This window comes from Mauremys mutica, chromosome 3 (genome assembly GCF_020497125.1).
Source record: "Mauremys mutica isolate MM-2020 ecotype Southern chromosome 3, ASM2049712v1, whole genome shotgun sequence".
NCBI lineage: Eukaryota > Metazoa > Chordata > Testudines > Geoemydidae > Mauremys > Mauremys mutica.
This window is the reverse complement of record NC_059074.1, coordinates 164,251,979-164,828,694: the sequence shown is the minus strand read 5'-3', so window position 1 is coordinate 164,828,694 and position 576,716 is coordinate 164,251,979. Positions and strand designations below refer to the sequence as shown.

Genomic DNA, 576,716 nt, shown 5'->3' with positions numbered 1-576,716 from the left:
GTTCAGTGCCTAACACAGTGGGGCCCTGCTCTCATTGGGAGCTTCTAGGTGCTCCTGCTAATAACACCACCACCACTACCACCTGGATAAATAAATAGAGACATCAATATACAAAATAAAATGCAAGACTGAAATTTCTCTTCTCACATCTTCTCTGAATTATAGAGGGGAGATGCAAATGACACATTATCTTTGAAGGAAGTGGAAAGGAAACAAAAAAGGAAAATGGTGGAGAGATGATTCCTCACTCTCCAAAGCAGCTTTTAAATATATAAAATAATACCAGGAATAACAGTTCTTAGTGACTAAACAATATCAACAAGCAGGACCAGATTTTCAAACTGTACTATTAAATCTGCAAACCCACTCATTAACTCATGAAAAAGGCAATTTAATGCACAGTTACCAGACTTGCAAAAGCAAATGCCTATTTCCATGTGCAATTGGTTGCATCCAATGGATACACTAAACCAGGGGTAGGCAACCTATGGCACGGGTGCCGAAGGCAGCACACAAGCTGATTTTCAGCGGCACTCACACTGCCCGGGTCCTGGCCACCCGTCCGGGGGCTCTGCATTTTAATTTAATTTTAAATAAAGCTTCTTAAACATTTTAAAAACCTTATTTACTTTACATACAACAATAGTTTAGTTATATATTATAGACTTATAGAAAGAGACCTTCTAAAAATGTTAAAATGTATTACTGGCACGCGAAACCTTAAATTAGAGTGAATAAATGAAGACTCGGCACAGCACTTCTGAAAGGTTGCCGACCCCTGCACTAAACTGACACATCCAGAGATTTTGCAAGTGAATATTTTAAGGTGAGGCCAAAGTACTTTGAATCTCTAACCAACAGCATCAGATGTTTTAAGAGCTCTATTCTGATCTCAGGTGTGAGCATACAAGACCAGATCAGGGTAGGGCAGCTTTAGTGCACAGTTGATCTGATAACATATACTGAAAAACATATGCATAGCTGAAATGAGAATTAGGTGTTTTTTATAGATCACATTCTAGTGCTACTGAAGAGAATGACAAAAGTCCCACTGACTTCAATAGGACCAGGATGAGGAACAGTGTAGTGCCAAGTTAAAATGGTGAGTTAGTATAGAAACAGATTCATTTTACTTGCTGATAGGCTCATCTTAGACAACCTCTTTATATGGGAACGAGGAAGTCATTTTACAATTTCTGACATTTAAAAATGTTTACTTCCTAGAAGGAAATGCATTTATTTTCTGTACATCCTCATCCTATAAAAAAGAAAAATAATAATAAAAGACTCAAATGTTAACAAGTTGAAAATAGGAAACAGTTAACATTTTGCTTTCATCCAGAAATCCCAGCAGAGGGTGACATTCCTAAGTTCCCATAACTGTTTTGCCACTAGTGTTCTATATTAAACTATAAATTTAATAGTTGCCACAGAGCTCTTCTAAATACCAGGAAATCTAGGGTTACACCAAGTTTAATTTAGAGCAAGAAACCTCTCTGATGGATACTAAATGACTTCAGCTACTTCAATGACCTCCTTCCTTCAAGATTAACAGGGTATTTGAGGTTTTTCTTTGTTTGCTTTATTTTTAAAGCCAAACTTTATGAAACCAGCCATTTCAGAATGTTGTGTCTCAGGCTTCTGGAAGCTGTGAATGAACACACTGAGACTCAGTATAAAATAAATAGCTAAGAGCTTTATTGAATACTTGCTATCGAACAACATGTCTGCATAAAGCTAAAGGCCCAATCCTCAGATATGTTCAGTGCTTTGCAAGAGGTGCTGAGCATCCTCAACCCCCATGTAGTTAGGATGTATGGCAGAACCACAAATGAGGGAGCTGCTAAAGGCAAAAAGCCTGTAAGACTGTTTGTGCCTTAAATTAAATTATATAAAGCCTGAGCTAGTATGAAGAGAACTCCGGCAGTGAAAGATAAGTGGCATCAAATCTCAATTTTCCCATGGAAAAGCTATACAAGGTAAGCGTTTTGTCACTTTCAAAACAAACCATTTGTGTACAGCTAACATGCAAAGCATAGAATTTTAAATAGACCTTTTAAGGAAAGAGTAAATTAATACTGCAATCTATTAGACTTCCCCAAATGTGCTGCTTTACAATTTAAAGCTGTGTCATGTAAGAGCCCTTCTATAGCCAAACCAGGAGTCAGATTCCCTTCTCAAGTACTCCAGTTTTACCTCAGTGTAGCACCTTTAGCTTCAATGGAGTCACTCCCTATTTATACCCAGCATAAGTGAAAGGGGAATGAAGACCCAAGACTCTAAGAAAACTGAACTATACAAAGCCCTTGAAAAACTGGTCCCAGGATTTAAATAAAAATCAGTGCATGCTGGGACAGGATCCTTTGGGAGTTGTAGAGGCCAATTCTGCAAGGTTGCTGATTACCTCCTGGGAAGCATTGAGGGGGGGAGGGATAGCTCAGTGGTTTGAGCATTGGCCTGCTAAACCCAGGGTTGTGAGCTTAATCCTTGAGAGGGCCACTTAGGGATCTGGGGCAAAATCAGTACTTGGTCCTGCTAGTGAAGGTAGGGGACTAAACTCAATGACTTTTCAAGGTCCCTTCCGGCTCTATGAGATAGGTATATTGCTCTCAAGACTAAGATCTGAGCCCATCATCTCCAATAGACTACAACATTTAAGGGCTTTAAAGATAAGGAGTAAGATCCTGATCCAGAATCAGGCAAGGAAAAGTGTAAAGCATGGAGCACTGATTGATGTACTCGTGGCTTAACAAGTGGCTTGCAGTGAGTTGGACCAATTGCACCTTTTTTCCTACCAGAATGATTTTCATTTTTCCTGGGTTGAGTATGAGCCATTTTCATTTCATCTAGGGTCTAATTATGCCCAGAGAGTAGCCTTTTCACATGCATTCAATCTTATCTATTTCTTTTCTGTATGAAATACCTTTGAATTTTCATCCCAATGAAACAGATACAATGACCTGTAGACCTCAAAGCTTTACAGTGTACATGGGAGGTGAGTAAGGATTTCACTACACATAGCATGGCACTGGATTAAAGGACTTACACATTCTCAGATGGAAGTTAAAAGGCATTTTGCAAATAATAAAGACAGAAATTATCTATAATAACCATTTCTTTAAGAGAGGTCCCAAGCCACAATCAGATCAGCTCTGACATTTGTCATCTTTGTTCATGCCTGATTCAGAATCTTATTGTCTGGGAACAGATTAACAGAGAGAAAATATAGAGCAAAATTCTGTGCTGGCACAACTCGGTGGAGAATTTGGTCCTTGCAGGCTGGGTAAATGATGACTGAGATATGATAACAGTCTACAACTATCTGAAGAGTATTCATACCCATGGATAGGAATAATTACCCTGTGATAAACCAGGGTGGAAAGAAACTAAGGAAGGGAACATTTAAGAAAAACTTCCCAACAGTGAGCTATATAAGAAAGCAAAACAGTCTCCTTGAGGAACTGGTCGAGGCTCCATTGCCTGAAACTTTAAAACTCAATTGGAAAGAACACAATAAAATGCAACGTATGGAATGTTGCATTGGCAGGGAGATGGACTGGATGATCTAACAGGTCTTTTCCATTACTAGCATTCTATGTCCAGGTACAACCCATTTAATTCCAGGCCAGTCATTTATTATGACAGAGAAGTGAAGTAGAAAGACATATATTCTACTGAGGAAAACAGTATTTTATTATGCCAGCTGAACTCAGTGGACAGGCAGTGAAAACATTCTTTCATTTTGTACTATTAGCTCAGCCAGGCCTCTGCAATGTAACATTCTGTCACTTTCTATGGATTAACTCATTTACAAAAATGTGCCATTTTCCTGAAATTAGCACAGAGAGAATATTGCACTTCAAGAGCCGCTGCAGCGTAACTGTTTGTCAGTAGATTTATGTAATGGATTGTTTTCCTGCAATACAGGATAAGGGAAATACTTAAACAATAACTGCTGTGGGGAGTGTGGACAAGGCAATAATTACCTTCCACGGTGTTAATAAACCTCAAGGCTACAGGCCAAAGTGTATTTACACTAGGGGAGATGTATTTGGTGATTATATAGAACATTTGAAGATGGAAGAAGGTCAGGAAGCCCCTCTAGGTCTGTTTCCTTTGTTGAGTTAACAGTTGTTCCCCTCTAGAGTTGTTTCCAACCATTTTTTCCAAGCACCTTTTCAAGCCTGACTAGTTGCTCCTTGTGCGTCACTTGGTGATTTATTCAATACACTAAATATGCTCTGAAAAGAAGCCTTTCCTGGCCCATCCATTGCTTGCTTGTGCCCCTTTTCCCTCTTCCTTGACATGTATCCATAAAGCTTTGCAGCACAAACCTTCTCCATTCCTTCTGGTGTTTTGTCACTGAGGTCCCTTTAGACACTGCTCCACCAAATTCCATCAGGCCTTTAACTTATTAAACTCCTATATTATTCAGTTTGTACCTCCTCCAGTGGCCAGAAGTGTTTTCAGTGTTCTAAACAGGGCCTCACCAGGACCCACTGTTTGAACAAACATAGCCAGGGTTTAGGAAACATTTGCACACTTGAGAGCAGACCTTGTAGTAGCAATTTCACACTTGGAGCAGCTACATAAAGAGAAATTGCTGTTGAAATCTACATTTTGCGCTTAATTCTCTTCTTCCTTGTACCTAAGTAAATCAGGAGCAGCTTCACTGAAATTAGTGAAGTCACACTGGTTTAAAAGGTAGATCCACCAAGTCTATATCATGGTTATATCACACCACTTTTTGATATTCTGCCCATGCATTATACAGTGCTTTCCTGGTTCTACCAGCTCCAGTGTAACCTATGGCCAGGGCAGCATAACCCCACTGGTTGCTTTTGTTGCCCAGAGCATTTTAAGCAAGCCCTCAAGGACTTGCTGAAAACAATCTTCATGAGATTGTTACAGAAGCCTCCTAATGCTGATCCTGGCTGCTCCCACATAAGTCTCCATAATATTTATTTCCAATTTAAAAACTGTTATGACTGTGTAAAGCAAATGTTAAATAAAATCAGCCAGGTTACCAATAGCCGATTAGAAATACCAGCAATGCAGAAGCAAACAACAAAAAGTATGACTTACTATAGGGTAGCTTATATAATCCCTGTTCACATTGATAAGCATGCACTTATTTACACAAATGCTCCTGTTAAAGCCAATGAGAATATCCACATGAGTGAATGCTTGCCAGGGTAAGGGGTACCTAAGGGCCCAAATCCCTAAGGTCCCACTGAAGACAAGGAGAAAATTCATATTGATTTTAATGGAAGCATCTTCAGACCTTCACCTTGATTCTCCAATATGCCTGAGCTGTATTTGACATAGTGCCAGTTGCAGTTCCCTGATTTGGAGACTCCTGCCGTGTTGGAACTGCTGGTGTATATTGCCTGATGCCAGTAGAGGATTGGGTGAGGCAGAGTTCAGCTCCATCATGTTCCCACGGGCTCCCAACCTGCCCTCCACACACATTTCTCCCCCTCACACTGGGGATCAAGAGAACAGCTAGTGTAGGAGGTGGGTCCACCAGCTCCACCAACTCGACACCAGTGGAGATTCCCCTATGTAGCAGAAAATCTCCATTGGGAATGTCCAATTGATAATGCAAAGTGGCCTTAGAAGACCAGAGAATCTGGCCTATTGTGTCTAGACCAGGAAAACAGCTTGAAAGCTAGAGGATGACTATATGAGGACTAGGAAATAGCTGAATGACATCTAAACTTATTCAATACACTGCCCCAAACTCATTTTTACTTCAGTGGAGCTAAACCAGTTTACACCAGGTGAGGATCTAGTGGCTAGATTCTAGCCCAATGCCTTTACACAAAGAGTAGCTATTATATGGAATAAACAACCAGGATCACCTACAGGAGATATGTAGTAAAATATAACACTATTAAAAGGAAATTGACCCATATTTAGAGGTATATTTCTTCCTGGCCTTCTACCATCATAAAGCTTCCTATACATTCTCATATATTCACAATAACTGTGGCTCCTATTGTGTAAAAATACCTTGGCTTAAAGCCTTGATTCTTATCAGTGCCGTGGGAGGTAATTATTGCCTTGTACACACTCCCCACATCAGTTATTGTTTAAGTATTTCCCCTGCTTTGGGATTGCAGGAACAGAATGCATTATATAAATTGACTGACTAACACTAGCGGTGATGCCAGATGCATGTAAGAGTCTCAACGTCAATTTGGCAAAACCCATCTTAGTTTGTAAACCAATTAGCTCCCAGTAAAGCTAACGGAACTTTACATTTAAGAAGCTCTGTCTGAAATGAGAGAATGTTTTCCCTGTCAGTTCAGCTGGCATAATGATAAGAAATTGTTTTCCTCAATTAAGATCCCATTCTGACACCGTTTGCCCATTCTGTAAGGTCATAGGGTGGACCTGTGTAAGCCAGACTCCATTCCCCTCTCTCCCCTCGTATTTCTTCTTCCTCCCCAGGGAAATTTATGTCTTTCTCTGGCACCTGTCCTCTGTCCTCCTTTTGTGAGCGCACCAAGGCACAGAATACATTAAATTTTTTAGAAATGTGTTGTCAATAAATTATCGTTGCCATGTCTTAGATGCCCTGCTGTCTCCTTCACTGACCTCATGCTCCTTATGTACTTGAAACATTTCCCATTATCTGTCTTAACCTCCTGTGCAATCTTCTTTTCATTCTCTGCCTTTGCTTTTCTTATCACTTCTTTGCACTCTTAATTCCATTCTGTAATGTGTCTGGGCTTCTTCTATACTTGATGTTTTATAACTTACATGCCTTTCTTACCCTTGATTACTCTTTACACATCCTTGTTCATCTGTACAGGACATTTTTCCTTTGTGTAGAGTTCTATTTCTGCATGGTATGCATAGCCCTGGGGCATACATGCATTTATCTTAAACATTGCCCTTTTGTCCTTCTACTTCATTCCAAATGTGAATTGCTGAAATTCATAACACTTCTTCCACAGCCAGCTCCTTTGGGCCTGCAGCTCCCCACAGAACATGATAAACCCCATAACATCATGCCCCATTTGTGAGTCACTGTGGTTTTTAGTACTTCCATCCTTACATAGACCAGGAAGCCAATATGAAATGATGCAAAGAAAACAACTAAGTGGGAGAAAGGAAACAGTGATTGGGGAATTCAGGCACCGATCCTTATCTGATATAAATCAGAATCCAATGAAGCTATGTCAATGTACACCAGCTGAGGTTCTGGACCTCAATTTTTGCCTTGTCACCCAGACACATGTATCTAAGGAGACTACACCTGTTAGCTTCTGCTAAAGGAACCATTTTTTCCCAAGGTCTTTCTACTGCCTGGGACCATCTGACCTCAGAAAGCATAATACCCATGGAAATTAAAACAACCACAATACATAAAAGTTAACCAGATTTTTTGGAACTTCCTAGCAGAGTTCTGCATGAAGGTTCAGGGAGATTCTTATTTTCAACTTTCAAAGTAGAGGGGACAGAGGGAAATCTGTCAGAGTTGGAACAAAATCAAAAAACCTCTTTAATTTCTTTCATTTCTAGTAATGCTAGTGATTACTTGTAACAATAGAAGGTACAAGAATTTGATATGGAAATGTCATTTTGAAGTTACTGGTGTCCTTGTAAAGAAGTGACATTTCACAATTTTTACTGATAAAAATACTAATTTAACTCAAAAAAAATTAAGTTCCCAAAACCCAGCTTTCATTTTGCTGGACTCATTTTTCCAACTAACACAGCTTTTTCAGTGGCTGAAGATGGAAACTGGCTATAATTTGCTATGAACACAATAGCCTTTCAGTTAAAAAAAAAAACAAGGAGAAAATTCCATATTTTCACCTTCAGGAAACCTGGCAAAAATATGATTTTTCACATTTTACCAGTAGTGACAATTTGTTTGCCCTCCTGTAACTCTTGCTGTGATTACTTTCCTCTATTCACTTTAAATACAGTCTTATCCTTGTAGTTATCAAAACCTGTATAGTCTGCAGAAACTTGTGAAAATCATTAGAAAATGCAGTTACAGTGTAAAGCCTAGCTTTCTTTTCCAAAATATTATATCACTGTTAATAAGAGACTATGTAAAATAATGACACATTAGGTTAAATAATGCCAGCAAATTGCAAAGTTTCGCATAAAAATTGAATGTCATTAATGGAACACTGGAAGTTCATTCAAATGACACATACTTCAGAATCATGCATAATATAACAGTGCATCTGCTAAGCCCAAGCTCATATTAGATACTTTACACTTGTTCTGTGGACATGAGGACTGATCTTTGAAGCAGTTTCCAATAACGCCCTCAAATATCCTGAGACATGCTACAGTTTTTCCCTTACCTCCTTCCATCCTCATACACAGGAACTGTGTAATTTATCAGATCAAAGGCTCATTTTGTCTGGTATCTGATCTTCAATAGTAGTCAATGCAGGCTCGCTCTAAGAAAGATATAAACTTCTTTTCACACTCAGCAACATAATGCATCTAATTTTGCACTATTATACCCCAGAGAGAAATCTCTTCTGACCACATCTGGTGATCAGATTATGCCCTGAAGCATGAGGATTGATAACACCTATCATTTTTGCCCCAGCTAATACAACTGTGCACATCCTTACAGGGGCAGCTCTAGGGATTTTGCCACCCCAAGCACGGCAGGCAGGCTGCCTCTGGCAGTTTGCCTGCGCAGGGTCTGCTGGTCCCGCAGAGTCGGCGCACCTCCCGCAGGCACGCCTGTTGGAGGTCCACCGAAGCCGCGGGACCAGCGGACCCTCCACAGGCAAGCTGCCGGAGGCAGCCTGCCTGCCGCCCTCACAGCGCAGGCAGAGCGCCCCCCGCGGCTTGCCACCCCAAGCATGCACTTGGCGTGCTGGGGCCTGGAGCCGCCCCTGGATCCATATTGAGAAGACATCTTCATTGACCTGTCTGCAATGGCATCTACTCTTTTTTCTTGGGAGGCTACTGTCACAAATAATAACCAGCTTTCTCAGTGGTATCCATAACAGATTAATCAGAACCTATGGCTCTGCATTTGTAATTCTTGGATTGTGAATTCTGGTGTAAAATACAGAGAGTTTTTTAGGAGAGCCAGTTGAAAAATGGAAAAAACAATTGCACACACACACACACACACACACACACACACACACACAGAAGTTTCAAAGCCATTTCCATTTCACATGGACCAAAATGTACCCTTTTGTGTGTGCGCGCGTATATGAATTTTTGTGTTTTTAATGTAATGTCTTCAAAATCATTTCCAAATATTTTTATGTCCTGAAAACAATGTTTTTACATTCTAAATCAGGTTTCCATTCAACAAAAAAATTCCTTAACTATTTTCAAAGCTATTTTAATAAAATTTCAATAACATTTTGATAAAAATTTTGCAAAACACAGAATATTGCATTTTTGAAAAAGGGTATTTTTTGACAAAAAAAATTCACAAAAAGTTTGACAAATACTAATTTTGAGTTAGATTATCTAAGGAATGGGGAAAACATTAGGCAGTTATGTAAGGCTAACTAGTAAGCACTTGCTATTGCTGGTTACTCTGTAAAAACAGGAACATGGGGACTGCCATACTGGATCAGACCCAATGTACATCTGGTCCAATATCCTGTCTCCAACACTAGACAGCACCAAATGCTTCAAAGGAATAAACCCTACAGTAGCCAGTATATGATAATCTGTGCCATAAAGGACTCATCCTAATAGTTAGAGATTAGGACGCATGAGGCAGGAACATAGGAATTACCAGACTGGATTAGGTCCAAGGTCAAGCTAGTCCAGTATCATGTCTGTAGTGGCCAGTACCATATAGATCTCAGATCTGATATAGTATGGCAATTCGTATGTCCCAGTTTTATACCCTTTCCAAATATTGTGTTACCATTTGATATTATATAACCCTGGATATTCTTTATAAATGCCCAATCCCTCTTTGAATCTTGCTAAATTCTTTCCCTCAACAACATCCTGTTGCAATGAAGTCCACAGTTTAATTATGCGTTGAGTGAAAAAGTATTTCCTTTGATTAGTTATAATATGCCATTGCATTTATATTATGAAACAGTGAGAACAGAAGCTCCCAATCTACCATCTCTAAATCATTCATTATTTTATGTACTCTTATTTTATCCCCTCTTAGTCATCTCCTGCCCTTAAACTACCAGGTTAGGTCATGATGATCTAATCCAGAATAGTATTTTCCTCTTCTAGCTCAGGAAATATGAAGGGGGCATACTGGCAGAAAAGTTCATATCGCAAGGAAGGACAATCTCCATACTGGAAAAGAGTAGACTATGTGGCTGGACACCTGTACTGCTAACTTTGGACATGCTCATAGGTGTAACTTCTGAGTTTCTAGTTTGACAGAGTGGAATTACTGGCTCAGATTATGCACTCCCAGAAATTCTCCTTGTACAAGCTAGGCATAGGCTAATGCCAAAAGGGACACAGAATAGATTCTTAGGGCAAGGAGAGAGTAAATAAACCCTTTCATTGTTACAGTGAATGAAGAATCCATCTGTGTGTCTTGTTCTTTCCCATATACATTTCTTTGCACTTGCCTGTATATAGGCTTTTGGCAGAATTACATTTTTAATTTTTTATATTTTCCATGGATAATATTGATGTTTATTTTAAGCATTTTTTAATTTAGCTATTTAAATTTTCACAGTTACGCAAAATTACAGATTTTAAGCATTTTCTTTTAAATTATCAATTTAAATTTACACAGTTGCTGGAAATTTTGCAGGGTTAGACAATAATTATTTAATGACAATAGATGCTGAGATTCCTAAAGTTAAAGCTTTATAACCATTAAAAGACAAATTGTCAACATCATATGTCAAAATATATAACGTAAATAGCCTTAAATCAGAGTTCTCAAGCTTCATTTTTCTTATTTTGCCCATCTGTAAATTTCTATCTTTATCATGGAAATATTTGGTCATTCATTTGTGTGTGTATACAATGACATTGACATTTATCAACATTTATCTCTAATCCTTCCTAGCCTACCTATATTGAATTTCACCTGTCATCATATTGTCCAATCACATTTCCCACAATCCTGCCTAACTGACCTACTGCATGTAATTTTGTGTCATCAGCAGCCTGTACCACTATATTCACCTATTCAATCTATTTTAGATTGCTAAAGATAGCACACAACATTGATTCCTGGTTCTGTTCCCTGGGACTTCCTACAAATAAACTCTTTGCACACTGAAAATTCACCTTTTATTCCTATTCCTTGTTTCCTGTTTCTTAACCAGATTTTTATCCATGGCAGGATTTACAGTGAGGGACAATCATCTCTTGTGATTACAAAGTTCCATTTCCAGGCCCATTCAGTACTTGGCATCATTACTGGGTCCATCAGCAAAAATGCTAATTGGAATCAGTTGTGATCAATAGTTTTTTTTTTCATTTTGTGTTTGTGTGTGCACTACTAGCTGAGACCAAACCACTAATTCATTCCATATCTACTACTCAACAGCCGCCAGTTATAAAACTTTTGGTCACTCGCTGTTGACTTGAGCTGTGTGGAGGACAGACATTCTGTTCCACAAAAGATTTTGAGATTTGAAATCTGGCTTATTCTGAAGCAGAGACAAAATGGAAACATGACAAAATACTCGCTGAAGGAAATTTTTTTTTAAAAGTCATGTTGGATCATTCAAAACTTTTTTAGACAAAATCAGAATGTTTTATTTTTATTTCAACCTCTTTTATTTTGTATTATACTATAATATAAAATATAATACAACAGTAGATCTCAACCTTTCCAGAGTACTGTACCCCTTTAGGAGTCTGCTTTGTCTTGCGTACCCCCAAGTTTCACCTCACTTAAAATCTACTTGCTTACAAAATCCGACATAACAATACAGAAGTGTCACAGCACACTATTAATACAAAAATTGCTCACTTTCTCATTTTTACAATATAATTATAAAATAAATCAATTGGAATATAAATATTGCACTTTCATTTCAGTATATAATATATAGAGCAATAGAAACAAGTGATTGTCTGTATGAAATGTTAGTTTGTACTGACTTCGCTAGTACTTTTTATGTACAACTAGGCAAATATCTAGAGGAGTTGATGTATCTCCTGGAAGACCTCTGTGTACCCCCACAGGTATGTGTACCCCTGGTTGAGAACCAACGTAATACAATGTAAAAATAAATCAAATGAAAAGTCATTTCAAAATGAAAATTCAAAACATTTCATTCCAACAATGTTGAAATGAGATGTTTGGAAAGAAGGAGTTTCTCCAAACAGCTCTATTATTGATCTGATTCAATCCTGTGACTTATGCTGTAAGGGTGTATATTACCAGTGGCAATCCCCTGACCCATCCAGTCTCCCTATTTATTCTACTTGCAAACCTTTGATTTATTTAATAATCTTTTTCTTATCTTTCCGATCAAGTGCTCATTAGCAAATTCCCTACTGCTAATATACTCCCATTGTTGCCTCAAATTCTCAACCGTACTTCATCCATAGCCTGAGACTTCCAAATTTTATTTTACTTATTAAGCTCCCTGTTCCCTTACTTCCTTTGCAGTCTCTTGTAGATATGCTGTACAATATCTACTGCAGCTTTCCTTATTATTTACTAAACCTTCCATTTCAGTATCATCAGCAAACTTTGAGATCAAACTGTGCTCTACTAAGGATCGCAGACAAGGAATTAAATATTGTATGCTATTCATTCATCTTTAATATCATAACAACTCTACTAAAGGATTTGTGTCCATTGAACAAAAGGCTAGAGGCATGACTGTTGTTGAATTCAGATTGCTAAATGTTTAACAAGCAGGCTGACATGACAAAAGCGGGAGTCTCTGATCTCTCCCCTTGAAAGCAGTTCAGGCTGGTTTGGGGGAAAATGTATAGCTTGGGCACCTGTGCACCTGTATTTTATCCTGTCTAAGTAACCCCCTCTCAGAGGAAGTGAAGTCGTAAGGTCCTGTTCTAGTAACAATGACGAGAAACTGACGAAGAGCTGTTTTATAGCCTTTTTGCAATTCTGATGTCCTGTCTGTGTCTGGAGGGCAAGTATAAAACTTGTTTTTCAGTGCGACAGAAGGAAGTACAAGTAATTAGTCCTTGCCAGGCAATTTGCACATGAGGTTAACCAGGCTCCTAGCTGGGTTTAAAGGGGAGAGGCTGGACAGCAGGCTGAGTGTTTAGCAGGAGGAGGAGAAGGTCAGTAAGAGTGTAGCAGGGAAGTGGGTGTGAGCCTGTATGCAGGTGTGTGAAAGCCAGAGCTATGGGCAAAAAGTTTCGGGAAGCCTATATTATTCTTGTATTATAATGGTTACATCAGTGCCTCACTCTGTTAACAGTTACTGGTAATATTTCTCACTTGGCAACATAGGCTGATAAAGTAGGCAAAATGCTATAGGAGGCATTGCAGACATCAGAACTCACCTCTTCTGCAATGTAGAAACGTCCGCTTTAAAGGCCCATTAACAACACACTCACAGACCTTGCTTTCTCCCTAGGAACTACCAGCCTGCTGGCCCTTCTATCCATCATGAATATTAGGGTAGGAGAGAATGGGGGTGGCATTTCCCCACAGCCTGGTATCAGATGGCTTGGTCCTGAGCAAGCCAGCTGTGACATCAGGATTGGACTATTTGCAGAACCACCATCGTGTTTGTACAGAAATAGCAAAAGTTCCAACTGTTAGATTTGGGGTACGAATCAGTTTTCTCTAACACCCGGATTTTTTCCCCACTTTCTTTACCATACAAAAACAGTCCAGAGAAGGTGCCAGTCAGAAAATTCCATCTGAAACACCCTTTCTTCCCTTCCAGTACACACACAAAGTAAAACTGAGCCAGCTCTCTAATGTTTTCAGTAACCTAAATGTTCCTTAGAAACAGGGGTGGGAATCTTACTGCTTTCGTCTTTTTTTCAGTGTCCTGAATATAGTACAGTACACTCAGCTGCAACACGTGTCTTGTCTAGCTTCCTCCTCAGCACTTGGAACTGGCCATCATTAGAGACACTGGACAAGACAGGATATTTGGCCTGTTGCAATATGGCAATTCCTATAAAAAACACAACTTTTCAGAAGTGGGTAATATGTCTCAATGTGACTCTTGGGCAGCAAGATGAGAAAACATAGTACTTGGAAATTAATGACCCAGTCCAAAAGAAAGCAAACTTGAGGCTGGAACACCCATGTCATGGTGTCTACTCACCACTAAGGATGCCTCCTCCTGGCTGCTCTGGGGTTTAGCTCCTTCCATGTGCTGCAACATCCTCTGGCTATCTCTCCACCTGTCGTCCTCTCTCATCCTGTGGCCCCTCTGTCTCCAGGAGCTGCAGGTTCCTCGTTGTGACTTGGCCTTCTGGCCAGGTCACTATGGTCCTCTTCTTCTGCAGTATCAAAGTCTTTCAGGGTGAACTGTCCCAGGCAGTCCACTCTCCATTGCCTGGCCCATGCCACTTCTCCACTGGCTGGTAGGAGAATCCAAGCCCATCCTCTACTCTGGGTTCCAGATCAGGGACCCTCTCTTCAGCAGCCACACTATCCTATAGCTTGCTGCTTTTCCTCTGAGCCTTTCCTACTTGTCTGGCTCTTCCCCCTCTTTGTGTTTGCCAGCCCAAACTTCCTCCTCCTAGGGAGTAACTGTAGATTATACTCTATAGTACCAAGCATGCCTCCCTTCACTCAGGGAGTGACTGTGGACTACTTCCCTGCAGCTTCTTCAGGCCTTGTGTGGGGTGGACACCCCACCACAACAGTGGGCTGCCTCTTTTTAGCTGCACTCTCCAATCTATAGTTCCTGGGTTCCCTGGCTTGTGACTCCTTTGCTTTGTCCTTTAAACAAAGAGTATCAATATTTGATACTAATTGCTCCTTCTAGCCCTAAAATCTATTAATCCATTACAGTGCTTTTACAGACTTTGGGCCAGATTGTGCATCTCTTACTCAGATTAATGAGAAGCAGTCTCACTGCAGTCAATAGGACTGCTCAGGTGAGTAACTTCTCAGCATTGTGAACAGAGGGATCACAATCTGACCCATAGGGAGTACAATGAAAGGAATTTATGACAACTGTGAAACTTTTGAAGTTCACTTTCATGTTTTGTTGGAATATTTTCTTACATCCATTGCTGTATGGTACATAAAATTGCACAAGAAAAAAGAATGTGCAGTAATTTTCATTTGTGTACAGACGCAGAAGCATGTTCAGGAACAATACCCCCAATCAAAGTATCTATGGAGCCAGTGAATGATTTTCAGTCTGTTTCAAAAGGTCATTTACAATGTTCCCAATTTTATTCCCCTATTAAACCAATGGGACTCCTTCCATTGATTTCAGTGGGCTGTGGATCAGGCCCTAACAGTTGTGTAATTTCCCAGTATTTTAGTAGTAGGTCAGCATTTTCTTTATTACATCTGTGAGTTTTGTTTATCACTGATGTATGTTTCTGAGGTGGCACATTTTCCCTGTGCTTCGTACCCACCCACATATCTATATTATTCTTTTCACAAATTGTTTCAAGACCAGAAAGAATGGTGTTGTTAACAAGTGGAGGAACTAGATCTTATCTAAAACACTGCTTATTCTCTTTTACTTCAATTTGATATATTTTTCTTCTCTCTCTCACTCTTTCAAATACTGTTTATATGGGACCAGATTCTTCCCAATACCCTTATTCACAGTGAATAGTACCTTATTCCACAACAAGTCCCATTAAAGTCAATGGGACTACTCATGGACGAAGGTGCTATGCCAGGGGTTCTCAAACTGGGGTCGTGACCCCAGGAGGTTGCGAGGTTATTACATGGGGTAGTCACAAGCTATCAGCCTCCACCCCCAAACCCTGCTTCAACTCCAGCATTTATAATAGTCTTAAATATTTAAAAAGTGTTTTTAATTTACAAGGAGGGTCACACTCATAGGCTTGCTGTGTGAAAGGAATCACCAATACAAAAGTTTGAGAACCACTGAGCTACGCAAGATGAATAGGTCTCACAGACTCTGGCCCATAGTATTGTGTGTGTTCACAGTGCTTTATAATGGTATGGCAAGCAAAGAACAGATCCCAGGAAGATCTTACAGTCTAAGACCCTGGCTCTGCAATGTGATCACAAAGGCAAACTTTCAGCCCTGCATGAAGTTCCGCTGAAGTCCTGGGGCTCTGCATAGGCACTGGGCTACTTCTGCACAGGGCAGATTACAAGATTGGGATATTAAGGCACCAGGGGTACAGGACAAAACCATACCTGATTTATGTAACAATAGTGGTTTTACACTTGGATTTCTTCACAGACAAGAGGGATATTCAGGGGGATTTTAAAGGACAAATAGGAGGATGATTGGTATATATTAGTAGGATGGTCCATTAAATGTGTAGGCTCATCAACAAATTATTTTCATTATTGTTAATATTAAAATAAGCACACACCTGCACTTCCTGCTTTACCTCTCATTTTGATTAGGAATGAGAAGAGGGTTGAGAAGAAACACAGATATAGAAATATGGTGGACCCAATTCTGACCTCATACTAATTTTACAGTAGTGTAACTCCAACGACTTCAGCGGTGTTATGTCTCTTTATTTCAGTCCCAGTCCAGAAAGGAACCTAGACATGCATAACTTTAAGCATATGAAGCTCAAAGCTTAAGAGCTTTCTTGGATCCATGCTTTTTGGTGGCAGAAGCAAGAGGAGATTCAGGCCTGGATACGCCAACAGCCTCACTTCTCATTTGTCTCACTTTTATAACTTTGAAATTCTTCCTTCACTTTGGTAATAATGTAAAGTATCAACTCAAAATTGCAATGCATGCATTTCATTTGAGTTTTATTGCCTTAACAGACAGCATTAGATTACAAAAGAGGACATTTTTCTTCTCAGTTTTAGCTTATTCTTATGATTTATGATTAGATACAGCAAGAGTTCATAAACTTCCCTGACCTGCTGACAGTTTTTACAAGCTCCTTGATTTATTTCCATCTTAAACTTAACAGCTTTCATGTGACTGATATTTCTGGAATCCTGGCGTGGCTGCAGCTCAGCCTGTGAGAGCTCCTCTAATCTCCATGTTACTAATTTAAATGAAGTCTTGGGCTGTTGTTTAAAAAAGACATTCGTCATCTCACAGAGGTTTACAGATCCTCTTGTAATGTAATGTCAGACACTTCTGAGATATGAGTTTTCTAAAGCCTTCCGATATTGAGTGTTGTAAGACATGCCAAGGTCACTTGAATATGCCAAAGAAAAAACATTTAGCAAAGCAGGAAAAGAGGAATTCCTAAGAAACTGCACCGCGCTGAGGACATTTAGAAATGATTTATACCATCTGTGAGTACATTTCAAAGATAAATCTGGTATTGTGGCGGGGAAGGAGGGGAAATAAATTTGAATCCAGAAAAATCCACACACAGTCACCCAGCCAGCAGCTATGAGTTCCTGATAAAAAACGAACACAGAGCGTGATATTCTCACAGTCATAGGGGTTGCAGCATCACCAGTTTCCCAGTGTGCTCCGAAGCTGCTGTGCTAACTCAGGCTGTTCTTTCAGCAAAGATGCAGCTGGCACTCTGTTTTTATTGTACACTTTCCAAATACAAAAAAAAGGTACATTTTGTAATAACAAAGACCAAACGAGAGAGAGAGAAAGAGAGAAGTGGATGGTTCTGCAGGCTCACAGACAGAGAGAGAGAGAGAGAGAGAGAGAGAGAGAGATCATTTTTTTCCTCTTTAGAGCATTTAGAAACTGGCAACAGGATAATACCATTAGGGTAGATGGAGGTATGTTGAAAGAAGGTGGCTGGAACACCATCATGTCGGTTAGCTTTGATGCTGGCGAGGTATAGGCGAAAGACAGCAACACCAGAAAATATTTCTTGGGCTTTGGAGGTTCTCAAGTGAATATGCCCAGGTGTTTGAGGTCAACTGTGATCAAGCCTGAGCCTGACAGAAAATGGCTTTTGTAATATTTGTAGATCAGAAAAGAAATGACAAGCAACACTTGGTTATGACACACTAGAGATATAAATATGTGTTGCCCAGATCATATGATTGATTGAACGCTTTTATTTTTGCTGAAGAAATTTAGCTAGTGTTGCTGGCAACACACACATAGCACTAAATAAATGTTACATACAGTAGCTTGTCAGAATTTATAAAAGAGCAATCGACATGTGCTTTACTGTCAAAACATCAGCCTACGAGTTTCCTCTCTTTGGAAGGAAAATCTGGGAAATAAGAGACCCATATACAGTGTAATACCTTCAAATTACAAATGCCATGGAAAGTCTAGATCAGAAATTATGTCACTTTCTGGTGATAGTCTCTATATGCCTCAAACAAGAGGGGTGCATTTGCAGGTTTTCATTGTAGCAGGCAGCGTGAGACACAGGACCAGTTCCATGCACCAGCGCAGGAAGCAGGTGCCTGGGGCGGCCAATGGAAAGGGGCGGCATGTCTGGGTCTTTGGTGGCAATTCGGCAGCAGGTCCCTCAGTCCCTCTCAGAGGGAAGGACCCACTGCTGAATTGCCGCCGAAGAATGAAGCGGCATGGTAGAGCTGCCACTGAAGTGCCGCCGATCGCGGCTTTATCTTTTTTTTTTTTTTGGCTTCGCTGCTTGGGGCGGCAAAAAAGCTAGAGCCAGCTCTGATGAGACACTTCCTCCGTAATACCGAATATTGGCATACTTAGGGGTTTATTGCAAATCTTGCTGTGTACAATCCAAACACAGGATACAATAAATGTTTTATGCTAAATTTTCAAGGGCTGCACATAGTTAGGAATCACTGACCAAAAGCCTCTCATCTAACTAAAGCACCTATAAGGCTCCTTTATACATAGATTTGCCAGTTTTGGTGGGATGTAATCCTGAAGGTTTCATCACGTGACATAATCTTTAATTAAAGATTAATCTTTAATTCCTGGAGACTCCAGGGCTAACAACCCTATTTACACATTCAGAGCAATAGAATGGAACCTTAAGGTAAATGAGAATCTGGGCTACAATGTATATTCCGCTTAGGCCATCTAAACTTTTCAGAATATAAGATACATGCTTTGTTAGGCTATATCATAGGCCAGATCCTTAGCTGCTGAAAATCAGTATATAGACTCAATGAAGTCAGTGGAGCTGTACTGATTTACACCAGCTAGGGATCTGGCCCAATAGGAATCTAGGCCACATTTCTGCTTTCCTTATAACTAAGGTTAAGTCATGGACAAGTTGCAGGCAAAAAACAACCTTTCACAGAAGCCCGCAACCTGTCCGTAACTTTTACTGAAAATACCTGGAGGCGGGAGAACCGGGGGCTGACCATCAGCTGCTGCTCCAGCCACACCACTGCTCCGGCCCCGGGGCCTAACCGCTGCTAGCCCAGCCCAGCCACTGCCACGGGGGCAGAAGGCACAGAGATCAGTTAAAGTCACAGCATCTGTGAACTCCTTGATTTCTCTGAGACAATGGTATCCTTATTTATAACAGAAGTGAGGTGTTAATGGTGCACAGCCCTAAAAAATATACATCATTCTACATAAAGTAAGTAAAATATGTTTCCCCTCACTCAGTAAAGTACTTCCCCAGGCTCCATGACGGGCAAACAATGTGGTTGCAATGACAGACCAATTGTTAGCAAAAGTGCTTAGCTGGTGAACTTGTTTCTGCTGCTCATTCTTGTTGAATACATCACTACAGATGTATATTTACAGCCGTATGTCAGTCACTGGCACTATTCAATTCCTGCCTTTTTTTGCACAGCTCTCCTACAAAGGATTTCTCCCACCTTGTTTGGGCAATGAACTCTCTCTCCCAAGGCCCCTTCAGATGAGGAGAACTGAATGGGCCTCTCACCAGAGCCTATCAATGGTCTTGTAGACCAGCTACAGAGCTTCTGCAAAAAATACCCATTTCTACTCACCTGCTGCCAAGGAAGGAAAGATCTGAACAGGACATCAAATTAAAAAGCACTCCCAACTGCTAATCCTATCTGTAGGACCAGCCATTCAGCTCATACGTTTACTGTGCCCTTGATTTTTTTTTAGCCAAATAGCTCCAGTGTTATTTCCAGTCTCCAAAGGGTATCCATCTCCTTCCATAGGAAGGTTTGGTATTCCAAAAGCTCGACTCTTTAAAATACAGTTGCGCATCCCATTAGTTCTGTGGCTTGCTCTTTACTATGTTTTAAATACTGTCTTAGAACAATAAACAGTTTTATACCCACCAAGACTTTTGTTCCACTAGAAACTATGCTCATCTCTTTCCTTTCACTATAGCAATATTTACAACAATGTTCTCTGACTCTTACATATGGCTTTGTCTATATTGTGACAGGGCAGTAGAGTGTGCTTAAGAGGGGTCCCAAGCTTTGTGATGTTACAGCCATTCAAGAACAGCCAAATTCTAAATGCTTCCCCCATCCATATTTCTTAGCATGTTCCATACATTTTGGCCAAGAAAGCATCCAAATACCCTTGGATCAGCACATAACTCCATTTATGCTTCCCCCACCCCCTACTCTCCTTTCCATTGATGGAATGTGTATCAGTGTTTCTCCTGTATCACTGGCATCGTGGCCAAAGGCTGGTACCCATCATCCAGATTTCACATCCCCCTAATAAGAAAGGTAAACAGCTGGATAGTGAGAGGAAAACTCTGAGGGGGAGCTGAGAGAATGGGAGGTGGAAAAGAGAAAAGAAACAATTTTTAAACACAATCAGGGGCGGCTCCAGGCCCCAGCACGCCAAGCGCGTGCTTGGGGCGGCAAGCTGCGGGGGGCGCTCTGCCGGCGCCGCGAGGGTGGCAGGCAGGCTGCCTTCGGTGGCTTGCCTGCAGAGGGTCTGCTGGTTTTGCGGCTTCGGAGGACTCCTGCAGGCACGTCTGCGGGAGGTCCGCCGAAGCCGCGGGACCAGCGGACCCTCCACAAGCAAGCCGCCGAAGGCAACCTGCCTGCTGTGCTTGGGGCGGCAAAATGCCTAGAGCCGCCCCTGAACACAACACCCTAAACACCCAGATGTTACTCAGCTCTCTCAGGTTGCTTGACTAGGGTCTAGCACTGGAAGGAAATTTTGAAAAAAAATCTCACTGTTATACAGCAGTTTTCTATGTAACTAAATTGTGTGCTTTCTATCAGTCTTTCATTATCATCCAACAGCTAACTCAGGGGCACATACACAACAAAAACAGGCTGGGTTTGTTAAGATTTGTTGCGATTGCTGATTTCCAATTAAAGGTTGAATGTCTGCCTAGATTTTGCTTGGCTACTCAGTGTAGTCTAAGCGACCCTTTAAAATAGTCTTTAAAAAAAAAATCACAAACGCTGGTCTCCCTGAGAACCCACAACAGATGAAAGATGAAGAGTTTCTGCTGCTTTGTTGTCCAAGGTTTACTCAGTGAAAGGTTGGCCATGTGAGATTCACTAGTTGTATATTGATTGTATGGCTTTATTTCCTAGAACAAAGGCCCTGCTCCTTCAAAGAACATAGCAGCAGTAGCAGAGAAAACTCATTTTAATATTTGATAACCATAGTATTTAATGTTATGGCTGGGTTTTGTTCACCTGAAAGGAATTTCTCCATGCCAATTAAACACATCATTGCATAGCTCAAAAAACACTGAGAAGACTTACACTATAAGCCATATTGTTTTACCTGCTTTAATAATGCCTTTGTAGTTAAAGCACACAACAGGGTTCAGGAATGGCAGACCTGGGTTCTACTTCTGGCTCTACAGTGGTTTACCTTGGGCAATTTGCTTAACTTTAGCTCCCCTGGAACATATCCTCAGATGGCATAAATTGGCAGAGCTCCGCTGATTTCAATTAAGTGCTGATTTACAGCAGCAGCTGAGCATCTGGCCCCCGAATTGTAAAATGGGCATAATACCACCTTTCTTGTGTGGTGATTAATCATTAACGTTTGTAAAGCATTTGAGATTTTGGGATGGAAGGCACAAATTGCTATTAATAAATGGTACCAATGGCTAACACAGAAAATATGTATATAGACAACATATATGCATATACCGTATGTTATGTAAACAGTATGTATTTAACTGCTTTGAGAGCTTTCAGACTAAAATGCACTATCATTTAATTGATGAGCAATACACAGAAAATATATGCAAGGAATAGGACCCCTCATTACAATGCCTGAACTATAGAATTCTCTTGTAGTTTTCTTGCTTACTTTTCTTAAGCATTTCTCCTATTGCTATTAGAAAGATGAAAAAAACCAACCCTGCATATGTCACCCTTGAAAATAATTCCTTGCTAAATTTACTGTGAGTGTTTCTATTATTCAGAATTTGACGTATTGGGATGGGGGAGGGAGTCTATTTCTTACTCATGAAATTATAGCATCTGAAATTGAACTTTCCAAGATGGTGGGGCAGATTGGATAGCAAACATCAAAAGCTTTCGACTTGTGCTGAGTAAACTTTGTATCCTGACATACAAGTTCTTATCTGTTCAGCTCCAGACTTGAGAGAGAGAAATGGGCTGAATCTAACCAAATCACATTGTTGTTCCTTACAGCTGCCAACTTGGAAAATTATCAGGGCACAAAGGCACCATTAAAAACAAAAAAATAAAAAAAAGACGTTTTTGTTAGTTCCTAAGCAACACAGTATTGCCAAGATGGTAGCTCCTATGAAAATTAGAAAATATTAGCTACACATCACACTGTTGTTTATTTAAACTGCTCTGTGAAGCTGTTTTTCTTTCTTTTTTGCAAACTGATTGATATTATGAAAAATCTGTCTTTTCAATCAGAACTGTTGTGCGTGTTGTGTCAGCAGTTTATTCCATTTGTTAATTCCTGTTTTCCACTCTAAAACACCGAGCAGGTTAAAACTTAGTGGGGAGACTTTTTCAGCTGAGGAATGATTTAAAAAACAAACAACAAACAACAACCACCACCCAGCAATGGCAAACAACACCAAAATGGTCTGCCTCATTTTAAATTATAAATGTAGCAACAAATTTACTTTACAACTGAAATAGTCAAAGGCAGATGGCCAATTGCCATTAAAATTAATTGTGTCCAAATCCCTTAGGCAGGTTTGAAAAATCTCAGCCTACTTGCTTAAAACGCTAAAACTTTATGGTCTCATGAAAGAAGGATAGTTCGATAGTCTGAGCAAAAGCCTAGGAGCAAGGACCTCTTGTGTGATACTGTTGGCTCTAACACGTACCCCACTCCCTCCGTGCACTTAACCTCTCTGCCACACTCTTTCTATCTGTAAAGTGGTGATAAGGGCTAAGTAACATAACATTTAAATTACTTTAATTAAAGGAAAATCCCATTTGTGATCAGTCTACAGTGGTGGCTACCCAACCATTAGTACATGTACAAATATTGGTACATTTGCTGTTGATTCCTGCTGCCATTCTCCCTTCACCTGGTGGTCCCCATTGTAACCCTCTTTCCTAGCAGAAGGACGAATTTGAGCCCTCCACTGAGGTGGGCCCTAGTTTATTGCTGCTTCCCCTTCACATTCTGTTGTGTGTGCTACCCTGTAGGAGTGGAGTTGAGGAAGCCAAGCACTTGCCAAACTGTGAGAGGCCAAGATTTGGGGCAGTTCAGGCTGTACTGTAACTGAGTCTGAACACTGAGTGGAAGGCGAATAACTGTGCACTACCTGCTCCGCGTTCATCATAATGGCCTTGATTCTGCAATAGATCCACCCATGTGGACCCTTGTACCCGCAACGGAGTCCCAGTGAAATAAATGAAACTCCATCCAGAAGCCGGATTGGCACTTAAGGCAGGGAAGTAGCAATGAAACAGCCCAGCAACCCGAGCTCTGTGAGCCCAAGATGTCTGGCACAAGCCAGCCATGGGTTTTTCTTTGCTGTGTAGACATACCCTCAGAGGATATGTCTAAACTGCAATGTAAGCCCAGGGTTAGTAGAACTCAAGTTAGCAGACCTGGGTTTGTTAACCTAGGGCTTGAGCATCTACATTCATTTGTAATCCCAGGTAAGGAATTGTTGAACTGTGGGTCCAAAAAAAGATCATTTCCTTTTGTGTATGAGGTTTAGTTTGTCTCACTGCACGAATATTATTTACTTGGAACAGTTTGCAAGAGAAATCCTTGAGGTTTATTCAACAGAAGCATTTAAAAATATGTTTTGAAAGTCTCACAGCTATGACTGAGTAAGAACATTATAAGGATGCCTCCGTGATTAGGGTTTGAGGTGATAGGATAAGGATGTATGGCCGTGTTTGCCAGATACGTTGTAACTTCAATTTCAGCTTGGTTCCATCCCAGGCCTTGCACATAACTGGACTACATGGATTGACAAGGATTGCAAGCAAGAATTTCAGATTTAACTCAATTGTAACCTAATCCTGCTCCCATTGACACCACTGAGAGTTTGACCACTGACGTTAACAGGAGAATGAAATGCCCTTTGTTAATTTGAGCCAGATTTTCAGCCGAATTCCTAAAATCTACCCATAAAATCCATGAGTGCATCTGTTTGCAGCAGTTATTAGCTACTTGCAGAGAAAAAGGATCCTCCAGTGGTCAGGGCGCTAGCCTGGGACTTGAGAGATGTGGGAGCAATTCACTGCTCCATCACAGACTTTCTGTGTGACCCTTAGCAAGTCACTGTGTGACCCAGTCTCTGTATTCCTCAGTTCCCCATCAGAATTGGGGATAATAGATCTTTCCTCTCACAAGGGAGTTGTAAGAATAAAAACATTAAAAATGGTGAGGTGTGCAGATATGACGGGAATGGGGACCATATAAGTACCTTAGACAGATTTTTCACATGCAGTTAGTTAGGGCCCAGTTGTCCTCTCAGTGATGTAGGATCAGGCTTTTCAGAGTCCAGATGGAAATCTGTTCCTTTCTGTGGTATTTGAATTCCTTTTTTTTTTGCCTTTGAATAACAGCAGAAGATTCTACTTGTGCAAACCCACTGAAAAAATATATCCACAAAGGAGATAAACTATTATATTTGGTAAATATCAAAATAATTGAAAAGATGCAAAAAAGTAACACACAAAAAAAGTCCGTCACGAATCAGCTTGAGATTTAATACTTTCTTCAGCTATGTGATTCTTGTAATTCAGTAAAGGGTCATTTGTGCTCATTCAAACATACAACTTTACACCTTGTTCTCCTGGGAGATTAACGCTTATGGAGATGACAGGAAAGATGATAAATTCTACATGTGAAGGAAAGGGATTGTTTTAAATAATAGGACAATGCGCAGAGTAACCCGGACAAGGAGGGCTGCAGATGCATTTCAAGAACCATTAAAAACACTCAAATAATCAAGAAGTTCCTTAAATCTACCCTCCTCTGCCATATTTTAGTCTGCCAGGTGCAAGCAAGCAGGCCCTCTCAGAGGTCCAGAGAGGCCTGGGCCACTTCCAGCTTCCAGCTCCCTCGCCATAATAAAAATAAAAAATGACGACACATGAAAACAAAATAAGGCACCAAAAAAGAGTGAGACGTAATTTGAATATTTTTATTTAACAAATGCTTTTCTAGCCTTTTTCTGTGCAAATGCACTAATTATTGAGGAAAAATCTAGCTTTTGTACAAAGTCACAGTTGACATTAAGCCTGGCAAGCCCATTCAAACGCTTTTGTCCCATAGTTGAACAGTGATAGTTCTTTACCTGCTTCAACACGTTGAAGGTGCGTTCACCTGAAGCCACCGATGCCGGCAAACTGACAAAAATTTGAGGCTCCCTTTGAGCTTGAGGCCCAGGCCAAATGGCCCTCCTGCCCCCCCATCCCCGTGATTGACCCTGTAAGCAAGCACGGTTTTCCCTTCTAAGTAAACAAAACAATTTCAAAGTCAGCTCAGTCATGCAGCTGTGCATTCCACTGCCATTCCTAAGAGGGAATCTCTAATGGAGAATGGAAGTAGGTTCTCCCAGCTCTTGAAGTCATGGAAGCTACTGCAGCATTTGCATCGTGACAATGTGCTCAGTCTCGGAAGGGGATCTGAGACTGCTTCCATTGTTCTTTTATTATCCACCCTGCCAGCCACTCTGAGTTGCATCATTGACATTAGCACTAGGTGCATGTATGCAAAGATTCTAAGGTAGAAAGTAGGTGCTGCCTTGGAAGAGGTGTGCAATATGTACAAGGAAAGGCAATTTGAAGGGGCTATGAGTTGAAAACAAACAATTTCCACACCCCATTATTTTTCCCTCACATATGAATTATTTTACTAGTGAAACTGAGCACATTTCCAAGTAAAAAGGGTCCCGTTGCATCAGAATCGTTGCTTTGAAATTCCTGGTTTGAGTTTTCACATTCTCTGTTGTAAAAACAACCAATCTGTCAAACTCTTAATCAGAAACGTGCAATCTGAGGGGCACAAAATTGTCTGAAATGAAACAGCAAGGATATTTGTGCAAAATACGGAAATGTCACCAGTATTCCAGCTCCATGGACTGTAGTTAAGATAATCAGAAAGGAGTTAAAATTAGGGATGAGTTGCATGATAAGAACGGCCTCTCCCATTATTCATTTTTATACATCTCTGCACTTCTGGATCATCACTGAGACTCAAATCACAAGTGGCAACAAACCATAAACAAAGCTGATTTCATAGAATTCCCAGCACATTTAGAAGTAGGAAGTACCCAAAATCTCACGAACCAGTTACAAATCTGTTTTGCAGACTCAAGAAATAATAATACCTTGTACTTCTATAGCACATGCTAGCCTAGGATCTCAAAACACCCTATTCCAAATGAAGAATTTAACATCACACTCTTCCCATGAGGGGGCAGATACCATTAACCTCATTTTACAGATGATGAAATGGAAGACCAGAGAGATTAAATGACATGCTTCAACATAAAAAAGAAATCTGAGGCAGAGTCAGGCATAGAACCCAGGTCACCCTTCTCCCACGCCTCAAGCACAAAACCATCTGAACTTCTGGGTACTTAGCTGAACTGAATCACAGGACTTTTTGAGGTTTCCCTCTCAGTAAGTAAACTGTGGGGAGGGGGAATAAAATGACAACTGGGGAGGAGAAAGACACCTTGTGGTTTTTTTACTGTATGTGTACAGATACAGGGCCTTATCTGGTGCTAACCGTCTCCAGTATCACTCTACAGTCTATATTCGCCTGTGGACATTGGCCATTGCATTCTACTGCTAGACATGGCTGCAGCAGAGATCAGTAGGTAGGTAGCTGAATCTTTTCTCTGAATTTCAGATGCAAGAAGAATAATCTGTTTCTGACTTAAAATATTTGAGCTAAGAGGATACATGTGTGATTTTTGATCACTCATAGGTATTTAGATCCTGCAATCTGACCCAAGCAGGTCACAGATCATACCCCAACTGTTCAATGAGCTTCGTGCAGACCCCAGTGCCTAGGCAGAGCTCATTACATGTTCAGGAATCTTAGATTTCCTCAGGGTATAGATGTGATTTTTGTGTTTGGCTGGAAAGCACCATCCAAACCTTGAGAGCTAGGACAACAAATACAGTTAATAATAAGTCGTAATAAAAAAGCACCCTTTTTACCACTCTCCTGCTGATATTTCTGAAAACCCCCTTCTGGAAATAACTTAGTACAAAACAGAATTTCTATTGGTGAATTAGAATTTCCTAAATGTCAGCATGCGAGGAAGTGGTACACCCAGAAATGTCAACTAAAGCAACTATGCTATAGAAACATGATACTTTGCTCCTGTATGGAGCCTTCCATTTGAGGATCTCAAAGCACTTTAAAAACATTGAGTATTAATCCTCATAATACCCTTGTGAGCTTGGTAAATTGTTTTTAAAAGTAGCTACTCAACCAGGCTTCCTCTTTGGCATATACTTCTTAGGCTAGCAGCAAAGTACTCTAAATCAATACTTGCTCACTCAAAGCATGGGTCATTTATAGGTCATCCCTATATTAGATGGGTCTTGCATCATGTCTATTTTTAAGTATCTTTGACAATGGCTTTAGAACAATTGGTGAGCAGGTGCTGCATGGCTAACTGAGTGTGTGTGTGTGTGTTATTTCTGTATCTCTTGTCTACCATTGGTATCATTTCATTACCTGAATTCTTTTAATTAAAAAACATCTGCCAACTCCTGTCGTCTGTCAGGATTCACCACTGCTGTTCCCTTTGTAGTGCCTTTTTATAACGTTAGCAAGCAGGTGGAAGAAAAATCTTGCTGTTACAATCTTTCAGTTTTATGAGTAGCCTGGGCTGTTTAAACTACAAATTAACTTTTACTGGCCCTGTTTTTAGAGTGATCTTTGCTGTGGTGATGTGCAGTATGCAGGTCACTTCAGTAGGTGTGTTCAGAAAGGCCTGTTTCAGTCACACTAAAAACCTTTAAGGACAAATGAGTGTCTGCCATTTGTCTGCCTCCCTAATTAGCTTGTAAGCTCATTGGGGCAGGGACATTGTTATGTGTATGTGCAGCATTTAATACACTGAGTAGCCACTGTCAGCTGGGGCCTTAGCTGCTACCCTAATATACAGGGTTATCATTTTATCCTAGGTGCACAGAGGAGATAGCAGGTTCCACAACTTCAGAAAATGGGTTTTCATTTTGACTTCTAAGTGGAAATAAATTTTCCAAAGCCGAACTTCTTAGCTGGTATGTCCCTAGCTCCTTGGAAAACCAGTTATTCAGCTGTGCATCCATTGTCTGTACAAATGCTAATTACAAGTCCAGGGTCTCTTTATACCATATGTAATTACAATATACCCCCGGGAATATTTCAGGGAACCCGGAGGAAAATTGTTGCTTGTGTTAAGGTTTTGTTCCGTGCACATTGCATACGCACATTTGTTGGTTAGATTAGAGCAGGGGCGGGGTGACCCAGGTCTGATATTTCCTAAACCTCACAGCCCACAAAAGACTCTATTAAGTTAGATTCTTTTTTCCCTGTTAACAAAGGTGCTTTTGTTATCATCCTGCCTGAGAAATAGGTAGCGCATGAAAGGCAGGGAGATAGACAAAAGTTCCCAGACCTACAGTATGTCCATTGCTTTATAATGCATTTTTTAAAGACTGCCCAAAGAGCTAAGCATAAGAACAAGCAGAAGCTGGTCTGCAAATGCTTGTTTAGGTGATCATCCGCAGTTCACCTCTTATACACCTCTACACAAAAAAGAAAAACAGGTACTTCCAGGCTAACCATAGTTTCATTTTAAATTACACAGAAAAGTCACAAGAAGAGCACCCCACCGCATGTGTGTCTTCTAAGTTGCAGTCTAGAAGTGACTCCACACAATGGTTCCCTTTCCTAGTTGCCCATCTATTTTCTCTCTCAACCCAACCAAATACTTCTCCTTGCTCTTGGAATCTTATCATACCATTTCCCTGACCTCAACTTTTGTTTTCTAACTCCAAACAGCCCCAAGCCCCAGAGCTCAGCAATTCCTTTATCTTCCCAACTCCTTCCCTCACCTTTCTAAAGATCCCCCAAATCTCTCAACCTCTCACCTCCCTTTACTTACTCCAAAAGGCGTCTCAGCTCAAATTCTCATCTTTATTCCCAAGAGCCCTGCCACTCCCAAGCTGAACTCCTGAACCACCAACTCCCAATGATGATATTCCACTGGGGGTCAGGTACTCACTATGCTTGTCATTTCTAGGTTGCTCCTTTAAGTCCCATGTAGTCTGGTGGGCTCTGGAGGTTCAAAGCCCCAGAATACATTTCTTACTACTCACTGGAACTGAAGACCGCAACTGATATGCAAGAGATGGGTTTTGAAAAAGGGTGAAGACATGCTTGGTGGATGGAATGAAGTGCTTAGCCAAACATTTCTTAGCCTAGACAAAAAACACTCGGAGGCCAATTTAAAATGTACAGTAGACTGAGTTCTGAGGTAATTTTTATTTTCTCAAACCAATTCCCCCAGGCCTAATAATGTTTTTGAACTGAACATATTTATAGTACTGCCCCTCTTGGACCAAATAAGATAAGCTGTCAACATGCAATACAAAAGACACCCCTTGGCATTTGCAAAAAAACAGCAAGTGCATGGATACTATAGAGAGAAGGCTTTGCTGCATCAACCTGTTATAAAGTGCTTTCAGCCACACTGAACATCTGAAGTGTTTGAACTTGATCAATTAGAACAAGTTGTCAGGGACACTAGAAGCTCTTCAGAAGAGCACAGAAGGTTCCCGTATGTTATCCACCAACGTCATATACCTTCAGCCTAAGAATTGCCAGAACCTCGGCAGCAGGGTATAAAATAAAAATCATCCACGCCTGCAATATTTCAGCAAGCAGGGATTTTTTTCTCTAATAAATATTCTTCCCTGCAGCTTTTCCTTCTGTCTCTTCTTTGCTACTCTCTGCCCTGTATACTTTTTCTATTTATTTCCCACTCCTTTTTCTTTCCCCTCCTCTCTCCTTATTTCTTTTCTTCTTTCACTCTGCTCCCATTTTCCTCTCAAGCCTATTTTCTGTCCCTCTCACAGTCTCCTCTCTCAGATCCCATTCTCTGACCTTCTTTATCCATTTCTCCATTCCCTCACTATTACACTCTTCTCTCTGACCTGACTTCAATTTTTGCAGGTCTCTGTGCTAAGTATGGGATATTTCAGTTCCAACCAATCTCTAATCTAAGCTCCAATAAAGTTATGTCCTTCCTTCCTCAGCATCTTACTAACTATACTATTCTCAGCAAGCTATCAGCTTTTCCTAAAGCTTGCACCTACAATCACGTTTTTAATAAGGAAGAGCACAAGCAATGAAATTCATCAGCAGATCAAAACTTTCTCAAAGTCTGAGCTGTCCAGATCAGTTTGGTTCAATCCATTGTGGCAATTGAGAATTTTGGTTCAATCCATTGTGGAAATTGGGACCAGGTGTGAAGCTTAGAAACTGAGTTTTGGGAAATATGAGTAGAACTGTGCAAATGACAGAAACCCCATTTCATAAAGGATTTGAGATTTCAAAATCTGTCTTTGCTCTGAAATAGAAAAAAACCTCCAAAATATCAAAATTCTCCGTGATGGTAATTTTTTTTAAAAAATAATTTTTGTTTCACATTGATCAAAATGTTTAAACTGGACAAAATCAAAACATTTTGATTTTGATCTTTTAAAATTTTATATTACAATAAATAATGCCATACAAAATTTAAAAAATCATTTCAAAATGAAAAATTCAAATGTTTAATTCCAAAAATGTCAAAACAAGACATTTTGATCTTGTCACAATATTGCTTCCCTTGGATTTTCTCCAAAATGAAATATTGGTGAAATCAATATAATTTCATTAAACATTTTATTTTGATGGAACTGCATTCTCCAGCAGAAAATAGGTTCCACTGAAGCTTCTCTGACCAGCTGTAGATATGGTGTTTTGGCATGAATGCATCCCCGGTTTTTAATAACATCAATATGAAATGCAGCTGCAGCAAGCAAACAACTTTTTCTTCTCAGAGAAAAATCACAATATCTACACAAACCTCTGCATCTGAACTGACTGGTTGAAAGATTCCTAGATGTATTTGATCTCCCCCTGCTATTGTGCAACCTCTTCCGCTTCTGAAAAGCTAGTCCGCATATTATCAACTTTTTTCTTAGCACTAGAATTTATACATGCTTGTCTTGATCTCAGTGACCTGGTCCACACTGGTGGTTCCCCCCCCACCCAACATCTCCCATATGGTACAGAGCCAACAATGCAGTTCTACCTGTAGGAGTGCTGGTGTAGACAAGTTGCTGGAATTTTCTTTTCCAACCATCATCTCCTCTATTCCCACATTGATCCTACCAGCAGTGGAGCTGCTCCAGAAGTAATGCAAGGATAAGAGATTTTAAGACAAATGCCACTGTAGCTTTGTATAGCTCAAAATTCTGTCTCTTTTACCAACAGAAATTGGTCCATTGAAAGATACCCGCTTTGTCACTGTAGAAACAGACAGTGAGTTCCATCATTTTTGTGTTCCTTCTTTTCAAAATAATCCTCCTCTTTCGAACATGCTGCAGAGCACAATATTGGACTATCACCCCAAGCTTGCAGACCAGGCACTTTCTTGGGGTCATAGAGTACTGGTGGGTGGATACATGTAACTCCACCCCCAACATAGGAGGAAGAGCAGGACATTTTAGGATGGTATCCTACCTTGTTGTTGAATGAGTGTGGCAGTGGAAGAAAGATGAGGGAAGAAATTCCCTATGTTCCCCCTCCCCTTCTAGCAAGCTGCAGAGGGCAAGATATGACCCTATGTCTTCAGTCAGCAGGTGCTGTATGAAAGTAAACCTGGTTTCATACAGCTGGTCAAAATAGGACCAATGGTGGAAGAATCTCTGTGGAAAAAGGGTCGGTAGAACATGGAACAAACTATCAGACCCTGGAGTGTGAGCCCATTGAGAGAGAGCTGAACCACATTGTGCTAAAGGGAAGAATAAAAGGATAAAATTGCTGTTCAGACATTTGAATTAATATGTATTAATTTAGATTAATTGAAAGGCTAAAAAGGAACATTTGTCTATATTCTAGGTTCTCTGACACAGGGTATTATTTGTTCTGTGTTTTTAAGCTATGTGCAACAGTGCAACTTAACATAATCACCAGCTGTAAGCAAGGTTACCCCCAATAATTCCTCAGCCTTAAAATTACCTCCTCCCTTCCCCCCAGTCCATTTTTAAATGCCATGTGGGGAGCAGGAAAGATAAACTTTGCAACAGTCCAGAAGGTCATCAGATTCAAGGCATTATGGACCAAGGGAGGAAGCAATGGGATATTGCAATGGGAGAAAAAGAAATTTGAAAAGACCCAAATGAGAGGCAGTGACAATCAGTAGATTGTCCTGTGAAGGACGATTCAAGATGCTGAGTTGGGGGTCCTTATCTAAATTTGAGTTGGGGTCCTTATCTAAACTTCTTTGGGTGGCTCTTTTAAAGGGTATGGGTGTGATTCATGGGCAGACTTGACTGGGGCTCGTTTATTTTTCTGAACCACTTCATCCACCCTTAGCAAACAAATACATCACTGAGTTTAGCAATAGTTCTTGAACTTTTACAACAGCAAGGTAAATAATTATAATACTTAACTCTTATCTTTTCATCCATCTCTCTCAAAATACTTTCCAAAGAAAGGTAATGATCATTATCCCTATTTTACAGATAGGGAAACTGAGGCATAGCATCTTCACCAAGGTCAGAGCTGGGAAGAAAACCATGGCTTCCAGAGCCAGTGCCCACTCCACTGGACCATACAGCCTCAGATATAGATATTGTTAATGCTGCCTTCTGGTGAAAATGTTGCATTGCAAAATGTGCTAGCTGATTTGCATAATATCAAATAAGTGTGTAAGTGGAATTAACTAGCAGGTATTTTTCTTTTGTTTGTTTTAATTATTTCAAACGGCAGTGTTTGTAAATGTGATTGACATTAAACCTTTATTTAGACTGTGCTTTGAATAAATGGATTGACATTAAAATTAGCCTCTATAGTTTATAAAGCAGAAAGATTGGGTTAGGAATATTACAGGAGTTATATTAAGCTTCATCACTGAATTAATTTCTTGCTGTTGATGTTTGCTGTTTGGCTTCTTTGTCTTTGTAAATTTTTTATATTTCTGTACGTTGTCTTTTCCTACTGCTGCCAGTGAAAGGAGACTTTACTGGGAATCAGAGGGTAATGAATGATATTCCCATATCACATATAGGTGATTAACAACCATGGGGTCAATTTTCACAGGCACAAATGGCAGATAACCCCTCCCCTTAATTTTCAATGAGAGTTAGGCACCTCAGAGCTATTTGTGCCTTTGTGACTACCTCCCTGCTCCAGAGTCTGTGGGAACAATTATATATATTTTATGCTAAAGGTATAGCTTAACTTCTAAGCAAAAGCTAAACATTACTGTGTCAAAAAATAATAAGGATTTTTAGGTGAATTAAACTTCTTTATTTCTTCTTCCATGGTTTTAATTTAGATCCAGACCAAAAATAAGGATGAAACTTTGCCCAGATTAGAGATTTCTATAGTGATCCTCTATTTTAGTTGTCTGAATGGCTTATTTGTTCGACAGAAAAGGTATGACTAGGTATACACCATTATAGAATATATGAAGATTTACTTAGATTGATGCCTAAGAAAACGACAAGTGCATTAACAAATCTAGCTGTCCAAAAGTCACGAGTAATGTTAACCAAGAAGTACATTACTGTGATTCCATCAAAATGTTCTTTTATTTATTTAACTTTTCCATTTTCATTTTTTATTTGGGTAAGATAATTGCTTATGATAAGCTCTCTGTGTGTAGCCTTGAAACATGCAGAATGGCAGCCTCTAGACTGTAACATGTACTCAGAACTGAAGCATTAAAGCTGTGTAATGGCCAAACCATATTTGCATATTGAAATGATCTCAATTAAAAAATTTTATCAGATGACTTCAAAGAGAGAACTTCTCAACATGCAATATATTTTTCCATGAAACTCAGGCTATTAGGGATGTAATGTGTTTATCTGCCTCTGTAAATATAGTAATTTTACTGTTGATTTCATAAATAATAAAAGATAAAGTTCTTCCCTTGGGCTCTGCACCACAACATTCTTTTATCCTTCTTTAGATTTTACCCACTGTACTCTGAACTACTTAGAAGGACACAAACATAATAAAGCCCTCAGAACTTGAATTAAGTAATACTTTGCACTTCAATAGGGGGTTTAATCCAAGAACAAGGCACATTACAACAATGAATCATGTGTTATAACACCACAGAAAGGTCGTGGTAAGAAACAAATAGGGATCACTTCACCCATCATTGAAAGGCAGCCACCTCTCTGAGATGAAATAAGATGACTCTTAAACAGCAACACTGTACAACAGCTTAAGAATGCAAGTGAAGAATACGAGCAAGTGAAACTGCAGAAAGCATTTAATTAGAGTAGGCAGAATGTAATTACCTGAGCTGCAATTTAGCCAGTGCACTGGGTTTATATCCCTACTCCAGTGCTCGCAGGTATAGTATGGAGGTTCTTCTGCCTATAAAATATCCTAGTGAGATTATGGGTTGTGATATTCTTATTCACATTGGATTACACCCGAAGTGAGTGGGTCGCTTTGTGGAGTAAGTTACTACTCATGGTGAATACAGGTTTCACAATCTGCTCCTCCTTCCTTACCCACAGTTCCATTGTACCAGCTGTTCCACTCCACTTGTGAGGCATGCTTTAGTCACGCATTTGTCCACCGTGCCACAAGTGCTTTCACACTTTCCTCAATGCGACTCCTTGTGTATGCTGTCCCAGAGCTAGTCCATACCCTACTCAGTCCTTCTAGAAATCCTTCCTCAAACCCCACTTCTCTCATGATGCCTATGGGCAAATGCCATCTGATAATAGTTAGGTAGATGTCCAGTAAGGATTGCTGACATCAAATCTTTGTTTTATTATATCTTATCAATTATTTTATATTAAATGACCTGATTTCATCTCACCATGCATGCAGCAAGTCTATGTAACCACATTTTCGTATCACTATTATCTTGTTCCTCCCCCCCTTCATCACTCTGAGTCCTTCTGCATGCTTGTGACATGCCATGCACAGTCTTCAGATATAATGTAAACTCTTCAGGTTAGGTACTGTCTCTATGTGTTTACATAGCATCTGATTCTATAGGGTTCTGATCCAGAAGGAGCCATTGACTTCAATTTTAATACAAATACAAAATTATTATTATTTAAATGTAATTGAAATACTTGAAAAAATGTGAAATGTTGCTCCTCTTCTATTGATAGTTTAATCTTGCTAATAAAGAGCTCCATAATGCAAAGTCATAAGGATTTGTGGGTGCTCAGTACCTTGAGAGATCATGTCCATAAATGTATAGTGCCTAACAGTATTAGTCCATTATTTCATGTTTACAATGCATTTTCTTTTGGCACACTATAATAAAAACCCTTTCAGGTTAGTGTCATTAGTGGCAGATTTGGAATACACGCTAAGCACTGGGTTGTGGTGACTTGTTTTTGCATGTGGGCTATGCACTGTGTAAATCTCTTCTCTTGTCTGTCACCAGTAACAGCCCATTCTCCTACAGTAGATTCAGGGCTTATAGCCTCAGTAGGCGGCAGTGACTAGAGGGCCACATGAAGACACATTTGAATGGCTAAGGCACATCCCATCCAGTGGAGGACAAAGATGGGAGGAGGGCAGCACACAAATGTCACCTAGTATATGTATGTGATGGGGCATATGAAACCCACACTGGGCAGGAAGTAATAATAAGCTGCTGTGGGCTCAGTCAGCCTCACACCACTTCACCCAGAAGAGCTGCCAAGCTTGGAGAAGGCGGTTAAAAGGAGAGAGTCAGTTTAGCTGGGGACTGACCAGGGAAGGAGTGCAGTTCCTATGCTGTGGGAGAAGCTTGGATGGTGCCAGCAGCTGACAGAAGACTGTGGTCTGCCAAGACCTCCGCATGGGAGGGTAGGACTGACACAGCCTTAGTTTGATTTATTACCAGGAAGCCATTAGTGAGCATTAAGGCAAGCCGCTGGACCTGGGATACACCTGAAAGGAAGGGGGCTGAAAACCAAAGTTCCTGACATCAAAGTATTTGAGAAAGCAAAATTGCCAAGTCTAATCACTGCTGTCAAATAAAGTCATCTTCGTTGGCTTGGTCATCTGCATCAGAAGGATAGTCTCTAAGGTGCCACAAGTTCTCCTCGTTCTTTTTGCTGATACAGACTAACACGGCTACCACTCTGAAACATTTCAAAGGATTTCCTTCATGGAGAACTTGCAGATGCTCCAAGGCTACTGGGCTGACCTAGGCTCAGATTCAAGGACATTTGCAAGAGGGACTTGAAAATTTTCAGTATTGATACCACAAATCTGGAAGGTGCAGCTTGCAATGGGCCACAACGGAAGACTGCGCTGTGCCAGTAAATGAAAGAGACTGAAGAAAGATGGTTGGGAGAGAGAGGAAAGTGAAGAGAGCAAAGAGGAAAGCATAGCAGACCACAAGCACTAGCAGTGCTCTAGATCCATTCTCTGGCCCAGCATCTTACGCTTGCACTATTTGTGACAAGCACTTCACTTGAGAATTGGACGTTTTAGTAACTCACCAAGCTGGAGCATGATACACAGTTACTGAGTAACTTTGGCTCTTACACCATCATGTTATTCATTATTCATGAGGATTTGGACAATACTCATGAAAATATTCGCAAATTCCAAAAGCTTCAAAAATTTGAGCACAAAAATTTTTCATCCAAAATTTCATACAGGAATTGTGTCATTTGCTATTGTATCAAGTAAGGTTGCAGCAAGGGAGATTTAGGTTAGATAGTAGGAAAAACTTTCTAACTATAAGGGACAGTTAAGAAGGAACATGTTACCAAGAGAGTTTGTGGAATCACTCTCACTGGAGGTTTTTAAAAACAGGTTAGATGAACACCTATCAGGGAGGGTCTAGGTATATTTGGTCTTGCCTCAACAGGGGGGATGGACTGAATGACCTCTTGAGGTCCCTTTCAGTCCTACATTTCTATAATTTCTATTAAGATATCCAGCAAGGGAGAAGAAACAATGCAATATCACCACACATGGCAAATAAAGAATGCACAGAGAGGAGATATTACGAACTGCCCATAGTCGGAAAATTATTCATCTAAATTATTTATGGAATACTTGCAAATAATGAACACATTGGAAGAAAATCAGGATCCGTTTGCACATAACTCACACTCTGACAGAGGGACGAATCCTCTGCTGGTGTAAATGGATGTAGCTCAGCTGGCTTCAGTGGAATTTTGGCCATTTACCTTGATAGTGAATTTGGCCCATTACTTATAACTAATAGTCATAGCAGTGTTAGCACACATTTTGGTCATCCTGAACTTCATATAAAGGAGGAGGTTTTTCTCTTGAGCTAACAGAAAATCTCCATTAGCTGTGGTAGCACTTGGATTTAGGAAACATACAGCAGCAGGTGTGACATTCCAGCAGACAGTGATAACAACAAACACTAGTCATCCCATTATAATGGGTTTCAGATTTCTCAGTCCTATTCTGCATCGGACTGTCAAAGTCAATGTATCCTATTTGGTTAATTATTCTTCATTATATTTAAGAAGCTTTAAACCACATTGTCATAATTTGCTCTGTCATAAATGGACACAGGGATTAGAACATCTTTCATATTATACTTGAGCTTTCCCTCAGAAGATACCTATAGTAAAACAGAGAAACACTATTAACACATTAAGTGTGACATGTATTCACAATCTGTTTTCCTCCCCATTTTTTAGCCTTTTTTCTGTGCTACAGTTTTTCAGGAGGTATTGTAGGGAAAGACTGTTGACATATAGTAACTTAGAAAAGAGGAGACTAAATAGAAGCTTTCCATAAATATAGAGGATCCTGTAAGGAGAGGAATGGATTGTTGCCAAATAAGCTTTTTGAAAGACTAACATTCAAAACAATAGGTCATGCAGACTGACATTGACGAGGGAACAACTGTAGAATGCAGTATATGGAATTCAGGCAGAATATCTTTAGACAAAGGACTGTCAGAGCACAGAATAAAGTGGGATGTGCTAAAGTCAGTAATAGATGTAAACTGTGAACATCAGTTCAAGAGGAAGCTGGATATGTTTAGAGAGATGAAGTGAATATAGAGGTTCAGCCACAAGAGAGGTAATTGGGCTTAAGATAGTGAGCTGCCATTTATAGTGATTTGTATTTCCTGAGTTGAGAGAGGCAGACCTTTGGTGGACTGTGTAGTTTTCTCCTGGCCATTATTAGTCTTATGTCTCTAAAAAGTGCTCTACTCTATCACAGCAGCCACAGTAATAAAATGTGAGTTAATAATATTATTTATCTTGTAAGCATCACTCATGTTTACTATAGAATTACCTTTTTTCTCTCCTGCTGTACCTCCCACCTATTTGCATTTGAAGGGTAAAATCACAACCAAAGTTACTCAGGGTATGTCTACACTACCAGAGTAGTTCGATTTAACTTAACTCGAATTTGTGGAATCGACCTTACAAAGTCGAACGTGTGTATCCACACTAAGAACAGTAATTCGACTTTGTGAGTCCACACTAACGGGGCAAGCGTCGACATTGGAAGCAGTGCACTGTGGGCAGCTATCCCACAGTTCACCGCTTCCAATGTTGACGCTTGCCCCGTTAGTGTGGACTCACAAAGTCGAATTACTGTTCTTAGTGTGGATACACACGTTCGACTTTGTAAGCTATCCCACAGTTCCCGCAGTCCCCGCTGCCCATTGGAATTCTGGGGCGAGCCCCCAATGCCTGCTGGGGGAAAAAAATGTGTCGAGGGTGGTTTTGGGTAACTGTCGTCATTCAACCATCACTCCCGCCCTCCCTCCCTGAAAGCGCCAGCGGGAAATCTGTTCGCGCACTTTTCTGGTCAGTGACAGCGCGGATGCCACAGCACTGCGAGCATGGAGCCCGCTGTGATCATCGCTGCACTTATGGCCGTTGTCAACTCCTCGCACCTTATCGTCCACCTCTTCCACAGTCAGATGCTGAGAAATCGGGCGAGGAGGCTCCGGCAGCGCGGTGAGGACATGAAGTGTGAGAGTGGCACAGACCTCTCACAAAGCACGGGACCCCGCGCCGTGGACATCATGGTGGCAATGGGTCATGTTCATGCTGTGGAATGGCGATTCTGGGCCCGGGAAACAAGCACGGACTGGTGGGACCGCATAGTGCTGCAGGTCTGGGATGAATCACAGTGGCTGCGAAACTTTCGCATGCGTAAGGGCACTTTCCTTGAACTCTGTGAGTTGCTGTCCCCTGCCCTGAAGCGCAAGGACACCCGGATGCGAGCAGCCCTGACTGTGCAGAAGCGAGTGGCCATAGCCCTCTGGAAACTTGCAACGCCAGACAGCTACCAGCCAGTAGCAAACCATTTTGGCGTGGGCAAATCTACCGTGGGGATTGCTGTGATGCAAGTAGCCCACGCAATCATTGAGCTACTGCTCTCAAAGGTAGTGACCCTGGGAAACGTCCAGGTCGTCATAGATGGCTTCGCCGCGATGGGATTCCCAAACTGCGGTGGGGCTATAGATGGAACTCACATCCCTATCCTGGGACCGGACCACCAGGCCAGCCAGTATATTAACAGAAAGGGCTACTTTTCAATGGTGCTGCAAGCACTGGTGGACCATAGGGGACGCTTTACCAACATCAACGTCGGGTGGCCGGGCAAGGTTCATGACGCGCGTGTTTTCAGGAACTCTGGTCTGTTTAGACGCCTGCAGGAAGGTAGTTTCTTCCCGGACCACAAAATAACTGTTGGGGATGTGCAGATGCCTATAGTGATCCTCGGGGACCCAGTCTACCCGCTAATGCCCTTGCTCATGAAGCCCTATACAGGCGCCTTGGACAGTGACAAGGAACTCTTCAACTACCGGCTGAGCAAGTGCAGAATGGTGGTGGAGTGTGCTTTTGGACGTCTCAAGGGGAGATGGAGGAGCTTACTGAGTCGCTCGGATCTCAGCGAAACCAATATCCCCATTGTTATTGCAGCTTGCTGTGTGCTCCACAATCTCTGTGAGAGCAAGGGGGAGACCTTTATGGCGGGATGGGAGGTTGAGGCAAATCGCCTGGCTGCTGATTACGCTCAGCCAGACAGCCGTGCAATTAGAAGAGCCCAGCGGGAAGTGCTGTGCATCCGGGAGGCTTTGAAAGCTAGGTTCCTCAGCGAGCAGCATGACCTGTGACTGTTCAGTTTCTTTACAGAGAAGTTGAACCTGCCCCTGTTTCTTTACCCAGTTAAAGAAACAGGGGCAGTTGACTATCCTCTGCAGTTACATACCCCGTTCACCCCGTTTCCCCCCTTCCAACACACATTTAAAAATAAAATACATGGAACATTGTTAATTAACAACGTTTTCTCTATTAATGACTTCACGTTAAAGGGTTGAAACTGGGACGCAGACTGTGCTGGGTAGGGTGTGTAGTGATGTAAAGACCGCTTCTAAACTCGAGGAATGACAGGCTCCTGCTCCTAGAGCGGTCTGCAGTGCCGGACTGGTTGTTTCAATGGAGCCTGCCATCCCTCCTTTTCGGGACTCTGTGTGTGGGGGCTATGTGACCTTGTGGCGGGGGAGGACGGTTACAGATTCCCCTGCTGCGTGGCTCTGTGGTCCAGGACAAGGACCGCTGCATAAGATCTGTAACCGCTCTCCCCCGCCACAAAGTCACGTACCCCCCACCCACACAGAACATGAAAACCACCTCCCAGACCGACCAGAGTGCCTACTGACTGCACTGTGTGTGTGACCTGCTGCTGATCCTGCCCCCGTGTCTGTACCCTGGTAAAGGTGACTGTCCTATGCAATTACCAACCCCCTTCCTTCCCCCTTCAAACACAGTCTTCTGTACAAGAACATGACGGAAACAGTAATTAACAGCAAAGTATTTTTAATAATCAACTAGACAGTTAGGGGATGAAACTGGGATTGGGGCTTAGGTGAGTCAGGAAGGGAAGGACTTCTCAAAATTTAGGGAATGAGAGCTTTTTGGTAATTGAGCACTCTGCAGGGGTGGAGTGACAGTTTTCACGGCCCCTGGTGCCCCTCCTTCTCGTTACTTTGGGTGAGGGGGGTATGGGACTTTGTGGCGGGGGGGCGGTTGCAGATACACTGCAGGGGGGCTCTGTCCTCCTGCCTGCGGTCCTGCAGAACATCCACAAGGCGCCGGAGCGTGTCCGTTTGCTCCCTCATTAGTCCAAGCAGCGTTTGAGTCGCCTGTTGGCCCTCTAGATGCCACCTGTCCTCCCGTTCGCTGTGTGAGCGCTGGTACTGAGAGAGGTTCTCCCTCCACTGGCTCTGCTGGGCCGCCTCGGCTCGGGAGCAGCCCATAAGTTCAGCGAACATCTCGTCCCGTGTCTTTTTCTTTCGCTGCCTAATCTGCGCCAGCCTCTGTGAGGGGGATGCTGGGGCAGGTCGGGAGACAGTCGCAACTGTGTGATGGGAAAAAGGGAGTGAATTCCTTACAAAGATACATTTTTGCGAACAATGAACATAGTCTAGTCTGTCTCTGTGAACAAGACCATGCACAGCACCTATCTCATGCGCACTCAGGACAAATTCGAATTTTCGGCCTTCGCATTCATTGCCTGGGGTCTTGCACTGGAGATCAGACAAACGGGGCAGGACAGCAGAATCCGTGGAGCAGGTAGGCATGGTAAGCCGTAGACTTTTGGCTGCTTAAAACTTAATGTATAGCAGTGCCCTCCTGCTGCAGCCAATCTGGAAAGCATGAACTCTGCCCCTGTTCCACCCCCTCGCGGCTGTCCCCGGGAAAGATCCCTGTATGCTGCCCCTCTGCAGCCTCCACCACGTGGCTGTAAACCGACGCTTATTGTTATGCAAAGGAACAGTGAAGCATTCCCAATACTAACATTACCCTAATTCCCCTAATTCAATGCAGGAGTCGCCGAGCGAGATCACCCTGAGGAGGATCACTGACAGAGATAGAGAGCGCATGCTGCGTGAAAGTCAGCACAAACCAGGGTCCTATGCTGCCATGCTCGTGGAGGCAATGCTCCCAGAGTACCTGATGATAGCCTGGCACGGAAAAGTGTCCTACCACGGAGCACCCGATAAGGCAGCTCTCCCCAGGAACCTCATGCGTAGGCTTTTCGATTACCTCCAGGAGAGCTTCGTGGAGATATCCCAAGAGGATTTCTGTTCTATCCCCATATATATTGACCTTCTTTTCACATAGTTCATATTCCTGTTCCATTAAAAATAAATGTTTACATGTTTAAAGCACTTACCGACTGATCCTTCCCCTGATTCAGGGTCCGGGTTAACAGCCGGGGAGGGTTGGTAGGGGATCTCCGTGAGGGTGATGAAGAGATCCTGGCTGTCGAGGAAATCAGCGTTGTAAGCGCTGTCGACTGCCTCGTCCTCCTCATCTCCTTCCTCATCTTCCCCGTTCACGAACATCGCCGAGGAACCAGCCGTCAATGCTATCCCATCATCAGAGTCCATGCACACTGGTGGGGCAGTGGTGGCAGACCCACCGAGAATGGCATGCAGTGCCTCGTAGAAGCGGCATGTCTGTGGCTGGGATCCGGAGCGTCTGTTTGCCGCTTTGATTTTTTGGTAGCCTTGTCTCAGGTCCTTGATTTTCACGCGGCACTGTGTTGTATCCCGGCTGTATCCTCTGTCTGCCATGGCTTTGGAGACCTTTTCGTAGGTCTTTGCATTCGTATTTTGGAGCGCAGCTCTGAAAGCACAGTCTCATCGCCCCACACAGCGATCAGATCCAAGACTTCCCGGTCAGTCCATGCTGGGGCCCTCTTTCTATTCTGAGATTGCATGGACTCCTCTGCTGGAGAGCTCTGCATCGCTGCCAGTGCTGCTGAGCTCGCCACGATGTCCAAACAGGAAATGAGATTCAAACTGGCCAGACAGGAAAAGGAATTCAAATTTTCCCAGGGCTTTTCCTGTGTGGCTGGTCAGAGCATCCGAGCTTGGACTGCTGTCCAGAGCGTCAACAGAGTGGTGCACTGTGGGATAGCTCCCGGAGCTATTAGCGTCGAATTCCATCCACACCTAGCCTAATTTGACATGGCCATGTTGAATTTAGCGCTACTCCCCTTGTCGGGGAGGAGTACAGAAATCGAACTAAAGAGACCTCTATGTCGAACTAAATAGCTTTGTTGTGTGGACGGGTGCAGGGTTAATTCGAATTAATGCTGCTAAATTCGACATAAACTCCTAGTGTAGACTAGGCCTCAGTGTATGGGGTTTTTTTTCCAGCTCTTACTGCATCTATACCAATTCACTGCACCTTGCACATACATGCGGACACACATACCATGTCTTATGGGCTTGCTCTGCCCCCCCCAAACCTTCATAATTGTGTTCCAAATGAGTCTATGATGCAATGATTTCATTCAGAATATTCCCATTTGTTTCAACTGCTTTCTTTTATGGTGCCACTGTATTTTCTGCCTACAAAGAGACCTGCTTTTCAGATTCCTACTTAACCAACACAGTGCTCTCTAGTTAACCAAGTACAGGAGGCAAAACACATCCCTAGTGGTACACAATGCCCTTGTCTTCACCAAAGAACTGAAGCTGCTTAAATAAGGATTTAAGGCCACTACTCACAGTGTATAAGCATTTGTGGGTTAAGAGCTTAAGTGATTTACTGTAGCTCAAGCAGGCAATCTGTGGCAGAGCTAAGAACTGAACCCAAAGGTCCTGAGTCCCAGTCCAGCACATTAACCACAAGGACATCTCTCCACTTTGTGCAGTTGTCTGCCACACACTATTTGGATTAGACTCGCTTGGAGGTCACTGTGTAATAACAGTTTGAACAACCTTCCCACTTCCACCTCATGGTGCACCTGTTGCCTTGCAAACTTTCCCAGCATCCCCCACTTCTGGAAGCTGCCCAAGAACAGTTGGGAAAGTACCCAAGGGGCTAAAGAAATTGAAATGGTGAGAACACTATTAGTGTAAAAAGAACAGGAGTACTTGTGGCACCTTAGAGACTAACAAATTTATTTGAGCATAAGCTTTCGTGGGCTACAGTCCATTTCATTGGATGCATAGACGAAAGCTTATGCTCAAATAAATTTGTTAGTCTCTAAGGTGCCACAAGTACTCCTGTTCTTTTTGTGGATACAGACTAACATGGCTGCTACTCTGAAAACTATTAGTGTAGACCAGGGGTCGGCAACCTTTCAGAAGTGCTGTGCCGAGTCTTCATTTATTCACTCTGATTTAAGGTTTCGTGTGCCAGTAATACATTTTAACTTTTTTAGAAGGTCTCTTTCTATAAGTCTATAATATATAACTAAACAATTGTTGTATGTAAAGTAAATAAGGTTTTTAAAATGCTTAAGAAGCTTCATTTAAAATTAAATTAAAATGCAGAGCCCCCCCAGACCGGTGGCCAGGACCTGGGCAGTGTTAGTGCCACTGAAAATCAGCTCGCGTGCCGCCTTCGGCACTCATGCCATAGGTTGCCTACCCCTGGTGTAGACGTACAGCAAAACGACTACAGTTCAGAACATGAATCTACATGGATGCACTGAACAGTTATGTTCAAATCAATTTGATTTCAGTGGGACAACTAGGGACAGTTCAGTGTTTTAGTGAAGACACAGCCTTAAGTCTCAATACCTTTGTGAAACAAGTACGGTGTTTCCCCCCTATTTTATAGATGAGAAAACTGAGGGACCAAGTGGTGTAAAGTGACTTACCCAAAGTCAAACAGAGTTTTCTTCAGAGCACGGACTAGAAGCCAGGGGGCTGATTCTGATCATATTTACACCAATAACAGGAGTAAGTCTATAGTCAACTCCTGATTACACCTATAGCAGTGACAGCAAAAGTCTCCCAAGTCTCCTAATGCCCAGTCCTGCCCTCTATTCAGAAGACCACACTTTCTCCTCTCCTACAATATGTAGACACACATTGGGGACAGATCCTGTCAAATCTGCCCTAAAAAGATAGAAGAGGATATCCCCAATGGGAGCCATTTATAAGTTCAGAGCAACCCTGGCAAGCCTCAGGACTGGGAGGGTGGAAAAGAGGCCTCACTCACTCCAAATGGTGCACTGAATGTTGCTCCAGCACATGTGAGGGTGAAGCACACGGTACACTACATCAAGCACTACACACATTACATTATTCATATAGGATGCAGATGTAGCACTGTGCAGTGCGGGTACAGAAGATGAGGAGAGATTGGGCATGCAATCTGTTGCTGGGTTTTTTATTTTGTTTTGTTCTGGAGGGGTTACATTATATTATGTGAAAATCTATTTGAATCTGAAAAACAAGAAGCTTGATATTGAGGACATAATTTTATTGTACAAACACCTATTATCATGTTAATATTCTGAATCAAGAAGTTCCTTGTGTCCTTTAAGGATGATTTCCTGTAACAGTGGGAACTTTATTCTTCCCTTTGAGAACATGGTAGAGAAAGAAACTTCCTTGAAGAGAGGCAGGTGGTTTTCCCTGTGAAGACACAAAGGCTCTTCCCTTCCACATTATCAAATATATATATGTCAGTATCAACCCTTTTAACCCTCTAGTTGCCTGGACTAAAATCCAGCAATTCATATCTACTTTTTCTCAGTTGCATATCTGGCTTTTCTTTTGCAGAATTCACTTTTTGCTCCCCCTCTCCCCACTAAAATAAAATTAATTTCATTTCTTCTATATAGATGGACCTGAAGCCAAACCCCAAATGTAAACACACTTGGGGTATGTCTACACAGGAGCTGGAGGTGTAATTTTCAGCATGGGCAGACATATCTGGGCTAGCGCCAATCAAGTTTAAAAACAAACAAACATAGCCACAGCAGTACAAGGGCATGGCGGCATGGAGTAGGTGCCTGGGATTTCGGACAAGATCTTATTCAGGATGGCTGGCGGCAGCACTGGTGCCATCACAGATACACTTCTATTTTAGCACACTAACTCAGCTAGAGGTAGTGTGTGTATATCTACCGGAGCTGGAAATTACAGCGCCAATGTAGACATACCCTCAAAGTTTGAGGAAGTTCCATTCAGAGCCAGATTAAAGGCCTGTTTTTCAGAGTTGCTTAGCACCACATATAGCAGAGGAGACACAGATCCCAAGGAACTTTTTGTAAAAACTCCCTTTCCTAGTATTTATCTGGGTTCTATGGACTTACATAAAGGTATTACTGTACCCAGAGCTAGCCAACAAAGAGTGAGACAAAAACTGGCCATGGAGCTGCAGGTGTAAGAGAGGTCATAATCTAGAAACAGTGGAGTTCACAGGTGTAAATTAAGGCAGAATTCATCTTGCTGGATCTTTATTAGTGGTAGTCATGATTGAGCCAAAAGGAGCCCAGCTGGAGTTTTTTAGATCCTAGGCTGAATTTGCAGCAGTGAGTTAGAGGAAAACTCATCTTTTTACAGTAAACTAAGTACATTTACTGGAAAGTACAGAGACACAAGCATGGAACTCTACACTGGTATTGGAAGGGTCAATTTTCATTAGAATTTCACTTAAGAAATATGTTCCAGGATCTTATTTTCCTCCCAGCCTAAATGCTCTACTGTTTAAATGTTTTCTGGGTTGCCAGTATAAATGCCCAGTTCTGTGTACTATAAACCTTTCCTTACCTTCCGTGTGAACAGCTCCACATCTACTGTGTGCTGTCCTCCCAATGGGTGTGTATGAGTCCTACTGACAGGTAAGGATGGAACAATACTAAGGGAGATTCCTTTGGGGTCTAATTTATTTGAGTGAAATTCTTAATCATGGCCATTGTTGTTTTTTTAAGTGCCATTGTCTATATCCACAGCTGCCTTCTCTAGGCAGGAGAGAGCAGCAGAATGCTACAGAACAGGTTTCAGCACCCTCCAAATTTATACAAACCTTCGCTGGCTCTGAAAACTTGTTTTCACCTGTTCTGTAGGGGGCCTATGGGCAAGGGCAAAAGGCGGCGAAGATCACTTTTAAAAGCTTCTCCCTGTCCCTTCCAACAATACTCCTCTTAATTCAATTAGGCCAAAATCTCATTTGAAGGGAGCTAAAGTAGCAGTAAACAGGGTGGGGGGAAGAAGAGTGGGAACAGAGAGAAAAAATGAATCCACTTGGGAGTACAGTTAAATGGTTGCCCATCCCCTTAACTCTGGGCATGTAATTCAAGAGGGAGAGAGTTATTTGATGTTCTTGGCTGGAAATCACACCCTCCACACCTATACTTTAATGCACCCACTGTACATAGTAGTTTGGCTGCTTACGCTCATTACCATCTGTTCAGATGGCATGGTGCCTGCTCACAAGTTGGATGATATATAGGTGCCAGGCAACAATGCGTTTTGATGGGCAGACTGCACAACACGGCTATTGCCATCTCTTGTGCATGACGCCATACTCAGCGCCAATAATCACACATTGGCACTTCATGCCTCCATACACTTGTTCACACCTGTTGACACTTATGTGCCAACACAGGAATCCTTGAACAAGGAAGAAAAGGAATACACTGAGTTTGCAGGCTTTCGCGATTTTCCAGTAGGAACAAGCATCACCTGGAGTTCTGTGCAACCTCTGGTCCAGACACCAGACTACACCCTAGACAAACACTGGACCAGACACTGAAATAGTTCAGTGGAGTTTGTCCTGATGCTGTTGCCTCTACATCTTGGTGTTTAGGGGGAAAAACTGCTTGACCATTCCAGTCAAAAACAGCATAGGGCCAGGATTGGATAAGCCTGATGTACTTCACCGGGTCAAACCAGACATTTAAAAGAAAAGTCCATGGGGATCCTAAAGTTTCCTGATATCCCACTGAGACCTTACTAGCTCCAGCTCCAATATTTATTTCTACAAGCCTTTTCACGGGCAGACTCATGTCTGCTGAGATGCCATTCCACCAACATTACTTCCCCTTTCAACAATTCCATCTTCAGTTTAGTTCCATCGCACAGCATCCCACATAGACTATGGCTTTTCAGGAAGGAGTTTAGAGAAATTCTATTGATGTGGTAGGCTTCAACCACACACAAGTAAACAGTTTAAGTAAAGATGGCTGCAGTTGGAGCTTACTCTTGTAGCTTCCAAAGCAGCTGCTAGTCATGTGGACATTGCATTATCGACGCAGATGTCAAGAGAGGTGTGATGTTGCACTCCATATGTTTTATGGAAATATGCTTATGAGTATGAATATGATGTAACTGGAATATGCTTTATGCAAAAGGTATCTTGTAATGTATCATAACAAAGGTTATAAACTACTGAATATATTCCTCCTATTTGTATGCGTGTATCATTCTTGTATCTGAAGCTAGAAATATGAAGTATAACTCTGAGGTCCTATTGTAATTATGCAAAGTGTGGGCCATTAATGGTGGTTTAGAATCTTGATGGCTCCCATTGACTAGGACAATTGGTTGTAAATGGTTTATTTACCTGCAAGCCTTCCTGTGTACATGTGGGTCAACCCAGGAAAAATGGAGGATAATGAAATCCATCTTAAATCAGGTACTTTTTCATTTAGAAAGAGGAGTGGGGACCCAGGAGACAAAAGATTCCCGCCTTGTACCAAAGCTAGAAAAGGGGGTGGAGCAGGAAAAAGGGCACTGCCAGTCATGAGAAAGCCCCTGATTACAACCTGAGATGTCTGCTGGAACTAACAAGGGCTGTACCAGGGGACAGGATTGGGCCCAGACCGAGAAGGAGTCTAGTCTGTGAAAGAAGCTTATTGGAACATCTCTGAGGGTGAGATATTACCTGTAATCAGTTCCTTAATGTATTCGGCTTCAACTTGTGTGTTTTTGCTTTATTTTGCTTGGTGACTTACTTTGTTCTGTCTGTTATTACTTGAAACCACTTAAATCCTACTTTTTATACTAGATAAAATCACTTTTGTTTATTAATGAACCCAGAGTAAGTGATTAATACCTGGGGGAGCAAATAGTTGTGCATATCTCTCTTTCAGTGTTATTGATGGTGGACAACTTATTAATTTACCCTGTATAAGCTTTATACCAAGTAAAATGGATTTATTTGGGGTTTGGATGCCATTGGGAACTGGGTGCTGGAGATTGAAAACAGCTCATCAAGTTGCCTCTTAAAGCCTGCAGCTTTGGTGGCATGGTTCAGGCCCTCGGTCTGTGCTGCAGCAGGCTAGTGTGCCTGGCTCACCAATACAGGGTTCTGGAAGTCCCAAGCTGGCAAGGAAAACGGGCTCAGAGGTACTTTCAGCACATCAGGTAACAGTCGCAAGGGGATCTCTGTGACCAAATCCATCACAAGAGGAAGTGGGGGAAAAGGCCCCACACAGAAGTCTAATAAGCTTTCAAGGGGTACTTTTGGTGGGAGAGGGTTTCCAATTCCCACCTGATCATTAAGGAAATCCAAAGATTTAGGGAGAGGGGAGATTCCGTGTTCTAAAGAAGCAGTTCCAGTAATTTCTGATTCCTGTGGGCCAAGGTTAGGTTGCTTGGGAGCCAACCACAGAAGCCTTATACATCTTACGTGCATACTTAGTAGGCGATAACAGAGAAGCATCTGGGTTCCTGCATAGTTGTATCTAACAGTTACCAGGTAGCTCTATTTCATAGAAATGAAATAGTGTAACTATGTAAATAACTCAAGTAATAACTATAAATGAATGACTGTACTAGGAGGTGGGGGCCGGGCCAACCTATAACTGCGCATCTGCTCCGGCTGTGAAAATTCAACCTTAAGCAGCCTAAACATTCATTTTACAATGTACACCACTGATTACTTAATTATATCTAAAATATAAGTCAGGCACACTGAAAACCCCAGGGAGTAAATTACACGCAGCTATGAAGCAATGTGTGTGCATACACTTTACTTTGACATTTTTTTTAAAACATTATTATTTTCCAATGCATCTGAAAGATTTTTCTCTTCCTGTTCTGCAAAACATCATAATGTTACAAACAGGTAAACATTTCTAAGTAATATTAGATATGCGTGGGAGCATCCATCTTCAGCCTTACACTGTGGACTCCTACTAAAGGTTCTTATCTTTATGTATATTTGAACAAGAAGATCTACATATGCTTGATCTCGGTATGAACCTCTGTATGACCTGATTTTGTTGCCATGGCCACCAATTAGACCAGCCTTGTTGACTGCAGAACAACAGTCAAAGCATCTCTATTAAGTTCTGAAAAAGAGTGTCATGTTTTATCAACATACTACACAGCTTCTCCTTAATGTAGGGTATCTTTCTTCCATTATCTCTGTATTTAAAGATTCATTGTGTTAAAAACATTACACAGGGAACCTATTGCTAGCCAGAAGCTCACCTTTTTTTCCCCCCCCCCATTATTTTAAATATCTCTTTTTAACTTCCAGGCTCCATTCCTACAGGAATACAGAATGGAGAAAAGGGTAGTGGTAGCATCTCCACTCCACGAAAACCTTTAAGCTAGCATTGAACCTTTCATTCCATTCAGACTATTCCTTCTGAGGGCACTAGCAAGAGTTTGTTTTCAGTTGGGGACATTTTCCCCACATCCCGCTTTTAAAAACATTCTCCCCTCCAAATTGTGGCAAAGTAGTAGAGAATTGCTTAGAAAGCTCATGTGACTAAGTCCACTTGTTAAACTACTTGTGCCCACCAATAGGTGTGACCAAAGGTACTTAATACGGTGTTAAATTTAAAGGAAAGGCAGCTTAATGATATAAATATTCTGTTTTGTTAATGCCTATTTTTAAAAAAAATATTCTATATGCTCAATTTGTATCAGAACTAAGAGGTTTGAGGGTATAGTTTTATGGCCAAATCTTTCATTTCTCAGGCGCTCTATTCAGAAAATAATTTTCTTTGCATTGTTTTCACAAAACCTTTTAAATGCCCAAAATGATGCTGAGAAATTGGCTTTTATTTTGAACAGGCTTTCGGCATATCTATTATATTAATTGAAGCCTTAATGATACAATGGTTAAAAACAGAGTACCGATGTGTATAAATGAAAAATGTAATAGATTTTCCTCTTAATGTAATAGAATTGGCACAAGGTATTGGAAACGGGAAAGAAAGTAGTCACTCAAGCATTGTGTTTGCATGTTATTTAAATACAAGTGGTTGAGGTATAAGTACCTCTAAGTACACCTGAAAGAGATGGTGCCTTGTAATCATTGTTTCAGCAATTGACAGTTGTTTACACAACAGCAGCACATTCTCTACTGATTTGAATAATAAACATGTTTAAACACCAGCTGGATAATAGAAGGATAATTGAAACATAGTTTAAAGCTCTGATTTACAGGCATTGTGGCAACACTTTTATTTGTGGTACAATGCTATACTTCTGTGCAGTCTCTTGAAAAAAAATTAAATAGGCATTGTTTCAAACAAGTTTGGGATATATTTAACTTGATTAATCTATCATGCATGTGTGTGCATATACATTAGATAGATAGATAGATAGATAGATAGATAGATAGATAGATAGATAGATAGATAGAAAAGCATTACTATATATAGCAGAGGTCTGTATAATTGTATGCAGTGTATCAAAACACTTTTGAATACACTATAATTGCTGGTAAATACATACAGCACCACAGCTCTAAATAGGTTTGTACAGTACACTAGTTGTGCTGCTCAGATGCAAAAGATATGCTGATTGGGCCCTTATCTTGCATATTCACTTCACAAGAAGGGGCTGCAGTGATCAGCAAGTCCATGAAGCTCCCATGGCAAAAGTATCTGAAGGTTTGGATATTGAGGGAAATTTGACGATGATAAAACATCCACACAGAGAATCAGTCCATCCCCTCACAGCTCCTAGTGCTGACCAGCCTGTATATGTACCACCTTCACAGAACAACTGAGCATGCTTCATCCCCCCACAGCTCCAGTGTGTGACTAGACCACGAATGTGTCATCTTCATGCGTACTGTCTCCAGACCAGGGTTATGGGGCTCAGAAGGGCTTTCCCTTGTAATTGCTGCTCTGGGCAAGAATGGGACCAGGCACCAGAACTGAGAACAGGGAGCCTGTCCCCATTGTGCTCTCAAATCACCTCCTGCTGAAACAGTGTGAAAGAGGAAGTCGTCTGATTTTAATGCAGAGGGGACAAAAGCCAGACTGGGGCAGAGGGACAAAGTCTGCTGAGACTGGAAGCTGGGCAGGAAGACTGGGACTGGGTGGGCAAGGAGACTGTGAGCCCAGGGGGAAGGCAGGCTGAGACTGGTGGGGCAAGAATGCTTGAAGCCATGAGGGTGGGGAGACTGTGACTGGGAGCTGGTGAGGTAAATGGGAAGACTGAGAGCCAGTTCATTGGAGGATGGGGGGGAACATTGAGATTCTGCGAGATGCTGGGGGAGGAGGGGAGACTGGGACTGGATGGGCAAAGAGACTGGGACTAGGAACCAGTGCAGGAGACAGAAGCAGGGGAAAAGAGACAGATATGACAAGGAGATGGGATGTGGGGAAGAAATGGAAAAAATAGTATGTGATCATGTAACTGAAGTCTATATCATATTACATACACATGAGGCGGTTGAATTAAGGTTGCACCGGCAACCTTCATTCTGACATTTCCTAACTTTGGAGTGCTTGACTTTGCAACCTTAATAATGTTCTTTTAACATTTTTGTGTGTGCAATATCATAAATATAGAAACTTCCAATCATTAACATTTGAAGAATGGGACCGTCCTTTTCCTTAGTACTTCTCTGTTGATTTATCTGAGTACTTATTCATTGCAGAATCAGGACAGAGAGTGTCCAAAAGAACCCACAATAAGAATGCAAAGGACGCTCTGCAGAACTGATTTGATTTTGTACGAAGGCCCAGGTGGAATAGTTCACTGAGAATTCCCCACATGCAAAGGCCTCCATGGCTTCTACACAAGTCACTCCCTGCACAGGAAGCATGCTGGGGTGGACCACACATGGAAGAGGAGAAGGAATGAGCAGGCCAGAGACATGGAGGAGTGTGATTGCAGTGCACTGCACTGCTGCTATTCTCTGCTTCCCTGAGCCCAGAGGGCCAGAGTGATTGCAAGACTGGGCCCATTAATCATACATATGCCAAAATGGTATCGTAGCTGCTATGTTATGGAAGATGGTAATGTTGTTACAAGAGGTTAGAGAGAGAAAATAGAACACTTAGAACAGTAAGAACATCACCAAAGAAGTGGAATATTAGAAGGTATCTTGTTACAGGTTCAGGCAGTTGGGCTGCAACTAATCAGTGCTATTTTGATGTCTGCAGATGACCAACGTGCCCCTTAATTCCTACATGGGGGAACCTCATGAAAGTTACTAAAGAGCTTCCTTCCAAAGTAACATTTGATTTTGTTCAGAAAATGAAAATATAATTAGAAACTGTAAACTAGAATATACCACACAGAATCACAATGGAAATAATCTGCCAGTAATACCATCATGAGCACACACACACACTCACTGTCTTTTGGTTGATTTGTGCCAGGTACATGGTATAGCTGTAAGACTTTATGCATACAAGAGACATTCTAAAATGTACTCTCCCATTTAATAAGAGTGTCTTTCTGGTTATGCCATGAGGTGCAGAATAACACAGTGCACAAGGACGGCAGAGTTAAAACCACAACCCAAGGGGTTTATGGGAATCAGAGACAGAATCGGCTGGAGTAAGTAGGTATGACCTTTATTGAAGCCAAGGGGAATTGTACTCACTTTCTCCAGGGCTGAATTGGAATGTGTGTGTGAGAGGTAAGTCTATGAAAGAGAAAGGGGACAAAGACAGAAACTCAGTCGCTTTGGAATAAGCAGGTATAACTCTCATTCAAGTACATGCAGGTTGCACCCACTTAATCCAAGGCTGAATTTGGCTGAGAGAGAGAGAGAGTAACACAAAATAAGAAGCATAGTCAATGGCTGCAATTAGAAACATTATTGCATTAGTCAAGAGAAACTAATCTCTTAAGGGTATGAACCTGTGCCTTGTGTTGCTAAATGCTATGCATGCCATATATTTTTATTTATGTAAAAGGAATCACAATGGGCAAGTCACATTACCAGATGATGGATGAATGGCCAGAGATAGTCTTGGATGGGACATAAAAGAAGAAATGTGCCACATACGCCAATATAGGAAGAGACACAATAGGAGAGTGTGGATCAGACTTAGGGAGGCCATTATCTAAGGAACTAACAAACAGAAGCTGCACATGATAACAATGTACAGCTGGATAAGACACATGGAAAAAATCACCACAAGCTTCCACAAGATACGATGTGCAGACAATGGTAAATTATAGCTGTGAGAGAGTGTTTTAGGCAGTTTTACCAAGCTGTGTGTATAGAGAGATTATGGGTGAGATCCCGGCCCCTGGCTTTTGTTGCTTTGTGCTGGGACAGAGAACTACCTTAACAGGGAAAGTGGGTTTGCCTCAACATAGGAGAATTGCCAGGGGGAATACAGCCAACGTAGTTAGCTCGGTGCCATCTATTCCCTCCAGGAAAAGAAGGACCTCTCTATGGGCCAGGAGCAGGAGGGTATAGGGCAGAGGTGCACTGATCTCTGGAAACCCCAGGGCAGTGGAATAGTCCTTACAGGACCATTCTATCTGCCTTAATTTAGAGAAATCCTTATGCTCCTTATGGGGATCTCACTGTTAAGTTGTTATATATAAGGATACATGGTCTAAGTCTCATCTCCCTGACACAGTGTTTACACTGGTGTAACTTCATTGACTTCAGATTGACCCTGGTGTGGAAAGAGAATGAAGCCCACAGTTGCTAAAGGAGCTAGACTAATTAATTCCAACACTGATAAAGAAGATTGCAGGTTTCAATAGTTTTCTGCAAAACAAGACTGAGCCTCCCTTTAATTCAATCAGTTGGTACCAAAGCAGAAAAAACAGAGAAAAGATCAATCAACTGCAGTCATATTGACTACAAGAGGTCTAACTAATAAAACATAACTCTTTGCTTTGGATTATGTACCTATCTATACTTCACATACAAGATTTAACGTGTTTAATATTGTCTTGTTGGCTAAACCATTTCATTCTGGACATTGGTGGTTAAAAGCATTTGTGTCTAGTCTCTAACATGGTGGAGTAGTCTCTATACCAAACCAACTTGGTTACCCCAAGATGTTTGCAAGGGGCCTCGTTGTGTTGTGAATGACTTGGTAAGATGAAATGTGGTAACTACTTATGCTAAACAATCTGTTGCGCATTGTATTTAGCTGTGACACTCTGAATTAGTTTCCCAGACCTGAAGAGGAACTCTGTGTAAGCTTGAAAGCTTGTCTCTCTCACCAATAGATGTTGGTTCAATAAAAGATATTACCTCACTCACCTTGTCTTTTGGTAAGGAGAAAATCAGTTTTATTTTCTTTCTCCAACAAAATTTGAGTTATTTTACAACTATTTTACCAGGCAAAAGCTTTGAGTCAAAACACCTTGTTTCTAAGAGTGTCTCAAGAGATAGTAGCAACAGAGGGAAAATGACATTTCTTTATCGGTTACAATACATATAATGTAACATTCAAAAACAACAAGTGCTATTCAATTGCTTGTAAGTCACAAGAGGTGAGGGAAAACACTTATCTCTTTTGTACAAAGAAAAAAGGGAGGTGGAGTATCCTCAATGCAAAGATCCACTTTGACTTAAAATATAGGGTAAGCAGCACTACAAATTTATGAGCACAAAGCCCATCTATTAAGATTCTGAACAAATAGTAAGCTTAGATCCCAAGAAGCTTTCATGTTAATGTACGGTTAGTTATGTCAAGGACAGTAAATGAAGCTGCTTTTCATATGCCAAATTGATCTATCTAAATCAGTGTATGTACACAAGAACTACTGGGTCAAACTGTCACCACCAAAAATATATTTTTCACAGTGTGTTACAGATGATCAAATGTTAACAGGTAAAGAAGAAGAATTTGTAAATAATAATGTCCCACTTCATTAGTAATTGTTTAATTCATACATAAAGTTTATGCAATATTCAATCCAGGTGGATACTCCTGTAAACAAAGTCTTAGTTTAAAACTCTCTGAAGCTCAGTTTAAGCCAAAGAGAAAGAATTGTTCAGGTTGAAAAATTATTCCCACACAATTGCATCAAAGCATTCAAAGTTACCCAGTAAGGCCTTGCTCCTACAATCTGGAAGGTGAAGTCAGACAAATTCAAATAAAAAATAAGGCACTTTTACAAGTTGCTGCATGTCATCCTTGGCAGAGATCCCATCACTACCCCCAATAGCCCTGTGAATACTTTGGAGGAGCCCGAGTCACAGGCCACCAGAGTGAACAGTGAGGAGGAGGTGTTGGACAAGGAAGAGGAGCAGGAGTATGGGGGACAGGTGACTGGGGGATCCAGTGACACAGTGAGCCAAGACCTGTTTTTAACTACAGAGCAGTCAAGCGAGTACCTACAGTCGAGCATGAACAAGTCTGATGCAGAGAACGGAACCTCTGGTAAGTATTCAGTTTTCTTTAATATTGCAGGGACACCTCTGTTCTTTTACCCCTTTATAATCATGCTAGAAGAGGTAGCGAAATAATCAGAAGAATTACTATCTGCTTCTCATTTCTCTGAACAGTTAGGCAAAGGGAGCCCTGCAGAACAGTGCACTGGGATGTCCTGTGAATCCTCCATAGAGATCTTGAGAAAACTTTCCTGGAGGTACAGAGGGCTGCCTTTTTCCTTCTGCCAGAGTCAGACATTTTCCCACTTCACTCAGCAATTACTTCAGCAGGCACCATTGCAGCACACAGGCTAGAGGTACACGGATCTGGTCTGCAGCTAGACATGTGGAGGAGCTATTCCCTTGCAGCCTCCATTACCCTCAGGAGTCAGATATCAGCTAAAATCATGACTGCCAGTGAAAAACAGTGCCAGTATTCAGTTCAATTACCCTATCCGCACACACTCATTCCCTGTGAACTACCCTCCATCTCACCTCCTCCCCCTGGGTTGTACTCACCATGGCTGGGACTGCTTCCATGCTCTATGAATCCCAAGTAGAAGTGAGTAGTGTTTGTAACTTGTGTGGGTCAAGGGGAGTGAGTTCAATATACCAGGTTTCCATTTATCTTATGAATACACTCACAATGCACAGAGGTACTATTTTATCTTTTATGGCTGGACATATGGTTTTGAGGGTCTCTCCGTCCACAGCAGCGGAGCAGCTCAGCCAGATAAGGAAGAGAAGGAAGACGACATGGGATGACATGTTCCACAAGATTCTGCAAGCATCTGGTGCTTTGGATACTAAGCACAGGACTTGGAAGATCACTCTTATGGACAGCATGGACTGGGGAAGGGCAGAGAGGAGAAAGGAGCGGGAAAAGGAAAGGGACATGCAGCAGGAGATGCTAACACTTCTCAAGCAGCAAACAGACATGCCAGGAGACTCTTGTTGACTTTCAGGTTCAACAGGCCTGTGCTCGCCTCCCTCTGCAGCCCACAGAAAACTGCATTCTGGAACCTCCCTACACACACCCACACACATTCCACATGGCATCCAGGGTCACTACACTACCCCTACTCTTCCCCTGGCTCGAGCGGTAGAGACAATCACAGCTGCACATACACTGACCTGTGAGAGAGACAGTTGATGTATGTGTTTGTGAAATTAAAATGACTGTTCTTTCCCCTTCAAAGGTTATTTCCCCTGTATTTACTAAGTTTCATTCTGTTACAAATATGTCTGTCTGCATGGGTTTGGAATAAAAGTCTATTTACAGAAACTTAATTCATCTTTTTTAGTTCACAACATATGCTGGCTGGGGCTGACATCATTCACAGATAATAGCAAAATGTTATATTACTACACACACAGCACTCATTGGAGGGTTCATACCAGGATGCAAAAAAAAACAATGCCAGGCAGAGCACACTACAGCAACACACATTACTGTGGCTCACTATTAAAATGGTCTTTCAAAGCCACCCTGAGCCATATAGCTCCCCCTTGAGCTTTTCTTATAGCCCCAGTGTCTGGCTGTTCAAAATCAGCAGACAGCCATTCCACCTCTGCCCTTCATCACGGCAGAAACTTTACCCCCTTTGCTTCACAGATATTATGAAGCACACAGCAGGCAGCTATAACCATTTTTTTCACTGAGGTCTAATCTAGTGAGTAGACAGTGCCAGCAGCCTGTCAAACGGCCAAAGGCACATTCAACTGACATTCTGCACTTGCTGAGCCTGTAGTGGAAGCACTCCTTGCTGTTGTCGATGTGGCCAGTGTACGGCTTCATGAGCCACAGAAGTAAGGGATCGGCTAGGTCTCCGAGGATCTCTATTGACATTTCAACATCCCCAATGGTAACCCTCTGGTTTGGAAAGGAAGTCCCTACTTGCAGCTTTCTGAACAGGCCTGTGTTCTTAAAGATGCATGCATCATGCGCCTTCCCTGACCGTCCAACACTAATGTTAGTAAAATGTCCCCAGTGATCCACCAGCTTTCTGTTGATGTACTCTGTGACAAGGTGCTCTGGTGCCAAAATAGGGATATGCATACCATCTATCACTCCACTGCAGCTCGGGAACACCGTTGCTGGAAAATCATCCACTATGTCCTGCAGATTGCCAGAGTCACAGTCCTTCATAGCAGGACAGCATCCCCCACAGTGTATTTCCCAACTCCAAAATGATTCCTGACTGATTGGTAGCAATCTGGCATTGCAAGCTTCCACACAGTAATCACCACTCGCTTCTCCACTATCAGTGCAGCTCTCGTTTTGGCATCACTGTGCTGGAGGACTGGGGCAAGCTCTGCACACACATCCAGGAATGTGGCCTTGTGCATCTGAAAGTTCTGCAACCACTGATCATCATCCCATACATGCATAACGATGTGATCCCACCTCTCAGTTTTTGTTTCTGAGGCCCAGAGCTGGTGCTCTACCATCTGCAGCTGCTCCATGAATGCTAACAATAACCTTGAATTGTTTCTATGTCCCACAGCAAGCTAGCCTCCAAGGAATTGTCATTTTCCCCATGGCTCCTCTGGCTGCTCTGCAAATACTGCAGGATCGGGCATGCCATGCTCGCAATGCTCATCACAATAGTGCAAAGCTGTGCAGGATCCATAATTCTCACACAGGTGGAGATTTTTTAAATGGAGATTTCTTAAAATGAATTGCTGTGAAAAGCTAAATTGGCTTGATCAGGACACAGAGGTAAAATGAGGACAGGCTGCAACTTGTATTAAACTTTTATTAAACTATTACACACGGGACTGGGGCCCACTACCTACTCATCACCCATGCATTTTAGTGGTTCCAGTACAGGGGATACAGGGTTCCTGTCTTGTAATCCACAAATTGGGGTAGGCTCTCCTGAGGTTAACCTGAGGACTCAGCTCACTCCAAGTCCAACCACCACCACCCCACAGTGAGAGGGACAGAGGGAATGAAAAGGTGGGGACCTTGGCTGACAAGGTTAAATCCCTAGAACGGGAGATACTTGCCAATCAGCACCCCTCACCCCCAACAGCCCAATGGGTGCCAATGATTCCAAGGGACGGGGGAGTTACCTGGTGTCCCTCAGTGAGTATTTTCCACCCTCACCAGCAGTGCTGTCCCCTTTTACCACCGGCCTCATCAAGTTCCCCCAGCTCACTGAGGTGGGTGGGTGGCATTTGATCTGGACACAGGGGTGAAATGAGGACAGACACATGGATGGATTTAAGTGGCAGGCCACAACTTTTATTAACTTAAACACAGGAGAGAGGAGCTACCCACCCATCACCCACACTCTCATAAATCAGGCATCTAAAGTGGTTCCAATGCAGAGATTACAGGGCGGCTGACATGTAATCAGTACTTTGGGGTAGGCTCTCCCCAGGATTCTGGTCACTCTGAGTCCTACAACCACCACCCGCAAGAGGGCCAGAGAGTGCAGCAGGTTGGGGACCTCAGCCCATGAAAGCCACGAGGTCTCACCCCATCCCATGAACCTAAGACCCATCAGAAAAATCACAGGTCTTTTACCTTTGGGAATGATTAATTTGTACTGGAAAATGGCCACAGGGGCACCAGCAACTAGCTTGGTCACCCCCAACCCTGCCACCTGGTATCACAACTCCTGCCCAATCCATGCCCTCACATTCTGTAGCTAGATGTTAGCACCTTCATCCGACAAAGGTACACCATCATCCCTGAAAAATTCAGCCGATTATAACCGATGTCCCTATGCTGTACTACTATCCTGCTGACCTCCTGATGTACTTTCTTCCTCACCTTGTCCAAACAGGCTGGGTCTGTGCCTCCCCGTTAAACCCACCTTGCGAGCATTTCTGACCACACTAACCTAACCCCTGGCCACTGTTGCCTAATCAAGCCAACAACCCTCTGGAGACTGTTCCTCAAGCTGACTCCCATGCAGCCCCTGAGGTGAATACCCAGAACATGAGGCAGGTCAGGGAGTGCAGAAGTGGCATGAGCTGATCCTGCTGCATGCTTCTGCTGCTGAACCACTAGAGGCAAACAGCTGAGATCCTCCTGCCATCCTGGTCTTCCTCCTGTGGGCCTAATGCAGTATAGAGTGCCGGCAAATCCAAACACTGAGCATGCTCTGCATGCCCTCTGAAGGAAACAAAACAAAACAAAAAGCACATTGGGCTAGTTACATTTTACCATTCCCTGCCATCTTCTCCTTGGTACAGACAGAAGTCCTGTAACACCTGGATTTCCAGCACCCTATCATCTGCACTTTCTATGGGCCAGAACCCCCTGCAGCTGCTGCTGTCACTGCCCTGAACGAGTACCAAATGTACCCCAGCTAGACCACAGTAGTACAAGGTTTTTCTCAGTAGCGTGATCAATTGATACCTCCTCAGAAAGCTGCCATCCTGGTGTATGAACAGGGGGCACAGCTGCTAGCCCTGGATTTTTAAAGAGGCTTTTATTGTCTTTTCTGGATCCAGGCATTCATCTGCACAAGCCTTCAGCCCCACACGAGCTCCCCTCCCCTTCTGGTCCATTTCTGAGTACCTTAAGTGCAGGGACACCTCTTCTGTAGATAGTTGTGCATTTGTTAAGTTGAACGCATGCTGGGGACCTGTTCGCAGCTCCCAAAGGTACCAGCTCATTCACTTTAACAGTGCCAAAGAAGGCAACAACGAATGCCGCCCTAAATAAAACGGTATCCCTCCCACAGTTGCATACCTGTGGTAAAGCCTTTAATAACTTATCAGGGTTTCCACTGTTGTGGGTAATCTGTTTTCCCTCCGGTGCCTGCCTCTCCTGGGCCCCCCTTCTAAGAGCTTCCATATTATGAAATGCCTGCATGGGTCTGAGAAACCCACCAGCCTGCTCCAGTAGGACAGGCCCACTAGCTGGCCAGATATAATGGAGGGATCCAACCACGGTGGGCCAAAGACAACACATACTGCCCCTCTTGGTATGCAGGTCTGGGCCACCCATGATGAAGCCCTTCCTGTGTCCTAAATTCTGTGAACTCTGAAAGGCTGGCCTTGCCTTATAGGCCCTTGGGATCCGCAGGGCCACCAAGTCCTCGACTTGTCCCTCAGCTGTCATGAGCCAAGGTTCCAGAGTTGTTGGGTCACTACCCACAGGTGCCTGCTGTCCAGTGGAACAAATTCCCAGAATCTGTTATGCGGAAATTGAGATAGAACATCCACAACACCATTATCCACTCCCGGGATATGCACTGCATGAAAAAGGATGTTAAACCACAGACAGTGTAAAAAAAGGTCTCTCACCAGCCTCATTACCTGAGCTGTCTTAGCCAATGGTCTATTTACAGTACGGACCACTAGAAACAGACTTTTTTTGTTCTCCCCAAATAGTGACTGCCACCAATACAATATTTAAATTTTTATTTACAGGAAAATCCTCAAGGAAGGGGATGTCCCCCTAATGCTGTGAACCACCCAAGCTTTCTGTCCACCTCTCCACACACCACTGTCCTTGAAAATTAACCCCCAAATTAACCCCAAAACTTATGCCTCCCGAGGCATTGGATTCTACCTGCAGCTCAGTTTTGAGCAACTAGTCTGAATGACCCATTAAACTCCTCCAGAAATCTCTCCCACACTTCTAAATCTTCCTTCATTTCCCTCATCATTCTGATAAAGAGGTGAAGTTTTTGCAGTCTGGAGGCCAACACCAGGCAGGCACAGAATGCCCAACCAGGAGCCAACACCTGACATGCAAAGTTTAGGTACCCTATGACCACCTGAAGTTCCCTCAGCATAATTTTCTTTGCCCCTTGTGAGAGCGTGTATCATGCCCTGACCAATTCCAACTTCCCTGCAGGTAACCTAGAAACACCACGAACTGTGTCCAGTTCATTTCCCAGATATGTTAAACTTTGGCATAGCCTTCTCTTTTTTTCCATGGTGACGGGGCCCCCAAGGTGCTCAGGTAGGTTCTGGAATGCCTGAAGCAAATACTCACAATATCAGCAGCACAGCTGGCTCCCACTCTGGTCGCTGGGAAACTCAGCAAGCTCAGCTGGGCCCAATGAGCCTTCTCCAAATGGTTGTACTTCCTGACTGGGCAGGAGAGCTTGTGGCCTGCTACTTGAGCTTTGCGTTGCAGCAGCACAGTGGCTGTTCAACAGGAACCTTGCCCACAGCTGCACTTGCCCTGGTCCTACTTCCAGACCTGGTTCTAGCCCTGCTCCAGCCTACTACCAGCCTTAACTCCAGTCCTTTTCCAGCTCCACTCTGGCCTTTCTCCAGTCATCAGTCCAGCTTTGTTACAGTCCCGTTCCAGTCTTGACTCCAGTCTAGTGTGCCTCCCTGCCCTGCTCCCGATCCCGATTCTAGTTCCAACCTTTGGCTTGACTTCTCAACCCTGACTTTGACTTACCATTTGGCTTGGTGTCCCAATCCTGACCCTGGTTCTGACCTTTGGCTTGGCTCCTCGCCCCGGACTCTGGCTTCACCCTCAGCCCAATATCAGACTCTTGGATTTATGCTGGTCACTACTCTGAACTACCATCACAACCAGCAGACGAAGTCCTGCTCCACCCTCAAGGCAGGTAGGCTACCCATGCCCCGGCATCTTACACACAGTTGCCTGTCCCTAATCCTACTGCAAATAAGTCATTAAGATAGTGCATTGGTTCTCAGCATATACACCTTGGGGTACACAGATGTCTTCCAGGTGGTACATCAACTCATCTAGATATTTGCCTAGTTTTACAACAGGCTACATAAAAAGCACTAGCAATATCAGTACAAACTAAAATGTCATACAAACAATGACTTGTTCATACTGCTCTATATACTATACACTGAAATGTAAGTACAATTATATGGTAAAAATGACAAAGGAAGCAATTTTTCAGTAACAGTGTGCTGTGACACTTGTATTTTTATGTCTGATCTTGTACAAGTAGTTTTAAAGTGAAGTGAAACTTGGGGGTACACAAGACAAATCAAACTCCTGAAAGCAGTACAATAGTCTGGCATGGTTGAGAGCACCCCATGATACAGGCCAGCCTTGTGCACAATTGTTCACTCCAGCATGGCACTGAATCTGTTGAGCAGCACACAATGTTGAGCATCCCATGGGCACTGTTTATCAAAAGAGTAGTGGCCTTCAATCTGAAACACAAGCAAGTTAAAGTCCCTGGGATGCACTGGAAGCAACTGGAATGCAAACAATGTCGCATTTAGCGAACATCACCCCAGGACCACACTCTTTAACCATGGCTACCGCTGCATCAAATGAGGACTATCTGACTGAACACAGTTGGGGGTCAATATAGTCATTGACCCCCAACTGATTTACTGATTTACTGATGACCCCAGGAGCAGGACAAGTGATGGATAAGACTGTAATCCCTCTTTGTTTTCTGTGGTACCACACCCAAGGGAGAGATGCATAATTCCAGCAATAGAAGGTATGGGAAGGGGCCTGCCACTCTCCCTGCTCTCATTTCCTTGGTGAGCTTTGCCCTTATTATATGCTTGAAGCCTTTAACAGACTTCCAAGTTTTCTGCCCAGGAGTGGCACCTCACTCCTCCGTATGGGATTTGAAAATTAGCTGAAGATCCATTCCATAAATCAGCTGCGTCTTTTTCCCTGGGGTAGTCCAATAACAAATTCCATAACACCCATGTCTTAACTGGAGAAGGAGCCTTTCCCATGGTTACTGCTTCCCCCTGTAGCATCTCCCAAAGCACTGGATTCTTGCAGAAGCCCTTTCCTACCACCCTGTTGGAACTACTCTTTACCTCCATAGCAGGAGAGGGCACTATGCTAACCACCGCACCTTCTACAGCAGTATTTGTACTTGCATTGGGAGCAAAAACATTTCCCATTGTTAAATGCAAAGCAAACATTCACGTCTATATCTGCATTTTGAAAGCTAGGTTTTGGCACTGACAACCCACTGTCTGTGAATGCCAGCTGAGTAGGGTGATAAGAATATACACTTCTGGAATGGAGCCAAAAGTCTCCCCACATGGCCCCTGCTCCAGGGATGGACCACTTGATGATTACCTGTTCTGTTCATTCCCTCTGAAGCACCTGGCATTGGTCACTGTCGGAAGACAGGATACTGGGCTAGATGGACCATTGGTCTGTCCAGTATGGCCGTGCTTATGTTCTTATAGTCATTTTTAGGTAAATATAGGCCAAAAAGTGTTTCTTTAGCAGTGTGTTGGAAGTTAAATGGTTGTCTTGTTAATGGTGTGAGCTGTATGTGTTTTTCCTGAATAACAATGAACTTGTTCAAATCCACACCATGGTTTACAGCTACTTTCCCATTCTTTGAAAAAATAAATAAATAGGTACTGCATATACACTACACATTAAATATTATCATCATTAATTTGTTTGTAATAAGTCTAACCCTAATCCAATGTTTGTTAAAACTGGACAGGATTTATTAAACTGGTTAAAGATTATCAAATATATGCAGATCTTTACATATATTACATTAATTCTCTTTCTAAATATTTGCAAAATTTATCAAGTCTTTGCAAGAATTTAAGGAACACTACATGATGTTAAAACTGACTGTGTTCATAGCACTGATAGAATGTGCAGATTACGAGAGATGCCAGAAAGCCGCGTCACAAGAAATAAGCCACCCAGTAAGAGCAGGGCAATCCAAATAGCATTTGTGTGTGTTTTTATACAGGACATATTTTCAAGGGGAATCTCTATTTAGACGTTTTTACCTTGATTCTCAGGCCCAGCTGTGGTCTCAGTGCAGGATCCAAGAGGATGAGGGGGGCAAAGATGTTTTTGTGCCACCTTTGCATTCCCCAATCCTGACATTTGATAGGAGCCATTTCAGTCCCTGTTGCAACTAAATTTCATTCAGCTGCCCACAGCCCCGCTGGGCCATTCCAACAGCTGGGAATTGCCAAAGTGCAAGCCATGACTCTTAAACTGAGGGCTGCAAAAGGGGACAATGTAGATAGTGGACGGATGGTGTTATAGATAATGCACTGGACTGAGATTCGGGACAGGAGAGCTGAACTCAATTCCCAGCTCTGACACACACTTCCTATGTGACCTTGAGAAAGTCACACAAGCCAAGATTTTAAAGTGATGTGATTTTAGGTACTTCAGTTTTTAGGTGTACAGCCTGAGACTCCTAAAAGGGGTCTGATTTCCAGAGACTGGGTGCTCAGCCCTTTCTTTAAATCAAACCCTTTTGAAGTGTCTCAAGTTAAGCACCCAAATACTAAGGCACCCAAAATCCCTAGTCACTTTAAAAAAAGGTTGGCCTTAATCCTCTTTGCTTCAGTTCCTCATCTGTAAAATGAAGATGAATGCTGGCCTGCTTCATGAGGTGTTCTGAGGATAAATTCTTCACTGCATGTGTGGTGTTCAGATATTACTGTGATGAGGGTCATTTAATTATTCACTAGAGCTGGCAGAAATTTTTCATTTGAAATGGATTTTTTTCCATTAAAAATAGCCTATTTTTGAAGCAGATACGTTTTTTTAAAGAAAAGTTCTGGTATTTTCATTTAACCAGGGATTTTCAGCTTTTGATTTTTCTATTTCCCCCTCTGTATCTTCCCCTTTATTCTGTTTTTTTTTTTTTTTTTTTTACGATGAATGCAATAGAGTGAATATTGTCTGGGTTTTTTTCCTTGACGTTTCATTTTTCTCTTCTTCTTTTCACTTTTGCCTTTCTGTAATATTTCAAAACTTCCTCATCTTTGGAAAGTTACAGAGTGGCAAAGTGAAAGTTTCATTTTCCATTTGCCACCCTGCAACTTTTCAAAAATCTTTGAAAAAAATCACAGAACAATAGAAAGAAAAATAAGGAAAAAACTAAAAAGGGACTCTGTGTGTTGTTCATTTTATTTCAGTCAGTGGCAAATTGGAAGAGAAGGGAGGAAGGAAAAGATTTGAGCAAGAATTACAAAATTTTTGAAATTTATAGTGATTTTTGTAAAAAAAAATATATTTTCCATTTGACCCCTCCAATATAGAAAATAACATTGAAATATCAACATTTGTAATGACTTTTTTTCCCTGCTGTAATAACTAGATAGAGACAGCTGTCAGCTACACTGGTTCCCTTCATGCCATAGGAATCCTCAGGAGCCATTTAAACTGATGTTATGGATGTTTTCCACAGTCAGAGCAACTCAAAGGAGTCTAACCAGATCAGAGAATCTGTCCCTGCAACGTCTCAGTTGTCAAATTGTCTTTTAATTTTACCAAATACAAATAGATGAAATAGAATTTATCGGTATTGGGTAAGTTATTACATATTACAATCCAACAAATGAGGTGTTTATACAAAGGAATTCCATTACAAAGATCATTTTGTGTGTACAGGGCCGGTGCAAGGATGTTTCGCGCCCTAGGCGAAACTTCTACCTTGCAGCCCCCCGTCCGTGCCCCCACCCTGAGGCACGCCCTCCCGCCCCCACGGCAGCTCCTCCCCTCCACCCTGAGGCACCCCCTTGCGGCAGCTCCCCACCCCCCACCCTGAGGCACCCCTCCTACCCCAGCTCACCCCTGCTCCGCGCATGAGCACCCCGAGCATGCTATTGCAGCTTCACTTCTCCCGCCTCCCAGACTTGCAGCGCCTAAGCTGATTGGTGCCGCAAGCCTGGGAGGCGGGAGAAGCGAAGCAGCTCACCCCTGCCCCGCCTCCTCCCTGAGCATGCAGTGGCTGCTTCACTTCTCCCACCTCCCAGGCTTGCAGCGCCAATCAGCTTAGGCGCCGCAAGCCTGGGAGGCGGGAGAAGTGAAGCAGCCATGGCCTCCTCGGGAAGGAGGCAGGGCAGGGGTGAGCTGGGGCGGAAAGTTCCCCTGCGTGCCGCTCCCTCCCCCCCCACTTGCTGCAGGCGGTCCTCCCCGTGCTCCCCTGCCCCAGCTCCCTCCGCCTAAATGGCAGCGGCGACCGGAGCGGCCGAAGATCCGGCCGCCGCTGAAGAAAATGGCGCCCCCATTTCCCAGTGCCCTAGGCAACCGCCTAGGTCACCTAAATGGTTGCACCAGCCCTGTGTGTGTGTACATACACACACTAATCTCTATAGCTGAGATTTGTTTCCTTCCTCTTTCCTGCTCTCATCCCTACGTATGTCACAATATGACAATCCCAAATTGCAAGATCCTTGGGGCAGGGACTATGCAGTCGTTCTCTCTGTAAAGTGCCACGAATGCCTATGTCAGTATATACGAATATTAAATAATGATCACGTATATGAAACAGTAAACTTTGCAAATCACACATGTATAGAGAAATGTTTTCCATCTTGCAAAATGGATATAAACTGTCCATCAACTAGTTTAGGCTTGAAATTGGATGAAGGTTTCTAACCATCAGAGGAGTGAAGTTCTGCAACAGCCTTCCAAAGGGTGCAGTGGGGGCAAAAAACTCAACTGGCTTTAAGACTGAACTTGATAAATTTATGGAGGGGATGGTATGATGAGACTGCCTACAATGGCATGCAGCTGATCGGCAACTGCTAGCAGCAAATATCTCCAATGGCCAGTGATGGGACACTAGATGGGGAGGGCTCTGAGTTATTACAGACAATTCTTTCCCAGGTGTCTGGCTGGTGAGTCTTGAGCATATGCTCATGGTCTAACTGATCACCATATTTGAGGTTGGGAAGGAATTTTCCCCTAGGTCAGATAGGCAGAGACCCTGGGCAGAGGTGCCAACTTTCTAATGTGGTGGAGTTGCTCTACTATTTTGGAATTTTGGCTACTGGTTAAACACAGAATTTTTCAAATCACCATATTATTTTTTCCTTTTAAGGAAAATATTTTCTCACTGTGCTTATGGTCTCAAATCAGCCTGCTGAGCCACTGAAAGAGCCTTTACACACACGTGACATTAGCTGTGAATAATGTATTCACTATCATTTGGGAAAGGCCCACACCTGCTATAGAGACAGAGCAGGTGGAAAGGATGTGGTTCATTTCAACCAGGGGCAAGTTAACACTGCACCTGCAGGACAAGTTGCAGGCTTTGTTGAGAGTCAGTCTTGGTTTTACACTTTCATGGAGAATAATTTCCTGCATGCTTGGAACGCAAACGTTACAATAATCTTCCTTCCTCTTTTTTTTTTTTTTTTTGTAATTCTCTCTTATTCTAATACATGTGTATAGTAAAACCATTCATCTAATCCCATGACAGAGACTTGATCTCTTACAGTGTTAAAGTTTAGTTAATACCATACAGCCAGCTCCTCAGCCCTGCTTCCTCTCCTTTTCACTGTGAAAGGCATAGACAGTGGGCTGGTACCATGCTGGAGGCCTGATTCAATAATCTCTTATTAAATAATTATTATAGCTAGGACCAGGGCCGCCCAGAGGATTCCAGGGGCCCGGGGTCTTAGGCGGCGGGGGGCCCTTCCGTTCCGGGACCCGCCACCGAAGTGCCCCGAAGACCCACGGCGGGAGCCCCCCACCGCCGAATTACCGCCAAAGCGGGTCCCACCGCCGAAGTGCGGGGAGTGGCGGGGGTCCCCGCCGCGGGTCTTCGGGGCACTTCGGCAGCGGGTCCCGGAACGGAAGGGGCCCCCCGCCGCCGAAGACCGGGCTGCGCTTCGGCGGCGGGTCCCGCTTCCCCCCGGCCCCGGCCCCAGCCTCTTACCCCCGGCTCCCTCCTCACCCGGAGTCTCAGCACCTCACCGGAACAGCGGCAGCGTGTGGCCGGCGGGGCCTGAGCTCCGTCCCGCTCAGAGCCGCGTGGTGAGGGGGTGGGGCTGGGAGATCCACGCCGAGCGGAGGGAGCTGAGCTCCCAGCCCCGCCCCCTCACCACGCGGCTCTGAGCAGGGCGGGGCTCAGGGGCGCCGCCGGAGACATCAAGCGCTGAGGCTCCAGGAGAGGGGCGGAGGCGGGAGCCTCCGCTGTTCTCTTGGGGGCCCCTGCGGAGCCCGGGGCCCGGGGCAAATTGCCCCCTTTCCCCCCCCCCTCTGGGCGGCCCTGGCTAGGACTGAGGAATCTTCATAGCTATTCCACTAACAGAAAACAAGATACATTCTTCATTTGGCTTTGCAGATAACTCTTCTTTAACCGGTGTGCTCTGGTTTGCCTTAGTTATCCTAAGGGATGGAGTAATGTTGTTTCTCCCTAACTAACTTTTCTTTGGGTAATGTTTATGACTAATTCTTTTTATGGCAGGACTAAGTATCTGAAAAAGACTCAGTTGGAATCAGGGCCAGACTTCCAATTAGGCACAGTTGGCCTGTGCTTAGGGGCACCTTACCTCTCTAAAACTGTGTGCAACACAAAAATCTGCTGTAGCAGGGAGGAGCTGAAGATGCTGTGCCTAGGGGCGCTTAAGGTATAAATCCGGGCCTGGTTGGAATCTTGATGCACTGAGATCAAGAAATGTTCTGAGAAATGTAAAGCAAAGTAACCAGAGAAATTTCTGTTAAAGGAATGCAGAGGAAGATTATTGTAAACTTTCTGGCCTTGTCTATGTGAAAGCCCCTAAGGAATAAGTTCAAATCTCACTGAAACCAGAACCAAAAAGAATTACAACAATCTTCCCCTGCATTCCTCCAAAAGGAATTTCTCTGCGTTGCATTTCTCTGAACTCTTCTTCATCTCTGTAAATCAAGATTCATAGGATGTAGACCTGGCCCCTGCACTGAGGCAGGACTAAGTATTATCTAGACCATCCCTGACAGGTGTTTGTCTACTCTGTTCTTAGAAGCCTCCAGTGTCAGAGATTCCACAATCTCCCTAAGTGCTTTGTTCCAGTGCTTTACTCCCCTGACAGGAAGCTTTTCCTAATCTAAATCTCCCTGGCTGCAATTTAAGACCATTACTTCTTGTCCTGTCTTCAATGGATAAGGAGAACAATTTATCATTCTCCTCTTTATAATAACCTTTTACATCCTTATGACTATTATCATGCCCCCTCAGTCTTCTCTTCTCCAGACCAAAGAAACCAAGTTGTTCCAGATACTTAGTCCTGCCATAAAATGATATTGGTTTTATTGGTTCCTATCACAGGGTACATTTGCTGCTGGAGCTCCCCCTTGTGGCAGGGTCTGGGGATTAGCTCTCACCTGGCCTAATGTCCCCTTCTGTTGCTTGCTCACTGACTCCAGGGCCCCCTCACTCTCCACACTCAGGGTGCTCTCTCTTTGTGACCCAGCCCTCCAGCCAGATCACTCTATAGTCCCTCCCCCAGGGTACTGATGGATCACCGGACCAACTGTCCATATGCCCCCTTTACCAGTCCTGCACCACTCCTTGGTGGCTGGTAGGGGAACCTGGGCCTACCTGCTACTCTAGATCCCAGTGCAGGGCCCCTATAATCATGACTGGTGTGGAGAAAGTAAATAAGGACGTGTTATTTACTCCTTCACATAACACAAGAACTAGGGGTCACCAAATGAAATTAATAGTCAGCAGGTTTAAAACAAACAAAAGGAAGTCAACCTGTGGAACTCTTTGCCAGAGGATGTTGTAAAGGCCAAGACTATAACAGGGTTCAAAAAAGAGCTAGACAAATTCATGTAGGATAGGTCCATCAATGGCTATTAGCCAGGATGGGCAGGGATGGTGTCCCTAGCCTCTGTTTGCCAGAAGCTGGGAATGGGCAACAGGGGATGGATCACTTGATCATTACCTGTTCTGTTCATTCCCTCTGGGGCACCTGGCACTGGCCATTGTTAGCAGACAGGATACTGGCCTAGAAAACTTTGGTCTGACCCAGTATGGTCATTCTTATGTTCAGCAGACACGGTCTACAAAGTCTCAACCCTTGCTGCTCTTTCCCTAGGCTTCTTCCTACTCCACCTTTTACAGGCTTTCTTCCCCACAACTCCTCTAAGTAAACCCTTCCCACAGGGCTAGGATCCTAGAGCTTTTACTCCCCCCTGGGGTTTACTCTTACCCATCTCTCTGTGCCCAGAGAGTGACTGTAGACTCACTCCCTGTAGTTGCCTACTGCTCTCAACATCCTGGCTTTATACAAGCCCAGGTGGACTTCATCTTCAGTTAGTCTTATCACTCAAGCCTGACTCTTCCCCAGGTGTGGTCTATAAGGTTAATGGCCCCCTTCGGAGCCACCTTAACTCCCCTTCAGGGCTTGTGTGGGGTGAACACCCCATCACAGTTCCTAAGTAGCCTATGCTGAGATTTGAAAATGTAACAGCACTAGAAAGTGCCAACATGATTTCTAGCCTCAGCATAGAGAGGGTCTTTGCATCAGCAAAGTCTGTTACATAATGTCACTTGATGGCATAAGCACCAAAGACAGGAGTTTCCAAAGGACCATTGCCCCCCTACTTTTTAAATGAGGGGCATGCCTCCCCCCAACACACACACACACACTTTTGAGACCCTGAACGTGACAGAGGTACTACAAAGGGAGTGAGGGCCCAGGCCCCTGACCAGAGCTGCTTGGCATAATGGTGAAGCCCCTTCCCTGCTGGCATGACAGAAGGGTGGCCAACCCAAAATTGAGCAAGTAGCATTGTGACCATTGTGCTTCTCTCCCACACAAACTTTTGGAGTCCTTCCACCACCCCTGCTTGATTGTACCATAGATCCATGGTTAATAACAAGCTGTCTTGGGAAACATTCAAGCCAAGAGCTTGGTATGAGAGGTAAGATAAATACCGTGTGAAAACATTTTGGTCCAATAAGGTAAAACAAGTAGTTGGAATTCTGTATGGAATCCATATAACATGGGAGAAAAATACATGCCCTTACTGCATCAGGTAAACTAGTTTCTATAGGAGTATGCTGTATATTTCTAAATAGCTGCAGCAATATGCAGCATTAATATTTGAAGCTTTGAGTAGGTTATCACTATATGGTCAGTCCATCCATCACAGCTCATTTCTTTGGAAGCCTCTGCTCCTCAGACATTAGTAAGTACTTTGGGAGATCACCCATACAAATGGATTGTCACTTATGTATTATTTTAACTAGTGGCAACAGGGTTAACATTGTGAATTGTGATACACCTTGATAACCAGCATGTATCAAACTTTGTCAGGAAAGGAGATATACTCTAAACAGGAAGAGACATAGTGCTGCTGAGAATCCCTCATCAAATGCAATAGAATATGAAGGTACTGCTCTGTTTTTTTAGTTCTGCCATCCTATAACAATTCAGAACCCCGAGGACACTGTTTTAGTCAGAGATCTGAAATGCAAATGAACAGTAACGTTGACAACCCAAGACCAAACAAGCACAGAGACAAAGGACTTGACTTGAAAGCTTCCTGGATAGGTCTTGCTGTGAACTCATAGCTTTATGTGGGGCAGAAGCATATTTATATCTTAAACTTTACAAGGATAAACTAGATGGGTAATTTTATTGATTGCTTTGAGTCCCCCAGAAGATTTTAGTGGAGAGAAAACCTGAGGTGATGGTACAGAGAAATCATTTAGCAGTGGAAGACTTTAGGACTAATGAAACACCTGTCCAACATGAAAAGTTTTAGGGTATGATTTAGCCCCAAGGAATTATCATTCAGATCACTCAAGTAGCAGAACATTCTCATGCCTTCTTTTTCTTGAAGATGCATTCCTTCAGATGAGAAGCTAAGGCCAGCTCCCTTCTGTGTTCCTCTGGTAATTTGTCATAAGGTCCCTTAGCAGGAAGTTATAACCCCCAACAAAGTCAGATACTTTTGATAATCACAATGTTATTCATCCAACAGGACCATCAAAGATACTTTGCAGACACTCTCAGCAAATGCAAGGAGTAATATGAGAACTTTAATCCACACAACACTCCACTCCAGACTCTGCCATCTCCTTCAGAAGGCACAACCAACCAATAGGGGCATCCATAGTCCGGTGGAGAGATCAGGATTCCATGCCACTTGGGGCAAGGGGGATAATGAAGCTGTGCTAGCCAACTGTCCTGCTCTCAGTTTCAAAAGATAAAGTTCTAATTAGATCTGAGCATAGATTTTGTAATTAATGCTGAAAAGCAGGTGAAACTTTCTTGCTTTGGAGTTCATTCCAAATTGAAAAGTTGGCCCAGCTTTGCAATTCTTTCAGTTGACCCTGAGTTGAGTTTTAGGCTGAATTCAACCTTCTTTAAAGATGTCAAAGGGCAGCTTGTGGTTCGGGATGGAAACAAAACAAAACTCAGTAGAAAGTCAATGTTGCACCTCTGAGATTGAAAACATGCAAAACTCATTCCTCATATGATTCCCACCTGAAAACATAAGTCTCTCCTCAGCACCTTGGGGAGGGAGGCATTTAGTCAGAAACTCAGTCCAGGTTCACTCAAATTTGGCCGAAGTTCACCTGAAACGTATAGCAAAACTCAAGAGCTGTGTGCATAGGTATTGGCAGCTCTAGCTCCAGTGACCAAGACTGAGTGTTGTTCATTATTTAGTGCTACACTAGCAGAAGCAGTAGCTCTGGGGAAAGATGCCAAAGAGAAAAACACATGGAAAAGGATAGTGAGAGGCCTACTGTGGCCATACTGTTCCTGCTCTGCAGCAATAGATAGAGCTTCCTCCTCTCCCTCCTTGCACACTTATTGTAACATCTCTTAATGTCACTTTCTGGCCAAGAGCACTGAGTGGCAAATCAAAAGGTATCTCATACTTGGCACATGCCTAGTGCTGGTCTTGGATATTTTCTTCAGCCTGCCCCCCTCCCCTCCACACACGCTCTCTCTCCCCCTATCAAGAGATTCCATGAGGCTTTTGCCTTTTACCCCTTCCATCTTCTTCCTACTTAAAATAGAGAATTCCCTTATTTCCACCCAGCCGCACAGGTTTGGCTGCTGATGGAGCACCACAGCCAAAGGGTTATCCCCTGTGACCACACTCTTCACACATCCCTAGGACTGGCTATGCACTTGCCAGTAATATCCCTATGCTCTGCAGGGCCATAAGAAAGGGGTTTGAGCTGTGAGTGGTTGAGACTCGCATGGCTCAAAAGAGTGCTTGTCTTGCTTGTGCTTAAGGCTTGGCACCTGCTGCAACTTGCACAATATCCAAGGACACTGGGAAACCAGACAAGTCAAATACATGACAAACTTTTTGCTGGATGTTCTGTTCCAAAACTAATTATGGCTGACTGATGCCAACTGGTGCATTGTCTCAGCAGCAGCCAGGTCACTTCCATAAAGAGATTTACCTGAAACATTAAATTTGCATCTGGATCCAGATACATATTTGTCCAAGGTTTGGAATTGATATTTAGGTAGCTGGGGTTTTACAAATACAAAATAATACAAAAGGAGAGGAAACAAAGAACAGTACAGATAAGAGAGAAAATCCTGCTGCTCAATTATACTGTGGGCTTGGCACACAATACTTGCCTTTCACTGTCCACTCAGTTTACCACAGCTTGGAATATTACTCACGGGTTCATCAAGGTACTTAGATATGATTATGAAAATATCCCAGGAATCCCAGCTTGTCAATAACTTCATTAAAAGGACTAATCTGGAACAGAAGAATAGCTATTCCTATATTGCATGGCCATCTACTTCTATCTGATGAGTGTCCCTGATTCAGAATGAAACAACAAAATAGTGCATCATATATATCTGTTAATTCTTTGTTTGTCCTGCATGCTCTTTTTCAAGGTGTGTCTTATGAAACTTAATAGATTTTATTGATACAATTGGGTTTAAAATGTAATGAGCCAAATTGTCAGAGGGTCCTAATTTCTGCATATGTTAAATTTTTGTATTAAAATAGGCATTTCCACACAAACCGATTAATTTGCACACTTAGCTATCCCAATTTGCATGTACAAAATGCCCACTTGTGTGCACAGTGTACAAGCAAACACGTACTTGCAATTTGCAAATCCAATAATTAGGCAAGCATTGAGGAAACTTGTGTGTGCAAATGTCAATTTCTGTGTGCCAACAGGTACACACACAACTGTGTGCACAGGAATCAGAGGCCCTCTGAAAATATCCCTGTCTCTGATAAAAGCAACGCAAGTTCTTTCTCAGATAGGGGAGGAGAGAGAACACTTCAACGGCCCTAATTAAAACACATTTCTGTTTTATAATATACAGCAACTACAGGGAGCAGCAAGTTTGCTTGATATATTTGTGGGGAAAATACAAAATGTCCTTTTATTTTATGAATAAATTTACTACTTTTCTTCAACTTTACACATTTTTTAAAAGGTGGAACTATTTTGTTACACCTTGCATGCTGAGTATGTTTGTTTAACCCTGCATTATTAGGATATTTTGAATTATGAGTTAGAAAGGGATGAATATTCCATCTTTATAGGCCTGATTCCCAAAAAAGCATCCAACTACACACACAAAATATACAAACTATTTTGCACATGCTGTTATCATGACTGTACATGCAATTCTGTTGATACCTATACGAACAAACAGCCAAGTTCTCAGCATTTTGCACACACAATTGCATACATATGGGGAAGACTATGCCAGGCTCAGAGGATCGGAGATAAGCATCTGTACCTAAGTTGCTGGGGAAGGCATTTATCCAAGCCAAACCTCCACTCCTTTGGAGATTTACCCAACACTAGTGTAAGGTGTTTATGTCACCACAAACAAGAGGTAGTTAATTCCACACTGAGTCACAATGGACTAAATTCTATTCTCACTTCTAATGGTACAAATCTACAGAAACTCCACTGAAGTCCACTAGAAGTTACATCAGTGTAAAATGGTGAGAGATCAGAATTGGGCCCATTACCACTCACCTGGCCTGACAGCTTCTCACCAACTTCTTTAATCTTCCAAGGTCAAAGACCTTTCTCAGCTCCAAAGCAGATCATAATTCAAATACTATATTTACAGGCCCAGGCTCCCTTTTTAATAACACTACTTATTTTCTTTTCTGGTAGCCCCATTACCACCTACAAATCTTAGACAAGGCCAGGGGAGCGCACATGTTTCTGGGAGAAAGAATCCCAATTTCTGAAGCAGTATTACTACCATCATCATCATCTACTTATTTCTGCCCTTGATAACATCCTCTGAAAAGCTGGCAGATGTGAAACTTGAGATACCCATGGGCCTCCAAACATCCCATAGTTATAGGTATCCAAAGTGGTTCGGATCTTCTCCAATTTCTATGCTGATCATACATCTCCTTCTGAAAAAGGCGGGGGGAGTAATATGTGTGAAAGAGAGAAACAGAGACTAGGCTAATCATATTTCTCCTTCAGAAAAGGGGGGATGAGAGAGAAAGAGAGATTACATACAGAAGAGCTACAAAATTTTAAACACATGGATATATTAACCGTGTGCAAAAGTTTCCTAGAGAGAATATTTCCTTTTGGATGATTTAACAAATGTAAGCTGGATCAAGTCTACATTATGCAAGAAATATGTTAGCTTTCTTCTATAGTCACGCACAAATGGCTAGAACTAGCTGGATATGGTCCCATCCTATAAGCTGAAAACAGAAATAAATTGAAAGATTTATAAATTGGAGGTGCAATTCTTCAGCTACATTCGTTTAAAGATGGTGAAATAAATGACAAAAGCATTCACTCAGAATGTTTTATGAAGCAGATCTAATGTGCAGGTTTTGTGACCTGCAGTGACTTTAACTTCTCAGTAAATCAAAAAGCTTAACAAATATTAAGATGGCAAAGATTACCTGTGTGTGCCAGATTTTATCTTTTATCCCTTATCATTTAGGAAATGAAAAGCTTGACTCGGAAATCAGACAGTGAGTCATGTGACTCAGGAGGTCTGGCAGTCCCACAATACAAGGACCTGCAGCAAGAGACAGAAATTCCACATTTACTGATTAGTTTTCAATCCTTAAGAAAATGTAGGTTTTTTATTGGCAATCAAATGAGTTTTAGAATCAGAGCAATTCCTTTTAAGTTCCATTGCATAAAAATAATTATGACCTACAGAAAATAGCCAGACCAATGATTCACCTAACGGTAGAGCGCAGGGGCAGCAGCATATTTGACTCTGTGAGGCCTTGAGCTTTTGGAGACTCAACAATCCAGCACTGATTTGACAAATCACAGGCCAGTGCATTTTACCTCTCCAGCTATTCTAGACAGGCAGGAAACTTGTTGCTAGATCAGATCCCTGACACCCAGGGATCCTCTAGCACAAAATCTAATCATTTTAAAAGCATTACAAATAAATCCTGATATTACAAATGCCAGTTAATATTAATGAAATTTTTCATCAAAATTTCAAATTTTGAATTTTTGGACTAGCTCTATTAGCTGTTAAAAATGGGATGAAATTATACAAAAATATTAATCAAAAACTCTGCTTTTTTCAGTAGAATTCAGAATGTTCATGATGAATTTTCAGCAACACCTAACTTTTAAGCATCTAGAAAATCACAAGAACATCACTGCCTTTCATAAAGCCAAGTAAGGCACTTAGGCTCCATTTGCAATTCCCAGCCGGGAACCTCTTTCCTGGAAACAGGCAGCTTAAGGGACCCAGGGCACCTAATCCTTTAACCATTCTGGCGGCTCTTCTCTGAACCTTCTCCAATTTATCAACATTCTTCTTGAAATATGGACATCAGAACTGGCCACAGTATTCTGGCAGTGGTAGCACCAGTGCCAAATACAGATGTGAAATAACCTCTCTACTCCGACTCAAGATTCCTCCATGTATGCATCCCAGGATCACATTATCCCTTTTATTCACAGCGTCACCCTGGGAACTCATGGTCAGCTAATTATGGCCTGTGTTATACAAGAGGACAGACTAGATGATCACAATTGTCCCTTCTGGCCTTGGAATCTATGGATCTGTGAATTGTGACAATCTAGCCGAAAAGGAAGAAAATATGCATGCTTTAACCTGACATCTTTTAAACTTATTTTTACTGCCTTGGTTTAAAGTCTCCTACAGCAGATACCTTCCCCCAGAGTGATTTTTAAAAGGTGTTTATGGCTCTGACACAGACCTTCAGGGCCGGCGCAACTCATTAGGCGACCTAGGCGGTCGCCTAGGGTGCTAACATTTGGGGGGCGGTGACCGCAGCGGCCGGACCTTCGGCCATCCTGGTCATCGGCGGTATTTTGGGGGCGGGACCTTCCACCACCTCTGTCGGGGGCGGCATTTCGGGTGCAGGACCTTCCGCCGCCTCTGTCGGGGACAGCATTTCAGGGGCGGGACCTTCCACTGCCCAGGGTGCCAAAAAAGCTGGTGGCGCTCCTGCAGACCTTACAAGGTTTATGAATGAACTACTGCAGAGTAGAATCAGGACTTGTAGCACATGACCATAGGCTTCTACCAACAGAGCTAAAAAGACGGTTACTCACCTTTGTAACTGTTGTTCTTCAAGATGTGTTGCTCATATCCATTCCAGTTAGGTGTGTGCGCGCCGCGTACACGTTCGTCAGAAGATTTTTACCCTAGCAACCCCCAGTGGGTCGGCTGGGTCGTCCCCTGGAGTGGCGCCGCCATGGCGCCAGATATATACCCCTGCCGACCCGACCACTCCTCAGTTCCTTCTTACCGGTTACTCCGACAATGGGGAAGGAGAGCGGATTTGGAATGGATATGAGCAACACATCTCGAAGAACAACAGTTACAAAGGTGAGTAACCATCTTTTCTTCTTTGAGTGCTTGCTCATATCCATTCCAGTTAGGTGATTCCCAAGCCTTAACTAGGCAGTGGGGTCGGAGTGAGATGTCGCAGAGTGTAATACTGCGGAGCCAAAGGCTGCGTCATCCCTGGACTGCTGAACCAGGGCATAGTGAGAGGCGAAGGTATGGACCGAGGACCAGGTAGCTGCGTGACATATCTCGTGGATGGGCACGTGAGCCAGGAAAGCAGCAGATGAGGCTTGAGCCCTGGTAGAGTGGGCAGTGAGGTGGCTCGATGGAACATGAGCCAAGTCGTAATAGGTGTGGATGCAAGATGTCACCCAGGATGAAATCCTCTGTGAGGAAATGGGTAGGCCCTTCATACGCTCTGCCACCGCGATGAAGAGTTGGGGGGGGTTGTGCGGAAGGGCTTTGTCCGCTCGATATAAAAAGCGAGTGCTCTACGGACGTCTAGGGAGTGCAGTTGTTGCTCTCTGCGCGATGAATGTGGCTTCGGGAAGAAGACCGGAAGGAAGATCTCCTGGTTAACATGGAAGGCCGATACCACTTTGGGGAGAAAGGCCGGGTATGGTCGCAACTGCACCTTGTCCTTGTGGAACACAGTATATGGAGGGTCCGCTGTGAGAGCCTGAAGCTCGGAAACTCGTCTTGCCGATGTGATGGCCACGAGGAAGGCGGTTTTCCAGGACAGGTAGAGAAGGGAGCAAGTTGCTAATGGCTCGAATGGGGCCGACGTAAGTCTGGTAAGAACCAGGTTGAGGTCCCAGGTCGGGGCGGCATACCTGGGGGTATAGGCGCTCCAAGCCTTTGAGGAATCTAGATACCATAGGATGCGAAAACACCGAGCGGCCATTCTCCCCTGGGTGGAAGGTAGAGATGGCTGCCAAGTGCACCCTCAAAGATGATACCGCTAGGCCCTGTTGCTTAAGAGACCAGAGGTAGTCTAAGATGGTGGGGATGGAGACCTCGGTGGGAAGAACGTTGTGCTCTCCACACCAGCATGTGAAACGCTTCCACTTGGCCAGATATGTTGCTCTAGTGGAAGGTTTTCTGCTACCTAAGAGTACTTGTTGCACTGGGACAGAGCAACGCAACTCAGACTGGGTCAACCACTCAGGAGCCATGCCGTGAGATGGAGGGACTGTAGGTCTGGGTGACGCAGTTTGCTGTGGTCCTGAGTTATCAGGTCCAGGTGAAGAGGTAGTGGGATAGGGTCGGCTATTGACAGGTCTAGCAACATGGTGTACCAGTGCTGCCTGGGCCACGCTGGAGCGATCATGATCAAGCGGGCTCTGTCCCTGCATATTTTCAGCAGGACCTTGTGGACAAGTGGGAATGGTGGAAAAGCGTATAGCAGGTGAGTCATCCACGGTATCAGGAAAGCGTCCGCTATGGAGCCCTGTGAGAGGCCTTGAAAGGAATAGAACATCTGGCATTTCCTGTTCTCGCGGGACGCGAAGAGGTCTACACGGGGAAATCCCCACTTCTGGAAGACCGAAAGAATAACGTCCGGGTGAAACGACCACTCGTGAGAAAGGAAGGATCTGCTGAGGTGATCCACCAGAGTGTTCCGAACCCCTGGGAGAAAGGACGCTATGGGGTCTATGGAGTGGGCTATACAAAGGTCCCAGAGTCATAAGGCCTCCTGACAAAGGGTCGAGGACCTTGTCCCGCCCTGTTTGTTTATATAGTACATGGCTGTTGTGTTGTCGGTGAATATTGACACACAACGGCCTTGCAAGTGCTGATGGAATGCCTGGCAAGCAAGGCGGACTGCTCTCAGCTCCCGGACATTGATGTGCAAGGTCAGTTCCTTAGATGACCAAAGGCCTTGAGTGCGTAGATGCCCAAGGTGAGCACCCCAACCGAGAGATGATGCATCCGTCGTCAGGGATGCAGAGGGCTGGGGCGAATGGAACGGCAGCCCTGCACACACCAGGGAGGGGGTCAGCCACCATTCAAAGGAGCCTAAGACGCTCGGGGGAATGGTGACGATCATGTCTATGGCATCCCTGCCTGGTCGGTACACTGAGTTGAGCCACGATTGGAGGGGACTGAGGCGTAATCTGGCGTATTTCGTCACAAACGTGCAGGCCGCCATGTGACCCAGGAGACCGAGGCAAGTGCGAACTGAAGTCAACAGAGCAGCTTGCAGACTGTGGATGATGGCCACCATTGCGTGGAACCGGGGCAGCGGTAAGCAGGCTCTGGCGAGGTTGGAGTCCAGGGTGGCGCCAATGAAGTCTATCCTCTAAGTGGGAATCAGAGTGGATTTTTCCGCATTGATCATTAGGCCTAGATGTAGGAAAAGGTCCTTGACAATGCCGACGTGATGGATCACTTGTGCCTCGGAGGCCCCTCGGATGAGCCAGTCATCTAGATACGGAAAAACATGTATCCGACAGTGGCGGAGGTGGGCGGCGACTACAGCCATGCATTTCATAAATACTCTTGGGGCTGTAGAGAGTCCGAACGGTAGGACCGCGAACTGAAAATGTTGGCGGTTGATTACGAACCGGAGGAACCTCCTGTGAGGTGGGTAGATGGCTATGTGAAAATACGCATCTTTCATGTCGAGGGCGGCATACCAGTCTCCGGGATCCAGGGATGGGATGATGGCCCCCAGGGATACCATGCGGAACTTCAACTTTATCATGTATCTGTTGAGTTCCCGCAGATCCAGGATGGGTCTGAGACCTCCCTTTGCCTTGGGGATTAGGAAGTAGCGGGAGTAAAACCCCGTGCTCCATTCATGTTCCGGTTCCTCCTCTATGGCTCCTTTGGCAAGGAGCGTCTGCACCTCCTGGAGGAGGAGTTGCTCATGAGAAGGGTCCCTGAAGAGGGACGAGGAAAGGGGGTGGAAGGGGGGGCGTGAAATAAATTGGAGGTGGTACCTAAATTCCAGCGTGCGTAAGACCCAGCAATCTGACGTTAGCCGGGACCACACAGGGAAGAAAAGGGAGAGGCGGTTGGAGAAAGGAGGGAATGGATCCTGTGACGATACTGGTACGACGCCCTCAGGCGCACCTTCAAAACGAGGGTTTTGGTCCTGTGGAAGGTTTGGAGGAACCGTGGTTCTGGCCCTCTTGGTTGTCTGACTGCCTCCGGCGACCGGTTCTACCCCGCTGTCTAGCAAAGTCCTGTCTCTGTCTGGGCTGAGAGTAAGAGCGGTGTGGCTGGGGGCGGAAGGGCCTGCGCTGAGTCACTGGCGTGTGCATGCCTAGTGAGCGCATAATGACCCTGTTATCTTTTAGGCTTTGCAGCCTAGGTCTGTCTTATCGGAGAACAGGCCTTGCCCTTCAAAGGGGAGGTCCTGGATTGTATGTTGGAGCTCCGGGGGGAGGCCTGAGACTTGCAGCTATGAGATACGCCTCATAGTAACCCCGGAGGCTAGGGTCCTGGCCGCTGAGTCCACGGCATCCAGGGAAGCCTAGAGGGAAGTTCTAGCAACCTTTTTTCCCTCGTCCAGGATGGCCGCAAATTCCTGTCGGGAGTCCTGCGGAAGCAACTCCTTGAATTTGTCCGCTGCCACCCAGGTATTATAGTTATAGCGGCTAAGGAGGGCTTGTTGATTAGCCACGCGGAGTTGGAGTGCCCCTGCAGAATAGACTTTGCGCCCCAGCAAGTCCATGCACCTCGTGTCTTTTGACTTCGGGGCTGGAGCCTGCTGGCCATGGCGCTCTCTCTCGTTGACCGACTGGACAACGAGGGAGCAAGGAGGGGGATGGACGTATAAGTATTCATAGCCCTTGAAGGGCATCATATATTTATGTTCCACTCCACGGGCAGCAGGTGGGACAGAGGCCGGAGACTGCCAGATTGTGTTGGCATTGGCCTGGATCGTCCGTATAAAGGGGAAGGCCACTCTCGTGGGGACATCAGATGATAAGATGTCCACCACTGGATCCTCTACCTCCGGGACCTCCTCGACTTGCAAGTTCATATTCTGTGCCACACGCCGGAGGAGGTCCTGGTGGGCCCTCAGGTCGATTGGTGGAGGGCCTACAGACGACGTTCCGACTACCGCCTCGTCAGGGGAGGAGGATGAGGAGAGACCTGGGACAAGTGGGTCAGTCGAGGGCTCTTCATGTTGGACAGCCTCTGTCTCCCTTGGGATCTGGGAGTCCTGAGGCTGGACCGACACTTCCTCCAAAGCAGAAGGAGGAGGGCGGCTTATCGTGGCTTCCGGCACCCTGTGTTCTGACGTGGCAGAGCGTGATGGACCTGGATGCACACCTTGGGCCTGATGATATGCCCAAGGTGTCCAGAATGCCCATTGTTGAGGTCCATGATCCTGAGCCTGGGGCTCGTGGAATATCGCGGTGGGCACATCGGCGTCTTTATCTTGGGCATATGCACTGTCCGCATGCGAAGACATGGACAGGTGCCGTGACGGCCAGGGAGGAGCTAAAAGACCCTGGTACGAGCCCCTCTCTCTCGCCGTTGGTGATCTCCTCGGCACCGGGGAACAGTACCTGGAGTCATACTGGTGCCGAGAGCGAGACCGGGACCTGCGACCAGCGCGGTGCCGGGAGGTCGACCTGGATCTCGAAGGTCTGCGGCGGGAACGGCTGCAAGAGTCGCGGTGCCGGGAGCGGTGCCGAGAGCTGGAGTGGTACCGAGAGTACCGGGCCGGAGGTCGAGATGTCAATCTATGCTGCGAGTACGACCGGTACCGAATGGGCGAGCGGTGCCGGGACTGTGAGCGGCGTCGGGACCGTGATCGTTGATGAGACCGCAAACAGCGCCGGGACCTGGATCGTGATCGGTGCCGGTCTGCCGAGCCGACTGAAGGAGGCTTCATTATGGCTGGCTTACCTCTGGAGTGTAATACCCGCACCGGCGGTGCCGGGGGTTGAGGCAGGACAGACTCAGTCATGGCTATAAGGTCCCTGGCTGTGGAGAATGTCTCCGGTGCCGGAGGAGCGCTGCTAGCAGTGTGCTCAGCGGTCGGTGCCGAGGATGGAGGGTTCAAAGCTGCCTCCATGAGGAGATTCTTTAGGCGAAAGTCTCTCTCTTTCTTTGTCCTCGGTTTAAATGCCTTGCAAATACGGCACTTATCTGTAATGTGCGATTCCCCGAGGCACTTTAGACAAGAGTCGTGGAGATTGCTTGTGGGCATCGGCTTATGACAGGACGAGCACGGTTTGAACCCCGGTGAACCGGGCATGGGCCCCGGCCCCGGCCGCAGGGAAGGGGCTAATGCCCAAACCCCGCTGAACTATATACACTAACTATTTAAGAACTATTAAACTAACTATAACTATAACTATATACAACAAAGATAGCGAAGAAATACGGAGTAGCTAGGGAAGTGGAGGACAGCTAAGCCGCGCTCCACTGTTCCAACGACCGACACGGGCGGTAAGAAGGAACTTAGGAGCGGTCGGGTCTGCAGGGGTATATATCCAGCGCCATGGTGGCACCACTCTAGGGGGCGACCCAACCGACCCACCGGGGGTTGCTAGGGTAAAAATCTTCCGACGAACGTGCACGCGGTGCGCGCACACCTAACTGGAATGGATATGAGCAAGCACTCAAAGAAGAAGAAATAACTACGTTAACTGATAAAAGTAGCAGGCTCCCATCTTCCATGTGAATCAATTACTAGAAGGGGACATGACACACTCAGCCAGTGTGTTACACTAAATTTAAAGAAAGGAGCCAAATTCTTGCAAACCTCAGAGTGATTAGCATCAACTATGAATGTTCAGCTATGTAATGGACTTTAATAACTGAATGCATTGCTATAGCTTCAATTCTTAATAAGGTTTCATTTACCTATTCATTTTTCTGTCCTTCAGGTTCTTATTAAAATGAATAGCTGGCATCTCTCAGGCCTGCCCCCTTTCATATCTTTGCCAATAGGATGATATCACAGCATTTTGCAGTAATGCTGTTTGTGATAGAAAGTGTCAAGTGCCTCTTTATATGCAATTTTAATATTTTACTCTCCATTGTTTGCAATACCTCCAAGAAGTTTGAAAATAACGTTATTTCCTTAACAAGTTTGGCCTTTTATTCTTTATAGTTAGCAAATAATTTTCTTTGGACCCTATTTCCTGCTGCCACAGGTTACAACTCTCAGTGAAGTTGCACTAGTCATATATCCTGGGCCATGGAAGAATCAAGGCCCTGGCTTTTTCTAGCACCTTAGCAAATGTGGCTGCCTCTTGTTTATTTCCTAATTTGGAGACATGCAGCAAAGGAGGAAGACATTCAGCAAACTCAGGAGATTTGGGTTCAGTTCCTAGCTCTGCCACAAACTTCCATTTGAGAGAGGCTGGGGACAGGTATGTGTACCTGATGGTATGGGTCCCTTTTGAGGGCCTGAAACACCAATTGCACCTCCTCCTCTCTCCACTGTGGAATATCAGAGCTAATTTTGATTCCATTAGGAGTCTAGTTACAGGCTGCTGTGCTGAATTCACTTTGGGCCAATGGTGCACCAGCACTGAAGCTCCCCTACTACAAGCTGAAACCACTAGAGCTAAAATTACTAAGAGCTGAAATTGCTGAGTGCTGTGGGGGACCTGAAGATATATTGCTGAGCGGCTGGTGGAGTTCAATTTTTTTTTTCTGGGGGAGGGATATCTCAGTGGTTTGAGCATTGGCCTTTTAAACCCAGGGTTGTGAATTCAATCCTTGAGGGGGCCATTTAGGGATCAGGGGCAAAAATCTGTCTGGGGATTGGTCCTGCTTTGAGCAGGGAGTTGGACTAGATGAGGTCCCTTCCAACCCTGATATTCAAAAAAAAAAAAAAAAGAAAAAAACATGGCCAAGTCACTTAATCTCCCAATTCTCCAACTGTAAAAGTGGGATGATGCTAATACTGCCCTGCCTCACAGCAGCATTGTGAGGATAAAGCCACTAACATTTTAAGCTGTTCACAAACCAGAGTTAAAAGAGAAGTGCCCATATAGTGATAAATAGGACAGCAGAAACCTACTGACATTGAGGCTGAAAATAGAGGAGAGGTTTAGGCACGCAATTGCAGAGTTCTTGTTTCATTTATATTTCTTCAATACAGACAACAAGTATGCAGGCATATTGGTGTGACAGAATGATTTGTAATCAGGAGGACATTCCCCACATTATTAAAATATTGAAAAAAAATACAATTTATTGTAAGGTCTCAAGTAGTTAACAAAGCCCTTATGAAATCTTATAGAGACTTTTGCAAACTCAGCTCACATGCTGCAAAACTCGTGGGACACATATGTCGGGCAGAAGGAAGGAAGGTTGGGAGTGAGTTGTTCTGGTGACTTTCCATGTATTTTCAGACCTTCTATTATTTTTGTAAGTGAACCTTTAACTTTCTATAGGGCTGCTAACCTTTGTGGTTTTGTTTCATTCTCTTAAGGGTTTTTAGCTGAAGTGACGGGTTTTTAAAGAACAAGTTGAAGAAGAGTTTTGCCTGGAAATTTATGTAGGGTTTAGGGGTTGGTTGATTGAACAATTCTTAAACTTTAAAAACCAACCAGTGGCAGGGGTGGTCTTGGCAGGAATAAAATTCCCTGAATTTGGACTATAGAGGTTAAATTTGCTAGACTGGGACCATATATGGCATGCAGCATTTAAAAGCTCTGAATTGGGACCACGTGTGACTTAAAGTCTAGTCATTGGGCCAATGAGACATTGCAATGCCCGGATAGGAACAGCTCCATAGAAACCTCATTTCCCAGCTTCCCCACCTCCCTTTTTTGTTTTTTTGTTTTGCATCCCTTAACATTGCATAGCATTCAGGGGACTTGAAGCCCTGTGTTCCCCAGTCTCCAGCTCCCCACCACTGCCTTTCCAGCCTCATAGAAGAGAAGCGTCATTCATAAGTCTTCCCCTCATTGGTGTCTCCCAGGCCGTGGGATGTGACTAAATTATTGTGCATGCAAATACAGAGACTCAGTTGAGAGAGTGGCTGCTGCATCATGGCCTAAAAAATGCTGTATTGATGCAATTTTGCACAAGGCACTTTATATAATACACTAACACACACACACACACACACACACACACAATTTAGGAATCTACCCTGAAGTTCCCACTGACAGTGCTCTCTCTTCTTTCAGATGCAGTGACCTTTTTTGGATTTGTTTCGGTCTTCATGAGAATTGACTCACGTAATTGAGTCTTGCTTGTGTACACGCAAAACATCTGATACAGTAGTTGTATGGGAAGAGGTACACACAGAACAGAACCCTGATTGACTACATGGACATTTATTGGTTTGCTTCAAATGCTGCTAAGTAAAGAAAGGACACAGGATAAGTAACTCACCCAATAGGCCAAAAGAGTCACAATGGCTACTTAATTATGAAACTCTTCTAGGCACTTATATATTAATTCATGGTGTAATGTAGTGTCAAGCGGAGGAGAATAAAGGTTAACATATTCTATTAGTCCCAATTGTTACAAGAATTTCAGCGCACAATATGGTTCATTAAATGTGGAATCTAATAATTATGTTCACCATAATAGAAATTATTCATATGAACATGATCTGAATAGTTGTGATTTATTAATTTAGACATAAATTTAATTAACAATTGATTCCAATTGAGTCTCACGTTGAACAATAAGTTTTGTTGTAAACCATATGGTGGAAACAATATAAAATGAGAAATATGAAGTTATAGGAAGCAAAGGGTCACTCCATTTTTAGGTTTTCTATTACTGCTTCCTGCTTTATAGAAAGGGTTGTTTGCCGTGTTGTTGTAGCCATGTTGATATCAGGATATGAGAGACACAAGGTGGGCGAGGCTTGTCCCTTCTACCAACAAAAGCTGGTCCAATAAAAGATATTACCTCACCCACCTCGTTTCACTCATAAAAAGAGTGGCACTTCAGTGAAGCATGGAAACTAATTTTGTATCTGAGGTTTTTCCCCCCACATTGGTAAGAGCCCTAGTTGGCTCTCCTGTGTGCCAGATCAAGCCACAAAGATGGGTTATAATGCCGAATCTTCAAAAGCACCATTTAATTTGCTCCCGTTTCTCTAGCCACCTCATTTCTTCCCACAAATAACAGAAGCCTGTGCGTGCAAATAGCTATCACACATGGAAACAGAAGGGAAGTAAACTACTTGATTTGCTTTATATACAAATGACTGCAAGAGCAAGAGACTGAACAAGGAAAACTGTGGGTACAAATGATGGTCCATGCAACATAGTGGGCCCAAACTTCAACATCAGGTTGGGGCCTCTTTGAAAATACGGTCTTCAGTGTACCAGTTAAAGGCCCTGGGACACAGCAGGACTTGGAATACATTTATTCTTCACTTTGTATTCAAAATGATTCCTGCAGTCAGGATCCAATCCTGATCAACTGAACCCAATATTAAACCACCTGTCCCCTGAAGGCAATATTAAGAGACCTGCAGTGAATAAATTAGTTTTGAAAGTACTTTGAGACCCTGAACAGGGGAAGACTTTTTATAGTGAAGTCAACAGGGCTCTCTCAAGACACAGGGCTGCATGAAACAGCTTGGAGGGTTGGGGCCTAAGGGCTAGAGTCACAAAAGTCCTTAGGAGCCTAAACCCCAGATTCAGGTTCTTTAAGCTGAGTTTAGGCTCTTAAGTACCAGTTTTAGGCTCCACTGTGATTCACAAAACTTCCGCTGAACACTGTAGGCACCTAAACTCACTCAGCAACTAAGTTTTTGCAGTTTAAAGATCCCCAGGCACCTTGGTTTCTGGGCATGAGTACTACCTATCTCCCACCAAAGCCCCAGAGCAATTAAAAAACCAGGGGAACGCAGGCATTCAGCTGCCTAAGTCGCAGGTGGAGCCTGATCCAGTTGGCAGCCTCAGGGGCAAGACAGCAACAACTTCCCTCATAACTTTTAGCCCAGTACTCACCTGGGCAGTGGAAGACCCCCTGCTTCAAGTCCCCACTCCAGCAGAGAGGGAGAAGGGATTTGAAGGGCAATCTGCCACCTCTCAAGTGAGTGATCTAAGCACTGGGCTATAAGATATTCTGGTATGGGGCTCCCTCAGTCTCTCCTATTGAAGCTGTAGATAACTAATTGAAGAGCCATGGTGGGGGGGGGGGGGAGAGGATAAGAATGACTATGTAGCCTGATGATTCGAGCACTCGCCAAGGCTCTGTAAGACTCAGGATCCAGAGCCCCTGCTCCAATGACTCTTAAATTAGTTATCTCCAGTGGAGCAGCTTCAACAGGAGAGGCTGATGGAGCCCCACCTCCCATCCGAATAGCCCATGGCTCAGTTATTGGGGCACTCCCAGGAGAGGTATCCCTGTTCAAATCCCTTCTCCCCCTCAAGTGGAGGAAGAACTTTTACCAAGGGTGTCCCATATCCCAGGTGAGTACTCTCACCACTGGTTCTTCTCTTCACCCCATCTTACAAAAATGCCTTAGGCACCTAACTGCAAAGAGGACTCACAGCTGAACATTGCTAGCAGAGGGACGTGCCTCCCTGCAGCTTGGATTTAAGGCATGCATCTCCAAGAGAGGGTGGGCCTTAGCACATATCCCTCTCATTAGCATCTCCCATTGGTTAGTTTAAGTGGCTACCCACCTAGCATGCTGGCTTTTGTGAATCGTATTCTACGGGTATGTCTTCACCGAAACTAGACACCAGAGCTCTGGCTGCAGACTGTTTCATTGCTGTGCAAACTTCTGGGCTCCAGCTGGAGCCCAAGCTTCGGGACCCTGTGAGGTGGGAAGGTATGTCTACACGGTGATAAAAGACCCACAGCAAAGCCATGAAGGGGCCCAGGTCACATAACCCAGACATGTGGCTCGGGCTGCGGGGGTATACAGTTTCAGTGTAGATGTTCAAGCTCAGGCTGGAGCCCAGGCTCTGGGACTCCCATCCACCGCAATTGTATAGCCCCATAGTCCAAGTCAGCTGTCCTGGGCCAGCTGCAGAACTTTTGTTGCAGTGTAGACATACGCCAAAGCATCTGTCTCTCCCCATTCGTTGTATAGGAGCTAGGCACCTAACTTGGGCTTTGTGAATCGCAGTGTGTGCCTGTGATTTTTCTAGGCTGCTAAGGGTCTGATGAATATCATAAGGAGTTTCTGGTTTTGGAAGGGAAAGGTACCCAGATGAGACTAAACAAGGAGCATCAGGACAAATGAGCCAGATCAATATTCCCAATAATCCACTTCCTTCTATTCCCTCTCCCTTTCTGGTGGCATGTTTAATTATCAACTGTCATTTTAGTGTTTCTTCTTTCACATCCATACTATGCTGGGGTGATCACTTGTGATATTACTGTTACTGAATGCTATGCCCAGCTCTGCCACCAATTTGCTTAACCTCTCTGTGACTCAGTTTCACCATCTGCAGAGTGGGAACAACAATACCAGGAATTCTGGGAACCTTAATTCATTAATGTTTTTAAAGCACTTTGAGGTTCTCATGTAGAAGACACTGTAAAAATGCAAAGAATGATTGATTCAAACTGACCTTCCCCTTGAAACATCACCATTTGAGCTATAATTCCAAATCCTGACTATGACCAAGTGCTACATAGTGGGATTAACTACATTAATGCTTAAAGCTGTTGTTTTCCCTCCTCCCACTTCCATGTTCACAAGCTGATGTTTGTGTGGATCTAATCTTGGACAATTCCTTAATGATGCAGATTTTTATTTGAAAACTATTATTACATTTTCCTGGCTTCTAGCAGGTTTTATTCTCATTGCATTCTAAAATGTCAGAGTTTCCATTAACTATAAATATACCACTCTTAGTATAGACCTTTGCAATTTGTGTGTCTGTATTCATACACAAAAGGTAAAGACTAAGTAAATATTTGTACATATATACATATATATGCACAAACACAGAGGGAATTCATGATAATTTGAAGAGGCATAAGGGTTTACCAGTTTGAGTTTGGATTGGCCACATATTTTACAGGAAAAGTATGTTAGATGTTTTAGAATGTTTTTATTATTATAATTTCTTGTATCCCTTCCCCTGCAAAGTAAGGTTCCCTGGGTACCAGGATTCTAACTGTTCAGGTCTCAAAAATTGCATAGACCTCAAAGAGAGAGAAAAATTATAACTAATACATTGTTAAAAGAAAGAGCTTTCCTATACATAATACTGCTGCATTCATATTTTGAAACACAAAGGTACAAAGTTATAGTTGAGTTTTCGGCCCTGGGCCAGATACTGACCTAAATTTCACAGCTCCACAATCTGCTACATATCTATACTGATTTACACTAGTGAGGATCTGGCCCACAGACCACAGATGTGTGCAGAGGTTGTTTTAAGATCACCTTTGCATCTTTTAATATGCAGCAGTTCAGTGTAGGGCCAGTCCCCCTGGCACCGTATGTTATCTGAGCCTTAGCTCCTCCTGAGAGGTGCTTCATATCCTTAACAACTGCTGAAGCTAGTAGGGTGTAAGGGAACTCAGCACTTTTGCAAAATCAGGCCTGTGTGAGTACTGCTAGTAACAACAACTGGTTGGCAAAGATGCCTAGAAACTAGGACAAGTGCTCTCTTTTTAAGGTGACTATTATAAAGCTAAACAGATTAGCGAGATCTTGTAAAATAATCATCTCTAATTGTAAGAGATTTCATTAGTCTGTCTAGAACCCAGGAAACACAAAAATGTGTTCTATTTCTTCTTAATTGCTCTCATTGAATTAGCATTACAAGAAGGGCATATTAACTATTATAAGGAGACAGCAATTTAATTAAAAAGTATGCATACTGGTATTGCTGATATGTTAATTCTATAACTGAACAGTAACTTTAAAAGAGCAGAAATACCAACTTTGTCAACCTACGTACAATTAAATGTGCTTCCCAGTGTTACGAGTATGCTTTTAAAATAGATGTAATGACAAGTGTTGTTATACTGACCTGTAGTGAAGAGGATGCATAAGACCCTGCTCAATAAATATGGCTGATTTACAACAATCTCTGTGCTCACAAATAGTGTTTTTGAAAATATCTTTATTATTAAGCACAACAGGGCCAGTCAGGATGCCAATGCCTCCTTCAGCCACCAGTCCATGTGCATCTCTCAACCAGAGAGAGCAGCAATGCTCCTGTAAATTGACTAGCTCACTGGTGTCTCAAGGATCCATAGGAATTTTTGCAATTCTCGTCTACCATGACACTCAACAATCCTTGAGGGCAACACAATATCACATAAAACAATGTAGATTCCCAGCAGACAAGGCCAAGGAGAAATGGTGTCTCTTAGGATCTTCCAGTCAGTTCAGTTCAAACAACTTTTTAGTGCATCTACTTTGGTGATTTTCCAGTGCAGCTGAAGTCCCCAAGCAATAGGTCCCTTAGGAGCCCAAACCTTCTAATCTGGATTTGCTGAGATACCATGACACCCATTCTCTGGGTGGACACCATGTCCCAGGAAGGCTTTTCATCCATGTATCTCTGACTTGAATGGATCTGCCAATATGAGATGCTATTGTGGATGCCACACTTGACTGCAGGAGTCATTGGGTCCATGATCAACAGCCCAAAGGCATAGCTTGGTCCCCAGAGATTACTTTAGTGCAAAGAAGCATTGTCAGGTAAACCTCAGTGCAAAGCCTTCCCATGTGTGACAGCCTGACAGAGAGATATCAACAGTCTGGCAAATACCATTTCCTCGAGCCATCAGGTGACAACATGAACATAGAGGCCTCATGGCTACAAGCACTTTTGTAGCTCTGATGACACATTTCCATATGATACTTCATCTAAAGCCTCTGAGATAACATGCAGGGACTCTCACATGAGTCGCATCTCACCAGCAAACTGCAGAAGCCATGGATATGTATAGCCTGATTTAGGATGCTCAAGCAGAGGGGCTTCATACCCAAAGGACTTGGTCTTTGCAGGAACAACACCTGAGTTTCAATGTTCTAAATATCAGGATATTAAGAACCTTCAGATAGTTGGTGCCAAAGAGGTGACCTTGATTCAAATAGACAAGCAGGCCACCCTCCTTTACTGCAATAAGCATGAAGGCACCAGGTTGCACCTCATGTTGGTGAGTCCTGCAGGTGTGGGAGTAGACTCTGTCCCACCAAACACTCCCAGTCCACACTTACCTGTCGGGGAGAAGGAACATGGTCATAGGCAGATGGAGTTGATCCATGATAGGTCCTCATGAGTGGTCTCTGTTTCAGTGAGTGAGGAAGCAGCACTTTCTATAGTGAGGAACACTAGAAAAGGATAGCTTTGCCCTCACCTGAACAGGAAGCTACTGGTCTTAAGCTCAGGACACTAAGGAATGAATGAATTTCATGGCATGCCTTCTCCTTTTACTGGGGATACAGGCTTCTTTATGTCTATCTACCAGATCTCAGGTACAAAAGTCCTATCAGCCACAAGACAAACAAAGGTTCAGTCAGATTAATAGTCCCACGTGGGCCTGGAGTAGTAAATTTCTCAGCATTGTTGCAAATGGCCAAAGCAAATAGCATAAGACTAGGATAATCTCGTGGCACCAGAGCCCTTCACTTCATCTCACTGCAGGAACCCTCCCTCTGACACCTTGTCTCCCTATGTAAGGTTACAGCTCCAAGGGCACAGTGTGTCCAAGCAAGTGGCCCAAGTCCTTTTGCTTTATCAGAGGCCACCAGCAAGAAGGGCTTGCAGTTGCAAGTGGAAAGGTTTTACAGTTTGATACAAGCAGGCTACATGAACCCCTTTGCTTGCCCTGCACAAAAACTATTTGACTACCTTCTTCATCAGTCTCAGTCTAACATAAGACTAACTTCAGGTTATTTGGCAGCTGTTTCCACTATTCTGACTTTTTGTTTCATTTGACAGCCATTCCATAGGCAAAGCCATCAGTAAGAGGACCATGTCGAAACAGAGGTCTGGCTGCATATCTCAATGCAGTCATCTGGCTGATACAACATCAAGGTTCCTCCACGTCTCTCACTGATCTTTTATGCAAAGATAAATGTAGGGAAGCCACACAGTCCTTACTCCATGCACTTTCATGTTACTATGACTTGGATTTGTCTGCTCAGAAGCATTCTTGCTTTGACATCTCATTCCTATGGTATCTGTTTCTGAATTTATAAAACTCAGTCCTCCCACTTCTCTCTTTCTGTTCCTTAAGTTAGCTTTCTAAATATTTGCCTTTCATTTTTCAGGACACATCCTATAGTCTTAGAAAGCTTTAAGCTTCTTGTTGTTTCAGAAGCAATTTATTCCTTCCAGGATATTAAAATTAACAAAACTTCTCTCTCATTGGCATTGGCCTCATTCACCCTGCCTATGGCCATGTCTATCGTTATCTTACTGTCTAAAGAGGGAGAATCACGTGATGGTGGTTGATGGTAAAGAAAAATAACTTACTTTGTATTAGCAGCAAAGAGTCCTGTGGCATCTTATAGACTCACCCACGAAAGTTCATGCTCCAATACGTCTGTTAGTCTACAAGGTGCCACAGGACTCTTTGCTGCTTTTACAGATTCAGACTACCATGGCTACCCCTCTGACACTTACTTTGTATTATACTTATTTTGAAGTTTTTTCCCAGAGTTTTGTTCTTATTTGAGACACACACACACGCACACAACTTCCCCTAAGAATTTAAGAGTTCTTCTTGTAAGTGATACATTTTTGTATTTATGGTTATGTATATTGTTTTTTCCTTAATGTGGGAGGTGTTTGGTTTTATGCAATCATCTTCCATTCCCTACAAAGTTAATAAGACATATTGACACTGGTTAAATATTTTAATCTTTTGCTTGAAAAAAGAACTAACAATTTGAAGCCATCGCTGGGCTGTACCATTCACACTGTAGAGTCATAATCTTTCACTTCTTATTGTACGGGTGGTAAAACTCTCCACAACTCTTTAACTTTGGGAGTTCTTGGCCTCTGTCAGGCTGGAGTTTTGAAACTCAAAAGCCACAATCTCATGGCATGATGTGTTCAGGATAGCAGAATTACAAAATAAGGAGTTTTCTTTATGTTCATCCTGGTCCCATAAGTGACATCAGCTGCCAAGTGAACCCACTCAGTAGCTGAGGCACAGAGCCACCACTTTTTTGTCTGCTATTTCAGCACTTCCAGACCCATATAAAACTTGGAATGACGGAGGGGCAAAAATGTGTTTTTAAACAGGGATAAAAAGAGAGCCAGTTATTTTCAGACATCACAAACAGGTAGGCTTGTCTGTGCTTGAGTTGTTTTTTTTTTTAAAGGTGTGAATCAGTATTATCTGAATTAGTTCATCCGTTACTACCAATAACCTAACTCTCTCAGATCTTAATGCCATGATTATCATGGGCTTGTCTACATGGTGCATTAGTCCACACCAGAGGGATGTAAATTCTAGTGTGCACTAGCATATTGCACACCAACTGGCCCACGTGGAGCCTGCTGGCACGCACTGAAAGTTCCCTAGTGAATATTAATGTAGCCCTGTTTCAAACAGTACTACATTAACATGCACAAGGGAACTTTTATTGTGCACTAGCAGGGTCTACATGGGCCAGTTAGTGCACACTAGAATTTATACCCTCTGATGAGGACTAATGCACTGTGTAAATATGCCCCTAGACTGACCTCATGTTTAACACATGAAATAGGATTTCACACAATAATTCCTGCAGTGAAAGGCATTATTCTTCCCTACTGTGTATGGCAATGTTAAGATTCTTTGCACAATTTAAAGATGGACAGGGCAAATTCTCCTCTCAGACACCTCACTGTAAACCCCACTGAAGTCAATGGCCACATACCTGTGAAATATGTTTGGTTTATAATGATCAAATAATACATGTTTCTGTCATTCTATTTAATAATATGAATTTTAATGTGATTTTGGTAAGCTTTACTTTTACTGAAATATACTTATTCCCTATGCTGCATGTGAAATATCCAAGCAGAACTACACATTGCCATATGGAAAACCTAACTCCAAGGACACAACTGGGTACTCCAACTCTGAGCGGGTGAAAGAGGTGCATGTTATAAAAGGTGACAGTGGACTGCTCAATCCACTTCCTGGTTTGCCAGTGCAGATGAAGTGTCATCTGAGCTGATGTGGACTGGAGCTGCAAAGATGTTCTCCTTATTCACTCAGAGGAAGACACCCAGTGACACACACACGATGCACTGGTGACAGAAGAAGAAAATAGAGCTGTCAGTCATTATCACAGAAGATTACCCGAGGAAATTTGACAGGTAATTATAGCAACAAACCTGTCTTTTAAAAAATGTTACTTTAATTAGTTGAATTTTAGGATATAAAACTTGTAAAACTATCCTGCTATTAATTTGATTAGAATACAGGTTTTGTTGAAAAAGAAATACAGTTGAAGGGGGTATCTAAATAGCTCAGGGGACTGGTAATGAGAATGGAGCATTAGTGACATGAATGCAGAATCTTCTCACTAGTAACAAAAGTCAATATCATATGATGACTTTTTATGGCCTATGCAAAATAAATTGCTAATTTCAGATATAGTAGACTTTTGTCCGTATTTCAACTACCACCAATATATCTGCAATCAGTTGACTCCTCTTTTTGTCTCAGTAGAGAAACCAAAGATCGAATTGGCACAAAGACTTAATTTACCTTCAAACCCCTGTAGGTGGGGCCTCCAAAAACAAGCTCAAGGTACATTGACTAAAAAGTGAAATACTGCCATTCCTTGTGCTAAACCTGTTCTGTGGATAATACAGGACTTCCGTTATTAACACTCCCAGTCTGGCCCCTCCCCATAAGCACTAAAATTCACAATATACTGTGACAAAGTTCCTCCTCTACCTTGGTGGGTCCTGTGCTTATTGGCAGATTTGCTCACCTCAGTGATCTTCCTCACAGTATGGGTCAACTCCTCCTGTGTCTGATCAGGAGTTGGGAGGTTTGGGGGGAACCCAGGCCCGCCCTCTACTCCGGGTTCCAGCCCAGGGCCCTGTGGATTGCAGCTGTCTATAGTGCCTCCTGGTACAGCTGCATGACAGCTACGACTCCCTGGACTACTTCCCCATGGCCTTCTCCAAACACCTTCTTTATCCTCACCACAGGACCTTCCTCCTGGTGTCTGATAACGCTTGTACTCCTTAGTCCTCCAGCAGCACACCCTCTCACTCTCAGCTCCTCACACGCACTTCCTCTCCTCTGGCTCCCCACCACCTGACTGGAGTGAGCTCCTTTTTAAACCCAGGTGCCCTGATTAGCCTGCCTTGATTGGCTGCAGGTGTTCTAATCAGCCTGTCTGCCTTAATTGGTTCTAGCAGGTTCCTGATTACTCTAGTGCAGCCCCTGCTCTGGTCACTCAGGGAACAGAAAACTACTCATCCAGTGACCAGTATATTTGCCCTCTACCAGACTCCTGTACCCCACTGCTCTGGGTCTGTTACAATACATACACACATATTATATATAGACTCATAGACTTTAAGGTCAGAAGGGACCATTATGATCATCTAGTCTGACCTCCTGCACAATGCAGGCCACAGAATCTCACCCACAGACTCCTGTAACAAACCCCTAACCTATGTCTGAGTTACTGAAGTCCTCAAATTGTGGTTTGAAGACCTCAAGCTGCAGAGAATCCTCCAGCAAGTGACCCATGCCCCATGCTGCAGAGGAAGGCGAAAAACCTCCAAGGCCTCTGCCAATCTGCCCTGCAGGAAAATTCCTTCCCAACTCCAAATATGGCGATCAGTTAAACTCTGAGCATGTGGGCAAGACTCACCAGCCAGCACCCAGGAAAGAATTCTCTGTAGTAACTCAGATCCCACCCCATCTAACATCCCATCACAGACCACTGGGCATACTTACATGCTGATAATCAAAGATCAATTGCCAAATTAATTGCCAAAATTAGGCTATCCCATCATACCATCCCCTCCATAAACTTATCAAGCTTAGTCTTGAAGCCAGATATGTCTTTTGCCCCCACTACTCCCCTTGGAAGGCTGTTCCAGAATTTCACTCTTCTAATGGTTAGAAACCTTCGTCTAATTTCAGGTCTAAACTTCCTAGTATCCAGTTTATATATATAACAACAATGTGTTAAGTAGAACTGTGTAACTTTTCCAATCCCTACAGCAACTTTTCCCTTCTGAAACTTGCTGCATAACTCATCAACATGAGGTGAAAATGGAAAGAAGTGTGCAGGATCTTTAAGTTCTGATTTTCTATAATGTAGCAGTAATATTGTTATATACACTGTACCCTTAATTGCATCATTGCCTTTTTCTAATGCGTGCACAGGAGCATTAAAAAAGGACTGAACAGCCATGAATGTCCTGGCTTCTGGGAAACCTGACAAATAGGCAGTGATAGGATTACCGATTGCTGACAGCAGCACTGAGAGGTATATTCAGTTGAGTACAGCAGGGTGACCAAGTTCAGACTGTTAGAAGAATCAAGTAGAAATGTGGAAAGAGGAAACAAGCAAAGACTTAGAGTGTCTGCTTAAACAAGAACATCCAGAAAGCACTAATTAGCCAGCTGATAGAGGGAGAGCCTGAGAGAGAGAAGATTCTTCAAGGTGGTGCATCCAGGCCTGACCAGCAGCAAAACAGTCAAAACAAATTGGAGAAGACAATCCTAGAGGAATCCCCAGAAAACACAGTTCAGCCAGCTGGTACAAGGTCTAGGACCATCTTTGCCTTGGGTGATGAAAAGGAGCTATCGCACTGAGAGCCCCAGTGCTGCAGCAGGGGCTGCCTAGTATGTAAACAAGGCGGTAGGAAAAGGAGGACAAACAAGATGAGCTAGCAGACAAATGATGCCATGAGCTATCCCTAAAAATACAAGGCTTGTACTTTTACAGACTTTCGGCTTTGGTGTGAGCTTACTTTATTGGAATGACAGGGGTGGGGTTTTTTGAAAGGTTTGAAAGCTTTGCTTAGTTGAAAGACTAGAGTCCTTTATTATTGTTTGGCATAAATGTGTATCTAGGATTGAATCACCCCATAGGAAAGTCAAAACATATTTTAAACAGTACAGTATAATAAACTAAGCAGAGCTGATCAAACTGCTTTCAGCAATTTATTTGCCCCTTTTTTCTGTTCATTAACAAACTTTGATTTTTATGAATTTGTTGTTTCTACAGAATTATTTGATGAATGGTAAACATATTCCAGCTTACTATTCACTCTTCATCATTCACTATTCACGCTGTATATAGAGTCACCTACATCAGATGGTATTATTTCTGCTCCCACATTGGAGGATGCCAAGCCCACAAAGACCCCTCAGCAAGGTACTTAAACATGTGCCTAACTTTAAGCATTTGAGTAGCCCCAGGAGTCATGACATGTCAACGTGACTAACTCATGCTTAAAGTCAGCTATGTGCTTACGTGCCTTCCAGAACTGAGGCTAAAGAACTTTCAAGATGGCTATGCAAATACACGTGGAACAAATATTCATGAAAATACAAATTCACACAAAACACTTGTGCAGATACACACACACACACACACACAGATTTTCAGTTGACAAAAAGAAGAACAACTCCTACAAGTGTTCACAGAGGATAAAAATAATTATGGATAATGAACCATATATTATATTCACCAATTTTTTTTCAGAAAAATGCTCACAAATTCTTCTTTGCAGTGTTTGTCCTGCCTCAACATTGCCTTGAATTGTGAGTAGTAAAAAAAAAAAGTTTCTTACAAATTTTAGAAGGCATACACTTAGCAGGGTTTCCACTTTCACATGCATCTCTCCTCCATAAAAGCTGCTCACTTCACTGCTTTAAATATATCTACAGGGCAAAATAATATGATTGTAGAGAGGACTATCATTAGTTTAGTTCTATCAAGACAATGTTTAGATGAGTTTATACTAAGTAGGAACTCACATTTGAATAACACATGCATATTGTCTTCATACCAAAAAAAAAAAAAAAGTCCACACAACCACATAAGCCAAATCAGAAAATTTAATTAGGAAGATAAGAGATTTTTTTTTGTAGGTTAAAAAAAATAATTTAAGCACAGAATTAGCATCTTGTAATAATCTTAGACAAAAATTATTTGTTTTGCTTTGGTTTGTAAATTAGCTCATGATTAAAGTATCACTCCAGTTGAGCTTCATTGTCTTTGTGTGCATATTTTTTTAATGCAACTCTGACCAGAATGCACTTGCAGCTCAAGTACAAGATTTGAGAGCATGAGAGGAACAATTATAATGAAGTGAAGTACTTACAATTTTACCACAAAATCAATGAACTTTTCAAGTGATTTTTATCATATTTTGCAGCTGCTATTTGCTTTTGAATGATGTTTATCACATTGACATACATAGTGTTTTTAAATAGACTCCTTTGTCTAGAAGCTTCTTCCACCCTTATTATTTTCTTCCACTGCCCTATAGTGGAAACACTGCTTCCAGAGGATATTTTATCATCATCTTTTTCTCTTATATCTTTGAAAGGATCTCACTCAACATTTAGGCCATGGTCATTAGTCAAGGCCCTTCCTAGTTCTGTCTCATGATTCTTTGAATGAAACAGAGGTAAAGTTCCAGGCTTCTTACTTGATTAATCGTTTCACAGCAGTTCCATAATATGTGACCATTCAGGGCTGCCTCACATACACTTAAACTACCTGAATGAACAGTCTCACCTAGTTGGGTGCCCTGAAGTCTGGATTGTTCATCAAGAGATGTACAATAAGGAGCGAAGGGGAGACAGAGCACTCCTAAAACCTAACACAGCATCCATTAAAGTCAATGGTCAAATGTCCATTGACTTAAATGATCCAGGACTGGGGCCCGTGTTGGGGTTTGCTTTCCACAGAATGTACTTCTAACTCCCTTCTATAACCTTCTAGCTAAGGACTCTTCCCAAGGGAGCAGAGTGCCTCCCCTTATTGGAGGACCAGCCCTGCTTATGTTTCATCACCTTGATTCTCAATCCAGGAAACTGATATTTCCTGAGTAATACAGCCAACTAATGATCATCCTGATCTGCTATGGATCCTACTGGGTGTTAACAGCTTGATCCTGCAAATGCTTATTACTGGGTATTGTATCGTTAGCAGTCCCTTTGACTTCTTGGAACGATTAGTATTCTTTGTATTATTGTGGCACCCCACTGCGCTAGGCACTGTACAAACAGTTATTAAAAAAAGATGGTCTATTGCTTCAAAGAATTTACATTCCAGGTTACAAGGAAATATAACAGGGGCGACACAAACAAATGTAGGGGTTGGGAAAGGATGAAGTAAGGATAAAAACTGTACAACTGCTCTCAGTTGGCATCACAGTAGAGGTGGGTTTCCTCCTGGTACTAACCCCAGCAGCACAGCCTAGTAAAATCATGTTTCATACATTTACCAGCATAGAAAATCGATGCATCTCTACCACTGATATTAGACTTTCTTATGTAAGACCATAGATACTTGCTCTCTTTACAGATTGCATCAATAGAAATTTAATTTTACATATTTGATCTCTGATAAACAATACAATTTTCCTTATTTTTTGAAGTATTTGTTTTATCTGATCTTATATGAAGGACTAATATTCTTTTACAGCGCAGACAGTTAATCTCACCTAGAGTACAACTTTTAAACAGCACTCACTATAATCCTATTTAATGGAATCCAAGAAAAGTCGTCATATTTCTTCATAAATACGTAAGCTGACTTGTAACCTTCTGAACAAAGATCCTTGGGCCTGGCCATTTTGTGCCAAGCACAGCTCGTAGCACTTTTATCCTTGGGCCACTGAGCACCAGTCCACTCCTGAGAAACGACTTAGAGCAGAAGTAAATTATCCTCAGAGGTTCTCTGAGTTTGGTTGGTTGTCATGGGCCCCCAACGGGGTTGTTTTAGTAGCTGGGAGTGCGGCCATGTGCTGGCCTTGCTCCCTTTTCCTTAGCCACACCACCTTCATGTTGGGGGCCAATGCAGATGCGTATCTCTAATGTTCTCTTATGCTGGCTCTGAGCACCTGCCCTTATCACACTGTTGGTACCACTAACACATAATTTGTAAATCAAGACTGGGTATTCTTCTAAAAGATATGATGTAGGAATTATTCTGGGGAAGGTCAGACAGATGATCACAAAGTTCCTTGGAATCTAAGACTAAAGCAAGTCATAAAAACCCCTTATGTTACATGAGAGATTAGCAGATGAAGCTCTTAGGGTACGTCCATACTACCCGCCCGGATCGACGGGTAGCGATCGACTTCTCGGAGTTCGATATATCGCGTCTCATCTAGACGCGATATATCGAACTCCGAATGCGCTCCCGTCGACTCCAGAACTCCACCACCGCAAATGGCGGTGGCGGAGTCGACGGGGGAGCCGCGGACTTCGATCCCGCGCCGTGAGGATGGGTAAGTACTTCAAACTAAGGTACTTCGAGTTCAGCTACGCTATTCGCGTAGCTGAACTTGCGTACCTTAGTTCAACACCCCCGCCCCCAGTGTAGACCAGGCCTTAGAGAGGATTCCCCTCTGGAGGGAATATTTCCATTGATAATGGTGGAAGAGTTAACAAAACAGAATTTGGCTCACTGAGCTTTATACTGTCTATCTGATGACCCAATAGCAGGCACCCTGACAATTCACTCCTTGCCCACTGACTGGTTAACTGGCCTTAATTTAACCTTATATAGCTATATCCTTGCACTCTTAGTATCATTCATTTTCCTATCTTTTATCTTCTTTCTTCCAGCATTCCATCATTTCATTTTCTCTCTCTTTTTAAAAGGTCTGTTTATTGAATCTAACAAAGCAGCAAATTTAGACAGAACACAAGAATTCCAAGTGGGTCTGTGAATACGGTAAAAGTGATTTCGAGGGGAAGTCAAGGACATTTGTAAGGGAACGTACAGCCAAGTGGTAGTATAGATGTCAGCATATTAGGAACAGAAAAAGGGTCATCTGGCAATCAAATAAAATTTTGATAAATACTGTTTGCAGTCCAAAAACATTGAAGTATTGAACAGTTTTCATTATAAGTCCATTTGTTATTTTTCTTTAAGAAGCCCCAGAAATGAATTACACTTCAAGCAGAAGTCATGCTCCCATTTCTCAGCATAGCAGCAAGCATTCTTAATGGAGCTACACTGGTAACATTTCATATTCATACATTTTAAGGCCAAAAGAGACCAATGTGATTATCTAGTCTGACCTCCTGCATAACAAAATCTAAAGGTGTCATAAATAAACAGATCAGGGTTAAGGTCTCTTTTCCCTGGAAAGGGTTAACAAGCTCAGTAATCTGAGAAACACCTGACCAGAGGACCAATCAAGGAACAGGATTATTTTCAAATCTCTGTGGAGGGAAGCCTTTGTCTGTGTTCCTTGTTTGCTCAGAGCTCTCTTTGGATCTAAGAGAGGTCAGTCTGTCTCCAAGTTCTCCTGGAGTAGTTTCTACTAATTAATAGTGAGTATTAATTAGAAAGGCGAATTAGTCTTTTGAGTTACTTTCTATATTTGCAATTGTGTGTTTGCTAAAGGAAATTCTTTATTCTTGTTTGCTGTTACTTTGCTTTTACTGAGAAAGAAAGGAGGGGGGATTCTCTCCAGAGACTGATAAGTTTAGACCCTGTATATTGTTCCAATTTGGTTACAGAGACAGTGACTTTTCTTTTTATTCTTTAATACATTCTTTTCTATTAAGGACTTGTTTGGTCTTTCCTTGGGTGGATTCTCAGGGAAAGAGAAGGGGGAGGTATCCCTCTGTAGTTAGATCCCGGTATCTCTCCTAGGAAAAGGGAGGGGGGAGGAAGCAGGGGGAATGGTTTATTTCTCCTGGGTGTAAGAACTCCATGGATTTGGGGCTCTTGGAATCCCCTAGGATTTTGGGGAAGGACTGTGTCTCAATCCACATATCTGATTGAGTGGTGGCAGCTTACTAGATCTAAACTAGGATTTTAGTTTAGAGGGAAACCAGTGCAGGTCCCCACATTGGAACCCAACAGCTCCAAGTGGGGGTAAGACCTATGACAAAAGGACTTCCATGAATTAATTCCAGCATCAAGCAAAATAGCTGTGATTGAACTACGCCATGTCTTTTAGAAAAACCACCAATCTTAATTTAAAGATTCTCAGTCTTGGAGAATCCACCATAACCCTTGGCAAGCTGTTCCAATAGTTAATTATCCTCCTTTTAAAAAAAGAGCGCCTTATTTCTATTCTGAATTTGTCTAGCTCCAACTTCTATTCCATACCTTTGTCTGATAGACTGAGGAGTCCACTATTATCAGATTTGACAGCTCATGTAGGTGTTTATAGATTGTGATTAAATCACCCTTTATCCTTCTCTGTGGTAAGCTACATGCATTGAACTTCTTAAGATTTTCACTATAAGGTACATTTTCCAGTACTTTAATCATTCGTATGACTTTTCTCTTCATCTCGCCAATATTCCAACATCCTTCTTGAAGTATGGACATCAGAACTGGACACAGTAGTCCAGTAGTAATCAGATCAGTGCCAAATACAGAGGTTAAAAATAACCTCCCTCTTCCTACTTAATATTCCTCTCTATACATTCAATGATTGCATTAGCCCTTTTGGCCACAGCATCATACTGGGGACTCATATTCAGCTGATTATCCATCTGTGATCCAGAATTTTTGTGTTGGTGCCTTATCAGATTTCCAGAGTCAAGTAACACCATTTTTGCAGCCAGAAAAGTGGAAAAAAGAAAAAAAAAGTTTGTTTATTCAGTGTGTATCCATTAACACCCTGTCAAAACAGATAACGGGTACATCTTCAGTGGGGACTTTATGTACATAGACAAGCCCTCAGAAACTGGGTTACACCAGTTTAAGGTGTGATTTTAAACTAATTTATTTAAACTGGTGCAAAAGATTCTGTAAACACACTTATTTTGTTTTACACCAAGCTTATTTCAGTTTACTTTAAATCTATTAGGAACAGATTTAAGCTATACTGAAAAAAAAGTCACTCACTCTGAAATGAGAGTGTCCACATGGCCTTTTGCACCCATTTAACCCAAATGGGTGGAACTGTAGCCACTGGGAGCTGTGGGCGGCCATGCAAATGCAAACAAACAGTCTGGCAGCCTGCCAGCAGATTACCCTGATGGCCGCGTATGGCCCATGGGCCACAGGTTGCCCTCAATGGCCTAGTACTTAAACAGAGAACTGGGAATCTGGAAATTGGAATTATTCCCACTTTCACCAAAAACAAATTGCTAAACCCTCTGCACCTCAGTTTAGAAAATGGGGATGATAATGCGGCTTGGAGGCTTGTTTCATTCATGTTGGAAAATGCTTTGAGGTCCTTAAGTGGAAGAATCCACAGATAGAATTGCAGGCACCAGAATGGAGGCCCGGTCTGGAAGTGTTCCCTCCCCATTATATATTTTAGATTAGTTTAGATAATCAAAGCATGAAACCACATTTTAGCTGTAGTTCGATATGGTCATTCTGACTAGAACATGGTGGCTCTTGAGTTTGGGAGCAACCATGTTCTGGTATAAGCTCTGGAATGAAGTGCTTATTTGAGTCTGTTGCAGCACCAAGGCTTTTTAGAACATTAGGAACAAAAACACCAATTGAAACAGTTTCTTTTGCAAATGTTACCTATTCCTGGCAGGGTTAATACCCACTCATTTTGCAAAGCATTAGTCAAAAACTGCATCATCAAGTAAAGACCCCTGGGTCTGGGCGAGAAATCTATACTAACCCAGCATGTGTAATAAGCAAGACTGCAGAAGTTTTCAGCAAAGACAAGAGAATGATCCAAGTTTTTTTAATGGATTTTTTGTCTATTCTACAAAATAGATTGTGAGGGATGAAAGGAAGCCCTGAAAGAGCCTGTATCCTAATCTAGGTCACTGAAAGCTCTGTGTGTAGTCCCCATATAAAAGATGTTGTTTTCCCCTCTCCTGGAGACCGAGGAAAAACTGGTTGTGGGGAGAAAGGATAGCCCCAGGTTTCCTTGTGGTTCTTACCGGAGTCTCTATTAAAACCAAACCTGAGGAAGGGGGTAAGTTTGCACTACATACCCTGTGTTAGGAACAAGGTGGGAACTCCCCATGCTTACAGACACTTACCACAAACCCTGAACACATTACAGCTTTGAAAGCACAATATTTAATGCAATAAAATAAACTTATCGGAAAAGCCAAAGCTCCTGTGCTTCAGTGCTCACAAAAGGTGCCAGTCTCACAGACCAGGAGAATGAAGGTCTCTGTTTATCCACAGACCAGTTACAGCCAAAGCAGCAGAAGCAGTCAGCAGAAGCTTCCTCCACACTTCCTGCCAATGCATCTCAACCTTGACCTGAAGAGAGGTTCTCTAAGGATTTGATTGGGATTTTATGCCCGTTCAGGCCTTGGCATCTCTGTTGAGATTGCCAACAAGGGGGCCAATTAGTGCCAGATGTATTGGTGATTTTTTTTTTAAAATGTGGAAGAACACCTGTCTGCTGGAACTACTCAGAAACCCATCAATTATTGCACCGAGGCCACTAACCAGCCATCAGATGGTAACAACTTTCAGTCACTGGCTGTCACACCAGAGACATGAAATTGCTGATTCAGTGCCTCAGAAGGATTTAATCTGTTTTCCTTTCACACCAAGTACCCCTTTTTGTTTAAAAAAGCAGCCTTGTGTTAATTATTTAATTTAAAAGACTCATTATATTGATGCATCTCTGAAAAGAAGCTGCTCTGTCTGTCCAACTGAACATAATCAACAACAAAAATAAGTTAGACTTTAGGGGCAGGAGTTAAAGGAAGAGAGGCTACAATCCTCCCCTTCCCCTCCCCCCCCCACACACACACTCTTTTACTCAAAGCTGAGGGAGACTTCAATCTGCTCCATGGGTTCTTCCCCTCCGAATTCCTCATTGGCTGGAGAAATCAAGATTTAAGGCAGGGGAATTTGAAATGAGGTCAGCAGGAGGAGCTAATGCCTGGGTGAGGAACTTTTGGGGCTCCTAATCTTCCTGCCTCTCTGTTGGGAGAAGAGGAAGCATCAACTATCTGCCCTTCTACAGGAAGGTCTGTCCCGTGACCAGAACCTCCTTCACACCAGAGGAAGAAGGATGTACATTTGTGTATATTAATGCAGTGGAGTTATTCCAGATTCACAAGCCCTGTTTCCTGTCCTCTCATAATGGTACCATGAGATGGTCAGTGGCTCTATACCCACCTGCCACAGTTGCCAATGCAGGACATATGGAAACAGACTGTCCTTAGGGTAGACTGGTCGGATATTATTTAAGGCTACTGGTACTTACATTAGTACTCTTTAGTAAATGAAGCAGAATGAAGATTCCAGCCCATTTAAGCTCAGACAGGACAAAAACTAAGCTTCCTTGTCTTTTAAAAAGTCCACATTTTACAACATCTGCCATTAAGTCTTTCTTTCTAGTCCCTACCAGGACATTATTCACCTAAACATTCCCATCTCTCTTCCTCCCTGGAAAAAATTGTCATTCCAGGTGCATTTCTTAACAACTTACCTTTAGAAGCACAATGAGAGTCTCCTCTGGGACTCTAGAAGGACCATGAAGATTGAATCAAGGACTTGATTAAATAACAGATAGCACACTAACCTCATTTGCAAGCTCTCACAAAAAAACAAACAACAAAAAAAGATTGACAGCTGATGCCCAAAGCAAAACTGTGTTTCTAAAGTCCTTTTCAGTCCAGCTACATTAATTTCTCCACACAGTAACAGTCAGTAAACTGTTAGCAAACTCAAGTCCGCTAATGCCAACACTGAACTCGTTACCCCGAGTGTTGCTGCAAATAATACCACAAAGTTGCAAAATGCAATTCTGCATAGGCGCATTATCATAAATATTCAGCTTATGTTATGATGAGAACAAACAGCTTTGTAACTAAGGTGAGAGGGATGAATGGCAAATAGACCTAGGTTATGATAGACATAGTGCCTCATTTATATATAGCTATAAGATGGTTTTGTTGTATGCCACTGGACTACATGTTCCTTGCAATATACTGGATCATGTAGTTCAATTCCAACAAAATTAAGTTGGGGCAGGAGCTAACGAGAGGCAATCACCAAAAGAACAACTAAGAAATGGAGGGGATAGCTCAGTGGTCCAGATGTGGTAATGGGGGTTCTTGTGATCCCAAGCTTAGATTTGTAATACCTAGTCTCCCAGGCACGACAGGTTTCAAATCCCTGAAAGGTCTTCATCTTTCTGTAGCAGTTTACACTTCAGGGTGAGACCTTAAACATTAAATTCTATTTGATGTTAACGTTGCCGTAGCCCTTTTTCATAAAAAGAGAGATTTGCACTGGCATCCTTGACCAAAAATTCACCTTCCCTAGTTATCACACTCCACCCCAGAGGTGGCTGCATTTCAGATGGGCAGTCTGTCCAGAGTTGGTATAACACCACAGAGTCCTTCAGTAGGAAAGGTGTTAATCTCTCCCTAGGAACAGTACCACTGCAGCTCTGTCTGAAGTCACAAAACACCCTTTGGGTACCTTTTCCCTTCACTTCACCTCTTAGTTCAGCTTTGTCCATTGGCAGTTGCTAATGATAAAAATAATGCAACAATAGAAATGGCTTCCCAGGACTATGAATATTCAGATACACGTGTGCACACCAGCAACAATGCCAACCTTGCTGTAGCAGAAAAAAAACTGACATGAAAGAGAACCTTCATTTGCCTGAATGCCTTATGCATATTGTGCCGTGAGAGACGCTTCCACTAGTCAAGAACATCCCCTGGAGCTTGCTACTGTTTTTTTAGAATGAAGAGCCAAATGCTGATGTTCTTAGTCAGTGATCTGAGCTGGACTATTACAGTTTTTATATCCAAGAAAGATGCCCTATAACTCAAGGAAGCTCCTGTTTACAAAGAATCCACTCAGTGACACAGGTCCCCAGGAACACATCACCCCTCTGTGTAATTCCCCACTGAAGAGAGGACAATTCTGTCTATCTATGGTTCCTGTATGTCCCTCAATACCATAGTGTCTGAGCATCTCACAATTTTAAGGAAGCACTGTTACCCTCATTTTACTGATGGGGAACTGAGATGCTGAAACACTAAATAACTTGGCAAAGATAATGTGGGAAGTCTGCAGTGGAGCAGGGAACCGAAAAAAAGTGCCCGACTAGGGCCCTAAGATAGTTCCTCTGATTTCCAAAGCCCAATATAGAACTGGTCATGGCTACTTGAGACAACAGCTCTCCTTCCACAACAGCTGTATTCCACTGGAATGATGATACTGTTGACCAATAGGGGTAGGCTTGTCGTGATTATAGGAGACAGAATCTTCACAAGACTCAGGCTATGAATATGGAACTCACTACATCAACCACTAAACTTACCTCATTCAAGCCAAATGTAAAGCCTGTCTCTTTGCCAGGCCTACCCTCATTCATTAATAAAAAATATATATAATCTAAATCTGCTTCTTGCAGGCAAGGAAGGTCAGGAGAGAGAAAGGCAGAGAAAGAACATTATCATTGTTTAAGTACTGGGAGGCACTTAGAGACTGCTGTGATAAGGACAATATAAGGGTTTGAGTCAGTCCTCAGTCCTCACTCCAACAAAAAGCCCATTGACCGCAATGACAGTTTTGCTGGACTAAAATCTGAGAAAAGACTTCAGAGTTGGCACAAGAATTTTAACACGTAATTTAAAAACTCTTAATAGGGACCTTTTCTAAAAATCTCAAATTATTACTGTGCTTAACGAAAAAGTATAATTATTTGTTTACGGTTTTTTAATAATCATCTAAGAAATTAAGGCCTAAAATATTTTCCTTTCCACCATCGTTCACATGGCCAGCCTTTTCCTTCCCAAACAGGCATTAAGTCCTTCACAACCACTACAGTATGAGAATTACTTTAGCATTTTCAGTCATGTTTTATTGGTATACACTGTGAAAGTTACAGTGAGTTTCTCTAGGGGCTCATCTACATGCAGAGGTGCACCAGTTTAACTGAAATTAATTGTCTGGACACTCTTATTTTGGTTTAAACTGGATTATTTCAGTTTAGCTTGAGTCAATTAGGAACAGGTTTAAGCTAAATAAAATAAATCACTCTTAAGAGCGTCCACCCAGGAGTTTGTACTGGTTTCATTAAAGCATTAATTGGTGCGTAGACAACTCCTAAATTAACAAACATTTAAAACAGATCAATCAATCACTTTTCTTTATAACCTGGCAGGTTGTCAGATCAGAACTGACTGCTGGTTTATTGATAAAGGCCCCAATCCTGTACTGAGAACCATTCAGTCAGACCATTTCTGCGCCTGTGCAGAATCAATGGGATTCTGCCTGGGCAAAGAGGGCTGTTCGATGGGTCTCAATGCAGATCATGGCCTAAATATCTATTTAACCCTCTCTTACTCAGTACAGCTTTCAAAGGTCATGATAATCACAGAATCATAGAAGTGGAAGGGACCTCGAGAGATCATCTAGTCCAGTCCCCTGCAGTCAAGGCAGGACTAAGTATTATCTAGAACATCCCTGACAGGCGTTTGTCCAACCTCCTCTTAAAAATCTCCAATGATGGAGATTCCACAACCTCCCTAGGCAATTTATTCCAGGGCTTAACCACTCTGACAGTTAGGAAGTTTTTCCTAATGTCTTTAAAACACAATAGGAACAAAAATTAAAGAAAAGAAATGCAACAATTTAATGGGTGTAAAGTCACTGTGTGTATTGACTATTTCAAATAATACCATTGAATAACAATTTGCATGACATACACAGTTAAAAGGTTCAGCCACACAAGGCATGGTATGACCTTCCTAGAAGTTTTAGATTTTCATTTACAGTATTTACCGACATATGTTACACCCTTTATGGTTCCATTTCCCTTCAGTGCAAGCATTACAGGTAGACTTTACATTCAATTATAAAGTAGATACTCTGAAAGTCATTGATGCAATTTGTGCCACTTGAGGTATTATCTCTTATTAGTTTTTCCACTGAATTAGTGCTAGTTAATCTGTGCATGTGACTAAAAAAATTAAATAAATAAAGTCAAATTTAGCAGCAATAACTGGAAGATGACTCAGAAGAATCTTTGTTGGTCTATCAGTTCTAGACAGCATTACAGTTTTGTCAGGCACAATGATGTGATTTTCAACTCTGTAATAGACCTTTCTAAACAACAAGGCACACAGCTGGATTGTTTAACCCTTACGCCAATGAACAGTCCAATTGTAGCGAATGGGATTACACAAGTGAGTAAGCATTCACTAGCAGGAGTAAGGGTCACATAGTCTGACACTAGTGGAGGTCATTAGAGAATAAGAAAGCCAAACTGTTAACACAAAAGTCTGTAAGACAGGAAATAGCTAACATGATCTTGCAGTCCCTTAATCACACCAGTAGTATCAATTAAGGCAATAGTGCTCCTTATCTGAGAAAGGACAGCATAAGCAAGGATGGTCTAGTTACCTAGGGCCAGATTATGAAGCCTGTACTCATACTGGTCAGAAGTTATACACACACACACACACACACGTCATCAGTGGGGCTACCTGCATGCTTAACTGCTCACCAATGTGAAGCAGGCACTCAATCACTCTGTGCTTCAGTTCCCCCATCCATAAAATGGGGATGCTCCCTATTTCACAGGGGTGTGGGTGAGGCTTAATTCAGTGATGTTTGTTAAAGTACTTTGAGGCTAAAAGACACAAGGTGCTATTCAATTGCAAAATATTGTTATTATTCAAAATACAACGTCATTAGCAGGTAGCAAATATTGTGGGGCCCAGTCATGCAATCCTTTGCCACGTAAATAGACCTTACTCACAAAAGTAAGTAAACTCATGGGGGAAAGGACTACTCATCTGAGTAAGGGTTGCAGGATCAGATGCATAGATCACACATCATTGTCCAGATGGTTATTATTTATGCAGTCTCATAGCTGTGCATAGTACTTCATAAATAATAATTAAAAAAAAATAGATAAACCCTGCACGAAAGAGTTTACAACACAGGGCACCTATCCTGCAATCAGGTCCATGCTCGCTGACTCTAAATGGGTTTGGACATAACACAATGAGTGATAACAGTAAACAATGGGAGAGAGGAGGGTGAAGGTTACAGCAATCAGACTGTCTGGTTGCTTCGATTTGCTATGTACATATCTTGATAGTCCTGCATTTTTTAAAACATATGAGTTATTGTTGAATAGTTTTGTTTGTGTGCCTGTGAAGTAGGCTCTTTTTTCCTTAATTTCTAAATCTCTTTATTTCTGAATTTGTGTGGCTATCAACCTGACGGAGTCCAACTTTTAGATCTGGAAACAAAAATAAATGCAAACAATGGATTTTCAATAGTGTATGGACAAGCTGCGGTAAAACACATAAAGGAGACCAGATTATGTGATTAGCCAATATAGATCAGTAATGGATTTGTCTTTTATGAATATGCACAATGCTCCCAAATCAGTAAAAAGATAACAGATTAGGCAGATACATCTTGCTCAGTATCCTACAAGCCATCAAATAGATTTTATTTTTTTTATTTTATTTTATTAAATAGGCTTAAATAGACCACAAGTGGATCTGAAAATAGAGCCAAGGGCGCATCACGGAGAATCACCTGCCTCTTGTCCATATGCTTATAACCTTGGGAGCAGACAGCAAAGGCATTCCAGCAATCCACAACTATTCTGATAGGTCATCCAGTGGGAAACATGCTCAAAGACCCTGTGGACATGTTTGAAGTGGAATGGAACCATGTTGGAATACTCTAGGTATGGAACAGCAGCTCAGTCTCTTGGAGGTAACATCTAGGGCTTGATTCTTCTGTCAGTTACTCTGGGGTAAATCAGTAGTAGCTCAACAGAGGTCAATGGAGTTATACTAATGCAAAAGCGAGGTGTGTAAAAGAAGATTCAAGCCCAGGATTTCAGAACTCCTTGCATCTGAAGCCTGTAAAGACTACTTCCAAATTAAGATACCCAGACAAAATATTCAAATATCACCATACCACGCCCCCCACCCCAAAAAAGCAGAACTGTTCAGGAGACTTAAAGCTCATTTGTCACAGCTAGAAAGAATTATGCCATTTTAACAGACAGGAGAATGTAGAACAGGCTGGTAGGATGCTTGAGGGGGCTTCTTTTCTGTCATTCATTTTTCATCAACAATCCTGAACAGACCCCAAAACTCAGACTAATTAAAGACAAATAATTAAACACATTCATACTGGGAAGATTGGCAAACTCCCACTGTATTGCGAGACCACCTTGGCACTTAAATGGTTAGGGACTATATCCCACAACATCATGCTCATCTCATTGTGCTAGAGAGCTCTTGAGAATGTTATTAGCTGGGTGTTCGCCTTGCCGTTTTTCCACATGAGGCAGATGGGTAATTACGAAGCTAATAGTCTGATTGAGAGAAATCAGATGCAGTGGTTTGCCCAATTAGATGATACATTAGCTTCCTTCTTTGTAAGCAGCTAATGTGTGAAGCAAAGTGGTATTTTTGAGGGTCAGAATCCTTAAACAAGTGCCGAGTTGCAGATTATTGTGTCTCTTTTTTTTTCTAATGGAGGAAAAGTGCTAAGTCTTCATTACTAAAAGCATAGAAAATGCAAATCAGGCTCTGAAACAAAAGAGTGAAGGGACAGGCGAGAATATTTGGTGTCCAATGTGTCAACCTACAACATCAATTACATTGAAATGCAATGCATGGGAGCCTAATCAAGGATAGTATAATTGTAATAATTGCATGCTTTTGTTGGAGAGCTGCTGCCATTGTTATTGTCAACCATTTGTTTCTCTCTATTGTTTAAGGGGGGGATATTTTAAAATATATATATATAAAAATGACTGAAGAACAGTATAGGTAAAAGGCTGTGCTGTTACATATGTAATGTGTGGGAAGTTTCTTTCTAAGTACTCATTCTCTTTGGATGGTGAAGAACCACGTACCCTAAATCTACTAAGACAGGTAACCCAGTAGCTGAGATATAGATGTTAAGTTACAATCTGTGCCAAACAATAAGAATTACTTTTTTTTTCTCTGATGCATCTCTTTTGTTCAGAGAGGTACATTACCCTGGGTGATTGGCAAGTCATAAAGCAGCCAGTAGAAAATCTTAATAACAATTCCCTAAGACATTTTCAACTCTGCCTTCATACTCTGGAAGGAAGGCAGAGAGAAGTCAAAATGAACAGTGTTTCAGCCTGGACCTACAGCTGGCTATGCTGTTTAAAAGAAAAAAGTCTGCAATCTTGACTACTATCTTCAAGATAAATGAATGAAGAGAACAGCGAATGGGAAAAAAATGACAACACAAGTTTATGTAGGTGCTTATTGAGGAGAAGAGGAAGTAAGAGCCCACTCTGCATAAACCAGTCATAGTTTCTCAAGTCTGAAGTTGGGCTGGAAATGCTTCTTATGGCAAAGCTCTCAGCATTCACATCAGATAAGAGGTTTATTTTCTGTCTTCAATAGGGCTTGCCAATAGGTTGAAACAGAGGCACAATGGAAATGGACTAAAACATTTAACATAGCTGTTAAATCTCATTCTCCACAGAACAATGCTGTACCATCTTTACTGAGAATACACTTCCCTGCCATAGGAAGCTTTTTGTGTATCTCTAACAATCCTGTACATACTCCAAAACTCACACTAATTAAAAGCAAATAATCAAATACATTCAATTTGAAAAGTTGGCAAACTCGCTTGTATTATTGTGTTAGCACCTTGGCACCAAAATGATCACATCGTGCTAATCTCATCGTGCAGGAGAGCTCTTGAGCATGTTATTCAATAGGTCTGTTCGCTACCCCCTGCCACCACCACCTCCCAATTGTCTCTCCCTCCTGCTCCTCTTCCTCCAATAGTCTTCCTTTGACCAGATAGAGAAGAAATTAAAATGTGAATAAAGATAAACAGACCCAGGATAATGTTCTCATTATATTTCATTTGGAGCTGACTGGAACTTACACTTCCATTTTAAATTAATTTCTTCTTACCCTTGCTTGGTTTCAGTTCATCTGTACAATTACAGTTGGTAAACTTGAGCTGCTTTGAAATAAATGAAGTTGACTGCAACAAACCTTTGTATCTCATTAACCCTCTCTTCACATATAAAATCCTTATCCAGAGGGTGCAGATACCACAGTGATGTGTACAGTATAAATGCAACAGATCAAGGAGATAGAGGAGGGCAGCAGTATCTGAGTGACTAGCTGAAGAAAGGAAATCAAGGAGAAACCTTTGGCTCTACCATTTTTCCTCTTAAGTTTTTCAGTTTCTAATTGCTGTGGCGTGGAAGCAAAACTCCTGCCCATGACAAACCTAAGACCTATCTAGTGTTTGTCAAGCTTTGTACAGAAGAAACCTATTCAGGCAGGTTTGATTTCTACACAAAGAGACGTCTCTGTGCGGCAGTACTTGTAAAAATACGTATGTCCTTGATTTTCACTTTTTAAAATGAATAAATCATTCTTGGGAACACAAATTACTTATTCAAGGCGCATGCTATACTGTAAGCTTAGGATGAATGCCACAATAGTTAGAACATTGGTACCATAGCAAAAGAAAAAAAAAGTAGTACAAGAGAGCTTAGAAATATGGTTTTGGTGAAGGAATATGTGTGACAGAGGACTAGGTAACAAGACTATGGAGCTTTTCCCATCTAGGTCATAGTGTGCATCCAGCGCAGGTCAGTGACTGAAATTAGATGCCAGTTTGCGTGAAATCAAATGGTCTCAATCCACTTTCTAGTGGAAATATGGAAGCCCCAACAGAGAGGCCAAGGACTAAATAGGGATCAAAACTGACTTACTGTCCCATCACTAGTGGTCTGTCCAGGTCAGAGTTGAGGTACACTGATGGGGCAGCATATGAAAGCTTGCAGTGCTCTTGCGACGCCTGTACCATTGTGGAGATAGAGAGAGGACTTCAGATTAATACTTGTCAAGGAAAATTAATGTGAAGAATATTTAAAATAATGCTACTCCAAGTGTAGAAGTCATATCTTGATTAGTAGTGGGATGTTGTTCTTATTCATTTTTAATACGAAAATGATGTAGTTAAATTTCCTCGCAGAATCCCTGGCAGCAGCTGAATGCTAGATTCACTGTTTTTTCTCTGACACCATAAACTCATCATCAAGAGTGAGGGAACCCATTGAATTAAAGAGGATAATTTTCTCAAAAATCATGTTGCCTCCCTCTTACTGAAAAGGAACAGTACTTTAATGGTACGCATCAAAATAAATATTTCCTTAATTTCATAACATGTTAAATAACAGCACATTAAATTAAGAAAATTAGAGTTGGACTCAAACTTCAAAATTCTGGTCAGTACGCAGATCTTGAACACCCCAGCATTCCACAAAATAAAAGAGAAAAGGGAGACATTGAGGGACACTCTTGACAGCAATGAACATGTTGATTGTTGTCATTGAGTCTTTAGGACAATGTAAGTGTCAATACGAGATGTAATACCAACACAGTTTTACTGATGAGAAAGCCACAGGATACAGACTAGCTTGTGATCTCCAGGATAGTTCCTGATTACACACATCACTCTGTAACTGTGTAAGTCACTGCCACCTACTTGGTCTAGTACATAAGGATAGCCTCTTTTTTTATCCCACTATTGGGAACCCTGTCTCCATCAGACAATGTACAGACCTCACATGGGTGCCTTCAGAACAATCCATTATTCTCCAGCTCTGCCACGAGATTGTATGAATCAAGACCTTTAAAGCACAAAGGAATCTAGGGCACAGAGGATCCACATATAGCCAGTTCAGATAGAGCAAAACTCTGCTTATAGTGAACTAGAACGCAGTGCCCAAATTGTTTCAAAATATTGCAGTGTGGAAACAGTGCTTCTGGTCATTATAACCCTCCGGCTATAGTATTAAAATGAATTCACTATTAACCTCCTTCAAAGCTCATTGAAATCCACAGGAGTCTTTCCATTGACTTCAGTAGGCTTTGGATCAGATTATAAAGCATGATTATATTTCAGGGTAATTATGGTCACGTTTATGTTATTTAGTTAGACTGTTGTACAGAAGTATCATATTGTTTTATTCTTAAAGACTAGGTCAGAGTATGCTAAGGCATCAAGGATTGGAAAAAAGGGATTCTCAGCAAACAGATCAGTTATTTAACTAAGCAAAATTTAACTCTAGTAGTTGCTGTATCTGTGTCTACCATAAAGAGAAGCTAATCAACCAACACAACAAGACGCAGCAGCAAGGCCCAATCTCAGAACCATCTAGCGCCTTTCATCCTCACATGAAGAATTCTCATTGATATCACTGGGAGTAGAGCTTGCAAACTAAAGGTGGCATTCAGACTCTTTGACTTCAGTATTGGTCATATTTGTCCTGTTATATGGATGGATTACCATAGAGTGACTGAAATAAACATGATAACTAAAGTCATACAAGGAAAATCAACATCACACTCCAGCAGATGTCTTGGCTGTAATGGGTGATTTATAGGAATACGTTGTAGACCTGAGAATGGGAAGATTTCATCTATTAAGAGCAACAAAACATGCTCCTAGGAGGAAAATTGGAGCAGGACTCAGAAACGCCTCAGAGACAATGCTAAGAGAATGCTCTGGAAAAGTAGTTGCTGATGAAGTTGTTGTTTATTTGCCATTTGAAATACATTGTGAGACTTTCCATCCCAACAGCAGTTTGAAGGGAGGGGGTTATGACTGGTTTTAAAAAGCCCCATAACATGGGGGGAGAGGAGGATATGGATTTCTCCTAGGTCAGGGGTGGGCAAACTTTTTGGCCCGAGGGCCACATCTGGGTGGGAAATTGCATGCAAGGCCATGAATGTAGGGCTGGGGCAGGGGGTTGGGGTGCGGGAGGAGTGTGAGGTGTACAAGGGGGTTCAGGGCAGGGGGTGCGGGGTATGGGAAGAGTACGGTGTGCAGGAAGGGGCTCAGGGCAAGGGGTTGGGGTGCAGGAGGGGTGTGGGGTGTACAAGGGGGCTGAGGGCAGGGGGTTGGGGTGCAGGAGAGTGCGGCAGGGGGCTCAGGGCAGGGGGTTGGGGTGCGGCAGGGGGCTCAAGGCAGGGAGTTATGGGGGCTCAGGGCAGGAGGTTCAGGGCAGGAGGTTGGGGTGCGGGATGCAGGAGGGGTTCGGGTTCTGGCCCGGCACCACTTACCTGGAGTGGCTACAGGGTGTCAGCGGCACGCAGTGTGGCTAAGACAGGCTCCCTGTCTGCCCTAGCCCCACTCCACATCGCTCCTGGAAGCGGCTGGCACCACATCCCTGTGGCCCCTTGGGGAACGGGGGCAGAGGGCTCCGCGCACTGCCCTCGCCTGTGGGTATCTCCCCCGAAACTCCCATTGGCTGCAGTTCCCCATTCCCGGCCAATGGGAGCTGCAGGGGGTGGCGCCTGCAGGCGAGGGCAGTGCATGGAGCCTCTCCCCCGCTCCAGGGGCTGCAGGGACGTGGCGCCGGCCGCTTCCAGAGTGGCGTAGGGCCAATGGCGTCACAGGAGTGGCAATCCCACAGGCCAGATCCAATGCCCTGATGGGCCGGATCCAGCCCATGGGCCGTAGTTTGCCCACCCCTGTCCTAGGTATTAAAACAAGCTGCTGCAAGTATTTCAGCCTCATTTATGGTGTAATTCATTACCTTAGGGATCTGCACGTGAAATCTGCACTTCAGGAAGAAAGTCCTCATTTAGCAAAGAAAGTGCTGCGATATGTATGTGTGAAAGCTTTTCCAACACTGTTTTCAGCTTGCCATATGGCCAACTTCACCCAGATTAGTAGCAATTGATGAGCAAAGCTTCAACAGTTTGAAAGAGAGAGAGAATTGCAGAAGTCCCATTCAACAATTGTGACCCAAGAAAAACCTGTTTGCCTTTTTGCAATGTTGTAAAGATTCCTGTTTTTGTCTGGCATTGTTAAAGGGTTTTTTCCCATTGTAGTTGGGCACAAGGAAATTCTCTTTCTTTAGGAAAAAGGGAATAAAGAATTCTCAGTCCACAGAATAACTATAGCAATTGCCTGCCTGACTTCAGAGTTCTTGCCATCTCATTGTTCAATGGCTTCCAACCACGGGTATGTGCCCATCCTGCTAATATCCTGTTTCTGTTATACAGACTTAAGGGGTGGAGAGCAGCAGGCACCAAAGAAGCCCTGCAACAGAATCCGCACTCCCATGCATGCCACTAAGAAAAGTTTCACAGTGCTTCTTATTACTGAAATGTGGTGATGGGGAATAGGCATTATGGTGACATTACAGAGCTACAAGTCCTCGCAAATGGTGCAGATCCACCAGGCCACAAATCTGCATAATGGAAAAGACTGGGTTCCCTCCCCTCATTTGCATGGATTCACTAGGCCTTTTTACATGTTTGGGATGAAGGGAGGTGTTACCTTCCCAACCCATGTGTACTTCCTGTAGGCAAAGCCCTTTTACTTTGCTTTGCTCCTGGACCTGGCTCAATCCTGCTCCAATGGAAGAGAGTGGCATAATGCCCATTGATTTCCGTGGTGTAGGAACTATCCTTTTAGTAAAACATCTCTGGGCTGGCCCTGTTAAAGATGCCACTTTCATATTGCAGCAAACCTGAAAAGAGTGAATACTTAAGCAAAATAACACACTTGATCCAGAATTTTCTATCCTTCCCTTTTCCATATTTACTAATTATTTAAGCTATTAATATTTGAGTATGAGCTTTCTTCCTCCCAATCTCAATTTTCTCTCAGGTTGATCTTACAGTGAAAGTCATAACCCTGTGTATTTCAGCATAGTCTGTTGGCAAATAAATGATTGTAACATCACAAATTAACTCCTACAAGCTCACTAGCACATCAGGAGGAAAAGAAGGCTTGTGTCAGTTACTAGATAGCTTTATAATTGATGTAAAGGTGAAAGCCTCCATAATCTATTATCTAACAAGCCAATCCTTGAGGCAAGGTGTTCTTTGAACAGGAAAGTCTTAGCTCAAATGTGAACACAATATGTTTGAAACTAAGCAAAGATGGAAAGCTGGTATATAAAAATCAATCAGAAGTAAAGGGGGTGCCATAAAAATTGATTTTCAACACTAACAGAAGTTACATTTCCTATAATATTTGCAGAATGTTCTGTTTTAAATATGGAAAATATCAAAAGTACTGCAGTAAAGGCAAAGACTGGGGTGTGGTGAGCACTGAAGACTGGTAAATATCCACTTCTTAATGGCATCCACTTCCATTTTGTTCACCAAATTATTGGGATGACCTTAAATGAGAATTTTGGATGGAGCTGAATGGAATGTTCATGAAAATGACCATGATTTTCTTCTGTGTAGTGGTTATTGTTGTTTTATTTTTTTCTTTTCCAGGATACTCTGGCAGTCAGAGATCCTGTGGATTTATACCCACTGTAGCAGATAGCAAAATCAATGGCCCAGATCCTGGCTCCGTTAAAGCTGCTTTTAGTCAAAATTGACTTAACTGGTTACCTGGAGAGTCCCCTTGCAACCCCCGAGGCTGCTGTAAATAGCTCGTTAGGACTGGACTGGCATTCAGCCACATAAGGATCAAGGAGTTTCAAAGACAGCCTACAACCATCTTTGTTTCCCTACTACCATCCTGTGCTGTACTTGGTACAAAAGGGCCTGTCCTGAGGTTCTGGCCATATCACTATACTGGGCATTTATAGGGGTCCCATCACAACATATCTGAACCTTAATTTTACCCACTTCTCGTCATTCCTATTATATCTAATTAGTCCTTGCATCATCTTACTTATTACTCTCTCTCCATAACCCTCCACATTTATGCCCTTCAAATACTCATGTGGTCTTTTCCCACCCCCAGCAGTAGTTTATCCAAGCTTTGCATACACAGCTCTTGAAATCTTCCCTCCTAAATTAATCCCTCTAGCCCCCTCATCATTTTGTGGAATTATTGTTCCTTGACATCCTTTGGTAAGTAATCAAGTAATGACAGCTCTCTCTAGTTAATCAGGGAACCTCCAGTTTCAACAATATTTATAAGGCTCCCTAATAGAAATATCATATTTAGAAGCAGCAAGAATCCAACTGGTTAATAAAAATATACACAGAAGGCAAAGAGGAAAAGGACCAACATGAGCTCTCTTTTTGATAGCCCTAAGAATATGAGCAATGGCCCTAGCTGTGTTTGATGGTAAATGTCATATCTCATGTCAGATCCTGCCTGGATAGATTACCCCTGAAGATCATGTTGCCTCAGAACCCGAACATTAGCAGCTGCATGCATTACATTAACCCTTCACCTGCTACACAATGACTTTGTACTTGCCATGGGCCAAACCTTTTAAAGGAGGGTTGACTGGCTTCAGAGTGTGGGGGAAAAAGAGCTGCAGGACAGATAATGTACAGTAAAGAACCTCTGCACGCGCGTGTGTGTGTCCTTCAGTAGGATGTTTGTGGTGATATCCCAGAGCAATTGTGCAATTTTAACTGATTTAAAGGGCAATATTACTGTTCAATTGTCCAAATGAATAGCACACTTCTCAAGTGTTGGCTAATTATTTTGCAATTATATCTAAAACATACTGGTTCTGTTTTGCTATGACACTAAAACTATGGATAGACTGATGTAAGTTATCTGAATTCCTCTTGCCTGATGGATTTTTTTTATGTTAGCTTGGCTAGCACTATTGCATAAGCAAGCCATTTTGCCCCATAATGGTTATGTAATTCTATATACAGAGCAGTGTCACACTATTTCAGCAAAGATTCATTTGCAAAACATCCTTACTGTGGGAGGGATTTAATTACAATGCAAAGGGTGAGTTTGCATACCACATTGTACTGTCTTACAGCAAAGTAACCTGGAAAACAAAGGGCCTGATTTACCTCAGTGTAAATCAACAGTGTAGCCTAATGAAATCACTGATGTAAAATGGATTTGAGAGGAGAATTAGGCTCATCATTTCTTGAGTGGAAACATTAATTCCAACACTAACATGAGAACATTTTCACTTTACTTCAGGCTAACTTACAGATTAAATTAGGCCTTTCCTGTGGTGTCTGAGCTGTTTACAAATTTATTAAAATTAACATATGGTGACCAGAGTCCCAATTTTATAGGGACAGTCCTGATATTCAGGGCTTTTTCTTATATAGGTGGCTATTACCCCCTACCCCCATCCCGATTTTTCACATTTGCTATTTGGTCACCCTAAATGAACACAAGATGATCTTTCATTCTCCTTCCATTCTTTAAGAACTATTTTTAAATTAGCTAATTGATGGGTTTGGCATATATGATAAACGTCAAGACCAAATTAAATCTATCACAAGTAGGAAACATTATGTGTCCAAAATCACCTCTCTTTTAGGGTTTCACGTCAGAATTGGAAAGAATTGTAATTCTCTTTGGCTTCAGATTCTCAAATAACAAATAATTTACTAAAATTACATTAAACACTTCATTATGGTAAACTGTAACTTTTCACAACTTTGGAAAAGATAAAGTGGCAAAGCTAATGTTTTATTTTTTCCTTTAGCCATTACTCTGTATTTTTTCCAAATTTGATGAAATTTTGAAAAGTTACAGAATGGAATATGGGTTGGAATTTCTAGACATAATTAATTCTACAGCCTTCAACAGCAAAATGAGGAAAGAGGGAAAGTTGGGGGTGGGGAAAATCCCAAATTTCAAAGTTTGAGGAGGGTAGGGGAAATCAGATTTGAAAGCTGAAAGGAAAATTTAAATTCAAAATTAAATTAAAATGACCATTTTCTTTCCCATTGTAATTTTTTAAATAATCAAAAATATTTTCCTATGAAACATTTTTTTTTTATTAAATCCCATTTTTTGTCCAGAAAAATTTTCAGTTGAAAATGTTGAGTACCTCTCATGAGAATCAGGTCTCCTGACTTGGTTGTAGTCATCATGTAAAGAGGAGGGAGGGGCCTAAATGAAATAACCTTGACAACTGGCATCAGACATCATAAAGGGAAGTTTCAAAGGAAAAATTGAAAGAAGGGAAATCAAACTGTGGTTTCATTTAAATAAGATCCGGTTTATAAGGAAGAAATAAAAAATAAAGAGATATATTTGAACTCATTCTCATCTATCCCTGACTTTCAAGCCATGCTCAAATAGTATTGTGCTGGGTGACTGAACCTGAAAGAGACAATATGGACTAGATCTGAGATAACACAAGAAGAAATTACAAGTCTGAAAAAGAGAGCTTGAAAGATACAGACTTGAAAACCTGGACTACAGAATGCAAGGTCAAATGGCTTCCATCTTATACCTACCCATAGTTATAAAAGCTAGAAGTTGGTAGCCATTCGGCCTTACATTAGAATCCAGGTTCTCAGCCCAGAGCTTACAAGTTCTAGCAGGATCTCAATTTAAAGACCTTGGTCCCAGTGCTTAGTTCCTCCATTCAGCACAGGAAATGGAAAATAAAGATGCCACTTTGGTACCTTCCAGTTTCCAGAAGCAGCTGGAACAACCAACCCAAGGAACTAATTTATGTTCTGCTGTAATTGCCCTGGGTCTAGAAACAAGGTCTACAAAGCAAGATGATTAAAAGTTATAACTAACAGAAGGCCAACTAAAATCGGAAAGAATGCCACAGTTCCAGACCACTAGTAGAGGAGTGACAGAAGTTGCAAGAAACTAAAAACATGCATTGGAACTAATTACAGCTCTAAACTGATGTCAGTTTCCACCAATATTTTTCACAAAATTTAACTCAGGAATTAGAAACATTAGATTTATTCCATTTAACAGCAGAAAATTGTTTCAATCTGAAAGATGTGTTGATGGATCTGCACATACTCACAACCCTAGGCGCTCAGATAAGAAATACTCACTTCCAACAAATCTTACCATAGCAAAGCTCACAAATAAAAAAGAGCATTGGATCCAATTCAACCAGCTCAATGAAGCTATTGCTTGGATCAACATCTTTCTCTGTTTATCATTTAAAAACCAGTGGAGAGGCTTTTTACAGATTCTTTTCACTTTCTCTAGAGCAAAACAGGAAATGACTAATAAATTGATAAATGCAAGAAAAGCAGCATTTCATGTATTTAATCTTCCTTTGAGTGGCATACCCCAGTAGGAGTGGCAGACCCACTTCTCTCCATCTGAATAGCCTTCTCAGAAAGAGGGGGTTGAAGCCTATTCAATTAGTCTCTACTATTGGTGCTCATGAATTGGGCCTGAATATGCTTCAGTTCTGGGGGTGTTCAAAATCCAAACTCAGATATGGCTCTAAATTGTGTGATTGGCCCAAGGTGTGACTGGTTTGAGCTGAACCAAAACCACAGATGGGATGTTTTAAATTGGGATGCAGGTTTTGCATGTTTAGCACATGTCCACAGTTCACCAAGATCATTGGTTGAAGCTACTGAAGGGCTGCGCATACAGTCTTGCTGGAAGATCTTCCTTTTTAACTCAGGATACAATCATTATTGCCAACATCGTGTTCCATTCACAGTTAAGACCTTCCAGTGTTCTACATCCACCCCTACAGTAGCTTAACTCAATTATCTTTGTGAAAGTTTCTCTGTAGAGATGGGTTCAAAAGCTGCAAAATCTGGATCCCCAGCCTGTTTCCTTAGTGTGCTAATGAGGCATTATAACTAAAGAAACAAAAAAACAGTTTCTATACCTCTGCCCCAATAGTGGATGGCATGACTCCAGTTTGTCTCACCAGCTTCATAATTTCTGCTCTGATCATCAATGAAGAAGATATTACTGAGTAAATAAAAGACAATCTTTAAAAATATGTATAAATATTTACTGAATTGCATTGGTTAAAGGGCCATCAAAAGCCATGCAGACTGGGCCAAATTAGAAGTTGTCTCATTACACATTTACTTAATGAAGTGGCCTGGATTGACTTCTGTGATAGGTACAGAATCTGGATTTTTTTTAAGGATTTCTAAAATACTGCACAATAGACTGAAATGCCAATGAATGAGCCGCTGTGGTCTGCTGGGTTCACACAGTGGTGACCTGAATTATTTTCAGCATTAACCTGTGATATCATAGTGGAATTATTGGGGTGAAAGCGAGTTCATACTTCTAGTTGTCTTTGTTTCCAATGGTCATTGATATCAAAAGCCATCCTGCATCTGCTGCAAAAATAAATAGGGTTGTTGTGGCAATAGGAATTTTTTTAAAAGTACCTAAATACATATTTCCTCTAACAGACTGAAACAAACCCTGAAGAGCCCTTTCCATTCTGTTAGGTAAATAACAAATATTTTCCATCAATGCGTTCCTCTTTCTTCTAAATCAGATAAAAGCTAAGAAATTAAATGAGAAAGTAAATATGTTTGTAGCATTTATGGACCAGATTCTGAACTCATTAACACAGTTGTGAATCTGGAGGAATTACGCTGATTTCAGTAGAATTACACCAGAGTAAATGAGATTGGGATCTGGCCCCGCCAGTCTATCTTTAGCCAGCAAAGTGCAGGAAAGCTGGCATTAAGGCGGACGCATTAGCTTATACTCTTGTAAGAAGAATATACAGAATAAAGTCAGCTTTATCTTTCATCATGATGTTTGAGAAGTCTTTGGTATAGAACTACACCAAGTCAGCTCATCAATGTTATTTAAAGATGTTCAATGCAATTTAACCCATTGAAATCTATACATAAAAAGTGCTGTTTAACAGTTAGATATTATTATTATATATGAAATAGATTTGACACACTGTAGCTTGGGAGTTAATTTGGTTTTGTTTCTTATATCTGCTTGTTGCTTGAAATATAGCCAGACAAACTTCCTCTTTTATTATCTGATTTGCATCAAGTTATAAGAGAGAAAGCCTAGTGCTAGCTTTATTGTGACACTCAAGGAATTAGTGGATTCTTCATCCAACGTTAGCAACTTGGCTATATGCTAAGATTTATATTGCACAGTGAGGGATATCACTGTGTCGAACTGAACTATAGGGTTATCTGCCCCATTACGCATCAGAATTTTCCTGCCAAGCTGCTCATATTTTTCCAAGCAAGCCTCAACTACGAGGGAGGTCTGACACACTACTCCCTTCCCACTACCCTTGTTTTCAAACACACAATAGTTTGGCATGTATCCAGTCACAGCCAGGTGATTTTTGACCTTTCACCTTTTATTATCTGGTATCACTGAGGGACCACAGATGAACCCAATAAAGAAAGAGAGAAGAAGAAAGAAAATTAGCTTCTCCTTTGCCTTCACATTAACCTGATATCTTATCCTGTTTGTATGCCATGTTTTTGTGCAGGTGAAGTTTTGCCCTGGTGGAATTGCGGTTCTAGTATTATCTCCAATGAAAGGCAGGCTCTTTCATTAAAAACAATTGCTATTTCCAAACAGGAGCTGGTTCCTCAATTCCAGACATTCTTGCTGTAAAACATTCAGCTGAGAAGAGCAGATTGTTCCTGCTGAAAGTGAATGGAATCTGGCAGGAAAACCTCATGTTTTTCCAATCCTAGTTTTTACAAAGAAAACACTGGGATCTTGTTGAAAAATTGCATTTGTTTTGGTGGACACATTTTTGTTCCTCACTTGAATGAATTCCAACTAGATGATATCAACTTTTATCCATCTATCAATAAATAACTCTTTTATTACAATCTCTCATTAAATTTGAGATAATGTCATGTTAGGAAAGGTATAAACAGTTATGTTATAAAAATAACAATTTACACAGATAGATTTAAAATTTGAAAAACAGCTTTCCCCAGTAAGCCCTCAAAAGAAAGGTAATGAGAAAAATACTATATGATTAACAGCCAAACTCACTGTAAATATCACAAAGAGAGAGAGGCCAAGGTGAGTGGACACAGCCCACTAAAGTTACAAAGAAACAAAATACAAAGGTCACCACATTGAATATCCATATGGTCTCTGCAGTTCCATAATGACTGACTTCATTTAGCTCAAGTAGAAATAGATGATGGGGCAGATTCACTCAGCCTTGTGACTAGAGGTGTAAATTACACTTCTTTGCACTAGCTGATCTCCCTCCACCCTAAGGGATATTCATCCCAAAGAGGGAAGATGGTGATATGGTATATTTAGCTATAAAACTGTAATGCCTTTTAGCTTCACTGTACTGCACCTTTAAAGCCCTATGAACTCTCCACGTGTGCAGAGTTCAGCAGCCATTTTGCACACAGTGTATAGCACCCTCTGTTGGCTCCCAATCTATTTTTGCTGCCAATTCAAGACCTTGATTCTGACGTTCTGTGTAGCAATTGCTCCAGGTCCAGACACATTAGTAACTGCATCTTCATCCATGAAGTTCCACTGCACTGGCACAATGCGGATAACCAAAGTGAAGCATGGCAGAGACAGAGATAAAGTATTCTCTGTAAAGGAGACTCAGCTGTATTCGGGTAGATGAGTCTAACCCAAAGTCTGGCCACTCCTAGAACATGCTGCAAGGCCCTCCTGCTGCTTTTAGTTATACTTTTGGCCTTCACAACACCCCTTGGCAACGAATTCCACAGGTTGACTATGCATTGTGTGAAGAAGTACTTCATTTTGTTTGTTTTAAACCTGTTGCCTATTGATTTCATCGGGTGACCCTTAGTTCTCGTGTTATGTGAAGGGATAAATAACACTATTCACTTCCTCCACACCATTCATGATTTTATAGACCTCTATCATATCCCACCTCAATCTTCTCTTTTCCAAGCTGAAAAGTCCCATCTTTTTAATCTCTCCTCGTATGGAAACTATTCCATACTCCTAATCATTCTTCTTGCTCTTCTCTGTACCTTATCCAATTCTAATATATCTTTTCTGAGATGAGGCAACCAGAACTACATGCAATCTTCAAGGTGTAGGTGTACCATGGGTTTATGACATTTATGAATTTGTGGCATTATGATATTTTCTGTCTTCTTCTCTGTCCCTTTCCTAATGGTTCCTAACATTCTATTAGCTTTTTTGACTGCTGCTGCACATTGAGCAGTTGCTTTCAGGGAACTTTCCACAATGACTCCAAGGTCTCTTTCTTGAAAGGTAACAGCTAATTTGTGGTATTTTTAAATAGTCATGCAGTTTGAAGGCATTTCACCTTTGTGGGTGTTCCTTTTCATTCTTGCCCTGTATGTCTAAATTAATCATGTAGAAGCTTAGAATAAACTTTAGCCTCAATACGGCCAATGTACATACAGAAATGCATGGTAAATTAGCCCTTAGCATTGCTAGTATAAATGTAGAGCATAGCAAGACAGATCCTACATCTATATTGTTAACATGCATTTAGAAGTATATGTGGTGTATAGCCCTGATTCTAGGGATTTAAGAAATATCAGCAGAAAGACCTTAAGAGTTAATGCTTTGTTTATAAACCTTTTTAAATATGACCCAGGGCTGCAGTGACCACAGTTTTCATCTTATGACAATAATTCAGTGGTCTCCGGCCACTTCCTAGCAACCATGTTTCCACATGACAAACACCATCCCATTTGGTGCCCTATTCAGCCAAGGACTGAACTGGCATGTACAAGTGTTACTTTAGCACCAACAAAGCTGAGCCCTCTGGGTCAAGGTTGAGAAACATTGATGAGGTAGCTTGAGAAAGCTTACATTACTGTTGGTTATGCTGTTTGTTCTGCGGCGTAAGTACAGCCTGCAGGACTAATCAATCCATCACCTTTTATCCAGAACAAAAATGATTTTAAAAACAAAACAAATATAACAATAAAGTTAACACTCCGCCACGTATGTCCCCTCAGTCTCCGAAGCAAAGAATTCATATTCTCATCAGTCCCATTATGTGAGGGCCATGATTCCATTGCTTCAAATGATAATAAGCTACAAAACATAGAACTATACATTTTTATGGTAAAAATTATTTTGATGCCTATTTTGAAAACAGAGCAGAGAAAGTTTCTGTTTCAGCTGAATGAGATTTTTCCGATTCTGCTTTCTTAACATAATTTAAAAACAGAAAGTGAATAAAAAGCATCAGCAGGCTTCTTACAAGGATTCAGCTGTTAAATCCTTATTGTTATATTTGCTTTGAAGTCAGGGGGGAAAAAATTAGTTTGCCAACATATAATTAAAAAAAAATGAAGGCACCTTCTGCAAATAAACATGATGCAACAGAAAAGCTGGCACCAAAGTGAAATGAAGTCTGTGCATTACAAAATGAAATTATTTTAAAAGTTAAATTGTATGATACGTAATCATTCATAGAAATATATATATAAAGAACCCAAGATTTCTTTCACGGGCAATCTTGTTAAGAGAGACACTGATCATTGGTACCACATTCTATCCAGAAAGCCTTATTGTAAGCTTGTTAATGGAATGCCCTCAGGGACTATACACACTTCATACATGGATGAAAAGAAAGAACATTTTGTCTTTGAAGAGATGCAGAAGAAAATGGGGTAAATCTCTTTGCATAAAATACATATGGGTCCAGATACTGTATAATCATGCACTGAAGAAGAACTTCCATCACTTGCGTGCTGATGAGCTTGGATTTCTGAGTAATTTGCACAAAAAAAGGCCTATGATGCATATTACTTACATGGGGAAAATGTTTTGTCATTAAAGAAAACAAGGCACAACTTCTGGCCTGAGCTATGGCCCTTTAGTGTCATTCCAGTTGGTTCCTTCTCTTTCCTATTTACTTATTTTTGTCATTTTTTTACAATATAAAGTGAACAAATGCAAAATATTATTATATGGCATGACGACTATGGCTTTATAATTACTATGCCACACAGCTCCATTCCTGATCTGGCAGGACCATTTCTATATCTATGGGTAATCAAGTAGATGGGTACCATGCCTATTCAGCCCTTGCCAACAAAGAATGTCAATTAGTGCCAACTGTGACAGAAGTTTCTGAAGTGAGGTCACTAACACCAACAACTCATTGCACATAGGCCACCGAATAGCCACAAGGCAATCTCTTTTTATCTGGTGACCTGGAGGTGAAAGACTCGTGAATTCCTTAAGCCACTCACTCTCCTGAGCAGAGACTTTGAGGCTTTGATAACACACTGAAGTCTCTCTCACACGGGAAAACAGACTCAAACTAACAGGGCTCAAACTAGAATGCTTGAAATAGTAGTGTGGCTACTGCAGCTCAGCTTCACTTCTAGCTGAAGCTCCACGTAAAGCACGCCAGGTATACCTATTCTGTGTTTCAGCTGTGCTACTAGGTATGAATGGTTAACCAGGAACATCCGAGGGAGGTTATGTTTGCACATTGTAAATAATAAGACAGACGTTGAAAATGTAATATGTCTTTTTACAGCTACTGTACGAGCTACAAACTCAAATGAAAACAACTCATGAAAATAGAGTGAAAATAGGTTATTACATTAATGCTTCTGTCACAGTTCAGGACAACTGCACCTGTATTTCCCCTCTGTGATCCACTAATGGCACCCATCCTTAGGCTTCCGGCTCCCCAGCCGTCACCTCTGGTGGGCAGAGACACACCTCTCTCCCCATCCTGATAGGGGTATTTCCAGGCTGCACAGTACCCTTCCTCCACTGTGAATTCCCCTGTAAGTCAGATTGCCTCAGAAAAGTCTGCTTTGCCTTCTTTCCTCAGAGGCTATAAACAGCATAATTTTCTGCTGTTAAGTTACCACACAGCTCGTTCTAAGCAAGCACACGTATTCTTAAGGTAAAAGCATTATAGAAAAAACATTTAAAACAATCAAAGAACCTACATGCATGCTAATAAGCTTACCACACATCACCCCACCTTCGACAAGGGCTCTGGCAGGTGAACGGCCTTTCAACCCCACCAAGAGGTTTTTCTGTGGTCCCAAGTTCATAACTGCTTTGGCTCAGAACAAACAATCCTATGGCTCTGAAAGTCACTCCCTTTATACAGTTTGGACCTCTTGTCCTCAAGTAACAGGCAATCAGCCCACAAAGTCACCTCCTCAGGGCAATGCTTCAACGGCTAAGTTTTTGCATATCCAGAGGAGTTAAATTTGCATACACCTATCCCTAGAGATTTCTTGGGAAACCAACTTAAATTTAAAAGTTCATATTGTTTCAAATAGTCCTTTGAAGCTCATAACACTTCCCAGGACTTACATTAGTCAGTTCTTCTCCCTAAAGATGTTACATACAACCCCAAAATAATACACAAACATTTGCATTTTTAATGGAACAAATGTCTAAGAAACTTAAACATAATTCAGTAAAGTTTGCCCAAGATACTGCAGGAAATTGCCATTCTGTCACAGCTTCAGTTAAGTCCTAGTCAAAAATAACCAAGTCTTAATATATGTCCAGAGTGCGTGGAATCTGATTTAAGAAATTAGGATGCTTGCAAATCCAAAAATGCATTTAAAATTTTCTCAACCTAATCTCCAGAATTGATCTGGTATCTAGAATCCAGGCCTGATTGATGGATGTCACCAAATGAACCAATATATAAATGCAAAGAATGTAAGTATAGTCTCATAGCTATGAGTCAGAAGATCAAAGTTTGTTTCATATTAAAATAAACCAGAAATCGGACAGCACAATTGATTGTTTGTGAAAATGCTGCATGGATTTTTAGTACAAAGAGTTCCATGCTAGTAATGGATGCATGTAAATATGTACATATGTAGAATAGGTATTAAAGTTGCTGTGTAAATACACATCATGTAATGTAAACAACTATACTGAAAAACTACAGTGCATATAACAAAGCCTGCATTTGGCTAAGTTGTCCTTAGTAGGGCAGTTCACAATTTACTCTAACTAGAGAATGCCCCACTCTCACCCAGCAACCCAGGGACGAGAGCAAAATGAAATAAAGGGGACATCTCAGATATGTTGAGAGAAGGAAGGAGCCTGACCTCAAACTGTGGAGCCAATGCTCTGCAAGTAATTTAGTCCTAGACATTGGTTCAAACACTTTGCAGAGTGGGCCATAGGCGCCGAGTTTCTAATTTGTTGGAGGTGTTCCCCCCCGGCTCCATCCAGGCCCTGTCCCCGCTCCATCCCTTCCCCCAAGGCCCCACCCCTGCCCTGCTTCTTCGCACTCCTGCTCCACCCCTGCCCTGCCTCTTTCCTGCCTCTTCCCCCACACACCCCTTCCCTGCCCAGTTTGCCCCCTCCCCAGAGCACTCCGGCCTTGCTCCTCTCCTCTCCCTGCCAGAGCCTCCTGACGCTGTGAAACAGCTGATCCATGGTAGGCACTGGGAGGGAGGGGGAGGTGCTGATCGGCGGGGCCCACCAGCAGGCAGGAGGAGCTCGGGAGGGGGAGGTTCTGGTAGGGAGGCTGCTGGTGGTTGCTCTGTATCCACCATTTTCCCCCCATGGTTGCTCCAGCCCCGAAGCACCCACGGAGTCAGCACCTATGGCTTGGGCCTGTTTCCAGGTCAGAGATTCAGTGTGGATATGCCTCTGCAAGATTGGCAGCTTCTCCCAACCTCTTCGGTCTAGACAGTAAGCTGGGTGTCTCAGGTGAAAAAGTTGTCTCATGAGACTTCCACAGCTCCCTGTCTGTTGATGAGTCTGAAATACTGCACTGGGCTCTCTCACTGTAGTTCACTGTTTCCACTTCTGGTTCAAGCGAAAACTAGGAAGTGCAGAGGTGTTTGAAAATGAGGGTTATTATAGTAACTAGAGACGAGAGACGTTAACTGAGTCCATCCCCTGCCAGGGCAGCACATAGCCCTCTCAGTACAAGACACAGCAGACAAAAAACTGTTACAAAGCTAAATCGAAGCCCAAGGGGAACTCGAGGAGAGAATGAGCCTGAGCCTCTACTGTCTGATATGCGTGGTCCATTCTGAGGGTGTGACGGACCCAGGAGCACACGGAGGGAATTTATCCTGAGCTCGACCAAGAGCAGAGGCTGAAGTTGTGACTGGCCCTGTGCAAGTTGCACAAAGAGAAGTCAGGCTTCTTGCAACTACATAAGTGCCAGTCACATTCTTGCCCAATCATAATTACTCTTATTATTAACAATGCTAATACGTTGCCCTTCTATATCATCTTCCATCACAGGTTCTCAGGAGGGCTTTACAAACACTCATGAATGAATTAAGCATCACTTATATCGCTGCAGCATGACTAAGGATTATCTCAGTTTTACGGGTGGGACTCAGAGGCACAAGGTGGCTAAGTGACTTGCCCCAGGTTGCACAGGAAGTCTGTGGCAGAGCCAGGAACAAACCTCAGATTTCCTAAGTCTCCGTTTTGTGCCTCAACCACAGGATGATCCCTTAAACTCCACTTCCACTCCCCCCACATAGTCCCCTAGTGTATCTATCACTAATATAAATAAATGAAGATGTTTTCATACCTCCATATTTCCACCTGCCAGGCTGTCTCTCTTCCAGGTGTGTCTCATTTCTCTTCTCACTCTTTGTGTGTCAGAGATCCATCCACCACAGTGCTAAACACTTACAGAGCAACAACAAAATCCTACAAAACAATAGAGCAGAGGTTACATGGCCAAGAAGACTGATATTTTCATCCATTTCTCAGCAAATCATAAAAGCTGTTCTTGACAAGCCCTTCTTTGTAATACCAGTAATCAGGAGGACACAGTACATACTATTGGCCATGGCCCCTCACTGAAAATACCCTGCAATCTTACACAACAACAAAAGCTCCCACTAGGGCCAATGGATGGCAGAGTAAAAACAGAAACCAAAGGCTTCAAATTGCACAAATTACAAAGGTAGAAGAACTGAAAGCAGCATGCCACTAAAAGCCATCTGCCATCTTGGCCCGCCCATGTGTCCCTTCTCCCAGCAGTGTTTTATATTAGTAATGATGTCTCTGTATTATGTATGACAGTGTCTCTGCTGCTTTGAGCAGGCAATAATACAGCTCCTTCAGTCTGGTGCATGGCATATGCACACTTAGCTTGGGAAGCGAAAGCTTCTAGTTCGTACATTGAGGCAACTCTCTTTCTGTACATAGTACAACTGCAAGCCAACATTCCTTTGTTTATTTTACATTATCCAAAGCAAATATAAATTAGATATTAGACAGAGAAAAGGGCCATGCACATTAATGCCATAGTCTGATTATGCAGGCTCCTGGGACCTAACAAATGTTTTGTTTTCACTTTTTTAATTATGTCATTACTAATTTTAATAAGTGAGTGGTTTTCTACCTATAGAAGAGGCTATAGTTTATAAGCCTTCTCCAAGCGAGTTCTGAGAAGGGTTTTAAAGTAGGAGAAGGCTGAGGAAGGGAGTTCCAGCCACGGGGGCAGTATGAAAGAAGGAAAAGGTGTGGAGGTGAGAGGACACTAAGTTCGCTTCCCAGCTAACAGCACAGGCTGAAAAAAGAAGGCAGAGGAGAGCCAAAGGAGACCAGAGCAGAGATGAAAGAGGGAGCTAGGTGTTGGAGGTTCTTGATGGTGAGAACAAAGCACATGAATAGGATTAGGATGAGAATAAAGAGACAATGACGGGATGTTAAGAGGGGCTGGTGGTTCAGGTGAGACAGATGATTTTTGCAGCAGAATCTGGTAAGGACTGGAGGGGAAAGAGGTGAGTTTGGGGAAAGTTGGCAGAGAACATTTGTAAATTGTACAAGTATGTAACCCACACCTGCAGTTTGCCAGCTTCTGGAACTTTGGACTGAACCTCTAGGGGGTTCTACCCTATGAGCGACCTACAACAATAATGGCAACCAGAGCCATCTGTCACCATTTCCCAGCATGCTTGGAGTCAGGAGCAAGGCATAATGGACACGAAAACCCTGCTGAAACCAATAGGGAGGCTACTGCATGGAGTGACCTGGACCTACTCAGCCCCTCAGTGGCAGAGAACAGCCTGATTCAGAGATTTGTTTTAATTTCAGTTTTGAGCTTTGAGTTTGGAGGGAGCTGAGAAAGAAGCAGAACAGCTCCGGAAGTCTCTGCTTAACTCCAACTCCCCACAAAGGGAGCTCCAATTGCTGTGGGATCTAGTGCATGGGTCAGGCACTTCTAGCCCTGCAGAGACTAACATCTAGAGTGGCAGAGATCCAACCTGATGCCAGCAACTGAGAGCCAGCCAAGACCTCTGCAGGACTCCAGACCAGGCAGACAGGAGAGCACTCTGCCTCACCGAGGGGCAAAGATTCTGTAAAAGATTCTCTTTTTTTCCTTTGTTTAAGCCAGCAAAGGTTCACAGCACTGCAGCACTCATCTCCAGATTCATCCTCTGCATACCATCTGCCTGGGAAGGTGCTAAGGAGAGAGCAGGTGGTTGGGAAGAGTTATGAGTGTTGAGGGATGGGAAATTTGTTGATGTGTTAGTAGTACTTATTAGTTAGCCCTAGGCTTTCCTTCCCCCGGTCCTATTTCCCTGCTCCCAATAAAGTCCCCTTTGTATTATATTGTTGTCTTTGGATGTGTGCTTTCTTTGCTGGGGTTTGTGTTGAGGTACTTTATTGTTTCTTGTTTTGTACTGGGTTTTACACTCCTTGCCAGCAGTGGCAGCATAATTCATTTCCCCAAGGGATAGCACCCCAGGCACAGTGGAGCATCACCATGGGTGGAGACAGCAGCTGTCATTAGAATGAACCCAGGACCCACCTGAGCTCTTTCATTGCAGGTCGACTGCATGATCTCAGTGAACATTTCATCTCACATGTGTTTTTTTCACCGCCTTATCTGAGATAGCCTTCAAGACGGAGGAGGGAGGCTTGAAAAATTTGCAGCTACGGGAGGGAAAAAAGGGAGAGAAGTATTTAAAAAGACAATGGGTATACTCTTTCACGATGAACACTATTCACATTACATAGCACATGTGATTTCGGTACAAGGTCACATTTTGCATCTTAATATTGAGTGCCTGCGGCTTTGGTGTTAGAGATCACAGATGCAGGGCCGGGCAACAGAATTCGGCTTGCATGTGGCCATGGTAAGTCATTGTCTTTCGGCTTCTGCAACCTTCATAAAAGCAATGCCCTCCTTTCCCACATACCAAGCAAAGCTCATTGAGTGCTGCGGTTTTCATGTTAACATGCAGCAGCAGAAACCAAACTAACCTCCTCCATCCAATTCTCTGGGATGATCGCTTTACCCCTCCCCCCCCCACAGTGTGGCTGGTATCAGGGAAGATCCCTGCTAGCCAAACGCGAACAGCTCAGCGCCAATGCCCCACCGCTTGGTTAACTGCGGGGAGGATTTCTTTTCAGCCACAGGCAAACAGCCCAGTAGGAACAGCCACCCCTGAATGTCCCCTTAATTAAATTCCCGTATTTCAACCAGGTTACCATAAACAATATCACTCTCCTGAGGATAACACAGTGAGATAAAGAACGGATGTTGCTTGAATGCCAGCAAACACTGGGACCATACGCTGCCAGGCTTTGTCATGCAATGATACCAGATTACTTGCCACTAGCATGGCATGGTAAAGTGTCCTACCATGGAGGATAGAATAAGGCTGACCTCCCCAGAAACCTTCTGCAAAGGCTTTTGGAGTACCTCCAGGAGATCTTCATGGAGATGTCCCTGGAGGATTTCCGCTCCATCCCCAGACACGTTAACAGACTTTTCCAGTAGCTGTACTGGCCGAGAATGCATCCCAAGCCCTCAGGGCAAATGAATAATTAAAAAATGCTTGCTTTTAAACCATGTTTTATATTTACAAAGGTACACTCACCAGAGGTCCCTTCTCCGGCTTCACGGTCCAGGATACCACCTTGGAAGGGTTAGGAGGCTATTTCAGTCAGGCTGAGGAAAAGATCCTGGCTGTTGGGGAGAACGGTGTGCTGTGTGCTCTCCGCAAGCTCATCCTCCTCCTCCTCCTCCTCATCTTCCCTGTCCGCAAAATCCTCAGGCATGGCTGAGAGTACTCCCTCCTCGGAATCCATGGTTAGGGGTGGGGTAGTGGTGGCGGCCCCCCCTAGAATTGCATGCAGCTCAGCATAGAAGCAGCACATCTGCGGCTCTGTCCCGGAACATCCGTTTGCTTCTTTGGCTTTCTGGAACGCTTGTCTGAGCTCCTTAACTTTCACGTGGCACTGTAGTGAGTCCCTATTGTGGCCTCTCTCCATCATGCCCTTGGAGATTTTTTTCAAATGTTTTGGCATTTCATCTTTTGGAACATAGTTCTGCTAGCATGGAATCATCTCCCCATACAGCGATCAAATCCAGTACCTCCCGTACTATAGTGTAAACGATTGATAGATTAGCTAGATGGGTTAGGATGGGTTGATTTTCTTGATGCTTGTGCCAAGACAGAGAATGGTCAGGGTGAACTAGAGGTTTCTAGGCGCTTGAGTTAATTCAAACTGAGATTCGTGTTTGTGAAGATAATAAAGTTAGTGTGCCTTCTCTTGCCAACCAACCTGATTCAGGAGTGCTTATCAAACATTACACAGTCTGAAATGTTATAGTGCACCAAAATGGGATCCATCATTTTCTCCACTGGATTTGAGGAAAAGTTCACAGAAAAATGGTGGTAGTATAATCTCCAATTTGAAAGCTTTCTCATCAATGACAAACAATATTCTCAGTTTTAGATGAAGCCATGCATTTTGGCAATGTGTCTGACTGTAAAGCTATTAATACACCATTTGGATGGTATACATCACAGGGTACCTCAAAAAGTGATTGTACAGTGTGGGGGAATTACGAGGTTGTGATATTATCGTAGCTGTGATTTTAATGTGGGATAGGGCCTTGTAGAAACAATCAAAAAATTAGGTGTCCTTCTGCTTTCTGCAAAAACCTATCTACCACTGATATTAAATGGTCAAAGATTGGTCTAACAGAAGTTAATTGTATTGAACATACATTGAGCTAAAATGTCTTAACTGTTGATCAAGGTAAAATAAATGAAATAGCTGAAAAGTAAAGTGGATCTAAGGGATTAATGGGATGATAACTATCTGACAAAATTCATTACACATCTATTTCCTTTTAATAAAATTATTAGAAAATGATGTTGCCTGGCATTGGGAACAGACATAAACAGGTATTTAAGCAGTTTAAAAACACTAATCACCAATTCACCAGCTTCAAAATACTATGAGTTAACTAAGCCTGTTATCTTGTCAGAAAATGCATCTTCAAAAGGATTAGGTGCAATCCATATGCAAGAAGAGCAGCCAGCTGCATTTACATCAAGATCCCTAAACAAAACAGAAAGATCAAGAAGGAGATGTTGGCACTTGTATACAGTTGACTTATGCCCAACAACATTTGTTTGAGAGAGGAAAGATACATGCAGAAGCTGATCAGATATTACCTGAAAGTTTGCTTAAACACGCTTTGCTTTCATCACCACATAGAATCCATCACGTGAATGGTAAATGCTAAATATGCAAGATATGCAAAGATATGATCTCAGTGTGAACTGTAAATTGGTTAAGAAACTGTACATGTACCCTTAGCAATACAGTAAACAGATAAATCTTACCTGAAAATGATGCTGATGAATATGAAATTCATGCAGTGGTGCAGAATTCTTATTATTTCAAAATTAGCAGAATTCCAAACCAAAACACAGAGCGGTACAGTTTATATATAAACTGTCATTTGTTTTACAAGGAAGGCCTAAAGAAATAGCAGAGGTAGGCTTCAAAATAAGGTCATATTGGCCACATAAAGGAGAAATTAGTAAGAACAACCATCATGCTAAATGAAGGAAGACCAGTTGTTCTATAATTTCTGAGAAAAGAAATGCTCACTAAAGTACAGAGCACTCATCTACGTAATGAAAAATGTAAGCAAAGGGCAAGAAACTATGTTCTAGCCTGGGGTGAGTGCTTAGATAACAAAGTAGCTCATTGTGATACATGTAATTGCTTCCAAAGAGCACAGGCAAAATGCAAGGTCACAAAGTCCTAGAAAATTCATGGAAAAGGCTAGTAGGAGATTTAGTTGAAATATGTTAAAGAACTTACAGTAATTATTACTCATTTCATGGATGTTCCAAAACTAACACGTCAAGTATAATGGCGATTATCCACATCGGGTTATTCTATATAGGTTCTTACACCATACTCATCACTTCTAGTAGTTCACTGAGCAATGTGATTAAACGTCTGTCACATGCTTGTACACTTACCCTCTCACATCATGAAAACCAGGGAATACCAGAGATTCTGATTTATGAAAATAGGCCACAATTCTCAAGGGCAGAATTTCAGGAATTCATTAAGACCTACTAGTCTGAGCATGTCACCTCCAAACCAAAATATACACAGAGTAACCAGGAGAGAGAGGCATTCAGACAGTTCAACGTCTCCTAAAAGTAACTGTGAAAGAAAAGAAAATACTGGGCTTGAGCCCTCTTTTAATTTATGTGAAAGGGCTCCCTTGCCACACACACACTTCAGAGGAAAAAAGGCAGGGGCTTGGGGAGGTTTCTTCTTGTCTTTTATGTTAGAAAGTCAGATCCTGTCTGGAATGGAAGACTCTGACTCTTGAAGTGCTACTCAAATAACAACATCATAAGAGCTAGGAGAGAGAGTTGAGCAATTGAGAGGGAAGGAATATTTTAGTCAGACTGCCTAAAATTACAGTTTTATTTGGGCTTTATTAACTACAATGACTAATTAGCATGTTGAAAAAAAGGAAATTTTTGTTACCCCTATTCTTCTTTAATTGAAGAATTGTCAATTTACACACCCTTGAGAATCCCAACAAATACTGCAGCAAAGCCAGGGAAGAGCAGAGTTGACAGCCTTGATATTTATGAAGGCACAAAACAAGCAGGAAAAAATTCCCCCACTTTCCAGGCCTTCTCTTATACACCACAGAAAAGCAAAAAATCTAGCTCACATAGAGACGAAGAGAATGAATTTGCATGTTGAGGAGGTTAAATGCTAGATATTGTATTAGAAATTTGTGTTGCACAAAGCAAAATAGAAAATCCACAGAAGCTATTGCGCAACAGTGATTTCGGTTTTGCTTTGAAAAAAGAATTGTTTTCTTGGAGATCCCATATGTCTTATGAAAATGCATAGTATAAACTATTCTGAGAGAGCACTAAAGCATTCCCAAAGTTCAACAGTACTCTAGCATACAGTAGGTTCACACCACAGCTTCTACAAACGGAGAATGTTGGGCATGCACATTTCTGCCATCTTCAGAAAAGAGATACAATGCTCCCAGAGTGCTAAACCTTCCAGACATCAGACTGTTCCTCAATACTGATAGGCACTGGAAATTGTAGTTCTTGGAGAAAACATAAGGAATAAATGCAACTGCCTGCCCCAAATTCAGGAGCATTTAAAAGAAGGCCTCCTTTCCCTCTTCTGCTTGAAAGCATAGGATCACAGAATATAAACATTAAAACAGAGAGAGATATTGTCTGGAAAAGGAGGTTTACAGAAGAGATACCTAGTTGAGAGAGAGAGATATTTTAACTACAAGGTTAATGCCCTGGTTGTGGGGATTCCACCAGGAGGCAGGGGCATGGAGTATTTTTTGGAAACAAAATCAACATTTCTACATCAATGAGTTATGAGCTGCCATTGCAATCTCTATGTATTGATCCGCATAAACAGCAGCAGCAGCTACTATATCTGCTACCATGAACCTTTATAAAATCCTGTTCATCCAGCAAAACGCACTTTAAAAAAAAATGAAAGACAGAAAATTAAAACTTTGTCTCATTTTCCAGGCCATTGGAGTACTTCACTTATGATGAGTGGAGAAAAGGGTCCCACTAAAATAAACTAACCACTGAAAATAATGGAAGACCCGCTTGTAAGGATGAGACGGTATTGCTATTATTTATATCATAGTAACACCAAGGAGGCCTCAGTCAGACACTAGGTGTGTTGGGCACTGCACACACACACAAAATGATATACAGTCTCTGCCCCAAAAGTGTACATTCCAAGTGTAAGTCCTGTGGCCTGAAGCTTTAGAGCAGTGTTTCTCAAACTTGGGACGCCGCTTATGTAGGGAAAGCCCCTGGCAGGCCGGGCAGGTTTGTTTACCTGCCGCGTCCGCAGGTCCGGCCAATCGCGGCTCCCACTGGCCGCTTAGGGTTCACTGCTCCAGGCCAATGGGAGCTGCTGGAAGTGGCGGCCAGCACATCCTTTGGCGCCACTTCCAGCAGCTCCTATTGGCCTGGAGCAGCGAACCACGGCCAGTGGGAGCCACAATCGTCCGGACCTGCGGACGCGGCAGGTAAACAAAGTGGCCCGGCCTGCCAGGGGCTTTCCCTACACAAGCGGTGGCCCAAGTTTGGGAAACACTGCTTTAGAGGGTAAAGAGCTCTCTGTAACATTCCCAGCTATTGGGGAATATGGAGAAAGTATGGTACAGACAGAGCTTTTGCATAAACTTTCTAACCAGAATTCCTGGAGTCACCATAACTGTACACAAACTCAGAATTGGTTGGGTGTAGTGGAACTGACCAGGAAGAAGGGTAATGTGTTCCTACCTTGAGACAAAGACTCTGCTCAGAGTTCCTATATGTTACTGGTTCCCCTTCAGTGAGGATCCTGGGCTGTTGAGAAGACTCTGCCAGAGCATGGTGAAACAAGGGCTCTTTGTTGAAGCTGCAGATGACAGCAGCAGAGCTGGGTGAATTCTGGTGAGGTCCTGCCTATCCATTTGTTACATACAGCTGAAAATACTCTACCTGGGTTAGGTGGTGGAGCCTCAGGACAGAACCAAACAGCATTTCCCCAGAGGCCAGAAATAGGCCTGCCTGAGTGCACCTCACAACTCTGGCACTGTGCTACCCACTGACACCAAACTGTGGATGTAGGTTGGGGGGACATTGGCTTATTGGATTTTCACACTGGCAGATGGGAAACAGAGTTAACAGACTACTGCCAAAGTTACTATGGGAGCATGTTTTATTTATCATGCTTAGAGATATATTATGGCTAAGCTTTCCCAGTTTGATGCTGTATTCCCTTTTTTCCCCTAATAAAGTTTTCCTTGATTCAGACACACTCAGAACTTGCAGCTGGGGAAGTATTGCCTAGTAAGTATAACCAAGCGGGGGCTTGAGCTGGAGGTGTTTTTTAGGTTTAAGAGGGACCCCTAGTTGTTTGAGCATAGCCCTCACAGCTGTTAACACCACCTGGCAAAAGGGTTCTACAAGTACACGACAAGACACACAGGGTGGAAACAACAGACAGCCAGGGAAAGCATCAGAGAACAGGAAGATTATAGGTAATGCACTCTCTGTAACCCATTCAGACCTTAGACTCTGCTGAGACAGCTAACAAGGGTAGTTTCTATGATGTGGACTGTTCTCCACTGGGAACTGAGCTGAGTGAGATCATCAACATATTTCACATAGACTCCCAGAAACTCACTGAGTGGTAAATGACTAAGTCACAATTGATTTAGAGTCCACCTCGAAGGGATGTAAACAGTGTCAGTTACACAGTGATGAATGGGCAAAAGGGAGTGGGAGGGCGAGTTGGTAGAAGGTAAAGCAACTGCCAGGAGGTTGTAAGATACAAGCAGGACCTCCCTGCTTTGATTTAAACCTTGATTAATTGCCTTTTCTACACCCTTGTCCTTCTAGTCCCTTGGTCAGCAACGTCCATCTCTTTCCCTTGCTGGCATCCAACACACATCCTCTCTGAATTTGGCCCCAGGATGGATCCAAACCAGTGACCAAGAAGCGAAATGCTTCTAATTGTATTATTGATACCGAGAGCCACTTAATCCCATCTCCTTTAATTTGCCTAAAATGCAGAAAATACAGGAAGGATGAAATCAAAAGTGGGGATGACACCCCCTTATCTTGCTCGTGAGTTTGTTTTGTCAAGACAAACTTCACAGGTTTGTTTTTTCACGTTCTTGAGTTATGCTATGGAAGCAGCTCGAAGGAGCACTAGAAGCCTGTACTATTTACAGTAATAGAAATTAGCTTGCAGTTCTAAAAAACAAGAGCACTCTACAGAATTACTTTCATTGCTATAGTACCTTTCATCCCAAATGAGCCCAAAGCCAGATATAAACTACACCCAGGAATCACTTTTTCACTCACCACTGAAATGCAGCTGTCTCTAGGGTTGTACACAACATCTCCATAACAATAGTTCACGATAACACTCTAGGATGCTTTTGGAAGAATGTGAGGAATATTCTATTCAGTTGAAACTGCAAGGGGAATCCAGGATAGACAGAATATAATTACCCTACATTACAGTTGGTCTGAGGTATACACCATACTTCTGAAAAAATGCCATGGGATCTTTAATTACCACAACTGGGCAGGACCTAGGGTGACCAAATGTCCTGATTTTATAGGGACAGTCCCAATTTTGGGATCTTTTCCTTATATAGGCTCCTATTACCCCCCCGGCCCAATTTTTCACACTTGCTGTCTGGTCACTCTAGCAGGACCTTAAGTCTTATCTGAAAAAATCTCCACGAGCACAATGCCCCCTACATCATGCTGTATCTTTGGTTCAGTATTGACTCAAAAGAAAGAGAGACACTTATTTTAATCATTATCCTGACTTCATCAGCACCCATGAGAAGTTCTTCTTACAGATTTATTCCGCAAGGACCAAACAGGCCCAAAGAGCACCCTTCAAGGCGGACTGACTTTAAAAGGAGACATTAGCTGAACTATGGTCTTATATATAAACAGAAATTAAGTCTGTTGTATATTAAATCATCAGTATTATTGGACAGTAGTATTCACAGTAGAGGTATGAAGTGAGTCTTTCTAGTGTTCTAGTGCAATGTTTTGTGCTTTGTTTGCACCATTATTATATGTATCTGAAGTTTGTGGTTTATAACAGTATTTGCAAAGTGCCCGTTAGTGTTTGGGAATGTGCAGATACTGGCTATATTACAGGCATAAAACAGGCAGAGTCCCAGGTACAGGACAATAGTAACTAGAGAGGGATAAGGCTGTCCATTTTCCTGCAAGCACAGGATGTAATCCCAAGAGCCATGTGTAGCTGAGGAAAATATTTCTATCCTAAAATTTTCACTCTTTCATTTTTGGCCCTCAGCTTTTACTTTTCCACAAAATTCAACTAAAATGGTCATTTTGACAACAAAAACGTGAAATTTCACATTGCAAATTTGGAATGTTGCACTGCAAAGCCACTTGTAACTCAGACTAGGCCCATTCTCATGGGGATACAGGGGCCCAAGTTTACAGAGAAAAACTCCCATATCATTAGAATGTGTGCAGGCAAGGGAAATGGGCTCTTTTTCCAGTTAAGAACGATGTCGGTGGAAAGTCACTTTTCCAAACATTTGGCTTTTGTTTGTGTTACACCCTGCTCCTGCAGTTCAATAGAAGGCCTATCAGATATTAAAATGACCCCTCATCTGATTTTAGTCAGTAGAAGAAGTTAACCACATAAAACAGGTGCCAGATAGCAAAGAAGCTTGATCTGAGAAATAGCGTCACCGCTGTTCTCTCGTTTACAAACAGCAAATCCTTTAGCCCTATTATTGGTTCTCTCCTTTGCCATATTCTAGCTCCAAAAGCCACTCTACTTCTCTACATTGTTAGCAGCTTTTATAGCCAAAGATAAGTGTTCATCACTTTTAATGTCATCATTGCATCTGTTTTGTCATTTAGCTGCAGCAGGTTGTATTACAATGAGACAATTAATGAGGAAATGGATACAAATATTTTTATTTCAAATAGCAGCTCTCGGATAAGATCTGGAAAACAGAATCAAGCCATATGATTGTAAAAGAAAACAACCTAAACAAGTGGGCATCGTGCCACTATTTGTGAATACTCTGTAAATACAAACATTGTAACGGAGCGGAAAAATGTACATTTTTCACTTTAGTCTGGCTTTTTTTTTTTAATTAATTTGGCCCTTTTCGTTTCACATAAATGCAAACTCAGGCATGGCACATCAACAAACAGGATCATTTCTCTTTTTGTGAAAAGCCAAACATTGCATTCCCATTCAGAAAAAGCAGCCTATACAAAATGCACTGCTAATAACTGAGGCCTTCAAAATGAAAAAAAAATCATTTCTATTACTCTCTGTAATACATTTGCCATGAACATGGTTCATTTGTAATTATATTTAGCTAAGAAATGTCCCTTTATTTTCATAATTTCCTGAAGATGTAGAGGCAGAGGAAGAATGCTTATGACCAAATTCCTGATGGAAAGGAGAGGAGCTTAAGTGCTTGCTACAAGAGGAAGAAAACTCTTCTTGATGTAATCCTTGCAGAAATGTCCCTTGACTTCGGGGAAACGAGCATTCTTTTAATTTTATTAACATTTTCTAAAATATTGATCTGTGTTATGAAGTTCTTCTGAGAAAGCACAAGAAATTTGATCAATCATATTAGAGACGTGAGAACTGGAAGGTAGCCTACATACATCCTCAAAAAAATAAGTACTGAAAAATACAGATGAAGAATATAAAATTAGGTAGAACTGTATAGAGAGGTAGATCCTTTCCAGGCCTCTAGATTCTACACTTTTATGTCACTGAAACATTTGGCCTATCAATATATTTTGCCTATTATGCCAGGCAAGGCTCCGACTCCACAGGAGAATAGCACTGTAGATCTCTGCAGGAATATAAGACCTTTTTTTCCCCAAGTAAAACGTTCCCTAACTCTGCAAGGGAGATTGGCAGTAGATCTCAAACTCTGGCCTGTCTTTTTAATACCTCTACAATAGCTCAGTTGGATTGAGACCAGCTGTTGGTACATTACCATTTGTAAATGCTTAAAGCGACTACTCCTTGTTTTCTTGGCAACATTTACTGTGGAGGGGGGGAAAGCCACTTTCATTCAGACATTAAGAATTGCTGGATGCCAGCTTTGGCATACACAAGCCATTGTTTGCACAGCTCTCTTCAACAAGTTCTCAAAAAAATCAACCCTGTAGGGAGGAACTCAGCCCCCAAAACTTTGATTTATGCTGTCCATCTAGCCTTTATTTGAAAGAAGACGCATCTCTAGTCCAACTGTTAAGGGCCACAGGTCTTTCTGGGCTTCAGTTTTGCAGACTCCCCCAAAAAATCACCTAGGTGACACTCTCATGCATGATTATGACGACTTCCCTATGTACATCTAAGATTAGCAATTAGAGAGATTGGATCTTTCATTTTACGTGGCCTAAAATCACAGTTTGGGTGGTCAGAGTTTGGGGGGGAAAAAACACAAAATAACCATGGTTTTACAATAGCAAAAATGCTACTATAGACCCTTGAGATTTATGCGGGTTACAAATATATGGTTATAGCAATGAAGAACACAGACTTACCAGAAAATTTACTTTAACATTTTTCATTTCAATTATTCAGTTGAAAACAGCTTTTGTGACCTTTCATTGTCTCATCCCTTCCAACCATCCCTACCAGAGCTGGGTGCACTGGAAGTGTCTGAGCCCGAATGCTAACATCTCGATGGTTGCAGCTGCTAGTACAATAGGATTAATTTGCCATCTACCAACTCTAATGCCCTTCTGTTTCATCTTCTTTCCCCACCAGGGGCAGTGGTGACAGCATCTGTTTCGCTGTTTTTTTAGTGGCGCCTTTCGTGCTGTTATAGTTAAGGGTCTGTCATCATTTCCATTACATACACACACACACTTCTGGAGAGAAGGGAGAGTTTACAACAACCCATCCAAAATAAAAGAAATAATTTGGGGCTGCAAGTTGGCACAAGCACCCAAGAGTGAAGCATTTTAACAAAAATTGAGGATGTGGGGCACTCTAGTATTCTGGTTTTCAATTAATGTAAAAATAATGGCAGCAAGTAGGTTAAGATGTTCACTGATTATTTTTTTTTAACACTTATGTTCCAAAACAAATTCAACTACTCTTTTAAATGAAATTTGGCAGGAAATCACAGCTCAACCGTCTTCTTTATTTATTCAGAAACTAATAAGGCAAGTGATGGGGCCTAATTTTTAAATGGTTACAGCCAAGATTTTCAAAAAATGATGAGCAATTTGGGGTGCCTCCATTTTGGGTGTGCAATGTGAGATACTTTAAAGAGGCATAATCTGCAGAAAGTGCCAAGCACCTGCCCTCTGAAAATCCTGCCATGCTACCAACAGGTATTTGTATAGCATCTGACTTATCTCCACCCTGTGAATTTTTTCTCTGACTTTGCTACTGTAATGTTTGGTGAGGAAAGGGGGGGGGTTATTGTGGGCCAGCCAGCAGGGCCAATGAGATCTGCTAACAGATAATGGAAATCTCCATTAGCTCACGTGATTCTGGAATCCAGTGTTTGGAAGCTCCTGGTTCTGCAGGTCTGTATGGAATCTACTCTCTAGGTTGTCTGTAGTGCATGGATTCATTACATCTCACCTTGTGAGAGCACAACTTCCAAGAGCTTAGAATCCCCAGTCAGCATATCTGAAGCAGTAACTCCACTCCTAAGAGACTTACTTTCCATGCCTAAGAGCAGAGCCGGCTCTAGGTTTTTTGTCGCCCCAAGCAAAAAAATTTTTGGCTGCCCCCTGCCCCAGCCCTGGGCTCCCCCCCGCACCCCTCTGCTGCCCCAGCCCTGGGCTCCCCCCTTCCCCTCCACCAGTGCCCCCCACACACACCTCCTGCCGCCCCAGCCCTGGGCTCTCCCCCACCCCCCACCTGCACCCTTCTTCCGCCGCAGCCCTGGGTCACTGGTAACTCGCTCCCAGGGCGGGTCATTCAGCAGGAATTTTGGATGTGCACAAAACACAGACAGGATTGGTTCCCATATGGTTACAGAGCTGCAGTAAAGTGGAACAATTTTCAGCTTGTGTGATTGGAGGATATCTGGATGCATATTATAAGACTGTCCTCCATAAATGAGGAAAAGTTGAGGTGCCTTTATTATTCTTTTGTTCCACTCTTTCTTTCTATGGGGAATTTGCCAGTGCAATATCACTGTCTTCCTTTTAAACAAACAAACAAACAAAAGGCAATGGCTGTTGAAAATAGCAATTCCAGTCCTAATAACCACTGGGAAGCATTTCTTGCTCAATTTTATCCTACTTTTTCTACAGTAAGTTACAGTGAATCAGTATATTTGATTTGGGAGAAATGAAGTAACAGCTGCCCACTCCTGAATTTTGAGGTGTTCAAATCTGGAAGGCAGGTGCTGGGTGTGTGTGTCGGGGGGGGGGGGGCTATGGGCTCCGCGGAGGAGCACGGCAGCATGTATGCAGCAGCGTGTCTGGAGCAGCACGGAGCCAGACATGCTGGTCTGAGTGGCACTGTAAGGGGGCTGGGGGGTTGGAGAAGGGGTAGGGGATTCCGGGGGGGCAGTCAAGGGACAGGGAGCAGGGGGGGTTGGATGGGATGGAGGTTCGGGGGGGCAATCAGGGGCAGGAAGCAGGGCGGGTTAGATGGGTCAGGGGTTCGGGGGGGCAGTCAGGGGACAGGCAGCGGTTGGATAGGCATGGGAGTCCCAGGGGTTTGTCAGGGCACAGGTAGGGGGTGGGGTCCTGAGGGGAAGTTAGGGGCAGAGGTCCCGGGAGGGGCAATCAGGGGACAAGGAACAGTGGTGCTTAGATAGGGGCAGGGGTCCCGGGAGGGGGTGATCAGCTTGTGAGGTGCCTTGATATCCTACAGAGCAAAGTATTATTATTAATTCATGTTAATGTGAGCTAACACAGCTTGCTCTCAGGTCCCTGCAATAGGTAAGCACAAAGGTTAAAGCCAAAATTCAGAGAATCAGTCTGGATTTTCATGCTTCTCTCTGAATTTCCCAGGAATCTGAGAGACGATGGCAAGAGACCTTAACACTACTTCTATCCAGTTTTTCATGTTGAGGAAAACTATTTGGAAGCTGATCACATTGCAGAACATGTGCCACATCACATTCCTTTAAAAAACAGGTTGAATTAAAGAGAGGAAGGGGGAAAAGAGAAAACAAATGTACCACCCAGAAATATTGTATTCATGAGCTGGCTGAATTATTGAACAGACAACTGAAAAGAGGAAACTCAAGAGAAGCATACAAAAAAATACAACCCACAGTGCAGACACTTTTGCAGAAGCCCATGACAATGAAATACATTTTATAATCAGCAATCAACTTGCCAGCAGAGAAGGCTAGCTTGCTGCTGCCCACCTCACAGCACTGAAAAAGCAAGCGCCCGATGGGTATCATTCTCCATTATCTCTCAAACCTTTGCCACCAGCACGTGGATAGAAGCGCCGGAAAAATGAAAAGTGTGTATATTGTAAGCGCTGGTTAAACAACCCCACAGTAATTCTTATTTGCTGGAGGTTTTAGAGAGCAGATGTAGGATTGGCAGGGTCTGGGAGCTGGCTATATTGTTCTAGCTCATTTAGAGCCAACATGGAAAGAACACGGAAAGCTGCATTTGTGCGTGTGTGTTTGTCTTTTGCCATCCACTAGTCTAAGGTTTCTTGGATTCACACTGACACATTAAAAAAAACAAAAAAAACCACCAGGTTGGTTGCCGTCCAAAAGAAATATGACTTATATCAGCTGCTGCATGAGAGTCTCTCAATTGCCTCTGCTAAGCTGCCTGTTTTGCTGTAGCAAGTGGCCATGTGCTGTAGCACACTGATTGCCCACTTTGGTGGTATCGGTTGCTAGAATAAGGGCAAACAAATGAGGAACCAAATATAAAAAGCAGCCAGCAGCACTGAAGAAGCATTACAGCTGCCAGGCAATAACTTAGATAGTTACAGCTGCCATCACCTAGTTCACGCAAGCTTTTTAATATCTTTTGGCAACGCACAGTGTCACAGCACAAAAGGAAAGTTGGCACTTCCTAGCATACTTTGTTTGACATAACTGTAGGCAGAACCCAGCTGATACCTTCATCAATGTGTATGTGTTTGCTCTTAAGGTACATTTTAGCAGATCAAACATTGTTTTTCTCTTTCTGTTGCACACACCACTGTTAAATCATAGGCTGGAACCAGCCCAGATTAATGGGAGAGCGCTCAGTATGCTGGAGCATACGGCCAGCCCCAGCAGCAGCACCCCAGATAAGGAAAAAAATAATTACTGCAGGAGAGGGGTGGGGGAGGGAGGTTAAAAAAATAAATAGATATACTGCTTTGCCAAAGTGTTTTCCTTTCCAGCCAGGAGCAGCAGCAGCAGGAGGAGGAGAATCAGGCCAAAGTCTCTTCTCCATTTACCATACTTATAAAAAACCCACAAGCACAAACACAGATCGTCACATACACATAATTAAAGCATCGACATCCCTTACTGTGATTTACAATCCACACCACCAGAAATACACAGGCGTTCCCAGGATTTCATCAATGTTTCATCTGGTGCTCTTGGCACATCCAACCTCTTCCTCGGACGCAGCACATGCTACACCTTATTCTCTCGGCCATGGAGAGGTGTACCCCACTTTTTGCTGGGGAAGACAATCAGTACTAAATGTGTCAGTAGAGCTGCAGGATTTGCTGCTCTGGCACCTTGTCTTACAGGGCACATGTAAAAGGCTAGCCTGAAACTCAATCTTGAGGCGGTTTTTGATCATTGCGAGTCTTCTACGTGGTCCATGATTCTAGGTTACAAAGTATTACAAGGAACCCAGGAAGCTCAGAACAACGATGATGTTATTTCATAGCATCAGTAAGTGACTCAGTGAAAACACAAAGAAGATACAAGCCTGTGCCCCATAGAGCTTACAATCTTGAATGACTTGTGTTAACTTTTTTTATTCTAAACTTTTGACCTTTGTATCACCTGTTTACCTTATTTTATTGATAATTCACCCTATAAAAGAAATGCACCCATTGCTCAAGCCTCTGACTCTTTCACTTTTATTGCCAGTAATTATTATTTTTACAGGACTAAAAAATTGCACTAAGAGCATTACAGCACAGGAAAGAGAAACCGTCCATGCTCCAAAGAACATAATTTTAGATGTGACACAACAAGTGAGGGTAACAAGCAAACAAACAGAGAGGAAAGAGAGAGGAAGTATCATTATCCCTCATTTTTAAAATGGGAAACTGAGGCACAGGAAGGTTAAAGTGACTTGCTCCAGGTTGTGCATGTCTGTGGGAGAGTCAGAAATTGAAACCAGGTCTGCCAAGTCCTAGTCCAGTGTCTGAAACATATGGGCAACTTAATCACCCAATGTGAAGGTGGTTTCAGAATCTTAACTGAAATCCAGATCCGAATTTTGAGGCAGGATTCTACCTCTACAATAGGTTGAACCAAAGCCCAGATCCAAACACCCCAGAATTTTGGGAATTTCCAAATCTGGATCTGAATTTTGTGTATTGAGCCTCTCTGTGGCTCCCATTCAGGAATGACTAACTGGATTAACCACACAAGCTTAAGCAGCTTTCAAAATCAGGACCTATGTAATTGCTTATTACAACAATTTATAACCCACTGACAACCCCCCCCTCCCCCTCCACACACACCCCTTCCTTTCCTCCCTATGACTGGAGGGATATTAAGGGGCCACTTCCTCTTGAATGCTCCCTTGAAATATGTGTTCACTACTTACGCTAAACAATCTCTTCCATCTTGTATTTAACTGTGATACTCTGAGGCCTATGTAATGGTTACACTATGCCCTTAGCGTGGCAAGGTGCACTGTGTAGCTGCTCTTTGTTGGCAGGAGAGAGCTCTCCTGCTGACAAAATATACCCCACCCCAATGGAAGATGGCAGCTTTGTGGGGGGGAGATGCTCTCCTGCTGACAAAGTACTGTCCACATCAGGGCTTTTCGTCGGTAACACTTTTGTCAGCCAGAGTTCGTCTTTTTCACACCCCTGACCGACAGAAGATATACCGATAAAAGCGCAGTATAGACATAGCCTACGTTTCCCAGCTCTGAGGAAGAGCTCGGTGTAAGCTCAAAAGTTTGTCTCTCTCACCAACAGAAGTTGATGAAACAAAGGATATTACCTCATCCAACTGGCCTACATTCTTCATGTAAATAAGCTGAAGCAAGTTCAGGTCCTGGCACAAAATTTAAAGGGTGGGGCTATTCATTTTGATCTGCCTGGGATGAGGGGAAATGATTTGTATAAAACTGATCATGCAACAAACTGATTTTAATGATGGGTTGGTGAGTAGAACTGTGTTATGGGGGAAGGGGATTGACTGTGATTGGAGGTGGGGTCTGTTCATCAAACGAGGCAAGGAGAACTGACTTACTGCCAAGAAGAAATGGTTCCTGTCTGGGTGGGGCTGGTTTTGATTTATCTGGGGAAGGAGGGACAGTGTGAAGATGGTGAGCAATCAAATTTGAATCTGGCGGGGAGGAGAGTTGGTTTTGTTTTTTAAGATCCTGGGGGAGGGAGGGGTTGTGGTGGAAGCAAGAGGGAAGATGGTTCACAAGATGCCTTCCCTAATAGTCTACAGTATGAAAACATTTTGCAAACCCATGATATACAGTAGAAAGAAATGCACACAAAAAGACAGTCCCAGATTTACAGTCACCCACCAAGGTAGAACAGGTGGCTATAATGTAATAAAAATGTGTTACAAGGAACTAGTCATGAATTTTAAAAACAAAAACGCCTACAGACAAAATAGAATTGTAGCGATGCTCATCTAAAACTAAAGAATTCAAACTATTATAAAATGACAACACAGGGGATTACAGAACCAGGGTCTGCTCCTGCAATTGCTTACACAGACGGTAACTCCACTAATGTGAGTCATCCCAGTAGCAAATCCTTCAGCTAATAGTGTTTAGCTAAAAGTGTTTGCAAGATCAGGTCCTAAAGACACCACACCCAAACAATGGAGGGATGAGTACAATGGTATTACAGTAAAGCAGTGCTGCAGCATCCCAGCAGACACAGCCAAATCCTTGCCATTTTGTTTGGACTGAACATGCGGGATTTTCAGTTCTTTGAGTATTTCAACCTACTCCAGAGAGCTGGAGAGTTTCTTAATTGTAGTGCTGTCTCTTTTTTTATGATAATGGTTACAAGAAAGTGCATGTGTGTCAATGGAAAAATAGAGGAATAGATTCCCTAGTACCTCCTCTTTCTTTAAACCCCACACTTCCCAGTCATACGATTTATAAGAGGATTAGGAAAATATTTTTTTATGCCCAGTCCTTACTAAAACAGTGGCAATGCAACACTGTGCAACACCAAACAATGCAAATCCAGGTTACTTTATGTCAGACTTCAGTAGTACAGGAGCAATAAGATAAAGTTAAGATAAGATGATAGAAAACACCTAAACTTTGGGGAGCTTTGGATCCTGACCTAAACTCTGCAGCTAGGATCCATCCATCTCTATTAACAGGCTAATTATTGAGTTACATCAGTCTGACCATTCCTTTGACTCAAAGAAAGCTCAGGTGGGGAGGGAGAGACAAGAAGAAAAACAGGGATAAATTGTTTATTAAAATAAACCGGTTTCCTTGGTAACTAGATCTATAACTGTGGTGATGTTGCTATTATTTTAATAATGAACAGAAAGGTTTGATGTGAAGTTACATAATCCAGGCTTACGATGCAGCGTCTGCTCCATTGGCAAAGCTGACTCCAGATCTTAATGGCAGACGGCAAACCTCAAAAGGCTCCATTGTTCTATTTGGATCTGAAAGCTTGGATGCTCCCAACCATCTTCCTAGGGAGAGGTGCACTTGTGCTGCTGAGTTACCAACCTGCTCACACATGGTGGGTTTGGAAGTTCACCTCAAACTCCTTTGTTACTGACTCTGAGCTCCCTTTCGGCGGCACTGGGGGGAAAGGAGCAGAGAAGGGGATGGGAACAATTCCAGTGAGACAACAAATCAAATCGTGGGCCTGGTTTTGAACCAAACTGGTTAGACACATAAATGTGTGAGATTTTCCTGTACGCAGTTGCCACAGTTGTGCACATAACCATAGCTGCTTGCACAAATGATCACTTTGATAACCAGTCATTTATTCTTGCCAATGCCTGTGAATTTCCATGGCTAACACCCAGTAGCACCCATTTGTGCCAGCCTTCCTTGGGAAAGGGTATTTCTTTTATCTCCAGTACTTAGCAAAGCCTCAGTAAGAAATTTAAAAAAAAATTGAATCACCTTGAAAAAAAAAAAGTTTAAATGACATCAGTCCTACAAAGGGTTACTCACACATGGAGCCAGTGTATAGTCATGGGTGGTGGATATCGAAGGCCAGGGGAGGCTAAGCCTCCCCTGACCCACTCTCCACCATGGGTCTCTGCTCTCCCTCTACCCTTAAGCCAGCAGAGGCACCAGACCATGATGCTCACCCTAATTGATGGCACTAAGTGAATAATAAAAATTATCCTCCAGAACATTAGCATTTCAAGAACCCCATGCACAGGCTACTCCATCACTTGCCACCAGCTTTGCTCCACCCAACCAGCATTCAGCAGTCAAATGGTTAAACACACACACACACACACACAAATCACATTTCTGTAACAAATCAGCACTCAAGCAAGGAAATTCAAAGCTAAAGCTAGCGCATCATGCTTAACATGGCCCTTTCTACTTCACGACTGCAGGAGTTTCAGAGCAGCACATGATGTTGCATATACCACACAATATGTGCTGCAGCGATACTATATTCACCACACAATGAATTAAGGGCCAAAGGAGTGACCTTTGAACAGCTTTCCATCAATTCTTTAAAGAAACACCACATGATAAGTTTAAGTCCATCACAACAAGGCTGCAAGAAGATGCGGCAAACTTTAATTAGCAGTGGAATCAATAACCTCACTAGATATTTTGTAGTTTCTGCCATTATTTTTTTCAAACCAGAGGAGTCATTTTAGTATCTTTGTACTTAAAACAGCGTCCATGTGGTTTAGAGAGGCGTGTGTTGTTGGATATTTATTGTAAGGGGCTTCATGTGGTTAGAGGTCAAAGCAGAGTACTTTCATCTGTGCACCACAACTCGACGATCTCCTTATGTCACTGGGTAGCCCTATCTTCAGACCTTTAATATGACAATTACTGAGGATGTTCTTGCAGTTATAAGAAACAGAACTCAGAGAACTGAGACCTGGCTCTGGGGTCTGTCCCAAACTTTCTGTGTGATCTTTGCTAAATCGTTCAGGCCAAAATTTTCAGAAAATATCCACTCATTTTGGGTGCTTCCAATTTTGTGTGGCCTCGTCGAGACTCCTATGGGTTGATTTCCAAGGGGCTGAGTTCCAGCAACTCCCACTGACTTTTCTGGCACCTCTCAAAATCAGGTTCTGGGAATTTCAAGTTGGGCACCCTAAAAACTGAAGCATCCACAATTAGTGGGAAATGTTGGTCTTTAGCCTTTTTTCTTCAGTGAATCAATATGTAAAATTGGGATAATGCTTGTGTGTCTTGCAGGGGTGTCGGGAGACTGAAAGGAGCACTATCAACTTCTATTTTGACTACTGTATCAGGTACTTATATGGCCCTCCATTACCATAGTATTGGAGCACCTCAACAGCACTATTATCCCCATTTTGCAGATGGGGAGTGGAGGCAAAAAGAGAGGCTAAGTGACATGCCCAAACTCACACAGGAAGTCCGTGGCAGCATAGGGATTTGAACACAGACTTCCCAAATCCTGGGCTGGGCCGTAGTCACTGGGTCATCCTTTGCCTCACCCAGCCTCTTCATTCTCCCCTATGGTTGCAAATAACATCTAAGATAACCAGAACTGTTAATGATTAGAGAAATATTATATATATATATTATATTAGAGAGGAGAGAGAGAGACACACACACATACACGAGACACAGACAGTTAGTTTTGTGTTTACATTGTGCCCTTGACACCCCAGTTTGTGAATATTCACTTTCACTCTTTGCCACTAAATGGTCACATTCAATTAGTTTTTGAGAGAGTCTTTCACACAACAAGAAGAAAGAAAAAATATTTTTTACAAAATAGGAGCATGCAATTCGAAAAGCACAAAAGTCAACGGGAGAACTCAGAGCCAGGGTTAGGACTTGAAACTACTTTAATTCATTTTGAATTGACTTTGATTTCAGGTTGATGGTACCGCTTGAATTCTTTCATGTTTGTTAGGAGAAAAAAAGTGCTATTGTAAGCACACAAAGTACTATTATTACCTAGTCCTCTTCAAAAATAAGTGTTTACGATCTCCATGAGTAAAAAATGAGTTTAATATTTTCTTGTTTCTGTTTGAAATCAGTGCATGGCTACTATCAACAGCAAATGAAAATAACTTAGGGCCCAATTCTGTCCCCCTTATTCATATTGATTAATATCTCATTCCAGCAGTTAGTTTCACTGATGGGCAAAGGACTAGTTACAAAGTAAATTACTAGTCAGCATGAGTCAGGGTAACAGAATCCAGCACTCATCAAATAACGTGAGCGGTTTCTCTAAACACAACACTCTCAAAGTTAATTATTCTCACTGAGTTCTCACTTAAATTTCTAATGCAGCACTGCAGCTTTAGTGGTACCTGATCTAACCTCAAGCGTCTTGGCATATGCAAAGTATGATGTTTAGGATAATATTATCATCATCCTTATGAAAAGTGAAAAAGCTTTTAAAGTAATTTATCATCTATCACTCAGCTTGGTGCTAGTTAGTGCACACACAAACACGTAGCACAAACTGTAATGCATCAGAACGTCTCAGCAACAGCCTTCACTGAACACGCCCTCAAAAGCACTATGCTTAATTAAAGGAAAAGCATTGTCAGCAGGATGGTGGGGAAAAAAACTTTAGGTATAGGGTAAAACGAGATATATAACTTACAGATGTTAATCATCTAGGTGTTTGATTTTATTCTAAAACAGAGGTGCACCTCCTTTTAAGTGGATGTTTCAGATCCTTCTCCCTAAGCGTAGCAAGAATTAGAAATGGTAAAAAGTGATGGGGGAGAATACAAAAATATACCAATGCACCTGTCTCTCTCTCTCTCTCTCTTTTATGTTTTTGTTGTTGCTTTTTTGGAACCACTGACACAAGATAGTAAAATTCAGCACTAAAAGGAATGACCTAAATCCTTCGATGTCCAAGCTTTCACTTCACTGAATACTAAATTGCAATGCTGCCTGGTTCAACCGGATGGCATCAGAATGAGCAGCAAATACAGAGAAACTGGAGGATTTTATAAAATCCCGATGGGCCCGATCCTACAAGAGAAAGAGCACCCTCGTCTCCCATGCTCTTCACAGTAAAATTAAAAGGTGTTTAAGAATTTTGTAAATAACTAGCCCCTTGCATTGCATGTAGAATTGAACCAGCAGCAGATCACAGGTGCAATATGCTCTCGGGAGTCTGCCTTCTGTAAAACGTGGTGTTCTGCTCCAAGTGAATCTTCTGAATTGCCTGAACGAGTAGCTTTGATAGAGCACATTGCAGTAGTTTAGTTATGGGGTGACAAACGCATAGGTAATTGTGGCAAGGTTTGCCTGAGAGGAAAGGGCACAAATACAGGCAATTCAGCACAAATGCGATGTGAAAGCAAATGAGAAAATTAATCAGAACTAACATGGGATGCACTAACACCTTTTCCTTCTTGTTTTTGACATAAAGGGGAGCTTTGATGAATTATAATTTTGTTTATCTATTTTATTTCTTCCACTTTATGAAAGGCACCAATGTGGGACTCTAGGTGCCAAGAACCTTATTGTGAGGGTCTTTCAAACACTGTATGATGTGTCTAAGTCTTTGTTGGATCCCCAACTGGCAAAGTACCCGGGCTGTTCCATTACCTCATTGTCCAAGAAATTCACTGTAGAACTCTGCAAGAATCAGTGGCCAAAAAAAACCACCAGAAAACAATAGTGCAGACAATTCCATTTGATTCAACACCTTTGTCCTTAGCGAGAATTTTTAAATGTACCCATTTGGGGGCTATTGATCCTTGGTGTAACTCCACTTGTTTAAATGAACGTATACCGGCGGGTGATTATGGCCCCGTGACCATAAGCTGGAAAAAATTAAGCTTGCTGAGGCTTTGGCACACAAAGAAGAGAAGAACCAATCAGCTCCAGAAAATCCAGGGATGCCTTAGATTACAGTCTCTGTGTTTTTCCTGGGTTTTTGTAATATATTGTTGCATATCAGTTACAAATGTGTGAAAACATTAAAGTTGAGCCAAATACAAAATAAGCTAATATCTTGTGTTTTCTGAAAAATGCAAGCTTAATTAGAGTTTAGGTAATTAAAGCTTTCACAGTTATAAAAAATACAATACAGCCATTTATGCAAAGCTTCCTTTGAGCGAGATTTCAGTAAAATACCATGTAATGTGCAGAACGTCGAAATTTTGCTCCCAATTGAACCGCCTGCAATGCAAGTTCTCTTCCTAAATTTCAGGCTCATGCACCATAATTCTTCTGCCTTGTGGATTTAAACTCAGTTGCTTTGTCTTCATTTAAAAATAATGAGCAGTTTCTATGGGATTTATGGACACCTACAAGCTGATTCACAAAAGCACAGATACACTGTGTGTGTGTGTACATATACATAAATACATACTAATATCTGTTATAGCATACATGGCCAGCACACAAAACATATAATTAAGGTTGAAACTTACATTCTAAATCACTATTATTAATTGTTATTATTATTACTTAGTACTGATACTGTGCTTGGGGCTGTACAAAACACAAGGACAAAGATGGCCTGTGCCTCAGAGTCCACAGACTAAGGGTATGTCTATACTGCATGCAACCCCATGGTTTGCAGCATAGACATATCCTAAAATGGCAAACAAAGGCTCCAATCAGTAACTTCCCGAGTGCGGGTGGACTCCTGTACCCATCTGGAGCCATATTGACTTCACCGAAAAAGTTGTAGGCTCAGGACTAATAACAGGGCATAGAAGGCTGGCAGTGCTGTGAGGCTCTCAGAGAAATAGCAATAGAAAATGCAAAGAATCATTCTGACTTTGATGATCAGGAATTGACAAAACAGCCACAAAATCTTTCCAAAACAATATAGATATTGGGCTAGATTCTCTAGCCCAGTGATTCTCAACCAGGGGTACGTGTACCCGTGGGGGTATGCAGAGGTCCTTCGGGGGTACATCAGCTCATCTAGATATTTGCCTGGTTTTACAACAGGCTACATAAAAATCACTTGCGAAGTCAGTAGAAACAATGACTTGTTTATACTGTTCTATCTACTCTACACTGAAATGTACATACAATATTTATATTCCAACTGATTTATTTTATAATTATATGGTAAAAATGAAAAAGTCAGCATTTTTTCCAGTGCCGTGACACTTTTGTAGGTTTATGTCGGATTTTGTAAGCAAGCAGTTTTTAAGTGAGGTGAAACTTGGGGATACACAAGACAAATGGGACTCCTGAAAGGAGTACAGTAGTCTGGAAAGGTTGAGAGCCACTGCTTCAGCCTGTGTACAGCTGCTTTGTACCACTCATGACAAAAAGGGGGCCGTAAGCCAGATGCAAATAGCCAGCAGAGAATTCTCCTGGTGTAGGGAAACAGCTTGCTAGTAAATCTATACTGCTGCTGGACCCTGCCTCTGCCCCAGCTTTGTGGCATAAGGAGCATGTGGGGGCAAGAAAGGAGGTGTCTGTGCAGAAGGAAGCGTGGCAGATTTCTACTCTGCTATCCCAATCTATGTAATTTATGGAGGTCTGGCTGAGTGGCACTGAGGCCAAGGTGGCCCTCAGAATCCGTGAGCAGATTACAGCTCCCTGCCGTCCCATCCTTCTCTCCAGCACCAAACAGAGATCTGTCGCAAGAGAGAATCTGCCCCTACATCCTCATAACCACTAGAACGGTGAATTTTATTATAAAGATGGACCATGGCAGATTGACTAGGACACCTGTGTGGTATAGACCATCATTCTGACTGGGCCCAGTACAGTGCCTTCGGCAGAACAGAGCTTTCGGAAACTTCAGCTGATCGAGAGCTACTGGAGGGCTTCAATGAGTCAAGAAATAGTCTCAGGATCGGTGATTATATCAGTGGACCGTTAATTGACAGAAAGCCTTCTGTATGACACTCCAGTAGATACATTTGTATGTTTAAAAAAATCAGAAAAGTGTCTGTGAAACTTTAACCTGTTTGAATGTAAGACATCTGTTTTAAAAAAAAGATAGTCTGTCTTTTTTATTTATAGGGGAACTGGAATTTCCATGTGAAAAACTGAGATCCTTGTCCCAGAGAGGAAGTTAGTGAATAAGTGATTAATCTCTGGTGAATATAAGTGAGATGTCAATAAAAAGTTGTGGTTAAATGGGGCTAGGATAAACAGTATTGTACTGTACACTCACCGCGTGTTAGAATTGTTGAAGGAGAGGGGACTTTACACATGACTCATTCTTTGGTATGTAGATTTCTTCCCTATGCAGTCTGAGATCTTAATAGAAGCTAACAGGGCTAGTTTCAGCTTTACAGCACTCACCAAGTGCTATTACATTGTCCTTATTGACAAAAATTGCCAAGGCTGTGCTGAGGGACAAGGAGTATGAAACATCCCATTAGAACCATCAGAGCTATGCCACAGAAGTTCAGCAAGAGAAACTAACTTCCTAGAGTGAATGCCTATCTCCTAAAGAGGAGTGGGGAGAATCTTAATACCTGGCCTACTAATTACCTGGGAGGGAAGTTTGCAGTAATTAAAACTGGTTTCAAAACTTTTTGTAGATAATTGGGCTTTAAAAAAAAATCACTAGCATAATTTTGTTCTATTTTTAAACTGTCTGATTCTTTCTTGGCAATCAGTGGGGGAAAACATCCAACCTGGAAGTGTCCTTCATTTTTATTTACATATAGCCTTACCTGCTCTTTTGTTGATAAATTGAAAGCTGGATTTGAAACAAAATAATGATAATATACAGCTGCATGGGCAGATTACAAAAAGCAAAGAGCCCGACAACGATCTACTGTGGAGCTAAGAGATTTCTAACTTTCTTTCCATCAACAAGTTTAAAAAACATTGTCATGCAGCTTTTAATTGCCATTAATAAAGTGGAGATAAAGCCCTCTGGGTCTTACTCCCAACACCGTGATGTTGCAAATTAATGATATATTAGCCAATACTGTATATCATGAGCTCAGAGAAGGGTCAGAAAGAACAGCCCAGCCCAGGCCGGGGGTGGGGGCTATATTCTATGGGTAACCTTTGGCCTGCCAGGGCTGTCAATCAACAAGCCACATGCATGGCTACTGAGTTTCTGGTAAGCCTCCTTTCACACCTATGAATTCTGTCAATTATCATCCATTATCAGCAGTTCTTTCAACAGCTACATGGCATCTATAAATTGATTGAATTGCGAGATCTCAATAGCAGAGGTCAATGACTCTGAGCTATTGTTTTTAGTGGTTAAACAAGTACTTGGAGAATTATTGATCCACTGCTGTCCTTTTGTATATTCTCATAGGACCATACAAGATAAACGACTGTTTGTTTGACTTAGCTACAGATGACCAAAAAGATTTATAAGGAAAAAATATAAGAACTATAAGTTAGATATAAAGTATTAGGAAGGCTTTCAGAGAAACACTTGATGATTTAGGCAAATTGGTATTTGCAGTCAGTGGAACTTTGCATCATAGCTAGTTTGGAAAACAAGAATCCTGGTTTGCAAAAAATGTCAAGGTTTCAAGAATTGCTTTCATTCTGCGTTGGAACAAAGCAAAGCCCTTTTAACGTTTTAAATGAAAAAACAAGAGAGACCCTCCCACTCCAGAAGAAGTTGGTTCAGAACAAGACTTGAACCTAGGTCTACCCCAGCCCTGGTGTGTGCCATAACCACTGGGCTATGACTATAGAAGCAATCAGCCTCTCCCAATCTATACTTTGGAATGGTTCAATTTTGTATAAAAATAAATAGTCATTGGACCAGAAAAATAGACTATTAAGCCTGGAGGGGGCACTCATGTGAAATGTGGGAGAGCCAGGTTCAAATCTCCAGCTTGCCTGATTCTCTTTCTGGTCCAGTGAATATTTAACAGGTCCCTGCTCAGGCTGATACTTGGATATCTCACATTCCAGGGGCATGCCCTAACCACTGGGCTGTTGGCTATTCAGGGGGCAGTTGGTCTCTCTCCCTCCCAGACCACTAAAACCAAAACATGGCAGTTTCAACAAATCAGCATTTTCCAATGAAAAATGTTTTGTTGAAAAAATTCCTCACCAGCTTTAATCACGACCTTATTCTGCAGTGTGGTGAGTCGAGCTCAGATACGACACAGACAGGAGCCATCACAGATTGAAAGAATCATGATGTGATGCAAATGTCATAATATCAAAGTCTGTTCCACTGAACATACAGCTAAAGGCAGAATCTCTTTTTGCACTATACTGTCCAACCAGGTCAATTTAATTATTCAGAGAAGATTGACAAGAAAAGAAAAGTATCACAAGGCCCCATCCAGCTTGTTTCTTTGCCAAGGCCCTCTTGCAGGAGGAAGGATACTCTTGTAACTAAATCACACCGAAGGACCTGGAGCCAGGAGACCTGGATTAAAGTTCTGCCACAGACAGCCAAGTCTGTGCTGACTTGGACAAGTTACTTAAACGCTTAGTGCCTCAGTTTCCCCACCTGTAAAATGAAATAGTAAATGGCTCACTAACTCACAAGCCATTGTGAGGCCTAATTCATTAGTGTGTGTAAAGAGTTTTGAGAGCCTTGGATGGAAGCTGCAAAGTATTATTATTAACATGATAAACTTGTTCAGTTAGAACAGTTCTCTCTTCTGACTAAACTAGTTTAGGCCTGCTCGTTAGGTTGACTCATTAGCAAAGCTCTGCTTTGGAGTTTACTAGGCCTGAGTTTTCATCCGGTTGAAGTTGCAGGAGCAGAGAATGATGATTTGGGTATTCTACATGTTTAGTATTCAAACCTCGGTGCTCAGTTGCCTTTAGCATCTTCCAGCTTCAGGGAAGCATTGTGCAGCTGTTGTGAATGTGAGAAGCTGACAGAGACCACAAAATCCTGAAAGAATATAACCATGAATCATATATTTGCATATAGGCCCAATCCTGTAAAGTGCTGAGTGCCCTCAATTATCACTGGAGCCAATTCATGTGTAACCTAAATCCATCAGTAAGAGAGTTGCATTCAAAGTCCCAGTAGTATTTTAAGCCAGTCTTGATATAGTTCTTATGCTATTTCCTCATAAAGATTTTTTGAGATCTTGACTTCAGTGGGACACAAGGGTGCTTGACACTCTGGTAGGATGGGTCTCAAATAGCATAAACTCACCAGTCATCAGACGGACATCCACAGTACAGTTGGGTTTCATCCTGCTAGATGTGTATCACTGCAGTTGCCACAGGTTTCTCTAGAGAAAGAAATCAAGAGGAAAGATCATTGTTTCCCCTCACAATTTGCAAGACTATCTGAATTAAAAATGGAAGTTTTGTCATTTGCATGGCAAAGGGAGAGGGGAAAAAGAGGAAGTATTGTTAGGTGTTGGTAATGTAAAAACATAAGTATGCTGTTATTTATGTAATTAGTTATTGCTTTCATTATGGGTGCAGTCTTAATGGTTATAGTATTTATGTATAATTACCTTAATATTCACTGAAATTTCCAAGTAGCTCCCTAATTAACTGTCTCAAATATATAATTACATTGCATCTTTACGCAAGACTTGCCTAATTAATGTAGTTACACCACTTCTTTTGTGAATGTGCATTATTAAATGCTCTTTGCATCATTCTTCTGACTTCTTGTAATTCACGCTTTACAAAAATTAAGACCTTGAATTAGAAACCTCCATGAGCGACCAACTCCAAAAGCAAGCGCCAGATGACACCTTTTCTTGGGGGGAGAAAAAAATTCTTATTAAGCCTCATTACCACTTCCCATTACAAAAGCTTTCCAACTGGATGTGAAAGAAATCCCAGGTAGCATTGTTTTTTAAGAGGAGATAGAAAACACTACATGGGGTTTGAAGAGAAGAGCAAACTGCCAGCAACGTGCCCAAACTTTGAAAGGCCTTCTTCCCCTGCCAACCTGTCAGGGGGCTGAGTTATGACATAATACTGCCCCAACAACTTAGCAATATCCAGCGGGATTTTCAAAAGCACCCAAGCACCTTACTCAATAGCCACAGAGCTTACAAAACTGTAGAGGGTAGGGAGCTCACTAGTACTATCTGTTGGTGAAAAGGGGAAGTTCCATAGGGGAAGGAGCTGCGTGCCCCCATCTTTTGGTGAACTCAAGAAAGAATGGCCAAGGTCGGCTTCACAAACTTTTTACCTACACTTTTAGATAGACAAGAGTGGGAGGAGCTCTCTTCCACCACGGTGGTAAGTACAGCTACAGAGAGTTTATTTGCGTAATAAGCCTCTATCCAGAAATTCTCCCCAGGGCACGCTGGTGAATTATCAGAACTGTATATGAAATCTGAATTGGTTGGGTATTGGGACTAACCTTAGAAGAGAAAGAAAAGGGATTTGAGACTCCTAATTTGTGGCAAGGACTCTGCTCAGGGGTTCTCTATGCCATAGATCCCCCTCCACTGAAGATTTTGCAAAGGGATGATACAGAGGTGAATGCACAACAAGAGATGATAACACAGAGGTGGCTTTGAGCTGAAGCCACAGCGTATGGCAACAGGACTGACCTCTGGTGAGGGCCCCCCAACCAACACCAATAAAGCTGAAATCGCTCTAGCTGGGTTAATGTGGAGGAGCCTTAGCATAGGCTCACCAGAGAGCAGTTCCTGTAGGGGCTGGAGGCAAGTCTGCTACCCATTGACACCAAACCATGAGTGGGGTGTAGCAGAGGGGGAAGCAGTGTGTTAAAGGGACAAATGATTACTGGATGTCCGCACCAGTAGGTGGGGAACTAACAAAGTACAAATGCCAAAGATACTTGGGGAATGGGTTTAGGAAGGTGGGTTTTTTTTTGTTTGTTTTAGTTATTATTGATTAATATGTAGTGTTTCGTGTTTTCCCAAGTTGATTCTGTGTCGCCTTATGCCTTTGTTTTATACACAGACTCAGTAATTGCCAGGGGAGAAGTATCATTTGCTAAGGACACCCAAAGAAGATAGTTTTGGGTTGGGGGCGTCAACCTGGTGGTGTCTGTTAATTTTAAAAGGAACCCCTACATATGTGAACCCAGCCCTGGCAGCTGCCAATAACACATGAGAGAAAGGTTACACTTATATAGATGGGTTTGAAAAAATCATGCCCACTCTTTGGTCTTGAATGTATGGTTGGGACCCAATTATGTTGGAACCATGTTACCCAAACTGCATCACAGCCCTGCAATGATCCTTCACCATGAACAATTTGGTTATAGATTGCAGAGTGGCAGCCATATTAGTCTGTATCCGCAAAAAGAACAGGAGTACTTGTGGCATCTTAGGGTACGTCTACACTACAAGACTATTTCGATTCATCTTAATTCGAATTTCTGGAATCGACCTAATGAAGTCGAAGTTGTGTATCCACAATAAATACACTAATTCGACTGTGTGAGTCCACAGTAACGGGCGAAGCGTCGACTTTGGAAGCGGTGCACTGTGGGAAGCTATCCCACAGTTCCCGCACTCCCCGCCGCCCATTGGAATGCTGGGATTTCCCACCAATCAGGGCCGGCTTTAGGAAGTGCGGGGCCCAATTCGAACATTTTTGTCGGGGCCCCGGCAGGGATGACTAAAAAAAAAAAAACGTAAAAAAAAGCCTTTCATTTCTTAGCAACCGGTTCCCTGTAAAAAGTTCTGCTTTAAGGGATGTGCCACAGTATGTATTTTTTGTACCAATAGGGTTACCATACGTCCGTATTTTTAAAAATTCCTCCCGGATGGCAATTTAAGAACCAAAAAGCTGGACATGTCTGGGAAAATACGGATGTACGTTAACCCTACCTAAAGTTCTTTTTTAAAAAGATGGGCCTGAACTAGAAATGAGCTCCATTTCACATGTGTGGGTCCCCACCACTCCCTGGGGGTGTGCTAGGGTGACCAGATGTCCAGATTTTATAGGGACAGTCCCGATTTGGGGGTCTTTTTCTTATATAGGATCCTACTACCTGCCACCCCTGTTCCAATTTTTCACACTTGCTGTCTGGTCTCCCTAGGGTGTGCACATGTGTGGGTCCCAGCTGTTCCCTGCCCCTCTCATTGAAACAGGTGTGCAGGGTTACTGCCCTGGGAACTGCAGGGCACCAGTGGACATGGGGCTGGCTGGAGGCAGGGCAGGGGCTGACTGGAGGTAGGGTCTGGCTGCAAGCAGGGCAAGGGGTGTGGGGCTGGCTGGAGACAGGGGGACGTGGGGTGGGCTGGCTGGCTTCAGGCAGGGCCGCAGGGGGGTGCGGCAAGGGTTGGCAGGGCTGGAGACAGAGGAGTGCGGGACTGGCTGGCTTCAGGCAGGGGCGTCGGCAGGGGTTGTCTGGAGACAGGGCAGGAGGTGCGGGGCTGGTGCGGGCAGGGGCTGGCTGCAGGCAGGGCAGAGAGTGCAGGGCTGGCTGCAGGCAGGGGCTGGCTGCAGGCAGGGGGTGTGGGTACAGCCCACCCTGTACGGTAAGTGCCTCCTCCTTCTCCCTCCCCCACCAGGGTAGCAGCAGCAGCCCGGGGCTCGGGGGCTATTTAAAGGGCCCGGGGCTCCCCTGCTTCCACCGCCCCAGCCCTTTAAATAGCCACAGGAGTCCTGGGGAAGCGGCGGGGTTCCAGGGGCTATTTAAAGGGCCGGGGCAGTAGAAGCAAGGGGAGCCCCAGACTTTTTAAATAGCCCCCAGGGCTCCAGCAGTGGGGCTCTGGTGGCAATTTAAAGGGCCTGAGGCTCCAGTCCCTGCTGGGAGCCCCAGGCCCTTTAAATTGCCTCCTGGGGAAGCTGGGCCACCCCGGGTACAGTGCACTGGCAGGGCTTGGGTGCGGGGCCCTCTTAGGCGCGGGGCCCGATTCGGGGGAATTGGTTGAATTGGCCTAAAGCCGGCCCTGCCACCAATGCATGCTGGGGGGGGGGAAATTGTGTGGAGGGTGGTTTTGGGTAACTGTCATCATTGAACCGTCAATCACGCCCAGCATCCCTCCCTGAAAGCGCCAGCTGGCAATCTGTTCGTGCACTTTTCTTCTCAGTGACAGCGCGGGCGCCACACCACTGCGAGCACGGATCCCACTGCAGTTGTGGCCGCTGTCAGCTCCTCGCAACTTATGGTCCACCTCTTCCGCAGTCAGCTGCTGAGAAATTTGGCTAATTTTCAATGGTGCTGCGAGCAGTGGTGGACCATGGGGGACGTTTTACCAACATCAACGTCGGGTGGCCAGGCAAAGTTCATGACGCGCGTGTTTTCAGGAACTCTGATCTGCTTAGACGCCTGCAGGAAGGTAGTTTCTTCCCGGACCACAAAATAACGCTTGGGATGTGCAGATGCCCATACTGATCTTAGGGGACCCAGCCTACCCGCTAATGCCCTGGCTCGTCACGCCCTATGCAGGCACCTTGCACAGCGACAAGGAAGTCTTCAAGTACCAGCGAGCAGCGTGAACTGTGACTGTTCAGTTTCTTCACAGAGAAGCTGAACCTGCCCCTGTTTCTTTACCAAGTTACTATTGACTAGCCTCTGCAGTTACATACCCCGTCCACCCCGCTTCCCCAACTTCTAACACACATTTAAAAATTAAAGTACGTGCTCCACTGTAGCTTTACAACGGTGTCTTTATTGATGACTTTGCGTTAAAGGGTTGAAACTGGGACGCACACTGTGCTGGGTAGGGTGTGTGGTCATGTAAAGACCGCCTCTAAAGTCGAGGTTTGACATGCTCCCGCTCCCAGACCGGTCAGCAGTGCCGGACTGGTTGTTTCAACGGATCCTGCCATCCCTCCTTTTTTGGACTCTGTGTGCGGGGGCTATGTGGCCTTGTTGCGGGGGAGGACGGATACAGATTCCTCTGCTGCGTGGCTCTGCGGTCCATTACAGGGACCGTTGCATGACATCTGTAACCCCCCTCCCCCGCTACAAATGCACGTACCACCCCCAACGACAGAAAACCTGCAAACCACCTCCCATACCAGCTAACCGCCTACTGACTGCACTGTGTGTGTGACATGCTGCTGATCCAGCCCCCGTCTCTGTACCCTGCTAAAGGTGACTGTCCTATGCATTACACTACCCCCTCAACCACCCAACGACCCACCCAAGACATCTAACACAGCGTTGTGTAAAAAACCATGACGGAAAAAGTAAGTAACAGAAAACTACTTTTAATAATCAACAACACAGTAAGGGAAGGACTTTTCAAAATGTAGTGACTGATAGCTTTTGGGTAATTTAACACTGTCCTGTGGTGCAGTGACAGTTTTCACGGCCCCTGGTGACCCTCCTTCTTGTTATTTTTGATGAGGGGGGGATTGGAGTTTGAGGCGGGGGTGGGTGGTTGCAGATACAGTGCAGGGGGGCTCTGTCTTCCTGCCTGTGGTCCTGCAGAACATCGACAAGGCGCCTGAGCGTGTCCGTTTGCTCCCTCATTAGTCCAAGCAGCGTTTGAGTCGCCTGCTGGTCCTCCTGACGCCACCTGTCCTCCCGTTCGCAGAGTGAGCGGTGCTGCTGAGTGAGGTTCTCCCTCCACTGGCTCTGCTGGTCCGCCTCGGCTCTGGAGCAGCCCATAAGTTCAGCAAACATCTCGTCCCTTGTCTTTTTCTTACGCCTTCTAGTTTGCGCCATCATCTGTGAGGGGCATGGTGGATCAGGTCGTGATACAGTTGCACCTGTGTGATGTCAAAAAGGTAGTGAATTTCTTACAATGATACATTTTTTAAACAAAGAAACATAGTCTACTCGGTGTCTGTGAACAAGAGTATGCACAGCACCTGTCTCATGCGCACTCACTAATGGAAAGTTCGAGTTCTCTGAATGCGCTTTCATTGCCTGGGGTATTGGGCTGCAGATCAGAGAACCTTTGCAGGAAAGAAGAATTCGTGTAGCAGCAAGGCATGGTAAGCCAAACACTTTTGGATTCATAGAAGTGAATGTACAGCTCTGTCCTCTTGATGCAGGCAATCCTGAAAGCATAAACTCGGCCCCTGTTGCACCCCCTCGCGGCTGTTCACTGGGAAAGATCCCTGTATGCTGCCACTCTGTAGACTGCAGCACTGGCTGTTAAGTGAGGCTTCTTGTTATGCAAAGGAACAGTTAAGCGCTCCCATTACTAATAGTACCACAATTACTCTAATTTCATGCAGGAGTGTGTGAGAGAGATCACCCTGAGGAGAGTCTCACGGGCAGAGAGAGCGTGCATGCTGGAAGAAAGCCACCACAACCCAGGGGCCTACTCTGCCATGCTCGTGAGGGCAATGGTCCCAGAGTTCCAGCTTATAGCATGGCAAGGCAAAGTGTGCTACCTCGGGGCACACGATAAGCTAGCTCTGCCAAGGAACCTCCTGCGTAGACTTTCAGATTACCTCCAGGAGAGTTTCCTGGAGATCTCTTATGAAGATAAAAGTTCCATCCCCCTGTATGTAGACCTTCTGTTCTCCTAATGTCTCTCCCTGTTTAGTTACTAAAAAAATGTTAACTCGTTGGTCTTAGCTGCTTTTAATAAATAAATGTTAACTTGTTTAAAGCACTTACGGACTGAACCTTCTCCCGATTCAGGGTCCGTGGTAACGGCTGGGGAGGGTTGGTAGGGGATCTCAGTGAGGGTGAGGAAGAGATCCTGGCTGTTGGGGAAAGCGCCGTCGACTGCCTCGTCCTCCTCATCTTCCCCGTCCGCGAACATCTCCGAGGAACAGTCCGTCGACACTATCCCATCCTCAGAGTCCACGCACACTGGTGGGGCAGTGGTGGCAGACCCACCGAGAATGGCATGCAGTGCCTCGTAGAAGCGGCATGTCTGGGGCTGGGCTCCGTAGCGTCCGTTTGCCGCTCTGAGTTTCTGGTAGCCTTGTCTCAGCTCCTTGACTTTCACGCGGCACTGCGTTGTATCCCGGCTGTATCCTCTGTCTCTCATGGCTTTGGAGACCTTCTCGAAGGTCTTTGCATTCTGTTTACTGGAGCGCAGCTCCGAAAGCACAGACACATCGCCCCACACAGCAATCAGATCTGAGACTTCCCGGTCAGTCCATGCTGGGGACCTCTTTCTAGTCTGAGATTGCCTGGACTCCTCTGCTGGAGAGCTCTGCATCGTTGCCGGTGCTGCTGCGCTCGCCCCGATGAGCAACCAGGAAATGGGATTCAAACTGTCCAGACAGGAAAAGGAATTCAAATTTTCCCGGGGCATTTCCTGTGTGGCTGGTCAGAGCATCCAAGCTCCAACTGGCGTCCAGAGCGTCAACAGAGTGTTGCACTGTGGGATAGCTCCCGGAGCTACTAAGATCGATTAGCATCCACACCTAGCCTAATTTGACATAGCCATGTCGAATTTAGCGCTACTCCCCTTGTCGAGGTGGAGTACCGAAGTCGAACTAAGGAGCCCTCTATGTCGAATTAAATGGCTTCCTGGTGTGGACGGGTGCACGCTTAATTCGATTTAACGCTGCTAAATTCGATTTAAAGAGCTAGTGTGGACCAGCCCTTAGAAACTAACAAATTTATTTCAGCATAAGCTTTCGTGGGCTGCAGCTCACTTCTTCACAAGTTTTCTTCCTTTCTGGCACTAGCTAAGATTTCATCAGTGAATATTTTTCACCTGTGAACAGTCACCAGATTTAAATATCGTGACTGTGCTAAGAGGTGTGACATGCGTGGAGGAAGGGAATCAGCCTGGGTCACTGAAACTGATCTTGCATTAGGGAAAGCCAGATGGGTGCCTTTCATCTATCAGCCTTCAGCACTGGCATGAGCAGTTCTTTCCACTAAAGGCCGCAGCAACTCCTCTCCTTCCCCTTAGTGAGGAGCAGCCAGGCTGACTGGAAGCTACCTGCAGGGACAAGGAGATGAGGCAGTAACAGGAGATTCTGCCACAGGCAAGATAACAAGCCAGCTCTTGCCAGTGCTGGGGACCAAAAGCAGCCAGCATAAGAAAGACAGCTCTGCCATTCTCCCTCCCAAAGGATCAGGGTCAGTGGAGCAGAGTAAATCTGATCCTCAGAGTGTCTGTTCCTTCAGGGAATAGCCCAGCCTAGCATCATCCTCCCTATGCAATCACCCTAACTCACTCAGTCCCTATTACTGTTGAAAAAAAGTCACATATGGTTCGTTCTCATCCACTTTTCAGCTCCTTTCCTCCCCAGGGTCTGACTTCTGTTGCTGCCACGCCACACCTACTAATCCGCTTCAGTGGGAGCACCCTGAGCACAGCTGAGAGGCGTCTTCAGGGGGCAGACCTAGGAGCTGGCTGCCTACAGCCAAGAGTCCACCAGCAGAAGCCAGGCAAGGGGGCTGCTGAGGAAAGAGCAGCACTACGGCTGCCTGCCTGCCGCACTGCTGCCAACATCGCTGGGACATTAAATAGAATGGCACTTACCCAGGAGAAGAGTTTTACAGTCCAAGACTGTTCAAGCCACACTAGGTGTGTCGGCAGCTACTGCACAGTAAAATGGTAGCCTCCATCTTGGCTGACCCACCAGGAATGGAAGTAAGGACCCCCAGAGCTAAAAGCAGGAGCTGATGCTAAAGAGCCAAGGCTCTCCAGCTGGGGCTGTAACTTGTATCCTCGGTGGAGCAGGCACAAAGGAGGCACCTCGCTCTGACATACTGACTTGTGGGTTACACCAACAGCAACTGGGGTTTCTTTAGTGGTAGGGGCCTGCAGGAGCATGTGAGTGGTATTGACATTAAGTTCCAAATTCCCAGGCTGCGCTATCTGAGGTGGCCAGGCTCTCTAACAGTACTAATACTTTTCATCACATTTTAATATAATATGAGATATACCCATCTCCTAGAACTGGAAGGGACCTTGAAAGGTCATTGAGTCCAGCCCCCTGCCTTCACTAGTAAGACCAAGTACTGATTTTTGCCACAGATCCCTAAGTGGCCTCCTCAGGGATTGAACTCACAACCCTGGGTTTAGCAGGCCAACGCTCAAACCACTGAACTATCCCTCCCCCATTTCAGCAAGTAACTGTTAAATACAGGAAACGTAGGCATATCAAACCAAAGGTATAGCCTGGAAAAAGGAGGCCAGGATAGAGTCAGGCCCTTAACGCCCACACAAATCACTAAGCACCAGCGTAAGGATATACTTTGTAGAATGAGGCCATACAAAAGTGAGCAGCCCACTGGTAGCCAAGGGGACTATTCATGTAAGTAAGGGTTTGCAGGATTGGGATCTCAAATTGTAGGCCAAAATTTTCAAGAGGAGGAGTCTAAAGTTAGGCTACTTACCTAAGTGCCTGATTTCACTGAGCACACAACAGCTTCAATTGACTTCAGTGGGAGCTGCTGGACCCTCAGCACTCAGAGATCAGGCTACTCATTTAATGGCTCACATACATGCAATTAGTGGGGAATTTTCAAAAGCTCTCAACATTGGCCTAACTGTTCATACTGAAGTCGAAAACATCCTTGACTTCAATGGGATCATAATTGGGCTAGTGCTGAGTACTTTTTTAAAAAGTATTCTGACTTTAGGCATCAATTGTTTGAAATCTTGGCCATATTGTATTACTCAAGTATCAGAGGGATAGCCGTGTTAGTCTGGATCTGTAAAAGCAGCAAAGAATCCTGTGGCACCTTATAGACTAACAGACGTTTTGCAGCATGAGCTTTCGTGGGTGAATACCCACTTCTTCAGATGCAAGTGGTGGAAATTTCCAGGGGCAGATTTATATATGCAAGCAAGAAGCAAGCTAGAGATAACGAGGTTAGTTCAATCAGGGAGGATGAGGCCCTGTTCTAGCAGTTGAGTGAAACCCAAGAGAGGAGAAACTGGTTCTGTAGATGGCAAGCCATTCACAGTCTTTGTTTAATCCTGAGCTGATGGTGTCAAATTTGCAGATGAACTGGAGCTCAGCAGTTTCTCTTTGAAGTCTGGTCCTGAAGTTTTTTTGCTGCAGGACGGCCACCTTAAGATCTGCTATTGTGTGGCCAGGGAGGTTGAAGTGTTCTCCTACAGGTTTTTGTATATTGCCATTCCTAATATCTGATTTGTGTCCATTTATCCTTTTCCTTAGAGACTGTCCAGTTTGGCCGATGTACATAGCAGAGGGGCATTGCTGGCATATGATGGCATATATTACATTGGTGGACGTGCAGGTGAATGAACCGGTGATGGTGTGGCTGATCTGGTTAGGTCCTGTGATGGTGTCGCTGGTGTAGATATGTGGGCAGAGTTGGCATCGAGGTTTGTTGCATGGATTGGTTCCTGAGCTAGAGTTACTATGGTGCAGGGTGCAGTTACTGGTGAGAATATGCTTCAGGTTGGCAGGTTGTCTGTGGGCGAGGACTGGCCTGCCACCCAAGGCCTGTGAAAGTGTGGGATCATTCTCCAAGATGGGTTGTAGATCCCTGATGATGCGCTGGAGGGGTTTTAGCTGGGGACTGTATGTGATGGCCAGTGGAGTCCTGTTGGTTTCTTTCTTGGGTTTGTCTTGCAGTAGGAGGCTTCTGGGTACACGTCTGGCTCTGTTGATCTGTCTCCTTATTTCCTCGTGCGGGTACTGTAGTTTTGAGAATGCTTGGTGGAGATTTTGTAGGTGTTGGTCTCTGTCTGTGGGGTTAGAGCAGATGCGGTTGTACCTCAGTGCTTGGCTGTAGACAATGGATCTTGTGGTGTGCCCGGGATGGAAGCTGGAGGCATGAAGGTAGGCATAGCGACCTACCGACCTACCCAGAAGCCTCCTACTGCAAGACAAACCCAAGAAAGAAACCAACAGGACTCCACTGGCCATCACATACAGTCCCCAGCTAAAACCCCTCCAGCGCATCATCAGGGATCTACAACCCATCTTGGAGAATGATCCCACACTTTCACAGGCCTTGGGTAGCAGGCCAGTCCTCGCCCACAGACAACCTGCCAACCTGAAGCATATTCTCACCAGTAACTGCACCCTGCACCATAGTAACTCTAGCTCAGGAACCAATCCATGCAACAAACCTCGATGCCAACTCTGCCCACATATCTACACCAGCGACACCATCACAGGACCTAACCAGATCAGCCACACCATCACCGGTTCATTCACCTGCACGTCCACCAATGTAATATATGCCATCATATGCCAGCAATGCCCCTCTGCTATGTACATCAGCCAAACTGGACAGTCTCTAAGGAAAAGGATAAATGGACACAAATCAGATATTAGGAATGGCAATATACAAAAACCTGTAGGAGAACACTTCAACCTCCCTGGCCACACAATAGCAGATCTTAAGGTGGCCGTCCTGCAGCAAAAAAACTTCAGGACCAGACTTCAAAGAGAAACTGCTGAGCTCCAGTTCATCTGCAAATTTGACACCATCAGCTCAGGATTAAACAAAGACTGTGAATGGCTTGCCATCTACAGAACCAGTTTCTCCTCTCTTGGTTTTCACTCAACTGCTAGAACAGGGCCTCATCCTCCCTGATTGAACTAACCTCGTTATCTCTAGCTTGCTTCTTGCTTGCATATATAAACCTGCCCCTGGAAATTTCCACCACTTGCATCTGAAGAAGTGGGTATTCACCCACGAAAGCTCATGCTGCAAAACGTCTGTTAGTCTATAAGGTGCCACAGGATTCATTGTATTACTCAACACTACTATTATGGCATTGTCTACCACTACTCTTCTAAAGGAATGTTTAGAGTTCCTTAGAAGTCTCATGAGACTGTATTTATAGGTTTAAATATTGGATAAATATTAATAGCTTATAATACCATTGTATTGTTAACCATTGTCTTTTTAAAACAAACTCTTGCCTATTAAGATGCAAGTTAATATTTATTATTTTGAATTAATACACTAATCATTTGTGCTTTCAGTTCACTTGTGCTTTAATATGGTAAAACAATGGCCAGTTCTGCAATATTTTAGCTAGATATTTTTTAAATACTGGTAGAATGTGTTTTATTAAACAGGTGACATGTGCATGGAAAATATAGTGCCTCTCCAATACGGGATTTTTCCATTGCCTTTTTTTTTTCTTCGTTTCAATTTTGCAGTACGCAAAGAGTGACCAAAATAGCCAATCATACAACATCTGGGAGACAAAAGACATACAGGAAAATACAGCAGAAGGGGAAGATTCATGAAAACAGGAAACATTAAGAGGAGAGTGAAAATATGTCAAAACAAAGGAGGTAATAGACCGTCAGGGTGAACAAGTTCACCAATCAGCAGAAGTTCCTCAAGAGTCTTCAGAGACTCGTAAGGTGACGTATTCCCCACACAAAAGAGCAGGAACCTTTTTAACCTCCATTTTACACACATACTAGTGTGGTAAAAGTGGTCTACCTTTAAACATGCCAGTTCTTCCCTAGAGACCTAGATTAGGTTACTTCCGTTTTTGCAGTATACCCTATATAGAAAACACTTAAAAAAAACATTGAATATTGAGGTAATGTTATTGTGTTATCAAAGACAATTGGTTACCATTATAAGTGCCCAGTGCATATGTTATATAGAACTAAATCAAATTCTGCAAAGAAAGTATTTGCAAATACTCAAACTCGAAATGGCTGTTTGGTTCAACTGTATCCGTTGCCTCTTTGCAAATTTCAGTCAAACAGTTTTTTGTTTGGATGGATATTTGGGGAATAGCTGCTCTTTGCAAACACTCCCACATTCACAAGTGGACAGTAGTAGACATTCTTCATTTTACTCTTCAAAATGGTTTCACCATTCATTCCGAGAGCAGAAACAATATTCTGTGGCCAACTGCATACCAAAAAGAAATAGTGGATATTCAAAGTGAACAGTTTGCAAACAACCCACAGGCTGAATTCTGTTCATCCATACTATTCAACCAATTCTTTAGAATGACTAATCCATTTGCAGAAATCAGGACATGGTACAACATGAGGAAAATGAAAGCAAAGGCCATTGGGCAAGAGATTAAGTTGGCTTTAAAGCCTGTCAAGGGCCTTTCTGAGTGGTCCATATAGAGAAAGCCATTGTAAGAAGTCATCCGCTCTTGAATCTGTATAACTTTATACTGAAAAGCAACCATGTATCATTTATACAAAGAGAAGGTACTTGTGTGATTTTTGCCAGTAACAAGGCACAATCCTGACTGTGGAAAAAAAACAAAAACAAAAAAAACCAATGATTTCAGGGTAATTTAAATAAACTTCAGTAGAACCTCACAATTTTATAATCTATACCAAACAAATAGTAAGTTCTCTCCACTTCTTGGCAAAAAAATTTCTAAGGCACAAAGGGTGGTTAGATACCTTACTCCTGTTGACTTTCAAATGGGAGGTAACTACCTAAGGCTATGAACCTTTGAAAACCACCTCCTAGTAGCACAGTGATAAAATGAGGTCTCCTCTTCTGCCTAAGGCTTTGGAGCTTTTAATATATGTATGTACCTATACACTATGAACTATCAAATCATTAAAATCCAGACTTCACTTGTCAAAATGAAAGAAGTACATTGTGATACAATCTTATCTTCACTTTTTTTTATTCTGTTCCAAATATAGACAGACACATACTTGTAAATTTTAGGAATTTGCAATGCATCTTTAAGATATTAGTGCAAACTAGCAAGAGTTTACTGTATCAATCAATTTTTTTCTAGTCAGTGGCTTCAAAAAGACACACCTAAAAGGTAAGAGTTAGAGAGGACACCAAAACCATTTGTATGGTATACAGACCATTCTCTCTACAATTACATAGTTTCCAAGGAATCCAAATTATTTGAACATTGGAGAAAGGAGTAACTGGGGTGCAAAGGTTAAATAAGAAATTACAGAGCTTATAAAAGTAACTTTTTATTGTGAAATCCCTTGCAATACATCTTCATCTCAATTATATGGATCACAAGAGATGGTCGATTTCAGGATCCTGAAGAAAGGAGAGCAGCAGAATACGGACCCTGGACTTCAGAAAAGCAGACTTTGACTCCCTCAGGGAACTGATGGGCAGGATCACCTAGAAGGCTAATATGAGAGGGAAAGGAGTGCAGGAGAGCTGGCTGTATTTTAAAGAAGCCTTACTGAGGGCACAGGAACAAACCATCCCGATGTGTAGAAGGAATAGTAAATATGGCAGGTGGCCAGCTTGGCTTAACAGAGAAATCTTCGGTGAGCTTAAACACCAAAAGGGAAGCTTATTAGAAGTGGAAACTTGGACAGATGACTAGGGAGGAGTATAAAAATATTGCTTGAGCATGCCAGGATGTAATCAGGAAGGCCAAAGCACAATTAGAATTGCAGCTAGCAAGGGATGTGAAGGGTAACAAGAAGAGTTTCTACAGTTATGTTAGCAACAAGAAGGTGGTCAGGGAAAGTGTGGAACCCTTACTGAATGGGGGAGGCAACCTAGTGGCAGATCATGTGGAAAAAGCTCATGTACTCAATGCTTTTTTTTGCCTCGGTCTCTTCACAGATAAGGTCAGCTCCCAAACTGCTGCACTGGGCAGCATAGCCTGGGGAGGAGGTGAGCAGCCCTCAGTGGTTAGAACAGGTTAAGGACTATTTAGAAAAGCTGGACATGGACAATTCCATGGGGCTGGATGCAATGCATCCGAGGGTGCTGAGGGAGTTGGCTGATGTGATTGCAGAGCCATTGGCCATTATCTTTGGAAACTCATGACGATCGGGGGAGGTCCTAGGCAATTGGAAAAATACAAATATAGTGCCCATATTTTAAAAAGGGAGGAAGGAGAATCCAGGGAACAGCAGACCGGTCAGCCTCACCTCAGTCCCCAGAAAAGTCATGGAGCAGGTCCTCAAGGAATCCAGTCTGAAGCACTTGGAGGAGAAGGTGGTGATCAGGAACAGTCAACATGGATTCACCAAGGGCAAGTCATGCCTGACCAACCTAACTGCCTTCTATGATGAGATAACCAGCTCTGTAGATATGGGGAAAGTGGTGGATGTGATATACCTTTATTTTAGCAAAGCTTTTGATATGGTCTCCCACAGTATTCTTGCCAGCAAGTTAAAGAAGTATGGATCGGATGAATGGACTATAAGGTGGATAGAAAGCTGGCTAGATCATCGGGCTCAATGGGTAGTGATCAACGGTTCGATGTCTAGTTGGCAGCCGGTATCAGGCGGAGTGCCCCAGGGGTCTGTCCTGGGGCCGGTTATGTTCAACATCTTCATTAGTGATCTTGATGATGGGGATGGAGTGCACCCTCAGCAAGTACACAGATGACACTAAGCTGGGGGGAGATGTAGATATGCTGGAGGGTAGGTATAGGGTCCAGAGTGACCCAGACAAATTGGAGAATTGGGCCAAAAGAAATCTCATGAGGTTCAATAAGGATAAGTCCTGCACTTCGGACAGAAGAATCCCATGCACTGCTACAGGCTGGGGACCAATGGGCTAAGCGGCCATTCTGCAGAAAAGGATCTGGGTATTACAGTGGACGAGAAGCTGGATATGAATCAACAGCATGCCCTTGTTGCCAAGAAAGCTAACAGCATCTTGGGGTGCATGAGTAGACCACTGCCAGTAGATCGAGGGAAGAGATTATTCCCATCTATTCAGGCCACATCTGGTGTATTGCATTCAGTTGGAGGGGGTACCCACTACAGAAAGGATGTGGACAAATTGGAGAGAGTCCAGCGGAGGGCAATGAAAATGATTAGGGGGCTGGGGCACATGACTTACAAGGAGAGGCTGAGGGAATGAACTTATTTAGTCTGCAGAAAAGAAGAGTGAGGGCGGGATTTGATAGCAGCCTTCAACCAACCAAAAGAAGAGGGTTTCCAAAGAGGATGGAGCTCAGCTGTTCTCAGTGGTGGCAGATGAAAGAACAAGGAGCAATGGTCTCATGTTCCAGTGGGGGAGGTCTAGGTTGGATATTAGGAAAAACTAACAAAAAATCCTGTGGCACCTTAAAGACTAACAGATGTATTGGAGCATAAGCTTTCATGGGTGAATACCCACTTTGTCAGACGCATGTAATGGAAATTTCCAGAAGCAGGTATAAATATGCAGGCAAGAATCAGTCTGGAGATAACGAGGTTAGTTCAATCAGGGAGGGTGAGGCCCTCTTCTAGCAGCTGAGGTCTGAACGCCAAGGGAGGAGAAACTGCTTTTGTAGTTGGCTAGCCATTCACAGTCTTTGTTTAATCCTGAGCTGATGGTGTCAAATTTGCAAATGAACTGTGAAGCTCAGCAGTTTTTCTTTGATGTTTGGTCCTGAAGTTTTTTTGCTGTAAGATGGCTACCTTTACATCTGCTATTGTGTGGTCAGGGAGATTGAAGTGTTCAGGTTTTTGTATATTGCCATTCCTAATATCTGACTTGTGTCCATTGATCCTTTTATGTAGGGACTGTCCTGTTTGGCCGATGTACATAGCAGAGGGGCATTGCTGGCACATGATGGCGTATATAACATTGGTGGACGTGCAGGTGAATGAACTGGTGATGATGTAGCCGATCTGGGTAGGTCCTATGATGGTGTCACTGGTGTAGATAAGTGGGCAGAGTTGGCATTGAGGTTTGTTGCATGGATTGGTTCCTGAGTAAGAGTTGTTATGGTGCAGTGTGTGGTTGCTGCTGAGAATATGCTTAAGGTTGGCGGGTTGTCTGTGGGTGAGGACTGGCCTGCCTCCGAATGTCTGTGAAAGCGAAGGATCATTGTCCAGGATGGGTTGTAGATCACTGATGATGCACTGAAGAGGTTTAAGCTGAGGACTGTAGGTGATGGCCAGTGGAGTTCTGCTCGTTTCTTTCTTGGGCTTGTCTTGTAGAAGGAGGCTCCTGGGTACACGTCTGGCTCTGTTGATTTGTTTCCATATTCCCTCGTGCGGGTATCGTAGTTTTGAGAATGCTTGGTGAAGATCTTGTAGGTGCTGGTCTCTGTCTGAGAGGTTGGAGCAAATGCTGTTGTACCTCAGTGCTTGGCTGTAGACAATGGATCGTGTGGTGTGTCTGGGGTGGAAGCTGGAGGCATGAAGGTAGGCATAGCAGTCGGTGGGTTTTCGGTATAGGGTGGTGTTAACGTGACCATCACTTATTTGTACTGTGGTGTCTAGGAAGTGGACCTCCTGTGTAGACTGGTCCAGGCTGAGGTTGATGGTGAGGTGGAAGCTGTTGAAATCATGGACACAAGTCAGATATTAGGAATGGCAATATACAAAAACCTGTAGGAGAACACTTCAACCTCCCTGGCCACACAGTAGCAGATGTAAAGGTTGCCATCTTACAGCAAAAAAAACTTCAGGACCAGACTTCAAAGAGAAACTGCTGAGCTTCAGTTCATTTGCAAATTTGATACCATCAGATCAGGATTAAACAAAGACTGTGAATGGCTAGCCAACTACAAATGCAGTTTCTTCTCCCTTGGTGTTCAGACCTCAACTGCTAAAAGAGGGCCTCATCCTGCCTGATCAAACTAACCTCGTTATCTCCAGACTGATTCTTGCTTGCATATTTATACCTGCCTCTGGAAATTTCCATTACAAGCGTCTGACGAAGTGGGCATTCACCCACGGAAGCTTATGCTCCAATACATCTGTTAGTCTTTAAGGTGCCACAGGATTCTGTTGCTTTTTACAGACCCAGACTAACATGGCTACCCCTCTGATAGGAAAAACTATTTCACTAGGAGAGTGGTGAAGCACTGGAATGGGTTACCTGAGGAGTTGGTGGAATCTCCATTCTTGGAGGTTTTTAAGGCCTGACTTGGGAAAGCCCTGGCTAGGATGATTTAGTTGGGGATTGGGTCCTGGTTTGAGCAGGCAGTTGGCCTAGATGACCTCCTGAGGTCTCTTCCAAACATAATCTTCTATGATAAGCGATTATGGCAATCACTTTAGACTAGAAAAATAATGTCCTTTAAATGAGTCGAAATCAGATTTTACTGACAGTCAATGACCATTTTATTCTCGACATCTCCACACTTATTTAATACAAGTTGTTTTTTTTATTTTACTTGCACGGAATGGTGGGTTTTAATTACAGTGATTTAGGTTAGTTTTGTTGAAGAATTAAATTAGTTCCTTATAGCCTTTAAAGAGCTTCTCTACACTAAGATTGTGCATGGCTACCCTGGACTTAGATCATCCTCAAAGCAGCCATCAGAATCCTTAGATAATTTAAGGAACTAACCTTACAATCCATTAGTCAATGCAAAATGAGGTTGCTCAGCACCTAGGAACATAGGAAGTGCCATACCAAATCAGACTAGGGCTCCCTCTAGTCCAGGAGATCCACAGTCTCTCTCATAATCCGGTCCTTAAGACTAGAGAGATGTTCTCCAGCAGCTTCCCACAAAATTAGCAATTATCCTCTGACTAAAAAAAATGTCATTCCCTGTCCTCCAGGCCAGTACAAAGCCTCTGCATTAACTGCTGTCCTCTTCAGTACCAAGGAGCATAGTTCCCATCTCAAAGACATGCTGCACTCCCAAAGTTAAATCAAGAGGTGTCCTCTAAGAAGATTTCACAAGAAGCACCTAAGGCTTCTGGAGATGGCCACCTTCACCTTAAGTGAAGACTACAGATTGTCATTAGCCATAAAGCAATGCCAAACCTGAGTTTTTGCATGACTCCTCATCTCATGGGCTGTTGAGAGGGTTCTGTGTTCAATATTTTGCAGTCCTGATGCTGTAAAATATGGGCTTGTGGAATATCTTTTTGGACTATGACTGCACGGTCAGATTCTCAGGTGTGCCACTTTGCTTTGAGACAGCATTAAGACCACTGGTCCACCACGACTTTGGCTTCTATGATTTCCAAAGTGCAAGGGACATTTGGAACCTCACCATGAGCCCAAAATAAAGCAGCACTCATTGGCATCTGTGAGGCCCCAACAGATTCCTGATGCAAAACATCAAATGAATAGGGACTTTAAATACTGATCCTAGTCCAGGGTCACATATGACAGCAGTTTGGGTAAATCTCTGACTACAGATCCCCACAACAACCAAAGAACTTCAAACTTTCCCCAGCCAAAAGATTGATACCAGCTACAAAAGCTCTGCCATGAAACACACACATGCACTTCAGATGTAGTGATCAAAAGTCAGCCTGACCACTCCCATCAGTATAATTGAACTGTACTACAGGGTAATATTTTGTTAGTGTTCTTAATGGGGTGCCAGAGAAGTGAATCACTGACCATAAATTAATTAAATAAATGCTAATTTCAACCATTACCTGAAAGGTTATTCTTCCATAAAGTGTTGATCATTCTCAATACAAAAGAATGACAGGTTTTGGTGGGGTGGTGGGAGCTTAATTACATACAGTGCTGCATGACTTCACAGAGCAAAGCTTTTTCTTTAAGATCTTAAGACCACCCGCAAGCATAACACATGGCCTGGAACCTGAAAAGAATATCTGAACAGGGGTTTCAGCATAAGGATGGGGGGAGTTTTACTTGGGAATATGCAAATGTTAATTTTTATTTGATCCCATTGAAACAAATTATTTGTTTTGTCTGATTATTTAATCATTTGTGCACACTGGCAGGGGTGGAGAGCTCAGTAAAATTTAGATAAACAAATCTTAAAACTTCATGATATAGGAGGATTATTTGACTATGCAAGGCTGTTGCAATAGTCACATTTTTTGTGTTTCATATATCAGGACTGTTCAGGAACAGGAAAACAAGCACTTTGTTCTACCTGATCATCTCATCAAACAAGGCAAAAAGAATAAAAGTTGTGAGGCGAGACTAAATGGGTAGGATCTGAATACATATTTGTGTTACATCTAATACAACCAGCATCATAGATGAACAAGATCAAATAAATGGTAAAACCTGACAAAGAGAAGAATAGATGGTATGTGGAGCCATCTGTTTTGGAGGACACCCAAATCTGTCTGAATCTGCAAGGCCAAACTACCAGCTATTCTAAGATCTTCCATTCCAAGAGTGGTCTAATACGCAACTACACAATCAGCTTCTCTCACCATCACGTTGGCTGCAACTTTTTTGTGCAATTAAGTAATTTATTCCTTTCTTCATCCTCCTGATTCTAATGAATCCAAGCCACAAACAAGCCCCAGTTGCTCCTATTCAAGGAGTCTGATTGCATCTGGCAGTAATTGCTGAAAATCCTGAAGAGGAAACAGGGAAGGAAAGCGTACTGTTTGTGGGGGTAATAGGTGAAGACCTGCCTCTCTTGACCTATAATACATTAGTGTCAGTGAACATTTGGCAGCCTTCAGATGATTAGCAATGAAGATGAATCAAGCAAAAAAGAGGTAGAAATCTGCCTCATCTGAATCGCCAGAACTGCATAAATTTGCATGTTGATTAGCTGTTCTTTTGTCTGTGTTCCTAATTATTATGACACATTATGTCTTCATCATGCAAGATTCTGATCTGTCTTGTTCAAAATGCATGTAGAAAAAAGTGCTGTTTATTGATTCAACATGTAACTTTAATTTTTATGTTTGCTTTAATTAAATACATATTTGATTGCCTTTGAGTGGTGTCTCAGAGATTTTTTTTAGCTCTTATTTATTTCATCTTGCTGACAAACAAACAGGTTACCTTTCTTTATTATTTTCAGCTCACTGGTTGATTAAAAGCACATGCCCCCTCCCTGCTCTCACACCAACCTTCACTGCTTTGTAGAGAAAGGATTATCAAAAAAGAAACAACAAAAAGCCCCTTTAGATAACAAAATGAGCCACTAAGCATGCAGGATATCTACAGTATCAAAAAAAATTGCTAGGACCTTAACAATGATACAATAGCAAAGAAATGCTTGTATTGCAGTGCCACGGTAATTTTCTTACACCATAGAATTGTTAGCACCAAGGCTAGAAAAGTCCTTCAACACATAGCCAGTCTGCTTGGCAGAATTACTCACTATGGTCTAGGCCCTACTTCACTGAAGTTAATTGAATTTTTGCCATTGGCTTCAGTAGGAACAAGATTAGGCCACATGGGTCTGATCCAAAGAAATCTGGAGCACGCACCACACCGCCTCTATGATACCATTGTTCAAAACCTTTTCACGCTCTTTCTAGTAACTGGGATGTTTGGAATGGAAATCTGTTTCCTACTAGAATTCATTTGCCTTCCGTACTTGCATGGTTATTACAGGGTAGCACATGAGTTCTGGGTGTTAGCACTGCAGGTGTTAGCACTTGGGGTTCTTTTTTAAAATAAAAATTGAACATGTTGTCTGAGAAAGTTTCAGGAGCCAACCAAATAGTTACTTGAACTTGGCAGATAATTATTTAATACGCAAGACAAATTTTGGGGCTCATCAACCTTGCTTGTCCCCTTTTAAATTTAAAACACATGAAAGATTATTTTTAAACTTAAGTTTGCTAAAATCTACCCCTTGATTTTAAAAAAAGTAAGTAGCAGCCCATCAACATTTCTCAAGCGGTGCTGGAAACATGCTAGATGGTATACAAAGGTTCAACCAAATTGGCCCTGATGAAGATGCTTGAGGGGGAAATAAGCTGTACAGTCAAGCAATTGATTTAGCCTTTATTTTTAACCATTACAGTATTGCAAAACAAAATGAGATTTGAAATAACATAATGCCGGTCATTATTCACTGCTAATGGCACATGATTGGCTACGAGTGTAATCAGCTGCTTGGTACCCAATAATAGTCTTGAAATATGGGTAATGTAAATCCATATTCACGCACAATAATATCAAAATGTTTACCAAACACAGATGAAATTCCTGAATATAAGGCTTGAACATAAACCCATGGAAACAAGGAAAGTGAAGAAAGAAGCATTTCCCTTCACTGTTTAATATCTTTATTTTAAATGCTTTTGCAATATAGATTATTTCCACCAAAATATTTATTGAATTACGTGCTGTTTATGAAAGTGCACCCTATCTAATCCTCTAGGCACATGTACAATCTTTATACAACTACAAATTATTAGAACCCAATAGCCCAAATTAAAAAAGACACCCCCCTTCCAAATTTCCAGCAACCTCACCCCTCTGTCCAGTCTTTTACATTTGGAGAAAAAGACTTTGCAACATGACCTGAAGTTCAACAAATTCAGCCTCTGGTGAACCAAAGGAGGAGCAAGGAAGCCAACTTCATAACTAATGACTTCCCTCCTAAAATTCCCCAACCTCTTCATAATTAAAGCAGGGGAGGGGACCGTTAGATTGGTGCCACTGTTGACCTTAGTTTCCACAATATAACAACCTTCAGTTTAACAAGGTCTATCCTGTTTAATAAGGCTTTAAAAGGTTAAAACCAGCACCTCAAAATTGCATCCAAAAATCAACTAGAATCCCTGTGCATATCACAAAGCACAAAATAATGTGCTCCCTATGAGAAATATCCACTAACAGGTTGCCACATAATGCACCCAGGGTCGGCTCCAGACCCCAGCGCACCAAGCGCGCGCTTGGGGCGGCATTTTGCCGGGAGGGCAGCAGGCGGCTTCGGCGGACCTCCCGCAGGCATGACTGCGGACCGCAGGCATGCCTGTGGGAGATCCACCAGAGCCGTGGGACCAGCGGACCCTTCGCAGGCACGTCTGCAAGAGGTCCCCCGGAGCCACGGAACCGGCGACCGCCAGAGCACGCCCCGCGGCGCGCCGCCCTGCTTGGGGCGGCGGAATTCCTAGAGCCGCCCCTGAATGCACCCACTGAAGTTAGTGATTTTAAGATATAGCTCCATGTAGAGTGCATTGCAGAAATTCAGTCTTGAGGTAGAAAGGTGTGGATCATGGAGAGGTCCTATGTCTGGATAACAATACTGCAACCTTCTGGCCAAGTGCAGATGTTAAAAAGCACTCTTGACCATGGTTGCTACTGGATATCCAAGTAGCCAAACAGGAAGCACAGACTGCAAGCCCCAGTAACAAAAGGCAGGCAAACTGAGATAACTGATAGAATCTCCAGGATTTCTTCCAGTTGTTTCCCCTAGCATTCCAGCATGACCTTAGTCTTGTCTTGATTGAGTCTCACCTATTTCACACTCATCCAAATCCTGAGTCCCAGCAAGACATAGCATAAACCAATCAATCAACCACACCAGTGGGTCTGATGAACTAAAAACAGAGCTGAGCATCATCCACATATCTGACATAGTGCAGGCCATAGCACCTTGCCTACATATTGAACATAGGGGCCACAGGCTAGAACTTTAGTGTAACGATATGAAAGAGCTCTTGTGGCAATGATTAGTCACCCAACATTCGCCTGAAACTTCTCAGCAAGAAAAACAACTGTTTGGGTGTAACTCAGTCTATCCCTGCCAGCACCAGCAATGTTTCACTGCCATCTCAAAGTAAAGGTATCAAAGTGAAGTTGATACCTCTAAAAGAAACATAAAAGACGCTTGATATTCATTCAGTACGAGAAAGAGCTTGATGATCAATGAAACCAATGTAGTCTCCATACTTCACACTACACTGAGCAGCACTAAGGAAGTGTGAAGATTGCTGGTATTATTGCACTCACATACCACTTTAGCAGTAACATTTCTGGAAAAGGAAGATTAAAGGCTGAATGACAGTGGTTGGGATTGTTAAGAGATGGTTTCTCTAGTAAAGGCCTAGCAGACAGTTCCCTTCAGAGAAGCCAGTCCCTACTCTCCTGATAAAAATATACACTCTACTCACAGGTCAGATGTCTATTCACAATATTTTAATTAACCAGGCAGTACACAGGGGTGAAATTTTTCAACTGATGTTTTTTTCAGTGGAAAAAAAAATACACATTTGGCAACACCAAAATATTTTGTGAATTTGTGTCGGTTTTGTCAAATTGTTAATTTAAAAAAAAAATCCAAAAAAGTAAAAAATGACTTTCCACTTTAAAATCCCCTTAAATTTTATTTAAAAAATAAAAACTATAAAAACATCTGAAATCAAAACGAAATGTTTTGTTTTTGGGGATGAATAAAATGTTTTGTTCAACCCAAAATAAAATTGTTTCAGCTATTTGATTCACTGAAAATTTTGTAAAATTTGGTTTCAAATTACTTTTATTGCTCAATTTTCAGAATTGCCAGTGAACCAGTTATTCACACAGTTTAGGCTAACTCACATGTGGAACTTGCCCCAGCAACAGTGAGAAAGCCTACCACTCAAAAAGACAACACTGCATATCTGTTCCCTCCAGAAATGTTCTCCCCCCCAAAAGCAAGAGCCCTGTATAGATCTGAGCAAGCTTGTCTTCACAGAATCATTAGAACCTTCCAGAGTGAGAAATACTGTGCCACTGAATGGCGACAGCAGGAATTCACCAATAGGTTTTGCTGATCATGCTTCTATGGCTAAAGTAAAGAAAACTTCTTTGCTGTGAGTTTAACCTGCACCACTCTACCAGTCTTCTACCACACTTCCGTCTGCCTCAAGCCACCCCAGGACCCAGATGGCCAGGAGGAGGAAGCCAGGGAAGAAGGCAGTTGGGAGATACCATGCTCCCATAAATATGGGCAAAATATTGTCTGACAGTTCTTGTCACCCTCTGCATGAGGGAGTCTTGTTTATGCTTAGCTGGGTGCCAGCTTCCAAACACCACCAGCCTGTTAGCCACTTGACCACTCTCTTCTGGGCTCTGACAGCCATGTCTTTGCCTTGCCGTTTAACAGTTGGTGCACCCCAGTCCCCAAGCCTGGAATATCCAGCTCCTGACACTGGCTATTCACAGAATTATCAATTCCTCTGTTCCCAAAGGAACAGCACACACCAACTTCTAAGATTTAACTCAGGATCAGCACATTGCTTAATATCACAGAACTTAGATATATTTATAGTGAAAACAAGAATAAATTTATTATCAAGATTCAGGTGATCATGATGAAAGTTCCTGGAATCAAATGGTTACATATAAAACAAAACAATAATGCACTTTTTTCTAGAGACAACTTAATTAACAGGTTAACCGCCTGTCTAAAGAAGTTTTATCTCACCTATGTCTTCTGCTGCATTTTCCACCAAGACTGGTTATTATACTGTTTTCATGAATGCAAATGTGTTGTGCATTTAACTCCTAGATGCAAGATGAAGAGGTGTCTTTGCCTTCCAGATATACCCCCAAAGTTCATTGTCCTTGCTCAGAAAGGATAACCACCCGTGGTTTGTTTTTCCTGTGTGCTGCTTCCCTGTTGACTTCATATCTCTTTGTTAACATTTGACATCATATGTAAATGTGCATCCATTGTGTTAGCTTACAATGCTTAATTTCCATTCCAACAGATAGATAGGTAAATAAACCTCGTCTGACAGAAAATCTTTTTTTTTTTACCTCTCCAGGTGACTAACACCATGATACACACTAAGCGTCTATTTTCAGTATATCTACATAACTCTTTACATAGTTTCTGCATATACATACATTTCACAAGGATGATAACCTGTGTGACACCAGTTTTCGTTTGAGGCCTCACATGACATTCTTTGGCAAACCAGAACATACATAGCAGAATCAGGATATACTTGTGACCCCCTGAATCCCCTTGTTAGTTGGCATTAAGAAGTTCTTGGGTCATATTTCTCATCTTACAATAACGCAGTAGGATCAGCCAGTGGGTCATAGGCATTGGGTCATAACCCTGGACAGTGTCCCCACCACTCTCTTTTATCTACCTTTAATATGTATAATTTCCATGTCATACAAGTGGTGCTCCAGTGTAGTAGTTTGGAGTTGCTGGCTTTTGCTCAGTGTAGCTACACCAATGGAGAATAGTCTGTCAGGACCCTACATTTTCTGTTAAATACATAAGGATTGCCCACAAAATCAGTTCACATTTTTATAATGGTAATTCTGTTCAGTGGGTGCAGTTTTTTACTTAAGAAAGCAACAAGATGTTTCTTGTTACTTTCCCCTGGTTGCACCAGTTTTGCTCCGAGACCTACATCAGATGCATCGGTGCACAGTTCAAACATTTTGTCAAAATCAGGACTGGGCAGAACAGGCTTGTCAGAAAAGTTTTGATGAGAGAATGAAAATCCTGTCTGTCTAAGCCTTTGTCCACACTATTTTATTTGGAAAAGCAGCAAAGAATCCTGTGGCACCTTATAGACTAACAGACGTTTTAGAGCATGAGCTTTCGTGGGTGAATACCCACTTCGTCGGATGCAAGTATTTTATTTGGCTTTGTCTTTTTGCACAAGTCTGCAGTAGCAGAAACAAGGTCACTGAAACTATGTACACACCAGCAGTAGTAGTTAGCAGATTGTCATGTCCCACTAGGCCCAGTCCCCACCTCAACCCACCAAGTCCCTCAATACTCTTACGCACAACCAGCAAACCCTCTCCATGGCTGCCCACCCAATCCTCACCCCCTGAAGCTCCTCAATACCCTTTCCCAATCCTCTCCCCTTAGTAAAATCCCCTTTCCGATCCTGGAATTTGTCTGTCTGGTGAGGGGGGTCCGTTGTGCTGGGCTAGCCCTGCACTGCCTGCAGTGTCTGCTCCCTGTTCACATGCCAGCCACACACAGCACAACAGCAGCAGAAACGTCACTCTGCAGAGCCAGTCCAGCCGCAGTGCCATCTAGAGCAGAGAAGATGCTAGCCCAGCAGGGCCGTGTGGCAGCTTGCTGAGGTCTGGTTACCAGGACTGGACAGAGCAGAGTCACTATGGCTGGACACAGGGCAGTCTAAATACAAGCCTGTCACGCTTAGCAGTTAACTTGGACCTGACAAGAAAGGAACAAAGTCTGGCTGTAGATTCTCATACAGACATTACAGTTCATTCAGGATCTCCACTGACACTGTACGGTATGTCTGTTTGAATAAAGAATCTCTATAGAAGCTACACCTCCCAGGCTTTTCAGCATGAACATTATATTATCATTTAAATTGTGGTTTTATACGTTGTATTCTGTGCATTAAATGAGTTTTTTAAAGGATGTTGACAAGCCATTTGGCCTTTAAATTTGTGTATTCTTGTCTGGAATATGATCCTGAATCCAACTAAGGCATTTTTTAAACTGATCCTTCAAGCACTACATTTTTTTTTAAAAGTACTTACTGTAAATTCTCTATCTAAATACTGAGCCAAGCAGACCTAGCTAAGCTTGTGGGATCCGACGGGCTCATGGCAGACGCTGGTAAGACATGTAGGCCTTACCAAAAGGAAGTGTGTGGAAATCTGTTACCATACAAAAATCATATAATATAATGACTATTTATGTTAAGCACAAAAGCACTCTGCTGCAGAGCAATGCTTTCTTAACCTCTAATTACATTATGATGGCACCAGTCCCTTGTTAGGAAGAAACTCACCCTTCCCCATGGTCAAATACTGAGTGTTTCCAATCCTGTGGCAGTTACTAAATATTCAAACGAGTTTTGTAGCACAGCTATTTTTTTTAATAATTGTAGTAAACTACAATATTCTTTACCTTCAGGAGAGATTAAGGCCTAGTCTACACAGAAATTTTGTTTGTCCTGGTGTAATGTCAGTAAAGAGTGTGATTTTTTTTTTTGGTAAACCAATATACTTATGCCTGTATAGCTTCTAGTGTGGGCACAGTTATACAGGTGCCTTATCCCAGTATAGCTTATTCTTTTTCCCATATGGGAATATATACCAGGATAACACACCTTTATAACAGTATAACAACAGTCGCACCATGCAGACTATACTGCTTTAACTACATGGGTATAATTAAAGTGGTACAACTTGTGTAGATAGACAAGACCTTACTTAAAATCACAGGAACTACCTGCATCCAGTGTTTCTTGTTAAGGAAGATTATGTAAACTGATGGACCTGCCATCTCCAGCAGTGCAGCCATCTGGTGTAAATCAAGAAAATAGCAGATATCCTTCACAAAACAGAATCTCAAGACCAGTTGATTTTGGTGTTCAGAAGGACGCTAGCTGAACTAACAGCCAAAGAAGCAGGAATATATTATAGGGTAGTCTTGTGCTGAAGATGCAGGACAGAAGTTAGGAGATCTGGATTCTATTCTTGGTTTGGCTACTCGAGTTGGGTGGGAAATTGTTTTCTTGTCCTGTGAAAGTTTCTGTGATTTCAAAAAAGAAAAAGAAAAGAAAATTCCCATTCCAATTCAGGATGAAAATTCAGAATCTCAAAAAAAGTTGTGAACTAAAATCTGAGAAAAAAAATCTGTTCAGGTCAATCAAAACATTTTGTTCTGATAAATTCAAGATATTTCATTCTGAATTTAATTTTCTTTTAAAAACTATAGTTTACATTCCAAAACTAAAAGTCATTTCAAACCAGGAAAAAATGTTAACCTGTGAAAAGTTTCAGTTTCAATGAAATCTGCATTATCTGATGAAAATCATTTAGTCAGCTACATCCTCCATAAGTCTACCAAATTATATAACATCTCAGTGCTCCACTTTGCCCAAATCTAAAGCATATTGGAGGAGAATACATGGCTGTTGTGAGGCTTAATCACAAGTTGTATTCTCACCTCTTTGCCTGACTGTCCAAGATTTTGAACTGCACAAAGCAACTGACCAAGGCCTTATACCCTACCTGAGGGGGCACTATAACTCCACCCTAGTCTACCTCGATTATTTTGTGGTTGTTCTGAGCCTCCCTCAGAGAGTGGGTGGATAAGGCCTAGTCTGCAAATTGACCCAGGCCCACACCTTTCACCTCCAGACCCTATTGTGACTCCTGTATAGTGCCCATACCAGAGTACCTGCTGCTTCTATCAGCTCTGATAGGACCAGGAGCTGTTTTACATCAAGCTGAAATATCTCCCCCAAGTCCATTTAGAGCTGCCAGTCTTCAGTCAAGACCTCCTCAAGACTTGGAAGCTGCTCTGAGAAGCCAGGTCTCCTGCTCCCTTCCAAAGGGAGGGCTTTCTGTTTGAGGCCCTGCTGATAAACTCCACCTGCATGGCAGCGAGCTAACAGTTGGACGTAGTGGGTGCCCATGGAGGTGGAGACCTCTTAGATTATAAACAGCAGGACTAGATAGACCTGGGCATGCATGGGTCTGCCCAGTGCCTGCTTCTCCCATTGTATGATGTAGGAGGTAGAAGTTGCCTTGTCTTCTTCTCTCAGGTCCCTCAAGAGGGTGCCCTCTTCTACTAGCCCTCTGGAGCATGATATCAATGACCTTGTCCTATGAGCATCCACTGACTCCTTTAATGCCTTCTGGGGCAATGCATGTTGTCTAGGTTTCTCTGCTTGGTGTCACCCACTGGTTTCTCCTTATTACCCTTCTGAGCCTTTTGATTTGTTCCAAGGAAACAGCTGACCCCACTTTTCTTTGGGACTCTCTCCTTGAGTGGGAAGCCAATTTTGCTGCTGACAGCTGATCACTGGGGAACCCTCATCCCTTGATCAAACAGGCCAATGCCTTTCACCAGCACTAAATCCACACTATGTTTTTTTAAAAGTGAAGTTTGTGAATACACATACATTGAAAATGTGCAAATTATCTCATGAAATCATTTCCATAAATGTCACATGGCTCTGCACAAAACCTGGCAAATGGTTTTAAATATACTGTATGGAAGGCAGAGTAAAATGCTCTGAGATCCTCTGAGGGAAGGTACTATAGAAATAAAAATAATATCACATTTGTTTGCAAAATCATTTTAAATGGAGATTCCCTCCCTCCCTCCCAATTTTATGGGGAACTCTCCACATGGATCTCCACCGTTAGAGAGTTACTTCAGCAATCCAGCTCATTGTTCTGCCTTCCAAAAGGTTAGGTGATATTAACTCCACCATTACAGCACTCACATAATGAAAGGTTTGGTTGTCTCTGGAAAGAATGCCTCTTTTGGTCACAGATTATTGTTCGTCATATTCCTTTGTTTGCCATTGTTAATCTCTGTAGTCATTTTCGTAGATAAACAAGTGAAAAGATGCAATGAGGTGTAAGAATAGATTTGCACAGGGCAGACAACTGAACATTTAATTTATTTACCACTCCTAACAGATACCTGGGGTGACATTTATTAATAAACAGCATTATCAGGTGTCTGATACGTAGCTCACAGAAATTAATTACCCAGCCCATGGTAAAACCATAACAAGCCTGCAGTGCTGTAACATTTGTGCTAATTGAAAATGAGATAAGTGCTGTGGGTGCAATTTGCATTCAATGCAGTGTATTAATTATCTTCAGTTCTCTTCATGATAAATATACCTGACTGAATCACTCTGCTAATTTACTGGGTAATAGACTCATAAGTGGATTCCCTTAGGTGACCAACTAAAGGGAGTGGGCTCTTTGCAACATCAAGGCCCAAGTACTTAAATTGGTTAGCAAATGTTATATGGATTTTCTTCCAGACTGAGTTGAAAGTACACAGCAATATACTCTTTTATCGCCTAAGTTCAAAATGAAATTAAAAAAAAACCCACATTCCTATTTCATAAAGGTAAACAGGATACATTTCAATCCATTAATGACATGCCACAAAGCTTGGTGTTATCTCCACCAGGAAGGGGGCTCTTTTTCTCTCCCTATTCATTTCACAGCCATATTATCTTGGGTTTAATTACATTTTTGTGTGGACTATAAATTAATTGACTCTTGTAATACCAGTAGTGATTGGGAAAATGCAGATTTAAAGATACTGTAGATTAGGGCACTAATTGTTCCACTCTCACTGACTATGATTTGTATGGGGATCAGGTTACAGAACCAACATGTGCTCAAGTCAAAACTCCATGGTACCATACAATTAAGAATAATGCTTTGGGGTACAGGGGCCTAAAAATGCAAAAACCTCTTTGCCAATACTCGTCTTTTTAAACCAGAATTGATGCATTGTCTAAGGCAACAGCTTACATCAGACATGATAGCTGTCCTTCCATCACTCTCCTCCTCATTGTTTTTGGTAGCCTAAATTTATCATTCACATTGGAGGCGCTGTTAATAATTTAGGGCTCAAATCGTAGCTTTGCCATGAACAAGGAGCAGTGTATTGCTCTGCTATCCCTGGAACAGACTGGCTGATATGGACTTTCTGAGTCATAACCTGCCTTCCCAGTTCCCCCTTGCTCTGAAGGGAAAGTACATTGCACCACGTCTATACCTAACACGCATCTATACCAATGCACTCATTTAGCTATGGTAGCTGGCACAATGGAGGAGCATACAGCCAAGGCTCCACCCACTCCCCACCACTGGAGGGGAAGAAGAGAGTCCCTTATATCACTCAGATCATTTTCTTGTTCTCTGTTAATGAATGACAGTGAAGTATAACGTAAGAAAAGTCTTATGTTTCTCAGCACCTAATGCTGTCACCGCAATGGGTTAGATTGGCTGAATTATTTGGTTCAGAAGAGGATCTAAATCAGAAATTAATTTTCTGGAGCCCTGCACTTCCCATCCAACATCTAGCGAGAGAGGGAGGCCAGTTTTGTGGTTAAGGGGCTCATCTGCCAGTCCAAAACTTCTCAAATTGACATACCCATGGGAGGATCACTCCAATCTGGCATAGCAGACCCCACATCATAACCCTTGCCTGCATTCCAGAGGCCTCCTTTGGGGCCACTGGTATCTTGCATAGATTACAGCTGCTTTCAGGCTGCCCTGATTTATGCCTGAGAACAGACTGGCATCCGGGCAGCTCCGGATATAGGGAGCGTAAGTATTGCTTAAAACCATCTATACATATAAGTTGTACAATGGAGGAGCATACAGCCAAGGCTCCACCCACTCCCCACCACTGGAGGGGAAGAAGAGAGTCCCTTATATCACTCAGAGTTGTGCTGTGTACATCTCAGATATAGCCAAATCTCTAGGCTATATAATTTATACATTCAATGTAAATATGTGAGTACTTTTTTTTTTTTTTTTTTTAGGAGAGGTAGCTCACTATAGTTAAGATGTTAGCTATATATAACTTCTCACCATTAAAAATAATGTCTACTGGGTTTTTAATCCCTAAAACAAGAAAAACTGTCACTGAGTGATACAGGGTTAGATTATCAACAGTGACATCTCTAATTAGTTGCTTTTTTAAAAAAAAACCTCTTTAAATTGCAACACATCATGAACATAGGAATCACCTGAACTGGAGATTTCGCTCACCAAAGGATGCATAGCAAAAGCCAACAGCAATGCAATAGATATCACTACAGCTAGTCGAAAAAACTTCAACAAATCCCTATTGTGTCTGAATATGCAGCTCAATCAAAATCAAAAGGCTGGATTGGAAATAAGGTTGATTTCACCAGCATTTCATTCAGAAGGGAAAAGTTCTGACAATGTTGAAACATCTCATTTTGACATTTTCAGAATAAAACATTTGATTTTTTGTTTTGAAATGACTTTTTGTAAACAAAAATGGTAAAAAATCAACCCAAAACAAAACAAAAAAAATCAGAATTTTTCTTCAGAGAATTTCAAAATTTTCAGGTTTTGTTTTTATTAAAGACAAAACAAATTTTAAAATCTCAAAATCCTTTGAAAAATGTAATTTCCCTTCTCTGCATAGCTCTGACACCAAGAAAGAATTAATAAAATAATAATAAAATAAATAATAATAATAATAATATATAGTGCTTTCCATCAGTAGATCTCAAAAAGCTTTACAAAAGGAAATCCATTTTACAGAGGGGAAACTGAGGCACAGAGACGCGACTTGTTCAAGGTCACCTAGCAGTCCAATGGCACAGCCAGGAATAAAATCTCAGAGCATTGGCCTGGGACACAGGTGACCATCCACTAATCCACACTATTAATACTACTTATAAGGGAGGTCAAGTCTCTTTCTCTTTTAAAGGAAATCCTATCTTGCGTAAAACAGGACACATGGTGCATTGGTTAAAAAAAAAAGAAAAAGCTTAGCAAAATCTTAACTTTTAGTATGAAGCACATTTGTTAAATAGGCATCCTAATGGTGTTATTGTTGCTAAAAACAGAGACTTGAAAATGCTGTATACATTATTACTCATTATCTACCAACTGCAAGAATGCTGTGCTAAAACTAACTCAAAACACCTCAGGTAAGGTAATTGCTACTAATGGATTTGAAGTGTGTAGAATTGGGCATTATTACCCAATCATCACATTCTCGAATCGGTGAAACTGTTGGATATTGCAGGTATGAGGCTCACTCATCTCTCAATCATGGGAGAAATTTGAGAAAGAGGGCAAGCTCTCTTTCATTCTGCATTGGAAGAAAGATTCAACAACAAGGCAATATTACAGCAGCCTCTTTGCACCTCTGTAGCTAAGATGGGGTCAGTAATTGCTTTCTAAGCAACTGTTTTCAAAGCTTTGGAAAACATCCGCAACAGTTAGCTCCAGAATCAAATCTCACAGGGAAGATCCAATCACAAGATTTTATTTTTTCTACTACTCATACATTTAAAAGAAACAATGGTTCAGTAGGCCTGAAAAATAGAGCTAAGTCAAGTTAGACATGAGCTTGGGTGGCATATTCAGATCCTAATTTAGGCCCCACTCCTGCAAATTGCTCCATTCTTGAGCCTGTGCAGAGCCTCACTGTCTTCAGCTGGGCTCCATATTGTCCAGGGGAATGGTGCACAAATCACTTGGCAGGTTTGGGGCCGTGGATCTGAACTTTTCCAAATTCCACGTACATTGGAAGCAACATGTTTTGGCTCATCTGTTAATACAATATAAGAAGAAAAATGAAAAAAGACGGTTACTCACCTGTAGTAACTGTTGTTCTTCGAGATGTGTTGCTCCTATCCATTCCAGTTAGGTGTGCGCGCTGCGCGTGCATGGCATCTCGGAACTTTTTTACCCTAGCAACTCCGGCGGGCCAGCTGGGCGCCCCCTGGAGTGGCGCCGCTATGGCACTGAATATATATCCCAGCCGGCCCGTCCGCTCCTCAGTTCCTTCTTGCCGGCTACTCCGACAGTGGGGAAGGAGGGCGGGTCTGGAATGGATAGGAGCAACACATCTCGAAGAAGCAACAGTTACTACAGGTGAGTAACCGTCTTTTCTTCTTCGAGTGATTGCTCCTATCCATTCCAGTTAGGTGATTCCCAAGCCTTACCTAGGCGGTGGGGTCGGAGTGAGACGTGGCGGAGTGTAATACCGCGGAGCCGAAGGCTGCGTCGTCTCGAGACTGCTGCACCAACGCGTAGTGGGAGGCGAAGGTGTGGACCGAAGACCAGGTGGCCGCTCGACAGATGTCCTGGATCGGAACATGGGCCAGGAAGGCAGCCGACGAAGCGTGCGCCCTCGTCGAGTGGGCGGTGAGTCGGCACGGGGGGACGCGAGCAAGCTCGTAGCAGGTCCGAATGCATGCTGTAACCCATGAGGAAATCCGCTGGGAGGATATCGGCTTGCCTTTCATGCGGTCAGCCACCGCTACGAACAGCTGGGGCGAACGCCGGAAGGACTTAGTCCGCTCGATGTAGAAAGCGAGCGCCCTGCGGACGTCGAGGGTATGCAGCTGCTGCTCCCGAGGCGAGGCGTGCGGCTTCGGGAAGAACACCGGGAGGAAGATCTCCTGGTTGAGATGGAACGCTGACACTACCTTCGGGAGGAAGGCCGGATGAGGGCGAAGCTGCACCTTGTCCCCATGGAAGACGGTGTATGGCGGGCTAACCGTCAGGGCGCGGAGCTCAGAAACTCGTCTTGCTGATGTAATGGCGACAAGGAAGGCCGTCTTCCAGGAGAGGTAGAGCAAGGAGCACGTGGCCAAGGGCTCAAAGGGGGGACCCATCAGCTTGGCCAGCACAAGGTTCAAATCCCAGGTCGGGGTAGGACGCCGCAGCGCGGGTACAAGCGGTCCAGGCCTTTGAGAAAGCGGGAAACCATCTGGTTTGAGAAGATGGACCGACCTTCTACGGATGGACGAAAAGCGGACACTGCCGCCAGGTGAACTCTCAAGGAGGAGACCGCAAGACCTTGCTCCTTAAAGTACCAGAGGTAGTCCAGGATGGTAGGGACCGGGACTACAAATGGATTGAGACCTCGTTGATCACACCAGAGTGTGAATCTCTTCCATTTCGCCAGGTAAGTGGAGCGAGTGGAAGGCTTCCGGCTCTCAAGTAGGACCTGCTGGACTGCTGCAGAACAGCCCCTCTCCGCATGGGTCAACCACTCAGGTACCAAGCTGTGAGATGGAGGGACTGCAGGTTCGGATGGCGGAGTCTGCCGAAGTCCTGAGTGATGAGGTCTGGCCACAACGGAAGGGGAATGGGTTCCCGAACGGAAAGCTCAAGCAGCAGGGTGAACCAGTGCTGCCTCGGCCAGGCCGGCGCTACGAGTATGACGGTGGCCCTGTCCCTCCGAAGCTTCAGGAGCACTCGGTGCACGAGCGGGAACGGAGGGAAGGCGTAGAGGAGGCGATCCGTCCAGGGGTAAAGGAAGGCGTCCGACAGGGAGCCTGGCGAGCGACCCTGGTATGAGCAAAACAGGTGGCACTTCCTGTTCTCCCTGGAGGCGAATAGGTCTACTTGGGGAAATCCCCACCTCCGGAAGATTGTGTGGACGACATCTGGACGGAGGGACCACTCGTGGGAGAGGAACGACCTGCTGAGATGGTCGGCCAGCATGTTCTGCACCCCCAGAAGAAAGGACGCTTCCAGGTGAATGGAGTGGGTCACGCAGAAGTCCCACAGGAGCATCGCCTCCTTGCAGAGGAGGGAGGATCGGGCTCCGCCCTGTTTGTTCACGTAGAACATTGCTGTTGTATTGTCCGTGAACACTGTTACACAGCGGCCTTGCAGGCGAGCGCAGAAGGTGCGACAGGCCAGACGGATCGCTCGCAGCTCGCGGACATTGATGTGCAGGGCGAGCTCCTGCGGCGACCACAGACCTTGGGTGTGAAGATCGCCCAGGTGAGCTCCCCAACCGAGCGCTGAGGCATCCGTAGTCAGAGTAGCGGATGGGCGAGGAGGGTGGAACGGGACTCCCGCACACACACGACCTCCGGGTCGAGCCACCAGCGGAGGGACTCGAGGGTCGTCCTGGTGACCGTGACCACCATGTCGATGGGGTCTCGATGAGGCCGGTACACCGACGCGAGCCAAGACTGGAACGGGCGGAGGTGGAGCCGCGCGTACGCTGTGACATATGTGCACGAAGCCATGTGGCCCAGGAGGCGGAGGCAGGAGCGCACCGTCGTGGTTGGGAAGGTGACGAGGTCCCGGATGATGGAGACCATCGTCTGGTGTCGAGCGCGAGGGAGACAGGCCCTGGCCACCGTGGAGTCGAGGACCGCTCCGATGAACTCCACTCGCTGTGCCGGGATCAATGTGGACTTCTCGGCGTTGATGAGAAGACCGAGTCGCTGAAAGAGAGCCAGGATTTCTGCCATCTGGTCCATTACGAGTTGTCGGGACTGACCTCGAACCAGCCAGTCGTCGAGATACGGGTAGACGTGTATCTGACGACGTCGGAGGGCTGCGGCCACTACCGCCATACATTTGGTAAATACCCTCGGGGCGGTGGAGAGTCCGAACGGCAACACCGCGAACTGGTAGTGGGTGTTGTTCACCACAAACCGGAGGTAACGATGATGGGGAGGATAGATTGCGACATGGAAGTAGGCGTCCTTCATGTCGAGGGCGGCAAACCAGTCTCCCGGATCCAGAGAGGGAATGATGGTCCCCAAGGTGACCATGCGAAACTTGGGCTTGAGCAGGTATTTGTTCAGCTCGCGAAGGTCCAGGATAGGACGTAGCCCCCCTTTCGCTTTGGGGATGAGAAAATAATGGGAATAGAATCCCCTGCCCCGCCTGTCTTGAGGCACTGCTCCTATGGCACCCACACTCAACAGAGTGTGAACCTCTTGCAAGAGGACTTGCTCGTGAGAGGGGTCCCTGAAGAGGGACAGGGAGGGTGGGTGGGAAGGTGGGGGCGAAACAAATTGCAGGCGGTATCCCGACTGGACCGTTTGAAGCACCCAGTTGTCTGATGTTACTTGGGACCACGCCGAAAAGAAATGGGAAAGGCGGTTGTAAAATAACGGGGAAGGATCCGGTAGGGAGAGTGATGGGCCGTCCTCGAGCGTCCCATCAAAAGGCCTGCTTGGCCCCCTGAGGGGCCTTGGACGAGGCCTGGCCCTGGTTACGGCGGTTGCCTGAAGGACGACGGCGATTTTGGGCCGGTCGCCGGCTATTGTATGGCCGATATCAGGACTGATAGACAGGTCGGGAGGGCTGCTGACGGAAGGACCTGCGCTGCGTCGCCGGCGTGTGCATGCCGAGAGTACGTATCGCAATACGGCCGTCCTTCAAAGTTTGGATTCGAGAATCCGTCTTTTCGGAGAAAAGCCCCTTTGTGTCAAAGGGTAGGTCTTGTAGCGTGTATTGGACCTCCGGCGGCAGGGTGGAAGACTGCAGCCAAGCGATGCGCCGCATCGTCACGCCGGAAGCCAAGGTCCTAGCACCTGAGTCCGCAGCGTCGAGGGCGGCCGTGATGGAGGATCTAGACGACCTCCTTCCCTCCTCCAACATCGCCGCGAACTCCTGTCGGGAGGCTGTTGGCAGGAGCTCCGTAAATTTTGCCAGGGACGTCATGATATCGAAGACGTACCTGGCGAGGAGGACTATCTGATTGGCTATTCGCATTTGCAGACCGCCAGCGGAATAGACCTTACGGCCTAGCAGGTCCATATGCCGCGCGTCCTTAGATTTGGGCGCAGGGGCAGGCTGGCCGTGCCTCTCCCTATCATTGACCGATTGGACGACCAAGGAGTCCGGGGTCGGGTGCGTGTACAGGTATTCATAGCCCGTGGGAGGGACAGAGTATTTGCGTTCAACCCCACGGGCTGTAGGAGGTACGGGCGCAGGCGTCTGCCAGAGAGTGGTGGCATTCTTTTGCACTGTCCGCACGAAAGGCAGTGCAACTCGCACTGGCACCTCTGCCCCAACTACATTTGTGATGGGGTCCTCGTCCTCCTGTACCTCCGCTATCGGCAGAACCATAGCCGTCGCCACGCGGCGAAGGAGGTCTTGGTGTGCTTTTAAGTCTATGGGCGGGAGGCTCCTTCATCGACGCTCCGGCCACCGCTTCATCAGGCGAGGATGAGGAGGACAAGCCCTGGATGACCGGCTCCGAAGAGGGATCCGCCGTGTGCTCGGCGGGGGGTTCGGGCTGCACGTGCCCCTGGGGTTCAGGTGGTATAGCATCCGCAGCAGGCGGCGAAGGGGCCGGTCGGCTGATCGTCGCCTCTGGAACCCTGCGCTCAGACGCGAGGGGTCTTGGGGGGAAGGGCACCCCCTGCGCCTCATACTGGGCCCATGGAACCCAGAAGCCCCACGGCTGTGCTCCTTGAGGATGGCCCTGCGGGGTGGGTGGCAGGAGTCCGTAGCCCTCCGTCCCAGAAGCGACCGACGCGGGACGGGATGTCCATGGAGGTGCCGAGGCGCTGACGGAATGCGCTGCGGAGTGAGGTAGTCCGTCCCCGGATGGCAGCGAAGAGCGATGCTGGTCCGCTCGGTACCGGGATGGCGACCGGGAGTGACGTCCGTCATGGTGCCGGGAGCTCGACCGGTGCCGGGAGCTCGACCGGGATTGAGACCTCCGGTGCCGGGAGCGCCCACGCGAGTCACGGTGCCGGGAACGGTGCCGGGACGGCGACCTCTGGCGGTGCCGACGCGATGGCGACCTGGACCTCGTGCGGCGCCGGGAGTACGACCGGTACCGCGATGACGAGTGGTACCGGGACTGCGACCGACGTTTCGACGGCGATTGGTACCGCGATGGCGAGCGGTGCCGAGATCGCGAGCGACGGGACGGAGATCTGCCACGGGACCGGGAACGTGATCGGGACCGGGTGTGCCGTCCATGTCATCTGTCCAGAGAGGGCGGCCGGGTCATTCTGGCCGGCTTTCCCGCCGACACGACAGCCTGCACCGGCGGTGCCGGGGGCCGGAGGCTCGGTGCCTCTATGAGCCGAATCAACTCACGCGCCTCAGAGAATGTCTCCGGCGTCGAAGGCAGCCGGGGCTCACCCACGGACGGTACCAGGGAGCGTGGCGGCGCCGGACTCGACGGGCCTTGTGGCGCCGGAGTCAAAGGTCCAGTGCACGGCTTGTGCACGGTCATCGCGGGGGCCGCAAGTGGCGCAACCGCTTTCGCCGAGTCCTCAGCACGAGCCTGCGCCAGTGCCTTCACCAGCCTATGTTTTTTCGAAGGCAAAAGCGAGCGGTGCCGAGACTTCGTAGCCGCTTTCTGAGGCTTCGGTGCCGCGGAGCCGGAGCGGCTCGGTGCCGCCGGTGCGCTCTGTACCGAGGAAGCTCGCGGTGCCGGCGCGGACGGTGCCGGTGGCTGAAGCGACGCTTCCATCAAGAGCTGCTTCAAGCGGATATCCCACTCTTTTCGAGTCCGCGGTTTAAATGTAGAACAGAGCGAACACTTATCTGTTCTATGCCCTTCGCCCAGGCAACGGAGGCAGGCGTCGTGCGGGTCTCCGACGGGCATAGGCCTCTGGCACTCAGCGCAGGGCTTAAAACCCGGTGCTTTGGGCATGAGCCCGCACCGGGTGAGGCAAAAGGGGAAACCCCCCCCCTTTTACCTTATCTAATAACACTAACTATCTAACTAACTGTAAAACTAATCACTAAACTAACTATATACAAACAACAAGCGAGAGCTAGGGTCGTGGAGGACAAAGAGCACTCCACAGTTCCAACTGGCCGTCACGGGCAGTAAGAAGGAACTGAGGAGCGGACGGGCCGGCTGGGGTATATATTCAGCGCCATAGCGGCGCCACTCCAGGGGGCGCCCAGCCGGCCCGCCGGAGTTGCTAGGGTAAAAAAGTTCCGAGATGCCGTGCACGCGCGGCGCGCACACCTAACTGGAATGGATAGGAGCAATCACTCGAAGAAGAATGCAAGTTTACTAGATTTAGGTAGTTTTAGGCAGAGATGGATTCAATTTGTTTCTTTTTAAATAAAATGGTCTATTGGGATAAAGACCCAAAAGCTCAGATGCCCATTTAACCCCTTGGGTCTATATTGTTAGCCTGGAAATCTCAAAACAGAAGGCTCTCCATATCATGACCCTTCCTGGGCTGTCCTGGCCATAATTAGGAAGAGCAGGTGTGCGTGAAAATGAAAAATAATGGGCAAAAAAATCATTTAGCCAAACAATTTCAAATCTCAAATCTAAGGTTTGGTTTAGTTTGAGATTGGGGTAATTTGTTATTGTATTTGAACCACTTAGTTTACCTTTTGGCATTGGCATAAAATATTGTCACTTAATTATAAACAAAAGATGGCCTAATACTATTCTCTAACAAGTTTCAAATTCTTCTGATTATCTTGGAGGAAAGAAATAAAAATAGCCAAGACAATTTTTAGAGGCTGTTTCTGTGCAAACAAAGAGCACAAAGAAATGTCGTAAGGGTGTTTATTATACATCAAATCTTATTCTCCTGATTACTGTAACCGCTGAGGAGGCATATGCCTGAGCTAATCAATACAAGAGATGGATTTGAGTATCTTTATGCTGTTGGGAAGTACAGCTCTGGATCCAAAGCTTCTCAGGTTGGTGGTTGTTTGTCCTTTGAGTTTGAAGAGTACCATGACATCACTGATTGGTTTGGTTCCTGTGACCACGTGAGTGGCTGATCAGGCCAATTTGAGCTCTGAATTGTCTGTGGCACACCAAAAAAGAGATGCTACCCTGGGTTACTTCATTAACAGCAGACAGTCTGCTGTTGTGAGATTTATGCTGCTGGCACTGCTGCTCTGCCTCAGCAGTTCTCATCTGCTCATAGGCTGTAGCTCCAGTACAGATGAGGCTTCGTTTCTTCTGGCCTCCCTGAGAGCGCTTTCCCTCCTTTAGCTTGCGGTAAAAGATCATCTTTGGCAATCGCTCATCTGGTGACATGGCCTGCCCATCTCATCTGTGATTTTATCAATAGAGTATGGATGCTTGAAATACCTGCCCATATGAGAACCTCAGCATCTGGAGCCTTGTCTTGCCATCTTATCCTCATCCGTTTCCTCAGACAGCCTGTGTGAAAGTGATTCAGCTTCATAGCATGGCATCTGTTTACCATCCAGGTTTTGCATGCATGCATCAGAGTTGGCAGCACAATGGCTTTGTAGACCTTCAGTTTTGTTTGTTGACTAATGCCTCTACAATCCCCCACATTTGCACATAGTCCGCCAAAATTGTCACAAGCTGAAGAGAAATAGTCCAGACTCCACTGTATGTCAGACTCAGATATGGCATTCAGGGAACAGTCATCAGAAAACAGAAGATCATGAACAGTCACTTCCTGTACCTTCATTTTTGCCTGTTGTCTCCTCAGATTGAAGAGCTTGCTATCAGTCCAGTATCTGATGCCAATTCTGGTGTCGCAGTCACAAAAAGCATTTATAAGCATGGCAGAAAACATCATACTGAAGAGGGCTGGGATCAACACACAGCCCTGCTTGACTCCACTGGTGACTGGGAATGGTTCAGCTGACTCACCGTCGTCCATAGTGCAAGCGAGCATGCCATCATGGAAGTGCCAAACCATTGTGATGAATTTCTCCGGGCAACCAAATTTTGCCATGATCTTCCAAAGGCCCTCACGACTGACTGTATCAAATGCTTTTGTCAGGTCAGTGGAAGTCATACACAGGTTGGGGTTCTGTTCCTGGCATTTCTCCTGAAGTTGATGAGCTGCAAACACCATGTCTATGGTCCCATGTCCTTTCCTGAAGCCACAATGACTCTCAGGCAGAAGCCCTTGTTCAGTGTGTTGCACAAGGTGATTCAGCAGAATTTTGCCAGCTATGGACAACAAGCAGATTCCCTGATAGCTGTTGCAGGATTATCTGTTACCTTTCCACTTGTACAAGTGGATGATGGATGCATTCTTGTACTCCTGGAGTATAGTTCCTCGAGTCCACATTGACTGGAAATATTCAGTCAGTTTCAGAGCCACGTGCAAGCCTCCGACCATGCAGCCTTCTGCTGGTATAGCACCTGCTCCAGGTGCTTTACCATTTGAAAGCAGGTCACTAGCTCTCGCTGACCCCCCAGTGCTGACTGAAACAGTAAGAGATATGTTGATATCAGTCTAGGGCAGTCAATCAATTGCCTGCTCGCTAGTAGATGATCGTTCAGCTTCTCAGCTTGTACCTCTCCCTCTCTATAGGATATAACAAAGGATCAAGGGTACAGGCAAATTGAAAATGAACTTTCTTCCAGAATCACTCACACAAAGAATAACTAAGTGCTCTAAGATCCTAGGATCTTCAAAGGACCCTAAGGAAGATACATTAGGAATACATTGGGGCATCTAATTTGCATGCCTACTTCCCACTGGCTCCTTTGAAATTCCCAGGCTGATCTTCCAGTTCACAGTCTTTTTTTAAATAGGCACGGTTGGTAGTGCTGCCTGTGATTAAGGTTGCCTGACACTTCCCATCACAAGACCCCGTTTTCAATTGTTTACAATTTTGCCAAACCAACTAACTGTTTGGGCTGAAATTTTCCATTCGGGGTATTTGCCTCGGGCTGAAATTATTTATCTATCTAGCTATCAAGTTTCAAAAACGGTTCAGCAGTTTCCAAGACTGAGATTAGGGGAAAATACATTGTTTTGGCCAGGCTAAAAAAAATTCTTATAACTGCTTTGTTAAGAATCTCTAGCACCTCCATGTTATGGAGCAGGGATTTACATTTTGACAGAAGGATGGCCTTTATATCAGGGATGGATGTTTTGCTGCTCCTGTGGAGAAAACAAATTTGATCAAGTTAAAAGCCTTTAGAAAAAAACTGCAGTTTGCATGTGCTCAGTGGAGACATGTTAGTGTTTGGCAGCTAAATTCTCCAGAGTTTCCACCCACAGTAAGTATGCTCCATACCCGGGCTGCAGGGGCTAAGCATGACTTTCCCTGCTATTGCTGCTCCCAGCTGCTGCAGGCCACTATGGCGTTGGGCCCCAAAACTAAGAGCAAGGAGACTCTCTCTCCTGTGCTCAGACTACTCGCCCTTCTGGTGCCTAGGCAGCATGCAGAAGATTACAACTGGAGTTGAATGCACAGGGAACAAGAGCTGAACCAGGGTGGGGGTGGCAGCAAAGGGAATAAACCTTAGGACAAGAAGCCTGGGTAGAGAGACGGGGACTGGATGCTTTGTGGTGAGACAGGGCAGAGGGAGGCTGGAAGCCTTGGGAGGGAGGGAAAACTTAGATCTGACAAGGAGCTGGGGAGGAGAGGAGACACTAGGAACCAAGCCTTGGGCAGGAGGGATAGCTCAGTGGTTTGAGCATTGGCCTATTAAACCCAGGGTTGTGAGTTCAATCCTTGAGGGGGCCATTTAGGGAACTGGGGTAAAAATCTGTCTGGGGATTGGTCCTGCTTTGAGCAGGGGGTTGGATTAGATGACCTCCTGAGGTCCCTTCCAACCCTGATATTCTATGATTCTATGAATGGGCATGGGACAAGAATGACTGTCAAGGCAAGGAGACTCGGATGAGGAGGCCAGGGAGGGTGACTGGGAACAGACTGGATAAGACTGAAACTCAGATGAGGAGTGCAGAGATGGTGACTGGGGCTGGGATGAGTAACCAGGTAGTAGAGAGAGACTAGACAGAGCCCGGCTGGAGGGAACAAAGACAGAAGGGGTTGTGAGCACTAGAGAACTCTTCCCTCCAGCACCTAAAATGGCATCCAGCATTCCTGAGTCTCACCATTCCTTTGTTGTCAGCAAATATCTGTGAAACCCAGTGGCAAACTGAGCGCATCATCCCCCAATAATGCTGATCCACATAGAGGATGACAACCTACTCCTTCTATCAGTTATGCCATTATCTCAAGTAGCAACTGTGTTATGCATCTAAATGTTCCAACTCTGCTGATGACTCATGAGTGTCAATATTATCCCTCATGATGGAGAATTTCCATGTTTTTTCCAGTATACTTAAAACACATGGGGGGGGAACGGAATTCCACACCAGAAATGACATTGGGAGACCATTATTGAGGTTGCAAAGTCAAGCACTCAAAAATTAAGAAATGCCCAACTTAAAGTTGCCTGTGTAATGCTAATTTGCCCCCCTTGTGCATACGCATTATGATGCAGTCTTTACTTACAGGATCAAATACAATTTTTGCACAGGCCCCTGCCTCATTCAGTGCACAGGATGGACTGTTCTCTGAGGGTGAATCTGGGTTATGCAGTGAAGGAGGTTGTTGTCTGTAGGAACCTGCTTCATTTGTTGCAGAAGTTGGCAAGTGTGTGGTGAATGAAGCAGGGGAGGAAGAGAAAGGATGCTGTCATGGTTAAAGCAGTTGAATGCTGCCCTAGGGAATTAGATTCTATCCCTGCTTCTGCCACAGAGTTCCTGTGTGATGCTGGGCAAATCACTTAAACCACCTTTTCACAGGTGGTCACTAATTGTCTTTTCCTCATTTTCTGAGTGCCCAACTTGAGGTGCTGGGAGTCTGATTTGCAGAAATACTGAGCACTCACAGCTGCAATTGAAGTCAATGGGAGCTGTGCTCTAAACATCCAAGATGCCATATAATGCTAAGCTCCCTGAAAAATCAGGCCATAAGCATCTCAAATTGGGCACCCGGAATTCATTGCTGTTTGCATAGCCTTACTGTGCTTCAGCTCCCCATCTGTAAAATGACACCAGTTCACCTCACAGGAGTATTGTGAACATAAATTCATTAATTTTTGTGAAGCACTTGGATACCGCATTGATAAGTGCCACAGAAAAGCCCATGAGGAAATGAATAATTCTGTCTTCAGAGCAGGGATTGAATAGCGTGCAGAAAATAAGGCCTGGGGGCACGCTGAACAAGAAAATAAAATATTAAATAAACTTCCCACTGAAAAAATGGCCATTCCAACAAAGTGAAAATCTCCATGGGAAATTTTCATTTTGGTCTAAGTTATCTGCTTGCTAAACAGAGGGGCGGGGGGAGGGGAAAGGAGGGACAGCAGGCACTGAAAACTTTTCATTTTTTGGTTTTACTTCCCCTCACCTCCATTTTTCCCATACATTCCCTTATTTTACCCCACCAGAAGAGAAAAAACATACATAGAAGAGAATGAGAGGAGAGAGAATCTGAAACCACCAAAGTGTTCCAGTTTTCAGATAAATCAAAACCTGCTTCAGTGTTTATTTTGTTGAAAATATGAAAATGTGTATGAACATTTGCTAACTAAATGACAGTTTTGTTGAGTTTTCACAGAAAATATACAGCATTTTCCAGATAGTCCTATTCAGAACTCAGAGCACAAGGAACTACAGAACTGTGGAAAACCTGCTATTCTCCTTCAGTAACTGTAGAACCACTCAGCACTGTGCATGACTGGCACAATTCCATTCCCATCTGATAGGTAAGAGATAAAATTAAAAACAATGTATATGCTGTAAGAGAACAAAATGAGAGAAAAGTGCCTTGGAGAGGCAAATTACCTAAGACGAAGGCCATAGAAATCTGTCTCCAACAAGTGGATTCCCATTTCAAATCTGTTCTGTGCTTTCTAAGAGGCAGAGAAGCAATAATGTGCTAATCTGCCACCATTTTCTTCCAAAGTATTACAAAGGCTATATTCTCCAAAAGTTGTGCATTCTAAACAGGCGATTACAGACCCTACTGAGCGATTAAGTTCATTTGCTCACACACCTTTCGGGCTGAAATTTTCAAACAGAAAGTGCCTGGTGTCAGGCACCTGAATAAGAGGCCTGAATTTTCAGAGGTGTTAAGCACTCACAACTCCCACTGAAGTCAATGGGAGCCATGTGTTCCCAGCACCTCTGAAATCAGGCCATTTATTTAGGTGCCTAAAAGTGTATTTAGGTCCCTAACTGGAGAAGCCACTTCAAAAATTCTGACTGAAGACCTAAGTGAGAGAACACACAAGCAGGTTTAATAAGAGATGGAAGGCATTTACTGAAACATGCAAGAGAGGATTCTGTATGGGGGTATGAACTGCATCTTTAAACTCAGGCAGTTGATTTCCAATTTCATATCCTGATTCAAAGCCTTTTGAAATTAATATTAAAAAAAGGCTTCAGCTAAATTCAATGGGTTTTGGATCAGGCCCTTGGAGAATGCCTAACCATCTTAGCTTTAACAATTTACTCTGTATGCCACCCAAATCAATTTAGTAGGGAAAGATCTGAGTGTGAATGTATTTTGAACTATAAAAACGGATTAATAAAGAAGAAGTATTAGCTAATTGTTAGAGCTGTGAGTGCCATAGCAGCAGTTAATAGAACTAATGTCTGAAGTCAATGACTCACAGCATGTGTTTGAAGTGAGTCAGTCATAGGTAAAAAACAGCTGATTGTGATTGAGTGGGAGGAGCCAAATCCTTGTAATTTGTGCTGGTAAATTATAAATAAAGAGCTAGCTAGCAAGAGGCTCAATCTCAAGAAGCCCTTCCTGACAGAGGAGCCTTCTCTACAAAAGCAAAATGAGTGAGTTGTGACAAGCACGCACCAGCTGCTGTCGAACTGGTGCTGACCACAGTTTAACCGCATGCATAGTTCAGGATAGACTGTACCCAGCACCATTTCAGGAACAGTAATTAAATATGGGGTTTTTTAATTTTTTTTTTTTTTATTTATTTTTTGAGGAAAAAAGAATTTCGGCTAGTCCTGACACTGATGCACTGACAGGTTCGACAAGCATCTGAATCTTTCTATGGCTATAAATGTACCCCTCTGGAAATGGGAATATCATCTACCTCTCTCACCTTTGTGAAGCTCTTTGAGCTTTTAAGAAAAGCTCTCTGGAAGTAGAACACATAATTATAAAAACTGCAGCTTATGTTACACAGAACTTTTGAACCCAGAGATGACGCAATGGCCCGTTGCCAGGACAAAGAATATTTAACACCTCGTTTAACAACAGGTGTTACATGTTATGCGTCGGTGAGGTGTACATCACTGAAACCTAAAGACCCAGCAAGCCAGTGGTACGGCTATGAACCAGAGCAGCCATAGAACAACAGAGCTATAAAATCCTAATTAGCTTCATACACTTGTTATGGACATTTTTATTTATTGACATGGTCAAATTAAGAAAGCAGCAGTATTTTTTTATAGCCTCGAGATCAACATGAGAAAAGTTAGTATTAATGTTCAGCCAACTACAGTAATTTGTCTCAACTACAGTCACATTAATGTATTTAAAAGCTCTAAAGAAACTGAAGTTTTAATACACCTACCTATCAGGTGAGAGAACTCAAGCCCTTAGCAGTCATACATCTTGGCTATCTGTTCCCAAACCATAGAAAATTAGCTACAGCAGCGGGAACAGAGAACGCCTCATAGCTTCTAGCATACACAGCTACAAACCTGATTTCTGTGTAGATCTGGTTGAAAACAGTCACTTAGGAAGGGGCTATTTTTAGTTACAGGAGACAGACCTGTGGGTTCCCACTCCTTGGTACCACCCCATAGAACGGCCTGTTTTGAATGCCACAAAGTAGCAACCCCTAGGTGACAATAAGTATAAGTATTATCGAGAAAATCAGGCCGAGCTCACGGCTGGCCGACAATAGAAGTGATTGGTTGGTTAACTTAAATTTCCCATCTCAGAAGATAACAATACTGCAACAATAATAACCAATCACAGAACATATGCAAATATCATCATCCTAACTGGCTCCTCAACATTCTAAGCACATGCTGTACCCAGTCAAACAACATAAGTATTCATCCTTTCTATATAGCTTAGCAGTCAACAGTTCACATCCGACCGCTTCTCAAATTGCCTCCCCTACATCAAGGATGCCAGCCTTTACTGCCCATTTTGTCCGCTCCACACTTTCTTCCATGCTGCCCCTGCATGAAACAACCTCACTGAACTGATCTGTCCTTACCCTCTCCAACCTCCTACCTTTGAATTCCCTCTTCAAGATCCACTTCTTCTGCAATAGAAAAAGAAAGTATGAATGATGACTATGTTGAAAGGCAAATGGAAATATTTTCAAAACAAATGTCTCAAAAGGGTATATATTTGTACTGTATCTCTCTCCACTTACCTTTGTATGTCATTTAACTGCTTGGATTGAAAGCATTTGAGGGCAGGGACTATGCCATACACACACACGCGCCTGCACAACAAGGTTCCAATCTTAACTAGGGTCCGTCGGTGTTACAGTAATATAAGTATTTTAAATTATAAAATAATATAAAATAGATTCTAACTTCATCTCTTCAAAATAGTTAGGAAAGTTATATTTAACTCATGGACACATTTCCAGATATTACCATTTATTATTTGGACTACTGTAGTGCCCAGAGGCCCTATTCAAGAATTCCACCATGTCTGAGCATCATACAGATTTTAAAAATAAGACAGTCCTTGCACCAGAAAGCTGCCAGTCTAGGGTTATGACAAGGCATAAACTGGTGGTAGACAAATTGGGGGAGTAGAATGGGATAGGATGGAGTGACACGTTATATTAATGCAACCATTCAGGAGTGTATGTAATAAACACTGACATATTTTAAGTGAGCAAGATCTGTTGCCCCTTCAGGTATGAGTGTTGATTTATATATTGTACCTTTCACAAGCAAAGCACTTTACAGAATTACACTCTGGTTCTACAGATTTACGCCCATCACCAGAGAGGCAACCTCCACAGGAGTGGGTGAGATGCAGTGGTCATTATTATGGCACCAGCATCCACACTACACAACAGGGTATGGATCAGAAGTGAAGAACACCTATTAATGTGATGGGGAATTTCGGTGGCCAGACTCATTACACTTATTGTAAGACAAAGGAAAAGGATCCAGACAGGTTTAGGAACTTGCACGGATAATGGATTTGGGTTTGAAAGAAAGTATCATGTACAATGAAAGCTAAAGATTTTTAAAAATTAGTTTGCGTTTCTTTGACACAGTTGGAGCTGCTGGGAGCTCAGCATTTTTAAAAAAAAACACTTATTTAAGCACTTAAATATGGATTTAAGAACCTGCATTTAGGTGCCTTTTTAAAAATGTTTCCATGTTTCATAATTTTGGCCAATATAAGAACATTCTGCAGACCCCAGGGACAAGAAGTTGGTAGTGATCTGCCTATAATATTTGAACCAAATGAACTACTAGAAGCACACATTTCCACGTAAATAATTATAGCATATGACGGATGTTTGTTCAGGGCTGGCTCCGCTTTTTTGCTGCCCCAAGCAGTGAAGCGAAAAAAAAAAAAACCCAAAAAACCCCCCAAAAAAGATAAAGCTGTGATCAGTGGCACTTCGGCAGCAGCTACCGTGCCATTTCCTTCGCTCCGAGAAAGACTGAGGGACCCGCCGCCGAATTGCCGCCGAAGACCCGGATGTGCCACCCCTTTCATGGGCCGCCCCAAGCACCTGCTTCCTTCACTGGTACCTGGAGCCGGCCCTGTGTTTGTTTTGCCATTTGTAGAGCAGCAGGGGTAACATTTTCAAAACCGCCTCAGGGAGTTAAAAGCACAAGTCCCATTTTCAAAAAATGATTTAAGAGTCTTAATTTCATTAGACTTAGGCTCCTAAGTGCCTTAATCACTTTTGACAATGAGACTTAGACTCCTCACTCATTTAGGTGATTTTGAAAAAAGTGTACCCTAGGTCATATTCTAGACACATACTGCAGCCTGGAACTTGAGGAGATGGAAAAAGACGCTTTTTGGGGTACTATGGCTCACTTGAGTACACACACACACACACACACACACGAGCTAGTAGGCCTGTAGCCCAGAGATTTACCTGAAAAGGAAAGTTTCGCACAGCACTTCCAATAAAATGGATGGTTAACTCAGGTAGATACACTGGCAAAATAGAGCTCATATTGCGTTTGCAAGAGAACACACAGTGAGGTGAAAATAGAACTAAAGTTATGATAATGGAGGCAGAATTTAGAGAAGATGCAGTAAGGTTAAGGCTCTATGTACACGCACACATACTGTACACACAGGCAGGTAATGCATGTATGCAATTTACTGGTGCCTAAAATATCTTTGATATTATGCTGTATGTTTGTCTCCAAAATGCCATCTGATCCTAACCAAGTGAGGATGCATTTTTTGCTTCTATACCCTTCTTCAAGTTATAGTAATAGGAGAGGGGCAAAGGGGGATGGGGGGGTGGGGACAGCAGTTTTCAGTGTTTGTCGTTATTATAGGTTATATATACAGAAAGAAAGTTAATTAAGCTTTAAAAAATCCATCACACATCAATGACTGCATTTTAATGAGTACAAAAAGTTGAGGTGTTTACTGCCAATTAAAGTGGTTTTTAAATAAGCATTAATTAACACAGAAATTCAGAAGAAAGTTATACCTTGTCAAAGAAAGGCCAGCGCTGGCTGTGCACACTTTTGCTCCCATTCATATTCAGATAGTAATTACCACCAACCCTATATTTTCCATAATAATGAGGACAGGCTGTCATGTCTGTCAAACAAAAAAAAAAAAAAAAAAAAGTAGCAGGCTCAGAAATACTCTCAACCTGAAGTAAACTTTTTAAAATTTCCCTGGCAAGAGGTCCTCCCTAATCCATATGCAACTGCATGTTTAGAACAAGGAAGCAAGTGAGGCTTCGAGAGAATTACATTAAAAACCATAGACCCCGATTTGCAAGGCTGGGGCAAAGGTGGCTTTATGTCACCTTTGCACTCCCCCCAATCCTGGAGCCAGTTCAGCCCCCGCCATGATAATGACCTGCTGTTCTAAATTGCACCTGGCCGCAATGGCCCCAAAGGGGCCATTCGAGCCGCTGAGAACCATGGGAGCAATGGCACTCTGGCACCCCTACACTGGATGTTGTATGGGGGAGGTAGTGTTGACCAGGCTATGCCAGCCCTAAGCCATCCGAGGAAGCTCCCATGCTGGACGAATCCTCAACTCCAATTGTTTAAGCTATCCTTATGGCCTTTTTGTGCTGTTGGAAGAGATACTAGAGAAGGGCCGAGCAAGTAACATTATGGCTGAGCTAGTATGAATAGGATAAAATAAAGGTTTACTTTTTAACAATCAAATGAAGACAGCAAGACTTCTTACCTACTTGGATCAGTTAAAAGGGACCTGAAGAGAACTTAGCACAAGCCTCTATTTTTATGTTTTCTGCCTCTTTATGAAGCATAAAGAAGGCCTGAAAGCGGGCGGGGGGGGGAGCTGTCATTGGCTCACTTTCCTTTAGAAATTTCTTGTTTGCATGGTCATTTTTTACCTTAAATGTCAGGCATGACAAGCCTGGTCTTCCCTGGTTTTCCTAGAGGGCTTGGAGTGGGAGTTGGATAAGGAGAGGGAAAAAGGTAGAAGGCTTGGGGATATAAAAACCTCACATATCAACAACCCTGCCATTTAGTTAACAAAAACATCCTTTCCTTCAAAGAGTTTGTCAGTCATTGGAGTTAAATAGATTTTTTTTAAAGTCAAATTAAAAAATTCCTTCCTCTCTCAATTGCTCAGTTGTCCATCCCTAGTGATACAGTAACTTCACTAGCTCTCCTGTTGATGGCCAGAAAAGACCCTATTTCCAATACAAAAACAAGCATTTTTGGACAAATCTGCTAGGCCTTTCTTATATATCATAAAAGCCACACACAAAAAAGACTCCTACCCTCTCCATTTCTCCCCTCTTGGAAGGTCACCTTTAAGAGTTGTATCATTAATACAAAATGTAGCATAATAATTTAATATATTGCTTGCTCAATCAGTCAATACCTGTGAGCCTTTCTCTAGCACTATTTACTCAGGCAACATTCACATTAAAGAAAATGGGACACAGTGAAATCCATGGGACTTTTGTCTGACTAAGAAGTGCTGAACTGGGCCCTAGTCTTCCTATAATCACAGCACATTAGCAAGGGGGAGAGAGGATCATTTTATTGCTAGAAATAGTTGAGAGATTACTTCAGAGAGAGAACGGACATAACACAAAACAGAGTTTCCAAGTTCTGACAGGAAGGAGTGTTGCACATACTAAATTCCACATTAGGCTTTACAATAATAATTAAAACCCCACCAGCCCTCGTGATGTGTGAACTCACTGACACTGATACATGAGGTGGACAGTAGAGGAGGAAAAAAGAAAGACTGACCAAAGCAAACACACAGGGATGCTTAAGAGCAGAATACAGAAGGGAATAGTCACAAGTTAACCCTTTGTTTGCGTGAAATTTCACTATTCAAGGCAAAGTGCATTCAATAAATTTACAGCTTAGTGGATCACAGCCATTTGTCATGTTAACATGACATTTTATATAGGCGAAATGGAACCTCAGATAAGGAACTACAGCTTTAATTAATATGAAATCCATATACATATTTTCCTTGGATGTACTTGTCCCACCTCTGACTAAAGGTTTCTACAATAAATATACACGTGAGTATATGTAACTCACCGATGAGTATGTGTTACAGGTTCCCCTCTGTGCTGATCCACAGAGCATATGAGCTGTCACAGGCCCCACCTAGAGAGCTTTAGCTCAACCTGCAAATCTTCACAGTTTTAGGTCTGGAGGTCCCTGGGTCAATCCCTGGCATGTCAGTCAAGAAGGCAGCCATCACACATGCATGCACTGTAAAAAATTAAACTTCTTTATTCACAGATGGGCTAAGTACATCCAAGGAAATGCTTGTTCACTGGGGCCATGGGGTAGGTTTTTTCCTAATGCTAAATAAGTTGCTAAGGCAAATATAGCATCCAGCTTTAAAAAGGGAAGAAGGAGAATCCAGGGAACTACAGACTGGTCAGCCTGACCTCAGTCCCCAGAAAAATCATAGAGCAGGTCCTCAAGGAATCCATTTTGAAGCACTTGGAGGAGAGAAAGGTGATCAGGAACAGTCAACATGAATTCACCAAGGGCAAGTCATGCCTAACCAACCTGATTGCCTTCTATGATGAGATAACTGACTCTGTAGATATGGGGAAAGCAGTGGAGGTGATATATATTGGCTTAAGCAAAGCTTTTGATACGGTCTCCCACCGTATTCTTGCTAGCAAGTTAAAAAAGTATGGATTGGATAAATGGACTATAACAGGGATTGGCAACCTTTGGCACGCAGCCAGTCTGGGAAATCTGCTGGTGGGCTGGTTTGTTTATCTATCGTGTCTGCAGGTTCGGCCAATCGCAGCTCCCACTGGCCACGGTTCGCCGTTCCAGGCCAATGGGGGTTGCAGGAAGCAGTGGCCAGCACATCCCTTGGCCCATGCTGCTTCCCGCAGCCCCCACTGTCCCGGAACGGCGAACCGCGGCCAGTGGGAGCGGCAATGGGCCGAACCTGCGGACGCTGCAGGTAAACAAACCGTCCCAGCCCACCAGTGGATTTCCCTGACGGGCCGCATGCCAAAGGTTGCTGATCCCTGGACTATAAGATAGATAGAAAGCTGGCTAGATTGTCAGGCTCAGCGTCTAGCTGGCAGCCAGCATCAAGCGGAGTGTCCCAGGGGTCTGTCTTGGGGCCGGTTTTGTTCAACATCTTCATTAATGCTCTGGATCAGTGGTGGGCAACCTGCAGCCCGCATAAGGCCCATCAGGGTAACTAGATTATGGGCCGCAAGATGTTTTGCTGACGTTGACTGTGAGCAGGCACGGCCCTCTGCAGTTCACCGTTTCCAGCCAATGGGAGCTGCGGGAAGCGGCGGCCAGCACATCCCTGTGGCCCGCTGCTTCCAGCAGCTCCCATTGGCTGGGAATGGTGTGGACCATGCCTGCGGACGGTCAATGTCACAAAATGTCTCACAGCCCGCAATCAGATTACCCTGATGGGCCACATGCGGCCCGTGGGCCGCAGGTTGCCTACCACTGATCTGGACGATGGGATGGATTGCCCCCTCAGCAAGTTTGCAGATGATACTAAACTGGAGGGAGAGGTAGATACACTGGAGGGTAGGGATAGGGTCCAGAGTGACCTAGACAAATTGGAGGATTGGGCCAAAGGAAATCTCATGAGGTTCAACAAGGACAAGTGCAGAGTTCTGCACTTCAGATGGAAGAATCCCATGCACTGCTACAGTCTGGAGACTGACTAGCTAAGCAGCACTTTTGCAGAAAAGAACCTGGGGATTACAGTGGACGAGAAGCTGGATACGAGTCAACAGCGTGCCCTTGTTGCCAAGAAGGCTAATGGCATATTGGGCTGCATTAGTAGGAGCACTGCCAGCTGATCAAGGGAAGTGATTATTCCCCTCTATTCAGCACTGGTGAGGCCACATCTGGAGTTTTGCATCCCGTTTTGGGGCCTCCACTACAGAAAGGATGTGGACAAATTGGAAAGAGTCCAGTGGAGGTCAATGAAAATGATTAGGGGAAAATGACTTATGAGGAGAGGTTGGGGGAATTGGGTTTATTTAGTCTGCAGAAGAGAAGAGTGAGGGGGGATTTGATAGCAGCTTTCAGCTACCTGAAGGGGATTCCAAAGAGGATGGAGCTTGGCTGTTCTCAGTGGTGGCAGATGACAGAACAAGGAGCAATGGTCTCAAGTTGCAATGTGGGTGGTCTAGGTTGGATATTAGGAAAAACTATTTCACTAGGAGGGTGGTGAAGCACTGGAACGGGTTACCTAGGGAGATGGTAGAATCTCTATCCTTAGAGGTTTTTAAGGCCTGGCTTGACAAAGCCCTGACTGAAATGATTTAGCTGGGGTTGGTCCTGCTTTGAGCAAGGGGTTGGATTAGATGACCTCCTGAGGTCTCTTCCAACCTTAATCTTCTATGATTCTATGAAGTCACTCACAGGATCTGATGGCAAGGAATGAGTGGGGACTAGTGAGTGGATTCTCAGTGCACTCTATGACACTTAGAGGAATGCTGTTCAGTTTCCAGTCCTGGGCTTATTCCCTGGGATAGACTAATTGGAAATTGCCCCTTTTCTCTAGGTTTTAATTAAGACCCTGTTCATTGTGGCAGCTGAACACCAAGAGATGGCACATTGCTCCTCCTCTGATTGCTCTTCAGCAACCAGTTAAGGAATCCCATCCAGCCCTCTTTTAGCCAGAAGGTCCTTGTCTATATTACAAAATTCTACAACACTAGAACAATTTTGTGAAGAGCCAAGTTACTAACCATGACTTTGAGGTCAGCATATTTTAATTTTATTTTTTGGTTTTAAAAAGGTTTACACAAAACATCTTTGCCCAAAGAGCTTACAATTCAAATAACACTCTTACCTCAAAGGGCCTGAACAAAGTGAGCTGAAATCCCAATGTTCTGTGCTGGGTTTATTGTTCTAGGAGTGGATTGTCTGAACACAAGTAGAACTAGCATTTGTTCTGTTCCTTAAGTGCTTATTGACTAGGCCAAAATGTCCCATGCGTCCCAAACCAGCTGTATGTTTGTTGACAAATACTGAACATAGTTTGTCATTGTCTACACTTACCACAAAGTCATGGTGAGCATTGAGTCAGCTAACTTGATTCTTCACAACCAGGTACAATTCTGCAGTGTAGTCCAGCCCAAGGATGGTGGCTACAATAGAAAAACTTGGGAGCAAGAGACATAAAATAGAGGGAAATTAGAGTGTGGGGGATCTGTGGGGTCCTGACAGGGAAGTGTTGAAGTTCCACGTGTCTCACCACTCTTCTGGAAATAAGGGTCAACAAAAATGACATTTTTGGGGAAAAATAAACATAAATGTAGCTACATCTTATTCATACAACCATTCTGCCTGGCTAGGGGTGGATGGAGCCAACCACATGGGCTTCTACAATTCTATAAGAGTGGATCTGCTGAGACATCACAGGCTGGTGGAAAGGGGGAGACACCATCCCTTGGCTGGGCTCTGTGCATTCATTTCTCGCAACAGGGATCAGTCACATTTTCTCAGTGAAGGGGGATTGTTGGTGTCTTCATTTCAAAATGTGTGGATGGATGATCTAAGATCACTGAGATGAACACACTGTTCATTTCCTGGGTGAGATTCTTGGTTGTAAGTTGTTTTTCTGAATGCTGTGGTTGCTGATTTCCCACTACATCTTCAATTTCTCTCTCCTGCTGCCCACTTTCATGTGTAGTGAATTGTAACACATGCCCTCTGCACTCTCCCAGTTCTCCACCCGCCTACAACTGTTTCCAAAATCAGGAGGAAAGAAGGATTTTATTAGATTCAAGTTGACCAAAACAGTTTATGAATTTGGGTCCATTTCAACAAATTGTTCCAGTCGGAAAGAAAAAAAATTCTGAAATGTCTGAATGGTTTGTTTTGACATTTCCAAAATGAAATGTTTTAACTTTTTATTTCAGACAGATGTTTCCTTTTAGAATTTCCCTCAATATTTTTAAAAGAAAAAAAAAGTTTTTAAAACTTCAAAATCAAAACAAAATGTTTAATTTCAGGTCAGTTGAAATGTTTCGATAGACACAAAATGAGTTTGTCCTTTTTTGGGACCTGCACCCACACAGAATATTCAGCTATTTGCACAGATCTATTTCTTCCTTTATTTTTGCATGTGGCCTGAGGCTGCTTGGGTGTTGTCAGAGACTAGCAGTAGGATAAAAGAGATTTCTCTGATTTTGAAGCAGGCATTTTTATTTCATCCACAAACTGCCCTGCTCACCCTCTTCCTTGGGCAAAGTTTTTGTCTTTCACACCCAACTGATTTGGATGTCATTTGTGTGTCCCGACTGGAAGGGCTAGCTTTTTCTTTAAAAAAAATTTTCAAGGACAAAATGAAGATGGAAGTCATATATAAACAAAACAATTCTTTACCTGCATTACTAACAGAACTTCAGAAAGGGAAAGACTGGAAGAATTTCTAAACCCAATTCACTGTTCACTTCCAGCACTACACTTACTTTGGACACTAAGACTAGACTCTCGGTTGCTCGTTTTGGCTCTCATGCACTGTAATAACTTTAATTATTGTTATATATTATGTCATGCCCCTGGCGTCATGAATTTACAGGGGCCAGCTTAAGGGATATAACCAGCTTCAAGCCTGTATAAGTAAGTCCAAATAGGGGATTTGCACTGGTTTACCTAAGCCAGTTTAAACAAACCAGTGCAAATGCGAGTGTAGCCCTCAGTCTTAATGAGAACTGGCTTCCTGCTGGAACATTGCTGCTTTGATATCAAAATGGCAGACAATACTGGCCTTGTGTCCACTACAGAAAAATGTAAAGTATTTCCTTTACCAGGATTTGCCAAGATTGGTTCAGTTCTACCAGGTTAGGAACCTTAGTGTAGTATAGCTCGCCGGCTGCTGACGCAATCTGAAGCACAAGGTCAATTAGATCTGCTCTGAGTGGACATAAAGACAGGGCTGGTATCTCTAAAAACTGTTTTGAAAATTCATTTTAAAATTTGTATCATTTAGTGGCTGTATTTACTCATCCAAGCAATAACTGATTAATCACTGTTTTACTTTTTGATTAAACAAAAAGTCACCTGATAAAATCTGAGCCCCTATGAAGATATTACTGTTCACAAAGGATTTTGAAAAAGCCTAAAAGAGCACCTCTATTTTGCCCAGCTAACTTTGCTGGAATAAGCCTTTAGTTGTCACCAACCTCTCCCCAGTCAGTCAATGACAAAGGTCAGTTCAAAATTTCCAAAACAGAAACAAATCTTTAATTTTAGATACTATATTTCCAAAGATCATGCCAATAATGTGACAGGATAGTACGCTGGCACTAATGTTGATGCTATTGTGAAACAGCAGGGAGGTCAAAAGCCATCCCCTGAGCTAAGGGCACGAGGAGATCTAGCAGCATAGATTCCATATCCCATGCCAGAAAAGCCAAACCAAAACATACAGATACTCACATGCACGTGTGCACATGCTGTAAACCAAGGGGTGGAACTCCTAAAGGGACCATCACTACCACGAGTAACTTATCACAGACCGACAGCATTATGGCTGGCAAAACTCAAAGCTGCTCTAGATTTCAAACCAAAACAGCAAGGTTTGTGAATTTCTTGATTTAAAAAAACAAGTAACACATTGACAAAAGAAAAACAGATTTGGATAATACATTACTGTACATTTAACAGATTTATATAAAGGAGGAAGCCAGAAAATATTGAACTGGAATTGCTCTGTGCTTTTACTTTTAAGATATAAATACAAATGCATTCATTGTGCATCACATTATAATGCAGTGGCTTACTCTGAATTTTATCATGTAACATTAAATTTATCAGCACATGAACCACTAAACAAGTCTGAGTTTAACTGTAATGTACTCTGACTGGGAATTTGTCAACATGGTTTCTGTGTTAATGCATATTTTTAACATAGACTGTATGGTTGCCCGAGTTGAGCAGCTGTTTATGGAAAAAGATATTCTTCTCTCTGGAACACACTAACATAGACCCAACATGGCTCTCAGAAGCCTCTTTTAGCTTCTAACCCCACTAGAGTCCTTTAGCAATGAGCTCCGAACTAAAAAAAAAAAAAAAAAATCCCACAAGAATTTGCACTATCCAGCTTAATATTATAGAAGACTTAACCTTAGGCAAGGCTGTCTGTGTGTGAGAGCATGAACCAAAATGAAGGTAAGGAAAGCTAGTCTTTTACATGCCATGAACCAAAGCTACCAACAGTTCTTTTTATCATAAATATAGGCTGAACCATACACGAGACACCTATTAGGGCCAAAGAAGGTTACATGCATATATACATCTATCAAGGGAAAACTAGATTTCCCAAACTCAGATGCTGTCTTCATTACAAACCTCTAATATCAGAAGACAGGAAAGAGCTCCATTTTTAAAATGCATTTTTTATTATTCAGCCTTCAGTGGAAATGTCACCTTTCTAAAGCAAGCTGTTATCATGTGTTTCCCATGCCAAACACATGGCCTCTAAGGAGAGGATTTTATCTCTACATTTTTAGTGATTTGTATTTCTCTTTCAAGGAGCTCCATGCCTTAAGGCACCTGAAACACTAACAGCACAAGAAGGTAAGGTTACACAAGACACAGCCGAATAGGACACAGAACCCAGCCCAGAGTCAGCAAAGCTTCAGACTACAGTCACCTTATCCAGTAATTCACAGCCCTTCATATGTTTAATTATATTTGGTTTCGTTGGTTGGGACCATAGTCTCAAAGACACAGCGCACCCATCAACAGACTAAGCCGCATGACAGGCTCAGGAGCAGCCAGCACAACTGCCCGTGACGCCTGCCAATGAGCCAGATGCTGCCACGTATTGGCATCTGGGACCTGGAATAGCAACCATGCTCTCAGTTTGGCTATGGATTCTGACCCTGAGTACTGGAGGAGACAAAAGGAGGATAGAAGGGAGGGGGAGGGGAAGCATCTCCTCATGATTTCACTGGTAAAAATTTAGACAAAACCCTATTATTTAGCTTCTTTACATGTGACTGCATTTAAGCAGAAAACATTTCGTGTTCTATTCTATATGTCGTAGGAGTCCAGTTTGCAATGATTAGGGTAATTTATTTAAAGGAAACCAATGCTTCCCTTTATCTCACCCTTCTCACATTGCCATGCATCCTCGTAGACAATATATACCACCAACTTCCCCTCTTTAACAAACACTAACCAACCACCACCCCAACCCTGTGACTTAGTTAAGTATCATCCCCCGAGATGGGGAAATGGATCAAGCAACCTGCTCTGCTACCGACGTGTAGCATGGGCTTAGGCAAGGATGCACCCTCCACCCCCACCCAAGAGATTCTGGGCCACACCATTGGTCACAGCCCACACTTTACAAAGCCATTTTGACTACTCTGATTCAGCGTGTGAAATAAAGAACATTGTACTTCTCTTGTGCTGAGAAAGAACTACATGGATGTGTTGATGGTAAGAAAGTAAATATAGCTACTGGCTTCTTGGTCTCATGGAACTGGCTCCATCAACGTCAGTGTGCTGGTTTTAACCTATAAAACCTTAAGGTGGCCTGTCACCAATTACCTCACAGCTCCCTTCTCTTCTGGTGCAACAAGGAAGCAACTCAGATAATCAAAGGTGCTCAAGCTCATACCTGCTGACAGAACTGTGAGGAGGCCGAAGGCAAGGCACATACAGTGAAGGACCCTCATCAATGGAATTTGCTTCCTTAGTGGCTTAGACCTGTTGGGCCAAGCAGTGTGAGTAGGGTTGCCAGTTTTGGTTGGACATATTCCTGGAGGTTTCGTCACAACATAATCTGTAATTAAAGTCTAATCTCTAATTCCTGGAGACTCCAAGACAATCCTGGAGGGTGATTACAGAGCAAGCGGCTCTAAATCACGACACAGCATTGGCCCTTTTTGCATTAAACTTCTCCTTAGTGGTCCCAGTCCTGTGCAGGGCACTGTGAAATGCTTAAGCACTCTCAAATTCAGCTTATTTACCCATGCTGCCGGAGTGAACAATGCCCAAATAAATTTGTTAGTCTCAAAGGTGCCACAAGGACTCTTCGTTTTTTTTCTGAATTAGATATTTTCATTTTGGGAGACTAATCCTCTTCATTTCCTTGGGCCTTTGCCCCCTGCCCCTTCTCTCCCCCCCCACCCCCCACCCCGCCCCACCTGGGGCAGTGGGGCTTGGGCTTTGACTTTGGCACCAGCACCCAGGGCAGTGGGGCTCGGGCAGGCTCAGGCTTAGGTCCTCCCTCCTGGGGTTGTGTAGTTATTTTTGTTGTCAGAAGGGGTTGCGGTGCAATGAAGTTTGAGAACCCTGGTCTATATATACTCTCATGGTAAATGACCTGACTTAAGAAAGAGAATTACTCCTAATTCGAGAAGATGGTAGGACAGGGAGCAATGGTTTGCAGCTGGGGGTGGGGTGGGGGGGAGGATATATAGGTTTCAGCAAAAGGAAAGAAGATCTTGAGAACAGCAGCAAAGTGGAGAGTGAAAGAAAAACCAAGGTTCCCTTGCAGCACTCATTGCAGTGAGGATTGGATAATAAGGAAGATAGCACAGGGACTAGTCAGTACAAAAGGCAGGTTGCAGACTACACACCATGTAGCTTTTTTTTTTTGGTCCATTCTAGCAGCCATTCACAATCTGCATTTGCAAAGAATCATGGGTGATCTTGTTTTTTGCCTCTAGATGCTGCTTTAGCAAGACTCCCATTGCATATGAAGTGCTGCATGGTGAATAAGAGTTCACCAGATGTACTGCATAATTCAATTATTTTTTCTTTTTCAGTCACATTCAGTGGGGGGGGGCAGGGGGGAGAAAGCTCATAAATCAGGGTTCATGCCAAAGCAAAACTATCTGGGACAACAATAACTTCAAGTCAAATCAGACACTGCTTACTACAGCTTTATTTAAGAAGGCCACTAACCGCTGTGACATCTTCTCTTTTCCTGGCTGGCCCTCCCTTATCCAGTCCTAACATTTGCTAACTGGCTTGCCTGGTATATATGCCCAGAAGGGCTTTCCCCAGACGAGCCAATGAATCAAGGTTATTGCCCCAAACCTTCTCAGAAGAGACTAATTCCCTGCTGCCCACCATTGACATGCTTCCACGAATGTTCCTGCCCAGCACAATGCTATAACCCTCGGGCAGGAAGGCTCTAATCCCTTCTGACAGCACCCGTGGCCAAGAAGATGGAGGCACAGTTGCCTTTGGAGAAGTAGCACCTTTAATCCGCCAACAGCCAGTAAGTGCTGCTGTGGCAGTGCATTAAACCATCACCCATCCCTAGGAGTTATGAGCATTATCTCTGCAGTGCTCCAGTTAGCCTCCTTTGGCCTAACAGCAAGGTCTCAGGAAATGTAGCTCAATCTAGATCCAACACATGGTAGAACACCAGGCTTGCCCTGGACTGCTATGTGTTCTTTTACATCAGTGCCTCAGGTAGTATTGATTTTCTTTTAGATACTTCTCATAGATTCGCGTGCCATGATGAGATTTCAGCTCTGCACCATGTGAAAAGCTGTTAGCAGAAAGACAGTCAGGATTGTCACCCTTCACAGACTTTGCTGCTGGAAACAGGAGTTCTGTGGTGCCTAGATAAAATGCTGCTGCCAAATAGCAGCTATTCTGAACACTTCACCCCCTCTCATTCACCTCTCCATGAGGTTTGCCACTGGCTCTACAGCCACTTCCAGATTAAGGCCAAGTTGCGAAGGCCAAGACTATAACAGGGTTCAAAAAAGAACTAGATAAGTTCATGGAGGATAGGTCCATCAATGGTTATTAACCAGGATGGTGTCCCTAGCCTCTGTTTGCCAAAACCTGGGAATGGGCGACGGGATGGATCATTTGATGATTACCTGTTCTGTTCATTCCCTCTGGGGCACTTGGCATTGGCCGCTGTCAGAAGACAAGATACTGGACTAGATGGACCTTCGGCCTTAGAAAATAAGAACAGTCATAGTGGGTCAGACCAAACTATTCATTCTCAAATTCAAGGCTGTATATGGCTACCTACATCTCATCACTTGTCACCCTGATTGACACAAATTCCATAGACTTTGATATCAAGTATCAGAGGGGTAGCCATGTTAGTCTGGATCTGCAAAAGCAGCAAAGAATCCTGTGGCACCTCATAGACTTTGATGCCTACCTGGTCTTTTATATGGATCCGCAAAATCTTCCACTCCTTTCCCCTACATTTGCAGTCACCATGCTGATCCCATATGCTATGCAACATCCCTCTCCTCAAAACTCCCGACAGACCCTCAAACAACTTCCCACAGGTTGATACCACAATATAACATATTAACATACACAAGGTGTACCAGGCCCCATAATCTTAGTGATGTACTCATCCCTTTCCATTGCCGATTTATTTCACTTATGCTCAGTCTAGCATTGTAGAATAGGTTGTACTGAGAACATACTCAGCCAGGACTGTGAACTCCTCAAGGCAGATATTAGATCTTTACTCAAGACAGTATGCACAAAAATAATAACAATAAAATTAAACCTGGGCATACCATAGCAGTAACAAGTGACACACTGAGAGACGTTCAGTATAAGAAGTCTAGGTCATCATGTAGAAGGGGGGTTGCAAACCTGAAACAGGGAAGTATAAAAGGGATTAGGGACTGAAATTATTGCAGAGGCAAAACACTGGTCACATCAATCTCTGGCAACCCCACTGACCATTTAGGAGCACCAGTGACAGGGTTTGGGGAAGCAGTATCCAATAAGGCTGGAAGGCTAGATACAAAATGAGATCTCAAGGGTGGAGAAGCAGCAGAAAGTTTGGAAATCCCTTGGGGCTAAAAAAAGCAAAACCCATTCTAATCTCTTCTTGGTCCTTGCCAAGTAGTTGTAGGATTTCAATCTAAAAACATGTGCAACTCAGAAAAGATAAGAAATTGGGGGGCACTTTTCAGATGTACTCAGCCCCTGTAGCTGCTATTGGTGTCAACCGGAATTTTGGGTCCTAGGTAATTCCACATTTAGGTTACATGGATTTTCAGATATATCAGTGAGGCAGAAGAGAGCTCTGAACATAACAATTCAGTTAATGGGCAAAGCATAGATGCAAAGAAATGGACAAACATCCTCATTTCATTATTTAAATTACTCATCAATCTTGCTAGAGAGGAAGTTTCTATTTCTCCAGCTTCCTGTTTAGTGTCCTTGAGAAAACAAATGACACCACGTTCACCTCCCCCCTCCCCCAAAAAAACCAAAACCCACATGTCTGTAGTGGTTTACTTCCCATTTCCCTATACCTGATTATGTCTAGTACAGAGGTTCTTAAACTGTGGTGCGCGGAAAACTAGTGGTCCAGAAGCTCCATTCAGGTGGTCCACAGATAGTTCCCTCTAAGGTGTGTGCCTGGGCGGCCACACATGAGACAATGAAAGGCCACTCAACTAATTAGTGGAGCCACACAGGCATGGCTCCACTAATTAGGTGCCTGGACAAGATGCACATGGGAGGTGGTGGCCTGGGGGGAATAGGGGGTAGGTGGGAGGGGGCATTGGGGTGAGAAGAGGGCGTGGGGGGAATTTGGGACATGCAGGGCTGCAGCGGCCAGAGAAAGAGGTAACTTTCCCCAGCTCCAGGGCTGCAGCTGCCGGGGAGAGATGGCCCTCCTTCCCAGCCTCAGCTCTATGGCTGCTGTGGTCCAGGAGAGACCCCCTGCTCCTTCCCAGCCTCAACTCAGGAGAGAGGGCACATCCATCGCATTAGAAAGGTAAAGACAACCAATATTAAAATATGACTTATGTGCTTTTATTTGTAGAACAAAAAAACCATTATGATGAAGTTGGGTTTTTTTATATAGCGCTTTTATCCAAAGCACTTTACAATAGTTAGCTAACGGGACAAACAACATTTGGAAAGATCATTAAGTGGTTCACCAAGACCCTCAGCAATTTTCAAGTGGTCCGTGGAAAAAAAAAGTTTGGTCTAGTACATTAGTTAGAAAGAGCCGACATCCCCAGCCTTCTTCATTCTGAAGCCTTTCGGCATGGGGTTTATTATACCACCTTTTGAAAGTTTGGAAACAAACATACGAGTTGAGGAGAAGCAAAATGCTGGATCTGAAATGCTACTACTACCTACTTTGGAGGTGCAGCATGGTAGTGCTGATACAGCCAGAGTGCCACAAGAGGCCAGTCTCAAAGAAGAAAGAGGAACTGTGCTACAAGCACAGGAACTGATGTTCCTTACCATTCAGGGGGAGAACAAGACAATGCCCCCTTCTTAGTTTTTTTTTTTTTATTATTGGATGCAAGTTCTTACAAAAGGGAGGAACACTTTATAGGGAGGGATGGGTGTCCAAACTCTCCCCACCACAATGCCCTCAATGGAGAACTTCAGCATGCTGCTACCAGTCCAAAACTTTCCACATAATAGGAAGCAAAAACGTTTACATGATAGCTCTAACAGAGGCAATTGTCCAGTGAGGACTATGTTGAAGTGTCCCAAGATCATTGCTTTACCTAGACCCTGAATTAGGATAGTAGGGAAATCTAAGGGCTCAATCTACTGTATTAAATACACTTCTCAATAACCACTATAGGACAGCACTGATTTGTTTTTCTGTAACAGTTATAAGTAGTTAAGGCTATAACAGGAGTGAGGTAGGATGGGCTTTAGATCACTAAAAGACTGAGGACCATAAGATACTGTAGTGACTGGGTCAATACGTCTGCTATAACCAAAAATAAATGTCTTCAGTGCAGGGCCCCTGGAGGGAAAGGGAGTAAGGAGGAAAAACCAGCACAACCTCCAACAGCTGGTCAGACATGCTGAGGACTTAACAGACAAAAATATATATTTAGATCCCAGGGGCATATTATGAGCTGGTGGAAATGGCCAAAACTCCATTGGCCTTTCAGGGCTGACTTTGAAATCCACTAACAGCAGGCTGAATTTGGCCCCACAGGTTTAGGTAGTGAAACCAATATATTTAACACCAAGTAGTGTGACATCCAGCAATAGGAGCAACGGCAGAAATCCCCTTTTTATGTATCAGCTCGAAAATTGTGTTTGCTTTAGGTGATATAAATAGTCTATTTAGTGGCATGGTTATTAAAAACATAGGCTATCAAAGACCTATTTAGGGCAAGTTGCATTCTCAAGTGACAGCTCCCTTATGTTGTCTACGACACAGATTCCCTCCCTCCCCCTCGAAGGAGATACTATTGACAGCATTCAAATAAAAAGTTATAGATATATTTGGATGTCATTAACTAAGCCGGGTGCTTTCCACTGAAAATAAATGGTTATTTCGTCCCTTCCCACATGGTGTTTTCTTTCTTCTTGATTTTTGGATTTCAGGCTGTGTTTACGTATCATTTTGCCTTGCCCTTGACCGCAAACTGCACATAGATACCACTTGAATGGTTAGAACTAGACAGCATTTAAAGATACCAAGACAACAAGAAAAGTGTTTTTAAAAAGTTACTGGCAAACTATCACAATGGAATAAGCCAACAGACCATATTTATCTGATAGTGTTACCGTACAGAGAGCCCCAGGGATTGAGTCAGGTGGCTGAGGGAAGGGAGGATTCACTTGAGCAAAGAGATCTCCTTCCAAAGTCACAGCTAGGGCACTGCTGGAAGGAAGCTCTGCAACAGCTTGGTCTGAGCATTAGAGATTTCCTACCAGCTCGGCACAGGAAGTTGTTCCTGTGGCTCACCTGAGGGAGTTCCTGTTATGAAGCCAGAGGGTGGTAGGTTGAAATGCAATTTCTGAGAGTGATGTCATCTTGGACAGCACTCCATAGGCAATGATACTGGTGACCTGGTTACAACCTGCCCTGTTGTTGCAGCCCCTCTGCTGGAGTTCTGATCACAAGAAGAAGAAAAAAAAAAAAGAGGGGAGTGGAATAATTTAAAAAGGAAAAAAAAGTTTCCAGATTTCCTTTGTTTAAGTGAAGTATTTTCCTTTTCCACTTTATTTTAATACACAGACCTCGTGTCTAACAGATGGAGACTGTGCAGATGCACTTTTGGGAGTGCCCATAAAATATGTTGCTAAAATACAAATAAGAGAAATTTTTTTTTTTAAATACAGTAATGATTGCTGAAGCCTCTCTCTGGCAAAGGAATTTGCCCTTTGTTCTCCAAATAAAACTAGGGTAAAGGAACATTTAAAAACAAATATAAATACATTATCTGTAAAAGAATCTGTCTATGCTGTATTTATGTATACGTCAGGAACATGGATTGGCATAGTTGGGGAGCTGCAATAAGAAAAAATAAAACTAAGGCAATAAATACTCTTCATTTCTTAGCCCCCTTCTCCCCATTCCCTCCCTCAGATCCCACTACTCACCAAACAGCTCAGCCAATTGTCTCAATCCCAATTCCCACCCAGAGTTTGCTTAGTTGCTGCTCACTCAATTGGGACCGACAAGTCCCCTGGTTCTTCTGCACCTAGCACCTGGAAACAGATCATGAGAGTGGGCCAAGCCACTCAGATTGTTAGGATCATTAAGAGATAAGACTCCAGAGGATTAATCGGGAAGAAGAATGCGGGCAACGGGACCTTGAAGAGGGAGAGGTTAAGAGGAGAACACACCAAGGAAGAGTTCATTAAGTGAAACTGTGGTAACTGCAATTAAGAGAGAAGAGTCTCATTTTTATATCCATACATTTATTTAGCATCATGTTTTCCTGGTCCTTATTAAGTTAGTAAAGCAATATTTACCTGTCTGAGGAAAAATGACTTCCTTTTTTGCAGTGACTTAAACACGAAACTCATCCAACGTTATGGAGAGAGAGTTCTGCACAGACATTGCTAACCGAGAAAGCACAACGCAGACAGCACTGGTTTTTTCATATGCTCTTTCCACTATTTGAAATGATATGCAGCCACTTTCAAGACACATTTCACAGTATGATGCAACAGCTTTCTTATTTTTTTCCCACGGATACATATTTTTGTTTTATAGGCCAAGTTTTGCATAAAGCACTTTTAGTATTTTGTTCTGCATATACCATTAATAAATTATTTGATCCTTTCCCCCACAGTTGCATTTAGCACAGGGAAATAGTCTGTTGACACTATAAAAGGCCCTACTTTCTGCTGTCATGGACTAGAGAGTTATGCACTTCTGTCATCTGATGAAGCACCTGGAGTGTGGTCCTGTTTCTACTTAATTCATAAGCTGGCAGTGCTAGACATGCTTACCCAACAGTTTCAACACAGAGCACACCTTTGGTGAGAAGGTTTACATATAGCAGCCACTTGCAATAAAAATAAACTAGCACCCTGTCCAGTCAGTGATTTGTGTTAAAAATATTTGCTTTTTGCATGATTACTCCCATCTCCGTTATTCATATTGTCCAAGTGATTCAATATGCCTTATATGATGACAAGTCAGGAGTGCTTCTGTGCCAGAGAAATTCGTCCATAAGAAGACCTGAGCATATTCATAGAGCCATAGTTCCTTTCATCTCAAAAGATCTGCCCAATCTACAGGGGCAAAAAACGGATGAGATTTGATGTCTTCAACACCTGCAACTCCAGCACCAAGACGCTCCACAGGGTTAAACTGCAAAAGCTTAAAAACACACCAAACAATTCCGTTAGTAAAAGTGAGCACTGCTTCTTAAAGAGTCACAGCAAGATCTAAGAGTAAGGTACGGCCTATAACACCGAACATATATAAAGTTCAGTACAATGAAGACCCCCCTTGCTGGACATGGAGATACAACCTGCTGAGACTAAAGATCCCAGCATGCAATGCTCTGGAACAGGGGTCAGCAACTTTTCAGAAGTGGTGTGCCGAGTCTTCATTTATTCACTCTAATTTAAGGTTTCGCGTGCCAGTAATACATTTTAACGCTTTTAGAAAGTCTCTTTCTGTAAGTCTATAATATATAACTAAACTATTGTTGTATGTAAAGTAAATAAGGTTTTAAAAATGTTTAAGATGCTTCATTTAAAATTAAATTAAAATGTGACCCGGGCAGTGTGAGTGCCACTGAAAATCAGCTTGCGTGCCGCCTTCGGCACACGTGCCATAGGTTGCCTATCCCTGCTCTGGAACATTACACGCTGGGATTCCTCGCCCCCGGTGGCTAAGAGAATGGCAGCCCAGGACTGCATTGTAGAACTCTGTGGGTTGCATTTGGCCTTTAGTCACCTCGGCATTAACATAATGCCACAGATGATGGCAACATACAGGTTTCTTTAAGTTCCATGATTCTGTCTCTACTGCCCTAGAATATGGTACAGTTACAAATGGTATTATCTCCTGAAGAGTATTTCCACAAACTGATTGTAACCAATAAGGGAGTGTAAAGTGATGTAATTAAATCCAAATTTAAAATCGAGATATTGGAGAAAACTGGTGCAATAGTTTAATGGAAAACTGTTAAAACTGAACAGTTTCTTTGCTTGAGTTACAATCTCCAAACAAGACAGCATATTGAAAAACAGGCTATATCCATGTGGAAAGGAAAGCATAATATTTATCCCTACTGAGTTTAATGGAGGGGAAGGGATAGCTCAGTGGTTTGAGCATTGGCCTGCTGAACCCAGGGTAGTGAGTTCAATCCTTGAGGGGGCCCATTTAGGGATCTGGGGCAAAATCAGCACTTGGCCCTGCCAGTGAAGGCAGGGGGCTGGACTCAATAACCTTTCAGGGTCCCTTCCAGCTCTGTGAGATAGGTATATCCATATATTATATTATTAGAGAATGGTAACTTTAAAGGGAATGTTCATGGCTCTTTATCAAACTATTTGAAGTAGTGCCTAAAATAGTTTGTAGACTTGGAGATTGTTTTTATATTACAAATACACAGTTCAAGGGCATACATTTAGTTTTTGCCTTTCTTCAGAATGTTTCAGAATATAAATTAATCATACTTGTCATGAAGGAGTACTGTGAATTCTAATCTCAATGCATTCAAATGCCTACACCTGAGAATCAAAATGAGCATAAACCCATATGCATATTAATTTGTACATTTTAAGTTGGTTCTGCCATTTAAAATAATCTAACTTCATTCCCGAAACATAACTCAGGGAGCAAACTGCATTACTGTGAGAATTTACACAAGCCAGCAGACAAGCAGATGCAGTCACTGTCACGCTGCCTTCCCCTGAAACGTAACAAGTGACAGCAGGTGGGAAAGTAAGCACAATGAATTTTATGTTCTGAAGTTCTGTATTACAAAACAAAAACTTTATTCTTGGAAAATAAATGCATCATAAGTTATACCAGATATATTTTTCCTTAAAAAATGTGTGCAAATGTTATTGGCCAATAAAACCTAGAAGTATCTAAAGAAAAATCTTGAGGACAAAATACCAATTAAATATAAACTAAGAACCTTCGCTTATTCGTTTATCAAAACAAAAACAAAAAAACAGAAAAAAAAATCTGTTTTCTCCTAAGGACATGGTGTTGGCTAGATGAAGAAGGCAGTGAAGTCATCAGCACTGGAAGCTGTATGCCATGAGACAAAACTTGGTATGGTTTTCCATGTAGCTGCACACTGATCCCTGCAAGCTATTTTGTGATGTCCTGACCTGCGTAACCTGTTTGAGGGTGGAAGAGGAAAGCCACAATGACAAATTGCTAACCATGCCAAGAGACCCTTCCTTTTCCTGACAAGGCTTCCTCAACAATGAATGGTAGTTTCCTTGGATAGTCACACAACAGGGGTTTGATTTACTAGCCTATGGAGCTGAACCTCCATCCTATAAGTCACCAGACTGCACATGAGGACTTAACCTGATCTACGACCCCAACAGATATGATCTTGTTATCAGTTTGAAGTTGCCGGAAAGTGAAGACTATACTATGTATCTGTGTGTCACTTCAAACTGTAAATGGTAGACACTCCTCTGCTTGGTATATTTACAAGTGGACCAGACAAAAACACAAGTAAACTTACAACAGAGACAAATCTGTCAGAGAGAAGTGGACTACAGGACCTAATAAGTCTCCAGCTCTATAAGCATATGTGAGATATTTCCTTCACTGTGCACTGTTTATTTCTCACACTCTTTGGTAACATGACACCTGTGCGTGCCAGGCTGGCACTGGAATTGGTGCCGTATTACAATATGACTGACAAACAGTAAATCATTGGCTTGGGAGAAAGATACAGAAGTCAGTCTGCCATTGGTTCCTTTAGACGGTCAAGCTTTAGGTCTCTTTCCTTGGGTTTCAACTGTGTTCAAATCAAGACTGAGTTCCTAAGTGATGTCATCATTTCTGTAGCCTCTAAGCCAGATGCTCTTCATCCAAAGTCCAAACCACAAAACCACCATATATCATTTACCCTGTTCAAATGGAGTCAGTCATGCCTATGGTAGGGTTCCTATGTTATGTTTGAAATTAATGAACATGTAAGGAGGCACGAAAGGAGAAGTACATTCATTGCAATTCCATGCTGTTCATGCATAAGCTTATTTCAGCATCTTGTGTTATCAGTCATGACCACCTAACATGGAGAGCTAGAAAACAGCAAGTCTTGTTGTTTAAAAAATCTTTAATACAAGGCACATCGACCTGAAAGGCTGTGTATTTTCTTTCAAGCCACCACCCCTTTGATTCAATCCTCCAATGGACAATGTATTAAACATTATCTTTCTGTTGCAAAAGCCAGATTATTCACACTTTAAATTACACTTGTCTTCCATCCTTAAGGGATGCCTTGAAGTTCTCTTCCTTCATGGAGGGTAGTAACACATTTTCAACTATAGCAATGTCATAGGTATGGTTAACATAACAGTAAATTATGGATTATTTAGTGTCTGAAGGTAGCTTGCTATATTGGCATTGGTATTTTTGGATTGAATTAAAATGTTCATGGAAATACTTTGGATGGATTTAGGACAAAACTCCTAAAATGGTTGTATACCACAAGAGGATTTTCAAAAGCACTCAGTATTGGCTTAACTTTTCTCCCTTTGAATTCAATGTTAAACTCTTAGTCCTCTACTTAGAAGTCTGGCATCAGAAGTCAGAATTTCCAGATGTAACAATATATTCATGCAAAATTCATAAGCAATGACAGGAGGGCTGCCTACAACCCGGCAGTCAGCTTTCCATAGTTAGGTTATTTCACTGCTACAGCACAGTTAGAAATGTTTGTACATATATGTATGCTTACCTATGTAAAATACATTTCCTGATAAATTACCTGCTGAATGAGTGATCTGGCCTCTTTGGATACGTGATCTGGCATGTTCAAAGAAGTGTGAGTGTTTATTCCAGCTGGATGACACTCGGCTAGAGTCTGAAACAATCAATCAGGAACACTTCTTAACCAACATAATACAAAGATAGTATAAGTGCACACTGATGCAAACACTGTACTTGGAGCAATCCTCAGACTAATAAAAAGCAAACATCACAAGAGTATATTAAGGTACTTGAAGTTCTCCTGGAACTATATTTTTATACAATTTATACTTTAAAACCTCCTCCTCTTCCCCCAGACTTCATCTTTTTCCTGCTTCTGGTCACTTGGATTCTTGAATTTTGTTCAAAATGAAACTGCTACAACTGTCCAAGTCCCCCAACAAATTTGATTTGGTCAGATGCCCATTTTTTAGAATACTGAGTAGTTTTCCCAATAAAGTAGTAATGTCTTTTTCTACCACCTGCTTCTGTATGGCCTAACTACATATCATCACTTAAGCACATTAACCTCATACATTATACTCTAAAATTATTGATCCTAGTATATGCATGCACTAGAACATATGTAGGAGAGATGTAAAACTGGGCCATGTGAGAACAAGCAGTAAGAGGGGAGGAGGTGAAATCCATTTTACTGACTGGGTGGTCAATGTATATAGAAATTGATTAAATATCAACATTTCACTGCAGACCCAGCTCAAACCTGAATTAATGTCAGTACCACATATGTAGGTCTATACTGCTCCCTGGACTGATATCCAACAGCTTCAGCACTAACATTTGTGGCACCTTATAGACTAACAGACGTTTTGCAGCATGAGCTTTCATGGGTGAATACCCACTTCTTCAGATGCAAGCAGTGGAAATTTCCAGGGACAGGTGTGTATATATAAGCAAGCAAGAAGCAAGCTAGAGATAACGAGGTTAGATCAATCAGGCTACCCCTCTGATACTAACATTTGTATTAGTGTACAAATGCTGGACATGTGCATTGAAAAAAGTAGAGAAGGAATATTAGATAAAGAATAATTGTGGCTCAAAATTGCAATATGGTAAATACAACTTTAGCAAGTTTTTGTGCTGAAGCTTGAACAAGTCTGAATCTCTGAAAAACCTGTACTGTTCTTCTGATCCTGTGCAAGCCATGCAGCTCAGGTCTGAAGAACTCAGCTGAGAGGGAGATAGTAATAAAATCATGCTCAGGCACAATTGCTTCTGGAAGGATGGTGCCTCCATGTTGATTTTACTGAATACCTGCACCAGTGCCTACCTTTCCAGTGAGGAGTTCGAAGAGAATGGCCCCTAGACTCCACCAATCACAAGCTTCTGTCTCTTCTAGAATAGCTCCAACCTCTGAACACAAGATATTTAGATTAAGATTTTAAAAGTCAGTTTCACCTTCAAAATTAATATTGATTTACAAGGTGACTATTTAATGCTGATTGCACATACACAAAGTACTACAGAGCTTTTGTTATTCCTGCATGCTACTGAGCCCTTTAGCCACCTATTGCAGGCTGCATTTTTCAGTGTAGCTGCACAATATACTCAGTGTATTATTTCCTCATTACTTGCACAGTATGGACAGTTTCAATACCAGTAGGCACATGGGCAAGGATTCCTCTCCACTGGATTGCAATTTTTCCTTGTACAACAAAATTTGTTTAGTGAATTTAGGGCTGGTGAAAGGGGACAGATTAAACATTTTTAAGACAGAAATCCATTTCTCCATAAAATAGGTACAGTTCATCAGGGCTGGATTTAGGGGCAGGTGACCCAGGCAATCGCCTTAGGTGCTGGGCTTGGGGTGTGTGTGTGTGTGGGGCACCGAATTGTTCTTTATTGGCTTATATATGGCACGAATAAATACAGATTTACAGATCCTAGCATGCAAATTTATCATCTTACATGACAGGGATAAATCATGCAATCAATCATGAAATAAGCTACAAATTCAATAAAAAATTAGGTATTCAAAAGTTTAACAAATGGAGGGGTGGGCACCAGAGATCCTCCTCACCTGGGGCACCATTTGGTCTAGGGCAGGGGTGGGCAAACTACAGCCCGTGGGCTGGATCCGGCCCCTCAGGGCTTTGGATACAGCCTGCGGGATTGTCACCCTGGGAATCATGGCCAATGGGAGCTTCTGGAGCTTCTAGGGAGGTACCCACAGGCAAGGGCAGCGTGCTCAGCCCTCTGTCCCCCATCTCTTAGAGGCTGGAGGGACGTGGTGCCGGCCGCTTCCCAGAGTGGAGCGGTGCGGGCCAGGACTCCTCCTCCACCCCGCACCCAAACTCCCTGCCCTGAGCCCCCTGATGCACCCCAACACCCAGCCCTAAGCCCTCTGCTGCACCTCGCACCCCTCCCGCACCCCAACCCCCTGCCCTGAGCCCCCTCGTATACCCCGCACCCCTCCTGCACCACTGCCCTGAACTCCCTCCCGCACTCCGCACCCCTCCTTCACCCCAACCCCCTGCCCTGAGCCCCCTCATACACCCTGCACCCCTCCTCTGCCCCAACCCCTTGGCCTGAGCCCCTTCCTGCACACCGCACTCCGTCCTGCACCCCACCCTCCCTCCTGCACCCCAACCCCCTGCCCCAACCCTACATTCATGGCCCTGCATGCAATTTTCCCACCCAGATGTGGCCCTCGGGCCAAAAAGTTTGCCCACCCTGGTCTAGGGCCAACCCTGCAGTCCATGCATGACAGTACCACTGCAAGTATCAGAGAGGTAGCTGTGTTAGTCTGGATCTGTAAAAGCAGCAAAGAGTCCTGTGGCACCTTATAGACTAACAGACGTATTGGAACATGAGCTTTCGTAGGTGAGGAGGACACTAGTCCACTGGAAACTGGACTGAGACCATAAACTCATTTCATGGAATCACTGAAACGTAGGGCTAGAAGGAACCTCAAGAGGTCATCTAGTCCAGCCCACTGTGCTCATGCAGGATTTCACAGAGGCTATTCAACAGCCATCAGAATTTAGTAACTGAAAGTTGCTACCAACTGGACTGGATTCAAATCACCTACCTACCTACATGGTAAAAGCATCCATCTCTAATACCCAGCAGCCATCCAGACTACTTCATTATTCTCTATGCTCAGGACACAGCAGACGCCAGAGAGCAGTGTTGCCTGTGTACACTCACATCATATGCAGTTGCACACCCATGGTTGTAGCAAAAAGAAAGCACCTGGCCTTGACTGAAAGTCATGTTAAAAAAAAACCCAACAACAATAAAAAAACCAAGCTGTCTGCTGTAAAACAGAGGGCATAATAAACTGCAGTGAAGAGGAAATCTTAATTTTGACTGTCAAAAATGCAATAGCTGCACTAAAATTGCTTTAGTGTCAAAATCCACCCCAGATTCCAAGCAGAGAGCATTGATTAGTATACAGTCACATGGCAGTTGCTATGAAACACATTATGCCAGTTTAGAAAAAAATATTGTGTATCCTTTTATGCAGATTAAAATGAAGATGGCAGAAAAGGAACTACAGATGCATCAGATTCCAGTACCAGGAGAGAGCAGAACAGTGACTACAGCTCTCCCCCTGACACAAAGAAACACTGAGAGCCCAATCCTGCAAGTTGTGGAGTGACGAGCACTCCCACTCCCATTAGCTGCAATGCAACCTGAAGATGCTCAGCCCTTGCTGGACTGTCCCTTAATACAGCTCCTTTTTTACACTCTCCAGCACCACACACATGGGGCAGTATTTCTTTAACTAACACTATCTACATTAGAAAGTTTACTAGGATAGTTCAAGCAATAGAATCCTTGGTAGTAACAGACACTGATGGGTTATTTGCAGAATCAAGCCCACAGTGCCTTCTACCAGAGAATCTCAAAGCTACTTACAAGAGGTTATGTATTAATTCACTCATTTTGCAGAAGGTCAAGCTGAAACAGAGATTGATTAAGTGGCAAAGTGGGGACAAGAACCCAGTTCTTCTGACTCCAGGGCCTGAAGTCTAACCATTAGAAAACTGTCAAATCATAAATGGAGAGTTGTATCATTTCCCGTCTCTTACCTATGTGAACCACAACATTCAGACACCAAATCCTCCAGTCACTTTCATCCCCAAACACCATTAAAAAGATACAATTAGGATAAACAGAAACAGCCACAAAATACAAAGGTTCAACTTGCACTGAGGGTTCTGGCAAGATTGTTCACGTGGTTTATAGAGTCTAAATGATTAGTCACCAAAATCAAAATAAAATGTTAAGTGTAAAAGCCACCTAGGTAAAGCATCCATGTGTACTAATCAAAATCGAAATTAGCTTTACTTTCTTCCATTCCACCACCGCCCAATCCCTCCTTTGCCATCCTACCCCCCAACCATTTTCACTTTCAAAATCAAAGTAAGATGTTTTCCCTAAGAAGTCATTGAAAATGCTACATATAAACATATGCTGTTTACATTCCGTTACTTTGAGCAGGTCACATTACTTTTGATGCAATACAGTGATAGTAATAAGTTCAGAATATCATATCAATATTACTGCATTTTTATCTCGACTACACTTCATGGGAAAATTTAGAAATAGGTTATGAAGCACTTACACAGAAGCCAGCTAATGTAATACCACACAATGCATATGCTTTTCAAAGCTTTAATATCGCAATAAATGTGAACCACAATATCTGCCCTCACTCAGAAAATATTTTCATCTCTATCCATCAGCAAAGTAATTTAGACAATAAATGGTAGTACCCATAAGCCTAAGTGAATAACTTGGGCATATTCGTGCCTGTCCTTTATCAGCCTTTAAATTGAGGACCCTATTCACATTCGGACATGGACACAGGTGCTAGTGTTTCCTAGGATTAACAGTATACAAGATCACAAGATCCTTTCAACTGGAAAAGATGATAGGGTGAATGAGTCAGTAGTTCATCCAACCTTAACGTAACTTGACTAAAGGGAAAGAGCTGCTTTCTTTTCCCCAGAAATCATATCCACGGGACAGCCAGAATCAGGTAATGCAGCACAACAGTGCTAAATTCCTGCACAGAAATACTTTACCTGCAACACCTATTGCTAACTGAAGACAAGCTTTGCGAAATGCTAACCACTTTCACTCAGACAGATGGTGCAGATAAACAGCTTCTGTGAGGAGGCTCGGTGCTATTCTTCTGATATAGCGGCTGGTCTTGAGTGAAAGGCCTTCTTTGCTGCATACCTCCCCCCAATATTTATGTGAACATTTATATTATACATAGTGGTACCTTCCTTCCTGATATGCAGCTGATAAATTGAAAATAAACAAACAACTCTATTTTGCAAACAGCAAGCCAGTTCTAGAGTAGAAGGGGGAGCCCAAACTAATCTATTTTGGAACCAAATCTTTTACACAGTTATTCATATTGTAACCGAGATGCACTTTGCCTGTTGTCTTTTATAAAATGCATACAATAATGGTACAATACTTTACTTTGAAATACCACTCTTCATGCTAAAAGATCTCAAAAAGTTTTATATAAAAAGGCACAGGACATTTTTTTCTCCCAAATGCACCTGATCTGGGGCTGACCATAAGATCTGTTGAGCAGTGCAGTGCTAGATTTTGGAATGAAAGATACCAGGTTCAGAAGCAGTCTAGTGGACTTGCAGTCACTATGCAATTTAGGCCTTGTCTTTCAGTTCACCTGGAACAAAATTCAGTCAAGTTTTCCAGGAGAAACTAATTCCCAAAACAGACATTTGAATTAGTTCAGGCATAAGTCCTGAAGTTAGTACACATGAAAATAAGTTGATTTCTGAAAGTAAGTAGAGGTATTGCTTAACCTAATATTTAGAAGCTCTAGAGTTTTGTACTGAGCGGTTTCTCCCAAGCTTAAAAAAAAAAAAAAGATACCATTTGTAACATCTAGCATAGTTTTTCCATTGGCCAGAACCCCAAACTCCAGTCTGAATTACCATCAGGTGCCACTGTGGTACTCAGTCAAAACCATTAAGGAGGACTGATTGGGGGGGAAGTGGGGGACCGACAAGCATAACCCCCTGAAAATTATAGACATGGTGTTTACCATTCTCTGCTGCCATGTATAGCCCAGAAAATCTATTTGCCTTATTTTTTCTAATTTAAAAGCTTTGCATTTTAGTTTAGTATTATAAATGTAAAGAAACATTTGCAAAGAACCAGATAAAAGGAACCAAAGCCAATTTACTACACACAGATTGGGTCAGCCAAGATCTCATAAGAGACAGTAACTAAATACCACATCACATAAGTGATTTGGTCATAATGCTCTGCTAAAGTCTTTGCAATTTATAAAACACAGACCATTGATAGTTACATATCAAAGGTATATCGTGGTCTTTAAACATTAAAATAGTGAGGCAAGTCAAATGAACATCTAACAAGATTAATTTGGGTATAAAAATAGGAACCTACATATTTAGATATTTAAAAGTATACAGCTATCTGTGTTCCTCTTTAGAAGGAATTTCCTCATTCACTTAAGGGAAAAGGTTAATTGTAATAGAGGGGATGATGTTTTTTCTTCCTGTTAGCAACTCAAAATGGAATTAAAACTTCCTCTAAAAGTCAGGTGACATAGGAGACCAAGACTTTTTACCATTGTATTATCAAAAAGAAGGTAAACCTCACAATCAACATGATCTTTAACCCTTCAGCTACTTCCACTTACATTACAAAGCAATCTTCTTTATTAATTTCAAGTCTTATGCCCAACCTAATACAAATGTCTCCTTTGGGAATTACATTTCTCCTGGAACTATTAACTGGATTTTGTTGCAGGCAAATTAAAAGAATTGTAAAGCAAATGACTGATTTTCACAAGTCAAACAGCATTCTAAATGTCTCGCTGCTTAAATTATTGCGTCCTGAAAGAGTGCAGTGCAAGAACATACATTGACTGAAAAGAGCTACTTTAAAATATGCCTTAAGAACATGTTATTTCTGGAAAATGTTTAATAATCTCTGCAAACCCATTCCTTTCAACAATTCCTCTCCCCTGTGTGCATGGGATTTTGTGATTTTGGAGTTGAACTGTTTTCTTTCTGGAACTTTGGTGTTTTTAAGAACAGTATTTTATTTTCCACTTCACAATAAATCAATATTTTCTCTGACATTCCAGAACCTACCTCTGTATTCAGTTGGTCTAAATTATTTTAAAGTAACTCTTCACCAATCTTGTTTCTTAAAATCAATGTTTCTTACATTCAAGTTAGCCTTCACTGCTCAGAATGTCTTTAACCTCCATTTCTACTTTCTCCTTTACATTTAGGATCACAACAGTATATAAAAGTTCACACAGCAAGTCAATGACAAAGTGAGAAATAGAATCCATGGAGTTTAGTCTCTCACAATAACCATTAGACCAACCTCCCTTTGATTTCTAGGGGTCAATGATATTTTAATTTCCTTTCTGAAACAATTTACTCCAAATGAAATTGCTACTATACAGAACAGTAGTATTTAATGAATATCAGCAACCTCACACTGAAAGTTATATACACAAGGCTTCAGGTAATTGGACAAGTGGGGCGGGATATATTTGTCTAGCAAATAAACATCATGCCATAAAGACCAATGTTGCTGATATTTTTTACTTTTTTTAATATTGTGTGCTCCCAACCATCAGCCGCATGTTTCTTCCTTATAGGAAACTGTCTAACAGCAAAAGTGAAGCTGTCATTTCACCTCTGGGAGCATGGAGATCAACTTGTGGTGTGAAGCAATTTGGGCTTTATTGGACTAAAATTTTTATCTACAAAACTTTTATGTTGGTAGGCTTTGTTTAGATCAAACCAAATATACTGATATACTTCTGTGCATCCATATTCAGAGAATATAGCATGCACATGAGGTCTAGATTACATCAAGTGGCTTGTGAAGTCATCAAAAACATGAGGGTGTGTGACTAGGACTGTCTATTTCCTTCACATATCCTACAAGAGAAATTGATGGGAATTATGTAGTTAGATCTCCTTGCTGGCTTGAAAATCTCAACTATGTGTTGGTCTTTCTACACGCTCAGCTTGCTCAAGATTCACTGTTAGGAAAAAAAAAAAAAAAGAGCAGGTGGGAGAAATGGGACTTCATAACTCATCTGTTCTCTCATTACCATAGCTTTATTAGAGGGCTAGATTTCACAGCTGTGATATACCAATGAAAAAAATGCCATCCTTGTATGGTGGGGTGATATCTAAGGTGAATCGTAAGTTTACATACTGCAATCCTGTTGCTAAAAAGTAGTATTGGATTTTCTTATTTCTTCAGAAAAGCCCATCGCATTTCAGTCTACAATGTTGCAGCCGTCAAATCTAGCCCTCTGGACTAGATAGGACTTTTTCCTTCTAACTAGCAGGGGGATTTGGATGTTTGACGTATACAGTATGGCAGGGTGAATAAAAAAAAAATCAATTATTTAATTTTTTATTTAAATCAGATTTTTATTTTGTTCTTTAAGTTATAATAATAAGCTTTTCTTTTTAAAAATAAACCTGTTTCAAAAATAATCTGAAATCATTATAAAATATGGTAAGGCCTAAATCTCTGAAAACATTAAAATAAAAAGATAAATATGCTGAATCCAGGAGACTATCAAAAACTTTGAATTACAGTTTATAAAGAAAGAACCAAAGAAGGGGGAAAAAAAATCTGAACTTCTGAGGTCAAGCTTTATAAATATGGCACAATAGGTCATGTACTGTATTAAGGGCTTGATCCTGTGGGGGGTCCCAGAGGCTGTGCTACTGGTGCAAGAGACTGTCAAAGTCATCACAGTCACTGGGGCCTGGCCTCTGACTCCAGGAAACACCATCATATATGACATCACTAGGTAGCAAAAAGGTGTACCAAATCTAGTGTAAAGGCTCTACTTAGCTGTAAATCAACATGTTTTAATGGTTGTATCAACCAGTAAGAATGCATCTTTCTTTAGAAAATAAATGAAGTTCAAATGGAAAAGTTGATTAAAATAGATGATTTAAATCAAGGCTTTAAATCATGATTTAAAATCGCCTTGATTTAAAATAAATCAATTCACCCTGCAGTATGAGGGGGTGGGGTACAAGATGCACATTCACGTGTTAAAACAGTAGATTTTTTCTGCTGCACTTTGCTTTAGAATTCAGAGATACAAAATATACCAAAACGACTTGTTTTTGCTTTATCAACAAAACCTAATCTTGATCAGGTCTGGCTCCAGATGCCCTTGATATGGCTGCAGCTGCAGCCTTTCATGTTTTGGCTTTTTCACAGATATAAACAAACAATGGCTAGGGTCTTCAAAAAATTCCAGTTTTAGTTTTATAAACTTGTGGTTATCTATGTCCTACCAAGAGTGTAATATGATTACTGCATTATTTGAATGGTAATGACTCTTCAAATCTAAGATCACCAAGTGGGCAAAAACAGTACTTAAATAACAGAAGGTGATTATTTGCATTTCAAAAATGTATCTATCTTGCCTTCCCCTCACTTTGACCAAAACATGTTGATTCACAGGTTTGTGTGTGTGTGTTTCTTTTTCAAACTTATTTATAGAGCAGAATAATGGCCCCCCTGCTAGTTTGGCATTTGTTCAAGTTTCTGCCCTTGTAAATTGAATCTGTTACTGGAATTTTTTCCCCCTCAAAATACCAAGGCACATTAACCAAGAGATAAAAAAGTTACACTGCTATATTATAAAGCATGGGGCCGAGGGGGGTGAGGGAGATAATAGGTTGGGGGGGGGGTTGGGTTTTTTTTTTTTTTTTGTGGACAAATATGTGATAAGAGTTCTCAGGGGGCACTGAGAGCAAAGGGCTGTTTAAACAGAAGTGAATCATTCTCATCATGATCTGGCAACAACTTTACAATTTATTCAAACGTCAGCAGCTTAGCACATTTTAAAACTATTTGGAAAACAAAAAATAATGTAAAAAAGGGGATCGTAAGAAAACATTATGCACTTCAGAGTTAATGCAGTGAAAATTCTCATCTGTGGGCTTATAATTTGTTAGTTAAACACATTCGTTACTTATAGTACATTAATCTTGGCCAAAAAAAATCCACATTTTTTTTACTCTTAATGGTGCTGAGTTTATGAGGAATTAATTATCAAATGAGTTATCGTCATTTCCCTTATAGTTCAAAGAAAGAAAATCTGACTTATCATGGGCGGACAGCAAAGATTTGGGTTGGCTATTAATCAAAGTATAATATAGGCACTACTTTTAAGTATCTGCAGATAGCTTTGTTATTGCTTTATTTATTTCAGCCTGAACTTTATTAAAGTTGATCTACCCAAGGAGCTAAAGCTACAACTCACAAAGCTTGAGAGTACAGTTCTTGTTATGCAAATAATTACAACAAAGCTCTTCTTCACTCTGTAGATCTTATCGAAAGTAAGGCAAGGGAGGGTGCCAGCCAGTCAACAGCATAAATCCATTAATGGTACAATGCCACCTGGTGGTCAACTGTAAGAAATGTACCTTCTTCCAAAATATTTCTCTCTTCTGAAAGAGGCTTTTAATGTATGCAAGATATAAAATTATATTGCTATTTTATAGAAAGTTGACTATGTTGTCACAAGGATATCCTGTGGAACTTTTTAAATCTTTGTTTTTCCATTTTATTGCTGCTTTACCATTAGTAAGAAGCTCTTTCCTTTTATTTGTATCTATCTATCTAAACAAACGACAGGAAAACAATATATTTTATACATACACAGTCACATTTCATCTCATCTCTTGATGGGTTTTAGTGAGAGATGACAATTGCTTGTTTTTCATACTCTAAAGGCTATGATGGCTGTTTCTATAATAGTGTTGGTATTTTATTAAAAAAAACAGATACTGTTCTATACTCTGGTGTTCAATACCCAGTTTTTAGAGTGATTTCTTAGGCCTTGACCCTGGAGTGACCTCTGCCCCCATAATGAGTCCCATTGAAGAGAGAACTTTAATACTAAAATGCCATTCCAGGGGGTAGATTCTGGTATGCTCGTACATTGGTAAAGAAAGAGCTTCTTACAATATAATTCTTCCTTCAGATACTACAATGATAGATACACTGGACACTACATAAAAAGTTAAGCTTAAAAAGAGACCATGCCTGGAAATCAAGCCAATCAAAAAAATCTTTTTAACTTTCTTCCAACCTGTCCTAGTTTCCCCTTGCATAACAATACAATTCAATTTGCTATGTCTTCTTTTTAAATATTACTCTCCTTCTCCCCCATGCCATTGAGGAAGAAAACCAGGGACCAGGTAGGCCCATTACCCAATGAGTGGGGAAAAACAATAACAGAAAATGTGGAAATGGCAGAGGTGCTAAATGACATTTTTGTTTCGGTTTTCACCAAAAAGGTTAGTAGCAACTGGACATTTAACATAGTGAATGCCGGTGAAAACGAGGTAGGATCAGAGGCTAAAATAGAACACAAGTTAAAAATTACTTAGAAAAGTTAGATGTCTTCAAGTCACCAGGGCCTGATGAAATACATCCTAGGCCTGGTCTACACTACGCGTTTAAACCGGTTTTAGGAGCATTAAACCGATTTAACGCCACACCCGTCCACACTAAGAGGCCCTTTATATCGGTATAAAGGGCTCTTTAAACCGGTTTCTGTACTCCTCCCTAACGAGAGGAGTAGCGCTAATATCGGTATTACCATATCGGATTAGGGTTAGTGTGGCCGCAGATCGACGGTATTGGCCTCCGGGCGGTATCCCACAGAGCACCACTGACCGCTCTGGACAGCAATCTGAACTCGGATGCAGTGGCCAGGTAGACAGGAAAAGCCCCACGAACTTTTGAATATTTCCTGTTTGCCCAGCGTGGAGCTCCGATCAGCACGTGTGGCGATGCAGTTAAAAATCAAAATAAAGAAAGAGCTCCCGCATGGACGATGTGGATGTGATCGCTGTAAGGGCAGGCAAATCTGTTCTATCAGCGCTCCGTTACAGAAGACGAATTAAAAAACATTTTAAAAAAATCTCCAGACAGACACCATAGCAGGGACTCAGCGCACTGTTGCGTGACAAGCGTAACAAAGCCAAGGAATCAAATGGACGCTCATGGACTGGAGGACTCAAGCTATCCCACAGTTCCTGCAGTCTCTCTGAAAAGCATTTGCATTCTTGGCTGAGCTCCAAATGCTTCTAGGGTCAAACACAGTGTCTGCGGTGGGTCAGGGCATAGCTCGGCAATTTACGCACCCCCCCACCCACTCCCAGAAGTGAAAGGGAAAACAATCCTCTCTTGACTCTTTTACATGTCACCCTATCTTTACTGAATGCTGCAGATAGACGCGATGCTGCAGCACTGAACACCAACATCCCTGCTCCCCCCCCCCGCCATGGGTGGCTGATGGTGCAAAACGACTGGTACCCGTCCTCATCATCAGCCTATTGGCACATGGGGCAGTGCAAAAGGGCTGGTAACCATGCTGACTAGCATCTGTCAGGTCGATCAAGGGCGCCTGGCCCTAATTTTTCCTGGTAGATGGTGCAGTATGGCTGATAACCATCGTCATCATAGCAACAGGGGGCTGAGCTCCATCAGCCCCCACCCTTCATGTGTTAAAAAAAGATTCAATTGCCCCTGGACTAGCAGAGGGATGCTGGGCTCCTCTCCTCCACACTCCTTACTGTCCTATCTGGACTATCATAGCAGCTGGAGGCTGCCTTCCACTCATTTCTCACTAACAAGTCATAACAAGTCAGTGTGTCTTATTCTTTATTACTTCATCACACAAGTGGGGGGACAATGCTACGGTAGCCCAGGAAGCCTGGGGGAAGAACGGAATCAACAGGTGGGGTTGTTGCAGGAGCACCCCGTGAATAGCATACAGCTCATAATTTCTGCAGGATCTGACACAGAGCAGCTGTGCTCTCTGATACAGTGGTTCTCTAGTACACTTGCCCATGTTCTAGGCAGGACTGATTCTATTTTTAGATACCAAAAAGGAGGGATTGACTCAGGGAGTCATTCCCAATTTTGGCTTTTGCGCCCCTGGCTAAGAGCAGCCAGGGGCACTTATGACAGCAGCAAATGGTGCAAAACGACTGGTAGCCATGACCATCTTTTTACCAATTTATGGATTGGTAGATGGTGCAGTATGGCTGGTAACCATCTCTGCTGTCATGCAAAAGCAAAAGCATGCTGCTGTGTAGCGCTGCTGAATCGCCTCTGTCAGCGGCATCTAGTACACATACGGTGACAGTCACAAAAGGCAAAACAGGCTCCATGATTGCCATGCTATGGCATCTGCCAGGGCAATCCAGGGAAAAAAGGCGCGAAATGCTTGTCTGCCGTTGCTTTCCCAGAGGAAGGAGTGACTGACGACATTTACCCAGAACCACCCGCGACAATGACAATGATTTTTGCCCCATCAGGCACTGGGATCTCAACCCGGAAATTCCAAGGGGCGGGGGCGGCTGCGGGAACTATGGGATAGCTACGGGATAGCTACCCACAGTGCAATGCTCCAGAAATCGACGCTAGCCTCGGACTGTGGACGCACACCACCGATTTAATGTGTTTAGTGTGGCCGCGCGCACTCGATTTTATACTATCTGTTTTACAAAACCGGTTTATGCAAATTCGGAATAGTCCCGTAGTGTAGATGTGCCCCTAGAATACTCAAGGAGCTGACTGAGGAGATACCTGAGCCATTAGCAATTATCTTTGAAAAGTCATGGAAGATGGGAGAGATTATGGAGGACAAGAAAAGGGCAGATATAGTGCCCATCTATAAAAAGGGGAATAATGACAACCCGGGGAATTACAGACCAGCCATCTTATCTTCAATACCTGGAAAGATAATGGAGCAAATAATGAAGCAATTAATTTGCAAACACCTAGAAGATAATAAGGTGGTAAGTAACAGTCAACATGGATTTGTCAAGAACAAATCCTGTCAAACCAAGCTAATAGCTTTCTTTGACAGGGTAACAAGCCTTGTGGATGCGGGGAGGGAGAGAGCGGTAGATGTGGTATATTTTAACTTTAGTAAAGCTTTTGTTACTGTCTTGCATGACCATCTCATAAACTATGGAAATACAACCTAGATGGAGCTACTATAAAATGGGTGCATAACTAGTTGGAAAACCATTCCTAGAGAGTAGTTATTAGTGGTGCACAGTCAAGATGGACGGGCATATCGAGTGGGGTCCCACAGAGATCAGTTCTGGGTCCGGTTCTGTTCAATATCTTCATAAATTATTTAGATACTGGCATAGAGAGTACACTTATAAAGTTTGGATGATACCAAGCTGGGAGTGGTTACAAGTGCTTTGGAGGATAGGATTAAAATTTACAATGATCAGAAAAAAATGGAGAAATGGTCTGAAGGAAATAGGATGAAATTCAATAAGGACAAATGCAAAGTATTCCACTTAGGAAGGAACAATCAGTTGCACACATACAAAATGGGAAATGACTGCCTAGGAAAGAGTACTGTGGAAAGAAATCTGGGGGTCCCAATGGATCACAAGCTAAATATGAATCAACAGCATAACACTGTTGCAAAAGAAGCAAACAGTCTTGGATGTATTAGCAGGAGTGTTGTAAGCAAGACACAAGAAGTAGTTCTGCTCTACTCCGTGCTGATTAGGCCTCAACTGGAGTATTGTGTCCTGTTCTGGGCACCACATTTTAGGAAAGATGTGGACAAATTAGAGAAAATCCAGAGAAGAGCAACAAAAATGATTAAAAGTCTAGAAAAAAATGACCTATGAGGGAAGACTGAAAAAATTGGGTTTGTTTAGTCTAGAGAAGAGAAGACGGGGGTGGGGGGCATGATAATAGTTTTCAAGTACATAAAAGGTTGTTACAATGAGGAAGGAGAAAAGTTGTTCTTTAACCTCTGAAGATAGGACAAGAAACAATGGTCTTAAATTGCAGCAAGAGCGATTTAAGTTGAACATTAGGAAAAACTTCATAACTGTCAGGGTAATTGAGCACTGGAATAAATGGACTAGGGAGGTTGTGGAATCTCCGTCATTAGAGATTTTAAAGAGCAAGTTAGAAAAACACCTGTCAGGGTTGGTCTAGATAATACTTAGTTTTTCCATGAGTGAAGGGGACTGGACTAGAAGACCTCTTGAGGTCCCTTCCAGTCCTACACTTCTATGACTATTGTGAAAGACCCACACAATCAGGGAAATTAGCTGACTATAAATGTGGAAATAATCAAAGTAAACCTACTGAATCAACAGATTCTCTCTCTCTCATCTCTTTCAGTTCTAGCAATCTCCAGTGTTACTTGTAACTACACAAGTTAAAAAATTTTTAGACTTACATAGCAGTCTGATTTTAAGTTGTTGATATCCTGCTACATGTTAAACTTTCAGATCAATTTTCGGCCATTTCTGTTGATGAAACTGTGTCCAAAATTAATACAAATAAAGAATTGCATCTCAAGAATAACTAATTTGTATAGTATCTATAATAGAATCTTGATGGCAATGTTTTGATAGAAGATCTCTCCTTAGATTGCAATGTGTCACTGAAGCAAGTAACTTAAAAGAACAGTTTCTCACAATGTAGTGGAGTACAAGTAGTATTTTAAAATAGACTATCCAAAGAAGGGGGGAACATGCTGTCCTGATAGAGCAGAGATGTGGGTCCTCAACAGAATGAAGATCGCTCAAGCACCCATAATCTTGGGGTGTTCCTGGACCTGAAGGAAGTAGACTGAAATTAGCTGTCTAATGATGAGCAAGTAGTTTGGAGCATGATTAGATAGTGGGAGCTCTCAGGACCAAGTCTGAACTGAGTGACATTGGTTATTTCCAGGTACAACTATGAGGCTGCTACTCAAAATAAAATGTTCCTCCACTCAAAGCAACTCTCTCTTGTTAAGTTACTGCAAACATTTACAATATATGCAATATTAATTTCCAAACCAATACATTAATGCATTGTTACATTTTGCACAGAAAATATTAATAATCAGGAAGTGTGGAAGCTAAGAATCCTACAAGCAACATTAACTCAGTCAACTTGCACATATATAATATTTACACATGAAGACCCCTATTCTATAACTGGATAGATATGTGCAGACACACACTTGCACCCATGCACTGTTCCAGGGAGGCTCCACAAATGCAAAGGTCCAAATTGCAGGACTGGAGGCTTAGCCAAAAAACTCCAGATCAATACTACCAACGTGCACTTAAGCAGAGTTAATGATAGTGCAGGAAGCTTTAACTCTTGCATTTTGTGATTTTTAAATGTTATTCCAACTGCTCGGTCAACACCTGGTCGTTTAGAGCTTATAGGGGCAGAGAAGGCCTCCAATAGCATAATCATTAAAATGGATAGTTAGGCTTTGAAGTTCACACCTCATTAAGGCAAGGTTGTAGGAAAGGATGAGTTTCGATCTTTGCTACCACTACTGTTCTGTTGAAGAAAGCTTCCTGCAAGGCTGGGCTACCAAGGCAGCAGCACATTGTTTGCACTGTGATGGATGTACTGTGGCAACAGAAAGATAGATTTATTTTCATCTTTAAAAAAGCGACAGAAATTGCTGGAACTCTAAAATGAGGAGATCTGCAGCAGTGGCACCAGTTCAGGTATTTCTTGCTGGGGCAAAATCCACTCCCGCTCCCCCGAGCAGGTACTCCACTTGTCCTTTCCCTGCACAGACCCCAGGTCTCCCTCAGCCAGAGAGGGTATGTCTTCAGAAAGGGTATGTTAAGCACCTGCGGCTAACCTGTGTCAGCTGATTTGAGCTTGCCGAGCTTAGGCCGCAGGGCTGTAAAATTGTGGTGCAGACATTTGGGCTCAGTTGGGAGCTCTGGGATCCTCCCCCTACTGGGTTCCCAGAGCTCAAGCTCTAGCCCGAACCCAAATATTTACACTGCAATTTTACAGCCCCCCAGCCCGAGCCCTGTGAGCCAGAGTCAGCAGACACGGGCCAGCTGCGAGTGTTTAATTGCAGCGTAGACATACTCAGAGTCTCCCCCCTCTCTCTTAGCCATACAGTGCATGAACCTGTGCAGCCAAGAGCCGAGTTCTCAGCTGACTCCCCTGCACTCTGCCCCGCAGGAAAGGACTCCTTATGTGCCCTCTCACAACACCATTTCTCTGACTGCCCCTCCATCTGGATGGAGGAACAGCCAGGCCAAATTTGAGTAGTAATATGACTGTGTGCACCCGGTCGCAATGCCACTCACTGAAATTTGGCCCAGCCATCGCAAAGTCTGCCTTCTTCTGGTCAGGTCAAATTTCAGCAGCATTGGAACCATGCAGCCAGAGCAATGTTCCAGGCTACTCTGGCAGTAGCCAAACTGATTTAACATGGGAGCAGTGTTTAAAAATGGTCAGGAAAGGCCCCCGCCAGTTCCGTGGCCTATGGAACTTTGACCAATCCAGAAACCTTGGGAGGGGGCATGTGCCCCCTCCCCCAGCATCCCCAATTGGCACCAGAGATCTGGAGGTTTTCCTGTTCCTGAGGTTAAGGTAGTGAGGTGTTTTGTGTTCTTTGTATTTTCAAACAAGTATTTGGCTGTGATTCAGAGACATGTACAATCTTCCTCCTGTAACCTGGCCCAGCAGCACCTTCTGTGCAAGTCAGGTTGGGCAGAGACAAAGTGCAATGTCACAGTGGGGGGGTCTGAATTCAAGTTTTAACATATGCCAATGGCCCATATCCTACCGTCTATTCACACTGCGTAGCCCCTTACTCCATTTGATTTTAAGGGGACTAACTCACAGAGTGATGTGCTACTCAATGCTAAGTTCTGAAGCCATCTTTTAAATTGTTTATATCTTACTATTCAACCAATCTCTATCAAGCGTGGTCACTGACTATGTACATGCCTTAGTTATGGACCACCTGCATGCCAAGTTTCAAAGTTCAACCTGTGTGTGAATTCAGCAGGAAGTGTACAGGGCAATCTAAATTTTAAAGCAAGGAAGTTTTCCCCTTTCACAGAGAGCTCAAACAGCTGAATAGATTTTGTTCAAACTTCCCGAAACAGTTCATGTCTGGATAGAACTCACAAGTGAAAAATCTCAGCCAATAAAGTAATTTGAGGTTTTTGTTGTGTGTTTTTAAAGCTAGTTTATAACCTCTTGTTTTCAAAATTTCATAAGTGAAACTGTTTAGCCATCTCATTTTTTCCAGGCATTACCACTTGGCCACTAAATAAAATTAGCAGTTTTCAGTTTGAAGCACAGGATTTACCAGAAAACCTAAGATGCACATTTTATCCCATTGGATTTAATAAAAATGGTTCTAAGAAAACATACCAATCTCTAAATTATTTCCAATTTTGCTCATCATAGGTGCCTCACACATTTGTATGTTTGTTACAATTTTATATTTAAAGTTGTTATAAGATTTATGTTTCTCTTATTATTGTATATTTGTTAAGTTTGTATTTTTAAAATCTTTCTGTGGCATGTTCAGTCTGAACTGCTCTTTTTTCTTTAATTGCCCTTTTCAGGGATCAGGCATACCCTCACTGAAACCGGAAATATCCTAAGGAAAACAAAATGTTTCCTAAAAAACAAGAAGTTTAGTGCAATAACCTTTTATAGAGGAGCTACATAACATATCAAACTACAGGTCGGTTGAACAGATTCTAAGATAATTGGAAAAAATCCTATCAAATATTGCATGAACTTGAGGTCCCAAAGAGAAATATGTTATGTAGGCTCCATGAGAAAATGAAAACTGCTAATCTGGTTTCCAAGTGAAACATTTTAGGTGATTGCTCTAACCTGGGGCACAGTACATTCTCTCCATGGCATCGTTGTCACAGGAATCTTCAACCTCACTCCACCTGCTAAAATACGTTAGCTGAATGTGTCCTAAAAACAAAACGACAGGAGAAATCAAAACATTTTTCCCTTCCATTTTCTACAGAAGTGAACTGTAATTACTCCTTTTGTAGCTAAAAACAGTATCATTAAGAATAATGGCATCATTAAGTACTAGAAGCTATTACTGGGGGTGAATTTGCTGCACTGATAATGAAGCTCTAGACAGGAAATGAAGATACTAATTACAAGATAAAACGCCTACCCAGTTAATTGGAAGCAACAGCGAATAAAAAGAAATGCATTTGCAAAAGTTCCTGACCTCTATCATTCAATAAGATGTTGTTTGGGTTCAAATCGCGGCACACAATTCCTTCTCTATGTAAAGCATCAAGGGCTACAACCATTTCAGCTGCCCATCTTTGAATGCAACCCTCTGGGATGTAAAATCTGGAGGTTAGTGCTAGTCTTTTGTCGAGGGCCTGAAAAATTTGATGTATTTCCTTCTCTCCTTCTAGTGCTACTTCACTCTTGCCCTCCACTACTGTCTCTTTGCTTTCAGCTTTTGGTAAGAGAGCAGGGTTTGTTTTCTCTTTACCAAAGTCTTCAGTTTGATCAGAAAATAGCAACATTGCTTGATTTCTTACAATGCCTTCATCTAAGCTATACTCTTTAGCACCTGAGAGTGAGTTAGAAATAAATAAGAAATTTTCTTCTGTGCTTGTTGCATTTAATGATGAGGAAGAAATTGCTCCGAGTCCTTGAAACTGAGCCACGTCTTCTGAACTAGCCAGGTCAATGTCAGACGTAAATAGTGTCCTGACAATTTCCTGAGTGACATCATATTGTCCTTCCGATTCCTTGCTAGAAGGATGGCCCAATTCTGGCACCACATGATTCAACTTTTGATCAAGTGCTTTGCATTGCTCTGTACTATTATTTAATTGTAAGACATCAGGGGTTTCTAACAGTTTGCTTTCCAAGATGTTTACATCAGTCTTTGTAAGCTTTTTTGGCCTAACCACTGGTGCTTCTTCCAGTTTCTCAGATACACCAGGTAAATTTATCAGAAGATCAGGCCTTCCTTCATCAGCACTACTTACATCATCAAAAGCAGCATCCTTAAAAGAAATTACTGGCACAGAGTCATTGGAACCCCGGCTTATTGTGTCCTGGGCTCTAAAGCCCACCTTGCTTTCCATGGTTTCAAGACTCCTGTCATGATCTGGTGCAGAAAAAAATGGCTTTAAAGATTCTGATTTTAAGCTATACAATTTATCTCCAAAATCAAGCCCCAGAAGTTCACTGGTGCTGTCTTTACTGTCTATTCTGAAGAATTCCATAGGGCTGTGCTTGGATTTACTTAATGAGTCTGATATCCTAGTAGGACTAAGTAATTCCAGGTCAGCATCTTCAGTGAAAAACTTTAGCTCCCGAGAGGTGATCTGAGAGCTGCAGCTATCATTGCCAACTAAAGTATGTGTCTGTAAGCATCCTAACTCTTTGGTTTTAAGATCTTCTCCCTCTGGTTTCAACACAGGTTCCTCATTTAAAGAGCCAGGATCAATTTTTTCTTGCCCATATTCATTGCATAATGTTAAATAACTAGTAGTGCATTCTTCTTCTGAACTTGACCCAGAATCTGTCCATTTGGGAGAACCTTCTTGACCATCTTCCTGGTTACTACTCTCATCTTGAGAACTTGGTGTAAGGCTGCTCTTCATTGGTATAACTCTCAGCACGTTCCCCTCATTGCTTCCTCTGGAGTCAACACTACTGCTGATTTCTGTAGGGCTAGGGGTTGGCAGCTGCAGGTGAATTTTAGTAGAACTTTTGAGTTCATGGATTTCAAAGCTTTCTTCGGGGCTTCTGTTTAAGAATTTACTGATGTAAGACCACAGTTTGCCTCCTACAAAGGAAGAAAAAGAAAAATCACAATTTAACTCAGAACTAAAAATCGGTTTCATTATGAGATATAAAATACACAAGTCACCAGTGTAAATTACTTCCTTATGCCAATTAGAGGAGGTTAGAACTGCTGTTTCAATAGAGAATAGCTAGAGGGACCCTGTCGACTTAACTCATAGTTCAAACAAATTTATTAATACATTTATGTGTTAGTAGCATCATCTTAGATTATTAAAATAGAAAGAATGTTTAAAATCCTACAGAGTTGTCTCTAACCAAGTTGTTTCAGGATTACAACTGCTCTTCTGTTTCAGGACACATCAAGAATCAGAGAAAATAAGGTTCCCCACAAACATTCTGCATTTCCTGAGATGCTTCTGAATCACAGCTCCAATCTTCTATGTGACATCAGGGGAGGAAAAAAGGAGGGATGAAATAAAGGAGGAATCATTATCAAGTTCTAGGTTTCCCCCCTCTTCAGTTTTGTGGATATTAGTGCCCCTCAGGTCCCTAATAGTAGGATATAGATACAGATATTTCTTTTCTTGCTTTTTGAAGATATTTTATTGGTCTGTTAAATCAGGATTTCTTGCCAAGTTAAGATTTCTTCCCTGATATCTTGCTATATTATGCCATTTTTTTTTGCTGGGGGAGGCAGGTGGATTTTAATCAATACACTTCAGTAGCAAATATCAGAATCTATGGCTAAAGAGGAAGGAATAAGACAGAGCATCTGTCTCTGTCCCAACCCAAGCCCAGTTCTCTCATCTCTGAAAAGTCCAAGAAAGTTACAGTACTTGGCTGCAGTTAAGCTTTGGAAATAATACAATTGGACTGTTACTCTTCAAAAGCTTGAAAATTCTATTAATGTTTGTTATAAACAATTACAGATCATGGGTACAAAGCAGAAGGTTGCACAAAATTAAATTAGATATTAGAATAATAGAATCATAGAAGATTAGCATTGGAAAAGACCTCAGGAGGTCATCTAGTCCTACCCCTTGCTTCAAAGCAGGACCAATCCTAACTAAATCATCCCAGCCAGGGGTTTGTCAAGCTGGGCCTTAAAAACCTCTAAGGATGGAGATTCTACCACCTCCCTAGGTAACCCATTCCAGTGCTTCATCACCCTCCTAATGAAATAGTTTTTCCTAATATCCAACCTAGTTCCACACTGCAACTTGAGACCATTGCTCCTTGTTCTGTCATCTGCTACCACTGAGAACAGCCTAGCTCCATCCTCTTTGGAACCCCCCTTCAGGTAGTTGAAGGCTGCTATCAAATCCCCCCTCATTCTTCTCTTCTGCAGACTAAATAAGACCAGTTCCCTCGGCCTCTCCTCATAAGTCATGTGCCCCAGCCCCCAATCTGCTGGACTCTCTCCAATTTGTTCTATTGTGCTTGCTTGGGCCTAAGAAATTGACCTCAAGCAGGCAGAGAGAGGTCCTAGAAAACTTTCAAGGGGGAGAAATGAGAATTCAAGCAGTTCCCTTTCAAAATAACAGAGTTTACTGAAATTCCTTAAAGTACATGTGATTTAACAAGATCTTCACTAGCTATGATGAAGCTAAGTGTATCAAACAAAAAATATTAATAGAAAATTCTAACAGTTTGGAAACTGATGGTAAGGAGGACAATTTGGATCTATTCACATACATGCTCTTAACCTACAAGATGTAAACAGGTGTCAGGGTGTCATCACCTTGACATTCCCATATAATTAAATGTGACTGTCCCAGCTACATGGGAAGGAAAACCTGGAGAGGGTCCTGATATAGAAAACACTGAGAATCAATCATTGATTATATCATAATTTTAGATCCCAATTTTAAGATGTTCATGGTTACCGTGAATACATATCTGTATTTAAATGAATTATATGGAATGTTATCTCATTTTATTGTATTCCATAAAAGTTTTAGAGCTGGTCAAATTTTGGGAGGGTTGCTAAAGTTTGATGCTTTGTTCACAATTTACCCCTCCCCCTCACACAAAGAATTCAAAACAAAAATGTTTTAAACAATTTGTTTAAAAATATAGTTTCAAATTTTCAGTTCTGAGTTCACCACTGCCAACATCTCTCTCTCCCACTTTAGCAGTAGCAGAGGGAAGGGGGGTGAATGTGGGGTTGGGGAACCAATCTCCCCTCTTCACCTGTCCCCTCTGACTTTTTTCCCCAATTGGAAAAAAAGAGGGAGCAAAAGTGAAAGTGGGATTTTTATTCCACAATTCTGACTGAAAATTTCAAAAATAATTTATTTTTTGTTAAGTTTTGTTGAAATCATGTTTTTTAACTGCTAAAAATTTGGCAAAATAATTTTGCCGAGCTCATTCATTTACATATAATGGAAATATTCACGGCTTGCCTGTACCAATTAATAAACTTCATCTGACAACATTTCCCTAACCCATCCCTAAATATAGACGTGGGAACTTCTTGTACATGAGTGGACTGTAATGGAGCTTCCATACGAGAGCGGCAGTCCACTGACACTTAAAACGTGGAAGAATGCAGGCTTAGCTTTTATACACCATTGAGGTTGGAAGAAACCCCCTGTCTAAGAGAAATGTTGTTAGGGCATAGGAGCCGTACTATCAGAGAACCAAAGGTGGCATTGGGACCCTGGGCATCTACATCTCCTTAGGTATTTCTGCTAGTAAGGTGACCCAGGACATTATTGTTTTTTTATGTTCCATAGCCATTTGACCCTATCAATGTAAAAGATACTCAAGTCATTATGTAACGGTTTAAAAAGAAAACAGCACATGCAGTTTTTTTTAAAAGGTTTTTATTTCTGATGCTTTTTAACAGAGAATACAATTCCCTTAGTCCCAGTAAGCATCTAAAGATGGTCAGTAGGCCAGTTTCCAATTATCATAGTTAAGACAAAAAAAATCAAATTTACATTATTCTGACACTAGTGAAAACAGTTTAAATGGCCATACTGCCTTCCCTTCAATAATTATTCCAATTATAAACCTTCCTCCTTTAAAAGCTTAGAGAAAAAAGTTTATGATTCAATAATTACTTGTAGTAGGAAACGATGAAAAACTGTTGCTTATTGCTTTCTGATTTACAGTTAAGTGCAACTAAATGAAAAACCATTTGATTAAATGTCCAAATTCATACATATAGCTGTTTATGTATAAGTATTTCAAGATTGGTCTCCTGGTCAAGTGGAAATACGTAAATAAATGCTGTTCAATAATTTTGTTCAATAGTGAAAAACAACAATTTTATTCCTTTCTGAAAATGCCCAATCCAGGGTCAAACAAGAGCGATATTTGTTTCTGGGTATATAATTATGTTTTTATGAGTGACACACAAATAATCTCCTCCTCCTCCCACCATGCGTTGTGTAAGATCAAGAAAACCCATTAGCAAACCATGCTAATATTGTATCAGGAATCTATAAAAACTAAAATTACAGAAGTCAGTCCACGCAAGCGGGCTTCAGTCACTTTGTCAAATATTGTCTAACAAACTAAATAACTGTGAAAAGTATCACCGCAAAACTGAAGTTTATTCATCTTTAATAGAATCACAAGTAAACTAGCATCAATGCAACCAAGTTTCCTAAATCTAATCTTTCTACCACAACGTTGCCAGTCATTCTATACATTTTATAGTATAGATTGGGGTGGGCAAACTACGGCCCATGGTATTGCCACCCCCGTGGCACCTTGGGCCCCGCACTGCTCCCAGAAGCGGCTGGCACCATGTCCCTGTGGCTCCCAGGGGAGGGAGGACAGAGGGCTCCATGTGCTGCCCTCACCTGTGGGAACCATCCCCCGCAGCTCCCAATGGCTGGGAACGGGGAACCGCAGCCAATGGGAGCCTCGGGGGGAGGTACCCACAGGCAAGGGCAGCTCTGCCCCTCCCTCCCCCAGGGGCCATGGTGCTGGCCTCTTCCGGAAGTGGTGCGGGGCCAGGGCAGGCAGGCACAGTGCCTGCCTGCCCTAGCCCTGGTGCATGCCACTGCCACCCTGGAGCTGCACCAGGTAAGGGGTGCTGCACCCCGAACCCCGCTGCACCCTGCACCCCAACCCCCTGCCCTGAACCCTCTAACCCCCTGCCCTGAGCCCGCGCCACACCCTGCCTGCATGCCAACCCCCGCCACACCCCAATCCCCTGCCCTCAGCCCCTTGCTACACCCCACACCCCTCCTGCAGCCCAACGCCCTGTCACACCCCACACCCCTCCTGCAGCCCAACCCCCTGCCCTGAGCCCCCTCCCGCAATCCTCCTGGCACCCCTGCCCTGAGCCCATTCCCGCACCCCCACCCCTTTCACTGAGCCCCCTCGTACACCCCATACCCCTCCTCCACCCCAACCCCTTGCCCTGAGCCCCTTTCTGCACACCGCACCCCTCTCACACCCCACACTCCCTCCCGCACCCCAATGCCCCGCCCCAGCCCTACATTCATGGCCCTGCATGCGATTTCCCCACCCAGATGTGGCCCTCGGGCCAAAAAGTTTGCCCACCCCTGGTATAGATGCATCACCGCTAACGTACTAAAATGTATTTGTGCCAAGGAAAATATGAAGTTTTTCCTATGTGCAATGTGGAAGAGTTAATATTGCAGCAGAAATCTTCCAAGTGATGCCTACTTGCAATCTAGTTCCTTTAAAAAAAAAAGAGTTAAGTAATTTAACTTTTGACATTTCTAGCAAGCGCTGGGCATTTTTTTAATTACATAAGGCCTAATCACTTCAGTTGGGATAGGAGAAGGGTTTTTTTTTTTTTTTTTTTTTTTTAACATTTACCTAATACAAAAATCCACCTTTTGGGTTACACAAACCATGGTTGAGCATTCCAGAAGGAATTTAAGAAAGTTAAGCGCACCTGAAAAGCGGGATCTCAGAACAGAAGTGGAAATCCAGCCATACTGGTTGCTACCAGGAACCACTACAATATTAACTGAAATAGAGTGCATTCCAAGTAAATTTTACTTTAATCAAGTACTAGTGCCAAGGCAAAAAATAATATTTGACTCATATATAGGAGACATTTTTCAGCTTAAACTTTTTTCTGCCAAAAAATGCAGATCTGGTTGACCAAAACATTTCGTGAATTCATGTCAATGTCAGCAAATTGTTTCAGTCCGGAAAAAAAATTAATTCAGAAATGTCAAAAGATGAATGCCCTGATCACTGGGGTACAGGTTACTTTGATGCGGTTCTTTCTCAAATTTCATCTGTTGAAACTGTTATGCTTTGGCTAAGTAGGTAAATATTCATTGGTCCAGAGGGAAAGAGAATCACTCTATAGCCCAATGATTAGGGAGGTGGGATACCCAAGTTTTAGTCCTTGCTCCAATTAGTTTTCAATTATTTATACAAAGTAGCACATTTCCTCCACATATCTCAAAACATCTTACACATAAGGATTAGTATAATCTCTGTGGTACAAATGTGGAAACTGAGGCACAGGTGAAGTGACTTGCTCAATGACACCCCATAGGGCAGTGAAAGAGCCAGGAAAAGACTTGTCTCTCCTAACCCCCAGTCCTGTGCCACTGGAGAACATAAACTACAATGGAAACATATTTTTAAAAGTGAACTTGTATGCAGAAAAATGCAAACAATGCATGTATAGCACAGAGCATATTAGTCACTGAGACAGCATAGGCACGTTACAGAGAGAAGATTAGATCTGCGCCTCCCAAAGAGATGAATCGTAAAAGTCAGTGTACAAGAAAGTGAATGCAATCAAATTTGAATGCAATCAAAAGCAAAGTGGCTGGGCAGTGACGCTGAGCAGGAGTCCTGTTAGTTCCACAATTTTTAGATTTTCTTTTAAATGTTTTCTGTAGGGTGGGAGTGGGTGTAATGCTATTTTGAAGTAGTGACAAAGACAAGAAGATACAAAGACTTTAGGATAAGTATCATTAGGATGAAAGAAAACCTGACAGACCAGTAAATTCAGTTTCCTAACCATGCTTTAGTTTCAGTTTACAAGAGGAATTAATATCCTGTTGAATTTTGACTCATCCAGTCTGCAGACATGTTACATTGCAAGTTCACATCCTGAAAAACTAAGCGGATGTATCCCAAAAAACAATCATTTAGCTTTTGCTAAATTGGCCCAAGAGTCTGCAATGCAGGGCTGTGTAACCTGATTATCGCTAAAAAATTGTGGCCACACTGGATTTGGGCTTTGGTAACTAAAGTTAAAGACAACAATCTGGGTTCCCAAATAACCATGACCACACAGGGGAGAGAGAAGAGGAGTACTGAGACACATCTACTCAATTCATCCTTCAAAACTTACCCAAATTCTTAGTGGAAAAAGAGGAAAATGGTTTCAAGATTCATAAGGACCACTGTGATAATCTAGTCTGACCTCCTGTATAACACAGGCCATATAACTTCCTCCAAATAATTAATTTTGAACTTGGGTGTATATATATAATTTTTAAAAAAAAACAAACACCACAGTCCTGATTTATGAAAACCACGATATTCCGCCCTATTGAAAATACATCTCTCCCTACTGCTCCTTTGATCACAAGCCGCATCAAGTATCTCATGTTTTGCGAGCGGCACTGCTGGCAGAAAAAATAAAATCCAGATCTTGTAAAGAGGAGATGCAGCCACTAGTCAACCTCATAATATATAAAATGATTAAACTTATATACTTATGTGCGTGCAGTGCCCGACGTAACTGGGACCTCACTTCTGGGCACTACCGTAACATAAGCAATAACTCCAATGCATAACAACAGTAGCAGCAGTGGAGGTTGTAGGGTATATAGGACATAGGAGTTTATCACCAGAATCTCTAACATGACAGTACAGCAGTTAAAAACAGAGTCCTACATATATTACCACCTTCACCATTGCTAACCGTGGTGGCGAATAACTACTACAAAATTTGCTAGCACAGAAGAAGCCTGTGTGCCCACCATCTGACAAAAATTGAGAGAGAGCTATCATTTCAAACCAGCCTTTGGACAAGGACAGAACAGCCATTACTACATTCTCGGGACTGGCAACAGAATCTTTAGGGCTACTAATGAAATCCATTCTGACCAGCAAGTCCGTAGTTTGGCAAGACAGACCACCACTGAATTGTTGTCCATTAGTTCCCATACCCTGAAAGCCTCTTCAATTTGAAGTTTCTTGAGTGCTCTCCAGACTGATAGGAGCTCCAGCTTGTTTATGCTTGAAGAGATTTGACAGTTTCCAACAGCCACTTAAACTCTGATGTACCACAGAAGCCCCCCAGCCTGTTTTTGAAGCATCTGTTTCTAAAATTTCTGGCACTGGTAGTGCCAAAAAAAACTGAGGCCTTGTTAACATCACACTGGCTCTCCACCACAGTAGATCTTGCCAAATGCTTTCTGACAAAGCTACCAGATAACTTTGTGGACTTTCTTGCCTCTAACACACCCCTCTAAAGCCCTGTAATGTTTTGTGACTATGGGAAGAGTTTAAGGGAATCCACCAACCCCATTAGCTGCGTTTAGAGGAATGACAGCATCACCACTTCTGGGTAAAACAAGAATGTTTTCTTCTTAATCAAAGAATGTTTGGGGGTCAAGTTTTCTGAGTCCAGTTTAAAACCCAATAGTTTTAAACCTGATAGTTGATATAAGCTGTGCAGTAAAGGGAGTGGGTGAAAATCAACATCAAAGTTCTTCGCTAATAAGCAGTTACCTTCATATGCAACTTTACCACCTCTTCCAAACAGGCCTTAATCCAAATGGTTTTCCAGTTAAAATTAACATTTTTAACCTTGAACTTCCTAATGGTACAACTGGCCTCTAAGCATGATAAACCACCATGGAGTGATATATAAACCAAATGTTTTATTCGCTCAATGCTCCTTTCTAATGAAACAGAACTTTTTGAAGTTTGGATGCAAAAGAGACATACAGGAGTGACACACAGTTTTAGGTATTTACACTGGAACAGGCACTGACCCTGAAGTTTTTATCCATTCCCAAAGATGACTGCAAAGCATACCCTGCCTGCTTATCTTTTTTTGTTTTTAACTGGGAGCAGTACTGCTAGTACCTCGAAGTGACTAAGCACTTTTTAGCCCTATCATTACACCTTGGAGCTTTGAATAATTAGAAAGTTTTGGCTTTTGACTGATATGGGGAACCTGAAAAGCAGAGAAAGATGGTTTTTAGAGGAATGAGTGTGAGGTAGCCATAATTTACAAAAACCTCCTCTATAGGGATTTTGGTAAGATTATCTACCCTAGACATTTACAAGATTCTGGCAATCTGACTGCTATTAACCAATAGGTTTCTCCTGTCATTAAAACACCATGGGGTTCTTGGTGACAAAGCCTAACCACCCCATACAAATACAGTGTAACTTTACCCCATTTTACATTCATGGTTTCTATTTCTACAATGTCCAACAATTTAAAAGGTCTTATTGAGTCAGCCACTGTCACTGCACCAGCCCATATCAAAATTCCCATCCTGGGTGTCAATCACCTTCCCATTATTTTTCTTGGCAAAATTTAAAAAAAGCCTCTTAGATTGGGTATCAGGACAGTCAGGATTCCAACTATTCTTGTGCTCAAGGTGTTCCAGCTATGCTTTACTAAGACACAGATGGTAAGTGATCTTTGGCGTGGGAATCCAGATGAGCTGGGGAACCTCAAGGGCTGATGTCAGAGAATCGCCATGGATACTAGAAACCCAATGACAATTTTTTTTAAAACGTCATTAACTGACAAAGGTCAGGGAAGAAGGATGGTCTTCTAAATAAGGCACTGGACAGGGACTCTGGAGATCCGTGTTCAAATCCTGGATCTATGATATTTCCTGTGTATAGCCTTGGACAAGTGACCATATCACTCTGTACCTCAGGTCCCCCTCTTTAAATGGAAACATCACTTCCTTTCCATCACCCTTTGTCTTGTCTATTTATACTATAAGCTTTCAGGGTCAAGGGCTGTTTCTTATAATGTGTGTGTACAGCATTTAGTACAAAAGAACAGCTGAGGCACCTAGACACTATCAGAATATAAATAAATCAACAACCACAACATTAAGTCAGGGTCATTTGGAGTTTGGATGATGGAAGCACAGACATCCAAGAACTTTAACCACTTTGCTATGAATATGGGGGTGGCACAATTCCTCTCCAATATCACTTGAGTACATCACTCAAGGATAGACAGAACATCCTGAAGGAGGTGGTTTAGGATGATTTCAAGCTGTGAGAGTGTTTGTGCTACTTTGTATAGTTGAGATTTAGGTAAGAACGAATAAGTGCTTATTTACAATACATTCTTTTGCATGTTTTTTCCACATATACAAATATGTCTTCTATTAAAGAAGGCATACTACTTTTTAAATGCAATTGTTTTTCCTTTATGTTTGGCTCACCAAAATAAGCTTAACCTATCTCTCATAATTAGTAGTTTTTATAAGGAATCATTAACTGAGCAGTGACTGAGCTTATCACGTACCCACTTCTAGACAATATGCTGCTCTCTTACTCCTAATATACAAAGGGGATTTGAGAGAAAACCCTTTGCCCTATACAATTTATACAAAGTAGGGATTTAGCAGCAGTTGACACAAATTAATTTTACCTAGGGAACTCAACACTTGTTATGGTTGGTTTTGGCAAGAATGAGCAGGCCAGGACAGTAACTTCTCACTGGATTCGTTATTCTCTCCTGATCCGCCAAGATATAAAGTTTTCCCTCTTACAATAACTGTCCTGTCCAATCCATTCAGCTCACCTCTTTGCTCTTATATACAAGAGCTCTGGGGTATGAAACATCTCTGCTTCCCTTCCCCCCTTCATTCACCAGAGCCAAAGGAAAATATTCCTTACTGGGAAGTAGTAACCATTTCCAGTAGGTTGCCCTGGACTGTGGCAGTTTGCTGTGTACTTTAAAGTTCTTTTTGGGATGTTTGGTTATTACCCACCCTAGTAATTCTCCCTGAAATACCTTTTCCTCTTCTCATCCTATCTTCATCCTGTGCTACCAAAGGAAGATTTTCCTCAAGGGAATTAAAAATCCTAGGGACCTGAAGTTATAATAATCAACTGAGTCCCACCCCCCAACCCCAATATTTTTTCTTCACATCCCTTTCCCCTGCAGACTCCGGGGAACAGAAATCTATTGGCACCAATGAATTCTCAACAAATTTTCTAAGCTTCTCCAAAGATTCAGTCCAAAACTACCAATATGCATTCAGGTCAGAGGTCAATTGATAGCTTTCAAATTCCCAAGATGGTCTCTTGGGTAGAGAATTCACATACAGTTACATTGTAGCCTATTAACGTAAGGTCTTCTTTCATGCATCATTGTACAGTCAAGTTTAAAATAAATAAATAAAACATACTACAGAAACAAAGAACTCTTCACATTACAGAGTCAACTTTTGTTGGTTTGTCTTCCTGTATGTGACAAAAGTGGCATGTGCATAGACAAATTCCAAATAGTTAAAACAAAAGGAATAATATTTCCTCTTAACTTATCTTCTCTATAAACTAGTTCTGTGCCTTGCATTTCCCCTTTCTGGTTGAATTAGCAGCATCCCTTAAAAAGGAAGAGCTATATTAGCAGAACTGAAATTTATATTCTGCACTCATTCTACACAAAAAGGAGTAATTAAATTAGGGAATATTTAAATCCAGAGGAAAAAAAATCAAAACGTAATTATTTTTTGCCACCTGTTCCCTGAACATATAACAGGAATTTTATAAATAGTCTGAAGGCACAACTCTGTGGCTCTGCTTTGAACTCCTATATGACACCACTGGCTATTTTCTTAAAAACCCAGATCAGAATAACTATGTAATGTTAAGGAACAGGCAAATGTTCTTGTTTTTTAGAAGGCAATTATTAAATTCTTATGGGAATACTTCCCATTTTAACTACATAACATTAAAAAGATTTGCTTGCCAAAGATTACAAAAGTGGCAAAAAGATTTTATCTCCTAGAGTTGACTTATACATACTGTAGATTGCAGTTTCAACCAAACCACTATCTGTCCTGTAGAAAATAAATGGTTAGAAATGTACAATATTACTAAAGCTCAAACAACTAAGCAGCTTTTGGGGAAATTCAAAACAGGAATAAGATTCAGAATAGGAATAAGGGGGAAAAAATCCGTTCTTTGTATAGTTTTGTTATTCTAAGAGTGAAAATATTTTGTTTAGAAAAATACATAAGAAAGTAATTTGACATTTAAATTTATCATTGATTGAAAGCTTGAATTTTTTTTCAATGTACTTAAACCACAGACAAACCTTCTGCATGCTGCAGCACAAGAAATACAGACTCCTCAGAGATGATGTACTTGTGCAGACACACCATGTTGGGCACACAGCGGGGAATGATGGTCTTTCTGTTCCTGCTGTACTCACTACTTTTCCTTAGACCCTGACAGAGAACAAAAAGGTCAGTTGTACCCTCAGTTGCCTTTGGAGCCTGCTGTGCTCTGTGTTTATCAACCAAACTAATCTATCCGAGTTACTCTGGGCTTCAGAGAAACCACTCATCTGCTGCTCTATGCCCCTCAGTCCCCCGAGGCTCTGCTGATGGCATCTGGCGCATTTCCAGAGAACAGAAGATGGCACAAAGCTGCCATTAAAATCAATTACATGGGTCAATGTTTTTATTAGAATCTCTCTCAAACTAAGTCATCAGGATGACACACAGTTATTTCCCTATGACCTTTTTAAAAATTTTATTTTTTTTTTAAGCAAAAGACATTGTTTAAATCAGTCTATGTTCTAGAGACAAAAGAATACCCTGGATTCACATGTTATCCTTATGTTTCCACCATACTTAAAAAAACAGGAAAACATTCAGTTCCTGAAGAGGTAATAATTTCGGCACACAGATGAAGTTATTGGAATGGAGGGGGCGGGAAGTAAGCGTGACCTACTATTATATTGATCAACAAGATGTAAGGAGTAAAATGGAAAAATATACAGTTCATCTAGTCTGCCTACAGATGCAATGAGGATGCTTACCTAGGATCCAATATCTGAACTATATAATGTTTACGGATGGCCACTTGTGAATTATAAATGGAATGATTTTCTGCAGAGTATGTGTTTGGATTTCTAAACCAAGATAAATAGAATTAGAACAGTTTGCAGTGTGTGTACACAGTGTACCTGAAGCTGAGGTGTAAATAAAGTTTCAACAATTAACTACAGCATAGTCTTTGGGCCTCAGTTCTGCAGCCATTACTCATGTCAGTAGCCTAATTCAAATCAATGTGATTCCTTGTGTGAATAAGGGCTGCATCAAGCCCTCAAAGTAAACCAATTCCCAGCCCCATGGATTCACTGGGTTCTCAAAAGAATTTTTACCTGATCTACATGAATCACAGGAGGCAAACCTTAAGGATTTAATTCCCATGTAGGGAAGTCCTTATTATTAATGTAATAATTTAGTAGCCTTAAACGGACCTTTCACATTGTAGTAACCTATAGTTTTAAGAACATAGGAATTGCCATACTGGATTAGAGCAGTGGTCCACCACATCAAATATTCTGTCTCTCACAGTGGCCAGTACCAGATGCCTCAGGGGAACAAACAACAAACCCTGTAGCGAACAGTTATGGAATAGCTTGTGTACAGGAGAAATTTCTTCCTAACTTCTGCCCTGAAACATGAGGGTTTATATCCCCTATGCTCTAACATATTGGCCTCAATGATCACACCACTATCATGATCAGTGGTAATGCTATGCGTACAAGAACTACAGAGAAAAAAGGAAAGGAAAGGGAATGGAAGAAAGTGAAAATATATTTCAAATACATTTAGAAGACAGAAATGTTAATGTGCCAATAAAATTCACAGAGATGGCAACCATAAAAAACAGGAAATATTTTCTTTGTGTGGAGTAAATTAGCAAGCAAAGTTGTTTAGGAAACTAGAATAAAGATTTTACTTACTTTCAATATAAAAGTCTGCTGTGTTCTAGTATCCATTACAAGTAAAACCTAAACAAAAACACATAAAGTAAAGAAAAATTATTTTAAGTTTCTCATTAGTATAAAGCTACTTAACAGTAGGCAACTCAAAAATCGCCTGTTGAACATTTCTATAGACCAATAGCTGCATGTTATTAAAAAACAGTGCACAATAAATACAAAAAATTCTGATAACATATTAGTAAGACCTTTACTGATTTTTTTTTTAAAAGACAGAAATGTGCTTGAGGACATGAAAGGTGTCTCCTGAATACTGCAGAAACTTCATCTGATTACCAATCAGCTGCTTAAAAATTTAAAACTTGACAACCAATCCCCCCCAGCCCCCCCAAAAAAAACAGTTGGTGTTTTATTGGTGAGGGTATAATTTAGCAGAACTCAAGTTAGGGTAACTGCATACAAAGCAGTATTACCTCAGTTTAGTCCAACACTCCCTTCTCCCAGTAAGACTTGTTTTCACACCACCAGGTTTCTTATACCCAATTTTTGTTCCTTCCCCCAAGGCTCCCTGTTTTCTTGAGGGGGGGGGTGTTTTTTAAGATGACACTGATAGACTCATAGACTTAAGGTCAGAAGGGACCATTCTGATCATCCAGTCCGACCTCCTGCACAATGCAGGCCACAGAATCTCACCCACCGACTCCTGTAACAAACCCCTAACTTATGTCTGAGTTATTGAAGTCTTCAAATCATGGTTTAAAGACCCCAAAGTGCAAAGAATCCTCCAGCAAGTGGCCCGTGCCCCATGCTGCAAAGGAAGGCGAAAAACCTCCAGGGCCTCTGCCAATCTGTCCTGGAGGAAAATTCCTTCCCGACCCCAAATATGGTGATCAGCTAAATCCTGAGCATGTGGGCAAGACTCACCAGCCAGCACCCCGGAAAGAATTCTCTGTAGTAACTCAGATCCCACCCCATCTAACATCCCATCACAGACCATTGGGCATATTTACCTGCTAATAATCAATCAAAGATCAATTGCCAAATTAATTGCCAAAATTAGGCTATCCCATCATACCATCCCCTCCATAAACTTATCAAGCTTAGTCTTGAAGCCAGATATGTCTTTTGCCCCCACTACTCCCCTTGGAAGGCTGTTCCAGAACTTCACTCCTCTAATGGTTAGAAACCTTCGTCTAATTTCAAGTCTAAACTTCCTAGTGTCCAGTTTATATCCACTTGTTCTTGTGTCCACATTGGTACTAAGCTTAAATAATTCCTCTCCCTCCCTGATAAGAATCCCTCTGATATGTTTATAAAGAGCAATCATATCCCCCTTCAGCCTTCTTTTGGTTAGGCTAAACAAGCCAAGCTCTTTGAGTTTCCTTTCATAAGACAGTTTTCCATTCCTCGGATCATCCTAGCAGCCCTTCTCTGTACCTGTTCCAGTTTGAATTCATCCTTCTTAAACATGGGAGACCAGAACTGCACACAGTATTCCAGATGAGGTCTCACCAGTGCCTTGTATAACAGTACTAACTCCTCCTTATCTTTGCTGGAAATACCTTGCCTGATGCATCCTAAAACCACATTAGCTTTTTTAACGGCCATATCACGTTGGTGGCTCATAGTCATCCTGTGATCAACCAATACTCTGAGGTCCTTCTCCTCCTCTGTTACTTCCAACTGATGTGTCCCCAATTTATAACCAAAATTCTTGTTATTAATCCCTAAATGCATGACCTTGCACTTTTCACTATTACATTTCATCCTATTACTTTTACTCCAGTTTACAAGGTCATCCAGATCTTCCTGTATGATATCCCAGTCCTTCTCTGTGTTAGCAATACCTCCCAGCTTTGTGTCACGTGCCAAGGTAATAAAAAGATTAAATAAGATTGGTCCCAAAACTGATCTCTGAGGAACTCCACTAGCAACCTCTTTCCAGCCTGACAGTTCACCTTTCACTACGGCCCGTTGTAGTTTCCCCTTTAACCAGTTCCTTATTCACCTTTCAATTTTCATATTGATCCCCATCTTTTCCAATTTAACTAATAATTCCCCATGTGGAACCGTATCAAATGCCTTACTGAAATCGAGGTAAATTAGATCCACTGCATTTCCTTTGTCTAAAAAATCTGTTCCCTTCTCAAAGAAGGAGATCAGGTTGGTTTGGCCCGATCTACGTTTTGTAAAACCATGTTGTATTTTGTCCCAATTACCGTTGACCTCAATGTTCTTAACTATTTCTCCTTCAAATTTTTTTCCAAGACCTTGCATACTACAGATGTCAAAATTAACAGGCCTATAGTTACCTGGATCACCTTTTTTCCCTTTCTTAAAAATAGGAACTATGTTAGCAATTCTCCAGTCGTACGGTACAACCCCTGAGTTTACTGATTCATTAAAAATTCTTGCTAATGGGCTTGCAATTTCATGTGCCAGTTCCTTTAATATTCTTGGATGAAGATTATCTGGGCCCTCCGATTTCGTCCCATTAAGCTGTTTAAGTTTGGCTTCTACCTCGGATGTGGTAATATCTACCTCCATATCCTCATTCCCATTTGTCATCCTACCATTATCCCTAAGCTCCTCATTAGACTCATTAAAGACTGAGGCAAAGTATTTGTTTAGATATTGGGCCATGCCTAGATTATCCTTAACCTCCACTCCATCCTCAGTGTTTAGCGGTCCCACTTCTTTCTTTGTTTTCTTATTTACATGGCTATAGACCTTTTACTATTGGTTTTAAATTCCCTTTGCAAGGTCCAACTCTACATGGCTTTTGGCCTTTCTCACTTTATCCCTTAATAAGGTAGCTTTCCTTGCTAATCTCTCCCATCTTCCACTTCCTGCTTTTTCTTAATCACCTCATCCAGCTTGGTCTACAACTCCTGCCTATGAATTTTCCCCCCTTTCTTGGGATGCAGGCTTCTGATAGTTTCTGGAACTTTGACTTGAAGTAATTCCAGGCCTCCTCCACCTTTAGATCCACAAGTTCTTCAATCCAATCCACTTCCCTAACTAATTTCCTTAATTCTTTAAAGTTAGCCCTTTTGAAATAAAAAACGCTAGTCCCAGATCTATTTTTGTTTATCCTTCCATCTAGTTTGAACTGAATTAGCTCATGATCACTCAAACCAAGGTTGTCTCCTACAACCATTTCTTCTATGAGGTCCTCACTACTCACCAAAACCAAATCTAAAATGATATCTTCTCTTGTTGGTTCTTCAACTACTTGGTGAAGAAATCCATCAGCTATCATATCCAGAAAAATCTGAGCCCTATTATTATTACTAGCACTTGTTCTCCAGTCTATACTGGGAAGTTAAAGTCTCCCATGATCACACAATTTCCATTAGTGTTTACTTCATTAAAAACATTAAAGAGGTCTCTATCCATATCCAAATCAGATCCCAGCAGTCTGTAGCACACCCCAAGCACTATATCAGAGGAGGCTCTATTAGCTTTCTTTCGCAATGTGATTTTTGCCCAGACAGACTTATTCCATCACTTATTTCTTTACAGTCTACCTCATCATTGATATACAATGCTACTCCACCACCTTTGCCTTTATTTCTGTCTTTCCTAAACAGCACATAGTCTTCAATACCTGTACTCCAGTCATGACTACTATTCTACCATGTTTCTGTTACCCCTATAATATCCAGTTTCACTTCCTGCACCAGTAGCTCTAGTTCCTCCATTTTGTTACCTAGGCTTCTCCCATTAGTGTACAAACATCTTAATTTTTGCCATTTGGCTTCACTAACATTCTTTACCCGGATAGGCACAGACATTCTACCCCCCAGTATCACCTATTAGACTGGTATCTACACTACCCTTCCTCCTTATTTCCATTCTCCGACCCACGGCTGTATCTTTTCTTACTTTGTTTTCTTCCCTCTCAATGTTAAATTCCGGCGTGGAGATTACCTGGACATCTCCCAATCATCTTTCCCAAATTCCTAGTTTAAAGCTCTCTTAATCAGTTGTGCCAGCCTCCATCCTAGAAGTCTATTTCCCTCCTTACTCAGGTGAAGTCCATCCCGAGAGAACAGTCCTCTGTCCATGACTGCTTCCCAGTGGCCATACATCCCAAAGCCCTCCTCATAGCACCACTGCCTGAGCCACCTGTTGATCACCATAATCTTGTCACACCTTTGTTGCCCTTCTCTAGGAACAGGCAGAATCCCACTGAAGACCACCTGAGCCTCAATTTCCTTAAGCGTCTTCCCCAGTCTGGCATAGTCTCCCTTGATACGTTCCAGCGAGAATCTAGCCATATTATTTGTTCCCACATGAAGGACAATCAGCGGATTCTTTCCCACTCCCATTAGGATCCTTTTCAGCCTCAGGTCTACATCCCGTATCTTAGCACCCAGCAGACAGCACACCCTTCTGTTCTCTGGATCAGAACTAGTTACAGGCCTGTCTATTCTTCTCAGTAAGGAGTCCCCAGTCACATAGACCTGCCTTTTCCTGGTGACAAGTGTGATTCTCTGGTCTATCCCCTGTTCCCTCTGGCTGCAAGTCCTCTCAATTTCTATTGTCTCTTGCAATCCTCTGCAATCCATCCCGTATCTTTCTAGGGCTCATAATTGGTGTTGTCTCCATTGACGCTTCCCCTCTTCCTATAGGACTAGCTGCTCTTCTCTTCTTCCTTGCCCTCTCACCTTCAGCGACCACCTGCTGTGCCCCTTCTTCATTTTCCAACTCTGCAAACCTGTTCCTGAGCTCTATTTCTCCTTCACTGGCCCGTCTTTTCCTCTGCCTGGTTCTCTTAGTCAGGTACTTCCACCGTCCACTTTCCTCACCCAGCAGTCTCCCCTCAGAATTCTTTGGTCCTGCTTCCATCTGAAAGACTGAGCTTATCCCTTCAGCCTCCTCATGTCTTTGCTCCATCATCTGCTCGAAACCTCTTCTAAAATCGACCAGAGTTTCCACCTGCATCTCCAGTCCTCAGATCTTTTCTTCCATCAGCTCTATCAGGCAGCACTTCATGCAGACGAAACTCTTTTCAGGTACCCCCTCCAGGATCATGTACATGTCACAGCTTCCACATCCAGTCATTCTTATTGTGTCTTTCACTGCTGCCTCTGTATTGGTCATAGCCTTCCCACCTAAAACCTGTAAGTCCAGGAAACACAAACCAAAGCAAACCACCACCACCTACAGCACAACAAACCCACAACAGGCACTAGAACACCAGCAGAACACCACCCACTCCCTTCACTAGCCTGTCAATTCCTCTGCTTAAGTCTCTTAGTCTCCCCCGCAAACTCCCCCTGTTTACAGCTCTGTTTGCTGGCTCCTGTGCCCCTCCCAGGAAGTCAAACTGAAGACTGTGTGTCGGAAGAAAAACCAATTTGTGCATTCTCACGATAACATGGCTTGCTCTAGCTCTTACTGGTTGTGGCAACACCTACAAATTTTTAATGCCTTAATCAGTTCTACTATCACTGCTGTTGAATTCCTCCACAACCTTATAATTTTGGTGCATCCATAACTGGCAACACAAATTGCTGCAGGGAAATCCAGCTGTTAGGACTGCAATATTATAGTAAGATGGAAAGAGAATATTTATTTAGGAAAAGAGAATGGATTCATTGCAGAAAGGGGAAAATATATAGCTGTAAAAGACAGTCTTCATTACAGTATACTGGCCTTGCTGCAGACACATCATAGACAACTTCATTTATAACTTAGTGACACCACCATTTTGTTACTTTTGCAGCAGAAGGAATCTAATTAGTTAATTTAGTATTGTCACTTGTTTGAAAGACAGTCCTCAGAAATTCCAATTATAGGGAACTGTAGTTCTCCAAATCTCTTTGTAAACCCTCACACTCTTGAGCGTGTTACCCTTGAATTCCAAGAGTATAGATGCTCAGGCATATCTGAAGAATTCCAGTTCAGCACAATAACCTAAAATGGTACATGTACAAGACCAATACTCCAAGATCAAACATGTAGAATGTCCAGTCTGAATCAAATATTCACTCTTTAAATTTCTCCACACAGTTATGCTTCCAATGTAAATACAATCACATTTTTAAAAAGAAAAACTACATTAAAACATTATTTAGGCAGCAAAGTGAAGCGTTAAAAAAAAAAAAGACAGGAAATGCCAGATTTACAGTTATCTATGCAACCTGCCACACGGACTGCTACAACTTGAGCTATAGGACTAACTACATCAGCTGGCAGCAGCAGAACACATTCCAGAGGGGTGATGGGCCAGTGGCACCATGTTCTGGGGCCAGTGGGTAGCAGGAGCAGGCCAGCCCAGCTTTCTCTCCCCTCCTCCCCCAACCTTCTGGGAAGAGGAGCACTCCTGCCCCAGCTGGCACCACCAAAACAGGGATGGTCTGCTGGGATTGTGTGCTGGTTTGGGGGCTCTAAGAAATCCACTCAGCTCTCCCTCCCCTCTGAGAGTTGGGGGAAGATCCTGTCCCATGTGGTACCCACAAGGTGGGGATGGAATGGAATGCTGGAACCATATGCTGAGTCCAAGGATAATGGTGCCTGGACAGCAGCTCACAGATATTCCCAGTAAAGTAACAGCAGTGTGGGCCTAGCTCTTTAGAATGTTCAGACTTAATTATTTGAGCAGACTCCCAACATATTCCAGAGGAATACAAGCAAGAGAAGGGAAATTGTGATTTTTAATCAATTATAACTATGTTAAACCTGAATGGAATTTCATGGGATGAAGACAAGGTACTTCCCCAGCCAAGAATTTTCTCCATGCCTAATTTCAAAGGCCTGCTGCAAACAGTGGATGTGTTAAACCTTCTTAAGGTTGCAATAATCTTTTCTAATGGAAACCCAAGTATAAAGGTCCCTACCAGCGCCTCCTATAATACTCATTCATTGCACAGTGCACAAAAATACTTGATTGTTTTAAGATGAAGCTTTTAAATCAAGAGTTTATGCAATCTAACTAAGATAAAATATTTTATAGCAGCCTCTAAAAATTCTATTTGCCCACTCAATGGATTAAGTTTTTTTTGATGGATGTGTTGAATGTCATTTTCATCATAATGGGAAGGCTGGTGAGTAGATAATGAGCCTAGGCAGGTGAATTTTCATGATGATTTTGTAAGCCTGTTCTATTGGGCTCTCAGAAATAAAAGACGACAGTGGAATAAATCATAGCAGTAACATTGGTTTTGCCACCATGCTTAAAATAAAATTTACAAGATATGCCAAATTAAGACAGATAAAAATTGTTAGGAAGTGATGTTTTGTTTACAGTCACTTTGTCTTTTTTTACCAAGTTTATTTGTAGGTAGGTACTGTTCACATTGAGGCAATAAATACAAGAACATATGTGATTTTTTTTTTAAATGTGCCCTTTGACTGTCAATTTCTCCCAAACAGGTGTTGGCTAAATGATTATAAATTGGCCTCTGGATACACCTCTTCAACTGAGCCGTACAGGACTGGTGATAATATAATTAGACTTAAAAACATCAGGCTGGTGAATGCTTTCCATCTGTTTGGCAATAATGTTTAGTTAACAATAGTCTTTAAAAAAAGCACCTTCAACTTCAGCTCTTAAAGTTATTTATAGGGCCATTCTTAACACACCAGCACTCTTGCTAACAAGAGCTTTAGCCACTTGGAAATTATTAGCCATACGGCTGTATACGAAAAGGAATGTCTGCATTTAACATCTGTATCTCATGCATCAACCTCATTTAAAGTCACTTCTTAATGAACAGTTCTATGGCTCTGTATTAATATTATAGTTGCATGCACAAAGATCATAAGGAGCCAAACATTTTTTTTTAATACCAACAGTAGGCCAATCAGTAATGAAGCTGTCAGCATAAAGGACAAAATAATAGCTTCTTTAACCCTCAGACAGGATTTGTTCATTTGTAGAATACAACACACCAATTTAAAAACTGCTCATGGGTTTGCTCACCTTTATAAAGACAAAAATCTAATTTGGTACTAATTTGATACAATTGTCTTTCCAATAAAAGGCTCCTAAAGCCATATTTTATTTCATGATAAAACAAGTGTTATAGCTAAAACTGTCATGAAATAATTACCTTTGATGGCATACCTTATTGCACAAATACAATTAATGTATTCCTCCCTTTCATGTTTCACACTTGCTTATCAGAACTGTATTAACATACGGCATGCCAGAGCAGACTACCGACTCTTCACCCTATAGTAGTAACCTATAGAATGACTGCCACTAACTGGAATAAAGCAGACAACCTGTCCCTTAAGGGCTAGCTTCAGCTGTTATATTATAACATCACAAAGACTAGCAGCTACTCTTTTTCAACTGTAACAGAATAGGTTTTAACAGATAATAGTTCCATGTCGCTAAGGTTCACTAGCTGGACTGATTAACCAGTCTCTCCAACCAGCCACCATTCCTTTGCTTTTTCTCTCCAATCAAGCATTATAACTCTTGTTATGTTTGGTCTTGTTTTCTCTGTTTAACTCAAAGCTGAAATCAGTTTCCACAGATTTGAAAATAATCCACTGCTCTATTTTGTTTGCTAGAGAATTACTATTTATTTATTATCTCTATAACTTGGCATAACTGATTATTTTGTCATGATGGAAGTTTAGAGAAACTACTAGCGTCACCCATTTATCCTAGGTTGACTGGGTAGATCTAGGATATATTTAACTTACTTTGAAATAAGTGCAGTGTAGGGCCCTAACATTGTAGGTATGCTCATGCATGCTCATGCAACTTATCAAAACGTAGTCCATAATCGGCCTTATCTGCACAAGTTACAAAAATGGGTAATTACCACACTATTATTGGTATTACCATAACATGTAAATAGCATGCAAATTCAAAAGAGGATGAGCCAGAGAAAGAAAGAGGCACACCACTTCCTTTAGACCCTAGTACATCTACTCTACAAAGCATAGTACTTACACAGCAGAAAAAAACAACCTCCTCTGGGCTACCTTGCAGGACTACTGCTGTAACCTACTTTTGCAAAGATGAGACATCAATCCAGTGGGTTAAGCACCAACTTGCTCTCAACATCAGAGCCTTCACTTCTCAGACTTTGGGGCCAAACATTGTTTACTGGTATTGTCACAGTAGGAGTTATTTATACTGGCATTCCTCCATATTTCTGCAGAGGAGAGTGCAGGTGTATGTTCCTTAGAGATTTTTGGTAGGATTTCCTTTCAAAACACATAGCAACCAGGGTCAGTGAGCTCCCCCATAAACAGGCTTGACTTGAGAACATGAAGTTCCATGGCATGTTCCTTGTCCCAAAACTCTATCCAAAACGATGGCATCAGGAGCATCAGCAACAGCAGATTGTGGACAGACACTTCTCTTATGTTATGTTAGGAAGCCAATCTGTTCCTGGCGTTCAGATGCTTATGGAAGCTGTTGGGTAAGGATGACTGTAGCGTGAATTGTGAGGTCTAATACCTTATAACAATTAACTGTCACCTACAGTATTATGCATCCATCTTCATAAGGGAGGCAACATAAGTGCTACGCCAGATTTTCGCCATTTATGGCAAGTGAGACAGTGATACAAAAGGAGACTATGCAAACCCTATTTGTCATCATAATGTGATATTGTTTTAGGCTTTAAAATCCTCCAATATAGCATGTTACTACCAAGAAAAAAAAAACATAGGTAGGCAGTGCTACAAGAGCCAATTTGAAACTACACAGGAAGTTGACAGGCAAATAATATTGCAACATTAGCACACTCAAGTGTGCTTTGTACAGTATCTTAGCTCTCCCAGGCAGTGTCCCAAAAGGCATATAAACAAAGAATTATTGCCACCTCGCTACCATAACAAAGGGGGAATCAGTAATCCCTACGGTAATAACATACCAGTTCTTTGTAGCTTGGCAAGCAAGGATTTCCCATTTCATTTTTAAAACTGAAAGTTAATTCTGATGTTACCTGAAACTACTTTTAAAAATAATTGTACTGCAGAGACCTTCAGATAATTGATTTATAATTGTATCCAACAGCTCAGTTTACAAACAATCAAAAACAACTATTTAAATACATTACATACAATTGGAGACAAAATAAAATCTGACTTGTAAATAACTATAGTTTAGCTTTAAGAAAACAGTTAATTTTAGGATTCTTTACGTGCATAGAAATTAGCAAGTGTTTCAGTATGCTAATTTTTTTAATTAAAAGATATTTCTGCAGTAAAAGCTCTTTCATCTGCACTACTGATTCTTCATCAAAGGCTAAGTTTCCAACTTAACACCAGTATAGCCGGTGGCAGCCTGAAGGTTTACCATCTGCTGCCACCCAAAGTCACGGTGGCCACCTTCAGAACATATGCATCAAAGCCTTGAGATAAGAGACTAAAGGAATATTGCAGAAGTCAGCATAAGGGGAATCACAAACCCAGAGGCAGGCAATAGGCAAGTCACCAGAAAAAGAGAACATGGTGAGCCATTAGTCACCCTACAAAACACCCAACCAAGGTCACAGGGGACACTATTGGATCAACTAAGAGCTGCTATAAATGCAATGCTCTCTCTCGGGTGGTTTTAACAGAAATGCAGTTGCCTTACCAACTACAATTAGGTTCTGCCTTGTTTTAATCTACAGCTGTTGCTGCTTCAATCCTACACACTTTCAGAACAGAACACAACATAGTTACACTAGCTTGAGTTTGTTCTATTTACTTGACCAACATTTATTAAAATAAATAAAAAAATGGCTTCCTATAAAAGTGGATTAAAGTATGTTGATGTGGGCTACAAATACCTCCTGTATAATCAAATGAAATGCATTACAAATTTTAACTACATATCCTGGTAGTTTAAGGTTTTTGGAGATAAGGCTACCACCAAGGGTATACTTTTAAAAGCTGGCTTTATCCTCTGTTACTGAATTGCAGTTCTACTTTGAAAATAAATGTGCAATAACATTATCACTGGGTTCTATGCTTATTGTATAACTCCAGATCAAATATGCTCCATTTATGAGACCATTTTTCGAACCACAAATCCTCCAAACTCAAGCTGGGATCTGATGACCAAGCTGGATTTTTCTTCTTCTTTGCTTATCACTTCCAGGACTAAAAAGTCAAGTAATAACCTCAGTAATACCTGTGAAATTCCACTGCCATCCAGGAGACTGCACAGGTGTAACTGACCAGAATTTGCTACATAATTTTGTTTATGCTATGGAAGTAGGAATGAAATTCACCTTATTCTCCCCTCAGCTGTGTTGGTAGTGCAAGGCTAATAGGAGTAAATGGTCTATTTAATAGAAATTTATTTTGCCACTAAATATAGTCACTTCAGAGCAGCTCTACCCGACCCCCCACCTTTATTTATATTGTTTTATACTTGCACATACATGCACACACTCAAAGATTTTAAAGCCAAGAAGGCAACTTTAGTAAAGCACTGGGCTGATACTTGTGAAAAAAAAAAAACAGATTAGTGCTCATCACTATCTGTGCAGTCAGTGTGATGCCTTCAGTTATCCCTCTTTTTTAGTGATTATCCATAATTAATTTATGCTTTGTGGATTCTCTTGAGCAATATTACAGTTAACAAAAGAAAAACCATATTGGTTTAATTACTGAAAGTGCCAAAGAGCAACAAATATCAAAACTCACTTATGTTTTTAGACTTTTAGTTGTGCTGTAAAAGGTGAAAGCTTACTCCCTTGAAAGAGACTGGAAATTAGCCAAAAATTATGCGTGGCAATATATCAAGCTGGAGGAGGTATCCAGTGGATTATAATACTGGGTATCATCCATGATGAGACAGTTATTAAATATAAAGCATCAACTGTGCTAAGCAACTTATTAGCATTTAGTAAGACAAGGTCCTTTTCCCAAAGAACAAACTACTTCTACATGGAAGCTGGCAGATGGCCTATAATGAATCAGTGAAATTAAGCATGCATTGTTAGCTTCTTGATTGTGGGGGGGGAGGAGAATGGAGAGAAGGGGTTAAATTTATGTTATTCTTCTGCGTTAGGAGAAACTGTTCTTTAGACTGTTCTTATTTAGCATCTTTATTAATTACATGAAATCAAGTAAATAGCACAACAAATATTTGCAGCAAGTACTGAAATACAGAGGGACTTAGAAAACAAGAGAGTTTAGAAAACAAGTTAAAAAAAAAGATTCTGATGAAAACATGCAGTCCAATACATAAGGGGAGAAATAATCTTAAACACATACTCAATGGGAGGGGACGTCTGGGAACCAGTAGCAAGACCTACTGGAGGGTTAACAGAGCAAATACAACATTAGTTTGCTGTGTGATGGGATTATAAAGGCAAGTCTGGGTGATTCAACAATGCCTACCCCAAGAGCAGGGAGGTAATCATCTCTGTCTGTACAACTGTTGTGTAACTGCACCTGCAGTCAATTCTGTTCACCATATTACCAGAAAGTTATTGACAAATCTAAGGGAGTTCAGAGAAGAGTAACATAAGTGATCAGGGAGCTATAGGGACTAAAGTATGATTAAAGATTTCAAGTGAGTGAGTGAGTGAGTGAGTGTATGTAATCTGGCTAAGCGAAAACATATTACATGTGTCAAGTGTGTAAACTCCAAGGAGATTATTTTCTTTAGTTTAATAAAACTGGATAGAGCTAGGAATAATAGAATGAAACAAAGGCTGAATATCAGGAAAAGAGACTCTTCTTAACTGTGAGATGTGTTAGGTAAAACAGTTTCCTTAGGAAAGAGGTGGAAGCCTCAAATCTTGGGACATAAAACTAGACTAGATATTAAAATGTATTTTAGGGAACAATTCTGTAATGACAGGGAAATGGATTGAGTGATCCAAATACTTTTCCATCTTTAACTTCTGTGAGTACTATAGTAGATTTGAAATTGCTATAAAACAAGGTAGTTATTTAAGACATTCTGATTACAAAAAACTACTCTTCAAACAAGTTTTCTTATTTACATTGATAATAATAGCTAGATTAATTAAATTGTAAATATTTAATCTGCTTTTTAACGACTATGACATTTATTTGTTTCCACTGTGTTATGTTTGGGCAATGAAAATAAGACTAGTCGGTTTCATTTTTGTTTACAGTTAGTGTCAGACTTGTTTCTCTTTCCGGTTCTTGTCATCATCATAATGCTACAATAGAGAGAATATGTGACTTGATATAGTCATGCGATTGTTGTAGCTACATTTTCTCCAAGTCTTTTATGCTCACAGTTACTGTACAAACCCATAACTAACGTTAGGGGAGAGGAAAATCATCAAAATTTAGCAGAATGTTTATCTGACTGCAATGTGCCAAAATATGAGCTGATGTCAAAATAAATTGTGCAACTGCAGTACTGTTTAAACTCTATTCAAAGTAAAACTGAGGATTAAAATACACCTCTACCTCGATATAACGATGTCCTCGGGAGCCAAAAAAAAAAAAAATCTTACCACGTTATAGGTGAAACCGTGTTGTATTGAACTTGCTTTGATCCGCCGGAGTGCACAGCCCCGCCCCCCCAGAGCACTGCTTTACCGCGTTATATCCGAATTCATGATATATCGGGTTGCGTTATATCGAGGTAGTGGCATATTTTAAGCTTCTAAGGGGAATTAGTAAACATGGACTAAGACATAGCTACTGCAATATTAAACATTCATGTATGTAGCAGGGTGGACCCTGCTCCGGGGTTTTAAGGGGTTTAAAATGTGGCCTGACAGAGCTGAGCTGATTGGGGAAGTGGCTACAGCTGGGGACCACGCCCCAAACTGAGTAGCAGGGCCTTATAAAAGGCAGGGAAGCTAGGAGCCCAGACAGTCTCTCTTCTGCCTTCAGAGAGAGAGATGGGCCTAGCTGCTGGGAAAGAGAGACCAGGTACCTGAGTGGCACAGGGCTGGGGAAGGCTGAGGAGCCGGGGAGCTCCAGCCTAGAAAGCCCCAGGCTGCGGCCTAGGAGTGGGCCGATAGGTACTGTGGGTCGCAGAGGGCGGCCCAGGGGTAGGACAAAGCAGCAGGTCCAAACCCTCCTTGCCAGGGATGAGTTGGCTGAGACTGCAGTCTGCCCAGAGTGTGGGGCTAGACAATGACTGGCAGTAGCCATACACTGAGGCAAGGTAGGGATAGAGGGTGGGGGTTCCCTGAGACAGAAAGGGAGACCCAGAGAGACGGGGGTTATTGCCAGGGGGCAGCACCCCAGAGAAAGGGGCACCGGGTCTAGGAAGGGACACGGGGGCCTACGAACAGGTGGATCACCGGCCTGCAGAGGGCGCTCTGGCGCTGAACAGAGTAAGTTCGGAGAGCAACCAGCAGGAGGTGCCGCAGGGGTGAGTCCAACCCGTTTACAATGTACAACAGAGGAACTGTCATAACACAAGCCCATTTTTCCTACCCTTTAATTAAACTCAATTAAACTAACCATAACCTGTTGAATTCAACTAACTATGGTTCTGCAGCATATTAAAAAAAATGTATTATGCAAGCAAGTACCACATGGGTTCTTTACATTGTGTTGTTTTGGGTTTTTTTTGTTGTTGTTTTTTTTTTTGCATTTCTGCTTTTGAGGCTGACATAAGTAATCATATCATACTTTTAAAATAATTAATAATACTGATTTGGGTGTCATGGTGACTTGTCCCTAGAAATAGAGCATAATAATTTAATATTGGGGATCTGATTTCTCACATACAGCATAACACTGAAAAGAAAACCAAATATTTGTAACGAAGCAAAGTTATATAGTGCAATGAGATTTTTTTCAGCTCTTCAGAAAAATTACAGGAAGAGATTTACATCCATGTAAGAAGCCTGTTCAAAGACTTCTCAATTAATTTTAGCAGGACACTGATGATAGTGTTCTAATTCTTAGTGTTTCAGATTATGTTACATTTATTTTAACCAAGAATCTATTGAACAATAAACCTAATTCACACAAGTCTTGGCAGATTGAGCCTGCTACTGAGATCAGAATCATCAGAGAAAATCCAGATAGAAGTCCACTGAAGCCAATTGTGTTTCTCCAGATTTACACCAATACCAACTGCATCAAATTTAGCTGTTTGGGGAAAAAAGTTACGAGACATTGCTTATAGCATCATAGGCCTTGCTTAACGAACTCTGCTTTTAAGGGCTACAAGATTAATCTTTAAATAGAATGAATCTAAATAACACAGGGTTGCCCACTAAAGAATAAGACATTGGGCTTGAAACAGCATTGTTAAAATGTCTGCAGTACCATGGAAAATCAGTTTCTTCAGGGGCTGATTATAGCTTCAAAGTAAAGAGTTGCTTGCCGGGGCAGAAACTCAGCATAGATTCTGCAACACATAAATATTTTGAACTAAATAAGTTATGAAAGAAAAGTTTTCTACTTCAAAAAGGAGTCTGCAGGTTTAAGATGCTTTACTGTGCTTATGTAACTGATTACATTTGGTCAGGGGGTATCTATAGCTAGACACACACAAGCCCACTCTTTGGCATGATACATTCACATATCCACAATAGATTAAAGCCCTGAACATTCAAAGGACAAAAGCCTCATTTTTCAGTAGATTAAAATACCATTTGCAAAAAAAACTGTTCACAGGAGGGCCCTTCCTGTTGTAAAAATATAAAAGCCTGTGCCGAGTATAGCAGCACACTGTTTACTTTTGAAGCAAACAGCCCAAATGAAAAAAAGATGATAAAGCCATGGCCAAAATTTTCCAGAATTGACTAGTAGTTTTGGGTGCCCAGCATGAGACAGCTTGAAGGAGCCAGAGTTTCAGAAAATGATGAGCACCCTATTTTCTGAAAATCAGGCTCTTTCCAGATATCTCAAGTTGAGGGCACACAAAAAAAAGTCACCCCAGTTCCTTTTTTAAATCTTGGCAGCATATCCAACCAAGGACTCTCTCAGTGTCTAAGAAAAGTTCCAGAAAAGTTGCAACTCCACAACATCTAGCAACAGTAGGAGCACTACGATATAGACTGGCCACCAGCATTTTTACCGTATTAAATTTTCCTCAAAACAAATCTAGATGCTAAACACCACAATGGCACAAATTCCATTAGTCCATCTCCATTGGCGCTCTGATTGTTATTAGGACCAAGGAAGTTGTATCATGACTAGAACAAAGATTAGGAGATTGTCTGTCAGAAAAAGCTCTGTGTGATGCAGACCTGGTTACCCCCTGTTGTGTCCCAAATCATTATAAACTAAACTACTTTAAGGCAACTGTGCTACAGTCCTGAAAGATCAGGCTGTCACATGATTTTCCCCCATCTTCACAGACAAAACACATTATAATATGGTTTGGGCTAAATGTTGCAAATAGATGCTCCCACATGGCTGCAATTGAGATGAGACCAAAGTTTCGCTAGCCTGCTGATTTGTACTTAAGCATTGCAACACACAGTATAGCGTCTGTTAAAGTACCTACTTTTCAGAAAACCCTGCCTTTGAGATGCCACTTGTTTCATTTTTAAGAGGACACTGCATTCTGTAGATGCTAACAGTACATCACAAGCCTGTTCAGGGAAGAGCAAAACTATTTAAAGAGTTCATATGAGGGAGACCAGTTAACATGGGATATCTTGCTTTGCAGCCAGGAGCCAGCTGACAAGTCACAGATATACACCACACTAGCTGCTGAAATGGATCAGGAGCGTAGCAATGGTTTGGAAAGGTACACGCCACACATAAATGGTGTTTCCTGCATATTGGTGTTCTCCCACACCTTGGTCTAGAGGTGGTTTTACAAGGTAAGCAGCAATGGGCACACTTAGGGCTTGTCTTCACTTACTGGGGGATCGACGAGCGACAAGCGATGCATCGGCAGTCAACTTAGCGGGTCTAGTGAAGCCCTGCTAAATTGACTGCAGATCGCTCTCCCGTCTATTCCTGTACTCCACTTGATTGAAAAGAGTAGGGGTATGTCTACACTACCCACCAGATCGGCGGGTAGCGATCGATCTATCGGGGATCAATTTATCACATGTAGTGTAGATGCGATAAATCGATCCCCGATCGCTCTCCCATGGACTGCTGAACTCCAGCAGTGCGAGAGGCGGAAGCAAAATCGACGGGGGAGCTGCGGCCGTCGATCCAGCACCGTGAAGTTGTGTATCTTAGATCGATCCCCCTCCCGCAGTGTAGACCAGATCCAGGGGGAGTTGACAGGAGAGCATCTCCTGTCGACATCGTGTAGTCTGGACCCTGAGGTAATTAGGTCTAAGCTACATCCATTTGAGTTACGCTATTCACGTAACTCAAACTGCGTAGCTTAGATCGAATTTCCCCTGTAGTGTAGACAAGGCCTTATACCCTGTGCCAAGCATTAGCAGTGAGAGATGAGACTGTCTGCTCTGCAAGGATATTAAAGATGCCATAGAAGGAGTAGAGGTTTGCCTCCATATCTTCGACCAAAACTGACTGTTGTGCCGTGCACTAGCTGAATACCTATTTATGCACACTAGCCCAGTAGTAGCTGCTTTTCTGTGGTGAGTGAAACGCCAAAGTATTATGGAATCCTTTAGACAATCTAATATTTATAAATTTACTTGTGACATGTCTATATTACGTACACACTTGTACTCACTGGAGTATGCTTGCTTTCAGTGTCACTAGTTACATTAGTAGTTTACGCACATGTTTAAACTCTCCCAAAATTGGAGCCTTAGAATGAGCGTATTGGGGGTGCATGAAGAAATGGGACATAAGTGTACACAATGATTTACAGTGAGGGTAAAAACAAACACAGTCCTTGTACTACATTCATAAGAAACACTTGTGTATGAATATAAAATGTGTGTATATAAAACATAACATACTCTATGATTAAGCTCCTTTGGGGAAGGGATTGACTTTATACTTGCTCTAAAACACTAGGTACACACTTATGACACTATAATCAAACGATAAAAACAAACTGTAGCTCAGAGTAAGATTAAAACTTAGAAGAAGAGTAGAGAGCCTGGGAGCAGGTATACAAGTAGACAGACATCCGAAAACATCTTGCTCCATCTCTGAACAATAATTCATATTTAACTCTGCCCCCTATGGCATACTAGCTGGCTGTCTATACAACAAAACACTGTTAGAATGCATGCCATGCTGATGTCTCCAATATTAAATCTCTTGTTTTTTGTCACCCCAGTAACCTTGTCTCTTTGCAGAAGAAGTTCTGATTCCAGGATCTGGATATATCAGGCTTGTACCTAGAAGCTTGCTAGATAGGAATCTAGTGATACCTGGCAGATTTAGTTAGCCCGTGGAATAAAGGAGCTTGGCCCTACAAGGTGTTGAGCATCACTTCCAAGTTACTAATCATTTCCGTCTTAAAGACCACAAAATACTGAAAGACATTTGAAGAGGTCTTACTCCATCTCTCTACAATATCATCATAGCCTTGTATGCCCAGGTATGGACAATTCCTAAGGCTCTAGGCTGCCTGTTCCATCTCTCCTTATGGAGGATTATGAGGTTAGGTAGTTCCTGGAATCCCCCATAGTCTTAAAGATTTATACAATGCACACAGCTAACAGCTATAATCAGCTTATCAAACTGGTCTTTCAATTGCTCCTTAATAAATATACAGAGAGAGAAACACTAAATAGATTAGACACGTGCCATCAGATGAAAGGAGATACAATGTATATGATATTATAGCGAAAAGGTCCTTGCATGTTGTGAAAACAAGGTTAAAATCTGAGTGTATATAGCCAGAGGAGAAAAGATAGTAGTTATGCATGCAATTAAAACAGTATAGGCAAAAAAAAAATCCAAATCGCTATGTTCAGACTAACAAAAGAGAGGAACAAATTCAGAACTAAGAGTGTAGCAGCAATTTTTAATAATACAAGTTATAAATGGGTCATGTGACCTGAAATACAAAGCACACAAGCCAGGGATCACTCAAGGAACAATCAAAAGGCATCAGGGGAATGGAGTGGCAACAAGGAAATGAGTCATTACAAGTTGAATTAGTCATCTCATTACTGATTAATATATCATCTTAAATGTAATAGGTAAAGGGATAACTAATTGGTGAGATCAAAATAGTGTAGCTACGTTATGCACTGTTATTCTTTCAGTCACTTAATTAGGCTTGCAAAAGATCTGTATGGTCCATTACAGTTGACACATTACAGAGGGATATTACCCTGGGATTTTGGGAGATTTTATCTGAATGAGTCAACAATTAGTTTGACTTGTTCTAGATCTCTGCCTTGGCTGGGGAGTTGAATTCAAGGTTCTAAGAGGAGAGAGAGCAAATATCTTCTTCACAGGGGTTCCTCCTCCTCCTCAAGTTTCCATATTGCACGGACTGTGGGAAAGTGCATGAATTTTTACCCTTCTGTATTTCAAATGACCATCGGTTTAATAAACTGAAAATGTATCGACGTGTCCTTATCCCAGTATTGTAACAGTGACATTATTTTCAAAAACCAGGCCCCATCCTACTGAATGCCACCAAACATGTGCCTTATCCTTTAGCTCAAATATATTTTGCATGACCTTACATGAATTGCTTAGATAAAAGCCTTTTTTCTTCTACTTTTGTTATTTTAAAGTGCAGATGCATTTGAGTCATTTTCCCCTTTTGTTTCATATCCTTAAGATCCACAGCTTCAAAGACAAAATGTCAGCATGCAGTCGATTTATGACTGAACTCTTGAAGAGACACTGAAGAATTACCTTGTCAATCACCCCAAGGACTCTGAAGGCCTTCAGTTCCTCGGCAGGGCTCCTTAGGTTCCAAGAGGGCCTTGAACTTAGTGATCCTGGAGGCTAATGGAAGATATCAAAGATTACACATCAATCAGGGTGGTACTTGAAGGAAGACTGCCTGCTGTAGCAAATGCCAGGCCGAAGGAAACAAAATTTATCATAAATAAGAGAGAGTGGAGATGAAAGGAGAACTTTTCTGTTTCTCCTTAAATGTAAGAAAAGTTGCAAGTAAATAAATCAAGATAACATTGAAAATAAAATTTTAAAATAGAAAAAGAAATGAGTTTATATAGTTTCCAATGCTTTGCAGAGGTAAAGAAACTTCATAACAAATAGCTGAGCTCCCACTGGCAACAATAATCAATCAGAGCCTTATAGTTATTCTGGATTCACAATAGTTCAGGGCTTAAGGGACAGGAAAAAGGAAATTAGATGCTTTATAAATTACAAGAACACAAAATATAGAATGCTAAATAGTGCTCTTTTTGTTTGATGGCAAGTGCTCTCTACTCATGTCAGTCATAAACCCTGATGTAATAAGGTACACAACACAATAATCCCCAAAACAGCCTTAGCCAAAGGTAGCTATGCATTACTCACCCAGAAATAAGTCACACTGAAATAGATGAGAGTGCATGTTAACTATTCAAGTAGTTAACATGTTGTTGTTGTTTTTTGGTCCCCACTGTGTTTTGTGAACTATCAGGATGTAACTTACACAGTCTGTGTGTCAGGCATATGTGTTCACTGCTGTATACACACACTTGCATAATACAAGCCCTGCTATTCTCTCCATCTCCCTTGCATACCTGGAATAACAGAATTTCACCTGAAAACAAAAGTTTGGACTTTACTCCCGACAGAACTTGTGATGAAAAGGGAAAACATTCTGCAATTTGTAGCACTAGCTCAACTAAAGATGACAGGTTACCTGCAGTGTCATGCTGTGCCCCAGGGATCTGGGGTGGGAGAAACCCAGCTGAGACCTGCCAGACACATCCCTTGCTCCATCCCTTTAGAACCCACCGAATGGCTTCTATGGTGTCACTGAGAGAGGAATCCAGGCCACAGAGAACACACTCCTTTCTGCACCAACCTGCTTGCCTATGTTAGATCGTCAGGTGCTGGCTCACTTCCATCTGCCTATCCAGCAGTTGTGGTAGGAGAGGGGGGTTCAAGTGCAAGCAACTTGGAACACGGAGCTGTATCTGTTTACTTGCTCCACAGATCACCATGCACACCTATGACACTTGAACAAGTCATATTTTCAAAAGGTTCTAGCCACTTACCTGCCCTAACAAAGAATAATCAGATCCTTCCCTCCAAAAAAATCAAGTATACAGCCTCCGCACAGAGTCACAGACACCAACCCGCTACCTACAAATAAGACAGCTTCCAACGGCTTTACAGATTAAAATATTAAACTGAAGCAAAGTTCTTTTGTAAAATTTATCTTTTTCCCTGTGGAGAGGTGTAGTTTTCTGAACAAGAAGGAAAGGAAAGTTCCAAACCCATCACCTTCAGCAGCTACAGTTGAGGAAAACTAACTCCAGATGAACCCACCCTGCCAGATGGAAATAAAGAGCTAACAGCAAGGAGGAGTGAAGGGAAATCTGAGGTAAACTGTGATCCAGAATAACAAGACGAACATTCCCGAAAATGAGTGAGCCTCTGAGCCTGGCCAGTAACTGCTGTCCAAAAAAAGCCACCCTCTTCATCCTCATCTAGGCAAACTTCATGTCAAACACTATGTATGTCAACATTTGAGGGCATGTGTCACTATTCTCACCATGTTTTCTTACGATTGCTGTAGACAAGAAGATCATCCATGCTACCTAATTCTTGACAGTGACAATCAAGGAGTCAGGTCTATTCCTCTGGTTCTCTTTTTGCCCACAATAATGCCCGCCTCCTTCTTCACAGCACTTTACATGCTCTTTTAGGTGTCTCAGTTGTCCCCACATTCCCACTTCTGATCAGAACTCAGTTTCCATCTCTGTGGCCCATTGGATAGTGGTTGTCCCCAATGTAACAATCTATGTAAATTAATTCCAACAATCTCAAATAAAAGCAAAAACTTTATTTGGCACAAGAGTAGAAGAGAGACAAAAATCAAGAATGAATAATAAAGTAAAATAAATGCTTAGATACTAGTACTGTATAATAGTGCCACTAGATGGACAAAGCTTGTGTTACCAAGTAAGTGGATTAAGTCAAGAACAAAATTTGCTCAGCTAAAGTGAAGCTTCTCCTAGCTAGTCAGCTTTGAATGTTATCAAGGAGAGATGCATGTTTCTCTCTTTCCTCCCTTTTTTCTTCAGATGTATTCCTTTTAGGTCTGCAAAGGAGGCATTTGTCCAATTCAGTACTAAATGATAGACGGTGGTTCCATTGCCCTTGAGGGGGTTCTTGTACAGTAATACCTGTTTCTTCCTGTTACCCAGCCATAGTGAATTTTTACTATACAAACTGTAATGGGTTCCTCATATTGTCTTCCTGCTCACTTTCCAAAAATACTGGATTTGCATTCAATCAAGATTTTCCTCACTTCCAAGAGCATTTGGCCCAAGGAAAGACACAAGCAGGAAGTTCACAGAACATCTCTGTTTAGTTATGACACCTCTTGGAAAAGGGTGATCCATTGCTATGTAGATGTGGATAACAGACCACAATATTAAAATTCTCTCAAGTACAATTGATATACGTATTAAGACATTAACTCTCACAAAATGTTTCTCATTTAGAATGTCCCCATAAATGTATTTGTGGTCTCTTATTACAGAAACAGTTCCTCTTCAAAACAAGATTGAGGAGGCAGGGTGGGAGGGGGGAAGGTTAAGATTTACTTTGGATTAGGGGGGCTTAATTTTATCTGATTTTCTAAAGCTTTGCTTTTTAACTGCAACAATCTCTTTAAACTGCTCTTAGGGCTGTGAAAAATAAGACAAAAGAATTTTCTGCCCTTTTTGTCCTTACTTAATACAAATATAGACAGACAGGAAGTTTGACACTTTTATGTTTACTACCTGGGAGCAGTCATTGACAATCACACACAGTTTAGTGTGACTGCAGCAAAAATACAAACTAAGAACAGATGAGTCCCACGGGAACTGGATGGGGAAGGGCAAAGTAGAGATATATTAAGAAAGTCTTGAAACAGGATTTTTTTTTTGCACAAGTAAGCTCAGCTAAGGATATCTGCTTAAAAAGATGGAAGCTACCTCAAAAAGCAATTTAATACTGGCAGAAGCTGCTGAATGCCCCAACTCAGTTTACTTTATAAACTGCGGAGTATGAAGTAAAAATACTTAAAACCCACTGATAGCACTTTTTAGAACCAGGTATCCTGCATAATATTACAAAAAGTAAACTAAATCAAGACGCACCAAAGAATTAAAAAAAAAAACTATAAAAAGTTACCAGAAAGGACTAATGTGTTTAGGGTACATACAGAAGGTTATCTAATTTTAAAAACGGCTTTGAGACAACTAAAAGCCAAGAAATTCAGACAGACAGACAGACAGACAATCTTACAGATTCAATTTCAGAGAAATGAAACTAAAGCCTACCCCAGAAACTGATCCATCTTCAGAGAAGGGCTTCTGGTATAGGCTGGAAATTTTTTCAGCACGCATTAGATATTCTGCGGTCTTCCTCTTCACTGCTTCTCGACGAGTTGGACTTGACTCACCTAGATGGAGTAACAGAAAATAGTGAGGGGTTTTTTTGTTTTGTTTTTTGGGTTTTTTTTTAAGTGTTTCCATATATTTGGGCAAAGAGATTGACTTGATTTTGCCGTCTTTGGCTCCAGCCTTATTCATGGATTCTGATAGCCAAGCCCAATAATATTCGATTCCATATTCTCTGATTTGGGTATTCTGGCAAAGATACAGTTTAAGCCTCATTACATACTCAAATAAATGAAAACTCTTACCTTATTTTTGCCAGTTTGGTGTCAGTTTCCATGGAAACAAAATTAAGAACTGGAGGCAGCAAGTGAAATGGACTCTGTATCCATGGAAATCAGATTAGTGCATATACGGTAAAGGTTATAAATTACTACTTTAAAAAACAGAAGAGGCAAAACTTGCTTATTTCCATCCTTCCGACCTATACTTCCATGAAAATGGGGTCAGAAATGCCACCAATAGCCAGGTGAAAGTGAGAACTCTCACAGATTTCAGCTGCTGGCTGCTCCCTTCCTTTTGAGGCTAAAAAGTTTCAGGTGGTCACCAGCCAGGATGACAAGATGGAACCACTCCGCCCGCAGGCAAGATACCGCAGTAGCAGCCTGATGAGAATTCAAGCCCCCTCCTAGCAGTTCGGAGTAAGGGCTGGGCTTCTAAATAGGGCACTGTGCCTGAATCTTATTAGCAGCTTCATCATCTTTCATATCAACCGCTGGATAATAAGGTTCTGGAAAATTTTTCCAAAATATCACTGTTGTCTTCCACTTAGGAAGGAATAAACTGAATGTGTCTTGTTTAAACAAATGCAGGCTACTGACGAGAGCACTGATATATATGGTCTGTAAACATGGGCCCTGGCCCTAGCTCCACCCATATGTCACCCTCTCCCCAAAGCCAGCAGGAGCTCAGCTCCAGACAAAGTCCAGCAGCCCAGCATTGGAGCCAATGCTGAGGCTGGCGAGGCCGGCACTGGGGGCAGCCCGGCGCTGGGACTGGTGGGGCGTCCAGGGCAGTTCGGCAGGGGCTCCTCCGGCCGTGGGAGCGGGTGCTTGGGGCTCTGGCAGATGGGGGATTGGGAGAGGGAGGGGCCTTGGGTAGAAGGGATGAGGCCTCATGACTAGCCACCCATCTGTGTAAAAATGCAAATAATATACTTTTTAAATTCTCAAAACTGGCTTCCAGTCCTGTTGCTTCTGTCTGTAGAAGGAAACTTTATCTTGTACAGATGTCTGCAACTTCCTTAGAGACAGTCATCAACTCCTTCGACATCCATCAAGACTTGTTTCTCAGGAACAGCTAATTTGTTTATATTAGTAGTATTTGGCTTCTCTTCAGCCAGCATTTTCAGTTCACCAGAAGATTTTAAGACTAGTATAAAAGTCAAGCTACTGCTGTAATTGTTGATTATGTGTTTTTAGTGTGGATGTTTATCACTGTTTACCTATTTTTCGCCTCAATGTCTCAGTTATTTTAGAGCAACTAACACACAAGATGGCATGTCCCTATGAGTTTTCGTTCTTCTCTCCTATTTTCATTCAACATTAAACTTCACTTCATCACTCCGGATAGGAAAGAGTGTAGTAATATTTATTTTCTTAAATATTATGAGTTATTCACTCATTTAAAATTTTACCATACCAGGAAGGACTGTATTTGCAAACAGGTGAAAACCCTTTGAATAGAAACCTCTCTCTCATGGCTGACAGAAAAGCTGATCTCAATACTTACCAGTTCAGCCTTTAAATGCTTTAATACAAGGTCTGTCTTTGAGCGAGAATAGGAGAATCAAATAAGTTTGTGGAGTTCGGTTTATTTTATTTTCTAAATTTACATTAGTTTGATCTCCAATTTTTAAAAATCCAAGAAAGGTTATGAAAAAATACCAGCTGCCTATCAGTCCAATCACTCCTTAACATACCAAGATTTTCTGGCACATCTAATATATAGCACATGTGGACCGTGTAAAATAGGCTACCAAATTAAAAGAAGATTTGAATAATAAAATGTTTAAAAACCTGTGACAAAACACTTAGATTGTGATGATGAACAATCCACACAACTAAACGCAGACTCTAGCATTTATCCCAGGTTTTCATTTCTTGTAGCTCCTCACTTAAATAAGGTATTGCGATAAGATGACAGACAGACAAATTCCTATGTTCAAGATCTTTCGCAACAGTTGTGCGTACTTCACACGTCAGAGAAATGCAGAGGGGTTGTATTTGTATGTTTTATAGGAATGAACTATTGATCAAACTATCCAAAAACTATCCAAACTTTTTTAAAAAATTAAGAGGCAAAGTAATTTTTTCTAATACAAGCTTTTTATTTTAAAATGTTTTTTTAGGAACATTTTATTCATATTTCCAACAGAGATCATGTGGTCACTCTTCAATATGGAGTCCTGAATCATTGATATGAGCATCTTTTAATAAGATTTACACCAAAGAAAGATTTTTTTAAATAGTAGCAAACAAGAAGTGTTAAAGCCCTTGACCAATCTTTACAACTGATCATACAAGCCCATCCTGCTTAAACTACTATTAATTTTTCATGTAGGTATTTTCCTAGCGACTAGAAGATTTGTGTTTCATCTGATCAGTATCAAAGCTCTCTCCACACCCCACCCCATTCACTGGGATTATATCAGCCATGTCATTTTAAATGTTTAAAAACTATGCTGCTGAAGCAAGATATAAAAAAGTGTGGTAATGATGATGACAGAGACCTTTGAATAAAAACCCTTCGAGATTCCTCCCCTCTCTCTCTCTCTCTCACTATGCATTTGCTACAGAGCAGCTGTGCCTCACACAGATTCACATGAATGAAAATATTAAGGCGAGAAACCACCCACTTAGTTTATTTTCCATATGACTTTCCTGTAATTATTTTGTAAACTGTTCACACAACAATATATAAAAACATCTGCAAAAACAGGTAATTAATGTGTCAAGCCAAACTAATGCATTTTTATGGTGGCCATGCTTCGTCAACTGTAATTATAACTCTTTTTAAGCAAATGATGATGTGTTTGTTGCAATGTGCAAGTGGTTATTTTAGATTCTCTGTTTACTGTTATCGCAAACAGAATATAAAAACTCTATAGCTACTTTGCTGTGCATAAGCCTCCATCTAAACAAGCAGAAGCAGTCTGCTCCCTCATTTCCCAACAGCTTTGTATATTTCCAAGTAATAAAACACATTTCTTAAAATCAAACTTGGTGTTAGATTGGCTGACCAGGACACCTCTGACCAATTAGAGGTACTCAGTAAATACAGCCAGCAGCCAGCTATTTAGATTTTTAAGAATTATTTAACTCAGACACACTCACAAAAATAGAAATGATCAAAAATATTCAAATAATCTTGAGGGTCTGACATAGACAAAGAGCATGGATATCAGATAATATGCCCCTCCTTAGTCACCGTGTGGTCAACTGATGAAAATGAGATATATAGGCGCAAGAAGCATTTCCACAGAATAATTACAAGAGGTAGCACATGGCATACTAGGAATATTATGAAGAATATCTGGGTTCTAACATGCAGTGAATATATCTTTTAATTGTCAATCTGCTGGATGTCAATGTGCTGGCTACTCAAACTCCAGCTGGTTACTTGTTTAGTCAGTAGATCTTCTTAGATATAAAAAGGAATTATGTTGAGGTGTTGGCAATGAGCTATTGAAAGTGACTTTATAAAATAAACCTATATTTAAAGTTTACAGATCAGAAAACGCCCATAGGAAACATGTGCCTTGATCAAAAAGTCCTTTTGATAGCCTCAAAATGTGCTCCAAATACTTTCAAGAAGTACCCTGCGTCATTAGATATTTGAGTGACATGCTGCATTTCCCCCAGGATACTGTATAGCATGGACTAAGATGGAAGATTCAGATTGCCAAGGTAGATAGGTAAGTAGCAGGTACTAAAAGAAAGAGGAAGAAGAAGAAAAGAAATCACTGAAAAGGTCTGAAAGACGTTTAAAGTTAGATGTATACAGCATCATATGGTCAACAAATGGCTTATCCCCCATATAGAAAGATGCAACCAAAAAGCTTTAAAAAAGGCACAGTAAATAAAAGAAGCAGCAAAGAATCCTGTGGCACCTTATAGACTAACAGACGTTTTGCAGCATGAGCTTTCGTATTCACCCACGAAAGCTCATGCTGCAAAACGTCTGTTAGTCTATAAGGTGCCACAGGATTCTTTGTTGCTTCTACAGAACCAGACTAACACGGCTACCCCTCTGATAGTAAATAAAAGGAGGGTGCCAGCAACCAACAAGTATTACATAAGGTCAGAAATGATCTCTCTCTCATTCCCTTCTCTCACCAAGGCTCTCTTCCCATCAAGGGGCTGTCTAACAACCTCCAAGCCTCCACCTGTCTCATAAGTAATATAGTCTAGATCAGTTCTTCCTGAAGCAAACACATCGTGCCTTCATACATGCAGTAGTTTGGTTGTACCTTCATTTACCTCACAAAAAGAAAAACTCCTTTAGGGCTTGTTCTCTGCTGTTCAGTATACTTAATGCTTTACATCTTCAAGGGACTGCAGCCATGTTAACTACTGTAATTAATACTCACAGCACAGATGAAGTATTATTTTGAAGTGGAAAAGAAAGGTGAAGCAACTTGCCTAAGGACACAGTAAATCAGTGGCAGAGTCAGGATTAGAAATCAGAAGTTTCTAGATCCCGATCCTATACTTAGTCCAACAGACCACAAAGTTTCTCTCTTGGCAAGTGTGAAGACAAGACCATCTCCTCTCACTCCATTCTCCCACCTCCCCCTTTAAAAAACAAACACACACACACACACACACACACATAGAGTGCCATGTTTGGCTGCAAAGAGCAAGAGCAAAAGGGAGAAAAAGTTAGAACTGGTTCTGAAGATTAAAATACAAGCTTCCAAATGAACATTCATTTCAAAAGCTGCTCATCTCTCCCACTCAGATCCACTATCACAGTGTTTCTCAAACTGGGGTTGCCGCTTGTGTAGGGAAAGTCCCTGGCGGGCCAGGCCTGTTTGTTTACCTGCCCCGTCCGCAGGTCTGGCCGATCGCAGCTCCCACTAGCCACGGTTCGCTGCTCTGGGCCAATGGGGGCTGCTGGAAGCAGCGCGGACCGAGGGACATACTGGCCGCCACTTCCAGCAGCTCCCATTGGCCTGCAGCAGCGAACCGGCTGCGATCGGCCGGACCTGCAGATGGGGCAGGTAAACAAACCAGCCCTGCATGCCAGGGGCTTTCCCTACACTAGCGGCAACCCCAGTTTGAGAAACACTGCACTATCATACTTAAAATACATTGAGAACTTTTAGATCTCGAAGTGCTTTACAAAAGTGGATATGCTCCATTCGTTTCATTTAACAGATTGGAGTAATTCAACTACACAGCTGTTCAGACACGTGCCCAAAGTCACACAGCCAATCATTGGCAGATGCAGGATTAACACTCTGGCCTACCTACTGGTCCATGCTTCCATCAGAGATACCCCTACCTACTTCTAGGCCATAATTACAGCCAACTCTGATGACCATCCCTGGAAAAAAAGGGCAGGTAGATTAAGGGACACATCTTAAAAAACACAGCCCTTCATGAGAATCACTACGTGCATCCAGGAATGGGGAAAGAATCAGACTCAAAGAGAAGATGCCAGCTAGGTAAGAAATTGCTGTTGCCTAATTCTGCACCTGAATCTCCTGCACAGATGCAATGCCAATTGAAGGACACAAGAAATGGTATATTTCCTTATCACTTAAGGAAATAAGCTTATCAATATAACTTTGATGCAGCATATATGGTGGAGTATATCCAGTTACCTTGGATATACTGTTGGAAAAACTTGGAAAAACTGTTGACTGGACAGAAAGCAGGAAAAATACACAATATACATCTTCAGAGACTCCAATAATTCCTCTAGCACAACCAAAGTTGACATCAGGATACTTTTATGGTAAAAAAAAAAAAAAAAACACCACACAAGCAGGAAAGAACTCAACACACACACAGGTCCCTTTTATACATCATAAAACAGCAAAGGATGCCACAAATCTTTTTTTTTTTTAAACACCTTTGCAGGTCCCCATTAACTTTGTTTTTTATACAGTTTCACAGTGAAGAAACTTGCCATGGGTCAGAAATTAGAACCCATTGTTTCCAATAATTCAGAAGAGAATATCCATCTTGATACAGAGTTGAGCCCCCTGCACATGTTTTAAGAACGAAGACCGGGGTCTCTATTGATGTGACTGCTAAACAAACCTACACTTCTTTCTCAACCAGTTGGTGAGCCAGGGCAGGCTACCCCACGTAAGTAGGTTATATATGTAATACTACATAAATCTTTGTAGTTCAGAAAAAACCTCCAATTTAAAAATAAGCCAGTCAACGTACCAGAATGAGCTTGCTCCATCTCTTGCAAGAGGAGACAATAACGTTGGAGCATCTCATTTCAGAACGTGAGACTCGTGAGCTATTTATTCTTGTGAAGGAAAGAGAGATGCACCCCACATGGATCTGATATAGAATTAAAGATCAAACTAAACAATCACCTCTTCTACCAAGAATGTACAAGGAATCTTATGAAAAAAAGAATAACCTTGCAAGCTCCTTGACGGAGGCTCCAATCTGCATGACTGAAACCAAACAGAATCACTTCTATTCACCTCAGAGACCAACACAGACACTAAAGTTAGATTTTGACATCATTGCCAGGGCCCTAGCCAGGAGAAAAGAAGGGCTTCCCCCCTCCCCCAAGAGTGATTCATGGCAATTGATTGAGTTTCAAGTGAGAACATTCCACTGCTGTAATTTTTAGAAGGCATACTTTGCAGGTACCACAAAAGGCATGGGAGAGTAATACACAGCGGCCTCATACCACACACAAAAATCGTTTGACTGCATTGAGCTGCATTTCCTTTTGGAAACAATAGCCCAGGTGAGATTTGGAGGAAGGGAGACATTCCATGTTTCCACCTTCCAGTCTGCACAGTGCTGCTGAGGTCTAAGATTTATACAGGCTCACTGGATATCAGATCACTTTCCTTTTTGCTAGATCATCATCTAAATCAGATGTCCTCTCTCTCCCCTGTCCTCAACTAACTGCAGTGAACCTTAGCACATGATGAGGACATTTCCACAGAAGGAATAAGACCAACAAGCTACCATTATCTCTTTACTGATATTCTATCGCTTCTAGGTATCTCATACCCTTCTGTTTTTCCTCTCATGACTACTCAAATGTTTCAGACCTTATCTGGATTTAAGAACCAACCAGAAGAGGTTGGAAGTTTCTTCTCTTAAAGAACATACCAGGAATTTGATGGAGGATCTGTCTATGCAGTTCTCCCCAAACTCCAAGTATTTGGCCATTGATTGAAACAGTAAAACTTTTTTCAGATACTAAAAGCCTGAATAAGCCATTCATAAATCACCCAATGGAACAGTTAAAATACTCCTTTTTTATATAAACAAGTTTCTCTATGTCCTTCACAGCCACCCCATATATATCCCCCAGCTGGATTTTTGGATTTTTCAAAGAATGACTCTGTTTTCCATGGAGTAATAAAAATGCAAGGGGGGGCGCCTTAAAAGACTTATTCTTCCCACAATGAAAGGAGGTTTAGCAGCACCTTCCTCATTAGCGGGTAACCCAGCTGTTATTTTTGCTTATTTGGTTTGAGGACCTCTGTTTTTATTAGTGCAAATACTTCTTACATCATACAAATGAGACTGCTATTTCCTTATTAACCAAACAAACTTGTGCACGCTGTAAGTGAACATGCAATTTGTAAATCTTGACACTATGGCCACTATTCTGTAGCCCTGAAATTTCAAGCACACTTCTGGGAAATTTGTTTCAGGAATGGGAGGAGAAGCTGAGTCATGAACAAGTCCCCCCGAACGCCACAGAGAGCTAGAATGCTTTTTAAGTTGACTGCATAATTAGTTGCTGGACATGTTGGCAGCTCTCAAGGAGGCAGCTGGTGATTTCAGCACCTGGAAGCAGCTTGGGATGGAGGATCAGCACATACACTGGCAGTTTGTTAATGATCAGCACTGAAACAGTTAATGTTGACATTTTGTCTTCTTCGGGTTTCAGAGTAACTAACTGATTGAGATAACAGTGCAGTTCACTTTTTTGAGTTATTCTTTCTAGCTATCTGCAGACGTCATCGGATAGCTACACAACCGTGAAGAATAGCATATTTTTAAGTGAAGCTTTAAAGTCTGAAGCACAAATTTGTGGCATCAAGTGAACTCCCTAGAACATAGATCCCTCATAACTTTCCAGTTTGTATACAAGGACTAACATCTGGGTTCTTTTAAGGACTCTGAGCACATCACATTTAATGCATGTTTACCTAGGTATTTAGAACTCACGTACCTTGAATGAAGGTACCAACTCCAACTCAGACAGCAAAACAAAATTTAAACCACCAATGGGTTATCACAAATCTGAACAGAGTATATGGAAAAATATGTAGAAATAAGTGCAAAGGTTAAGGCTACATACGAAAGTGTTCTGCATGTGGAGTGCTCACGTGACTAACAGGCAGGTAACAGCTAAGAACGATAAATTTTACAGTACATACAAGACAGTTTTTCAAAAGTTTTATTCCTAGGAGTATCTCTCTTCAGATAAAAATGTTTCTTGCATTTATAACTGTGTTAAACATGACAGAAGCTGGTAATCTGTCGTATGTGTTTGTAGATGTCCAAAGAAACCAGCGATCTTGTCATGTGAGGCAGACCTAGCTAGCATCTGCATTCACACTAAGCTCTGGCTCTATTTCCCATTGAGCAGTTAACAAAAAAAAAAAAAATCAGTCAAACTACATGGATTCTACAATGGAAGAAACATCCCTGGATACTCTGTTAAAAAAAATAAAATCTGGAACCTAGATCAGCACAAAAACAGAAGGAGAAGCAGCAGCCTCCTAGCACTGATAAGAAAACAAAATGGTGCCAGCAGCAGCATGTCCTCCAACACTAGCACCACAGAAACAGGAGACCGCTTTGGCAGTCAGAATAGTGGACGTAGTTACACAGAACCTTACCAGAGAAATGAAAAACGAAATGTTCCAAGCCTCTCTGCAGTCTGTTCTCGGAGGGCGTTCTACTAAACAGAGAAATATGACTGAAAGTCAGTGAATGTGACACCAACTTGTTACATGGCAGAGGAAATCCAACAGGAGTTTGAAGACAGACTCCTGACTCCAAGAAAGAAGCTACAACAGCCTGAAGAATGAGGGATTGCAGGAAGGAGTGGGGTGGAGGAGAGATTCATATTACAGAACTCCCAGAAGGCAGTGTACTGCCTAATCCTACTTCTCAGTTTTCTTTTTATATGAAGACTAGCTTCCCACTTACTTGAAGTTTCAACAAAAATTGCAAACCCAAAATTGAAAGAGTAGACAGTACACTCCTCCTGAGAGGCCACAACCCATGCAGGCCCAGCCCCACCTGTGAAGACAAGTGGTTTTAAGCTGCTAGGGGAAAAGAAAAAAAAACCAAAACGACTCCTCTACACAATGGCATGAGCATGTTTTTTTCAAGAGGTCTCTGTAGCATTACACACTATGCAGACTTTAACCCAATGAGGAACATCATCAGGCAATATGGTTACAGATGCAGCCCCACCTACCCAGCTTCTTTAAAAATCTTCACCAGGAAATAACATAAAACCCTCACAAGAATCCTTAGATTCTCAGAGCTGCTTACACCTTCATCACAGAGATAAGCTTTTTGCTATATTAAAATCAGATATTTTAGTATTTGTATATTCTGCTGCTTATCAGTAAGTACTATGGGTGGGGATGGGCCTGGTTAATTGAGCCTAAAAATCACCAGATTTAAATATGTATTTTGCATTGGTTTACATAAATTGAGGAGGAGGGATTAATTTTTTATGCAAAAAAACTGTAGGGAGCCCACTTGAGTAGCTAGGAGGCGGAAATAAACTATTCAGTTGGTTGCTTTTTGGACACCAACATTTATATTTTTTATAAAAAAATACATTGCTTGTTTCTGTATTCAACAAGGTCATGTAGCACCAGACCTGACCTCAAACCCATACCCAATTTTCCTACACCAGTAAAGGCTCACCTCAGCGACACCACTCAATGAGGCATTAAACTCTACAGGCAAAAGCTCCAGTTACTATCCCCTAAGATACCAGGCATACTAGACTAGATCTATTTCTTCTATCTATATTATATTCTGAAAGTAGTGTGGATTCCCTAACAGACCTGAGAATAATCTCCAATGATGCTGCTCTGTTCCTCAGAATAGATTATTTAAACCCTAACCTTCCCCCATCAAAGTGGAGGTAACTTATTTCACAAGCTGGGAAGTTAGTTCGTTTCCAAAATGGCTAGAAATATCATCTAGATGTCTAATATATTACTCACCTAAGGCAACCCTATTTCATTTTGGGGGGAATGCCTCATTATATATAAATTTCTGGGTCCAAGTTCAAAGTGAGGTTCAAATTGTATCTGTAACTTTCATTCCAGCTCTGTTTGTTGGATATCAGCAAAGCTAATGTAAGTGGGTATGCAACTGATATTATCAAAATTAGGGCGGTCAATTAATTGCAGTTAACTCATGGGATTAACTCAAAAAAATTAATCATGATTAAAAAAATTAATTGCAGTTTTAATTGCACTGTTAAACAACAGAATACCAATTGAAATTTATTAAATATTTTGGATGTTTTTCTACATTTTCAAATATATTGATTTCAATTACAACGCAGAATACAAAGTGTACAGTACTCACTTTATTTTTATTACAAATATTTGCACTGTAAAAATGATAAAATTATAGTATTTTTCAATTTGCCTCGTACAAATACCATAGTGCAATCTCTTATTTGTGAAAGTGCAACTTACAAATGTAGATTTTTTTTTGTTTTGTTACATAACTGCATTCAAAAACAAAACAATGTAAAGCTTTAGAGATGGGGTCGGCAACATTTCAGAAGTGGTGTGCCGAGTCTTCATTTATTCACTCTAATTTAAGGTTTCGCGTGCCAGTAATACATTTTAACATTTTTAGAAGGTCTCTTTCTATAAGTCTATAATATATAACTAAACTATTGTTGTATGTCAAGTAAATAAGGTTTTAGAAAATGTTTAAGAAGCTTCATTTAAAATTAAATTAAAATGCAGAGCCCCCCGGACCGGTGGCCAGGACCCCGGCAGTGTGAGTGCCACTGAAAATCAGCTCGTGTGCCGCCTTCGGCACATGTGCCATAGGTTGCCTACCCCTGCTTTAGAGCCTACAAGTCCACTCAGTCCTCCTACTTGTTCAGCCAATCGCTAAGACAAACAAGTTTGTTTACATTTACAAGAGATACTGCTGCCTGCTTCTTATTTACAACGTCACCTGAAATGAGAATAGACGTTTGCATGGCACTTTTGTAGCTTGCATTGCAAGGTATTTATGTGCCAGATATGCTAAACATGAGTATGCCCCTTCATGCGTTGGCCACCATTACATAGGACATGCTTCTATGCTGATGGCGCTCATTAAAAAAAAATGCTTAATTAAATTTGTGACTGAAGTCCTTGGGGGAGAATTGTATGTCTCCTGTTCTGTGTCTTACCCGCATTCTGCCATATATTTCATGTTATAGCAATCTCGGATGATGACTCAGCACATGTTGTTCGTTTTAAGAACACTTTCAGTGCAGAGTTGACAAAACGCAAAGAAGATACCAATGTGAGATTTCTAAAAATAGCTACAGCACTCGACCCAAGATTTAAGAATCTGAAGTGCCTTCCAAAATCTGAGAGGGACGAGGTATGGAGCATGCTTTCAGAAGTCTTAAAAGACCAACATTCCAATGCAGAAAATACAGAACCCGAACCAACAAAAAAGAAAATCAACCTTCTGCTGGTGACATCTGACTCAGTTGGTCTGTACTGCTTTCGATCATTATCGAGCAGAACCCATCATCAGTATGGACAATGTCCTCTAGATTGGTGGTTGAAGCATGAAGGGACATACGAATCTTTAGCAAATGTGGCACATAAATATCTCGCAACACCAGTTACAACAGTACCACACGAATGCCTGTTCTCGCTTTCAGGTGACATTGTAAACAAGAAGCGGGCAGCATTATCTCCTGCAAATGTAAACAAACTTGTTTGTCTGAGCGATTGGCTGAACAAGAAGTAGGACTGAGTGGACTTGTAGGCTCTAAAGTTTTATATTGTTTTGTTTTTGAATGCAGTTATTTTTTGTACATAACTCTACATTTGTAAGTCCAACTTTCATGATAAAAAGGTTGTACTACAGTACTTGTATTAAGTGAATTGAAAAATACTATTTTTTTTATTTTTACAGTACAAATATTTATAAAAATATAAATATAAAAATATACTGTAAAAAATAAACTGTACACTTTGTATTGCACTGTACACAAGAGCACTGTACACTTTGAACTCTGTGCTCTACCTGAAATCAATATATTTGAAAATGTAGAAAACATCCAAAAATATTTATATAAATAGTATTTTATTATGGCTTAACAGGGTGATTAATTTTTTTAATCGCTTGACAGCCCTAATCAAAATGTTTTCCCTGACATAGTTTGTGGATAGCCAATGAAAACGAGTGTCCAAGACCTGGCACACAGAATTAATTAATTATCTTGAGATCTACTTATGATTGACAAGGACACCATACAAATTGTATGCATCATGGTTCATTTAATCAGATGCTCAGCCTTGAGGACTACACTGGACAAGTACTCATTCCACACAACCAAGGCAGTTCATCATTTAGATATATACACATGCAAGTGAAGAATGTAAGAACAGCCCCAAAGTGGAACAAGCATTCCAGATCTACCCTAGATTAGGTATACAATCTTCCTCCAGATTTTCATGTATATCACGGAGACCTGTAAGTAAAGGGTTAACTATTAGTCCTTACTTTTTCAGCCTTATAGGACAGATTCTGCCATCCTTACTCATGTATCTGGTTCCCCTACATCTCTGTATCTTTCTTGCCTCACCATCTTAGGCACTATCGGCTTTTTTAGGTTAAAATAAGTGATCATGTTTAACTATCTGCTCACCACACATCTCAACTTGCCGATGCCCAAATGGGGGTATAATTTGGGATGGTCACACAAGAACTGAAGAGATGGGATTAATTTCTCTAGTACAAATAGTATTTTCTGTTAGCTCAGCCTCCCAGTTAGTTTCTTACTAACGTAAATTCTGTCCAGCAATAAGAATGAAGGGACGCCAACTTTATAGTTAACTCTGGGACTAAAATGACCAACGTTTTCAAAATGAGGGACAGCTGGGAAGCACCAGGCTTGCTGTTGCTGATTTTTTTTCTTCATGTAATTCATCAACAGGCCTGAAGCAATACACTGACCTCAGACTGTTCTGCATGCTAACAAAACAAAGAAATAGCCATATTTGCCAGTCAAACTAGTTCTGAAGCAGCAGCAGTGGGATTCCACTTCATGAGGGGGAGAGGGATGCAAACAGCCATTGCTCCCCACAGTACACCATGGAACTGTGCTGCAACAAGTACTCTATCCATTTCAGTATGGAGGTGTGCTTAGAGTACAGGTGATACTACTGCAGCCCATGGGCTCTGGTCCCATTCCTAGTCTGGGCACAGGTTAGAGAATTTCATCTCTTTATGGACATGGGCTGTGCATGAACAAAATCTGGCCTAAGATGTTTATTGTATTGATGCTCAAAAAAAAAATAGTACAGCTAGTTCTCAGAATTTAACAGCGTCATAGAACCCGTTTTATTCCCTGAAAAGACACCCCGATCAGTTTTCTTGCCAGGACAGTAAATAGAATGCTAAAGATTTCATGCTAAAATGTCACAGAAGAGTAACAGGGGAAGATACAAGTGCGTTGCTAACAATGTAGTTAACAGAACCATGTTTTCCACTGTATACACAAAGGAAACTGAAAATCAAGTCAACATCCTTATCTCCTTGGCTTCAGCACATGCAGTATTTTTCACCTCTGGGATTAGCGCCATCAAGTCTAAGGGCTGAAGAGTCATCAGGTATGTCAGATTTTCCACTTACAAAGACTGCCTTTACGGAAGAGCAGACAAATTACAGCTATTTATCATCGGCTAAGGAATTGCAAGTCTGCAAGATTCAAGTAATACATGTAGTAAATTCAAGGATATTTACAGTTAGGAAAGTAGGCAATACCACTGGGACAGGTCAGAAGCATGAGTGAGTATACCTTATACCAAATCAATAGGAGTGGTTAAAAACAGGATAAAGAGAAACTTAAATTCCAGGTCTGTGATGCTGAGTTACTCAACTACTATATGAAAAGCAGTCAGAGGGAAGTTCCAAACAGAAAGGATTGACTGTTTGCTATATTGATTGCATTTTGTCATTGTAGTTTTTAAGCGTCAATTTCTATTTTCTTGGTGCCACCAAGTGGCAGCATTATGAATTGTCACTTTATATAGAAAGGACACCTTCAATCTAGTGTCAGCTCTGAGAAGACAGGCCACACACAATGCAGTGGCGGCATGTGGGAAAGAAAACAAAAAAAAACCACCCACCCTAAGATCTGAAAACTGTTTTGGCTGGCCTGGAAAGAGACCCAAAATGAAGATATTCTATAAGTAAACCACAAACTATTGACACCCAAGACATTTACAAAGGATTTCAACACACATATCACTAATACATGCATGTTTTTGACCACGTGAGATATATGTTGGAAAAGATAATAAGCATGTCTTATGAGTCAGAGTTAAGATTATTGCAATGTAGAGTGAATATTCACTTGTCAATATTAACAGTAACAGCATATTTTAAATGAAGATATATTGACATAAGAATAGTGTCTACAGGGCTAGTTAAGAATATGATGAATTCAAAGGCACTTCAGAGAGATTAAAAAGAGTTACAGCACAGTCGTATAATCTGTGGGTTGGGGGCCATGTGTGTCCCTCAAAGGAGACTGTAATAAGAAAATATGTATTTTATTGGGAATGGAAAATATGTTCTCTGAACCACATCCTGGAATTCTGAAACTGAAATATTTGAATTAGCTGGGTCACTATGGCAAAGAGGCTGGGGACTTCCCTGCCAGGCTGTGGGAGCCCCACAAAGAGCTGGATAGGAGTTCAAATGGCTTTACCTGAGCCTAGGGGGAGTGCCTAGCAAAGAATGACTTCTCTCTTCCATCCCCACCCTCACAGAGAAGATGGCAAGCTCAGAACCAGCAACCAGTTACAGCTCCCAGGTTCTCTGCCCCAGCCCAGTTTAGAGCAATTTAGGGGCTGCTCTAACCTGAATTAGCTGGCTATGGTCTCCAAGGAATTACATACCAGCTGGAGACAGACAGAATGAAACACACTCCAACCACTTTCACTCCCTGATCCCAACCCCTGGCACAGAGGGCCTGTCATATGGGAAGAGCAAGGTATAGGTGCCAGCTATGCTAACTCTGCACCCACACAGAAATCCCCCATATTGGGGGGTATCCCCAGCATGGAGTTGCAGCTGGTAACTACGCCCTTTGTGCAGCCCAAGCAAAAAAGGACAGAAAATCTGCCAAAAACAATTAAGAACATAAGAATGACCATACTGAGTCTGAGCAATGGTCATGTAGCCTAACATCCTGACTTCCAACAGTGGTTAGTGCCTGCTGCTTTAGAGGGAATGAACAGAACAATGGAATTGTCAAGTGATCCATCCCCCATCATCCAGCCCCAGTTTCTAGCAATCAGAGGTTTAGGGACATCTGAAGCATAGAGTTGCATCCCTGATCATCCTGGCTAATAGCCATTGATGGACCTATCCTCCATGAATTTACCTAAATTCTTTTTTGAACCTTGTTATACTTTTGATCTTTACAGCATCCCCTGGCAACCAGTCCCACAGGTTGACTATGTGCTATGAGAAGAACAACTTCCTTATGTTTGTTTTAAACCTGCTGCCTGTTAATTTCATTGGGTGACCCCTGATTCTTATGTTATATAAAGGGGTAAATAACAAGTCCTTATTCACTTGCCCCACTCTTTCTGGGACCCTTTGACTTTTTTGAAATAATGTTTGGTCATCAGGCTGAAAATCCTGGATATCAATGGATTACAGAATAAAATTGGGAATTAGGACTGTCGCTAGGTAGCTGTACAAAGAGATAACGAATATATGACAGAGTGAGAAAAAGCAAGAAATCTCAAGTTCTTGGAGAAAACTCTAGAAATAGTAGCAAACGAAGAATTTAAGGTAGATTTGTTATGCTGAAGCTGCAAATGCCAGTTTGAAAGGCCCTTGCATTGTGGTTAAAAAGCAGAAGTGGTTATGACAAAATGGAATGTCCTTCAGAAAAGCAGTAGTGAAAGGCACATCATCCTAAAAGAAAGTGTATTAATAAAGAATGAACAGCAGGGTTGCTACCAACAGACCGATTCCCAACACATTCAACATCCGGAATGAAAAGCATGTTGATAACATGGATAACGCAGTCATCCTAATGACACGACTCCCAGAGGGAAGGAAAGAGGCAGATTTACGAACAGTGAGTTGGCTCATCTCTAGCAGAAGCTAAGCACATACTCTTGTCCATCATCTACATTTTCACCAATACTATTCCTATTATTTTCTCCCTGCCAGTGTAAAAAGCAGCACAATATGCAACATCCGTTCACAGAACCATACAGAGGCCCCTCCAGAGGATCTTGTGTGTCTTTATGAAATACAATAAAAAAAATCTGAAAACTAGTCTGTCTGGAACTACTGGAGTTAATTTCTGAATCCATCCAGTGGATCTGTGGTTAGAGCTCTGCACTGTCAAATGAGACTTGGATCTGGATTCCAGTTTTCTGTTCTCAGCAGGCTAGCATAGGATGGGAGTACTGCACAGGCTCTGAATTCACTCCTGTACAAAGCACATGCTACTGCTCTGCTACAATTCCTGCAGCCAGATGAGACGTTAATATTAATAGATTTTAGTTTTCATTGGCTTGAAAGGCTGCTGTAATTTGGGGCTTTTGGGGATCAGAGATGGAAGAGAGAAAACCCTTCCCTGAGTGGCAAGCAGGATGTTCTGTTGTTTAACTTCAGAATTTTTTTTACAGGGGTGAGGTCATGTGTGCATACAATTCTGTTCTCCTAGCAATGCAAATAGCTCTATAACACAGAATTTGAAAAACTATTTACATGTATATGCGTCTTTTAGCTAGAGAAGGCAAGAGGGTCTAGTGGACTAGGAAGTAGGCTGGGAGGCAGAAACACTTCTGCTCCCTGATGTGTTTGGAAAGTTAACCTGAGTCTGTTTCCCCCATGTGTCAAAAGGAGATAATTAACCCTCAATTAACCATGTAAGTTAAGTTATGTTACTACAACAGTTCTGCAAATTCTGAGTATTATAGATAATCATTCCCAATGGTACATAAAGAATAAAAAGGGATATTTACAGGAGTTATACTAGATAGAGAAGTCAAACTGCAACTCAGCATTTAGATTGTGGTTGTGCTTCAGGTTTGAAAAGAGAACAAGTATTTGACACTCAGCATTACTGTTCGAAAACAGTCTCAGATAAGAAAACACACTTCAGTTCTCAACTACACATCATTTGCCATTTAACAGAACCTTGTTAGCACTCACTAAATTGTTGTTATTAATAGAAGACTAACATATCATAGAAGTCATTCAATGCAGTGGGAAGATCCATACCTTGAACACCTTCCAGGAGCAGATCGACCCCTCTTCGATAAAAGCTAAAGGCAGCTTCATAATCTTCTTCTTCCTCCTTCTTCAAGGCCAGCTTTATCAGCTCACCTGCTTTCTCCAAGTAATCATGTTTGCCAAGCTTGTGTCTTAAGCTCCCAGTAAACAGACTACGGCTTTCACTCTCCCTCTCGCCTTCAGGTTTGCTCCACTCACAATCATAAGCAATAGCACCTTGTCCTAAGGATTCTGAAGCAAGGCTGAGACCAAAAGCTCTACTGGGAGAATTTTGGTTGGATGCCATTCCATCATCTAATTCGGCAAGAGAGTCTACATCGACTGTCAAAGAGATGAGGTCACTATCACTGGAGAAACCTGAAGTATGATCACAAGTGTGTACAAAGAAATTAAAGTAGTTAGTATTAGTATTTCTACTAATACTCTGAGAAAACAACAATTTATTTCTTGTTACCCACCATGTATATTCAAGTTAAGCCTCTATAACTATTTGTAGCATCTCTGGTGTAGGTCAGAAGGACTACTGATGCTCTGATTTCCCCCTCTACCATAAGTGTCCTTCGGAATTCTTTATCACAAGACTTGCCATTCCTGTTCCATTTTGAATTTTAAGCATCAAGTACAGACTCTTTACCTCGCCTGTTTTTTTGATGTACATCATCACAAGACTTCAAGTGTAGAACTAGCCTTATATACCAGCACTCTCTTGGGACCTCAAGATTTTTGAGTTCCCGTGGAAGAAGCCCAATTTTCTCCAAGTTGGCAAAAGGCTAAGATAGTAAGGCTAAGTGGCCCAAGTTGTTAAATTACCAGTTAGATATTTGTGACACATTGGTTTCAAATACATTTTATATAGAGATTATAATTTTTCTCTCTGCATATATCATCATGTATAAAAGGCATCAAGTTTCAACTCGACAATATTATTTTTGGTATTTGACTATATGGCAGGTATATAAACAAAGCTATTTCTATATTTTACCTCCACATTCTGATTGGCTGGTAAGCATCACATCATCAAGTCCACTTAAATCCTTTTGAACTAAAAAAAGGAGAGAGGGGAAAGGCATTAGATAAATTTTTATATCACAGAATATACATTAATTTAATATCAAGCAAAGGGAAGAAGAGACTTATTGATGCAGTCTTTATCGCAAATCGAGAAGTGTGTTCGAAGCAACTGCACTCAAACCTGCTTTCAAATGTATTCATTTTGGATTGCCAAAACAGCTACATTATCATAACTGTGGTTTTAATTTTTTCAATTCCCTGAGGCCTTAAAGGTTTAAAAAGATTAAACAGCAAAGGTGCCTATTTAGGAGAACTACATGAAGCCTCAGTACCACATTACTGTATCCAAATTCAACTGTGATGATGGCATTTAATCCCACTATAGACTATTCTTCTGCTCCACAATTCTTATGGAAATTTAAGATTTGAGGGACTTGCAAACATGCATACAATTTAAGAAGACACACAAGCTTTCAATTTGGAAAACAATATTCCAGAATAACATCCTGCACCAGATGTCTGGAATAAGCCATGAACTTGGCACTGCCAGCTGGACCGCAAATGGGAGTTTGTTTTATCATCTTGCCACACATACCCATTGAAGCAATACATGGAAGGGTGAAAGAAAATTCTGAGATAAACCCTGAAGTCTGCGGTCTTGTGCATTACCATTGCAATCAAGATATTCTCCACACCACCAGGTAATATTTCATGACACAGGTGGTTCTCAAACAAAAACAAATTCCTTTAGACTTTCTCGAAAGCTCTAGAGTCAGAGTTTGGGGCGGGGGGAGGGAAACCCACTCACCTTCTCATGAAGGATGAGCAGAATTTTTGCCTAGAAAAGTGGTCTTTGGAGAGACTAGTTCCTTTAAGGGGAGTGAGGGGAAGAGGAGGCAGGAAGTGGAGCCACTCCCATTTGCTCTTTCATGAAAAAGCCTTGGGGAAGGCAGAGAGTGCAGGGCAGCACTGTTCTTTTGCATAAGGCAAAGAGAGAAGTGGGAACAGAGTGGCATTCTAAGGGTATGTCTTCACTAGCAGCAGGACTTTAATGTGGCTGTGTAGTCACGGCACCAGCACTGGGAGAGGGCTCTCCCAGCACGGTAAAACAAAAAAACTCACCACCCTCATGAGGGGAGTAGCTCCCAGCGCTGGTGCACTGTCTACACTGCCATTTTACAGCACTGAAACTTGCAGCACTCTGGAGGGTGTTTTTTCACACCCCTGAGCAAAACAGTTGCAGCACTGTAAAGTGGCAGTGTAGACAAGGCCTAAAAGAAGCAGGAGGAGGAACTGAGATTTCTGGGAAGCAGTGTCTCTCCTGCGGGTCTTAGAGCTCTGCAAACGGGAAGGAGGGCCTGAACTCCCTACCAGGAGGGCAAGGGGAGAGCAGACAATTCACTAATAAGGGAGAGTGCACATGGAGAACCCATAATTTAGGTGCCAAGAGCCCAGAATTCATTAACTGGGGTGGTCAGTTGATTTTGTTTGGGGGAGACAGCAATTAGCTAGGAGTGTGGGTTGAAGAAGCATTATTTATGGGGTGAAGTTATGTAGATGTGGCAATATATCTTAAATAGGTGTGGTTTTAGATGAGGGGTATACCGGCCCTCCAGACCAGCAGACTTAGATTTTCCCCCATTGTAAAGAAAGGGTATGTCTACACTGCAGAAACAGACCCATGGCAACAAGTCTTAAAGCCCAGGTCAACTGACTTGGGCTTATACTGCAGGGCTAAAACTAGCAGTGTAGATGTCCCCACTTGCGCTGGAGTCCAGACTCTACAACCTGGCGAGGGGGTGGATTTCGGATCCTGCACTCCAGCCAGAACCAGAACATCTACACTGCTATTTTTAGTCCCACACCACAAACTCTGTGAGCCCAAGTCAGTTGACCCAGGCTCTGAGACTTGGTGCCACACGTCATTTTTTTTTTTTTTTTTTGCAGCGTAGACATACCCACCGTCACATCTTTTCCTATTAGTGTCCTTAAAAGTGGATGGCTTAGCTATACTTGCCTGTTTAAAAATAAACAGGAATGTCACAAAAGAGGAAATAATGGTTAAGATGTTAAGAAAGTTCACAAAAATAAGTGACAAGATAACTTCTGAACTAGTCCTTAGAATATTTCCCAATTTCCAGGTGGGTGAGGCCAGGTCATGAATGGATTCATTTTTGGGGAAAAGAGAAGGTGGCCATGATAATGCACATAGAAAGAAAGACTCCCTAGGTCACTTGTCTAAAGGATTTGGCAATTGGTGTAGGAGGAGAATAACGGGGGGGTGGGGGTGGGAAAGAGGTTGGTACAATGTGTATATGTACATGCTTGCAAGGTAGAATAGGGGCCACTGCTTGTTTGGAGAGAAAGAAGCATTATACATTTGTAATATGATGCAGCTAACAGGGGATGAATACTCAAGGTTAAAAAGAATTAATGGGCCAAATTACCCTATTTGTGTACACCTCGTGCAATCCCATTGAGTTCAGTGGGCTTGCACATCACTTATAATGCTGTATTTGGTCCAGTCTAATATTTTGCTATGGAGTGAGGTTTCAGAATTAATATGGCATCCTATCTACCATCATACTAGTATGAATAAGGATTATGAAGGCCATTAACCCTCATCCTTCAAGCATCAGCTACTATGAAGTGATAAATAAAGTTTCACACAATTGTCCGGGTCTAGCTGAGGAAATCTGTACTCCTCAGAAGATTATGGATCAACCGCTAGATGCAAGATTCCAAATTAGATGAACCACTGGCCTGTTCTGGTGTAGGCATGCCTCTATTCACATGTAGTTTGCTGCTTGGAATGGAGTTTCAGATGCTGACTCAACCATATTGAAAGATTTCTTCATTTTTGTACACAGAACTCCATCAAATGAAGAAATCTTTATATATAAACCATATTGAAAGAAAAAAAAACCCTCTCTCTCTCCAAGGTAGTCTGTTTCAGAAAAAAACTGTACAAAATAGATGTTGATTTTCCTGCTCTCTGAATTTTAGAAATGCTGTTTGTTAGGTTGTTCAGTCTCTCTCTATTTGTTGTTAAAATACTTTTTACCACTGGAAATGAGCCTCCATCTTTACACCCAGGTTTTGAAACACTGAAGTTAATAGAAGCCAAAATAATTAAATGAATTTAAGTACTACCCCTCCCCCCTTCACTGTAATGTCCAAGTGCCTAAAGAATCATAACCAAGATTTTAAAAGGAGGGTGCTTAAAATTAGGCTGTTAAAATCAGCAGCCTGACTTTTCAGAAGGGTGGAGCATCCAAAGTAGTGTGTTTAACATCACTGGGAGCTGTGGCTTCTCTGCCCTCCTGAAAATAAGGCCTCTCATTTTAGGATCCTAACGTTAGACTCTCCCCACCCCACCCTTTTTTTTAATTTATTTTTTGGCCCATAACTAGTGCACCACACAGTTTAAAAGGGCAACCGAGAGCCCTTTCATTGATCTAGCAGGGGTCATCGACAATGCCATGCAGGAAACTCAAGTTCATCTTCCGAAGCCAGGTTTGCAGGACTGCTACAGAGTCAACATTTATAGCCCCTAGGAACTAAAGAGTCAAGAGTGAGAGAATGCTACAGATCCTTTGTAAGTAAATCCCTTCATCAGTTTCCTTTCAAAAAAAGGGAGTCCTAAGATAATTTAAAGGACCAATAGTCATCCCAAGGCTCGGGGGGGGGGGGAGTAGGGGGGGAGGCAGAATAGGACTTGGAAGCACTTGCATTTAACAATGTTAAACCTGCCTGGAACAGGAATACAAGTTTAGATATTTGCATAAATCAGGAGGGGAAAAAAAGTCACAGTTGAGTACTAGTACTGCCATCTAGAGGATTTGAATGTAGTTATTTCTTGTTTTCAGCGTTGTTTTTGAATTAATTGTTCTATCCCAGTAATCTGGTTAGATTACAGGCTTTAAGAACGGACATCAACCTGGAAGCCACATTTATGCCTGACAATGTATGTCCTATAGCTGCAAACACTATTGAAAATTACTATATCGGATTCAGAAAATATACTTCTGTATTTTTTCAAGTTCGTTCACTTTCTGCATTCAACAGAATTTAGAGTCTAATCAGTTTCACAGTTTCTCCTTAATAATCAGTGTATTTCTCCCTTCCTAAAAAGAGCCCTTGTAAATTTCACATGGGGAAGGAGAATGGTCCAGGGGCCAGGGCACTAGCCTAGCACTTGGGAAACATTGGCTCAGTTTCCTGCTCTGCCACAGACTTCCTATGTGACCTTAGGCAAGTCAGTCACTTAGCCTTTTCTCTGTCTCACTTCCTCATCTGCAACGTGAGGATAGTATCAGCACTTCCCTACTTCACAGGGGTGTTGTGAAGATAGCTAGATTAAAGGTTGAGAGTCACTCAGATACTTTGATGGAGGCCACATAAATACCTAAAATATATAATCAAGTAGCAGAGAGATCTTTGTAAAAATTTTACAAAGGAATTTTTAAAAAGGACACACTGTGTGAAGGTTGCACATCGGAATCTGGGTTTTTTAAAAAAAAATCTCTTTTTTTTTTTTAAATAATCAAACAGTGCCCTTTTAAATGTTGTTACCTTTAAATATAATAGCTACCTTCAGGGGTTAAACAGCTCAACAGTTTGTTTGCTTGTTTGGACAAGCAAAATACTCAGTCATTATTATATTAGCATCTGTAAGCTTTAAAATACTTAAAATCAACAAATATATAGAATATACTATACAAGTAATTGTGAGAGCTAAACATTAAGAAATTCTAAGAACAGCCACATAACCTGTAGCCTTCTAGCACTGAAAAGATTTTTTTTTTAATTGCTTATAAAAAACCAAGAGGTCAGATTACATCACAGAAGAAACCCAACCTTCAGAACTGCAGTCAGATAAGCTGTCAATCAGGGAATCAGATAAAGGCTCTACAGGACCAATCAATTCAGACCCATCATGCACCTCACCACCCTGAAAAAAGGAGGAAAAAATATGCATTTAACTGTTATGTACCAGGTATAGTCTCATTATCGTACAACAGCAAAGAAGGTGGACGTGGTCAATTGGGTTTGAGAGATCTATTCAACTCCCAATTCGTTTACCTTTAAATCAACTAGTCATTGAACTGAACTAGTTGAATAAGCTGAAACGAAGAAAATATTCTCCCTGCATTTGCTGTACAGGTTACTGTCATCAAAAGCATTTCTTGTCAAAAGTCCTGTCAAAAGCATTTACTGTTGTCTGCATTTCAACAAACTCTGGTTCCAGATGCTTAGCCAGTGAATTCCACTCATTCAGAGGTCTGACTTCTTAAAAACGTGGCAGCAGACATGTATAGTAGAACCTCAGCATTACAAACATCTTGGGAATTAAGGTTGTTTATAACTCTGAACAAGATGTTATGGTTGTTCTTTTAAAAGTTTACCACTGAACCTTGACTCAATACAGCTTTGAAACTTTCCCTTAATTAATTTTTTAGTAGTTTACGTTTTACAAAGTACTGTATTTGCTTTGGGTAGGGGAGGAGGGTCTCTGCTGCTGCCTGATTACGTACATCTGGTTCCAAATAAGATGTGTGGTTAACTGGTCAGTTCCTAACTTTAATGTTCATAACTCTGAGGTTCTACTGTACTGTTTAATATTATTTTTTATTTAATTTAAATTATTTTAATATATTATAGTAAGTTTATGCCTTGTCATAGATTTTAAACTGTATATAAATTTTTAAAAATCCAACTTAAAAAAAAAAAGGCTACTGATCAGACACCCAAAGTCTGGTAACAGCAGGTGGGGGAGGCAGGGAGGCACCGAGTCATTACCTGCACCAGCCCCTACTCAGGCAGGGTCACCTCCTACCTGCATCAGGCAGCTCTAGCTCCCAGCCCCAGCTCTGCAGGCAAGTCCCTCCCGACCCAGGCAGGGAAGGGGAGAGAGGGGAAAAGCAGCGAGTGATGAAGGGAGGGGGAAAGAGGTGCAAATAGGGGCAGGGCCTCAGGGGGAAGGGGCAGGGGAGGTTCCAGCATTCCTGATGCCGTGTCCGTTTTTTTAAATATTACAAAGTTAGCAACCCTAGGTATAGATGCTTTTTCTAATTTAAGATGGACACTCAAGTACTTTAGGTCATAACATTTATTTTTCTTAAGCAAGGGAGGGGGTTTTAATGTGTGTTTTTAAACCGCACAAAACCTAATTGAAATAGAAATATTTTCAAAAAATAACCCAGGCACAAAATGCAGTTGCTGCAGTGCAAGACAACAAAGTGGAACAGTCCAGCCTATTAGCAGTGTCAATACCAAAGCTGGATGTGAACTAAAATAACTATTAAAGTATTTTTAAATTCACTTTTTCATAATGTGGTAAAGGTAGAAATACCTATATTAAATATGATTTTTATCTTTATATCACTATAAACACACATAGGTTCTGAACTTCAGACTCCATGCAATCTCATTGATTTCAATTGGACTATTTATGTATGTAAAGTTAATCATGTACATATGTGTTTTCAGGATTGAGGACTAATAATAAAACATACATTGTAGGAAGCTTTTAGATTTATCTTCTGTAAATCAAACCTTTTAAAATGTTACTCTGCATATGGTGCTTTCAAAATGGAAAGAACTATATGCTGAGATTTTAATATAAAAATCCCAAACAAGTTAGTCACTGTCCTAAACCACATCCTGGAGTTTGGTTACCATAATTAGTTATGCACTGCAAAAGCTGTAGTAGTTTGCAAATGGCTTCCTACATACATTATTTGTTTTGTTACAGAACTGTATTACAATCCCTAATGACAGTCAATACTGAAAAGTTTAACTAGTTTTCCCTCGGTTCAAAGTATATTAACAGTTGCATAAAAATACAGAAATAGTTATACTTTATTATTTCCTTCCAGAGCATCTTGGATCAAATAGCATTGGTATTCCTCTGCAGACCTCCAGTATGTTTAATAAGTCAATGAAAAAAAAAAATCAAAGCCATTTCCCTGAGCGCCCTACAGAATATTTGCAATTTAGAGGGTAGGTACAGTATCCTTACTTGTTAAGAGCCTCACTTCCAGCTCCCAGCCAAGTCAATGGAAAGACTCCCATTCACTTCAAAGAGAGCATCTGATCAGGCCTAAAGTCACTCCACAATTTACGGAGTAAAGGAGCAGCAGCATTAAAACTTCATTTGTATCGCTATTTAGACGAGGCACATCTGGATTATCACAGAAATATTAACGAACCTTAAAAAAGTCTTCAAACTGTTTGCTCTTATATAGAGCAGGGATGTTGGCAGAAAACTGCAGCAGATCTTCAGCACATTGTCTTCTTTCTTTAATCACAGATTCATCAAACCGCCCTAGAACAGAAATATGAATTGACATTTTTTAGAAATAACTAAAGTGAACATTTACTTTACAAGAAACCCTCAGAAGAGAATGCCCTGCATCTATGAGAGTCACTCAAATGCTTCAGGAGACTGTGGCAATCTTCACACTTCGGAGTCTCAACTGTCCCTAGAGTCGTCTTCTGCAATCCACTTAAGTGATGAAAGCTGGCAGCCATGGCAGGAATCCTTGGCTCTCGCGTTCTAAGAATATGTGAGGCAACACTCTTGATTAGCCAAGAGACACTAACATATGTCCACTGAGATCTAAAAGTAACTGATACATTGCTCTATTTGACAATACACTCGTCAATGTCAGTCTTAATTATGGCCCCAATCCTGCAAGGAGCTGAGCACTTGCCACTCACTCTCCAAAAAGCATGCAGGGAAAGGGTAGAGGGAGTGCTACTAAAATCCAGAAGATAGAGAGAGAATATTATGGAGATCTATTGCCATGGAGGTCCTTTATGGAGACTATAAGCAGTGTCAGGGACACCCAGCCATGTTGGGGCCATGCTGCTAGGCACCAAGGATGGTAAAGCACTAGCCTTTTCTCCAGGATAGCTCCTGGCTTCACGCAGGAGGGTGTTCCTTTCCTCATGGGTACAAGAGGATTGCAGAGCTGTGAGGCAGCACAGCCTTCAAAATTCACACTCCTTCCGTTACTGCTTCCCCATGTCCCTCCCACTGAAGGAGAGATTATTAAGGTTCACCTTAGAGTCCCCCCCACCCCCATGACTGGGGGAAGCAGTGAAGGAATAATCTGGCCTATTAGTTACATACATACAGTATGCAACTGAACCTCACTTCCTATAGGCTTTCAAACCAATTGTGTCACAGCTACTTTATCATGCAAAATAGATAGTTACAAAAGATAAAGGGACAAAAGTTAAGGGGACTAGACCAGAGAGAACAAAATAGATGGCGAGTGCTTCTGCACAGAGGAACAAGAGACTGGGAGACAAATTCAAGAAAAATTTCACCACAGCAGCATGGCTGTCAGAACAAGGAGTAATGGTCTCAAGTTGCAATGGGGGAGGTTTAGGTTTGATATCAGGAAAAACTTTTTTCATTAGGAGGGTGGTGAAGCACTGGAATGGGTTACCTAGGGAAGTGGCGGAATCTCCTTCCTTAGAGGTTTTTAAGGTCAGGCTTGACAAAGCCCTGGCTGGGATGATTTAGCTGGGGATTGGTCCTGCTTTGAGCAGGGGGCTGGATTAGATGACCTCCTGAGGTCCCTTCCAACCCTGATATTCTATGATTCTATAAGGCTGCCTGACAACACTGAAAGCAAACTTTGAAGATGACTGTAAAAAAAGACATAGAACAAAAAAAAAGCAAATCTCATTTACGTTAGGGACATGTAAAAAATAATAATAAAAATCCAGATAGAAAGTGTCAAAGTAGGATTTTTTCAGCAATCCCTCAAATGAACAGTTTTCACGTGGTAGTGGGGGAAAGAAAAAGCCACTCTCCCCACACCACCAAACAGGGTCAATGTCTAAGTTCACAAAGCAGTGTTTCTGGTGTGGAGTAGTTTGTTTTTCTAAACTAACAAAGACAGAATATGGAAGAAAAAAAAATTCTCACCTCTGAAAAATCTCACCACTGAAAAAAAATTTTCAGTGATTGAAACAGCATGGTCTTACAAATCTAAACTCTAAATACAACAGACACACTGAGTTTAACAGAAACCCTACTGAAAAGACGTCAAACAGCCAGCTAAGTTGGAACCTATAACATCCACAAAAAGCACACTGCAGATTTGAATTGTCCCATTAAAAGTTTAGCAATTGCAATGCTTTTTAGTTCTTTAACTCATGCTGTCTCAGTAGGGCTACTATCAACTATAATAGTCAGAGGTAGAAATATCAGATCACACTGGTTTGTCTGTGCACTATATATAAAGTGCACCCACTTGTATAAAGCCATGTCACTGACAGCAGTCACAAAAACTGATCACAGTGATGGCTCTCGTTTCCTATACTCCTGCCCCACTCCCCCTCATATTCTCAAGTTGGTATTCTTTTTAACTGCTCCTATATTTGGATGGATCGGTCTCTCATTTCTCAGCCATTACTCCTGGGGGAATTCTGCACCAAAAAAATTTAAATTTTGTGCACAATATTTTAAAATTCTGTAAAATAATGCAAAATAATGCAATATAATCCATCTAGTTTCAATTATTTTGGTAGTTTATTTACACTACAATACAATGGATGGAGAATGGGAGTGGGGAGCATTGGAGGAAATCACCAGATCCCCTCTGTCTAATAATAATGTAGCTAGTATTGACCCTTTACTTCTAGTTATTAGTCAACAACTATATACAGCCATATCCCATGAGGGATAGCTCAGTGGGTTGAGTATTGGCCAGCTAAAGCCAGGGTTGTGAGTTCAATCCTTGAGGGGGCCATTTGGGGATTGGTTCTGCTTTGAGCAGGGGGTTGGATTAGATGAGCTCTTGAGGTCCCTTCCAACCCTAATAATCTATGATATGCTCAGTGTAGCATCATAGGCACCTGAAGAGCAAGTGAGGGCTAGGAAATCAAACTCACAAATTTATACTGGCTACTGACCATCTCCAAAAAGGTCAGTAGCAAACAGTCCATAGAGCACATTTTGATAGGAAATTTTTTCAGTCCAAAAATTTAGACCAGTTCTAAAGCACCGTAAGCATTTATAAGGCTATATTGTCCTTTACAATAAAGCTCCTTTACACCACTCTGGCAGTGTAAAGGAGCCTTAAAATTTTTACACCTGTTTTATACTCTGGGGGGGAATTTACTAAGAACAATGGGAACAATTCACTAAGCAGGCAGGCTGCTACATTCTCCTCTGCCTGAGATAACAGAGCTAGCCGTACGTCTACCTCTTCAGAAATATCCCAAAGCCCTGCCCCTCCACACCGAGCGTGCTGCAGTAGCAAGAGGGAGTCTCTCTCTCTCACACACACACACACCCCCACTATCCAGTCCCTTTCACCCCCACCCACCCCAGATGGTGATTTATGTCTCTACCGGCTGCTCTGGATGCCCAAACTGAGCTGTCTGCACTGCCAGGGAGTGAGCGCATGATCGGTCTTGTGGCTTCCCTTTACTTCCCCGTCAGAAATCATTCTTCTGCGGGTAAGCAAAGAAATCTGCGGGAGCCATGAATTCTGCGCACGTGCAGTGAGGAAGAATTCCCCCAGGAGTAAACCATTAAGGGACAGATTTTCAAAAAGGTATATAGAGGCCTATCTGAATCATGAGACACCTAACCTCCCAACCTAACCTACTTCAGCACTTTTGAAAATCCCCCTAGCTGGTGATCCGAGTCCTAGTTACCTTTGAAAATCTGGCCTTAAGTGCTTTCAGACAGATTTCTTGCATGAAACCTTCTTATGCTAAAATCATCACTGTCACCTTCACTTCACTGCATCTCTTGGCCAAACTAAAATACAGTGTCAGACTCTTCAGGGCCAGGGCCGGCTCCAGCTTTTTTGCCGGGGGGGGCCAATAACAACGATTGAGCTGTCGTCAAAGAGGAAGAGAGGGACTGAAGGACCCGATGCCGAATTGCCGCCGAAGACCCGGATATCCCCGCTGCTGAATTGCCGCCGAAGACCCGGACGTGCTGCCCCAATAACGGACGGAGTGCCACCCTTTCCTATTGGCTGCCCCAGGCACCTGCTTCCTTCGCTGGTGCCTGGAGCCAGCCCTGTTCAGGACTACCACCATGTCTTCTGTTTTCTCTCAAGTACTGTGCACATCCATGATGCTATATACGTAAGAGTAATACTCTTGTTTTGCAAATATGTGAACAGCTGTGCATAGAGTTTACAATAGGTCAAAAACTAGTACCTCAAGTTATGTTCCCTTCATGTTTCATGGTTGTGCAGGAATCAAAATGAATCTCTGCAGCCAAACTGAGAATGGTCATTTCCTAGAAACAGATACTAGGATACTTTAATGGTAACAGCCACATGACAATTCAAAGAAGTTTTAACAGCTGGTTCTGTTATCAGCACTTTAAATTCCCATGGTCCATGCCAATGTGTTTTTTCCTGTGAGAAGAGTGGAAAAAGTCCAGGTGAAGTACAGGAAAGCAATATGAAAGTTTCCCCAACGGGTTTCAACCTGTGATATAACCAGCACTATTGTACCAGAAAAAAAAAGATACACATACTACAGCCTTTCATTTTCAAAAGTTGTGGGACTAAAGCACGAAATACAAACATTCCAGTTCTGCAGATTTCTCAACTATTTATTCCACTAAAAGTGGAAATGTATCACGGCTCCTCCATTTCCACACAGTCCTTGATGCCTCAGAGTGCTCTCTTCAATTCTTTAAATGCTACAACCTGGGACTCTGTACAAGTTTAATATTTTCTGTACAGAAAATAAGAGCAGCTGTAACAACTGATAAAGCTCATTTGAAAACTGCATCATCTGCTATTCCTTGTACTAAAATGACAAACTTTAAAAAATATATACACATTTTCAGAAGTCAGCAGCTAATGGCAGTGCTAACAAATAACCAGTTTAAAAGCTACCACAAAGGGGCAAAAATCATATGATGGAAGGAAGAATACAGCAAAGCATTAATTGCTAATGTAGAGTTAGAGGAAAAGGAATTAATATACAAATGGGACTGATCTTGCAGTTCAAAATAAAACACTTCATGAAAATAAAATGTCTATATGCAACAACTCAAAACATACCAACATTTTACTTTATCCTCCACTAAACAAGCAACCATACCTGATCTTCTGAAGAAAGATGCCCTGAATAATTTTAAGAAATGCCTCAACTGGAATAAAAGGCAGCTTCATCCATTTTTATTCCTTTTTAGCTTTCCAATAAGTTATCATTTTAACTTGTTATACATTACCTCTTTTCCTGTGCTTTTCTGTTGCTTTAATTTCAAACGTGATTTTTTTTTAAAGAAAGGCTCTTTGTACAAGAAGTGAAAAATAACTACACTGAATACTTTTGTAGATTCTCTCCCCTTATATTCTATACTGTAGCCACTTGTGTGTGTATAAAACAATAGAATAAGGGTGTCTTTCAGAAGAGATTTCACCCACAATTCTACTCCAGCTCATAGGGCTTGAGCAAGATTGGCTAGCCTCAGATTTAAGATTTCCATCCATTTTAATTACTTTTAAAATCTCTCTCAAGAACTCTTAAGTTTCTTTTTTGGGTATCTTACCCTATACTGCTTTATATAGGCATCTCTTCTCCACTCCTAGAGCATATCTTTGTTTTCAGTTTAAATCTTGGACAGCATGTATCAGCTTTGAAAGCGGCTTGGACAATGATCATGCTCCGCTGTAAATCAGATATAAAATCAACTCAAGATTAGATTGATAATATATTCTCCACTTAACTATGCAGCATGCAAGTGCTGACATGGCACTGATATTCACCCCAGATCTAATTTCACAGATAAGCAAAATAAAAACAAAGTTGAATGCTATTCAGTCTCAGCTTTGGAAGAGAGCCAAAGCCCTCTGTGTACTTCAGGGGGCTCTACGCAGGCATCCATAAAATCCACATCACAACTCAATTTTCTTGCAATCACTTACATGTTTCACATCCACTATTAGTTATCTGAAGGAAACACCGTTTTGTGTTAAATGCAACAGCATCAGGTAATACATAGTGACACCTATAATTAAGGTTACTTTGCACTCTTCATTATAAGACCCTGATTTCAGTTGCTTATAAAAGACTTTGCAACTTTAACTATTCAGGTTGAACTTTTTCAAGCTGGGCAGCTGCCTCAAAATTAGTTTTATTTGGAAAGTTTTAGCTGAACCATTCTCTGAATAAGGCAGGGGCTCCATGGGACAAAAATATAGTATATGATCACGTAATTGAAGTCTATTATAACATATGCACACAAGGGGGCCCAAATTAAGATCGAACAGGCAATCTTAATACTGGCATTTCCAAATTTTAAGTGCTTGACTTTGCAACCTTAGCGTTCTTTTAACATAGGTTTTTGTACGCAACAGTAAGTAGAGGATAGAGAAAATGAACAATGTATCTTGAAAAGACAAAAAACTAATGTATGGGGTAGTTCTGCCAAGAGACATGCTTAAGGAATAAAGCCCAATTCTGCGGTCATTGTGAGTGCAGACCTTTCATTGGTTTACAGGATTTTTAGCACAGAGCAAGGTCTGACTCATGCATAATCACTGTGGAGAGACGACCAAAAAGCTCCTAGAACTATTATAATAATCAGGCCCCTTAAAGTATTTGTTAGCATTGAATGAGTATCCTGAAGTGATACCTCAATGAATTCAAAACATTAATAAGAGTGATAAATTCAAAACATTAATTTTTACTTTCAGTCTATGTACATTTTAAAATGTCCAGTTTTAGACTGTTCTTAACTGAGAAGTTAAGAATTTATAGGGTGCTATAAACACAGGTATGGTGAAGAGATGTTAGTATTGCCATTGAATTAAAGTTATTTTTTGGGGGAAAAAATCCTTAAATTTAGAATTTTCAGTTGGGAACACTGAGTGTTAGCTTTGTCAATTTGAAATTTGGCAAAAGTGGTTTATTCACTTTTAATCTTAAAAAACAAAAAATTAAAATGGTCAAAATAATTTCATTTTAAAAATTATAGACACATATCCATACAAGTGTTTGCTAGATACTCCATATAGGGATAAGTAAACTGCCTAGTACTGGCAATATCCTGCACTAATATTCTCAACCATTCCTAAATACCACATGCATAATATCTCTTAGAAAGAGAATTAGTGGAATAAGAGGCACAGCCCCATTTTGTCTTGCTGAACACAAAGCTCTCTGAAACAAGACGACTCTAATTAAAAAAATTGATCTGAACAGCTTTGGATTTTCCACATAAATGTGTAAGTAAACAAAAATTTTCACAATGATTATTGTGGCATAATGCGCAAAAACCAGGAATATCTCTAAAGGATTTGAGAGAGGGAGGTTCCTATTGCAATTAGGTTCAGAGTCAACCATGTAATAAATAATATGTATGGGATGAAGAGGTTTATTTTTAATCATGTGTTTTGGGGTACAAGCTACGGAGTCTATTCTCCCTTTAATGTTTTAAAGGTAATAGGAGTTGTATGCACTTACTGAGAAGTGTGTTTTTAGTACCCGCTATGAAAAACCCTACAGTAAAAATGGTTATGGTTAAGGTTATGACAAAAACCACAAGCAATTCTACACTGAGGAAGACACCCAGGACAAACCCATTTCTCCTTAAAATGGAGCACATTAATCCACTTTAAAATCTTAACATTACATTTTTTGTTGGGAGTAACAGTTTTCAACTTTTTTTGGATTTATTATAATTATGTTGTTTGTTCCAATACAACCTCCAATACCTGGAGTTGTTCCACTTTATTAGAAGTCCATTTGATTTCACTTTTAAAGCTTGATCACCTATGTCAAAAGTTAATTCTCAAATTCTTCTTATAAAAATAATTCTTCAAGGAAACACATTTATAAACAGTTTCTACTTAACTCACATTTTCTGGAGCGTTTCCTCTTCTCATTTTTATTACTAAGGACAATAATATAAAGATCTGTGTTCCTAAGAGCTAGTTAGTTCTTGCTACTTATTTCCCACCTAAAGTTATAATCCTCTGATGCAATAACCAGTTGCTCTAGATATAATTGTGATGTCAAAAACATAATTAGATAAAACTAGGAATGTAGATTACATTTCCTAAGAGGCAAAAATCCTTTCCTTCACTAAATAATTTAATAATTTAATATAAAATGATCATTAAAAATTACAACCATCTTTTTGGTGTAAGAACAAGTGTAATTATTTTGTTTTGTAGCCAACAGTATACAAGTGTTAGTCACATAGCCAATATTAGTTATAGATTGCAAACGCCTCAGAACAGGGACCTCATGTTTTTATGCCTTTAAAGTGTAACGTACATCCATAAACATTCAAAGCATATAGTTCTTTAACTGAAAGCAAATAAGAGCATACAGTCTACGTTATTTTGATACCTTCAGTACAAGTCAATAACTTTAAAACCACGGAACTGTGATTCACCCATATCTCATTAAGATTCTCATAATGAGACAAAGAGTTGACTATTAAAACCAAAATAAGTTTTAGCAGTAGCATGTATAAAGGCGTGGCTGGCAGCTCCAGAATGAGATATATTTATGACTCGTTACCTAATACCAAACAGTTTTAGCAATTCAAAAAGAAGGTGTGCTTACCAAATACTATAGCTTTGGCAAAAGGTGGAAACAATTCTGTATGCTTGTATACGTTTTTATGAATTTGCCAGAGATCTTTGTGCAGTTTCTTAAAGTCACTGTATCTTTTCCAAACGACTATCTGAAGCAGAAAGGGGGAAAAAAGCATGAATGAGTTTAATAGTTCACATTGGGGTAACTGTTGCTAAGTGTGGCTGAAAGCGAGAGCAGTTTATCATAATTGCACTACGTCATCCAAAAAGAGTTGCCAACAAACTAAAAAAAGCAAGACGCTAAACAGATTCTAATCAGTACTGTTAGTGGTTTCTTTTAACAGCTAGCTTAGCAAGTTTCTCCATAGGGGAAAAAATTAGGCAGTAAAACCTACCTATGGCGCACTGCATTGTGCGCTGATACAAGCACCTCTGGTGAGTGCATGCAGCACCACCGCAAGGAGCCAAGTATGCAAGTGCACAAGCGATAAACAAACTGCAGTGTCTTTATGCCAGCGAACTTATGCCAGCAAAAGTTAGTAGTGTAGGCACGCTCTTTGTAGTTGTCAGGTCTCAGGAGAACAAAGCAAGGAATCTAGGACTTCCTGAGGCAGAGGATTCCCTGGCCTAAATTTTCAGAAGTGACTAATAATTATGGATGCCTCAAGTTTTTGAGTGCCCAATCCAAGCTACCACAAAAGGTGTCAAATTTGATAGGGTGGCTGATGAGCACTGTTTTATATATAATCCCAGAACCACCACATAAAACTGCTCAAGAAAATGAAAAAGTCCATGATCATTAAATTATAGGAATGTTGGCACTGGGATAGTATACTAAAGGATTGCAGGAAAAAAAAAAAGCACAAGATCCAGTTTCACTCTAACAAAATATTGTTTTTCACTGATGCAAGTGATCTCACACTAGCCAAGAGGAGAGAATTAATACATCTAAAACACCTTGCAAAGCAAAGGATTCAAGGTTACCCTGTCATCCCCTGACAAGCTCAGGGAAATGACGCCTCTCGAGGATGCTACCTCAGCAAAGCTAACAAGGTTCCCATTCGGATATATGCTGGAGAGGAATCTGATTTGGAGAGTGGATACAAACTGCAATCTGAGGACTAGAGAAGTGCAGTAAAGGGTATTTGGTGAGAGTGTGAATACATTGTTAGTTGTTATAGTTAGGCTTGGAAGGATCAGATTTTTAAAGGTAAATGTCAGTAAACAATTATACCATACACACATAAACCGATGAAAAAATATTTCCACCAATAATAATCAAAATTTACAGATAGGCAAAGTAAGAAAAATGCTGCTTGAAAATGTAGAGTCAAAATCCAGTGAGCTAGACTAAAAAATGTATAGCAAAAACAGGTATGATTTGATTTAAGGATATTCACTTTGTATATTTTGACATGTGATGTTGACCACTTGTGTTTTAATCGTTTATAAAGCTTTAATTTTGAGTCTCTATGTCTATTGTCATTAAATAATTGTCAACACTCCCCATAATTTCTGCAAATGTAAAAATAGAAAAAATGCTTAAGCACTGATAATATATATATATTATATATTTATATAAAAAAATCTAATTCTGCGAAGCCTAAATAGTTCTGATAGGATAGACTGTTTGCAATGGTTAAAATAATTTGAGCACTACTAACTGTTTTTCACTCCTTCTGTCCACAATAAACATTGGTTTCTCCACCTGAGCCGGACACACACACACACAGTTACCATTACCTCTTTAGTCCTTCTGCACACCCGATTATCTCCCCTCCCTCTCCCCACAGTAGTAGATGGAGGTGCTTGATGTAGGAGTTGGTTGTGCTGGGAGAAGGTAAAGGATTACATCCAGAAGGGCTGTTAAAAGGAGAGATGGAAGGCTGCAAGGTGAGGGAAGCAGACTGAAGGCTGCGGAGGATGGCCCATGAACAGCAGTAGTTGTAGCAATGTTAATGTTATGAGTGGAGGAAATATGTATTGTAAAGTGGCTCAACTTTTCTGGGTTTGCGTCAGGGGTGCTTCATGCCTAACTGCTTCACAACAAAGTAGGTGCATTTATTTTCTAGGGTTTTAAAAATGATTAATGGTGATAAGTATAGACCCTATTAGAGGGAGACGATAGAAGAGCAGCTGCCTATAGTCCTTCAATGACTGTACATAAATCTCTCTCTGTTGTGGGATAAAAATCTGATAGAAAAGCTCCTGACGGAGGTTGGGTGCATACCTGGCCGCTAGACAGGCTTGTGTGCACTGTGCTTAAATTTTCAGTTATAACATCAATAATAGCTAAAAGTGATCCCAACTCTAGCATCTGAAAACTAAGATCTACTCAGGAGCCACCCATTCACTAAATTTTGTATAGACTATTTTTAAGATAGTCAACAATAAAAGTAGGACTCCCGAAGAAAAAATTTCAGCCAGAGCTCATATTCAGGAAGACGTCCTATTAAAAACATATGAGAGAAACCAAGCAAAAAACTACACACAAAATCCAGAGCGTACATAAGAACTTACACTGTATGAAGTTCCACAACAACTCGCTTTTAGAGAAAAAGCAGGATTTTAAACTAGGGGTGTCAATTAATCACAGTTAACTCATGTGATTAACTCAAAAAAAATTAATCACGATTAATTGCAGTTTTAATCACACTGTTAAACAATAGAATACCAATTGAAATGTATTAAATATTTTGGATGTTTTTCTACATTTCAAATATATTGTTTTCAATTACAACACAGAATAAAAAGTGTACAGTGCTCACTTTATATTATTTTTGATTATTTTTACAGTGCAAATATTTGTAAACAAAATAGTATTTTTCAATACACCTCATACAAGTACTATAGTGCAATCTCTTTATCGTGAAAGTGCAACTTACAAATTTTTTTGGTTAGATAACTGCACTCAAAAAGAAAACATTGTAAAACTTTAGAGCCTCAGTACCACTTCTTGTTCAGCCAATTGCTAAGACAAACAAGTTTGTTTACATTTACGGGAGATAATGTTGCCAACTTCTTATTTACAATGTCACCTGAAAGTGAGAAAAGGCGTTCACATGGAACTTTTGTAGCCAGCACTGCAAGGTATTTACGTGACAGATATGCTAAACATTCATATGGTCCTTCATGCTTCGGCCACCATTCCGGAGGACATGCTTCCATGCTGATGATGCTCGTTAAAAAAAATAATGCTTAATTAAATTTGTGACTGATCTCCTTGGGGGGGAGAATTGTATGTCTCTGGCTCTGTTTTACCCACATTCTGCCATATATTTCATGTTATAGTAGTCTCGGATGATGACTCAGCACATGTTGTTCGTTTTAAGAACACTTTTGCAGCAGATTTGATGAAAGGCAAAGAAGATACCAATGTGAGATTTCTAAAGATAGGTACAGCACTCAACCCAAGGTTTAAGAATCTGAAGTGCCATCCAAAATCAGAGGGACGAGGTGTGGTTCTTAATCTCCCCCCAGCTCATCACTGACGGCGAAGTTGTAATATGCTACCTTAGCTATTCGGTTTTGAATTATTAAGACAAAAGACAGATGGACACAAAAAAGGTTTGCTTCATTTCTTTGACAAAACACACAGGAATGACTAAATTAAGTAAAAAAGATACTTCAAAAATTAGTACTGAGAACATGAAATAAAACTTTCACAAATGTAAATGTGTTACCTCCTGGACTTCCTCTGGATTTCTTCTTGAAACAATCTGAAAAACAAAACAAAAACCTGATCAGTGTCTGAATTTCTGTTTGCAGAGTTAAAAGAGGAACATACTATGATCTGTTGCTGATAAAAAGAAACCACACAGAAGGTGTATATCTTTTTCAATTTGCATTCAGCAGTTTTAAGTTAGTTTAGTGAAGTTCAACCTATGAAAATACAAAATAGAACAAGAGACAAAGTATTTAGTAACAAAGCTAATTGCCATGTTAGAAACTAGCAAATATATTACAAAATAGATAAACTTATGCCCTCTTCTAGGGGCTACATCCCCAAGCAAGTTTCTTATTAGGGACCACTTAGAACTGGGGCACATATAGACCATCTTCCCATCATTCTTCCAATTCTTTCCTGAAGGAATCGTTCTTAGAAATACAAGAGGAAAGTAACATTAATGTAATAGGTATGGCTTAGTTACAGCTACCCATTTTGAATCCAGATTACACACAACCTCAGCCTGGGTGGGTTTTGTATTTTTTAGGACAAAATCTCCCCATGCTACCCACAGCCCCCACTGCTCAGTTCTCTACAGATCACTTTTCATTTTGATTTTGTCCTCATGTGTATTTGCTACCTATTACATGTTGGTGTTTTCTGCACATTTGATCACACTGACTTTGCCCCAAAGAAATACCGGATAAAGACAGACAGGTATGGCAGCACAAGGCAAAGATGGCTTTGGTGTTTTTAAAGAAGAAATATATATTATATTGGTCAAGAGAGCCTCTAGCATGCCTGAGTTCTGCATTGGATTTACAAATAGCAATAAAGCCCATTGCTCAGACTGAAGGCTTGTCTGCACACATGCAAACCAAACTAAGTCAGCTTTAATTCACGCCGTAAATCAGTGTATGGACAATTTCATTCGAAATAAGACTGTCCATACACTGACATGCACTAAGATACTTAAAGGTGGGAATTAAAGCAGGCTTAATTTGGTTTGCTTGTGTGTAAGACAAGCCCTGAACTGCAGTGTTGTTTCGGTCTCAGAGGTAAAGTACACTACCCAGGAGTGCTCCAGACCATAGGCCACCTGAAAACGGCTCCTCTAAGCTACATGGAGGGTCCACAGTGCTGTAGCCAGACTGTTCTCATCTCCCAGCCCGCCACCCAGTTTTATTAGATTTACTCTTCTAAATTTTCCTTATGGTTTTCAAGAATCTCTGTGACTTGTTCCTCCATTTTTCCCTAACTTCAGCTTACTGCCCAACCCAGGGGCGGCTCTAGCTTTTTTGCTGCCCCAAGCACGGCAGTCAGGCAGCCTTCGGTGGCTTGCCTGCGGGAGATCCCCAGTCCTGCGGATTCAGCGTACCCCTGACTGCCGCCCTCGCAGGGACTGGCAGGCCGCCCCCCATGGCTTGCCGCCCCAGGCACACGCTTGGTGCGCTGGTGCCTGGAGCCGCCGCTGGCCCAACCTCACTATAGTGTTCCCATTCATCCTCCTCGTGGTTTCTGGAGGGTCTAGACTGAGGAGAAAAGGGTTATTTTTCCATTATTCTACCGCATCAACCTGAAACTCACTTCGTTCAAATTGCACCTTAAAACTCTCCTGTGCCAGTTTTGCCTACAATTGACAAAACCTTATTTACTTTTTCCCTTGCTGTGATTAGTCTGAAGGCCTACTTGCCTCTTTACCACAGTTATGTTTCAGCTCTTCTTTTTCACTCTACTTTCATCTTTGTTTCTGTCTATAGCAAAGTCACATCCTTTACACATCACAAAAGGAGCAGTAAATGGCATAAACTTTTTTATTTTGCAGTTCACCTTTCAGTAAAGCCCTGCAAAAGTTTTGAGGTTACAGTAGGTAAGTTACTCAAATGGGTAAAGGGAGACCTAGAACAATGAGTGCCATGAGGGGAGGGATAGCACAGTGGTTTGAGCATTGGCCTGCTAAACCCAGGGTTGTGAGTTCAATCCTTGTTGAAGGGACCACTTAGGGATTGGGAGCAAAATCAGTACTGAGTTCTCCTAATGAAGGCAGGGGGCTGGACTCAATGAGCTTTCAAAGGTCCCTTCCAGCTCTATGAGATAGGTATATCTCAAATTATTATTATACAACAAGCTAGTGAGAGTCAGGAATAGGATCCAGATGTTTCAGTCCCTTCTTCTGCAGATTACACTGTCTTCCATATCTATCACTCAGTTCCATCTGCTAGTCATTGTATAGTACACCTCTACCCCAATATAACGCTGTCCTCAGGAGCCAAAAAAAATCTTACTGTGTTATAGGTGAAACCATGTTATATCGAACTTGCTTTGATCTGCCAGAGTGTGCCCCACCCAGAGCACTGCTTTACCGCGTTATATCAGGTTGCGTTATATCGGGGTAGAGGTGTAATTATTTATTTATATGCTGAACTAATTTGTTCTCCATAGCCTTTTCATGAAAGTCAACACAGGCCAGAAACCTCTACAGAGTTCTTTCACTTTAATCAATCCTATCATCAATTCAGATAGTTGGCATGTGAGAACATGGGTTAACAACCCCATAAATCTCAAGCTCTGGGAAGATAAAAAAATTGCACAGAAAAATCTTAGAGTGGAATAAGGCAATCAGCATTGTTTGTAAACCCTTAATGGAAACAGCTTTCCTCCACAAAAATTAATAGGATATCAAAAGATGGCAAACATGCATATACAAACTGATCAATGTATAACTGATACTGTACGTTCTGGAAACAACAATCATAAAACAGGACCACAGGGATCTCCCTTTGTTACATAACAAGATGGTCAGAGTACCCAATGTTTTTGTCTGCTAGGCAGACATTCAGCATTAATAAATAGCAAATATTTTTTAATAATAAACTAATTTTTTTAAATCTCTTGTAATACTACATTGGATACTATCCTTTTGTGATGCCTTTTTTTAAAATCCTTTCTTATCTTTTCTTGGACTGTTGGAAATGAACACAGGAACTGTAATGCTTCTCTAACTTTGCAGATGCATGTAATGTCTTTCACAGTACAAAAGTTTAAATATATTATGTAGAATTCACATCTTACATACAGTTTCCACATTGTGCCAGCCTTGCTAAAAAATAAAAGGAATTTTTTCAGGCCTTCCACACTGTTAAACTAGCTTTCTTTTAAAATCATCTCCTAAGGACAGACCTTAAGAAAAAAGTTTCCCAAAGATGGCCCAGCTTAGCATTCAGAAAAGTCTCCAATGAGACCTGTGCATTTGGTTTAGACGTTCAGGGCACTTTCAACATGCAACTCTCCTACTCATGAATATTAAAGTGATATTTTATATTTGACAGTAAATTTCTCTTAACCCATTAAACCAGTTTTACAGATGATTCACAAATACGGAATCAAAAGAAATTGGAGATCTTTAGTAGAATGTGCTGAATACCCGAAATAGCTAGCATAAGAGGGGTATTCAGTACACTGGGCAGGTCAACCTTACTTTTTTCCAGGCAGTCCCCCAAAGCTGCAGATCACCAGTTCACGGTATGAGTGACACAGCCCCAGCAAGCACTGTGGTAGTGATGTCATATCAACCATGGAGCCAGCCAACTGCAGGGATGGGAGGGAGAAAACAAAAAGTGGTGGGGTCAGACAACTGCCTTAAACAAAATATTGTTACATAGTTTTGAACAGCTTCTTTTAATATTCTCCACTGTCAAGTTTTTACCCCCAGCCCAGTTATTATTACAGGTCCGATTAGAGTATAAGCCCTTTAGAGGCAAGAGCTGTGAACATTTCTGTGTTTGTGAAATCCCAAGCACAATGTTTGGGCACAATGAATAATATTTTATCACCTCTGGGCTATAAGGTATTAAAATACTTTGAAGAACTAATATTCTGGGTTTTTAAATAAGAAAAATCTGAATTACTCTGTCCATCAGCAAATTGTGTGACCCTGCCACGTGTCACTTGGAGCAGAAGCTGAGAACCTGCAACTTCAGGGACCTGATAAAATGTTGACATTCCCCATGACTTAAATACAACTTTCTTTCCGATTTGGAGAATTCAGCACATGTACTACAGCTGTGTGATACTGTATTTCAAATTAATATAAACAACGCAGAATACAAAAATCAGTGAAGAATTAGAATTAAGATAAATACAAGACTGGGTTCTATTGTCCTAGATAAAGGGGCATTGCTTTCAGTTCCACTGATGAAATTAAACCACTATATTGACCTCTTGGACTAAGCCTGTGAACGGAGTTCATCAGGATGAGATGTGGAAAAACTAAATGCCTTATCTTCCATGCCTCTGTCCCATGACAAGCTTCTTTAGCACTGAACCTACGGGGGAAAGTGTTTTTCTCACTAACTCAATAAAAAAACACCATGTTTTTATTTCACTTTAATTAGTGTTTAAACATCTTACATTATCCTATGATGGAATAAGGAATAATATTTTGTTCTAGATATGATAAAAGTTGTCTATGATCTTACAGTTAATGCAGAAAACAGACATGGAGACAAACAGCCTGAGAGCTATGTTTATTTATATATATCTACATTCTACACAGATAACTTTTTAGATTCTCCTCTTTATATAAAGAGACTGTATGTGCAAATATGGACAGCTTGCACAGGCAGAAAATTTACAGCAACGGTGATTGTGAAAGGACACGTCACTTCAATAAAACTTCTATAACACTTCCTATCTGAGGATCTCAAAATGAATGAACTGAACTCACAAGACCCTCCCACCCACTGCTATGCAGCATTATTTCCATTTGTGAAAAAAGAGGGTGGAGGTACATAGAAGGTAAGAGGCTTGCCCAAGGGGACCCAAGAAGCCTTTGGCAAAACTAGGAACAGAAACCAGGTCTCCTAATTTCCAGTTTTTTGCTTCCAACGAAAGACCATCCTCCCCTTCTACTAGGGCGATTCTGCTGCCTCACTCAGATTGAGTAATACCTTGCTCTGTAATTAGTTCCACTGATATTCCTCAGTGACTAAACAGTCACTGGGCCACAGGGAGAGAGAAAATTACTATGTAGTCCAGTGTTTAGGACACTAACCCAGGAGATGGAAGACGTAGGGTCCAGTCCCCCTGCTTCAGTTGCTCTTCATTATTATTCCACAGTGGATTAGCTTCAACAGGAAAGATTGAAGGTACCCAACATCAGAATATGCCATAGCTAACTGGTTAGAACAGTGTTCTGAGAAGTAGGAGACCTACGTCCAAATCCTGTCTCCCTCTTGGTCAGACAGGCCAGAATTGAGCCTGTCTTCCCCATCACAGGTGAGTGCTTGAACTGGGCACTGTCTCCTCTGGCCATGTTATGTACAGCAAGACAGGAGTCTAACTCATTCAGACAAGAAATGTCTTATTGCATAAGCTATCTGACTCCCAGAGAGGGGTTCCCATTCATGGAGCACTATGCAGAGAGAGGCACCTCGCTGTAGCCTGGACTTAGGTGCCTATCTCTGGGAGGGAACAGGGCTTAGGACAGGGGTCTCAAACTCAAATGACCCCGAGGGCCGCATGAGGACTAGTGCATTGGCCCGAGGGCCGCATCACTGACACGCCCCCTTGCTGCCCCTGGCCCCACCCCCAATCCACCCCTTCCATGAGGCCCCGCCCCTGCCCTGTCTCTTCTCCACCTCCTCCCCTAAGCGCGCGCAGTTTTAATAAATATATACACTCAGTAATGCACCTCACTCAAAGGACAAAACACGCACTTAGATTTACTGCCTAAGGCTCTGGGAGGGAGTTTGGGTGGGGGAGGGGGTCTGGATGCAGGCTCTGTGCTCGATGCAGGCTCCAGGCTGCGGCAGGGGGTGGGGGTGCAGGCTTTGGGACGGAGTTTGGGGATAGGAGGGAGTGCAGGGTGAGGGCTGTGGGGCTGAGGGCGAGGGGTACATGATGCAGGAGGGGGCTCAGGGCTAGGGAAGAGGGTTGGGCTGTGGGGTGAGGGCTGTGGATGAGGGGTTAATGATGCGAGGGGGCTCAGGGCTAGGGAAGAGGGTTGGGCTGTGGGGTGAGGGCTGTGGATGAGGGGTTCATGATGTGAGGGGGCTCAGGGCTAGGGCAGAGGTTTGGAGTGTGGGGTGAGGGCTGTGGATGAGGGGTTCATAATGTGGGGGCGCTCAGGGCTGGGGCAGAGGATTAGGGTGCGGGGGGATGAGGGGTTCATGATGTGGGGGTGCTCAGGGCTGGGGCTGAGGATTAGGGTGCGAGGGGAATGAGGGCTCTGGCTGGGGCTGAGGGTTTGGGGTTGGAGAGGCTCAGGGTAAGGGAAGCCTGCCTTGCCAGTACTGGCGGAGGGCAGGCACTAGGACCCTGCACCCTAATCCTCAGCCCCAGCCAGAGCCCTCATCCCCCCACACCCTAATCCTCTGCCCCAGCCCTGAGCGCCCCCACATCATGAACCCCTCATCCCCCCGCACCCTAATCCTCTGCCCCAGCCCTGAGCGCTTCCCTTCCCCCCCCCCCGCCCGGCCCCGGCGGGTCCCGCTTCCCTTCCCCCGCCCCGGCCCGGCCCCGGCGGGTCCCGCTTCCCCCCCCCCTTACCCGAGCGCGTCTCCGGCGGTCCCGCTCAGAGCCGCGTGGTGAGGGGGCGGGGCTGGGAGCTCCACACCGAGCGCAGCGCTCAGCCCAGAGCTCCCAGCCCCGCCCCCTCCCCACGCGGCTCGGATCGGGGCGGGGCTCAGGCGCTCGGACGGAGACTCGGCGCTCTATGCGCCGAGGCTCTCCGCTTTTCTCTTGGGGGCCCCTGCGGAGCTCCCCTGGGGAGCTCCGCGGGCCGCAGGGAAGAGCTCCGCGGGCCGCATGCGGCCCGCGGGCCGCATGTTTGAGACCCCTGGCTTAGGATATGCCCCTCTCATTGCTGCCATTGGCTAGCTCAGGCAGCTCACCGCCTAGTGCGCTGGCTTTCTGGATCCTGTTCTAAGACACCTTCCCCCCGTCCCCCCTCCCCCGCAGTGTATAGGAGCCTAGATGCCTAACTGAGGTTTTGCAGATCATAGTGTTGTTCCTGTGATTTTCTAGGCACCTAAAAGTTAGGTGCCATGCCACTCACGTTGCAACACCTAAGACCCTTTGTGGATCCCACTCTTACTCCCTATCTGTCCATTCCAGTGCTTCTTGCATCTTCCTCAGAACTGTGATTCTGGCCTCTGTCAGGTACAGGATCCTGTGTTAGATGGACTTCTGGACTGGTCCACTACTGCAGTTTTAAGGCAGCTAACAACTTCTAGCGCAGCGTTAACAGTTCCATCAGACAGAACAACTATTTTCTGTCACTAAGCAGCATTACATTACCAGACTTAAGATGCTATCAAAACACCTATGTAAGTCAGAAACTCAACAATAGACACCAACACTGTCTCATAGCTTCTGACAGATGATGTACAATTACACAAATCACAACACACAAAATCAATAATTACTGCATATACACTAGAGTCCAAACATTCAGGTTACCAGTCTGTCAGGTTAGGGCAAGTCTAAAGTACACTTATGAAGGTATTTAATGCTTTTTGCAACACCAGCATATTTGGCCTTGTGCAGTGCTTAATTTGTGCCAGGGCTTAGCACCTCTGAGCTAGGCAGTTCATAGCCCCGGCATCTCTGGGCTTTGCAGTTCGGTTATTAGAGTAAAAAAATTGCTTGAGTCCCAGCACCTCTTTCATTATAAATTAAGCACTGGTCTTGTGTAGCGTACACTTCGGAGACATTTATCCAAACAGAGCCTTCCCTCTAGCTTTACTTTTTAAAATAATTACAGGATAGATAAATTCAAACTAAATTAATCAGCTTCAAGTGCCACTGAGGAAATGTTAAGCAGACCTGCAGTCTCTCATTCATTTGGAAGAGGCCGGGGCTGTCATATGAAGACTCGTTTTGAAGACATCTGCTGAAGTCTGACACTCACTGGACCAAGCTTTTTTTGTTTGTTTGTTTTAAATAAAATAAAAACCACCTTCATTCAAAGTACCAGAGCTTGACGCACAGCAGGCTTGGGTATCTAGTGGCCTAGTAAAACCAGAAGAGCATGAGGCAATGTTCTTTAGGCTGGATAGGGCATTCTCTAGTTTCAGGGTTTTAAACTGTTGGGATAATCTGCATGGGTGGAATATTACTGAAGTGGACTCAAATCCTTGAGTTAATACTTATGAAAAAATTAAGATGAGTATACAGCAAAGTGGAGGCAATACAGGCTGAGTTACAGCAAGTATCAAATTTTAAATGTCTCACTGACATATCAAAATCATCTTCTCCCAATCCCCTGACAGACAAAGACACTGTAAAGCAAACTTCCTTATGAAGAGGATTCATTCATTCATTCCTCCCATCTCCTGTCCTCACCCATCCATCCCTGTTACATGAGACTTGCAGCAGATCAGAATGAAGCTGGACTGGTGTGCTGGGGATGCTAAGAACCTGTCCCACATCTGGACAGGTAGATGGGTGAAGTGAAGGGAAGATGTTCTCTTTCTCATCCTCCTCTCATTTGGGAACAGATAGGAGGCAGGAGGTAGTAAGGTGGGTATGCTCTTTGATGAGCCCCCCCCATAGATGCAAGTCTAGGATAAGGAATAGGGATGATCTCTGCTCTAGCCACCCACACCTTTCCTTGCACAAGGGCAGCTCTGAGAAGCTTCATCTGGGTCCTCCATTGGGAGAAGCTCTGTGATGGGGTGGATGCTTTCTGCCCGGGGCTACATTCACAGAAGCAGGTCTGGGATTGGGGGAAGAGGGAACTGCTCCCCCCCTTCACAAGGGCAAGTCCAGGATTGGCGGGGAGGGGAGAGGGATTCTCTCTGTTCCCCCCTCCCCATTCACAGGGGCAGATGGGGGGAGGCAGAGACGGCTGCTCTCTGCCCCCCCCCATTAACAGGGGCAGGTCAGGGATTGGGGGGAGGGATGCTCCCTGCCCCCCCCTCATTCACAGGGGGAGGTCGGGGATTGGGTGGGGAGAGGGATGCTCCCTGCCCCCCCCATTCACAGGGGCAGCTCGAGGATGGGGTGGGGGGAGGGATGCTCTCTGTTCCCCCCCATTCACAGGGGGAGGTCAGGGATTGGGTGGGGAGAGGGATGCTCCCTGCCCCCCCCCCATTCACAGGGGCAGCTCGAGGATGGGGTGGGGGGAGGGATGCTCTCTGTTCCCCCCCATTCACAGGGGGAGGTCAGGGATTGGGTGGGGAGAGGGATGCTCCCTGCCCCCCCCATTCACAGGGGCAGCTCGAGGATGTGGGGTGGGGGGAGGGATGCTCCCTGCCCCCCCCCCATTCTCAGGGGCCGCTCGAGGATGTGGGGTGGGGGGAGGGATGCGCCCTGCCCCCCCCCCCCATTCTCAGGGGCAGCTCGAGGATGTGGGGTGGGGGGAGGGATGCTCCCTGCCCCCCCCCATTCACAGGGGCAGCTCGAGGATGTGGGGTGGGGGGAGGGATGCTCCCTGCCCCCCCCCATTCACAGGGGCAGCTCGAGGATGTGGGGTGGGGGGAGGGATGCTCCCTGCCCCCCCCCCCCATTCACAGGGGCAGCTCGAGGATGTGGGGTGGGGGGAGGGATGCTCTCGACCCTTTGGGAGCGATCCGCTAAGGCCGGAGCTGTCCAGGTCCCTGCCGCCGCGGACTCACCCGTGCGGTGACCTTATACACGGTGTATCCCCGGGGGTGGCGCTGGGGCTCGGTGACCGTGTAGAACCGGGCCAGCTCCCCCGCTAGCTCTCGGGGGCCGCTCATGCTGGCCCCGCCGCCGCGCCGCGCCGAGCCGCTGCGATCCACTCCCGGGTCAGGCCTCAGCTGGAGGCGGAAGCAGCTCCGAGAAACTCCCCTCCCCGCCCGGCTTCTCCCTGGGGAGGCTGCCGGAGGCCAGGCGCGCCCCACCCCCGCCGAACCCCAATCCGGAGCCGCACCCGGCGTGCACACAGCCGGGGAGGCTGGGTTGCAAGGCAGGATCTGACAGTAGCGGTGACCTGCGGGGACAGAGCGTTTTGCTCCATTTCAGCGAGCCGCCCGCACCGCCCCTAGCATTGCTGTGAAGTCCCGAGCCAGCGGCCTTGAACCCACCGGCTCGGACAGCGGCAGCAGCCCCGCTCCTCGGACAGCTTTCAAAACCACAAAGGTGGCTTCGCCCTGGGCAGCAGCTGCTGCGGTGCCGAGCCCGCGGCCCAGCCCGGCCCGCTATGAGCGTGAGGCGCGTTCCCAGGGCCCGTGCAACATGGAACAGCTGCGGCGCTGGAGCGTGTAGCTACTTGGTCGGGGAACAGTGGTGTTCGTACTTCGTTTCGTTAGCATCTTGCAGCTAAAGCACGTTACAAGTATCGGCTCGTTAAACGTCCTGGAGGGCGGCTGTGAGATAAGCACTTTAGCGAGACAGTTTTTTCTACCATGGGAAAACCAGTGGCATTTTAGGGTTTGTAGTCATTAGAGTTCTGTTTATCTTTAGTTAATTGGCAGTTAAACCGCGCTTTAAAAACAAATATAGCGCAGGCATGGTGTAAATGTTTACTTACCTTTAATTAGAATGTTTCTAAACACCTTGCAAGTAGATTGTGTCTGGACTTTGTAATGGGGAGGATAGCTCAGTAGTTTGAGCTCGGGCCTGCTTAAACTTAGGGTTGTGAGTTCAATTCTTGAGGGGGCCATTTAGGGAACTGGGGTAAAAATCTGTCTGGCGCTTGGTCCTACTTTGAGCAAGGGCTTAGATTAAATGACTTCCTGAGGCCCCTATTCTATGGGGGAGGGATAGCTCAGTGGTTTGAGCATTGGCCTGCTAAACCAAGGGCTGAGAGCTCAATCCTTGAGGGGGCCATTTAGGGGTCTGGTGATTGGTCCTGCTTCAAGCAAGGGGTTGGACTAGATGACCTTCCAACCCTGATATTCTATGAATGTTGTCATTTTTAAGTGAGTCTTACTACACAAACCCATTTTCCTAACCTGGGTACAATTCTGATATAAACAAAGTCCTGGGGCTTGTTTAGACATGACTGTCTTTGACTATGGTAGGTGTTAAGTGAGGTTTAAAAACATGTTAAAAATACACACACCTACATCCCACGTTACCAGCATTCATGCATTAGCCTCTACAGTGCACCATGTTTTGCTCTTATTGTGGACAAGGTGCGTATCATGTTTAAGAAAATATTAGCTGGCCATAGTTAACTTTGGGGGTTAAACATACATACTTGGAACATTTTGTCCCCACTGGGGACAAAAGGGAGTACAGACAGAAGTAACCTTTGAACTGCAGGCAGAGGCGGGTGACTGGTGTCTTTAGCTTGGAGTATACTACTGGTGCAAATAGTACAAAGGCAAGTGCTACAAATTTGGATGTATTATACAGATTGACTTGGAATATATTATAAAATCTTTTTTCTCTGCAAGGATTTGAGGAATAGATTCCAGATTTAAATGCCTGTTTTCCTTTGCATATAGTAAAAAGTCTTCCCTAGAAGACTGGTCACAGACTTGAAATCCATGTTGCATTAGTTTCTCAGATTTCCATATATTCTTGTAACCTTTTAAAGAAAGCTAGCAAAACAAATACTTTTGCATAGGTTTTTGGAGGGAATACAATTTTGTACTGAGGTAAGCAAGCAAAGGTTAAGTGTTAACTGAAATCTTCAGGATTTGCTGATAGTCATTGGTACTGTACCAATAGGTTGCCTGGTTTTCGTCAGAAACAAAATATGCAGCATGGTGTCCAATATATGCAAGTACCTAGATTTAAAATGTATTAGAAGAGACTATCTTCATATAAGGAAAATCTTCACAAAGCAATCCATACCACTGACATTCTCTTTCACAGAATCATAAAACTGTAGGAAGGGAAGGAACCAAAGAGGTCATCTAGTCTAGCTCCCTACACTAAGCAGGACTAAGCCCTGGTCTACACTACGAGTTTAGGTCGAATTTAGCAGCATTAGATCGATTTAACTCTGCACCCATCCACACAACAGAGCCCTTTTTGTCAACTTAAAGGGACTTTTTTAAAATTGATTTCTGTACTCCTCCCCCACAAGGGGATTAGTGCTGAAATCAACCCTGCTGGGTTGAATTTGGAGTAGCATGGATGTAATCAATGGTATTGGCCTCCAGGAGCTATCCCAGAGTACTCCATTGTGACCACTCTGGACAGTACTCTCAACTCAGATGCACTGGCCAGATAGACAGGAAAAGCCCTGTGAACTTTTGAATTTCATTTCCTGTTTGGCCAGTGTGGCAAGCTGATCAGCACAGGTGACCATAGAGTCCCAGAATTGCAAAAGAACTCCAGCATGGACCGAACAGGAGATACTGCATCTGATCGCTGTATGGGGAGACGAATCCGTGCTATCTGAACTCAGTTCCAAAAGACGAAATGCCGGAATATTTGAAAAAAAAAAATCTCCAAGGGCATGAAGGACAGAGGTTATAACAGGGATCTGCAGCAGTGCCATGTGAAAATTAAGGAGCTTAGGCAAGCCTACCAAAAGAACCAGAGAGGCAAATGGCCACTCCGGGTCAGAGCCCCAGACATGCCACTTTTATGAGGAGCTGCATGCCGTTCTAGGGGGTGCCCCTAGAACAACCCCACCCCTGTGCTTCGCTCCTCCCCCACCCCTCCAAGGCTACCCTGGCAGTTATCCCTCCATTTGTGTGACAAATTAATAAAGAATGCATGAATTTGAAACAATGATTTTATTGGCTCTGCAAGCAGAGATCAAAGGTGGGTGGGAGGGTGGTTGGCTTACAGGGAAGTAGAGTGAACCAAGAGGTCGGGTTTTCATCAAGGAGAAACAAACAGAACTTGCACACCGTAGCCTGGCCAGTCATGAAACTGGTTTTCAAAGCTTCTCTGATGCGCAGTGTGCCCTGCTGTGCTCTTCTAACCACCCCAGTGTCTGGCTGCACGTAATCAGCGGCCTGGCGATTTGCTTCAACCTCCCACCCCGCCATAAACGCCTCCCCCTTACTCTCACACAGCAAGTAGTGAAACCAATATTCCCATAGTTATTACTGAGGTCTAACCGAGTAAGTAAACTGCGCCAGTGAGCTTTTAAACGTCCAAAGGCACATTCTACCACCATTCTGCACTTGCTCAGCCTATAGTTGAACAGCTCCTTACTGCTGTCCAGGCTTCATGAGTCATGGGAGCAAGCGGTAGGCTGGGGTAGGTGTGACCGCACGGTGCTGCCGACTGGGAGAGCAGCCCGAGGCAGAAGCTTCTAGCTGGCATGATATTCCAGGCAGGACTGAGTCTCCATTAGATGAAACTTGAAGAGAATGACCTGGCGTCACTCATTTTTGTCCAGGCTCCCCCGACTGACCTCACCAAGGCTGGCCAGGAGCACCCATGTCTGCCCAGACACTCCCGACCAACCTAACCGAGGTTGGCCAGGAGCACCCACGGGACGACAACAGTTAGCAGTCCTATTGCACCATCGGCAAGGCAAGGGGATGCTGCTGTATTGCGACTAGGGTGACCAGATGAGAGGAAGAAAATATTGGGACAGACTGGGGGGGCCGCCAGTGGAGAAAAAAACGGAGTGCGAAATATCGGCACAAATTGCCGGGACAGTCCTGATTTTATCGGGATGTCTGGTCACCCTAACCGTGTCTGCCAGCAGCACCCAGGAGACATACGGTGACAGTGAGCTGAGCGGGCTCCATGCTTGCCATGGTATGTCATCTGCACGGGTAACCCAGGAAAAAAGATGAGAAACTCTTTTTTGCCATTGCTTTCACAAAGGGAGGGAGGGAAGGAGGAGGGCCTAACAACATGTACCCAGAACCACTGACAACAATGTTTTTGACCCATCAGGCATTGGAAGCTCAACCCAGAATTCCAATGGATAGCGGAGACTGTGGGATAGCTACCACAATGCAACGCTCCAAAAGTCGACACTAGCCTTGGTACTGTGGATGCACACCGCCGACTTAATGCGCTTAGTGGGGACACACGCACACACACACACACTCGACTGTATCAAATAGATTTCTTAAAAAAAGAAATAGACTTCTATTAAATCAACCTAATTTTGTAGTGTAGAAATACCCTGAGTGTACCTCCTACCTAGACTATCCCTGACAGGTGTTTGTCTAAAAATTTGTTCTTAAAAACCCGCATTGATGTGGATTCTACAACCTCCCTTGGAAGGCTATTCTGGTGCTTAACTATCCTTATAGTTAAATATTCAGAAAAAATGTCTAATCTAAAACTCCCTTGTTGCAGATTAAGCCAATTCCTTCTTGTCCTACCATCAGTGGACGTGGTTTACTTTGTTTATTCTATATTACAAAAATACACCACATTTTTTAAGAGTGCAATTAACAAGAGCCTACCTGCTGTTCAATCATGTTGCTTTTATATTGCATCCCTTCTCCTCCTACCATCCTCAGCATGTGCTTTGTTTAGAAATCTCTGAGGCATGTATTCATGCATGTTTGTAAAGCACCAAGCTAACATGTGGCAAGATACAGTACAATTATACAAATGAGGTACACTATTTGAGTCTAAATAAGCTTAGTTCATTTAATACTTTAGATGAACAGTAATAATCTGTTCTTTTTATAATTAAAAGCATGCAGTAGCAGATTGATTCTATTTTTAACCAGTCTCTTATTAGCAGGTTATGCAGAAGATCTATATGAGACCAGAGACTTCCATAAACAAAAAAATACCAAGTGAGGTTCCTTTTTAAAAGAGAAGAGGCTTTCTTCTGAAGCTAACAGGCAAGCCTTTTCTTCAAGGAAAATGGCATGGCATCTTGAATCTTGCAATCTTCTCAATCATCTGACAGTTTAAATATTTAATGAAAGTCTGTACTACAATATTTAAGTTATTTTTCCATGACTATATCAGTCAGATTTGTTTCTGAATTTTTAAGTGTAGTTCTGCTTATTGTCAAATGCTTATCACATTCACATGTGATTTGCTGTTTGAGCATTGGGATAAGACACTATCATAATATCTATTACTTTAGATTTGATCATTTCTTTTCCCTCCTTTCCCATTTCTGATTATTCTTTTTAGATGGCCTTAACATTTTCATCTGTTACACAGCTAGTAATTTACTGCAGAGATTCTTTGTCCTTTTATACTTTATAGTCAAAAAGTCAGAATCGCTCTGCATGTCCAGACTGGCCACATTGGGAACATTTCCTTATGACAAAAGGACAGCTTATAATCAGACTCTGCCACCCTTACACGTGCAGAGTGGTACCTTACTCTATGTATAGTTAATGGGCCTTTAGGGAGTAATGTGCTACTCAATGTGAATGAGGGTGGGAAGGTCTGGTTCTTAAGGAGAGGGAGAGCTTTTCTTCTCACTGCAGTAGGTGGTCATTTTAGCATTTTTTTAATTAGATTTGCTGATCTCTGGAGGATTGCATTTCCATGAGACTTACCTGCTGTACTGAAAAAGTCATTTTTCAGAGAGAGGGAGATCTTGTCCACTATAAATTTTCACAAGGCTGTGATGGCAAATCGTTCACTTCAGGCAAGCAAGCATCAAAGAGAACTCCTCAGAGATCATTTGCTCTTGTTCTGGGGAAGTGATAAACATGCTCCCCAGTCCAAAAGACTAGAGTTCATCCCATGGAGTCTTGGGATAAAGATTACTTTCCTATATAGATTGTGCAGACTCTAGTTGCATCACTAAGGATTCTTTCCCGCAGCAGACCCTCTGTTTGGGGTCCTCTTAATGAAGAAGGTCTAAGGAAAAAAAAAGAAACTAAGCCAGATAGGAATCTCTTACAGGTCTGGATGGAAACAAAAAAAATTGAGCCCAGAAAAATTATCTTCCCTATCTTTCCCCTGTTTTGCCCCCAGGAAGCTAGCCAGATTACATTTGCAGAGACACTCGGAAAGCTAAAAAGTGGTTGCGGATGAAAATAAAGACCTTTTAAACAAAAAAAACCTCCAAACTTTCTAACATGATGGACTATGGTCTGCAAGTGTCCTCCCCAACCAGTAGCTATTCTAATCCATAACCTGAGAGGGCTTTCATATAATAAAAGCAGAGGTCGGCAACCTCTGGCATGCGGCTCGCCAGGGTAAGTACCCTGGTGAGCCAGGCCAGTTTGTTTACCTGCTGCGTTGGCAGGTTTGGCCGATCGTGGCTCCCACTGGCCAGAGTTCGCCATCCCAGACCAATGGGGGTGGGGGAAAGCGGCGTGGGCATGGGATGTGCTGGCTGCGGCTTCCCACCTCCCCCATTGGCCTGGGACGGCGAACTCCGGCCAGTGGGAGCCGTGATCGGCCAAACCTGCCAACGCGGCAGGTAAACAAACTGGCCCAGCTCACCAGGGTACTTACCCTGGCGAGCCGTGTGCCGGAGGTTGCTGACCCCTGTAATAAAGTGAGTAGACAAACATTTACGGCATAAGTCCATCAAGATGTAGTAGTTTTTAACCTTGGAAAAACACCTTGGGAAGGGCATGTACACAAGCCATTGGAACTACAGCCCGCAGGGATTAATCCATGGTGAATACCGAAGTGGAGCTTATTTAAATCCAAATAGTCAGCCCAGCTATAGACCAAGAGTGCCTCTCCTTTTTAAAATGTGAGTACACTGCAACAGATGTTTTGTCCCTTCAGTTATTAAAAACAGAACACTGTACATAATAGAGCTCTCTTGTAATCCTCTGGAAATGTACCAGCATTTCCAGTTCCTCCATTACTAAGGCATGGGAAAGTCTCAGTCCGAAAGGGACACTCTTTGACAGCTACTTTTTGAAGAGACTTCTTGAAAAGGAAAAGCTGGTAGACTGTATTTGAACTTTTACAGACACCATTCTCTCATTCTAATTGGTCAGTATTCCGGTTCAAAAGAAATTAAGCCCATCTATAAAAAGGAAGAGGAACTGGTGTGATGCTCCCCAGGGGTACTGAGGGTTGTGAGGCACCTCACCACCAGCCCTTAGCATAAAGGAGCCTTGGCTGTGCCTGCTGTAGATCAGCTCCTTGAAACCACTAGCCTCTGGCAATACAAACATTGACTCCTGCGAAGTCCTGGAAGGTATTCTGGTTAACTTGTACAGACAAAGACATACACCAACCCCAAAGTCCTCTGACCATTCCCGGACAGCTCCTTGTCCACTGGACACTCACACCATTACCAGGCCTGCTGTGCCTGAAGGAATGGTACACACCAGCTGGTCAGATTCAACTCAAGACCATCTCTTTATATAACCCCACAGCACTTAAATATATTTATAGTGAAAACAAGCATAAGTTTATTACTCAAAGAACAAAGATTCAAAGGATAGTGAGCAAGAATAATGGAAACAAAGTCTCACCCAAAATTCCCTCCAGTGTTTTCAACCAAGCCTGGTTGAAATCCCTTTTCATGAAGCAAATTCACTGTCCAGTTACTTAGGTGAAGGATGACAGGGTGTCCTCTCTGTCTCCAAATGTACTAGAGCAAACCTTTGATGTGCATCTCAAGATAGGGTTCTTCCTCCAAACCCAGTTTACTTCTTCCTGTTACTTTTCTCGCTTTGAAGTTTTTACAACCCTTCATTAGCATTTGATTTGGACTGGTGAGAGAAGACCCATTGTGAACCATACAGTACTTACTCCTGGGGGAATTCTGTGCCACTGTGCACACACAGAATTCATGTTTCCCCTGCAGATTTTTTTTCTCCACAGAAAATGCATTCTGCTGGAGAGGTGCTGCAGTTTCACCTTTCACCCTCCAAGGGCTGCTGTGGAACCAGAATAGAGAGCAGACAGCTAGGAGGAACGGCTGCATTCCTCTGAGCACCCTGCCCGTGGGGCCAGGTGAGGAGATATGGGTGGGGGAAGACAGACAGAGCAGGGCACACAGGACTGCTGTGGGGGGGTGTCACAGACTGAGGTTCAGAAGTGCTAGTGAGGGAGACAGACTAAGGCAGGAGCCAAATGGGAGTGGGGATGCAGAGAGACATGGGGACTGAGGGTGGATGAGTGGGGGGCGGGGCAGGGTCACATGGGGATGGGGAAATGAGGAGTGCAGGGACACATGGGGACAGGAGCAGATGTGCCTGACTGAATGGGAGAGGCTATGGGTCAGCCAGGGTCTGCATAGGGGAGGCTCCCCAACTCCCTACAATTCCCCTTCCCCCCCCAAAAAAAATCCAGCCTGTTCCATACTTCTCCCACCCACACCCAATAACACACCAGGTTCACTCCCAGGCTCCTTCCCAGCAATTACTTCGCTCTCCCTCAGCTACCTCTGACTCCCCTAAGCCTTTGCCCTGCTTCGGAAGGGAGCGGGAAATAAGTTTCTATATTGTAGTTTAAATGAATTATTACTCAAAGTTCTGTATTAATAAGCCTAGTAAGGAATCTATTTGTGTAAAAAAAAAAATTTCCTGAATCTTTGTGGTCTGTATTGTTACAGACATACTTGCTAACAGGTATTTTGAAATAAATTACCAAACTAATTGAAAATTGTGTGATTATATTGTGTTATTTTGACAAATAAAATATGCAGAATTTTGAAATATTGTGCACTGAATTTTTAATTTTTTGACAGAATTCCCCCAGGAGCAAATACTAAATTTACATGTCAACAGCCAGATAGGTTTTTTTTGTCAGACAACAAATGTTCATGTTTTTTATTTTGTTGGTGACCTGACCCTAGACAGACATTAAGAATATATATATATATATATATATATATATATATATACACACATATATACACACACACACACACACACACCCACACCCCCTAGGGCCCTACCAAATTCACAGCCATGAAAAACACATCACGGAATGTGAAATCCAGTCTCCCCTTGTGAAATCTGGTCTTTTGTGTGTGCTTTTATCCTATACTACACAAATGGGTGAGCCCAGCATTTCTAAAATTGAGGGTCCTGACCCAAAAGGGAGTGTTGTGACTCACTCACACACACAGGGTTATTTTGGGGGGGGGGGGTCATGGTATTGCCACCTGTACTGCCTTCAGAACTGGGTGGCCGGAGAGCGGCAGCTGTTGGCCAAGTGCCCAGCTCTGAAGGCAGCGCCCTGCCAGAAGCAGTAAAGTAGTAAGGATGGCAATACCATACCATGCCACCCTTACTTCTGCACTGCCACTGTTCTCCAGCTGCCCAACTCTGAAGGCAGCACTGCCACTCGCAACAGTGCAGAAGTAGAGGTAGCAGTACCACCCCCTTCGTTCCCCCCCCCCCAAATAACCTTGTGACCACCCCACAACTCCTTTTTAGGTCAGGATCCCTACAACTACAACACCGTGGAATTTCAGATTTAAATAGCTGAAATTTACTATTTTTAAAATCCTGAGACTAAAATTGACCAAAATGGACCATGAATTTGGTAGGGCCCTACATATTACTCTTTAAACAACATCTATACATGCATTTTACAGTGATATTGATGACCACTGTGACACCAGCTTTTATTTGAGACTTTACACAACACCGTTTGGTGAATTAGAATGTACCAGACCCAGAAGATCCCCTGCACTTGGTAGTTGGCACTAAGAGGTCCCTGGGTCACAGCTCGTCCTTTGGAAACTTATAACTACAGGACAGCAGCAGGCCCATAGTTCCAGGAATAGCATCTAACACTGCCTTAGTAACCCCAATGAAACTTTCTATTGGGAGTTTTATATGGTCTCAAAAAGAATCTGCATGTGGCAAGAGGGAATTTGAAAGTTCAGTTACTGTAAGAAGCAGATTTGAGCGATATCATGGCTGCAAGGTACAATACCCAAGTGTTCTGTTGGTGTATGTTAGTTATATTTTCTCTTTGCTATCTTAGAGATGTTTCCTCTGTGTGATCCTAGTAGAGATATGTAGATATTTGTTTTTCCTTTTGCAGTAACTACTTGGGTTCTTACCTAGATATTATTAAATCTGGCAATTTACTGCTAGCAAAAAGGTGAAATATTGCAAACTGTTAGTCATAGAAGTTCTCTCTCACAGCTCCGCCAATTGGTCTAAACCCACCTGTGAAGCGGTGAGGGATATTAATTCAGCCTCCATGCGCATTCAATCCTTGGCCTTTCCCAGATTGTCAAAAAGGTGCCAGTTGCCAAAAAAGAGGGATAACCTTTTTGTTAAAGCACAAAACTGTGAACCTCTCAACCAGTCTCAACTATATAAAAAAAACTGTAGTGGGTAAATTAGATATGGAGCATTGTATTGGTGACAAATATTCCCCAATAGACATCCCTCTATTTTGTATTATGAAAATTTTTTCTGGTTTTCAGCTTCATCATGTAATTTATCCTTTATCACGTGTATTTGCTGGGAATTTAAGAAAACGATCCAGAGATCTTGAGTTGACTTTTATAAAGGGTTACATTGGATGAGTGGGATACATGTTTACATATTTGAAAGTGGCAGTTTGACAAAATTTGAGATCTTGTTTTCTCAAGTGATGTTCTCTGTTCAGTTTGCTGGTCTCAGCTCATGTTGTTGTATAAATAAGTAAGAAAAATGACAATGCAACATTATGGTTGAGACAGTAAATGAACACAAATGCAGAAGTTTAAAGGTATTAACATCACAGCAGCCACAACTCTTGCATACTTGCACGAGTAACATTTGATCTTACAGTCTGTATCATGGTCTAATTATTTATTACTATATATGCCCAGTGTAGCTAGATTAAAGTCACTGTGGGAACCAGAACTTTGAGTTTCATCAAGTTTCCACAACTTTCAAACCTAAAAGTTAAATTAACAGTTTGTTTGCATGAATTTCATTGTTCTATGCAAGAAATTAACAAGGGACAGCACAGGGGAAAGAGAAAAAAGAAAAGTGTTAATGCATTTACTTGCCTCCACATAATCAAGCCATTTCAACTCTTGTGGGATTTTGGTCAACATCACATGATGTATTTATACACTAATATGTACAAACTTTGAAACTGCACATGCCAATGTGATTCAAGGGAAGCCATCAGATTTGCTATGACTTTAAGACAGAGGGGAACCCAGAAACCAGTGATGGAAGGAGCCTGAGGAGATTGTGTATTTCCAGACATCCAGATATAAAAAGCCAATAATGAAGTAACTTGTTAAGGCAAATACATAGTTTGAGTTTACTACACAGTTTAACTTGTTCATTATTGTTTTTCAGTTATTCCCTAAAACATAGCAACATGCATAGTTCTCATTCACCAAAGACTGTCACATGCTAGGTCTAAAGTTATGAAACCAAAGTGTTTAGATGTCCTCTTGCAATGCAATAATCTAAACCCCACATTTTCTGCCATACAAACAGGAACAAGTAGGTGATTAGTCATACCAACACTAGCCTTCCAATCCCACCACAAATAATAGTGTCAGAGCTAGGTGGAGACAAAGCATGACACAGCTTGCCCACAAGATCTTTTTGGAGGAAATATAAGCCACTGAAATCAGAGGTTTAAAATTAAAGTGCCTTTTGAGCTATAAATTTAGCCTCATTAGTGTGATGCTATAATGGAGTGTATATTGGGAAATTGAAGGAATATTCCAGTTTTCCATTTTTTCCACCCCTCTTGTTTTTAGCTCTTATAAACATAAGACTAAATCACTCTTACCAGTGGAGCTGCAGGTGCTGTTATCCTAATAAACCAAACAATGAGGATTCTTTGTGGCACCTTAGAGACTAACAAATTTATTTGGGCATAAGCTTTCGTGGGCTATAACCCACTTCATCAGATGCATGGAGTGGAAAATACAGTAGGCAGGTATAAATACACAGCCCACAAAAAGATAGGAGTTGCCTTACTGAGTTTGTGGGGGGGGGAAGGTCAGTGCTAATGAGGCCAGTTCAATCAGGGTGGATATGGCCCATTCTCAAAAGTTGACAAGAAGGTGTGAATATCGGAGGGAAAATTATTTTTTGTAGTAACCCAGCCACTCCCAGTCTTTATTCAGGCCTAATTTGAATAAAGACTGGGAGTGGCTGGGTCACTACAAAACAAATAGTTTTCCCTGTTGTGGCAGAGCTCTGACCTTGCCCCCGTGGGTCCTGCGCGTCTAGGCAGTTTATGCTAATCTCAGTGGCTCACTGTGACCCTCCACGTAGCCCTTCTCTCTCTAGGGCCAGGGTTACAGTCTACTGAGCCCTTTTCATCATAGGCCAGCAAAGAGATTGGTGAGAGAACTCCCACAGTCTCTGTTGTCCCTGGAGACTTATTTCAGAACAGTTTAGCCTCCTGTCCTGACAGGGGCCTGACTTCCCCTCCCAGAAGATGTTCCTATAGTGGTGGGTTGGGGGGAACCCAGGCCCGCCCTCTACTCCAGGTTCTGGCCCAGGGACCCTAATGGGAGCAGCTGTTGGCAGCCAACCTTTCACAGCCAGAGTTACTACATTTCCCTGGGCCACTTCCCCACAGCTCTCCTGCTTCTCCCTTACCTTAGGGCTCCCTTAATGATGGTTTGAGGCTGTTTTCATTAACCAGCCCTTCAGCCATACTTCCTCTCCTCTGGCTCCCTGGCTCTCTTCTGCCTGACTGGAGTGAGCCCTTTTTATAGTATCAGCAGGGCCTTAGAGTCAGGTGGTCACATTAGCTTAATGGCCTCACCTGACTCTTTGCAGGTTAAGTAGAGTCCGGTGTTCTCATTAGCCTGGAGCAGCCCCTGCTCTGGTCAGTCAGGGAACAGAAAACTGTTAATCCAGTGGCCAGTATATCTGCCTTCTGCTATACCCAACTGGCCTGGGTCTATCACACTCTGTTGATACTCACAACTTGTCAACTGTTGGAATGAACCACATCTACCCTGATTGAATTGGCCTGGTTATCACTACAAAAAGTAATTTCCAACAGTTGATAAGAAGGGGTGAATATCAACAGACAGAAAATGGGCCACATCCATCCTAATTGAATTGGCCTTGTTAGCTCTGACCACCTCTCTCCTCCCCAACCCTCAGTAAAGCAACTCCCATCTTTTCATAGGCTGTGTATTTATACCTGCCTACTGTATTTTCCACTCCATGCATCTGACGAAGTGGGTTATAGCCCACAAAAGCTTATGCCCAAATAAATTTGTTAACCTCTAAGGTGCTACAAGGACTCAAAGTTTTTTGCTGCTACAAACTAACACGGCTACCCCGCTGAAACCTGTTATCCTAATGTTGTTTCCATGACCTGACGAAGTATGCTGTTTTCAAATGCTTGTCCATTTTGTTTTTGTGGGTTAGTTCACCAGAGTACTTACACTAATAAGAGCAGAGGTTGTTTAGTTATTTTATAATCTACTGGAGACAGTTACTACTTTATTTTTGCATAAGACAAAGGAAAATGGTCATAAAATTAGCAGTATTCAAAGGTGCTGGAACTAGGGGTGCAGTAGCACCCCCTGACTTGAAGTGGTTTCTATTATATACAGGGTTTACAGTTTCGTTCAACGGCTCTCAGCACCCCCACTATAAATATTGTTCCAGCACTCCTGGTAGTATTGATGTGGGAAGGACACTCCTTCAGTAGAGGAAACAGCTCCTTAATAATCAAAACATCTTCCCAGCAAGTTGGTAGCATCCATCTAATAGAGAGTTTCAAAACTTAAAGTGACCAATAGGATATTTGGGCAATCAGAATCATAGAGATACCATCTTGAAGAATACTCCTTAACTCTGTTCTACTCCGTAGAAATGCATTAAATACTTAGAGCCAGGGATTTCCCAAAGTTTTGTAATAAAGAGGGGAGCAAACTATCTGTGACAAAGTGACACCTCTTGGCTTAGATCAATGTAGGGAGTAGTAGTTCAAGGGAACAGTTGTGATAAGTAGCTATTTAAATTTTTGAATAGATTAGTCTTTTACTTACCCTTTGTTTTGCCTGCTGCCTTACAAACCTTTCCCTGTAGTGACATGTCATTACTTTCCTTGAGGCTGACTTCTTTGTTCTTCCTGCTTTTCCTACCGTTAAGCTTTTGACATGCTTTTACCAACTTTTAAACTACTTTCCCCCCCCTTCCTCACCACAATTCCCAGTGTAGTCCTATTAAAATATTACTACTGAGAAAAGGCCTTTTAAAGTGACAGAGCAGCACAGATGGGTTGAATATAGTACTAACTATCAATATAGTAATTGTTTAAATTCTATGTGAAACTTCCCTTGCTAGGAAAATGGCTTAATAGGAGTTTGCTGTAGTTATTTCTTATTTGTCCCCCATCGCACAGAAAGATATATAACTAACAGAGATTATTGGAAGGTACTGACAGTACTAGAGCACTAGCAATGAAAATGGTTTTGGTATTTTGTGTGCATGTGTAGATGTAGTGGGAAAGATAGATGTAAATGTAAGATGAAGACACTGTGGGTAACCTGAATCAAGGATTAATAACTGTTCTCCCCTGGTAAATTGTAGAGAAGCAAATTAAGAATGAATGAGCATTTTTACAATTGAGATGTCTTAAGTAAATTACCTTTGAAAAATAAATACCCAAAGTGGACTTGATATGGTAACCACCCTGAACCTTCTTAACTCAATAACATCTCAATTTGTAAGAATGCTCCCCCACCCCCCTATACTGGGAAAACGCTAAAAATGTTTAAAATTTACATGTAACAAACAACTGCAGTATGGAAGATATCATACCCTTCTTGGTTTTAGTTCCCATGAAGCATTTGCACTGTTTCCCACTCCATCAGACCCCATCATATTCTCTTGTCTCTGCATGCTATTTATCTTCACATGCTGTTAAGCTGCACACCTGTATTGGCTTTGTCATCAAACCCCACCAATGTAGCTCTTAACCTTCTACTTATATTACATATATTGACATTTTGATAGAAATGAAATAGATGCTTCTTTATACCAGGAATTGAATAAAACTATCTATTTGTATGCAAAATCTTTCACAGGTAGGACCCTACCAAATTCACGGACATGAAAAACATGGCATGAACTGTGAAATCTGGTCTTTTGTGTGCTTTTACCCTTTATTATACAGATTTCATGGGGGAGACCTGTGTTTCTCAAATAGGGGGTCCTGACCCAAAAGGGAGTTGCAGGGTGGTGGTGGTCACAAGGTTATTTTAGGGAGGTCACAGTATTGCCACTCTTACTTCTGAGCTGCTTTCAGAACTGGGAGGCCAGAGAGCAGCAGCTGTTGGCCAGGTGCCCAGCTCGGACGGCAGCACACCAGCAGCAGCAGCAGCAGCAGCGCAGAAGTAAGGGTGGTAATATCATACCATGCCATCCTTACTTCTGTGCTGCTGGCTGCAGAGCTGGGCGGACAGGGAGTAGTGGCTACTTACTGAGGGCCCAGCTCTGCAGGTAGCAATGCAGAAGTAAGGGTGGTAATACCATATCGTGCCATCCTTACTACTATGCTTCTGCTGCTGGTGGCTCTGTCTTCAGAGCTGGGCTCCCAGCCAACAAATGCCGCTGTCTAGCTGCTCAGCTCTGAAGGCAGCACCGCCACCAGCAGCAGTGCAGAAGTAAGGGTAGCAGTACTGCAAACCCCCTACAATAACCTTGCGACACCCCCCTTCACAACGCCTTTTTGGGTCAGGACCCCTACAATTACAAAATCCTGAAATCTCAGATTTAAATAGCTGAAATCATGAAATTTACAATTTTTAAAATCCTATGACCATGAAATTGACCAAAATGGACCATGAATTTGGTATGGCCCTATTCATAGGAGCTGATTTTCCAAACTGGTGAATACAGGCAGATCCCATGCACCCCTGTAGAGCCCCATTGTCTTAAAGGGACTCTGCAGTGGGCTCAGGGGCCTGCCTACACAGAGCAGCTTGCAGGATGAGGCTCATGTTTGTAGTGCCTCAGAAAGCACTTTAAAGTGAATCACTCATAAGCTACAGTGAATAGAAAAGGTTTATTTTTATGTACATAATTTATGTAGTGCCCGTCACTGAAAATGCACCTTGCTGCTGTACAAGAATATAAATGAAGTGTCTAATAATCCATCCCTCCTCCTTGAGACACTTTACTTCCTCATCAGGAAGATACAGCAGGGAGCTCTGACCCCTTCCCTCTTCTTCATACCCAAACTCTATTCCTCCTCTTCTATTAGCGCAGGGCTCTCAAACTTAATTGCACCGCGACTTCCTTCTGTCAACAAAAATTACTACATGACCCCAGGAGGGGGGACCAAAGCCCGAGCCCCTCCCGTGCACTCAAGGACTTCAGGCCCAGATGAGGGGGACCTGTAATCTGAGCCCCGCCACTCAGGCTTCAGCTTTGGCCCAGGGTGGTGGGGCTCGGGTTTCAGACCCGGGTCCCAGCAAGTCTAACACCAGCCCTGGCAACCCCATTAAAATGTGGTCAAGACCCACTTTGCGGTTCTGACCCACAGTTTGAGAACCGCTGTACTAGAGGTATATAAAACTAGCCAGGGATGACCCACGCCTGCTGACAGTGGGAAGGGGACAGTGAGGGCAGCCAGCTTCAGCAGTGTTACTTAGCATGCTCAGTCCATGTAACCATACTCAGGGCCGGCTCCAGAGCCCAGCGCGGCAAGCACGCGCATGGGGCGGCCCTTTCCCGGGGGGGCGGCAGGCTGGGCCGGCGGACCTGCCGCAGTCATGCCTGCGGGAGGTCCACCGGAGCCCCGGGACGACCGGACCTGCCACAGGCATGACTGCGGAGGGGGCGCTCGTCCCGCGGCTCCAGTGGACCCCCCGCCGGCATGACTGCGGACGGTTCGCTGGTCCCGCGGCTCGGCTGGACCTCCCGCAGGCATGCCTGCAGCAGCTCAAGCGGAGCCGCTGGACCTGCGAACCGTCCGCAGCTGCGGGAGGTCCAGCCGAGCCGCGCGACCAGCGGACCCTCCGCAGTCATGCCCGCGGGAGGTCCGCTGCTCCCACGGCTCCGGGGCGCCTCCCGCGCATGACTGCTTGGGGCGGCCAAAAAGGTAGAGCCGCCCCAGACCATACTAAGTACAAGCCAAGCAGCAAATGGCCACATGACCCTGCATGGCCCTCATACGTTGCCTCTGAAACTACACTAGCATTAGAAAATAGGTGGAGTCATTCTGCAATGGCAAGAGGAGGGATTAGATCAGAGGTCGGCAACCTTCAGCACACCAGGATAATCCGCTGGTGGGCCACGAGACATTTTGTTTACATTGACTATCCACAGGCACGGCCCCCCGCAGCTCCCAGTGGCTCAGTTCCCGCACTTCCAGCCAATGGGAGTTGCAAGAACAGTGAACCGCGGCCACTGTGAGCTGCGGGGGGCTGTGCCTGCAGGTCAACGTAAACACAATGTCTCACAGCCCACCAGCAGGTTACCCTGATGGGCCGTGTGCCGAAGGTTGCCAACCCCTGGACTAGATGATCTAATGCACACATCTCAGACAGTGGTGCTATGATGTATAACATACACTATGGTATTGGAACATAATATCACAGCATTGCATCAAAGAATATTATCCTACTGGGATAAATTCTAAAGCTGTACACCAAAGTGCAGAATGTATCTAAAATTTGTACTCTAAAACCCCAAGTGTTTAAAAATCATCAGACAACACCCCCCCTTCCACTTCCAGAATAATGAGATTTTTAACAATAAATTTGTGATACTTATTATTTTCCTTCTGGTTCGGAATGTTTAGGGTTCATGTTTTCAAGCTTTTCTCTGCAATCCTGGGGGCTGGGAACTTAGATTTTTAAAAAAATGAAATCTGAGGTTCTCACCTGATCCCAGGACTCCAGGAGCTGGAGCTGTAAGAAAAGCATCAAATATTGTGTGACTCGGAATAACATTGTTAAGGCTCCGGTGCAAACAATGAACAATAGCAGGTGGCAGAGTAAAGTCACCCAATCCCCAGGCATTTCTGGACAAGTCACTGATGATAAACATTAGGCTTAGGTATCAGAGGGGTAGCCGTGTTAGTCTGGATCTGCGAAAGCGGCAAAGAATTCTGTGGTGCCTTATAGACTAACAAACGTATTGGAGCATGAGCTTTCGTTGGTGAATACCCACTTCATCGGATGCATCCACCCACGAAAGCTCATACTCCAATATGTTTGTTAGTCTATAACGGGGGTAGGCAACCTATGGCAAACATGCTGAAGGTGGCACGCAAGCTGATTTTCAGTGGCACTGACACTGCCTGGGTCCTGGCCACCGGTCTGGGGGGCTCTGCATTTTAATTTAATTTTAAATAAAGTTTCTTAAACATTTTAAAAACCTTTTTTACTTACATACAACAATAGTTTAGTTATACATTATAGACTTATAGAAAGAGATCTTCTAAAACAGGGGTAGGCAACCTATGGCACGTGTGCTGAAGTCGGCACACGAGCTGATTTTCAGTGGCACTCACACTGCCCGGGTCCTGGCGGCTCTGCATTTTAATTTAATTTTAACTGAAGCTTCTTAAACATTTTTAAAACCTTATTTACTTTACATACAACAATCGTTTAGTGTTTGGAGCGCTTTGGAGTTTCGAGTGTAGCCAAGCCCGGAGTCTCAGACGTACTGGAGCATGAGCTTTCGTGGGTGAATACTTTGCTGCTCTTAGTTACTAGTCACCACTCCCCTGTTGCAATTAAGTCACATATTAAAATAAAGGCCTTTGCACTTTGCCCAGAGCAAAGATGGCTACCAAGCTACAGCCCTTAGCTATGATGGCCTCTATGCCCGGCATCAGCCGTAAATCAAGATGGCCCCCAGCCTCCTGCCCTTAATCAAGATGGCCGTCCAACAGTCAAGAAACGGCGCAACTGCCGTAAACAAAAATGGCCGCTCAGCTGACTAGGTCAGATTCCCTTAACAAAAATGGCCGCCGGGAACGGTTCGTAGCGGGGCGAGGCGGTAGAACTACGACTCCCATGGCCTAGTGCGTGCTGCCCGGGTGTAGAGCCGCCCGGCTGGCGGCGATGGAAGCGTGGCGCCGTGTGAGGCGGGGCTGCAGCCGGTGCGGCTGCGGGGGAAGAGGCCGGTCAGTGCGGAAGGCGGCCGGGCCCGGGGGGTGGGGGAAGGAGCAGGTGGTGCTCTAGGATGACCCCACAGTCGGGGAGCGATGTAGGTGCCAGAGGAGCTCACTGGAGCGGCTAGTGAGGCGCCCTACCTGGAGGTAAAAACGGGCCGGCCGGGGGGCCTAGGCCTGAGGGGCCGGGGCGCTAAGGTGGCGGGCGGGTGTTGCGGGCGGGCTGGCCCGGAGGGATGGGCAGGAGAGGCGGGCCCAGTGGCGTGGGGAGCAATGGGAGAGGGGGCGTGCTGTCCCCGTGGCACGGGCACACAGTGATACTTTGCTACCTGGTCCACGTTTGAGGAACTGCCATTAACAATCTCTGGTTTGAGTATCTAAATACTTCAGTTTGTGCTGTATGCACTTTACAACTCTGTAAATAATTCATTCTACTTCAAAATAAACTGAGGGAGAATTAAAGATTAAAACTCTGGGGTGCTGGTCCATATAAGTACCTAATGGCATCACACACAGCAACACCTAGTTATGTTGGGGAAAGAAATATTTATTCCAATGAAAGTAGATCTGCAGACTTTGAATGAGAGCAGCAAATCATAGGCAGATAACTTGTTTATTTAAATCAGTTGAATTTTTGGTTGGACTATATTTAAAATATGTATAGAAAGATAAATATATTTAAGAAAGGTAATCTAAATGTTAAAATTATGAGTTCAGCATAATAATTTTATTTCACTACACATTCATCTCATATCAAACCTCTCACTACTTGTGATAAACAGTTGAGTGAAATTATTTAATAGTGGGACCCAACAAAATATTTTTGTTGTCTTATGTCTGTGTTAACCAACACAGAGCTGAAGTTTTTAATGTATTTTTCCAGTGACACAGCTAGCTTGTTATGAAAATATTCCATTAGTGAGACAACATGATTTCAAGTCAATGGTGTCTCTGCAATTTCATGAGCAGCAACTTGACAGTAACTTTAACTGACCTAACTTTAGTTATGCGTATTTAATGCTGTACCCAAAACTGAGACTGCTCATAAATGCAAGCAAATGCTTAAAACTAAACTGCAGTGGGAAATTTGAAAGTGAATGAAGATCATGTTTATATGCTAAATGCCCCACTAACTAGAATTGGGATTGGAGGCATTCAGGTCATAAAATTGAATCAAGCACAGTTTTGTTTTCTCTTTGCAATTCACCTGTGGTTTCCCAAACAGGAAAACACTTCATTAAAAAATGTATGGCTGTAAAAGGCTTTAAATTTGAACTATGAACAAAATCTAATCTGAGTGATTATAAAACAAGCATTCTAAGAACTCATCACAAAGTGGTGTGAACATCACTTATATCCAGACTACAGCAGAGCACTCTATTCCATTTGTATTAGTTTCTCTGTGTAAATGACCAGGAGGTCATTTACTAAAAAGTTGCTGCGAGAGGAGGAGAAATTGGATCTATTGAGGGCCGCAAGTATTCTGATCCACTAGACCAAGTGGAAGCTAGGAGGCTTTTGTCTCTAGCCTTGCTTCTGACAGTTACTAGCCTTAGTACTTTTTACTTGTAAATCCTATTTATTTAATTATTTCATAATTAAATATCCCTGTGTCCATTTTACAGGTGGAGAAACTGAGGTTTAGAAAAACTCTGACTTGTGTTGTGGCACTGTGGTTTAGTTTATTAGACCTGGACTGGAAACAAGGAAATCTGGGTTCTAATTCTGATTCAGACATTGATTTTATAAGAGGATCATCTCTTTGATACTCAATTTCTCCATCTGGAAAACGGAGACAATGCTATTTAACTGTTTAATTAGTAACTTTTTGTAAGTAGTCATAGGATAAGAGGGAAGGTCCTCTCGTGGTTCAATAACTGGTTACAAAACAGAAAACAAAGGATAGGAATAAATGGTCAGTTTTCTGAATGGAGAGAGGTAAATAGTGGTGTCCCCTAAGGATCGGTACTGAGACCAATGCTGTTCTACACATTCATAAATTATCTGGAAAAAGGCATAAACAGTGAGGTGGCAAAATTTGCAGATGATATGAAATTACTCAAGATAGTTATGTCCAAAGTAGGGCTGTCAAGCGATTAAAAAGATTAACTTATGTGCTCTAAACTTTTACATTGTTTTAGGGGTTTTTGTACATAATTCTACATTTGTAATTTCAACTTTTATGATAGAGAGGGCTTGTATGAGGTGAATTGAAAAATACTATTTCTTTTATCATTTCTACAGTGCAAATACTTGTAATAAAAATAATATTAAGTGAGCACTGTATGCTTTATATTGTGTTGCAATAGAAATCAATATATTTAAAAATGTAGAAAAACATCCGAAATAGTTAATTTCAGTTGGTATTCTATCCTTTAACTGTGAAATTAATCACGATTAATTTTTTTGAGTTAATCCCATGAGATAACTGTGATTAATCGACAGCCCTAATCCAAAGCATACTGTGAAGACTTAGAGGGATCTCACAAAACTGTGAGACTGGGCAACAAAATGGTAGCTGAAACTCAGTGTTGATAAATGCAAAGTAGCAAATCAAAAAACATAATCTGAACTATACATACAAAATGATGGGGTCTAAATTAGCTATTACCACTCAGGACCGAGATCTTGGAGTCATTGTGGATAGTTCTCTGAAAACACTTGCTCAAGCTGCAGCAGCGGTCAAAAAAAACCCCTAACAATGTTAGGAACAATTAGGAAAGGGATACATAATAAGATAGACAATATCATAATGCCACTATATAAATCCATGGTATGCCCACATCTTGAACACAGTGTGTAGTTCTAGTGATCTCATCTCAAAAAAGATATATTAGAATTGTAAAAGTTGCAGCAAAGGACAACAAAAATATTAAGGGTATGGAACAGCTTTCATATGAGGAGAGATTAAAAAGATTAGGACTTTTCATCTTGGAAAAGAGGCAACTAAGGGATATGATGGAGGTCTATAAAATCATGACTAGTGTAGAGAAAGTGATTAAGGAAGTGATTTTCTCTTTCACGTAACAAAAAACAGGGGTCACCTGATTAAATTATTAGGCAGCAGGTTTAAAACAAACAAACAAACAAAAGGAAACACTTCTTTACACAACACAGTTATTCTGTGTTGCCAGGGGATGTTGTAAAGGCCAAAACTATAATGGGGTTCAAAAAAGAATTAGACAAGTGCTTGGAGGATAGGTTCATCAATGGCTATTAGCCAGGATGGTCAGGGATGCAACCCCATGCTCTGTGTGTCCCTAGCCTCTGATTGCCAGAAGCTGGGAAGGGTGTCAGGGGATGGATCACTTGATGATTGCCTGTTCTGGCCTTTCCCTCTGGAGTACCTGCTATTGGCCACTGTTGGAAGACAGGCTACCAGCCTAGATGGACCATTAGTCTGACCCAGTATGGCTGTTCTTATGTTCTTAAAGTGCTATAAGTGTGAACGGTTATAAAAATCAGTAGCAGAGGTGGGGTTAGAACTCAGAACTGTCTAGCTCCCAGCCTTGTGCTTAACTCAGTAGACACGTGATTTTTGAAAATGTGCTAGAGGCTTACAAAAAGCCACAGGTGTGGCTTATTGAGGGTAAGTAGATCTCTGATTCTTTGCAAATTCCCTCTATAATGAAAAAAAATCATGCAAAATGTCCTAAAAAAAATGTTGAAACTTTGTAAAATTGCTCCAATTGTGCTGTTTTGTACTGACAAAAATAGATAAATTGTCAGAAAATGTTTTTTCTGATCATTCTTTACCCAGCTGTACTTGATTTCAGGTTTTGGTTTTTTTGTTTTAAGACACCTGTCCGCATGTCTTGGTACAGTGAGGTAATTGAGTATAAAAGGCAGTTAAAAATAAAAATAAGTGAATTATCTGTCCAAGATCATTCAAACTGAGAATAATAATAAACCCATTCCACGAGCCTGCAGGCTTGAACTTTTACCAATGGAACCGTTAATGGGGAAAAAAAATAAAAAATATTTTCAAGCCTTTTTATGTATTAAAAAAGGACACAGGCTCAGTCTCTCTCTTCTCTTCCCCGCCTCCCCCCCACCTTCACCCCATCCTTTATTATTTATTTATTTATTTATTTATTAGCATGTCACCTCCTTAGGCTCAAAATTTAGTTTTAAAGAGCCACAGACCATTTAGAAAAATTAAACCTCTTTGTGGTGGTAAAGAGCCAAATATGCTATATAGAGGAAACCCACTTCTGAATACGTTCAGTGACAGCTTTTCTTTTCTACAGGAAACTTCTACACTGAAGTGTGTGGTATAAGAACCTGTATAGAATAGATGATGTCCCAGCATACTAAAATACTGTACCTACCTTCTGGGCTTTCTCATTAGTACTCCTTGTACAGGTACTGAATGAAAAACCATAATCAAATCTGAAAAAAGTTATAACATGGCTTGTTAGTCTATTTTTCTTTTAAATAGGCCAACTGTTTAAATTGTAACTGAAGGAAGAAGTGACAGGTTTATAAAAAGTGATTGGATCTGATAATCAGATTCTTATTCTGTGCATCCAAGCTTCTGAGTGAGTTCTAAATGGAAAATGTTATTTCCCACTATCTTTATATAAATCAGTATATGGGGAAGAAATACATTATAAGAAATCACAATCAGCAACTTAGGAAAAATTGTACCTGCGGACAGTAGTCTGCATCTCTTGTTCTGTATGCAGACTTAGTTGAATAAAGAGCAATATGCTTTTAAGTAATATATTCTTCTGTTGTAGACACCCCATGCTGCCCCGTCACATGCAGAGGCTGGGCAGAGATTGGGTTGCCCACTGGGATAGCCCTCAAAGATTCTGCTGGAACAGTTGTATCTCCAATTCTATAAGGTGGGCTGATCACTATTCTTGGGCTCCGTATGTCAGCACTGCGGATTTTACAGTGAATTGGAGACCGCCTCACTTTTTTGGGCCTTGGAGACCGCCTCACTTTTTCGGGCCTTGGAGACCGCCTCAGTACTGGAACTGGCAACGTGATAACTTCACACACAACTCTTCTTTTCATCTCTCTAATCCTAATATGAAATCCGAGGGAGATGAACCTTCTTCAAAAAGGAGAAGACACAGTGGTCAGAATGATGTTTGCAGTCCTAATGAAGAAATTAGCAGCTCTAATCAGAATGAAGCAGCCTGTCTTTCTACTCCACCAAAAAATGAAAAAGAAAATACTGCAAACACAAGAGGTAAAAATGGTGTTTGCTATTTCTGTAGTGTTTTCTTTATATATTTAACAGGTTTTAAGTATCATTTTGTAGTGCCCTCTGTATTCCACCTCTTTGCTGGCAACTATACCAGGAGGGTGTTGGTTTTTAAAAGATATTACAAATGTCAAGTGCTGTAATTTACAGCTTTAAACTGTTTTGATTTTGTGCTCTCAAAAACCCTAATCTGGCAGACAGAGCTGAGCTCATGCTGCTTGAGATAGTCAGGGTGGCTCTTATTATTTGAAGTGGCACCACCAGGTGGTCATATTTGGTTTTGCCATTTATTTTCATAAATTATAATTTCAGCAGGCTTTGCTGCCGTTTTCTTTACCTATCTGAACATGAATCAAGTGCACCTATGCAGATAGTGCAGTAAAATATGCACAATTTCTCAGCTCAAAACAATGTGGTCTATACAATTCAAATCTTATCAGGTCTAAGTGAGATTCACTGCATCGACAATAGAATTATTTATGAACAGGGAGCCAGAATGCTTAATTATTTAAAGTTAACATGCTTGATGCTAAGAGCACAGTGAGGGCTTCTGCAGCAACTATTGTCTCTCAGTACTTTGACTTTAACATACTCCTCCTAAATTGTCCCCAACTGTTTGCTTAAGAGCTTTTTATTTTATTATTATTATTTAACATAATCTGATTCTGGGACTTGTTTGACATTGTGAATGGCTTTTTTTTTTAAAGGAGTGAATGGAGGCAAAAGAAAAATCATCTAATTAATCTAATCTACCCTAGTCCAGCTTTGTGCCTGTATTCTGAACCAGCAGCAGGAACTTCTAAGTTTTGTTGCTGCTTCTGATGCCTTGAATTTTCTTTATACCTCCCTCCACCCAAAGAGGCATGTCTGTTCTCTTCTCTAATGGACTCCTTTCGGATACCAGCATCTGGTGCTACCAGGAGAAATTGGTGGTAGCTATAAATGCCAAGAAGCTTCAATAAGACTTCATAGGCTGCTTTGTGCTTGGTAGTGTACATATTTAGTTTAATAAAGCAAAAGAAACAATTATTCTGTATATAAAATATTTTCAGTCACACTCCCCACCCGCCCAGTTCTCAGCAGGATATTTTGGTATGGGGTTTAGACTTTTTTGGAGATGAAAAATATCAGACCTATCTGGAAAATGTAGTCCTTGTCCACATAACTGAGTCTAGAGCCCCTGTCCTGCAAGCTGCCCAACACAAGCAGGTCCTTGTGCCTGTTTGGAGCGTCATTGACTTCAGTAGGGCTCTTCATGAATATAAGAGTGCCTACATAGAGCATCTTGCAGAATTAAGTCCTATACAGGCAGTCCTCCGACTTGACTTAACTCAATTGCTTCTTGAAAATTGTGTCATAAGTCGAAACGTCGGTGCCACAATCTACTCCATTGCAGGACCGAGTCGTAAAGTCGAAACTTGTGGTCATAAGTCAAATCAGAAACCTGTCATAAGTGCTGTTCATCGTAAGTCAAATGTTGTAAAGTCGAGGACTGCCTGGAAAGGCAAGTGACTTGCAGTGGCTCTGGGGAAGAGGGATAAAATTACTTCTACAAAAGAAGCAAATGTATGTTACATTTTAGATATGTATCAGCTATCCAGAACTGACCCTTCACCTAGACATCTTGAGTTAGCTGACTTCTTGCAGGAGTCTCAGCAATGGGATTTGAAGGAGAGGATAGTGGTCTCACAGATCAGCTCAAGGAGGACATTCTGTGCACAAGAATGGCATCAGTGACGCAGACATGGGAGAGTGTCATCTGGGCCATCGTTGGTAGAGCACAAGGCATAGGAAAAGATGTGATTAAAAAATGAGCATCTGATTAGGGAGGAACGCATTTGTGAAGGCCCTTAAATGTGAGGATCAGAGATTAAACTTAGTAGGGTGGAAAAAGGAGTCGGTGGAGGGATTCAGAAAGAGGAGTGGTCAGTGGGCAGTGCCCCTCCTTTAGTACCTTAGCACATGCAACTTCTCCCCACTCCTCTGAGGATGTGGAGTCCCAGTGATGGAATGTATTTTCTCTGGAAAGTCCTTCAGATTGCTGAGAAGATTCTGGGCAATACCTCCCTATACTGTCTTTCAGTGTGGAAGTGGCAGTTGTGGGGGGGGGAGGGGAGAACATAAATAATTCAATTAATGTCTACTTTGGCAGGGAGGTAATTTTGTCACTGTGCTTAATCACAGAAGACCACTTTAGGACTTAGAATGGAATAGCCCAAATACAGTTAAATAGCAGAGATGGGACAGCCACTGGCATAAATATTTAATTGGTGCATAGTTCAGGTATCTGTCTTCCAGCTTCCTTTCAAGGGAGTAAGAGGCAGAATTGTCATACAGTACATCTTTGGTCTCAGGCTATGTATAAACTTACATGGAAATGGTCAAAATACACTTGTATCTCAAGTAGTTGAACTGAATAGTTTTCATTAAAAATGGTCAATGCTTCCCAGGGGTATACTCATCCCTGCAGGATTCCCTTAGGCCCAGGGCCGGCTTTAGGCCGATTCCCCGGAATCGGCCTGTGCGCCTAAGAGGGCCCAGCACCTGCACCTAAGAGGGCCCCGTTCCGGGGGTCTTCGGCAGCATTTTGGTGGTGGGGGGTCCGCTCCGGGGGTCTTCGGCGGCATTTCGGCGGCGGGGGGTCCTTTGGTGCTGCAGAAAACCTGGACCAGACTCCGTGCTGCCGAAGCCCCGGACTGCCGCCGGGTATTCAAATCGGGCCCCGCGGGTCATAAAGCCGGCCCTGCTTAGGCCTGATCTACACTAAAAAGTTAGGTCGAAGGAAGCCGCTTTAAGTCAACCTGTTAATGTAGGTCTAAACTACTGGGTCATAAGTAGCCTATAATGTCCATTTCTGTAATCCACTTCTGCGAGAGACATAGCACTTAATTCACAAGGTACTGCAGATGCAGCATTGTGTAATTCGACTTAATTGGCTCCAGATTGTGTCCCACAATGCTCATCTGTGACCGCTGTGGAGATCATTCTCAACTCTGCCGCACTGCAGCCAGGTACACAGTAAACAGCCCCTCCCCGGCTAAAGCTCTGAGAATTTTTGATTTCCCATTTCCTGTTTGATCAGCACTGGGAGCCTGCCAGCTTGAGCACAGCTGATCATGGAGACTACATGCCCCAAATGTGCTCCAGCCTGGTCTGCACAGGAGGTGGTGGATCTCATTGCTGTGTGGGGAGAATAATCTGTGCAGGCAGAGCTCCAATCCAGCAGAAGAAACGCTGACATCTATGCAAAGATTGCTTGTGGAATGGGGGAGAAGGGCTACACAAGAGAGAGACAACACTGCCGTGTGAAAATAAAAGAACTTTGCCAAGCGTACCAGAAGGCAAGAGAGGCGAACAGCCATTCTGGTGCTGAACCCCATAACGAGCTGCATGCAATTCTCAGGGGTGACCCTACCAGCATACTCACAGGTGTGAGTCTAGGGACAACAAGGACGACAATATGGTAGATGAGGAAGAGGAGGAGGAGAATGGGAAACAGGCAAGCGGTGGATCCGTTCTCCCCAAGAACCAGGAAAGATTTTTAACCCTGGAGCCCTGTGGGTCGTAGGACATCATGGTGGCTGACCATGATGCTAGGGAAGGCACCTCTGGTGAGTATACAGTTACAATCAAAGTCCAGTTAAACTTTAGTGGGCACGCACATTTGGTGGTATTGCATGTTTACTGTGAAGAAAAAGCGAGGTGCTGTGGTTCTCTGCTTACAAGAGGCCACTCCAGCTACGCAGAGGGTGGCCCCTGGAAAAGACTGTTTAGGTGGACTGGAATAGCCTGGGAATCCTCCATGGATATCTCTAGGAAACTTTCATGGAGGTACTCTGCAATCCTTTGCAGAAGGTTTCTGGGCAGGGCAGTCTTATTTCTTCCACCATGGAAGGACACTTTCCCATGCAACTCCTGAATTAATTCTGCTGGCATCATTGCAGTACACAGCATAGCAGTATAAGGACCAGGTCTATACCCAGACACTTGCCGCATCTCCTTCCTTTCCCCCTCTGTTACCCTCAGGAGACTAATATCACATTGGGTTGCCTAGGGAAAACAGGAGAGAAGTTCTCATTAAAAGTGCCCTTACAAGGGGGGAAAAAAAAAGGGCATATAGTCACCACCACATACTTTCCAGATCGCCAAACCACACGGCCGCTAATGCGCCTTTACTGTGCTCGGCATGGGTCAGCAAGCAATTTAAAGTGGCTGATGGGGACTGGGGCTCCACGTGAGAGATTCCACAATTTGGGAGTGAAAACGTTCCCCTCCCCTGTTCGTAAACAGCTTCTCGTGGTGCTATGGGGAAGGGCCACTGTTCGACTAGCTACCTCTGCTCCCGACATGAGCCTGCATAAACTTTATTAAAAGTGTGTTCACCCATGACCCGGGGGGCCTACTCACCATGGCTGGAGCAGCAAAACAGCATAGGGAAAGGTTATGGATTCTGATTATGTTATGGCTTGCTCCTAGTCTAATAAGGTTTTTTTTATGACAACGACCTTGTTATGGAAACATTTTATTCATGTACAATGGCTCCTTTATTTTTTCCCATGACTGACAGCTGGAAATGTGTCCTTTGGCATGTCATCAACACCTTAAAGCAGACTTTTGCTGATTAGAAGGAGGAGAAAGAGAAGGCAGGAGGACAAGTTCACCGAGATAGTGAACGCCTCCGGGACCGCTGAAACAGAGTGGAGAGTGTGGAGGATTTCACTGTCCAAAAACTTAGACATGGACATGGAGAGCAGAAAGCTTCCAATGAGCAAGAGCGTGTGGAACGGGATGAGATGCTTCGGATTATGAGGGACCAAACAGACATGTTGAGGTGTCTGGTTGAACTGTAGGAACAGAAGCAGAAGGGTAGAGTCCGTCTGCAGACCCTGGTGGACAGCCAGCCGGCATTGCCTGGCGCAGAGTCACCCTCCCCCAAGTGTTCCATGAGGCGTGGGCAAAAAGTCCATTATCCCTTTCACTTACCTCGGGGAGGGTACAAGGAACAGAAGGCGCCCATTCACAGACCTCTGATGGCCTGGAATGCTGTGTTATGTTACACAGTGAAAATGTTTTTCCAGTTCCAACTTTACAACCCCTTTTCCCAAGGTTACATTTTTGTTCTGTTCTCCCTCTTTACTTATGTTTGTTAAATAAAGTAAATGGATTTGAGAAATAAATGTTCTTTATTGAGTAGAAGCAGTGGCCTTGGGTGGGTGGTTGGCTTTACAGGGACAGTGATACAAGGCAGGTGAAGGTTTGGGAAAGCACAATGCAGACAAGCAGCTCACATTACTGTGACTCATTATTGAAATGTCTTTTCAAAGCCTTGCAGATACACAGCGCCCCTTGCTGTGCTCTTCTTATTGCTCTGGTGTCCGGCTGCTCAAAAATGACTGCCATGTGATCTGTCTCAACAGCCCACCCCTGCGGAAAACTTTCCCCCTTTTTTCCCCACAGATGATATGGAGCACACAGCAAGCAGCTATAACCATGAGGATGTTCTCTTTGCTAAGGTCCAGCCTTGTTTGTAAACGTCTCCATTGCCGTTTCAAACAACCAAAGGCACATTCAGCCACCATTCTGCACTTGCTGAGCTTATATTGAACTGTTCCTTACTGCTGTCCAGACGGCCAGTGTATGGCTTCATGAGCCATGGGGAGCAAGGGGTAGGCTGGAAAGAAAGTCTCGGATTGCAGCTTTTTGAACAGACCTGAGTTCCTAAAGATGCACATGTCATGAACCTTTCCTGACCATTCTATGTTGATGACGGTGAAACGCCCCCTGTGATCCACTAGTGCTTGCAACACCATTGAAAAGTATCCCTTTCGGTTTATGTACTCTTTGAAAAGGTGGTCTGGAGCCAAGATGGGGATGTGCATGCCATCTATTGCCCCACCATAATTAGTGGATGGTTTTGCAGCGATGGGGTTCCTTATGTCCTGCACATTTCCCAGACTCACTACCTTTCATAGCATAAGTCGATTAGTGGCCCTGCACACTTGGATCACAGCAGCTCCCACGGTTGATTTACCTGCTCCAAATTGATTCCTCACTGACCAGTAACTGTCTACCATTGCAAGCTTCCAAATAGCAATTGCCACTCGCTTCTCTACTGTCAGAGTAGCTCTCATTTTTGTGTTGCTGAACTGCAGGGCCGGGGAAAGCTCTGCACAAAGTTTCTGGAAGGTGGCCTTCTGCATTCGAAAGTTCTGCAGCCACTGCTCATACCTGCAAAACGATGAGGTCCCACCAGTCAGTGCTTGTTTCATGGGACCAGAAACGATGCTCAGAGTGCAGCTGCTCTGTGAATTGCCAGCAGCAATTGTGAATTGGTTTTTCAATGGCTTGCAGCAGGGCTGCTTGCAGGACATTGCAATGTTCTACGCAGCAGACCCTACTTTGGCTCGGGAAATAATGCAGGAGAAGGCACGAGGTGTTTGAGATGCTCACAGCAAGAGTGCACAACTGAGCAGGCTCCATGCTTCTGGGGTTATGGCGTACGCGTGGCGGTTTTAAGGCTTGAAAACCACTGAGTTGTTTGCCATTGAGCACAGTGCATTATGGGATGCCGAAGCAATGTTCCTATTCTCCCCTGTGACAATGTTTTGGTCTCATGAGACATTGCACAAACTTCCCAAAACACACTGTGGCAAGTCGCACTTTGGGATAGCTCAGTGCATTGATGCAGGCACTGCTAGTGAGGACGCACTCCATCGAGACAATGAGCATGGTGTGGCCACGCACAATTGATTTAATTAATTCAGAGACTCGAGGTCGAATTAGATAAAGTTGACTTAATTTTATAGTCTAGACAAGCCCTTAGATAAGAGAGTCAGTTTTGCTACCTGCTTTCAGATCCTCTACCATTCTTGATACTGTATAGGAGATAATGCAAAGAGGCAAGATGGCATTTTCAGTGGTTCTTGTGGCTCCAAATTTAGAACCATATGGAAGCTTTTGAGTCTCTCTCTAATCCTCAAACTTTACAGGAGAATTATAAAGACTGAGTAGCATATCTGTGGAAACTGGCCATAATGAGCTTCATAGGATATATTAGGTTACTCCAACTTCAGAGAAGTCTGAAATGTGGGGCATACAGTGGCTAAAAATTATGCAGTTTATATGAGCAGTTTATTTCCATCTCAAATGGAAGGTCTGAAATATTTCTAATCATGAGATACAAATTTGCCTATAATTTGTTTAAGCAAAGGGAGCTCTCATGAGGAATAATAATTCCTTAAGTACAATATGTTGCATATGAAACAAGTTGTAAGATCAACATACGGTAATGCAAATGTATTACATGATCATTCACTTTGGTATTTAATGTTTTAACAGGCCTGATCAAAAGACATTGGGAGTATTTCTGTCACCATAGTAAAACAATGAAGATTCTTGAAGATAAGCAAATTGACCAAAACAATACAGAAGACAAGGGAAAGTTTGATTTTACTGTGATGTCCTACAATATCCTTTCACAGAATTTGTTAGAAGATAACTCCCACCTGTATAAACACTGCAGACGGCCAGTGTTAATGTGGGGTTATAGATTTCCCAACATTCTACGGGAAATCAAACAACTGGATGCAGATGTAAGTGGAAAACTAACACAGGTTTTATTGAGAACAGTATATTCAACGTATAGCAAGAGTAGTTTTGGATTGTGTGTGATCTAGTAGATAAGCTGTCTAATGGATTCAGCTGTCCTTTAAGTTATCAAGTCATGCTTATTAGTACTGCTGGTTCATGTTTATCAAAGTAGAGTTTTCTGAGTGATCTAACCCTGAGGCAGTAGCCACAGGTAGCATTACTGTAATCCTCACTACTATATTTACACATGCACTTCTGAAACTGTCCTTCATGCTTCTATGGTCAAACATAGTCTCTCATTATCCCATCATTCCTGCACTTTCATGACTTCATTTCCTGATTCTCTTCCTACCCTTTAGGTGGTCTTATTCAGTGGGTCATCATCCTCCTTCCCTCCCTTTCAGTGGAAGGTCCTCTCTAGGGCTCTGCCTTTGGCAATCTTCTCTTCTCCCTCAGTATTTTATCTTTCGTTGATCTCATTTGCAAATGTGGCTATGACTACCATCTTTATACTGATGACCTGCAGATCTGCCTCTCCACACTAGAACTCACCCCTCCATCTAAACTAAAATTTAAGCTTGTCTTTTGTGATGTCTCGTCATGGATGTCTAGCTGACTCTAAAAATGAACATGGGCACAACAGAATTCATTATTTTCTCTTGAAGCTAACTTCTCTCCTGCCTCTCTATTGGAGTGGACAGCAGTCTGTCACTCAGGCCTGTAACTTTTACTTCATCTTTAGCTCAGCCCTCTCTTCAAACCTTCACATCCAGGCCATGTCCAAATCTTCCCACTTTTTTTTCTTGCACAACTCCTCTAAGATCCAGTCTTTCCTCTCTGCCCATGCTACCATAATTCTTATCCAAGTCCTGATTGCGTCACACTTTAACTATTTAACTTTTTCTCACAGTGCCTACAACCTCATCACTTAAGTCCATTCAAAATGCTGCTGTTAAGAACACCATCTTGCTTGCAACAGCTCTCGCAAAGTCCTTCACAATCTACTTCTGCACTACCTATCAGACCTTCTAATTTATCACAAGGTCAACTTCTGCCTTTCCTTCATCCATGATGCTGGGCTTGATTGCCTTGATTGCCCACTTTTACCACGTGCGCTTCCTCCTATGCTGCCCATTATGAGTGGAAAAAGATCTCAGTCAAAATCTAGAAAGCTGCTTACCTCATTCTCCTTTAAATCTCTCCCCTTCCTTAATGTATATATGAAATGGTAACCTGAGAATGTTGGTGACAAATTGTGATTGCTGCTCCTGATTGGCTAAGAATTGTGCACGTTGCTGTTGTTCTCCTGTCTTCTCCATCCCACGTGAACTTGCCTGTTTTGTCCACCTGTTATATCGTCGTTCAGATTGTAAAATCTTTGAAGAAGAGACTGTCCTTTACTGTGTGTTTGTACAGCCCTTTACACGTGTTAGTCTAGTCTGGCTGGAGCTGTAGATGCTAGCACAATATAAATGTTTGTTTGTAGGCAGGGCGGGTAACATTACTTTTTAAGGTTGTCTGACAGTTTCCATTATAATTAAACTGAAAATAGGGTCTTGTAACTAACCATTTGGGCTAAAATTTTCTCTGCTGGGTGTCTGCCTCATTGAATTTTCTTGGAACATTTCAGCCAAAACAGATCAATTGTTTGCAAGAATGGAGCCAGGGAAAAATGCATTATTTTGCCATGTTACATTCTGGTGAGCTTTTCTTTGAAAAATTCTAGTTCCCACATGCTTTGGAGTGGTGGGGATTTGAAATATGGTAGTGCAGGGGTGGGGAGCAAAAGCGGGAGGCCTTTGTGTCAGAGATGCAGCTTTTGCTGGTCTTGAAAAAATCCACCCAAATTTGGCCAAGTTATAAGCCTTTGGGGAAAAATAATCAGTTTGCAAATGCATAATAGAGATTTTGATTTTTTTAACTGCTGAAATCTGACAGTTCTATCCTCTCCGAGCCTCTCTCAGTGCTGACCAGACTGACCATGTGCCATCCCCTTAGGATGATTGTAACCATGGGCTGGAGCATGCTCAGGGATTCAAAAAGACTTTCCCTATAAGGGCTTATCTACACTGGCACTTTACAGCACTGCAACTTTCTCACTCAGGAGTGTGAAAAAACACCCCCTTGAGCACAGCAAATTTCAGTGCTGTAAAGCACCAGTGTAGACAGTGCCCCAGCGCTGGGAGCCGTGCTCCCAGCGCTGTTAGCTATGCCCCTTGTGGAGGTGTTTTTTTTTAGAGCTCTGCCGCGACTACACAAACCATGTTAAAGCACTTTAACAAGCCCTAATTGTTGATCTTGGCTAGGATGACCGGATAGCAAGCCTGAAAAATCGGGACAGGGGGTGGGAGGTAATAGGAGCCTATATAAGAAAAGGACCCAAAAATCAGGACTGTCCCTATAAAATCGGGACATCTGGTCACCCTACTGTGGAGTAGGGCTTGCACTGGAACAAAGCATGGAGCCTGTCACTCCTGTGCTTTCAGTGACTCCCTGCTGGTAGCAGCACAGCAGGGAGGAAGAAGCTATCTGATTTGAATTGTGAGGGCACAAAATCCAGATTGGAACAAGATTGGGATTTGGGAGGCGGCAGGGGGACTGACTGTGAGTTGGAGTGGGGAGATGGGCTGGCTGGGCAAAGAGACTGGCAGCTAGTGAAGGGCGTGCAGGGTTACTGGGAGCCACTTGTCTTAGGGGGATGGGAAACTGAAATTAGACCAAGAACTGGGGGGGAAATGGACAGGCTGGACGAGGAGATTGGGACTGAGGACGGGGGGAGTGGACCAGAGGAGGGGAGAGAGGTCTGATAGGTAGTTGGGGTACAGGCAGAGAACTGGGACTGGCAGGGCAAGGAGACTGGAACTGAATGTGTGGAGTGGAGACTGGGACTCAGCAGGGCTGGAGGGGAAGACTGGCATGAGAAGCCAAGGAGTGGAGACGGACTGGGATTCGGACAAGGAGTCGGGTAAGGAGGAGTCAGTACTAAGACATGGATGGGGCAGAAGGGGTCAAGCTTGGGTTTGGGGAGGCAAATGGGAAGAAGAGTGTCCCTTAGAGCCTTCAGTGGAACCCAAGATTCCTGAGTCTCCCCATTCCTCTGCTTTCAGCAATATCTGTGAAACCCACTGGCAGACTGGGTCTCATCCCCCACTAATGCTGGTCCCCACACAGAATGACAACTTATCACTATCACTTACTCTGTTAGCTTAAGTGACAGCGGTAGATCTAAAGGTTGTAGTCCTGGTGGTAACCCATGTGGGTGTCAGTATGATGCCACATGATCAAATTTCTGTTTTTCAGTTTCTTTTTTAAGAACCTAGGAAGTTACAGAAACACCATTATGGAGGTTGCAAAGTCAACACTTAAATTACAAAATGTCAGAATTAAGATGCTTGTACAACCTTAATTCGGCCCCATTGTGTGTACACTTTGATACAATCTTTAATTCCATGATTACATACTGTTTTTTTTTCACAAGACTCCTGCCTCATTCAGTGTACAGGCTGGACCTGCTTTGGGGATGAATCAGGGTTGTGTAGTAAGGGAGACTGTTGTCTGTAGGACCCAGCTTCATCTGTTGCAGAAGATGAAAGGTTTGTAGTGAATAGGGCAGAGGATGGCTGGAACAGGAAGGGTGGGACTGGTAGTTAAGACAGTTGAATGTTGTCCTGAAGAACTGGTTTCTATCTCTACCTCTGCCACAGAGTTCCTGTGTGATGCTGAGCAAATCACTGAAACTAGACTTTTCAGAGGTAGTCAGTAATTGTGTATTCTCCATTTTCTATTTCTCCAACTTCAGACTCTGGAGTCTGACCTGCAGAAGTGCTGAGCATTCACAACTGGCACTAAGACAGTGGGAGCTGTGCTTTAAACATATAACATCCAAACTGCTAGGCACCCTGAAAAATCAGGTTTCTCAAATTGAGCACCCAAAGTTAGTGGGTATTTTTGACCTTGATCTCACTGTGCCTCGGCTCCCCATCTGTAAAGTTAGGGATAATACCATCCCCTCACCAGGGTACTGTGATGCTAAATTTATTTACATTTGTGAAGCATTTGAGCTTTTTTGTGATGCTCATCACTATAGTGTCCAAGTGCTTCAGAACAGAGTTTGAATAGTGTCTATTAAATAAGGCCCAGAGCCATATATTGAACGAGGACAAAACAAAATATTGAATAGCTCATTAAGTGAACATCATTCATCCTGTGCACTGACTGAGGCAGAGGTCCTGTGGTCACGTAATATCATAATGTACGTGCACAAGGGGGCTGAATTAAGGTTGCACAGGCAACCTTATTCCTGGCGCTTCCTAACTTTTGACTGCTTGGCTTTGCAAACTTAATGTTCTTTTCAATTTTTTTTGTGTGACTAGGTATTGTGTTGTTCAAGGTATTCAGTGAATCATAGGAGCCCCTCCTGAAGTCTTGCTGTGATACTTTGAAGCCTGTTGGTGGAAAAAGCACTGGAGCAGCTGCTCCTGTGTGGATCCTTGATTGGGAAGGCAGACACACTACACTAATATACTTATTTGGACTGTATCAAATCCTTAAATGATAGAACTGTTGCTGGTCTCAGGTTTCAAATACGTAGGCTCCCCAGGCTTAACATTCAGCAGGACTCAATCAGTTCTTCTGAGATTAGAGAAATATGGTTGTTTGCAATGCGTGTCTCTTTCAGATGAGACTTAGACCTGGTTTGTGATAGAAAGTTAGGTCAACATAACTATGTTGCTCAAGGGTATAAAAAATCCACGCCGCTGAGCAGCGTAGTTAAACCAGCCTAAGTCCCTATGTAGCGCTAGGTTGATGGAAGAATTCTTCCGTTGACCTAGCTACCGCCTCTTGGGGAGGTGGATTACTTACTCTGAAGGGTAGGGCCCTACCAAATTCACAGTCCATTTTGGTCAATTTCACAGTCATAGGATTTAGGAGGGGGGGATAGCTCACTGGTATGAGTATTGGCCTGCTAAACCCAGGGTTGTGAGCTCAATTCTTGAGGGGGCCACTTAGGGATCTTGGGCAAAATCAGTACTTGGTCCTGCTAGTGAAGGCAGGGGGCTGGACTCAATGACCTGCCCATTCTAGGAGATAGGTATCTCTCCAATTATTATTTATATTTATTTATTTAAATATAGTAAATTTCATTATTTCAATCTGAAATTTCAGTGTTGTAATTGTAGGGGTTCTGACCCAAAAAGGACCTGGGCAGGCGGGGGGTGGTGTAGTCGCAAGGTTATTGTAGAGAGGGGTGCAGTACTGCTACCCTTCTGCGCTGCTGCTGCCTTCAGAGCTGGGCAGCAGGAAAGTGGCAGCTGCTGGCTGGGAGCTCAGCTCTGAAGGCAGAGCTGCCACCAGCAGCAGCATAGAAGTAAGGATGGCATGGCATGGCATGGTATTGCCACCCTTACTTCTGTGCTGTTGCCTTCAGAGTTGGGTGTCCGGCCAACAGTCGCTGCTCCCCGGCTGCCGAGCTCTGAAGGAAGCACAGGAGTAAGGGTGGCAATACCGCACCCCCTCTAAAATAACCTTGTGACCCCCCCCCCGGCAACTCCCTTTTGAGTCAGGACCCCCCATTTGAGAAATGCTGGTCTCCCCTGTGAAATCTGTATAGTATAGAATAAAAGCACACAAAAGACCAGATTTCATTGGGGGGTGGGGGGGGAAACCAGATTTCACAGTCAGTCGACGCATTTTTCATGGCTTTGAATTTGGTAGGGCCCTACTGATGGAATAATCCTTCCTGTTGGCATAGGTAGTGTTTACGCCAGAGATGGGCAAACTACAGCCCGTGGGACCGTCCTGCCTGGCCCCTGAGCTCCTGGCCTGGAAGGCTAGCCTCCAGCCCCTCCCCTGTTGTCCCCCCTCCCCCACAGCCTCAGCTCACTTGCTCCGCCACTGGCGCATTGCTCTGGGCGGCGGGGTTGTGAGCTCCTGGGGCAGCGCAACTGCACAACCTGGCCTGACCCAGTCTCCGTGCTGCCTGGTAGTGGCAGCGGCGGCATGGCCTGGCTCCAGCTGGGCAGTGCGACTGTATTGGTGCCAGCCATCGGCATTCCAGGCAGCACAGTAAGGGGGCAGGGAGCAGGGGGGGTTGGATAGAGGGCAGGGGAGTTCAAGGTGGTGGTCGGGGGGGGAGGGTATAGATAGGAGTCAGGGTGGTCGGGGGGGGGGAACAAGGTTGAATGGGTGCAGGGACCCCGGGGGGGGGGGGGAGGGACAGTCAGGAAGGAGAGGGGTTGGATGGAGGGGCAGTTGGGGCAGGGGTTACGGGGGCAGTCAGGGAACAAGGAGAAGGGGTGGTTGGATGGGGCCATCAGGAATGAGAGGAGGGGTTGGATGGGGCGGTGGGGGTCCGAGGGTGGTCAGGGGACAGGGAGCAGGGGTGTGTGGATGGGGCAGAAGTCCCGGAGGGAGGGGCGGATAGGAGGTTGGGGTCAGCCCTTGACCCCCCTCCCTTAACCAGCCCTCCATACAATTTACAAAACCCAATGCAGCCCTCAGGCCAAAAAGTTTGCCCACCCCGGTCTACTCGGAAGCGCTACAGTGGCGCAGCTGTAGCCCTGTAAATGTAGACAAGCCCTTAGAGACCGAGTGGTACTTTCATAACAATGGGTGAGCAGTCTGGTGTTTTCCTCTTCCACCCCACCTCCCAGTTGTTCTCCAGCATTTAAGGTGCAGGTTGTTTTGCTACTCACCAGGTTTGGGGTGATGGGTGGTTATGAGCTGCTCTTTGTTCAGGACTTGAAAAATGCACTTGCTCTTGAGGAGTAGGAAGTTTTCCTGGGAGTCTCTCATCACCTGCAGAATCTAAACTTTTCTTTAAAAATAAATTTCTAGCCTTGTGGTAGTTAATCTCCCAAATGTGAGATGAGTGTAAACCTATGCAATGCTGTTTTAGGGAGTCTGTGGGCAGATATCTCCAGAGCCTCTGCTACTACTTAGAGCTTTGCAAGCTGATGTCATCAAAGCTTCTCACATGAGTAAAGTTACTCACGTGCATAAATGTTTACCAGAGTGGGGCTTAAGTGCTGATTTGTGTCCAAGTATAGGATTAGGACATCCCAGCCAAGCACCCAAACTTGAAAATTAAGCTTCTTGTCAACAGGGAGCTTTTTTATTCTTTGTCACTTAGTTATTTGGTAAATCTACATGATTAGACAGATCAGATTTTTGAATAAATAGAATGGGTATCAAATAGTATTTACACTAAGCAGTTTTTAAATAGAGAAATCTCTTGCATGATAGTTTTTACCTCTGTAAATAAAGTTACTAAAGCTTCAAGGAAAAACATAAATGCACTAGTTAATGAAGTGAAAGCTTTTGTTAATATGTTTGTTAATGTATTAAATTCAAATTGGAAAAACTCTTTTAGGTACTGTGTTTGCAAGAAGTACAAGAGGACCATTTTGGAATGGAGATCAAGCCGAGTTTGGAATATTTGGGTATGATGGAACACTTTTGTCCCACAGTTTATTACATTTTCCTTTTTTTATGTACTTATAAGAAATAATCTATGTGGAATGAAGAGAGAGGCATTTTTCATATGGCAAAAATTAGATAGGTGTTACTTTAAGACCTGCTCTTGCACTCTTTATTTTGGCAAACTCATTAATGCCTGAATTTTGCCTGCATATGAAGTGCAGAACTGGGCCCATAACTGCTTTCAAATGAATTTACTTAAGACCTGATCCTGTAAATTGCTGAGTGCCCTCAGCTTTCATTGGCTTCAGTGGGAAAGGAGGCCACTCATCATTTCACAAGAGATGCTTAAAACATGCAAGTCAGTCCCTTAAATTCTAGAGGGATGTAGATGTTGGATCTCAATTCTAGGTATAACTGAAGCTACAAATCAGAAACAGTCTTGTTGATTGGCTTCTAAATTCTATATTATGTATGCTTTAGCGTTTAGTGTAATCATTTATTTAAGCTGTTGTGTTCCCTGAAGTGGTTAATACACTCGTTCTTTCTTGATAATTTAAAGTATACTTTCACAAATAGTTATTTTTAATTGCTGTGGAAGATGTAGCGTTTCAGTCATAGATAAAATTGTAGAAAATACTTACCTTTTTGACAGTTACAGTTAATGGAAAATATTATAATCCCGAAATAATGTATCGGTATTGTTGAATATAAATGTCTTGCTCTGTATAAAAAGAACTTTCAAAAAAGCTTGTCATTCCTAAGATGCATTGGGAACAAGGCACTCTTAATTTATTGAGAAGGCACTGGAAGCTTATCTTGAGACCTTGCAGCTACTGTAAAGCAAATTTCAGAAAGTTGGGTGATTATCATAACATACTGTTTTAATATAAACTACTGAGTTTTTAAAGCTGTCAGACAATCATTTCTGACCTACAGAAATCTGTCAAGTACTGTTCTTAATAGGAATGTTTCACAAGTGAACCATTATTAAGCTACTCTGGTAGCACCCTGATTAAACTTTAAGCATCAATCATTTTACATTTGACTTGTCCTATGACACATGAGAAGCACCATGCTGAGTATCTTACATCATTAGTTTAGAAGTATATACACCGCAGACGATACTGGATTGGAATTATTGTTCAAATTAACTTCTCACATCCAAGTTTTTCTTTCTTTTCTGAGTTCCTTGGGTGCATGCTGTATAGCCTAAGAAATCTGTTTTTATTTGAACAAGTCACACTGAACATAGACATATCCGTAAAGGAGGTATGATACGGCTACATGTATTTTTTTCTCTTTCAGAGAATGCAAAAGTGAACTTTTTTTCCCTCCCAGAAAACAAAAGTGCTATTCAGGGCCTGAAATTTGAATGTGGGTTGTTGAGCTATAAAGCTTGCCCTCTTGGGATGGCAGTACAGTACTAGATTGAAACAACTCTTATTTTGAAAGATGAAGATCATGGGCCTGATGCTCACTTAGGCCTGGGCTACACTAGCGGGGGGGTTCGAACTAAGATATGCAACTTCAGCTAGGAAGTATCTTAGGTCGACTTACCTGGCCGTCCTTATGGCGGCGAGTCGACTGCCGCGGTGCCCCCGTCGACTCTGCTTACTCCTCCTGCCAAGGTGGAGTACGGGTGTCGATTAGCAGATCGATTTATCGCTTCCAGACGAGACGCGATAAATCGATCCCCGATACATCGAACACTACCCACCGAACCGGCGGGTATTATAGACCTACCCTTACACTTTAGTCCCTTTACACTGCTCAGTCAGTGTACAGAGCAGTGTAAACAGCTCTTTAGGCAAATGAGTATCAGGCCCTGTGTTAACATGTGCACTCGGAGAGTGATTCACTTTTTTCCCCCTCTCAGCAGCCATTAAAGTAAAAGGAGATTTATTGGTAAGAATATGTATTGGGAGGCACATTTTTAGTAAGTCATTTATAAAGACTATTTTCTCTTTACATATGTATTTAATTATGCAAAACAGCTTCCATTATAATCCCCCCATTTTCAGATGCTTACATTCTTTTTGATGATTAGTTTTCAGACAGAGACCAAATATGGCACATTTCAGTCCAAAAGGTGAAGATCTCAAAGTTAGGAACATTTGAAAGTGGGTACAGTGGAAACTTTTTACAGCCTCGACTATAGCAGGCTCAGGTATTGACTACTATGGAAAAACAATAGCATGAGCTATGTTCTTGGGTTTTTTCGTTAATGATTCACATTTCTTTCATACAGGTTATCATTGTGAATATAAAATGAGGACAGGAAGGAAACCTGATGGCTGTGCTATTTGTTTCAAAATTTCCAAATTTAATCTTCTCTCTTCAAACCCAGTGGAATTTTTCCGCCATGATATTCCACTCTTGGACAGAGACAATGTTGGACTAGTGTTGCTTCTGCAGCCCAGATTTCACTGTAAAGCTACTGCTGCAGTCTGTATAGCCAACACGCATCTGCTGTATAATCCAAGGCGAGGGGACATTAAACTGACCCAACTGGCGATGTTACTGGCAGAGATTGCCAGCGTTGCCCATCAGAAAGATGGTAGATTCTGTCCTATTATCATTTGTGGTGACTTCAACTCTGTTCCTGGTTCTCCACTGTACAGTTTTATAAAGGAAGGAAAGCTGAATTATGAAGGACTACCTATAGGAAAGGTAGGTGTTTGTTTCATCTCATGTAAGAATTAATGCTGGTGGAAAAGGAATATTTTATGGAGTGACAATGGCCACCTGTCACGGTGTGCACCACTCACCGCTTATCTGGTGCCTCTTCTGATCAGTTGTGGGATTAGCTCTCAAGATCGTCACCCCTTCTTGTGGTCACATGCAACCACATTGTCTCTCTCAGGTCTGCAGCTCCTCTCGTCGCTGGAACTGCAGTGTCTTCATAATGCAACCCTCCGGCTAGGTCACTCAGCATTTCCCCTTTCAGGATACAGTCCTTCAATTCTCTGTCACCCCCACAGTCTCTGCCATGCCCTTAGTGACTGGTAGGGGAACCCAAGCTCATTCACTACTACAAGTTCCAGTCCAGGGACTCTACACACAGCAGTTCTGGGCTTTCCTCTCACTGCTCCTTCCCTGGACTGCTTCCTACAGTTCCTAGTTCCCCATCTTGCCCTGGGTATAACAGCGCCAAACCCTTTTCCCAGCAGCAGCCCCTGTCTGTTGCAAGCTTCCTGGCTTTGAACCTGCTTGCAAACAATTCCTTACCCCTGGCTTTCCTTCCAGGTGCAGCCTGTAGAATTAATAGGCCTACCTGACCACCTTAACCCTTTCCAGTTCTATGTGGAGTTGAGTTTCCATTAGAAGCCCGATTTTTGACCTCCACTCTAAATTTAATCTACAAACAAAGGAAAGTCTGCCACAGAATTGCTATGCTAGGTCTGAGGCTGGCTCAGTGTTTTGTTTCAGAAGTGCAACTTTAACTCCTAATTTGCTGACTCTAATGTTTTAAAACATATAAACAACTGTTCTTGAAAGTGGTATATGTTCAGTTACAGATATGTATCTGGACCTTACCTCTGGCTTAATTTAGGTCTTGTCTTCATGTACACCACAGCTTTAGTGAAGACTCTCCTATGCCAATGGAAGAGCTTCTCCCATTGGCGTAGTTAACCCACCTCCCCAAAAAGCTGGAACTATGTTGGCGGGAGAAGCTCTCCCATTGACATAGTGCTGTCTACATGGGAGGTAGGTCAGTAAAACTATCACTCGGGTGTGGATTTTTTACACCCCTGAGTGACGTAGTTATACTGATATAGGTCTGTAGTGTAGATCTGGCCCATTTTTGTGGGAACACTTTAAATGCCAAGTCTAGCACTTGCCAGGTGTTCCTTTTCTTTTGTAAGGGGTAATTTTTCCCCCAAAAGAATTGTATTTAAGTATTAAGGTAGTCCTTTTACAACTGGCAATACAATAGGGCCTATGTTATCAGTCAGGCTAAGACCAAACTTCCCTTTTCATTAACTTGGCTGAAATGTCCATAAAACATGTTCTACTGACACAGTAAAATACTGTTCCACCTTGCGTCATTATCATTTTTTTTTTGTGTGGAAGGAGATTTAATCATGGACCTTCTGATCCTTTTCAAAAGGATTATTCTCGCATTATGGATGAGCCAGGGCTGTATTGGTTAGCGTAAGTGTAAAGTCAAAGTTATGATTGCTGGGTGACCAAAGTAGAAGTCATGTTTGAGTGTGGCACCACATTCTAAGATATTTTATGTGAGTTTAGTGTGAAGATAGCATTCAACATATCACAAATAGCTATTTAATTTGAAGTGACTAAAGCATTTACACTAGGGAAATGTGAATTTTCCATTATTGGTGTTAACTGCCCATCAGCTGCCAACCCCATTTTCAGCCCCCTTTTGATTTTCTCCCAGAAGAATAAATGCCCCGTTGTTAAAAGCAATGTCAGCAGTCAGTGAACTGTTTATACTAGAGCTTCTAATGTTGCTAACGAGGTCATCGTATTCTCTCGGCTAAGTCTTGCAAGAACTATTTTACAAAATAGGATTGTTGTAAAGATTGTTGTAAAGCGAGAGCAAGTTGCATATAAAGAATATCATGGTTTAGCAGAGAAAGCTCTGAAGAGTTGCTACAAAAGGCATGTTTGTAAGGCCTGTATAGAAGAGTGGACTCACTGCAAGTGTGCCCCCTTGTGGCTGGGTGTGGCATAACATCTTTGCCTTTTCTAGCATCCCTTGCTGATGGTTTTCCAGTCCTTTAGCGGTCTCTCTCTTCTCACCTTTTAGCCCTCCAGCTAGGTCACATTTTAGTTCCGGGCTCCTTTCATGGTAACAAAGACCCACAAACAAAAGTCCAACAAATCACTTCAAGGACTCTGGCCTCTGACTCAGGGTCCATTGGCCCTTACCCCCATCTCTCCAGGGTCTGAATTGCCCTGATCCCCTTACTTCCGGGGGCTTCACACCACTTTTCCAGTGGGTGGTATGGGAATGCAGGCCCACTCTCTATGCTGGGTTCCAGTCCAGAGAACCTAGGACGAGCAGCCAAGGTCTGCTCTGTCAGACTCGTTGCCACCACCTCTCTGGACTCCTTTGTATCATTAGTCTTTTCTTAAGCCTTTTTCTCCAGGCCCTTTCTGGGTTTTTTGCAAGAACCAACACCTCCCAGAAGGTCTCCCTAGAGATCTGGTTTGTATCCCTGCGTCAGGGTCAGCCAAAGGAGCTTGCTCCAGACTTGTGTCTTCCAGATTTCTCCCACTTTGTAGTGCCCCGAGTGTGACAGCAGAGTTCTTGCCTTTCTCCCTGGAGCCCCTCAATGTCCAGTCTAAATGATTTACTTGTCACAGCCTCTTGCACTTAACTGCCTCTAGTATCCTGCTGGCTCAAGACAACCTGCCTCTGGCTCTAGGCTTCACTGCCCCGGCCTCCCAATCTTCCTCCTGGCTTGAGGCCCTCCAGTTTTGGCTCTAGGCCTCCCAGACTTCTCAGCCTTTAGCCAAGAGAGGAAACACCCTCTATGCCTCACCTGGGTATCCCCCATTGCCTTCCTTCCACTGCCCCGTGCTCCTTCCTTTCTGAAGATCCAGCTCCTCCCAGTCTGTTCGATCACCAGTTATACCTTATGGCCTAATTGGGCTTAACTGTCTACTGGTTACCCTGGCTTCAGACACTCCATCACAGCATGGATAAGAAAAGTGAACTCTTTAGCAGTATGTCTTTTGTTAATTGGACCACAGTTGATTTAAAAAAAATAGTTTTTTAAATTAAAATTTTGCACAGGTATCTTGTGAACTAAATCAGATTCTGTTTGAAACAATCGTATATCTTTTCTAGGTGTCTGGGCAAGAACAGTTTCCTAGAGGACAAAGGATCCTAACTATTCCAATTTGGCCCCCAAGTCTAGGCATTTCACAGAGCTGTGTGTATGAGATACGACAGCAGCAACAAGAAGAAAACACAGGTCAGTTTCTGAACAGGTAAACTTAGTGGTTCTATGAAAACATCATCCAGATTTACTGTTGAAGACCAGATATTTTTTCATTTAAAAAAATGGGCCCCAGTCTTACAAACATGAGCTCAGTGGGACTACTCAGAGATAAAGTTTTTCACCATCCTAGGCATTTGCAGGCTTAGGCCTTAGAAAAATAAATTCCTTTGAGATTAACATGCAGTAGGTGACTTGAAATATTAGAACCATTATTGTTGGATATTTTTAAAACCTTCCATCTAAATCTACTTTTTGTCTTTATATTAAAGGTTAAACATACCATTTCAAATTAGAAAGCAATTCAGATGAGCTGAATGTATGTTTCTAAGTAAAATTTTCTGGAAAGGTACAGATTTGTTTGAAGGGGCTCTAATGAAACTGGGCAATTCAATCCAGTTTTTATTAATTTGATCTTTCCCATCAAAAGAAAAATAAATAACATTTGAAGATGTTGTCCTAGGCTACTTTTCCTATAGTTTTTCTCCAATGGTCTTAATGATCTCATTTAAAACGTAGATTAGAAATTCTCTTTATTTTTGTAGGTGGAGAGAAAAAAGAAGCGGAACTGGAGCACACAGAAGAGATCGTAATAGCAGCTGAAAAGTAAGTCTTAGAAAATCTGAGAAGGCTGTTTGGTGGCTCCTATTTAAAAAAAAAAAAAAAAAAAAAAAGGCAAAACTAAAACCTTGAGCATATATGGTATGATTTCAAATTAGATAACTGATAAAACTGTAAGTGGTCTTCTAATTGGGTTTTGTATCTGCCTGTGTAGGTTGTTAAAATATACATATTTACATGTACATTATCTAATAAAACATCCCCCCCCCCCAAAAAGACATTTTCAAAAATAGACATCACCACACCTAAACACTCATCTTCTCAAGTAAAAGTCTCAAAAATTGAGTCAGTGCAGTTTTCAGAACTAATGTAATGTTTCCTCTGACATTTCACAACTATGTTCTGGTGAGTTAGTTCCTGCACCCTTGAATTGTTGGAGCAGCTAGAGGATGTGAATAAAAATAAACTAAAATTAAATTGTATATTTCATCATTCTTATACTGGTGGTCTTACTTTCAGCAACTATACTAGTTCAAAAGCATGACTGCCTATTGTTCTCAAAAGTAATAATTGGAGAACAGAACCCAGAAAAATTTGGATTAGGATAACTATACAAAAGGGCAAAAAATCATCTTTCATTTAAAAGTGAAAGAAAAGATAACCACAGATGGGAAAGGATTAGAATTATATATTGTAAAGGACCATTTCTATATGGGGCAACTGATGCATGTTATTCCAAACTAAGGAGCTGAGGTTAAGGAAATATCAAGACTGACTACAGGGCAAGTTCCATCTCTCCTCATTAAACAATACTTTTGACATCTGTTTACTTTTGGATATAAACAGCACTCTTTGTTTTATAGTGATGTAGCAAAGCCATAGAATTTGAGGCCAGCTGCAGAAATCTGTTTATAAGTGGCAGCTCTATCGAGCTGCTTAAATTCTCATATTTCCTCTCATTTTGATCATTTTGGAGATGCTGGTTTCTAAATGTTAATAAGTATCCTTATTGGGGAAACAAAACTGTGGTAACAAAGAGGAGATAGCTCAAACTGGATAGAACAGGAAAAAGTTTAATTATTTAAAAAACCCTCCTCCCCAAGAATTCCATATTGGACAGGCGTGGAGACAGGTACTTTCTCTTTTTAGACTCATAACTAAGTTTTTTTTTAAAATAAAAAGCCTAAAAGCTTTTAAAGATTTAATATGAAAACTGCTAGTCAGACCCAAAAGTTTACTTAAAAATCAAGAGGTGGCATCCAGTTTAGAATGGCATGGAAGGACATGTGGTTGGTGTCAGGAGGAAGGAAGAATACAGTAATTACATGGGTGGAAGAGCTAATCAAGATAAATCACTTAACCAAAGGTCTGGCCTACATTACAAATTTAGGTTGACTTAACTACATCATTCAGGGCTGTGAAAAATTTCTCTCCCTGTGCAATGTAATTAAGCCATCCTCAGTCATGGTCGATGGAGGAATTCTTTCATTAATTAGCTACTGCGTCTTGCTGAGATGGATTACTACAGTAATGGAATAACCCCTTCCAGCTACACTACAGCAATACAGCTGTGCTGCTGTGCCATTTCTAGTGTAGACTGACCCTAAATCTCTTTGAAAGTCAATGGGATAGGATCCTAAGTGTTAAATCACTTGAAAATCGGACTTAGGCCATGTTTACGCTACCACTTATGTCGGCAACACTTATGTCACTTGGTGTGAAAAAACAGACCCCTGGTCGACATACGTTTTTTACTGGCAAAAGCTCTTGTGTGCACAGCGCTATGTCAGCGGGAGACCTCTCTCCTGTTGGCATAGAGCAGCTACATGAGCGATCTTATAGCGGTGCAGCTGTGCCACCCACCATAAGTTTCCTAGTGTAGACATGGACTCCTTTGAAAATTGTACCTTAGATCCCTGCTCCAAGAAGTTAACAAGATGCAAAACATGAGAAAGTTACTTAGCACATTCGGAGGGCGTTAAAAATAAAGACTCTGTTTATGCAGCTTATTTGTTTTGCCATAATAACTAAATAAATGTGTTTTATTAATGACTAAGTCTTTTAGTTAGTAGCGATAATGAAGTAAAATACTTGTGTAATTCTGTTTAGGTTTCCTTCAAAATTACAACACCACTTTAGATTATCTTCAGTCTATTCTCATTACTTACCTGAAAGTGGGGTTCCAGAAGTAACAACTTGTCACTCCAGAAGTGCTGTCACTGTGGATTACATTTTCTATTCTGCAGCAAAGGATGATAGTGCTGCTCAGCCAGGTAAAGAAGCTGAATTCAAGCACTAAAGTTCTCTTAAAGAATATCTCCCTGCTGAATGATAAAGTTCAGAACTTAGCCTAAAAGGAGGCATATTGGTAAATTTCACAGATCTCAAGTACACAAAAGATACTAACCTCAGTGATTTACGGGTGCCCAAACATTTTGAACATGTGAACTGTTCCCTCACAGATTAAGGCTACAATCTTAACTCTTCCTGTCCTTTATTTTCTCCATTACTGATTCATGTTAGCTTGTTGCTTGCTGGGATCATTGTAGTACATAGGGAACGTCCTCTGTAGAACACTGCAGTGGCCTGCACCATTTCTTTTACCAAACACTTGGACATTTATGTGGTCATCATTGTCTCCTTGACTACAAGATTCAAGGAGTTGAGGAATCCTGATGAGCATTAATTAAAGAAGTAAATACCAAGGTACTATCACTATCATTCAGTAACCTATGTGAGCTTAGTGACTAGACCAGTGATATGATTGGTTCACGTTTTCAAGAATATGATGAACAGAGATTTCAGATGCGTTCGAGATGAGATATGACAACTTCTGCATGAGTGGTCATGTTTAAAATTACCTTGGAGCAGCATTAGTGTTTGTCTCAAGAGATGACGTACATGGTTTTGAGATCTCTTGGTATGAGGTGAAAAATCACAATGGAGCACTGCATTTGAGTGTGTGTACCTGTGCTGCAATTTTGTGGTTGCAGTTGCAGCTAAAACTCACCAGATGGTGCAAGGAAGACATAACACATTTGGGTGGGTGCTTCATTGGTAACGTTTAAATGTCAAGAACGGGTAATGTACCACTTACTGTATTTGTGGCCTTGTTGTGGGTTCCCTGAGAGATTTCCATGTTTTACAATTGGCCATCTGCTTTGCTTCATCCTACATCATCATACAGGATAATGAGCCTTTTCTATTGCTTGAAATCCTTTTAGTTTTCACAAAAAACAGTACAGCCTGGCCAGCTGAATCATTCTAGGGGTAAATCCCAGAACAGGGAGACCTGCGTTCCACTCCTACCTTAAGCACAGTCTTCCGGTGTGGCCTTTTCAAATTGCTTAACCATCTGTGCCTCAGTTTTCTATACACTACCAAATGTAAAAGGAAAAATGCAATAAAATTAATCTAGCTTCAAGGACTTGGTTTTGCAATGTGCCATGTGCCCTCAACTGCCCCTGACTTCAGTGTGAGTTAAGGATACTCAGCACCTTGCAAGACTGAGCCCTAAACACCTAGAATGTATATACACCTCTACCCTGATATAACATGGTCGTGGGGAGCCAAAAATCCCTACCGCATTATAGGTGAAGTGTCATTATATCGGGGTAGCGGTGGCAGGGCTGCAGCGGTGATTTAAAGAACCCAGGGCTCCGGCCGTGGGGAGCCCCAGGTCCTTTAAATTGCCGGCGGAGCCCCGCTGCTGCAGCCACGGGGTGGCAGTGATTTAAAGGGCCCAGGGCTCCCCACAGCAGCCGGCGCCCCGGGCCCTTTAAAGCGCCGGCGAACCCTGCTGCCGCAGCCCTGGGGTAGCGGCAGCAGGGCTCCGGCGGTGATTTAACGAGTTCTGGGCTTTGGCTGCTGCGGGGAGCCCGGGCTCTTTAAATCGCTGCACGAGCCCCGCTGCCGCAGCCCCGGGGTAGGAGCGGCAGGGCTCCAGCAGTGACTTAAAGGGCCCAGGGCTCCCCACAGCAGCTGGAGCCCCAGACCCTTTAAAGCGCCGCCAGAGCCCCGCTGCTACCACGCTATATGCGAACCCGTGTTGTATCAGGTTGCGTTATAGCAGGGTAGAAGTGTATTTTGGTAGTGCCATTGCATGCCCTAATTAAGTTTGTATTCAGCTTTGTTCTGAAAACGGGAGTTCAAGCTCTTTGTTTTATATGAAAAACAGTGTATCTGCCGCAAACTTTCAGCATATAATCTGAGTAAAACTTGAATTTTCTGAGCAGTTTCAAGGAAATCGGTTAATTAGTTTCCAAGTACTAATAAATTAAAAATTGGCCTAATAAAGAGTTCACATTTTAAGTCTCGTAATGTTTTGGGCCTTGTTAGCTTATAAACTACAGGTTGTAGAAAGTCTAGACTTTGTACATAGTAAGTTTGGGAGTGGAGGGGTCTCTGGAGCGAGGTCATTTTATTAATTAACCAAAAAAATGGGTTTTACTGCATAGTTGTTGCTTTATTCTATGCTTAGTTGAGGGAAATAAGTTTGAGACCCAGCTTTTGGTTCTTTGTAGCCCAGGAGTTCTGTGGTACTGTTCAGACAGTTCAGGAGCACTCCTGAACCAGCTGAATAGTTTCATCTATGAAGATCAGGATCTTTGCCACAGCAACTGTAGCTTTGAAGACCAGGATGTGTGTGAAAAGTTCAACTTGTTCAGGATCTGTGCTGAAGTGACTAGGCTTGTCTTCAATGCAGTCATAGTTGCTAGCTTGTTAGAGCTCTGCAAAGCCATTCAGCTGCTTGAAGAGTGAAGTTCCTGAACCAGCTGAGTAGTTTCATGGAGACCAAAAGTAGCTGCTGACTTGTTGAAGACAAGGAGTTCTGTGAAACTGTTCAGCTGTGAAGGTCTTCAACTATCTGCTTTTCATGGACAAAGCAACAGCCACTGTGTCAAAGGTCTTGTTTGTTTATGTATAGAAGGATCTCAACTCTCACACAACATAGTGGATATAATCAGCTGTGAAGTGATTTTGTGCAAATTTGTGTATAGCATCATTGTGACCAAAGCATTGTATTAAGACATCACAAGCCACTCCTCCCAGGTTGGAGTCCTCCTTCCAGGTATAAGGTGGGTGTGGGTGTGTATGATTTGGCTCACAACTATGTGTTTTCTGCACATATGGTACTTTTCTTCTTTTCTTTTTATGTAGGAGTTGAAGATACTTTTGATGGAGGTCTGAAGCTTCTTGGTAGATTATCACTTTTAACAGAGCAAGATCTGTGGACAGTTAATGGTCTTCCCAATGAACATAACTCTTCTGATCACCTTTCCTTACTAGCTCAGTTCAGGCTTATTGAAGAATAATTCCCAAATTATTTTTATACCTGCACTTTCCTTCACCACCTCTTCTTCCTGTAATTTTTTTAATTCAAGGACTGTCAGACTGGTTAAATTAAGTTCGCCTGCATGCTGAATTTTTAGTGTTGTGTAAAGTAGAGTTTTTAAAGAGATTTCTTTGTAAAGTTGCTTAAATTACTTTGTGGAGTCATTAAGACAAAAAGAAATGAGTTTACATTAGCTTCCTCTTTTTGATAATGGAAAATGTCTGTGCCATAGTCTGAAAATGGCATTATTTTTAAAAAAGATGTTTTTATTGTAAATCATAGTAAAATGGGTGATGGTTCTTAAGTACAGTGTACTTCTCTCAATCCTTCAAGCAAAAGATTGTGTTTGCAGCAAGTTTCATAATGAACTCAAAGTAGATTTCTATGTAGTTTCAAGTGTATTCTATTTCAAGTTGCTTTTGTTGCCCTTCCCAAATATCTAAATATTGGGCACAATCTTGGAGTCCCTCAGCAGGAATTTAGCTAATGCCAGGGCAGCAGGATTGAGCCTATTCTTGCAGTGTAGTAATTAGTTATGTTCTAAAAAATGATTGTATAATGGTTAATCTTACAAGAGTACAACATGTTTTGCTGATGTGCAGAAGCTTTAAAAAGAATCTGAAATGAAACCAAATAGGCAATTTGTGGTATCTGAACACACAGCGGTAAAGCACAGGTAGATCTGAAGGAGCTTTCATGTTTGAACACTGTGTGTGTTTGTTTGAAACAGACTTATCTGGGAGTCAGACCTTTTGAGGTTTTGGAAGTGTTTATGGAATAGATGAGGCTGTTTTTCATGTATTCATCATTTAAATATTGTAACATTACTACAGCTCCAGAATAGTCAGTATTTAAAGATTCCCTCATGTTCAGTTTCATAATACACCATGACACAGCACACCCTGCAAAACACCTAGGATTTACAGATGAAACTTTAATGTGCTACTGCATTAACAAACTTCTTGGCTGAGGGGAGGAGAAACAGAAATTCTTGTGACTTAAATTATATATGGATCTGTGTGTGATTGAGTTAACTAGGGGGAAGGGATAGCTCAGTGGTTTGAGCATTGGCCTGCTAAACCCAGGGTTGTGAGTTCAATCCTTGAGGGGGCCACTTAGAGATCTGGGGCAAAAATTGGTCCTGCTAGTGAAGGCAGGGGGCTGGACTCAATGACCTTTTGAGGTCCCTTCCAGTTCTAGGAGATTGGTATAGCTCCAATTATTATTACTTTATTACCTAGAAGTATAATTTCTAAATAGAGTTGCTGTCACTAGTGTGCTGCTAGAAAAACTGAAACTTGTACTTGATGATATTCCAATAAGCACCTGAATTCAGAAACCTTTCTTTATATTCAGTCCACTTTCATGTCCCATTTTCTATATTTTAATTTTAACTTTCATTTTACTATTTTAATTACAGAATAACCATCTTCTTGATTGTCACTTTATATTCTAAGACTTAAGCTAAACATTATTTCAGAGGAATGTGGGGCCAATGACAGTCCAATTGATTGAATTCATAATTCAGACTTAATGTTTTGGGGTGACTGGAGTTTTGGTTCTCCTTGAATGGTTTTTCTCTGATCTTTGCTAACTAGATTGTGACATAAGGATCCATCTGCACGGTAAGCTGATCTGTCTGGCTCTGTAGCCATTCATTCAGTTAATGCTGAAAAACAAATGCTAGCTATTTTATTCAAAAATAGTCAGATACTTCTTGGCATACCCAATTTTATGTGGGTTAGGGTCAAGCCTCTAAGATCTGGAACCAGTAAATGCAGCCATTTGCCTGATAGCATCGCTGCATAACTTAACTATTTTTGTGAAGATGCCACAAATATCTGGCACCAGATAAATCTGAAAAGGCCATCTTCTCAGCTTGTTGTGCAAGTGCTGCATGTGGGTGATCTGTATAGGAGCAAGGGTAGATAGCAGAAAGGGTTGAAGCACTGTCACTGTAGGAGAAAGAGATTGCTGCTGTCTGGGACTTCTATCCCCTCTATGCTCTGGAGGGGCAACAGGACCCCTGATGGCACCTGATTTTTCCTGCAAACATTCCCAGTTCTGGTCTCCCATGTTTAAGAAGGATAAATACAAACTGGAACAGGTTCAGAGACGGACTACTAGGATAATCCGAGGAATGGAAAATCTGTCTTATGAAAGGAGACTCAAAGAGCTTGGCTTGTTTAGCCTAACCAAAAGAAGGTTGAGGGGGGATATGATTGCTCTTTATAAACATATCAGAGGGATAAATATTAGGGAGAGAGGAATTATTTAAGCTTAATACCAATGTGGACACAAGAACAAATGGATATAAACTGGACACTAGGAAGACTTGAAATTAGACTAATGTTTCTAACCATTAGAGGAGTGAAGTTCTGGAACAGCCTTCCAAGGGGAGTAATGGGGGCAAAAGACATATCTGGCTTTAAGACTAAGCTTGACAAGTTTATGGAGGGGATGGTATGATGGGATAGCCTAATTTTGGCAATTGATCTTTGATTATCAGCAGGTAAGTATGCCCAGTAGTCTGTGATGGGATGTTAGATGGGATGGGATCTGAGTTACTACAGAGAATTCTTTCCTGGGTGCTGGCTGGTGAGTCTTGCCCACATGCTCAGGGTTTAACTGATCGCCATATTTGGGGTTGGGAAGGGATTTTCCTCCAGGGCAGATTGGCAGAGGCCCTGGAGGTTCTTTTCCTTCCTCTGCAGCATGGGTCACTTGCTGGAGGATTCTCTGCAGCTTGAGGTCTTCAAAACACAATTTGAGGACTTCAGTAACTCAGACATAGGTTAGGGGTTTGTTATAGAAGTGGATGGGTGAGATTCTGTGGCCTGCATTGTGCAGGAGGTCAGACTAGATCATAATGGTCCCTTCTGACCTTAAAGTCTATGAGTCTATGTTGTCTTCCAAGGCACTCATTCAGCTCCTTCTTCCATTGCCTTTCCCATAACCACTGCAGCTCTTAAATTGGAGTTATTAGATTATTATATAATCAACATTGACAGTAATTCCCACTTTGTTTCAGTGGGTCTAATATGCTCCATAATGCATGAGAAAAGAGAGAGCCTAGCACTAAGCTTATTGGTTGTTCTGCCTGGTTCATTATCTGACCTAGTGTGTTCAGAGTCAGATTTTTAGGGAGTTTTTTGTCCTTGCTTGTTACCCTCATTTTTTTTCTTCTTTTGCTGCTAGGACAGATTAAGGGGGATTAGTAAACAGTGAATTTATAGTGCTTGGAGATAGTAGTAGAGGTGGTACATGGAATATCACACAAGCACATATTAGAACACATGTATAAACCTCATGTGTTCGGGTATTGAACTCCATACACTTGTACTCTGATTCATGGTGGAGTCTTTCCTGTATTTTTTTTTTATAAAGGTGGCTATGGGTAGAATTTGATAAAATTCCCTGTTTTTAAAATGGTTCAGCTGTGGGGTTTAAAGAACACTGGGAAAGTTTCCAGCTTTATAGAATTGAAGTGAGGAAAGGGAGCAAGGCCCTTTTTACTCTTCATGTACTAGTGCTAGAGTTTCTGGCAAACAGCTGACTCGACCTTGCACACTGTTTAACAGTGGTGCTAAGTACGCTACAGCTACTTGAATATCCTTTACATAAAGACAATTGAAACATTTTCACTAAAAATGTTTGCTGCCTAAGGGAAACTAAAGATTTCCACTGAAGCCGGAGGTCTGTCAGGGTGTCAGCTTTTATTTATCTACAAGTCATATGATAAAGCTAAATCAATTTAAGTTGTAATTATTTTAATAAGGATGTTGTAATAAAAACATGATCTTCCTAACACCCATACAAGATGATGGGGTTGCAAATAGAGGCTGTTCCCCCAATTAAGTGAGACGGGCAGACTTTGACATTTAGGCTATATACCACCTATCCTGTAACATAAGTTTTCAACTGTCACACCTGTCCCACACTTATTGAGCTGGAACAATTTGTGCTAAGCCACTGCTCAGGCTCAGCTAGTGGCAGAATTCTTGCATTTTAATGGCTGAAAATAAGAGGCATGAAAAACAAGAGCTACCTTATCACTGACAAGCCCTAGCCTATTTGTAGAGCAACACTGCTCCTCCCCATACAATTTTAGCAATGCGTTGCAACTCACCACTAACCCATCACATCACCACACACAACATTAGGCTGCTGCATAACAAGCTGGGATGATGTTGATACAATATCTTTCTCCCAACTCCTGCCTTCATAGGGGAAGGGCAGGCTAAGATCTCGTTTTCTTCTGCCAGTGAGTGGCTTCGAGTTCTTCCCAAGGGCCTGTTCTTTTTGAACCCTCCACTTGTGGCTTTGTAACAGGCAGTGCTGATACAAGCCAAGGCCCTAGCTGTACTGAAACATTTTCAGGTTTTGGTACACTCCATACACATACTTGTCAGCACCAGCTCCCATACTGCTGTAATCCATACCAACCTCTTAGTTCATACAAGGGATTATAGACCAGACAAACTTAAACAGAAAATAGTTCAAAGGAAAAAAAGTTCATGCTGAAAAATTGAGTTTCCTCCTCCATACCACCTCCCTGCCCTACAAAGCATAATCTTGGTTTGGTAGAAAGAGGACTTTTTTCTTCTATCCCTACAGGATAGTTCATTCCTTGGCTTGGCTCCACTATGTACAGTGCTAGTCTGTATCTGCTCACAGTTTTGAAAGATGTTATTGTTTGTTTACCAATTTAAAAAGCCAGACACTTCAGAAAGTAAAAGCTTAGCCTAGTCTTTATCTGACAGATAGCTATTTGGTGCTGCTAGAACTGCAGTGTACATACATGCAGGCTGTATCAAGGAAGGCTTGTTATATCTTAACAGCCAGTTAACCAAAGGTGTTGAAGGAAGATACCTGCCTGCCTCAAGGACATTCCCTTTTTCCCTCCTGCCCAGATTTAAACCAACAAAGCCAATAATACTGTTCTGCTTCATTAGCACATATTAGCAAAGAACCTGAATTACTTCCTTCCCTCTTCAAGAGACAACCCTTGTCTGATGACAGTGCTTTAGGGATAGAGCAGAGACTTTACTGTCAGAGCAAAGCAGCAGCAGCTGTTCACGGGGAGATATAGCATTTGGTACTCATGAAAGATGTTGAGTGAGTGGTGGCTATTGTTCCAGAGAGATTGCAAGCCAATGATACTGTCTCCTTTCAGTTTCTTGGCAGGTGCCATCACTAGGGGAAACAAGAACCCACCATATGATTAAGGGCTTAATGTGTAGGTTACTTTGTGTGCCAAATAGTGGTTGGCTGATTTTATATTGAAGATTTATGATGACATTTTGCATCAACCCCTCCTCCATTCTGGTGTTACTAGCTTACAATGACAAAGAGTGACTGCTTTAAAAACACTCTCCCCACAATGACTATATAATTTAGTTCATACTACTACCTGTACATTAACACATTCCAAAAATGATAATAGGCTATTAAAAAAAGACCAAGGACATTTTATTAAAGTTCCATGCTGCACATAAACATACAAGTGATGAGAAAAGCAAGACCCAGAGCCATGCACATGTATTCGTCCAGAATATCATTTGCCAAGTTTGCAATGAGCTAGAAAAACAGGCAGTTGGAATCACAGTTTTAAAGGTAAGACAAAAATGCAAGTGCAAGAGCAAATTTGAAGAGAATGAATAAAATTCACTTGTACTTCAAAACAAAGTACAAAATAATGTCACAGCTTTATAGCTTAGAAAAGCTTCGGTGTAGCAAGTTAGACGTTCAGATAAACCACGTAAGCCAAAATACTCTGGATGCTGGTAAAACCACATCATCAAGTTGGAAGAAATAGTCAGGGTACTGTAGAAAAACAAATTTTTTCAAAATCAAGTATATTCTAATGGCACCAAAGTACAGTTAAAAATCAAGGCTTCTGTTGCTTAACTAAACCTTATTTTCCTTATCACCTCATTAATGAGGAATCTGTTGTGTAAGCTAACAGTTGGCTTATGCTTACAAGGTCACAAAACACTGAGCAGTACATATTGTTTTAGAACTGAAATTCTATTGATCATAATGGCTTAAAATTTTACACTAATACAAACCATGATTTTTTTCCCCCATTCTTTACCCTCACACCTAACCTCCTCCCTCTCCCCAAACCCCCATCCTATTCAAAACCTATTTTAAAGCAAATAAGACTTGATAAGTATACAAAACAAAAAGGTTGTGGGCTGTAATAATGAAGCCTTACGTTTCACTGCAAGGAACCCTCTCCAGAACTCAGGAAAAGGAAATCCTCTAAATTCAGTCAAGTCATCACCTGTGCTGTTCTTCAGACAGAGGGGGAATCGTTTTCAGTAACCAAAATGAAATGTGAATTAGAAGAACTTACCAGCTGTTTTTTGTTTGTTTGGTATTGGGGGGGATAACTTAAAAAAAAAAAGTGGGGAAATACATAACCTCAATCTTGCAATGAGCTCTAAACACATCTGCAGCAAACACAGCCGATTTCAGTGGAGCCCTGTTCAATTGTATCAGGATCTGCCAGGGCTTGTTGCCAGACTGGGGCCTTAATTTATTCTCTAGTCATTTTGTAGCTTATTTCACGATTGTGTATTGCAAAAATTCCATGACTTTATAAAAAGTCATGCTCTCTTCCTCCAGGCATAAGAAAGGCCAGATGACAGATCAGTACATTATTCAGTGTTTATACAATAGCTTGCTTGGGGAAATATTTCCATCTGACATTACAGTAAATCAACTGCCTTAGTACTTTTACTTTATAATAAAATTCACCCCTCTGCCCCACCAAAATGACTATGGCCTTGCACCTGCATTCACACCTGTGTAAAGTGAGTAGTCATGCTTACACCGTACACATAAAAATGACTATGCAAGCTGCAAGGCATGAAAAATCAGACTCCAACTTTGGGGACTGACTTCTCTTTAACAGCTAAATATTCATTACAAATCTTGGACTCCTACTTCTCACAATATTAAAGCTTTATCCATATACATCTCATATGATAGACGTATATTGGAGTCTTTTGAATTCTCATGTACAATTGGAATTAAACTGAAAGCTGTATTTAATGGAAGCTATATTAATGTTTATAACAAACACTTATGTTGTATTGTCATCTTGTCCTGTGCTGTTTAAGTATTTGCCCACTACACAGTATGAAAAGCTTTCCCATGCAGGACTGTTTTCTTCAAATTACTGTTGGCATTCCCATCTGCTTCTGTATCCATTTGAACACTGGCTCATTCAGTGTTCCAAAGCCTTAGTACTTACTAGAATCTTACTATGTTTGTCGTCTTTATTACCTCTCCACCTCATCTCCTCAGAAAATCCAAAGGACAAAAGGCACCAATGCCCTATGTTTCTGGCTTGTTTGTTTTTTAAAACGTAACAAAAAAAAATAAAAAGCATGGCTTACCATGTACAAGCTAGATTTTCAGAACAGCTCAGCTCCCATTTATGCACCTAAATGAAGTGGCTAAACTTTCAAGTACTCAGCACCCACTAACTCCCAGAGTTCAATGAGAACTCCTGGGTGCTGAGCACTTTGAAAAATCTGACTACTTCCGTTAGGTCCCTAAATGGGAGCTGAACTGGTTTGAAAATCTAGCCATACATCTGTAGTGCTAGTTAAATCCATCAGTAAAAAGGACACCATAAGGAAGGAGGAGATAGACAAACAAACTTGTTCTTGAAAAAAATATGTGAAAATCAGCTATTATTGCTACGCTTACTCTAACAAGAATCTTTTTAAAGGTCACTAAAAGTTACTGTAATGCATATAAGGGAGAACCTTCCCTAACTAAGTTGTGATGTCTGATCTTAATATAAGACACAAAGGCATCATCCCCTTCAAAGACAAATGATTCAAAATTACACACAAATATGGATAGAAAAGTAAACTCTCAAGGAAGCCTACTGATTCTGACACTTCCTCGTGAGTCTGAGACTGTACATACAGTTTGACTGTTAATACAGTGCAAATGCTAGTCTCTACAAAACAATGATCTCCAGGTCTTGTGCTTTAACACTGTAGTCTGCAAAGTTTAAAAAAAAATTAAGAAATTGTAAAAATTCATTGTTGGTCAGTTATTTAAAAAACCAATAGAAACCTCAACTGGTTCTCTGTATTTCTAAGACACTTGCATATAAATCAAACCTTACACTTTTTCATAGGCATGCACATAGTAAAGAGTGGCAGGGTGCATCTAATGCAGTAATATAGTACTCCCAGAAATGCTGGAAAACAGTACAAATTGGTTATAAAATTAAAATTGTCAATTTTGCATATCTTTTGTATACTGAGGTAATAGACACTTTAAAAAGTCACATCCACCTCTGCACTGCTATTTTATTGCTGAATAAAAATATTAATATGACTTGATGTTTAAACTGACTGCACCCCAGCACGTTAACACTAACGAGAAATATTTCATTTCATCACCACTCCTAATACTACCAATGGAGCACAATATTCAAAGCCAATTAAATAGAGTAAACAATTATTTAAATTAAAAAAACAAAACCAAAAACACCACAGTAGTTCCCTCCTATTTGATGCGGGGAAGAAATCCTGTTGAAGATAATTTAGTTTTTCATTGATGTCACTTAATGAATTAAAAAAAATAATACTGCAATCATTCTAGAATTTCTATTTTCTAGGTGAAACTTTAAATAAAATCCACAAGTTCTTAATAAATAGTCTCAGTTTCTTTCCCGCCCCTCCCCCCCCCTTCCTTCAACGGGGCATAGGGTAATGTGCAGTGAGAAGCACCATGGAAGCCCTCCATCTGGCCTATGGCTTTGTTAGATGCGTAGTTGATAGCCCACTTCATTCAATGTAGTGAGATCACCCACTTTCTTGTCCATCACTGCAGGCCTGCAATCAAAGAGGGAAGAGGTGGTCAGTGTTCAGCATTTCTTTGAGACAGAGATTTCAATTGCACAAACACCATTGCAAAAAACAAAACTAATGGAACAAAGTCTCTTGTCACTTAATCTAATGTAAAAACAGGACTAAACTTTTTTTTGTTGAATGAACTAATTATGCAGAATGCAGCCATGTTATCTTGACATTCTGATGGCAGGAAGATCAGAGCCGCATGCAGAGACTCGGGGAACAGTAGGTAAATCCTGGGAGTTGCCCGCTTCTTTGCGAGGATTTAACCATTACATAGATATAAACATTAAACAGCAAAACATCTCAAAAATACAGGATTTATTTAGAAAAAGTGAGGAAGAGAGATACTCAAGTCAACCTCTTCAGACATCTCGTTTGGTTGGCATATCATTTACTAACCCATCCTCTTTCCTGTGACACTCTCTCTGCTGCATACTTTGGACAAAACTTGCCAATTGAGTTGTAACTGGAGCAGTTCACTTTTGACTATTAGCTGTTCATTTAAGATGCATAGTTTCTGCTCTTTGATTAAGAGCGTTGCACCACTCAAGGTGAGGGCAGAAAACACCACATTTCTACTATGAATTCATATAGCTTTTGAGATTTGGGAACCTTGTGAGTAGCTAATGCTCCTTTGACTATTCACAAATTGAACAGTTTATTCACTAATCTTTCTACAACTAGCTCCATAAATAGTTTCATCCTCTTCTGAATTGTTACCCTGTGTCCCATCTTATTTAGCTTTTAAACACTTTGCAGAAAGGAAAAAGTGTATTAACTATGGGCCCAATCACCTGCGAGAGGGGATTAAGCCTGAGAAGGTCTCTGCAAGGTTTTTGGTGAGGTTTTTCACATATTCCTTCAGAGAGGATAGGGCCATAGCTCCATCTCCCAGAGCCTGTGCAGACCCCAGACAACCAGTGGGAGATTAGCTCCGTGTCCATGAAGGCCAGCGCTCTGGCTCTGCTGCCTCGACCTTAAAGGGGGAATTGCAGCAGTTGGTTCAGTAGTGCCTGGAGTTGTATTAGCAGCAAAAGAGTCTTGTGGCACCTTATAGACTAACAGACGTTTGGGAGCATGAGCTTTCGTGGGTGAATACCCACTTCAAAGTATTCACCCACGAAAGCTCATGCTCCTAAATGTCTGTTAGTCTATAAGGTGCCACAAGACTCTTTGCTGCTTTTACAGATACAGACTAACACGGCTACCCCTCTGATACTGGAGTTGTATTAATTTTCTTCTTCTGCAAGTCTGGGGTGGGTGGGATGATTCCCTTGGGCCTGCCCACCACTTACCAACCTGCCTACTCCCACCAGCCCTCCTATTTGTGAATCCCAGTACCTGCAACATACATGAGGCTTGGGGGAAAAGGCAGGGGAACATTAACATGCAGGCATCAGAGCCGCCTTTCTTTTCCCATGGTGAGGGGACTGACTTGCACCGAGGGTCCCTTCCATGTGGATTATGGGGCTACATTCAGGCCTTGTAACTGTGCTATATAAATACTGTATGAGCAGCTCTGATCTTCCTGGCCTAACATGTCCATCGGGCTGCATTTCCTGTTGGAATTGTGACTAAAATGGCAGCCACAGGCACTAACCAGCTCCTCAGTTTATACTGATTGTGAAACATCTTCAGGTATTTTTAAATACTGCTTTAAAGTCTTCTTGTATATCCTAATGAAGTACATCAATCTCTAGGCTTCTAGAGCAACACAAACTACTACAGTTTTCCTGTCAACCTCTAATCAAAGTCAGTCTCACTAGACATATTACACTCACATAACATGCATTTATTAAAATTTCACGTAATATTAGCTGAGAAGACTATATATTTTGTGAGCTGACATTTAGCAGCACAGCTACTGGTGCTGACTCTTGAATTACATCCAGTCCCTATCTCTTTCCCCAGATTAAAAATGAAACACTGGTTTCCAGTTTCATAAAGATGAATCAGAATTACCAGCCCCTCTGCTTTGGGTTGAGCAGAAAGAACAGAACCAAACAAGGGACCATCATGTGCTAACACCACCTTACAGTTTAGAGGATTTTTTTTTAAGCTTTATCCTTGTAAAATTTTCCAAAAGGATAAAACTTAACTTTTTATTTCAATGTATAATTAAATATGCACCACCCTGTGGCTTTAAACTGAATATGGGCCTGATTCCTTCCTTATATCAGTATTACACTGGTATGACTCCATTGAGTTCAGTGGAGCTACTCTAGATTTATGCCAGTGAAAATGAGATGCGAATCAGACTGCAAAGGCCTGATCCTGCAAACAGTACCTGGCATAGTGCTCAGCATCCACTGTAGCAAGCTGTATATCCAGTAGTAAGTGTCTGCAGGATTAAGCTCTAATTTAAATAAAACTAAAAATTAATCTGAAATAACTCTCCCATTTGAGAGGTTTTCAGTGCAAAACTAAGTAACGGGGGAGATTCTTCTGCATGACTCCATCCAGCTGGATTGTCTAATTAGACGTTTTCATGGATGAATCTATCCCTATTGTATTTCACTTGTAACTATAGTAAATGCACAGAATTAACTCAAGATTATCTTCTGAAAGCCTGGATTAGCATTCTGCTCTTTTAGGAAAATACAAAACTCATTAAACTGTAATGAACAATAGAAGGAACTGAAGCTATTCTATTTGGATGTGTTTACACTGGGCTGGAGGTACCCTGTCATTGTGAAAGGCCTGAACCTAACAATGTAATAGGAGCCAACATTTCAGAACACTCCCTCCATTGGTGCATCCACAGCACTGCACACACAATGTGGTCCTATTAAGCACTAGCATGCAGGTGAAAGGTTGGGTAGATATGGGGCAGCTCTAGCAGGGACCCATGGGTGCAATTTAACCCACAAAAAATCAGGATTAATCAATGTGCACTGGGTGCACTGCAAAGGGACACTTAGAAGAGTGGCTGGCCCAGCACCAGGTCATGACAGAATGGCTGCTGGGCCAAATTTGACCGAGTGATGATGTGATCTGGCACATGGGGTCACAGCACCACTCAGGTTTCATGCCTGCCCCAGCAGGGCCCAGATCCCACTGGTGCTGCCACTGGATTCATTTAATTGGGCCTGAGGCAACCCAGCAGGCCAGGAACCCAGAGGTAGGAGTGGGGTCTGAGGTACTACTCCCACCGGCGGTAGGGCCAGAGCTCGGCGAGACGGAACCAGGAGCAGCCACCCAGCCGCACGCAGGGCACAGCATCCCCATCCCTGCAGAGAGGGCAGCAACCCCACAGGTCTGGCCCCTCTGAAGGCCCTTCCCCCAACCCCGCATCTGTTCAACTGTGAGGCTACTGTGTCCCTGGGATGTATATAATCCACCTAGAAACAGAAGGTCACACATTAGCTCTTGAGCTCAGGAAAATGTTGTAGTGAAAACATTTCAGCTTCAGTTCGCTGAGTCTCTTCCCAGGAGGGGCCTATATAATTTTACTGTCGACAAAGAGCAGTCTGTAATAACAGCTTGCCATCAGCAGGTGAACCCTCTCCAGCAAATGCCAGGATCTTATTCAGTTTCTACCCGCTAATAATGTAGCTCAGCCTAGGATGGGTATTGTGTGGCATGAAGGGCCTCTCTACTCAGTAATTGGCAATAATTAGAGCATGCAAATAAGAGATTCATAAAGAGATAAGATGCACAATGCCCATATCCACTCTCTAGCTGTTCATTGTTTTGGTTAGGAGCACAGGTGCCTAAACATTTTTTTGCTAGATGAATAAATTTGAGGCCATCTCAAAACAGCTAGGTTCCTTCCCAGCCAAAAGAGGAGGGAGTGCACAAGTTTTCTTTATGTATTTCCTTCCCTGCACATTAACTAACTACACCTTAACTAACCTTTGAAAACCCTCTTACCCCTACAGGACCAGCATACTCTCCATCAGTCCTCCCAAGTGACTTACTAAGTGGCACTAAACTCACCTCCTTGCCCCTTCGCTTCCCGCCCGTCCCAAGTCTGATAGCTCCAGTTACAATAGGTAGGAACCAAGAGTCATTTGGCCACAGAGGGGAGCAGGCTCAGAAAGCAAGGGGCTCCTGGAATTGGAAGGGATGGTCTCCCAACAAGAAGCTACCTACAGCGTCAGAACCATCTGCAGGGCAGGTCCACAGTGGCTTGGCTGAAAAGAGGAAAGTGGCCAGTGCTCAAGCTGCCATAACTGCGAGTCAGTGTCCTAAGGGTTAGTGTGGTTTTAAAACAAGGCCTGGATTCTGCTCACTCGCATCAGTTTTACACCAATGTAACTCCACTGGCTTAGTTACTCCCGATTTACCCCAGTGTAAATGAGAGCAAAGTCAGTCTCCACGGGCCAGATACTAAAGTATTTAGGTGCCTAAAGACAGAGATGGGCATCAGTAGGATAGCAGTCGAGGTGCTTTTGAAAATTCCACTATGTGCCTATCTTCATCTTTAGGCACCTAAACACCTTTGAAAATCTGGCCCCTGGTGACTACAGTGAACCATGTTCCAGTGTAAACAGACTGTATAATGAGGGGAAGGAGCATCATTTAACAGCAGCTTCTTCAGCCTTTACCTAACCCAGGCATGTCAATCCATATCCAGGCATCTTTACTAAGAGGCCGGCTTTCCAAAGGAGCGGCTGCAACTCCCCTAAAAGTCAATGAGCAGCAGCGAGTACTGTGCACCTCTGAAAAGCAGGACTTAGTTAGGTGCTTGAATACAGATTTAGGCATCCACGTTTAACATTTTTGAAATTCTCTTTCTCTGATGGTGGAAAAGTGCCTCTGTTCAAGATCAACCCTTGCAGCTTGGTCCTTGTGGAAAGGCCCAGGTAGACTGCACACAGATTAGGAAGGCCACCGCATGCACCCATACAGCTCTTGAGGTTCTCCTCATATAGTATGTCCAGTTAATCTACATTCCAGGCTGAATGGCAGCCCTGACATTCCTCCTTCGTGGTATGGCAGCTGCAGGCTACTGGCGGACTTCACGTCAATAGGCTAAACATCCAAAGTTACTATGTAAATAAAGACATTCCAAACTTAATCACAGTTGGCACTTGGGTGACTTTTCTCCTCCTCTTTCTCCCATGGAATCTGTCTAAGGCCTCGTCTACACTGGCACTTTACAGCGCGACAACTTTCTTGCTCGGGGGGGTGAAAAAACACACCCCTGAGCGCTGCAAGTTTCAGCGCTGTAAAGTGCCAGTGTAGACAGTGCTACAGCGCTGGGAGCTACGCCCCTCGTGGAGGTGGGTTGATTGTAGCCACAACAACTACACAGCTATGTTAAAGTGAAGACATGCCCCAAGTCCGGTCTGCTCTGGGGGACCACAGCACTGCCTGGAATCTCTACAGCACTACATGCTGCAGCCCAGTCCCCAATACACTGCCTCCTGCTGCATGCTCCCTAGGCAGCACTTGGAGGGCAGGGGGAGGCTCAGAAGGCAGTCTTAGAGCTGTCTTTCCCTGTTCCTGAGGGAATCCTCCCCGTAGCTGGATGCTGAACTTCAGAGCCCCTTCTTTATGCCACTAGTGTAGAGGGGCCGGAGCAGGAATGAAAACTCATGCAAGGAGTCTCAATTCCCTGCTCTAATCAGACCTGCTGTCTAGTTACAAGTCATTATACAGTCCAAGGCTTTATTTTACTATAACGATATGTAATACCATTAGAGATGGAGCACAAAGAACACCGTGCAAGACTAGGGTCCTGGGCAAGTGTGCGTGTTTCTGCAGACCATGGAGTCACCACCTGACTCCAGTGGGACAAAGCTAGACTACTTTTATTTCACCTGTCCTTTCATAGTGCATAAATGAAGCAATAAGAAGGGAGCAGGTTGCTGTGCAGCTGACGCTTGCTCAGCAGTTGGCTCTCAGAAAGCCTGAGGCTTCTTTGTCAAGCCAGCGACATTGACACTCCTCTGCAGAATGAACATCTGTGCCATTCGAACAACTGCGGTAGCAGTGTTAAAAACCCAAAGATGTATATGGGAAGGGAAAGTGCCTGGAGTAGCAGGGCCTTTAACTACTATAATTATCCAGACACTAAATGAGGACTGGAGCCCCTGCTGATGGGCCTAATATATAATGATGCAGATAGAATATTAATTTACATGTAAAATGTAAACCTGCTGTTAAATCAGCAGCTGCTACCTGCATTAAAATATATTTAGAAAGTCAATCTAACTTCTTTCTTAGCTGCTAACAAAGTCCCTCTGGAAACGTACTTAAAAAGTATCACAGGGGTAGCCGTGTTAGTCTGGATCTGTAAAAAGCAACAAACAGTCCTGTGGCACCTTATAGACTAACAGACGTCTGTTAGTCTATAAGGTGCCAGAGGACTCTGTCGCTTTTTACTTAAGAAGTGCTCATCATAAACAGTGATGAATTTGTGGCCACATAGGTACTTCATAGGTGTCAGTTTGCTGCACAGCATGGCCTTTCAGAACTTCACTCCAACAACAACATGGCTAGAACTTACATCCCCTGACTCCAAAAGCACAGACCCTTACCACTTGACCTCTATGAGAATTTCCATTAGCTTCTAGCAGTCGGGGCGGCTCTAGGCATTTCGCCGCCCCAAGCACGGCAGGCAGGCTGCGTTCGGCGGCTTGCCTGTGGGAGGTCCGGCAGTCCCGCGGCTTCGGCGGACCTCTTGGCGTGCTGGGGCCTGGAGCCGCCCCTGCTAGCAGTATAGAGCCCATGATACAAACTCTGCCCCTCCAGCAGCTCTGTTATTAAGAGACCGCATAAAGAGCATGCACAATACCACCATGCTATTAGCACTGACAGCTAGAGCCATAGAATTAACCAGAATATCTATAGCATACACAAATAGGGAAACTGCTATGGTGGGTGAATCCCAATATTCCTCCAAATCTGTAGTTTAGCTTTACTGTGTCCTTACACTGAGTTTCTGATCCATCAATGAATGGGACATCAGCTCAAAAAGAACACATGAGCGGTAGCAAAGCAGAAATACTCACGATTTGTCTCTTCTGCACACCCGTCTCTGAGGGCTGACCTGCCTTCGGCGAGGGGACAGTGACTTGCCTCGTGATCGCTCTTTGATTGGAGAGTGGGCACTTGAGGGTTTCAGAATCTGAAAGGAGGAAGGGAAAGGAGGCACTGAATAAAGATGCCTATTCAACATTTAAAAAAAAGAAAGACCTCGTGATAATACTGGAGATCAGAGATGAGACACAGAGCCTGTAGTCTCTTGAGGGTTGTTTGAATCCTGCCCAGGCTGGGAGGGACTGAAAGCTGTTATCAGTGTCCCATAGTGAAATTAGTTGGTGGCCTCAATCCAGCTTCCAGATACAAAAACCATCACCACAACTGGCCTTCTAGTCAGCAGTCTCAGCAGAGAGACCATGGGACGGCAAACAAACTACCCTGTCTCCTTAGGGGCGGTTGCCCTCAACTCACAGTAAGGCACATTGTGGTAGCAGCATGAAGGGAAGCTTGCGCAGCCAAAACAGTTCCTGGAACTGTTCTATGGACGAATACAAAACTTGAGTCTCAAGGGCTGTCAGCTAGATTTTCTGCAATCAGGAGGCCTTCTTCCTCATCCCTTGTCCATTCACACATCTGGGTAGAGTTCCTCTAGGCTGATGACTTTCATCAGCACTACATTCATACCACTTCTATTTTAAGGACCTGATCTTTCAAAAGATATCATGTGCATAACTTTACACCTTATGAATAGCCCCAGGGAAGCCCATGGGTGAAATTCTGAGCCCCCAGAAATAAACGGGAGTTTTGCCATTGACTTCAATGGAACTAGGATTTCACCCAATGAGACTACTCAAAATATGCATGTGCTGAAGTCTCCTCAGGATGAGGGCTTTGAAATTGTAACACTCTCAAGGTAAGGACTATGTCTTTTCCATCTTCTGCACAAGGGCTGGGTCCAATGTCAGAGCTAAATGCATACATGCAATAAAAATAAACTATGCTTGCTTATTTGATCAGAATACACTTCAGATCCTAGCATTCTATCTGGTATTAAAAATGTGGAACAGAACGCTGAAATCATTCTAATTCCATATGCAATTAAATGTGTTACACTAAAATTAGAATACAACAACTTCAGCCTAGGGCTTTCATACCATCATTGGGCCTGATTTTCATCTCACTTAGCACAGTTTTAGACCACATTAACTCTACCAACTTCAGTGGAGTAACTTCTGATTTACCCCAGTATGATAGGGAGATCCATTATTCTCTATCTAAAAACCCCCATAAGGAATCTTTTAAAGATTAGGCAAAAAATAGCAGACCAGTTCCTCAGCTGGCATAAATCATAGTGGTTCTACTGTGGCAGGTTACACCAGCTGAGTGTCTGGCCCGTAATTCCTTTTTGACGGAACAACAATGCAAATTACGCTCCATCCATCCCAACATCTCAAGTTTTTAAGTGAGTGATCACAGTGGGACTGACAAAGTGCAGCAGTTCATCTCGCCCCATGTTTGAACATGAGCATTAGAAAGATTTAGTGTGTGTTACAGACATGCAGGGTCGCAGTACACTTTGTTTTCCACATCTGGAGACCCTGGGAAACATTCTGTTCTCAGTTACATCAGTGTAGATCCAGAATAGTCAGTGAGTTCCTCCAGATTTACATCTGTGGACCAGAGAAGAATATGGCTCCCTACTTCTTTGGTCCTGCATGGAAATCTACCTGTTTCTTCCTGCATTTGGGTCTGATGGACACTAGGCAAATAACCTATTGTCAACAAACCTGTTAATTGGAGTTGACGGGGACAAATCTTTTCTCCGCCATCACAGGGAAACCTGCTAGCGCGCACTAGACACCACATTCTGTCCGTAAAGGGACGGAAAACAGTGGGGCCTTAACTACACTGGTCTCAGCTGTCTTGAGAAAACCCACTGTCAACAAGAGAGAATTTCCCGAGTGTATTTGGACTCTTATTTGTGCACAGCATAAGCCACCAGAGAGTGGAAGAGCAGGGTGCTGCTGGTTGGCCTGGGGGTCCACTGGCAAAGTTGTACGTGCGAGCTTTCGTGACACCTGCAAATACTATACATTGTCGAGACCTGCACTGTCAGCCCCTTGCTTGCATAAGCACTGCATTCACTCAAGCTACGAATTCCACAAACATTGCCTTGGCCTAATTGTTACATTCCCCCCCACTCCCCTTTGTTAAATGAAGGAGCTTCATAGGAAAGTGTGGATGAACAACAGTGAGCTCTATAAAATGGGGATGATGGTACTTGCCTCCTTTGTAAAACACAGAGCTAGGAATGAAAACTGCTATATAAGAGCTTATTATTAAGACAAAGCTGTGCATGGAGTGAGATCCGCACATACCAAACTGTACACTCCACACTGAACAAGGGATGTGCTCTCTCACATGGGTCTTGCTCCAATTCTTGCAACCTCCTTTTGCTTTCTCCCCTTCTGTCATGCAGGCACGTTTGAAGACTTTACATTTAAGGGAGGAATCCTGCTGGTCCTTACTCTTGCAAGGAGCCCCACTGACTCCACTGTGCAATCAGCACTGGTTTCAATGGGACTCCTCGTGGAAGTAAACCAAGCAGGTTCTGGCCCTTGATTATCTGGTAAAAACCAACATTCAGTATCTTACAATATCCTCGGAGGTTTAAAAGGTTTAATGCAAATAAACTGCCCTGACAGTCCCATCAGCTAGAATAAGGCTGGGTGCCAATGTAGAACTTTGCAGTGTTGCTGTGGGACAGCACAAATGCTTACCTGAGCCTGCACTGCCAACTCCCACAGTTTTTGGCCAATGACACAAGTTAAGCTGTAAAGTTTCAAAATAAGCCAGACAATCTCAGACACTAACAATAGGCCAAACTCCCCCCCTGGGTAACTCCAAAGAATGACCCCCAGCATGAATTGGTTCCATTGTCTGACTGATCTGCAAACAAGCCAGATGCCCTGCCTTCCTGAGTGTAAATCTGATAGCCTCCCCTTCCACTGCCTTCTTGGAATCATAACTATGCTCTGCACAACTCACTGGCATTAACTTGAGGTGAATGATCTGGGTGAGGAAAGTGCCTGAGGACAGAAGCCAGGATGAGCACAGTCACTTCAGACCCACATCCCATCCTCCACACGTGTACGTTGACAGTGGCAGGAGAGGGGGCTGTAGCAGCAGCACTAGGCAGATTTACCACCCATTCTCCATTGTGCTATGCAGTGGCTGTGCACAAACTGAAATGGTAGAGGCAGGCGCTGTAACACCACACCACATGGAAGAAGTACTCTCTGCCCAGACAAATGATTCATTCTTTGGAGGACGAGGAGGGAGACAAAAAGTCAGAAGTGGCATGTGAAGGAACTTACAAATGATGCCACATACCTCTCGGAAAAGGGAAGCAGCCCTGCACTTCATGAGTGCACCTGCTTTACCCCAACTGCTGACAGATGGCTGGAAAGACATCAAATCCAATTTCATTGCAACTGAAACCTGCTCTTCACCCCCAGCTGTCACTGAAGCATATTCAGGAACTCCAACCCGAAAGGGAGTCATTCTCAACTCTTTGGCAACTGCAGACAAAGATCTGCAAGTGTCCTCTAAGCTTTTCAATCTGACTCTCCAATGGGGAAGTGTCAGCAATCTAAGGATTAAACAATAAAAGAAAAATTCATCTGTTGCTGATTCTAAACCAGAGAACCAATCCTGCTGCCATCCATGAAAGGGAGGACTCTAGCAGAACTTCCAAACCAGATGCAATGAAGGGGTAAGACAATTCCAGTCCTCTGCAGAGGAGAATTTGTTCACATGAGACAGCACATGCTCATTAGACCCTGGAGACAGCTACAGTACTTTACATACAACTCCTCTGCAGACTTAATTTCAGGTCTCTAATTGGATACAGAAAACAGTGCACCTCTTGGCAGACTTTTCTGTGCCACAGGAGGCCACTGCAAACTAATACCCTGTTGGCCTAGTTAGGCACATGAGGTGATACTTTAAGCCAACAACTCAGAGGAAATAACAGAACGGCCTTCCGCAGAGCCCTCACTATGTCCCTTCCACAATGAAATTCCCCACTCCACCCCCAAGAGACAACAGGGCTCACTCCCTCACCAGGTGAGAACAGGCTGGAAGGCAGTTATGACTTTGGCAGCACGAAGAGGTTGGAATATAATCCTAATTCCTCTTCTGAGGAATCCTCAGTGGGGGAAGAGCTGGCATAGCTGGTTCCTACACTTCCCTCTCCCCACAACTCCTACTGCGGAAGAGGAGGCACAGCCAGAGTATGCTGCTCTTGGTTAAACTAAGCTGGCAGATGGTCCCTTGGAGACCACTGTCAGCAGGTGCATGTTACAACAGCCTCAGAGCTGCTGTAACATGCAACGGGGCTGGGCAGTGAATCAGGGAACCAGTTCTGGTTCCCTGACAGCCTGGGACCACCTCTTTGCTGTCCCAAGCAGCAAGTCAATGCAGCAGAGAATCCGGGCCAACAACTGGAGCATGCACATGACTCCCCAGACACCAGAGATTCACTAGCTCTGCTCAGTGATTTTCTTCCAAGCTCAAGACTCAGCAAGCTATTTGCTAACAGCAGACTGGATATTTACCCCTTATAACTAGGAGAAGTTCTGGGCCACAAATGTTAGGTGAGGAGGGAGAGATCCTACAAAAAAAAAGTTACAGAAAAGGACTTGAAAACATGCAGCACACAGTTGAGGAGAAACACACAGAGGGACAGATTAGATGGACACACCAGGTCTGATTCTAATCTCACACTGGTTTTACTCTGGTGTAACTCCATTAACATCAGCAGAATTACTCCCAATTTACTCCAGTGTGAACAAAATCAGACCCAGACTCCCAAGGCATTATAGAAATCATGCACCTACCTTCATTCTCATATCCCTGGCATATTTCTCCAGCTCCTTCCTTATGTCTGTCCGCAACATCTTTGCTACATTGAGGACCAGCTGCTTCCACTCAATGGGCTGAAAGCTGTGTGGCTCATGTGGGACGTATAATCCAATTTTTACTTTTTTGACTGAATGTAGATACTTTTTATAGGAATCTTCAAATTCAAAGACGAGATCGGTCAGAGTTCGATAGGTCAAAGGTTTGTCCATCAGATCTGATCTTCTGCTCATGCCCAGTGACCCGTACCGGCCATTGCAGTAAATCCCAAGCACCACATGATGAAAATAGTTTCCTGAGAAGTGGGTTTTAAAGCTGATGGGGAATCGTTCCATGGAAGGCTGCCCATTGGTTAAGTATCTGTTATGCATTGTGTCAAGGCAACTCTGAACAAAGGTTGTAAAGCAAATATTGTTGTAAGTCCTCTTGCACCTTCCACCCCAGGAGCTCAGACTCCTTTATAAAAACATTCACTCCCACAATGCCCCTGCAAGGTAGGTGTTATAATACCCATTTTACTTAATGGTGGATGAGGCACAGTAAGCTTAGGTCATTTGCCCCAGGTCACGCTCCAAGTCAGTAGCAGAGCCAGGAAGGGGCCTGACTCCCAGTGCCCTGACCACACCTGTAAAAAAGGCAAAGCCAGATCAGTATGCAGGAAAACTAGCGCATGCCCCCAGCATTCGTTCCTTCAGCTAATACCATGCAGAGTTCCTCAGTTCTGCAGTCCCAAGGACCTTCCTTTGGTTCCATTTTGGAGCTGGCTGTTGCTCAGAGTTTTCCACATCTCCACAGCCTTCAGATGCTATGAAAGATCCCACACCACAGGTCTCATTTGAAGAGGTTTTTATTCCTCCAGTTTATAAAATCACCTTCGTTCTGACAACAAGTGCCATGTGAGTGTTTTTGTCCTCAGATATCCCATTAAATGCATAAAACAAGAGCAACTGGGTTAAAGAAAGGATTCGCTCCAGACTCTGGCACAAAGAGATGACCAGGAGTAGCCGTCTTTTAACCTGACCATGTTATGGTGATCAGCCATTCCAAATTCTGCCTTACAGCAGCAGAATACAGTACTCCACAGGGAAACTACGTGTAGTTATCTAGATTATTTCCTCAGCCCCTGCTGGTGCCACCTCTGTGTGATCGTTTCTGGAGTGGCTCCCTACAGATTCAGGACTGGTGCTGGTTGGTCCCAGTGGGAGCCAAATCCAGCCATCCTTTGCCAGCTATGAGACTGGACAAGATGTGGTCTTAAAGGGGAAACAGAAATGATCCTGACATCCTTGTGCAGGCAAGTCTCCCTCTGCATATTAGGACAGATGGGTTGGGCCTTCTGAATACCTAGCTTCTTCATTTCTTGTTAATCATCACAAGCAAACCTACCCAAAGAACCCAGCAAGTCCCACTGGGCCTCAGCCCCTTTTTTCTTCTATCTAGGCTGGGGAGGGAGGTGATATTGTTCATGCTTTTTTGTTTCTTCCATCACTTCACCAACACCTGACACTAAATGCCTACCCTACCCCATGTGTGTCTGGAATGCCAAGTGTGTGACAACTGCCCTCTTGGCTGTTACACTGGCGACTGAATCAGGGACCTCCAGAGCTAAACATATGAGCTGCTACAGCTTGAGCTTTAGCTGTAGGCTATAACAACTCATATCCTCTGCATATCAGCACGGCATAACACCCACCCACCGTTGGGTTACAGATGCAAGGGGCACAGATATGGTCAGCAGCAGCATACCAATCACATTAACTTTGCTGAAAGGTGAGAAGGAGGGACTAGAATGGAGGCACTAAAATTAGATCCTTTAGGCCTGGTTCTGCTCTCAGCCACATCAGTGTGAGTCAAGAGTAACTCTTTACGGTCAAAGGAATCTGACCAGCGTGAAGCCAGTGTGAAACAGAGAAGCAGGCCCTTTGCCCTCAGAGTAAGATGGCCTCCCCTCAAGTTAAAGGGCCAGATCTTGACCTGCATCAGAGAGAGCCACTCAATGCAGCCAGAGGAAGGACTCTTGCCCTGCCTCAGGGGCTGCTAAGGGCTAGTTTAACCCCAGAGCAGTCTCTATTTCAAATTCCACTATTCTAAGCTCCCTTCCCTCAGGGCCATTACCATGGCCAGGGCTCACTGAAGCAAAGCATACGCTGTCCACACCCATGGCACACCCCTGTGCTCCTCCCTATCCTAGCCAGCTGGTTATTCCAGAACCCTCAGCTGCTCCAGTAGCATAAAGGGGCTGGAGCAGAGGACAGAATCTGGATCCTCAGCTGCCTTATGCTGCTCTGCCAATGGGTTTCTTTGCGAGGTAAAGCTGCTAACTCTTCTCAGTGGTGGAGTCAGAGGACATGGCTACAGGAAAGGTAGCGTTGTTGGGGTATCCTTATGCCCAGCTGAACCCTGGCTGCTGGACCAGGCCTAGAACAGCCAGAAGAAGTTAGAGGAGCCTTCAGCCCTTAGAGAAATGCTCTAAGTTGCACTGTGAGGGAGAATTAGAGGAATAGGCCTAGCACAGATCAGCCCACGATCCAGAGGGACACAGATGGTTTAAGACTATCCCCAAGCACTCACCCACACTGCCCTGACTGCAGCTCAAGATCTGGCCAAAATCTCTCTCAGTATAGAAAACAAGGGATGACCCAACAAGGAAAATGTTGCGTATACAATTCCTGATCCTGGGATCTTTGGCATTCCCCTTCTCTTCCCCCCCCCCCCCCCCCGCAAAAAAAATTCTTTAAACACAAACATAATGGGCATTACATAGTTGAAATGGCATAGGACATTAGTCTGAATATTCTCCCTGCCTATAGCCTGCTTTCCTCCCCGCTTCCTGCATACCAGGAGTGCCTGACAGCTGCTTAGATATTGGAGAACAACAAACTTTTTACCAAGGAAAGAAAAGATGAGGATTCTGATTCTGAGTTCACTTGAACTGGCACTATATACTTATGCCAATGTAACTCCATTGAAATCAATGGAGCTACTCTGGATATACAGTAGCATCAACTCAAATTCAGCCCTTAGTTCCTAAAGTGGTGTGAAGAAGAATACCCAGTGATCCTCATATGTCCTCTAAATTCTTTTCTCCAGGTGGTTTCACCCAGCTGGCATTGGACAAGTTTCAGTTTGTGAGAGCACCACCATTTTTTCCTATTCTTCTCCTTCCAGCATGAGCATGCCTTGGAATCCCTGAAACTCACTAGAAAAGGATTCCAGAATCATCTAGACCCAGAGGTCTAAAGTCAATACTCCAAAGGTTAAATCATATTGATGTCTTTCTTTGCACAGCACCCCAAAACAAACAGTCGGCCAGATCTTCTGCTGGTGTCGGCATGGTTCCATTGACTTTAACAGAGTTCTGCCAATTTACACCAAGTTACATCACCTCTCTACCCAGTGAGACCAGAACATGAACTCATTACCCTCTGGTAAGAACGAGAAGAGAGGGGCTCTACATGCGAAAAAAACTCACTTGTTTTGTATCTTCCTAACCATGGTTAAGGCCTGGAGCCATTAAACCCAGAGTCACTCCACTGAAGTGGAGGATTAAATAGGAATCCAGCACATTCAAGAAGGCATCATTTTTGAGAAAAAAAAATTAACCTCTGAGCACCAAACTGAAGAATCTGATACAGAGAAAACATATTAAAAGAAGTAGAGACAAACATAGCAAGCCTGGTAGGTCTACATCTTCTGCGCATTAATAGACTCTCCCCACCAACCAATATGCATTTCTTGCAACACAGAATAAAAGAACAAGCCTGCAAAGTAGATCGTTTAAGCAGTCCAGAAATCCAAGCGCAACACATGGTGCAACTGGATAAACCATGGCAGTATATGCATCCCGCCATCCATCTACTACCTCCAGATTACATTAAACAAACACAGATTCTGATCTTAGCTACACTGGTGTAAATCAGGAGTATTTCCATTGCATTCAGTGGTCTTGACTGTAAGCTCCATTACACCAGTGAAAATCAGGAGTAACCCCACTGAAGTCAGTGGAATTAAATGAGTGTAAATCCAGAGAGAGATCAGAATCAGGCCCAATGCAGTTACACCAGTTGGAGAATTACGCCTACAATGGCTTCATTTAAAATGTGACCTCACTCTTCTAGTAACAGAATGCAATATTCTGTATATATTAAGATCAGGTTACTATCATTTTTCTATGGATAGACTCTTTTAAAGGCCTATTCTATTTATTATTCTATGTAACTGTCTAAACCAATGCCTTTTGTTAGCACCTATTCAACTTTCAAGTGTTGCACTGATCTGCCACAATTGTTCCCTTCATTATAAAAGGGTTTTAACCCTGTTTCACTCTGAGTAGCTCTCTACTAAGTCCACACAAAGCCTCCATGGCCACCTGCCCATATGCACACACTTCTACCATAAGGTCTCAGAAGTCGCAATTTAATTGCATTAAGCTCTAAGTAGGAGTAAAAGCCTTTAGAGGAAGGAAACGGCTTTACTTACCATCAGCTATCACAGAAACAACTGCTGTGAAAATTAACCTTTAGGTGCATGATGCATCTGCTAGGCGACAAGTCAATCAGAATCTCCACCAGAGATGAAATGAAACACACAGCAAATTGGTTAGAAAGGCAACTTAGATCTTCCCCTCTGGCTGGGTGTCATTATCTCCTTTCTATTCTTCCCCCCCCACACACACACGTAGAGCTGTGCTGCAGCAAACAGAAGGCCACGACATACCAATACCGCTCTCATAGTCACATTTTTGAGAGACGTGGGTCTGTCTGCAGGACTGGGAATTGGGAATTCAGTTCTGTGCTACAGCACAGAAGGCACAACATGCCAGAGGTGGAAGAAGCAAAAGTGGCTACCCCCTCCAAATTCCAGGCTACTGCAGGGGCCAATATAGCTCTGGTTATAAATTAGAGCAGTCTCCCTGGGGCTATATATGGGCTGTACAGCTGTCCAGAACCCCCCATAGCACTCAGGTATGCTAATCTCCCAACCTGCCTCATCTTGCCTGATATCTCCTACTCCAGGGGTCACAGAAAAGGGTGGGAGATTCCACAGGGTATTTGTCAGCCTGCACAACTCCTATGCAACACGAATTCTCCCCTGGCCACTTGGAGTTCCTTAATTGTCCCTATACACCACTGGAGCACATATGGAAAATGAAGCATGAGTGGACTCACCATTCCCCACCCCCAATCCCCTGGCAGGAATTCCCAAGAGCTAATCCTGGTTCTGATACAGATTCCCTTTGTGGCTTTACACTAGTCATTTAGCCTCAGTTTCCCCATGGGGACATTAATGGCTTAGTTAAAGGGCCTGGTTATGATCTCTCAGATACACCAGGTGGTTGAAGTCAATGGGCATGCACCAGAGTAAAATCAGTGATAGGAGAATCAGACCAAAGCTTGAGGGGCTTTGAAGATGGGCCAGATTCCCAGCTGGTATAAACTAGCATAGCTCCATTGAGAAGTATTTTAATAAATTCAAAAATAAAAGTTAATGGCCTGTACAAAATAAACATTTTCTTTCAGTAGAAATACTGGGCCACATTCCTCACCCCAATACACTGGTTTTACTGTTATTTTAAAATGGAGCTATTCATATTTAAGTCTCCTTTGCTTTAACGGTAGCAAACGCTGGAGATGAGCCCAAACCCAAATTCCTGCTCTGAAACCCCCCTGCTACCCTGATCCTTGGGAAAATTCCAATCCAGATCCAAACTTCATAATCTTGGGTTATTCCTATAACTGACCTGAACTGGAACACAAAATTGAAAGACACCTGAACTCTGAGGCTTGCCTGATATTCCTCTCACATTGGTGTAAATGAGAAACACCACCACTGAGGTCAATGGAGTTACGTTGGCTCACATCAGTGTAAGTGAGCTGAGAATCAGCTCTAGTCTTTAAATTGGATTGATCACATCTTGCATGGACACTTGAGTCTATCTAGGGAGACCAGATTGCGAGTGTGAAAAATCAGGACACATTTTTCTGGAGTAGGGGTAAAGTTGTGTATATAAGACAAAGTCCCTAAAATTGGGACATCTGGTCACCTAAGTCCATCTGAAAGCATCTTATTGACACTGCATTCCAAACCCACTTCATTATCAATGGAACAGTCATGATCATTTCACTGACAGCATGATCATGGCTTTTAAATTAGACAGAAGTACTCAAGCTGCTGGATCTCAGCCAGTTATAAGTTAAAAATCCAGGCATCACATACCTGTTTTCACGTATTTGCAGTAGAAACAGATAGTAGCCATTAATTTTTACCAACACCATGCACCACTGATGAAACAACAGCTTTAAAAAAAAATCAGAATTGGAACACAATGCCATGTTCACAAGAGTCCTAGCAGAAGTAAAGTACCTTCCTTCCCTATCCCCACCAATAGCTGCTCTATGATTACCCTGAAACATACCAAGAGTAGTTTCAGGTCAGAAGACATTCCTTATTTATTCTCCAACAGTGACTTCCAGGTCGACTTTCCTCAGTTTGTTAACCTGAACACGATTTTTCAGAGTTCCAGTAGCGTGAGCTCAACTCCAGTGTCAAAGTCAAGCTGTCTCTGGGCTGTGTACATCAACAATAAAGTTTCTGGAATGGGCACTTGCAGCTGGCAATATCGGTGTGACAGCAGCTGGCTTTCCATGGTGAGATGAGCTCAATTTACTGCCCAAAATCAATTTTACACAGAGCCAACAATACACAGCATGTAGGACTGGGCTAAGGCCCAAAGACCTTAACCAGTTTGTACCCAGGCCAAACTCCTATTGACTTTGATAGGAGCTTGGACTGAATAAAGACTGAGGCACAAACTGCCCCTTCTGCCCACTTGGGAGAGAGGGGAACAAACACCTAGCAGTCCTGGGGAGGAACAGAGATGGACAGACAGGATTGCTGCTTTCAGTGAATCATACCCCCATTTCGTGGACCTTCAGGAAGCTCCTCCACTGGACATCTGCAGAGGTTAAGATTCACAGCTGTGGGAGAGGACTGCTCTCTGTTGCATTTCTTCCCCTCAGCTTGCTGGGCTCACTATCTACCGACTTTATCACTATTAACTTAAGCACTTTCCCCTTCTGCAGCGTGAACCCCTCCCTCCAACCAGGAGCAGCTGCAGAACCAGCAGGGAATTCTCCTCTGGAGCTAACTGCTAGGAGCTGGAGGGGCCCCAGGAGAGACCACGGAGATATGCCAAGGGCCACTATATAGCTGCAGGCTTTGAGAGCCAAGTCTCTCTCACACACACACACACACACACACACACACACACACGGCCAAAGAAATGATCCAGTCCAAGCTCCATGAAGGGAAGGTTGCCCGGATGTCAGTTCCCTGCATGGGATTTTCCTTGAGTAGGGACTTGAGAATTTGTTCCATGGAGAGGAGATATGGACAACAACAGGGGGCTGACCTTGTCTGGCCTGAACCACACTAGGGGAACAGCTGGCATCAAAGTATTTTTTACAGTAAAATGGATGAGAGATGCTTGGCAAGTTAAATTCACTTCATCGGAGGGCCAGGACTTTCCAGCTGACTATGAAGGAACTGCACAAAGAAGTAGCTTCTGTAGAGACTTTCCATAGAGTCTGTTTCAAGCAAAATGGCCTAGCTGCAAAGTTCAGATCTGAACCTGAGTTTCTCTCAAGGCTTGGGAAGTGTTTATTTCTGGGTTTTGGGTTCAACCCAGCATAAATATAGGGTTCAAGACACCCAAAATATCAGATCCAAGATCCAGAATTTATGCTATCACGGGAGAAAACAAAACAAAAAAGAACTAAACTGTGTCCTTATAGTTGAGAGGAAAAGCTTGAAAATATGGATCTGAGCATAAATAAGTGGAGCAATGTCTTCCTAAATCTGCAGGCAGCTTGAAAACAGCAGCTCTGAAAGGTGTGAATTGTCCCATTCGGCTCAAGTATTAGCTCTAGAAACAAGGAGAGCAGTTTAGATTGTTAACTATTTCACTGATGGTGATTTTATCAGAAACATTCAGTTCGGTGCACTTATCTCAGACCCAGGAGCGGCTCTAAGAATTTGGCCGCCCCAAGCAGGGCGGCATGCCGCAGGGGGCGCGCTGCCGGTCCCGTGGCTGCGGGGGACTTCTTGCAGACGCGCCTGCGGAGGGTGCGCTGGGAGGGTGGCAGGCGGCTCCGGGGGACCTTCCGCAGTCATGCCTGCGGGAGGTCCACCTGAGCCGCGGGACCAGCAAACCCTTCGCAGTCGTGCCTGCGGGAGGTCCGCTGGTCTGGCAGCTCCGGTGGACCTCCCGCAGGCATGACTGCGGAAGGTCCGCCGGAGCCGCCTGCCGCCCGCCGCCCTGCCGGCAAAATGCCGCCCCAAGCGCACGCTTGGCGCGCTGGGGTCTGAAGCCGGCCCTGCTCAGACCCCAAATTATCTCCAGCACCTTCCCAGGTACCAAAAGCCATAACAGCTCCCTCCTCAGCTGCCAGAATCACAGGCGCCGACTTTTAGTTTTTCCTGGTGATGCTCCACCGCTGCTCCGCCCCAAGGTCCTGTCCCAGGGCCGCCCAGAGGAGGGGGCAAGTGGGGCAATTTGCCCCGGGCTCCGCAGGGGCCCCCCAAGAGAACAGCTGAGGCTCCCGCCTCCGCCCCTCTCCTGGATCCTTAGCGCATCAAGCGGCGTCCTCAGACAGTGCCGCAGCATGTCTCCGGCAGGACCCCTGAGCCCCGTCCCGCTCAGAGCCGCGTGGGGAGGGGGCGGGGCTGGGAGCTCCAGGCTGAGCTCAGCTCCCTCCGCTCGGTGTGGAGTTCCCAGCACCGCCCCCTCACCACGCGGCTCTGAGCGGGGCAGGGCTCAGGCCCCACCGGAGACACGCTGCAGCTGTTCAGCGATGCGCTGAGGCTCCGGGTGAGGAGGGAGCCGGGGGTAAGAGGCTGGGGCCAGGGGGTTGGCTAAGGGGCAGGGAGTCCTGGGGACAGTCAGGGCAGAGGTTGGGGGTGCGGTCAGGGGGCAGGGAATGGGGGGGGTTGGATTGTGGGCGTTCCGGGGGGGGTCTGTCAGGACTCAGCGGGGTGGGGGGTGTATAGGGGTTGGGGCAGTCAGGGGACAGGGAGCAGTGGTGGGGTCCCATGGTGATGGTGGGAGGGGCTCTGGGGGACGGTGAGGGGACAAGGAGCAGGATGGGTCGGAGATTCTGAGGGTGGCAGTCGGGGGCAGGAAGTGGGTGGGAGGTCGGATAGGGGGCAGGGCCAGGCTGTTTGGGAGGCCCAGGCTTCCCCACCCTAAAGCTCATTCAGCAGTTTGAGGCTTGCAGAAGAGCCAAGCTGTTAGCTTTTCCATTAGGGTTACCATCCCTTTCACTTCTCAAATGCCAAATTATAGTCTATATTTAATTTCAGTGCCATAGGGAGATTCATGTCAGGGGAGGGTAGCTTCATTTAAAATTAGCCACTGGGGGGAAGGATCACATGAGAAGAGCAATATCTTTCCCAACCCTACCAAGGGAGACCCCCGTCCCCTGCATTCCCTGAGGCTTCAGAGGGGTTAATTCAGTGGCTCTCAAACTTTTGTCCTGGTGACCCTTTCACATAGCAAACCTCTGATGCGACCCCCCCCCTTATAAATTGAAAACACTTTTTTATATATTTAACACTATTATAAATGCTGGAGGCAAAGTGGGGTTTGAGGTGGAGGCTGACAGCTCACGACCCCCAGTAATAACCTCGTGACCCCCTGAGGGGTCCTGACCTCCAGTTTGAGAACCCCTGGATTAATTTAATTTTAGCACCCTGTGTCCATTCACATGCATGTGCTATTTTGAGCATTTCAGTTTTGACAACATAGGCTCATCCCAGATTCTGGAACAAGCTCAAATGCTCAGTTCGTGGAGTATGTACATAAGCTATGCTAAAAACAAACTCACTGTAACCATCTCCAGCTTGTGAGGGACCACATGGCGCCAGTCTCTAGGAAACAGGTAAATGCATGGAGATTAAGTCCATTAATGGCTATTAGCCAGGATGGGTAAGGAATGGTGTCCCTAGCCTCTTTTTCTCAGAGAGTGGAGATGGATGGCAGGAGCGAGATCACTTGATCATTACCTGATAGGTTCACTCCCTCTGGGGCACTTGGCATTGGCCATTGTCAGTAGACAGGATACTGGGCAGGATGGCCTTTGGTTTGACCCAGTATGGCTGTTCTTATGTTCTAACCTAAATGAACCCAAAGTTATGGAGACAGATATGAGTCAAGGAAGCCAGCAGAGTATCAGAAACCTGGAAAAATCTCTGCCTGGATGAGCTCAGGTGTTTGGTTACAAGCTGAGGTGGTTCAAAAGTTTTGGATTTTTTTTTAAGCAGAATTTTTTTTATTGTTTCTTTAAACAATCAAACACAGCAAGCAGCAAATATTTGGCCACACACTTCTGAAACCTCAAACCATGTTCAGGTTTTGGCAGACTAATTTCAGCTTTTCAATTAAAAAAAACAACAAATTTTGAAGGAAAGCAGACATTGTCCATGATTTTTTTCTGCTTTTTAAAAACCCCTAGTTTTTGATCCAGAAAAAAATTTGATGGAAAATATTTGTCCAACCCTTTTAATGAGCTTTAGTGCCTTTTAGCACTAGCTGATGCTGAGAACCAGTGATACCTTGTAAAGAAGTTTTCTCAAAACTGGGTTTGTGCCGAAATGCGGAAGGTTTATTTTTCCCAGGGGCGCCCGTGGAGGGGAGCAAGTGGGCAATTTGCCGTGGGCCCCACAAGGGCCCTCAGGAGAATATAGTATTGCAATTTTTTTTTTATAGAAGGGGCCCCCAAAATTTCTTTGCCCCAGGCCCCCTGAATTCTCTGGGCGGCCCTGCCCTGTCCCTTCCCCCAAGGCCCCGCTCTCGCTCCACCTCTTCCCACCCTTGCTCCACCCCTCCCCAAGGCCCTCACCCGCCCACCACTCACTGGTCTCCGCCCTCCCCCAAGCCACCAAATTAGCACCTGCAATTAGCGAATCAGGGCACCGCCAAACAGCTGTGGCTGGTGAGTTCTGAGCACCCATGGATGGTCCAGCTCTGGAGCACACACGGAGTCGGTACCTATGGCCAGAATATCCTGATTTGCTCCTAGATGCAGTTATGTGTTTTCAATACAAACATTTATGTCCTATTGAATGAAAACTGAAATAGCAGAGAGAGCATCACATTGAATTTACTGTCAGATAACTAGCAAGTCCCTGCTGTACTGATTATGCTATTGATTTTTACAATTAATTCACTAAAATCCTCCATTATTTTACACATTTCCAGCCTGACACATCACAGAGCCCAGACTCCAGGGACACTGCTGAATTTAGGATCAGCCTGCCATGGAGTTCACATGACTCCCATATACTCTTTTCTTGCCTTGCCCAAGGCTAGGGGAGCAGCACATAAGGCCCCTGGAGTGCTCACTGCTGTGGAAGAGGAGATGTCACAAGGCACTGCACTCATCCTTAGCTAGAAAAGCTAAGGGGATAAGAGCAGACAGAATGGGAGGCGGCTTTATTTAGGCTGACAAGAGTGAGGCTGCTAACTTGGTGCAAGGCGGCAGAGGGGGAACTAAACCTCACACCCTTGACATGTTTGTCAGAGGAGGTTTAAGGCTTCAGCAAAAATGGATAAGCTACTTGCAAAAGCATCATGAACCTGCTAGCAATATCAGAGAGGCAGAGGGCCTCACAGGGCCAGCTGTACATAATCAGAGAGGCCCCAAGCAACGTAATGTGGATTCAGATCCAAGTTCTCCAGAGTCCAAGGATGTTTAGATCCAGGGATTTGGTCTAGCTCATTATTACTGGAGCAGATAGCTACAAAGTTCACATCTGGACCTGATCTTCTCCAAGTGTTTGGATCCAGAGTTTTGGCTCGGTCCTTCTCTAATGATAACCACTGTGTACAACAGTTATGGCTCCTAAGGAATACAGGCAGGGCTTGAAACAGCGGAAGAGGAGATGGGGTGGGGGCCTCTCCTCTCAAACCCGCCATGCCAATGTTGCTCTTTCTAGAGTGCCAACCTTCAGTGTCCAACTAGAATTAAAGTTTCCCAGGAGATTTTCAGTTACATAGATGGCCCATTGCTAAAGATTCCTCTTGCTCCCTTTTTACAGCATCTATTATTAGCTATCCAAGTGGTTATAGCTATTAAGTAGAAATCTTCCAACAGTCCAGTTTTCCTGCAGTAAGGGAATATCTTTCTTACAGAACTCAGTGATAAATCAATGGGATTCACCCTGCAGGCCAGGAAATCCTTTGCAGGACAGGTGGAAATGCAGGGATCCAGGATGGTAGCTGTGGCAAGTGTCTTTGAAACTGGTATCCATTAATCAAATAAATGGCAGGTAAAATAAGCCATTAAATCTCCTCAATTCTCACCTTCCTAGCATGGTTATATGCTGATCTCTTTTCCCCATACAACTGCTTTGCTTCTTCTTTAAATATACTTTCTGAGCCAGACCCTCAACTGGTGTAAATCAAGGTAGGTGCTTTGAAGTTAGTGATTATATAAGCTGATTTATACCAATTGAGGATCTGATCCTCTGTATTGCACATAAGATTTTCCAACAGTATGTCCTAGGTGACCTTCCACCCCCCTTCTGATTCTTTACCTGCACTTGTTTTAATAAAATGAATTTGGGGTGGAAAAGGTTCCCATGGCACTTTTTGGTTAGCTTTGACTCCTTCGCCATTACTCCTGTCCGTGAACAGAACTAGTTCTAATGCTTTCTCGCAGTGGATGTGGTGGAAGTTCCATTGTTCGATGGATTTAAACCTGGACTGAACAACGCACAAAGAATTAGGGGGCTCATTTCTGCACAGCTGTGCCTGTGATGATGGGATGAGGCCAGATAGTTAGATGGGTTCTGTTTGCTAGGAATCTAATAGCCATGGATGTGGGAGCGCCTCTGCTAAGCACAGAAAAGCTGCTCTCTCGGCATATGCAGGCACTGCAGTCCCAGTATCTAACTCCTCCCCCTGTCCAAATGCGTCTAGTGCGAAAGGAAGTTCTGTAAAACCTAATTCGACACGAAGGAGGATTACACAAGTGGTTAAAAAAGTCTCAGTAAAAGCTGATGGCACAAGCTGGCAAGCAGCCCGATTAAAGTGACATCTCCTTAATCTGCTCTGCACTAGGAGGTCTCAGTTTAAAGACTCCCACAGAGGGCTGCTGTGTTGGTCTATGCCCTTTTTGGTATCCAAGCAACAGGGAAGCTTGTCAGCACACAGAAGTTGTTATAACCAGTATCTTATTTCCACAGACAGAGAAGGGAACCGGAGGGTGACACAAAAGTCAGGGATGCGGCTCAGACATGTTTGAAAAGATCATCTTGACATTCAGGGAAGGGACAAGAGAATGACAAATAATGTCTCCTAACTGGAAACCAAGCCACAGATGCTCACGCTCACTGTTGCCTGCACAGAGAGGACAGCGTCTGGGGGCAATCCAGAGGTTGCGACAACAGCTAAAATACACCAAGGGCCTGATCTAAAACCCAATGAAGTCTATGAAAAGACTCCCACTGATGGATCAGGTCCCCAGTGCTCATCCCAAAAGGACCTCCCACAGACTATCCTTGCCAAGACCCTTGACAGAAATACATTCCCAGCCATAGGCGCTGACTGCGTGCGTGCTCCGGGGCTGAAGCACCCAAGGGAAAAAAAATTGTGGGTGCTCAGCACCCACCGGCAGGCCCCTCCTTCCCCTCCCCCCAGCATCTCCCGCAGATCAACTCCTCCCCCCTCACAGCACCTCCTGCCTGTCAAGAATCAGCTGTTCAGCGGTGTGCAGGAGGCATGGGGAGGGAGGGGGAGGAGCTGGGGGAAAGAAGAGACAGAGCGAGGGCGGGGCTGGATGATGCATCGGGGGGACGTCCCCAAATGCCAGGGAGTGGAAGGGGCTGGGGGACAGGAGCAGAAAGGGCAGGACTAGCCCCTTCCAGCCGCTGGGACTCTGCTGCGTGGCTGGCTGGCGGCTGCCTGAGAAAGCCTGGCTGGGGAGGCGGCTTCCGCTCCCTGCCAAGGCTGGGTGCCAGGGGCGAGCAAGCCTGAGCCCCCCTGGCATGTTTCCGGCTCACTCAGCATGCCTCCTACACAGCCCCCAGCAACTACATTCACAAACAAGCACTGAGGGCATCACATTTTGCACAAGAAATTTTGATGGTGAGTTTTGAACATGTAGCCATACACATGACACCTGGACCGGTTACTAGTTCCTGGGGGTTCAAAGCCTACAAGAGCAAGGAGCTCCTGCAGGAGGGTCCATCCTCTCCCCGGCAGCAACTCCAGGTATCTGGAAAATGGGTGAGGTTTTCTAGGGAAACGAACAGGAAAGCAGTTTCTATTCAAATGTTCCATGAAAAAACTGTGCTTTTTTGGTAGGAAAGTCAAAAATTCAGCCAAAACCTGAAAACTGTTGAAAATTGCCAAAAAAATTATCCAGAAACTGCTAAAAAAAGTTTCCATTCTGGGGGCTCGGTTTGCTGACCAAACAATAGGTTTTCAAGAGAAGCAGACAATTCCCACAGAAAGTTCATTTCCTTGAAAACCAAGTTTTCTAACAAAAAAAGTTTCAACAAATTTTTCTACCAGGCCTAGCAACAACATATTTAGGTGACATGTCCATAAGCATTCTGCATGTATGCAGGTATATACACATAAACATATGGGAATGCAAGTAATAGGCTAGCATAGGACCATAAAACCATGATTATAGGCATCACAGATCATCACTTTTGTTCCTGGAGTCAGTCTTTGGCCCTAACAGCTTGATGCCCTAAGTGTGCCTAGGATTCCCAGACCTGCATAGTCACTGTACTAGTACCACTCCTTTTGATTTTCAGTGGGAGGGTGGGGGAGTTTTAGGTGTGGGGATGGTCTCTCCACTTTTATGGACTCAAAATAATATAAGATCTGGTCTGCCCTCATACTTCTACCATCCAGAAAGTGAAATACTATCAGATGACCAGAAATTATGTTATTTTCGTCCCACAGGTGGCACCCTGAGGCTTTAACAACATTCCAGGAAAACCCAAATGAGCCACTTCCCCACACCTATTTAAAACCTGCCGGAAAGGTTATTCACATCCAGGAGGGTAGAAACCATCAGGAGAGAGATAAACATCTGCAGGCCTGATTCTGAACTTTCCTATAGGTATAAATTCAACTCTATTCAAGTCAGCGGAGTTAAATGGGTGTAAAGCTAGCACGAATGAGATCAGAATTAAACCCCAATGTCTCTTTTCCCTTTTCTATCATTTTAACCAAGCACAAATGCATTGTAGACTTGAGGGACCACTCATGAGCCAAAATACACTGTCAGAACAGTTCACTGTAACTTGGACTTCGCTGACCCAACAGCCACTAGCCAGGCAAAGTCAGCTCCATCCAAAGGAGATGGCTGGCTATGGTTCCTTTCAGATGTAGCACAAGTATTTTAAAAGACATCTTTTCAAATGAAGATCAAGTTGTAAAGACTCTGGCCCCGAGTCTATTCCCAGTTTCAATGGGCCTGTTTGAATGTGACTGGGAGCAGATCCTGGCCCTCACTCAGATAATTTGCATAGAAGACACTAGACGAAGCTTCTATTTTGGTCGGGGGGAAAGTGGATGGGAGAGGCAAAGGTGATGGAATCAGCATTTTGGATGTCATGAAACAGTTCTCCTGGAGAAAGCAAGAGATTTTACCTCACCCTTTTGTACAGCTGTTGATTAATCGCAGTTAACTCACGCGATTAACTCAAAAAAATTAATCGCGATTAAGCACAGTTTTAATCTTACTGTTAAACAATAGAATGCCAATTGAAATATATTACATATTTTTGGATGTTTTTCTACATTTTTCAAATATATTGACTTTTATTATGCAGAATACAAAGTGTTCAGTGCTCACTTTATATTATTACAAATATTTGCATTGTAAAATGCTAATCAAAAGAAATAGTATTTTTCAATTCGCTTCATACAAATACAGTAGTGCAATCTCTTTATCATGACAGTGCAACTTAAAAATGTAATTTTTTGTGGTTACATAACTGCACTCAAAAACAAAACAATGTAAAACTTTAGAGCCTACAAGTCCACTCCGTCCTACTTCTTGTTCAGCCAATCACTAAGGCCTGGGCTACACTAGTGGGGGGGTTCGAACTAAGATAAGCAACTTCAGCTAAGTCAAAGTACCTTAGTTCAACTTACCTGACCGTCCTCACGGCGGCAAGTCGACTGCTGCGGCTCCCCAGTCAAATCTGCTTACTCCTCCTGCCGAGGTGGAGTACGGGCATCGATTAGCAGATTGATTTATCGCATCCAGACGAGACACGATAAATCGATCCCCGATACATCGAACAAGTATAGACTTACCCTAAGACAAGTTTGTTTATATTTATGGGAGATAATGCTGCCCACTTCTCACTTTCTGGTGAGACTGTAAATAAGAACAGGCATTTTGTAGCCAACATGGCAAGGTATTTACGTGCCAGATAAGCTAAACATTTGTATGCCCCTTCATGCTTCGGCCACCATTCTGGAAGACATGCTTCCAAGCTGATGATGCTCGTAAAAAAAAATAATGCATTAATTAAATTTGTGACTGAAGTCCTTGGGGGAGAATTGTATATCCCCAGCTCTGTTTTACCTGCATTCTGCCATATATTTCATGTTACAGCAGACTTGGATGATGACTCAGCACATGTTGCTCATTTTAATAACACTTTCACTACAGATTTGATAAAACGCAAAGAAGGTACCAATGTGAGATTTCTAAAGATAGATACAGCACTCGACCCAAGGTTTAAGAATCTGAAGTGCCTTCCAAAATCTGAGAGGGACGAGGTGTGGAGCATGCTTTCAGAAGTCTTAAAAGAGCAATACTCAGATGCAGAAACTACAGAACCCGAATCACCAAAAAAACAAAATCAACCTTCTACTAGTGGTATCTGACTCAGATTTTGAAAATGAACATGCATTGGTCTGCACTACTTTGGATTGTTATCGAACAGAACCCATCATCAGCATGGAGACATGTCCTCTGGAATGGTGGATGAAGCATGAAGGAACATATGAATCTTTAGCGCATCTGACATGTAAATATCTTGCAACGCCGGCTGCAACAGTGCCATGCGTACACCTGTTCTTACTTTCAGGTGACATTATGAAAAAGAAGCAGGCAACATTATCTTCTAAAATGTAAACAAACTTGTTTGTCTGAGCGATTGGCTGAACAAGAAATAGGACTGAGTGGACTTGTAGGCTCTAAAGTTTTACATTGTTTTGTTTTTGAGTGCAGTTTTTTTGTACATAATTCTACATTTGTAAGTTCAACTCTCACAATACAGAGTGCACTACAGTACTTGTACGAGGTGAACTGAAAAATACCATTTCTTTTGTTTTTTACAGTGCAAATATTTGTAATAAAAATAAATATAAAGTGAGCATTGTACACTTTACATTCTGTGTTGTAATTGAAATCAATATATTTGAAAATGTAGAAAACCTCCAAAAATATTTAAATGAATGGTATTCTATAATTGTTTAATTGCTCGATTAATCATGATTAATTTTTTTTAAATCACTTGACAGCCCTACCCTTTTGCATTTAGGGCCCTCAATGCTCTGCCACTGAACTTGCCGGGGCGCAGGATCAGAACACACATGGTATGCAGCAGCACACGTAGCCCAGTCTTGTGCTACCACAGAACCTTAGGACAAAGCAGGTTGACTCACTGGTACCAGTACAAGGAAGAGAGTCGCAGCCTGAAAGCTGAACATCCTTTGCTTTTCTGGGTTTGAATAAGAACCAGAGTGTTACTTTACAGTAGTTTAAAGGTTTAGCTACATTACAACGTGCACATGCTTAGTTCTGTACGCAGCACAATTACAGAGGATCAGTGACGAAAGGCATCAAGACTCAGCTAAGTACTGTGTTGGGCATATGTTATAGAAACCTAGATTGTACTGAGTTTGAAATTCAGGTCTGTTAACAGGCTGTTAATGATTTGCCCAGGATGGCTATGGAAGGTTTAAGAGCTGAACTAGATAGCTATTTATCTAGGCATTTAGGGTCAGATCCTCAGATGGTGTAAACAGATGTCAAAGTCAATGGAGTTGACTTTAATAGGATTATGCTGATTTACACTAGAAGATCAGACCCTAGTACCATGCTGAGTTCCTAATAAGGAGGATTCGTTTACTCAATAAATCACTGAAAATCACAAACACATGGAGCCCCTTTAACTCACCTTCCACAGGCCCCTTTAACTCACCTTCCACAGGGGCTGTCATACTGTATCCCTAAAGTGCAGATACATTAACTAGTATTATTTTTAAGTGGTTACCTCCATTGGAACAAACTGCACATGGAGAAAAGGATACATCCCCAGGATAACTGCTTCAAGGCATTTGATAGGTAAGGATTCCCTGGTCATTTCTCTTGCCGTCTCCATTAACCTAAGATAGAAAAAACTTTCAGTCCTTTTAGTGAAAATAGTTAATAAAAATTAAAAGGTTCCTCTTACCTTATTAGGGGCCAAATCCCTCTGGTCTTATTGGGCCCAATTCTCCTCTCAAACCACATTCACATGGCTGTAACTCCACTGATTCCTATAGAATCACTCCTAGTTTACAGTGGAGGGGGATAAAAACCAGGCCTTAATCTACAGGTAGCCAGGACTGAGTGGCAGCAGATGTATTGGAGAACCCAGATGTCTCAGAAGGGTCACCCTTAAGTAGTGGCTTTTGCTATTTTCTTTACTTAGGGGCAGATTCTGAGCCCATCCCTCACATTCAGTAGTACCATGCACCAGCAAAAACCAATGAGACTAATCAAGGAGAAAGGATCTACCCAGCATGGATAAGGGCATCAGAATCTGAGCCTTAGACTAATCTCTATGGAGAAGGGACTGTCTCTCATTACATGCTTATACGGGGCATAGGGACTCTGGGTGCTACTGTAATACAAATTATCAACACTAACAGAATATATTATTTCTCTACACCACCACAGAGGTGCGTAACATTTTGATTTAAAAAACAAATGCCAGTGATCAACTATTATTATTAACAAGACAGCAGCTCTGCTTTGATCAGGAAAAGCTGGTACATTTTCAAGTAAGCGTTCGTATCTCCTGCTGCAGCAGCATCTAAGTTGAGAACTACCTGCCAGCAGAGTCACAGACGCTTGGATTTAAAATCCCGTCCTGAGGACTGCTGCCGACCACTGGAATTCAGTAACGATTTGGCTGATGGTGCAGAACAGAATCCTAGTTGCTCTCCCAGTGCTAAGTCAGAGTAACAAGCAGCACAATCACATTTTAGCCAGGAAAGGAAGTACCTAGGACTCTGAAGACACAGAGAGCGTATCTCTCAGATAGGAAGTTGCCATGCGTGTAACTCACCTCAAGCACAGCCAGCCCCAAACACATCACAAAGCACTATTAAGTCAGAGTTTTACAGACTTCTAGAGGGAGAAACAAGATAGCTTTGAAATCTGGACATTTCAGGCACACACCACACCAAATGTTCTCCTTTGGACAGAGACAGACAGTCTTCCTCTCTGCTCCATACAGCACTGAGCACACGTACAGTACAAAAACAGATACCAGTGGCAGAGAAGTCAAACAAGATTAGACATTGCATATATTGAGCCAATTGTTGCTGCCTCTCCACTGGCTGCGGCATCAGGTCCCTTGTTGACTACTGTTATAAGTTCATAATTATCACCAGTTCCAGACGCAGTCAGTGTGGGTAGAATATTAATGTCTCCATTGCCAGGGAGCCTTTGCAAACCAACTGGCATAAACAAGTTGCCAAATTAGCAGTGACTTATCTGTCATGACAACATTCATATTGTTTATCACTGTTACAAAGTTACATTAAATGTATGTTCTGTTTACAATTCAAGACAAATGAGTTCATGCATCTCTCCAAGGGTATGTCTACACAAGAGTAGTTCGATTTAACTTAGGTCGAATTTGTGGATTCGACCTTATGAAGTCGAATTTGTGTATCCACACTAAGGACAGTAATTCAACTTTGTGAGTCCACACTAACGGGGCAAGCGTCGACATTGGAAGCGGTGCATTCTGGGCAGCTATCCCACAGTTCCCGCAGTCCCCGCTTCCCATTGGAATGCTGGGTAGAGCCCCCAATGCCTGCTGGGGGAAAAAATGTGTCGAGGGTGGTTTTGGGTAACTGTCGTCATTCAACCGTCACTCCCGCCCTCCCTCCCTGAAAGCGCCGGCGGGAAATCTGTTAGCGCACTTTTCTGGTCAGTGACAGCGCGGACGCCACAGCACTGCGAGCATGGAGCCCGCTGCGATCATCGCTGCACTTATGGCCGTTGTCAACTCCTTGCACCTTATCGTCCACCTCTTCCACAGTCAGATGCTGAGAAATCGGGCGAGGAGGCTCCGGCAGCGCGGTGAGGACATGAAGTGTCAGAGTGGCACAGACCTCTCACAAAGCACGGGATCCCGCGCCGTGGAGATCATGGTGGCAATGGGTCACGTTCATGCTATGGGATGGCGATTCTGGGCCCGGGAAACAAGCACGGACTGGTGGGACTGCATAGTGCTGCAGGTCTGGGATGAATCACAGTGGCTGCGAAACTTCAGGATGCGTAAGGGCACTTTCCTTGAACTGTGTGACTTGCTGTCCCCTGCCCTGAAGCGCCAGGACACCCGGATGCAAGCAGCCCTGAGTGTGCAGAAGCGAGTGGCCATAGCCCTCTGGAAACTTGCAACGCCAGACAGCTACCGGTCAGTAGCGAACCACTTTGGCGTGGGCAAATCTACCGTGGGGGTTGCTGTGATGCAAGTAGCCCACGCAATCGTTGACCTACTGCTCTCAAAGGTAGTGACCCTGGGAAACGTCCAGGTCGTCATAGATGGCTTCGCCGCGATGGGATTCCCAAACTGCAGTGGGGCTATAGATGGGACTCACATCCCTATCCTGGGACCGGCCCACCAGGCCAGCCAGTATATTAACCAAAAGGGCTACTTTTCAATGGTGCTGCAAGCACTGGTGGACCATAGGGGACGTTTTACCAACATCTACGTCGGGTGGCCGGGCAAGGTTCATGACGCGCGTGTTTTCAGGAACTCTTGTCTCTTTAGACGCCTGCAGGAAGGTAGTTTCTTCCCGGACCACAAAATAACTGTTGGGGATGTGGAGATGCCTACAGTGATCCTCGGGGACCCAGCCTACCCGCTAATGCCCTGGCTCATGAAGCCCTATACAGGCGCCTTGGACAGTGACAAGGAGCTCTTCAACTACGGGCTGAGCAAGTGCAGAATGGTGGTGGAGTGTGCTTTCGGACGTCTCAAGGGGAGATGGAGGAGCTTACTGACTCGCTCGGATCTCAGCGAAACCAATATCCCCATTGTTATTGCAGCTTGCTGTGTGCTCCACAATCTCTGTGAGAGCAAGGGGGAGACCTTTATGGTGGGATGGGAGGTTGAGGCAAATCGCCTGGCTGCTGATTACGCTCAGCCAGACACCCGTGCGATTAGAAGAGCCCAGCGGGAAGCGCTGTGCATCCGGGAGGCTTTGAAAGCTAGATTCCTCAGAGAGCAGGGTAACCTATGACTGTCCAGTCTCTTTACAGAGAAGCTGAACCTGCCCCTGTTTCAGTTACTATTCACTTTTTTCAGCGGTTACATACCCCGTTCACCAGGTTTCCCCCCTTCCAACAGACGTTTAAAAATAAAGTTATTGGAACATTGTTAATTAACAGTTTTCTTTACTAACGAATTCGCGTTAAAGGGTTCAAACAGGGACGCAGACTGTGGTGGGTACGGTGTGCAGTGATGTACAGACCGCTTCTACACTCGAGGAATGACAAGCTCCTGCTCCTACAGCGGTCTCTGGGGGGAGGACGGTTACCGGAGGGTGTGCAGGAAGGGGTGGGTTTGCAGGAAGGGGTGAGGGGTGTGTGGGAAGGGTGAGTAGGTGTAGGGGGATGATGGCTCTGGCTGGGGCTCAGGGCATCGGAGAGGCTCATGGCTAGGGTGGAAGGGCATGGTAAGGGCAGCCTGCCTTGCCATTTGTGGATGCCAGGCGCTCGGACCCTGGGGCAGCGTACACCTCCCAGACTGACCTGGGGCAGCAAACACCTCCCAGAGTGACCCGGGTGCCTAGTGACTGCACTCTGTGTGTGACCTGCTGTTGATCCTGCCCCCATGTCTGTACCCTGGTAATGGTGGCTGTCCTATGCAATTAACAAACCCCTCCCCCCCCTTCACACAAAGTCTTCTGCAAAGAAACATGACAGAAACAGTAATTAACAGCAAACTATTTTTAATACTCAACTACACAGTTGGGGGATGAAACTGGGATTTGGGATTGGGTGAGCCAGGAAGGGAAGCAATTTAGGGAATGAGAGCTGTTTGGTACATGAGCGCTGGGGTGGAGTGACAGTTTTCACAGCCCCTAGCGCCCCTCCTTCTTGTTATTTTGGGTGAGGGGGGGACAGGACTTTGTGGCGGGGGAGGGCGGTTGCAGATACAGTGCAGGGGGGCTCTCTCCTCCTGCCTGTGGTCCTGCAGAACATCCACAAGGCGCTGGAGCGTGTCCGTTTGCTCCCTCATTAGGCCAAGCAGCGTTTGAGTCGCCTGCTGGTCTTCCTGCCGCCACCTGTCCTCCCATTCGCTGTGTGAGCGCTGCTGCTGAGAGAGGGTCTCCCTCCACTGGCTCTGCTGGGCCGCCTCGGCTCTGGAGCAGGCCATCAGTTCAGCGAACATCTCGTCCCAAGTCTTTTTCTTTTGCCGCCTAATCTGCGCCAGCCTCTGTGAGGGGGATGCCGGGGCAGGTCGGGAAACAGCCGCAGCTGTGTGATGGGAAAAAGGAAGCGATTTCCTTGCAAAGATACATGTTTGCGAACACTGAACACAGTCTAGTCTGTTTCTGTGAACAAGACCATACACGGCACCTATCTCATGCGCTCTCAGGACAAGTTCGAATTTTTGGCATTCGCTTTCATTGCCTGGGGTCTTGCACTGGAGATCAGACAAGTGGGGCAGGACAGCAGAATCCGTGTAGCAGCCAGGCCTGGTAAGCCGTAAACTTTAGGCTGCTTAAAAGTTAATGAATAGCAGTGCCCTCCTGCTGCAGGCAATCTGGAAAGCATAAACTCTGACCCTGTTCCACCCCCTCGCGGCTGTCCCCGGGAAAGATCCCTGTATGCTTCCCCTCTGCAGCCTCCACCACGTGGCTGTTAAACGATGCTTATTGTTATGCAAAGGAAAAGTGAAGCATTCCCAATAGTAACATTACACTAATTCCCCTAATTAGATGCAGCAGTCGCCGAGCGAGATCACCCTAAGGCAGGTCACTAAGAGAGACAGAGAGTGCATGCTGCGTGAAACCCTGCACAGACCAGGGCCCTATGCTGCCATGCTCGTCGAGGCAATGCTCCCACTGTACGTGAGGATAGCCTGGCGCGGAAGAGTGTGCTTCCACGGAGCACCCAATAAGGCACCTCTCCCCAGGAACCTCCTGCGGAGGCTTTTCGAGTACCTCTACGAGAGCTTCGTGGAACTCTCCCAAGAGGATTTCTGTTCTATCCCCATATGCATTGACCTTCTTTTCATATAGTTTTTATTCCTGTTTTTAAAAAAATAAATGTTTACATGTTTATAGCACTTACCGACTGATCCTTCCCCTGATTCAGAGTCCGGGTTAACGGCCGGGGAGGGTTGGTAGGGGATCTCTGTGAGGCTGATGAAGAGATCCTGGCTGTCGGGGAAAGCAGTATTGTAAGCGCTGTCGCCTGCCTCGTCCTCCACAAACCCTTCCTCATCTTCCCCATCCGCGAACATCGCCGAGGAACTGCCCATCGACACTATCCCATCCTCAGGGTCCACGGACACTCGTGGGGCAGTGGTGGCAGACGCACCGAGAATGGCATGCAGTGCCTCGTAGAAGCGGCATGTCTGGGGCTGGGCTCCGGAGCGTCCGTTTGCCGCTTTGATTTTTTGATAGCCTTGTCTCAGGTCCTTGATTTTCACGCGGCACTGCGTTGCATCCCGGCTGTATCCTCTGAGTGCCATGGCTTTGGAGACCTTCTCGTAGGTCTTTGCACTCCGTTTTTTGGAGCACAGCTCCGAAAGCACAGACTCATCGCCCCACACAGCGATCAGATCCAAGACTTCCCGGTCAGTCCATGCTGGGGCCCTCTTTCTACTCTGAGATTGCATGGACCCCTCTCCCGGAGAGCTCTGCATCGTTGCCGGTGCTGCTGAGCTCGCCCCGATGTCCAACCAGGAATTGAGATTCAAACTGGCCAGACAGGAAAAGGAATTCAAATTTTCCCGGGGCTTTTCCTGTATGGCTGATCAGAACATCTGAGCTCGGACTGCTGTCCAGAGCATCAACACAGTGGTGCACTGTGGGATAGCTCCCGGAGCTACTAAGGTCGATTTCCGTCCACACATAGGCTAACTCGACATAGCCATGTCGAATTTAGCGCTACTCCCCTCGTCGGGGTGGAGTACCGAATTCGAACTAAAGAGCCCTCTAGGTCGAACTAATTAGCTTCCTGGTGTGGACGGTTGCACGGTTAAATCGAATTAACGCTGCTAAATTCGACATAAACTCCTAGTGTAGACCAGGCCCAAGATACATTAAAACAGACTGAAATTCAACATATGAGGCATTCTGCTGGCTTAACAAAGACAGACACACTGTCTATTGGTGCACAACCCACCACGTACTATAGTGGTCTGCCTCTCATCAAAGTCAGTGGCAGAATTCCCATTCAATAGAAGCAGGATCGTCCCTCCTATTTTTTGTATTAGTGTTCTAGAACAGTAGTAGTCCCTAACAATAGGGATTAGAATGGGATTCAGAGCCTTTCACCATTAGAGCACCAGTTTAGGTTGACCAGACAGCAAGCGTGAAAAATCAGGACAGGGGGTCGGAGGTAATAGGAGCCCATATTAAAAAAAAAAGCCCCAAATATCGGGACATCTGGTCACCCTACCAGTATGGAACTAAGCTAGGGCACTAGTGACCAACAAAAAGTTACCGGTGATCATCTGATGGCTGTTCACGGACATACAGGGAATGAGTTGGCTACATAGTTTAATTCACAGTAGACACACCATGGGAATCCATCATAATGCGCATCATTGCTTACAGTGTCAGAGGCCAAGGACTGACTGCACAGGGAACTGCCCACCCTCCACTAGAGATGGCCCCTCCAGGTCAAGGTTGAGACAAGCCGGTACAGTGGTGAAGCTTGCCCTGGGGCTGCCTGGGCCAGGCCTCGAGGACTTCAGTCTCCACAGCTGTCACTCACACAGATGTGCAAAAGAATAATATTTTTTCCAAAAGGCCTTGTTGAGACTGGGGGGGGGGGAAGCTATATTTGATTTGAATTTGCATTTGTAATTTATCGGGGGGAGGGGAATAATCTCATAATTAGAAATTAATCTGGAACACGGTGGTATTAAAATAGGATCCAGTCTAGTTCCCACAGAGGTCAAGGACAGTCTTTTGTTGCCTTTAGCAGCACTGGGATCAGGCCATTAAACTACATTTGTTTTGGTTATTGGAAGTCATCCTATTGGATTTACCACTCATGATCCTCCACTGTATCCAAAAGTCATAGTCAAAAGCATCTCCTCTTGCCGCCTGTGAGACCCTCGCTTGTCCTTCCTGTGACTGCATAGCACAGTTACGCAAGGCCTGACCCAATGGGCCTTTCCACTGCCTTCAGTGAGCTTTGGATCAGGCCCTCAGCCCCCAGCCAGTCAAAGGAGGAGTCTAAACTTAAATTGCCTTAAACGTCACGCAACTTCTCTCTTTGCTGGAGTGTACAATTTGGCCATCACCCCCAAACCTGCACAGTCAGTCTTTCCCCCCCAAGCCCAGCCACTCCTACCCCTAATATATGTAACCAGTTCAGTTGGCTGTTCTAATCAGAAGTCTTTTTCCTTTTGCTGTATACCTAGCACTGTTTCAATGGGCGATATTTCCTTCTACCGTAAATTGCTTCAGGACCATAAAATATCAGAGTGCCCATCTGGATTAACTCCTTTGCCATACATACAAAAAGAAAATAGTGTGTTAATGGTACCTCTTGGGAATCTTGGAATTTCCATTAAAGCAAGAGGAGTGCTTACAAAAATTCCACAGCAGTTGCCTTTTTTTTTTTTAATCAGGGCACTATACCCATGTCACACAAAGGCTTACAGCTAACTGGCAAAAGTAAAATGTACTGAGGCCTGGTCTACACTACAGAGTTATGTCAACGTAAGGCAGCTTACGGTGACCCAACTCTGTAAGCATCTACACTAAAGTGTAGCTCCCACCAATGTAACTCACCTACTACACCAACATAATAGTAACTCCACCTCCGTGAGAGGCAAAGCACTGGTTGATGTAGTTAGATTGACGCTGTGTCAGAAGGGCCGGCTCCAGCTTTTCTGCCACCCCAAGCAGCACCAGAAGAAAAAAGAAAAAAAAAAAGCGGACTGGCAGCACTTCGGCGGCAGCCCAATCGCGCCGCTTCAGTCTTCCGCGGCAATTCGGCGGCAGGTCCTTCACTCCCTCTCTCTTCGGCGGCAGCTCAAAGAGGAAGAGAGGGACCCGCCGCCAAATTCCCAGAGATGCTGCCCCAATACCGGATGGAGTGCCACCCCTTTGTATTGGCCGCCCTGAACACCTGCTTCCTTCGCTGGTGCCGGCCCTGTGTGTCAGTGTAGATGCTTGTTGCTTACATCAACTGTTGCTGCCTTTCAGAAGCTGTCCCATAATGCCCCACACAGAGGTAAATCGGTGCAAGCACTCCTAGTGAGAATGGACACCGCTAGCACAAGGAAAGGAGTGTAGTGTGGACGTGCAAAAGCGATTTAATTACTGCAAAAGCAGCAAAGAATCCTGTGGCACCTTATAGACTAACAGATGTTTGCAGCATGAGCTTTTGTGGGTGTACTTGCATCCGACGAAGTGGGTATTCACCCACGAAAGCTCATGCTGCAAAACGTCTGTTAGTCTATAAGGTGCCACAGGATTCTTTGCTGCTTTTACAGATCCAGACTAACACGGCTACCCCTCTGATACTTAATTACTGCAGTGGCTGTACGTCAATATAACTTAGGTAAACTTAATTCTGTAGTGTAGACTTGCCCTAAGTGTCAAACTTTTATCAAGTAGAGTCTGAGGGGTCTTGACATACTCCCTCTGCTGGTGTTTATGGATGATTCTTTTCACTGATGCACCAGTGTGAATCTGGCCTAGCATCACTGAAGTCAACTTACTGGTGTCAGGGATCTGATCCAAAGCCCACTGAGGTCAATGCAATGACTTCCATTGAGTTTAATAACTTTGGATCAGGCCCTAAGTGAGAGCAGCATCAGGCCCTATGTTTTCTATTAGGGCCCTACTCCTCCCCCAGTACTGGCACGTTTGACATCCATGAACTCTCCCCCTACCCCGAGTATTTCTACAGCTAAGCACTAGCTTTGCCAAATGTGAACTTCACAAGGTTTCTCAAAGTACCTCACAACAAGGGAATTTCTATCAGTCCTCTGTATATCCATTTAAGCTTTCTGGGCACTTTGCTTGCATATATAATGCCCAGGGACTCTGTATTCTTTGGAGAAAACTAAATCAGCAATAATTTAGTATTCTCAATGACACAGACAAGAAAGTGAACTGCTCAAATCCAACTACAGCAATTGGAGCAGCTACTGGTAGAGTCATGACAATAACATGGGGGTGCTTTAATGGGAAAACGTACATTAGCTTCAGTCTGAATAAACCAGTACGTCCGTACATTTTCCTCTATCTGCAAGATTAGAAGCAGATGTTCAAATATTCTCTCCAGGCTACTGTCTGGACACAATATGTGCCAAATTCTCCAGTCCCACTGGGGTTCTGGAAAACAGGGTATGTTAACACAGGGCTTGCTCTTCTGTTATTAGGGTAAGTAGTTCCCACCTGCCTGCTTCTGTCACACTTCAGTTTTGGTTTTTTTTAAGCACTTCTTTAATCAATTATCCATTATATTCCCAGTCACAGAATTACTCAACCTGGTCCTTCTGCAGATCAGCCTCTGTACTACAATTTCTCTAAGCCCTTGGAATCTGACTCAAGGAGTCTGTCCAGATGTGAGGTTTTGGTAGGGTTGTAACTCAAGCTAACTGATTACCAGTTAACTAGAGTCAATAACAAAATTGCAAGTGTTTGTTCCTTGTTGTGGGTCATGTTTGTGTCCTAGAACAAAAGATAGTGGAGTTCTAGACTGGCATTAGCAATTGTGTTAATTGATTCCCAATCCATCGAGTTAACTACATGAGATACAACACAGTCAAAAATGCCAGAGAAAAATTGTCATTAGCATATAAGTGACATAGGCCTGGTCTACACTTAAAAGTTTTAGAGGCATGAATTGTTATACTAGTAAAGAACTCTAGTACAGATGCAGTTTTATCAGCTTAAAGGTGACATACCAGTACAGTTCCTCCCCTTTCCATATGGCAACAGCTGTACCAGTTTAAAGTATTTATAGTTAAAAAAGCTTGCTTAAGGCAGTACACCTTTCTAATATAGAGGGCCCTATCACTTCTGAAAATGGCACCTAGGCATTTTTGAAAAGTGTCTCTAGTCTAGATAAACCCTAAGCGGTCTGGCTGGAAGGCTGCCAATCGTTAGCCAACAGTGAGTTATTCTTAACAGCATTTTTAAATATTGCATCCTATCAAGCCTGTCTCCCTCAACATTAAGCCTCTCAAACAGATAATTCATGCTCTCTTTCCTACGCGGAGCTCTGAATTTTTATTCTCTCATGGATCAGACTGATACTGGTAATAAATCCCTCCTGTGTCTAGTCCCTCTTTCCATAACAAATACCAGAGCTATTTCAAAACAAATTTCATATGATCTTCAATTTGTATGTAGCCTCTCAACACATTTGAGCTCACCCATTGGTCTCTTGAGGGGAGGAAGCAATAGAACCTTTGTTAGGTCAGAGCCTTCATAATATAGAATCATTTGGAAAAAAAATAAATCAGCTTCATAAGCACAAGATAGGAGCCCAATGTGGCGGTGCGGAACACGTACAACTCCCAAAGGAGTCAATGGAAACTGAGGGCACACTGCTGGATCAAGCCCCATATGTACGCTTGCTCGTCCAGATGGACTTCTGTATTGTCACACGATCAATTCAATGGAAGTAATGAGCCTTTCACTAGCACCCTGAAAGGGAGACACTTACCAAATGCAGATTTTATTGAAAGCCAAACTCGGAGGCAAAGAGCTATTAAAAGACTCAAGCTAGTGACCCTTGAGAAGGATGGTCTTGTAGTCACTAAAGTGGGCCTTAAAAGATCAAGGTTCAATTCCTGGCTCTGCTCCAAATTCCCATTGTAATTTTGGGCAAATCACTTCATCTGCCTGTGCCTCCATTTTTCATCTGTAAAATGGAAATAATAATGCCTTTTCCCCCACCCTTCATCTGTTCTGTCTATTTAGATAATTGCCAAACTAAAACCAAGTTTAGTGACCGTTACGGTTACAGCAGGACACAACCCACCCACCCAAAACCTTAAAAACATGTAAATAAGAAGTTTAGGGGAAAGACTTGTACGTTTCTTGCCACCTTCAAGTTGCCTACAACGCTGCTTCAGTAACACACTCCATAACTTCACTTCCATCGCCAACAGTTATCCCAAAGCGATACCTACCCCAACTCCAGACATGCACTCTTATACTTTAACAGTGACCTCATCTGTGTTTATATCAGTTACATCAAAGACCAGCACATCTGGCCAGCACACATTCCATGCATTTGGGAAGTGTTACCTATCAGCTGTGTTCTTGGGGAACCAGAGCGCAGTGCCCAGCTTGTCTGACTCACGACTCCAGCCTCTGCTTGAGCCAAAACTGATCAGAAGAAAGACTTACAAAAAGCAATGAAAAGGCAGTGGGAGACACACCTAAACCCCTCAGGATAAGGGTGACAGGATTAAGGAAACTCGCCTAGCCTCATCTGCATCAAAGATGGGACAGGGAGGCATCCCCATTAGCATACAGAATGGAGAACAGAGATCCTAAGGCAAGAACCACACGGAACTCTGGGACCAGAAAAGCAGGAAAGCACTGCATGATGGGGGATCTCTGCTCCAGATGTTCATGAACCCACACCTGCACACAGCCAGCTCAGTAGTTATCAGACCAATTCTAGTAATAAATCCTTTATTGGTATCCAAAATACTGAAGCTGCCTAATTGCATTGTGAGCACCCTCCAAGGAACACCGCCCATAGTCAGGAATAATCAGTTCCTATTGTCTAGCCTGAACGAAACAACTTTGTGGGTAAACTGATGGCTCAAGGGAGTATACCAAACAAATCTAGTGTTCTCCCTTGAACCATTGTTCTTTCCCTACAAAAACTCCTACCCATGCTCAAGTAAGTGTTCTGATGCCTGGATCCAAAATCTGCATCAGTTCCATTGGGACTTCATCTTCTCCTGTCTGATCGTGCTGGGGGCTCTGCCTGTCTCCAGCACTCTGGCCCCTCAGCTACCACCACCACCTGGGAACCCTGATCAATTCAAACTTAATAGAGTGAAGAGAACCCATCTCTCTCTCTCTCTCTAGGTACAGCCTTCTGACCCTGACTTGTGTGATCAGTTATAGTTTTCTAAATCTGACTTTTATAATAAAATTTAAGTTAGATTTAATATTATAACTTTTGTTTGTTTGGCTCCCCTTGTATGGTTATTACCTGGCAATAAATAACTTTCACCGTTAAGCTGGTTGCTTCTCTCTCTCCTCCCCCTTCCCCCCCATCGTGGGTGTTTTTTGGCTTCCCCACTTGCTCTGCAGCAACGCTCCTCGTATCTAAGCTAAAAATCCCTGCAGCGCCCAAAAATCCTGTGAGGTTTGCTCATCAAGTGGGTTACTACCAGAACAATTGTAATGTGAAAGGGAGGATAGGGATGTGCTGAACCTGGGGCATATGAGGGTGGCAGCTTGAAAGTGCTGCTCAACCCAGCCTACTGAGTCCAGGAACATATAAGAGGTCAGCTTGACAGTGCTGATTGACCCGGTCTGCTCAGACTTGCTCTGTTAATATATGTGTGGGTGTTCATCTGGTTCTGGGGCTGGAGGAACCCAGCCCTAGGGAACCTAGTTCCTGCGGAATAGCTCCATTGGGAGGGGACTTGCAGAAGGGAGAAGTAGAGCTCCGTATGAGAACGCAAGTGACACAAGCAGTACATTGATAGAATTACAGAACACCCCCCCAAAGAGTAACCCTAATGAATGAGGGTACCCCAAAGTAACAAGCAAATCTGGTAACAGAAGTTATTCTGCCCCAACAGTACTGAAGATAAGCAAATAAACTGGTATAATCACCCTGAACGCCAGGGTGGTACAGAGCCTAGGACTGGAGTTTGACCTGGATTCTGTGCCTGCAGTAAGTGACCTTGCAGAAGTGTTTCTGGTAACGTATTTAAAGCTTGGGGGGAGGGGTGTTCAGCAGCTTTTCCCTAACCATCTTCTAGGTTGAGGTTCATGGTATCAGTTAATCATAAGGATAGGGAACTGCATGGCAATTTATACAGCATTTAGAACAGGGGAGATTTGAACTCCTGGGCTCTTGTTTCCTAGCTCAGGGAGCTTTCTCCTACATTCCAGGGGTATTTGGTGAGGGAGTCGGAGCGCGTCACTCAATTTTTTAGCTTTCCTCAGAAGTAAATGACTGAAGATCAGCTATGGCATGAATGCTACCGAACTGCAATCTGGAGGATTTTGCCTGGCAAAAATGTTGTTACTGTTAAAAAGTTATCAGTGTTTTACAGGCAAACATTCCCGATGCATAACTCATATTCTAGGAACCAGCATATGGGGAGCAACAACGTGGCCAAAAGAGAGGGCCCAGAGTGCTTTAGATTTCTGGGAAAAGGGGTACCAAGGCACAGAAGACAATCCAATGAAAAAATTGCACAAACAGGTGACTTTTCCAGGTTTGTTACTATCAGTTTGTTTTTCATTGAACTGCCATGAAAAATTCAGATTGTGCTTAAAGCTTTGATTCCATGGCTTGGTTTTTGCCATTTCAATGAGACTTTCAAAAAACAAAGACTTAAAGCACCTCTTAAAACTCAACTCTGTAACACAACCCTAACTATAGTGATGTTACCTCTGCATCATATGCTCTTCAAGGCAGGGATTGAGACTTACTATATGCTTATACCATGCAGTTCTGATCTCAGGTGGGGTCTCTAGGCATTACTGTAAGAAAAAAAGTGTCCAAAATAAATCTTGTAAATAATAAGCTTAATTCATCCTGGCATGAAACTTCTGAACCGAGACCTAGACCAAAAACTCAAACTCAGCTGCACAATGGAGGAAGAAGAGACAATACATGATCACAATTAAAATTTGAGAGAAAATCCCAAAGAAATGTACAAAGTTAAAAAGAGCACAGCTAGCAATAGCTAATGAAAGTAGCTCACCCAGCAAGCTTTTCCCAATACTACTTTGTCATTTCAGGAACAAAATAAACTTGTGGCACTCAATGTGTAAACCAACACGAATCACTACTGAAGCACTGAGCAGTAAAGCCTCTGGAAGCATCCCTGAAAATAATCCATCAATCACAGCAGGCAGAGTTTGCAACAAAATGAAAAACTTCTGTTTGGCCAATGGCCTTTGATTTAAAAGACAAACTTGGGGATTGACCCTGCACAGTTCTAGGCACTTCACAGAAGTGCTGAGTGTCTTCAGCTGGAGAGAGGGCCCAATTCAGCACAGCAATTAGGCACAGGCTTAAAGAGTCAGTGACTGAAAGCATGTGCTGGAAGTCAAGCACCTACTTCAGCGTTTATTGAATAGGAAGGGATTGATGCACTCCTTACATGGTTTGCTCAATCGGGGCTTATGCACCCTGGCTTCAGGTTTCATGAACTGCTGCACAGGGCAGCTGGAAGACACAGTGATGACCAATGATTTCTTCTCCCTGTCCCCTTTCCCCACCAACAGTTTAAAACAAACAAACAAATAAATCCAGCTGGCATTTTACACCCAATGGCTAAGTAATTGCAGAGCAAGAAATGGTTTCCCCAACAGAGCCCCTATTTAATCACTGCAATAGCCATGGAAAAATGTGTGTACTTAAAGGGCCAGATCCTCAGCTAGTGTAAATCTGTGTAGCTCCACTGACTTTAATGGAGCTATGCCAATTCACCCCACTGGTGGAGCTGGCCCATACAGTGCAGTTCATTAGAGTACCTGAAAACAATTTACAGTATTATTCCTGTTTCATATATGGGGAAACTGAGGCACGGAGTGGCTGTGGCCAATGTTTTCAAAATTGGGTATCTAAAGTTAAGCCCCTAAATCCATATACAAGCACTGAAATTCAGGCTGCTCATTTGAGAGGTGCTGGGCATCCAATGAAGTAAAATGTGGGTGCCCAGCTGGAGACACTCAGCGTCTCACAGGACTGAGCCCTTCATGAGAAAGCATTACATTTTCATACAACTTGCAAACAAGCTGAATGAAGCTGATCAGTCTTCCCAGGCCTCCAGGCCTGAGTGGTTAACTGAGATCAAAGAACGCTAGAGTGATTATGGTAGCTCAAGATCTGATCCATTAGCTGCTTCAATAGTTCTTATTGTAACTGCATGACAATTGTCAGAATTATCCTCCCCCCCATATATAGTAAGGGCTAGTCTACACAGGCAATGCTAAAGTGTTGCCGTGGCAGTGCTTTAATGTGCCTAAAAAAACACCTCAACAAGGGGCATAGCTCCCGGCACTGGGGCACTGTTTACACTGGCGTTTTACAGCGCTGCAACTTGTTGCGTTCGGGGTGGGGTGTTTTTTCACACCCCTGAGTGAGAAAGTTGCAGCGCTGTTAATTGCCAGTGTAGCCAAGCCTTAAGTTAGGGTACCCAAAAAGGCCAGAGGATCAAATGCACCTCACAGGCCCTAAAGTACATCTAATAGCTGATCAAATCTAGGCTATTATTGCTGGTGGCCTTCAAACAAACAATTTCTATTCATCCGTCAGAAAAGGGACCAGTACAAGCAACATTTCAGTGGGCTTGTAAGGATAAGGCCTGTAGCCATATTGTGAGGCCTAAAGCCTTCGTCCGCAGTCACGTTAAAACAGCAGCAGCCATTGGCTGAGAAGCAGGAAGTCACATCCTCACATTCCATCTAAATTACATTAAAACAATGTAATATCGGGCTGTTCAGAAGGCGACCCCGTCCTAATAGCACCCACTATCACCAGATAAAGAAACAGAGCTTAAGATGGTTAAAGAAAACTTCGTTTGACAGCATCCTGCCTGGCAAGAAACCACTTATCAATAGTTGTGGTTGTGAAATCCTCATTTATTTATTGTTTTGTCATTATGGTGCCCACTTCCTTACTGTTTGTCTGAATGATCTGTCTGGTTCTTTGATCGTTTCTGTCTGTTACATAATTAATTTTGCTAGGTGTAAATTAATTAAGGTGGTGGGGTATGATTGGTTAGAGAATTTTGTTAGGATTGGTTAGTAAAATTTTAGTAAAATAATTGGTTAAGGTATAGCTAAGCAGGACTCATGTTTCACTATATAAACTGGGGTCTAAAAGGGAGTTCTTTGGGAAACCAGCTCCAGGACACAGTCTCATTGGAGCTGCCAGACTGCAACACTCTGCCAATGACACTGTCAGGGCCGGCACCAGTGCAGCAAGCAGATGCTTGGGGCAACCAACGGAAAGGGGCGGCACGTCCGGCTCCTCGGCAGCAATTCAGAGGGAAGGACCTGCCGCCAAAGAATGAAGTGGGTTTTTTTTGGCACGCTGCTTGGGGCAGCTAAAGCACTGGAGTCGGCCCTGGACACTGGGCAGAAATTGGAGTCCCCCAGATGGACCTGATCCTGCCTGGCCAGCAGGGAAAAAATCATCTGTCTTCTTGGGAGTGGTGAGCATTGTATGTGTAGCATGTGCATTCTGGTTTTGGTGATTGGTAATAAACAGAGGATAAAGATATTACTGTGTAAGGCTCTTTCATTGGTAAAAGATCCTGCAAACCAGCAGAAAATTACACTCTAAGTCCTAAGAACAGGGTAAGGGTGGGTGCCCTACACTAGAGTGTAAGGTTATGCCTGAGCCCACAGAAGGGTAAGAGTGGGTGCCTACATTAAGAGGGTTACACCTTGAGCCCTAGGAACTGGGTAAAGGTGGGTGCCCCTAGAGTGTGAGAGTAACAGAAAATTTTGTGCGGGTAACCGGCTGAGTTCATACTTTTCATTAGTGATGTAAGTTTATTTGCAAACCAGATGCAGCCCATTACTCCCGGCAAATTGACACCAGGGGTGTCACAGCATGAGGGCACCTCTGCTCTTAGCTGTGTTCTTCGAAGCTCTATACAGGTTTATTTTATTCCCCATCAATAAAGCTCCTAACAGACTTTATGAAAAGCCCTTTCAGGAAGGTAACGATGAGAAAAATCGAAGTGCTTCCAGCTTTTATAAAAAAAATAGAGATAAATGGGTAAATAGAGGAAATGACTGACATTAGACACCCCCACCCCATTGCCAGGGGGGTTACAGGAATATCCTGATTCTGCTAGATTCTGGTTCAACAAAGACCGTCATGTCAGGTCTTAAATGAAAGCCAGGGTCACACTGGTTGTTAATACCCTTGTGAAGTGTATGTACAGTATACGGAAAATATGTTTTTTAGATTCTGTATCACAGGAGAGGTGGAGAAACAGGTTTCCTGTCAGATTGTTTATTCACCTGTCTCTCTGTCAGATGAAAGCTAACACAACAGACATCCATTTACATACGAACTCACGGAAGGAATATGAAGTCAACAGGGCAGCACCACATAGGAAAACAAGCCATGGAGCAGATGGGGGGTTTATACTGTTATACTAGACAATAAACAGGGGAGGAGGGGAGGGATATAGTTAGGAAGCAAGGAAGACTTCCATCATAATGGCCCAGACTGGAAGCAGTCACAGAGATGAGTACTGGACCTTCTCAATCAATTCCAGATTCAGCCCAGAACTGCCATCAGTCTCAATTGCAAGCTGTACTCAGGCCAGGCATTTATGATTACAGTCACAGTGAAGTACAGGAGAGAGAAACCATGGGTCAGATCCTTAGCTGATGACTTCAACAGAGCTATGTCGGTTTATACCAGCTGAGGATCTGTATACACGTGTCCAGGAAATGCATTAGACTATCTCAGAGCCTCAGGAATGTAAGAGAACCAAACCAATCTGCAGGCAGGCAGATGCCACTTACCCACTTAGAGGTCTTGTTTTCCTAATTTCAAAGAACTGAGTTCCTGTGTGATTGTATCTGAATTTTGTCATTTAAAGTAAAGTAACTTTAAGAAAGAGTCGGACAATAAAGCTCACAAAGGTGATGGAAAGTCTCTTTTCACTCTCAAATCGTAATTCCCGCTGGAAGCATAAAGCAGGTACTAAAAAGCCACCAACTCTCATGGCAGAAATTAAATCCTATATATGTGAAATAAAACTTAATTCTATTTTATCAACTGTGAAGAGACAAGTGAAAGAGGTTGTTAAAGCTGATCCAAATATTAAATGCTGCAAGAGATAATTATTAATTTTCTGGCCATCTCAGATCTCTCTCCTGTTAGTATGGGGGGAAGGAAAGAATCACAATGGAAAAGAGAAATAAAGTTATAAATCTATCTAGAACAGTCCACCTCATTCATTGTTTAAGAATGCTCATAACCTCCCCTTCATGCAAAAAGAATCATGCTATTCATGTAGGGTTGCCTATAGGCAACATGTGGCTGATAATTTCCAAATATAAACAAATGTAAGTCATTCTCCGTGACAGCAAGACAATGAGAACATCTGTTGACAATATGCGGTGGGGAATGAGCCACAAGCTCATAGCACACAGCGCGCTAGTAGAAAAACAAAATGTCAGGACCCTTTAACTGAATGTACCTCTGACTCTCAGCACCAGTGGCGTGAATTTTCAGAACAACCAAGCACCGGCAGCTCCCACTGACTTCAGCTGAAGTTGTGGATGCTCAGCACTTATGAAAATCAGGCCCTACAGACAAAACAGAGCCTGAGATCTGAGCTGGGTTGCCCTTACTCAGAGTATTCTGAGAGAAACAGAGTGGCATGATAGCCCTCAATGAGAAACCAAAACCCTGCATTTGAAATCCAGCAGACTGTGAAACGTGTTTAGGTCTGGATCCAACCTTTGAGTTCTCTAGGCCCTCTCTAGCACCTACCAAGTAGAGTGGTGTCTACTTTTTAAAATTAAAAATCCCACATATGCATTTCATAGTGTGACACAGCCTCCTGTCTGCATCACGCCGTTCCCCCCTTTAATGCACATTAACAGAGCTCACTGTGTCTGAGTAGCAATCATGCACCAAGGAGTAAAGAAATTCCAGGTCCAAACCTAGCCCAAGGCTGCACCCAACCTCTGCCTTTGCAGCAGCCTCGTGTTTCAGTTACGCCGTGGATTCAGTGCAGAGTATAATGACTGTGCCACCCACCCTAGGGCCAAACTCAAGAAGGATACTGCAGCATCTTCATGTAATTCTGTATTGCCTGAAGCCATTCTGGGATAGACATGGAGAGCCTGTAGTTTGGCACTGGTGGCACTGAAGGCTGAAAACAAAAAGGATAAAAAGATGATATAGGTTATTGCTTCCAGGACAGCAGCTAGAACCATTCGGCTCTCAAGGCAGGTGCTTCAAGGGATACAATTCAGAGTTTAGGGCCCGAGAGTGAAAACCCCATATGAAAGCAATCAGCCCCATGCAAATAGTGCAGATTCTGATCTCGGTTACAACAATGTGAACTATATGTTCACTGGAGTTACCCTGCATCTATTCTGGTGGGACCACTGGCATGAGGAAGGGGCAGCCTTTAAATATCATCCTAGACTGAGAGATCCTGGCACAGAAACCAAAAGTGTTTGTGTTTTAAAACTAGAAAAACCAATTTTGCTCAGATTAATGGAATCCCAATGCTGGATTTGTTCCAGACGCTTCAGAGTATTAATTTCAATTTTAATCTCTGGTTTTATCTATCTCAGAGGTTCTCAAACTGGGTGTCAGGACCCCTCGGAGGTCCCGGGGTTATTACATGGGCGGTCGCGAGCTGTCAACCTCCACCCCAAGCCCTGCTTTGCCTTCAGCATTTATAATGGTGTTAAATATATAAAAAAGTGTGTTTAATTTATTGGTATGGGGGTCGCACTCGGAGGCTTGCTGTGCGAAAGGGGTCACCAGTAAAAAAAGGTTGAGACCCACTGATCTACCTTGAGAGCGAGCGAGCGATGAATGGAGACAAAGAGCAACTTTGACAATATACATTTTTCCATCTGCTGGTGGAGTGCAGCACCTGACCCTAAGTCTGCTGGTAGGGGCAAAGCTCAAGGATTCATCAGGCAGTCCCAGCTCAGCTTTCGCCATACTATCCTGCCACATTATAATGGTCATGGGGGAAGGGGACTGCCCTCACCTGTGACTGATTAGCTGCCTCCCTGCTGAGGCTGTGTGGCTAGAGCTCAGGTGACAGCTTGAAGATCAGATGGGGCCAGATTTTGGAAGTCAATGGGAGTTAGGAGCTTTTTGTAAATGCCACTGGGCACCTAAATACCTTTAAAAGTCTGTCCTCCAATTCATGAGAGACTCCCAGGCAGACGGCCTGTGCAGTGCACTCCTGTAAGCGCTGGGTTAAAGGGCATAACTGATATGTTCAGATTGTGTTAACTAGTTTTTATTTTGAAGAAATAACTGAAGCCATGAAGAAAGGGACTGGCACCCCGTGGCTGGAGAATGTTCTTTGGTCCGCAGGCTGGTCAAAGAGCTCACTAGTTTACAATAATCTAATCCCGACCCAAGACTTTGGAGGTGCCAATTGTTCTCAACCCCAACTAGTTTTCAGTGGGAATTTGGGGCATTCGGTGGTTCACAGGAAGGACTCAGGCATTTACTGGTTCAAGCCTTTTTGGACAGGACCATCTTCAAGGTCATTTCTAACTCCATGCCCATTTAAAGCCAATTTCACCAAATCAAACAAACAATGTTGCATCACTGCCTTGAGGAGACATCTCAGTCTCTGCCCATCACTGCCAGTCGAGAATTTCCCCAGGATATTTACTAAATCTCTTTCTGTGCCAGCATTATAGGGCTCATTATTTTACCCAGCATTCTTCATCCTTTTGTACGGGTGATTAATGAATTAACATGTCACAATAAATAAAAGCCGTAACTTCACTAACCACTGCAGAAGGCAGTAGCCAGACACTACTATCCCATGCATTACAGACATACCAATTTGTTAAGCATAAAGTTCTTGTATTAGGGAACCAAGTTCACGAGGAACTGTTTATTTAACATACTAGGCCAAACTTTTCAAGAGTGTCTAGCAATTCTGACGACTCCATTTTTGGGTGCCTGTTTGAGACACCTTAAACGGGCCTGGTTTTCAGAGAGTTGGCAATCAGCACTTCCTGGGAGAAAAAGGGTCCCTTTAAAGTATCACAGGCTGGACACCAAAAATCACCACAGGTTTTGAATATGTAGGTCTTAGGGCCCAATTCTACCATCAGATACATGATACAATTCCATGGGAGAAACAAGTGATGAGTGCATGGATTGGAGTCCTTTGGGAACTGCACCCACATATTTGAAGGCAGAACTGGCCTTAAGAATTACCTCCCCATACCTTGTAAGGTGCCACAAGTACTCCTGTTTTTTTTTCTCCCCATACCTTGTGATGGTAGAATAGTTTCAGATTGTTTCCCAAACTCCTGAATATTTCCTGCAAATCCCTTCAGTAAATTACTATACTGCAGCTGTTCCCAATTCCGATTGCCTAATACATTTGGACTCCAATTTATCATTTTAAACTAGTTTGAATGCTGTACTGAACAAGTAACAACTGCAGTCATTATAAGCCTAATTTCAAATAGACAATGTGTATTTGTAATAATGATATTAACACAGACTGAGCAATTCACACATCCATGGGTTGGGTATCAGGAGAGCAATATTCAGAAAAAATGGGTGAAATCTTGACACTGTTCATGCCAATAGCAAAACTCCTACTAGTTTCAATAGGTCCTTTCACCCAAGACAGGTTAGGCACAAACTATAGATTTTAGACAATTGCTACTAGCAGAAAGATGCGCAATCAGTCCTTTTTCAAAGGAAAAAAAAACCAAACCAACCACATATACACACTATCCTCCAACATCAGCGACATGGAGAAATAAAGTATGGGAAATCCTTTCAATGAAAAATATGACAGCGTAGAATCAAGACATTTATAATGTATGGTTACCATTTTGGGAGTTTGAACAACAACAACAACAAACACCAAACAATAAGACATTGTCCAAACACAAATGTGTCTTTTAATGGTAACAAACACAGGCTATGAACCAGATTTGTTAATATTTGTATGGAAAGTTCATGTCTGTTAATAAGGTTTTTTTTTTTTTAAAATAGCTTTTAGGGGAGAAAAATATTTGTCAGCATCAACATGGGTAGTGTAAAGAGACTCATTCAGTATTATGGTAACACTATGTTAAACAGAGTGATCTGATTATTATATCAATCTATAAGGTCTCTCTAAACAAAATCTCACTGTTATAATGATCATTATTTTGTCTCTGATATTTACATGGCAAGGATTTGTAAACCTGTTAAAACCTCCTAAATAAATTAATAGTTGAAGAAATGTTTTGTGTCTGCCAGCAAAATATTCCCCTTTACTTCTTGCAACCCAACCACTGGGATACTGTGCTGCTGCACAGAGACCAGAAAGTGCCCGAACTGCAGGAACTGCACACAGAGTAAAAATGGTGAAAAATAACATGGATTGTTTCAAATAATTTCAGGTTTAGTCATTTATGCTGCTGTAAACGTAAGAGTAAAATCACCCCTTTCTTTTTATGTTACACAGACACACCCAGCCTTTGGGTGGGCTATTCAAAAGCTCTCAGTGTTAGCCGTACTCTGCTCCCAATGTGAAAACTCCCATTGACTTCCAGAGAAGCTGACTCAGGCCAACGCCAAGCACCCCAATCCTTTATGTTTGTACAGCGCCTAATAGAGACCCCAATCCTGATTGGGGCGCCTGGATACTACCACACTATAAATAATCAATAATCTCACAGTGTCCCATTCGGAATGACTAGATACTGAAGTTTTGTATGTATGTGAAGTCGGAGAATGCAGTTTAAAATGATTTTTTTTTTTAATCATGTGAGGCGCACGCAGGCTCTCACAGACAGACACTACATGGCTCAGGAAAGGTCAGATTTGCAAGACTGTTATGCTTGAAACCATTCCACTATCAATTATGGTAAAGCATTAAGGATGGGTCTGCCTGGAATCCAGGAAGGCCAGCCAGGGAACCCCGCTGTGTCTCAGAACCACACAGCAGACAGTTTCCCCCCAAGGTAGAAACCAAGGACCTGATCCTGCAAGGCACTGAGCACCTTCAACTTTCACTGACTTCAGTGGGAGCTGAGGATGTTCAGCATTTCACAGGCGGTGCTCAGCACCCTGTAGGTTTGGGCAGCAAGGGGAAAACAGACATTGGTTTTCTGTGGAGCTCTCCATGCTCCAGCCCGCACTGAATTTCCAAGTGCTTACACCTCAAGCCCTGCAATAATACTTTCAAATCTTGTGTGCTCAAACACACAGGGAACCTACAGGCAGTGCCAGAGTGAGAGAGAGGAAGGTGGCTGTGGAGGCACTATGCCTATGGGTAATGACTCCAGGGCACTGGGCAGCGAGCGCTTCTTTGCAAGTAGCTCCACAGGCACCATCCAGTGAGACTGGGTCCTCACCAAGACACACATCTCTGAGGCTACTAGTGCTGATGGCAGTGCTGGCTGGCCTCCCCCACTTCTGCTCCCAAAGCACAAGCTACCTGCTACAGCTTCCTGAGCCCTCTCAACCTCTTCCTCCCAGTGAACCCAGGCTGCTCAGACCCAGATTTGGCCTTCATGCTGTGACAGAATTCAGTTCACGTGTTCAAGGGTAATAATTGTTGGATGTGATACACCAGGCAAAGCAAGCACCTCAGGTTGAAAGCCTCTTACAATAAAGCCTGGAAGCAAAACAGATTAGTAGAAGTTAAATAGCTTAACTCCAGACAGGCCACTCTTTAACTTTCTTCTCAGCCCCCCAAACTGCTAGGGAAAGACTGTTAACTACAGCAAACAAGAGATACATGGATGCCCAGGACAGGTAACACTGAGACAAATATTTCCCATGTAGGTCTGAAAAACAATATAATGCAAGAGAAATCTGTGGGCCAGCCTCTCCAGTCTGTTAGGGCAAATCCTGCTGAGAATTCACCTTCTCCACTACCAGAAGAGTGATAGAAGCAGCTTTATGAGTCACTCTCCTATCCCAGCAGAAAGAGAAGGAAGGGGCATGTCGGAGAATGGGGCAGGGAAAGGGGGTAGGGTTGCCAGGCATCCAGTTTTCGACTGGAATGACCAGTCAAAAAGGGACCCTGGTGGCTCTGGTCAGCACTGGTGACTGAGCCATTAAAAGTACAGTCAGTGGCGCAGCGGGGCTAAGGCAGGCTTCCTACCTGCCCTGGCTCCCTGCCTGCCCTGGGTCCACACAACTCCTGGAAGCAGATGGCATGTCCCTGCAGCTCTTAGGCGCAGGAGCCACCATGGAGGCTCTGTGCACTGCCCCTGCCCCAAGTGCCGGCTCTGTTGCTCCCATTGGCCAGGAACTGCAGCCAATGGGAGCTGCAAGGGTGGCGCCTGCGACAGGGGCAGCGCGCAGAGTCCCCCTGGCCGCCCTTGCACCTAGGAGCCAGAGGGACATGTCACCACTTCTGGGAGCCTCCTGAGGTAGACACAGCTGGGAGCCCACACCCCAAACCCCCTTCTGCACCCCAACCCCTTTCCCAGCCCTGAGCCATCTCCTGCACCCAAATGCCCTCCCAGAGCCAACACCCCGCACCCTCTCCCGCACTCCAACCCCCTGCCCCAACCCTGAGCCTCTTCCTGAAACCAAAATCCCTCCCAGAGCCCACACCCTCTCCTGTGTCCCAACCCCCTGCCCCAGCCCAGACCCCCCTCCTGCACCCCAAACACCTCATCCCTGGTCCCACCCCAGAGCCCACACCCCCAGCTGGAGCCTGCACCCCAACCCTCTGCCCCAGCCTTGGAGCCCCCTCCCACACCCTGAACCCCTCATTTCTGGCCCCAACCCATTGCCGGTATGCCCAGCTGGAGCCCTCCTCCCACATCCCAACCCCCTGCCCTAGCCCTGAACCCCCTCCCACACTCCAAACCCTTTATCCCTGGCCCCACCCCAGAGCCCATACCCCCAGCCAGAGCTCTCAGCCCCTCCCGCATCCCAACCCCCTGCCCCATGCATGGCAACTGAGTGAGGGTGGGGGAGAACGAGCGATGGAGAGAGGGGGAATGGAGTGGGAGGGGCAAGGGTGTTCAGTTTTCTGCAATCAGAAAGTTGGCAACCCTAAAAGGAGGTGTGGTGGAACAAAGCTCCACTGCAACTGAGCTTCCACTTGCTTAACGTCCATGAAGAATATTATGCCAGTGGCATAAGTTGGGCTGCCCTGTTCCGCCCTAACTTGCCCTGAGACATGCGCCCCTACATCAAGGAGTTGCAACCAATTCCCTGCACCCTCCCCTCTCCACTCCATCTGGGCAGAGCTGACATGGCCTGGAGAATCAGAATGAGATTGCAGACAGCACAACACTTACACACTAGGGCCCACTCTAGCACCATGGCAGTCAATCGACATTTTCCCGTGGTTTACAATGGGAGCAGGAGCAGGCTCTAGAACAACATTGCCACCCTTAGCCCCAGTCAGGGCCTGACCATCAAAAGTGCTGAGCACCTGCAACTCCCCCTGAAGTCAACGGAAGCAGCAGGTGCTCAGCCCCGCCCAGGATTAGGCACTTGCTGAGGCTGATATAGTTCCATTTAACAGAGTCCTGAGCTGGCCAACCCAGCACAGAGTCAAGAGGCTGATCAAGAAAGACATTGTGCCAGACATATCTAGCTGTTAGAAGGGCAAGTTCTCCATGTCGATTCGATTACCTGAATATCTACAGAGGGGTACAGGTAACTGCTTTGAAAACCGTGTTAGTTCTAGTTCCAGCAGTCAGGGGGATGGGAAAAGGAAGAGGTGAACAGGTTCTGTGTTTGATGAGAAAGATGGATCTAAAAGCTAGCCAGTGGATAACACCTATATTGAAATGAAACTTTTAGTATAAGCATCAAACAGCCAGGAGTTTGCATAGCAAATTTAAATAAAGATAGAGAGCTCAAATGCTGAAGCTTATCAACACTGTGTGGGCAGGTGTTATTCTATTTGCAATTATAAAAGCCAGTGTCTTAAATAAATACCAGAGGTTAAAACCTAGCTCCACAGAAGTTTTGCTCATGACTTCCATAGAGCAGAATAGGGAGGAAGGATGGTCCTGTGGTTGAGGCACTAGCGTAAGCCTGGGGCGATCTGGGCACAGACAAATCATTGGGCCTCTGTTCCCCGTGTGTAAAACAGGACAAGAGAACTTCCCTACCTCACAGGGGTGTCGTGAGGATAAACACACTAAAGATTGCGGAGTGCTCAGATACTAGGGAAATGGGGGAGAGGACGCCATATAAGTACCATACATAGAGCCAGGATGTCACTCCATGTTAGTACTGTTGCATATTTTGACAGAGCTGTCAGATCAAAGGTCCTATGTCTCCTCAAGAAATTTCAGTTTCAGAAACCCATTAATCTCCTTCTCCTGTACTGTCCCTACAGAGGAGTCTCTCTTCTCCTCATGCAGGAAGTGAAGTGAAGTGACATGGACCCTACTTTCTGAAGCACCATTTGCTGCTCTCATTTGAATATCAAGGGAACACATACAGTTTGTCTTCAGTGGCACCGACTGACAGCGGACAGCTTACTCACTACTCCCTGCAGAACATCACCTATAGAGGAGTGTATCACAAGTAGAAATAGCCTGTGGAAACCTCCCTCCAAATAATAATAATACAGTTCTCTATAGTGTAGTTCACATCATCTCTATACTTACTCAGAGATTAAGTAAAATACATAGGGACAAATTATTCTTTGGAATAACTCCACTGATCACTACAGTTATGCTAGGGATGAATTTGGCCCATGGAATCCAAGTGAACTTTTGAAATTTATATCTGAGGACTGTCTTATACACAAAGAACTCCAAAAGCTAAAAATCTCAATTCGCTTTATTATTATTATTTTTTTTAATACCTTGAGTAGCACTAGCTGGATAAGATCATTTTAAACTAACATCTTTTAGCACAGCATTTCTCAAACTGGGCTCTGCGAGGGTACTCCAGGGGGTCCGCCAGCCCTGCTGATCAACTCCTCCCTCCCAGTGCCTCTTGCACACTGGGGAACAGCTGTTCAGTGGTGTGCAGGAAGAGTTGAGGGAAGGAGGAGGAGTTGATCAGTGGGGCCGGCAGACCCCCTGAATTACCCTTGGTTCCTGGCATGCAGGAGGTGCTGGGAGGGAAGGAGAGGAGCGGGGATGGGGGTGCACTTGTGGGAGGGGGCAGAAAGAAGCGGGGAAGAGGATGGGCAGGGGTGGGGTGGGGCCTTGGGGGAAGAGGTGACATGGGGGCAGGGCTTGGGGCTGAGCGGGACGCTTGGGGGTCCACAAAATTTTTAAAATCAAGATGGGGGGTCCTCGGTTGCTTAAGTTTGAGGACTGCTGTTTTAGCACATTTACAAATAGGCTAAGCAACTAAGGGTAAGTTCCAAGCCTCCAACTTGCATTTTTCCATTCAGTTTACACCTAGTGTTGGCAACTACTCCAGACAAAGGTGCTAAGATCAGTCCTCCCACAATTCTACCTGCTCATTCCATACAAACAATGCATGAAATGCTAATGCAGCAAAGTTTTAACCTCGCACTTAAAAGCGAAGTGTGGCTGTCTAAATACTATGCCCTCCAAAACAGAGCATTCCAGTCATAGCCACACATCCCAACAGATGCAAGACATCTGCAAGAGTTTGTAATGGGATAACTGAACAGCTGAAGGAGCACAGAATGGAAGGAAACATGAACCCAGCCATTCATGAATTATAAAGCGAATGACAGATTAACAGAGACATATGACAAAGGGGCAGATTCTGATCTCATACCAATGTTATTCAAGAATAAGTCCACTGAAGTCAAGGGGGCTACGCCAGTATAAGATATAGGTGAGATCAAAGTCTGTATTAAAGCCCACACAGAGAGGAGGGATTGTCTTGAGGCTAGTACTTTTCACAGGACCAGGTTTCAAGCAATATGGGGTCTATTGCTAGCCCCGCCACAGGCTTCCTACATGACCTTGTGCAAGTCACTTAATGCCTCTGCACCTCAGTCTTGGCTGCGTAATACTTACTGACTCTGTGCCCTCTCTCTGTAAGTACTCCCATTATTACTCAGCAGAGTGGAGCCATCAGAGAGACTGCTGGGAGGCTTCATTCATTAGCCTTTGCAAGGCACTTTGAGAGCCAAGGCTAGCTGGCACTATAGCAAAAGTACTAGCTAAAGGACCAGTACAATTTACTAGGCACTGATAATAAACTGAAGATGGGGGCAGGGTGGGAACGGGGATAATCCTGAAGATGCTGGCATTTCCAAACCCACAGCTCAATCAGTGTTTTAGGGAGACATCTTCATTTCCAGAGAATCCAGTGTTGGGAGGGAAAGGGAGAAAAATCAGCCTTGTGTTTCTGTAATTTACATCTGTCCCCCTAACAGCAACCCAACAGACAAACTTAGAAGCTGCTTACTGCTGTACACTAAGAGGTAGTGAGTCTAATGCTAAGATGATTAGTTCAGTCAAATGCAACTTTCTGGAAACTTTCTCATTGCCCATCACTGGGAATTAAAATGATTCAGAATCCAAACTGAACTCATCAAATTCATGCAAGTAGCTATGTGAATAGAAATCATGTTCAGCTTTTAGTTACTGCAAGTAACTAAAGATTCACTTTTTAGAAGGAAGGTGCAAGCTAGTGGACTCTTACCAGCTTGAGCAAGATCAGTGCTACACCAGTGACTACTTTAGGCCCCGGCCTCCAGGCAAAAGTTATTGGTTAACCAGACGCTTAGGCAAAATATCAAAATAAATAAGTTCTTTGGCCCCACACAGGCTACAGCTCCCAGAGACTTTTCTCTCACCTCTCTCAGCCAGTGCCCTGACCCAGGAACTCCTATAGGAGCCTTTCTATACCCTACAATTCTCTCCTTCCCCAGCCTATTTACCTAGGACCCATCCAAGAGCTAGGTCTCCATTTCCTATTCCTTGTAGTTCACCAGCCCAACTGAACATTTGTGGGCCTCTATAAGGACCAGGTGCTCTTCAGGCAATCACTTGTCCCCTGGCATCAGCTGGGAGGCAGCTAATTAGTCACAGGTGGGACTGGGCCCATTTCCCCTTAAAGGTGCCAGTCACCCAGTGCCAGGAGGTCTCCTGTTGCACCATAGTGGAAGGAGAACGGTAATTCTTCTCCCACTGATCAGTAATTAGTAGCCTGACCTTTCAGGAAAAGAACACATGAAACTATCAGCTGTCTAGTTTGACAGGTATCAAGTGTTATCTCTACACTATTATGGGGCGCTCATGTACATAACATGGAATAGGGATTCAACTCTGAAGATACTGAAATACAGTGAGAAAAAGGAAATCACCACCAGTGCTCCCCAGCATTCAGCTATATCAGGTGGCCTTCAGGGTGCTGGTATACTTGAAATGTTTCTGCTTGTTCACCAGTTGCTTCATCAATCACCACAGACAAACCAAGTGTAAGTCATATGATGCAGCAAACCCTTTGGGACTGGAAATCAAGGGGAGAGAATCAAGTCCAGTATGTGCTTTGCTATCTTCTAATAGCAACTAGAGATGCTGAGCAACAGCAAAGTCCTCAATGGAACTCTGACATTTCAATCCTTTCTACCCGAGGGGAAATCTACAGGTACAAGGCGGCCTACACACCTTTTCTAGCCCTCTATACTCCAAAAGGAAAAAGTGTGCGTGTCTTACAGTCTATATACCACTATCGCCCACACAAACCAGATTAAAAATAAAGTGTTTCAAGTCAGCTAAAAGGTCCACAAGAGAGTCTAAATCTAAAGACAATCACCAGGAAGAGTGTTGCCAGATACACAAAGAGCAGAACCTGCTAGAAAAGACATGAGTACCTGATGCATTGTACAAGATCCCAAATCCAATCTCTTCCTAACACAAATTGACTATGGCTGAGCTGAAAGATGCCACAAAACATGATGCAAAGAAAAACTCCATGAGCCTGTGAGTAGCATAGTAAAACGTCAGCATCCAAGAAACTATGATGTTATCGTTAGTACCATAGTTTACAATATTGCACTCCTAAGCAGGAGTAGATCATATTCCAGGACAAGACCTGGTCCATGCTAATATATTAACAGGGGAGAGGAAAATTAAAGAAATAAGCATCAGGAACTACACTAGGTACCCAACTGTTGCTGACTGTGATTGTCAGTTCCCCCCGCCATCCCCTCTCAGTCTGCATTGGTTTAGAAAGCTTTAGCCATTGGTTTAGAAAGCTTAATCCATTTCCATGCCATTAATGAAAACATGACAAGTACTTCATTCCACCAGGTGCAGATGGACCCTTCATCTAACAGCATCTCATCCTAGCTATTTCCTATAGGACCCAGGAACTGCAGTAGCAGCACAGACCAATGGGCCCATATGCAGTAGCATTGACCTCTGTCCAGCACATAGCTGACACTTCAGAGGAAGCATGACATGCTGAAGTCAAACCTTCCCACTTCACGTGTATCTTAACTGTCATTTGAGAAACACCTCCCCAGGGAAGACGTGGCTAAGGGACACTCAGTCACTTACCTTTCCAACTTCCATATTAGTTACTTTGCTAGGCCCAACTCCACACACCCTTGCAGTAAAGTCCTCCCAGGAGCAAGGAAGAGAATTCAAGAACTCCATTTGATTCAGCCAGTTCGTCTTATAGGATTTCTATTCCATGCTCCTACCAGGGGAAGGACTTTACAGCCTTAAAGGGAGCAGAGTGTGGGCCTCCAAACTCCACAAGAACCTGACGCTCCACAGGGAAGGGATGTTCCAGACAAGTGGATCCTTTGGGATGGGCTGCTATGGGTTCTCCATGATGCACTTGAGTTCTACACCCTCCAAGTAGGGGAGGTGATGTGGTGATCAGGACTGCTGACTTTCTGGAGGAAATAACTCCTGTGTTTGAGCCTGAGGGGAAGAATCCTGGGGAATGACTGCTCCTGGTTGCCACAGGCAGTGCCACAGCTTTGCGGTGCTCAGACAGGGGGGCTCCTGCAAGCTCAAGGGAAGGGGAAAAAAGCTGGAAACTTAGGCCCAGACCCATAAAGGAACTTAAATCCAGATTAAATCCACAAAATCCCCACTCAGCTGCTGCCTAACCCTGTAGGTGCTTAAGCTCATTCAGCACCTACATTTTTGCTGCAGAAGTTCCCTGGGCACCTGTATTTCTGCCTCTGGGCATGTGCACTTCTGCCTTGCTTTAAGCATCCTTACATCTAAGTCCCAGAGCGAGCCACAAACTGGAGAAAGATAGGCACTCCTCCTCTTATCTTGCCTGTGGGGCCCCATCCAGTAGGCATGCTCTGAGTATACCTAACGCCACACAAAATGCCTGGGGACAGGAGGAGGCAGCCTCCCTTATACTCTTTCGCCCAAAGGTTAGGTTACTTCTCTGGGATACGGGAGACCCTGGTTCAGTTCCCTCTTTGCTTGATAAGGCATTTGAATAATGATCCCCCACCTCTCAAGTGAATGTCCTAACCACTCTGCTAAGGAGTGAGAATCACTGTCTCTCTGGCCTCATTAATTATTCAACTTCAACAGAAGAGACAGAGGAAGCCCCACATCACCATATCCCATAGTCCGATGGTTGAAGCCCTCTCCTGAGAGGTGGGGAACCCTTGTCCAAATCCCTTCTCATCAAGTAGAACAGGAGTGGCCAACCTGTGGGTTTGGAGCCACATGCGGCTCTTCAGAGGTTAATATGCAGCTCCTTGCCTAGGCAATGACTCCAAGGCTGGAGCTACAGATGCTAACTTTCCAATGTGCTGTGGGGTGCTCACTGCTCAACCCCCTGCACTGCCCCAGTTCCTTCCACCACTCCACCCCTTCCCCCAAGACCCCTGCCCCTTTCCCCGAGCCTGCCATACCCTCACTCCTCCCCACAAGAGCTTCCTGCACACTGCAAAACAGCTGATTGCGGGAGGCGTGGGGAGGGAGGGGGAGGTGCAGATTGACAGGGCTGCCAGTGGGCAGGAGGCGCTCGGGGTGGGAGGGGGGTAGCGGATGGGGGGCTGCTGACATATTACTGTGGCTCTTTGGCAATGTTCATTGGTAAATGTTCATTGGTTCATCGGTCAAAAAAGCAAACAGGATGTTAGGAATAATTAAAAAGGGGATAGAAAATAAGACTGAGAATATATTATTGCCCTTATATAAATCCATGGTACGCCCACATCTCGAATACTGTGTACAGATGTGGTCTCCTCACCTCAAAAAAGATATTCTAGCACTAGAAAAGGTTCAGAAAAGGGCAAATAAAATGATTAGGGGTTTAGAGAGGGTCCCATACGAGGAAAGATTAAAGAGGCTAGGACTCTTCAGCTTGGAAAAGAGAAGACTAAGGGGGGATATGATAGAGGTATATAAAATCATGAGTGATGTTGAGAAAGTGGATAAGGAAAAGTTATTTACTTATTCCCATAATACAAGAACTAGGGGTCACCAAATGAAATTAATAGGCAGCAGGTTTAAAACAAATAAAAGGAAGTTCTTCTTCACGCAGCGCACAGTCAACTTGTGGAACTCCTTGCCTGAGGACGTTGTGAAGGCTAGGACTATAACAATGTTTAAAAGGGGACTGGATAAATTCATGGTGGCTAAGTCCATAAATGGCTATTAGCCAGGATGGGTAAGAATGGTGTCCCTAGGACCCTAGCCTCTGTTCGTCAGAGGATGGAGATGGATGGCAGGAGAGAGATCACTTGATCGTTGCCTGCTAGGTTCACTCCCTCTGGGGCACCTGGCATTGGCCACTGTCGGTAGACAGATACTGGGCTAGATGGACCTTTGGTCTGACCCGGTATGGCCTTTCTTATGTTCTTATGTTCTAAATTCTGGCTCCTTCTCAGGCCCAGTTTGGCCATCCCTGAAGTAGAAGGTGGAACTGAACGGGTGTCTCCCACATCCTCGTGGAATACCCTAACTACTGGGCTAAAAATTATAGAAGAAGTCATGATCCTCCTCCTCCCCATCCTAATGGTCCGTTGTGTGGCACTAGGCAAGTGCCTAACTCATTCTTGTAAGAAATGGCTTAGGCACCTAAGCCACCTGACTCCGGGAGAGGAGTTCCCAGTTGTGAACCACAAGCAGAGATGGGCACATCCCCGCAGCCCAGACTTAGGTGCTGAACTCTGCCAGAAGGGTGAGGCTTAGCCCTCCCCACCTTCTTGGTATCTCCCATTGGCTAGCTCAGGCATCTCCCCACCTAGCATTTTGGCTTTTATAGGGAGCCTAGGCACCAAACTCAGGCTTTGTGGATCCCAAAGTTGTTCCAGGGATTTTCTAGGTGCCTAAAAGTTAGGCATTGCAGTGCCTACGTCCCTTTATGGATCTGGGCCACGTCTCTTCTCCTCCTTCCATGTGCTTGCCCTCTTCTGTGTCACAGAGCAGAGGGAAGCACAGGTCTCCTAGTTACTAACCTAGGCAAAGAACAGGGACATAACTAGCCATTTGAAGTTCATACACATACTACATTTATTAAACCATTCCCCCCTGCCCACCCCAATATTCTTTCCCAGCGGTTTTTACTCCTGATCTACACTAGTGTATGTGGGAAGAGAATAAAATCCATAATCTTGGAGGGTGGACAGATCATTAAATACAGTCTGATTACTAATGCAGCAGCAGAGAGACAAGCAGAGTGTGATGAAGAGCCAAACAAACCTGCTAGTCTCAGTAGGAAATGTTGCCAGCAGAAATGTTAAACTGTACACCATGGCTTACGTGCCCTATGTCCACCTACCCCCAGGTCAGTCTTTCATTAAACTAACATGTTAATGCAAAAGCTACATGTGAAGTATCTATTCCTCACCAAGGGTTTTTCAGCCTTGCATTCATAACTCAATACAGATGTAAGGGGCTGGGGGAGAGAGATGGGCTCCAGCTGTGAAGTCCAGTCCTCGACCTAAACTTTCCCAAAGTCTCATATACACACATTCTAGGTGAAATCCTGGCCGCACTGAAGTCTGTGGGAAATTTGCTGTTGAACACAATGGGGCCAGGATTTCACCCTCTTTATAAAGAGAATGTCAAGGTTGTGTAATTATTAGTATTCCTGTTTATTACTGTGGTGCTTAGGCACCAACCAAGAACTGTTCTAGGCACTGCACAGAGTGCGTGGCAGCCCCTGCCCTCACGATCTTACATTCTAAATAGAGAAGGCAGACACAGGGTAAACGACAGGGATAGAACATAAATAATGGACTCAAAGGCCGGGAAAGCCCATAGCAAGGTTGTAAAGCCAAGGTTTCAGATTGCTTTGGCTGAGGCAGGACTCCTTAAGAGCTCTTTCTCATTCAATCTGGACATGGTCACTATGCAGCTGAGTGAATGGTACATTTGTGCACCGCGCAGCTGCTGTTCCATCTGAACGTTGCTTTTAAAGTGTTAGTGGTGTTCAGAGTGTACTGTCCATACGTGCAGGGCGGTTTTCATGCTCTCCTAACTGCCAAATCAAAACCAATGTTCACCGAAACACTCCAAGGCACTTCTCAGTGAGGGTTGTTAACCTGCTAACTTTCAATTTAGGTTTGGTCTGGACTGCTAAAAAAAGTGTGTTTTTACCATGGATTAACTAGAGAGCGCACTAGCTACAACCCTAGTGGAGATAAGGCATTTTAGTTTTACTGCAAGGTCAACCACAGGTGGAGGGTATAGCACGAACCTTGCCTACTAGCTACCTTGTGTTAAACTCTACAGTGCACTCAGCCCGGATGTGAGGACCTAAACAGAGGTCCATGTCTAAATCTTGCAGATTCTTTCAGCAGAATATCAGCAAAATAAGGCCTTTCTTGTCCTTTCACACAGCAAAACTCTCATCCAAGCTCTTGTTATCTCGCATCTTGATTACTACACCATCCTTTCCCCTGGCCTCCACAAATGCAATTTTGCCCCACTCAGATCCATGCAGAGCATTGCTGCAAAGATCATTTCCCTAGCCTATCGCTTTGGCCACATTACCCATCTGTTGGCATTCCTCCATTCACTCCCTCTTGTCTATCACATCAAATATAAGCGACTTGTCTTCCCTTTCAAAATCTTTCACGACCTATCCCCACCCTACCTCTCATCCGTCATTCAGAATTGTAAGGTTGCCTCCCACTTCCACCCAGGGCCACGATGCCAGTCACCATTGTCCTCTTGTTAAATTTTCAAACAAACACCTTTGTGCTTTCTCCCGTTTCTCCCCAGGTATACTGTCAGGCCCACAGGCTTCAGGAGCTGGTGTTCCTTCCAGCTGAGTTTTCACCAAGTTAACCCTTAGAGGGTCCCATTTAAACTCCACACTGGGTAGGCACTCCCTGTACACATCTGCAAAGCCACCTCATTATCCACCTTCAAATCCTTCCTCAAAGCTCGCTTTTGCTGTGATGCCTACAAAAACAAACTTGACAAGTTAGGCTGCTGATGTGCAGAGACCACAGTTTATCATACTGACTATCATCATCGGTTTCCTTGGGTACAAACAAACTGATGGAGGATTACATTTGTTGTCTCTTGTCTTACAATCTAAATATAAACTCTTTGGGGAAGGGACCATCTTTTTGATCTGTGTATGTACCCCATCTGGCAAAATGAGGTCCATGCCTGAGGCTCCTAGGTGCTGAAGCAATACAAATAATAGAATATGGTGCTTTATCTCTATTAGGATTTTACACTGAGATAACTTAATAGTTATCTCACTGTTAAAAAAAAATCTTTGCAGCAGTGAAGACTTGCATTGCCATCGCAGCATTAGAACTGTCAACAAATAATTGCAAATATATACATATATTGGCAGAGACCAAGCCTAGAAACCCATAGGTGATGTTTTCAAGAAATTATTCATGATGCAAAACAGTGCTTAGAATGGAAACACTTAGGCAACCTTAACTATAGCTGTTATTTGCACACAAGCTATCACATACACACACGTTTCATGAAACAGAGAAAAGCAACTGCTGTACTAAGTTTCTTGAGATCTCAGGATTCTGCCAAGTCCTAGAGCCACTTACTTTAGCCAGGTATGCAGCATTCCTTATTGTCTCCACCATCTCTCTGCCTGCAGGGTGCACCTTTGCCACATGCACCCACATCCTCTCCCAGGTCTGCCCATCGATAGGGAAGCCACTTTTATTGACGAGGAAAAGCACCCCTCCATCTTTGTCTTCTTCTTCCGAGCCCCCGTTGTTGGCAGTGCTGACAGGCCGTGCATGAGTGCTCCTTGACCTGCCCCCTTTGGCTCCCTTGGGATGGGGGCAGTGGTGGGCATTGGAAGTAGAGCCTGTCATGATGGGTTTGAATTGCGAGAGCAGTCCAAGCAGGAAGTATGTATACAGTTCAATGCCACAATAAGGAAGCCATATCCATCTCTCACTTTCTGCCACAGCAATCAGGCAGAGTGGTTATTAGCTAAAATTAGCCAGCGTGAGTGCTGCTGGGTTTATTCTCTTGTGGGCTGAATCTAAAACCAGCAGAGGGTGAGAAAGAGAGGAAAAGAGAAAGCATGTTAACAGAAGAAGAGGAGCAGAGTTTATGCAAAGCATTCATCTTACTGCATCACCCAGGGCTGGCACACAAGAGGATAACAACATGGCTAGATCCCTTTCTGTAACTAAGACTGACAGACAAAAGGACAATAGCAATCTGGAGAGACACCTCTCTGTAAAACTCTCGAGGGCGTCACACAAGGGTGACAATAGCAATCTACCTAGATCCCGCTCCTGGGGGTTCCCAAAGGGGGCTGACAAGTGACCTGGACCTGGCTAGATCCCTCTGCTTATCACACTTAGGGCTGTCACATTAAGAGACGATAGCACTCTGGCTAGATTCCTGTCTGCATCACCCTGTTCAGTCTGACACAATGCTGGAGTCCAAAATGTAAACGTAACACAATTCCCCTCGAACTAAAGCCCAGAGACCTTGCACGCCACACTCATCCTCTCCTCTTTCCTCAGAGGTGGGTGATTCTGTGTGAGCCAGCAGCAGAGAGCCAGACTGCAGCACTAATGGCATTATCGGTAGGCTCAGCTCGAGAAGGGTCCGTTCGCCAGCGATCCCCAGCAGCAGCAGAGGGCTGGGCTGGGAGTGGGTGGGCGCCTGCCTGCTTCCCCAGCTGCCGCTGCCGCTGCCGGCCATTCTTTAACAGACATTCCACCCCTGCCATCAATCCGCCCCCATACCTGGTCGCAGCGGGATTCATTGCACCACGGACTCTCCGGGCGCCTGGCGCTGCCTCTTTCGCCTCATTCCCTGTTCCATGAGTGTTACTCTCTGACACGTCACCATGTTACCCGGCAGCCGCCGACGTTCCGAGCGCCCCCATTGGCTGCCGCAACAAAGAGGGGCGGCCCCAGGAGCTGGAAAGCCACGCGCAGAAGCTTTGCCGAGTTCTGGTTGGCTGTGATCGTGCCAGGGGGCAGGGCCAGCAGGAGAAATCGGATCACTTAGAGCTGGAGATGTCTGGAGCTCCCAGTGGTTCGATGCGTTTAAATCATAAACCGGAGCGATACATCTGTTAGACATTTGTACGTAGATGAAGATTAATTTTCTAGCACCAACAGTATTCTATGTCGGAACGTTTATTTAACATACTGTACTAATTATTCTAAATTAAGGTAGGTTATTTATTTCTCTGGTACCCACAGGCTGCAAGACACTTCACAGCTACGATCCCTGTCCCAAAGAGTTGACGATCTAAAACCTTAGTCCTGTAATCAAATCCACATTTGCATCTATACAGCTCCAGTTACAGAACCATGGTCTAAAGCAGGGGGGATCTCAAACTTCATTGCACTCTGACCCCCTTCTGACAACAAAAATTACTACACGACCCCGGGAAGGGGAACTGAAGCCTGAGCCCAACTGCCTTGGGCAGGGAGGCCAAAATCAAAGCCAAAGGGCTTCAGCCCCAGACAGCGGGGCTGCAACCTAAGCCCCACTGCCCAGGGCTGAAGCCCTCAGGCTTTGGCTTCAGCCTCAGGCAGTGGGGCTTGGGCTTTGATCCTGGGCCCCAGCAAGTCTAAGCCAGCCCTGGTGACCCCATTAAAATGGGGTTGCAACCCACTTTGGGGTCCTGACCCACAGTTTGAGAACCACTGGTCTAATGTAAAGTGCCACCCTGCCCACCACTTTTACTCTCTCTCCCCTACCTCAGTGGGTTGTAACCAGTGACACTATCATTCCAGTCATACACATCGTCACACCAGGTTTCCCCATTTCACTTTCCCAGGGAGAATTTCCAACTCCTTTATTGCCCAGATGCCAGTGCCAAGAGCAGTGTTGCTTCTCTTCACGAGTGATATCTTGCAGGGCATATACACTGCAGCACAGCATTCCCCTGCGTCCACACCTGTTACTGCAGGATAAGTTATCTGTAAGCCAGGGAGAGACTCCATCTCACGTGTCCCTTTCTTCCTACCGTGGAAGGTGCTGGGGAGAAAGAGAACATGTCCCCAAGGCTGAGGCAGAATGGGATCGCTGGCATTGCAGCATGCTCTCCGGGAACCCTCAAGCCTTCCCTATCAGCTCTGCTGCATCAGAACAACAGAGCCTGGATTGGAGAAAGGGAAAGGCCTGTTTTCCACAGAATCCTTCCATCAGGCTTGTAGCATTTAGAACAGAAATTCCTGTGGGAGTTAATGTTGCTCTAAAAAGAGCTGCCAAGGGGTGTGCAGCTTCTTGACAACACAATGCAAAGTGATCTGTTTGCAGAGATGCATAAAGCCCTGCACTGATTTCGCTGAGAGGATTCCCGCAAGCAGTTGGGGGCAGGGGGGCAGGACCTTATTCCTTACTTCTCGTGACAGGGGTGTGAGAGTTTGTAGAGAGCCAGAGGCAGCTTTCTAGAGGGTTAAATCAGAAATTCCCTATGGAACCTAGGGGCTGCGGCCTATGGCAGGAAGGAGCCAGGTGGTTGTTGGAGTGATTCTCGGAGGAATGCTATGGGATAGCTCTCTGATCACCCCTTCACTCTGCTTCTTCCCACACCCACCTTTGGGGTAATTCCATCACCTCCTCCTTAGTGCGTGTGGGCTGGGACCCAGATACGGCAATAGAGAGGTTGCTCACTCAGCCCATGCACAGGAGGATCCATTGCGGCTCAAGTCCTCCTGCTTGTCACAGCCCAGAGGAACGCATGACACTGAGCCTGGACTCTGTGACTGCATTAGTCACCAACAGGTGAGTGTGGCAGGAGAGGACACATAACATGTCTACAAACAGCTTCTTCTGGACTGCTGAGGTGGCGGGAGAGAGGCCAGATTCCATCTGGCTCCTAAGGACTCTGAGGAAGCTCTGGGATCTGGAGAGAGGTCTCTGGAGCCTCGGGATGTGCAGGTTTGGAGACATATGGCTCCTACCTAGTCCAAAGTAACCTGCCGTGCTCCCCCACAAAAGCCATATTAACAGGCAACAGTGCAAGTGACCCCCATGCCTCTCTATTTCCTTGGCCACATGTACCGTGTCCTTTTTCTGGTGGCTAGTCCAGAAAAAGAGGACAAGAGCTCACTACTGCTACCACCTCAGAGATTTGTTGGGTTGAGATCAGCTGGTAGAAGCATGGAATAGCGACAGAATCTGGGACTTCAAGACCCTAGAGTGACCTCTTACCTTTATAGACCTGCCCTTTCATCATACATGGCTATTTTAAAGTGTACTGTGATTGTAAAGAGACCCATTTTCAGCTCTTCACCACACAGGACAAAGCCCACAGTATTCATCATTAACTATTCATTTCTACTCTCCTGGCTCCCAAACTGCTTTTCCTCCCTACTGCTGCCAGCCACCTTCGAGTTCTCCCTCTTCTCTCCCCGCTCTGCTCACTTGATTGCAGCAGCTCAGTGGATGGTCCAGCTTTGTTTCTTCACTTCCATTCTTCTTCTCTTCTGTGGATGGCTGCATTTGCCATTGAGCAGCCCAGCAAGAGGGCTGTGATGCCATGCCTGGCCGCCAAGGGGAGGCAGAATGCCTAGAACCAAGCTCCAAATCCTGGGGCGAGAACGCTATCTCTGTCTAGTGGCCCCAGGAGACAGCCACTGCAGGGGACCCAGCCACCCCCACTCCCTGAGCTGTGTCATGCCCTGGCAAAGTGTCCTTACCTCCCCCACCCTGCCTGTGTTCCTGTAGCCCAGAAGCCTGCTGTCCTGGTGTCAGTCCCAGCACCACAGGTCTTCGACCTCATGGATGGTCAGCCCTGGGAAAGAGACACACACACACATTTTTCATTCTGGTTGCAGTGCTTGTGCCCTTCCAATCCCATTGGTGGCTGCACAGTGGGCAGAGTCCTCGCTGCGTGCCTGGCCCAACAGAATTACAGGGCGTGGTGTAGAACAGAGAAAGAGACACACAGAGACTCATCCTCCAGCCGGGGTCAGTCTGAGAGAAATTGGCTGGGGTCCCAGTCTCACTCTTCTATCAAGTGCCATTTCCTAGCTGGGTTCCTCACCCCTCTGGTGCAGCAGCAGCTGGTAGAGCCGGTAAACCCCCTCCCTGGCCTGCTGGCTGAGGTCCTTGGCTGGGTCACTGATGAACAGAGCCAGCTGTGCCACATGGTGACCTATCCTGGGGAATTCTGCTGAGTTCTAATGGAAGGGAGGGGGAGAGGGGACTCCATCAGCATTTTCCTGCCAGCTCCCAGTCCCCCCCCCCCCCGGGCCAGGACTCTCCTTCCCCTCAGCCCCTCTGCAGGAGATGCTAGAGGACAGGACCTAGAGCTGGACCCTTAATTTTCCCTGCCCCCAAGGGAGCCTGGAGCACAAGGATGAGGGCAGGGCCCTCCATGAGGACTTGCTTCCCCAGCAGGATCCCCCCACCTGCCTCCCACTCCTCCGATTCCTGCCCACTAGTGACCAATCTCAGAATTTCTCCCATCTCTTCTCCCCAATCTTCACTCCCGCAATCCCTGCCCTCAGCTGCCCCTCCAGCACCAGCCATCCCCGATCCATTGGCCTGGGGAGACCCCTGCCCCCTCCCATGTCTCTGTCCTTCCTCCAGCTGCTGGGCTCACTCACCACCATCCTCTCCACCAGAGCTGCCTTGCAGCACTGCGGCTCCAGTGTGTCCTGCCTTCTCTGCTGTGCAGCGAGACACGCGGGGTGGATGGCATGCAGGAAGATGAGCTGCTGGGCCTCATCCTGCACCTACCAGGAGTGGGGTTAGGGGAGAGAGAGTCAGTTAGCCAGGGACCTCCCTGCCCCACCCACACCAGCTGCAGGACTCAGGCCAGAATGGGGGATAGTGGGGACCTGCCCATTGTCCAAATCACTCACAACTCCTGCACAAGCAGGATCAGGAACTGGGACAGTGCCTGTGAGGGGAGTAGACCTTGGCTGGTGTGTGACAAACACCCCCATCTTGGGAGTCCCAGATCATGGAAGAGAAAGGTCCCCATTAGGGCTGGTGGATCATCAGAGACAAGAGCCTCTGCAGGAGGTCAGGGTGCTGGGAAAGGGCTGGACAATCTCAGTTCCAGCACAGCTGGGGAATGTTTGTACCTTTTCTCGGCTCTGGAGCTGCTCTTGGATGTTCTTGAGAGCAGCCTCCTCTGTGGCCACATCCATCCATTCCTCCTCCTCGTCCTCTGAGTCCCTGGGGGTCCCTGCACCAGGAAGAGAAAGGGACAGGGTGACGCCTGCTGCCACTCGGGGGAATGCCAGGCAATGTGCCCTCTTCCCACCTCCAGGACCCAGGGCAGATCGGGCCCCACACTCCCCCTCTCAGTGATGCCTTTAGCCCTATGTTCCCTCTAATTTTTGACAGGCTGTGTGTGCAAAAAAATTCTTCTGTGCAAATTTTTGAAGCAGAGTTCTAATTTGTGTGCCATGAGGCAAATGTGCCCAAGCGAGTAAAATGCTTATACATTTTAAAAATTTTAATTTGCAATTTGTGATAATAATAGTTTTACACCATGTTATTTTATAAATGTCATTTTTAAATACTTAGAAAAAGGAAATGTAACCATTCTTCATGAAGCAGAAGTTAGTTTTAAGCATTACACTTCATGATCTTTTTTATAGACAATCACGAGCATATATCAAGCACATATTAATCATGATCATTATCAGTCCATAGGCTTCTGCCCGTTGGTGTCCACTTTCACATTTCATTCTATACACATGTCCGAAAAGATTTTGATAAACATATAATAAAGAGAATTTAATAAGTATGCCATTATGTCAATTTATATGGGTTTTCAGATAGAGACATCATAAGTAAAAAAAAAGAAAAACAAGAGTTTGTGTTTTAAATTTAAAATTTTCCTAAAAATATCAATAAATGATTATCAGCCAAAAATAAGATATGTAATTACAAATGCATTTTAATTTCCTTATTGGTCAAAATGTCAAAGACTGCTAAACTAACCTTACTGTTTTTCCTGCGATCTTTTTCATTTGCCCATTCAATATAAACTCTGTCCAGATCTATCAGTCCTCCATCCAGTGGTACCTCTTAATACACATCAGCATGTCCAAAGGATCTACTTGTAAACGATTCTGTAGTTTGTTTTTTAGAGTGTTCATTAAGCTAAAGCCACACTCACAGTTTGCACTTGATGCTAGGAATGTTCCTTCAATATCCATCAACTTTGCAAGATCCTGAAACTGTTTGTTCTGGTGAGCAAATGTCACCATACCCAGGAAACTTAAAACCAATTGGCTTTTGATTCTTTCGGCCACTGCAAACTTGAAGTCATTGTACTGACTGACTATAACAATCTCTTCAGCAAGAAAGTCTTTGTATATTGAACATAGGGATTTGACCTGATGAATTCCAAAATTGAAGTCACACTTAACTATTGCTGCACAATCAAAAGTGGACCACTCCTGGACTTCATTGTCTGGAAACCTGTCTGCCAAATGTGCACACAAGATGTTTATGAAAGTTATTATGAAACTGGTTTCAATTTCATTATTTTCTTGAGAGCTCATATCTAAGAGAGCCTTAACTTTGTCACTCCATAAGACTGAATCGCCAAGGTACTGTCTTCTGATCTTGTTCAGTTTACCTTGGGCAAGGTGAAATGCTTCAAGAGGTGTAAGGCCCTGTTTCTGGAGCAGCGTGGATAGAGAAGCCAGTGCCGACAAAACATCATTCAAAACTTCTAATGTTATTCGGTATTCCATGGTATTCAGCTTTTTGTGGCAGTATTTAGAAACTGGATCAGTATCTTTGTCTTGCTCAAAATATTCCAGAAGAGGATTATAGCTGTGAATAATTGCTCAAAGTACAAAGTGCCCAGATAACTAGCACTCTTCACTGAGTGGCCTGAAAGCCACTACTCACATTCAGAAGCATCCGCTATTTCCTGAAATTTGCATTTTCTCCTGGATGCCCGACAGAACACCATGTAGACAGTTCTCATTAAGGTTTCGATGTCTCTTGTCAGCTTGACCTCTTTTCATGCATCAGAAATCCCCAAGTCTTCCCGGTGTGCAATGCAATGTTGCTTGACTAAGTGTGGAATATCACATTTCAGCTGAGCCGCCATGCCATTGAGTTTGCCCTGCATCACGGAGGCACCATCAGATGTGAACATCACCATTTTCATTAGATCAAGTTGGTGTTTTTTATAAAACTCTTTGATTGCAGGCACTATTAAACAGCATCACATTCTTGCAATCGTAATGGTCCACCAAACTAAGTTTTATAATCTGCAGAATTTATGGATCTATATTTAAAGTAGAGTATCAAGTATCTGTTAATGGATATATCGGCTTTCATCAACAGCTAGAGTATGAAACATTGCCGATGCTATTTCATGCATGAGGTCATTTTGGACAATGCAGTTGATAATTTCAAGAAATTCAAAAGCATAATTTTTACTTCTCCTGCTCGCTGGTATGCACACACACTTTTCCATATGGTCATTAATATCCTGAACAGAAAGCACTGAGCTGTTCGTTTTAATAGCCAACAATACATTGTCAATAAGTACCTTGATTTCTTCTGGGTTTGAGCGCTTGCATTCAAGATTAATTTGCGTCCTCTGCTTTTCAGCTGGGCTTTCAAGAATCATGCTAAGCAATCCGCTCTTTACGGAAGGGTTTTTGTTTCTAAGTCTTGTTACACCATCTATATGAGACTCACTTGACAGATGACGCTTTAAGAAATCCAACTTCCATATATTGTTCCACATTCTTCCCATTTTGAAAATTCTCCCGAAGCTCTGGCATCTCGACAGTATACACAAATCACTCCGTTGTCCTCATCATATGTGAATATTTCACAAAGTTTAACAAGCATTACACTATGTGACTTCGGTGTAACCATCTCTATAGTCTCATCCAGCCATCCAGATTTAAATGAAGTCGCTGTTCTTTTATGCTTTAGACCTCTAGACAGTGACATTTTGGGATTGATTTTTTTCCCTGATTGGTTTATTTAAAATTAACACTTTTATTATATGGCTACTATTTCAATGCGCTTAACAGCGTGACTCAACAAAAGGGCAAACGGGAGATCATTCAGATCAGGATACTGGAAGTTTGTGCATAGCAAAAAAAGTGGCAAAAAAAGTGGAAAAATGGCAAAACATCACTAGTAAATGTATGAAGTCCAATGCCTTTGAAATATTTCAGTCATGAAAACAACACTTACCTTTGTTCATTTCTGGGAAATCTTTGCAGTTCCTTAGCAACTACGGCCAGGCATTTTGACTTATTTGCACATACTTGAATTTGTACACAGCCAAATGAACAGACTACAAGGAGATGTGTGGGTCCCGACCGTCCCGACATGATCAACTTTCCACGTTCAAAATGCTGGCGGGGAGGGGTACAAATGATTCATTGCCCTCCTTTCCCTTTCCCCCCCTTGCCAGCTAGTAGAATCTGGCTGTGTTGATAGATGTCAGGCAAACAATGTCAAAAGTTGCCCGTAAATGATATTTTGGCCTGGCTCTGATGTAGTATTTCATTTTTTGTGCGCGCGGTGTTTTGCCGTGTGTGCGGGAATTAGGATCTGTGTGTACGCGCACATGCGCACAGCTTAGAGGGAACAGTGTTCAGCCCCCAACTCCTTCAGGAGCCCACAGCAAAGAGACCCCCCACACACACTGTCCTGGACTCCCTAGGAGTTGCCTGCCCCCACCCCCCAACTGGAGAATCAAGGACCAAAGTGGCAGCCTCTAGTGTCAGTGGGGTTCCCGTGGCTCAGGCCAGACACCTGGGCTGGGGACCCGCCCCCAAAGCACTGGTCGAGGGCCTGGCCTCAGGGTGTTCACAGCCCCCTCCTCACCCTTCCCTGAGCCCAGCCTGGCTCCTCACCTGGAACAAAGCAGCGGCGCCCATTGGCTTCGCTGCTGCCCGAGTCCCGGGTGCTACTGCTGTCCCATGGGGAGCAGGACGAGCTGCTGGTGCTGGGACAGGGATCCTCCACCTCCTGCCCTGGGGAGGCTGGAAGATCCTCAGTGACCAGGCAGGGCGATGCCTCCTGCTGGGAATCAGGGCTGGGCTCCTGGGGTCGGTGCTTCCCACACAACAAGTCCCAGAGCCACCCGGCCTGGCTCCCCTCCTGGGCTGGGTCCTGCCTGCCTAGCCGCATCCTGGGCCAGCTCCATTTTGGCCTGGCTGATGCCTCTCCTACCTTGGCGCCTGCGCCAGGAGCGGGTTTCCTCTGCTGGAAGGCTGGGCACTTCCACCTCCTGGCCTGCCTGGGAGCTGGAGGGGCCACTCTGCTCCTGGGGAAGATGGCAGCTGCTTCCCTCAGGCTCTGGAGCCACCTGCAGAGCCTTCTTCCTGAACATCCTCAGGAGCCTGCTCATCCTGGAACCGAGCGGGGAGCAGGTGTGATTCTGGGGTCAAGGCAGCCTCTCACTAACCCCAGCCAGAGCAGCTCCTCCTCCCCCCACAGGGGTGCAGGAAGTGCAATCTCCACACACTGGCAGGAGTTCATTGCATGATCTGCTCCCAACATTCCCCCTCGTCATGCCTGGTGCTGCAATACCTGGGGAGTCTCCTCCTTTTCAAGCACTAGGGTCAGTCACAAATACCATCGGTTACTTTGGACAAGCAGCTCCCTCCTGCCGTCTCAGGCCACACTCCCCACAAGGCTAGAGAAGGAACAGAACCCAGGAGTTCAGACTTCTCCTGGGAAACCATTCCCTACATCAAAGTCCCTAGGCATAGCAAGCCCAGGGCCCCCTTGTTTCCCATTGATTTCCATGCTCAGCAGCTCACAGGGTCTGGCCCAGCTCATAGATTCTCAGCCTGGGGAACAGTCTCCCACAAGGGAAGGGCTGGGAGCCCCATTGCTGGGACCTTTCCAAACACACTGGAAATGGCTCTGGAGAAGCCCCTCCCTGGTCTGAGAGCCAGGGGCTCCTGGGGAAGGGTTGCAAATCCAATCTCCTTTGGGAGAGATTCTCTCCCCCTCTTTCTGCCTCTCAGACAGACAGGGAACCCTAATGCCACTCACTTGCTCTAGGTGATGTTGCGATGGGTGGCGGATGTTCAGGGTCACCAGCTGTCGCTCGCCCTCCTCCTCACCCTCCAAGCCCAAGGCAGGCTGGAGAGGGTGGTGACCTGAGGAGTTACTCTGCCCAGCCAGCAGGCAGGGTGATGACACTGGGCGATCGACTGGCTGTGAAAACAAGAGTCTGTCTTATTGTCAAGGGATGGAGAAACTCAGCCAGCAGCAGAGGGTACAGAACACTGCCCTAGTGTGGGGGTGACAACGCCTCCCAGATCCTGACATCCCGGCACTTTACACACCTTCCTGGAGCCTCCCAACCCCCCTGGGCTTTAGGGACTGCGACCCCAACCCTGCTGATGAGAAACAGGCCTGGGGAGGGGAAGCTACTGGCTCAGGGTCACACCAAGTGTCAGAGCTATGGATGGGACCCAGAAGTCCTTGTTTCCATGCCCCTTCACTGACCACTGCTGCACACTCCCTCCCACAGCTGGTAATTACAACGAGGCCCTCATGTCCGGTCCCCCTGCCTTTGAGAGGGCGTGTGCTCTGCTGTAGTGACTGGACCAGGGGATTGGGAGTCAGGACTCCTGGGTTCCATTGCTGGTTTTCCTATTGACCTGTGGGACTTTGGGCAAGTTGCTCCCTCCTCTATGGCTCTGTCCCCAGCAGTCAAATGGGGATTTCATACTTTCTCACTATTGGAAAGTGCTGGGAGAATCCCCCAGCAAAAGCTGCTCTGGCAGTGCTAAGCAGCATCTGACCATTAAAGGTCGGAGTGCATTGCCCAGGAGGAGGAGTGTTTGGCTCTGGGGTTTCACTTCAGACCAGTCTATAGAGAGGGGCCCAGCCATAGAGTTTGACTCAAGAAGACCAATTCTCCAATTTGTAAAGGGCATTTTGAATTCCAATCCTGTGCTCCGAAGTGCTTGGTGTCATCTGCAGATTTTAGAAGCATTCTCTCCACTCCATTTTCCAAATCATTAATGAAAATATTGAATAGTACCGGACCCCGGACTGATCCCTGCCGGACCCCCTAGGTGCACCGTCTCAGTTGGACAGCCAAACACGGAGAAGGACTCCTGGAGTGTGAGCTTTCAACCAGCTGTGCACCCACATCATACTACTTGCACCTAGGCCACATTTCCCCAGTTTGTTTGTGAGAATGTCCTATGGGACCATGTCAAAAGCCTTATTAACACCAAGATAGATCACATCTACTGTTCCCCCCCATCCACTAGGCCCGTAACCCTGTCAAAGAAGGAAATAGGATTGGTCTGGAACGATTGTTGAATAATGTGTTCCAGTATCTTTCCAGTTATGGAAGTGAGGCTGGCTAGTCTGTAAGTCCCAGCGTTCTCTTTTTTCCCCTTTTAAAGATAGGTACTGTCTTGTTAATGGATGTTCTTTTTCGGAGATCTCAGACAAGAACTGGGACATAGCATCTGGTTTGTTAAGGCCACAAAAATGGAGGCAGGAACCTCTTCTCTCCTCCTGCCAAAGAACCCCAGGTACCTAAAAGAGTGGGACTCACATCCCTGAAAGGGCTTTAAAAAAGACAATGGTTAAAATTTGGCCCCGACCATTTCTTGTTTCCACAGACTAGACATTTTAGCAAAGTTTAGAATTCCTTGGTGCTAAACACCGTGAAACTCCCCTTTCTCCTTCACAAAGGGCTTTAACGCCCCTTGTCTCATCCAGGCTCATGGCTGCCCAGAGTTTGAGAATTGTCCCTGTTCCCATTGGACAGATGGGGAGCCTAAGGTACAGAGAAGGGAAGTTACCTACCCAAAGGCCTACACAACAAGACGGTGGCAGAGCCAGAAAGAGAAGCCACCATTCCTGACTCCTGTTCTAAGAGACAACAAACCTCCCAGAGGCAGGGATAGAGCCCTGGGCATTTTTCACCAGATTTGGGAAATTTTTAGAGCTAGGTTGGGAAAAGTTGGTATCATGATATAGAAGCACTGGCAGTGCTAATGTCCTGCCGCTGGACAGACACTTTGGAGATTTGAGCTACTCCCTGTGGATCACCCCACTCCATGAGTGTTCATTCTAGGAAGCCAGCTGACTAGACAGTAAAACATCAGACGCTGCTCCCAATGCTACACTCAGTTTTTCAGAAATTAGTAGACTTTATGGCCAGAAGAGACCATTAGAGAATCTAAGCTGACCCCCTGCATATCACAGGCCTCCTATGTACCACAATAGCTAATTTTTGGGCAAACACATTCCAGAAAGGCATCTAGTCTTCATTAAATTACATCAAGAAATGGAGAATTCACCACTTTCCTTGGTAGCTTGTTCCTGTGGTGAATCATCCTCGCTGTTGAATATTTGTGCCTTATATCTAATATGAATTTGTCTCTTTTCACCTTCCAGCCATTGGGTCCTGTTATGCCTTTCTCTGCTAGATTAAAGAGCTCTTTAATAGCAAATATTTTCTCTCCATTAAGGCACTTCAACACTTCAATGAAGTCACCTTTCAATCTTCTTTTGATAAGCTAAACAGGTTGAGCTCTTTCAATAGCTCACTAGAAGGCATTTTTCTCCAGCCCTCAGAACATTTGGTGGCTCTTTGCTGCCCCAGCTCTAATTTCTCAACATCTTTCTCAAATGAGGACACCAAAACCAGATGCCGTATTCCAATATCAGTCTCATTGATGCTGTGTCACCTCCCTATCCTACTCATGGCCCTGCTTCTACGTCTAAGGATGGCTTTAGCCCTGTTCACCACAGCATCACACTGGGAGCTCATGCTGAGTGGCTTCTCCACTATGGCCCCTAAATCCTTTTCAGAGTCACTGCTTTCCTGGATACACTGCCCCATTCTGGAGGTGTGGCTGGCATGCCTTGTTGCTAGGTCTAGGACCTTGCATTTGGCTCTGGTCAAACTTGTTTTCTTTGAATGGGTCCAGCTTGCCGAATGAGCCAGATTGCTCTGTATCACTGCCCTCTCCTCATCAGTAATTACCACTCTGCCACTATTTTGTCACCTGCCAATCTTATCAGCAATGATTGTATGTTTTTTCCCAATTCATTGATAAACATTATTTTTAAAAAATTGTCCTTGAGAGCTTGTTCAGACCCTTAGTACCCAGGACCTGCTCCCCACAGCACAGTGAGAAAAGGCCATCCAGCCCTGTTGGTACACAGGAGATAAGCACAGAACAAACACACTTTTAGGAGCTGTGTTGTCCATAGGCTCTGAACAACATGTGGGGGTCATCAGCTTACAAATGCACTGCAGACCTGTAGTGTAGACAGGTCCCAACTGTGTCTCAGTTTCCCACTCTGTAAAATGGGGAGAACAAACAAAACTTTGATTAGCTCTATTTGATAGTTGGGAAAATGGAGGCACCCAGCGGTGAAGAGACTTGCTCATGGTCCCAAAGCCAGGAATAGAAAATGGCAGGTCTTCTGATAGCCAGTCCTGGGACCTAGCCCCAGTTATCCTGGCCTCGCTGCTCTAAGTTTAGTCACAGCCTCCATGTTTTTTCCTCCGTGTCCCTTAACCCCACGTCACTGCAGAAGAAAGATTTTCTGTTAACCAGCAGGCTCTAATGCATGTGGATGTCATTCCAAAAGACAGGCTCTGGCTCAGTCACATGTTATGGTTGTCCGAAGGAACCACTTGGTGACATTCTAGGGCCTGAGTTATACAGGAGGTGCGACTAAATGCACATAATGGTTCTTTCTGACCTTAACATGTATCAATCTATACATTTTATGCTGCCAGGAAGATAACTCTGGGCCTATTTTCTCTCATTCACTTTCAGTTGGAATAATTTAAATCCAGGCCAAAGGATTTCCTTTTCCATTGTGTCTTCAGCACCTTTGAGAGCAAAGAGTTACTGTTAGCCCACAGGTTTCCAGTTTCAACCTGTCCCAGGGTGAGATAGCCAGGAAAGGGGTTGGAGCTCAACTGCACCTAGCCCAGGTTATGCAGCTCCCTAGGGAATAAGTGTGGGGGTAAGCTGATTAGATAGCAAGTGTCAAAAATCAGGATGGGAGGTGGGGGGTAATAGGTGCCTATGTGAGAAAAAGACCCCAAAATTGGGACTGTCCCTATAAAATTGGGACATCTGGTCACCCTATGTGGGGGGTCACGCAGAGGTGATGGTAAGCCGGTCCGGTCCGGCGTACCGGCAAGAACCAGTAGGCCGTGCTGGACCGCACCGGCTTCCACAGCGGGGATTGAAAGGGCTCTGGGCTGCCCACGGCTGCGGGCAGCCCAGAGCCCTTTGAATCCCGGCTGCGGCTCCGGCGGCCGGGCAGGGGCCGGGATTTAAAGGGCTCAAAGCTCCAGCCCAGAGCCCTTTGAATCCTGGCCACGGCTCCGGCGGCCGGGCAGGGGCCAGGATTTAAAGGGCTCAAAGCCCCAGCCCAGAGCCCTTTGAATCCCGGCCGCGGCTCTGGTGGCCGGGCTGGGGCCAGGATTTAAAGGGCTCAGGGTTCCCCTCAGCAGCAGGAGCTCTGGGCCCTTTTATTCCCTGCCCCAGCCCCGCAAAGCTCGGGGTTCCCCCCGGCGGCCAGAGCCCCGGGCCCTTTAATTTGCCCCTGAGCCCCAGGGGGCTCCCAGCCACCTCTTCAGCTGGGAGCCCCGGGTTGATTTAAAGGCCCTGGGTCTCCCAGCCACAGCTGGTGCCCCAGGGCCTTTAAATCTTGAGAGGCCCCGCCTCTTCCAGGAGAGGCCACGCCTCTTCCGGGTGAGGCCACGCCCCCTCAGGACTCCAGCAGTACCCCTAAGTTCTGTAAGTTACTTTCACCCCTGGGGTCACGTGACAAGAAGCAGCATGTGACTAGGACCCAGGCCTGCTGAGAGATATAAAGGCAGACAGTGCTCAGCCAGGAGAGAGACCCCAAGGGGAGCAGGTATGGGAAGGGCTTGGATAGTCCTTTAAAGGTCAGGGACAAGCCGGGAAGGGGCCAGGCTGAGCCCTTAGGACAAGGCCCTAGGAGGAAAAGACAGGGCAGTTTAGGTGATGAGACAGATAGTCCAGTTGGTTTAGGCTCCCAGGGCTAGACACCCACAGGTGAAGGTGATTGTCAGGTGATATGTCCTTCTTCCCCCACGGTAGATTTGATAGTGGAGAAGACTGATGCCATAAGGGGGAAGTGAGTTAACCCCAAGGTCACCCAGTAAGTTTATATCACAAATGCATACTCAGAAGGATCCCATAGAAACATGGATTTTCCAGTCTCTTCTTTCTAGGAGTCCCCAGGGCTAAGGTAAAACCCCTGCTGCACCTCCCCATTCTGCTCACCTCCAAGATGTGCTGGAATTTGTCTGTGCTGGGGGGGTGCTGTCAACAGGATCTAGAGCTCCATGTTCTCTGGGCAGGCCTTGCTCAGAGCCTGCCAGCGGAGGGAGACCATGGGTCAGGATTATGGAACCTGGGGCTACACCTGCCAGGATGACAGCTGGCTCTGCAATCCTTGTCCAGAACATTCATCAGGGAACTGGAGAGTTCAAGGCTGGCCAGAAAGTGTGCAGTATATGGCATTAATCAGTATGTGTTCTGCCACCTCACTGGTTTTGGAGACAAGGGTACGTCTCTTGGAGAGAGGGGTTAGAGGATCTGTCTCAGATGTCAATAGTTGAGAACAGAAACCCCATCTGTAATCATTAGAGACAAAACCCTCTGCAAGGGTTCAGGGTGCTGGGAAGGGGCAGGACAATCTTGGTTCCAGCACACCTGGGGAACATTTGTACCTTTTCTCAGCCCTAAGGAGTCAGTAAAGGAGTTGTTACAGCATATTCATTTTGTTTCTTAAAAAGTAAACCCATAAAATAAAGCATTATAATAATTTAACCCAAAGAGGTCGGTAGAGTATCATCTTTGGAATGTAATTTTTACCAATTTCCAAAATTTATGAAAAATATTATATGGCAGATGACAGGAATAGCAAAGCTTGTGTCATATGTTAGATCTTTAAATGAAGTAAAACTAGTGGACAGATCCTCAGTTGCTGTGCAACCATATTGTATTGCACTGCTGATTCATTCAGAGTACAGAGCTAATGTAACCAGCCCCAGAAGGACCACCTCAGTACAATAGTGATGTAGATCCATTGTAGAGCATGTGGCATGGCTAGATGAAAGGTATAGAGCCAGAACTTCCATTCTGTGCTGATCCCTACTTGTCGGTTTGGCTCCTTGGGATCCCACCAGCTAGTATAACTTAAAACGACCCTTGGCCCTGGTCTACACTAGGACTTTAATTCGAATTTATCAGCGTTAATTCGAACTAACCGCTCAACCGTCCACACCAGGAAGCCATTTAATTCGAACTAGAGGGCTCTTTAGTTCGAATTTGGTACTCCACCCCGGCAGGTGGAGTAACGCTAAATTCGCACTTGCTAGCTCGAATTAGGCTTGGTGTGGATGCTAATCGAACTTAGCAGCTCCGGGAGCTATCCCACAGTTCACCACTCTGTTGACGCTCTGGACAGCATTCCGAGCTTGGATTCTCTGGCCAGCCACACAGGAAATGACCCGCGAAAATTTGAATTCATTTTCCTGTCTGGGCGGTTTGAATCTGACGTTCTGGTTGCACATCGGGGCGAGCTCCGCAGCACCTGCAACGATGCAGAGCTCTCCAGCAGAGGAGTCCGGGCAATCCCAGAATAGAAAGAGGTCCCCAGCATGGACTGACCGGGAAGTCCAGGATCTGATCGCTGTGTGGGGCGAGGAGTCTGTGCTCTCGGAGCTGCGCTCCAACAAGCGGAACGCGAAGACCTTCGAGAAGGTCTCTAAAGCCATGAAAGACAAAGGATACAGCCGGGATGCGATGCAGTGCCGCGTGAAAGTGAAGGACCTAAGACAAGGGTATCAAAAAGTCAGAGCGGCAAACGGACGCTCCGGAGCCCAGCCCCAGACATGCCGCTTCTACGAGGCACTGCATGCCATTCTAGGTGGGTCTGCCACCAGTGCCCCACCAGTGACGGTGGACTCCGAGGACGGAATAGTGTACTGGGACAGTTCCCCCTCCCTGTTCGCCGATGGGGAAGATGAGGAAGGGTCTGTTGAGGACGGCGCAGGCGACATCGAACCCACTCCCGCTTTCCCTGACAGCCAGGATCTCTTCATCACCCTCACAGAGATCCCCTACCAACCGTCCCCGCCCGTTAACCCGGACTCGGAATCAGGGGAAGGATCAGGCGGTAAGTGCTACAAACAGGGATACATTTATTTTTTTAAGAAACAGGGATATATATAAAAAATAGAAATACTATATAACAATTTTTAAATATGAAACTAGACAAACAGCAGGTCTACACAAACAGCAATGGAGCAATAGTCCTCTGGGGATAGTTCAAAAAAGCTCTCAGAGAGCAGCTGGAAAAGCCTCAGCAAGAGGTTTCTTGGGAGAGGTGCTTTATTGGGTGCTCCGTTGAAGCACACTCTTCCGCGCCAGGCCATTCTCAGGTACAGGGGGACCATCGCCTCGACGAGCATGGCAGCGTATGGTCCTGGTCTGTGCAGGGCTTCTGTTAGCATCCGCTCTCTCTGTGTGCGCCTGACACGCCTCAGGGTGATGTCGTTGTGGAAGTGCTGCATCTAATTAGTGGAATTAGTGTACTGTTACTATTGTGCATGGTAGACTTTTACTTTGCATAAGAATGACCCTCGCTTAACAGAGTTTTACTTTGCATAAGAATGACCCTCGCTTAACAGCCACGTGTTGCAGGCCACAGAGGAAACGCATACAGGGGTCTTTCCCGTTCACTGGCGGGAGGTGCCGCATAACGCTCATCTTTTCTGCTTTGCACATTGCCTCCAGCAGGAGAGCACAGCTAAGCAGTAACTGATAAGCACTCTGTACTGTAAGGCTTACCAGGACTTTGTGCAAGAGGGATGCAGCTGTCTCTCCTCGCTTGTGCACTATCCAGTGCAATCGCGCCGCCAATGAGAGCGTATTCCGAAATCTCGGACTAGTTCCGAGATCTCCTGAGACTTGGTTCCCTGTTTGGTCTTCTTAACTGAAACTGACTAGACTGTGTTTACTGTTGGAAAACATGTATTTGTTCAAGGAAATCACCTACTTTTTCGCATCACACAGCTTCGGGTCCTTCCCGGACTGCCCCGCCATCCCCCTCGCAGAGGCTGGCTCAGATTAGACGCCGAAAGAAAAAGACAAGGGACGACATGTTCCAGGAACTGATGGCCAGCTCCAGAGCGGAGGCGGCAGAGCAGAGACAGTCGAGGGAGAGCCTGTGTCAGCAGCATCGCACACACATGGAACGGGAGGATAGGTGGCGGCAGGAAGACCAGCAGGCGACTCAAACGCTGCTTGGTCTAATGAGGGAGCAAACGGACACGCTCCGGCGCCTTGTAGATGTTCTGCAAGACCGCAGTCAGGAGGAGAGAGCCCCCCTGCAGTGCATCTGCAACCGCCCTCCAACGCCAAGAAGTCCTGTCCCCCCCTCACCCAAAGTGACAAGACGGAGGGGCGGTAGGGGCCGTGAGAACTGTCCCTGCACCGCAGCACACCGATAATGTTCGAGACAACTGTCGCGCTGTAAATTTGTACAAGCTCTTTCCTTAAAGCATCAACCAGTCCCAACTCCAAGTTTAAACCCCCCACTGTGTACTACATTATTAAAAGCGGTTTTGTGTTACTGACTGTTTCCGTCATGTTTCTGGTGTCAGAAGACTTTCTGTTGTTCTGTAGGGGGGGGGGGGTTGTAATTTCACTGCATAGCCCACAGTGCCATGCTACAGACTTGGCTGCAGGGTCAACTGCAGGCCACACACAGACTGCAGTCACTAGGCACCAGGGACAGTCTGTGTGGTGTATGCTGCCCCGGGTCTTTCCTTGATGTGTATGCTTGTGCAGGGTCCTGGTGCCTGACATCCCAGAATGTAAAGGCAGGCTTCCCTTCACATGCACTTGGACCGTAGTCACGATCCTCCCCGGTGCCCTGAGCCCCAAAAAGAGACCTCATCCAGGGGCAGATACTCACCCTTCCCCCACACCCCTCACCCCTTCCAACGCCCAAACCCACAGCCGTCATGTTAACCCCTATCCAAACACGGCACCCCTCGCCCCTTCCTGCAAACCCACCCATCAGTGCACACCTTAACCAGCACAGAGTGCTTCCATGTTTCAACGAAGAAAGAGAAATGCAAAGTCAACGAAAGATTTATTATTAATTACTAAAACATGTCCTTAGTTTTAAAACGTCCTTCGGAACTGGGGGAAACTTGGTTTATGATCAGGCTCTCTTAAAATCAAGTGGACAGTCACAGGTTACCCTGCTCTGCGAGGAAACTCGCTTTCAAAGCCTCCCTGATGCATATCGCTTCCCGCTGGGATATTCTCTCAGCACGGGTGTCTGGCTGATCGTAAACAGCAGCCAGGCGATTTGCCTCAACCTCCCAAGCGGCCAAAAAGGTCTCGCCCTTGCTCTCACAGAGATTGTGGAGCACACAGCAAGCAGCAATCACTACGGGGATATTCTTTTCGCTGATGTCCGAGCGAGTCAGTAAGGTCCGCCATCTCCCCTTGAGACGTCCGAAAGCACACTCCACCACCATTCTGCACTTGCTCAGCCGGTAGTTGAAGAGTTCCTTGTCTCTGTCCAAGGCGCCTGTATAGGGCTTCATGAGCCAGGGCATTAGCGGGTAGGCCGGGTCCCCGAGGATCACTGTAGGCATCTGCACATCCCCAACCGTTATTTTGTGGTCCGGGAAGAAAGTGCCTGCCTGGAGGCGTCTAAACAGACCAGAGTTCCTGAACACACGCGCGTCATGAACCTTGCCCGCCCACCCGACGTTGATGTTGGTAAAACGTCCCCTATGGTCCACCACAGCTTGCAGCACCATTGAAAAGTAGCCCTTTCGGTTAATGTACTCGCTGGCCTGGTGGGCTGGTGCCAGGATAGGGATGTGAGTCCCATCTATAGCCCCACCGCAGTTTGGGAATCCCATCGCGGCGAAGCCATCTATGATGACCTGGACATTTCCGAGAGTCACTACCTTTGAGAACAGTTGCTCAACGATTGCGTGGGCTACTTGAATGACAGCAATCCCCACGGTAGATTTGCCCACGCCAAAGTGGTTCGCTACTGACCGGTAGCTGTCTGGCGTGGCAAGTTTCCAGAGGGCTATGGCCACTCGCTTCTGCACACTCAGGGCTGCTCGCATCCTTGTGTCCTGGCGCTTCAGGGCAGGGGACAGCAAGTCACACAGTTCAAGGAAAGTGCCCTTACGCATCCTGAAGTTTCGCAGCCACTCTGTGTCATCCCAGACCTGCAGCACTATGCGGTCCCACCAGTCTGTGCTTGTTTCCCGGGCCCAGAATCGCCGTTCCACACCATGAACTTGACCCATTGCCACCATGATCTCCACTGCCCGGCGTACCCTGCTTTCTGAGAGGTCTGCGCCACTCTCCTCACCGTGCTGCCGGAGCCTCCTCGCCCGGTTTCTCAGCATCTGACTGTGGAAGAGGTGGACGATAACGTGCGAGGAGTTGACAACGGCCATAAGTGCAGCGATGATCGCAGCGGGCTCCATGCTCGCAGTGCTGTGGCGTCCGCGCTGTAACCGACCAGACAAGGGCGCGAACAGATTTCCCGCCGGCGCTTTCAAGGAAGACAGGGAGGGCGGGATTGACGGTTCAATGACGACACATTTTTTCCCCCAGCATGCATTGGGGGGAAATCCCACAATTCCAATGGGCAGCGGGGAGTGCGGGAACTGTGGGATAGCTTCCCACAGTGCACCGCTTCCAAAGTCGAAGCTGGCCCCGTGAATGTGGACTCAGAAGTTCGAATTTGTGTATTTAGTATGGATACACAAATTCGACTTCATAAGGTCGAATCCACAAATTCGACTTAAGTAGATTCGAAATAGTCCTGTAGTGTAGACAAGCCCTTGGGCTGTCCAGCTTACACCTAGACAGAACCAGCTTAAAGCAGCCCAGAATTGGGGAATGCAAAGGTGAGCTTTATGCAGCCTTTCCATACTTCACTCTGATTTGCATTGTGTGCTCCTCAGCTGTATCCATGGATCTTGCCTGATAGTTTAGTGAAAAAGTCTTTAATAAGCAAGTCAACCCAGTAACAATTTATCTCTACTCTTGTAGTTTGAGAAGTTTGGATGCTCATTCAAACTTAATGGCCTTTGGAGATGTCTTTGTGTGACCACACTAGTGAACATGATATAGGCATTAAGGGATCAACCCAACAAAGCCTACAAAATATTGCTCCTTGAACTGAAGAGCTGAATTTATAAAACCAGAATTATATGAAGGCTTGGCAGAATTGGAGTTCTATTTTTTATCATGTCAACAGCTAATACTGGTGTTTATTCTTAAAAATGTCTTCTGATTTTGATTTTAAATTTTCACAGTTGTGCAAAGTTCTGTGCTTTAAGCTTGTTTTCAATTTTTATTGATTTAAATTTTAATAGTTGAGGGAAATTAGGAGGGGGTGCTAGACAAAAGGCAGGGCCAAACAATAATTATTTAATAAAAGTAGACATTGAGATTGAAAAAGCTAAAGCTTTATAACCATTAAAACATGAATGGTTTTAAATATTGATATGCATGTCAAAATATACAAAGTAAATATCCACAAATCAAACTCTAATAAGTTTTCAAGTTCTCTATCCGTAAATTTTTATTATTATTAATGGAAATATTGTTTCATGTGTGTGGTAAAATAGTTGTTTAGTGACTTTTACCAATAAAAACATAATCCTTTCAAGCCTACCTATATGCTTGTATTGATGGTACATTACAAAACTGTATTTCTACCCCCTTTACAATATCTGCACTAGAGAAAAAATAGCTGGAATCAAATTATGAAGTCAGTCTTGTATCTATGGATATGTCACTATATAGAGAGTAATTAATATTGATTCACTGGCTTCGCAGATTCCTAAATACTGCATGTTCATTACCAAACACATGTATATTTAATTCTGATGTATCCACTTATGTTTGCATTGAGCCATATAGGATCCCTATTTGACAGGTAAATATTTTATGTTGTATTTTACTTTTATTCACTATGAATTAATAAAAAGATTGTATAAATGACTATGTTTCCTTTGCATATTAATATTGTATAATTCTGATGTGAAATTTATGCTTCTAATGAGACGACATTTATTATTGGAGGAACTGCAAATTATGTATTGCAATCATTATGTATTGTATCAGGGTAGAGTCTTGAAAATGCATTTAACATGATCAGGTTAAACAGGAGTTACATATTGGAGTCCCACTTTCAGACCAATAGAGTCATCTAGTGGGCACGTTCTAGAACTGCAGTTGCCACAGATTACAACAACTGATTTTCTTAAGATAGGCTCTCTATTCTGTTTCCTGGTTTTAAAGTCCAACAGTTAGATGATTAATTGATACTGTGTTTACAGTGGGTTGGATTTTCAGAAGTTTCTGTGTGGTTTACGAGAGCAAAAGTCCAATTGACTCTAAGTAGCTTGTTAATTGTTAATTTTCAGATGTCCCAAGGTCGATATAAAAATCCCACGCATCTTGAGGCATCTTTAAAAGTCTGGTACATTTCTGTGGAGATCCAATTTCTCTATGTGCGTTGCACCTTCCAAACCATTTTTGGGCGCTATTATCTTATTGGCCAGGCCCCTGGGCCAAAAACATTTTGTGTACGTTGTGTGAGAACATGAAGCACTGATTGATTTAAGATTTGCTGGAAGCATCATCGCTGTCTTCTGTTGGAATATCTGTATAGGTTTGTAAGCAATAATATTGATGAGAGTGGCTTTTTCTCAAGTCTTATCCTTCCTCCTCCCAGCTATGCCCCGAACACTATGATACCCAAGTATGTGGAGGTCATGTATAAGGACTTCTTCTGGAACTGTGAAAGATAATGCCACTGAGGCCTGGTCTACACTAGGACTTTAAATCGAATTTAGCAGCGTTAATTCGAACTAACCGCTCAACCGTCCACACCAGGAAGCCATTTAATTCGAACTAGAGGGCTCTTTAGTTCGAATTTGGTACTCCACCCCGACAGGTGGAATAACGCTAAATTCGACATGGCTAGTTCGAATTAGGCTAGGTGTGGATGGAAATCGAACTTAGTAGCTCCGGGAGCTATCCCACAGTGCACCACTCTGTTGACGCTCTGGACAGCAGTCCGAGCTTCGATGCTCTGACCAGCCACACAGGAAACGACCCGGGAAAATTTGAATTCCTTTTCCTTTCTGGACAGTTAGAATCTCATTTTGTGGTTGGACATCGGGGCGAGCTCAGCAGCACCGGCAGCAATGCAGAGCTCTCCAGCAGAGGAGTTCATGTAATCTCTGAATAGAAAGAGGGACCCGGCTTAGACTGACCGGGAACTCTTCGATCTGATCGGTGTGGGGGGCGAGTAGTCTGTGCTTTCGGTGCTGCGCTCCAACAAACGGAATGCAAAGACCTACGAGAAGGTCTCCAAAGCCATGATACAGACAGAGGATACAGCCGTCATGCAACGCAGTGCCGCGTGAAAATCAAGGACCCCAGACAAGCCTACCAAAAAATCAAAGCGGCCAACGGATGCTACGGAGCCTGCCACCACTGCCCCACCAGTGACCGTGGACTCTGATGATGGGACAGTGTCGACGGACAGTTCCTCGACGATGTTCACGGACGGGGAAGATGAGGAAGGGTTTGTGGAGGACGAGGCAGGCGACAGCGCTTACAACGCTCGTGTCCCTGACAGCCAGGATCTCTTCTTCACCGTCACGGAGATCCCCTACCAACCCTCCCCGGCCATGAACCCGGATCCTGAATCAGGGGTAGGAGCAGTCGGTAAGTGCTTTAACCATGTTAACTTTTATTCTTAATATAACAGCAATCTGAAGTGTGTGAAAAGGAGGGCTCTGTATATATGGTGATAGAACAGAAATCCTCCTGGGAGATCTCCACGAAGCTCTCCTGCCGTTAATTGATAAGCATCAGCAGGAGGTTCCTGGGGAGAGCTGCCTTATTGGGTGCTCCGTGATAGCACACTTTTCCGCGCGAGGCTTTCATGCAGTATTCAGGGAGCACTGCCTCCCAGAGCACGGCTGCATAGGTCCGTGGTTCGTGCTAGATTTCACGCAGCATGCGCTCTCTATCTCCTTCAGTGCCCGTCCTCACGGTTATCTCGCTCGGAGACTCCTGCATCTAAGTAGGGGAATTACTGTAATGTTACGCCTGGTCCAAAGTATTTTTAAAAAATCTCCGGACAGACGGCATAGCACAGACTCAGCACGCAGCTGCGTGACGAGCGTAACGGAAAGCCAAAGAATCAAATGGACGCTCATGGAGGGAGGGGGGAACGAGGACGCAAGGTATCCCACAGTTCCTGCTGTCTCCGAAAAGCATTTGCATTCTTGGCTGATCTCCAAATGCTTCTAGGGTCAAACACAGTGTCCGCGGTGGGTCGGGGCATAGCTCGGCAATTTACGCACCCCCCCCGACCCCCAGAAGTTAAAGGGAAAACAATCCTCTGTTGACTCTTTTACATGTCAACGTATCTGTACTGAATGCTGCAGATAGACGCGCTGCTGCAGCACTCAACAACAACATCCTTCCTCCCACCCCGCCATGGGTGGCTGATGGTACAATAGGACTGCTACCCGTCCTCATCATCAGCCTATTGGCACATGGGGCAGTGCAAAAGGACTGGTAACCATACCAACTTGCTTGGGACAGGTCGATCAAGGTCGCCTGGTCCTAATTTTTCATGGTAGATGGTACAGTATGGCTGGTAACCGTCCTCATCATTGCAACAGGGGGCTGAGCTCCATCAGCCCCCACTCTTCATTGTAAAGAAAAGATTCAATTGCCCCTGGACTAGCAGAGGGATGATTGGCTCCCTCCTCCACACCCCTTAATGTCATCTCTGGACTATTATTGCAGCTGGAGGCTTCCTTCCACTCACAAACGACTACCTGTGTCTTATTCATGCATTCTATATTACTTCATCACACAAGTGGGGGGACAATGGTATTGGAACCCAGGAAGGCTGGGGGAAGAACGGAATGAACAGCTGGGGTTGTTTCAGGAGCACACCCTGTGAATAGCATTCAGCTCAAAATTTATGCATGATTGGCCAGAGAGCAGCTGTGCTCTCTGGTTCTATGATACAGTGGTTCTCTAGTACAGTTGCCCATATTCTAGGCAGGACTGATTCTATTTTTAGATACCCAAAAAGGAGGGATTGACTCGGGGAGTCATTCCCAAATTTTGCTTTTGCGCCCCTGGCTGATTGGCCAGGGGCACTTATGACAGCACCAAATGGCGCAGTGCAAAAGGACAGGTAACCATGACCATCTTATTACCGTCTTCTTACCAGTTCATGGTATGGTAGACGGTACAGTATGCCTGGTAACCATCGCTGCTGTCATGCAAAAGCAAAAGCATGCTGCTGTGTAGCGCTGCTGGTCCGCCTCTGTCAGCGGCATCTAGTACACATACGGTGACATACACAAAAGGCAAAATAGGGTCCATTGTTGCCACGCTATGGCGTGTGCCAGGGCATTTCATGGAAAACGTGCTCGAAATGATTGTCTGCCGTTGCTTTCCCGGAGGAAGGAATGACTGGCGACATTTACCCAGAATCCACCGCGCAAATGATTTGTGCAACAGCAGGCACAGGGGTCTCAACAAAAAATTCACAGAGACAGCCTAGACTCAGTTAATTGTTCGCAAAAAAGTATCTTTGCAAGGAATTCACTAACTGTTTCCCATCTCACAGCTTCCACTGTCTCCAGACCTTCCACAGCATCCCCCTCGCAGAGGCTGGCGAAGATTAGGCGGCGAAAGAAAAAGACAAGGGACACGATTTTCGATGAATGTGTGGGCTGCTACCTAGCCGAGGCGGACCAGCAGAGGCAGTGGAGGGAGAAAGTCTCTCTGTACCAGCGCTCACACAGCGAATGGGAGGAGAGGTGGCGTGAGGAACACAAGCAGGCGACTCAAGCAATGCTTGTACTAGTGAGGGAGCAAACGGACACGCTCCGGCGACTTGTGTATGTTCTGCAGGACCGCTGCAGGACAGAGCCCCCGGCAGTATCTCTGCAACCGCCCTCCCCCGCCACAAAGTCACATACCCCCCTCACCCTAAATAACCAGGAGGATGCCCGCCCTGGGCCGTGAATACTGTCACTGCACCCCAGCAGAGTGCTCAAGTAACCAAAAGCTCTCATACCCTACATTTGCATAAGTCCTTCCCTTCCGGACTCAAACAAGTCCCAATCCCAGTCCCATCCCATAACTGTGTACTTAAGTAATAAAAATACTTTGCTGTTAAGTACTGTTTCCGTCATGTTTTTTCACTGAAGACTGTGTTTGAATGGGGTGCGTGGGGAAGTGCGTTGCTAATTGCATAGGACAGGCACCTTTCCCAGGGTACAGACACGGGGGCCGGATCAGCAGCGGGTCACACACACAGTGCAGTCAGTAGGCACCGTGGTCGGTATGGGAGGTGGTTTCCAGGATCTGTGTGGGCGGGGGAGATGTGACTTTGCAGCGGGGGAGGGCGGTTACAGATCTTATACAGCGGTCCTTGTCCTGGACCGCTGAGTCACGCAGCAGAGGAATCTGTATCCGTCCTCCTCCGCCACAAGGCCACATAGCCCCCCGCACACAGAATCCCAAAAAGGAGGGATGGCAGGCTCCGTTGAAACAAGCAGTCCGGCAATGCGGACCGCTGTAGGAGCAGGAGCCTGTCATTCCTTGAGTTTAGAGGCGGTCTTTACATCAGCGCACACCCTACCCACCACAGTCTGCGTTCCAGTTTCAACCCTTTAACGAAAAGTCATGAATAAAGAAACCTCTCCTCAGTAACAGTGTGACATGTATTTTATTTTTACACGTGTCTTGGAAGTGGGGGAAACGGGGAGAATGGGGTATTTAACCGAAGAGGAGAGTCAACAGTAACTGGGTAAAGAAACAGGGGCAGGTTCAGCTTCTCTGTAAAGAAACTGAACAGTCACAGGTCACGCTGCTCGCTGCTCGCTGGTATTTGAAGAGTTCCTTGTCGCTGTCCCAGGCGCCTGTATAGGGCTTCATGAGCTGGGTCTCCGAGGATCACTATAGGCAAATGCACATCCACAACAGTTATTTCGTGGTACGGGAAGAAACTACCTTCCAGCAGGCGTCTGAGCAGCCCACAGTTCCTGAGAACACACGCATCAGGAACCTTGCCCAGCCATCCGACGTTCATGTTGGTAAAACGTCCCCTATGGTCCCCCAGTGCTTGCAGAACCATTGAAAAGTAGCCCAATTTCTCAGCAGCTGAATGTGGAAGAGGTGGACGATAAAGTGCGAGGAGGAGAAAACGGCGAGGATCGCAGCGGGCTCCATGCTTGCAGTGCTGTGGCGTCCACGCTGTCACTGACCAGAAAAGTGCATGAACAGATTGCCCGCAGGCGCTTTCAGGGAGGGAGGAAGGGAGGGCGTGATTGACGGTTCAATGACGACAGTTACCCAAAACCACCCTCGACACATTTTTTCCCCCAGCAGGCATTGGGGGCTCTACCCAGCATTCCAATGGGCAGCGGGGACTGCGGGAACTGTGGGATAGCTTCCCACAGTGCACCGCTTCCAAAGTCGACGCTGGCCCCGTGAATGTGGACTCAGAAATTCGAATTAGTGTATTTAGTATGGATACACAAATTCGACTTCATAAGGTCGAATCCACAAATTCGAACTAAGTTGATTCGAAATAGTCTTGTAGTGTAGACAAGGCCTGAGATTCAAGCAAAAGAGAGTCCTGTGGCACCTTTAAGACTAACAGATGTATTGGAGCATAAGCTTTTGTGGGTGAATACCTACTTCGTCAGACGCATGTAATGGAAATTTCCAGAGGCAGGTATACATATGCAGGCAAGAATCAGTCTGGAGATAACGAGGTTAGTTCAATCAGGGAGGGTGAGGTCCTCTGCTAGCAGTTGAGGTGTGAACACCAAGGGAGGAGAAACTGCTTTTGTAGTTGGCTAGCCATTCACAGTCTTTGTTTAATCCTGATCTAATGATGTCAAATTTGCAAACGAACTGAAGCTCAGCAGTTTCTCTTTGGAGTCTGGTCCTGAAGTTTTTTTGCTGTAAGATGACTACCTTTACATCTGCTATTGGGTGTCCAGGGTGGTTGAAGTGTTCTCCTACAGGTTTCTGTATATTGCCATTCCTGATATCTGACTTGTGTCCATTGATCCTTTTACGTAGTGACTGTCCAGTTTGGCCAATGTATATAGCAGAGGGGCATTGCTGGCACATGATGGCATATATAACATTGGTGGACATGCAGGTGAATGAACTGGTAATGTTGTAGCTGATCTGGTTAGGTCCTGTGATGGTGTTGCTGGTGTAGATGGTGCATGGATTGGTTCCTGAGTGTGATGGGCCTGGTGCCCCAGCGCCCCCTTGTGGCAGGGGCGGGCTGGGGGCCTAGCGCTGCACCACTCGCTTGTCCTTTGGTCTGCCCCTGGTAGCCGGCGTATTACGGCCTAGCGACCGGAGTCCACAAGCACCCCTGCGGGGCGGGGTAGCGCGGCCTAGCGGCCGGAGTCCATAAACACCCCCTGCGGGGTGGGGTAGCGCGGCCTAGCGGCCGGAGTCCACAAGCGCCCTCTTCGGGCGGGGTAGCGCGGCCTAGCGGCCGGAGTCCACAAGCGCCCTCTTCGGGCGGGGTAGCGCGGCCTAGCGGCCGGAGTCCACAAGCGCCCTCTTCGGGGCGGGTTAGCGCGGCCTAGCGGCCGGAGTCCATACACGCCCCCCTCGGGGCGGGGTAGCGCAGCCTAGCGGCCGGAGTCCATAAATACCCCCTATGGGGTGGGGTAGCGCGGCCTAGCGGCCGGAGTCCACAAGCGCCCCCTTCGGGGCGGGGTAGCGCGGCCTAGCGGCCGGAGTCCACAAGCGCCCCCTTCGGGGCGGGGTAGCGCAGCCTAGCGGCCGGAGTCCACAAGCGCCCCCTTCGGGGCGGGGTAGCGCAGCCTAGCGGCCGGAGTCCACAAGCGCCCACTTCGGGGCGGGGTAGCGCGGCCTAGCGGCTGGAGTCCATAAACACCCCTTCGGGGTGGGGTAGCGTGGCCTAACGGCCGGAGTCCACAAGCGCCCCCTTCGGGGCGGGGTAGCGCGGCCTAGCGGCCGGAGTCCATAAACCCCCGCCTTCAGGGTGGGGTAGCACGGCCTAGCGGCCGGAGTCTCCACACCCCCCCTTCGGGGTGGGGTAGCGCGGCCTAGCGGCCGGAGTCCATAAACACCCCTTCGGGGTGGGGTAGCACGAGGTGGGGTAGGGGGACTCGGGCCCTCCCTCTCCACCGAGCCCCGACCCAGGGCCCTGTTTGTGGCAAGTTCTCCTTGCCGCCCGCTCGGCGGGGATCTGTCCGCAACACGCCGAGCGGTACTGCAGCTTTAAGGCTGTCAGTCACTACAATGCCCCTGGGTCACTTCCTACCCTGTCTTGCCGGACGCTTGCGTTGTGGGAGCGGCTCCCCCGTAGGTCTGTCACTGCCGGCGTCCCTCCCCGGGGGCTCCGGGTCGGCCCCTGCTCGGCTGGCGCCCCGGTCTGAGCTCCTGGGCTCTCCCTCTGCAGGAGCTGACGGTCTGTGTGCTTCTCCCCCGGTGGCCAGCCCAGACTGAGCAGACCTGCAGGCTTTTGTACTGGTCTGCCAGTTGGAGCATGCCCAGCAGAACTTCCTGGCCGTAGTGCCTCAACCGCCCACTTTACTGCCAAGGCCTCGCGTTCTATGGTGGAGTACCGGGTTTCGCGGGGGAACAGCTTGCGGCTGAGGTACAAGACCGGGTGTTCTTCTTCCCCTACCTCCTGTGACAGTACGGCCCCCAGTCCCACCCCCGAGGCATCTGTCTGTAGGATAAAGGGTTTTGAAAAATCCGGTTGGACTAGTACCGGTTCCCGGGTTAATTGTTCCCTCAGGGCGCGAAAGGCCTTTTCGCAACCCTCCGTCCAACGTACTTTCTGGGGTTGTGAAGTGCGTGTCAATTCCGTTAGTGGGGCCGCGAGTGTGGCGAAGTTAGGCACAAACCGCCGATAGTACCCGGCCAGCCCCAAGAACTGTCGGACTTGCCGCTTGGTTGTGGGCGTGGGGTACGTCCTCAATGCCTCCACCTTATCTACGAGGGGACGGATCTGACCCCGCCCAACCGTGTAGCCCAGGTAAGTCACCTCCTTCTGGCCCAGGTGACATTTCGCCGGGTTCGCGGTGAGGCCGGCTTCGCCTAATGCCTGTAGAACTTCAGTCAGGTGTTGTAGATGTTCCTCCCAAGTGCTACTGTAGACGACAATGTCATCGATGTACGCCGCAGCGTACTCGTTGTGGGCGTTCAGCACTTGGTTCATGAGTCGCTGGAAGGTCGCCGCGGCCCCGTGCAATCCGAACGGCATCATCGTAAACTGGTAGAGTCCGAACGGCGTTGGAAATGCTGTCTTTTCTCGTGAGGCCGGTGTCAACGGGATCTGCCAATATCCCTTCGTCAAGTCCAGGGTGGAGAGGAACTCGGCTTTTCCTAGCCGCTCTAGCAGCTCGTCCACCCGGGGCATGGGATAGGCATCAAACCGTGAAATTGCATTCACCTTGCGGAAGTCGATGCAAAACCTGACTGTTCCGTCTGGCTTGGGGACCAATACTATGGGACTCCGCCATTCACTCCGCGACTCCTCCACCACCCCTAAGGCTAGCATCAGCCCGAGCTCCTCCTTCACTGTCTCCCACATCTTCCTGGGGAGCGGGCGGTGTGTGTCCCGCACTTTATGTCCTGGAATGGTAGCGATGTGGTGGTTTGCTAACGTGGTTCGCCCGGGTCGCGTCGACAAAACCACGGGGAACGCCGCCACCAGTCGTTCTACCTGGTCCCGCTGGGTTGGGGTAAGCTCGTGGCCTATGTCCGCCGTCCCGGCTGCCTCGAGCTCTCCCACCAGCGGCCCCAATTCCGGTTCTGGCGGGTATGGGGCTATCAGCAGGCCCTCTCGGTCCCTCCAGGCCTTAAGGAGGTTCACATGGTAGACCTGGGTATCCCTCCTTCGTCCGGACAACCGCACCTCATAATCGACCGGCCCAATCCGCCTGACCACTTCAAAGGGGCCCTGCCACTTGGCTAGCAGCTTGGACTCCGAGGAAGGAAGTAGCAAGAGGACCCGATCCCCCGGCCCGAAAGTTCGCACCTTGGCCCCCTTGTTATACTGAGCCTCCTGAGTCTGCTGAGCTCTCACCAGATTTTCGCGGGCCAAGGCCCCTAGCTCCCGGAGACGTTCCCGCAGATGGAGGATATACTGCACCGATCCCCTAACACGGGTCTCCTGCTCTTCCCAGGTTTCCCTTAGGAGATCGAGGATACCCCTAGGCTTCCTCCCGTAGAGGAGTTCAAAAGGGGAGAACCCTGTAGACGCCTGGGGTACCTCTCGCACCGCGAAGAGGAGTGCGGGGAGTAGTTTATCCCAGTGTCGTGGGTCGTCCTCTACAAACTTTCTCAGCATGGCCTTCAAAGTGCCGTTGAACCGCTCGACCAAGCCATCCGTCTGGGGGTGGTAGACGGAGGTCTTTAGTGCCCGGATGTTCAGCAGCCTGCACAGCTCTGCCATCAACCTAGAGGTCACGTTCGTTCCTTGATCCGTTAATATCTCCCTCGGGATACCTACCCGAGCGAAGATTTGTAATAGTTCGTTAGCAATGACCGGTGCCGTGGTGGACCTCAATGGCACCGCTTCGGGATAGCGGGTGGCATAATCGACCACCACCATGATGTACTTATAACCTGTGCCGCTCTTTTCCAGGGGTCCCACGAGATCTAGGCCTATCCGGTCAAAAGGCGTCCCCACCACGGGCAAGGGTACGAGGGGGGCCCTTGGTACACCTTTTGGGCCGGCTCTCTGGCATTCTGGGCAGGAGGCGCAATAGTCTCGTACCTCTGCGTGGATGCCCGGCCAAAAGAACCTCTGAGCCACCCTTTGCAACGTCTTCTCCCTGCCTAGGTGTCCGGCCCACGGCACCGAATGTGCCAGACGGAGCAAGTCCCGCCGGAACCGCCGCGGGACTAATAGCTGGCGTAGTTCTTCTTTTGTCTGTGGTTCGGGTACCACCCGATAGAGTAAGTCCCGCTGGATCTCAAATCGGGGCCCTTGTGGCTGGCGGTGGGGCGGGTCGTCCTCCCCTGGTGGGCTAGTCGCCTGTTCCCAAGCCCGGCTGAGAGTGGCATCCCCTCGTTGCTCCTCGAGGAAGTCGGTGTCCACCTCTAGCCAGCCCGGGCCCTCTGTTGTCGGCGCTTCGGTAGGGACCTGGCTCCTTACCCCTCTCCCGGAGCTCCCCGAGGGTCCCTCTAGGGGGTCCTCTGCCGTTGGCTGGCCTAGAAATCCCGGTCGTCTAGCCCGTTTCCCCATTCTCCTCCCTGGCGGCGTAGCCCCTTCCCTCAAGAGGCTTGTGAAGCCTGGCCAGTCACGCCCTAAAACCACAGGGTAAGCCAACTTAGGAGCCACCCCCACTAGACACCGTGCCCGGTGTTGGGCCGCCTCCAGCTGTACCCAGACAGTGGGGTAAGGCTTCACATCCCCATGGATGCACTGTAGCTGGATGGGGGCCCCGGCAGGGCCGGTGGGCTTGATCAGCCCCTCCCGAATAACCGTCTGGCTACACCCGGAGTCCACTAAGGCCCAGGCAGACGTCCCATCCACCTTCACCGGCAGAACAATTTTCCCCGGCTCCCAAGCCCGGGCCCGGTGACCCGCCGTCAACACCTGCCCATAATTGCAATCCATGTACGGGCACTCCCTCCTGAAGTGCCCTACCTGACCGCACTCATAGCAGCGGTCCCGTCTCCCTTCTTCGGTAGGGTTGTGGCGGGGGCTGCAAGGCCTTGCGGGGGCCTCCTCCGAGCGTCGTGGGATATCGTCTCGGGGTGTCGCCCTAGGGCCCCGGGTTACTGGTACTTCGGGGGGCTGGGGAAGCCGCCGAGGGTCCCCCCCGTCCCCCTTACGTGGTCCCTGGGCCTGTCCTGGGTTCCGTCTACTGGGCTCTCCCCCCCTGGGGTTGGTCTTCACGTCCCCATCTGCCGCCTGGTAGTCCTCCATCAGGGAAATCGCGTCCGCGAGGGTCTTGGGGCGGTGTCGCTGCACCCATTCCTTCCCTCCCGGGGGCAGGGCTTGAAGGAACTGTTCTAAGGCTACCATCTCAGCCACTTGAGTGCCCGTCCGCCCTTCCGGCTTCAGCCACCTCCAACAGAGGTCCCGGATTCGCTGGGCCACGGCCCGCGGCCGGGCCCCTGGCGTGTATCGTTCCCGGCGAAGTCGCTGGCGGTAGGTCTCAGGGCTGACGCCAACTTCGTCTAAGATGGCGGCCTTAACCTTCGGGTAGTCCAGTGCATCTTGGGGGCCCAAGTTCCGGTATGCCGCTTGGGCTGGGCCCGTCAGGTAGGGTGCCAGTATCGTGGCCCAATGAGCGAGGGGCCACTGCATGGCGGTCGCGACCCTTTCAAAAGTCACGAGGAAGGCCTCGGGGTCATCTCCCGGCCCCATCTTAGCTAGGCGCACGGGTAATCTCCCGAGATCCTCGCCGGGGTTGCCCCCGACGGTCCCTAGAGGCGTACCCGGTGTCGGGCCGATTAGCGCCGCCATCTGTTGAACCAGCCGCTCCTGGTTCGCCTGTTGCTGGGCTGTCAGTTCCCGGATCAGCTGCTGCTGCTGTTCCTGTCGCTGGGCGGCTTGTGCCTGCTGCTGGGCCGCCAGCTGCTGGAGCAGCTGCGCTTGCTGCTGCTGCTGTTGCGCCATCTGCTGCTGCTGATTCTCCAGCAGCCACTGCAAAAGTTTCTCGGGGTCCATCTTGGGCCCTGCGGCCTTATCTCAGGCCTGTTCAAGGTCCTTGGTCAGGTGCCAATTGTGATGGGCCTGGTGCCCCAGCGCCCCCTTGTGGCAGGGGCGGGCTGGGGGCCTAGCGCTGCACCACTCGCTTGTCCTTTGGTCTGCCCCTGGTAGCCGGCGTATTACGGCCTAGCGACCGGAGTCCACAAGCACCCTTGCGGGGCGGGGTAGCGCGGCCTAGCGGCCGGAGTCCATAAACACCCCCTGCGGGGTGGGGTAGCGCGGCCTAGCGGCCGGAGTCCACAAGCGCCCTCTTCGGGCGGGGTAGCGCGGCCTAGCGGCCGGAGTCCACAAGCGCCCTCTTCGGGCGGGGTAGCGCGGCCTAGCGGCCGGAGTCCACAAGCGCCCTCTTCGGGGCGGGTTAGCGCGGCCTAGCGGCCGGAGTCCATACACGCCCCCCTCGGGGCGGGGTAGCGCAGCCTAGCGGCCGGAGTCCATAAATACCCCCTATGGGGTGGGGTAGCGCGGCCTAGCGGCCGGAGTCCACAAGCGCCCCCTTCGGGGCGGGGTAGCGCGGCCTAGCGGCCGGAGTCCACAAGCGCCCACTTCGGGGCGGGGTAGCGCAGCCTAGCGGCCGGAGTCCACAAGCGCCCACTTCGGGGCGGGGTAGCGCAGCCTAGCGGCCGGAGTCCACAAGTGCCCACTTCGGGGCGGGGTAGCGCAGCCTAGCGGCCGGAGTCCACAAGCGCCCACTTCGGGGCGGGGTAGCGCAGCCTAGCGGCCGGAGTCCACAAGCGCCCCCTTCGGGGCGGGGTAGCGCGGCCTAGCGGCCGGAGTCCATAAACCCCCGCCTTCAGGGTGGGGTAGCACGGCCTAGCGGCCGGAGTCTCCACACCCCCCCTTCGGGGTGGGGTAGCGCGGCCTAGCGGCCGGAGTCTCCACACCCCCCCTTCGGGGTGGGGTAGCGCGGCCTAGCGGCCGGAGTCCATAAACACCCCTTCGGGGTGGGGTAGCACGAGGTGGGGTAGGGGGACTCGGGCCCTCCCTCTCCACCGAGCCCCGACCCAGGGCCCTGTTTGTGGCAAGTTCTCCTTGCCGCCCGCTCGGCGGGGATCCGTCCGCAACACGCCGAGCGGTACTGCAGCTTTAAGGCTGTCAGTCACTACAATGCCCCTGGGTCACTTCCTACCCTGTCTAGCCGGACGCTTGCGTTGTGGGAGCGGCTCCCCCGTAGGTCTGTCACTGCCGGCGTCCCTCCCCGGGGGCTCCGGGTCGGCCCCTGCTCGGCTGGCGCCCCGGTCTGAGCTCCTGGGCTCTCCCTCTGCAGGAGCTGACGGTCTGTGTGCTTCTCCCCCGGTGGCCAGCCCAGACTGAGCAGACCTGCAGGCTTTTGTACTGGTCTGCCAGTTGGAGCATGCCCAGCAGAACTTCCTGGGCGTGGCCTCCTCTGCTAGTAGAGAAGGGTTAACCCCTGCTGTACCAGTGCGGGGCTGTCCTGCCCCGTCACACTGAGTTAGAGTTGTTATGGTGCGGTGTGTGGTTACTGGTGAGAATATGCTTAAGGTTGGTGGGTTGTCTGTGGGCGAGGACTGGCCTGCCTCCCAGGGTCTGTGAAAGCAAGGGATCATTGTCCAGGATGGGTTGTAGATCACTGATGATGCGTTGGAGAGGTTTAAATTGAGGACTGTAGGTGATGGCCAGTGGAGTTCTGTTGGTTTCTTTCTTGGGCTTGTCTTGTAGCAGGAGGCTTCTGGGTACACATCTGACTCTGTTGAGTTGTTTCCTTATTTCCTTGTGCGGATATCGTAGTTTTGAGAATGCTTGGTGAAGATCTTGTAGGTGTTGGTCTCTGTCTGAGAGGTTGGAGCAGATGTGGCTGTACCTCAGCGCTTGGTTGTAGACGATGGATCGGGTGGAAGCTGGAGGCATGAAGGTAGGCATTGCAGTCGGTGGGTTTTCGGTATAGGGTGGTGTTAACATGACCATCACTTATTTGTACTGTGGTGTCTAGGAAGTGGACCTCCTGTGTAGATTGGTCCAGACTGAGGTTGATGGTGGGGTGGAAGCTGTTGAAATCATGGTGGAATTCTTCCAGAGTTTCCTTCCCATGGGTCCAGATGATGAAGATGTCATCAATGTAGCGTAGGTAGAGAAGGGGTGTGAGTGGATGAGAGCTGAGGAAGCATTGTTCCAGGTCAGCCATAAAAATGTTGGCATATTGTGGGGCCATGCGGGTGTTGCTTTTTACAGATCCAGACTAACATGGCTACCCCTCTGATACTGAGATTCAAGACTCTCTCTATCCGTCAGTGAATTATAGCCCATTTTCAGAGGTTTACCTGTCCTCCCTCAAAAATGAACTAAGAATAATCTGACCATTTATCCTTAGAATTTATATTCCTAATCGCTTGTTGTTTATAAGAATCCACCCCCCTCAAAAATAGAATAATTAGAGAAATGTAAGGAGTCTTTTCAATTAATAAGGACACTAAAAAAAATCATACATCATAAACACACACTGTTCTTTTGATATGTTCAATGCCTTGTGTAATCTATGTGATAGGGAATTTGCCAGACCCCCACCCATAGGGTCAGAAGCAGACTGCATCCTAACCCCTGCCTTTCAGGCCCAGGCCTGTTAGCAAAACCCAATTGTCACAAGTCACAAGTCACAAGTTAGGATCAAATTCTATGATAAGGCTCCCTAGCTTCTTCAACACTCAGCGGCAGCTTCAGAGAAATTTTACAACAAAGGGTTAAATATGAAACTGAAAAATACAATACAATATTCCTTGTGCTATTTATTGTGGGCTAAATTGTGGCAGTTAGCCACAGCTCTGCATTGGAGCGAGCCTCACAGCTCCCAAAGGAATGTTGAAAGGTATTCTGCTTCAAGGGGAATTTTGCTTCATGGGGGAGACCTCAGACCTCGCGAGTTTGTACAGCACAGAGTCTCAGCAACAGCTAGCTTCACCTCCCATGGATTTCCTAGGATCTCAGGAATTTGGAGGAGGACTAACATGAAACCCTCTCCTTGATGTGGGAGCAACTCCCCAAAGGGAACGTCACCATAAAGAGTGGAGCCAGTGCTACTCTGATCACTGCAGCCTTCAGTTATTTTTCTAAAACTATGGGGAAAAAAGGGAGTAGCAATAGAGTTCTTTTGTGGTGACAAAACTGAGCATAAAAAAGTAAGAAAACATCTCTGCTTTGAGAATAAGTGCTTTAAAATGTTAAAAGAACACTGTCTACTTGGAGTCCAGTCTAATTAAAAAATGAGTTACAGTGGATTTAGGTAGTACACCTGCCCCTGTGTCCCCATGCCATTTGGGTGGTTTTACAATTACATCTTCCTATTTTTAAAATGTTTCTCTCTCCCAGGTTACTGTGTAAGAGACCTGCATGATTAACAGGGAGAAACAATTGAGGTGTCAGTTCTGCTGGGGATGACAGACAGATGGCATCTCCGGGTGAGAGGAGGAATATATGTGCTATTGGATTATCCAAGGAAAATAGTGAAACTGACTATAAACAAGGGTACAAAATAACTTGAAAAAAAGACCAGCAGATTTTTTTTGTTTCAGATGTAATAGTCTTAGGTGCAACTTGTACCAAAGATAGGCAGAAGAGTGGCTTTTAAGTTAACTTTGAAGTTGACTTTTTCCCTTTCAACAGGTCCAAGAAGTTTGAATAGTTCTTAGAAATAATGACAGTAGTAAACTAATGGTAAGTTTATGCAAATTTTAGTGTTTACCACAAAGTTACTGCATGTAGTACACTTGTGGGAAGTTTCTCTATACAAGCACTGGAAAAAAGCCATCAGCATCAATCTTTGGCAACCTCAAAACCGTAGTTGTGGTTTTTCTGACAGTAGACTGATGCAATGTTAAATCTTTTCACATTTGTTTAGCAAACCTTAAACACTGATTATGTAACAAAGGGCTAGGGGAACTGTCGTCCCCTCTTGGATCTAAAACTTCTAAGTAGATTACTCTTCACAACAGTTTTCATTGGGGGTACCCTTTAAAATGAAACTGTTCTACCAATGTTAATAAAAATGGTTCTGCTAGGATTATGACTTGTATGTGACTCTCCCAAAGGGTCCCCAGGGTTGTTAGGTACCTCCCCACTACCTGCCATTAGTGTGAAGCAGTTTCATCTGTGTCTGCTGTGGATCAGCTCCCTGAAAACAATAGCCTCTGGCAACATAAGCACTGCCTTCCAGGCCCAGAGCATTCCCTCCAAGCACTCCCTGCAGTGTCCAGCCCTTAACCACTGGATGCTCACAGAAATTACCAGGTTTGTTGCTATCTCCAAGAGGTCACTTTACACACAAGCTTGTTTGATTCAACTGAGGATCAACTCTTTTATAATATCACAGCATTGAGATATATTTATAATGAAAACAATCATACATTTATCATCACAGGTTAAGATTTAAGAGATAGTGAGTAAGGATAATAATTGAAACAGAAATTGTTACATATAAAAGAAAAGTATAAGACAGGTCCTTGAGTCTAAACGTTAACAGGCTAACGCTCTGTCTAAAGTAGTTTCTCACCTAAAGAAATCTTCCAGTGTCTTCAACCAACATGGCTGGGATCCCTCTTTCACAAATGAAAAAAAAGCACTGTCCTTTTTGCTTTCTCAGTAAAGGATGAAAAGGTGTCCTTTTGCCTTTTCCTCATATCCCCAAAATTCATTGTCGGTCCCAGAGTTAGGATGACTCCTCTCACACCCAGGTTTATTTCCTGCGGTGCTGCCTTCGTATTGATTTTGTATTCAAATGGGGCTTCCATGATGTTGGCTTACAATGCTCATTTTACACGTGAACCAGTGGTGCTGGAGCTAGGGGTATTGCTGCACCCCCTGGCTTGAAGCAGTAATAACAAACACCAAATACATGATTTCCATCATCAGCACCCCCGGCCCCACTATAAAAATTGTTCCAGCACCCCTGATGTGAACCAAGGCAGACAGATGAATATACATCCCTTTGACAAAAACCTGTTTTCAACCCTGCTTTGAGTCAGACTTTAAGACATATTTTCCAATATATACACATAACTCCTTACACAGTGTCGATCCATACATTTCACAATGATATTTATGACCTGTGTGATCTTGTTTTGCATTTAAGATCTCACATCACTTTCTTGAGAAATACTATGAAAGCAGTGTGCTAGCTGTAGTGAGTTTGTTAGGCCTGATGTGAGTTGTCATTATAGAACATTGAATCCTTTGCCAATTGGTACCAATGAGCGTGTGTGTCACAGGGTGACATTCACAGTAAATGTATTTGTTTGGGGAACTCCATGGGGACTGGGAGGATGGAATCTATCCCATAACTAGGTAGGCCCTTCTCTGTAGATACTTTTTCAGCATATGGATTGAAATGGCAGTTACCACCCCTCTTCATACCACTAAAGGCTTTTGAGCCACTGAATCCATGCGAGTGAAGATTCAATAGTTCTGCCACTAGCCCACCTCCAGTGATTCTCTTGGTATTGACCTATTGGAGACTAGTCGTTACCCCCCCCTTGCACAGCATAAAAGAGCTGCAGAGATTCTACTGTGAGGCTATGACCCTGATGTCCACTCTGCCCTTGCAGAATGGCAATGCTGGGTTTAAATGGTGCTGGTCCCTGGCACAAGACCTATGTATCTTGTCAAATTTCACCTAATTGAAAAAAGCCCATATTTGTAAATTCTTACTCTCTGAAAACAGTAAAACCTTAGTTGGCTGTAAGACTTGATCACAAAGCTGGCAGCATACACTCACTCCTTCAAACCACAATGTTATGACTTCCTCTCCTAACTACATATATAATCATTTATTCTTGGTCAAATTTCCATTACATTCTGTAATAGACTGATTTCCTCATCAAATTGCACTGTGGATTCAGAGTTGAAGATATTTTGCCACCCTGAGCCCACTTAGTAATATTAATCTCTTTATGGCCAAGATGTTTCATTGAAGAAAGGACAGTACAAATTATCCTTTAACCTGAACTATGCTGCCAATCTTCTCATACTGAGTTGTCTTTACTGCCTCTCTTTCTTTCTGTACTTATGTGACCTTCAGTGGTCCCCAATTAATTAAAAGAATGACAACAAAGGAAAATTCATCTCTAGCTTTCCCTCCTTTGCCTTCAGGAGAAGCTTAAAAGGAAGCAGAATTCCCCACCCCGCCTTTTTTCCCCATCCCATCACTCCCAAGTGAAAATAGACTGTGAGCACAATGGAGGTGGGAAAACTGAGTTATGCACGTAGTTCTGAATCCTGAGGTCTCTGATTGCTCTTCTCTCTTGCAGGAATGAGTTCTATAGTCTAGGTGGTCCAGCTCCTGAGAGAGTCATGTCTTTTGGACACACAAGTCTCCATCTGTTGGTTAAGGTGGTTCTGATGGAATCTAGCTTTTGATGTCTGTGGAGTGATGTGATCTCTCAGGTAGCTAAGGGCCAGTGCCATGCATGGCTTTTAATTTCACGCTGCTGGCCTTAAAGCTTAATAGTAATATGTACCATAAGAATGTTTCCCTAGCAGTAGCAGCTTTCAGTAGCTTGGTCATGTTCAAACTTTGTCTCAATTTTTTTAGTAGAGAAAAAGGTTGTCGTACAGAATCCAGATTTTGGATTTCCCCCTTTGCAATTCTGGTGTCATGTTCACTGTGGATATAAGGGGGGGGGGGGGGAGGCGGAGAGAAATGCAATCATTTAATGTTAGTGGCCTCTCAAAAATTGAGCACAATTAATTGGGCAGCTTTTTAAGAACATGCCTGTTACTAATGATCCACACATTAAGCAAATATAACTTCCCAGCTTGACAGTCTCCATTTCCCCTACTTGTCCTGTGCACGTGTTTTTGTAGTTTTCATAATCATTGATTAAAACCCTCAAAAACTTTCAGAACTATGACTAAAGGGCCTGATTCACCACTGCCTTTAGCCCAGCTTTATGCTGATGTAACTCCACTGCTGGCAACAGCAACACTGATGAATCAGGGGCAAAATATTTAAAACAGATTAATAGAGAGAGGAGTTTTGCCTGTTTGGCGAGAGAGGAGGAGAGGGAGGATTCCTCAGTTTGGGCGTGTGGGGCTAGTCCCCTACTTTGGGGGAACTGCCGCGTGTGTATGCCCCACTGAGGTGGGTGTGTACTCTGCTACCGAAGGAGTGGCGGGGGGTGTGTGCGTGGAGGCTTTCGAACCCTCCCGCCCATGGCGTCCCCACAGCTCTGCCTCCCCTCCCCTGCTCGTTTCGCGAACAACTCAAGAGTATTTTGTCCCCTGCCGGGCCCCCTCCTCCAGGTGCTGCGCGTTGCCATGGCACTTTCCGCCCGGCTCCGGCCAGGGAGTGGGGAGGCGGCGCGGCCTTTGCTGGCCTGAGCCCGCGGGGCCGCAGCTTCTCGGGACCCGGTTCCTCCCGCGGTGGCCCACGCCCGGGGCAGCCCCGCTGCACGTTCCCCCAGCTGCCGCCTCCAGCTGGTTCCGTGGGCTCCGGCTGCGGTGGAAGGTGGCGGCGGGCGCTGCCCGGAGCTGCAGGCGGCGGCGGGGAAGATGGCGGGGAACGGCGGGGGCTTCGCCGGCGCGGGAAGCGGGGAGATCATCCAGCTGAATGTAGGGGGCACCAGGTGAGCGGGGTCGGGGCGCGCTGCGGGGATGGGATCCCATGGGGGAGTGAGGGGTCCGAGCTGGCATGGGGGGGCGGATCCTGGGGCTGGGAAGAGGGGTCTAGGGGAGGGGAGTGTGGAGTGTGGGGGGGAGCCCCAGCAATGGGCAGCGGGGTCTGGGGTGGGCAGTGAGAGCTGGGGGGGGCAGCAATGGGCAGCGGGGTCTGGGGGTGGGCAGTGAGAGCTGGCGGGGGCAGCAATGGGCAGCGGGGTCAGCTGGGGGGGGCAGCAATGGGCAGCGGGGGCTGGGGGAGGGCAATGAGAGCTGGCGGGGGGCAGCAATGGGCAGCGGGGTCTGGGGGTGGGCAGTGAGAGCTGGGGGGGACAGCAATGGGCAGCGGGGTCTGGGGGTGGGCAGTGAGAGCTGGGGGGGACAGCAATGGGCAGCGGGGTCTGGGGGTGGGCAGTGAGAGCTGGGGGGGGACAGCAATGGGCAGCGGGGTCTGGGGGTGGGCAGTGATAGCTGGGGGGGACAGCAATGGGCAGCGGGGTCTGGGGGTGGGCAGTGAGAGCTGGGGGGCAGCAATGGGCAGCGGGGTCTGGGGGTGGGCAGTGAGAGCTGGGGGGGGGCAGCAATGGGCAGCGGGGTCTGGGGGTGGGCAGTGAGAGCTGGGGGGGACAGCAATGGGCAGCGGGGTCTGGGGGTGGGCAGTGAGAGCTGGGGGGCACAGCAATGGGCAGCGGGGTCTGGGGGTGGGCAGTGATAGCTGGGGGGAACAGCAATGGGCAGCGGGGTCTGGGGGAGGGCAGCGAGAGCTGGAAGGAGGTGGCAGTGGGGTCTGGTGGAGGCCAGTGAGAGCTGGAGTGGCCTGCGTGGTGCAGGAGGTCAGACTAGATGATCATAATGGTCCCTTCTGACCTTAAAGTCTATGAGTCTATAAGGGGAGCAGCAATGGGCCGCGGGGTCTGGGAGAGGACAGTGTGAATTGGTGTAGGGTCGATGGGGGCGTAAGGGAGAGGGAAGACCCAGTGATAGGGAGCTGGGGACCAAAGTTTGGGGGAAGGTAGTGCAAGTTAGGTGTGGGGCAGGGGTGTTTAATGGGAGAAGAGCCCTAGTCTGGGGTGCAGGGCTAGGTGGATAATGCATCTCCCTCAGGTGTCCCAGGGACAGGATCTGTTTAGTTATGTCATTGTGACCTAGTCCACCTGGGACTTGTTGCATTATTCTGTGTTCTGGTCTGCCTGCGTCCCAGTCTTGCCCTGGTTTCCTGGTGATAGGGCTTGTCCCGAAGCTGCTGAGCCCAGGTGTCATTGCATTTTGATCTTGATATTTGGAATCACATTGCAAAGGGAACTCATTGTGGGGATGTACCCAAGTTTTGCCATGTTGCAGGTAGCTTTGCCAAGGTTGTGTTTTGGATGGAACTGCCTGGGTGATAAAGAACATTTGGGCCCATCTAACGTTGCAAACGAGTCAAAATCAGGACTATCCAGGGGGAAAGCAGATGTTGTAACTCTGTCCTCTCTCTCTGTCCCAAGGACTGTCTACTGCTCCTAGGTATTTTAAAATGGTTACAGTAATTTATCATATTTATGTCTGTGAATGGTATTTGAATCTTTTGGAATAAAACATATTTAAGGGGTTGGAATGTTCTGGTCAGGGCTCCATATAATTAAGTGTTGGAGAATGGAATTGATATTTGTTATAATTTTGACAGACATCAATGATTATTTTAAGCATTTTTTTATTTCTATCAATGTGTTTGCTGTTGTGCAAAATATGGGCATTAAGTATTTTTCCAGTTTTTATTTATTTAAATTTTTACAGTTGCAGGAAATTATGGGTGGTGTCAGACAACAGCATTTTCATGACAGCAGATGTTGAGGTTGAAAAAGTTAGATTTGTAACTGTTGAAGCACAAATTGTCAATATCACATGCAAAATATACAAAACAAATATTCTTAAATTAATCTCATAATACGTTCACAAGCAGCATTTTTCTTATTTTGCTTATCTGTACATTTTGGTTTAATGGAAATATTTGTATTGGTTTGTATGTATGGTGAAATCAACATTTTGTGATTAAAAATCTGATCCTTCCAAGCCTTTATATACTGTACTACAAGGCCTTGGATTCTCTAGCAATCTAGTAGAAAGTCTGGAACATCTGTGTCAGCCTCAGATGTATTAAAATCGAGGTTTTTATGAAATATGAAAATGAATAATGTAAGTATAGTTACCCTGTATTGTTGTTTTGATATTAATTTCAGCTTATTTTTTGCGGCTCTTCTACTTTCAGTGTCTGATACAAGGAAGCATTCTGTATTAAAAATGCATAACTGCATTGTAAATTGTGCGTACAGAGCTGGGAGGATGGACTTGGAAGTTTTGAAAATTTGTTAGGGAACAATTAGGGCAGCTTTCGGATTATGGGGTTAATATGTTAGCTGAATGTTTTTGCTAAAATGATAAGCAGCAAAATAGACAACAATATTGTCATTAGAGTGCACTCTGAAACATAAGGAAGAGAACACTTCATTGAGATGAATATAATTCATACCTCTTGGAGCAATAGTTTCAAGCTGTCTGCAGATTCACAAAGACAGCATTGCGTTAGTTTCCACTTACTTTGTGTTTTCAAGGTTATCTTTGCAGCCATATGGTCTAGAAACATAACTTGCTAAAAACTTAAAGCTGATATTTTATAGTACATTTGTACAGCAAACTTTCCTTCTGTAGCAAATGTTGCAGAATCTCAGAATACACAGGCCTCTGATTATACTATAACTCTGATTTACTGAAACTCCTGCATACGTGACACCTTAAAATTAGTAGGCAAAGCTGATATCTGAAAGTGTCCTCAGGGCCAATTTACAGCATTGGTTAAAATTTATATTGTGTAAGTATAACCCAAACCAGGGTTGGCTGTGCCTACCTTGAGAAACCTTCACTATTCTGCAGTAACAGTGACCTATTTGTACAGTTTTTAGGAGTAAGTCACTTAAGTCCCAAAACTGCAGATCACGTTTTGAAACATATTTAGCAAATGATTATGAAAATCACAGAGAAGTATAAGCAGGAGACATGTTGAGGGAGAAATACGTGACTTCAGACTAAGAGTTATTGAATTGCTAATTTGGTAACGGATTTAGAGTAGGAATTTCTTTAGATTCCCTGGTTTACAAAAGAAACCACCACTCTGACCTTCACTTTACTTTGTCTCCATAGTTTTTCGTAGTCCAGGTTTGCAATTACATGTTTCTAGAAAAAATGGGTATTGCTAAATATACAACTTCAGCGGATCTAACTGTATTGGTTCTCATACCTCAAATACCCAACTTTATTTTCAGTATTTTATTGTATTTCTGTAAGTTTGTTACTGCTTTGTCAATGTAGCAAATGCCTTTCCAAAGCTATGTGGATAATGCCTTGTATAAATTTTGGGTGCTAAACTTGAGAATCCTGTACAGATTGAGTTTGTAATTTTTTTTAACCCCTACAAAATTGTGCATTTTCCCTTACATTTCTGAAAATTATGTATTGTATTAGTAGAATGTACAGTATAATGGCTTGTAAATAGGAAAGTAGAAGAGTGATGCTTATGTTAAGTGCTAACACTACAGTAGAAAGATTAAAGCAATGAAAATAAATAATTTTTTTCAAAGTAGATAAAACTGCGAGTATACTTTCCTGCAACTTCTAAAATATCATGGTACGAACATACTTGTTATAGTGATTTTTGTTGTTTACAAAGTAGCCTCGCGTTTTCTGTGTGCAGAATAAGTGTCTCAAGGCATGGTTACACTAGAGAGTTTACAGCACCAATGCAGCTGCGTCGCTGTAAGCTCTCTAATGTAGCTGCTCTAAGCTGACAGGAGAGAGCTCGTTGGTGGGAGAAACTCTCCTGCCAGCGTAGCGCTGTCCACACCGGCACTTATGTCAGTGTAACTTATGTCACTCAGGAGTGATTTATTTACACCCCTGACTGACATAAATTATGCTGACATAAACTGTAGTGTAGACATAGCCTCAGAAAGAGGGAATGGACCTGGGGGAGATTAAAGTAATTTGTCCATATCTTACTCAGGTATATGTGCCTTGGCCAAGCTGTTGCTTGTCTATATCTTTTCCTTTCTTCTTTCCAACATTTAATTTTGCATTTGTTTGGGAATCCACCTTATTTAGTACAGTGCAGCATTCTTTTTTTTAAAAAGGCATGGAAATATGAATAATATCTGAAGAAGAGTGTGAGTGTCAGGTCTCTTTGAAAGGAAGAAGGGCTCCTGAATGAGTTATGGGCTGTTTCCTAAAGAAGATAGGAAAGACTGATTTTTTTGTATAGCACTATAGATGCAATATGATGCTTTACATAGTGAGTAAAAACATGATCGTTGCCTTCTTGTATTCTAAATTGAGCGTAGCAAAATAGGATGTAGAGGGAGGAAGGAATACACAACCTAAGATTTAGAAGGGTTAGGATGATATGGTATGCATCATGTCACTATGCTCTGTGGTCTTGGGATAAAAACATGAAAAGTTTTAAGATAGGGATTTGGAGTCAGTGAAACGACTTGTGAAAAGTTGTAGATAGGCTAGAGGTGAATGAGCTGTATGTTGGTAAGGCCAGAAAGAAGGAGGTTACAGTTTTTGAGGCAAGGAGATTATCAAGGCACAGAGAGATTTTGACAGTAGGTGTGGAAAGGGATGTATATGTAAACAGCAGGAGTTAGCAACAGACTAACTGTGCAGGGTAAAAGAGACAAGATAACAATGGGGTGGTAGGCCAGGCTAGGGAAACATCATGAAACTCTCTTCCTTGAGAGTGAATACAACACTGGGACATTCATATCATTGGGTGTACTTCTGTTATTCTGTTGCACTGTATATTATTTCAGATATTAATAAAAAGCTTGAACAAGCTCACAGTAAAAAATAAGGAAAGACTTTGACATACTAAGGTGTATCTCAGGAAATACAATAAAGATTCCCCCCCCCTGAAAATTTTATATTGGTAAACATTTGATTAGTATTGCTTATAGACTGAAAAGTTTACCATTTATAATAGCCTTCCTAAATTACAAGATACTTTTTAGTTACACTTTAATGTTTTTCTTTAATATAGCTTATCTTCAATATGCTTGCATGTGTTGTGCAAAGAAGTGATTTGATTCAAAAACTTATTTTACAATATAAGGGCCAAATTCAATTCTGTCACAAGTCTTCTAAAGTCACTGGAGTTGCATTCTCTAGCTTTATGGCTGAATATGGCCCTGAATATCAGACTGTAAAACTTTTGGAAAGATTATTTTACAAGGTGTTACTCGTGAAAATGGCTAACTTCACTTTTAGTCACCTTCGCTTGCATTCCTTCATATTTCTTTACACCTGTTTTTTTTGTATGGGAAGAAGAATCTAGACACATTGTGTGCAGTCTCAGAAAAGGAGAGTGAGCCTTCCCCCAGCATTGGCCTGCTAAACCCAGGGTTGTGAGTTTAATCCTTGAGGAGGCCATTTAGGGATCTGGGGCAAAAATCTGTCTGGGGATTGGTCCTGCTTTGATCAGGGGGTTGGACTAGATGATCTCCTGAGGTCCCTTTCAACCCTGATATTCTATGATTCTATAACAAGTACCCTACAGTAAGGTGCTCTAGACTGGGGAGTAAGCAGACCATGAGTTCAAGTGTCCCCTTCCATTCTGTTAATATTTTTGTGCATGTCAAAATCTTATTGACCAAGGCCTTGTAACATACCCTGTAGACCTGCAACTATTATTTCCTCCTCCACCCCTTTCAGATAGGATAATTGATGCTGCACAAGGGCAATGGTTTTATAACTGATACATAAAAGAAATATAGCTTGAATATCTGTTATCTCCAGTTCTCATTTATTTTTCTGTCTTTTCCTTAATCACAATAAAATTAAAAAGTCATTTTATAAATACAGTAATTCTTCAAGAAGTATAGCAGTGATGCAGATAACAGTTTTTGAAAGTTTGAAGGCGCACTCAGTTTTTGGTCTGCCCAACTTCCACATCTGATGTGGGCTGATGTCTGGTATGGCTGCTCACTTAGCTGTATGTTACTGGATATATAAATTATTGCGTGTATAACCTTTACTAGGAATTGCTACTTCTCAGTCCCAGAAATGAGGTCTAGATTTTATTTTTACATTTCTTGCTCTGCATGTGTATTATCTGTATTAAACTCTTAGTAATTTTAATGCTCATATTAACTCTAGTAACAGTGAATACTAGTTTTTATGACAGTTAAGTAAGTAATACTGGAACTGACAGCCAACTGCGTCCGGACATTGTCATCACCAACGAGAACCGGAAAAAGATCATCATGGTGGACATCACAGTGCCCTTTGAAAACAGGACCCCGGCCTTCCACGATGCCCGAGCTTGAAAGCTGGAGAAATACACCCCTCTGTCCAACACACTGAGAACTAGGGGCTACAGAGTCCAAACTCGCGCACTGATCGTCGGAGCCCTGGGCGCACGGGACCTCAGTAACGAGTGAGTGCCGAGAGAATGTGGAGGCAGTCAGTGCTAAACTCAGCTGATGTGGCAACTCATGGTGTCAAATGCCATCAAGTGGTCGAGGGACATCTACATAGAACACATCACTGGACATCAGCAATACCAGGAGGGATGAGCTGGAGTGCCGATGAGAAGTGCAGTCTGGAAAGTAACTCAAATACTTTCCTGATGGACTTTTTTTTCCCCCTCTAAATGGACAACCTATCCTAATTCTCAGTTACTGAGGAACAATCTTCATTCATTGATATATTTTGCTTTCCACAACCAAATGTCTCTACAAATTTTTGAGTGATGTACCTGAGTATTTGGATTCTAATATCTAAACTGTATTGTTAAATCTATTAATCTAAATGTGGGTTATTGCTGATTATGTACTTTATGTATCATATGACTTTAAAAACAAACTTTGCATTTGTGGGTAATCTAAACACTATACCCAGATGTACAGACACTCTTTTCCCAACCTATGTAGTAAATTGTGCTATCGTGAAATAAGGACTGTATCCCCACTTTCTTATAATGATATACTGTTTCAAAGTGCTATTGTCTGTCTTGCATGATTTTCTCACTTGGATTTACTCATGGAGAATTAGCCAGCGGGTTTTTTGTTTTCTTTCAGTTTTTAGTTTTCTGATTTATTCTTCTAACACTTTTTTTTAACACGTGAGTGCTTAAAGTTGGTCTCCTCCATAAATGGCTTGATTTTTCAGGATTTCTGAGCACATATATATCCTAGTGAAAACTAGGCCAGTATTGCTTAGGGCCCAAATTCTTGAAGGTACTTAGGCATTGCAATGCTGAGCAAAGCATGCCTTGACTGATTTAGGATCCAAAGTCTCATAGAAAGTCATTGGTAATTAGGCTTCTCTGTATTAGATGTTTATAGGACATTGACATATAGCTGGTGAATGGTGGTCATAAGCTCTTGGCTTTGGAAAAAGTTCACAGGGCATAGCTAAAGTAATGTTTTGTATCATTTCAAAATTGAGTTACTCCTATTTTGAGATAAAGTGCTATAAATAAAAGTGATGTTTACCTAATTATTCTAAGGAGGATATAGTTGGACAATTGGAGAAGCTTTAAATAACTGAAATTTTGGATGTTTAAAGAATATATTTAAAGAATTTTCAAAGGTTTCAAGATTGACAAATGACTGTATTTACTGTATTGTAGTATAAATCACTGTTTTCTTTGGCTACGGCAAATTAGGAAAAATTGTTTCTCTTATTCTAAATTTTATATGCATACCTAATTGTGGTATGTGGATATTTTATTTAAGAGGGAAAAATTGAATTACAGTATATTCCTGATGATAAAGGAAGATTTACAAAACCAACAGCTGAAAAGTTACAGAAAATCTCCTTGCAGTAGCACAAGTAACAAAAGGCTTTGGTTCATTTTTTTTTTCTTCTGGAAGGAAAAAGAAATTCTTGTTTTGCATGTTCATGTTCAGTGCCAACACTAGATTTCTTTGTTCAGATTTGGCATTGTCATGCTTGCATTGAACCACTGAATGACTACACGCAGTCTTCACTGTATATAGTACAGAGGAGTTTTTTATATGATCTTTGTGCTTCTGCTTTTTGCAGTGGTAGAAAGTAATATTTTCCTTCAATAAATAGGAAATGTAGGCACTGAAAATATGAAGCAAAGCCAGAAAAAGGATGAATTCATAAAATACTTTGGTTTTTAGAGACATCATGAAATGTATCCATTTATTGTATAAAGTATTTTGGAACTTTACCCTCAAATTTCCTCTGTTCAGCCCCTTCCTGTCTACAATAGCTCCACTTAATGACGTTGTCTTCAAAGATTCCTCAATTCTGGAGCCATTTAGAGGAGATTATTGGAATTGCATGCTTTAGGTGAAACAGTGTTGCTGTTTTTTTTTTTCTTTCTTAGTGGAGGCTGTATTTTAGGAACCCCTTGCCCAAATGATCCCATATTTGGATAATTAACTCTACCCTACACTCCCACAAAGCATAACAAATTGCAAGTCAGTCTGTGTAAACACACAGATGTTAAGAGTACTAAGGTCATATCTACACTACAGAGTTAAGTCAACTTAAGTTATGTCGATGATCATAAGCCTCTTTAATTACATCGTTGCTCTAACTATGTCGCAAAAAGTTCTTTGCCTCTGTTTGAGGTGGTTTTATTATGTCAGCATAGCCAGAGAGTTAAATCAGTGGGAGGAGCATTTCAGTGTTTACACATCCACTGTTTTGTTGATAGACTTATAGACTTTAGATGATCATAATGGTCCCTTCTGATCTTAGTCTGACCTCCTGCACAACGCAGGCCACAGAATCTCACCCACCCACTCCTGTAACAAACCCCTAACTTATGTCTGAGTTATTGAAGTCCTCAAATTGTGGTTTAAAGACCTCAAGGTGCAGAGAATCCTCCAGCAAGTGACCTGTGCCCATGCTGCAGAGGAAGGCGAAAAACCTCCAGGGTCGCTGCCAATCTCAAATATGGCGACCCCAAATATGGCGATCAGTTAAACCTTGAACATGTGGGCAAGACTCACCAGCCAGCACCCAGGAAAGAATTCTCTGTAGTAACTCAGATCCCACCCCATCTAACATCCCATCACAGACCATTGGGCATATTTACCTGCTAATAATCAAAGATCAATTAATTGCCAAAATTAGGCTATCCCATCATACCATCCCCTCCATAAAATTATCAAGCTTAGTCTTGAAGCCAGATCTGTCTTTTGCCCCCACTACTCCCCTTGGAAGGCTGTTCCAGAACTTCACTCCTCTAATGGTTAGAAACCTTCGTCTAATTTCAAGTCTAAACTTCCTAATGTCCAGTTTATATCCATTTGTTCTTGTGTCCACATTGGTACAAAGCTTAAATAATTCCTCTCCCTCCCTGATATTTATCCCTCTGATATGTTTATAAAGAGCAATCATATCTCTCCTCAGCCTTCTTTTGGTTCGGCTAAATAAGCCAAGCTCTTTGAGTCTCCTTTCATAAGACAGATTTTCCATTCCTCGGCTCATCCTAGTAGCCCTTCTCTGTACCTGTTCCAGTTTGAATTCATCCTTCTTAAATGTGGGAGACCAGAACTGCACACAATATTCCAGATGAGGTCTCACCAGTGCCTTGTATAACGATACCTCCTTATCTTAACTGGAAATACCTCGCCTGATGCATCCTAAAACTGCATTAGCTTTTTTAATGGCCATATCACATTGGCAGCTCATAGTCATCCGTGACCAACCAATATTCCGAGGTCCTTCTCCTCCTCTGTTACTTCCAAGTGATGCATCCCCAATTTATAACCCTGGCTTGACTGCAGTGTGGACTTTCAGGCTGAGATCCACTCCCCTTGCTGGGTTTCAGATCCCAGGCTCCAACCTAAACCCAAATATCTATATAGCTGTTTTTAGCCCCATAGCATGAGCCTTGACCCCAAATTAGTGGACCTGGGCGCTGAGACTTGGCTGCCCTGGGTCTTTTTTTGCAGTGTAACGTACCCTAAGGCTTCTTTTAAGCAGTCTTGAAAAAAATAAAAACTCAACTTGATACTCTGTATGTGCAATGCTTGATTTTTTAAAAAATTTTTGGTCTTACAGGTTCAGCACCTCAAGACAAACACTAATGTGGATTCCAGACTCCTTTTTTTCCAGGTATTTCAAATGTTTACATATTTTACTAAGTAGAATTACTAAGTATTTAAAAAGCATTTCATATCATTACCACTCTGAGAGTTTGATTACAGAAAAAAACATAAGGGTATGGCTACACTTGCAGCTGTACAGCGCTGCCGCGGGAGCGCTCCCGCGGCAGCACTTTGAAGTGCGAGTGTGGTCACGGCGCCAGCGCTGGGAGAGAGCTCTCCCAGCGCTGCAGGTACTCCACCTCCCTGTGGGGATTACACCTCCACCTCCCTGTGGGGATTACAGCACTGGGAGCCGCGCTCCCAGCGCTGGGGCACTGTTTACACTGGCGCTTTACAGCGCTGTAACTTGCTGCACTCAGGGGAGTGTTTTTTCACACCCCTGAGCGAGAAAGTTGCAGCGCTGTAAAGCGCCAGTGTAGCCAAGGCCTCAGTTACAACTCCCTCCTGCTGTCAATGTTGGGGCAGAGCAAAGGAGGAGGATGGAATGGTGAAGGGATCATTCATCTTTCTGAGATACTCATGCTGTGGGTGGGAGGGTCAGTGTGTGGGTGAAGCTGAGCCAGACCTGCATTAGATCAGCAGTATCCACCTTCTCCACTGCTGTTGCACAGTATGCTTCTGTAATTAAAATTGTAAGAGTTTCCCCATTATGAATTTGACACACACATTTTTTTCCCCTCTTTTTTTTTTTTGGTCTACTCATAGCGTATAAAAAATATTGCCAGGTCGGGAGGACCTGGTCAGTTTTTCTGTCTCCATCCTTCTCCAATGAGCCAATGGTTAGCTTATTGAATGTGAGGGTTTATTATCCTCTATAAAAATTATTTTATCCCGTCTAATGAAACTGTGGATATTCTCATGTCTCACTATTTTGACTCCTAGCAAGCCCTTGGCTTCAAAATGATATCTAGTAGCAATAAGTTCCACATATTAATTATGCATTGTTAAAAATCCTTGTATTGGTTTGAAATGCGTTGCCTTTCAGATTCCATTTTAAATGTCTGCTTGTGCTTGTATCATGAGAGGGATAAATAGGAGCACCGTATTTACCTTCTCCATGACATACATTATTTTGTATACCATGCTACTCCTTTAGGAGAGTTAGAAGTTAGATATTTAAATTCTTTTGTCTTCATATGTGAGAGAATTTTCAATGTGTTATCTTTAAAAAAAATAGTATTTCTTGCTCTTTACAGGAAGTAGCCTTCCAAATCAGAACAGTAAAGAAGCTTGTCACTTACTTCTAACCCTCCCAAATATACTGGGCTTTTCATCATTATTTTTAGGAAAAATCATGGTTTCTTCCAGCTACGCTCTTTCCTTGACTGCCCTTCAAGCACATGTGGATTAAGGTTTCCTGGGCCAGAGCAAGTGGGGGGACCTTCCCCACCCCTTTGCCTTCAGGCAACCCCCGATCCGCCTCTTCTGCCTGTGGCCCTGTCCACAGCCCCACCCCTTTCTGCCCCTTCCCTGGGGCCCACCTCTGTTCCACCCAGGGTCCCACCCATTCTGCCTCCCACTGCAGCCTTGCAACGTCTTTTGCTCCTTTCTGCCCACTTTTCCCTGCCCCCCGTGGCCCCAAGACCAGAGAAACTCTGTCCACTGTGCCACAGGGTGCAGTGGGGAGTGAGAGCTCCTCCAGTCCCAGGGCCATAGCGGGGGGTTGGGTGCTGGGGCTTCCCCTGTGTTTCTGTGGGGGACCAGGGTTGGGACACGGGGGCTTGTCGCACCCTACCTTCCCAGCGCTTCTGCCGGAGGGTGGGGTTGGGTGTGCGGGCTTCCCCTGCCACCCCGTGGCTTCTGCCAGGGGATGAGTGGGGAGCACTGGCTTCTGTTGGGGATGGGGTCTGCTATGGGGGACTGTCCCCATCCTGCGGCTTCTGCTGTGGGGGGGGAGGGGGAGTGGCTTCCCCTGTCCTGCAGCTTCTGCCGGGGAACGGGGTTGGGCTTGGGCTTCTGGGGGAGGATCCCCCACCCCGCCTGCCTGATGCTGCTGCCAGGCGGCAGGGCATGAGGGTGTCTCCCTCCCGCCTGGCAAGGTGGGGCTCCTGGCTTCCACCATCCAGGGGCAGATTTTTTCCAGAGCCCCGGTTGGCCAGGGCCCCTGAGCACAGGCCCCATCAGCCCAGTGGCTAATCCACCATGCCTTCACCTAGCAACAGGCTGTCAGAACTCCAAGTTCCTATCCCTGGCAGCTGGTATCTTCACAGAGGGAGATAAGCGATGGTGGAATTTTCACATCACCATGGCTTTCTGCCTTTCATGTTTGAAGAGGATGAAAGAAGAATCCTGGTGAATGAGGCTGCTGGACAGCAATATCTCTGGCAGCTACACTGAAACCGTGAAGTAAATGGAGTTCCAGGGAGATGTCCTCCTGTTCTATGCTATACGGAGGAGGAGGCAGCACAGGGAACCAACCCCCTTCCTGCCCTGCAATTCCCATCTTCCATGCTAAAGGATCTCAGCAGATCGCTAATTTTTACGCTAGTACAATAACATTGGAGTATAAATCAGAGCTTCAACAAAAAGGTGTCTGGATGAGTTTTTCATTAATTTCCTTCCAGAGATCATGAAGAATTCATGGAGTCATACTGCCTGGAAGATTTGGAGCTTGATGCTTGCTCAGTTATTAGGGGATTTCTAACTTTGTGTCATGGAAATATAGTTGGGTTATTTGTATAATGGAGTGTTAGAATATTTCTGCACGTGTGTTGTCAGTAGCTACCGGTGTGGTGCTGTGCTCTTGTTCGATGATGATAGCAGTTGGCTGCGTGAGTGTTCCCTTTGTGTGCTGCCCCAGTTCTGCGCAAATAGCTGACACAGCAAACCCCGAGAGAACCCCCAAAGACCACACTCTAGTAAGGTATGAAGGAACCCGAGCCAGGTTTATTGTCAAACGAAGCACAGTAATAGTTTTCCATAGACTCTACAAGACGTACTACGAATTTGTGCCCCCGGCAATGGACCGGCTTAGTCAGTGGTGGGACTTTCCACTGCCTCCTAGGCCAGACAAAGATGTGCTGTCTGGGACCTACTTTTATACAGTTACAGGACAGATTACTCATCCCTACTGACGTATTGAGGTACAGCCCCTTGACTTATTGGGGGCTGTCTCCTCCTTTGATCATGTGGTTTCAGACAGATCTATCCATCGTTCTGTTTTTTTGACCCTGTCTTTAAGATGCACCTGCCTGTTCCTCGTTATCTCTGTGGCGTGTTCTGGTGCCATCTTGGCACAAGTTCCTCTTATTAGCACTTACGTGTGGATGCACCTGCTTCTAGCAGCCCTCTTCTTGCCATCTTCTGTGAGTGGGGCCTGCCTCTGGTTCACAGCCCAGCTTTTGCTTAGAAATGCCTGGAAGTACTTTGGTTCAGGCTTCAGGCCTCAGACTGGGCCTCTGACACAAGAGTTTATGTTTATCTTACTACAACATGTTTAATGTTCTCTCCTTCTAGACTGCATAATAACTCAAACAAATATTTTATGCTTTTCAGTTTACTGAGTGGAAGAATTTCAACACTTAAAGATGAAACTGGTGCTGTGAGTAATGCTACTGATAATTTATAAGAATGAATACTTATTTCCAAATTGGATCTATTTAGCTGAAATAACTTCTATACTGAAGCTCATACTAATAGTTCTATATTTTATTATATTATTGATACATAGATCAGTTATATAAATACAGTAAATACAGCAGACTAACATCTGACCCCCCTGTGACGATGCTGCCCGTGGGAGCCAGCTGAGGTCACTCAATTAGGGTGAACTGCAAACAGAACGTGGCAGACAAACCCCAGAAACTGGTGGATATTCCAACAGTTAGATTTATCAAGCCAGCACAAAACAGCTTCTGTAATACCTCACTGGTTACTCAGAAGTCCAGACAATGCAGTCCCCTTAAAGTGCCCAGCCTCAGGCCTCCATCCAGACACAACATGTCAGATATGATGGTGATTACTGAAAATCTTATCTCCTCATATAAAAGAAAAGGTTCTCCTGATCCCAAAGGACCAAGCCCCAGACCCAGGTCAAATGATAACTTAGATCTGACCCAAAATACACGCTTGTAGCCAATTCTTATCTATTAATTAAAATTTATTAGAAAAGAGAGTGTGTGTTGGTTAAAAGATCAATATATATATACAGACTTGAATTCAATTCTTGAGGTTCAGGTACATAGCAGAGATGAGCTTGTAGTTGCCAAAAGTCCTTTTATAACCATAGGTTATAGTCCAACGTCCATATTCAGGGTGACTCCAGTCAGTGACTGGGGATCTCAGTCCTTATTATGGCTTAAGGTTTCCCCCTCTTGAAACTCAGAGCAGATCTGAGATGAAGAAGGATCATGTCCCAGGGTTTTTATACATTTCCTGCAGCCTTTTGGCCTGAGAAAACAATAGGCTTAACTTTCCTTCTTCCAAACATCATGGCAATTAGCACAGGATAATTTATCCATTAAACAGTTCAGATACAGGTTACCACAACCTTCAAAGAGACATATAGACAATAATACAATTTCTCTCAAGTGTCTTCCTAAATACTAATACTCCTTTTTTTGATCTTTGAATTAGAGCTATAGCAATAGACAAGACTTGTTTGCTTACATCAAAAAACATGAGCAAACAGCTTCCCTTCCATCTCTAACAATGCAGGCCTGCATTTCAAAGCTCTATTCATTTACTATCTTCCTAACCAGTCTCTAAAGTTCAGCCATGGGTCAGGTCAGTCTGTGAGTTTATTAACTCTTTCTGGCTCTGTCATCTTTCAATGAGATATATTACACTCATACCCCCCTGTATGCCAATGTCATTTTTCCATCAAATGACCACCACCAGAAGACGCAAAAAAGTCAATTTTAATTAAAAAGCTAATGGTAACATTTTCAGAAGTGCTCAAGTCATTTAGGAGTCAATGGGGCACAGACTTCTAAGTCCCTTTGACCCTATATGACTTAGGTGCATTTGAAAATGTTACCCATATAAACTGAATAGGATATTTCATATATCATGAAGGAACCTCACAGTGAACTTTCAGAACAGGATGCATAATGAATGGCTTCATAACAAATGCCCAGAGCAAGCATAGTTCTGTGCTTTTTCTTTTGGTATGGGTATCTTTTTTTACTTCAAACACTATCAGTTAAATTGTTCAGGTTTCCAGTATGGGAAACACAAGTTTTGGAAGTATTAACTGCCCTGTAAGATAGCATAGATTTGGAAGAAAGTAAGATTTGAGGGGAAATAGGGTATGTCTAGGTAGTTTTGTCCTATGAAGTAAAGTTTTGCAGGTGTGACCATTTGAATGAAGGTCAACAAACAACAGGAGGAAAGAGATCCTCTTGCCTACTTTCTTTTCATGGTCCTTGTTTCCATTCTAATATGGATAAAAAAGGAAGATAAAGGAATGTGCATATTGCTACACCAATGTTTCTTTACTTCTCCCTTTACATACCCAGAAGCAAATGGTTTAAACTTGCTAATTGCTTTGCTCATTGTTAAAAACTAATACTTTTAAACTGAGGGAGCCATAATCAGAAAATATTCCTAATTTACAAAATTCAGCCTTGTGTGCAGTGTGGTTGTAGTCGTGTTAGTCCCAGGATATTAGAGAAACAAGATGGGTGAGGTAATATCTTTTATTGGACCAACTTCTGTTGGTGAGAGAGACAAGCTTCCAAGTCACATAGCACTCTTCTTCAAGTCTGGGAAAGTTACTCCCAGCATCACAGCAAAATGCAAAGTGGAACAGATTATTTAACATAAGTAGTTAGCACATATTGTAAGGGACCATTCCCGGTTGAGTAGCTCATTAACACCTCTGCAGTCATAGGACAAAAAGAGGGGATTACTGGATTACAGATTATTGTAATAAAACTTAAATCCAGTGTCGCTGTGGGTGAACACTTTTCAGAAAGCAATCAATCTATATCTGACCTATCATTCTTCATCCTCAAAGGAAATCTGCACAACATTTTCAAGTGAGCCTTGAAGCTTAAATTTATTATTCTGCTAGACACTAAAAATCATGGCTTGGAAGCTTGTCTCACGAACAGAAGTTGGTCCAATAAAAGATATTACCTTATCCATCTGGTCTCTTTAACAGTTGAGCCTGTGCATGACATTGAAAAGTATTGCTAAATGTAATATCAACAAACAACATTGCAAAGTAACTTTAACAGTCCTTTGCATCTGCAGTGCGTAATGTCAGGTTTCAGAGTAGCAGCCATGTTAATCTGTATCCGCAAAAAGAACAGGAGTACTTGTGGCACCTTAGAGACTAACAAATTTATTTGAGCATAAGCTTTCATGGACTAACACCCACTTCATCGGGGGCATGCAGTGGAAAATACAGTAGGAAGATATTTATATACACAGAGAACATGAAACAATGGGTGTTACCGTATACACTATAAGGAGAAAAAAAAACAGGAGTACTTGTGGCACCTTAAAGACTAACAAGTGATCAGTTAAGGTGAGCTATTACCAGCAGGAGAGAAAAAACAACTTTTTGTAGTGGTAATCAACATGCCCCATTTCCAGCAGTTGACAAGAAGGTGTGAGGAACCGTAGGGAGGAAAAATAAACATGGGGATATAGTTTTACTTTGTGTATGACCCATCGGTTCCTCAGACCTTCTTGTCAACTGCTGGAAATGGGCCATTTTGATTACCACTACAAAAAGTTTTTTTTGTTATGGTTGGGTCATTACACTAATTGAATCTATTTCCCTATGTTAAGTTCTCCTCACACCTTCTATGGGCCATCTTAATTATCACTTCAAAAAGTTTTTTTTCCTCCTGCTGATGATAGCTCATCTAATCAATTGATTAGACTTTTCCTGTTGTTATGCATACTTCCACCTTTTCCAGAGACATTTACACAGAGCAAGTCACCGGCCACCGTCAATACCAAGAGTAAGCCAGCGTGACTTCGTGCACTCACAAGGCGGAAGAGACCTGTCAACTTCCCCTGTTGGACTTTATCCCCTGAGCCCTGAACCAACCAAACTGAACTCTGCCCTGTGAGGGTCATCCTATCATCATTACCCAGTCCGCTCATCTATTCATGCCCACAACTATCCATTACCTGTTTGTATGAGTGATGTACCCTCACTGCTTGCTGGCTGTACCTTGAACTCACCCACCGTATACCCCGCATTGGGGACATGACAGACTGTGTATATGTATATCCCGTCCAATACCAAAACACTAACATCCCCCTACAACCTGTATGTTACCCCCAATGACGCAATAACTGAAGCCTCAAACACTTTATATCGTTTATTTTTAAATATTCTCTGTATGTATAAATATCTCCTGTCTGTGTGTTCCATTCTAAGCATCCGAAGAAGTGAGCTGTAGCTCATGAAAGCTCATGCTAAAATAAATTTGTTAGTCTTTAAGGTGCCACAAGTACTCCTGTTCTTTTTTCTGGTAATAGCTCACCTTAACTGATCACTCTCGTTATAGTGTGTATGGTAACACCCATTGTTTCATGGTTTTTTTATATATATATCTTCCTATTGTAATTTCTACTGCATGCATCCGATGAAGTGGGTGTTAGCCCATGAAAGCTTATGCTCAAATAAATTTGTTAGTCTATAAGGTGCCACAAGTACTCCTGTTCTTAGTGCATAATGTATGATACTCCGTTTACAAATAAACTTCTTTTCCTTTAATCAAACTTGTGAACTACAGTCATATCAATAATGGAGGGGGAGGCTTACACATTTTAAAAAAAAAAAGTATACTAGCCCAAGCACACAAACTTTTCTTGACCTTAAAATATGACATTTGTGATGACGATAATTAATTATATTTTGCTTGTTCATCAAAGAGTCAAGCAAAATTTCAATCTTTTGAGATAGACTTGAAAAATTTCAATCTATTGTAGAGGTTTATACTGCTGTTCATCTCCTTAGTATCTTAGTATCAGTAGCATTTCCACATAAAATCAATAGCAAAGTCCCTAGTGGACTTCTTTTTCCAGGTAAAAACTCTGTTTGCAGTAGGGTTGGGGTGTGTGTTTAAGAGTCAGGGCTGCAGTGTGTGCTCTATGGATATGTTTACACTGCAGTTAGACCCTTGCAGCTGGCCCACATCAGCTGGCTTGGGCTGCAAGGCTGTTTAATTGCAGGGTAGACTTCTGGGCTCAGGCTGCAGCCCACGCTCTAGGACTTGTGAGGCGGGAGGGTCCCAGACCTCAGGATGCAGTTTGAGCCCAGAACTCTACACTGCAATTAAAAAAGCCCTGCAGCCCGAGCCCCAGTCTGCTGGAAGAGGCCAGCTATGAGTTTTTAATTGCTGTATAGACATACCCTATGTAGAGAAGATGGGGCAGAAACTTCTTGTTTTGTTTGTATCTAAACATTCTGGGCTAAATCTTACGAGTTGAGTGCCTCACATGGTTAAATACCACATATCATTATGGGACATGAGACTGATGGGCACCTCAAAAGAATGGTAATATAGTTGTTACTCAAAAGCAAACTCTTAATGCAAAAAAGAATAAATTAACTGTCTTTATTTGTAGATATTTATTGATAGAGATCCAGCGGCATTTGCACCCATTTTAAATTTTCTTCGTACAAAGGAGCTAGACTTACGGTAAGAAGTTCTAATTCTTCTAAAAATCCTTCTCAGTACGGTTCACATGGGTGGAAATTTTAAAATCCTTTTTGATAGGAGTTTTTTAATTCCACTGATCAGTCAGATGTTCTGTGACTGTGGGATCTGACTGGTACTTTCTAAGTCTCTCACTGGCACAGTCTAATCTGTGGACTCAGGTCCTATTTCCTTAGTTCCATGTTTTGTGCAGGTGACAGAATGGACAGAATTTATTAAACTTCAGTTGAATACAATTTCATATATTTAAACCATTTCAGTACAATACATTTCTCAATCAAATCTTTTGTTGTGGGTTTTTCTGTATTTTTAATGGAGTGATCTGTACCCATAAAGATTACTGTAACTCCTGCTAAAGACTGAGTCCAGCTCTGAGGTGGAAATGTTGTGTTCAGTTATTAAAATAAGGAGGTTCAGGTCTGATATTTATTGTGTGAACTCACACTTCTAGTTTTTACTTTATGATCCCCCAAGATATAATACCTAGTTTAAAAAAAAATCAATCTTCTTTTTTCAAAGGGGGAAAAAAAAAGTGATTTCAAGGCATTGCTTTCCTTTGTTCTTGTTTTTTTTTCCAGGGGAGTGAGTATTAATGTTCTCAGGCATGAAGCTGAATTTTATGGAATCACTCCTTTAGGTAAATGTTTGCATTAAAATTATGTGGTTCCTAATGGTTGCACTGCCATAATAATAACCTACTCATGATTCTAAGATTTGGGACAATTATGAGCCAGAAGACTGCTGAACTTATTTGTGCTGAAGTTGACAATATTCAAGTAGATATTTTTAAAATCTCATCAACCTCTTTAAATGAAGCTTGAGAAAATAAAACTTAATTGAAGTTCTTTGCTTTTGATGTTAATATATATTTTGTTTAGTAAGAAGACTACTCTTATGTGAAGAGCTGGAACGCTCATCATGTGGCAGTGTCCTTTTTCATGGCTATCTGCCTCCACCAGGTACTTCTATATTCTTTCACTGTGTACTTCATATACTACTTCCATTCCATTGATCTTTACACTGGATAGTTATGTAATCTGTCATCTTCTACTATCGATGATAGAGGCTTTAATTTTAAGATTATGTCTACACTTAGAGCAGCCTATTGCATACATACACCCCTGTAGCATGGGTAAAAATAACAGTGTAGATGGTGAGGAACTGCTTAGGCATATGGAGTAAAGACATGCCAGAACCTTGGGGTATATACCCTACACAGCTCTCTACACACTCAAGCAGTGCCTCCCCTTTCTACGCTGCTGTTTTTAGCACTATAGCATCTCACTGCCTAAGCCTTTTCCCCATGGGTGGCAGGTGAATTGTCCGAGGCCTCACCCCTACCCTTCCACCCCCCTGTGCCCCGGCCCCAGCGTGCCTAGTGGGCGGCGTGGCCCCAGCCCCAGCACGCCCGCTGTGCCAGGCAGGTGGGTTTCCCCGCTGCAGGGGAAGGCTCTGGTAGTGGGGAGGCAGCCACATGTAGCTGCACACCACGGTGTGGATGAGCCTGCTCTTTTGCTGAGGCATGGAGCCTACCACGCTGCCAACGCAGACAAGCTGTAACACTTGGTGCAATATTGTGTATTCTTGAATTTGGTGTATGTTTGTATTGCTAGTCTTCTGTATGCATTATGAAATAGTGCAGGTTAAGTGGCTGGGAAACACAATGGATTAATGCAGACCAAAGTGGAATTGAGAGTAGACTACATTAGAGATTTCCTTGTGCAATATAAGTGGGGTAGATATTTCTAACATGAAACCATTTCCCGTAGAGGTAGGTGATTCGTATTTTTTCATCTCTCCATGGAAGAAGATGATTTTTCAATGCAAACTGACTTGTTTTGAAAAATTACACCAATGTGCCATATTAAGAAATGAAGGTTCATTCCAAGATCAACAACAATGGTCTGAACAGCACAGCTGGTGCCTTGAGTCTTAATTACAAATTGGAAAATTAGCCTGTTGCTGACACCAGTCCCTAGCACAGGGCCATCTCAAGCCAATGCCAAAAAGAAGGGGTTCTCGCAACAGATTTTTTTGGCAGTCTTGGAGTGTGGCCACTGACTCTTGCTGGTGGCTGCTCTGACAGTTTTTCCTAAAATACTTAGTTAACTTTAGGAAAAACAAATAAATATGCACATACAAGTCCAATCATTGTCATCTATATATGTAGTAGGAAGGTGGTAGGAAATAGAGCTCCCTATTCGGCACACCCGGACTTTGCTCCTGCTCTTGTGCTTAGAGCATGTCACGGAGTAGGAGCCCCTCACCTTTGCTGGGCAGCTGCCAAGCCCTACAGAAGCCTGGAGTGGTTGATGTGCTGCAGTAGCTACAGCAACTTCAAACAGCGAGTGCAGCCCCAGGCTGGGGAAGCACCAATCTGTGTCTCTGTCCCTGCCTCTTGTGATCCTTCAGAGAGAGCCTGCCCTGGGGAAGGTGGGTCAGGAACTCACTGGTTGCCTGCCGAGTCCCAGGCTCCCTGTGACCTAGGCAGGCAGGAGTGGGGGAGCTGCCCAGGAGCGCTCCAGCAACTGAATGCTGCAGCCCCCTCCATTGACAAGAGCCATCTCCAGCATCATGCACACCGGCCCCATATGACACCAGAGGTGCTACCCTGAGCCTCAGAGGAGGCTACGTGGTGTAGGGCACCGATCCCTGCTGGCAGTACCAGTGCAAACACCAAGGCAGTGCATCTTGCTTCCCTTGGTAACAGCTATTCAGGAGCAACAACTGGGTGCTGCAATAAGGGGGCCACTGCTTTGCCCCCTCCCCAATCTCTGCCCAGGTTTTGGAGGCTGATTTGGCTGCAAAAAAATCCGCTAGTGGCTGTATACGGCCATGCTGACTGCATTTGAGAAACATTTAATTACTAGTGTAGAAGGGAAGAATCCCTTTTCCACACCGTTACAGAAAGAGGTTTTGTGCTGTCTACGCTAGCAGTTAAACTATATTTGACATCTGCTGAAGAGGGACAGTTACTGTATTGGGTGAGTTTCAGCATATAGATGATTACTGACCCAGTAGTCACATTGTCACTGTGTACCTCTGTGACCTGTGTACTTTGACTTTTAGTTGTGAACTTAAATTCATTCTTGGCTATTAGGTTTCATGCTAGGCTAATTTAAATGTTTTTATGATTTCTGATATTGGTTTATGAACCTGACAGAACAACCCTGTTTGTTTAAGTTTTACATCAATTAAACTAAATTTGGTTTTGGAAATAAAATGCAAGAGCAAATTTTGTTAACTCTGAAAGACAACTTACAAGTGTAGTAAGAATGTAAATGTTTTTAATTGTGCTTTGTATATTAACTGTTTTAGAAATTATCCTGGCACAGTAAAAGGTAAATGAAGTACAATAAAATGTCTTTCCTTTTTTCGGTAGGCATTCCCTGTCGTAAAATAAACACTACTGCTGGGCCATGTATTGACGTTAGAACAGGTCAGAACTACTCTGAAGGTGAAGTTCGAGGAGGTAGTGTCCAGCCTACACTTGCTGGTACTGGGGAAGGCACAGTCAGGCTAGGTAAGGAAAGTTTTCATGTACTTTTATCATGCTGGCAGTGGGATTTCCAGTGGAAATACCAAATTAAGAGGTTAATGATATGTCTATTCTCAAACTCTAATGGTATATTTTTCTGTTTTTTAAATATAAACTACAAATTCAGCAATACTTTAACATTACATATGAAAAACGGTTAGTGTTAAGATTGCAATGTCAAGCATTACAAAATTAGGAAATGGCCGAATTAAGGTTACGCATTAAATCTTAATTTGTCCCCCGTATGGATGTGCATTATGGTAGTCTTGTCTAACCTCACACAAGAATTCTGTTGCAGTCCTAGTCAGTGCTTTAAATGCAAGAGAGCATCCTTTCTCTTCTTGCTACCCTCTGCCTCATTCACTGTCCATCTTGTGCATTGAATGACAAGGTTTAGTAGAACAAATAACGTGTGATCACGTAAGTAAAGATTATATCATCATCCACATGCACCAGGGGCCATAATTTAAGATGTGCAGGCAACTTGGAGTCTGGCATTTCCTAACTTTCAAGTTCTTGACTTTAAAACCTGTGCAGCAGTCTTTTAATGTAGTTTTTATGTGTACTTCCCTAGTTTTCATTAGAAAGACAAAAACAGATTATGCTATCTGCATCTTATTTGTAACTTCTTCCTCTCATGCATCAGCATATGAACCCTGAACCTTCAGCACTGCAGCACAGACTTCTGTCACTTGAGCTGAAGAATTTAACCACAATATCTGGCAGCAGCAGCAGTGTTAGCGTCTGTGGATCAGCTGCTAGAGGAGCTGTGGATCAGCTGATATGTATCAAACTGTGTCCCTCTGTCTTCCTCCCAAAGGATGTTGTGTACTGGGTCCTCAAGTGTAACTCCACCCTTTGTTTTGTGTTCACCTGTCCCTCCTATGCTCTTCATTCTCCAAAGAACATTGTCTCCCCTTTGGTCTGTCTGGCTCTGAACAATATTTGGGGCTTGCAGACTTATTTCTTTTGGGAGGAGAAATTAATGATACAAGTTGGGTATTTCTTTGATGCAATCCTATTTTATTTACAAAGAATGTACACAAAGACCAGTTTCCCTGAACACTGTAGAAACAAATAGGCACCTGCTTCTTCAGTGAGTTCTGTTCCCCAGTGAGCTCTGTCCTGCTATCTTTCAGGGCAACCCTCACAACTGCTTCTCTTGCTGTCTGGTGGCTTTCTCCCTCTAACCTACACACAGCTTACCAAACAATCCCCTAGCATTTGCAACTAGTCCAAAGAGGATAACCACCCCCCACTACCCCCAGACCATGTGGCTTACCCCTGCTGAGGGATCACTGTGTAGCCAATTGCCTTGGACAGTAGCTACTGTTGTCTCCAGCTATCTTATTCCACAAAGGAACTTAAGTGCTCCTTCCAGTTAGCCTGAAAAGGGGTGGTTAGCATACCCATTGGATTTAACAAGGTCTTTGATTGCCTATCGATTTAAAGGCCTGCTTGATTGCAGCCATAACTCCTTCCAGCATATGTATTGTGCCCCTGTCGCAATCCCTCCATGTTCTGTGTGCTTCCCCAAGATTATGTATCCCCCACCTCTTCTATTGTGATTTAACCACTCCCCCGTTCAGTGTCTCCTGGTGCTGCTGCTGGATCCGTTTTGTCTGTGTCCTACCCAGCTTTCTGTGGAATGCTACAGTGAGGCACTGAGACAAGGTACATGTGCAGACCTTTAGAATCATCAGCATTTTTGCTATGTGGCCAAAAAAATCTATAGTTTCCCAAACTTGTAATACCTTGTAACTCGGCCAAACCTGACTGGTTTCCATGGACCAGCAAAAGGCATGCCCCTTACCCCAGGGCATTCCTGCTGCTGAATGTCTAACGCCTTCTTCATACAATTAGAGATATTCAGAGGTCATGTGAATTTTTTTTTTATAATGGCAAGTATTAGGCAAACTAAATATAGGGATCTTTGCTATCTCCTGCTAAAATGATTGCTTTCGAAAATGCCACTTTTTCATAACATAATTTTATCTACCAACAGGTAAACTTGAGCCAACAGGTAAACTTGAAGCTTATTCTCAGATATTTGACCAATTTGACACACATTAGAAGTTACTTAAAAATAAAAGCCCTCTTTTTGCAAGAGCACAGCCCAGATTCAGTTTACCTGCCAGTTTCTACTTCTTATGAGACCTTTGATGTAGTAATTATTAGCTGTGTTTCCTCATTATACGAAAGAACATAAAAGTCCTATAGATTCAGATATCGAAAACGCTGACAGATCTGTAACAGTGATTTAAGATATATTGTCAATCATGTACTTAGCTTGTTTGTTATATGTACAGCTGGTGCACACCATCTGAGAAGGCAAAGCTTCATTTCTACAAAACAGTCCTAGTTTGAGACTTTTGGATATGGTCTCCCAGTCTCTCACCTTGTATATTTAAGTTGGTTAAAGAATGATGTCTGTAACTGAGGATAACCCTTTTCTTTTCATTACTATTTTCTAGGATTTCCTGTGGATCCACGAAAGGTTCTGATAGTAGCTGGTCACCATAACTGGATTGTAGCTGCCTATGCCCATTTTGCTGTTTGCTATAGGTATAAATGACTTAGTAGTTTCTGGTGGATTGGGTTTTGAACTTGATTTTCCTTTCCTTCTACACAAACTGTTTTAATTTGCTGATTTACTGAACATTATGTTGCTAATTTCTGCTAAGTTTTAGGAAATTTCATAGTTCTATTTAATTTGATAGTTGAACACACACACTGCATGTGTTCCATGTTGTTGTTTTATTTTTTTGAGTACTGATAGGCCGTGTATAGTGTTGGCAGACACAATATGGGGAAGAATTTTTAACTCTTCTAGTTCACCCCATTCCCAATGCAGCTTCTGAATACCTTGCTGTTGCAGTGATGGACTTCCCCTGAAACTTTTGCTTACATTTTTAAAAAAATTGATTTTATGATACTATTGATAGTTAGAAAGTTGAGTAATTGACATTGGACTTTTGATTTAATTGGTTGATCAACTGTATTTAATACAGGATTTTTTAAAAGGTTTTTGTAACTCATTTCAAATCTTCCTTCTACTATACACCTAACAAGAAATTGAAAAATATGGGTGTCTTGGAAATGGGTTCAGATTAAAGCATTGCAATATTCTAAAAACTCGTGCCTGTGCTGTGGGAAGGTCACTCTGCTGTTTGTCTGGCTTTCTGCTTTCTTTTATGTATTTGTAAAGTGACTGTTTGGGATTCTCTGTCTTAAAAAACGTCAGGCTTTTAGCTATTTAACTGGGCTGTGTAATAGCCGAGTAAGAATTTGTTGCTTTGTTGTGCAATAGGATATGTATGTAAGATATTTGTAAACAAGTAACTTAGACTGGGTTCAGTAAAAAGTGGGTGCAGAATTGCTTTACTGATACATTTTCTTAATATAAATTATTTAGGAACCTACCTCCAACAATAGAACATTACAAGATTGTTTTCAAAAGGAGAAAATATTTCTCATATGTTATGTAGCCAGTTGTGCAATATTTTATTGCATGTGTGGAAAAATGATTTCTTGTCTACAGCAACTGATAAAGTGGTGTTAAGGTTCAGCTTATTTTCCTGAACCTCTGAATTTGATATCCAGCTGTATACTGACTCAGTGCTCACCATCTTAGTCATTCCCTTGCCTTGGTCTTGACTCAGTATGGCTCATTTCTGATCTCTGAATTCCTTCTCTCTAAACCTTATTTGCTCTACTACATTATCATTCCTCATTTAGGCCGACCTGCGTAACACAAGCCATATATGCTAATAATCTTCCTATTTTTCCCCTCTTCCCAAACTTCATCTTCTGATGAACTTTGTTTCTTGGGGTATGTCTACACTGCCAGTGGAAGTGAGCCTCTTGGCCCAGATTGATAGTCTTGCGCTAGCTAGCGGGGCTTGCGCTCGAGATCTAAAAATAGCTGCGTAGACAGCGCTTTGAAATTGTGGCTTGGGCTGGAGCTCTGTCTCTGAAGCCTCAGGAGAGGCATGTTTGTTGTAGCTTGTTCCCACTTATATTAGAACTAATGGAATTTTTCCAGCATTTTTTTAGATTAATCTGGCACCTGGGAGGTAGTAATTTTAAAGTAACTGTACCCATGAATTGCTAGCATATTTCCCTAATACCTGTGCATGATTAAACCAGATAGTTTGGCTATTTTGAGGTAGCATTGCCTCTGTAGAATGTAGAGGCTAGAGAAGGAAGTGCTGTTGCTTTAAAAAAAAAAAAAAAAAAAAAGGGAAGTCCTAAAGTAGCAATTTACATTGAATTGGTTGTGAAGCCCATGTGGTTAGAAATATTTTTAAGTCACTCTATATTTCTAAAATAAATCATAATGCTTGAAAGGACGTATGATAAATGAACACTTCAAATATGTCTCATACTTTAAATGTTTAGAAAATTTCATTTTTGTAAAGCCTACAAAAAAAGGGGCATCCTTAATAAAAAAAACAACAGCATTTCATCTTGCAAATGAAAATTGTGGAATCCTTTAAAACTTCTTAAATTCATAAGTTTAAGTATTTGGCATTTGTAGTGTCCAAGATCTTTTTAAAAATGCAGTCCTGTAGGAAAAATGCAATATAATGACAGCTGCAGTTGCTAGTGGTTCCCAAACTGGGGTTCATGAAATGTTACAGGGGGTTCTCGGGGGGGGGAATTCCCTAATGGTGGACAGAGCTGTCCCGAGGAACCCTGGGCAACATGGGGCCAGCAGCTTGGAGCCCCTGGATTTCCAAGAGCTAAGCAGATGAAAGCAAGCTTATCTACCACACTAAGGGCTAGTCTACACTTACGAGCCGGGTCGACGCGGTGAGTTCGACTTCTCGGAGTTCGAACTATCGCGTCTAATCTGAACGCGATAGTTCGAACTCCGGAAGCGATAGTTCGAACTCCGGTACTCCACCACTGCAAAAGGCGGTGGCGGAGTCGACCTTGGAGCCGCGGACTTCGATTCCGCGGCGTCTGGACGGGTGAGTAGTTCGAACTAGGGTACTTCGAATTCAGCTACGCTATTCACGTAGCTGAATTTGCGTACCCTAGTTCGACCCCGATTCTTAGTGTGGACCAGCCCTGAGGAGATTTAAACTTCAAGACTCCTTATAAGAAATGGAAAGGGAGGTGGATATTTTTTTGCTGTTTTTAAAATTAAATAGGCAGCTAGTATTGTTTTTAAAATTATTATGAAGAACAAGTTTAAGCTTTGTTGTAAGGTGCGTTATTTGCCTGGACTGCTCAAGACCTGAATGCTTGTGTAGGAGGAACTCTTTGAGTTGGCTTTTTAAATACCTTCTGCTGTTTCACACCTGATACTACTTGATGAAACATAGGAGCCGTGTCTTATTACAGGCTTATTCAAAACGATACAAGCTATGAAAGTGAGATTTTGGAAGAGTGTTGCTGTTTTCATAATGTAATAAAAATACTGTAATGATTAATAATAATAAATAGTAAAAACAAATTTTTATATTTCCAAGATCACTGCTTTTATAATTTATACTCAGATAAAGGAGAAAATCCCTAGAAATACTCATTTTTAGGAGGGGGTTTGCGAGAGTTTTCATTTTAGTGAAAGGGGTTCACAGATTGTTAAAGTTTGGGAACCACTGGCCTAGATTGATCAAGCCAGTAATAAAGCGGCATACAGGTAAACAGAAAAAATGTCCAAGATGGTCATTTACATATTATTTGGTCATAAAACATTCAATTACATAGATGTAAATAAAAATATAAACACCTAAAATTAATTGTAATGCAGGAGCTGTGTTCACCAAGCACACTGATCCTAACATTTCAACAGAAAGAGGTACCCCCATTTGGCTTAACTAGGCTGATATAGAGCCTTGGGTTGTGAATGAGATCTAGTAGGCCATAATCTTCCCTAGATAAATAGAATGCAACTTCCATTAAGTTGTGTGCTTACTCTAGGGCTGGTCCTTGTCTTTTACTCATTTTAATACATATTTTGTTGTTGTATATGTGGGCAAATAGATTTGTTAATTTCACACTAGAAAAGAAATAACTCAAAAGTGTTAAAACACTCTCTTGTGTTTTTGCCTTCTTGCTGTGACAAGTGGAGTAAAATCAAACTTAATCACAAAGGTTTTTTTTGTTTTTTGTTTTCATTAAAAGTTATGCAGAATTTAAATAGGGATTCAAGGTGGGATTTGGTTTACTCTACTGTAAAATTATGTCACATTGAAATTTGAGGGAGTAAAAGTGAAAATACAGACTTTTAAATAAGAACTGCAATATTATGTCTTGCTTCTTTGTAACTTTCAGAGAATGGTCCATTCTAAGTATTTTACATTTTTAATCAAAAATGTTTTATAACATTTGTGTACTGTTTAATTAATCATCTTTTTCTTCTATTCTGCCTTACTCTTCAATATTTTTTCCTCTGTAAGTGTTCTGTTTTTTGTCTGTTACACTTCCAATTTTGTTTCACTTTTCCATTTACTGGTGTTCTTGCCCCCCCACCCCGTCTGTGTGTTGCATCCCTTCTCACGGTTTTCTGCATTGCACTGTGTGTCAGTAACACTGAATTACAAAGAAAACCTCTAAGCATTGGCAAAGAATTATTTAGACCTAAGGTTTCTAGGCAATGTCATGCAGTCTAGATCACACAGTGTAGCAGAGTGGCAGAAAATAGAAATGGAGTAGAGATTGCTGTATTTATTAGATAGCACAATTATACATAAATCAGTGTTTTGTATAATTCACATTCAGTTGAGCATGAGTAGGATCCCTAGGAATTGTTGAGTTGGGGCAGAACCTTAAAGCTGTATCTGAAATTGGCAAAATCAAGACAATAAGACTAAAATTCCATCTTTTACTTGTTTCCTTCTGGCTGGGTGTTGCATCTCACAATATCACCTACTTTTCTGAGGCTGCCTAGCAGAAGATATGTTCTGCAGTACCAAGGCCCAATAACTTAACCTTTAACATGGTATTTAGTTCAGCATTTCTGTATTTTTATAGCTGTAGGCCTGTGAAAAGTATATTAATATCAGAATCCTTTATTTGATATTGTTTTATAACTTAAAGGAAATATAATTGGCTTGTAAGACTGACTATAGGTACAAACTCCAAACTGAGGCTGTTTGGAAAGTGTATTTTTTTTAATTCTCATCCTTCCCAGAATCAAAGAATCTTCAGGATGGCAACAGGTTTTCACAAGTCCATATCTGGATTGGACTATCGAACGAGTGGCTCTGAATGCCAAGGTCGTTGGAGGTCCACACGGGGACAAAGATAAGATGGTTGCTGTTGCCTCTGAGAGTAGCATCATCCTGTGGAGCGTTCAGGATGGTGGTAGCGGTAGTGAAATTGGTGGGTATGACAGTTTTGTGTGACGATGTCTTACTGCTAATATCTTCGGACCCATAAAAATATAGTTTCACATGTAGTCTGACTGGATAATTCATAACAAACATTTTACACAGACTTAATAAAAAATGAATTTTGGTACAGCAATCTGATATTGGAATTTTTATGTGTACCTTTCTGCCCTTCATTTTGATCTGGAGACGCTTCCCTCTGAGTGAGTGAAAAGCAATACAATCCAAAAATCAGTCTCTTTATTGGGCAGAGGCAATTCAGAGCCATCATTCATGTTACAGTATCATTGGTAGCTTGTTTAATCTGACAACATGGATTAGAGTTTAACTCAATCCATTAGACTCAGTTCTTTAGCCCTACAAGTTGAATTTGAACAGAAGACTTTGAGGTGAAAGGTTAAGGGTACACCCACACTGCAATAAAAAACCCAATGGCACTACGTCTCAGAGCTGGGGTCAATTCACTTCGGCTCTCAGGGGTTGGGGTACTGGGCTAAAAATTGCAGTGTAGATATTTGGGCTTGGTGTGGAGCCTGGGCTCCTAAACCTGATGGGGAGGGTGGGTTGGTCTCAGAGCCTGAACGTCTACATTGCAGTTTGCATCCTGAGCCCTGTGAGCCCAAGTTATCTGACACAAGCTAGCCTCGGGTCTTTTATTGCAGATTAGATGCACCCTAAAAGGATTGCCAACTTGTTATCCTTTTTTTCTTGCTTTGTTCTATAGTAGGTCATATTTTAGATCGATTCTTTTTTTGTCTGCTTTTGCTAATCTTATAAAATGCAGTTCCTAAATAGAATTTTGGAGACCGCTATTTGCCACCAGTAGTCAGCATTTTAAACAAAAATACAAATTAAATTAGTGTGGGCATGTAGTACTGGGTCCCAAACGGTTTAGCACCAAAGGGTTCACAATACTAGAGGTCATATAAATATGGAAAAGGTTTTCAGAGAAACAAACATTCCTTAGTACAGCTGTGATTGATGGTTTGTCTGATTTATTAAAATATGTAATTGCTTAAAAACATGAATAATGGGCTTTTGGGGAAAGAGGAGAGGAGGGTAATTGGGAATATCCTCGATTCCAAGAATGGTATGTAAGTCATGGTTCAAAAGATAGTGACAACCTGTTTCCTCCAGCCATAAAGTACTGTCACCATAGATTTAATTTAATAAGTTTAGTAACAAGAATAATTGTAATCTGTTAATTTAGACATTTTTCTGAAATTGGCTGCAAATTTGTTCAGTTCATTCTCTATCGCTCTTTCCTTTTAACACTGAAGTAGTAAGACGTAGGATATGATGGGAACTAATGTAATTTGAAGTAAAATTATTAAATATGGTCTAAAATATTTGGGAGTTTCAGTTTAGGTTGGCTTATTTAAAATAAAGACAAAATTTACTTTAAAACATGCATTCCAAAATGCAAGATAAAGGTTTATCTGTATTCATGGATATTTAATTTTTCTTGATGTTCACAGTGGTATCTCAGCACTTTACAAAAATTAAGGAATATTGCTTTTCAGCAGCCCTGAGAAGTGAGGAAGCATTATCATCCTTCTATGACAGGTGGGGAAACTGAAGCACAGAGAGCTGAAGTGTCTTGCACAAGGTCACTCAGGAACTCTGTGGCAGGATGGGGAATAGAACCCAGCTCTTTCTATCCCAAATTCAACTGGCTTTCTAATCACTAATAAGACAAAGTGCAGTTATTAGCATAAAACATCATCTAGGTTTTTTTTAAGGTTTTTCTCTGGATCTGTAAAAGCAGCAAAGAATCCTGTGGCACCTTATAGACTAACAAACGTTTTAGAGCATGAGCTTTCGTGGGTGAATACCCACTTCATCGGATGCAAGTAGTGGAAATTTCCAGGGGCAGGTATATATATGCAAGCAAGAAGCAAGCTAGAGATAACGAGGTTAGAGGTGTATTGTGTGTGTTTGTCAATGTTACGAACTAAGTGTTCCACACTTCCATTTTTAAATTGCTATTATAACTCAAATGTGTGGGGTTCCCCACTTTCCCCAATTCAATTAAGCTAAGGAATCCAGTAACACAAGAATAAAATAGTTTTACTGGCCTATTTCTTTTGCAGAGTCAAATGTTTGAAGCCCTGTCTTGGGATAGTGAGGCAGTAGTTTTTCCATGTTCTGTAAAAGAAACAATTTGTTGTTACAAATGCTCTTCAGAACCTGACAACACCATCCACAGAAAATTGCAAGGGCTGGCATCTCCATGATAGAGCTCTCCCAGAGGCTGTACTCCTTTCAATATTACTTACGTAGGACACCCTGCTGGATTGCTGCTATAAGCAGTGTTTTACTGAGAGGGCCCCTTAAGACAGGAACCTGTCATTACTGATATCATCGTCTTCCCTGTAGATGGCCGTCAAGATTGTTGAGCCTAAGCAGGAGTGACACTTTAAATTCCTTCAGACCATTCAAGCTGTCTTCCTTGATTTCCCTGAACCGTATCCTTCTCTGGATTAATCAATTCTAGTTGTTTCCCTTTTTTTTATTATTGCCTGCTTTTATGTGCCTGGTACTGCTGAATATAATCTGCATCAGAGATGATACCCCATGACCTGAAAAATCATTTGGTATCATAATTAAAGCACTAGTGTGTAACAAGCTAACTGGCTGCCATCATAGAGCATAGTAGACTTTTATTCTTTTGTTTGAAATGGCATCTTGATTTTTGACATTTGAATTTATCCAAATAAAGTTTTTTGGGGATTTCTAATGTTTAAATACTCTTCAGGAGATTTCTGTTGAGTTTTAATAGAGGCACAACTCTTGGAGATATACCACTACATTATTTATTAAAACATTTAAGTGGCTGTATAAGAGCTTTGTGTAACTTACTGTAAATGTCAGTACAGTAGACAACTATACATTGAGAAACTCCTTACTTGGCAGTGTACGTATCCTAATGAGCAGTTTTATAATGAAAGAATACAACCCTACAGTATTTAGTGCTGAGTTACTTCTTGTCTGGTTGATCTAGCTGGCAAGCATCCTACCAAATCACCCCCAAGAAAACAAACTTGGAGAATTATGAAAACTCTTCAATGTTGATTTGCAATTTGATTTCATACTAAATGTTCTAGTAAACTCATTTAAGCTTGTCAGTCAGTACCAGTCATATTAGACCCTGAATGAGAGACTGAGGGCAGTTCTACACTTAATGCTACAGCGACGCAGCTGCACTGGTACAGCTGTGCAACTGTAACGCTTCAGTGAAGATGCTACTACTACGAAGGGAGAGCTTTTCCTGTCGGCGTAGTTAATCCATCTCTGCAAGAGGCGATAGCTATGTCGAGGAGAGAAGCCCTCCTGTTGACATAGTGCAGCTACACTGAAGATTAGGTTGGTATAACTGCATTGCTCAGGTGTGTGGATTTTTTCCACCCCAGAGCGACGTAGTTATACCAATGTAAGTTTATGGAGTAGACCTAGCCTGAATGCCATTGTGGTATCTTAGTGCTACTAGAAGGAAATAATAAGTGTTGAAGTGAAATGAGTCAGCTGCAGTATGTAGGTTGACTCAGTTCCCTATTCATGTGATAACAATGACAATTCAAAAAAATGCGAACATCAAAGCTTCATCTCAGTTCTTTGTCTTTTGAGCCTCTTCTGATCTCAGTACTGATTAACTTCCAGTAATCGGAGCAGTGATGGGTGAATGTTAGTGAAAGTACCAGTAACACTCATAGTGGGTGATGATGAAGCAGTGAGAAAAGTGTAGAAAAAGGTATTTAGACAAGGCCAGTAGGTGTAAGACTTGAAAGAAGGAAAAATAAGGGCCTATTATTTCTATAGTACTGCTTCAAATATCCTAATTATTGGTTGAACAACTCTTATCATACTGATTTTTTTTGAGCAAACTGTTTATTTTATTATTGAGTTGCTCGTGCATGCTTGGCTGTTATTTTTGACAGTGTTAATCTTCATTGTTAAGCAATTGCAGTTTCTGTGATTGGCTGATCATGAAGAGATGTTTTAGACTTAGAAGCAGGATTTACTGTGACAATTGGTCAAAAGCCACCAAAAACAATTTCCAAAAGCCAAATTTGGGCACTTGCAAAAATCATGTTCGTTGTAAGGGATCTTCCAGTGTATCCTGATAAGTACATCTTTCAGAATTAGTTATAAATGTGTGTCCGTTGGAGTGTATGTTTCCTAGTAATATAATAACCACAAGGCACATCTTTCTGCAATGTAAAAAGAAGTAAAAGCGATATATTTTTCTGCTTAATTATATTTGCCTGTAATAGTTCATTTAGGTACAGAGGTGGCTTCCATAGCAAAAAAGGAAACCAGTTTGTTTTAATTTCTGATCATTACATTCCGAAAAGAATTTGTTCAAAAGACAATATCATGCATCTTTCATATTACTCTTAGTTATGTTTTTGACAGTGCTTGCCAAATTTGTCTAAGCTCTTCATCATTTGTGGACAGCACTTTTGATTAGCTTAACTGTACATTTATAAATTAGAACTTGTTTTCAAATTAGAGCTTAGTACAGTATTTTGATCCTTCGTTAGTTGGTGTTCATAAATGCTTTGAGGCCTTAGGATAAAGGTGGTTATAGAGGAACAAGGAATTTATTATTATTTTGCACCATCACTTTTCCCCAAAAAGAAACATTGACTGCATCAGCAGATTATGCATGTTGATGCAGTAGTTTAAATTCATTATGTCTAAAGAGAGGAAAGAGAGATTCTAACTTTACTGTTTTTCTTTTTTGTACTTATTCTGAAAAGAAGCTTCATAGACTCTCTGTTTTTTGTAGGAGTGTTCAGTCTTGGAGTCCCTGTAGATGCCCTCTTCTTCATTGGCAACCAGCTGGTGGCTACTAGTCATACTGGGAAGGTGGGAGTGTGGAATGCTGTGACTCAGCACTGGCAGGTGTGTTGAATTGAAGCATTTTATTAATACATCGGTGTTTATCAAAAACTGATATGGTTTATGAGGAAACAAGAACAAAATCCAATTTTTTCAGATAATGCATAAATATTATTTTTCTTACATCAGCATTTTAATATTGTAAGACTCTGACTTCTGCCTATCATTTTGATATCTTTAAGCATCATGTCTTAGGTATTTTCTCCCATAGAATTTTTCAGAGTTTATCTCTATATAATACTATTGAGCATTCCATTTCTTTATGCTCTTAAATAAAAAGAGAACTTTTAGGCATATCAAAATATTAAATGTCATCCATGAGTGTTTTCAGAACCTTCCTCCCTTAGCCACTACCACTTGTTTAAAAGCTTTTTTTTCCTAATGGGACCCCATGCTTGAACTCAGATATGTAGTTCTAATAGGAAAGTTAATATATTACAATGAAAAGTGGCCGCATTTCTCAGAGGAGCATACCCAAAACGTCAGATGTGAGTTTGCAAGTCTTTTGGGACCATGAAAAGTATGGTACAAACTTTGATAGCACCGTATACTATGCCTCAAAAACATCTATTTTATATCTATATACATCATAGATGTGCTGTGATTTTTTTTTTAAATACATATTATGCATTCTGACAACAGGAATAGAGATTCTTGGATTCCAGACAAGACTGAGGGAAGAGTTGGGCATTCATGCAAGAAACAAACCTTGTAACACAGCCAGATGAATGTCTCCATGGGTACAACGCAGGGACAGAATGTAATGAAATCCAAGAGGCTGTCTTGCAAATCTCAAGTGGCAGAACTGACCTGAGGCTCACTCTGCGACTGCCATAGCACTAGTTGACTAAGTTCTGATTTGGCCCTTTAGCAACAATCTTGCCAATGAATAACACAGAGAGCGCAAAAAGGCAACCAACGCGGCACAGTTCTTTAGTTACATAGTGAAGGCTGACCTAATATGTTTGCATCAAATAAAACAAGCTGAAAGGCCTTTTTAAAATCTAAATTGACACCATGCAAAATGCAAGAAAACATTTGAGATATATTTGAAGTAATGCCACTTTTTGATTAGGATAAAGCTTCACAAAATATGCTGGTGGAACAAGGTGAAAGGAACTGTCAACTTAGGAAAAACAATTGGCTTCTTCATATGCCCTCCTTCTTCATTTTCAGACCTCATAGGTAGGTGTGTTTGCAAGGCAAGAATTTGAAGTTTTTTTTCAGTTCTGCTGAGTAACTATCAATATTCTCTCCCTCTGAAGTATGAGGATGAGTGTCCCGATTTGAACTTGCAGCTCTCTGCACTGTGCCACGTGATTTTGCTCTGGAATTTACCAGTAGTATTATAAATATCTTTTAAGAGGCTTTGTTAAAGTTTCCATTCTGTATAGCAATTTAATATGGTCACTGTTCTTAGTCCGATTTCTAAGACTTTTGTATCTCCTCAGCAGACCACTACCTGTAATAGCTGCTAGAGTCCTTGGCCTATCACAAGAATTTGGTGTAGGTTCCCTTCTGGTGTCAGTGGGATTTATTTTTAGTGAGGAAGGGAATTTTTGACAACTTTCACTATCCCTATCAAGATGTAAAAGGTTACTCCTATCCCTGACTTTGTGTAATTCTGTGTCCGAATTCTGAATCGCAGCTGTCTCAGAACTCTGGTTCTCGAGGGTTAGTCACACAGACGTCTGGGACATCAAAAACAATTTGCAAATTTTGGAAATCAATAACTTAGTATAAATTTATGAAACAATTAACTATACCTTTTTGATCACCTGCCTTTGGCAGTAAAACATATTTCCTAGACCCTATTAAAGAACTTGCTGGTAAAACCTTTGAAAATTGTGAGGGCAAAAATAATGGGTCTAGACCAAAATGGGGTTCCTGATTGTAGTACTTAAATTTAAAAGTGGGTAAGTTTATGTCTATAGCAACAGGATTTCTCATTGAAAAGGAACAGCAAATTTTCAGAAGAGCACATAGACTCCCAAAGATAGCATAAAGGAAAAGACCTCATAAATTAAGGAAATGAAGAAGTTTTCATAAAGTAGATGTCACAGTTTATTTCCCTTACTCTTCAGGGTTTTTTTTTTTTTTAAACTAACTAGATTTGGAACATACAAAGAAGGCCTATGCAAAGACATGCGTTACTCCCTTTTGAGTTAGAAAAGGGAATGCAAATTATAACCTTGTACAATGTACTTCCACTTACAGTGGGCATGCTCTAAAATGCAGTGCTAGTTCTTGGGCTTTTGTAGTCCTACTTCACAAACTAGAAAACGGACAGTACTTTCCTCGCAACCCACAGTCGTAAATACAAAAAAATCATTTAAACTTTGTGCTTCAGTAGGTTCTTGTTCTGCCTTTTTTGGGAGAGCCATTCTGTTACATTGGGCAGGGAGTTACAGTGTCCTGTGATCTTGGTGTAAACACAATAAATACTCCATCCTCTTACAAGTCATCTTTTAGTCGATGCTTTCCCATCCCCTTCTTTCTGAATTGCCCATAGTTCAAGCTCTACTTTAAGGAAGTTTTTTCTCTTCCAGCCATTCTCCCTCTAGCTAAGAGAGATCCTTATGCATTTTATATAATTCCTCCTCAGGATGTTATAATTTTTTCTGTATCCATAATAGATTCTGGCATCTCCTCCCTGATTCTCAGAGACTGGGGCAGACTAGCTGAGGTGGCTTTCCCTAATGCTCATTCCCCAGGCAAGATTTTGATGGCATATGATATAGCAAGAAGGTTATAGGCATTAGATAATCTAGCAGTGAAAATCAGTAATTTGTAAACAGCTAGAGGAGGTTGAGTTTTCAATTTTTTAAATTGACAACGCTGTATTAAATTGTTCACATAAAGATTTCAGGCTGCCAAATAGTAATTCTCAGTGGCTCGTTTCTAGTCACTTAAGCTAGTAGGAACTGTTGTCATGTAATTTTAGTTTTATTTCTAGCTATATCTCAAGTTCTCATCTACCAGATAAAAATTGCTCATCATTTGGTCACTTAAGCTATGTCTACACTCTGAGCTGGTTGTGTACACACACTCGTGGTAGCTCTCTTTGAGCTAGTGCAAGTATGAAATAGCAGTGTAGTCACAGTCGCGTGGGTTGTGCCGAATACAAACATAGAATCATAAGGTTAGAAGGGACCTTAAGGGTCATCTAGTCCAGGGGTTCTCAGACTTCATTGCACTGTGACCCCCTTCTAACAAAGTTATTACATTACCCCCAAGAGGGGGCCGGAGCCTGAGCCCTGCCGCCTTGGTTGGAGGGAGAGTGGGCTGCAGCCCAAGACCTGCCGCCTTGGTTGGGGGTGGAGCTCAGGCTTCCCCATACAGTTCCTTCTGTTGTGGCCCTCTTGCTGCTCAGGTGGGTTGACTATGTAGAGCCTATTTTTCTTGCTGTACATGTTTTTCTTTACAGTATCAGGGTATGTGTTATTTCTGTCTGTGCACAAGCACTGTTAGTAGCATTCTGGAAGTCCTCAAGAAACAGACAGTGTTTTGTAGCACAGCGGACCCTCGCTAGAACGCGCATCTATATAGTGCGAGTTCGCTTATAGCGCAGGACCGCGCATGGATCCCAAATTTAATTACCTTCATTAGAATCCATGGTAAAGCGTTAACGCAGGACCGCGCATGGATCCCAAACCCTACGTTCTGGCGAGGGTCCAGTGTAATATATCTTCTGTTCTAGGCTCTTCTCATACAATCCAGTAGAGAGCACCTCAGGGTAATTGTTTGGCTTGATAAGCCTGTTGGAACTAAGGGTTTTTTGTCCTTCTATTCTTAAATATCTGAACTCGGGAAACTAATGAACCATTATGAAGGTGTGTTGCAGTATTCTAAGAATTCCAAGTATGGAATCGTGGGTTTTTAAAAATCAAGTTCTTTGTGGTGATTCTTTTGCTATCCCATTTTATTGTGTGTAGTAAGAATTTGACATGGTGCACTTCAGCTAATCCTGTGAAAGAATTGTCTAAAGGAGCTGCTATTCTTGACATTGTTGCTCAATTTTCTTGTGCAGTAGCTCAGTATTAAAATATCTATCTAGGTTATTTATATTGGCACTCATCATAGTAATATCTGAGCACTTTACAAGAATAAAGCTGAAACCTAGCTCAGATACTGTGCATTATACTGGTGAAGAGAAGCAAGAAAAGGGAATGATCACTTGAACTAAATAAAATAAACCCACCCCTTTAACTCTGGCAGTCTGTACTGCGGAAGTTTGCCCTCTGGAAGAAAAGTGATATCTTCAATAAATATTTTGTTTTCTTTTGTGAAGCCTAACAGAGATTCTGAAAGAGCTGTAATTCTGCAGATTATTTGTAAACCAAATGTGAGTTTATGAGTAAATGTGAGTTACAGAAAATAACAAGAACTAGTTGTATGGAAAATGTTTTCTTTATCCTATGCATTGATGTGCGGTAGGTATTATGTAAATAGTTTCTTTTCCAAGGGACTTAAAGGACACCATCAGCTTCACAAAACAATACTTTTAGTTAGAAAATTTCATTAATTAATGTTTCAAGTAATCACCACACCTGAAGCAGGGGGGAATGGATGTTCTCCGGGCTTGCTGGAAGAAGGTAGCAGTGCTTTATGGCAGGGGAGGGGTGGGAAAGAGGTCAGAAACTGCTGCTGCAAAAAGATGGGTGGTGGTCAGGTTGGCGGCACTGACTCCCCCTGCGAACATAAAGGTGGAAGGCTTTAAAAGGTGCATGCCTTGGCGTTGGAATCCCTTTCTCCAAGCAGCAGGCAAGGCAGCGCCCGCCCACCCTCCCTCCCCTCAAGGTACAACTATCAGGTTGGGTTAGGTCTTGCTGTGGGCATTGCACTAGTTGCTTCTTTTTTGGGGGGACTGGGAAGGAATTTTCCCCTCACCTCATACTGGCTTTGGTGGAGTGGAGTTTTTTCTCCTTCCCCACAGTGGGTGTCAGGGAGGACCTATTATAGTGAGGAGGAAAAGTGGTTATACTATCTGTCGCAACTTATTTTGTAAGTGTGGGGTGGATGTCCAGTATAGGCACTCCATAGGGAAGGCATCCAGTGACCAGATAAATGGTCTGGTTAAAGGACTTTAAAAGGATCTGCTGGTTAAAGGAAAGGAACGGAATGGGAGGGACGGGGCGAAGGCTGTTCGGGGCTCCTACGATTGGTATGGCAGGGAGCCAAATCCCTTTTTCTTATAGCCCACCTTAACTCTCCTACGAGGCAGGGTGGACAGCAAGGTCCAAGCCATGGGGGACCTAGATGGAAAATGAAAGGGAGCTGGTGGAAGCCCCAGGTAGTTATTTGAATGAACATAGAGTTGCCTGCACAGTACACTTTTATCAGCCAGGTAGTTCCAGACATCTAATAATAAAGTTGCGGCCTAATTAAATTCATATCAAGTGTCTCCTGCCTTTCTTTCGGTATAGCTGGACAACAACTAATTTGACTGAAATTGGACTAGTGGTTGAGGGGAAAAATCTTTTCTTTAATTCAGTTTATGGTATGCATATGACCATGCTCTATATAAAATCAGTTTGACTGGGTTTTTTTTTTTATAGTGACTTGAGCTTCCTTTCTCATGTGCAAGTATAATGACCACACACTCATACGGGGCAGGGAGAAACATAGCAGCTGATGTATCCTGTCTCTGTGTAGGGATCTCAAGCAAAGGAGACATTCTTTTGGCCTCAGACTCAGAAACAACAACCTTTGTAGTTCTGACTCTGCATGGGACTGGAACACAAGAGATCCCCTTTCATTCCCTTGAGCTCCCTTTGTGGGGCTAAGAAATGACTGAAACATGGGAGTTGGAAGAGACCAGTTTTTCCTTCCACAGATCACTTGACAGGGAAGCCTTTTCTCAACATTGCAGCTGCTGGAGAGGCTGGCAGGCAGGAGTTTCCACAGGGCAGGAGAGGAGAAGAGAGAGGCTCAAATGCACTTGGAATGGTTGCTCTTGAATTTATTAATTCTCCCTTGCTAAAAATCATCAGCGAGATGGAAAAATTGTGTTGTGTGGATTTTAAAATATATATATACATATAATATAAAAAGTTAGGATGTACTATTTAAACAGTGCCCTAGCAGAAACTTGAATTTTTGAAAATATTAATGTTGGTGTTTTCCCTTTTGACGGTATCATAATGCTGAATAATAATTACAGCTTCTAGTTGCCATGTTTCTCTCTGTGTCCGTATGTGCATATTTAGGGTGGGATTTTCAAAAATGCTCAGTAGTGGCTTAACTCTACTCTATTGAACTCAATGGTAAAACTCCCATTGATTTCAATGGGAGAAGAGTTAGGCATATGCTGAGAGCTTTTGAAACTTCTACCTGGGGCAGTGGTGGGAAGGGTTTTTTTGTTTTGTTTTTTGTATGGTGCTACACACAGTATAAGAATCAAAATGATTTTTTAAAAACAAAATATTACAAGAAAGAGCAAAGAAAATTGCTCATGAACTTACATTTAGAATGGAAAGAAAATGGAGAACTAATGTTTTATATTTCATTTACTGTTGTACTAGGTTCAGGATGTTGTCCCTATCACCAGCTATGATACTGCTGGATCTTTCCTACTCCTGGGCTGTAACAATGGCTCTATATATTACATCGGTAAGAACAAAAACAGCAAAATTAATATTGTAATGTTCAATTTTGTTAAAATAATTATTCCTAACAGGAATATTATCTCTTGTTCATAAGTGTAATCATTATTATGAACTGACTTTACATTTCTGCTGTTTTTTATTTGGATATCACTTATTTTTTTATGCAGATATGCAGAAGTTTCCCTTGCGAATGAAGGATAATGATCTTCTGGTGACAGAACTTTATCATGATCCCTCCAATGATGCCATTACAGCACTCAGTGTCTACCTCACACCCAAGACAAGTTTGTATCATGCATCATTTACATTCCCTTGTAACTCATTGCACATAGAGGTTTCACTTTCATATTTTAAAAGTATTTTAGATTTCTAACAGCAGTAGCACTGATAAGGCTACTTAAGGATTGTGTGCTATACTCCATTATAAAACAGTTATCAGTGTTTAATCATCATTTTAATTTTCATTAATCTTAAAATTGGTGTACAGACTGTCAACCTGGACATGAATTTAATTAAAAAAATATTTTAGAAAGGATATACTACCCTTTGGAATGACAGATAGTATTGGTTGGATTAAGTTGCATTCCCAGACCTCTTTAGGAAGATATTCACAGCACCTTATTCTACACTTCAAGTCCTTCACTTTCAAAAACACCAACACTCTTACCAATTTGGTCCTTATGCTATGTGGACAAGGTGGCCACAGTCTTGCGTGTCGTGTTCCAGTTTGGTCAGACTGTACCAAAGTTGCTTGCACCCAAGCATTAAAGGGCATTAAGAAACCTTCAATAACATGGGTTCAGGTCAAAGTTCCCACTATTAATCTTGACAGTTTGGGGTTGCTATTCTGATCTTGTGTGCTCTGAACAGATGGAGTGATCCCCAGCCTTAAGGAAGAAAAGTGTAACAGAATATTATAGACATAATGGTGTTTTACTGAAAAATAATGCTACATCATTGATAAACTTCATTCAAGTTACTGACGCATACTTCACCCTTTCATGAACTGTCATAACCATTTGGAGATAAAGCAAAACCCACAAAACTAACTCTGATATATGAATGTTGTTACTTTTAAATGTGGGATGCAAATATTTTTTCAGATGAAGATATAGGCATTTCATCAACTTTTTTTTGTTTATCTTTCCCATACCTGTATTGTTAATACAGCTTTTTTTTCCCCTTAATATAATTGTCTTCCCCCCACACAAGGAGAAGTAAATCTTGCAAGACAGGTGCTAGTCTCCGTGTCTCTAAATTCTAAAAAGCACTGAAATGCCTCTTTGGGGCCACAGGCAAGGAACAGCGAATAGTATGTGTTTTGGGATTTGCTTGATCTCTTCCCTCATATCCTTTTTTGTTTTGTTTTGGGGAACTGCAGGATGCACTGGGATATACTGCACAACAGTAGATAGCAAATATTTGCAGAGTAGGTAAAATTAATTTAACCCTTTTTAGGACTATTTACACTTGCTAATGAACTTAAATATTTGTGCTAAAATAAGTAGCTATTCAGTATTACAGATCTGCTGATATAACTCCCCCCCCCCTTTGAGGAATGGTGGTTGGTTTAAAACATCTCAATGTTTGTGCCTTTTGTAGGTGTAAGTGGTAATTGGATTGAGATTGCATATGGCACCAGCTCCGGAGCAGTAAGAGTGATTGTACAGCACCCTGAAACAGTTGGGTCAGGCCCTCAACTTTTTCAGACCTTTACAGTTCATCGAAGTCCTGTTACAAAGATCATGCTGTCTGAGAAACACCTTGTGTCAGGTAATCTTATTTGTATGTACAGATGCACCTGTGTCACTCATTCTCCCTTTTCATGCTCCTTGTCTCTCCTTTTCTTCAAATTCCATTATTTGGAATTACTAAACATAGTAGATTACATATAGAACAGCATATTAAGAAAAAAAAACTTCTAAAAAAATTAATGGCATTGTAAACTTACTTAAGGACATTTCCGTTAATTATACTGTTGTTACAATACATCTCATTTTAGCATCTGCATACAACAAGAGTTGGGTTAAAATTATCTATATCGGGGTTCTCAAACTGGGGGTTGGGACCCCACAGGGTCGTGAGGTTATTACATGGGGGGGGGTTGCAAACTATCAACCTCCACCCCATATCCCACTTTGCCTCCGGCATTTATAATGATGTTAAAAAATATAAAAAAGTTATTTTAAATTATACGGGGGGGTCGCACTCAGAGGCTTGCTATGTGAAAGGAGTCACCAGTTCAAAAGTTTGAGAGCCACTGATCTATATGCTTGTCCTAATCTTGGTCTTTATAAGACATTTAATATTTGTACAATATATTGTATTCCATTTGCAGCAATTCATGATAAGCTTATTCCAGAAAAACAATAAAATGTCTAATAAAAGATATTAATTTCTGAAACCAGCAATAAAATATGGGTTACATTAACCTAATTCTCTGCATATACCAGTCTATTATCAGAACCAACAGTTGTGCATATAGCTGTAAATTTCCAGTTCAGTAAATTGGATGGAAGTATCTTGCATGTGGACAGAGAATCATAAAATAGAATATGATTCTTGTGCATTTCAGATCTTATTCATAACACTGTCTGACAGAGTGGGTTATTTTTGCATTGAATTTTATAAATTTTAAAGAAATGGCAGAAAATAAGAAATTATTTAAATGAATTTGTGTGTATGTGTGCGCGCGCAAATCCTTGCTGTAAAGGCAATAAATGTCTTTATTTGAATATTCTCACATTCAGATAAACTCAAATTTAATTGAATATGTGACTGAAATAAAAATGTTTTCATGTGTTTTAACAGTCAGTGCATGCAAGGCTACAATGGCGTGTAGAGTACAGCCACTTCACACCCAGCTAGCACAGGTATAAATAGCAGTGTAGATGCTGAGACGTGGCTTAGGCAAATAGAACAGGTGCCTTATATGCCGGAACCCCCAGGGTATATATACTGCACAGATCTCTCTATGTCTAAGCAGTGCCCCCTGCATCTACACTTCTGTTTTTAGCAGTGTAGTATCCGCTGCTGGAGTTTTTCTCTGTTTCAGTGAAAGACTCTGGCAGTGCGGAGGCAGCGGGAAAAGGGGTCTTTCCCCGCTGCCTCCCCCTGCCAGAGCCTTTCTTTGCCACGGTGAAAGACTCTGGCAGCAGGGAGCTGCCAGAGCCTTTCCCCTCCACTGGAGCCTTTCACTGCGGTGCGTAGCCACAGATGGAGTGTTTGTACTCTACACACTGCTGTAAGTGTAGATTTAGCCCAAGATGCATGTTCTCGAATAGTAATTTTAAAACATTGTAACTTCATGTGTTAAAATAATTTGTAGTACGTAGATTTAATTGGATTTTAAAGCCAGAAGGGACCATTATGGTCATCTGGCCTAACTTCCTGTATAACACAAACTAGAGACCCTCACCCAGTAATTGCTGCAGTAGCAGGAATTATTCATACCAATTGTGTAAGTGACACTGTGGCGTTCAGTAATTTGAGGTTGAACTAGAGCTTCTTTCAGAAAGACAGACATCCAGTTTGGATTTAAAGGCTCCAAGTGATGGAGAATTTACCATTTCTATTAGCAAGCTGTTCCAGTGACTGTTGCTCTGTTGTCAGTTGTTTAATTCGGAGATGCAGGTATGCTTGAGATGGTTTGTTTATGAGAAAAGCAAGTGTGTGTGATGAGGTGGGTGAGTTAATATCTCTTATTTATTCCTGGGGGAATTCTGCACCTAATATTTTAAAATGCTGCATATTTTATTTGTCAAAATAACGCAATCTAATTACATCAGTTTCACTTATTTTGGTAATTTATTTCAAAATACCTGTCAGCAAGTATGTCTGTAACAATACAGACAACAAAAAAGATTCCCCCAGAAGTAGAGAGTTTAAGAAACCCCTACTGTTATGCTTTTGTCGGGTGCCTCAGGCTGGGTGTGTCACATGTACCAGCTGGGCACATCTTGGAGGAAAATTCTGTCCCTCTGGTATTTTAGTCAATTCTTGTTTTTTCCCCTGACCCCGTAGGGTTACCATATTTAAAGGTCCAAAATAGAGGATGCTGCTGGGGGAGGGGCATGTGCTGGAGGGGTGTGTGAACTGGGAGGGGGCGTGTGTGTGTACTGGGAGAAGATATTTGGGAGATGCGGGACGGGCTGTGCAGAGGCCCCCTGGCTCACACCTACATCCCCCCACCCCCTCCCATAGCCTAGCCATGGGGCCAGACACATGCACCCTCTTCCCCCAGAACCCAGCTGCAGGGTGCCGCCTGGCCCAGATTCCTGCACCCCCCTCTTCCCCCCCAGAGCCCAGCCGCAGGCTTCGCTTCGCATAGCTTCGTTACTGTCCTGTCGGGCAGTAACGACCCGTACTTGCTGTTAGTGGGGGGCACAATTTTAGGATTTGGTCACCTCTGGAACAACTTGAGTCATACTCTCCCCCCCCCCCCGCCGCCCTCAGTCTCCCCTCCTGGAAAGCAGCAGTTCCTTTCTGCAGCTCTGGCAGCTTCTGCGTAGGGAGGGGGCCTGGCTGCACCATGTGACCGAACGGGGCTGGCAAACCTGGAACCACAGTCTGCCTGTGCCTCCCGTGTAGGTGAACTAGGTGATGGGCTCTACCAGGTCCAGCAGCCCCTAATGGCAGTCAGCAGTGCCAGTTCTGCGTGCATTGCGCAGTATTCCCCCAGGAGTATTTATTGGACCAACTTCTCTTGGTGAGAGAGACAAGCTTTTGAGCTACATAGTATTCCCTCACCCACCTTCTCTATCTAATATGGGACTGATCTGGCTACAACAACACTGCACGCAAGCGCGTGTGTGAGACTGCAACAATAGTAAGATGTACACCTTCACGTGTTAATTAAACCTTACAACAGCACTGCAGGGTAGGTAAACAGATAATGTTATTCCTACTTTATATATTGGGAAAACCAAGGAAGAAAAGCTCTGTGACTTGTATAACCCACAGCAAAAACTATGTTAGAAGTCAGGAGTTGTACAGTACACACAGTATGCACAGGACCCACTTTTCAGATGTTTGTAACTTCTGCAGTCCAAATTTATTCAGAATGTATTGCTACTTTTAAGGCTTTCGTAAGCATTTTGATTCAGAAAACAAAATAAGTAATTTAACTATTGAGGACTATAATTTCCTCTCATTTTATCATCGCAATTGATTTAATGCATTTTATTGAACTTGCTCAGAAGTTAATGTATTTTTAATTACTGAGGGTATGTCTACACAGCAAAGAAAAACCCTTTCAGGGTCCTAGAGCCCAGGCTCCAGCCTGAACCTGGAAGTCTGCATAGCAATGAAGCAGCCCAAGCCTGAGTCGGCTAGCACGGGCCAGCCGCGGATGTCTAGTTGCTGTGTAGAGATACTCTGAGACCCTAGATAATTTTAATTACATCCTAAATGTTATGGCTTATAAATTAAAAGGTGTTTTAAAAACAGTCTTTCATATCTTGTAAATATTCCAATGTTTGTTTTGTTTTTTTTCTTTTCTGTCTAGTTTGTGCCGACAACAACCACGTTCGGACATGGACAGTGACTCGATTCAGAGGAATGATTTCCACACAGCCAGGGTCTACTCCCTTAGCTTCATTCAAAATCTTGTCCTTGGAGGAAACAGAGAGCCATGGTAGTTACTCTTCTGGAAATGACATAGGTAGGAAAAAAGTTTTTCCATTACTTGGTACTGGACTTTTGGAGGGCTACTGTGCTCTGGAAGGTTCATTGCAGGCATTTAGCCTGATTTCTGCTCTCGCTTCATGTTCATGTGACTCCATTGACATCAGGTGTGTTAGTCTGATTTACACCAGTGTAATTACAGCATAACCAGCTTGCATTTTGATAATACTGTAGCATGTCTATAATATTCCTGTTTGAAAACTGATTCCAGCTAGAGTTAATTTGATTTGTCTTTCCATAGACTCACTTTACAGTACTGGGCAAAATGGTTTCCCAAAGGGACCCATTTAAGAGAAGTTGTGCCTTGCGATTCCTATAAATTACCTAGAAATCTGTTGGTTACCTAATGTACCCTTTTTGATAGCATTTTTATAGAGAGAGATAACAAGATTGAGATTATGAAAGAATATATTAGAACTGATTTGCATGAGATTTTTGGGTTTGTTTCACTATGTGCTATCACATTTTGTAAATTAAACAAAAATTAAGATTATACACATGAGTCTAATACTTAACATTATACTCATATTACATTTCAAAACTACACTGAAACTGTTACAAAACGAACAGAATTGTGAAAACCCTAAGTAAAGACTAATATTGCACCTGTTGTGGCATGATGATCTTTACAGAACACTGAATGGGTAGGCAGGTAGCAAGAAGAAAAGCCATCCTCATTTGTTTTTTTTTTTATCCATCAAAAGTTCTTGTTATAATTCTGAACTGTGCTCTCTGAGGCAAGGACTGTCTTTTATTTATACAGCACCTAGCCCACTAGAACACTGATCCTAGATTGAGGCTTCTAGGTACTCCTGTAATACATATACTGATAAACAACAATTTGCTCTTAACTTTTTACGGTGTTGGTATTGTAGGGTCTTGGACTAGTGCAAAATGTTACACACGGAGATGCCATCCACTTTGAAGAGCAAGGTTCCCTTGGTTGTTTCCTGTTAAGAAGTTTAGTGTCCCCCCCCCCCCCCCCAAAAAAAAAAAAAACGTGATGGGCGATCTGCTAGTAATTGAATTAAGGCCTCCAACCTCTTTCACAGGGGTACCAAACAGCTATAAAGAACTTTTCGGTCAATATGGGTCTGATTTTTTTTTTCCAATTTTATGAATCACCTGCATCTCCGCTTGACATTAGAGGGAGGTGCAGGTGCTCAGCAATAATGAAAAATCAGACTCTAGAAAATTTGGTCACATTAGTGACCAAGAGGTTATGGACCCCATATCATATTTCAGATCCCATAAATATTTTCTTGCAGTACATCGTAACAAATTAACTCTTTATAGTAGAGTAATGGAAAATTACACAGATATGGGTTTATTTTCTGTTAAAAAACCAAAAATGCATCAAATTGATTTGACAATCTAAAGTGAACATCTTCCTTGGTAGTTCAGAATTACTCAGAATAATTGGGTAACCCTTCAGTCTGGGTTTTCTATTGTGACTTGTCAGTAATTATACATCACAATGCAAAAGTAGTGTGGTGTTTTGCTAAACTAGGAATCAGTGAAGATTCCTGGTTCCTTTAATTAGACTGAATCTGTGTGAGTAATTTTTTATTTCTAGACAGGGTAGGAATGGTTAAATTTTTTGCCAATAACTTCTTGGAGTAATGTGTTTTGAAATACTTAGTTTCTCTTTCTAACTACAGGACCATTTGGAGAGCGTGATGATCAACAAGTATTCATCCAAAAAGTTGTTCCCGTCACTAATAAACTCTTTGTCAGGTTGTCTTCTACTGGGAAAAGGTAAAAGCACGAATCATCTGTTGCATCTCTGATAAAATCCACTTATTGTACCTATCCAAGAGCTGACACTAAGATTGTTGGCTCTGATACTTGTGCTAGTAAGTCAAAGCACAAAGATGCAGTATAGAACTCATTTCTCACTTATATATTTAACGTGCGTATCTGACTGGTATAGTCACTTTAATGTAAACATACAGTCGCTCTGCTCTAGTTTCATTATCAGTGCCAACAATAAGGGGTGTCTGGTTTTGCCTTTACTTACTTCACCAGAAAAACTTCCCAAGAAAGAGAATAATTTCAAAAAAGCATAGAAAGTGTAATTGGCTGAAAGGCAACTTAAAAAATTGTTTGAACCCTTTTGGCTTTGCTTTTACTACACAATGTATTACTTGAAAAAGACCTTGAAGAGTTAACTGACACAATGCCTTGGATAGATAATCTCAATAGACTTTTTGCTTCGGTACTCCCAGTCCTCATTCACTGGGCAAAACGGAGAACTGGGAGTAAGGACCTCCCTAGGTTATCTTTCTGGCGTTGCTGCTAGCTCACTGTGACCTTGGGCTAGTGAAGATGTCTCTCTATACCAATATGTAAAATGGATATACTCTACCTTCCAGGGATATTTAGAGGGTTAGTAAATATTTGAAAAGTGCTGATTAGCATTGGCTGAAAGAGGCTACATAAGGATAAAAAAATCAATTTGGGTTTCACTTGTAGCATAACAGTAAAATTGTACTTTGCAAGTTAAATGCAAGCTGGCTGCAGGCAAACCATGAGTGTACTCTTAATGGATGCTTAATTGTGTTCCTGATTTTAGAGCGGTCTTCTGTTCTTCCATAGGTTGGTGTTTATTGCTACCCTTTCATTAAAAAACTGATACTCTGGTTACTTTTAGTTTTAAAATAAATGAAAGCCATAGCAGGTGTGGCAGTAGCTAACATGCTCTTGAAAGCCCTGGATACTAGTTTTAAATTGAAAGTGCTAGTACAGCCATGGCTGTTAATAGTAATTCACCAGTACCTACTATCTGTAACACATGGCTTATCGTCGGTTAATCTTGTAATGAATACAAACCCTTTAAGAGAATCAATCTTCTTTGCATCAAAGTTCATTACATATAGTCATAAGTAACTGTTAAAGGAATTAATCAAGAGAGTACATTTTCCGTGCACCTAGGCTATCCATTTGACAGCTTGTTTGTTTTTTAAGCAAATAGCATTAGAAACTCGTAATATGGTTGGAGGCCAAATTATTGTCCCAATGAATGTTATAAATCACTGTGATTTAATGTTCTATGCATACACAGTGAAGAAACTGCCAAATGTTTATTAAAATTGGTGTCATATTAGGATAAATTTTAACAAAGTAATAACTCAAAACCATTTTCAACTGCGACCAGTTTTTTGTTCCCTGTTCTGTTTTGTTATGGCAGACTTTGTATTCTAATCAAACTATTCTTCCCTGATAACTTAATTAAGCCACAATTTAAAATTTTGATGCCACAGTAATCTCAATAGTTATGAGTAAAGCAAAAGAGGAATTCTCATTGCTTAGCCATTGTTTCTTCTCTTTAATTCATACAATGCAGGCGAAAGTTTCAGTTTGAATATCTTATTTGTTTTGTTCACTGTGTTTCTAAAAACACAGTGGATGTGCAAAAAGCAAATCTATTGTGGACTGGATTAGATGACTCCTAGGGTTTGTCTACATGGTAAGTGACTGCGTGGCAAGTCAGGGTGTGAATATATAGCACACCAGCTTGCCCCATGCTAATGTCTGGTATGGACACTTCCACAGTGCAGTGAGAGTCTTGGAGTACAGAGTAGGGTACGCACTCTGCAGCTGTCACTGTGCTGTAGAGTCATACCCTGGCTTGTCACACAGTTACTTGCCATATAGCTAAATCCACAGTATGGAGGTACTCACCATGGGCTATGAGGGTGGTGGAATTTGTCCTCAAGTGTTCAATTTTTTTTAAACAATAAGAAAGAACATGAAGGAGGTGGCTAACCCAAGTATTAAAGGCTTCCTGATTTCACTGTTGGGTGAGTGACATCACAGCTACCCTAAACTTTAGTCATTTCATTCCCAACCTCATTTTTTCCTCTCATGTAATTCTTTTCTTTTCATCTTGGTGTGAAATTTTCTGAATGTAAATAAACTTTTTGCTTAAACTGGTTAGTTTTTAAATTAAGAGTTGCCCTGGACTTTGTTTCTCTGTGAAAACAAGTACCTGTGACATGTTTGAAGGAACTTGTTCAGTAAACTTTAAAAACTGACAGGAGTTGGAAATTTACATATTAGTCTTGTACAATACTTAATATATGATGCTGACTTTGAACACACCCTGAACCCAGATCTCTCTGTAGAAGCACATGCAAACCTAAAATCAGGAAATCTGTAACCCAGATTCCATAAGAAAGCAGGAAACTAATTATGGGGTTAAGATTTTTTTTAAATATCTAGCAGCTACTTTGTACTCTTTTCCCTTCTCTTTTGGAATCTTACTAAAAGTAACATTTAGAAGTGAACTGCAAAAAATTGTATGAGTTAGAAATGGGTGTTAAAAGAGAAGGTGTAATTCAGCATAAAATAAATCATAGCGCCTTCTATCCAGAGATCACAAATCTTAATATTAATAAATTAAGCCTCACAATTGCCCTCCAGGATATGTGATAGGATTATAATCTGTAATTGTGTTAAATGCCTTTTTGTAGAATATGCGAGATCCAGGCCGTCGACTGTACTACAATTTCTTCGTTTACTGTACGAGAATGTGAAGGATCCAGTAGGATGGGCTCAAGACCACGACGTTACCTCTTTACAGGTCATTCAAATGGCAGTATTCAGATGTGGGATTTGACCACAGCGATGGACATGGTTAATAAAAGTGAAGAGAAGGGTAGGTTGTAATGTAGCAGAACTTATTTTTTGGCTTAAATGCTTGCATTAGAGGTAATCAGTGACCACTGTCTTTCTTTTCTAAGATGTAGGGGGTCCGACAGAAGAAGAGCTGCTTAAGTTGCTTGATCAGTGTGATCTGAGCACCTCACGCTGCGCTACTCCTAACATCAGTCCAGCAACTTCAGTAGTTCAGCAAAGCCGTCTGCGGGACTCAAGCTCTAGGTAGGCCAAAGATCCCTAGGATATACTATCAGCTATGTGTGCCAAGACTTAGGCGAAAACTTTCAAACTTGAGTGTCTAATTTTAGGCACTCTCAGTCCATATTTGGGCACCTAAATAAGTGCCCTGGTGTTTTTGGGACACTGCTCCCAATGGAGGTGCATTTGTACAATTTAGGGAATGAGTGAGCCCTTGCTCAGAGAGATAGGCAGGTTGGAAATCCTGAGCACGTTCCACTGCCAATTATAGGACAAGCACAGCTGAGTGTGCTCTGGGATTAATAGTTCTGAAACATTCTCCCTCAAAAATCGTATTTCTCTTTGGGTAACACTCATGTAGCTGACAGAATATCAGGCCTCAGGTGTTCAGAAGTGTTATTCCCATGGATTATATGTGTATGCTCTGTAACACATCTGGGAATCCAATATACTCTTCACAAATTCCAAATGGTTTTCTATTTGGCTAGAGAGAAGGAACAATCTGCTGCATGTTTCTTACCTTTGAAAGCTGAAGTCTGTTCTGAGGAGGGTGACAGTGATGTTTGTTCGCATCAGTATTTGTTGTAACCCGTGACAAGGAGGGAGAAATGTTTTACTGTTGAATGTGTTTTCAGCCTCCAGTTACAGCACCATGAAACCATCCATGAAGCTGCTACGTATGGCTCAGTAAGGCCATATAGAGAGAGTCCTTTATTAGCCAGGGCAAGACGGACTGAGAGCTTTCACAGTTACAAGGACTTTCAGACTTTTAATATGAACAATAATATGGTGGACAAGGCTGTCCCTGAGACTGGCAATCTGAGTCCAATACAAGCTGAAATGAAGAAGGCAGCAGGTGAGAGCAACCCAACAGACAAAAAGGCAACAGTACTTGAAGTAAGAGCTACTAGAATATCATCAGATGCTGGGGCAGAGGTTCCGAAAGTGCCTGAAAACTCTTCAGAAGCGAAGAAAAGAGGGCCAGATGATGAAAGTGAGAACAAAGTAGAGAATAAAAAGAAAAGTGGATTTGATGGAGGCGTGTTCCTGGGAAGAAAGAAGGTACCTCCTCTGGTGTCTTCACCAATTATTGTGGAAGGAGGGCCTGAATCCCCTGGTACAGCATCCCCATCACCCACAAAGACTACCACTTCTCCACGCCACAAGAAGAGTGACTCTGCCGGCCAAGATTACAGCTTGTGAAAATGCTAAACGTGATGTACATTTGTTTTCAAGGGTTCAGATGAAAGTTTAACACTTAACTGGCTGTAACTTTTACACTACAGATTTATCCTTTAAAAAGGCTTCATTTGAGTGTCTAACTGAAAGAGTTAAAACTGTAATAAGTTTTCATAGTGCATCTCAGCAACTTGGGTTTACAGCACAACCAGCAAATATACTCTAAATTGATGTACTTTTTCATATTGTATAAAGCCAAACAATACTTGGTACAAAACACTGATGTAAAATCCTGTTTTATGCAGTCCAGCATGCACTACAGTATTTGTCTTAGGAAGAGTTTTATAGGTAACTTTCTAAGTCCCATTACTGGACCTTCCCTTTGCACTCACCAAAATATTAAATGTCTGTCACCTGCTTACTGGCCCTTAAAGTTACCATGAATATTATTTGCAGTTCCTTGGGTCACCTATCGTGCCCTTTCACCTCCTTCAAGTTAATAGAAAATTAGCTGGGTGCTAAAAGCTATCTCATCACTTAGAAAAGCGTCTCTTGCTGAAGTCTGCCTTGTTTGTAGAGCAACGATGTTGTTTTTCAATATTGATAAATTTGACATTTATGTGCTACCATTCTTTTGTTTATGAAACACATTCAGAAAGTCTTTATGCTTACAGATGCTCTAAAACATTATTTTGCATATCTTGGTCCTAATATTAAAATGCAAAGGAATGTTATTACCTGTACTTTTTTCCTCATTTCTCTTTGCAGAGCTTTCAAATACCTGAAATTATAAACTGTAACCTCTTGTGGAGGGGGAAAAAAGCACACATTTTGCCACTCATTACTGTATATTACACTAATGTCTAAATAGACTAACTATCTCTTGTTAGAAAACTTACTAGGCTATACATACATTCCTCTTCTAGCTTGCTGCTGTACAATAATGCCATAGTGGTGGTATGCTCCTCAACCAGAAATGCTAGATTCAAGTCCCCCCACATCTTCCTTACCGCATCAGTAGTACTAAACTTTAATAAAAGTAGGGCATGCGGAGTTAAGTGGATACCTCCCATGCAACCTTTAATGTATTTTTATGAAGATACGTTGCTATAATGTGCAGACTTTAGCTGGACATCCTAAGTAATTGAGTTTTGCTAGTGTGAGGGTGTTTTTTGTTCTAGTTGCAGTCCTTAATACATACGTCAGTTTCTTTGCAGACAGTTTCCACAAATTTGGATGGGAGCTTTGAACCAGGTAAGGCTTGTGAAAGGTGCTTGCTATTTTGGTTGGTTATGCACTAGGACAGTCTGCCAAGCATTTAGGAGCAGTGACTTACAAAGTTTTGGCTATTTTTAAATGCATCAAGACCTGCAGATTTACAGAAATGGAAAAACAAATGAGTTGGAATGTCCTTTCCTCCTTCCTCAAATTTTAGTTCTTTACTAAAGAATCATTTTTAGCCTCTTTAAAGAATGCAGGGTTGTAGCCATCTTGGTCCCAGGATATTAGACACACAAGGTAGATTAGGTGATATCTTTTATTAGACCAACTTCTGTTGTTGAAAGAGAAACTTTCAAGCTACGCAGCGCTCTCCGTAGTAGTGTTATAGCATGTGGTTTTGGTTATTACTCTTGATGTCATTTTCCATAAAATATAGGGGGAAAATTGGATCCTCAGACTGAGGTCAGTGTAATTCTGTGCTGAAAAATTCCAAGTGGAAAGCATTGTGTATAAGTTAATGACATCATATCAAATGGGCTCATTTTACAATTATTTTTTAAAGTCAGCCTTGCAAGTTCACCCAGTGAGCTGAAAATTTCAAGCAGTTTTTATTTTTTCTGGCTCAGACTTTCAGTGGGGTTGTAGAAATAGGTCTGCAGTATTTGGTGTGGTGATGTGAGAACCAGCTTTATTTTCAGCTCTCACAGTGAAGGAGGAAACCCAGGCTGGTAGTTTTAGATACTTTTCAGATTACAACCCTACTTTGAGACTCCAGCTGCTAGGAGCAGCCAAAGCAAGAACTGCTGCTGGGGGTAAAATAGAGGCCAGCTGGGGCCAGTGCTCCCAGGCATGTAGCCTTGGGGAAAAACTGGAGGAAGGAGCCATACCCAGACACACTGTCATAAGAGCCGCTAAAGCAGGGACTGTCAGAACTTCCTCTCCCCCCCCCTGTGCTTATTGGCTCTTTGCTCCAACCCTCTTCTTCCCCCTCCCTATCAATGACTTTCACCTCAGAGTTACGCCTGCTCTGTCCCCTTCTTTCCAGTTAGCTTATCCCCTCTCCAAAATAATAAAATAAATCAAGGCTGTTTGCAGCCATTACATTGTTCACTCAGTTGTATTGCTTCCCCCTTCCGGTGTCTATTTAGATTGTAAACTCTTCAGGGAAGGGATTATCTACTCTTTTTGCACAGTGGGGCCTGATTCTTGGGTGGTTCTTAGGCTTTACTGTAGTAAACATTATATTCTTGCATATTAATAGAGGGAAATTAAATCTACTTCATTCCATGGCATGAATGCACTATTATATTTGTAGAGTTCTACTTAAATATTGAATGCTATGATATTCCTTTACTTATACAATCCTTTCAGTCCCTTATGGAAGCTAACTTTAGCCCCACCTTAGAACTGCTCCTCCTAGTACTGTTGGTCTGTGTACATGACTTCTGTTGCTATTAGAGTTCATGGTACAAGTCTGTGACTGTCATGCTCAGTTGCGCAATGATTTTGTTCAGGTCTTAAAGTGCAAACTAAAGATGCTGCTCTTCAGACAGGGTCTTTCTTAGGAAGGGAAACATCAGCAAGAATAAACAAGCGGTGCAGCTGCATAAGGGTTTCTTTAACCACAGGCAGTGGAAAGTGCTGTTACTCCAAGTCTCCATTTGTATTTTGTATACTTCAGAATAATGCCAGCTGTACCCTGGGGACAGTTCCACATAATGAATAACCAAATTTTTAAAATGGGGAAAAAGTCTTCGGATAAAACCATTGCCATGACATTTACATAATACTAAAAACAAGCCAAGCTTTAATGGTGCTTTCATGTGAAATAAGATGACTGGTCAAATTCATGCCTGCTTTTTTTTTGTGAATCAATCCCTATAAAGTAGCTGATTTTAAGAAATTTTGAATTGAGCAGTAGGGTAGGAATATAACGTTATGAATGCCAGCATTGATCATCTCCCTTGGCCAGCTTTAAGTTACAAGGCAGACAATCCTGTACCACCGTCTGTTTTGAACTTTCTGTTGCTAAATAACCCAGTTTTTAAATTCTGTGGATTGTTTAAAAGGTGAACTGGAGAAAAGGCGCACGGTGTCACTACTTTTTTATTGTAACACTAATATCAAGCTTGTACATTCAGCCTAATTTTTAAACACGCCCTTTTTTTGTTCTTTATATTATGGGGTAACAAAAATACTTGTATCAAATTTAGATGTAACCTTTTATTAATCTGTATTTTCAGATTATTTTCAAGACTAGGATTCTATTGTGCCTGTAAATTAAACAAATTACTTCAGTTTGAACTATGCAATGCTTTTTTCCCTACCACAGAAATAATTAAGCTACTCTAATCTGTACTGTATAAGAAATTGATAGTAGTGTATGATTGACTATATTACACCATAAGAGCCAATACTTGAATTCTGCCTCCCTATTCCTTTTGAGTATTTCCTTACTGTTTAATTTAAATGAGACTTTGTAGAGTAAGGTATGGGGGGAGGGAAGAACAGAAACCTATCTAGCCCTAAATGGATGTTAAAACAAACACTGGCAATAATTGTTCACATTACAGTAAACAGATTTCCTCTGGGGACCCTAATGTTCCAGCTCAGCTCATAGGTATTCTGTCGTACTCCCAGCAGTTTAGACAGAAAATAGAAACAATGAGATCTGTCTGTTTAAAATGAAGCCGCAGTAGCTCTTTTGTTCTTTCAGGTGAAGCTTACTTTATGGGCGGTTTTTTTTACCACTTTGTTTTTGTCACATCCCTTTCCTAATTTGATGGTGTTTGCATTTCACTGTTTTTTCAAAGCAATTTCCGTTTGCAAAATGTAAGGATCATGCCAAATGCATGACAACCAAGATAGTTCGGGGGAGAGGCTTCATCACAATGCTAAACATTGAAGCAGCTGATCCACCACAGATTTAGTAGGAATAAGGCGTGTCTTTAACATATTTAAATCATTTTGTTTTTGGAGCTATGATCATTCTGACTTATTTCTCTAAGACCAACACCAGAGGGCAGGCACTAGAAACTACAATACATGTGAGTAAAAGCCAGAACAGCTTTCACTAAGTTAAATTTTGATATATTTCAAATTTACTCTTGCACAGTTTGGTGTGGCAAGGTTCTAAGCACCCTCAAATCTTATTCTGGGAAATTGAGAGTACTCAAGATGTCACAGGATCACCTCTTTAGTGAATTTAAATCCATCTCCCTGTCATACATGATTTAAAGTAGATTGAAATGGACAGGAACATTTTAGGGTTCCTGACTGGATGGGCAACTGCAGCAATATTTCACAGACAGAATTGACTCTTCCTCCTTTGTCATCTTAATTAAAGTGAACAAAGTGGGTTGTACTGCTCTTAAGAACAGATCTAAATGTATTCTACAATTTTATATACTTCTTGGTGGCCAAAAACCGTTTTTCCCCACTGATAATACATTTCCTACCACAGTATAATATAATGAAACATGATTAAAATTTCAGGATTAGGTATGTGCAGCTGTTAAAAATAAGTGTTTGTGAAACTTCTCTGTATACTATATGGCTATTTAAGGTCTTGCCAGTACTGTGACACAAGATTGTACATTCACTAGGACATTCTTCTCACCTTCCCCTTTTGAAATATTACTGTACAATATTTGCAATAAATGTTTAACACTGATCTATATGTAGCGAGCACATTTACAATATATAACTATATTCTTGGCTGTTATAACAGTACTCCTAGAAAATGTATTCATATTGCTGAAGTTCCAGTAGGCACACTTTTTACAACATAATCCCAAAACTGTTACATTAGAAATGAATTTCTACATGTTAAGTTGAACAAAACAAAGATTTCGTGCTCCTTCAGCTGCTTGCGGTAGCCTGTGGTACTTATTCCAGATAGGTATCACAACTGGGTGTCAGTGAAGGTTGTATGTTCTTTAGTTACTGTACTGAAGCCTTTGATGGCATTCACAAGATCTTCATCATCCACATACTAGGGGGGGGAAAAAAAAGCCCAGCAAGTGATTTGGCTAATAAGTAAAAATTTAGAGAACTATAACTACTGTCCTAGTCAAAGAACAACGAAACCAGAAATAACTGTGATTTGTTGTTCAAAATAAAATAGACTTGCTACATGCACAGTCACAATACTTGAGTGCATTATCAAACTGATTCATACTAAAACCTGGTCTAGACACAGCTTTTATACTGATTTAACTGTTTTGGTGAGGGATGTAATTTTATGACAGTATAGTTAATTCCCATAAATGTAGGTGAATAACCTGTACTGCTATAAGCACCTTTACAGTGGTAGAATTGCCTCCACTTCAGGGGATTGCACTGCTCTAATGATATCAGTTTAGAAACTGCATGAGAGCCACATAACCAATAGACTACTGAAACAACTCGAGGAATGTCACATTTTCGCTGAGTTATGTGCAAAAAGGAATAAAACGTCAGGTGTATACAGTAGCTTAACTGTGCAAAATAGTTAGTGGGTACCATTTCCAAAAGCACCTTTTCTGAAAGTGAGACCTTGGCTCATGAATCACAGTGACTTAGCTGCTTCTGAAAATAGGATTTAGGCTAGTCATTAGGACCTCCCGGAGCCTCAAAGGTATTTAGGCAAGTAACTCTCATTATCTTTGAAGATCTGGGCCTAGATGCTTTTGGAACTTTTGCCCCGCATCTTGGTAAACGTTCAGTTACTAAGCTAATGCCAAATGTGCATGCATTCATGGCTAACTCATGGAATTGTAGAACTAGAATAAGAACTTACAGAACCACTATCATGACCATGTATAATGGTATCCCACACAGAATCTTCTATTAGGGACTTCTTGTCATAGACATCAATAACTTGACTGACACTGCGATGTAAAGAACTTTGGGAGTAGGTACGGCTCATCTGGCTTTGACTTGGTAGCTGTAGAACGGAAGTACTTTGGTTGCTACGATTACTCAAAGGAGAGCTGGGTCCTGGAATTTTTGTATCTGCTAGTCCCTAGGAATATTGGAATAAAAGGGATGTGCATATGAAAGGTTTACATGAAAAATTTAATAGATTAACATTTCAGCTCAAATACATTTCTGTTGCAAAATAAAGCCCTTGAAAATAACTAATTTTGTAGTAGAAGCCATAGTAGTAAAGTAACATGTTAATGGTAGAGGTTTTTAGGCTGATAACAGAACATCATTATCACTAGCTCCAGCTATTGTTCCCTGTGGAAACAATGGCTTGCTGCAATGCGGTTTAACAAGGTGATCTCTTGAAGATCTCTTGTTAAGTATGCAATTGAAACACGTCACCACAGTAATTGCCATTCCATTTTTGAACCAGGAAATAGACAACCAATGCAACACTTGCATGGTTAGGAAGCACCTGGCTTATCTGTCAGGGGACACTACTTGGCAATTTTAGCAACTAACTTTTCACAAAATGTTTTGTGAACTTGTGTAACTATGCTGTCTCTAGCCACCGTTTGACCTTTCTCGCTTTCCAGAAAGTTGTGTAAAGCAAATTATATGTTAAATGGACACGTAGAGCCCCAAATGGTTTTTCTAACATACTGTATTCTGTGTGTTACTGGAATACACAACTTTACACTTTAAAGTGGCAGCTATACACCACTTTGGATCATCTAGCTCAGAATTTTTAACTGCTAACAGTTGTGCAGTAATAAAACATGCACCATGCAAGAAATTCTCATGCAAACACTTCAGTTAATTACAGGTTTGGTTGCCACAGCACACAGGTTGCATACTCGCTAACTATACCTCAAAATGCATTGTGTAACTTTTTAGAGTAACACTACTTGCGGACTCGGACATCTCGGCAATAGACTCAAACTGAAAGGGAGGAGAGTTGTTAACAGCATTGCTACATTAGCCCAGGTGCTGTGACAAATGTTTTAGTATGTGGTCAGATTACACTGTAAATGTAGCTAAAAATAATGGTCAGAGCTATGCTGATTTACACCAGCTGAGAAGCTGGGCCATTGTACTCAACTACAGGACAATGGAATGATTTTTACAATAAAAACTCATGGCAGTTGAAAACTAATTTGTTGGTCTCTAAGGCAGGTTTCACTTGTAGTATTTGTACAGGACAGCAGAGGATGAAAGTTCCAAATTCAAGTCAGTAATTGAGTTTTGTGTAAAACCTGCACTGTATGCGGTGTCACCTTGAAAGTGATGATAAAACAAAAATGAATCCCTCCCTCTACAGCCTCTATAGTCCTTTCCTAGCAGTTCAGACTAAAATGTGTGCAGAGACATAAGCACGGCAAAGCCTTACCTTATCTCTGCTCTGTGATACTTGTGAAGGTGAGATGACAGGAACTTGTAAAGGAGTTGCAATAGGATGCTGCTGGCAGGGATTATCAATTAAAGAGGTTTTCTGCATTTTTAAAGCATTGTAGGTGGAGAATATAAAGGGGGTAAATATACGAGTGTGTAGAAGACAAAGATACTGTCCCTTTTGTTTAACTCCTTAATTTTCCCAAGGAGAAATTGGATATAAGGCACATTTTTTTTTCCAATTTAAATTTCTGCCATTTGTTTAGCCAAAGAGGCGCCACAATTATATTGTTGAAACGGATGGCACAATGTGGAATTGATACAGATCTGAATGACTTATTTCAAGCTGGTGACATGTCTGCCTGTACATTTAAGAAAAAAATTATTTTAAAAAAGCTGAGAAAAAATAGTGGGGAAGAGGTTGTAAAGAGAGGAGAGATTTAATGGTCTTTAGAACCCAGGAAGTCCTGGCTCCTCAGTACTTAGCTTCGTTATCAGGACTTTCTGTGGGTACATTACTTTCTTCCTCAGTTTCCATCCTAAAATGGGCATATTACTACTACTACCCTTCCTCAGTAGGGGGTTTTATATAATTCCTCACTAATGTTCACAAGTATTATTGGACTCCTTTCCTCAGCGCCAAGCGACTATTGTGACGTGACTCCATGGCAAGCTAGGCTGTTTTCAGGTCTCACTTTGTATTTCAAAAGCTAAATTACCATTATTTTTTTTTAACAGTTCCTCATTTGTAATTGACATTAAGAGTTGCCACATAGTGTTTCTAAGGCAAGCAGCCTCCGACTCAAGGGGGTCCTTCTGAAAACAGGCACATCTTCCTTTAAGGCACCCACTTGGCCCCCTAGCTCAACCCCACTCCCTGAGGAGCCCGAACTCTCACAGGCCCTTAAGGGGCTACATAAAGATCTAAACTGGCAGCTTAATGGGTTGTTAACATAATTCTTTAAATAAAGCCACGAGAGCAGCATGCTTACTAATCAGTGCTGTTGCACCTGACAAACTGAGCAGCTGTGGCAGGTGAGGGCTCCTGTTCCCTGATGAAGGGCACATTACTGAAGCACAAGATGGCTGGATGAAGCCATAGAAATACCACCCTTCCTCTTTCCAGTCTGACAACCATGCTCCTGGACGGCAGGGTTCTTCACAATTTTTGCTTATACTCGTACATGCTAAACGGTGAAGAACACGTTAAAGCCCCCAATTCAACTTTTACACAGGAAAATCCAATTGCAGCAGGCCCAAGCAGCCCCCAAAGAAAGATGTGAAGCAAGAGGGAACAAGGGATAGGAACAGGAAGGGAAAGGCACAAAGATGCTTTTGGTTGCTATAATTATCTAGGATTTTATACTGTCATCTATCACCATGGTATCTGAGGAGTCTAGATGTGTCGTCAGGGTTTTAAATACTGTGGTTTTGCATTCGCTGAAGTCAGTGGCAAAACTCCCATTGACATTAATGAGTGCTGGATCAAACCCGTAGTTTGTACTCAGTCACTTGAAATAATGGGAAACTAGTGAGCACTATTCTAATATTTATTCCTTTTGCCTGAGAACTAATTTACATAATGGGGCAACTCCTCAGCTAGTATAAATAAGAGTGACAGACTAACGATTTCCTGAATGAACTTCGCTGAATTAAGTGAAACCTTATTGAATTAGTTTTCATTGTATTAAAATGCAAATATGTACGGTGAGATTGTATGGAATTTATCTAGTAGGAAGATCAATGCAATCTCTGGAAGATAGGAGGAAGTCGAAAGGTCTTTTTGGAAAGATACGTGTGAAGTGGATTTCTTTAGAAAGAGCTTGAGCAAATTCTCCCCCTAGTTCAAATTCGGTTCTCCAGGGTCCAAGAGACAAAGAAAGGTGTTTGGGATAAATAACTTGAGTTTGTTTACACTGACCCAGAGCCGCCTTCCTGATCCGGCAAATGGACAGGGCCCCAGCTCCACAGAAGGCCCCAATCTTTAGGGTAAAGGTGGAAGGCTGTCAGAATCCATGTTAGGGTTGGGGTGGACTCTGGTAAGCTTGCTAGCATGTGTGTAGGTTTTTATTATTTTTAATATGTTTTCACCTTAGGAATAAAGTAGGCTTGCAAAGGAAGTGCTATGCAGTAAGTTAGAACTGCTGACAATCAATCTCTGAAGAGAGAGCAAGCAGGTGTGCTTGGACATCCTGTCTGTGCTGGGGAATACAAAGGGAACAGCACAGCCTGGGAATACCCGGTCAGAAGGGGGAGAGAGACTGGTCTCCACCCACAAAAGCAATGGCTGTGGAGCTAGAAACCAAGAGTTGGTGCCTTTACAGGTTTAGCTGTGCTGAACTGTGACGACAAATATAGCTTGACTGAGTTCAGTGGGGCTATATTGATTTACAGCAGCTAAGGATCTGGCCTAATCAGTGTATCAATACCTGAAGAGCGACCTCCCCAATAATACAATCAAGCTAAAGATGTCCTACCCCTGTGTCATTTACGGAATTAAACACATCTCAGTCTTCCTACCACATTCATCACTGAGGTATCTGACCAAGAAAAAAACCCAGCTAAGTTCTGTTGCTTATTTGAACAGTAGTCACCACTTACTCCCAATTTACAGCTTGGGTCTTTTCCTGGGTTTTGCTTACAGATACTCTTTCACATGAAGCAATATGCACCTTTTCCCTCTTACTATATTTAAATTGTAAGTTAATGCCCTTAGACTGCACCATTATCCTTTGTAACATATGTTCCATTGCAGAAACTATCTGTACAATAAAAATACACATTATTGTGCTTTGCATGACATACCATGTGAGTGTCTCCTGGTGAATATACCGTCATTGGTGATGTCCGCTTTTGGAGTGGAACTAAGGGAGGCCTTTCTCTTGCATATGGTTGTTTTTTTATTTTTCTTCGTAGAATCAAGGACAGAAAAATAGCCAAGAGGATCAAACCTAGAACTGCCATTAATATCACAAACCACAATTCAGTGTAAAATTTTGCATATTTAGTCTCTGCTTCATCCTTTTCTCCAGGAGTTGTTAATATAGGACCTGTATAATCCAGGGAGGTAAAAGGGAAACATTATTTTAGAAAGCGGTTTAGTGATAGATTGTCCCCTTATTTTATAATATATTAGAAAAAAGTCTGAAGCAGTTTGTCACATTGTGCTTATTTGCACTTATGTTCAAGGTGGTGTAATGGTTCAATATGCTAGTGGGCTATAATAAAAAGCTTACTGCACTCGAGAGACTATGCTTAAAGTTCTGGCATTGCTGCCTGGGTTGGAAATCACCATTGCACTGGCATCTCCTAGGAAAGAGGAGGGGGGAATTCAAAAAAGGTTGATCAAAGTAACCTTGAACAGTTGAAACATTGGGTAATTTCAGAGAGGTGCAGACAGGATGTTTTCTGCAGCATGATAGCTCAGCACACGAAGCAGTTGCTATTGTAGACACTGCAGCACAGATTATAAAACAATAAAGCCACAAAAAGAGGATGAACGAAGAGAGGCCAAATAAAATAAAAAGCTTAGGACAGGGGACATGAAAAAGATATGCAAAGTGCACATTACTGCACAGCTTAGAAAAATCAATCACTGGGCGGGGAGAGAATGCATTGTAGTAATAGTAGCTTTGGAGGATATGCAGCAATGCATCCAAAGATGGCTGAATGTGCTAGAGTCCTAGCAACAAAAACAAAAGAGAGGTGATGTCTTTGCCACAAAGCCACGTCTAGGTTATAAAAAATAAATGCATCGTTTAGTTGCCACACCTCAACATGATATGGCCAAGGAAATGAAATTCAGTGTCTAACAAAACAAAATCTTTTTGGCTCTGAAGTCCTATTTCAGCTTTGGTTCAAAGACATTTAAGGGGTTTTCACAGTGTGATTATCCTATACCCCATTTCTGGTTCAGGAAACAAGGTTTTAATGCAGGACACTGACAATGTCCTCCACTCTTCTAGTAGATTAAAAATTAATCCACTGCTCCTCCATACCTGCATATTGAGACTGGCTCAAACTGATGGCTTAGTACTAACATGGATGTGGCTCACAGAGAAAACTAATATCAGCACTTGTGGAAAGGGATCTCAGATACGGGCCAACAACATGTACCCATGGCAAGTACCCATGTTTACATCTGCCAGGGCTCTGCTTCCAGGAATTTCCATTGTCTCTTCTTAGAAACCTGGTGTGGTGATTTGCCATGGATGATATGTCTGAGCTATAATTAGTGGTCAAAAAAGAAAAGATGGTTGGCTGTATAACGAAAGGGATGAAGAATAATATGAGAAGTATAATGCTGTTATACAAATCCATACTACAGCCTCATCTAGAGGGCTGTGTGGAGTACTAGGATATTGCACCATTGGGGGCGGGGGGCTCAGAGAAGGGTGACGAGTGATTAGGTACAATGGAAAAATTCTCACAGAAAGAAAGGCTGAAAGATAGGGATTGTTTACCTTAGAAAGGAGATGAATACGAGGGGACATGATACAATATATAAAATAATGAATGGCCTAGAGAAGGCAAATGGGGACCTACTTTTCTCCCTGCCACACAACAAAGGGGCCAGCCAATGAAATTCAACAATGGAAAATTCCAAACTGAAAAAAGGAAATACTTTTCACATGATGCACAATTAGGCTGTGGACCCCACTGCAACAGGATGGTGTTGAGGCTAAGAACATAACAGGATTCAAAAAGGGAGTGGCCATTTATGTGGATATCAAGAACATACAGAGTTATAATGCTCACTGCTAAAAAGTTTTTTAAGGGAATATTAAAACGTTGTCTTTCAGATTTTAAGCCAATCTCTGTCAGAGATCAGGGTAAGACCTAAGATGGGGGGGGGCAGATTCCTCCACATCTGCCTACTGTCGGGTTCTTACAGCTTCCTCTGTCGTTGGAGACAGGACTAAATTAGATGATCCTCAGATCTATGTTCCTATGTACCTAACAGCAGCAAAACCTCTGTATTTGGATGCTCTTTGGGCAGGCCAGGGACCTGACCCTGCTCGCCCCAGAGTGAAAGACAAAACTTCCATTGATTTCAACAAGATCAGGCCTTGTGTCAACATCCCTCTTCCTCAGCTGAAGACTGGAAAGCTCAAGTTTCAGCCTATTTATTACATAAGAAGGCCATACTGGGTCAGACTAAAGGTCCATCAAGCCCTGTATCCTGTCCTCTGACAGTGGCCAATGGCTGGTGCCCCAATGGGCATGAACAGACAGGTTATCAAGTGATCCATGCCCTGTCACCCAATCCCAGCTTCTGGCAAACAGAGGCTAGGGACACCATTCCTGCCCATCCTGGCTAATAGCCATTGATGGACCCATCTTCCATGAATCAATCTAGTGCCCTTTTGATCCCCATTATAGTATTGGCCTTCACAACACTCTCTGGCAAGGAGTTCTAGAGGTTGATAGTGCGTTGCGTGAAAAAAATACCTTCTTGTGTTTGTTTTAAACCTGCTACCTATTAATTTCATTTGGTGGCCCCTTGTTCTTGTATTATGAGAAGGAGTAAATAACACTTCCTTATGTACTTTCTCTATACCACTCATGATTTTGTAGACCTCTATCGTATCCCCCCTTACTCGCCTCTTTTCCAGTAAAAAAGTCCCAATCTTATTAATCTCGCCTCATATGGAACCGGTTCTATACCCCTAATCATTTTTGTTGCCCTTTCCTGAACCTTTTCCAATTCCAATATATCTTTTTTGAGATGGGGCGATCACATCTGCATGCAGTATTCAAGGTGTGGGGAAACCATGGATTTATATAGAGGCAATATGATATTTTCGATCTTATTATCTATCCCTTTCTTGATGGTTCCCAACATTCTGTTCACTTTTTTGACTGCTGCTGCACACTGAGTGGAAGATTTCAGAGAACTAACCACAATGACTCCAAGTTCTCTTTCTTGAGTGGTAACAGCTAATTTAAACCCCATCATTGTATATGCATAGTTAGGATTATGGTTTACAATGTGCATTACTTTGCATTTAATCAACATTAATAAATTTAATCTGCCATTTTGTTGCCCAGTCACCTAGTTTTGTGAGATCCTTTTGTAGATCTTCACAATCTGCCTGGGACTTAACTAGCTTGAGTAGTTTTGTATCCTCTGCAAATTTTGCCACCACACTGTTTACCCCTTTTTCCAGATAGTTTATGAATATGTTAAATAGGACTGGGCCCAGTACAGATCCCGGGGGGACACTACTATTTACCTCTCTCAATTCTGAAAACTGACCATTTATTCCTATCTTTTAATCAGTTATCATTCCATGAGAGAATCTTCCCTCTTATCCCACGACTACTTATTTTGCGTAAGAGCCTTTGGTGCGGGATCTTGTCAAAGGCATTCTGAAAATCTAAATACACTATATCCACTGGATCTCCTTTGTCCGCATGCTTGTTGACCCCCTCAAAGAATTCTAGTGAGGCATGATTTCCCTTTACAAAAGCCATGTTGATTATTTCCCAATAAGTTATGTTCACCTATGTGTCTGACAATTTTGTTCTTGACGATAGTTTCAACCAATTTGCCCGGTACTGAAGTGAGACTTACTGGCCTGTAGTTGCCAGGGTCACCTCTGGAGCCCTTTTTAAAAATTGGCGTCACATTAGCTATCCTCCAGTCATTTGGTACAGAAGCTGAGTTAAATGATAGGTTACTGACTACAGTTAGTAGTCCTGCAAATTTCACATTTGAGTTCCTTCAGAACTCTTGGGTGAATACCATCAAGTCCTGAAGACTTATTACTGTTTAGTTTATCAATTTGTTCCAAAACCACCTCTAATGACACCTCAATTTGGGACAGTTCCTCATCTATCACTCAAAAAGAATGGCTGAGGTTTGGGAATCTCCCTCACATCCTCAACAGTGAAGACCGATGCAAAGAATTCTTTTAGTTTCTCCACAATGGCCTTATCGTCTTTGAGTGCTCCTTTAACATCTTGATCATCCAGTGGCCCCACTGGTGGTTTAGCAGGCTTTCTGCTTCTGACGTATTTAAAAATTTTTGTTTGCTATTACTTTTGGAGTCTTTGGCTAGCTGTTCTTCAAATTCTTTTTTGGTCTTTCTAATTATAGAACTATTGTGATGTCACCACCCCATTCCAGTCTTCCAAAGAGACCTGCAACGAAGAGAGGGGTCAGGACTTGATCTTGCTAAAGTTTAACAAAAAGAAACCCACTGCCAAAGCATGTAGCATTTACAAAAAACCACGAAGCTGTTCCGTTAAATTCTGAAGGAATATAAAGGGCCCAAAGGGTTTTGATTTGCTTTGTATTTCAGCTTTAACACAGGCAGTAAGCTACCATCCCTATCGTCATGCTGATGTACATTGTTAGCAGGTTTTGCATTTGTTTGATTTTTTTGGTGGGAGGGAAAAAACTGTGTGTGAAATTCTTATTGGTTTAAAAAAACTCCAAGACAGCACCTGCTTCAATAAAGAGAAACTTCCTGAATGAATTCAGCTGGCGATAAAGACACATTAGCCACATACCTTAATGCTTGGGCCAGATCAATAACTTCTATTTCCAAATCTGATCTGATCCAGTATGTGTTACACCTAATTGCTCAACACAAATTCACACATAATCAGTAGGTAACGTGTCTATGTGTTTACCCAATCCAGTAGCAGTGCTGTATTTGATCACTGGTGTGATGGCGCTCCCTTCATCGGTGGTACAGGTTACTTGAAAGAAAAAGGCTGAATAAAAAAGGCAAAATACAGAGTTACAAATCTCAACTGGGACTATCAAAATGCTTCAGCCCTGATCCTCCAACAAGATCTGCTAATGTGCACTGCTGCATTCAGGCACAATCTCAATGGGACCCCCGCCCCCACAGGCACTGCAGTCAACACTAGTGGATCCTAATATAGTACTGAAGCCTGATTATCCACTAATAGTCAGATATTAAACTGTATACTACAGTGGTATTGTCAGTAGTTATTGTTCCCCTATACCCCACCATTTTCACATGCTCATAACTTTCCAAATCAAACGAAATTGTGCATGCTTGGATCTGTGTCTGACAGTCAATTTTTAAAGAAACTTCAAGAAAAACCCTCAGTCCTGTTTATTATAATGGGAAGATACAACCCCCCCCAAACAAACCCTTCCCATTGTTAAATAAATAAATGTTTTGAATAGGGGTTATAGCAAAAAACGTTGGAGTCTGAAAGCTGAAATCTAGCTGAGCCATGATTTCCTTGAGGGCTAGTGGTTTTGCTTGGTTTGAGGAATTGTTTGATTACATTAGGAGCATTTGAAAATGGCAGTGGTCTGTATCAAGTCACACGGTGAGATGCACTGTGCCCACATGCACAGCTAGCAAGCAAATACTTCGAGCAGGTCATACGAAAACTTGTCAAGAGACAGCTGGACAAAACTTTGTCCAGCTGCTGCCATACTGTCTGCACACATTGCCCAGCACAGTGGTCCCTTGCCCCACCAAACTGGGTTACTTGGAATGATGTCTGTAGCTTCAGCATCAATTTAGGTTGGCGGTGACTGTACTTCCTCGGAAAGCCCTTTGAACATCATTGCAATATAAAGTATCTTAATCAGGAAGATTTTCTCAGGCCTCTAGCACTTTATCAAAAGCAGCATAGTTCCAGTAGAATCCGTGCAGCCAACGAAAGGAGCAGGTACAGATGCAATGTGGATGTGATGACCTTCTTTGGTATAAGGGCTCTCTTCCCTGTGGATCCCAACTATCCACACGGCTGGGAGCATATGCCTTCTACCCACTTCCGTGAGTCATCCAGGGCTCAGTCCTGCAAGGCGCTGAGCACTCTAGCCCAATCCAGCAAAATACATAAGCATGTGGTCAACTCTAAGCATGTGAACAGTCGCATTGACTTCAGCAAGATTACTGATGTGCTTAATGTTAAGCATGTACCGGATTGGGCTACCGTGCTCCTCGCCTTACAGAATCGAGCCCTGAAAGGGACATGGTGCGGGGTAGAGAGCACATCATATCTTTGTCCACTCCTTTTGAGAGGAAAATCTGTAGTAAACTCCAGAGGTCAGCCTCACAGTGTTTCCTGGCCATCTACACCCATCCCATGGAATGGGTAGAATTCATCCAGAAACATCATCAATTCCCCTCACCCACCCCTGTACCTCAAATAACCACTGTTCCTATAAATCACAGTAGGTACTAAAATGGTTTTAATGGAAAACTGCATTCAATCATCAGGATAAAGAGTACCTTACTATGCATACACCATCAGCTTTTCAAGGAAACTAGAAGTCTAAAGAGGCATTCCACTGCTGTGCATTGGCTGGCCGACTTCGTAAAATTTAACATGTAATGAAACTAGATAAACACAGTCCTTAAGCTATAGAAATGGGAAACTGAAACTGACTTTTGTCAGATGTCCTTGGTAAATACAGCATGGTGTCAAAGCCACTATAGACACGCTGGGCGCCCTCAGTTAACACATACTCCTTCAGCTGTCCATTCAATAGGAAAGTGTGACTCCAGTCTAGGTAGATCATGGATA

At 43.2% G+C, this 576,716-nt stretch overlaps 5 protein-coding genes and 1 long non-coding RNA gene across 15 annotated transcripts in view; 2 read left to right on the top strand and 4 right to left on the bottom strand.

The window, feature by feature from the left end:
- Positions 1-77,431: 77,431 nt before the first annotated feature.
- On the bottom strand, positions 77,432-123,120 carry LOC123365870. The gene is made up of 3 exons (XR_006577802.1): positions 123,085-123,120; positions 116,047-116,132; positions 77,432-77,542 (listed from the first exon to the last, which is right to left on the bottom strand). It is a non-coding gene; the product is annotated as an uncharacterized LOC123365870 (long non-coding RNA).
- Positions 123,121-229,607: 106,487 nt separating this feature from the next.
- RPS6KC1 (ribosomal protein S6 kinase C1) lies at positions 229,608-352,869 on the bottom strand. Of its 3 annotated transcripts, none has more exons than XM_045011342.1 (16): positions 352,713-352,869; positions 328,989-329,024; positions 325,334-325,454; positions 316,969-317,084; positions 314,615-314,708; positions 309,726-309,785; positions 308,732-309,100; positions 290,904-291,025; positions 287,302-287,394; positions 267,688-267,735; positions 266,026-266,158; positions 253,201-254,787; positions 252,840-252,929; positions 235,405-235,487; positions 234,133-234,228; positions 229,608-230,534 (listed from the first exon to the last, which is right to left on the bottom strand). In XM_045011342.1, exons 1-16 carry the CDS (start codon positions 352,761-352,763, stop codon positions 230,424-230,426), a joined length of 3,210 nt encoding a protein of 1,069 aa, XP_044867277.1. In that variant the 5' UTR covers positions 352,764-352,869; the 3' UTR covers positions 229,608-230,423. The 3 variants fall into 3 exon arrangements, with proteins under 3 accessions (XP_044867277.1, XP_044867278.1, XP_044867276.1); XM_045011343.1 differs by lacking the exon at positions 352,713-352,869 and adding an exon at positions 339,025-339,084; XM_045011341.1 differs by lacking the exon at positions 352,713-352,869 and adding an exon at positions 338,593-338,730.
- A 4,693-nt stretch (positions 352,870-357,562) lies between these two features.
- On the top strand, positions 357,563-390,998 carry ANGEL2 (angel homolog 2). Of its 3 annotated transcripts, none has more exons than XM_045011884.1 (9): positions 357,563-357,622; positions 362,536-362,996; positions 370,350-370,603; positions 377,974-378,043; positions 380,272-380,693; positions 383,845-383,971; positions 384,541-384,601; positions 386,666-386,829; positions 389,717-390,997. In XM_045011884.1, exons 1-9 carry the CDS (start codon positions 357,603-357,605, stop codon positions 389,869-389,871), a joined length of 1,734 nt encoding a protein of 577 aa, XP_044867819.1. In that variant the 5' UTR covers positions 357,563-357,602; the 3' UTR covers positions 389,872-390,997. The 3 variants fall into 3 exon arrangements, with proteins under 3 accessions (XP_044867819.1, XP_044867818.1, XP_044867820.1); XM_045011883.1 differs by lacking the exon at positions 357,563-357,622 and adding an exon at positions 357,647-357,805 and having other exon boundaries at positions 389,717-390,998; XM_045011885.1 differs by lacking the exon at positions 357,563-357,622 and adding an exon at positions 357,812-357,940 and having other exon boundaries at positions 389,717-390,996.
- A 4,343-nt stretch (positions 390,999-395,341) lies between these two features.
- Positions 395,342-466,242, bottom strand: VASH2 (vasohibin 2). Of its 3 annotated transcripts, XM_045011011.1 has the most exons (9): positions 466,136-466,242; positions 464,969-465,417; positions 448,149-448,237; positions 446,877-446,933; positions 428,991-429,065; positions 410,617-410,998; positions 405,745-405,860; positions 398,657-398,761; positions 395,342-395,717 (listed from the first exon to the last, which is right to left on the bottom strand). In XM_045011011.1, the coding sequence occupies exons 2-8, from the start codon at positions 465,242-465,244 to the stop codon at positions 398,689-398,691; spliced, it is 1,068 nt and encodes a 355-aa protein (XP_044866946.1). In that variant the 5' UTR covers positions 465,245-465,417; positions 466,136-466,242; the 3' UTR covers positions 395,342-395,717; positions 398,657-398,688. The 3 variants fall into 3 exon arrangements, with proteins under 3 accessions (XP_044866946.1, XP_044866947.1, XP_044866948.1); XM_045011012.1 differs by lacking the exons at positions 464,969-465,417; positions 466,136-466,242 and adding an exon at positions 457,886-457,935; XM_045011013.1 differs by lacking the exons at positions 464,969-465,417; positions 466,136-466,242 and adding an exon at positions 457,802-457,909.
- Positions 466,243-506,406: 40,164 nt separating this feature from the next.
- On the top strand, positions 506,407-563,636 carry KCTD3 (potassium channel tetramerization domain containing 3). Of its 4 annotated transcripts, none has more exons than XM_045011445.1 (18): positions 506,407-506,764; positions 516,876-516,929; positions 520,418-520,463; positions 525,458-525,531; positions 526,128-526,186; positions 526,428-526,508; positions 528,932-529,072; positions 531,562-531,652; positions 536,232-536,422; positions 541,223-541,338; positions 547,860-547,947; positions 548,111-548,227; positions 549,546-549,716; positions 553,450-553,605; positions 555,290-555,386; positions 558,104-558,288; positions 558,380-558,512; positions 559,124-563,636. In XM_045011445.1, exons 1-18 carry the CDS (start codon positions 506,691-506,693, stop codon positions 559,689-559,691), a joined length of 2,442 nt encoding a protein of 813 aa, XP_044867380.1. In that variant the 5' UTR covers positions 506,407-506,690; the 3' UTR covers positions 559,692-563,636. The 4 variants fall into 4 exon arrangements, with proteins under 4 accessions (XP_044867380.1, XP_044867378.1, XP_044867381.1 ...); XM_045011443.1 differs by having other exon boundaries at positions 506,431-506,764; positions 558,374-558,512; positions 559,124-563,059; XM_045011446.1 differs by lacking the exon at positions 506,407-506,764 and adding an exon at positions 508,009-508,048 and having other exon boundaries at positions 558,374-558,512; positions 559,124-563,059.
- Positions 563,637-564,724: 1,088 nt separating this feature from the next.
- USH2A (usherin) overlaps positions 564,725-576,716 on the bottom strand; it is a 624,012-nt gene continuing 612,020 nt past the window's right edge. Inside the window, exons 69-73 of the mRNA XM_045011456.1 lie at positions 576,579-576,716; positions 574,830-574,913; positions 569,994-570,238; positions 565,669-565,893; positions 564,725-564,882 (exon numbers count right to left, since the gene is read on the bottom strand). The exon at positions 576,579-576,716 is cut by the window's right edge and continues 39 nt beyond it. Coding sequence (XP_044867391.1) covers positions 564,793-564,882; positions 565,669-565,893; positions 569,994-570,238; positions 574,830-574,913; positions 576,579-576,716 — 782 coding nt within the window. The 3' untranslated portion in view covers positions 564,725-564,792. The remainder of the gene's footprint in view (positions 564,883-565,668; positions 565,894-569,993; positions 570,239-574,829; positions 574,914-576,578) is intronic.

Coding starts and splice junctions, on each gene's coding strand:
- RPS6KC1 (XM_045011341.1), bottom strand. CDS start 338,697: ATGAGCGGCCCCCGAGAGCTAGCGGGGGAGCTGGCCCGGTTCTACACG. Junction 314,709..316,968: donor AGTTTGAAGACTTTTTTAAG/GTTCGTTAATAT, acceptor TCCTTTTTTCAG/GGTGGTGAGGTGCATGATGG. Junction 267,736..287,301: donor TCCTTGGGGTGATTGACAAG/GTAATTCTTCAG, acceptor GTTTTTGTTTAG/GTTTTACTTGTAATGGATAC.
- ANGEL2 (XM_045011883.1), top strand. CDS start 357,744: ATGGAAGCGTGGCGCCGTGTGAGGCGGGGCTGCAGCCGGTGCGGCTGC. Junction 378,044..380,271: donor GCCGAGTTTGGAATATTTGG/GTATGATGGAAC, acceptor TCTTTCATACAG/GTTATCATTGTGAATATAAA. Junction 383,972..384,540: donor GCAACAAGAAGAAAACACAG/GTCAGTTTCTGA, acceptor TTATTTTTGTAG/GTGGAGAGAAAAAAGAAGCG.
- VASH2 (XM_045011011.1), bottom strand. CDS start 465,244: ATGACAGGCTCTACTTCCAATGCCCACCACTGCCCCCATCCCAAGGGA. Junction 448,238..464,968: donor ATGCTGCATACCTGGCTAAA/GTAAGTGGCTCT, acceptor TTTTGTTTTCAG/CCTTCAGTGCCACCAGTGCC. Junction 405,861..410,616: donor CCAGGGATATGAGAATGAAG/GTAGGTGCATGA, acceptor TCCTCCTTTCAG/ATTCTGAAACCCTCAAGTGC.
- KCTD3 (XM_045011443.1), top strand. CDS start 506,691: ATGGCGGGGAACGGCGGGGGCTTCGCCGGCGCGGGAAGCGGGGAGATC. Junction 520,464..525,457: donor TTAAAGATGAAACTGGTGCT/GTGAGTAATGCT, acceptor CTTTATTTGTAG/ATATTTATTGATAGAGATCC. Junction 526,187..526,427: donor TTATGGAATCACTCCTTTAG/GTAAATGTTTGC, acceptor TATTTTGTTTAG/TAAGAAGACTACTCTTATGT.